The 538022-nt window shown below is 38.3% G+C and overlaps 3 protein-coding genes, 1 long non-coding RNA gene and 1 other non-coding gene across 24 annotated transcripts; 2 read left to right on the top strand and 3 right to left on the bottom strand.

Annotated features, from left to right (window-relative positions):
* The first annotated feature begins 87875 nt into the window (after positions 1 to 87875).
* On the top strand, positions 87876 to 126127 carry SNAPC3 (small nuclear RNA activating complex polypeptide 3). 2 transcript variants are annotated; one of them, XM_025281500.3, is made up of 9 exons: positions 87876 to 88247; positions 88908 to 88985; positions 98019 to 98103; positions 104145 to 104216; positions 107492 to 107641; positions 119837 to 119919; positions 121498 to 121662; positions 124639 to 124746; positions 125798 to 126127. In XM_025281500.3, the coding sequence occupies exons 1-9, from the start codon at positions 87946 to 87948 to the stop codon at positions 125943 to 125945; spliced, it is 1191 nt and encodes a 396-aa protein (XP_025137285.2). In that variant the 5' UTR covers positions 87876 to 87945; the 3' UTR covers positions 125946 to 126127. The 2 variants fall into 2 exon arrangements, with proteins under 2 accessions (XP_025137285.2, XP_006046754.2); XM_006046692.4 differs by having other exon boundaries at positions 87879 to 88247; positions 104145 to 104249.
* Positions 126128 to 130804: 4677 nt separating this feature from the next.
* On the bottom strand, positions 130805 to 170920 carry PSIP1 (PC4 and SFRS1 interacting protein 1). Of its 4 annotated transcripts, XM_006046690.4 has the most exons (15): positions 170707 to 170920; positions 167423 to 167499; positions 153922 to 154060; positions 151594 to 151698; positions 150651 to 150713; positions 144815 to 144911; positions 143687 to 143762; positions 139767 to 139995; positions 138727 to 138845; positions 135989 to 136044; positions 135320 to 135390; positions 135007 to 135108; positions 134680 to 134893; positions 133155 to 133266; positions 130805 to 132394 (listed from the first exon to the last, which is right to left on the bottom strand). In XM_006046690.4, exons 1-15 carry the CDS (start codon positions 170776 to 170778, stop codon positions 132334 to 132336), a joined length of 1593 nt encoding a protein of 530 aa, XP_006046752.1. In that variant the 5' UTR covers positions 170779 to 170920; the 3' UTR covers positions 130805 to 132333. The 4 variants fall into 4 exon arrangements, with proteins under 4 accessions (XP_006046752.1, XP_025137282.1, XP_006046753.1 ...); XM_025281497.3 differs by lacking the exons at positions 130805 to 132394; positions 133155 to 133266; positions 134680 to 134893; positions 135007 to 135108; positions 135320 to 135390 and having other exon boundaries at positions 136013 to 137429; XM_006046691.4 differs by lacking the exons at positions 130805 to 132394; positions 133155 to 133266; positions 134680 to 134893; positions 135007 to 135108; positions 135320 to 135390 and having other exon boundaries at positions 136013 to 137348.
* Positions 170921 to 171604: 684 nt separating this feature from the next.
* LOC123332805 lies at positions 171605 to 174404 on the bottom strand. Its single transcript, XR_006549856.2, has 2 exons — positions 173150 to 174404; positions 171605 to 171782 (listed from the first exon to the last, which is right to left on the bottom strand). It is a non-coding gene; the product is annotated as an uncharacterized LOC123332805 (long non-coding RNA).
* Positions 174405 to 193939: 19535 nt separating this feature from the next.
* On the top strand, positions 193940 to 532594 carry CCDC171 (coiled-coil domain containing 171). Of its 16 annotated transcripts, none has more exons than XM_044939830.2 (26): positions 193942 to 194300; positions 201786 to 201943; positions 213817 to 213952; positions 217900 to 218074; positions 222974 to 223164; positions 225417 to 225548; positions 248839 to 248985; positions 261094 to 261186; positions 268047 to 268207; positions 275439 to 275577; positions 299728 to 299830; positions 317004 to 317110; positions 318970 to 319059; positions 319897 to 320097; positions 322644 to 322811; positions 324592 to 324780; positions 344190 to 344694; positions 346845 to 346961; positions 360211 to 360437; positions 360925 to 361107; positions 364358 to 364543; positions 409301 to 409446; positions 411490 to 411544; positions 439757 to 439888; positions 481868 to 482020; positions 530167 to 532594. In XM_044939830.2, exons 2-26 carry the CDS (start codon positions 201900 to 201902, stop codon positions 530389 to 530391), a joined length of 4005 nt encoding a protein of 1334 aa, XP_044795765.2. In that variant the 5' UTR covers positions 193942 to 194300; positions 201786 to 201899; the 3' UTR covers positions 530392 to 532594. The 16 variants fall into 16 exon arrangements, 15 of the variants coding, with proteins under 15 accessions (XP_044795769.2, XP_044795765.2, XP_044795766.2 ...); XR_006549855.2 differs by lacking the exons at positions 193942 to 194300; positions 201786 to 201943 and adding exons at positions 194317 to 194854; positions 521718 to 521800 and having other exon boundaries at positions 530167 to 530269; XM_025281483.3 differs by lacking the exon at positions 193942 to 194300 and adding an exon at positions 194318 to 194854.
* TRNAS-GGA lies at positions 368992 to 369063 on the bottom strand. Its single transcript has one exon. It is a non-coding gene; the product is annotated as a tRNA-Ser (tRNA).
* Positions 532595 to 538022: the final 5428 nt, after the last annotated feature.

The following is a 538022-nucleotide window of genomic DNA, read 5'->3' as shown; positions in this document are numbered from 1 at the left end:
TTTGCCCTTCTGCCTCTTCTCCTTCCAACAGCCTGGAACAGATGCAATGGATGGAGCTCCTGCTGCCCTTTTGGACAATGAAGTAATACCTTGAGAATGGAAGCCATAAACTAGAAAAGTGGAACAAAAAGACAGAAAGAGTCTGGATTCTTGATGACTATGGAGCTGCTACACAAGCACTTGATTACCAACCTCCAGATTTCTACTATTCTAAATTATTACTAATTATATTCAATTACTACCTTAAGTCACCACTATACTGAGTTTTCTGTTAGATGCAAACAATCTTAAATCTATATGTAGAAGTATACAATTCAAAGTGTTATTAGATGTTCTAGGCTCCCATATACCTTCCCACTGACTTCAGCTGAAGCATTTGGAACTTCTACCCAATGTTGGATTGGAGTAGACTACTTGGAGCAGTTTTTAAAGTCATGTACACCTTCTTTCCTGAAGATATGTCCTTCAAGTCCTCTTTCTCCCAGTTCTATTGTGCCTTCTTTTCTGGAATATTTTCCCTCATACTGCTAGACTCTGTTATTGTCCTACAATCCAAATACTCTCCAGATTCTGAAGTATATTGATACTAGCATCTTTTTTATGATATTCTTATTTTGTTTCATGACAGTTTTAGTAAACCAATAATTATTTTTGGCCATCTTCAGCAATTCTATTCTCATAGCCTCTTATAGACCTAGTATTTACCATGTTTCTTCCCTTTTTTGTTTTGTTTTATGTTTTGGCCATGTCTCATGGCATGAGAAATCCTAGTTCTCAAACAGAAATTGAACCTGTGCCTCCTGCTGTGGAAGTGTGCAGTCTTAACCACTGGACCTCAAGGAAGTCCCTATAACACTTCTGATTGAGCACTTTGGTTTTATATTAGGCAGTTCCTGTAATCACTGAGAGGAGTCACATACAAACCTTCTCTGTAAGACATACGCAGAGCCAACATCTATATTCTAAAATCAGTTTTGACTTACACTACAGTGTAGCTCTGAGTGTCTCTAAAGCAATGGCTCTCAAACTTGAGCACATCAGAATCACTCAGAGGGCTTGTTAAAACACAGGTTGCTGCTTCTAGTTCCCAGAGTTTCTGATTAGACAAGTCTGGGGTGGGTCTGCCTGTTGCTGTGGCTGCTGCTATGAATTCAAGAACCAGGTCTAGAGAAGTGCTGCTCTAGATCGTGGCCAGCAACTTGAGTCCCTCAGGCACAAGCAGCCTACCTGGCAGATACAGCACACCCACTAAAGGTTCAGGGTGAAACACTAGAAAAGTGCTTTGTGCTGTTACTTAGCATACAAGGACTCACATTCTATGTAAAAGAAAAAGCTGTGACCGTTTTCTCCTTGATGTTCTTTCAACAATAAGGAAAATAATTAAAGTGGTGAGAATATAGCTTTATTTTCATGTGATTCAATAAAACCACTTTCATTTTATTTTCATCAATTTTTACTTTTGTCAAGTGACCGACATAAAAAAGAGGTAGGTCCTCACTGCTCCAAGAGATCCTGACTCCCACACGGATACGGGACCATCAGCAATTAAGCTTCATCTCCTAGTTCCTTGAGATTTTGATTTGTGATCTTTGTGCTTTTTTAATTAATTTATTTTTAACTGGAGGATAATTGCTTTACAATGATTTGTGATCTTGAACAACCCACTTCAATCCTTTCAGGATTTTTTGTGGCAACAAATATAGAATGAGTATTTCCCTGGTGGCACAGTGGATAAGTATCCACCTGCCAATGTAGGAAACACAGGTTCGATCCCTGGTCCGGGAACATTCCACATAGTGCGGAGCAACTAAGCCCATGTGCCGCGACTACTGCTCAGCCACTGCCCGCCTCCCTTCCCAAGAACCCACTGTAGAACCTATGCTCCACAACAAGAGAAGCCATAGCAATGAGAAGTCCACACACCTCAACTAGAGAGTAGCCGCTGCTGGCTGCAACTAGAGAAAGCCTGTGCAAAGCAACGAAGACCCAACGCAGCCAAAAATAATAAATGTTTCCTTAAAAAGTTATAAAAAATAAAGAATAAGGACATGACTTTCCATATCCATAAGACTAAAATCCTGGGATTTACTTGGAGTAAAGGACACTCTCTTTGACTCGCAGTTATGAGAGAGTGGAATGTGGTAACAGGAAGCAGCCAAGAAGGCAATTTTACATGTTCCCACATTACCAGGTAACTCAAGGAATTCCACCCCCACCATACTAGCTAATATGCTTGGGGTGGGGGAGACTTTTAAGGAGAAATAATTTACACTATTCTCTGTACTCTATCTATATACCATCACTGCTTTTTGATGTTTCTAGCTGACTTGAATTCCCCATTGACTTCTGAAAACATGTCTAAATATTGAAAAGTAAGCTCTAGGGTGATGGGGCTTAGGTGCATCCTGGGAACCTCTGGTTCGGCTCAGCAGTTATGTCTGGGCTTAGAGGCAGCATGGCATAATTTCCATGTGTCTGAACTATTTCATTGCCTTCTAAGCACTTTACAAAAACACTTTGAGGTGAGCAGAGCTTACATCTTACAGATGAGAAAACCGAGGCTCTCAGATATTAGATGACCTGCCCAAAGTCATTATGGAGTGAGAGTAAATCGCATGTTAAGGCCCTTTACTTAAATGTATATTATAAAGGATATAACTATGGCTGGACTTCCCAGTGGCTCAGTGATAAAGAATCTGCCTGCCAATGCAGGAGCCATAGGAGACTTGGGTTCAATCCCTGGGTGGGGAAGAGCCCCTGGAGGAGGAAATGACAATCCACTCCAATATTCTCAATATTCTTGCCTGGGAAATCCCATGGACAGAGGAATCTGGTGGGCTACAGTCCATGGGGTCACAAAGAGTTGAACATGACTGAGCACGCATACATAACTGTAGCCGGTTTTTGGAAAGATTGCTGCTGCTGCTGCTAAGTTGCTTCAGTCGTGTCCGACTCTATGCAACCCCATAGATGGCAACCCACCAGGCCTGCCATCCCTGGGATTCTCCAGGCAAGAACACCGAAGTGGGTTGCCATTTCCTCCTCCAATGCATGAAAGTGAAAAGTGAAAGTGAAGTCACTCAGTCGTGTCCGACTCTTAGCGACCCCATGGACTGCAGCCTACCAGGCTCCTCCGTCCATGGGATTTTCCAGGCAAGAGTACTGGAGTGGGGTGCCATGGCCTTCTCCTGGAAAGATTAGGAAAGGCTTAAGTAAGTGTTTAAGTGAAGTCGCTCAGTCGTGTCCAACTCTTTGTGACCCCATGGACTGTAGCCCACCAGGCTCCTCTGTTCATGGGATTCTCCAGGCAAGAATACTGGAGTGGGTTGCCATTTCCTTCTCCAGGGGATCTTCCCGATTCCCAAATCTGCCTCACTACAAGAAACATACCCCAGAAACTTGTAAGCCCCCCTACAACTCACCTATCCCACCCCAATGTTTGTTTTGTCATTATCAGATATTTCCAAAGTCTTTGACCATAGACCCTTGGTGGACTCAGATGTATTTTTGTGACACTGTTCATGTGCAAGGATTCTATAAAAATCATAAATGTCAAACTGTGAAGAGTGCTGACATAAGTCCAGAGATGGACCTCCTGCAGGCAACAACCTTCAGCCACAAAAAACCTACCTGAAGGCAGTGAAGAGAGACCCAAAAAAGGTAGACTGAAGGCTGTTCAGGTCTCATACTTGAGAGAAACTTACTCTGTGGCTTTCTTGTTTTTTTATGGCATTAGCCTGAGGAAAGCCTGTGTGATTTATTGGTTCAAAAAACCTGAGGACAAATTTCAAGGCAACCACAGCTGCTGGAATATGAGAGGAGATACCCAAGAAAGGGAAGTGGGGTGGGGCTGGACTCTAACTCCTGACCTTTGCACACATGAGGCCAAATGCAAGGAGCCCAGATCAGATCAGATCAGTCGCTCAGTCATGTCTGACTCTTTGCAACCCCATGAATCGCAGCAAGCCAGGTCTCCCTGTCCATCACCAACTCCCAGAGTTCACTCAGACTCATGTCCATCAAGTCAGTGATGCCACCCAGCCATCTCATCCTCTGTCGTCCCCTTCTCCTCTTGCCCCCAATCCCTCCCAGCATCAGAGTCTTTTCCAATGAGTCAACTCTTTGCATGAGGTGGCCAAAGTACTGGAGTTTCAGCTTTAGCATCATTCCTTCCAAAGAAATCCCAGGGCTGATCTCCTTCAGAATGGACTGGTTGGATCTCCTTGCAGTCCAAGGGACTCTCAAGAGTCTTCTCCAACACCACACTTCAAAAGCATCAATTCTTCGGCGCTCAGCCTTCTTCACAGTCCAACTCTCACATCCATACATGACCACAGGAAAAACCATAGCCTTGACTAGACGAACCTTTGTTGGCAAAGTAATGTCTCTGCTTTTGAATATGCTATCTAGGTTGGTCATAACTTTCCTTCCAAGGAGTAAGCATCTTTTAATTTCATGGCTGCAGTCACCACCTGCAGTGATTTTGGAGCCCCCAAAAATAAAGTCTGACACTGTTTCCACTGCTTCCCCATCTATTTCCCATGAAGTGATGGGACCAGATGCCATGATCTTCATTTTCTGAATGTTGAGTTTTAAGCCAACTTTTTCACTCTCCACTTTCACTTTCATCAAGAGGCTTTTGAGTTCCTCTTCACTTTCTGCCATAAGGGTGGTGTCATCTGCATATCTGAGGTTATTGATATTTCTCCTGGCAATCTTGATTCCAGCTTGTGTTTCTTCCAGTCCAGAGTTTCTCATGATGTACTCTGCATAGAAGTTAAATGAACAGGGTGACAATACACAGCCTTGACGTACTCCTTTTCCTATTTGGAACCAGTCTGTTGTCCCATGCCCAGTTCTAACTGTTGCTTCCTGACCTGCATACAAATTTCTCAAGAGGCAGATCAGGTGGTCTGGTATTCCCATCTCTTTCAGAATTTCCCACAGTTTATTGTGATCCACACAGTCAAAGGCTTTGGCATAGTCAATAAAGCAGAAATAGATGTTTTTCTGGAACTCTCTTGCTTTTTCGATGATCCAGCAGATGTTGGCAATTTGATCTCTGGTTCCTCTGCCTTTTCTAAAACCAGCTTGAACATCAGGAAGTTCACGGTTCACATATTGCTGAAGCCTGGCTTGGAGAATTTTAAGCATTACTCTACTAGCGTGTGAGATGAGTGCAATTGTGCGGTAGTTTGAGCATTCTTTGGCATTGCCTTTCTTTGGGATTGGAATGAAAACTGACCTTTTCCAGTCCTATGGCCACTGCTGAGTTTTCCAAATTGCTGGCATATTAAGTGCAGCACTTTCACAGCATCATATTTCAGGCAAGGAGCCCAGATGAGGTTAAAAGAACTGAACCGAATTCTCAGCAGCCACTCACGACAGGGCAACATGTGCTTATTGCTTGTGTTTATCCAAATTAACAGATTAAAAAAATAATCATTTAATACTGTTCAGAGTCTCTAAAAGAATCCAACTCAAACTCTGGCACTTTTGATTCCAGAACTACCTTCCCAGCCACTTCCTAGCTATTCAAGTAAACTCCTTTCAGGCATTGTAGATAAGAATGGGAGAATTAGCACATCTTCCTTGAAAAGTTTGGCAACAAAGATCCAGAGTTTAAAACCCCACAGCTGGGAATTTATCCTAAAGATATATTTACATGTATGTAAAATTACTAGCCCACACATTTACCCACTGTGGCAATATTTGAACAAAGCTTTTCTATGTACCTGGACACTTCAGCACTGTGCTTGAGGGCCAGTTTAAGCAGTAGATTCACCAACAAAAAGCACAAAAATGAAAAGAAAAAAAAAAAAGACACTAAGTAGACTATCAAAGGGAAAGTGAAAGTGAAGTTGCCCAGTCGTGTCCGACTCTTTGCGACCCCATGGACTGTAGCCTACAGGCTCCTCACTGGTTTTCAGCAGGACAGTGAAATGAGAAAGCAGAGTACTGCCTTACTTAGTCTCAGCTGGGATCTTGAGCATGGGATTACTCAGATTTTCTAGTGCTGTTCTGTCATCTCACCTTTGTAACACCTCTTCTGTCCATCCACCCAAGATCTGAGTGGCAGCATCTCTCTTTCTCACTTGAATTTTCAGCTGATCTCGCTGAGTTCTGTTCCTTGGCTCAACATCACATCAGGGAGGCAGTCTGGCACATAGTAAGCAGCCGTGTTTCAACGTGGGTTCCAACAGAACTTCAGCTCCCTTCATCTGTGGCTCCTAGCAAGTCACTTAATTCAACTAAGCCTTGATTTCCTCATATAGAAAATGGAGGCAATTATAAGTTGCAAAAATGCTGTAAAGAGTACACACAATAATCTATATAAAATGTCTAGCACATAGAAATGCTTAATACATTTTACCTGTTATTATAATTCATAAACCTGGTGGCTCAGATTGTAAAGAATCCGCCTGCCATACAGGAGATCTGGGTTCAGTCTCTGGGTCATCCCCTGGAGGAGGGCATGGCAACTCACTCCAGTATGCTTGCCTGGAGAATCCCCATTGACAGTCCGGGGGCTACAGTCCGTGGGGTCTCAGATATGACTGAGACTAAGCACACATAATTCATTTCAGAGTGATAATCTAAAAATATAAGCTTGGTCATGTTAGACATTATTAGAACACACTATATCCTGCCTTTTTCTCCTTTGAGGTACAGGAATACTGCTTCCTAGCTGCTTTCTAATTAATGAAGCCATGTGGCCAATTCTAACAAATGGACTCAAATATAAAAGAATAGGTATGAGAATTTGATGTGCTTTCTTCCCCCATTGGATGACAAAGGAAGCCATCTGTTCCACATGGTGCTTCTACAAGGTGGAGGTTCCATCAGACCGTGTCCATCTAAGTGACCACAGAGCAGAGTCCCACAGCAATTTTTCAATAAACACATAGTGTGAGCAACCCATATCCAGGAGATTTTGAGGTTATTATCACAGCAGAGCCCAGCTGCTCTATCCTGACCAAGACAGGACACTTCATTTCTCACTGCTCAAACATATGTAAGCTCTCCTAATGGCCCAGCAAACACCAAAAGTTCTAGTTATGTAGAAACAAAAAACGTCTGTAGTTTTCATTTCTTTTTCAAAGTTATCATTTCTGTATACAGTTACTTGAAAGCAACTTTAAAAAAAAAAACACGCAAATGAAGCTGGCTTAAGGAAATAGGAAATTTATTAAGCAAAATAGGAAATTTACTAACCTACTTAAATTAAAATCCAAGAGTAGAATGAGCATGGGGCATGCTGAATACAGAGGCTTAACCTAGACATCAAGGACTCAGTTTAGCTGTTACTGTAATTCAGCTCTGTATGTGTGTGTGTGTGTGTGAGTGAGTGTGATAATGTTTTCTGGCAAAGTCTCTTCTCTTACTGGAAAAAAAAAAAATGGGCTGCCAGTACTTCCAGTTGCGTACACTATTTTCTCTTATGGCAACTTGAGCTCAGAGTAATTCTCTCTCTCAGTGGTTCTGAGAAAGTCCTGGCATTCCCTCTCATTGGACCAAATTGAATCACTTACCCACCCACAGAACCAGTCACAGTGACCAGAATACAATATTCTGATTGGCTGCTGATTCTGGGAGACCCATAGACTACAACAAGGGAGTAGAGGTTCTCTGGGGAGAAAAAATCAAGGTACTGCTACCAAAACCAGAGTGAATGAACACCGGACAGGCAAAACTGGCACAAAAATATGTGACCAGATAAGGAACTTTATGAAGAAGTCACTTTGTTTTACAGCAGAGATTAACACAACATTGTAAAGCAGTTATATCTCAATAATAAAACATTTTTTAAAATTTTTAAAAGCTGTACAGGTAAATTGAAAAAAAATCAAAATAAAAAAATAAAATTAGTCGAAGCTTTGTGACATTAGATTACTTTTACATTATTAACGTTAGCAAATGTGAAATCTAAGGACTCCCTGTCAGTCCAATGGTTAAGACTCTGCGCTTCCCCCAAGATCCCAAATGCCCTGCAGCGCAGCCAAAAAAACAACATCTACAGGGGAAAAAGCGTAACAATATAAATAGTTTCCTTTCCTATGGTTGGGTTGTGGAGGTGGATGAGTGTGTGTGTGTGTGTGTGCACCCACGTGAATGTGCATGTTTATACTTTTCTTTTTTTGCCTCATCTATCAAAGCCGGGGAGACTTCTGTCTTCCAAGATGGAGTGAGACTCCCCCATCAGCCATTTTACCCTCCACATCTCTTTCCCAAGTGGGGTGTTCCTGTTTCCCTCGAGTGTCTGGCTTCAGCAGCTTGAGTGAAGCAGTAACAGCACAGAATCAAACATTGCTGATTTAATCTGCTTCATACTGTGACAGGGCCTCAGAAAACACTGAAGTGGGGCTCTGATCTCTGGCTCCTCCACAGCTTGTGGAAGACAGGGATTTACTGATAAAGTCATCTCCCCCACTGGGTTATGAGAGCCTCAAGGACTTAGAACCCATTTTACTGATGTCTGTCTCCACAGCACCCAGTGTGAGGGACTGTAGACCTGAGGGACTCTGCCCCCAAGTCATCGTTCATAGTCTAGTGGAAATATTAAACTGGTAACATGAATGACCAAAATACAGCACAGAGTGTCAAACTACTGGCGAAAGGGCTTTGGGAGTTCAAAGAAAGAAGCACTTTTTCTCCGGCTGAATGGACAAGAAGTTTTCTTTTTTTTTTACTAAGGAAGTAGCATTAGGAGTGGTAGCAGGAGAAGGGCAGAGCTGAGGGCAGAAAATGCCAGGCAGAGGATCCCCTAGAAAAGAAGACATAAAGGGGATATTTTTGTCTTAATCACTCACACCAGAATAGGAGAGAACACTCTTTGTTTGGAAAATACTTTGATAAGCTACTAGAATTAAAGGTGAGAACCTCAAGTTTGTGGGTAACTACACCCTTCAAGCAAATATCATATCACAGTCCCTACCCTGTACTAGGTGAGGCAAAGGAGGGACTCGGACACACAGCCGGGTCAGGGGAACGATGCCCTGAGCCACACACCCTCCCATAGACAATGTGCTAAGCTTTGGTGAAACGGCCAAGAGCTCAGAGGGGCTGCAATGCTGGGGTTCCTTAAGCATGTCAGGGAAGATTGCCTAAAAATATAAGTTGGGGCCATATCATAAAGTGCAAACTGCTGTTTTATGAAATTTGGAGTATACCCTGATACCAGTCAGTTCAGGCTAGGACTCTTTTCAGTAATATCGCCATTTCTCCCCCATTTTTTTTCCCTTTAGAGAGATCCTTCATACACTCTCCCCAGTTTCCTTTAATGGTGTGCATGCATGCTAAGCTGCTTCAGTCACATCAGACTCTTTGCGACCCCACGGACTGTAGCCGACCAGGCTCCTCTATCCTTGGGATTCACCAGGCAAGAATACTGGAGTGGGTTGCCATGCCCTCCTCCAAAGGATCTTCCTGACCCAGGGATAGAATCCTTGTCTCTGGCAGCTCCTGCATTGTGGGCAAATTCTTTACCACAGAGCCACCTGGAAGGTCCCTTTAATGCTAACATTCTGTGTAAAATTCTAATATAAAATCACATCCAGGATCTTAGCACTGATAACAATTTACCAGTCCTAGTCAGATTTTCCTAGTTTTATTCGTACTCTTTTTTATGTGTTTGTGTATTTTTTTTCCTATACAATTTTATCACGTGTGTAGGTTTGTAGATCCACAGTCAAGAGATTGAAGAGTATCAGCATTTCAACGATACCTCATGTTATCCTTTTATAGCTACATCCACCTCCCTGCCGTGTCACATCACCTCCAACCCTCATCCCTAACCCCTGACAACCAATAATCTGTCCTCTATTTTTAATATTTTTGTCATTTCAAAATGTTCCATAGGTGCGATATACAGTATGTCATTTTGGAGGATTAACTTTTCCCACTCAACATGATTTCTTCTTGACTCATCCAAGTTCTTACATGTGTCAATCGATTGTTCTTTTGTTGCTAAATAGTATTCCACAGTAAGCTTAGCCAGTTATCTGGGTTGTCACAGATAAAGCTGTCATGACCATTTGTGTATATGGTTTTGTGTGAACATGTTATCGTTTCTCTAAGTTAAATGCCCAGGTTCAATCTCTGGGTTGTATGGTAACTGAATGTTACCTGTCTGGGGTCTACACACCTGTAACTGACCATGGGGAGAATATATTCTGTCTCTCTGAATGACTTCAGGTCCTAGGATATGTTTCCTTTGGGGTTGCGATTTTCTGAAATAGTTTCTCCATGCAACTTCGTCCAGGAATCTACAGAAACAAAATGTCACAAATCATGGAATATATTTGTTTATTTTCCTTTACATATAGCAAGACTGAAGTTCAGTTATGTGAAGGAACTCCTCTGGAAGCAGCTGTTATGGTCTGAATATGTCTTGTCAAAATCCACATGTTGAAATCTTAAAGCCTAATGTGATGGTATGAGGAGGTGAGGTCTTTGGGAGATGCTTGATCATGAGGGTGGAACCCTCACGAATGGGACTAGAGCTCTGAGAGATCCAAAAGAGCTCCCCTGCTTTTCTTACCATGTGAAAAATCTCCACCCCAGAAAGGGCTCCTGATTGCATCCCCATCTCAGACTTTCAGCTTCCAGATATGTGAGAAACAAATTTCCATTGTTTATAAACCACCGTTTTGTTACAGCAGCCTGAAGGGACAAAGGCAGCAGCCTTCGAGTGTCTTTGACTTAATACATTCGTACTGCTAAAGCATCTGCCTGGAATAGTCTTCCTACGTAAACCGGCCAGTGATAATTGGCCACCATCTATGAGCTGCTTTCGCTGTGGAGTATCAGTCTTAGGCAAGACGTCAGGGAAAGTTGCCCTCAGTTATGATCATTCAGATTATAGCATAGACATTCCTTCCTCAGGTCTTATCATGATCACATTCCTGTCCCTCCCTTACCTGAAGGGACCCACAGATTCCACAGTGCCTGACATCTGCAACCCTGGAGCTTACTCTCCCAGCCCCCACCCCACTGCGCTCTGAGGAGTCCACCTGGAGTCACAGAGTCCAGCATCTCCCTTTCACCTTCTGCCCTCTCCCCCCTCACCCCAGAACCAGGTGCCCTGAAGCCTCTGACTGACATGCTCAGTTGGCTGTTTCCAAGGCAAGGAGCCCCTGCATAAACTTGACCTGTTTCCAGTCTCTGGGAATGGAACACTCTTTATCACAAGTGATCTGTCACTTGCAGGTACTCAGCTTAGAAGCACATGTCCAAGGACATGTGATGTATGAAAGTAGAGACAGCCCGTACTAGAAATGAAACCGACCAAGAGTAACATAATGGACACAGTGTGTTTGTTTGTAGGAGGAACCATCCCTGAAAGTATCAGAAGCAAATCTAAGAAAGAAAAATCCCTGAATATCATTTATACTGTTTAGTGCCACTCTGATTTATACCTCTAAGGTATGGAATGAAAAGATATGACCCAAAGAGTCATCTCAATTATGCTTTTGATCATACTTCTGACCAACACACTCACAAAATGCCAACATAATCATAAACTCTTAGCCAGGAAAAATAGAATGGCATACACATGCACCCACAAACATTTACACACTCACCATTCATGTAAAATGACCACACAGCTTCATGAGTGGAGTTTGGAATGGTCGTGGAAAAAAAGCGTTGATCTGAAAAAAAGAAAAAATAACAACCATCACTGTGCAGGAGTAGGAATTGGCTGCTAACTGAAATTTAGTCATCCTTTCTAAAAGAGCTCTGTGTTTATTATAAATGACAAGGCATATGCATTTTCTGAGCTGACAAAGCTGGAGACCCCTGTGAAAATTGCACTGGATGTAACAGGTCTCATGCACATGGTTGGGGCCAATGTGGTAGCTAGCGTGGCGGCAGGTGTGGTGGTAGGTGAGAGGAGAGTGAAGCCCCGTCCTTGACCTTGTTACTAAACCCAACTTGGGTCCTCTCACCCAATGCATAGTCCAGCCAAACTTCTGACACCAGATCGTGGTAAAGGAGGGTACAGCGTTTATTGTAAGATGCTCAACAAGAACCAAGCAAGGAGAATGTGCAATTCATGCTCAAAAGATAAAACTCCCCAATGGCTTTCATGGAAGGGTTTCTAAAGGCAACATTAGGGGTAAAGGTTATAAGGTGGCCGATCAGCCTGTGGACATTCTCCTGATTGGCTGATAATGAGGTAACAGAGTGATATTTCCAGAGTTAATGCGATCAGTCATGATTGTGGTCAGCATGCAGTTAACTTCTTCCAGCTGGTGAGGGTTTTAGTATCTGCAAAATAGCTCGAGGATATGGCTCAGGATATTATCTATAGCCCTTGAGTAGGAACTAAAAGGTCTTTGACTTTATTATATGGCTAACCTAGTATTATTTTGTCTTGCTTGACTGTTATCTTTTGTTTCTGCATTTCTCATTTCTCTGATTAAAATTGCTCTTTGGAACTCAAGGATGGCCTTGGATGTTAAAGCTTTTCTACAAACAAGAGACGGGAAGTAGGGATGGGAGCAGATAAGCAGTGGGGAGAGTCGGGGGTGGAGAGTGTTAGGAATGGAGGGGCTCTGTCCCTGGGAAAACCCTGCAACATCCTGCGCAGTTTCAACCTTAAGACCCTTGAACATGAATGAGAATCCAAGAGAATTCCAAAGGGGGAAGGAGGAAAGCCCAGAGGACCCTTCCCTAATTGTGTGCTTGAGATGTGGATACAGACAATAAATCATTTGAAAATATTTGGAGTTCGAGCAGTAAAAATTGTAACATAAATAATTTTATTTTAAAGATAAGGACAACCAGGCCATTGTGGAAGTGTGTCACAAGTCATAATGGATGCCTAGTGGAGCAGTGAAACTCTTTCCAGTTGCTAGCTTTGAAAGAACTACAATTTCTCAGATGTTTCTTGCCAGTCTGCCTGCAATGCAGGATATGCAGGTTTAATCCCTGGATCAGGCAGATCCCCTGGAAAAGAAAATGGCAATCCACTCCAGTATTCTTGCCTGGGAAATTCCATGGACAAAGGAGCCTGGCTGGCTACAGTCCATGGGGTCACAAAGAATCAGACACAACTGAAGCGACTTAGTATGCACACAATATTATATATGGACTCAAATAATTTGCAGAAAAAGGAGAATGAACAAATAGTTTAAAATCAAACACAAGTCATATTTTCTTTATGAGGTCAAGAATAACCGATCATCAGACCATGAACGAGTTTCATAGATCTTCTAGTCCATGGCTCTCAACACAGTGTTCTGATTGATCAGTTTCTTCCTTCTTTTTTTTTTTTTTTAAGCGCCAAAGATTATTCTGTTAACTAGCCAGGTTGTGAACGTTGTGAACCAGTAACCCTTTCCAATTATCTCATTTTATATGAGACTGGAAGGAGAAGAAATGTGCTATTACTGAATGCCTACCAAATTGCTACCTTAGTTAACAAGGAGTGACCTGAAGGGAAGGTTGTCAGGGAATTTGCCCAAAGCAATTTGCGCAGTGCTGATACACCCATGTTTCTTCTGTTCTAGCCTCAAATTCTTTCCTCTACCTAACTAAAAATCAAAGCACTTAGTTAGCATAAGCCTACATGATCGCATTTAATTTTTGCTTAAAAAGGTATTACAAAATAGGTACTATTACTATTCCTATTTTAGGTAAGTGAATAAACTGAGACCTCTACAGATGTAATTAGCCTACAGTCAGTTTGCTAGTACATGGTGAAGGTAGGGCTTGAATCCAGAATATTTTTTAATTTTAGGGCTAAATTTTAGTAGAACATGGAAGTTTGAACTCTTACACCTTAAACAAACAAAACTGTAAAATTTCTGCTTGTTTCAGAATAGTTTTATGGGGAAGGTAGTCTGTAAGAGTGGAGAAGGCAATGGCACCCCACTCCAGTACTCTTGCCTGGAAACTCCCATGGAAGGAGGAGCCTGGTGGGCTGCAGTCCATGGGGTCGCTAAGAGTCGGACACGACTGAGTGACTTCACTTTCACTTTTTACTTTCATGTATTGGAGAAGGAAATGGCAACCCACTCCCGTGTTCTTGCCTGGAGAATCCCAGGGACAGAGGAGCCTGTTGGGCTGCCGTCTATGGGGTCGCACAGAGTTGGACACGACTGAAGCGACTTAGCAGCAGCAGCAGCAGTCTGTAAGAGAAAGTTGGCATTCTGTGCAGAGGTGCCAAGGTTTTTCAACAAAGTGTACAAAAGTTCTTGTGGGGATTGGGCAAGGAGTGAGGGGCTCAGACTTTTACAACAGCAAGTGTTCTCTCATCCTCTTGATGCGAGGTGGGAGAGAACTTCTGTAAGAGTTTCATCAAACACCATGTAGCTGCCTCACTGAATCAGAGCCCAGCACTCCTGGTATTTCACAGCACAGATCTCCTCAACCGCGGCTACGCCATAAGGATACGTGACAGCAGTCATCCTCTCCTTCAGTTTCACAGTCATGTCTTTATCATACCTAAGGTCAAGTTTAGTTCCCAGTAGTGCAATGGGGGTGTTGAGACAATGATGTCACATTTCAGGATATAAGTTGCATGGACATTTTCACAAGATGCAGAACTCAGAAGGGAAAAGCAAATTAAGAATATGCCTGTTTGCAAACCAAAACTATGTTGAGTTATCACCTCACACCAGTCTGAATGGTCATCATCAAAAATCCACAAACAATAAATGATAGTGTGTGAAGAACAGGTGGTGATGGGAATGTAAATCGGTATAGCCACAATGGAAAACAGTATGGAGGCTCTTCAAAAAACTAAAAATAGAGCTACTGTATGATCCTAAAATCCCACTCGTGGGCATATATCCAGAGAAGAACATGGTCTGAAAGGATATGTGCATCCCAATGTTCATGGCAGCACAGTTTACCAAGCCAAGACCTACATGGAAGCAACCTACATGTCCATTGGCAGACGAATGGGTAAAGAAGATGTGGTACACATATACAATGGAATAGTACTCAGCCATTAAAAACATCATGAACTCTCTTTCACCAAAGATACCAAAGAAACCCATGCTGATTTTTGTAATTTTCTCTGACTTTCACTAGTCGTGTAATAAATACAGCTGGTGAAACAGCTATCAGTTCAGTTCAGTCACTCAGTCATGTCCGACTTTTTGCTACCCCACGGACTGCAGCATGCCAGGCTTCCCTGTCCCTCAGCAACTCCTGGAGCTTGCTCAAACTCATGTCCATCGAGTTAGTGATGCCATACAACCATCACATCCTCTGTCATCCCCTCTTCTTTCTGCCTTCAATCTTTCCCAGCATCAGGGTCTTTTCTAATGAGTCAGTTCTTTGCATCAGGTGACCAAAGTGTTGGAACTTCAGCTTCAACATCAGTCCTTCCAATGAGTATTCAGGACTGGTCTCCTTTAGGATGGACTGGTTTGATCTCCTTGCAGTGCAAGGGACTCTCAAGAGTCTCCTCCAGAACCACAGTTCAAAAGCATCAATTCTTTAGCGCTCAGCTTTCTTTATAGTCCAACTCTCACATCCACACATGACTACTAGAAAAACCATAGCTTTGACTATACGGACTTTGTTTGGCAAAGTAATGTCACGGAAACAGCTATAGTTCACTAGTAATAACAGCAACTTGACATGTTCCATCATGTTCTGGATGCAACTGACTAAGAAAAACTCACATCAGAGCTGGATAATGACAAGATGCAAATGATGTAACTCAGTGCTTTGCCACTCTGCCCATGAAAATCACTTGGAAGCTTTTAAAAACATTGATGCCTGACTCTGCTCCAGAGATTCTGATTTATTTGATCCCAAATGGGGCCCAGGCATTAAAACCGCTTAAGTTCTACAGATGACTCTAATGTGTAGCCAGAGTGTCAAATAACTGATTTACCTATACACATGAATAGGAAATCCATTTTAGCCAGTTAAATTATGGTGTAGGGTGGGAAATCTGCCTAACTGAATGTGATAACATTTAGACTAGAGCCAAATACTAGAGCATCATTCAGTAGCCATAGAAAGAAACTGAAAAGAATCCATCAAAATCAACAAATACACAGCTGCCCCCTTGTGCCCACAGTCATGGTTCTCTTCCCCACTCAGTCATGGTCTTGCATCCCTACCCAAGAGATGTAGTTGTCAGATGAGATGGAGCTTGAAAGGGAAAGGGTTAGTCACTGAGTCCTGTCCCACTCTTTGCGACCGCATGGACTGTAGCCCACCAGGTTCCTCTGTCCATGGAATTCTCCAGGCAAAAATACTGGAGTGGGTAGCCATTCCCTTCTCCAGGGAGTCTTCCCAACTCAGGGATTGAACATGGGTCTCCTGAGTGGCAGGCAGATTCTTTAGTTTTATATGAGATAGACATACATTTAAAAAGCTGTCTTAAAGCAGTATTTGTCAATAAACCTTGATCAAGAATTTACTATGTGCCAGGACTTGGGTTTGCTGCTAGCAATATGAAGATGGGTAAGATGTGGTTCCTGCCCTCATGAAATGGGTCTACCAGAGAAGAGAGGATATGGAATGTGCTTTTGTGGCATTTATGTATACAGAGATGTTGGAAGAAGGAGAACCAAGCAACTGTTTGTGCCTGGGAGAATCAGGAAAGACAAGGACAGTTGCCAAGTGTATTAGATCACAAAAGATTGAGTAGGAGAACTTCACCAGGCCCTTTTCAATGGAAAGGGCATTCTACTGAGGGAAGAGCATGTACCAATGCAGTGACACATGAGCAGCTGTTGAGTTTGGGTATATAAGTGGTACATTAGTGTGACTTCAGCCTAGAAGGAGCATTAAGGACCAACAGAAGGTCGGGCTGGAAAGAAAAGCGTTATGGCCTTTGTATGGCATTTTGTTGTTTGAATAACAGCCAGCCAGCGCTGTCCAATAGAACTTGATATTGGTGGAAATTAAGGAAGTGGTTCAAGTAAGAAAGTGGATGGGAATGTTAAGAGCAGGCCCAAACTCAAAGAGAAATTCTTCAATCTATATCAAAAGTTTGAGAAATCAATGTATTCTCAAATATTTTAAGTAGAACATTTTAATTATGCTTATGTCTTTTTAAAATAATTCTCAACTCTAACAAAATTTTGTCTTCATAGTCCAATCACCAACCCAGAAAGCTTCTTTTATATTTTTCAGAATAATCCTTTTTGTTTTAAATATGTTATTTATTTGGCTGCTCAGGGTCTTCGTTGCAGCATGAGGAATCTAGCTCCCTAACTAGGGATCAAACCCAGGCCCCCTGCATTGGGAACTCTGAGTCTTAGCCACTAACCACAAGGAAAGTCCCAGGAAGTTTCTTTTAAATATCACAGCTAAGGATGTGGAGGTACTATTTATGCCACTGTACCTACCCAGTAATACAGTTTACCATTACTTAAAAGGACAGCCAAAATCTTCCATCCACCATTAAAATTCTCGCTTCTGATCCACTCTTCTCAGCCTGATGTTCACTCTTTAGACTATCCTGATTTCAAACCTCCCAGCTATCAACCTTGATCCTTGTTTCCATTTTTTTCATTGCCATGAGCTTCAACCTCAGTGCTCAAGCCTGTTTTCCTACCTGTAAACCAATTTCACTTGACAGACTCTATTTCTCCACTCAGCTATGTTGTCATGGGAAAACACCCCTCTTGCTCTGACTGGGCTGGAGATCCACCTCTCCCAGTGCCACCCTCATGTGTGGTGATCCTAACAGGCTGGCTCCATCTTCTAAAGAAAGTCAGGGAGAAGGGAGAAAGGGAATCTAGGTTGGTACCCAGGTTTCTGTCTCAGGTAATCAGGTGGATGGAGCGGACAACACATGATGGCTTTCCAGAAAGGAAACACAGGAGGACAGATTAAGAGAAGGAGAGAATGATTTCAGTTTTAAGTGTGTTTGTTTTGGAGTGTTTCATAGCCTCCTCCTAAAATCTGTACAAAAATCTGGTACAAAACCTGATGAACTGCAGTTCAGTCTTTCTCAAGGAAGTCCTCCCTTTGATACCTTCTTCCACCTCAACTAACCCTCCTGTTTACTTCCAACTTCCCTGTTTTCTAGCACTTCTCAAACTTTTGTGTGAGCTACTTGAGGGCCTGTGCTTTGTTTTTTATCTTTTAACCCCACTGCAGCCATAATATGTAATAGATAGCACATGTTAAATAAGTGTGATGGACATAAATGAAAATTTATTGAACTGGTTATTCTTCAGAGACCAGAAGTCATGGGACTAAGTTTGAACAAGGAGGGATAAAAGGATGTCTTTTCCAAAGAAGGAAGGAAGGAAAGATAAGTTACAGAAAAGTTGTCCCCAAGGAGTGACATCGTTTCACATCCTTGACCAAATCAAGTTGAGAGTTCATGATTCACTTTGTTGGGGGGAAAAAACCCTAAATTGATAAGCAGAAGTTTGCGAAGCTGCTGCTGCTGCTGCTGCTAAACTGAGTCAGAGTCAATTCCTTCGGACCTGTTTGAATGTGTAAGTTCCATAAATGCATTGCTTACTCCATTGTTAGCACTCATTGAGACTTTCGATCTTCCATTTGCGAGGCTAGCCATAAACAATTGATCTATGAATGCAGGAAAAAAAAAAAAAAAAAACCTTGTAGTTTGCCCTGGGAATATGGCCACCAATGGCAGAAAGTCAAAAGATAAACATTTTTTAAGTTAAATAGATTTACTTTAACCAATTCCAAATGTTTACTTCTCTCACAGTCACTCCTAAAATCTGGGTGTGAATGAGTACTTTATTAACTTCCTGAAGCATTGAGGAGCCATTTAAATTTTAAAAGGATAAGAATCAGATGTTAGTAGATTATTTCTTATTTATATAAGGAATAAGAAACGACACAACGGGACCATCTATGCTGGGCACTTCAAAAATACCCATGATAACACTTGCCTACTCTTTGAATGCATGAGTTGTGTCTGACTCCTTGCAACCCCATGGACTGTAGCCTGCCAAACTCCTTTATCTGTGGAATTCTCTGGGCAAGAATATTAGAGTGAGTAGCCATTCCCTTCTCCAGGGGATCTTCCCGATACAGGGATGGAACCTGGGTCTCCTGTATTGCAGGTGGATACTTTAACACCTGAGCTACCAGGGCAGTCCCTTTACATTTGGCTACTGTTTATATTTGGACAAATTGTGGAGTACACTTTATAATTATTTGCAGAGGGATTGTTAAACAATAACAACTGTTTGGCTATTTACAGTTTGGCTTTGATTATGTTATTCTTTGGGTCCTCTCTTGCTTGGTTCAAATTCTCCCTGTCATTGGTTCCATATAGCCAGTTAGGACAAGAACTTAATTTTCAAGATAATAAGACTGCATATTCAACAGAAAAGTCAACCCACCTGTTCTCAGTTGCCCTCGGTTGCGACTATGGAAACAGGTAAACCCACAGATACAAACAAACCATGTGCTTGCTCAGTTCAGTAATAAGAACTCCCTTCACAATTCCTTTCACTGAGTGTTTTGTTGATTTAATATCTTTAAATGTCACTGTCAAATGGATCAAACATTGCTTTTCTCTCATTAGCCTTTTTAAAATTAAAATAATCTTTTTTCTTATTATAAAAGCAATACATTGCATTACAAAAAAAATCTGAAAATGCAGATAAAGAAAGAGAAGAAAAGAAAGTTATCCCTGAGGTAATTGGACTTTCAGCTAATAGGTCAATTGGGACTTGAGTGTTTAAATAAAAAATAGAGAAAAACATCTAGTGATGTTCTGTAACTACTACTTAATCTCACAGTATATATTAGTGATTAGCATATTTTTCAAATTTGCAAAACCTTTTCATCAATGAATCTTATGTAGGCGATCAATACATAAGACAGATTAAAAAACAGAGGATGATGGTCTGAAACCCCAAGGGGTTGGCCCTCAAACAACCCCCAAGTTGAGCCGTGAAACACCTGTTGGCACCTTAGAGTTCTTCAAAGCTAAGTTTAAAAATCCATTGGAATTTATCATTCCAGACCTTTTTCCAATGAATAATACTCATATGTATCAATTTATAAAATAAGGACCATAAGAAGTATGCATTTTAATCATCTTGTTTCATTTCACATTATAAATCATGAAGAGCTTTCCCACATTAAGATATTCTCTTCCATAACATCATTTTCAACAGCTGCATTGTATTCCTTTGTTTTGATTTACCATATTTATTTAACAATCTCCAGATATTAGGTCATTTGTTCCCAGTTTTTCCCTACTTTTAAGAAACACTGCTGTCATGGTCCATGCTTGGGTTGGAAAAGAATTTCCAGACATGAGGCAGGATGAGGGGAGAATTAAGTTTATTAGAGGGGGAGATGCTGTTAAAAACAGCAGGCTGGCTCAAGGGAGAGCCAAACCTTTTCACAAGCTACTAGCTAGATTTTTATAACCCCAAGACAGAAAATTCCTACTAGAATGGTGGCATTAGGTGATTGGTTAGGATGCTGTAAGGTGGAAATTTTACCTAATATGGGGTCAGGAGACTGGCTGGTTTAGATCTGGAAGCTCGTGGTAACAGTTGCTATAGGGCTTGGTCAGTTTCAGAGATTTTTATCCTGTGACCTTGGTCCTGGGCTCCACACCTGTAACCTCACTACAGGACTCCACAACTGTGACTGGCATCATTATAAGGAGTTAAATATGTGTGTGGATTCTTCATTATTTCCTAAAGATTCACATTTTAATGTGTTTTTCAAAATGTCTTTTAAGATACGTACATTGATTGACATGCATTGCACTGGTGAACCTGTGTATATGCCTTGAAATAGTGGTCCATGGAGAGACAAACTGGTGAGATGGGCACAGAGAAACACTGCTGACTGGTAGAGAGACCTGAAACATGTGTTAGGAATCGTCCCGGCTCACATGTCAGGGTGGCTATGAGTCCCACGACCAGTGTTGCCACATACCGTACTATTAGTTAAGAGATATCCAAATCAGGGTTCATCTCTTCTAGAACTTTGCGACTTGTTCCATACAGTGGATACACAAAAAAACGTTCACTGAATATGATCCCAGGTGTTTGTTTTAGGGGACAAAAGCAGAGACATTACTTTGCCAACAAAGGTTCGTCTAGTCAAGGCTATGGTTTTTCCAGTGGTCATGTATGGATGTGAGAGTTGGACTGTGAAGAAGGCTGAGTGCCGAAGAATTGATGCGTTTGAACTGTGGTGTTGGAGAAGACTCTTGAGAGTCCCTTGGACTGCAAGGAGATCCAACCAGTCCATTCTGAAGGAGATCAGCCCTGGGGTTTCTTTGGAAGGAATGATGCTAAAGCTGAATCTCCAGTACTTTGGCCACCTCATGCGAAGAGTTGACTCGTTGGAAAAGACTCTGATGCTGGGAGGGATTGGGGGCAGGAGGAGAAGGGGACGACAGAGGATGAGATGGCTGGATGGCATCACTGACTCGATGGACGTGAGTCTGAGTGAACTCTGGGAGTTGATGATGGACAGGGAGGCCTGGCGTGCTGCGATTCATGGGGTCGCAAAGAGTCGGACATGACTGAGCAGCTGAATTGAACTGAACTGAACTGATACCATTTCTCATAACCTTATCACTATTCTACATTTAATTTTAATAATACCTCTTCAAGATAAGCCCCTTCAAATTTTGTCTTTTATTTGCTAAGGATTATTCATTTTGGAAAAAGTTGAAAGTCACTCACAACTGATTTTAGAAAAGTTTGGTAGGGTCAAAAGCAATTTCAGAAAAGCCAGGCTATGAGCACTAGATGCCATCTTTGGGTTTTGGTTTGTTTTTTCTCAACACTGGCTTCTATTCACAAAACCACTGGGTTGATCCGTCTAGAGTCTGATTGATTACTTTTGCTTACAGGATGATTTCTTGATTGTCGTAGAAGCTCTTCAACGTGCATTCTGCTATGATTTTTTATTCTCTGTGTTTTTTCATTGATGTATAGTTGATTTCCAATGTTGTGCTAATTTCTGCTCTACAGCAAACTGGCTCAGTTATACACATATATAGATTCTTTTTTCACATTCTTTTCAATTATGGTTTGTCCCAGGACATTAAATACAGATGCCTGTGTCATATGGAAGGACCTTGGTGTTTACCCATTCTAAATGTAATAGTTTTCACCTGATACAAACTGTCTCACTTCATCCCTCTCCTTCCTCCCTCCCCCTTGGCACCCACAAGTCTGTTCCCTATGTCTGTGGGTCTGTTTCTGTTTTGTAGATGGGTTTCATTTGTGTCGTATTTTAGATTCTGTATCTAAGTGATATCATATGGTATTTGTCTTCACTCTTTCTGACTTACCTCACTTAGCGTGGTCATCTCTAGGTCTATCCATGCTGCTGCAAACGAGCCTGCCTGTGATTCTGGCAACTTGGGGGTCTGGGGCAGTGTTCTGCCGTAGACTTCAATATGCGTTTTCCAGTTCAGGGCAGCAAACCAAGAGTACTGACTACTGCTAAAAAATAATAAAAACAAACAACTTTTTCCCAGTTTTCTTATTAGAAGAGAAGGGTATTCTAAGCTGCTCTGTTCATCACTTAGCTGAATATTTTCTGACTCAAGTTTCTTTTTTTTTTTTTTTTCAGAACAAAAATTTCTTTAGCAAAATTTGGGTCTCATGTTCATTTTGAAAGATACCTCTTTAGGGTAGGGTAGGGTAGGAAGAAACTTTTCTCTCTGCCCTCTTATGTTCTGTGAATTGCTGTTGTTCAGTCACTAAGTCATATCTGACTCTTCATGACCCCATGGACTGCAACACACCAGGTTTCCCTGTCCTTCACTAATCTCCCTGAGTTGGCTCAAACTCATGTCCATTGAGTCAGTGATGCCACCCAACCATCTCATCCTCTATTGCCCCCTTCACAGTTTTTCCCAGCATCAGGGTCTTTTCCAATGAGTCAGCTTTTTGCATCAGGTGGCCAAAGTATTGGAGGTTCAGCTTCAGCATCAGTCCTTCCAATGAATATTCAGAGTTGATTTCCTTTAGGATTGTCTAGTTTGATCCCTTTGCTGTCCAAGGGACTCTCAAGAGTCTTCTCCAGTACCACGGTTTGAAAGCATGAATTCTTCAGGACTCAGCTTTCTAAGAGCTTCCCTTGTGGCTCAGCTGATAAAGAATCCGCCTGCAATGTGGGAGACCTGGGTTCGAACCCTGGGTTAGGAAGATCCCCTGGAGAAGGGAAAAGGCTATCCACTCCAGTATACTGGCCTGGAGAATTCCATGGACTACAGTCCATGGGGTTGAAAAGAGTCGGACATGACTAAGCGACTTTCACTTTCAGCTTTCTTTATGGTCCAACTCTCACAGTGAATGGGACCCTACAAATTAGGATGACAAAACCAGATTAACAGGAGGAAAAAAAAGAAAGGTTATCATGTGTGCATATGAGAGGTTTAAAGCAATAAAATGAAAGCCCCAAAGAGGTGATCAGACTCAGAGGCTTATATATCATTTTAACAAAGAGCAATAAATTTGTGGAAGGTTCCCCGGGTGGCTCATTGGTAAAGAATCCACCTGCCAATGCAGGAGATGCTGGTCTGATCCCTGGGTCTGGAAGATCCCTCAGAGAAGGAAATGGCAACCTACTCCAGTATTTTTGCCTGGGAAATCCCATGGACAGAGGAACCTGGCCAGCCACAGTCCATGGGGTCACAAAAGAGTCAGACATGATTTAGCGACTAAAGAACAACAACAATAAATTTGTGAAGAAATGATAAGACAAAGAGAAAGAGTTTTTAGCTTCTAGGGGTAGTAAATTGTGAGAAGAAAATATATGGGGATATTTGTGAGACAGCAAAAGAGACACAGATGTAAAGAACAGACTTTTGGACTCTGTGGGAGAAAGCAAGGGTGGGATGATTTGAGAGAATAGCATTGAAACATGTATATTACCATATGTGAAATAGATCGCCAGTCCAGGTTCGATGCATGAGACAGGGTGCTCAGGGCCAGTGCACTGGGATGACCCTGAGGGATGGGATGGGGAGGGAGGGAGGAGGGGGTTCAGGATGGGGAGCACATGTACACCCATGACTGATTCATGTCAATGTATGGCAAAAACCACTTCAATATTATAAAGTAATTAGCCTCTAATTAAAATAATTTTTTTAAAAGAAAATATATGGGGAAACTAATGGAAAATAAGTATTATTTACTTATTTATTGTTTGGCCATGCCACATGGTTTGCATAATCTTAGTTCCCCAACCAGGGATTGAACCTGGGGCCTCAGCAGTGGAAGCACCAAGCCCTAACAACTGGCCTGCCAGGGGATTCCCAATCTACATGAAGGGGTTTTTTGAGTATTATTTTAATAACGTTTGTTTGTGCAGGTCTATCTTGGTGCCCACTTTCCATCTTCTTCATGGCCAGAAAATTCCCCAGGAGAGGGGATTTCTGGCAGTACTCATTTATCAGAAGTTTCTGCTTTTAGTCAGATTGGGACATTCTAAGAGGACTTCTTTCTGCATCTGTTGATTCTCAGTTGTCTTCAGTTCAAAATAAATATGCCAAAGTGCCATTTTAGCAGTGGCATACTCTGACCCCTTCATTCTCATAATTAATTACCTATTTGAATACACTAAACCTCTAGAGAAGAGCTTGTTGCAGTATCGGAGACATCTTTCCCCCATCCTTTTGAAAAGAAGCTCCCTGTTTTCTTTCCATCACTTATGTTGGTTATAGACATTTACTTTTCATCTTAATTATCTTCTTTTAAAGTCCATATTCCCTGCACAACAAAGGAAACTATAAGCAAGGTGAAAAGACAGCCTTCAGAATGGGAGAAAATAATAGCAAATGAAGCAACTGACAACTAATCTCAAAAATATACAAGCAACTCCTACAGCTCAATTCCAGAAAAACAAATGACCCAATCAAAAAATGGGCCAAAGAACTAAATAGACATTTCTGCAAAGAAGACATATAGATGGCTAACAAACACATGAAAAGATGCTCAACATCACTCATTATCAGAGAAATGCAAATCAAAACCACAATGAGGTACCATTTCACGCCAGTCAGAATGGCTGCTATCCAAAAGTCTACAAGCAATCAATGCTGGAGAGGGTGTGGAGAAAAGGGAACCCTCTTACACTGTTGGTGGGAATGCAAACTAGTACAGCCACTATGGAAAACAGTGTGGAGATTCCTTGAAAAACTGGAAATAGAACTGCCTTATGACCCAGCAATCCCACTGCTGGGCATACACACTGAGGAAACCAGAAGGGAAAGAGACACGTGTACCCCAGTGTTCATCGCAGCACTGTTTATAATAGCCAGGACATGGAAGCAACCTAGATGTCCATCAGCAGATGAATGGATAAGAAAGCAGTGGTACATATACACAATGGAGTATTACTCAGCCATTAAAAAGAATACATTTGAATCAGTTCTAATGAGGTGGATGAAACTGGAGCCTATTACACAGAGTGAAGTAAGCCAGAAAGAAAAACACCAATACAGTATACTAACGCATATATATGGAATTTAGAAAGATGGTAACAATAACCCTGTATACGAGACAGCAAAAGAGACACTGATGTATAGAACAGTCTTTTGGACTCTGTGGGAGAGGGAGAGGGTGTGATGATTTGGGAGAATGGCATTGAAACATGTAAAATATCATGTATGAAACGAGTTGCCAGTCCAGGTTCGATGCACGATACTGGACGCTTGGGGCTGGTGCACTGGGACGACCCAGAGGGATGGTATGGGGAGGGAAGAGGGAGGAGGGTTCAGGATGGGGAACACGTATATACCTGTGGTGGATTCATGTTGATATATGGCAAAACCAAAACAATATTGTAAAGTTAAAAAATAAAATAAAATATATAAAAAAATAATAAAATAAATAAAGTCCATATTCCTTAACTCAAATATCAATAACTTATCAAACTCAATTTTTCATAAAAATTATGCATGCCTATTCACCATAGGAGATAGAACAAGCCTAAGCACCCAGGATATGTCACTTTCCCACCGTGACTACGCCTCTCCTGGGTTTAAACCACTTAGGAAGCTGATTTCTTTAGACATATACCCTGAGTTGAGAAATTCCCAACTATGTCAATAATTCTCAAGAGCCTTTATTTACTTTCAAAATATCTTCATTCAATTTTATTCCTACTAATTATGTGACAAAAATAGCTATGAAGGACAAAATAGCAAGTCTAGCCTGGGATAAATTTGTATACAGCAAATCAGTTTAGAAGCAAATTTTAGTAGAAGCAACAGCTCCTGATTGCCATGATCGTTTGTTGGTGCACGTTGTTCAGAGTAAGAAATATGGTAATAATACGGCTGCTCTTTAGATGGGAGCTTTAACAGTTGTGCTTGGAAGGTGGCAATGAGGAGAATGACACTCTAAGTCAGCTTGTAAGTCAAAAGGCATATGAAAATCTCCTACGTGAAAAGAGACAATGAGGACAGTCTATACCTCTGTATGGGTGAAGGGCTACATGATGCGCTTCAGACGCATTATTAACTTTTATTTCTTAAATCTCAGGAGAAGTAAGAGGAGGAAGTAGAAGGGGAGGAGTTTGATATGGCAATTAAAAAAAAAAAAGCCCCAGTTGACTCCATCTCAGAGATTCTGATTCAGTTTTTCTGGATTGGAGCTGGACTCGGCCTTGTTGGCTTCTTCTTCTTCCTCTTCTTTTTTAATTATCCAAGCACAGCCAGAGTTGAAACAACTCACTCACAGAACAGAAGAGCTGTTAACATAGGAGGGGAAAAAACTGGTCAATGGTGCCACCATTTCAAAGTCATTTTAACCATCTGCAATTTTTTCAAAATCAAAGCAGTCAATGTAATGTTTGTTTTCCTAGTATTGTTTTTAAAAAAAAAATAGCCCTTGAGGAGTGCATCACATAGGGAAAAAAGTATAAATTGGTTGCTTTATAGACTTGAGAATGTGGTTTAATACAATGAAAGGTAACAGCATACCCGTTTAACAAGACAACTTAAACTGATGACATATTAATCAATGCAAGTAGCTGTCGTTCAAGCAGTATTTTATGCTTTATTTGTTTGTTGTTTAGTCGCCAGGTCATGTCCAACTCCTTTGCAACCCCATGGACTGTAGCCCGTCAGGCTCCTCTGTCCATGGGATTTCCCAGGCAAGAATACTGGAGTGGGGTGCCATTTTTATGCTTGGGAGGCTCCAAACTGGAAGCAGCTTTTATCATTGCTTTTATTTTCAGGTTTTCTTAGCTAATCTTTTATATGTGATTTAAGATCAAGTTTTCAAAACTAAAACATTTTCAACAAAATAAATCTTTGTGGAAAGTGAATTAAATTTATGTTACCTTAAGGAGAATTAAGATATTCATAATGGTGACTTTTACCTTCCAAGAACATTATATGTCCTGCTATTTGGTCAAGATTTCTTTCACATCTTTAAGAGACATTCATCCTCATATGGGTCTTGCAACATTTTTTGTTTGGTCTATTCCTAGATATTTTACTTTTCTTGTCATTGTTGCTATTTTAAATGAGGTTTTCTTCCTTTTATCTGATTATGATTTGGACATATATGTTATTAAGCTTGTGCCTAACATTGATTTTATCAGGTAAAGTAGTTTCTTGTTCAATGATTTTGTGTTTCCCAAGTTTTGCAATCATAACTTCTGCCAATAGTGGTAGTTTCACGTTCTAATTTTTCTACCTCTAATTTCTTCCTCTTGGACTTCCCTGGTGGCTCAGACGGTAAAGCGTCTGTCTACAATGCGGAAGACCTGGGTTTGGTCCCTGGGTCGGGAAGATCCGCTAGAGAAGGAAATGGCAATCCACTCCAGTACTATTGCCTAGAAAATCCCATAGACAGAGGCGCCTGGTAGGCTACAGTCCATGGTGTCGCAAAGAGTCGGGCACGACTGAGCGACTTCACTTACTTACTTACTTACTTAATTTCTTCTTCTCATCTAATTGCATCAGCTAACATCTCCAGCACTCTGCTAAATAACAGTAGTGACAATGGACATTTTTATCTTGTTCGTGACTAGATCAGAACTATTTTAAGTTCTGCCATAAAACATGACATTGGGTTTCAAGCTGAGATCAATTTATTTTACCATGTTATCTGTTTTTTTTTTCAGTATTTTCATCAAGCATAGTTATTGAATTTGGTCAGATGTATTTTCAGCATCTATAGAGAAACTTATATGATTTTCTTCATCCAATCTACTAATATGATAAAACTTATTAATGTATTTCCAGTCTTCAGACTTCTAGAATAAACTCCAGCCTGTATTTCACTTCCTCCTGCTTCTGGCCATGTCCTCCTTTTTCTCATCATCTTGGTCATAAGTTCTTACATTTCTACACTTGTGTTTTCTTTAGAGAAGCAATGCTTTATAGTTTTTAAAAAATTCTTAGCATGTTTAGTGATTTTCTTCATCACTATTTTCAGCTAATTTTCTAGGTTAGTTTTGCTGCTCTTTCTTACTTTTTTTTTTTAACTTTTTATTTTGTATTGGGGTATAGCTGATTAACAAATAATGTTGTGATAGTTTAGACAAACAGCAAAGGGACTCAGCCGTACATATGCATGTATCCACTCTCCCCCAAACTCCCCTCCCATCCAGGCTGCCACATAACATTGAGCAGAGTTGCCTGTGCTGTACAGTAGGTCCTTGTTGGTTATACATTTTCAATATGCCAGTGTGTACATGCTCTTTCCCACTTTTTGTCTTTTAGGATTTTAGTATTGGTGTCATGCCAGTTCTCTTGTTATTTCTCATTGTGGAATGAGTTGAGATTTCCCGGCCTTGCTATTTGCAGTATTTACTTCCAGAGAGTATATTTTTGCTAGCATTTTTTTGAGGTCACTGGGCCACTGTGCTATTTTTACATATCCTTTTGCATGTGCTGAACCCCTGCACCCCTCTCCAATTTTTTCCTTCAGTCTTATACATTTCGTATTTATAAAGGCTAAACTGCCTGGATTAGCTATGTTTATGTAAGTAAAACTTTTTTTTCACTCACATGATATCCATTATTTTAAAGTATTTAATGATTTGGTGATGGGTGTGGCAACAGAAAACAAGTCTTGTTCCTTTTCAAAAGTGGAAATAGATTTGTTTTTCAAATTAAAAAGCATCTTAATGGAAAGTGTTGGCTCTGTAGTCCTGCCATGAGTAAATAATTTACTACTGTTCATAGTTTGTTGTTCTAAGCTTCCAAGATTTTTTCTAAATATACTCACAAAATATACACACTCCCATGCATTTTTAAAAAATGAAATCACAACAGAATATTCTGCTTTGTGGCCTGTTTTTTCACTTATTATATCATGCCCACTTTCTGTGTTAATTAATATAGACCTATAGTTTTTAATGGATTGCTCAGTTGGTAAAAAATCGTCGTTGCAGTGCAGGAGACCCTGGTTCGATTCCTGAGTTGGGAAGATCCCCTGGAGAAGGAAAAGGCTACCCACTCCAGTATTCTGGCCTAGAGAATTCCATGGACTATACAGTCCATGGGGTTGCAAAGAGTTGGACATGACTTTAAAAAAAAAAAAACACACATTATTTATGCCACCAATCTTTTATAGATGATCATTTAGGTTACTCCTCATTTTTCACTGCTATAAACAAAATTCGCATGAATGTCCTGCATGCTCTGTCTAATTGGTTTCTTTGAATACACTACTAAGTGGAAAAGCACTAGATCACTGGATATAGCTATTTAAAAAGCAAATTTCTGTTTACCAAATATAACTTTGATTAAGTTTAAATATAACCTAGCATTCATATGTTGATTTTTTCCACTACATTAGTTACAAAATGTTCCTATTCTAAAATAATCTATAAATAAAACTGAAATAAATGAGAATTTCTGGTTCACAGAAAATTTTGGTTATCCCAGAGAAAAAATTTTGTTATAGTACATCAAGTACTTCTGAAAAATGTAATGATTTACTAAAATTCATTTTTTTCCTACCACATCTTCCCACAAAATAAAATATTAAAAGAATGACCATAAAAGGACTAAGGGTTTTTTTAATGTCATATTCCTTAAGATATAATTTGTATACAGTAAAATCATCCTTCCTAGTGTATAGATTTATGAGTTTTGACAAGAACTTATGATCTCATAAGCATAATCAAGATGTAGAAAAGTCCCTTCACCCCAACAATTTCCTTCATGCTTCTCTGTTGTCATTCCTACCCCCAACTCCAGGCACTGGCGACTGCTGATCTGTCTTCTATTCCTACAGTTTTGCCTTCCCTAGAACCTCACTGGAGAAGGCAATGGCACCCCACTCCAGTACTCTTCCTGGAAAAGCCCGTGGATGGAGGAGCCTGGTAGGCTGCAGTCCATGGGGTCTCGAAGAGTCGGACACGACTGAGCGACTTCACTTTCACTTTTCACTTTCATGCATTGAAATGGCAACCCACTCCAGTGTTCTTGCCTAGAGAATCCCAGGGACGGGGAGCCTGGTGGGCTGCCGTCTATGGGGTCACACAGAGTCAGACATGACTGAAGCGACATAGCAGCAGCAGCAGAACCTCATTTAAAAAGATTCATGAAGACTTTCGAAATTGGCTTCTTTTTTCAGCATGATGCTTTTGAGATGTATCCAGATTATCGTGTGTACCAATAGTCTTTTCCTTTTTGTTGTTGAGTAATATTGCATTGCATGAATGAAACACAATGTGTTTCTTCATTCACCACTTAGAGCATATTTGGGTTGTTTCCATTCTTGGTGATTATGAATGAAGTAGATTGCAACACTCACATACAGGTTTTATTTCACCATAACTTTTCATTTCTCATAGGTAAACACCTAGGGCTAGAACTGATGAATTTTATTTGTGCTGTGCTAAGTCGCTTCAGTCATGTCCAACTCTTTGCAACCCTATGGACTGTAGCCCACCAGGCTCCTCTGTCCATGGGATTCTCCAGGCAAGAATACTGGTGTGGGTTGCCATACCTTCCTCCAGGGGATCTTCCCAACCCAGGAAGCAAATCCCCATCTCTCGATTCTCTTGCAGTGAGCCCTCTACAGTTGAAGCACAGAGTCCTAACCATTGGACTGCCAGGGAATTCCCACCAATATCTTAGTTAGAATCCTACAACAGAAAATCAAGATGATGATTGAAGAACAATCTTTCACCACCTTGACCATTGCTCTGACTTTCTTTCCCAGTAGACATCAGCTTTTAATGGAAAGTGAAGGAGCTATTTAAATCAGCTATGATTCATCAGGGGAGAGAGTAATGAAACACTTCTTCCTGCCCTTCTACAGGAGGGTGCTTAGCTTTGTGTTCAGCCAGTCATCTAATCACTATGGTAACACCCTCTTTCCCTCCCACTCTGGGGACCTCAGCAGATAGAAAGGGCACTGCTGAATTTGCATTGAAAGTCCAATAATACTTTGCAATAAAAACCTCAATGACTAATACATGCACGAGGACCAAGGCATAGGGATCGAGGACAGTGGCCTGATGGAAATGAGCAAAATTAGCCCAATATTTACAGAAGTCATCATTTCACCCTTTAGCAGCATGGGAAACCAATGACCCAGAACTCAGGAAGCTGGTAGATGAGCAGAGGTTAACACCAAATAGGAGAATTCCCTCTTCTCCAAAGAAGTAACAAAGAACTGGAGCTTTCCACTGCAAGCCTGCCAAGTTTTCATTAAGACTGCTCCCAGCTGACCTGCCCACACCCCCTCCCACCCCGACATTGCCTCCATGCTTGTTCATGATGTCTCTTTCCCTCCTTTTCTGCCTCCCTCCAGCTGTCCTCTCTTTTCTCTCTTTCATTCTTTCTCTTTGCTTCCGTTTTCTTTCAGGTTTTTTTTTTTTTTTTTGGTTTGTTTTTTTTGCTTCACTGGATCTTAGTTACAGCATGCGGGATCTTCAATCTCTGTTACAGCATGTGAACTCTCAGTTCACACATGGGATCTAGTTCTCTGACCAGGGATTGAGCCGGGGCCTCGGGGCCTCCTATATTGGGAATGTGGAGTCTTTGCCACTCACTGGACCACCAGGGAAGTCCCTCCTTTCAGGTTTGATTTTGAGTCACTGCTTGCCTGGATGGTCCATCCATCCTGCAGGGGAATTTGGTCCCAGGACATCCCCCCAACCACAGTTCATGTCTCCTCCCCTCCTACCATATCACTGGGGATGGATGCTTGGACACTGCAGTGTCTGTAAAGGGGATCTGTTTATTCCTCATCCCGGCATTTGTTTTTACAGTCTATCCAGCCATGTGTTATAGAGTCACTGAGTCAGAATAACTTCATTACCCTAGTCTGGCTAGATCATTTGCATATCCATTTCCTCTTTTTCTTTACCAACCCAAACCCAAACCCAAGTTTAGTAAGTAAAACAGCCATGTTTTGAGTCATAAAAGACTACATTTACCACCTTTCCAGGAAGGACAGCCTGAACAGTAAGAGTGAATGGTTGTGGGCTGAGGCTTCATGAAAAATGTATTAAAAGAGGGCTGCCAGCTGAGACCCACTCTTCCACCTTTCCTCTTTTGTTACCAGCCGAATTGTGTTCCCTTCCAACATGCATATGGAAAAGCCGTAATCCCTAGAATGTGACTGCATTTGGATATAGGGCTCCTAAAGAGGGAATTAAGTTATAAGGGTAGATCCTAATCCAATATGACTGGTGTCTTTATAAGAAGAGGTGACTGGGACACAGACATAGAGAGACACAGAGGGAATACAGTGAGACACTAGGAGAAGGTGGCCATCTACCAGGAGAGCAGCCTCAGAAGGAACTAACCTTGTCAACACCTTGACCTCTGGCTTCTAGCCTTCAGAACTATGATACATTTCTGTTGTTTAAGCCACCCAGTCCATGGTACTTTGTTATAATAGCAGCAGCAAACTAATATCCGTTCTTTCGTCCTCCTGCCAAAGCGATTGTGGTAGGAGGAGCAGCAGTACCTGTCTTGAAACCATGAAAGACCCCGTGTCCCTTGTTAAGGGTGTGGAGCAGAAAGTGAGAATAAACTCAGGACACAGGTGACACTCTAGCCCATCTTGTTTAGGCTTCTGTGGTTTCAGGTCTCTATATTAGCAGCCAAGTTCCTAAGAAAGTACCTGGTGTCCAATTTTGCACTTTTTACTCAGACAGAATCTCTAACCATTCTTGCAAAATCCTCCCTCCACCTCCTCTCTAATTTCCTGGGAGATCTGCTGGCTTCCTCTCATTGTCTTCCTCCTAGAACACCCCCTGCCTGTTAGGCCATTTGGAGTGTCTCCACCAGAGTTGCTGCTAATGGTATCTTTGGGAGATCTCCAATATCAGCCCCTAATATGCTCTCTCCCACATCTAACCCCGGTGTCTGAGAAGGCTGGCCTCTGCTCCAGCTCTGTGTCATCGTGTGCCACGAACTCTGAAGGAGCAGGGTCTCAACGCCCTGAAGTTTCTCAATGAATCAGCTCCTCCAGCTTCCAGCTTAACCCCTGCAGAGAGCTGGGCAGAACACCAATCCTCCAATCTTTGTCCCTCTCTTCAGTTACTTCAAAGTTAAATTATCATTTATTCACTGTCCCTTTCCCAAAATTTTGCACCAGTAGAAGCATTCATGGAAATCAGTTGCACTTAAATAAAAATTAACCCCCCCCCCAAAAAAAGCCCTTAAACTACAAATTCCAGAGCTCTACTATAATATTCAGGAGTATGCCCAATTTCAAAAAGATCTGATGACCTTGACATTTGGCTGGTATTGCTCATTAATGTAGCGACTCTAGCAAAAATGTTTTATCTATGAGAGCCTGAGGGCTTCCCTGGTGGCTCAGACAGTAAAGAATCCACCTGCAATGCAGGAGATGAGGGTTTGATCCTGGGGTAGGGAAGGTCCCCCAGAGATCTACCCACTCCAGAATTCTAGCCTGGAGAATTCCATGGACAGAAAAGCCTGGAGGGCTATAGTTCATGGGGTCCAAAGAGTGGGACATGACTGAGCAACTAACACTAACAATACATGAGAGCCTGAAAGCATTTTGAAGCAATCTCAAAGTTTACACTGTCCTCTGTACTAAGAAATGACTATATCTGAGGCAGGGTTTGGCCACCTGAGGCTAAGAACGGACTCATTGGAAAAGACCCTGATTCTGGGAAAGACTGAAAGTAGGAGGAGAAGGGGACAACAGAGGAGGAGATGGTTGGATGGTATCACCAACTCAATGGACATGAGTTTGAGCAAGCTCTGGGAGTTGGTGATGGACAGGGAATCCTGGCGTACTACAGGGGTCACAAAGAGTCGGACACGACTGAGTGACTGAACTGAACTGAGGAAGGGTAGAAAGCATCAAATGATTACCAACCAGTTCACCTTTCTCCATTGAATTTTGGAAAATCATTTTACTGATTATTTTGCAGCAGGATTCTTTTAATCTGAAAGAACCTCTTTCCTAAGCTGAAGGGACGCAGACACGGCAAGGTTCACAGTGGCTCTTTCATGGAAGAAGAATTTTGAATTATTATTTCTTCTTTATATTTTCCTGTAATTTTCAACGTTTCTATAATTAGACAGCATGGATGCTATATGAAGAAAAAGATGCTGTTTACCCTTCAGATTGATTTTTTAAAAAATCCAATTCAAACCTTTAGGTATTTCTATTGTCTTCTTCTTGGATGGAAAAGTTGACAGGCCAGCAGCTTGCATTCATGAACACTACTAACATGACTATTAGACTCTACCTTTTGAAGCACAGAAGAATTTTCCCCCATTTTGCATCCTTGTTCAATTGGAGTTTTAGAAAATGTGAACATAACCTAAATAATAAAAATCATGCAATGAAAAAATAGATATTCTAGAACAGGAAGAAATAATTGGCAATTGCATAAGAAAGTCAATTTGAAAAGTCTCACTTACATAGTGCCCTGGGGAAGCTGAGCATGTGACAACGTGAAACAGAATGTGCTTTACTGAGACTACTCAAGCAGAGCCATTTTCTATGAAAACAGAATTTATGAAATCGAGAGAAGAAATGTACCGAAAGCTAGTTGTCTACATACTACACGGCATTCTTAACAACTAGTGGGAAATAGCACTTGACTTAACTGGAATAATTTTTTTTAATTGTCTAATCTCTTCCCCTTTGGTTTCCTTCTCTGTAAAGCAGAGATGGTAATGCTAACAGAGGCATTATGAAAATTGTGAAACGTTCACACATTTATTTAATTAGCAATAATTTGATTTCGATGTGATGGGTTGAGGAGCTGATGATAGCTTCAGTACTATTCCACCCTTCTGTTTCTCATTTTTTTCTTCCTCTCTTTGACTTTTGAGAACTGCGGTCCCTTTCATTTCTCCATCTCTTTGTGCACTTAAGGGTGTAACTGTAGGAAAAAATAGTCACTGTTGCTTCTGCAACTTATCATACTGAACAAATAAGGACTTTTGTCCACCAGCTCCCCATTCATGTTTCCATGTGGCCCTAGTCTTTTCAACCTCGAGATTCTTTTTCCTTGGTGTTCTGAACCAGGGTATTTTGGAGGAAGAACCCCCCTGTCCACCTCAGGGGCTGAGTTACCTTTGGTTCCTCTAGACCAGGGTCCACCTCAGCCTCCAGCCCAAGCCTCATGACAAAGATAAGAGGCAGCAGTTACTGATCACCTACCATGTACCTCTACTCTTTGCTTAACAGCTCACCTATTTTGCTAACTCACATGAAACTGCCATTGCTGGAATCCAGAAATGGTTGAACATCAGTGATTTCTTATGGCTCAGCTTAATATTTCTCACTTATTATTATGCCCAACTTATACATGAGGAAACTCTTTTTTTTCTGTAAAAGCCCTGAATCTTTCTCCTCTTGCCTCCTGAGAGACTTGAAGGAAAGACTCCAGCCTGGGAAACACCATTTTATGAAAGAATGCTCTGTCCAGGCAGGGCCCCTAACCAGTGGCCCTCAGTCTCAGTCCTTCCTGCACCATGCTGGCTTCACACCCTAGTCAAAACCTGGAGATGACTCTCTGGAATTAGTCATTTTTAGTCTCTATAAAGAATCACTTTAAAGCATTCTTGTTTTTCTTTGACAGTGTTTTTGTTGGTGCCACAGCAATCAATGGTAAAATAAATAACTTTGATCCAAGTTTATTATAGAGCCATATTGCCACCCTCTGGAATAAAATTAATTGGATACTGGAGTGGGTTGCCATTGCCTTCTCTGAGGAATAAAATTAATTGGATACATTGCATGCATCCATATATAGAGATTTGTCTGACTCATAGTCATATATATCCTCTCTAGTTCTTTCTCTCGGGCTCTATTTCTCTTTTTTTTTTAGGAGGGGGGGTTGGTTCTGATGGTTACCTGCTCAATGAACGAACATGCTTATTCTATCACTTGAGAACATTTTAAGTTTGAAAATCTGTGCCAAAGTCCGTTTCTCTTTTCTCTGGACTTCTGGAAGACTTATTAGACATCTATTTATTTTTGCAAATTAATGTTTATTGAGCACTGAGATGGTTAACTTTATGCATCAACTTGGTGGGGTTATGATGCCAATTGTTTGGTTAAATGCTGGCCAAGATGTTACTGAGAAGAAGCTATTATGCCTGAAGACTGCTACAGAGAGACTCAGCTTGGGTTTCCAGCCTGCAAGCCTACCCGGTGGATTTCAGACTCAAGACTATGATGCCAAATGTTACCTGAATATCTAGTCTACTAATTTCAGTCTTGCCAGCTCCCACAATCACGTAAGCCAAGCTATCTACCTACCTACCTACCTACCTACCTATCTACCTATGTAATTGGTTTTGTTTCTCTGGAAAACTGATGAAAACAAGCACCGATAGTGTGCTAGGCACTGTGTTAGCCAGTGAGGACCTGGATAAGCTCCTTGATGAGATGCCTTTCCTTCACTGCAAAAGAAACATGTTAATAGAGAAATTAGATCTCAGTGTAAGGCAATGGCACCCCACTCCAGTACTTTTGCCTAGAAAATCCCATGGACAGAGGAGCCTGGTAGGCTGCAGTCCATGGGATCGCTAGAGTCTGACACGACTGAGCAACTTCACTTTCACTTTTCACTTTCCTGCATTGGAGAAGGAAATGGCAACCCACTCCAGTGTTCTTGCCTGGAGAATCCCAGGGTCAGGGGAGCCTGGTGAGCTGCTGTCTATGGGGTCGCACAGAGTCGGACATGACTGAAGCGACTTAGCAGCAGCAGCAGTAAGGTCTGTTAGAGTGAGAATAAAGTGCTGGGAAGATAAAAAAAGGGGTGACTAATTCTGTCTGAGAGGATATAGAAGTTGACCTTGTTGAGGTGACCTGGTCTCAAAAGGTAAGCAGGGCTTCTCAGGGCTGATTAGGGCTGGAGGAGGTATCAATCAGGGAGAGGTGCTAAAGGAACCGCTCACCAAACCCAGGGGCTTCTGACTCAAGGTCATGTCCTAAACTCCAAATGTGTGCATTACAAAGTGCTGTGAGACCAGAATATAAAAGATTGAGACCAAGTTGTGGAGACTGTATTGAAACTGAGATGTCCAACGTTGAACATTTCTAAGCCAAAGTTGGCAGTGAAGTGAAGCTTAGAGTTAAGCAGTAGCTGGGACTTTGAGGTAAAAGGCAAAAATAAATGTCATTTCAATATAGGAGAAAATTGTCCATTTTGCAAATAGAAAAGGATGTCAGGAGAATGTAGCTCTCTATCCAACAAACATTTAATGAGTACTTACTTTAGGCCAAGAAATATTCTAGGACCTAGCCACGTGTAAGATATAGTCCTTAAGCTACATAGTCAAGGAGGGGAAGGAGCAGAAAGTAATTACTTATTTCCCAGCTCGCCCAATCCAAAATTGAGCACATGATGGTCATGTCTTCAAAATCAACCATCTCCTTGCAAAGTCTCCTAGTCATTTTCAGGAACCCTGGTGACGTCTAGCATCACCTTCATGTTCTGCTCTTTTCACTCAGACATGGCCGACTATTTGGGACCTCATGGACTGTAGCCAACCAGGCTCCTCTGTCCATGGAATTCTCCAGGCAAGAATACTGGAGTGGGTTTCCATTTTCTTCTCCAGGGGATCTTCCCAACCCAGGGATTGAACCCAGGTCTCCTGCATTGCAAGTAGAGTCTTTACTGTCTGAGCAGGGAAGCCCGTGTTCTGCTCTGGCTCCTTTCAAAGAAGTCTGTTGTTGAGGCCTCTGCCTTCAGGCCATCAGCCTCAAGCCATTTCCATGCTCCTACTCTCCTCTTCAAGGCACATGCCTCCAACCTCTGTGTTGGAGACGATGGTGTCATACATGTATACTTATGTAAAAAAATTTTTTTAAGCTGTTTGTATTAGTTTTCTATGGCAGCTATTTAAAAAATTACCACATACAACTTATCATTAAGAATTAGAATTAAAAAAAAAAAAGAATTAGAATGATAGGAATTCCCTGATGATCGAGTGGTCAGAGCTCAGAGCTTCCACTGCGGGGGCACAGGTTTGATCTCTGGTCTGGATGCATGCCTCACAGTGTGCTCCTCAACCCGAAAAAGAGTTAGAATAACAGATAATAAGTATTGGTATGGATGTGTGGATGGGAACATCAGCAGTAATGATGAGGTTCAGGACAAACTACCCCAAAACTTTGAATGGCATATTGAATCTCTTAAGCTGAAGGAATCTGAGAAAACAGCAGAAGCAAAAAGATCACTCTGACCCCATACTCCTTACTCTTCTTCCCTGAAACAGGTCATAAAACTCCCATGTGGAAGGTATCCTCCCTGCACCAGGAGGAAGACATTCTTATCACCTGAGACAGCAAATTTGGGGTCAAAAAATCTGTAAGAACAATGCTTGTTAAAATAACCCTTGGGGCAGTCCTAAGATGGCAGAGGAATAGGATGGGGAGACCACTTTCTCCCCCACATATTCATCGAAAGATCAACTGAACACTGAGCAAATTCCACAAAACAACTTCTGAACACTGGCAGAAGACACCAGGCACCCAGAAAGGCTGCCCATTGTATTCAAAAGGAAGTAGGACAAAAGATAAAAAGAGAGACAAAACAGTTAGGGATGGAGACCCATCCTGGGGAGGGAGTCATGAAGAAGTTTCCAAACACCAGGAAACCCTCTCACCGGCAGTTCTGTGGGGAGCTTTGGAATCTCAGAGGGCAACATAACCAGGAGGGGAAAAAAAAAAAACCCACAGATTATGCACCTAACCGCAACTCCCAGTGGGGAAGTAGCCCAGACGCTCGTGTCCACCACTAGCAAGTGGGGTCCGAACAGGGAGGTGCGGGCTGCATTGGTTAACGTAAGGACCGGGCCTGAATGCCCTGAGGACAATCTGAGGGAGCTAATGTGAGATAGCAACCCAAACTGGGATAGCCACAGAGAGAGAGAGAGAAAAAAAAAAGACAGACAGAGAGAACTTTCCCATGAAAAGCTCTAACCTAAGGCACTCTAGGGCCCACTCACAGAACAAAGGACTGAGCGAGTACCAGAGGAGATTTAGCTGGCTGCAGACCGGCCCACCCCCCGCGGGAGGCAGATGGGCAACAGCCAGGGCTGGAAGGCAAGGGGAAATCTTGGCCCCAGAGACAGCATCCTCTACCAAACTGCGAGCAGGCTCCCAGTTGCTAACCAAGTCTTCCTGGGATCCTGGACAGTTGACATCCGCCAGGAGGGCCGCAGCCTGAGGTCAGCACCCCAGAGGAGACACACAGCACACCTGAGACGGTGCTCCACTGCACACCCAGGAAACTGAGCGGCTGGAACCAGGGAGGTGATAAGATGGCACCACCCACCTGGGGAGAGTGTGCTCGCCAAGCACCTGGTCACCTGAACTGCTTGGACCTGGGAAGGGCACAAAACTCCAGCCCAGATGAGTCTGTGCCTTTGTGGAGTACCTGAAAACCTGAACCTGAGTGGCTTAGACCTGGGACGTGTACGCAACCCAGGGCCTGCTTTAGGCAGTTCCCCTGCAGAGCAACATGGAGCCTGAGCAGTGTAGACCGGGAAAGCACACATGCCCTGAGCAGGGGCAAACCCAGTGTGGCCCGGACACTGTGAGCACTCCCCACACACGCTAGTGATATTTGTTTGCAGTGTTCCACCCTCCCCACAGCACAACTGAACAAGTGAGCCTAAATAAGTGATCACCTTTGCCCCCTTGTGTCAGGGTGGAAATTAGACACTGAAGAGACTTGTAAACAGAAGAAGCCAAAATAAACAAAGAAGAGGGAACTGCTTTGAAAGTGACAGGTGCAACAGATTAAAACCCTGTAGTTAGCAAGTGACTACATTGGAAGGGGCCAATAGACCATGAGAAGAAGTATAAGCTGGAACAAGGAACTATCTGAAACTGAACTGACCCCACACTGCCCTCAACAGCTCCAGAGAAATTCCCAGATATATTTTACTATTATCATTTTTTATTATTAACTTCTTTATTACTCCTTTAATTTTCATTTTTATAACCTACTATTACCTTCAAGCGGGTTTTAGAAAAGGCAGAGGAACCAGAGGTCAAATTGCCAACATCTGCTGGATCATTGAAAAACCAAGAGAGTTCTAGAAACACATCTATTTCTGCTTTATTAACTATGCCAAAGCCTTTGACTGTGTGGATCACAATAAACTGAGGAAAATTCTAAAACAGATGGGAATACCAGACCACCTGACCTGCCTCTTCAGAAATCTGTATGCAGGTCAGGAAGCACAGTTAGAACTGGACATGGAACAACCTTGGTTCCAAATGGGAAAAGGAGTACATCAAGGCTGTATATTGTCACCCTGCTTGTTTAACTTCTATGCAGAGTACATCATGAGAAACACGGAGCTGGAAGAAGCACAAGCTGGAATTAAGATTGCCGGGAGAAATATCAATAACCTCAGATATGCAGATGACACCACCCTTATGGCAGAAAGTGAAAAGGAACTAAAAAGCCTCTTGATGAAAGTGAAAGAGGAGAGTGAAAAGTTGGCTTAAAACTCAACATTCAGAAAACTAAGATCATGGCATCCAGTCCCATCACTTCATGGGAAATAGATGGGGAAACAGTGGAAACAGTGTCAGACTTTATTTTGGGGGGCTCCAAAACCATTGCAGATGGTGATTGCAGCCATGAAATTAAAAGATGCTTACCCCTTGGAAGGAAAGTTATGATCAACCTAGACAGCATATTAAAAAGCAGAGATATTACTTTGACAACAAAGGTCCATCTAGTCAAGGCTATGGTTATTCCAGTGGTCATGTATCGATGTGAGAGTTGGACTGCGAAGAAAGCTGAGGACCGAAGAATTGATGCTTTTGAACTGTGGTGTTGGAGAAGACTTCTGAAAGTTCCTTGGACTGCAAGAAGACCCAACCAGTTCATTCTAAAGGAGACCAGTCCTGGGTGTTCATTGGAAGGAGTGATGCTAAAGCTGAAACTCCAATACTTTGGCCACCTCATGGGAAGAGTTGACTCATTGGAAAAGACCCTGATGCTGGGAGGGATTGGGGGAAGGAGAAGGGGACGACAGAGGATGAGATGGCTGAATGGCATCGTCGGCTTGATGGACATGAGTTTGAGTGAACTCTGGGAGTTGGTGGTGAACAGGGAGGCCTGGCGTGCTGCGATTCATGGGGTCGCAAAGAGTTGGACACGACTGAGTGACTGAACTGAACTGAACTGATTACCTTGCAAAAAAAACCCAAAAAACAAAAGACCCTATTTTAAAAGCAACTTTCATATATATTTTTTATACTTTTTGTAATTTTTTTTAATATTGTATTTTTGAGCATCTAACCTTTACTCTAGATATTTAATCTTTGACTTTTGGTGTTTGTTATCAATTTTGTACCTTTAAGAATCCAATCTTCAGTACCCATTTTACTTAGGAGTGTGATTACTGGCTTGATTGCCCTCTCCCCCTTTTGACTTTCCTTTTTCTCCCCCAGGTCACCTCTATCTCCTCCCTCCCCCTTCTCTTCTCTACCCAACTCTGTGAATCTCTATGGGTATCCTGGGCTGGGGAGAATGCTTAGGAAACTGATTACTGGCTAGATCTGTCTCTGTCCTTTTGATTCCCCCTCTTCTCCTGGTCACCTCTATCTCCTTCCCTGTTCTCTTCTCTTTGTAACTCTGTGAACCTCTCTGGGTGTTCCACACTGTGGAGAACACATAGGTAATTATTTACTGGCTAGATTGCTCTCTCCCCTTTTGACTCCCCCTCTTCTCCTCCTGATCACCTCTATCTCTCTCCTCCCTCTTCTCTCCTCCATGTAACTCTGCGAACCTCTCTGGGTGTCCCTCACTGTGGAGAATCTTTTCTCCATTAACCTAGATGTTTTATCATTGGTGCAGTATCAATGGAGAAGTCTTGAGGCTACTGTAAGAATAAGTCTGAAAACCAGAGGCAGGAGCCTTAAAATCAAAACTTGAGAACACCAGAAAACTCCTGACTCCAGGGAATATTAATCAACAAGAGCTCATCCAAAAGCCTCCATACCTACACTGAAACCATGTTCCACCCAAGGGCCAGCAAGTTTCAGAGCAAGACATACCAAGCTAATTCTCCAACAACGCAGGACATAACCCTAAGCATTAAAATACAAGTGGCCCAAAGTCACACCAAACCCATAGACACCTCAAAACTCACTACTGGACACTTAATTGCACTCCAGAAAGAAGAGATCCAGCTCCACTCACCAGAACACCAACGCAAGCTTCCCTAACCTGGAAACCTTGACAGGCCACTCATCCAAACTCACCCATAGGGAGGAACCTCCACAGTAAAGAGGAACCACAAACTTTCAGCATCAGAAAGGCCACCCCAAACACATCAATCTAAACAAGATGAAAAGGCAGAGAAATATTCAGCAGGTAAAGGAACATGATAAATGCCCACCAAATCAAACAAAAGAGGAGATAGGTAGTCTACCTGAAAAAGAATTCAGAATAATGATAGTACAAATGATTCAAAATCTTGAAGACAACATGGAGTTACAGATAGTCTGGAGACAAGGATTGAGAAGTGATGCAAGAAATATTTAACAAGGACCTAGAAGAAATAAAAAGAGTCAATCAATAATGAATAATGCAATAACTGAGATCAAAAACACTCTGGAGGAACCAACAGTAGAATAACTAAGGCGGAAGATAGGATAAGTGAGGTGGAAGATAGAATGGTGGAAATAAATGAAGAAGAGAGGAAAAAAGAATTTAAAGAAGTGAAGACAACCGCAGAGACCTCTGGGACAATGTCAAATGCCCCAACATTTGAATCATAGGAGTCCCAGAAGAAAAAGACAAAAAGAAAGGCCATGAGAAAATACTTGAGGAGATAATAGTTGAAAACTTCCCTAAAATGGGTAAGGAAATAGCCATCCAAGTCCAAGAAACCCAGAGAGTCCCAGACAGGATAAACCCAAGGTGAAACACCCCAAGACACAAATTATTCAAATTAATGAAGATCAAACACAAAGAATAAATATTAAAAGCAGCAAGGGAAAAACAACAAATAACACACAAGGGGATTCCCATAAGGATAACAGCTGATCTTTCAATAGAAGCTCTTCAGGCCAGAAGGGAATGGCAGGACATAGTTAAAGTGATGAAAGAGAAAAACCTACAACTCAGATTACTGTACCCAGCAAGAATCTCCTTCAAATATGAAGGAGAAATCAAAAGCTCTACAGACAAGGAAAAGCTGAAAGAATTCAGCACCACCAAACCAGCTCTTCAACAAATACTAAATGATCTTCTCTAGACAATGGCACCCCACTCCAGTACTCTTGCCTGGAAAATCGCATGGATGGAGGAGCCTGGTAGGCTGCAGTCCATGGGGTCGCTAAGAGTCGGACACGACTGAATGACTTCACTTTCACTTTTCACTTTGATGCATTGGAGAAGGAAATGGCAACCCACTCCAGTGTTCTTGCCTGGAGAATCCCAGGGACGGGGCAGCCTGGTGGGCTGCAGTCTATGGGGTCACACAGAGTCGGACACGACTGAGGTGACTTAGCAGCAGCAGCAGCAGACAGGAAACACAGAAAAGGTGTATAAACTCGAACCCAAAACAACAAAGTAAATGGCAATGGGATGATACTTATCAATAATTACCCTAAATGTAAATGGGTTGAATGCCCCAATCAAAAGACAAAGCCTGGCTGAATGGATACAAAACAAGACCCCTATATATGCTGTCTACAAGAGACCCACCTCAAAACAAGAGACACATACAGACTGAAAGTGAAGGGATGGAAAAAGATATTTCATGCAAATAGAGACCAAAAGAAAGCAGGTGTAGCAATAGTCATATCAGGTAAAATAGACTTTGAAATTAAGGCTGTGAAAAGAGACAAAGAAGGACACTACATAATGAGCAAAGGATCAATCCAAGAAGCAGATATACCAATTATAAATATATATGCACCCAACATAGGAACTCGCTTTCACTTTTCACTTTCATGCATTGGAGAAGGAAATGGCAACCCACTCCAGTGTTCTTGCCTGGAGAATCCCAGGGACGTGGGAGCCTGGTAGGCTGCCGTCCATGGGGTCGCACAGAGTCAGACACAACTGAAGTGACTTAGCAGTAACATAGGCACACTGCAATATGTAAGGCAAATGCTAACAAGTATGAAAGGGGAAATTAACAGTAACACAATAATAGTGGGAGACCTTAATACCCTACTCACACCTATGTATAGATCAACTAAACAGAAAATTAGCAAGGAAACACAAACTTTAAATGATACAATGGACCAGTTAGAGCTAATTGATATCTATAGGACATTACACCCCAAAACAATGAATTTCACCTTTTTCTCAAATGCACACGGAGCCTTCTCCAGGATAGATCACATCCTGGGCCATAAATCTAGCCTTAGTAAATTAAAACAAATTAAAATCATTCCAAGCATTTTTTCTGATCTCAGTGCAGTAAGATTAGATGTCAACTACAGGAAAAAACTATTAAAAATATAAACATATGGAGGATAAAAAACACACTTCTGAATAACCAACAAATCACAAAAGAAATTTTAAAAAGAAATCAAAATATGCATAGAAACGAATGAAAATGAAAACACAACAACCCCAAACCTATGGGATTCAGTAAAAGCAGTACTAAGGGAAAGGTTCATAGAAATACAAGCTTACCTCAAGAAACAAGAGAAAAATCAAATAAATAATCTAACTCTACACCTAAAGTAACTAGGAAAAGAAGAAATGAAGAACCCCAGGGTTAGTAGAAGGAAAGAAATCATAAAAATTAGGGCAGAAATAAATGAAAAAGAAACAAAGGAGACCATGGCAAAAATTAACAAAGCTAAAAACTGGTTCTTTGAGAAGATAAATAAAATAGACAAACCATTCACCACACTCATCAAGAAACAGAGGGAGAAGAATCAGATCAACAAAATTAGAAATGAAAATGGAGAAATCACAACAGACAACACAGAAGTACAAAGGATCATAAGAGACTACTATCAGCAACTATATGCCAATAAAATGGACTACTTGGAAGAAATGGACAAATTCTTAGAAAAGCATAACTTTCCAAAACTGAACCAGGAAGAAATAGAAAATCTTAACAGACCGATCACAATTACGGAAATCAAAACTCCCCTAAAGTCAGGAACAAGACAAGAGTGCCCATTCTCACCATTACTACTCAACATAGTTTTGGAAGTTTTAGCCACAGCAATCAGCAAATAAAAAGAAATAAAAGGAATCCAGATTGGAAAGGAAGAAGTAAAACTCTCATTGTTTGCAGATGACATGATCCTTTATATAGAAAACCCTAAAGTCACCACCAGAAAATTACTAGAGTTAATCAATGAATATAGTAAAGTTGCAGGATATAGAATTAACACACAGAAATCCCTTGCGTTCCTATACACTAACAATGAGAAAACAGAGAAGTTAAGGAAACAATTCCATTCACCATTGCAATGAAAAGAATAAAATACTTAGGAATAAATATACCTAAAGAAACAAAAGACCTATATATATAAAACTATAAAACACTGATGAAAGAAATCAAAGAGAACACAAATAGATGGAGAAATATACCATGCTCATGGATTGGAAGAATCAATATAGTGAAAATGAGTATACCACCCAAAGCAATCTATAGATTCAATGCAATCTATATCAAGCTACCAACGGTATTTTTCACAGAACTAGAACAAATAATTTCACAATTTGTATGGAAATACAAAAAACCTCGAATAGCCAAAGCAATCTTGAGAAAGAAGAATGGAACTGGAGGAATCAACCTGCCTGACTTCAGCTATCTTACAAAGCTATAGTCATCAAGACAGTATGGTACTGGCACAAAGACAGAAATATAGATCATAGGAACAAAATAGAAAGCCCAGAGATAAATTCATGCACCTATAGACACCTTATCTTTGACAAAGGAGGCAAGAATATACAATGGAGAAAAGATGATCTCTTTAATAAGTGGTGCTGGGAAAACTGGTCAACCACTTGGAAAAGAATGAAACTAGAACACTTTCTAACACCATACACAAAAATAAATTCAAAATGGATTAAAGATCTAAATGTAAGACCAGAAACTATAAAACTCCTAGAGGAGAACATAGGCAAAATACTCTCCGACATAAATCACAGCAGGATGCTCTATGACCCACCTCCCAGAGTAATGGAAATAAAAGCAAAAATAAACAAATGGGACATAATTAAACTGTTTTTGCACAACGAAGGAAACTATAAGCAAGGTGAAAAGACAGCCTTCAGAATGGGAGAAAATAATAGCAAATGAAGCAACTGACAAAGAATTAATCTCAAAAATATACAAGCAGCTCCTGCAGCCCAATTCTAGAAAAATAAAGACCCAATCAAAAAATGGGCCAAAGAACTAAACAGACATTTCTCCAAAGAAGACATACAGATGGGTAACAAACACATGAAAAGATGCTCAACATCACTCATTATCAGAGAAATGCAAATCAAAACCACAGTGATGTACCATCTCATGCCAGTCAGAATGGCTGCTATCAAAAAGTCTACAAGCAGTAAATGCTGGGGAGGGTGTGGAGAAAAGGGAACACTCTTACACTGTTGGTGGGAATGCAAAGTAGTACAGCCACTATGGAGCACAGTGTGGAGATTCCTTAAAAAATTGGAAATGGAACTGCAGTGTATCCCATTGCTGGGCATACACATTGAGGAAACCAGAATGGAAAGAGATACATGTACCCCAGTGTTCATTGCAGCACTGTTTACAATAGCCAAGACATGGAAGCAACCTAGATATCCATTGGCAGACTAATGGATAAGAAAGCTGTGGTACATATACACAATGGAATATTACTCAGCCATTAAAAGGAATGCATTTGAATCAGTTCTAATGAGGTGGATGAAACTGGAGCCTATTATACAGAGTGGAGTCAGTCAGAAAGAAAAACACCAATACAGTATACTAAAGCATATATATGGAATTTAGAAAGATGGTAACAATGACCATATATGTGAGACAGCAAAAGAGACACAGATGTAAAGAATAGTGTTTTGGACTCTATGAGAGAAGGTAAGGTGGGATGATTTGAGGGAATATAGCATTAGCAGCATTGAAACATGTATATTACCATATGTGAAATAGATCACCAGTCCAGGTTCGATGCATGAGACAGGGTCCTCAGGGCCGGTGCACTGGGATGACCCTGAGGAATGGGATGGGGAGGGAGGTAGGAGGGGTGCAAGATGGGGAACACATGTATACTCATGGCTGATTCACGTCAATGTAAGGCAAAAACCACTACAATATTGTAAAGTAATTAGCCTCCAATTAAAATAAATTAATTAATTAAAATAAATAAATAAAACAACCCTTATATTCCTAGTTCCTGCTTCAACATTTACTACCCCCAGCCCAAACTCCTTTGTTTCATCAATTCTTCACAAACTTATTGTTTCTTTGTCTAAAAGATATAAAAGTTTCCTGCTCTAGTCACTTCTTTGGGTCTTTGTTTTCTTGTGAAGCTTCCCACATACATGTAAAAGTTCAGTTAGTTGTGTATGCTTCTCACCTGTTCATCTGTCTTTGCCCATTCACTTTTCAGACCCAGCCAGCGACCCTAAGAGGGAAAGGTCACCATGGTTAGAAAGAAAATACATGATTTTTTAAGATTTTAAAACAAAGAAAAGTTTTTTTTAAGATTTTAAAACAAAGAAAAGTTTTTTCTCCCCTGTAGTAGATGATTCCTGTGACCACTCTAGGGGGAAAATTGATTAAATTTAGTCAATCTATTCCCTATGTCCCAGCAATCCCATTCCTGGTAAACTGTACCAAAAACATTCTCACATAGGTGAGCATGAGGCCGTGTATACAAAGACACACACTGCAACATTTAAGTGTCAAAGCATTAAGTCAGAGACCTGGTGTGGAAGCAAGTCCATGCAGCCGTTAAATGCAGCACACTAGATATACAGCAAAACAGATTTTTTAAAGTTTAGCACTGAGATTTTTTAAAAAGGTACAGAAGAAAAAATTTCTAAGCAAAATACCATTTGTGTAAACTAAAAAACAGGCACACAAAACACTACATACTATATAAGAACACATTCAAAGACATAGTTAATACTCTAGAATGGTCACCACTTGGAGGAAGAAGGAAGTGGGAGTGGAGAATTCATCAAAGGTAGTCCTCGGTTCAAAGATGAAGTGGAAGCGGTCAGAGCTCTTAGCTGTAAACAGCAGAAACTATGATTTAAACATATGAGGGGAAAGATTTAAGGCTCTTTGGTAGTACATTAAACCAACTGGAAGGCCAAGAGTCTTCACAATCAGAATCCCAATCACAAATCACACCACAGAATTGCTTAGGGGAGGCCACCCCTAGTCTCTGCAGACTGGATGGCTTGTGATGCCTGAATGAAAAAATTCTGAGTGCTTCAACCATATTCTCCACAATCAGGGAGAAGTCTATACTGTCCCTGTTCTTTGCATCACTGCTGGATTCAATGTCTGAAGCAGAGGCATCAAAATAACCAAGCTTACCTCACAGGCAGTGCCCTCTATCAAGGAGGCTAGCAATGACTCTATTTTTAGCATCCATCAGGAGAAGTAGTATCTGCCTCCCCAGTGATCATGAGTGAAGAAATCATTCAGCAGAAGAGGGCTCTATGTTGGGCAGCCAAAATAATTACAAAAGCCCTCTAATGAAAAGTGCCATCGATCTTCAACAACAACTGTGTATATTGGGATCAAATAAGAGCTCATTGACTTTTCTAAGAAGGCCACTGATAACATTTTCGAGAATAGTTTCAATGGACTACTGTGTACAGGAGACAGATGCTAGTAAGCTGGAGAATGAATGGGAGATGAAGACACACAGGTGATGAGTGTAGACCTCCAAGGAACTTCACCGTGAGTGGAAGCATAGGAGGGTTCACAGGTAGAGGAAAATGTAGAATTCATGAAGCACTTTGGTTTTTGTTTTGTTTTTTTTTTTTTTTTTTTAAGGGAAAACAGATTAGATCACATTGTTAGGCTGAGAAAGAGTTAGGAGAGAAAGGTCACCATGGTTAGAAAGAAAATACATGATTTTTTAAAAGCCACAACCTAATCAGAGCCTAAGTGGAAGGATTAACCTGAAAATGCTGTAGGGAGAGACAGCAGCTGTGAGTGAGAGAAAAGAAGTAAGAATGCATGCGGCTGTGTATGTGACGATGTGCAGTTGGTAAGTTAGTATCTGTTGGACCTCCATTTTATCTATAAAATAAATGAACAGGAACAACTGAGGGGAGCTTCCCAAGAGGCAAGAACGTGCCTGCCAATGCAGGAGACAAAAGAGACTCGGGTTCAGTCTCTAGGTTAGGAAGATCCCCTGGAGGAGGGCATGGCAACCCACTCCAGGATTCTTGTCTGGAGAATCCCATGGACAGAGGATCTTGGAGGGCTACAGTCCAAGAGCTGCAAAGAGTCGGACACGACAGAAGCGACTTAGCATGCATGCACACGCAACTGAGGGAGGCAGAATTGGAGATGAATTAGAGGCCCGGAGGAGAATGCTGAAATTTTCTAACTGCTAAACAGGAGAGGAACTGATCACTATCAAATAAAGAAATTATTGAAAGATGAGTACAGGGATTTTCCTAGCTGTCCAGTATTTAGGACTTGATGGTCTCAGTGCTTGGGCCCAGGTTTAAGGCCTGGTTGGGAAGCTAAGATTCCACAAGCCTTGGGGCCAAGAAAGAAAAAAAAAAAAGATGAAGATTTAAAATTTAAGATTTTAAACTTGAAGTGGTTCCAATCTGCTTAATGATTGTTTTTCCTTCAGCAAAACTGCTGCCCCTGTGTGGAAGCAAAGTAGGTCAAGATCAGGCTCACGTAAGTATGAAAGTGAAGTGAAATCACTCAGTCCAACTCTTTGCTATACAGTCCATGGGAATCTCCAGGCCAGAATACTGGAGTGGGTAGCTTTTCCCTTCTCCAGGGGATCTTCCCAACCCAGGGATTGAACCCAGGTCTCCCACATTGCAGGCAGATTCTTTACCAGCTGAACCACCAGGGAAGCCCTGAAGGTATAGAAACTAGGATGTAAGCCTTGAGCCTCCAAAGAGAGAGTGGTTACATGATAGTACATCAGGCCATGGATTAGGTAAAGAGGGAAATACAGCCAGGAGTGAGGAGATGAGGAGATTAAGGTGTTTCAAAGTTGCTCTCAGATTGAGAGTCAGGGGTTAGAGCTACAGGGAGAGCTGGAAAGTGAGAGCTACAGGAGAGATTAAGAAAGCCTTCCTCAGGATCAATGCAAAGAAATAGAGGAAAACAACAGAATGGGAAAGACTAGAGATCTCTTCAAGAAAATTAGAGATACCAAGGGAACATTTCATACAAAGATGAGCTCGATAAAGGACAGAAATGGTATGGACCTAACAGAAGCAGAAGATATTAAGAAGAGGTGGCAAGAATACACAGAAGAACTGTACAAAAAAGATCTTCATGACCAAGATAATCACGATGGTGTGATCACTTACCAAGAGCCAGACATCCTGGAATGTGAAGTCAAGTGGGCCTTAGAAAACATCACTATGAACAAAGCTAGTGGAGGTGATGGAATTCCAGTTGAGCTATTCCAAATCCTGAAAGATGATGCTGTGAAAGTTCTGCACTCAATATGCCAGCAAATTTGGAAAACTCAGCAGTGGCCACAGGACTGGAAAAGGTCAGTTTTCATTCCAATTCCAAAGAAAGGCAATGCCAAAGAATGCTCAAACTACCACACAATTGCACTCGTCTCACACACTAGTAAAGTAATGCTCAAAATTCTCCAAGCCACGCTTCAGCAATATGTGAACCGTGAACTTCAAGATGTTCAAGCTGGTTTTAGAAAAGGCAGAGGAACCAAAGATCAAATTGCCAACATCCGCTGGATCATCGAAAAAGCAAGAGAGTTCCAGAAAAACATCTATTTCTGCTTTACTGACTATGCCAAAGCCTTTGACTGTGGGGATCACAATAGACTGTGGGAAATTCTGAAAGAGATGGGAATACCAGACCACCTGACCTGCCTCTTGAGAAATCTGTATGCAGGTCAGGAAGCAACAGTTAGAACTGGACATGGAACAACAGACTGGTTCCAAATAGGAAAAGGAGTATGTCAAGGCTGTATATTTAACTTCTATGCAGAGTACATCATGAGAAACACTGGGCTGGAAGAAGCACTAGCTGGAATCAAGATTGCCAGGAGAAATATCAATAACCTCAGATATGCAGATGACACGACCCTTATGGCAGAAAGTGAAGAGGAACTAAAAGCCTCTTGATGAAAGTGAAAGAGGAGAGTGAAAAAGTTGGCTTAAAGCTCAACATTCAGAAAACGAAGATCATGGCATCTGTTCCCATCACTTCATGGCAAATAGATGGGGAAACAGTGGAAACATTGGCTGACTTTATTTTTTTGGGCTCCAAAATCACTGCAGATGGTGACTGCAACCATGAAATTAAAAGACGCTTACTCCTTGGAAGGAAAGTTATGACCAACCTAGATAGCATATTCAAAAGCAGAGACATTACTTTGCCAACAAAGGTCTGTCTAGTCAAGGCTATGGTTTTACCTGTGGTCATGTATGGATGTGAGAGTTGGACTGTGAAGAAGGCTGAGCACCGAAGAATTGATGCTTTTGAACTGTGGTGTTGGAGAAGACTCTTGAGAGTTCCTTGGACTGCAAGGAGATCCAACCAGTCCATTCTAAAGGAGATCAGTCCTGGGTGTTCATTGGAAGGACTGATGCTAAAGCTGAAACTCCAGTACTTTGGCCACCTCATGCGAAGAGTTGACTCACTGGAAAAGACTCTGAAGCTGGGAGGGTTTCGAGGCAGGAGGAGAAGGGGACGACAGAGGATGAGATGGCTGGATGGCATCACCGTCTCAATGGACATGAGTTTGGGTGAACTCCAGGAGTTCATGATGGACAGGGAACCCTGGCATGCTGCAATTCATGGGGTTGCAAAGAGTCGGACACAACTGAGCAACTGAACTGAATTGAACTGAACTGAGAGCTTAACGGATGGCAGTCTGTGGTCAGAGCATGGGCTTTTATAGTTTTAAATTTTAGAAATGAAGTTCCTCAAGTCCAAGGTCTGACCATTAAAAAGGGGTAACCTTTGATATAAGGTCCAGATGACAGAAACAATGTAGAGAAACATCTACAGAGAGATAACCATCTGACCCTCTGTTTGGACGTCTAAAATTAAGAAGCATAGCCCTCATCAAAAACCAGTCCTTGAGATCATGGTTCCCCTCTGGTAGCTGTAGGTGACCTGGAATGAGAATTTGATAAGAAGTTGGAGATAAAGAGGAAAAAAATTGCCCTATGTAAGCTGGATATTCTACTGAATTGGGTACCCGAATGAACTTTCTGGCCAACTCACTATAAGCAAAGAATGAATCTTATCAGAAGTTGGCAAACTTAAGGTAAAGAAAAGGATGCCAAGATTCTTAGGCCAGCCAAGGTAACCATAACTTGAAGTATCTTTGTTAACACAAAGAGTGTCTGTCTGGTTGTGGCTGGTTTGGTAAATGAAACATGAATAAGAGTCAGAGACACAGACTCTGACTTAATGCTTCTCATGCCAGGCCAGTGTGCACACTGCTGTCCCACCCCTAGGCCAGGATAGCCTAACAGCCAGATTCCTGTCACTTATCATTCCTAGATAACATGAGTCATTAAAGTCATCCAGTTGTTCTCCTTTGTGCTAATCCCATGCCCTCTAAATAATCTTCTATTGGATTCTGGCTTCCCGCATGGATTTTGCATATAGGACAACAATGTGTTGATCAGCAACATAACTCTTTGATCATGATCAGTATCGATAATGGTTAATTAACAGGCATTTTAAGTTTATATATGTGGATATGGTCAAAGGGAGTCAGGCCCCCAAGCCCAAACACTTTTGGATGTGCTAACAGTTGTATTTCTGATTCTAAAACAGTAAGTACCATCCCTTGGAAAATAGCACAAAATATGGCCATGATATGAAGTTGGATTCGGAGGCAACTGTCCTTTCCTAGGTCATGCTTCTGTAATCTACTGCTCTCCTGAAAATCCACCACAGATTTCTGCACACAATCTAAGCAGGAACAACATTAATCTTCTTTTTCTAGCTAACCAGAGAGTACAGATCTATAGTTAAACTAATCAAGCTGTGGTGATTATTACATGGTGCCATGCTGCTGCTGCTAAGTCACTTCAGTTGTGTCCAACTCTTTGTGATCCTCCAGACTATAATCCACCAGGCTCCTCTGTCCATAGAATTCTCCAGGCAAGAATACCAGACTGGGTTGCCACGGCCTTCTCCAGGGGAAGGGATTGAACCCATGTTTCTTACATCGTCTGAGTCGTCTGAGTCGTCTGAGCAGGTTCTTTACCACTAGCGCCATCTGGGAAGCCCTTATATGGTGCCATGCTGCTAAGTCGCTTCAGTTATGTCTGACTCTGTGTGACCCCATAGACAGCAGTACACCAGGCTCCCCCGTCCTTGGGATTCTCCAGGCAAGAACACTGGAGTGGGTTGCCATTTCCTTCTCCAATGCATGAAAGTGAAAATAAAAGTGAAAGTGAAGCCGCTCAGTCGTGTCCGACTCTTAGTGATCCCATGGACTGCAGCCTACCAGGCTCCTCCACCCATGGGATTTTCCAGGCAAGAGTACTGGAGTGCCATTGCCTTCTCCAATATGGTGCCATATAAGGATATAAATATTATACAGGATATATATATTATAAATATATATAAATATCTGCAGGTCAATGTGATATTTATAAAAGATTATATCGAGGCAAAGGAATAAGAAGAAAATGTCCTGTGGTCATAAAACGATAAGGAAATGAACAAGTGTCTTCTTAGTAATGATAAGGTTGATAACTTGATATCATGTCTAGAGCTAAGTAAACAGGCAAGCAAAATCCAGGTTTGGTCCTGCCTGCGTGACCTGTGCTGTGCAAGTAAGCCTTTCTACAGCTGTTATTTTGTAAGCATTATATTGAATAGCATGCCCTAGGTGTTAAACATATTGAATAGCGTGTCCTTGGTGTTAAGCATTATATTGAATAGTGTGCCCTTAGTGTATGAGAAAAGTGAATTTATCTCCCACCTTCCAATGGCCAGGAGGACCAACCCCACGTCCAAGGAAGGTCAGGAAGGGCGGCAGTGAGGAGATACCCCTCGTCCAAGGTAAGGAGCAATGGCTGCACTTTGCTGGAGCAGCCGTGAAGAGATACCCTACGCCCAAGGTAAGAGACACCCAAGTAAGACGGTAGGTGTTGCAAGAGGGCATCAGAGGGCAAACACACTAAAACCATACTCACAGAAAACTAGTCAATCTAATCACACTAGGACCACAGCCTTGTCTGACTCAATGAAACTAAGCCATGCCCGTGGGGCAACCCAAGACAGGCGGGTCATGGTGGAGAGATTTGACAGAATGTGGTCCACTGGAGAAGGGAATGGCAAACCACTTCAGTATTCTTGCCTTGAGAACCCCATGAACAGTATGAAAAGGCAAAATGACAGGATACTGAAAGAGAAACTCCCCAGGTCAGTAGGTGCCCAATATGCTACTGGAGATCAGTGGAGAAATAACTCCAGAAAGAATGAAAGGATGGAGCCAAAGCAAAAACAATACCCAGCTGTGGATGTGACTGGTGATAGAAGCAAGGTCTGATGCTGTAAAGAGCAATATTGCATAGGAACCTGGAATGTCAGGTCCATGAATCAAGGCAAATTGGAAGTGGTCGAACAAGAGGTGGCAAGAGTGAATGTCAACATTCTAGGAATCAGCAAACTGAAATGGACTGGAATGGGTGAATTTAACTCAGATGACCATTATATCTACTACTGCGGGCAGGAATCCCTCAGAAGAAATGGAGTGGCCATCATGGGCAACAAAGGAGTCCGAAATGCAGTACTTGGATGCAATCTCAAAAACGACAGAATGATCTCTGTTTGTTTCCAAGGCAAACCATTCAATATCACAGTAATCCAAGTCTATGCCCCAACCAGTAACGCTGAAGAAACTGAAGTTGAATGGTTCTATGAAGACCTACAAGACCTTTTAGAACTAACACCCAAAAAAGATGTCCTTTTCATTATAGGGGACTGGAATGCAAAAGTAGGAAGTCAAGAAACACCTGGAGTAACAGGCAAATTTGGCCTTGGAATACAGAATGAAGCAGGGCAAAGACTGATAGAGTTTTGCCAAGAAAATGCACTGGTCATAACAAACACCCTCTTCCAACAACACAAGAGAAGACTCTATACATGGACATCACCAGATGATCAACACCGAAATGAGATTGATTATATTCTTTGCAGCCAAAGATGGAGAAGCTCTATACAGTCAGCAAAATCAAGACCAGGAGCTGACTGTGGCTCAGACCATGAACTCCTTATTGCCAAATTCAGACTTAAATTGAAGAAAGTAGCGAAAACGACTAGACCATTCAGGTATGACCTGAATCAAATCCCTTATGATTATACAGTGGAAGTGAGAAATAGATTTAAGGGCCTAGATCTGATAGATAGAGTGCCTGATGAACTGTGGAATGAGGTTCGTGACATTGTACAGGAGATAGGGATCAAGATCATTCCCATAGAAAAGAAACGCAAAAAAGCAAAATGGCTGTCTGGGGAGGCCTTCCAAATAGCTGTAGAAAGAAGAGAAGCAAAAAGCAAAGGAGAAAAGGAAAGATATAAACATCTGAATGCAGAGTTCCAAAGAATAGCAAGAAGAGATAAGAAAGCCTTCTTCAGCGATGAATGCAAAGAAATAGAGGAAAACAACAGAATTGGAAAGACTAGGGATCTCTTCAAGAAAATCAGAGATACCAAAGGAACATTTCATGCAAAGATGAGCTCGGTAAAGGACAGAAATGGTATGGACCTAACAGAAGCAGAAGATATTAAGAAGAGATGGCAAGAATACACAGAAGAACTGTACAAAAAAGATCTTCACAACCCAGATAATCATGATGGTGTGATCACTGACCTAGAGCCAGACATCCTGGAATGTGAAGTCAAGTGGGCCTTAGAAAGCATCACTGTGAACAAAGCTAGTGGAGGTGATGGAATTCCAGTTGAGCTATTCCAAATCCTGAAAGATGATGCTGTGAAAGTACTGCACTCAATATGCCAGCAAATTTGGAAAACTCAGCCGGGGCCACACGCCTGGAAAAGGTCAGTTTTCATTCCAATTCCAAAGAAAGGCAATGCCAAAGAATGCTCAAACTACCACACAATTGTACTCATCTCACACGCTAGTAAAGTAATGCTCAAAATTCTCCAAGCCAGGCTTCAGCAATATGTGAACCATGAACTTCCTGATGTTCAAGCTGGTTTTAGAAAAAGCAGAGGAACCAGAGATCAAATTGCCAACATCCGCTGGATCATGGAAAAAGCAAGAGAGTTCCAGAAAAGCATCTATTTCTGCTTTATTGACTATGCCAAAGCCTTTGACTGTGGGGATCACAATAAACTGTGGGAAATTCTGAAAGAGATGGGAATACCAGACCACCTGACCTGCCTCTTGAGAAACCTATATGCAGGTCAGGAAGCAACAGTTAGAACTGGACATGGAACAACAGACTGGTTCCAAATAGGAAAAGGTGTACATCAAGGCTGTATATTGTCACCCTGTTTATTTAACTTATATGCAGAGTACATCATGAAAAACGCTGGACTGGAAGAAACACAAGCTGGAATCAAGATTGCTGGGAGAAATATCAATCACCTCAGATATGCAGATGACACCACCCTTATGGCAGAAAGTGAAGAGGAACTAAAAAGCCTCTTGATGAAAGTGAAAGTGGAGAGTGAAAAAGTTGGCTTAAAGCTCAACATTGAGAAAACAAAGATCATGGCATCCAGTCCCTTCACTTCATGGGAAATAGATGGGGAAACAGTAGAAACAGTGTCAGACTTTATTTTTCTGGGCTCCAAAATCACTACAGATGGTGACTGCAGCCATAAATTAAAAGATGCTTACTCCTTGGAAGGAAAGTTATGACCAACCTAGATAGCATATTCAAAAGCAGAGACATTACTTTGCCAACAAAAGTTCGTCTAGTCAAGGCTATGGTTTTTCCAGTGGTCATGTATGTATGTGAGAGTTGGACTGTGAAGAAGGCTGAGCGCCAAAGAATTGATGCTTTTGACCTGTGGTGTTGGAGAAGACTCTTGAGAGTCCCTTGGACTGCAAGGAGATCCAACCAGTCCATTGAAGGAGATCAGCCCTGGGGTTTCTTTGGAAGGAATGATGCTAAAGCTGAAACTCCAGTACTTTGGCCACCTCATGAGAAGAGCTGACTCATTGGAAAAGACTCTGATGCTGGGAGGGATTGGGGGCAAGAGGAGAAGGGGATGACAGAGGATGAGATGGCTGGATGGCATCACTGACTCGATGAACGTGAGTCTGAGTGAACTCCGGGAGTTGGTGATGGACAGGGAGGCCTGGCGTGCTGCGATTCATGGGGTTGCAAAGAGTCGGACACGACTGAGCGACTGATCTGATCTGATCTGAATACAAGATTCCCTGGTTAATTTTTAGCATTTCAAGTCTCAGGTAATAGTCAAAGTTCGAACTTCATGTTAAGCTGGGGCCTTTCCTCCCAGTTGTAGTTTATTGCCAGATGTTATCAGTTTCTTTCCTTCTGTGTCTTTGGGTTTTTACTCCTCCACCTCTCTCATTACCCGTGTTCCTTATGTTTCCAGAAAAATTATTACCTGCACTGTTACAGTTAACTGTGTGTTTGCGTGAGTCGCTCAGTACTGTCTGATTCCTTATGACTCCATGGACTGTAACCCATCAGGCTCCTCTGCCCATGGGGGTTCTCCAGGCAACAATACTGGTGTGGATTGTCATGCCCTCCTCCGGGGGATCTTCCCCACTTAGGGATTGAACCCAGGTTTCCTGCATTGTGGGCAGATTCTTTATGGTCTGAGCCACCAGGGAATCCCATGGTTAACTAGTTGGCACACTTTCAAACTGCCAGATAATCAAAGATTTATCTTTCTCCAGAGTGCATTTGTGAATCTTGGGGAGGTGCCTGATGAGTCATGGTCCTAGCAAAAAATAACATTTGCCCCAGATGGTAACAAAGAGACTCTAAAGAAGGGCCTTCTTATAGAGGTGGGCACAGGATTCATGGAACACAGAAGGGATGAGGTCATATACAGGTTTGTAAGGGCAAAAGCCATCACTACTCCAAGTAATAGAGGGAATGGCAGCACCAGAGCCCAGTGAGGGCGAGACTGCAAGAGAGGCCTGGCTACAGTGTAGTCCTGGAAGGATGCAAGCACTGCCAAAGACACAATGCCAGTGTAAGGAGACAGCGGAAAGAAATGCCTGGAATGCCCTCCTCTTGTTAGTGATTTCTGCCAGTGCCTCACATTGGCCAAACTCAACTGGTAGCTAGCCAGCAAGGGAACTCAAATAATACAGCTCTCAGAAGTTAGCCTTCTGGGAAGAATAATGTATCTAGGAGGACACCCCTGCCAGTATACTCCTGCCACAGGGGACCTCCCCCTCCTCGTCTCCTGCCCAAGGCAAGTATATCTCTATTATGATGAGTTGCTTACTCTGTCCTAACCCTCTGGGATTTATTCCTGCAATGTTATCACTCTGTGTATGGAAGGCCACTGAAAACACATACGTCCTTTACGTATCATGTTTACTATTTAATATTCAACATATGACATTTAACATCCTGTTACATGTAACATTGAGTAGTCATTGAACTACTTGGAGCCGAGTGTTGTACTAGGGCGTCCTGCATGTGTCCTCTTTGAACCTCAAGACTGCTCATCAAGACAGATATTAACTTTGAAGAGAATGACTGTGGCAGAGAAGACAGAAAGAGAGAGGGCAACCCACGGTGATCAAGTGACTTAAGCCACAAAACCATCTTTCTGTATCAGGTTGCCTCTGGGAACCTCAAAACACATATTATCATCCTTTGTTTGCTTTTTGTTACTACTCCACCTCATCTTTGAAGTCAGTATTGGTATACCTAGCTTAGATTTTGCAAACTACTGAGCTTAGCTCTGCACTCTGAGATTTCCACTGGGAACTGCTTTGCGTCAGACTAGTAAAAGAAATCAAATCCCATGGGTCCCCTCCTACACCATTGTTGGCTCCTGCTTTTAGCTCATTGGCTGTTTCATTTGGAGTCTTTTAAGAAATGACTGCTCTTCTTGTTCTCCCTTGAGTAAAGTTTATTTCACGAGTTGAGACATAACATAAAGGGCATCATTTAAGGGATATCAACAGTATATGGTACAGTTATTTCATTCTGGAAAATTCTGAAATGGCAATGTGCAGCTTTTGCCTTGAGGTTGGTTTTCATCACAAGCTGTCTCTTTTGTAGATCAGATATTTAGAGAAGCAGAATGCGTTCAGCCCTGCAGGAACTCTCCAGAGTGAGCTCAGGACAGAACACAGACAGCATTTCCACTAACAAGTGTGTTCCCTTTGGGCTATTCTGAGAGTGGAGTGAATATACCTGGCAACCCTCTTCTGATACCTTAATTTAAGCAAAGCGTGAGTAGGAACAAGAGTAGGAACAAGTAGGAACCTTCCTTGAGTAGGAACAAGACAGCCTTACCTTGACTGCCAGGTGTTAAGAAGGAACCCTCTATTGAAGATTCAGGGAGTGCAGGTCTATTGTGTGGTGTTGTTAAACCTAGGTGATCAATTCTCGGGTACCTCTCTCTAAGCAACCTCTTTGGATGTCTCTTTTTTTTTCTAGTAAGCCTTATAGAGGTTCACTCTGAGTATTATTAAACACAAATTGAAGTTTCTGAACTTGGTAGTCTATTTAATTGCTATATTTTCAGAAAAGCTATAAGCTTTATTTGATTCAATAAATAAATAAAATGATTCTAAAGGCAATATTTTTTCCTAAAAATTAGTTTTATTGAGATGAAATTTACATACAATAAAATTCACTCATTTAAAATGCAGACTTGATAGGTTTTGACAAATACAGACAATCCTATAATCATGACTCCAAAGAAGATGTAAAACATTCCATCACCCACAAAAGTGACTCAGGCCCACTTGTAGTCTTTCCCCTACCCCAATCTCCAGGCCCAGGTGACCACTGATTTTCTGTCACAGTGATTTTAGAAATAGAAATTCTTCTTTAAAAAAAAAAAAAAAAGAAATTCTTCTTTGACTCAGCATGATGCATATGAGATTTATCACTGCATTGGTATGTGTCAACAGTCTGTTTCATCTTATTGATGAGTAACATTTCATTGTAGGGAACAGAATCGGTTTTTGCGATTTTTTTTTAACATTACAATTTGTTTATCTATTTGACAGGTGCTGGACATTCAGATTATTTCCAGTTTTTACTATTGTGAACAAAGCTGCTATGAACATCTGAATAGAAGTCTTTGAGTGGACAAATATTTTCATATCTTGCGAAAATATCTAGTGAGTTCTTGGGATGTATGGTAAGTGTATTTAACTGTACTTTTTAAAAGTCCAGCTGTTTTCCAGAGTAGTAGTTGCTTCAGATCCTTACCAAAAATTAGTCATTCATTGAATTTTATCATTCTAGTGATTTGTAGTGTTTGTCTTACAGTGGTTTTAATTTACATTTCTCTAAGGAATAATGATGTTCAGCACCTTTTCATGTGCTTATTTGCCAGTTTTTAAAATATTATCCTGTGAAATGTCAGTTCTACTCTTTTGCCCATTTTAAATTGCATTGTTTATCTTATTATTGAATTGTAATGTATATATTTTAAATATAAGTTTTTAATAAGATATGAATTTTACAAATATTTTCCATATTTGGCTTGCCATTAATTTCCTTAACAGTGTTTTTGGAAGAGCAAAAGTTTTTCATTTTGATGTAATCAAGTCTATTCATTTTTATTTTATGGTTATAATTTTGCTTCCTACCTAAGAAACTGGTGCCTAGCCTAACACCATGAAGATTTTCTTATTTATTTTCATCTAGAAAGGTTATGGTGGCTCAGAGGTTAAAGCATCTGCCTGGAATGCGGGAGACCCGGGTTCGATCCCTGGGTTGGGAAGATCCCCTGGAGAAGGAAATGGCAACCCACTCCAGTACTCTTCCCTGGAGAATCCCATGGAAGGAGGAGCCTGGTAGGCTACAGTCCATGGGGTCACAAAGGGTCCGACACGACTGAGCAACTTCACTTAGAAAGGTTATAGTTTGTGCTCTTATGTTTATATCTGTGGGATTCCCTGGTAGCTCAAAGAGTGCAAAGCAGAAGAGCCAGGTTCAATCCCTGGGTGGAGAAGATCCCCTGGAGGAGGGCATGGCAGCCCACTCCAGTATTCTTGCCTAGGAAATCCCATGGACACAGGAGCCTGGTGGGCTGCAGTTCATTGGATCACAAAGAGTTGGACACGACTGAGCGACTAAGCATGTAGGCACGAAGATATAAAATAGATTACTAGTAAGAACCTGCTGTATGGCACAGGGAACTCTACTCAACACTCTGTAATAGCCTATATGGGAAAAGAATCTTAAAAAAAAAAAAGAAGAAGAAGTGATCTTTGTGTATGTATAACTGAATCACTTTGCTGTACACCTGAAATTAACACAACATTGTAAATCAACTATACTCTAATAAAAATTAAAAAAATAAAATAGAGATTAGTAATAGTATCTAGTTCCTATGGTGTTCCTTGACACCTAAAATACTTGATACATGATAGTTTCTGCTTTCAGTGATTTAGTTTTGTTTATGTGGCACTCAGCCCTGGTCCTCACTTTTAGCCCTACTCACCTGCCCTACACACACAGATAAAGAACCCCTCTCACAAAGGGTGTTTATGTGTGTTGCAACGTTGTAGAGAGGGACAGGATTTTCTTCTGTTGACCTCCTCCTATTGACAGGCATGATGCTGGCTAGGACTGCCTGGGGTCCTCACCTGGGCCTGTCCTCCTTGTGGCAGCCCCCTCAGACATCTTCCCACCAGAGCCAACGCTGCGGTAGGACCAGTCCTTGTGGTTTTTCTTGTGATTGCAAGACTCACCTAAGCAAAAGATCATCAGGGAACTTTCCAGAACAAGATTTGTTATCCACCATTCCTGGAGGGTTCATTGCATGCCTGAGGGCTACAGAGCAAGGTGGAGGGAGCGAGGGAGGGGTCTTGAACCTGGGGCTCTGCCTTTATTTGGATCAAAGGTGTGGTGCCTAGGGCTTTACAGGTTTACCTTCATTGGCAAATTTAAAACGTAAGAACAGAAATTGGGGTGCAGGAAGGGGAGAGCAGCATCTCTCAAGCTGTCAGTTATCTAGGTTTCCAGGGCTTTTCATGTGGGGAAATCCATCAGTGTGGGCAGGCTGGTTCATTTATCTAGTTTTTTAACTAGTAGCTGTGATATCGGAGAAGGCAATGGCACCCCACTCCAGTACTCTTGCCTGGAAAATCCCATGGACAGAAGAGCCTCGTAGACTGCAGTCCATGGGGTCGCTAAGAGTTGGACACGACTGAGCGACTTCACTTTCACTTTTCACTTTCACGCATTGGAGAAGGAAATGGCAACCCACTCCAGTGTTCTTGCCTGGAGAATCCCAGGGATGGGAGAGCCTGGTGGGCTGCCGTCTATGGGATTGCACAGAGTCGGACAAGACTGAAGCGACTTAGCAGCAGCAGCAGCAGCTGTGATATACCACGGGCAATATGTATATTCAAGATAGGTATCTTTGAAATGGATGCCTCAACAATCAAAAGCTTAATGTTAGGCACTTCACTCAGATTTCCACCACAGAAACCTAAGAATTCAAAATAAAATATTAGACATACCTCACTCCTAGAAAAGATCCTTCCATCAGTTTCAGGGGCCTTGAGTTCCAGCCTAATGCTATACAGCTGGGCCCTTTCTCTGCTCTCTTATGCAATCCTTCTACCTCCAAATTTCTGTTCACTTCTGTTGCAGGAAGGTAGACCCCTTCCAGGGCCTGAAAGTGGGCTCTTGTCTAACACTCGGAAATGACTTGTCTGAGGAGACACATGCTGACAAGGCAAGAGATTTTATTGGAAAGGGGCGCCCAGGTGGAGAGCAGTAGGGTAAGGGAACCCAGGAGAACTGCTCTGCCATGTGGCTCACAGCCTTGGATTTTATGGTGATGGGATTAGTTTCCGGGTTGTCTTTAGACAATCACTCTGCCTCAGAGTCCTTCCTGGTGGTGCACACCTTGTTCAGCCAAGATGGATGCCAGTGAGAAGGATTCTGGGAGGTGGTTGGACACGTGGTGTCACTTTTTTATCTTTCATGAAATCTCCCTGCTGGTGGTGGCTTATTAGTTCTGTGTTCCTTACCAGGACCTCCTGTCCTAAAACAACTCATGCAAATGGTTACTATGGTACCTGGCCAGGGTGGGCGGTTTCAGCCAGTGTGCTTCCCCTAACACTTCTATTGCTTGAGAGTTTAAGCTTCATTTTGTATCCATAAAATTATTTTCTAATCCAAAACCCACTTTTCTCCCAGAAAGATTTTTTTCTCAGCTGTTGTTTCTTTCTTTCCTTAAAAAAAAAAAAAAAAGAAAGAAAGAAAACTTTTTATTTTGTATTGGTGTATAGCCGATTAACAATGTTGTGATAGTTTCAGGTGAACAACAAAGGAACTCAGCCATACATATACATGTATCCAGTCTCTCCTAAACTCCCCTCCCATCCAGGCTTCCACATAACACTGTGCAGAGTTCCATGTGCTATACAGTACTTACTTGTTGGTTATCCATTTTAAATATAGCAGTATGAATCCAAGAGACAAGGTGTTGAGGCAAGGAAAATTACTTTGTTTGGAACGCAGCTGACGGAGAAGATGACAGGCTAGTGCCTCAAAATAACCATCTTATTGGGGTCTGGATGTCAGATTCTTTTATAGATCAGAGAGAAAGAAGTAATAAGGAACTAAAGTCAAAAGGCAGAATAGAGAGGGAGAAGCAGTGGACAAATAAATGAAAGGGTCTTTGGTCTTGTAAACATCTCTGAGAATGGCCTGCCTTTGGAAAGGGTGTGTTAATTTCTCTTGTTCACAGGTGGTTTGGGTGATGGTTTAGTTGCTAAGACATGTCTGACTTAGCAATTAAGTCATGTCTGACTTAGCAACTTACAGTCCATGTGACCCCATGGACTGTAGCCTGCCAGGTTCCTCTGTCCCTGGGATTCCCCAACAATACTAGAGTGAGTTGCCATTTCCTTCTCCAGAGGATCTTCCTGCTCCAGGAATTGAACCTGGGTCTCTTGCATTGCAGGCAGGTTCCTTACTGATTGAGTTACAAGGGAAGCCTTGTCATTCACAGGTAGACAGAAACAAACTCTTTGCATGAGTTGAACAAAGGCACTTTAGTTTGCAGTCAAGCAGAGGGGCAGGGTCCTCCAGGTAAGCCATGAATTATGATTAGAATAACAAGAACAAAGAAAAGCAAGTCAAAGAAACAGTTTCCAACATGGAGTCAGAATTGGCTTCCTCCCTGCAACATGTGTACATGCTGATTCTAAACTTCCTAACGACCCCTTCCCCTATCCCCACTGCAACCATAAATTCCTTCTCCAAGTCAGCGTAACAACTTATTTTACACCTGCAGTTACATTTGGTTTACATTTTGGAGTTCTAAGTCATAATTTCATTTGAAAAACAATTTTACTACTAAAACTGCAGGAAAAAGTTTAAAAACAACTTTTATGGGCCAGTCCTGAAAGTAAGATAACAATGTACCTTATCCCTGAGAAACCATATAGGTAAGTTCAAAGACTCTTTGGGAATCCCAGAGCACTCTGATGTGGTATACAAATCTGCTTCACTGAATCATATATGATACCACATGAGGAGTACAGAAAAACATCAAAAATACATTGTATCTTTGCAGAAGCTAACAAAATGTGGCATTAGTATGGCGTATAGATACAGACCAAGTTAAAGTTCCCAAAAACAGAAGTGATCTTTAACTGCCACAAAGGCTATGAAACCAGAGACATGGCGTTGTTAAATATTTATTTTTATTTACTTATTTGACTGTGCCAGGTCTTAGTTGTGGTATACAGAATCTTTAGTTGTGGCTTGTGAACTTTTGGTGGTGGTATGTGGGGTCTAGTTCTGTAACAGGAGGGTAAGGGACAGGGCACAACTTTTGAAAGAATGACATAGCCCAAGGACAAAACATAAACTGATTAGAATCAAATGGGTCCAAGATGGCAGACAGTTTAGTTCAGTTCAGTCGCTCAGTCATTTCTGACTCTTTGCGACCCCATGAACCGCAGCACGCCAGGCCACCCTGTCCATCAACAACTTCCGGAGTTTACCCAAACTCATGTCCATTGAATTGGTGATGCCATCCAACCATCTCATCCTCTGTTGTCCCCTTTTCCTCCTGCCCTCAATCGTTCTCAGCATCAGGGTCTTTTCAAATGAGTCAGCTCTTTGCATCAGGTGGCCAAAGGATTGGAGTTTCAGCTTTAGCATCAGTCCTTCCAATGAACACCCAGGACTGATCTCCTTTAGGATGGACTGGTTGGATCTCCTTGCAGTCCAAGGGACTCTCAAGAGTCTTGTCCAACATTACCAGTTCAAAAGCATCAATTCTTCAGTGCTCAGCTTTCTTTATAGTCCAACTCTCACATCCATACATGACCACTGGAAAAACCATAGCCTTGACTAGACAGAACTTTGTTGACAAAGTAATGTCTCTGCTTTTTAATATGCTGTCTAGGTTGGTCATAACTTTCCTTCCAAGGAGTAAGCGTCTTTTAATTTCATGGCTGCAATCACCATCTGCAGTGATTTTGGAGCCCAGAAAAATAAAGTCAGCCACTGTTTCCCCATCTATTTGCATGAAGTTATGGGACTTAATGCCATGATCTTAGTTTTCTGAATGTTGAGCTTTAAGCCAACTTTTTCACTTTCCTCTTTCACTTTCATCAAGAGGCTCTTTAATTCTTCTTCACTTTCTGCCATAAGGGTGGTGTCATCTGCATATCTGAGGTTATTGATATTTCTCCTGGCAATCTTGATTCCAGCTTGTGCTTCATCCAGCCTGGAATTTTGCATGATGTACTCTGCATATAAGTTAAATGAGCAGGGTGACAATATACAGCCTTGATGTACTCCTTTTCCTATTTGGAACCAGTCTGTTGTTCCATGTCCAGTTCTAATTGTTGCTTCTTGAGCTGCATACAGGTTTCTCAAGAGGCAGGTCAGGTGGTCTGGTATTCCCATCTCTTTCAGAATTTTCCACAGTTTATTGTGATCCACACAGTCAATAAAGCAGAAATAGATGTTTTTTTGGAACTCTCTTATTTTTTCAATGATCCAGCAGATGTTGGCAATTTGATCTCTGGTTCCTCTACCTTTTCTAAAACGAGTTTGAACATCTGGAAGTTCATGGTTCACGTATTGGTGAAGCCTGGCTTGGAGAATTTTGAGCATTACTTTATTCGCGTGTGATGGCAGACAAGTTGACTTTGATTAGACCTTGATCCTCAGTCCTATGCAATATTGTTCTTTACAGCATTGGACTTTACTTCCATCACCAGTCACATCCACAACTGGGTGTTATTTTTGCTTTGGCTCCATCTCTTCATTCTTTCTGGAGAAGGAAATGGCAACCCACTCCAGTGTTCTTGCCTGGAGAATCCCATGGACGGAGAAGCCTGGTAGGCTGCAGTCCATGGGGTCGCACAGAGTCGGACACGACTGAAGCAACTTGGCAGCTTCCTTCTTTCTGGAGTTATTTTTCCACTGTTCTCCAGTAGCATATTGGACACCTACTGACCTGAGGAGTTCATCCTTCAGTCCCCTATCTTTTTGCCTTTTCATATGGTTCATGGGGTTTCTCAAGGCAAGAATACTTTGAGAAGTGGTTTGTCATTCCCTTCTCCAGTGGACCACATTTTGTCAGAACTCTCCACCATGACCCATCTGTCTTGGGTGGCCCTACATGGCATGGCTCATAGTTTCATTGAGTTAGACAAGGCTGTGGTCCATGTGATTAGATTGATTAGTTTTCTGTGGTGGTGGTTTTCAGTTTGTCTGCCCTCTGATGGAGAAGGATAAAGTGAAAGTGAAGTCGCTCAGAAGTTGCTCAGTCATGTCCGACTCTTTGTGACCCCATGGACTGTAACCTGGCTCCTCTGTCCATGGGATTTTCCAGGCAATAGTACTGGAGTGGGTTGCCATTTCCTTCTTCAGGGGATCTTCCTGATCCAGGGATCGAACCTAGGTCTCCCGCATCATAGACAGACGCTTTACCCTCTGAGCCACCAGGGAAGTCCTCAAGATAAGGAGAAGTATAAGAGGGTTATGAAAGCTTCCTGATGGGATAGACTGACTGAGGGGGATACTGGGTCTAATTCTGATGGGCAGGGCTGAGCTCAGTAGGTGTTCATAGAACTTCAACTTCAATTTCTTCAGCTTCAAAAGAGCATTAAAGAGTAAATCTTTAATCCAATTTTCTGTTGATGGGTAGAGGTGTGTTCCCTCCCTGCTATTTACCTGGGGCCAAACTATGATGGGGTGGGCTTCTCTGGTGGCTCAGAGGTTAAAGCGTCTGCCTGCAATGCAGGAGACCTGGGTTCGATCCCTGGGTCAGGAAGATACCCTAGAGAAGGCAATGGCAACCCACTACAGTATTTCTGCCTGGAGAATCCCATGGACGGAGGAGCCTCATGGGCTACAGTCCACAGGGTGGCAAAGAGTCGGACACGACTGAGCGACTTCACTCACTCACTCAAACTATGGTGGAGGTAATGAAGATAATGGTGAGTAAGTGAGTGGTGCCCCCAACCCTGCAGTGGGCCACCACCAACACACGCCTTCACCGGAGATTTCTGGACACCCACAGGCAAGTCTCCCTTGGGGTCACTGTTCCTTTCTCCTGGGTCCTGGTGCACAAGGTTCTGTTGTGCCTCCAAGAGTCTATTTCCAGTCTATTGTAAGTTCTGGCAGCTCTATAGTGGGGTTAATGGCGACCTCCTCCAACAGGACTTATGCCATACTTGCACTCAAAGCCCCTGTCCCGTGGCAGACCACTACCGACCCCAACCTCCACAGGAGATGCTCAAACACAGTTCTGTCTCAGTCTCTGTGGGGTCCCTGGGTTCTGGTGCGCACACAGTTTGTTTGAGCCCTCTGAGCATCTCTGGCAGGAACAGCATGAATTCTAAGCGTGAATTCGCTCCTCCTACCGTCTTGCTGGGGCTTCCCTGGTGGATCAAAGGTTAAAGTATCTGTTGGCAATGCAGGAGACCTGGGTTCAATCCCTGGGTTGGGAAGATCCCCTGGAGAAGGCAATGGCAACCCACTCCAGTATTCTTGCCTGGAGAGTCCCATGGAAGGAGGAGCTTGGTGGGCTACAGTCCACGGGGTCACAAAGAGTCGGACACGACTGAGCGACATCACTTTCACTTTCACCATTTTAATGGGGCTTCGCCTTTGTCCTTGGACATGGGGTATCTCATCACAGCTGCTCCAGTGCCTACGTCTTACTGGGGTTTTTCTGACCTTGGACGTGGGGTATCGCCACACAGCCGGTCAAGTGAAGTGCAGCCTTGGCTCCTGACCTTGGATGTAGGGTATCTCTTCTCAGCTGTTTGCTACTCCGGTGCTGCGCAGCCACTGCTTGCCGCTCCAGCGAAGGGAGAAAAATCAGTTTTCATTACAATCCCTAAGAAAGGCAATGCCAAAGAATGCTCAAACTACCACAAAATTGCACTCATCTTACACGCTAGCAAGTAATGCTCAAAATTCTCCAAGCCAGGCTTCAACAATACATGAACCGTGAACTTCCAAATGTTCAAGCTGATTTTAGAAAAGGCAGAGGAACCAGAGATCAAATTGCCAATATCTGCTGTATCATCGAAAAAGCAAGAGAGTTCCAGAAACACACCTATTTCTGCTTTATTAACTGTGCCAAAGCCTTTGATGTGTGAATCACAAAAAACTGGAAAATTCTGAAAGAGATGGGAATACCAGACCACCTGACCTGCCTCTTGAGAAACCTATATGCAGGTCAGGAAGCAACAGTTAGAACTGGACATGGAACAACAGACTGGTTCCAAATAGGAAAAGCAGTGCGTCAAGGCTGTATATTGTCACCCTGCTTATTTAACTTGTATGCAGAGTACATCATGCAAAATTCCAGGCTGGATGAAGCACAAGCTGGAATCAAGATTGCCAGGAGAAATATCAATAACCTCGGATATGCAGATGACACCACCCTTATGGCAGAAAGTGAAGAAGAACTAAAGAGCCTCTTGATGAAAGTGAAAGAGGAAAGTGAAAAAGTTGGCTTAAAGCTCAACATTCAGAAAACTAAGATCATGGCATTAAGTCCCATAACTTCATGCAAATAGATGGGGAAACAGTGGCTGACTTTATTTTTCTGGGCTCCAAAATCACTACAGATGGTGATTGCAGCCATGAAATTAAAAGACGCTTACTCCTTGGAAAGAAAGTTATGACCAACCTAGACAGCATATTAAAAAGCAGAGACATTACTTTGTCAACAAAGTTCTGTCTAGTCAAGGCTATGGTTTTTCCAGTGGTCATGTATGGATGTGAGAGTTGGACTATAAAGAAAGCTGAGCACTGAAGAATTGATGCTTTTGAACTGGTAATGTTGGACAAGACTCTTGAGAGTCCCTTGGACTGCAAGGAGATCCAACCAGTCCATCCTAAAGGAGATCAGTCCTGGGTGTTCATTGGAAGGACTGATGCTAAAGCTGAAACTCCAATCCTTTGGCCACCTGATGCAAAGAGCTGACTCATTTGAAAAGACCCTGATGCTGGGAAATACTGAAGGTGGGAGGAGAAGGGGACGACAGAGGATGAGATGGTTGGTTGGCATCACCGACTCAATGGACATGGGTTTGGGTGGACTCCGAGAGTTGGTGATGGATAGGGAAGCCTGGCATGCTGCAGTCCACGGGATCACAAAGAGTTGAACACAACTGAATGACTGAACTGAACTGATCCTCAATCAACAAGCTAATGACACACCCAGAGGTATCATGACAGTTCCAAGGCACTGTCAAAAGACCAAGGAGTGGGTGATGGCCCAATTCCTGGAATCTCCACCCCTCCCCAAAAGTTTGAATAATCCTTCCACTCATTATCATGTGAAATTACCCAGGCTATAAAACCTTACCACACCATATTTTGCAGCCACACTTCCCCTCTGCAGTGGCCCACAGTCTGTCTGTGGAGTGTGCTCCTCTCTGGTGGTGATTTAGTTGCTAAGTCGTGTCCGACTCGTGCAACCCCATGGACTGTAGCCTGCCAGGCTCTTCTGTCCATGGAACTCTCCAGACAAGAATACTCCAAGCAAGTGCTCCTCTCTGAATCTGAATAAATTAATCCACATCTTACCTATTTTTTGTCTCTCACTGAATTCTGTCTGTGATGAGACATCAAGAACTCGAGCTTATTAGGACCTGACACCAGGTACAGTGGGTTTTGATTGGGTTCAAGTCCCAGCCATGTGGGTTCAAGTTCCAATCTGAGGTAAACGGTTTCCACTCCCCAACCAAGGATGAAATCCGGGACCCCTGCTTTGGGAGCTTGGAATCTTACCTGCTGGACCACCAGGGAAGTCCCAACATGGCATAAAAGAGCCTTGATATCAGTTAGTTCAATCCCCTTACTTCACAGATGTGAAAACAAAGCCACCACCTAACTGATAACACAACTGAGCCCAGAGTTGGGGATTCCTTATTCCAAGTACATTCCATGATCTGTGACAGTATGGCTGTCATGCAGTCACTATCAGGAAAACAGGTCAAGTGTGTCTCTTGTGATGAGGTCCAAAAGAGTCTAGAGAGTGCTGTGAAGAAGGAGATATGAGCCCTGGGGTCTGAGAGAACTTTGTTCAAATTACTAGGCCCTCTGCTCTGGTCTGAATGTTTGTGTCCCCCCGGTAATTTTATGTTTCTCCAGGTGATTGTATCAGGCGACAGGGCCTCTGAGAGATGACAAGGTCCTGAAAACAGAGCCCTTATGAGTGGGGTTAGCAACCTTGTAAGAGAAGCCTCAGAGAGAATGCTCCCTAGCACTTCTGCTATGTGAAGTTACAGCGAAAAATAACCATCTAGGAAGTGGGCCCTTCAGTTCAGTTCAGTTCAGTTCAGCTGCTCAGCCAGGCCTCCCTGTCCATCACCAACTCCCGGAGTTCACTCAGACTCACGTCCATCAAGTCAGTGATGCCATCCAGCCATCTCATCCTCTGTCGTCCCCTTCTCCTCCCATCCCCAATCCCTCCCAGCATCAGAGTCTTTTCCAATGAGTCAGCTCTTTGCATGAGGTGGCCAAAGTACTGGAGTTTCAGCTTTAGCATCATTCCTTCCAAAGAAATCCCAGGGATGATCTCCTTCAGAATGGACTGGTTGGATCTCCTTGCAGTCCAAGGGACTCTCAAGAGTCTTCTCCAACACCACAGTTCAAAAGCATCAGTTCTTCGCACTCAGCCTTCTTCACAGTCCAACTCTCACATCCATACATGACCACTGGAAAAACCATAGCCTTGACTAGACAGAACTTTGTTGGCAAAGTAATGTCTCTGCTTTTGAATATGCTGTCTAGGTTGGTCATAACTTTCTTTCCAAGGAGTAAGCATCTTTTAATTTCATGGCTGCAATTACCATCTGCAGTGATATTGGAGCCCCAAAAAATAAAGTCTGACACTGTTTCCACTGTTTCCCCATCTATTTCCCATGAAGTGATGGGACCAGATGTCATGATCTTCGTTTTCTGAATGTTGAGCTTTAAGCCAACTTTTTCACTCTCCACTTTCACTTTCATCAAGAGGCTTTTTAGTTCCTCTTCACTTTCTGCCATAAGGGTGGTGTCATCTGCATATCTGAGGTTATTGATATTTCTCCCAGCAATCTTGATTCCAGCTTGTGCTTCTTCCACTCCAGCGTTTCTCATGATGTACTCTGCATAGAAGTTAAATAAGCAGGGTGACAATATACAGCCTTGATGTACTCCTTTTCCTATTTGGAACCAGTCTGTTGTTCCATGTCCAGTTCTAACTCTTGCTTCCTGACCTGCATACAGATTTCTCAGGAGGGAGATCAGGTGGTCTGGTATTCCCATCTCTTTCAGAATTTTCCACAGTTTCTTGTGATCCACACAGTCAAAGGCTTTGGCATAGTCAATAAAGCAGAAATAGATGTTTTTCTGGAACTCTCTTGCTTTTTCGATGATCCAGTGGATGTTGGCAATTTGATCTTTGGTTCCTCTGCCTTTTCTAAAACCAGCTTGAACATCAGGAAGTTCACAGTTCACCTACTGCTGAAGCCTGGCTTGGAGAATTTTGAGCATTACTTTACTAGCATGTGAGATGAGTGCAATTTTGCGGTAGTTTGAGCATTCTTTGGCATTGCCTTTCATTGGGATCGGAATGAAAACTGACCTTTTCCAGTCCTGTGGCCACTGCTGAGTTTTCCAAATTTGCTGGATATTGAGTGCAGAACTTTCACAGCATCATCTTTCAGGATTTCGAATAGCTCAACTGGAATTCCATCACCTCCACTAGCTTTGTTCGTAGTGATGCTTTCTAAGGCCCACCTGACTTCACATTCCAGGATGTCTGGCTCTAGGTCAGTGATCACACCATCGTGATTATCTGGGTCGTGAAGATCTTTTTTGTACAGTTCTTCTGTGTATTCTTGCCACCTCTTCTTAATATCTTCTGCTTCTGTTAGGTCCATACCATTTCTGTCCTTTATCGAGCCCATCTTTGCATGAAATGTTCCCTTGGTATCTCTAATTTTCTTGAAGAGATCCCTAGTCTTTCCCATTCTGTTGTTTTCCTCTATTTCTTTGCATTCATCGCTGAGGACAGCTTTCTTATCCTTCTTGCTATTCTTTGGAACTCTGCATTCAGATGCTTATATCTTTCCTTTTCTCCTTTGCTTTTCACTTCTCTTCTTTTCACAGCTATTTGGAAGGCCTCCCCAGAGAGCCATTTTGCTTTTTTGCATTTCTTTTCCATGGGGATGGTCTTGATCCCTGTCTCCTGTACAATGTCACAAACCTCATTCCGTAGTTCATCAGGCACTCTATCTATCAGATCTAGGCCCTTAAATCTATTTCTCACTTCCACTGTATAATCATAAGGGATTTGATTCAGGTCATACCTGAATGGTCTAGTCGTTTTCGCTACTTTCTTCAATTTCAGTATGAATTTGGCAATAAGGAGTTCATGGTCTGAGCCACAGTCAGCTCTTGGTCTTGTTTTTGCTGACTGTATAGAGCTTCTCCATCTTTGGCTGCAAAGAATATAATCAATCTGATTTTGGTGTTGACCGTCTGGTGATGTCCATGTGTAGAGTCTTCTCTTGTGTTGTTGGAAGAGAGTGTTTGTTATGACCAGTGCATTTTCTTGGCAAAACTCTATTAGTCTTTTCCCTGCTTCATTCCGTATTCCAAGGCCAAATTTGCCTGTTACTCCAGGTGTTTCTTGACTTCCTACTTTTGCATTCCAGTCCCCTATAATGAAAGGGACATCTTTTTTGGGTGTTAGTTCTAAAAGGTCTTGTAGGTCTTCATAGAACTGTTCAACTTCAACTTCAACTTCAGCTTCTTCAGTGTTACTGGTTGGGGCATAGACTTGGATTACTGTGATATTGAATGGTATGCCTTGGAAACGTACAGAGATCATTCTGTCCTTTTTGAGATTGCATCCAAGTACTGCATTTCAGACGCTTTTGTTGACCATGATGGCTACTCCATTTCTTCTGAGGGATTCCTGCCCGCAGTAGTAGATATAATGGTCATCTGAGTTACATTCAGCCATTAGAGTCCATTTTAGTTTGCTGATTCCTAGAATGTTGACGTTCACTCTTGCCATCTCCTGTTTGACCACTTCCAATTTGCCTTGATTTATGGACCTGACATTCCACGTTCCTATGCAATATTGCTCTTTACAGCATTGGACCTTGCTTCTATCACCAGTTACATCCACAGCTGGGTATTGTTTTTGCTTTGGCTCCATCCCTTCATTCTTTCTGGAGTTATTTCTCCACTGATCTCCAGTAGCATATTAGACACCTACTGACCTGGGGAGTTCCTCTTTCAGTATCCCATCGCTTTGTCTTTTCATACTGTTCATGGGGTTCTCAAGGCAAGAATACTGAAGTGTTTGTCATTCCCTTCTCCAGTGGACCACATTCTGTCAGATCTCTCCACCATGACCCGCCCATCTTGGGTTGCCCCATGGGCATGGCTTAGTTTCATTGAGTTAGACAAGGCTGTGGTCCTAGTGTGATTAGATTGACTAGTTTTCTGTGAGTATGGTTTCAGTGTGTCTGCCCTCTGATGCCCTCTTGCAGCACCTACTGTCTTACTTGGGTTTCTCTTACCTTGGGCATGGAATATCTCTTCACGGCTGCTCCAGCAAAGCACAGCCGCTGCTCCTTGCCTTGGACGAGGGGTATCTCCTGACTGCTGCCCTTCCTGACCTTCACTGTGGGATAGCTCCTATAGGCCCTCCTGCGCCCGCGCAGCCACCGCTCCTTGGATGTGGGGTTGGTCCTCCCGACCGCTGCCCCTGGCCTCAGGCATGGGGGCGTGGGGTAGCTCCTCCCAGCTGCTGCCCCTGACCTCGGACTTGGGTAGCTCCTCTTGGCTGCCGCCCCTGATCTCGGGCATGGGGTAGCTCCTCCCGGCCGCTGCAGATGCCAAATCTGCCAGAGCCATGTTCTTGGACTTCTGAACCTATAGAAATGTAAGAAATAAACATTTGTGTGGTGTATAAGCTATGCAGCATGTGGAATTTAATTACAGCAATGTGAACAAAGACACATTCCTTGCCTCCATTAATTTATCTATAAAAAGGAGCCTAATCCTTCCCTCGAAGGGCTATTCTGAGAATATTTTTTACATGTAATAACATACATTAGATCTCTATCACTCCCTGGTGGCTCAGTCAGTAAGGAATCCACCTGCAAGGAACGAGACCCTGGTTCATTCCCTAGGTTGGAAAAATCCCCTGGAAAAGGAAAGGTAAGCCACTCCAGTATTCTTGCCTGGGAAATCCCATGGACAGAGGAGCCTGGTAGGCTGCAGTCCATGGGGTCCCAAGGGTCAGACATGACATAGTGAGTAAAGCACAACCACCACCCACTGTGTCTCGAACACAGTAGGCAAAAACTGAATGCTAGTACCCTCCCTTTTCTCAGTCACACCAGCATATAAGTCAGATTCAAGGCCAAATAACAGCAACCAGAAAAAATAATAATGCATGTCAATAATAGAGAGACAATCAAATACATGAGCATTGCTGTCGGTATATTTCGCTGGGATTGAGGCAGGCCGGGCTGGTCCTTCACACTGCCAGCTGGCCCATCAGCAAAGGGAAACACATTTGAAGGCAGAGCTCTGTTCCAAGTTCTGTCTTAAGGGATGGGCCATGCCAGGCCCCGCCTAAACATCCTTTCTACTGGCTCCCCAACCCATTTCCCAAGGGCAGGGTCCATCCTCTTCTGGTTCCCAGATCCAATCCTGACCTGGGACTAGATGCACTCAGATGACTCCAACTCACTTGAGTCTGTCTGCCAGTATACTTTTGACCTCTTGGCCAAGTCTTGATGTCTAGGCCTCTGCTTGCTCTCCTACCCTGTTCTTACCCCCACTGACCTGATTTTTAGGTTTCCCTGGCTTCCTTATCATTCTGACATACACACCAGATAGGAAATTCATTACCTTATCACCTTGGTTCCTCTGGAGTCAAAAATGGCAGTGGTGCCCTGGCACCTAATGGTTTCCCGAAAGGCTGTGCCTAAGTTACTCATTCTGTGCTTTAGTTATTCCTGAATGATCCAAAGGAAGAGATCCCTAACCTATTGGGTTTTCTCCTGGGAACTTTGAGAACTTAATCAGGGTCAGAAATGTTAAGAGCTGAGTCATCTCTGCCAATGTTCAGGAGAGAAGGCCACAGACCCTTGTTTCTAAAGGACTGTTACCACCCCTCCTGAGGGTTGGCTGTTCAGTTCTGCCTTCTGCTACCAACTTCCACCATAAATCCAATTTTTGCTTAAGTAATAGGAGATATGTTTCTGGCTCTTGTATCCATATGACCCTTATCTGGTACAGATCACAATTGTTGACTACTTATGTGAACTCAGTGGGTACTGCTTCTAGTTCAGAACCTTTCAGTCAACTCATCCAGCCAAGCCTAATGCATAATTATGCACACTTGTATTTTACATTGATATTTGTCCCAGGTTCTCTACAGGATAATTTGTTGAACTTTCCCCAGTAATAGCAATTTCTTTGGTCATATTTATTTATTTAGCCATATATGCATCCATCCATCCATCTGTATTGAGTATCTGATGCACACTAGGCACTGTCCATGGTTCTAGAGCTACAGAAATGGACAGGCATCATCCCTTCTTTTGAACAGCATGTCTATGACAACGACAGTCACTGCCACACCAATAAATAATCTCAGTACAAAAATCCAAGAGCCAGAGTGAGGGTACACATAGGAGGCAGTCAGAGCGCTGATGTGGGAGCAAATGACAAACAATCTTTAGAGAGGGGATCAGGAAGTCTTTGCAGAGTAGCAAATGTTTAAAATGAATTTTGGAGAATAAGGTTAAATTCATGAAGGGGAGAATAGTAGGATTGCTTTAGGAAAACACTGCAAGAATGACAATCTGTTAACTATTCAACCCTGCAATCTTATTTCTGGGGTTAATCCTATAGATGTGTTTGTACATGTAACAAATGACACGTATAAGATTAATCATTGTAGAGTTATTTGTAAGAGACTGAAAAATATCCACATTTAAATTAATGAGCACTGATTAAACAAATATGGTGTATCCATTTGATGGGAGACTTGTGCTCTTGTTCAGTCACTAAGTCGTGTCCAACTCTTTGGGACCACATGGACTACAGCCCACCAGGCTCCTCTGTCCATGGGATTTTCCTTTCAAGAATACCAGAGTGGGTTGCCATTTCCTTCTCCAGGGGATCTTCCTGAGCCAAGGATCAAACCCATGTCCCCTGCATTAGTAGGCAGATTCTTTACCACTAAGCCAAAGGGCACCCTTAAAAACACAGACATGAGAAGAGATTATGGCCTGTATGAAACCAAAATGTTGTTAACACAAAAACCTACAGGTTTGGAAGCAGAACTCTTATCCCTTCTGACGTGGGTGCATTCTTTCAATTTAAACAGCATTCCTTCTGCCTTATTCTTGAGAGGATGTGAAGGATTTTCATTTAAATACTTGCGGGGAGGGAAGGAAACAAATAAAACTTCTTACCCTGAAGTCATCTTCCAATTTTAAAAAAATCCACTGATATTTTGAATTTTGGAAGCTTTCTTTGTGTAGGCTATAAGACACACAGCTGAAAACTTTTGACTTAACCTCAGGCAATGCGCCAGTGTATGTCATTAGACAGATTTTTTTTTCCTGTTCTTTCAAAACTAAATGTCCTTCTCTTGAAACGAAGGAGAATAATAATCCTTCCTAGACATTCCATGCCATCTATTATTATAAAATTCATTCAGGGAACTTCCCTGGTGATCCAGTGGTTAAGACTCCCCGCTTCCAGTGCAGGAGATACAGGTTCAATCCCTAGTCAGGAAACTAAAATTCCCACATGCTGTGAGGCACAGCCAAAAAAAATTTCATTCAGATACTCAAAGAAGGTATAATTAAGTAAAATCAGTTTCATTCAAATTAGAGTGTCCTCTGAACTTTACCATTCCCTGAGAGTTCAGTCCTCAGTGTAATAGTTGCAAAAATTTTGTTTTCAATTTCCCAAAGGGCAACCAGATTCGAGAGGATTGGTTCATTCTACCAAAAGTCAGAAGAATCTTGGTTTTTGTAGACAGCTCTTATTTCTGTCTTCCCATGACTACCTTCCTTACTTTGGGATGCTATTCTTCTCCCATTCACTTGCCAATTTTCATCCTGACAGAGCTATCAGTCACAGTATTTAATCTCATGGCCACAGAGTGATCTCAGTTCATTTCAGTTCAGTTCAGTTCAGTTCAGTTGCTCCGTCGTGTCGACTCTTTGCAACCCCATGGACTGCAGCATGCCAGGCCTCCCTGTCCATCACCAATTCCCAGAGCTTACTCAAACTCATGTCCGTTGAGTCAGTGATGCCATCCAACCATCTCATCCTCTGTCGTCCCCTTCTCCTACCGCCTTCAATCTTTCCTAGCATCAGGGTCTTTTCCAATGAGTCAGTTCTTCGAATCAGGTGGCCAAAGGATTGGAGTTTCAGCTTCCGCATCAGTCCTTTCAATGAACATTCAGGACTGATTTTCTTTAGGATGGACTAGTTGGATCTCCTTGCAATCAAAGGGACTCTCAAGAGTCTTCTCCAACACCACAGTTCAAAAGCATCAATTCTTTGGCACTCAGCTTTCTTTATAGTCCAACTCTCACATCCATACATGACTACTGGAAAAACCATAGCTTTGACTAGATGGACCTTTGTTGGAAGAGTAATGTCTCTGCTTTCTAACAAGTTGTCTAAGTCGGTCATAGGTTTTCTTCCAAGGAGCGAGAGTCTTTTAGTTTTATGGTTGTAGTCACCATCTGTAGTGATTTTGGAGGCCTCCCCACCCACCCAAAATAAAGTCTGTCACTGTTTCCACTGTTTCCCCATCTATTTGCCATGAAGTGATGGGACCCAATACCATGATCTTAGTTTTCTGAATGTTGAGTGTTAAGCCAACTTTTTCACTCTTCTTTTTCACTTTCAAGAGGCTCTTTAGTTCTTCTTCACTTTCTGCCATAAGGTGGTGTCATCTACATATCTGAGATTATTGATATTTCTCCTGGCAATCTTGATTCCAGCTTGTGCTTCATCCAGTCCAGCATTTCTCATGATGTACTCTGCATATAAGGTAAATAAGCAGGATGTCAATATACAGCCTTGATGGACTCTTTTCCCAATTTGGGACCAGTCTGTTGTTCCATATCCAGTTCTAACTGTTGCTTCTTGACCTGCATACAGATTTCTCAGGAAGCAGGTCAGGTAGTCTGGTATTCCCATCTCTTGAAGATTTCTCCACAATTTGTTGTGATCCACACAGTCAAAGATATTGGTGTAGTCAATAAAGCAGATTTTTTTTGGAGCTCGCTTGCTTTTTCAGAGTGATCAGAGTGATCTAGAGCTGATCACAGAGTGATCTAGAGCTAGCCAAACGTATCAGCTCATTTCTTCAGCGATAGTCACTGATTGAAAGGAATGAGATAGTATGTGGCTGGGCATGTGCTCTGTGCTGGGTTAATCATCCTCATGGTCTGTTGCTCTTTAGATCTAGGTGAGAGGGAGCCTTACCATTCAGGTCACAAAAGTTGGAAAGATTTTAAGTATGGGACAGCAGTTAGCCCATATATGTGATATATGCATATTACAAAATTTGGAAGGCTACTCAAAAATTTTAAAGTCATTTTAGTTGGGATTGTTGGCATTGCAGGTATATGCGTCTTCAGTCGTGTCCAACTCTCTGTGACCCCATGGACTGTAGCCCGCCAGCTTCCTCTGTCCATAGAATTTTCCAGGCATGAACACTGGAGTGGGTTGCCATTTCCTATTCCAGGGGATCTTCCTGACCCAGGGATCAAATCTGTGTCTTTTGCATCTTCTGCATTGGCAATAGATTCTTTATCACTGTACCACCTGGAAAACATTGCTGACATTATGAGTGATTAAAAAAGTTTTAGCCTATGAGTTTGATATTCAATTTTTAAAAAAGGAAACAGACTTAGGCCAATTAAGCTTTTGAGGTAATAAGGACAATGCACAAAGTTTGGACAGAACAGTACAGATTGGAGTGGAAAAGACTTGACGGAATGGAATGATTTTAGTTAAGCCTTAAATGATTTAGCTGAACAGAGTTTTGAAAATAGCGCAGAAAAAGAAGCAGGCTAGAAGGTCACCATGAGAGGAGCAAGAGTGAGTGTCAGTAGGCAGATAAGCAGGCCCAAAATATCAGTCACATTTGAGAGTCTTCAGAGGAAGGGAGGAGAGGGGTCAGCACTGAGTTGAGGTAAGGGGTACTAGAAAAGGAGCCTCTTCTTGCCTGAGGTAGAGAAGTGGGGGAGGAGAAGGGCTGGAGTGAGGGAACCGGCTGGCAGACAGAAGTGCCCTGGATATAATGACAAACCTAGCTGCCTTCTACCTATGTAAACAACTCTGTATGTGCCTCCACACCCCACCCCAATAGCCCATGGCCATGGCCACAGTTGGTTAGACCAGGGCAGAGACATGACATCGGCCATCTGAGTCCTGACCAACAGCCTGGCATGGCGTGGTACATAGGGCTTTTCCAAACGGGGAAAACTAAGCCACTCGTGTTCTCTTTCTGCCTCTGGCTTTTGGTCTCTTTCTCAAAAGATCCAGAGGGAAGTTTTCTTATAGCTCCATGAGCTGATCTGAAAGGTTATGAAGCAGGCTATACACCAGGCACAGCATCGCCAGATAAAATAAAGAATAGTTAAACTTGAATATCAGATCCACAAAAACAACAAAAATTTTTTTAGTATATCCCAGATAGTACATGGGATATACTTACATTAAAAAGCTATTCGCTCATTATTTATCTCCAAAATTCAAATCTAAGTGAACGTCCTGCATTTTTCACTTGCTAAACCTGCAACCTTATCACGTGTCCTTATGCATCATGTGAATATGAGGCATGTGGGGCAAAGCAGTACACATCTCCTCTCATCTGCTTTTAGGGAAAAGCAGTCCAGCTGTCTCTGTGCTGGAAGGCACTGTCCCAATGCTGCAGGCCTGTCTCCTGCCCTCTCTTTGCTGGAGCTCTCCTAAAGCCATCAGTTCAGTTCAGTTCAGTTGCTCAGTCATGTCCGACTCTTCGCGACCCCATGAATCGCAGCACGCCAGGCCTCCCTGTCCATCACCAACTCCCGGAGTTCACTCAGACTCACGTCCATCGAGTCAGTGATGCCATCCAGCCATCTCATCCTCTGTCGTCCCCTTCTCCTCCTGCCCCCAATCCCTCCCAGCATCAGAGTCTTTTCCAATGAGTCAACTCTTCACATGAGCTGGCCAAAGTACTGGAGTTTCAGCTTTAGCATCATTCCTTCCAAAGAAATCCCAGGGCTGATCTCCTTCAGAATGGACTGGTTGGATCTCCTTGCAGTCCAAGGGACTCTCAAGAGTCTTCTCCAACACCACAGTTCAAAAGCATCAATTCTTCGGCGCTCAGCCTTCTTCACAGTCCAACTCTCACATCCATACATGACCACAGGAAAAACCACAGCCTTGACTAGGCGGACCTTTGTTGGCAAAGTAATGTCTCTGCTTTTGAATATGCTATCTAGGTTGGTCATAACTTTCCTTCCAAGGAGTAAGCGTCTTTTAATTTCATGGCTGCAGTCACCATCTGCAGTGATTTTGGAGCCCAGAAAAATAAAGTCAGCCACTGTTTCCACTGTTTCCCCATCTATTTTCCATGAAGTGATGGGACCAGATGCCATGATCTTCGTTTTCTGAATGTTGAGCTTTAAGCCAACTTTTTCACTCTCCACTTTCATCAAGAGGCTTTTTAGTTTCTCTTCACTTTCTGCCATAAGGGTGGTGTCATCTGCATATCTGAGGTGATTGATATTTCTCCCGGCAATCTTGATTCCAGCTTGTGTTTCTTCCAGCCCAGCGTTTCTCATGAAGTACTCTGCATAGAAGTTAAATAAGCAGGGTGACAATATACAGCCTTGATGTACTCCTTTTCCTATTTGGAACCAGTCTGTTGTTCCATGTCCAGTTCTAACTCTTGCTTCCTGACCTGCATACAGATTTCTCAGGAGGGAGATCAGGTGGTCTGGTATTCCCATCTCTTTCAGAATTTTCCACAGTTTATTGTGATCCACACAGTCAAAGGCTTTGGCATAGTCAATAAAGCAGAAATAGATGTTTTTCTGGAACTCTCTTGCTTTTTCCATGATTCAGTGGATGTTGGCAATTTGATCTTTGGTTCCTCTGCCTTTTCTAAAACCAGCTTGAACATCAGGAAGTTCACAGTTCACCTACTGCTGAAGCCTGGCTTGGAGAATTTTGAGCATTACTTTACTAGCATGTGAGATGAGTGCAATTTTGCGGTAGTTTGAGCATTCTTTGGCATTGCCTTTCATTGGGATCGGAATGAAAACTGACCTTTTCCAGTCCTGTGGCCACTGCTGAGTTTTCCAAATTTGCTGGATATTGAGTGCAGCACTTTCACAGCATCATCTTTCAGGATTTCGAATAGCTCAACTGGAATTCCATCACCTCCACTAGCTTTGTTCGTAGTGATGCTTTCTAAGGCCCATTTGAGTTCACATTCCAGGATGTCTGGCTCTAGGTCAGTGATCACACCATCGTGATTATCTGGGTCGTGAAGATCTTTTTTGTACAGTTCTTCTGTGTATTCTTGCCACCTCTTCTTAATATCTTCTGCTTCTGTTAGGTCCATACCTTTCTGTCCTTTATCGAGCCCATCTTTGCATGAAATGTTCCCTTGGTATCTCTAATTTTCTTGAAGAGATCCCTAGTCTTTCCCATTCTGTTGTTTTCCTCTATTTCTTTGCATTGATCGCTGAGGACAGCTTTCTTATCCTTCTTGCTATTCTTTGGAACTCTGCATTCAGATGCTTATATCTTTCCTTTGCTCCTTTGCTTTTCACTTCTCTTCTTTTCACAGCTATTTGGAAGGCCTCCCCAGAGAGCCATTTTGCTTTTTTGCATTTCTTTTCCATGGGGATGGTCTTGATCCCTGTCTCCTGTACAGTGTCTCGAACCTCATTCCATAGTTCATCAGGCACTCTATCTATCAGATCTCGGCCCTTAAATCTATTTCTCACTTCCACTGTATAATCATAAGGGATTTGATTCAGGTCATACCTGAATGGTCTAGTGGTTTTCCTTACTTTCTTCAATTTCAGTCTGAATTTGGCAATAAGGAGTTCATGGTCTGAGCCACAGTCAGCTCCCGGTCTTGTTTTTGCTGACTGTATAGAGCTTCTCCATCTTTGGCTGCAAAGAATATAATCAATCTGATTTTGGTGTTGACCATCTGGTGACGTCCATGTACAGAGTCTTCTCTTGTGTTGTTGGAAGAGAGTGTTTGTTATGACCAGTGCATTTTCTTGGCAAAACTCTATTAGTCTTTGCCCTGCTTCATTCCGTATTCCAAGGCCAAATTTGCCTGTTACTCCAGGTGTTTCTTGACTTCCTACTTTTGCATTCCAGCCATCAGAGGGTCCTAAATATTCCTTCCTGACAATCTGCACTGCTCAGTCTCCCCTGACCAGACACACAGTATTATGAGCAATGTACTGAAGTTCATCACCCAGGAGCAGGCTGTAACAGTGTCGGACTTTATTTTGCTACACACCAGCAAATGCCTTCCAGACTAGATCTTCAGAAACAGGGAAACTCATAAATGCTCCCTCTCTCCCTCCTTCGTTAACTCTTCTCCAGCTATGTAGCCTCTCTTTGAAGCCCTCAGTGAAGTGCCCCCACACCCGCCCACTCCCTCAGTAAGCCCTTGCCCTCCCCGTAGGAAGAAGACAGTCCTCCTATCTTTGGCTGGGACTTGCGAACTTGAGCCCCTGAGAGGCTTTGCTTTGTTTAGTCACTGCTGACTCGGGGAGGGTGAGGGCAAGCTGTGGTGTTTGATATGCTTAACATCTTCAGAAATGTCCCTAAAAAGCAGGGCACACTCTCCAAGGTGAGTGGTTTCTTCTCAGCTTCCATGACCAATCACATACAAAGAAAACACATGTGAAAATGGCATTAATTTGACAAGTTGCAAAAGAGGAATTGTGTTGAGAAGGAATTGTTTTTTTTGTCTCCCTGGGACTAGCTTTCGTGACCAGAGGTGTACATTGGCTCTCCTTACCATCCTGGGGGGGTGGGGGGGGGGTGAGGGGGTGGTGCCAACTTGAATTAAATCCTTACTATCTCCTCCTTTCTAACCTAGCTAGAAGGGGAGATTCCCCCCACCATTTAGCAGTGTACATACGGAGCCAGTGAGAACTACCCGATAGAGGGGAAAGGAGTGGAGCGGATGTGCATAATGAAAGCCAAAAAGCCTTGGAAGAAAATGTAGTGTGGATTCCTGGCGTCAGACGCCATGAACACTTCAGTTCATGTTTTGGATTTCCATAAGACCTCTATTCTTAGAGAAATAAGCAACACGGAGAACAGACTTGTGGTTGCCAAGAAGTTGGGGGAGGAATGGATTGGGAGTTTGGGATTAGTACATGCAAACTATTATATGTAGACTGGATAAACAACAAGGGAACTATATTCAATATCCTGTACTAAACCATAACAGAAAAGAATATGAAAAAGAATATCTATAACTGAATCACTTTGCTGTACAACAGAAATAAATGCAATCTTGCAAAACAACTATACTTCAATAAAATAAATTTTGAAAAGAAGCACATCACCATCTACAAAAGGAGTCAGCAAACATTTTTACTATAATTACATTTTTTAATTTTTATTGAGATATAACGCACTAGTTTCAGATGAATCAATATTTGTATATATTGTGAAATGATCACACAGTAAGTCTAGTTAACACCTATAAAGGGCCAGATAGTAAATATTTCAGGCTTTGCAGACCAGTCTTCTGAAACTACTAAACTCTGCTGTCGTAATGCAAAAACAGTCATAAACTATATGAAATCAAATAAACATGACTGTGTTCCAATAGAACTTCTATTTCAAAAATCAGTGGTGACGCCATTGAAGTGAGGAAACGAATGCTCAAACTTTGGGAGCTCATGTCTCCCTATTCCTACTTTTCAACCAAGAGCCATGATTTTGGTTTATGCTACCACTATCCCATCTCTCAACTCTTTGCGACCCCATGAACTTGTAGCCCACCAGGCTCCTCTGTCTGTGGGATTTCCTAGACAAGAATACTCGAGTGGATTGCCATTTTCCTTCTCAACTAATGCTACCATCTCAACTTAGTGGTTGGTTCCAACATCCACAATTGGGAAATCTTAGTTTTTTTGTTCTGTTTTTCTCTATCAGAAATCATACAAAGCTCACCCAGATTTATAAGGACTCTTTCCTGCGATGGTAGACTCTTTCTACCTCCTTTCTGCTTTCATCTGGTCCTAGTGTTAGGTCTAACAATAGTCCCATTTTCTGCCAAATTTGCCACAGGGCCAGAAGCTGCCTTTGTCCCAGCTATGTTATCAGGGAAAAAACTTCTTCTAAACTTTTATATTGTCATTTGGGGCCTGTGAATTAATCGGACAAAAGACGAATTAACAAGAGTTGACAGAAAACTGTGACTCTAGGAGGCAGTTAGAATTTGGGCTTTTGTACTATCTTAACAGGATGAGGGGAAGGAGAGCAGGCAGTTTCAGGAAAGCAAACGGCTTTCAAGTTCTCCTTAGGAGAAGTGAAGGAAGATACAGCTTTATGACCATGTATGCCTGTGATGCCCTCTAGCCCACCTTCTCTAGTTGTGAAAGTGAAAGCCACTCAGTCCTGTCTGACTCTTTGCGACCCCATGGACTATACAGTCTATGGAATTCTCCAGGCCACAATACTGGAGTGGGTAGCCTTTTCCTTCTCCAGGAGATCTTCCCAAATCAGGGATCTCTAGTTGTGGGAGGGGATTTATGAAAATGGAGTCCTTTGGGAAGGCTTCAAATTAGTTAGATAATGGAGTTCTGAAAAAAATTCAATTCTCAAATGCCTTCAGCTCAAAATAATTTTTATGCTGCAGAGGCTCTTCCAGACTCCTTTAGCTTTATTCTGCAGAGGGGCCTCTGATGAGAAGACTTAAGGGAAAGCTGAGTGGTGCTCACCACTAATCCTTCCCTGAAGTGAAGTCGCTCAGTTGTATCCGACTCTTTGCAACCCCGTGGACTGTAGCCCACCAGGCTCCTACATCCATGGGATTCTCCAGGCAAGAATACTGGAGTGGGTTGCCATTTCCTTCTTCAGGGGATCTTCCCGACCCAGGAATTGAACCCAGGTCTCCAGCATTGCAGGCAGACGCTTTAACCTCTGAGCCACCAAGGAAGCCACGATAATCCTTCCCTACTGACCCTGAGATCCACACAGCTCAAGATGCAGTTCCAAAATGAACCATCTTTCCCTGCAGTGTTCCATCCGGCCCCATCCCTTCTCACTGCTTCTCAGGAACCATCCTCATCTCCACTTCCGCTTCAGAGAAAATGTTACTGAATCCCTGAATATATCTTAGAGTTCTTCTACCTGAAACTGTAACCTCATTCTCTGGAATAAAGGGATTTGGACCAAGGTTTACAGGCCCTGAAAAGACTAATTGTACTCAGATTGGAAGAATTCAACTAAAACTAGCTAAAGATGAAAGAAATCACAGGCTTACAGCATGGCAAGTTTAGGGGAGAAGACGGCCTTAGCCCCACTATTTCAAGTCATCCAACTTCTGTCTATTTTCTGCCTTTGCTTACTTAAACCCTTGGTTCCCCCTGCCCCCAACCATTCCAGTGGCTGACACAAGCTTTGTCTAGGGTACCTCCTTAAGTCCTAAATATGGAGAGTTTTTTTAGTTTATAGATAAAAGTCCAGCGATTCTGACCTTGCTTCTGTTAACTAGCAGTTAACTCCTTCCTCAAATAGCACACTGGGGATGATAAATACCTGTCTGGAAAGGGTGTTGTTGGAGTTCTCCCCTACATTGGCAAGTGGATTTTTTTTTTCAACAGCCATCTGTATTTTTTAAAATTTTAATTGGAGAATAAATTGCTTTACAATGTTGTGTTGATTTCTACCATACATCGACATGACTCAGTCATAGGTATACAAATGTCCCCTGACTTGAACCTCCCTCCCACTTTCCACTTCATCCCACTGCTCCAGGCTGTCACAGAACAGGGGGTTTGAGCTCCCTGTGTCATACAGCAAATTCCCACTGGCTATCTATTTTGCATATGGCAATATATATGTTTCAATGGTACTCTCCCAATTTGTCCCACCCTCTCCTCCCCCCACCCCCTTCACAAGTCTGTTCTCTTTGTCAGGCTGTCGGATTCTTTACCGCTGAGCCACCACTGGGCCACCTGGGAAGCTCATGGGGCCGTTGGTGAGGTTCTAAATGAACTGGATCTGGATAGCTGGTTGTGTCCCGGGTCTCAGCCCTCGACCCCCAAGTCTCTCAGACTCTGGGGCACTGAGGCAGCAGCGCAACTCATGAACCCTGGAGTCAAGGAAACGTCCTGAGCCCTGGGGCCGAGAAAAAAGCCAAGAGCGAGACCAAAGGGCATGTCAGGGCCGCCCTGCTCCGTAGGAGCGCGATGCTGCATAACGGTGGGGGCTGAGAACCCAGCCACTCTGGCCGCAGCAAACAGCTCAGCTGTGCGAATGAAGCGGAGAACAATGCGCTCAAACCCTGCACGCGGAGGCTTGCGGTGCCCCGCCCAGGGCGGGTCCGACTCGGAGCCTGCCGGGAAATGTAGTGTCTAAAGCTTCGCCAGTGCAGCGCGGCTCCCCGCCAGACCGAGTCACGCGCAACTACAGGTCCCAGCACGCCCCGCGAGGCCTTGATCAGCCGCTGTTCGCAGGGAAGGGAGTGGGGCGAACATGGCTGAGGACAGCCGAGGCGACCCAGCGTGCGGTGGAATGGATGGCAGGAAGGACCCGGTCCCCAGCAGTGGCGGCTTTAACTTTCCAGACTACGAGCTTCCTGAGCTAAACACGCAGGCTTTCCATGTGGCCGCCTTCGGGGAGCTGTGGCGTGGCCGGCTGCGCGGGGAAGAGGACCTGTCGCTGAAGGACCTGCCGGGGGGCCGAGAAGTCACCGACTCCGGCTGCGAGGATGCCGCCGTGGCCCGCGATCTGGGCTGCAGCCTGGAAACGGCAGCCGAGCTGAGGGCGGTGTGCGGGTGAGGGCGGGGCCGAGGAGACTCTTGCTGTTTGGAGTCATCCGGGGTGCAGCCTTACTTCTGGGCTCCCCCAGGACTCATCCTTGGGCGGGCCTGTGGTTTACTCCCCGGAGTAGAAGGGCCGCCCTATCAAAGCTTTCTCGGAACAACGGGAGAAGTCCAGCGAGGGGAATGCACGATTTCTTCTAGTTGGAGGGAAGGGACGAGGCAGCTGCATCAAAGATTAATTTTTCTATTCATTAGTTTTTATAGTGCTTATTAATATAGGAAAGTAGTCAGAGTAGCTGCGACGTGTATCTGTCATTGACAGACACTTTGACGACGGAGGAACCTTAGTAATGATGAGACTGGAAGGAGATTTAACCACAACAGTGTTAAAACCTAGATTGCCTGTGGTCTCTTTTGGGGATCTTTTGAGTATGCCATTACTAAGATTTTCTTCAAAGTGTCTTATTTTGGATGAAAATATAAAAATCAGTAACGATCTCTTTCTCCATTAAACAATATTGGCCGACTTCAGTCAGCCATGTATCCTTTTTATTAATAGAGTATCGGCGCAGAATTCGCCTTTAATTCTCGCTCTCGGATTATTCAGTGATGTATTTGGGACACAACCCAAATGGTTGCGTGATTGCTTTTTTTTGTTTGTTTTTGTTTTAGTCTTGATAAACTGAGGTGCCTTGAAGAAGGGGAGGATCCAGAAGTCATCCCAGAAAATACTGACCTGGTGACTTTGGGGTATGGAGGACTTAACTTTTATTACAAGATACTTATTTAAATATTTTTTTCAACATTATATTATTCAGAAGTTGACAGTATGGTATTGTTATCATGTGTGTGCTTAGTCGCTCAGTCTTGATCTACTCCTTGCGACCCTCTTCCCCACCCCCACCCTCCACCCCCAAATGTCAACCGCTGTTGACATTTGGCCCTATTTGATTTAGCTGTATGTAACTGAGGTAGCTGCTGTGTGTCTTTTTCTATTGCTAAACTGTTACGGTAAGTTGCAGATCTGATTCATAGCTAAATACATCAGTGTTAACTCCTAAAAGTATCATTCTCCTACTAAATCAGAGAAGTATTATTATACCTAAGAAAATTAACAGTTGATGCATTCCCTCTAATATCTACTCTATATTCAAATTTGTGTTTATTTTTAAATGTTCACAAAAGTACAGTTAATCTGCTTAGATTTTTGGGTGCGAGCTAAATACTCTGATGGTGTGGTAAAAGGACTAAGTTTTTTTGAAATTTTCTGTCAGATCTATACATTTGTAAAATAGGATAAAAATGAATTACTAGAAAAATGAAGTTAAAAGATAAGCACGGGACAACTCCAGAATTTTTATTACTAAATTCAACTGTAAGATTACTGTCATATAAGTGTGATCATTTCTAAATGCTTCCTCTCATTATACTAATTGGATAACAGATGGCTCAGAGGTCAGTTGTGGTCTGCCAGCCGTATCTTGAGAAACGCTGCTCTATGATGATACTGTTACAGGGAAGCTGCATGTAATAGTGAAATTTGTAATTTTCAGTTTGTAACCTGCCTACTTCACACCATCTTAGCGATGTTGTCATCCTTTATCCTATCCTTTCTGTTGTCACCCTCAAAAATTTACGCAGGCGATTTGACTCTATCTTGTTTTTGTTTTTTTTTTTTTTGTAATTGCCAAATCAGTTTCTTTTATGCCTGTTGCTGATATTTACATTAGCAACACTTGGAGCACTGTAAAAGGTTCCTGTCTTTCCCGGGTCCTGTCTTTTCTTCTGACTGACCCATCATGTTATCACCAAAGTGTGCTCATTTGCTGAGAAATTGTCAATGGCTCAGCCTCCCCTCTATGGAAGAATTACAGATTCCTCACTCAGATTCCTCATTTGAAACCTTCCACATAGCCCATATCTGCCTTTCTTGATACATTTTCAACCATTTTCTCTTTCAGTGGCTCAGGATGCACATGGTCCCTCTCCCAGCAGAACCCTACTCTTTCTTTGAGTCCTTAAGATGCCTTTCCACATCTCTGCAACCCATGTGTCTCCCTTAGGGAGTAGATGCTCTTGTAATGTCTAGAGCACTTCTAACATTCCTAAGTATTTGAAGACTCATTCAGAGTCCAGCTCCTTCATCTTTGAATTGCCCTTAAGCCTATTGTACTGCTTTGCTCCAGTTAGTGCCTTTGAACTGTTGTTGATTGATTAGTTGGATTTTTTTTTTTTTTTTGTATAATGCATATCTGATTGTGTCACTCTCTTTTTTAAAACCTTTGTTCTTAAATGGATCACAGAGGCCTCTATAGAAGGGATCTTGCTGACCTTTTCAGCCCTATGCGCTCCAGCCATGTTACACTTTTTCTGTTCCTAGAATGTGCTCTCTTGTCCTAGATCTTTGCCTAGAACACTCAAAATTCCTTATCCCCGGGTCTTGCTGACTTCTACTCATTTTTCAAGTGTTAGCTGAAGGACTGTGGACTCTATCTAGCTTCCCTGTTATGTTCATGTGGTCCCCAATTCTTCTCTATTGAAATATTCATCACACTTATTTAATTTTCTGTCTTCTAGACTTAAAAGGTCCATAAATAGTGTCTGTCACATGCACTGCCATGTCCCTCATACCTAGAATTTTGGCATATAATAGGGAGTCAGTAGATATTTGTAGAATGAGTGGGATAAATGAAACTTGTATGAACCTAAGGAAGTGATTTTTTTCTGAGATTGACTAAAGAAAGTCGATGGTAATTATAAAGTAGGCTTTTTTTTGCTATAATGACATGCTCATTGGCTTATAATGACTTTATTAAGCTATATGAAATGGTAATTTTCAGACTACTTCACACAGTGCTTCCCCTGGCTATTTTCTGTTACTAGAGTCAACTGAATCACCTTGGTTGTCTTCTGGTCCCTTCCATGGAAAATTTGAGTAGAATTATATGTATAATCAGGAGAAGGCAGTGGCAACCCACTCCAGTACTCTTGCCTGGGAAATCCCATGGACGGAGGAGCCTGGTAGGCTACAGTCCATGGGGTAGTGAAGAGTTGGATTCAACTGAGCGACTTCACTTTCACTTTTCACTTTCATGCACTGGAGAAGAAAATGGCAACCCACTCCAGTATTGTTGCCTGGAGAATCCCAGGGATTCTGGGAGCCTGGTGGGCTGCCATCTATGGGGTCGCACAGTCGGACATGACTGACATGACTTAGCAGCAGCATATGTATAATCTAATGCAAAAGGAGTTAGTGCAGCATTTCTTAGCTGGGATTATTTTGATGTACTTTAAAACATATTTAAAATAGGACTAATATTAATCTAAACAGTACCATAAGTAAATCAGACTTACTCAAAAAGCCAAAAATCTGTATCTGTGCTTTCTCTTCCCCCCTAAACCTTCCTTTCTTCTCCCTACCAATAAATTAAATACATAAAAGGAAAAACAGCACCTAAGTACATGAGCCCTTGATTATGGCATAAAATACATTTCTAGCACTTATTTTCCCCGAAGGAGCTACTGGACTCCTTTTTATGTATGTTAAGAGGAAAAAGGCAGTTGATAGACTGCTGCTCTCCCTGATCTGTAGCAAGCTGAATAACTTATCTTCAGCATTTTTGAAATTTTTATTACTACTTAAAGAGATTTTAATTCCTAGGAATAAGAGAGTTGTTACTATATGGGTGCTACTGAGACTTGTCACCCCAGAAGGTTAAGCAACATTGTTTTTAATTCAATAGCTTGTAAATAGAATATTTAAAAATATAATCTAAGAAAAATTTCCAGAATTGGGAAGAAAACCCAAATCTACAAATTAAAAGGTCTCACTGCTTACCTAGGAAAATTAACCCAGAATTATCAACTCTATAACAAAAATGCAAATACCAGGCCTTTCTTCCCAATTTCTAAAAAACAGACAAGCAAAAAGACACATCTCATAATGAAAAAACAAGCAAAAAGACACATCTCATAATGAAAAAAAACAGCTAATATAACAAAATATGTATAATTAGGAAATGTAATAGAATTGAGGCCATAGGCATCAGTTTTTCTACAGCCTTATGAAAGTAGTTTAGACTTACAAAACAAAAACCTTGAAGAGACAATAAACACATCTAAAATAAAGTAATCCAGAGAGACTAAAAATAAATGGTGGGACAAATGTATATCAGATGAATGGAAAGAAATTGAGCAGATGTAATTAATGGTTTTGATGGACTTCCCAGGTGGCTTCAGCGGTAAAGAAACTGCCTGCTAATGCCGGAGATGTAGGGATGTGTGTTCAATTCCTGGGTTGGGAAGATCCCCTGGAGAAGGGCATGGCAACCCACTCCACTATTCTTGCCTGGAGAATCCCATGGACAGAGGAGCCTGGCGGGCTGCAGTCCGTAGGGTCACACAGAGTCAGACATGACTATAGCAACTTAGCACATGCACACAATAGTCTTGATATCAGAATAATAAAGTTCAAGCCTCAAAACATTACACCTGACAAAGGACACATTTTAATGCTAAAAACCACAAACCACAGTTAAGAGAAAATACTTATATATACACCAAATAATATAAAACAACCATAGGGGATATAAGCTTTATAAAACAAACTATAGGGGATATAAGAAATTAGCTAGAAATGCATTAACAATAGGGCACCTTAATATACTAATCTAAGCACAAGACAGATCAACTGAGAGCTCTAATCAGTAGGATATGTCTTACGGATATGGATATATATCTATATATATAATATATACATAAAATTTATAAGCTGTGTTAGAGACTACCTGGCATATTCAGAAAAATTGGCTCTATATTAGGTCACAAAGGAAAAATCAGTACCATACATAGAGTAGAAATATAAACAACACTCTGATTACAACAAAATAAAGCTAAAATTTACTAAAAAAATGGGCCATTCCAACATGGAACTGTTCTAACGGGGCTACTGTTCCAACATGGTAAAATATGTATGCCTTAGTTGTAAAGTTAGTATCTTATTTAATAGAGAAGCATTAAAGCAGTACAGATATTCTTACTAAGATCTGGAGTAAGGCAAGCATGCCTAGTATCTCCACTTACTTTGCAGCCTTGTACTATTGGATTAGCCATGCAGTTTGACAAAAGAAATCAATTAGAAACATAAGAGTAGATGAAGAAGAAAAATTAGCTCTATTTGTGAATGATAAAATCGTATTACCTGGAAAAGAAATAAGTGCTAAAACAGACCAAAAACAAAAGAATTTAGTGTTAGGGTAGGATACAAAATTGATATATAAAAAACAGTAGCCTTCATATAAACAATAAACAACTAGAGGATATAATGGTGGAGAAAATTCCTATTTACAATAGTCAGAAAAATTAAACACTTAAGAATAAATTTAACAAGAAATGTGTAAAGCTGAGGTAAACAAAAATTGTAAACCTTCCTGAAAGACTCAGAAGAAATCTTGAAAAAAATTGAAAGATATCCTCTGTTCTTTGAGAGAAATACTCAGCTTTAAGCTGTGGTCAGTTCTTTCTAAGTTAATGTACAGATTAAGGACAATCCCAATAAAAATACCTAAAGTATTGGTTCCTTCATGGAGTTAAGACAGTTGATAATAAATTTCATATGGAACATTTGCAAGAATAACTAGGAAAAATTGGGTGGTGGGAAGAAAATTGTGACTTCCTAGTAATTTTGCTACATATTAAAATATACTACAAAGTCTTTATAATTAGAATCGTTACTAACTCATGAGTAGACAAATAGACATTTAGAATAAAGGAGAAAGTCCAGTTAGATTCAAATGCATATGGGAGTTTAGTATGACACTGTACACAAGAATAAACTCCAAAGGGATTGGGATCAAAATGTAGAGAATGAAACATACCTACCTTGGTATAGTGAAAGGCTTTCTAACTGTGATTTAAACCCAGAGATAATAAAAGGGAAAGATTGATAAAATTGACTACATAAACATGTAAATTTTTGCATGAGAAAAAAAAGCACCATAAAGTCAAATGCTGCCAAACTTGGAGAAAATAGCCCTGATACATAAGCCCTTAAAAGTTAAGGGACAAATACCAAAAACCCAAAGGGAAAATGGGAAAAAGATACAAATCAGTAATTCACACATACAAAAGGATCAAAATGATTCACAAACTGAAAAAATGTTCATGCATATTCATTATTAGAGAAATGAAAGTTAAAATGACCTTTTTTCTCTTATTGTTGTTGTTTGCTAAGTTGTGTATGACTCTTTGCGACCCCATGGACTATAGCCCACCAGGCTCTTCTGTCCATGAGATTGTCCAGGCAAGAATACTGAAGTGGGTTGCCATTTCCTATTCCAGGGGATCATCCCAAGCCAGGTCTGCATTGACAGGTCCGTTCTTTATTACTGAGCCACGAAGGAAGCCCTTTCTCCTATTAGACTGGCACAAATTTTAAAATATACATTCTTTTGAGGAGGCTGAGGGGAAGCAGCATTTTTATACATTCCTGATGGAAACGTAAACTGATAACAACGCTCCTCTAGGGAAATCTGGTAATGCCCAACACAAAATTACCCAGGCACTTAACTTTTGACTCAGCAGTCCAGCTTCTAGCATTCTCTGCTGAAGATACACCTCCAACAATATGAAAGTATATTATGCACAAGGTTATTCGTTACAGCATTGTTTCTAACTGCAAATATTTGAAATATCCTAAATACACATATGTAGGAGAATGTCGAAGGAATTACATTGGACATCCACAAGTGGAGTATGGTACAGCTGTGCTAAAAGATGAGGAAGGATGAACCAATAGATTTCTAGGCAATACTGATTTGTGACAAAAAAGCAAAGCCCAAAAGCATATGCTCCCCTTTATGTAAGAAATATTACTGAGGATCAATTTATTGGCTCTCATCTAAAAATGTTCCCTTTTTGCCTGCTCTGTAAAAATGAGTCTCAGCTCTTTAAATATTTTTCCTTTCCCAGCTGGCACAGTATTAAGTAAGTTTTGTCAGTAAAGGGCACAGGCTAAACTTTAGTGAGGACAGAGTTTTGCTTCTTGGTCCAGTGTTTAGCAAGGACCTGCTGCGCTTCCCAAGCACCCAGCTCCTGTGTTACCAGGCAGTCAGTAACACAGCTGCTTTCTCCGCCACTCCACTCCACTTGAAACCTCCCTATAAAAGCTTTTCCTGGCACCCTTGTGGGCAGATTTCCGGCAGTTTTCACTGATGTACCCTAGCAACTTCTCTGACATTCAGCAAGTCACAGCCATTCCCTCTCCTACAAGGTCTGGATCTGAGTCCTGGAGGAAGAAAAGGGAGCTGCCTTTGGGTTTTTCTTAGCACAAGGGAGGATACGCCTTGCGTCTGCTATTCCTGTATTCTCCAGATTTCCCTACTTCTTACTTGCCATTCCCTCATCCCTCCAGTCCTAAGTTAATAATTCATTAGATTAAGCTTTGTCTGGTTACTGTTTGGGCTTCCCTGGTGGTTCAGATGGCAAAGAATCCGCCCACAGTGCTGGAGACCTGGGTTTGATCCCTGGGTTGGGGAGATCCCCTGCAGAAGGGAACGGCTACCCACTCCAGTATTCTGACCTGGAGAATTCCATGGACTTTTTAGTCCATGGGATTGAAAAGAGTCGGACACAACTGAGTGACTTTCACTTTCACTTAGTTACTGTTTAATTTTTTTCTCCTAATTGAACTCAGACTGATAGAAAAAGTAATCTAAGAAAATTTGTAGGTATCTATGTATTTGAACAAAACAAAGTAGAGGATAAATCAGAACTGCAGAGGTTTGTGGCCCACAGTGGGTAGATAGGAGAGGGTTGGAAAGAAAGGAGGGAACAGGTACAGGTTAGTGGTCCAGACAAAGAAGGAATGACACTTCTCTAAATATACTTTTTATAACTCTTTTATAACTCTCTTAGAACCATAGTAGTGATTCACATATCTTGTACACACCTCAAAAGTAATCAGACAATTAAAACCAGCCAGGATGTTGGGGGAGACTGAAGTAGTTAGTCTAATTGTGTTACAAGTAAATAGCATAACAACACTGAAGAGAATTAGGAAGAAAGATCTAATCTGATTCTGTACAAAAGCATACTTTGATTCAGTGTTGTAAGGCTGAAGACAAGAAGAACTGTTCATGATTTGTGGTTTTCACAGGGGTGTTAGCAGGTTAGCAGTTCTGAAACCATGTATTTTAAAGAACCAAACACTTAAGCAAATAGATTTAGATACAGGGAGCTGCGTTTCTCACTTGTGGAGAAAAATTGTAAACAAGGAAAGGTTGAAGGCTAAAATGAATCCTGTGATTCTTGGGATTAGAAGTATTACTTTAAACCATGGATTTAAAAATACATAACAGAAAAATATAGAAACACAGCTGTGTGTACATGTGTGGTTTAGTGTATTTTTCCTTTGAGGCTTCCCTGGTGGGTCAGTCGTAAAGAATCCACCTGCCAGTGCGAGAGATGTGGGTTCAATCCCTGGGTCAGGAAGATTCTGTGGAGGAGGAAATGGCAACCCACTCCAGTATTCTTGCCTGAAAAATCTCATGGACAGAAGAGCCTGGCAGACTGCAGTCCACGGGGTCACAAAGAGTCAGACTCGACTGAACACACACACATTATGTTTCCTACTCTGCTGAGAGGCCTGGAAGCAGTGACTGCAGGGACAGTGAGAATGCCTCATGCTCAGATACAAGTCTCTAAGCCTTTCCAGTGAAGGAGCTAGGTCTCCTAGCAGGAGTGGCTGATTTAGGGCTGAGACATGAAAAGGCTCAAAGGTGAGCCATGACACCATAAAATAAGGAAATGGTTAAATAGGAAAAACAAAAATTTTGAGAACTTGTTGATAGAACAGGAGCTTCTAATGGCCAAAGCTAGAATAATTTGAACAACCGAATAACAATACTAATAACAATACAGATTTTAACCTGTAGAATAAGGTAAATGTTTATGAATTCGTACTAATACAAATAACCAAATAAATAAATGGGAAGAAAGAGGTAATATTCATAATACCAATAAATGAATGTTAAAGGAGAACATAGAGGATCAGTGTTAGGCATAAACCACAGTAATACATGTTGCAGATGAAATCTACTAGTGAATGATAAATTACTGGATGAAAGTTTCAAGAGAAACAAGATTTGCATAGTCTGAAAGTATTTCCCCCCCCACCCCCCAAACACTTACCAGGTACAAAGGAAAAGAAAATATCTTTCTAGTGTGGGAACCTGGCAGATAGGAACTTAAACAAGCTAAGTATCTCCAGGAATAAGATATTAATATTATGAATGACATTGTTAACCTCATGATGATATAGTGAGGACATGATCTTATGGTATTCTTGCCCAAAGAATATAAGCTTACTCCAATTACGAGGAAACAGCAATTAAGGACATTCTACAAAATCACTGATTAGGGTTTTTTCAAAGTGTCAAGATGATGAAAGACAGACTGAGGAACTTTAAAAGACTGGAGGGGAAAGGAGAAATAAAAAAGTGTTTGCATAGGATCCTGAGACAGATAAAAGAAGCACTAAATAATTGGTGAAATTTGAAAAAGTTTTATAGTTAATAATACTGTATTAATGTTAATTTCCTGGTCTCGATAATCTCTGAACAGGTAAGATGTTAACAGGGAAAACTGGGTAAGAGATATGAGGGAACTCTGTAATATTTTTGCAGCCTTTCTTTAAGTCTAAAATTAGTTCAGAATAAAAAGCTAAATAGTAAAGATATTTTTGAAGCCCTGCAAAATATTGAAGTCTGATTTTTCTTGTAACAGGGTTAGAAAGAGGCTTCTGAAACACCGGGAAGAAACCTTAAGGATAGATCGAGCCTGCAGACAAGAAACATTTGCTTACGAGATGGTAAATGTCCTCTCTTTTCCACCTTTTCCCATGAAACAAAATCTCTTTCTTGGCTGTTACCCATAACTGTATGGTAGTTTACATTGGATATGCTTAGCTGGAAACAAATGAGAGAACCTTCACTGGGACTAGTAGGAGAAAAAGACGCATAAAATTCAGGTGATGGGGAATTCCGTGATAGTCCAGTAGTTAGGACCCCACGCATTCACTACCTGGGGTGTGGGTTTGCTCCCCTGTTGGCAAACTGAGATCCTGCAAGTCGTGCAGCACAGGCAGAAAAAAGAAAGTTCACATGATGGCACATTTTCCTCTCAATGCTCGGCCTTTATTTGTGTCTTTACTTTGGTCTTGCTGTCTATTAGGCTGATTTCATGCCTTTCACCACCCTATTTCTGATGTTTTTGTTCTGCTCCTAGTTTTGGTCTGTAGTGTGTGCTCAGTGGTGTCTGACTCTTTGCAACCCTGTGGACTGTGGCCCACCAGACTCCTCTGTCCATTGAATTTTCCAGGCAAGAATACTGGAGTGGGTTGCCATTTCCTTTTCCAGGGGATCTTCCCAACCCAGGAACTGAACCCATGTGTCTTACATCTCCTGTGCTGGCAGGCGGGTTCTTTACCACTGCGCCACCCATTCTTTTCTAATCCATTGTTTCTTAGGTAAAACCCTCAGAATGACTTAAGATGAATACCGAGGAATTTACATAACATGAAATTTAACATTTTAACCATTTTATTAGTTTAGCTGTGGGTTTTTCATATATGGCCTTTATCATGTTGAGTAAGTTCCCTTCAGTTCCTATTTTATTTAATGTTTTTATCAGAAAGGGTATTGACTTTTGTAGAAATTTTTTTTTTTTTTTGCATCAGTTGGGATAATGCTTTTTTTCCCATCATTCTGTTTGGTGATTTGTTATGTTGAAATACCCTTGCATCCTCAGAATGAGTCCCCCTTGGCTTTGTGACATGCAGTCCCTTTTATATGCTGCTGAACTTGATTTGCTAGTATTTTGTTAAGTTTTATCTTTATATTCATAAAGGATATTGACCTGTAGTTTTCTCACAGTGTCTTTGTCTGACTTGGGTATCAGAGTGTGCTGATCTCATAGAATAAGTTAGGAAGTATTTTCTCCTTTTCAGATTTTTTGGAGGACTTTAGGAAGGATTGATAAATTCACATGAAGCCATCTAGTCCTGGGCTTTTCTTTGTTAGGAGGTTTTTAATTTTTGATTCAGTTTTCTTACTTGTTACAGTTCTATTCATACTTAATATTTTTTCTTGAGTCAGTTTTGATTATTTCTTTCCTTCTGCTAGTGTTGGATGGAGAAGGCAATGGCAACCCACTCCAGTACTCTTGCCTGGAGAATCCCAGGGATGGGAGAGCCTGGTGGGCTGCAGTCCCTGGGGTCGCACAGAGTTGGACACAACTGAAGCCTCGCAGCAGCAGCAGCAGCTAGCTTTGGGTTAAATTTTCTTTTTCTGGTTCCTTAGGGTATGCACTCAGAGAAGGCAATGGCACCCCACTCCAGTACTCTTGCCTGGAAAATTCCATGGACTGAGGAGCCTGGTGGGCTGCAGACCATGGGGTCGCTAAGAGTCGGCATGACTAAGTGACTTCACTTTCACTTTTCACTTTCATGCATTGGAGAAGGAAATGGCAACCCACTCCAGTGTTCTTGCCTGGAGAATCCCAGGAACGGGGGAGCCTGGTGGGCTGCCATCTCTGGGGTTGCACAGAGTCGGACACGACTGATGTGACTTAGCAGCAGCAGCAGTAGCAGGGTATGCACTTGGGTTATTGGTTTGGGATTGTTCTTTTCCAGTGTAGATGTTTAGAGCTAAAAGTTTTCCTCTTTCTACTGCTTTTGCTGCATCTTATAAGTTTCTAATGTTGTGTTTTTGTTTCTATTTGTCTCAAAGTATTTTGTTATTTCCCTTGTGGTTTCTTTTTTGACCTATTGGTCCTTTAAGAGTGTATTGTTTAATTTCCACATGGAAATGTTCAGTGTTCTGTCTCAATGTTTGGAGTTCCTCAGTGGTAGTTTCTGTCAAATTCTTTTTTTCTTGTGAATGGGGCATATTTTCCTGTTTCTTTGTGTGTTTTATAAGTTTTTGTTGAGAACTGGACATTCTGAGTGTGTTTTTTTCCTTGTTGAGGGCTAGAGCTGTTTTGAATTTTCCAAACTATTTTTCCAGTGTGTAGTCCTTGTTGTGTACAAGCATATCTCATTTTACTGCACTTTATTATGCTTCGCAGGTAGTGTGGTGGTGGTGGTTTTTTTTTTAAATTATGAAGGTTTGTGGCAACCCTGCATTGAGTAAGTCTATTTGGCACCATCTTTCCAACAGCATTTGCTCCCTTGATGTCTCTGTCACATTTTGATTATTCTCACAATATTTCAAACTACTTCATTATTATCATACTTATTGTGGTGATCTCTGATCATTAACATTACGACTACAGCTCATTGAAGGCAAAGAAGATAGCGTTTTTTATCAATAAAATGTTTTTAATTATGGTTCCAGGCTGTACATTGTTTTTTGGGACATGATGCTATTATTACACACTAAATAAACTACAGCATAGTGTAAATATAACTTAGGTGCATTGGGAAACCAAAAAATTCATATGACTTACTTTATTGAGACAAGATACTTGTTTTTGTGGTGGTCTGGAGCTGAACCCACAGTAGTTCAAGGTCTACCCATATGGTTGCTGATGTTTCTGATTCATTATCTCTAGTCAACCAGTGACCTGATCAAGATTTCCTTAAATGTATGACTCCACAAAGGGTCCTTTGTCTTTAAATTTTCCAGTTGATGCTGCTGGGGGAAGCCACTTGTGGTAAGAGCATTGCAGAGAAGCAGCCAATTCTGACTCCATGTTGAAACTGTTTCTTTGACTTGCTTTTCATTGCTTTTGTTATTATAATCATGTGTAATGGATGCTTAAAAGGACCCTGTCCCTCAACCTGACTGTTAAAAGTGCCTTTTTTTCAGAACCCTGTCCTCCTGTAGATCGCAGGAAGGAAGAAATGAATACATCCCCCAATTGAGGCTTGCCATTTTAGGAGATGTTTGCAAGATTAATGGCCTTTTTCTTTGCTTCCTCACCTCGCCCCATCTCTGATCTATAAAAGAACCTGGCATCAGACCCCAATAAGATGGTTATTTTGAGGCACTAGCCTGCCATCTTCTCACTCTGCTAGCTTTCTGAATAAAGTCATTTTCCTTGCCTCAACACCTCATCTCTCAGATTCATTGGCTTGTCATGGGGTGAGCAGAGCAAGCTTGGACTCCATAACAAGAGGGCCAGAACCAAGGCAAGCTTCTGCACCAGGGCCTCAGAGCATTGCCAGACCAACCACAGCATACTTACCCCTATTTTTTGGAGAACATGATCCCACATTGCTCATCATGGCGTCAGCTACTTTTTCCAGGACCACAGCCTGCTATCTCTACATCTGCAATGGGGCTAAGAGTGGGGCCTGGTAGTTGGTTTATACCCTCTGCTTACCTAGGAAACATCAGCAGCTGTTTTTCTTCATTGGGGCACTCACCTGGTTGATATAAGAGTTTGATCAGAGTCCAGCATGCCAAAGTAGTTAATTCCAATCTCTTTCTGTCTTCATGGTTGCTCTGCTGGAGGGACTTAGCTTACTGTGCCTCTGTTTCCTACTGTGCCATTTTGCATGACATCACTCCCACCTACTTTTAAAACATCTTTTGCACCTTCTTAACCAGTCTACTCTGATGGCCTCTATTTTATAGTTATTGGGGCTCAAATGGTAAAGAATCTTCCTACAATGCAGTAGACTGGCGTTTGATCCCTGGGTTGGAGAGATCCCCTGGAGAAGGGAATGGGCCACCCACTGCAGTATGCTTGCCTTGAGAACTCCATGGACAGGGGAGCCTGGTGGGCCAAGCACATATAAAGGAAAGTGTGATGTTGTGATGGATTAAATGTGGTAGCAAATTTGGAAAACTCAGCAGTGGCCACGGGACTGGAAAAGGTCAGTTTTCATTCCAATGCCAAAGAATGCTCAAACTACTGCACAATTGCACTCATCTCACGCTAGCAAAGTAATGCTCAAAATTCTCCAAGCCACGCTTCGGCAGTAGGTGAACCATGAACTTCCAGACGTTCAAGCTGGTTTTAGAAAAGGCAGACGAACCAGAGATCAAACTGCCAACATCCGCTGGATCATGAAAAAAGCAAGAGAGTTCCAGAAAAACATCTCTTTCTGCTTTATTGACTGTGCCAAAGCCTTTGACTGTGTGGATCACAATAAACTGTGGAAAATTCTTAAAGAGACGGGAATACCAGACCACCTGGCTTGCCTCTTGAGAAACCTGTATGCAGGTCAGGAAGCAACAGTTAGAACTGGACATGGAACAACAGACTGGTTCCAAATAGGAAAAGGAGTGCATCAGGGATGTATATTGTCACCCTGCTTATTTAACTTATATGCAGAGTACATCATGAGAAACGCTGGGCTGGAAGAAGCACAAGCTGGAATCAAGATTGCCGGGAGCAATATTAATAACCTCAGATATGCAGATGACACCACCCTTTTGGCAGAAAGTGAAGAAGAACTAAAGAGCCTCTTAATGAAAGTGAAAAGGGAGAGTGAAAAAGTTGGCTTAAAGCTCAACATTCAGAAAACTAAGATCATGGCATCCGGTCCTATCACTTCCTGGCAAGTAGATGGGGAAACAGTGGAAACAGTGACAGACTTTATGTTTCTGGGTTCCAAAATCACTGCAGATAGTGATTGCAGCCATGAAATTAAAAGACGCTTACTCCTTGGAAGGAAAGTTATGACCAACCTAGACAGCATATTAAAAAGCAGAGACATTACTTTGCCAACAAAGGTCCGTCTAGTCAAGGCTATGGTTTTTCCAGTGGTCATGTATGGATGTGAGAGTTGGATTATAAAGAAAGCTGAGCACTGAAAAATTGATGCTTTTGAACTGTGGTGTTGGAGAAGACTCTTGAGAGTCCCTTGGACTGCAAGGAGATCCAACCAGTCCATCCTAAAGGAGATCAGTCCTGGGTGTTCATTGGAAGGACTGATATTGAAGCTGAAACTCCAATCCTTTGGCCACCTGATGTGAAGAGCTGACTCATTTGAAAAGACCCTGATGCTGGGAAAGATTGAGGGCAGGAGGAGAAGGGGACGACAGAGAATGAGATGGCTGGATGGCATCACCGGCTCAATAGACATGAGTTTGTGTAAACTCCAGGAGTTGGTGATGGACAGGGAGGCCTGGCATGGTGCAGTCCATGGGGTCACAAAGAGTTGGACATGACTGAGCGACTGAACTGAACTGACTGAAAGATGTGATACTGTAGTAAAAACAGGGTTTTAGAGTGAAACATATCTATATTTGCATTCTAACTGTCTGATTTACCCTGGGTAAATTGGTGAAACTGAGTTTCATCTGTCAAATAACTTTCTTGATAATATGGAAGTGAAATTGCTCAGTTGTATCCAACTGTTTGTGACGTCATGGATTGCAGCCTGCCAGGCTCCTCTGTCCATGGAATTCTCTAGGCAAGAATATAGGAGTGGGTTGCCATTTCTTTCTTCAGGGATCTTCCCATCCCAGGGATCGAACCTGGGTCTCCTGCATAGCAGGCATATTCTTTATTGTCTGAGCCACAAGGGAAGCTGTGATAATATGGAAGGAGTTATATAAAAGTGCTAATGACTGTAAATGTCAGTATTATACCAATGTTAGGTGGTACTCCTATTTTATCATCAGTTGCTACGCACTTAGTGCCAAGCATCTTATTAGGTGCTTTGTTTTACATTCCCAGAAACTATTCTGTAAAATAAATATTTTCTTTTTTTTTTTTTTTTTTTACAGATGATGAAACTAAAGCTTAGCGAGGTTTTTAAAACAATTTTCTTGAAGTAGAATTAGGAGCTAAATCCAGGGCTGATGCTAGCCCTTGCTTATAGCCCTTATTCTACACTGCCTCTGATCTGGGTCACAGTGTCTGATTTTAATGTCTCTTATTGTTTTCTTTCTTTAGGAGTCACATGCTGTAGGGAAAAAGCCTGAAAATTCAGCAGACATGATTGAAGAAGGAGAGCTTATCCTATCTGTAAATATCTTTTACCCTGTGATTTTTCATAAGGTCAGTAGTAAAACCTTTTGGACTTTACAGATAATATGAGTGACTTTTACCAGAGAGTGTATTTAAACCTTATTTGTACCAAAATAAACACAAGCGTTTGCTGTTTTATATGACATTCTATTTTCTTGAGTTCTTTGTTTTACAAAGAATATCATAAAGTCAGTTTTCATATAATCTCTTAAGTAATAGGATTATAGTTATAGTGTTGGAATGTATACCTGATTTCTGTACTAGTAGCCACTGAAAGTTTGTAAATCTGCAGTGATTCTGATAGTATTATTTCTTGAGGGTTTTTTTTTTTTTTTTTTTTTTTGTAGAAAAACTGGTTAAGGAGGGTTTTGTTTTGTTTTCACCAATTCAAAATTCTTGGGAAGTTATTGAACTAGCTAAGGACAGCTCTTCTTAGATGAAAATGCAGAAAGTTAGCAGGTCAAGGGTATCCAGGAATTTCTTAGGAATCTCGAGTAAAAAGAGCTCTATCGCAGTTAATATATTCTTAATTTCCCACATAGATGTATCATAAACTTTAATAAGATTTCATTGAAATATTACTGTACATAAATTGCACTTGTGAATAAACTTTTATGATTCATCTGTGATATAGTTAGCACTAATTATTAGATTGGTACAAAAATAATTGTGGTTTCAGACTGTGAATTTTAAATCATTATAATTAGGCTCAAACATATCTTTATTAATCAAAATAGGAAACATTACAATCAACACATCTTGCCAATGAGAAATAAGGTTTTTTATTCCTGTAGCGTAGAAATCCACACTTCAGGATTTGATGAACTCTTGGAAAGCATTTTCTTCCTCCTCCTGGTTGTGGAAGCGTTTTCCCTTTAAGAAGTTGTCAAGATGCTTGAAGAAGTGGTAGTCAGTTGGTAGTCAGGTGAATATGGCAGGTGTAAATATAAAATACAACCTTGTGGCCCAGTTGATTCAACTTTTGAAGCATCGGCTGTGCGACGTGTAGTCAGGCATTGCCGTGCATGGAAATTGGGCCCTCTCTGTTGACCAGTGCTGGCTGCCAGTGCTGCACTTGCATCTCTTCTATTTGCTGAGCATACTTCTCAGATGAAATGCTTTCACTGGGATTCAGAAAGCTGTAGTGGCCAGACCAGCAGCAGAACACCAGAGACCATGATTTTTTTTTGGTGCACATTTGCTTTGGGAAGTTCTTTGGAGTTTCTTCTCGGTCTGACCACTTAGCTGGTTGTCGCCAGTTCTCATATAAAATCCACTTTTTGTCCCAAATCACAATTTGATCGAGAAAGAGTTTGTTGTATAGAAAAAGGACAACAACACTTCAGAGAGAAAGGTTTTTTTGATTTTCAGTCAGCCCATGAGGCACCCACTTACTTTTTCACCTTTCCAGTTTGCTTCAAATGAGGAATAGCTGTAGAATGGTTGACGTTGAGTTCTTAGGAAACTTGTGTAGTTGTAAGAGGACCAGCTTCAGTGATAACCCTTTTTGTCAACTTTGGTGGCTGTCCCCCATGCTCCTCATCTTCGTGGTTCTCGTCTCCTTTGTAAAACTTCTTGAAGTTTTGCACTGCACTGTAAGTTTGTTAGTTCCTGGGCCAAATGCATTGTTGATGTTTCAAGTTGTCTCTGTTCTTTAGAACCCATTTTGAACTCAAATTAGAGAATCACTCAAATTTGCTTTTTGTCTAACATCATTTCCATAGTCTAAAACAAATATAAAATAAACAGCAGGTAATAAGTCATTAGCAAAAAAAGAAAAGTGAGAAATGTGCAATAAGGTGATGTATAACACAACCACATTTATTTAAGAGTATATTCCAATATCAAACAACAAATTTCAACAGTGTAAAAACTGCAATTACTTTTGTACCAATCTAATACCCTGTTTGATTAAGATCCTAAATTATCAATCAAAGAAAACAAAGCAAAACAAAACTAATAAAACCAAATGTCAGTATTGTATAGATTCCTTGATTTCAGTGAGGTAGCTTTCAGGACAATTTAAAAGTCAGTGAAATAATATTCCTAAGACTCTTCATATTAATGTCACTTTAGTAGCAACTTGGTTATAAATTTTCACTTAAACTAAAAAAAGTTTTATTGCCACGTGTATTAGTCCATTCTGGCTGCTATAACAAAATAGCACAAACTGGGTGGCTTATAGGCAACAGAAACTTGTTTCTCACAGTTCTGGAGGCTCGAAGTCTAAGATCAGGGTGCCAGCATCTGGTGAGCGCCCTCTCCCAGGTCACATCGTTTTTATAATGGCACTAATCCCATTCATGAGGGGGTCCACCCTCATGACCTAATCACCCTCAAAGGCCCACCTCCTAACATCAGCACACTGGGCCTTAGGATGCCAACATGCGAATTTTGGGCAAATGTAAGCAGCGCAGCACCAAGTGTCTGTTGTACTCATAGGATGTTAATTTATGGAGGCGACTGAGCGACAGCACTAGAGACCAGTGTCACTGAGAGATTTGCATTATTTACATTTCCTGGGGCTGAGAGTATGCCATGGCATGCAGCACCAAGGGGCAGTACCAGGAGCAGTCAGGAGGCAAGGGGAAAGCACAGGCCACAGCCCTTATTGGTTTCCACAGGAAAGGCAAGGCAGAGCGGAGTAAGCAGTTTGGGACTGGCTAGCTTGAATAATTCCTGTGGGCTCTGGGCTGTGGGGCCGTCCTTGTTGTCTGGCACCTGGCTGTGGTTTGATGTAGGACAGAGGAGAAATATTGACTTGGTATAATGAGAGTTGGATAGAGATAGTTTCAGAGTATGGGCTCTGGATCACAGGGGAGAGGTAAATAGCTGACAATTAGTTTGGACCTATAATTAATAGATGCTGGGACTTCCCAGTGGTAAAGAATCTGCCTTCCAATGCAGGGGACATGGGTTCAGTCCCTGGTCAGGTAGCTAGGATCCCACATGCTGTGGGGCTACTTAGCCCACATGCCGCATCTAGAGAGAAGCCCTTGTGGCACAATGAACGATCCCACATGTCAGTCACAGGGAAGAGCCTACATGCCGCAGCTAAGACCCGATACAGCCAAATAAATAAAATGAATAAATATTTTTAAAAGATCAGTGCTGAGTGGACAAATGCAGAATCTAAGAAAACTCAGGACAGCATATTATGGGTATAACTTACGATAACCAGTAACTTAATTTAGATCTGGTCATGACAGGATTTACAGTTGAATTGCTTTGTCTCTAAGTGAACACTGATTTATTTACTGTCTGACTTGTAGCACAGAGAACACAAGCCCTACCAAACGATGCTGGTATTGGGCAGTCAAAAGCTCACGGAACTGAGGGATTCCATTTGCTGTGTCAGTGACCTCCAGATTGGTGGGGAATTCAGCAACACTCCTGACCAGGCTCCTGAGAACATCAGCAAGGTAAGGTGATTTTTAAAATTTCTAACCATCATAGAACAGGAGAAAATAATAATCATAAGCTAAGGAAATAGGATTACAGGCTCATAAGCATTCCAGTAAATGCTTTCTTCTGTGCCATTCCATCAAGCTTATCCCTTCTTTTTATCATCAAGACCTTTTCAAAGATGAGGCTATATTTGGTTTTGATTTCATCTCCCATTTATTTCTCAACCATTCTTTGTACACTCTTCTTTCTAAGGGCACAGTACCAACCAATAGGTCTCTTTTCCATGTGCATACAACTTGATCTCACTGTAGCACTGGAATTTGCTGTTCACTCTCTCTTCTTTCAAACTCTGTATGAGTTTGTCTGTCATAACTGACCCTAGCAGAGGGTTGGAGTCCACCCAAGAGCATCACTGCCCACAGAAGAACCTTTCAACCCACGGACAGAAGCAAACAGGGACATAACCTGTGACACTGGGCCTTGCTGGTATTTCCCAGGGTGCTGCTCTCAAAAGGACAGAGAAACCTTCCATACTTGCTGAAACAGGATAGAAAGGCAGACGGGCCACCCACAGTTTTCAGAAGGGATTGCTTACTCAATAATGTAGTAGGGCCTGGATCCTTCTGAATTTCATCACAGAGCAAGCTTGACCCAGTTCTATTAGCTGGTACAACCCTGGCAGAGGACCTCAGATTTACTGGCATATTTAAGAGGGACAGCATCTCCTGTAGGTCACTAAAAAGCTGTTTGGAACAATTAGTATGTCCAATAGAGTTTGGATGTGAACCATCAGAATCTCTTCATGCTCATTCCTTTATCATCAGCCACATAAATGCTGTTATAACTTAGGTCTCATCTTAATTCTTATTCTAAATTCATCTCCTGGGCTTTCCCCCCAGTTTTAATTTTATGGTTTTAAGTATACTCCAGTCTTTATGAATCTCTTTCTCTCTTGGTTTCCAAACTCATTCTTTGTAAGTGTCTACTGGACATTGTCATTAGCCTCAGTGCTGCTTGACAATTTTACCACGTCTCTATACTTGATATACCCTTCCACTTTTAAAGGTAACTGTTTTGTTCCTTCTGAAACTGCCAACATCTTTTCCTTATCACTCCCCTTCAGCTGCTGTTTATTTCACTGAGAAAATATGTTATCAGAAAAGAATTTTCTGTCATCTCTCACCCACATTTACCCATCTGCCCATGCATTCTTCTTCCCACCTGTTACAGTGGATGGATTAAAACTCCTGCTCTCAAAGCCAGTCTAGGTGTCTGCTAGATTCCAACCCCACTGCATAACCAAGGACTTTGTTCTTGTACTATCCCCTTTTTTCCTGCATCATCAGCTTTTTCCCTTCTGTTGCCTGTCCCATCAGCACACAAATAGACTGTACTATCTTCTACCCTAAAACCTTCTCTTAACCATGTATCTTCCTCTGGCTACCGTCTCATTTTTCTGTTTTCTTCTCATTAAACTGACTCAAGAATCATGAATTAATAAGGGCCTCGGCTCATTGTTTCTCTTTTTCTCTCCCCTTTGTCCCCCACGCACTCTTGCTCATCACCGCTCCGCCAAAACCACTTCATTGCTGCCGCCACAGATTCATTTCTCATCTCACTTGATCTCTGATTAGCACAACACAAGTAAATATTCCTTCTTCCTTGAACCACTTTCTTAACTTGGCTTTTAAGACATTACACCCGCCTCATTTTCTTCCTATCCGACTGACTTTTTTTACTCCTCTGCTGGATGCTTCTGATCCTCCGAACTGGTGAATGTTACTAAGCCCTTTGAATCAAAGTGAACTTGTCCAGATTCCTAGTCCGGATTTGTTATCTCCAATCTCAGTATCTCCAAACTCCAGATTTATTTTTTCCAATTGCCTCCTTGACCATTACTGACGTCTAATAGCCACTTGAAACCTAGTATGTTCAGAAACAGACTCTAGTTCTCTCTTCCTCCTCAAATCTGTACCTTCCCCAGTGTTTGCATCTCAGTAAATATGCTCATTCTACACCTGGTTACTTAAGCCAACAACCTTGGAATCATCTTTGCCTCCTTTTCATCCCACATGGAAGGTGTCAGCAAGTGCTTTGGCTCTACTTTCAAATTATGTTTAGTATCTTTCTGTGTATCTGCTTCACAGGTAGCAGACTGAGAAACCACCGTCATCTCTTGCCTGAACTGTGGAGTAGCCTAGTGACCATTCCCGCTGCTCCCTTTCACACTTCTGTTTATCCTTTACACCAAGCCAGAATGATACTCTAAAGTATCAGGCAGACCCTGTTGCTTTTCAACTGGAAAGTCTATAGAGGCTTCCTCTTACATCTAGAATAAAATACAAAGTCCTTTTTGTGGTCCTGTCTGCCTCTGGACCTTATATCTTAACACCCTCTTTGTCACTTGTTGCCTTCACACCATGAACCATTCTTGCTCTTTCTCATATATGCTAAGCAGGGTTCTGCTCAGAGCCTTTGTTTCTCTTGTTTCCTCACCTTAGGTATTGTTTTTCACCCAGGTATTCAGATAGCTCACTCCTTCATTTCTTCATGTTTCTGATGTTGCCTTGACAAAGAGATCTTTCCCTCTCTTCCCCAGACTTGCTAATAACACTACCTAATGTTAAGTTATATGTTTGTCTGTCTTCTCTTGAACCATGAGGGTAGGGTCTTTGTTTTAGGAATACAGGAATACAGAGGAATTTAGAAATTAGGAATACAGAGGTGTATTTCTGTGATGATGTGTGGCACAGAGGAAGTGGTCAAGTCCTTGTTGAATAAATAAACGAACCAGAATACCTCAAGCTCAACGTTTAGTCTTGAACTCATTACTCTACCATCTCCCTTTTTCTTCAGATGAAACTCTCCTTTTCCATTCCTCTTTATTCTGCCTTAATAGCTCCAGACTGTTTTTTCCACTGCTGTGTGCTTTAGTTTGGGCCCTCAGCATCTTCTCCAGGAACTATTATAGAGACTTCTTAACTGGTTTTCCCACCTTAAGACTGTCCTATACATGCCACTCAAGATGTCTTTTAAAAACAAATCAAACACCAAGAGGGAACTCTCTGGACATTGGGTAATTGTGATGTGTTGTTGTAGGTTTATCCTTGGTAACAAACGTACCATTCTGGTGAGTGGTGTTGATAATGCAGGCAGGCCATGCATGTGTGCGGGGGCAAGGGCTGCATGGGAAACCTCTACCTTCCTGTTTTATTGTAAACCTAAAACTGCTCTAAGAGAATAAAATGTTTAAAAAATTGATCCTGTGATTCTCTAATCCAAACATCTCAGTGGTTCTCCATTGTCTGTAGTCCAGGCTCCTTAGGCTGACAAATAAGGCCTTTTGTGAAGTGTTTCACAAGTTAACTTTCTATACTATTCACCTGCCTCCTTTTACACCTTAGGCTTCGGCCACAGTGCCTTTATCTTCCTCAAGCATACCATACTATTTTATGCCTCTGAGTGTTTGAACACGGGTGGGAAGCCCTTACTGTCACTTATGAGGTTCTTCTTGACGGTCCTCTGTTTGCCACTCTGGCATGTTTCATGTATCGATTCTAATGCTTTGTAATAATATGTGATACTATTTGATACGTTTGTCTGCCCCACAAGACTGGCTGTGTTCCATTCTTTTTGGTGACTGGCATGGAGAGCAGCATACTTTCTGAGTTACATTGAAAATGGTTATAAGATACTGGGGTTCTTCAGGTTTGTCAGCTTGGTGCTTTTGGAGATAAACACTAAAGAGAAACAACTGGAATCTCAAGTCTGTATGCAAACTAGGAAATAGAAGGTTTATCGTTTCTTTTAAAGGAGAAGCAATCTTATGCAAAGTTTCTCTACCCTATGAGAAAAAAAAAAGGTATAGCTATAAATTTATAAGATGAGTTTAATAAGAAAAATATGAATTCACCCTCCTTATTTCATCCGTGTGATAACTGCTCGAAGCAGTGAGTCAGATCTGGGAATCAGTCTTAGCTCCAGGAACCCTGAAGAGTGTTTTTAACCAGACTTGTTTAGTTTAGTGTGTTTGTACATCAGTGCTCATGCCTTCAGCAGCTTTCTAACCAGGAAACTGAATGACCCATAGTCCTATTTTTAACTATTTACACATCTGCTTTTACATTGTTTCTCCCTCTTCCATGTATTAAAATAATATCCTCTTATTATTTAGCACTTATCATGTGCCAGCTGTATAATACACTAGTTGATAGTTCAGGATCTTTGGAAAGAATATCACCATTTTACAGGTAGGAAAAAGGTGGTCAGAGCATTGTTGTAAGTTAACCCTGTTGGGTCAGGAGTGGTGGAGGCTAGATTCAGACCATGGTCAACTTGCCTTCAAAGCCCCATGTTTGTTCTTTGCTGTGTTGGCACTGTGCCTGGCTTTAGACATCTATCCCCTACCCTTTTGTTTATTTGGTGAACAAGCACTGCATGAAAACTTGAGCTGTGCTGGTTAAGGGCAAGATTCTAGTACTTGCACTTTGTGGAGTCTTTGCGTATTTAGGGACCTGTTTCATTTGTCTTCTTGTTCTCCAACTATGTTTTTAGAAAGGTGAACTCATATAATTAAGTGAAATTTTCCTGATGCTAATAGTTGTTAGGTCTGTGGAAAATTTTTTTATTCTATTGATTAACATTTGTATTTTATGATTTTTTTTTTAAGTTTTCCCTTGGAAAATTCTAAATACACACACAAAAAAGACAGGCATATATGTATGGCCGAGTCCATTCACTGTTCACCTGAAACTCACAATATTGTTAATTGGCTATACCCTCATATAAGATAAAAAGCTTAAAAAAAAAGAGAGAGACTAGTATAATGAGCTCTTATGTACCCATTATCCACCTTCAACAGTTCTCAGCATTTTGCCAGAATTATTTCATCTGTTTACCCCATGCCATTGTCACACCTAACAAACTGAAAATAAGTCCTACGTTATAATGATTTTTTTTAACAGAGAGATGTTTGGCATGTATTCTATTGGTAATCATGGAATAAATTATTTACCTGCAGGTCTTGTAGCTGAGAAAATAAGAATCTTTATTCCAGTCAATAAGCAGGACTTAAATAAAATACTTTCCTTGAGTAATTTGGTGTGTGACAGGACTAGGAGGACTGGGCCAGGGTATTTAAATCTTTTTTAAAAGCCATGTCTAAAATGTAATGTGTTTTGCTAATGTTTGTTTTAGACTCTAGTACTTCAGGAATGAAGTAAAATTTTAAAGTATGTGTATACCTAAAGCAACTAGAAAAGGAAAAAATGAGGAACTCCAGGGTTCGAAGTAAAGAAATCATAAAAATTGGGGCAGAAATAAATGCAAAATAAACAAGAGAGACGATAGCAAAAATCAACAAAGCTAAAAGCTGGTTCTTTGAGAAGATAAATAAAATAGACAAACCATTTGCCACACTCATCAAGAATCAAAGGGAGAAGAATCAGATCAACAAAATTAGAAATGAAAATGGAGAAATCACAACAGACAACACAGAAATACAAAGGATCATAAGAGACTACTATCAGCAACTATATGCCAGTAAAATGGACAACTTGGAAGAAATGGACAAATTCTTAGAAAAGTATAACTTTCCAAAACTGAACCAGGAAGAAATAGAAAATCTTAACAGACCCATCACAAGCACGGAAATCGAAACTGTAATCAGAAATCTTCCAGCAAACAAAAGCGCAGGACCAGACAGCTTCACAGCTGAATTCTACCAAAAATTTAGAGAAGAGCTAACACCTATCCTACTCAAACTCTTCCAGAAAATTGCAGAGGAAGGTAAACTTCCAAACTCATTCTATGAGGCCACCATCAGCCTAATACCAAAACCAGACAAAGATGCCACAAAAAAAGAAAACTACAGGCTAATATCACTGATGAGCATAGATGCAAAAGTCCTTAACAAAATTCTAGCAAACAGAATCCAACAACATATTAAAAAGATCATACATAATGACCAAGCGGGCTTTATCCCAGGGATGCAAGGATTCTTTAATATTCACAAATAAATAAATGTGATACACCACATTAACAAATTAAAAGATAAAAACCATATGATTATCTCAATAGATGCAGAGAAAGCCTTTGACAAAATTCAACATCCATTTATGATAAAAACCTTCCAGAAAGTAGGCATAGAGGGAACATACCTCAACATAATAAAAGCCATATATGATAAACCCACAGCAAACATTATCCTCAATTGTGAAAAATTGAAAGCATTTCTCCTAAAATCAGGAACAAGACAAGGGTGCCCTCTCTCACCACTACTATTCAACATAGTTTTGGAAGGTTTAGCCACAGCAGTCAGAGAAGAAAAAGAAATGAAAGGAATCCAGATTGGAAAGGAAAAAGTAAAATTCTCACTGTTTGCAGATGACATGATCCTCTACATAGAAAACCCTGAAGATGCCTCCAGAAAATTACTAGAGCTAATCAATGAATATAGTAAAGTTGCAGGATATAGAATTAACACAGAGAAACCACTTACATTCCTATACACTAACAATGAGAAAACAGATAAATTAAGGAAACAGTTCTATTTACCAAACAACGAAAAGAATAAAATACTTAGGATTAACTCTACCTAAAGAAAGAAAAGACCAATATGTGTGTGTGTGTGTATATATATATATATATAAAAAACACTGATGAAAGAAATCAAAGAGAACACAAATAGATGGAGAAATATACCATGCTCATGGATCTGAAGAATTAATATAGTGAAAGTGAGTGTACTACCCAAAGCAATCTATAGATTCAATGCAATCCCTATCAAGCTACCAACGTTATTTTTCACAGAACTAGAACAAATAATTTCACAATTTGTATGGAAATACAAAAAACCTCGAATAGCCAAAGCAATCTTGAGAAAGAAGAATGGAACTGGAGGAATCAACCTGCCTGACTTCAGCTATCCTACAAAGCTACAGTCATCAAGACAGTATGGTACTGACACAATGACAGAAATATAGGTCAGTGGAACAAAATAGAAAGCCTAGATATAAATCCACGCACCTATGGACACCTTATCTTTGACAAAGGAGGCAAGAATATACAATGGAGAAAAAAATCTCTTTAACAAGTGGTGCTGGGAAAACCGGTCACCACTAGTACAAGAATGAAACTAGAACACTTTCTAACACCATACACAAAAATAAACTCAAAATGGATTAAAGATCTAAATGTAAGACCAGAAACTATAAAACTCCTAGAGGAAAACATAGGCAAAACACTCTGTGACAGAAATCACAGCAGGATCCTCTATGACCCACCTCCCAGAGTAATGGAAATAAAAGCAAAAATAAACAAATGGGACATAATTAAACTTAAAAAAGCTTTTGCACAACAAAGGAAACTATAAGCAAGGTGAAAAGACAGCCTTCAGAATGGGAGAAAATAATAGCAAATGAAGCAACTGACAAAGAATTAATCTCAAAAATATACAAGCAGCTCCTGCAGCTCAATTCCAGAAAAATAAACGACCCAATCAAAAAAATGGGCCAAAGAACTAAACAGACATTTCTCCAAAGAAGACATACAGATGGGTAACAAACTCATGAAAAGATGCTCAACATCACTCATTATCAGAGAAATGCAAATCAAAACCACAGTGACGTCAGCCAGTCAGAATGGCTGCTATCAAAAAGTCTACAAACAATAAATGCTGGAGAGTGTGTGGAGAAAAGGGAACCCTCTTACACTGTTGGTGGGAATGCAAACTAGTACAGCCACTATGGAGCACAGTGTGGAGATTCCTTAAAAAACTGGAAATAGAACTGCCTTATGATCCAGCAATCCCACTGCTGGGCATACACACCGAGGAAACCAGAATGGAAAGAGACACGTGTACCCCAATGTTCATTGCAGCACTGTTTATAATAGCTAGGACATGGAAGCAAGCTTGATGTCCATCAGCAGATGAATGGATAAGAAAGCTGTGGTGCATAGACACAATGGAATATTACGTAGCCATTAAAAAGAATGCATTTGAATCAGTTCTAATGAGGTTCATGATACTGGAGCCTATTATACAGAGTGAAGAAAGAAAAGTAAGTCAGTAAGTCAGAAAGAAAAACACCAATACAGTATACTAACACATATATATGGAATTTAGAAAGATGTGAACAGTGACCCTATATGTGAGACAGCAAACAACACACAAATGTACAGAACAATCTTTTGGACTCTGTGGGAGAAGGCGAGGGTGGTATGATTTGAGAGAATAGCATTGAAAATGTATATTATCATATGTGAAACAGATCTCCAGGCCAGGTTCGATGCATGAGACAGGGTGCTCAGGGCTGGTGAACTGGGATGACCCTGAGGGATGGGATGTGAAGAGAAGTGGGAGGGCATTTAGGATGGGGAACACATGTACACCCATGGCTGATTCATGTCAATATATGGCAAAAACCACTATAATATTGTAAAGTAATTAGCCTCCAATTAAAACAAATTAATTAAATTAAAAATAAAATAAAAAAAAAGTATTCCTTTTACTCAATCCTATTAATAAAGATTTTAAGAGTAAAAAAATAAAAATATGTGTATAAAATCAGAGTCATTTTCTGCTCAGGTATTTGTTTTTTTTTTTCCAGATAGCTAGTTCGGGTTTATTTTTATTTGTTTTTTAGTGGTTCTTCAGGTTTTAATGTCTGATCTATTGATCTTTTTAATATTGCTCAGATTAGATCTCTTTTTGTCAGTAATCCCTTAAAAGAACTCTCAGGCTTCCCTAGTGACTCAGTGGTAAAGAGTCCACTTGCCAGTGCAGGAGACGCGAGTTCAGTCCCTGGTCAGGGAGAGCCACTGGAGAAGGAAGTGGCAACCCACTCCAGTATTCTTGCCTGGGAAATCCCATGGAGAGAGGAGCCTGGTGGGCTAGTCTGTGGGGTTGCAAAGAGTCGGACATAACTTAGTGACTAAACAACAACAAAGAGGAACTTTTAGACAATACTTTATGCATATATTATTGTTCTTTATTCTAAGTAAAGCCTTGGTATAGGAAGAATGGTAACATAAATTTAAGTTGTAAAACCTTTCCTACCCAAGCTTATCTGACATTTCTTTCACCCATTACCATTTTCCTCCTAGCAGATCTTAGGAATGTTCCTGAGGTTCTGATGTTTCAGACTTGAATGTCAGCAAGAGAATAAATGACTATTAGATACCTAACGACTTTGTTAAATGATCATACTGGTTATCCATAGTTACTTTGATAGATCTTTATGTTGCCTTAGATTAATAGTGAAAGTGACTTCTTGGCACTAATTTTTCCATATCAGTTGGTAATTTCCCTCCCTTGGAACTTGTTTGGCTTAAACTAGCTGACAAAATAGGGAAACTAGTTAGGATCTCTGGTTACCATTAGAAATGAAAGTTAACTTATTGAGATTACTCCCACCTATCCATTTATGTACTAATATAAGGAAAAGATTTTTGTTTTTAGACTTCCCTTTCTAATTAATAATTAGACAAAAGGTTTTATGTTCCCTGAATCACTTACTGTGAAGTTCTATACGTTATATATACTAAATTTTGTTTTGTTTCCGAAATAAGGCAGTAGTGATTCTTTCAGAATCATTATTTTGGATCGTAGCTTACTTACCTCTTTGAGGGTTTCAAAGTATGGTAAGTGGTGTATTTTGTGTTATAGTAGGCAGGCATGGCATTATAGTATCAGATCAGATCAGTCGCTCAGTCGTGTCCGACTCTTTGCGACCCCATGAATCACAGCACGCCAGGCCTCCCTGTCCATCACCAACTCCCGGAGTTCACTCAGACTCACGTCCATCGAGTCAGTGATGCCTTCCAGCCGTCTCATCCTCTGTTGTCCCCTTTTCCTCCTGCCCCCAATCCCTCCCAGCATCAGAGTCTTTTCCAATGAGTCAACTCTTCACATGAGGTGGCCAAAGTACTAGAGTTTCAGCTTTAGCATCATTCCTTCCAAAGAAATCCCAGGACTGATCTCCTTTAGAATGGACTGGTTGGATCTCCTTGCAGTCCAAGGGACTCTCAAGAGTCTTCTCCAACACCACAGTTCAAAAGCATCAATTCTTCGGCGCTCAGCCTTCTTCACAGTCCAACTCTCACATCCATGCATGACCACAGGAAAAACCATAGCCTTGACTAGACGAACCTTTGTTGGCAAAGTAATGTCTCTGCTTTTGAATATGCTATCTAGGTTGGTCATAACTTTCCTTCCAAGGAGTAAGCGTCTTTTAATTTCATGGCTGCAGTCACCATCTGCAGTGATTTTGGAGCCCCCAAAAATAAAGTCTGACACTGTTTCCACTGTTTCCCCATCTATTTCCCATGAAGTGATGGGACTGGATGCCATGATCTTCGTTTTCTGAATGTTGAGCTTTTAACCAACTTTTTCACTCTCCACTTTCACTTTCATCAAGAGGCTTTTTAGTTCCTCTTCACTTTCTGCCGTAAGGGTGGTGTCATCTGCATATCTGAGGTTATTGATATTTCTCCCAGCAATCTTGATTCCAGCTTGTGTTTCTTCCAGTCCAGCATTTCTCATGATGTACTCTGCATATAAGTTAAATAAACAGGGTGACAATATACAGCCTTAACGAACTCTTTTTCCTATTTGGAACCAGTCTGTTGTTCCATGTGCAGTTCTAACTGTTGCTTCCTGATCTGCATACAAATTTCTCAAGAGGCAGATCAGGTGGTCTGGTATTCCCATCTCTTTCAGAATTTTCCACAGTTTATTGTGATCCACACAGTCAAAGGCTTTGGCATAGTCAATAAAGCAGAAATAGATGTGTTTCTGGAACTCTTTTGCTTTTTCCATGATCCAGCGGATGTTGGCAATTTGATCTCTGGTTCCTCTGCCTTTTCTAAAACCAGCTTGAGCATCAGGAAGTTCACGGTTCACATATTGCTGAAGCCTGGCTTGGAGAATTTTGAGCATTACTTTACTAGCATGTGAGATGAGTGTAATTGTGCGGTAGTTTGAGCATTCTTTGGCATTGCCTTTCTTTGGGATTGGAATGAAAATTGACCTTTTCCAGTCCTGTGGCCACTGCTGTTTTCCAAATTATCTCTGCAACCTCATGGGAAGAAGGTGTTGGCTTTACTCATATTTTACACAAGGAAACGGAAAGTCAGGAGATTGAGTAGTCTAAGAAACAGTGCAGCCAGTCTTAAAAGGGTATCTGACGCCAGTGCCAGGTGAGCTGTAAACAGGGGAATGAAAAAAAATGAGAGAGAAACATCAAGTCCTCAAAGAAGTAGGAGAGAAATTTGGCCATCTTAGCGTAATATTTTTCAATGCCTGAAGCGTACATAAATTTTATAAAGTTCCTAAACTGCTTTTGATTCTCACCACAGTCCTATAAGATAGCGTGCATGACAGATATTCTCATTGTACAGGTGAGGAAACTGAGGTGTGAGCAGTAAGTGTAGGTTAAGGGAAAAGACCGCCTAACAGTGGTTCCCAGAGTTGCCTGCACATCTGACTCTTCTGAGGGGGTTGGGAAAATACTGGTGCCGGAGCCAAATCCTCAGACATTTTCACTGAATGGATCTCAGGTGAGATTTGGTCTTTGGTATTTTTGTGATTCTGTTAAGAGGTCAGAATTGAGACCACTGCCCCGATACAAAGTGTGGGAGTGTGAAAGTTGAAACCTGAGGGTTCTATGGTACTTTGGGCAAGGTTGCTTCAGTAAGAATAGATATTCACATTCTGCTTGCCTACAAGTTATTTGAAAATACAAAAAAGGATAACATAATTCCATGATCATTGTCATTATCACTGGGGAAACATCAGTGAGGTGACTTTTGTTTAGTTTTCAGTTCTGGTATCTAAAACAGTTGTCACTGCTGTGTATGCATATCATAAAATAATACTGACACTTATTTTTAATTGGTTTCCTTTCATGAATCTCAAGACAACATACAAATTTAAATCAAACCTAGAGATTAAAACAGCAATAGGAAAGAACTGAAAATAGTAGCAAGGATTGTATCTGTCTTTATCCCTGGTGACCAAGATAATACCTTATCATATAGGAGGTTCCTGTTAAATGTTAATAAGCTGAGCATATTCTGTGAAGGTGCATGAAATTACTGTAAAATGTACTAGTGTGATTTTATGACATACAAATTTGGAATTAATACTTAGAGCAATTTTATAATGGTTAATACTGAATTTTTTCTCAATACCATCTGTTTTCTTTTAGGACCTATACAAATCAGCCTTCTTCTATTTTGAAGGAACATTTTATAACGATAAAAGATACCCTGAGTGCAGAGATTTGAGCAGGTATAGTTTGCAAAAATCTTCTCAAAGTCTTTGCTATTTCTCATCAAAATAAGATTATCTCCACAAGTCCTATTATTGGTGTGTTAAGGATCTTTGCCAAGGAATCATTTTGTTAGATTGTTTTACTAGTTTTCAGATTAAAAAGTCTCTCTCAAATTTTAAAAATATTTTCAAAGTTATTTCATCCAGTTGGCCTAGGTTATAGTAAGTTAATCAAATTTTTACCACTGTAAGAAAATTTTTTTTTTTACCAAAGACATACATAGATTATTTCAAGATCTTTGCCAGCTATCTAAACTTTTCTTAAAAAAACATATTATCTACTGTTTCAGAAATTATAGTTTATCTTGTGTTGAGTCTTACAGATAACATCTGGAAAAAAGTAAATTCTACTTCAACACTTTATTAATCTCTGTTCTTCATATTTAGGTGGTAGTAAATTCACTTTTTTTTTGACTTGTCAGGTGTATACTATTGTCCTAGGTGAGTGGATATATATAAGTTGTTTATGTATATAACATGAAAAATCTATGTCTGACATCATGCTATCTACATAAAAGTATTACCATACTTTTATTACTGGTGTCCTGACAACTGAGTCTGTATATATGTATAGTTATTCTGAGTGTTTATATAAACTCTTTCATTATAACCACTTGTATCTATATTCTAATGCAGTAGTTCTCAAACTTGGTCTCCACACTCCTTCATACTGTAAATAATAGACCCCAAAGAGCTTTTATGTGGGTTATAGCTGTAAATATTCACCATACTAGAGATCAAAACTAAGAAATATTTTAAAATATTAACTAATTTAAATAATCTGGGCTTCCTTGGTGTTCCAGTGGTTAAGAATCTGCCTTGCAATGCAGAGGACACCAGTTCAATCCCTGGTCTGGGAAGATCCCACATGCTACCGGGCAACTAAGCCTATGTGCCACAGCTAGTGAGCCTGTACTCGAGTCCACATGCTGCAGCTGCTGAGCCCACGTGCCCTAGAACCCATGCTCTGCAACATGAGAGGCCACCAAAATGAGAAGCCACACACCACAACTGGAGAGTAGCCCCTGCTCCCTCCAACTAGAGAAAGCCTGTGTAGCAATGAAGACCCAGTGCAGCCAAAAGTTAAAAAATAAAAAAATAAAAAATAATCATTAAATAGTCCAATTACAGTTACCATTAATTACATTTTTATGAAAAATAACTTTTCCAAACAGAAGAGTGATGTTATACATTTTCCATTCAATCTTAAGTGATTACACATCACTTAGCCTCCTGAAAACTGGTGTTTATGAGAGAAAAACAGCTGAAGGGGCAAATAACATTTTAGGATTACTGCAAAGATATTTTTGACCACATCAAAGTCTCTGGGGGTTTCAGGATCTTACTTTGTGAACTGCTGCTCTCATGGATACAGAAAAATTCCAGACTTCCTTCCTACTTGGCAACATGTATCAACCACTCTGATTTTCGCCTCAAGATGGTAATTGTCCAGTTAATTGAGTGAGCCAGCTTTTGTGAAATACTGCAGTTGCAAAGTGTTTGGAGCAGTGATATCCTTGCCTTTTTCCTCCTCAGAACCATCATTGAGTGGTCAGAGTCACATAATAGAGGCTATGGAAAGTTTCAGACTGCTAAGATGGAAGACTTCACCTTCAATGACTTGTATATTAAAGTGGGTTTTCCTTACTTATACTGTCACCAGGGAGACTGTGAACACGTTGTTGTCATTACTGACATAAGGTAAGTGGTAGCACTCAGAACATTTGTCCTGTTTTATTTTACAGTAGAAAACCATGGGTAGATTTGTTTGAAATAAGAGGAATAAAAGAAATGATCACTGCAGCTTGACTCAGGAGCAGCAAAAATGTTTGCTTTTTCTACAGCGACCAACTCTGCATCTGCATCAGTGTGAGCCATTTGAAATGGTCCAACTGTTTGTAACACCACGGTCTGTCCATAGAATTCTCCAAGCAAGAATATTGGAGTGGGTTCTCTGGAGAACCCCCATATTGGATCTCTGAAGAAGATCCCTTCTTCAGGGGATCTTCTTGACCCAGAGATCAAACTCAGGTCTCCTGCATTGCAGGCAAATTCTTTACCATCTGAGCTACCAGGGAAACCCTATTTGAAATGGTAGAATATGCCAAAAATCCAGAAAAATAGCTGAAGCTCCTCCTTTGCCCAAAGACAGTGTATGACTTCTGTGAGTCTCCATGGGCCCCCCCTCCTCCATTAAAAAAATACTAAAAATTATATTTTATCACAGTGCTGCTATAAAGACAAATATAATACATGCTAGATTTTTGCTATAAAAGTATTTATTTAGGGGTTAGAAATCTGTAAATACTCTATTAAAGTATCTTCATTTGTGTATTGGACAGCTGTTATTCTAGTAGTAATCATCCATTTTGTATTTCATATAGACCCTTTGCTTTGCACATGTATTTCTGTGTGTGTTTCTTTTCATCAGAATTTGAAGGAAATAAAAGGGAACTGGAGGAAGAGAAGAATAATTCTAATGTTTGACAAATATGAAGACTTAGTGCTTTGATAAAGATTTAGAGTGGGAAGGACTTAAGTAATCTAAAATGAGAATTAGGGATTATAAACTTTGTGTAGCTGGTATCTCTAATGAATAAAGCTTTTCATTTCCTTATTAGGAAATCTCTGTTTATGAAAGACTACCATAGTATAGGAATAAGCTCTGCTTGATCCTTGGTCTTGGTTTGATTTCTTCTGAGACAGTGAAGATGTTCTTACAGAGCAATGACTGATGGCTTTCCCTGCCTCTACTTTTTTCCCTTTTTTTTTTGGTTTTAGTGACCAGTCTCCAAAAATTTACTTCCCATGCCCTCATTCTCAATGTACTTTGTGTAAAGTACTTTACACAGAGAGTAAATCTTGAAAAAGGAAAACATGGAATACAAAGCAGGATAGATAAAGACATAAAAGGAACTCTCAGATGATAGCTGTAGAGCAGACCTAGAGAACAGCTTAGTTCAGAGACTGGAGCTGGACCCGAGGACTCAGGAAGCATGTCCCAAGACTGCTAGACCTCCCACTGGTGTGTGGCCCATGTAAAGAGCACTATCCCATTCTGTCAGCAAATAAGGAACTGAATTAGTGACAGGCACACTAAAACCTAATAAGGAAATGCAAACATGAGAGAATTAGTAGCTAGAAAACAAGTGTTACATGAGAAAATGAACCTATAGTCAGTTGTGTGGTTTAGGGAGATGTTTAATTCATTAGTCATAATTTAAACATTAAATATCTATTTATCCAAAGTTTAGTAGTTCTGTTGAAAAGCTGTATTAAAACGAGGCAGTTAAATGAATGGCAGACAGTTGCCTCTTAGGAAGAATTGCTGAGGCAAGAGCCAGAAGCGCTCATAAACCTCATAGATTTACAGGACTTAAAATTATATATTTCTTTGATAATGTATTTCTTTTCTAAGTTTCAATATAAGCTGTTCTGCTTGCTCTTTACTCAGATGAGGGGGAATGTGCCTCAGAATAAGCATGAAATGGAAGACAATCCACTTTTCTCTGATGATCTAAGTGTCCTTACATTTCTCATAGTGTAGGCTGTACAGCATCATTCCTAAAATTCAAGGCAACTTAGAAAAGCAATTTTCACTTACTAAGCATTTGCTATGTAGGACTTTCCTAGGGAGTTTTTTAATGTAATTGACAAGTAATTCTTCCCTCAGTTGGTAAAGAATCCACCTGCAATGCAGGAGACCCTGGTTCGATTCCTGGGCTGGGAAGATCCCTTGGAGAAGGGAAAGGCTACCCACTCCAGTATTCTGGCCTGGAGAATTCCATGGACTGTAGAGTCCATGGAATCACAAAGAGGTGGACACAACTGTGTGCCTTTCACAAGTAATTTTTATCTTAGAGGAGGATTTAATCATTCATTGCTATCCCATAGTTTAATAGTTGGTAAGCTATCAGGTTTATTAATCACTTTCTGATGAAGGACATGGAAGCCTTCATCTTGGAACCACATGCTGCAGTCCATGGGGTCACAGAGTCAGACACGACTTAGTGACTGAACAACAAATCATTTTCTGATGGCGAAGTTAATATAGTGCTACCCTTTGTTACTGGAAAAAAAAATATCAAATTTTATAATTCTTAAGGGGTTTTTAGAATACTGTTGTACATGACCTTCATTTTTCAAATGGAGAATTGGGGGGTCCAGCATGGATAAGGATTTATCCAAACCCACTACGCTGATAAATGGTGTAAACTGACTTTCCATTTTTAAAATTTCTTAATTCTTATACCTAAAACTAAAATCCTACCAATTCACATTATACCAAAGCCAGATTTGGATTTTCAGTAAAGGAGTTTTTTAATTAGAGAGAGCCATGTTTGTAATTCAAAACCACTTAATCTGTAGCACTGAGTACACTTTGTCAAACTGTGTTCCATAAAAAAAGTACTAAGTAAACAAAGCATGGATTTGAAGAAATTCACCCAGGTAATGCTGCCTACATTTCCCTCTCAAGAGTCACAGTGTACATGGCCCTGAAGAGGTTTGGGAAACTTCACAGAAAAGTGTTTAATCCCAAATGTCTTTTGGAGAAAGTGTTTTATGGAACACAACAGATTGAAAATATACCTACTGTATTGTTCATTTTGAGGTAAGGATGTGTTTCATTACAGATTACAAAAATTTGCACATCATTTATTTTTTCATGTACAAAAGGCTTGTGCATCATGACGACTGCCTGGATAAGACACTTTATCCCCTTATCATCAAGAAGCATTGGCTCTGGACCAGAAAATGTTTTGTTTGTAAAATGTTCACAGCTCGGTAAGTGATTCTGCTTTTTTCCTTGGGTAGTACTGGTTTTCAGTAGTGAAGCACTTTCGATCTTTGGTATTTGTTTTTTTCTATTTTGAATTGAGGACTTATACTTTGGTATATAAATAATATAAAGAGTTTTATCTAGTTAGAAAGCACTACAAACAGTAGTACAAATCAGTTTAAGCTACAGCTGTGTTTTTAAACAATAACCAATTGAATTATGTATAATAGAAGTCTAGGGACTAGGTCAGACTTTATAGTTTGGTGATAACTTAATCTGGATGGTCATCAGGGAGCCAGGTTCTCTTTCTGCCTCTTGTCAGCAGTTTCCAAAATGGCTTCATCCACAGCTTCTCCATGATAAAAATAACACTTCGTCTCGTTTTTATTTTAATGAGGTCAAAATATGGTTTTATACAGTTTTGTGGTTTTGCATGTTTAGACGTTTAACTGTGAATCACTCATAAAACCATCCAGAGGAAAATGGAAGAATTTAGTGTCATTAGTGTGTTTTGGGTTCCCTACCACACCATGCTTTTCTAAATGATCAATTGAAAAACACGATAAATCAGTTATCAGATCAAAATGGCAATCAGGGAATGTCAAAACATTCCATGAGATGCACAATTCAGACAGACTGAAAAATATCATTTTCACTTAATGTGATATCCTTGTTAAAAAACAAAATCTCAGTTGACAGTTACCCATATTCCTATTTGAATACCCTCTGTATATAACATTTTATCCTCAACTCTAATGTTTGAAGGCTAAGTATGTCGTTCAAGTGTATGATACTTTCAAATATGGATTTATATTCTTTTCTACTTACCTTTAAGGAGAAATCTTTCAGAGAAAATTGTCCTTTTTGCATTGTAGAATACTGGTAGTGTTACGTCTGTACGTATATATGTGTATACAATATTATTTATATAAAGGATTATACTGTATAAATAAGATAGAATAAGGCAATAGTGGGAATGTTACCTATACATATTACTACAGCACATTAAAGCATGAAAAAGTTGACTGTAATGACGTACATCTTTTTTAACTACAGATGGGTGACGAACAATGACAGTTTTGCACCACAGGACCCATGTTTCTTTTGTGATGTTTGCTTCCGAATGCTCCACTATGATGCAGAAGGCAACAAACTGGGGGAATTCCTCGCTTATCCCTATGTCGATCCTGGAACCTTTAATTAATATCCAAAAGTGTACCCTTGTGAAATAACTTGGTTACTTTACTTCCAACAAATGCCAACGAGGAACAGGATCCACCAGAAACAATTGGCTAAAGTTGTCATCCCTGCAAAAAGTTCAAATCACAGATCTTAAGCAGTCTGAATGTATTTAAATGTTTGAATTAAATTAATATTTATTCCAAAGTATAGTTTCTTGCCCATTTTTAAGTGAGTTGTCTATTGAGTTGTAGGAGTGCTTTATGTATTCTGAATACAAATCCTTTGTCAGACTTAAGTATTCTGGTTTTCTCCCAGTCTGTACTTTGCCTATTTGCTTTGTCCAGAGGGGTTTTTGCTCATCTACCATTAGCAAAATTCTCCTAAAGATACATCAAGTGATGGAAGTGTTTTGAAAATTCTTTGAAGAATATGAGAGCTACACCTTGTACCATGAGGCTTCCAAGGTAAATATCCTTCAAATATCTGTAATAAAAATGGAGAGGTTAAGAATAAAAGTACTTAATAAATACAGTATTCAGAAGAGCTATTGTGTAATTTTACACTGAACTTTTATAATGTTAACTAAACACTTCAAGACTCTCACTACATGAATTGAATGTATAAAGAGCTTGAATATATCTCATAACTTCATAGAAGTAACACTTAAATTGAAGCTTCATTTCTTGAGAACTTTTTGGAATCACAAATGCTATTAAGTTTAAAATGTATGACAATTTTAATATTTTTATGATTAAAAAAAATAGGTTTTATCTAACATAACCACTGAGTGGACATGGGAAATCAAGATCCCATGGATTGCTGGCTCTGCATTGCTGTTGTTTGGCAGTAATACCCAGCATTCTATATGCAAATATAAAACAATTATTTTTCTAGCCCAGCTCTTCATTCTTCTGGTACCTTTGTTATGATAATCTAGTTATCCAATTCTCATTTGGGGCCTGAGGACAACTTTGATAATTTTGAGGAAGGTCTAGATCCATCAGAGAAAATTGTAGCTACTTATTTTATTGAAGATCTTCACGACCCAGATAATCATGATGGTGTGATCACTGACCTAGAGCCAGACATCCTGGAATGTGAAGTCAAGTGGGCCTTAGAAAGCATCACTACGAACAAAGCTAGTGGAGGTGATGGAATTCCAGTTGAGCTATTCCAAATCCTGAAAGATGATGCTGTGCAAGTGCTGCACTCAATATGCCAGCAAATTTGGAAAACTTAGCAGTGGCCACACACCTGGAAAAGGTCAGTTTTCATTCCAATCCCAAAGAAAGGCAATGCCAAAGAATGCTCAAACTACCGCACAATTGCACTCATCTCACATGCTAGTAAAGTAATGCTCAAAATTCTCCAAGCCACGCTTCAGCAGTATGTGTACCGTGAACTTCCTGATGTTCAAGCTGGTTTTAGAAAAGGCAGAGGAACCAGAGATCAAATTGCCAGAATCCGTTGGATCATAGAAAAAGCAAGAGAGTTCCAGAAAAACATCTATTTCTGCTTTATTGACTATGCCAAAGCCTTTGACTGTGTGGATCACAATAAACTGTGGAAAATTCTGAAAGAGATGGGAATACCAGACCACCTGACCTGCCTCTTGAGAAACCTGTATGCAGGTCAGGAAGCAACAGTTAGAACTGGACATGGAACAACAGACTGGTTCCAAATAGGAAAAGTAGTTCGTCAAGGCTGTATATTGTCACCCTGTTTATTTAACTTCTGTGCAGAGTACATCATGAGAAATGCTGGACTGGAAGAAACACAAGCTGGAATCAAGGTTGCCGGGAGAAATATCAATCACCTCAGATATGCAGATGACACCACCCTTATGGCAGAAAGTGAAGAGGAACTAAAAAGCCTCTTGATGAAAGTGAAAGTGGAGAGTGAAAAAGTTGGCTTAAAGCTCAACATTCAGAAAACGAAGATCATGGCATCCGGTCCCACCACTTCATGGGAAATAGATGGGGAAACAGTGGAAACAGTGTCAGACTTTATTTTGGGGGGCTCCAAAATCACTGCAGATAGTGACTGCAGCCATGAAATTAAAAGACGCTTACTCCTTGGAAGGAAAGTTATGACCAACCTAGACAGCATATTCAAAAGCAGAGACATTACTTTGCCAACAAAGGTTCGTCTAGTCAAGGCTGTGGTTTTTCCTGTGGTCATGTATGGATTTGAGAGTTGGACTGTGAAGAAGGCTGAGCGCCGAAGAATTGATGCTTTTGAACTGTGGTGTTGGAGAAGACTCTTGAGAGTCCCTTGGACTGACTGCAAGGAGATCCAACCAGTCCATTCTGAAGGAGATCAGCCCTGGGATTTCTTTGGAAGGAATGATGCTAAAGCTGAAACTCCAGTACTTTGGCCACCTCATGCGAAGAGTTGACTCATTGGAAAAGACTCTGATGCTGGGAGGGATTGGGAGCAGGAGGAGAAGGGGACGACAGAGGATGAGATGGCTGTATGGCATCACTGACTCGATGGATGTGAGTCTGGGTGAACTCCGGGAGTTGGTGATGGACAGGGAGACCTGGCGTGCTGCGATTCATGGGGTCGCAAAAAGTCGGACACGACTGAGCAACTGATCTGATCTGATCTGATTTTATTGAAATACTCTGGAAATCTTTTTTGGTGGAAAATTTAATTAATATTTTGCTGGAAAAGTATTAAGCAGAATTAAATTTGTAAACACTTGAAATGTTTAAAAATATACTTAAATTTCACCTTCTCTCTTCTAGGTTATATATTCAGCTGAATTCCACTTTCCCTGCATGGCTGAGAACATTTACCATATAAATCAAAAACTGATGAAGCCTTTAAGATGTGTGTTTAAAAAGTTAACAATAAAATGTTTTACGGACTTAAATGCCACTTAAATCAGTTGAGTCGACTGGGGTATGTAGAAGACCTGTCACCTGTGTCCAGTGGTTATATTCACTGGTTCAGTCAGTACACCAGAGAACCAGCATAAGAAACTTAAGAGCTCTGTCCCTTCATGGCTGGCTGGCTACTGTTGCCTAAATGTTTACTTCCATGTCTCCAGTGAGTTCAATTTGAACAAATTGAAAATCCTGCGGGAAAACCTGAGATTTATCTAATTCCTTAAAAGTTCCACAGGTAAAAATGAATTTTTGCTTCCTTTATCTTTAAACTGCATTCTACAAGGGTCTCCTTACTTTTATTTTCATCATTTCATATTCTCAAAACAGCAAATTCCAGAAAGTGTATTGTCTTAAAGCAGCATTAATGTATGTGTTGTACCAGTCAACTCATTTTACTGGCAGAGAAATTAGAATGTCAGTTAAAATGTTATACTGCTATTAAAATTCCTATTTTGTTATTCATTGAGATTATTACTCTGTGATTCTTAAAGTTAACATCTCCACCAAAGTTACAAAGGCTGAGATACCTATCTTCATTTCCTAATGAGATCTAGAGGAAAAGTAGCCGTATTGTCTTAGAGCTTGCCAGTGTGCTGCGTATCAATTATACATGTCTCCCTCCTAAGTTCATGTTGAAACTCCTAATTTTGAAGTAGGTATAAAAGATGCCTCAAATCAGGGATTTCGTAGCTGTAAAATCAGTATTAAACACATAACTGTTAAACTACATATAACAGTTTATCTAATGAAGGCAGATATGAAATGTCATGAACCTACTAATATCCTATGTTAGAAATGAATCAGTTTTGATACAGTAGTGGATGGACATGCACAAAATTATTATCCAGAATAATAATTCTAGATACTGAATTATTTTAAGCTCAGTATCCTTTAAAGATTATTTGACCTTTCTCCTGATCATATTGCAGTGTTTTTATCATCTCTAAGGTTAGAAAATTACATAGCAGATTATGAACAAACAAATTATAAACACATTTCTGCCTAATATAACTATGGCTTTATTATTTCCAGTAGATCCTTTCTCTGGCCAATGGGACAAAATAAGTTGTGTTAGTGAAGGCTTCAGAGCCTTATGAAAGCCTTTGTACAGGATTAGATGGCAGACCTCATCTTGACCTGACATCTTTAACCAGGTAAGTGTGTGTGGGTATGCTATAATCAATGCATCAGCCAATTGGGTAAACTCTATCATCCTACTATTTGGAAGTCACAGGATATACTAGCAAATATGAGGCTTAAGGTATTACAGTCAAGCTGTTTACACAAACAGTGTGTTCAGCATCTCCAGCTTGGATACATTTGAAATTTTGCCAAAGCAGTTGAGAAAACATGCAACAATGGATTCTGCTGGGTCACTGCATAACTTACTCTTTGTGAACTTATTTTTAAATGTTACCTGGTGGTTAAAAAAAAAAAAAAAAGGAACACAAAATAGATACTGCTTATACATTTAAAAAAACATGCTTGGTTGGGGGCACTAGCTATCTCATTTAAAATATCTCTTCCAGACTTACTCAGCTGTGGAGTTTTGACCAAATACAAATTTAAATTGAGCCAGTGCTCCTAAAGATTGGTAATTGTTCATACGACTCTTCCTTAAGAGTTTTGAGAATGGTTTATCTGTCAATCAGCCTATGAAAAAATTTTCTTAGAGACTAAAGAGAAGGCAACTGTGTTTTTAACACTACATAAATCAACTGCCCTGAGCAAAGTATCAGACATAAAGTTTCAGAATGACAATGTTACCTCCAGATTTTCAATCCTCTATGGTTTCTTGGTAAAACTGTGTAGATCCCTTGGGTCACTAAAGGGCATTTCCTTAATTTTTGTCATTTTGAGCTTACGTTTTAGTAACCTGTGTCCCCAAATAATACAGTTTCTATGACCACGTTATACTCTCTTAGAAGCAAATCCAGAATTCCATCCCACTTTTTTTATATGGCAAAGAAGTAATTTACTAGTGAAGTTTGATAGAAAAATTCTTTAATCAAAACAAGTTTACATGTTGACACTTATGGCTTAACTAGAATAAATTTGTCCAAGTTTAAATTGTGTAAGGACCAAACAGATATAATAGCCAGAGTTCCCTCAGAACAGTGGGTCCTAGTTCCATTGTAAGGCCTCTCAAAAGCAAGACTCCAATTACTGAAATGATTCCAAGTTTTCATCTAAAGATGAAAAAAATTACCCGAGAGGTCAAAGCATACAATGCATGTCACATGCAAACACTGGTATTTAAGCCTTTTTCCCGTATTCCTAGTTTCCAAACATGAGAAGCATCTTTTAAGCTACTGCAAACCACCAACTGACCTAGTATTCAAAATATCTTAGAAATCCTGTTTGTTAAGGTTGTTCTTAAAATTCTGTGTTAACCTTTGTTCACTCTGATTTAGTCCATATACATGAAAATACAGACAACTCCTTCACTTTTGTCTGCTGCCTCAGAGTAACTTTTTGCAATCCTGTCACATGATGCATTAGAAATAAAAATTCCCTTCTCATAGTCATGTTTTCAAATAGGTTTGTTTCCTTAGATAGTATTTTTTTATTTACTGCAAAAAGCATTATGGATTGCATTTTTTCCAATTAAAAAAATACTTGACTTCTTTAATGAGTGGGACATTTTAAAAAATTCAGAAACTCGAGACATTTCTCAAAAATAAACTTTTATCATTTAGTTTTCAGTTTCAGCTACTACTGCCTATAAAGGATCTTAAATGGTTGAACCCTAAAAGCCAGATTCATTCCTACATATACTCCTGCTTACTGCAGGAAACTCACATGTGACTTTCACTGAATTCTCAGCCACAAAACTAAATTACCTTCAGAAGTTAACATGAGTTTTGCACCTTGTAGAATTGTCAGTTCAATGTCAGTTGGGTATCTAGTTGTCATACAAAAAGGCATACAGACTGCACATTATTACAAAGCAGCAGGATAATGTAGCACAAGGTAGATTGAGATTAAAGTCAATTTTTGATAAGAGAAAGGAAGGAGTGAGTACTTGTATAGAAGTAACATTTTATCAACTATAAAAATGCTTAACTTCTACAAAACCCACAACAGTGAAAAGACAGTCTGGTAAATCCAGTTTTTGTAAAAACTATGCACAAAACCCACAGTATCTGGGAAAAGAGGAAAAGGTTTATACAAGTAGCAGTTTTAAAAATGTAACTTTTTTCTACTATCAATTACACATTAACATACACACACTAACTGAAAATATACTACAACCAATGTCCGGAAAAGCAGTTTAACACTTCCTAAATGAACTTCCCCTCACATTTACTGTATAATGTAGCTGTTAATACTGCACAAGTACAATTAGCAATGTTTAGTCACTTTTAAACAAAGATAAGGAGATTCTCCCTCAAAACAAGTTTTAAACATCAAAACCTATGTTTATAAAAATTTAAAACTTTCAGCAGTCTAAATATTTCAAATGAAAACCATTACAAACTTCTCAAATGTTCTTTATATTCCAGGTATGTCAACCTAGTTATCTAGTGTAGAATCCTTCAGAGATATTTCAGTCTCTCTCTCTTCACTGGATGGCCTAAAGAAAAAGGGGAAAAAAAGGTGTGACAACTGGGATTAGGGGGCTTTTGTTCCTCAGGAGAAAAAAAAGATACTACATCTGTGCATTATGTTTTTTAAAATGTTAATTATTTTCTGTTGTAAATTTTATTTTACTATGTTGTGTTTTCTTCCCAAAGTAATATGCAGATCAAGCAAAATAACTAAAGGGAAGCATCATGGCCCAGGCCCTTTTCAGTCATTTCTAGCTTTAAAATGAGTTCTCTTTAAAGAACATGAAAATGTATCTATGGTACCAGCATTTTTATAAATCTTCAGAAGAGAAACATTTCCCTGATTTCAAAATTAGAAAGGATGCTTCTTGGTTCCAAATCCTTGAAATGTACAGTGGACAGATCAAGATTTAGTAACTATGGTTCCGTATCTAGTTATTTTAGCATGGGTATTATAACATAACCTACGATTCTAGATCTGACTTCTGCATTATTCTGTCAAAAGTCAAGAAAGTGTGGACATGAGTCATTAATACAGGTGTTACCAATGGAATGAGTTCAAGGAATATTTTTTTTTTAAACAGGATTCCTGCTTAGCTCTATTCTCTTGAATACAATGACATATTAGTTTTAAGTAAAGTTTCTTTATAGTTTGGCCATTTTGATGTCTTGAATCCTGAATTCAGGAAGTGAGTCATGAAAATATAACCCCTTACACAAACGATCTTGGATCAGCAAAGTGATTTAAAAATTAAAACATTACAATGCACTAAAATATGTCCTCACTTTTTCTTACTGCTGGCCTCGTGGTTGTCTTTGCTTTCTTCATTGCTGTCTCCATTGTGTTGTGGTTGATTACTGTCTTGAGCATCCGATCCTCCATTTAAAGTCTTTGAACCTTTAGAAAGATACCAGTGGGAAAACTGTTAGAGCTTTGAGGACATCTTAAATACTAGGAAGACCCAAATTCAAGAACTAAACATAGCCCCAAACTTCCTAATAGTGTATTTTACATGATATTGCATTGTAATCCTTTGGGTAGATGAGGCACAGTAAGAAACAGGGTTACTATCTATATCTATCCACAAAACAACAGACTACTAATCTGATTATTCCATTTGTTACTGTTGTCAGGAAGTTACTAAAGGGTGATACAACTCTTTAGAGCATTGTGATTTATTCCAGTTGTTAGAAAAAGCAATGTAAATCACAGTAAAATTTTGTATTTAAGAACAGAAGGTAGCAAAATAGTTAACATGATTTTTTCTTACTAACTTAGAAAATGAGGGCTTCCCTGTAAATATTTCATTATCAAACCTCTGGTTTGTTATCATTATCATTCCCTAGTAAATGAGTTAAGAAAATCCAACTCCTTTTGAACAGTCTTCTATGTTAGGGAGCTGCTGCTAACATCTTTAGTGCCGTGGAGTCGGGGAGGCTCCCAGTGGAGCAGGCACACTTCAGTGCACTGCGCTTCACTTTACGGAGCTGCGTCCATCCTGCATTTACATTTTACAAATTCAGTGTTTATGGCAGGCCTGCATCAGGCATGTTTATCAGCACCGTTTTCCCAACAGCATTCGCTCACTCTGTTTCGGTGTCACATTTTGGTAATTCTCACAGTATTTCGCACTTTAGACATCTATTATACTCTTATAGTGTTATGTCTTTGATGTTACTATAATTCATGAAAGGCTCACAACATTTTTTAAACAACATTCTAAAAATAAGGTATGTCATTTCTATAGACATAACCCTACTGCACACTTAAGACAGACTAACAGACTTTAGTATAGGGTAAACAAATCTGTATGCCATGTGACTCACTTTATTACAGCAGTCTGAAACGAACCCACAGTATTCCTGGAGTACAAGCATACCTGTACTATAGGTTCTGTTTTAAGCTTTGCTCATATATACACCTTAAAATGTTTATGACTGAAATAGCATAGGAATTTGCTTCAAAATAATCTTTAGGAGTGTCACTGAAAAACTTGCAGAGATATAATAAAAGACCAGTGACCATACGTTGATAGCTGCTGACGCTGACTCAGGAAGTTCATTTCTCCTGACTTTTGTGTAGGTTAGAAATTTTCCCTAATTTAAATGAAAACAATAGCAACCACTACTACTAGTAACTACTACTAAGTAACTACTAGTAATTTAAACTTGATAAAAACTTAGCCAAGATTGAGCAGACTCTGCCAAGTTCTTCTGGGACTCCCATCATCTACTATAGGCTAAGGCATTAATAAGTTTAAATATCAAAGCCATTTTTAAAAAGTAATTCCAACAAACTATTACCACATACCTGTTTGCTCCTTTTCTAGCTTTTTGTTTGGCCCTTTCTTCCCTTGATCTTTGGTTTTATTTGCTTCCTCATGCTGTCTTTGTTCGGCAAGAGATTTGTTCAGCACTTGTGTGATCACAGAATCTCCTTCACCAACCAAAAACATGTTCTTAAACTTGTTATACAACATTGTAGACTTTTCCATGATAACCTGACTAACTTTGAATCGCCGTATCTGAGAAAACAAAAGATAAGCTCAGAATTTTCCTAATTGATTTCTGAATGTTATTTAACAAAGTGGTGATAATGAGGAAATTTTAAAAATCTGCATAACTAAAGATCACTTACTTTTTTCAGTGTTGTAATCATCTCTGTGTGTTTTTGAGCTTGTTGCATTGTGACCTGAAGTGAAGCCAGTTCATCCAAGGCCTCAATACATCTGTTGACATCCTTCATGACAAAACAGTAATTTCATAACTGTTAATTACCACAACCCATAGAATCCAGAGATTACTTTCAAAATCTCAAATAACAAGGCATACAAAATAGCCAGTAACATTCTGTTATCTCAAATTTACACGTACTTATCAAACCATGTTAGAAAAAAACATGAAGCTAAAAAAGCAGCACTGTATTTTTAAATGAGGTATTAAACACTTACAAGATTATCAATTTTGAGTGAATTTTTAATTTCAGCATGTATCCTTTGAAGTCGAGAATCCATTGATGTTTCTATAAATTAAAATGTGAAACACAGTAAATAGGTTTTCCAAAACCAGTATTTTTGTATAATCTAAAGCAAAGTATAATGGAAAGAAGTGGTAATTTTTAAAAAATGTTCTTAGTAATCTGCTTACATCATTAAGAAATTATCTGCCATTTTCAGTCTTTAAGTTAAGGAAACCAACATTCATCATACAAGCAAAGAATCACTGACTAGCTGCATGTCTCTAAAATAAGCGGTCTGCATCCACTAACTCCTTCTCAATCCTTTAGCACCTGCCTCTCCCTTACATATTTAACCAGAACTAAAATATCCATCTGAAACCAGATTTGTCAGAAATGGGGAAACATCTTGCTTTAGGCAGTGTTACAATAAAATAAATCTGACTTCATAATATAAGGAGCAGTAAAATAATAAGCATGACCACCTTTGCAAATTCACCTTATAATACTTAAAAACAGTGCAAAACACAATCCATTAGGGATTTAAAATGCGTACTTGTACAATAAGAATATCAAATGACAGATTTCAAAATGTATACAATAAAGTGTCTGTATAACTGCCTTTCTGTGTGTAACATACATCTTAGAAAGTGAAATAACTAACCTCGCTTCTTCTCCACTTTCTTAACTTCTGGCTTCTTTCCTTCATCTTTATTCTGCCTATCAAATGTTAACACAAATATTTCAAAAACATTGGAACTCTGTGACTGATTACCAAATGCCCACAATCCCTTTTGTAAAAGTTTTTTTTTTTTTTTTTCTTTAAAATAGTTAAGTGACCTAGATCACAAGGAACTGACTGTAATTTTTAGACCTTTGCAATGCCACATTAGTATTAACAAAACAACATAAAAATTAACATGCTAAAATAATCTAACAATCTAATTTTTCAGTGGCATTACAGATTTTAACAGCTGCTTTTGTGCAGTTTTATTCCAACAATAGTGTGTTAAAAGACCAACTGCAGGGTCAATGGATAAATAGGCCATAGTGGGAAGAGAATGCCTATGTTTCATGAATTCTAAAATAGCATGTCAAATTAGACTGATTTAATTGTTCCCACATCTCCAAAAGGTAGGTAATTTGAGGGGTTCAAAGTTAGTTACAAGATTAAATAGACTATAATGCTACTATATTACAATAAAGTGGGATTTATTTTTACCACTGTATCAAACTTAAATGACATTCACTAGTGTTTACATACCATTTCACAAATGAAAAGGTACCATTTTACTGTAAATCACAAAAATAACCATTTAAAAATGAATTCTTAATAATTTCTAGTACCTTGACTTAGAGTTCGGGCCCTACTATAATAAACCAATTGAAATAGACAAGAACAAAAAATATCTAAAAATCAGGTTTTTTTTAAAAAAAACTTTATTTTAAAATTTTGGTTACAGTTTCATTTTTGTTTTCTTAACAAGTCTACTGTTTAATCTCTCAGGATTAAAAAAACAATTATTAATATTCTAAAGAATTAAACAACAAAGGAATGTCAAGGGAAGGGCACAACTGCCCCATTCTCTAGGGGTATAATATAGCTACTCCAGTTTAACACCTAGCTTCAAAACAAAATGTATTTTTATATTTTCTAAATGAAGTAATAATGTACAACCACCATCTTCATCTGCGCTTGTAACTTTCAAACACAAAGCTTCATTTTAAGCTTGGTAAGAAACTTAACAGGAATGATGGCCGACCTTAGTATGTAGTGTGTACCTTACAGGAAATGTTTTTTAACAATCATAACACAGTAATAATGCCATTAATGAAGTCCTCAATTTAGAATCTGGAACATTCTTCCATCAAAGGGGGGGAGGGGGAAATTCAGTCCAATGAGTCTGTCTCAAGATCTTCATCTCTTGTTTGCTCCACTTGTATTCTCTTTTCAGTAACTGGATTAATGCTTTGAGCCCAAAATGAGATATATTTTTTATTACTGTAGATTACATGTTGTTTGGCTGGGAATACAATACAATAAACTTTATTTTTGCATAATGCATTTCATACAAGCTGCATCTGAAATGCTTTACAGAGCAAAACTGTCCAAGTACAAAGTTTTGTAATAACAGAAGAAGGAAAGAAAACACAAATATTAGAATTTGAGAAAGTTACATTCGGAGGACATTCAAAAAGAAATTGAAACACATAAAGATTAACTTTGAGATACTAAAGGATTGGGCTAGATTTACTAAGCAACAACTAATTTTATATCTTAATCTGGGGAGCACAATAAAGTTAAAAGCAACAAACAGTCCAACAACTTTTCAGTGAAAGGATAGGAAAGGATAGGTAACAAAAAAATAACTCTAATATTTACATAAATGGTTCAAGTCTAACAGATTAAAGGGAGTAACATTTCTGAGCTTTAAATCAATTTTTAAATTACTCCCTCTTATAGCTAAAACTGCTTATATATCCTCCAAAAAACTAAGAAAGGAGATGGTCAAATGCTATACTTAACAAGACTTTCAGCTTACAGATTTATTATATAAAGAAAAGGTACAAAATTATTTAAGAATAGTTTTTTTAAGAATTTCACTGCTTAAGTTTGTCTTAGTGACCTACAGCATATTTTTAAAATCACCTCCTCACTAAAACAACAAAAAAACAGTTTAGTCAGAATAATGCAAGACGTTTCACAAAGAAAGAAACGTTTTTCAGAGAAAGACCTCAGAAGAGACAGTCTAAAGATAACTAAGAAAACAAATGTAATAAACACATGAAGCCTAATCATCGTCATTGCTATTTTCCTTATAAAATTATTTTATAGAATAAACTTAAAGGGGGAAGAAATTCCCCATGGTAAGTATATATTATCTGCAAGTATCAAAACTTATTATCTTGATTTATATTGCACACATCTAATGCAAACCCTGTCAGCCTTTTAGATTTACTTGTACTGGCTTCATGGGTTTCCAACTGTGCTTTTGTTATTTTTGCTGGTCTTCTGGGGGAGGCCTGCTGGTGGTATGACAAAGATAGATATTTCATTCTTTGTCCACTCATTTATCATCTTTCTGTATTTAATATTATATGAGAAAACAGTAGAGGATGAGGACATTTTCTACAAAGCCTTGAAGCAGTTAAATCCTATCTGCACTTTCCGTTTAAATTAAAAATAATTCATAGGGTGATTATCTCAGTGAATTTCATCCTCTTTACTCAGAAAAGAATGAAGCCTGAAATATAATTATCATATACTGAAGACATTTTTCTAACACATGGGCAAAGTCACTTCTTTAGAAGGCTTCACAGAGTCTGGAAAATGAGATTCTACTGTTTAAAATTTTCATGCTGGCTTAAAGAAATTGAAATTTAGAATAAGAAAATACTTACTGCTCAGTTTCCATTTGTTCTTCTTGCTTGCGTTTTCTATCTGCAGCTTCTTTCTCATGTTGTCCTTTGAGCATATTCCTTCTATGAGCAGTTTGAAAGTTCCTTCCACCTTTTCTCTTCTGTTTTATTTGAGAATTAGGATGGTTTTAGTTAACTATCAAGTCAGTGACTAATGCTTCTATGATTACAGTTGTGGGAGAAAAGCAGCAACTAGTTTTCTTAAGGGACAAATACTTAAATTACTAATTTAAAAAAATCTTAGAATTACACATGCTGTTGCTATCTAAATTTAACTTTCACCTTGATGAATTTGGTATGCATAATCTATTTACTGCATTGCTATAGGAATGACATGCTTTGGTTAATATGGATTAAAATGAAGTACATTAGGCTGTTTGCCTCTACACTGTGACTTCAATACCTGTTTACTGACAAGTGCCTGCTCAGCCTATGGAATTTTAGGTCTGGGGCTTCTGAGGGTATTAATAAGTTAGATAAACATAAATGAAAGACCTACACAACCTGGGTCTGTAGATTTCCAAGGCTATACACAAAACTTTTGTTTTTATACAGAAAAGAATGCATAACTTTAATGAAATTCCTAAATTGTTGCATCCAAATAAAGTACCACTAATAAACTGTACACTAAATAGGTCTGAAGTGCTCGTTGAGGTCAATAATATAAATCTATGTATCAATTTACCTTTTTACATCTGTTGTCACTGGTCACAACTTACTTGGCTTAATTCTTTACTTTCCTACCTTTTCTAGGTAGATGGGGTTATTGGAAGTTTATCATGCAATATTTAACTCCCATTTAATTGTGAAAAGGTAAGGTAAACTTATGATGTACAATAAAGCTTCAAATTTGCTTTTTAACACTGCTAACTGAAGTTTATTCAGAAAGGTAAAGAAATTCATTTTAACTTTTAATCATATTTATAGACTTTCTTAAAGATACTGAAATCTTGATCTAAAGATTAAGAACTACACAAGAAACTAAAAATAAAACGGTTTTATTTGATATGCAAACATTCTACCTTTTCACCTTCTTGATCATCTCCTTCTTCTTCAGAATCAGAGGTTGATGTAACCCCTGTTTTGGCTAAATTTTTCCTTTTTGATTCAACTTCCTTTTTCCCCTCTTTTTTATCTGGCTCTTTTCTTGGCTTTTCTTCTTCCTTCTGGCCCTCTTCATCCTTTTTAAGCTGTTTTTTAGGTTGTTTTTCCTCTTGCCCCTTTTTCTTGCTTTTGTCTTCTTCAGTTATCCTATTTCACAGGTAAAACAATGCAAAGTAAACTTTTATGTATCTTGTCATTCAACCACAATCTCTGAGTTAATAACTATTTTGTATAACAATAAGCTATACATAGTTTTTTATTTAAAAACAAATTTTAATTATCTTCAAGTAAAATGTAAGGAAGGGTCATTTCATTATCAGCCTATCACACACAAAAAAGAACATCCTTTTAATATGTTAGAAAAATTACAGTGGCATTAGGGTAGTAGAAGAGTGATTCCACCCCCCCTCCTCCATTTTCTAAGTTCTTTGTAACTCATTAACTCATTCACTTAAAAATACCACTGGGTATCATCTCAGATGCCATGGTATTCTTGACTCTGGGGAACAGCAGTGTATAAGGTGTGTGAGATCCCTAGATTTCAGCCACATTGGCAAAAATACAATTGCAGAATCAAACTAGTATGGTGAAATACAGTCATTTTAAACTTTGAAGAAATAATCCTTACAATTTAAAAGGCTCAATTCATGCATATAATGGTTATATATATGGCCAATTAATATTATGCAGGGTTCAAGGAATTTTTTTGAGAATTTCACGTTATTTAAAAGCTGCAAGGAACCCCAGATCATTTAGTCCAACCCATTCCATTTAACAGGTGATTAAATGATGGTGCAAAAAGGTCAGTTAGCCCAGTATCTCAATTCCAAATCAACTGACTTTCCAGACAACTGCTTCCTTGAACCCTTAAGAGATTATTAACTTGCGAAAGAAAAAAAAAAAAAAAAAAATCGCATTTCTTTAGAAATTTTTTGTCACATAACTGTCATTGGCTATGTTTATTTTCAAATGTTACATATATTTCACCCTTTACTTTTAATCAATGGAAGATAAAGCAAGCAAGTAAAATCACTTTAGTATTTCCACAAATTAAATATTTTGATAATGATCCTTTTGTGGAGATGCAGAAGAGAGGATCAAATATAAAAGGCATCTCCATGGCTCTTAAAAGTTACTGACCAGTTGCCTCCCCCAAAATGTTACCCCCTGTGCAAAGAGGCAGGTATTAAAAATAAAAATATCCTTTTAACCCCACAGATCTGCTTCTAGCAACATATTCTAAATAAGAAAAATGTATACATACAAGGAATAAACATTTTAAGAACTACTGGAGAAACATGTGACTACTTTTCTTTTTTAAAGGTATACTTATTAAAACGTGTATTATATGCTCTTAAGAAATGGATAATTTCTAAGTTTTAAGAACAGTATCAAAGCAGAGAATTCCCATAAATATAACTACAATTAAGTCTTTAGTTAATTCCCTCCTTACCATCTTCCGTGAAAAATAGACCTCTTGGGGATAAGTTCTCTATTAATAGCTCAAGGTATGGTAGGAAAATTATACTAAAGGAAATTATAAATACAGTTTATTAAAAAAAAAAGCCCCAAATATCTCAATGACTTCTAACAGATTTTTACATGAGGATTAGGAGATGGTTTCAGCTTTTCTGGACTCGATTCCACTGTCTTATCATTTCAGGACCCGCTGCAAAGAAGCTGTCACTACCAGAGATACCCACTTACATTTTAAAAGGGTTTACATAGTTTTGCTCTGCACTCCACTAAGTTTCTGTCCAGATACAGAGCTAAGAGTAGCTGTAACAGCCAATGCCTAGCCTACATACAGCACAAATGAGAAATAAACATTGTAAGCTACTGGAGTTGTCCATCATGGAAACCTAGAACGTGTGACACTTGCTTTGCATTTGAAACCCTACTATACACAACACAAAACTATCATCTGTGATAACTGGAAAGAAATTTTATTCAGTGAATTTGTGGCTTTGGGTGAAGAGGTTTCAAGACAAAATATTGGCATCTTCAGTTGATTGTTATCAACATAAATTTGATCAGGTACTTCAAGAAAAAGGAAGTTCAAAAAATAATAGGACAGCAAACGAAGGAGAAAAAAATTCCGTGCATCTCAGTGTTGAAAGTTGTTTCCAGCCTATAAAAGATTTTTAAATTCAGACAAAGACAGGAGTCAAAGATCCAGTCAAGGTAATGTATTAAGTTGCCAGCCTTTCCTTAAGAATTCAAACTGAGATACCTTGATCCTTCTGATAAGCAAATGACTTGTAGGCAAATGAAACCAGAAGTGGGTTTTCAAGAAAACATATAAACTCAAAGTACTTTTACTTAAGTGTAAAAAAAAGATAAGCATATCTGGACAAGTCTTATGAGTTAGACCACTGCACATGAAGCTAACTAGAATGAAATGGACACACACACTAACAGTAAAGTATTGCTGCACTACCAAAAGTGATGCCAGTCTACACGAAGGGAAAGTAATGGAGATTTAAAAAGGAATCTTGGGTCAAACTTCCTAAAGTATGAAAGGAGACTAAGAAAGCTGCTCAGCTAATAAGGAGGGTAGTACTTTCCAGTGCAACTATTGATACTGAAAAAGATCAACTAAAGATGATACTGAAAAAGTAGAGAACTCTCCAAAGAATGGGCCAAAAGTCAAGGAGAGAAATGGACTAGGAACAAATCTAATCAAGGAAATATCCTATATATAAAATGGAGATCTCACAATATTTCCCCAACAGAATTTCTTATTTCTTAGGGAGCAATGACTGCTATATGCCTCATAATCTTCTCCTTGGTAGTATTTATGGTTCCCTATCCCAGATCAATGTGCACATATAAAGGGGAGAGGGGAGCAGATGACCTATGTTTTAGTTCCTACGTCTCTATATCAAGGCCTTAAGTTGATCATGAAATCCTAGACTTGATGCCTTGATCAGAGAAGACATCTTACAGGGGAATGAGAGAGATTCATTTGAAATGTATACAACAAACTCACCTGCATGTACTTAATATTTTAATTTCACTATAGTAATTAAAACCATGTTGTAGTTTTTTGCCACTAGTTTTGAGAATATTTAAACAGCTGGCTTGGCAATAAAATAAAACTCTTTCAACATATATTGGTTAAAAAGTACCAACACTCTTAAGCTGTTCTATAACTGAAATTTCCAATAAATTGTTTTCATTCAAAACACTAAATCCATTCTTAAATGACATACTTGAGCCTTTTCCTATAAAATCCTCAAACACAATAGCTACAAAGTTTCTCCCTTGTTTTTCTAGACGTACATTCCTACTGGTGAAGTTTCTACCCAGAAAGCTGACACAAACAAGATCCACATAAAAAAGAAAGGTGGCAAGGAAGAAAAACGGAAAATACTGATTGTTTTGTTGCTAACTAAAAGCAGTCAACATTCCAAAAGACTTTAAAATTTTACATTTACAAAAATAATTTTAAGTGTTATTTTGAAATAAAGGCTATTCTGGAATAGCAAGATTTGTGGAAACTGCTTCAAAAATACTTTGGGGGTGGGGTAAAAAACACTTTGTCTAAAAATTTCTTTAAACAAAGAGATTATAAATTTTACCCTGCATTATCTGAGTATCTTACATCCTGATATATAAGAAAATGTCTTAATGAAATCATATCAGATTTTTCTTGATTCCCTATCAACTTTATTTTTATATAATAAAACTATGTTTTAAAGAATTTCTCTCATAGTTCTAAGAAATACAAAATAGCGATAATAATCATCTGTAAATAAAAACTTGTAGAAACTCAAATAAGTTTATAAATATTTAAAGTGAAATGTCTCATTTATTGCATAATTATAATACTCACATGTCACTCTCTGAAGGACAAGGTTGTTTTACCATTTTGGGTCTGCCTCTTGGTTTTGGAATCTTGACCTCTGTGGCTAACATTCACAGGAAAAAAATTTTTGTAACTACCAGTTTTCCCACCAAGATGTAGACATCAAAGTTATAAATATACAAACTAAGAATATTAATTAGTAGTTATTACAGATATAATTACTTTAGTTTTTTTTTTTTACTTTAGGTTTTATAAATCATATCCTTGTTCAAATGAGTAACAAGTAAATCAAGGTTATTTTCAATTTACCCTTAGTATGGCTGAGGACTTAAAAGAACATCCTTCACTGTTGTTTTAACAGGAATGTCACAAAATTCAACTTTATAGTAGATAATAGCCCTTATAGTCAACATTCATATACATACTACAATATCATTTGTAAATCTGTGTTCACGACTTTGAAAATTCTTTATTAGAATTCACTAAATTTTCTAACAATACCATTAATTTGATCCATTACAATATTAAAATCCAAAGAAAAAGGTAAACAAATTTGGGGGGGAGGTATTACTCAGTTTAAATCTGTTTCATTAAGAATCCTATATAATGAAGTAGGAAAAAAAAATTGTCTCTATCCTGGCTTTCTTTGTTTTACTTTGTATTAGAGATAGATCCTTCCAAACTATTTCCTATTTGCCAAATTAGGAAAATATTGTAAATAGGCTGAAGACATCTGCATATTGTATAGGTCCTAATAAAGAAAGAATACAAAAATTTAAAAATTAATAACCTTGATAACTCAAATGTTGTTTTCTCTTGCTTTCATTACGATTCCATTTGGAAAGCTTAAGTTTTCTAAAGTTAAGAGGTAAAGTAAACCATTAGTCATCGAATTTATATCTCGCCACAGCCTCATGTGCTGCTATTAACAGAAAATGTAATGGGGATAAACAGAAAATGAAAAAGTCTCAAACAATTATTTCAAATTTAAATACCTTATCAGAGAGCAGAAATCTTAATGTTTATCTTCTTTAAAATGTGTATGTTATACATAACCAAGTGTCTATTCACCTATTCCAAAGTAGCTGAGGTACAGCACTTAAATGGATTAGAATACTGATCACAAGCCAGATATTTAAACATTAACAATCCTACCTGCAGGTCGTCCTCTTTTAGGACTCACTTTTAGATTAGCAGATGCTGTTGCTGTAGTCACTACTCCAGCCTCCTCAGTTTCTACTTGTTTTTCTGCCTGAATAACAAAGATTTAAATTATTTAGCATGGCAGGCATTCCAAGTTTATTAGTTGAATGGCAAAAACATGCCACTGTAAGATAAGTTCAAATATAAGCATAACTTTAAAAATATATATATTCATTTATTTGGCTGTGCTAGGTCTTAGTTTTGGCATGTGGAATCTAGTTCCCTGGCCAGGGGTTGAACCTGGGCCCCCTGCACTGTAGCACAGTCTTAGCCACTGGACCACCACTAAGCATTACTTCTATATGATTTTCACTTTTCAACAGCTGACTCAGTGATATCCTCAAACTTAGCTTATAATTCTAGGAAATAATAAAACTTCACTTTTTAGATTTTCTCAACCTAAAGAGAGTCATTTGTAAAAATAAACTGAATATTCTTGATGCAAAGTGTTGAATAAAGTATAATTACACTGAATAGCCCACATATTGCTTATAAATGTACTTTCATTGAAAGTGAAGTCGCTCAGTCGTGTCCGACTCTTAGTGACCCCACGGATTGCAACCCACCAGGCTCCTCCATCCTTGGGACTTTCCAGGCAAGAGTACTGGAGTGGGTTGCCATTTCCTTTTCCAGGGGATATTCCCAACCCAGAGATCGAACCCGGGTCTCCCGCACTGCAGGTAGACGCTTTATGGTCTGAGCAACCAGGGGAACCATTAAGTATCTCAAAATGCTAACACTTTACACTGTGTACTTATGATATACAACCTAAATTAATGTTAGAAAAGGCACTAAATTTGCTGATATTTCCATCCTTTGTTAATATACACATTTTATTTTTGAAATGAGACAGATCTGCTGTTCTTCCCTAGGAATTATTCTTATTTTCCATAAAGAAGGACTTACTATAAAGAAATCCCAACAAACCTTTGCAAACTATAATGCCCTAAAGGTAATGAGACAACAGCCTCAAATGAGAATCCATTTAATCAATTCAAGCATTAGAGTAGAACCAAGGTTAATAACCACCAATTAGAAAGGAAATCCAAGCATAGCATCATAATGGAAGAGAGAAAAGAAATAGTGAAGAGATCAAAAAGAGCAATGAGGATTACTATGAGCTGCTTCCTCAGCCTCAACTACTTAGAATTCAGCCTGAACTATCTAACAAAATAAAGGCAATAAAGCATCACGAAAACTTGCATAATCCAATCTTACTGATAAAAAGTCTTAATCTTTTAATCAACAATCTGATTTGCAAACACTTGAGATAATGACAAATACTGGTAAGGATAAGGAGAATTATTCATATGTTGATTAAGTGATCAAATCAATAAACTGGCAAAACATTACTGATCATTATGAATATCAACAATACAGAACATGCAAATCTGACTCAGGAATCCCAATGAAGAATTTATCCAGCTTTTCATTATAAATAGTTTAATTTTAAAAACTCACAGACCATCCCTGCCCCACTCCTAATTTGATAGCTCTGGAGTAAGAAGCTGGGCATCTGTTTTTATAACAAAGGTTGAGAACCCAAGACTGTATGAAAGCTCCTATTAAGGAGTTAGGAGGGTGAGGAGTTAGGAGGGCCAAAGTTCTGTGAAATTCAGTTCAAACTGATAAGCTCTTTCAGTGCCAAAAGAAAAACCTCTCTTCAATTACACATAAATCATGACACTGCATTAAGAATTAGAGGTATGAATCTTTTTGAGGAGATACCAATTAGAGATAGCAAGTTCATCTTTAACTAATATCATAAACAAACACTTAAATAAGCAAAAGTACAGCCCTTCCATAGACATGTATTTTTGACTATTACAGCAAAATCATGCAAATCAAAACCATTCCTCATGAAAATATTAACTTAAGAAATATTTTATCTAGAGAAAGGACTATTATTTCAAATATATATCTAAGTATCTTAAATGCAAATATTCTGACTAGATTAATTTTTTCCACGTTTTATCTCACTGGAACCTCTACTGTTCAGTTGCTAAGTGGAGTCTGACTCTTTGCGACCCCATGGACTGCAGCACACCAGGCTCCTCTGTCCTCCCCTATCTCCTGTAGTTTACTCAAATTCATGGCCATTGATTTGGTGATGCTATCTAACTATCCCATTCTCTGCTGCCCCCTTCTCCTTTTTGTCTTCCATCTTTCCCGGCATCCGGGTTTTTTTCTAATGAGATCTCATGAAATTAAAAGACGCTTACTCCTTGGAAGGAAAGTTATGACCAACCTAGATAGCATATTCAAAAGCAGAGACATTACTTTGTCAACAAAGGTCCGTCTAGTCAAGGCTATGGTTTTTCCAGTGGTCATGTATGGATGTGAGAGTTGGACTATGAAGAAAGCTGAGAGCTGAAGAATTGATGCTTTTGAACTGTCGTGTTGGAGAAGACTTTTGAGGGTCCCTTGGACTGCAGGGAGATCCAACCAGTCTGATCCAAACAGACTGATCACCTAAAGGAGATCAGTCCTGGGTGTTCACTGGAAGGACTGATGTTCAAGCTGAAACTCCAATCCTTTGGCCACTTGATGTGAAGAGCTGACTCATTTGAAAAGACCCTGATGGGAAAGACTGAAGGCAGTAGGAGAAGGGGACGACAGAGAATGAGATGATTGGATGGCATCACCGACTCAATGAACATGGGTTTGGGTGGACTCTGGGAGTTGGTGATGGACAGGGAGGCCTGGCGTGCTGTGGTTCATGGGGTCACAAAGAGTCGGACACAAATGAGCGACTGAACTGAATCCTTTGACAGATTTTGTCCCCATTTATTACCCCATTTGCTAGCTCTACTCCCTTCATGACTTTACATAAAGGCCTCCCAACCCTACAAAAACCTCATGGGACTGTTATTTATCTGCAATCTTGTTTTGCTGCACCTGTCCCACAAATCTCCAACAGAGGATTACCATAAAGCTCTACTTTCCTTGCTTTATTACTGGCTACTGATCTGAGCCCTGCTGGGGGTGGGGGGGGGGGGAATCTACAAACATGCATTCTATTTTATGCAGCTTCATTTGTAGTCAAAGTTATCCATTAATCCTTTACCCTGTCTTTTATCATTGCCTTTCCTTCTCCTCCCTCTAGCATAAACTTTCAATCCTTTCTTCTTGCCTTATACCATATATGCAGTCTTGCTTTGAATTCAGTGAGGGAGAAGGGAGAGACTGAGGCCAGAAGGAAGGGAGTCCCTTAATTTCCAAGTCTCCCTAGAAATTTTTAGTAGTCTATTCCCTTCAATATTATAAAAGATGAACAATGTCTCTTTCCCATTAAGTCAGTTTCTTTAAATGTGTTCTCCCTTTTCTCTCACTCAGCATTATTCTTAACTTTCAATAATTTAAACTCAATATCTTTGCTATTTCCTGGTTTCACAAAGAAAAGGTGTTAAAGCCTCTCTTTTTTTTTTTACTTTAACACCCTCCCTTAACCATGGCAAATCCTTGTTGCATTCTCTCTCCTCACTTCAAAGATTTCAAAACCACAGTGTAATTTTAACATTAAACATTTTATTCTTTAGTCTAATTCACCTATTCTTACCATTTGATCTTAAAGTATCCTGGCAGACCCTAACTGTCAAACCTTACTGGGCCCCCTCTGCATCAGGACACTACTAACCACTCCCTCATTCTTAAAATTCTTTCCTTCCTTGTTTATCTTGATAGCTTCTCTTAGATTTTCTCCTGACAGTTCATTCTCCACCACAGTTTTACAAGGCAACCTTTCATGGCCACTATATTACCTCAGGATTCTGGTTTCTGTGTGGTTCTTGGTAAACTTTCCCCCTTGACTAACCATCTAATATCCTGTATTTATGAGACCACATCTGTAACTTCTACCTTTACCCCTTTTGGTGTCAGAGAAATATATATTTTCAGTCTAATTCTCAAAGGTGTTTCACATTCCCCTCAACCTCTACTCCCAAAACATCTCCTGCATCTCAGTATATAATCCAGTCATCCAAGCCAACACCCTGAGTCATCCTGGCTTCTCCTCCTCCTTTCACACCCACTTTCAATCAACTATTAACCCCCTAAGAGGCTCTCAGCATCCCATCTTTCACCTACACCACTAAAAATGTGAGGCTAACTCTTTAGAAAGGTTTTTGTAATTTAGTTACCAAGTCACAATCATAACTCTCCATTTTAACTGTCTTATGTATTTACTGTCTGTCTCAACAAAACTGTAATTCAGTGAGAACAAAGACATTATCTTCCTATTCACTGATGATTTTCTGCCTGGGCCAGTCAAGTGAGTACCACAATTCTGAATCAATTTATCAGGAAACTAGTCTCACTCTGCTTCAATTCAATTCCCATCATTTACACTGCTTTAAAAGGAGAAGTATCTGAAATTTAAAATGATTCAATGGCTATTCACCAGTTCTCTAAGTTGAAGTTAACACATTGGTGTTTTCATACTTGTTTCCCTCATATGTTATGGTCTGATAATACTGAAATGCAACACTAGAAATGTTTGAAGCGAAGTTTTCTCTTATGCGTCTGTCCTCCCCTACTCCTCCATCTGCCTGTCAAAATTCTGCCTATCTTTTAAAATCTTGTTCAAGTTATCATAGCCCCTTCACACACACACCCCCCACAGGGGATTAAAAAGCCACTGGAAGTAAAATATGAAAACAAATAATTACAGTGGTTTTAATTAAAGATGCTGAACTCACACTACAGTACTACGAGAGAAAAAAGAACAAACAACCCTTTTTAAAAGACTGAACCCTTGGAGTTCCCTGGTGGTGAAGCAGTTGAGAATTGTGAGAATCTGTGCTTCCACTGCAGGGGGCACGAGTTCAATCCCAGGTGAGGGGACTAAAATCCCACGTGCTGCGTAACAAGATCCCATGTGCTGTGTGGCTTGGCCAAAACAATAAACTAATAGCATAATTTGCCATTAAAAAAAACAAACTGAACACAAGTTTTCTTTGTAGCTTTGTCATATAATAATAGTTTTTCTGACCTAGTTATGTCTGAGACATAACTAGGTCAGAAAAAGGTGTGAACAAAACTTCACATAGGAAAGAAGAAAACATTAATTAAAATCCTAAGATGTACTTCATCCCAAACTGTCGCATCCTCTCATTTCATGCAACAATGTTGTAAAGTAGTAACAACAGCATAATAGTGGACATTTATAAAGCACTTACCATATATAAGGATTTATTACAAATATTTTATATGTCTTAACTGATTTAATCCTCTCAATAATCTTATATATATTATCCATTTTATAGAGAAAACTTAAGGCAGCAACATAAAAAGCAATGAAAATTGGTGCATTTTATTTTGTTTATCATTCAACTTAAAGAGGGAGAAGGAAATGGCAACCCACTCCAGTATTCTTACTTGGAGAATCCTATGGACAGAGGAGCCTGCAGGGCTGCTGTCCATAGGGTCGCACAGAGTCGGACACGACTGAAGTGACTTAGCATGCATGCATTGGAGAAGGAAATGGCAACCCACTTTAGTATTCTTGCCTGGAGAATACCAGGGACAGAGGAGCCTGGTGGGCTGCCGTCTATGGGGTCGCACATAGTCGAACATGACTAAAGCGACTTAGCAGCAGCAGCAACTTAAGCATGTTGTATCACTAAGAAAGCAACAGTTTTAATATGTAAACATAACCTATCCTTTACAATAAGGACTTAAGAGTGAAACGCTAAGTTTAAACAGTACAGTTCTTTCACTATCTACACTTCCTCAATCCAGCTAAAATAAAAATTCATTTAAGATCTCTGTGGTTAAGCTGTAGAATTACCTTTCTCTTCCTCCCTCTTCTGGCAGCTTTTGGAGTGGTTATGTCAATTGCTTTAGTCACATCCTATAAAAAAAAAAAGATGAAACTGATAAATTATGCCACAACTGAAAGAAAATTTCTTAAATTAAAAATCACAAACATGTTTCACTGAAAGAACTTGTTTGAAATTATAAACTTTGAAAGTCTTAATATTATCATTACGAAGTGAGAGAATTACTGGTATCTCTGTCCAAAAAAAACAAAAAAAATTTGTCAGATCAAATATTAAAGTCACACTTGCTGGTACACTGGGAGGTTTATCTATTTGAATTTACAAAACATGAATCTTTCTACAGCAGAATCTTCAGTTTTAGGACTGTTAATGTTAAGAGGTGGTCAAGACTTGATCATATAACAATTTTATGAAGCCTAGAAGGGCTAAATAAGTATTTCTATTCAGATAATCAAATACAGAGTTGGAAATAAACATAGGTTTCTAAAAATTTGGTTCAATGTCCTTTCCCATACATCCATCTACAACACCTCGCTTTAAAAATATTCCTAACAAACAGTAAGTCAGTCTTTTAGCTGTACCTCATATTTTGCACAGCAAAATAACTTAACAACATCCAAGGTCCTCCCTAGTGGTCCAGTAGCTAAGACTCCGCATTCCCAATACAGGGGGCTTGGGATGGATGCCTGATCAGGAAACTAGATTCCATGTACTGCAACTAAAGACTCCTTTCCACAGGCTGCAACTAAGACCTGGAGCAGCCAGAAAGTATAAAGATGAAAAAAATATTTTATAATATTTAATACTCACACAAGGAAATAAGTCTTTAATATTTTCCCATTAATTACTTGACTACTTTAAAGATTATTTTCTACTTTGCCACAATCAACTCATTTTACAATTCTTCCTTGCAACAAGATGGATTTAGAATGCAAGAGAAATTAAACACACCTCATTGCTGGCTTTTTCTTCATGGTCGGTATCTTCCTTTGATACACTTGTTTCTTTTTCTTCAACTTCAACATCAGATGACGCATTTGACTGTTTAGCTGATGCCTATGAACAACCGAATCTATTAGTTTCATAAAATAATTTTATCCCAACTATAAAATTTGTGCCCATAAAAAATCAAAGCCTGTTTGCAAGAAAGCTAGAAAAGTACCCTTATTTCTGTTGCACAGGATACTTCTAATATGCACAATTTATAAACAGTTTTAAATGCTATTATTCCTGCAACTGATGGATACAAGCTTAGCAGATAAAATGATGAAGCAGAAATTAAAAGTACAATTACAAAGTGTCAGTAACGCCTAACGCGGCTGCCGCGTTAAGCATTACTGACAACAAAGAATACCATCCTGATGTTCTAACCAACACCCAACAAGATACAATGTAAGGTGATTTAGAACAGCACAGACCTACACTATATTCAACTACTGTAATATTCTGGTTAAAGAAGCTAATCTAAAAAAGCATATATATATCTATATATATATATCACAACTTTATTTAAGGACTTTGACTGATCTATATTTCAAACTTAGTTTATTTAAAATGCAGATTCCTGAAACCCAAACTTAAGTGATTCTGATTTAACAGACACTGAACGGGAGTCAATAATCATTAATTTTTAGAAGTACCCCCAGATGAGAAAATACTTGTAAACAGGTGACTTAGGGTCACCTAGAGTTTCAAAATACCAACCAAAATGATGACAACCAGAGGTGAGGGTAAAGCACGTATTTACAAGATGATGGCAATGTAATCCAAACTGTGCACCTTCTAGCTTCTTCCTTTGGCTAGTCTTCTACACTGTTAACCCTTTTCCTTTTTTGTAAAAAAAGTCAATGCTGATAATCCACAAATTTTATAAAGGTATTTAAAAAAATGTACAAATGTGTCCAAAATTACTTATAGCACTATAGAGATATTTATAAATTAATGATGGCAAATTTTTGGTGTTTCTTTTATGTAAGTTTGGGCTTGAATGCTTGCACCAAACCCCAGGAATGTGCCATTGAGGATGTTCTGGGCTGGGAACACAGAGTACATCACACCAGCATCATCATTCACACTTACTGTTAAGAACAGAAAATTGTTGGGTTTCATGCATACAACCAACCAAATATTTCACTGTGAAATAGAAAACTCCAAGTATTAACATGTGTAATGAAAACTACCTGGAGATTAAGTAGGTAGATGGGAACAGAGAATAGAGTGACTATGCAAGACAATCTGGAGAATGAAAATGACTTTGAAGGCACATTCATAGGATGCATAATCCAAGTTAAATCACAAAAAGTTATTTTCAGGAAATAATCAACTCAGTCTCTTGGGACTCCCATTACACAGTCAAGGCAGTAAGGATGGGAAATCATTCATCAGTTCTTACATTTGTGCAACAAACATTTAGTGGATAACTATTCTCTCCACAAATATATACCAATGCCAGGCACACAGGACACATACAACTTCTTTGTTGATAGAACAAGCCTGTGGCAGTTAAGACTAGTACAGAAGCAATTATGATATAAGTACTGTAACAAATAACTTTTGGGTGGCTAATGAAGGCACTTAGATCATCTAATGCAGCCCTGTAAAATCAAAAATTTAAATATTCCAGACACAACAGCGTCTGAAGGTTTCAAACAAGAGAAAAAGCCTGGCACAGACAAGGAACTAAAAACATATAGATTAAAAGATGCAAACTTGCAAAATTTTCAGTGTGTTGCTATTTCCTTCAGGTTTACTCACACTCATCCAGTTTTTAAAAACTCAAGTCTGAACACATACACACACACACAACACACACACACACAAACCCAGAATAAAAAGGTTTAAAGGCTGCTCTTATAGAAACCAAAAACAAATATGATTTGCACAGTGCTATAAGTATTTTTGTCACATATTTAATTTAACCCATATGAAGTTCATATTCTAATTTTATAGATTTAGAAATTAAAATAAGAAAAAACACATCCTTTTTAGTTATTGAACCTAAACTTAAGAAAACAGTACATATGGCTTTAAATTCAATACATTAAATAAACTTCCAATCAGGATTTAAATAACTGAATATTTCCTAGCTTTCTGAGATCTGTTTGACCACAAAGGCAATATTTTCAGTTATCTAGATATAAAAGTCCAAGGTTCAACCTCACAAAAACTTAATCTGAAATTTACAAGGCTCTTCAATTATTTTCCTATAGCTAGAATACTGATTATTCACCAAAACTGAGTTAGGTAATACTAAACTAAGTTTTATGTAATATGACGCACCTGTTGACTTGAAAATTTCACTTTCGGATTGTTATCTATCTCCCATAAACCTTCATTAAAGCCTTTTCGTTTATTTGGTTTGCCGTACTTTTCCTTATTTTCTGAGTAAGGAAATATGTCCTTTGGGCCTAAAAAAGCACTAAAAAAGGAGGGGGGGGAAATATGAATGTAACGCAATCTCAAATGTAAGTGATTAAATAACACTACTCTATGAACACAATTATCAAAAATTCTTAATCTAAATGCATTAAACATCATACATAAGTTAAAGGGTAGCCACAAATAACTGTTTAATTCCAAACACTTTTATTAAATTCAGTCAGAAATTTAATCCTAGATCCATAATTCTATTTAAAAAAACACACAAGCTACACAATAATGTACTGAATGCCACTAAACAGTACATTTGAAAATGATTAAAATGGCAAATTTTGTGTAATTTTACAAATTTTGCTATAAAAATGAAAAAAAGATAAGACCACATTAATCAATACATTTAAATGAATTCCAACTATAGTTTTACTTCAAAGTAATTTGGAATATTATACAACTCAAAACACTGTCAATAAGGTATATGTATGTTTTAATATTTATTTATGTGTGTAGATTTTTGGAATAAATGTTCAATGTTAGTGTATTCAATGAGGGAATCAGACCTTATCACTAGTTTGTTCATTTATGTGTGTATACACATATATACACATGTGCATGTATACACATATATATTTTAGTCAATTTTTTTATTCATGATAATTGTATTCTAAAATGTCACCATGAACACTGAATTAAGGAAATACTATACCACTGCTGCAGGGGAAATACAGGGTAGGTTCCTCTGGTCATATTTTTGTCAACCAATCAATATATAACATTGTTTTATGCATTTTTCTGTTTAAAGACACCTTGTTTAATATATATTGGTAATTCATTAACACTGAACTTACAGCCAACAGCTTATGTAACATTCATTTTCTCCGTAAGGCATAGCAGTCTTCTTGCACTGAGGAACACTGACCAGCACTTCAGCACCACTTTAGGGTGCTATTATAAAAATCAACAGGTTCTTCACCACCTGATGCGAAGAACTGACTCATTTGAAAAGACCCTGATGCTGGGAAAGATTGAAAGCAGGAGAAGGGGACAAAAGAGGAGGAGATGGTTGGACGGCATAACCTACTCAATGGACATGAGTTTGAGTAAATTCTATTTACTCCGGGAGTTGGCGATGGACAGGGAGGCATGGCGTGCTGCAGTCCATGGGGTCACAAAGAGTTGGACACGACTGAGCGACTGAACTGAACTGACTGATAAAAAACAAAATGACCAAGGAAAAGGCACAAAAATGCAAAATCCATGACACAAAGCAGACTGCAAAAAGGACACTTGTTTACAGTATGACAGCTGAAACAAGGTAGAGCACAGCCTTCCTTCAGCCTCAGCTAGGAATGCGTGCATCAAGTTACTCCATTTTTTGCCACTGCACACAGTACCATGAAGACCCCACAGTTAATGACTCAGGATTACAAGTAAATTTCAGTAAGCATGCAAATTCATAAATATGGAACCTGTGAATGATGACAATCAACTATTTGTGTGTGTGTGTGTGTGTACGTGTTTATGTGTGTGTGTGTATATATATGTCTTTAGATATAATCCCTAGAACAAACCCCTTGTTTATCTCCCTAGGTCAGTCAGTTCTGCAGAAGTTTGTCAATCCTATAAAGGTAGATACAGAGAATGTGTAAGGTTTTTGCCATAATAGTTGATAAATATGTATTCTCCAAAGCAAGAGGAAAATCAAATTACTACTCATTTCCTCTAAAATATGCTACAATTTAAGATTACTAATTATTAATTATGTATCACAAATTCCATATCTGCTGAAATTTTTTAAGAATTAGGGACCTATGACTAGTTAACATTCTAGTTTAGAATATTTTAAAAGGCTTTAGAATAAAATTTCAACAAGAGACTAAGAGCTCTACTTAAATATGATCAATTATGTAAGTCAGCTTTAATTATTATTTAAATTTTTCAGTTTACAAATACTCAAAAGTATCCATGTATTTTAATTGCACATCAGTTAAGGCACACAAATTATGATTTCAAGTGATCTAGAAATTCAGATTTTTACTAAGCATTATTCACTCCTACCCACAATCTAAGCTTAGAAAATTTAATGTATTTAGTTAGAACAGTAAAGCAATTTCTCCAGCATAATCATCTCCGAATTCCAAGTAAATGACTTGAATTAAAACTCCATCAAAAATACAATATATACTTCTGGTAAGAACAAAGTAATTCTCCCTTCTAAAACCTCACAACTTCTATAAGGCTAAGAGATGTTATCAGATTTGGAAGCTGTAAAGACTAAAAAAGTTGGGTACTAAACAGCAATACAGAAAGTCAGACTAATTTATAGTTTGAAATCCCCAAAGGGTTCAAAACTGGTGGCATCATGAACTTCAAGAAGTGGAAGGGACCTTAAAATATTAAATATTTAATAAAATTACAGAAAAATGTCTTAAAACCTCAAACAAGGGGCATTTTTAAATGATTCTAAACCAAAACGCTATTCAAAAGAAAAAACTGATTGTTTTGTTGTCCAATCACGTCCGACTCTTGCAGCACACCAGGCCTGCCTCCCTGTCCCTCACCGTCTCCCAAAGTTAGTCCAAGTTCATGTCCATTGCATCAGTGATGCCATCCAGCCATCTCATCTTCTGACGCCCTCTTTTCCTCCTGCTCTCAATCACAACTGATCCCATCATGATATTATTTAGTGTATAAAGGTTTCAGTTAAATTGATATGGATTATTTTTCTTTTCCCAAAACAGGTAGTCCCTACTTCGCATGACAACAAGAGACCACAAAAATGACCATGCAAGGCAATCTTATTGAAAGACAGGAAAACTTACAATTGTTTCATAACCTTCAAAAGTTGTCAAAATATTAAATGCACTATTACTGATAGTGTATAAGGAAATTGGGTTGCCATGCCCTCCTCGAGGGGATCTTCCCAACCCAGGGATTGAACCCACGTCTCTTAACTCTCCTGCCTTTTCTGATACATCTACACAAAAACTTGTACGCCAAGTGTTTACAGCAGCACAGCAGCAAAAGTCATTAAAGACCACATATTGTACAGTTCAATTTGTGTAAAATACCCAGAATAGGCAAAATGATTATTGATTCCCAGGACTTCCCTGGTGGTCCAGCGGTTAAGACCCCATGGTCCCAAAGCAGGGAGCCCGGGTTCTACCTCTGGTTAGGGAACTACATCCTATATACTGCAACTAAGAGTTTGCATGCCACAAGTAAAGAACCCAAGTGCTGCAACTAAGACCCAGCACAGTCAAATAAAAATAAATTTTTTTTAAATGATTAATGGTTCCCTATGGCAATACAGGGGAGAGAAAGGAGAAATAAGAAGTAACTGCTAATGGGTACACGGTTTCTTTTTGGTACGATGAAGATGTTCTAAAATTGTACTAAGGGCTATATGATTCTGGATATACTAAGATCTATTATATGTTTTAACTGAATTGTTTGGGATATTAACATCTTAATAAAGTTGTTAAAGTATTTTTCAGTGAATACCACATTCCAAAGAAAACAAAAATGATCCAGAACTTTACCAACTACAGATAGCCACTGTTTCCATCCACTTGTTTGTAGCATATGTATCTATATAAACATGTAATTTTCATGTATATGCTGCTGCTGCTAAGTCGCTTCAGTCGTGTCCAACTCTGTGCGACCCCATAGACGGCAGCCCACCAGGCTCCCCCGTCCCTGGGATTCTCCAGGCAAGAACACTGGAGTGGGTTGCTATTTCCTTCTCCAATGCATTAAAGTGAAAAGGGAAAGTGAAGTCACTCAGTCGCGTCCAACTCCTAGCAACCCCATGGACTGCAGCCCACCAGACTCCTCCATCCATGGGATTTTTCCAGGCAAGAGTACTGGAGTGGGGTGCCATTGCCTTCTCCAATGTATATGCTACTGACCCATAAATACTTTTTCAAATTATAATGAACATGTTTTCACATCAACAGTTACTTAACAGCTAAATACTATTTCACTGAATAACTTTCCCAAAATTTATTTGTCTACTGTTGGACCATTTCCTGTATCAAATTTTCTATTATAAAATGTAACTATAATAAATAATGTATTACTCCATCTTTTCACATATTTTCCTAATAAATTCTAAGTAGAACTGCTGCCTCAAATGGTATGTTCAAGACTACAGAGCTCCTTAATGAGATTCAAACAATTATGGTGGATGAAAAAAGAATCCTCCCATGTTGTCACCACAAAAAAGAAAATGACTAATTACAGGACCCGATGGAGGTTGGAGGCGTTAGCTATCACTATGGTGGTAGGTACGCATATTGCAATATATAAATGTATCAAATCATGGTGGTAATAACACTGCAATATATAAATGTATCAAAATCAACATATCTTAAACTTGTGCGGTATGTATCAATTACATTTCAATTTAAAAAAAATAAGAAGAAAACACATGCACACACAAAAGAATCCTCTCCAGGGATACAATCCCATAGGTTTGGTGAACAGGGATCAGATTAATTTTTAAGCAGCCATCACTAGTCCCCAAGGGCACAACCTTCTGTAGCTGTAGCTTTGATTCATCCTTCAAAGCTTTCAATTTTTAAATGACATATAAATCTCAAAGAAAATACACTAAAAACAGTAATAGGTTTAGGGTTTTTTCCCCTGAAAAACAGTAAAAATGATGTGCTTCCTTTTAATGTTGTTTAAAAAAATTTTTAAGAAAAAGATATGCATTAATTGAAAGCACATTACCCACCAAATTCCAAAGCTGAAAGGAAAGTTAGGGATCACCAAGATCTTCCTGTTAAAGATTAGAAAACTGAAAGCCAGAAAGATTTACTGATGCAAGCAAGGTTACTGAGCTATTAAATAGCAGAGCCTTCACTCTATACAAGGTTCCCTTAAACAGATTCCCTTTAACCACTGTAATACAGTCTCTGAAACACTGATTTATATATTAATAAAATACTGATGCCATATCCCTATACATATGAACTCAGTTCAAATACCAACTGTCAAAGCCCACAAGGATTAAAGCTAATGGAAAATGTCTTAAGAAAAAGCAAATCATTAACTACAGTATTAATTTTATAATTCTGAAGCAACTTAAATAATTCCAAAGCCTGCAAGTGTGTTTCTTACATGGCATATACCTAAAGTGTGATCCTGTTTATCCCGATTTTTCAGAATCGAAGTACACATAAAAGCAGTCATCTCTCTAAAGTCACTTTTCTGGAAACAATGAATATACCTACAAGAACATATACATACATGCCTCAGAAAAACTCAGTTACCACACACCTAAAAGAGTCCTTTAAAGCAAACCAGAAGTTGCATATAAAAAAATGGGATAGGGAAATTTATCACGGCTGAAGACTTGAAGCTCAAAACTCATTTAACTATTGTCAATTAATAATATAATACAGAAACTTATACCTTTTAAAACACTGACTATAACTTGATGTTTCATTTCCCTATTATTATTAAATTACAAAATATGAAACATACTGTTTTAAACTACATTTTATAACAGCACACACTACTTTATGACAGAAAATGACTCAAAAGACAATTGATACATCTACTATGTGCCAGGAACCTGACAATACAGAGATGAAGAAACAGTTCCTCTCATTATAAGAAATCATACAAACTCCACACCAACACATACAACTATGTCTGTAGTACTGAAATTATATAGAACAACTCAGTGTAGAAGAAAATAAAATCCTATCCTATGATTCATTTTTTCATTCCTTTCTTGTGGATAGGTGATACAAAAAACTGACCAACTAGTAGAACTTTCCCATTCACCTTCACTCCTAATAACTCTATAGTAGGCAGGTTTTGAAACAACCTGTGATGGATAGTTTCAAAGTTCCTAGAACTGAGCATCTAACATCTTTGAATTAAGACAAGAGCAGTAAAAAAATAAAGTGTCAAAAACACTATCTTCATTTAAAAATGTCTAGACTTTAGAGAGAAGTAAGTAGACCTGGATGAGAGTATTCCCTCAATTAACAATGATAATTAGCAAAACAAACTGCACTGCAAACAATCTAATAAGCATACTTACAAGTTGTGGAAAAATAATATGCAACATTATTTTTAATTCCTAATAGTTGACATTTCGTGTTTAATACATGACAAGCACTGTTTTAAGCATCTTTCATGTAGTATCTTATTTGCACCTTGAATTCTAAGGTACAGTATTTTATTGTTCCCATTTTACAAGGAAGAGAAGGACAAGGCTAAGTAAACCTGCTCAAGGTCATAGAGCAGATAGAGAAAAGGCAGGATTCAAAAACACTCTTCTGATCCCGCTGTCCTAAACACTATAGAAATGCTAGCTAATGGACAGCAAATTCATCATCAACAAATTGATTTTATCTAGGTCATAGAGCTTTCAGTCTATTACCAAACATTTATTTAACAGCTACTATGTGCCAGGCACTTAAGTAAATAATGATAAACAAGACAGACAAGGTTCCTGCTCTCCAAGCTTTACACTTGTGGGTGAAGGAAAAGAAAAAAAATAAAATTTAGTCATCACTGCAATGGAAAAATAAGCATAAAAAAAGAGGATATGAGCTAAGAGCTAAATGACTGAAAATCTGTTTTCTCTTTGTTGGGAAAGATAGGTCTTCAGTCAGGAAGGACCTGAAACAACATACATCTGTGTAACAGTAAAAAAGAAAATGTGATGAGGTTGGAGAGGTAAGAATAGACTAGTTCACACAGGGTGTTATAAAACAACACTTGTAGGGACTTGCCTGGTGGTTCAGTGGTTAAGACTGAGCTTCTACAGTCATCAAGACAATATGGTACTGGCACAAAGACAGAAATATAGATAATGGAACAAAATAGAAAGCCCAGAGATAAATCCACACACCTATGGACATCTTATCTTTGACAAAGGCGGCAAGAATATACAATGGAGAAAAGACAATCTCTTTAACAAGCGGTGCTGGGAAAACTGGTCAACTACCTGTAAAAGAATGAAACTAGAACACTTTCTAACACCATACACAAAAATAAACTCAAAATGGATTAAAGATCTAAATAGTTTCTAAGACCAGAAACTATAAAACTCCTAGAGGAAAACATAGGCAAAACATTCTCTGGCATAAATCACAGCCAAGATCCTCTATGACCCACCTCCTCGAGTAATGGAAATAAAAGCAAAAATAAACAAATGGGACCTAATTAAACTTAGAAGCTTTTGCAAAATGAAGAAAACTATAAGCACGGTGAAAAGACAGCCTTCAGAATGGGAGAAAATAATAGCAAACAAAGCAGCTGACAAATAATTAATCTCAAAAATATACAAACAGCTCATGTAGCTCAACTCCAGAAAAATAAGCCACCCAATCTAAATATGGGCCAAAGAACTAAACAGACATTTCTCCAAAGAAGACATACAGATGCTCAACATCACTCATTATCAGAGAAATACAAATCAAAACCACAATGAGGTACCATCTCACACTGGTCAGAATGGCTGCTATCAAAAAGTCAACAAACAAAACAAAAAAAAGTCAACAAACAATAAATGCTGGAGAGAGTGTGGAGAAAAGGGAATCCTCTTACACTGTTGGTGGGAATGCAAACTACTACAGCCACTATAGAGAACAGTGTGAACATTCCTTAAAAAACTGGAAATAGAACTGCCATACAACCCAGCAATCCCACTGCAGGGCACATACACTGAGGAAACGAGAACTGAAAGAGACACATGTACCCAATGTTCACTGCAGCACTGTTTACAATAGCCAGGACACGGAAGTAACCTAGATGTCCATCGGCAGACGAATGGATACGAAAGTTGGGGTACATATACATAATGGAATATTGCTCAGCTATTAAAAAGAATGCATTTGAATCAGTTATAATGAGGTGGATGAAACTGGAGCCTATTATACAGAGTGAAGTAAGTCAGAAAGAAAAACACCAATACAGTATATTAACGCATATATATGGCATTTAGAAAGATGGTAACGATGACCCTATATGAGAAACAGCAAGATACACAGATAGAAAGAAAAGACTTTTGGACTCGGTGGGAGAAGACGAGGGTGGGATGATTTGAGAGAATAGCATTGAAACATATTACCATATGTAAAATAGATGACCAGTCCAAGTATGATGCATGAAACAGGGCACTCAAAGCCAGTGCACTGGGACAACCCAGAGAGATGGGATAGGGAGGGGGGTTTGGGATGGGGGACACATGTACACCTGTGGCTGATTCATGTCAGTGTATGGCAAAAACCACAACCAATATCGTAATTAGACTCCAATTAAAATTAAAAAATAAATAAAAAAAGACTGAGCTTCCAATGCAGGGGGCACAGGTCTGATTTGTGATCAGGAAACTAAGATTCCAACACTCCTTGCAGCACAGCCAAAAAGTAAGAATTTAACAACAGCATTTATAGACAGACTTTGGGTGTTTTTGTCTGTTGGTAATGTTAACAAGGAGGTCACTGAAAGGCTCTGGACAGAGAAAATGACATGATCTGACTGAAATATCAAGATCACTCTGACTATATATGAAGAGTAAAAGCTGAGCCCAAGATAAGGACAGGACACTATTCCTAAGAGTAACTGCAGCATGAACTTAAGGTGCCATGCTGCTGCTGCTAAGTCGCTTCAGTCGTGTCCAACTCTGTGCAACCCCATAGACGGCGGCCCACCAGGCTCCCCCGTTCCTGGGATTCTCCAGGCAAGAACACTGGAGTGGGTTGCCATTTCCTTCTCCAATGTATGAAAGGGAAAAGTGAAAGTGAAGTCGCCCAGTCGTGTCCGACTCTTTGCGACCCCATGGTCTGCAGCCTACCTCCCATGGCTCCTCCGTCCATGGGATTTTCCAGGCAAGAGTTCTGGAGGGGGGTGCCATTGCCTTCTCCATAAGTTGCCATAGAGGAGTGGAAAAAAGCAGATCATAATGCATGTTAAAGGAAAAGAATTAAGACTTGCTGACTGACTAGATGTAGGGAGGAAAAAGGTAAGACTATAATAAGAAATCAAGGATAACACTAAGATTTTTGGCTCCAGCAAAAAGCACTGAATCTCTGTCAGTCTCATTTACTAAGAATCTGTTTCCAATATATTAGTTTTACAACATCTAGTAGCCCATCATGTTTGGTATACATAAGAGCTCACTGTTAAATAGTGTTCAAAACTTTGGTGGATAAATTAACTATGAAAGGCGTAAAAAAATCACAAAATATCAAATGCTTGTAGCTCAGGAAACGAATGCAGTTACAAAGGGATTCTGCTCTAACTTCACAATTAAAAAAAAAATCTTAATTTACAAATCAGTTACAAATAACTGGGCTTCCCTGGTGGCTCAGAGAATTCCATGGACAGGAGAGCCTGCCAGGCTCTGTGGGGTCACAAAGAGCTGAACATGACTGAGTGACTAAAACTACTTTTCCCTTTTATGAATTATCTAGTTTTCTAACTGTCATTTCTTCTTCCATGTTCTTCCTTTCCCATCTTCTTAACTACAGGCTCCTGGATTAAACTCCAACTTATGCAAATTCCAAACAGAAAGGTTCAAATAACCGCCCTCCCAAATCCTGAGGGGGAAAAAGGCAAACACTCACCGCAATTCAGTTTCTAAAAATTAACCTTAAATACCAAAAAGTTAAGTCACCAGACTAATAGATTCAAGAGCACTGCCTTTCCAAAGATAACAGTGCATTTATGAGATCACTGAGGTACAAAAACTACAAGTACATTTTGAAATGAAAATTTAATATCATTCGCTTAATTTTAATTTCCTGAATGTTCTAATTTTTGAATATTAGTAATTCTTCATTTCCCAGTTAATACCACCAGTTATGTTATTAACCAAATGATGCTTATGAAAATTTAGTTCTTTGGCATAGTTTGTTTTGCTTTATAATCTACAGATATTTACAACATAAAAATCCTCACTTTTAAATGTTGAGGAAGGGATGATCATTCTTCTAAATTTAACATAAGAATGACTATGTGTTCTATAATACTATGTATTAGTCACTCAGTCGTGTCCAACTCTTTGCAACCCCATGGAATGTAGCCTGCCAGGCTTCTATGTCCACAGAATTCTCTTTGCCATCTCCCTCTCCAGGTCTATAATACCATAAGGATACATAGAAATTCCAGGGAATGTCTAACTCACACTACTCTGATATAGTTAGTATTCAGTCTTCCCATGCATTCCAATTATCTGGAAGGCTACTTAAAATAGACTGCTGGGCTCCACACCTCCATTTCTGATTTAGTGAATCTTAGGTGGGTGGGGTCCAGGAATTTGCATGCCCATCTAAAGTTCCCATGTGCTGTTCCCATGTAGGGTGCAGCTTGACCTAGGACCACACGTTGAAAACCCTTATTCCAATAGAGATTACACAATTTTTCATTAAAAGATACCTTCCCTATTGAATTTATGGAAGTTTTAAATGGTAGATTATCCCAGATAATCAGAAACTCATTTTTTTAAAAAATTAAATTTATATATTCAAAGTATATTCAAATTTTTATACTCAAAGTAATTATGGTGAAGACCAACACAATTCTGAACTCAAAACTGGATTTTAAAGAAGACAATTATGTGGCACTGCATGATGTCATTAATATGAAATGTCAACAACTGGCAAGTCTAGACAGACAGTAAACTAGTGGGTATCTAGGCTTAGGAGGCAGGAAATGAAGAGTGACTGCTAATGGTTATGGAAGTAAATATACTAACACCCACTGAATTTTACACTTTACACAACTTTATGATGTAAATTACATATAAAGCTATTTTTAAAAATTTTTTGGAAGTTCATACAGTAGCTAAGCAATGTTAAACAAATGTTGTCATTGTAGACACTCTTCAGTTCAGTTCAGTCGCTCAGCAATGTCCGACTCTGTGACCCCATGAATTGCAGCACCCCAGGCCTTCCTGCTGCTGCTGCTAAGTGTGACCTCATAGATGGCAGCCCACCAGGCTCCCCCATCCCTGGGATTCTCCAAACAAGGAACACTGGAGTGGGTTGCCATTTCCTTCTGCAATGCATGAAAGTGAGAAGTGAAAGTGAAGTCGCTCAGTCGTGTTCGACCCTCAGCAACCCCACAGGCTACAGCCTACCAGGCTCCTCCGTACATGGAATTTTCCAGGCAAGAGTACTGGAGTGGGGTGTCTATCACCAACTCCCAGAGTTCACCCAAACTCATGTCCAATGAGTTGGTGATGCCATCCAGCCATCTCATCCTCTGTTGTCCCCTTCTCCTCCTGCCCCCAATCCCTCCCAGCATCAGTCTTTCCAAAGAACAACTAGGACTGATCTCCTTTAGAATGGACTGGATGGATCTCCTTGCAGTCCAAGGGACTCTAAAGAGTAATCTCCAACACCACAGTTCTTTCTTCACAGTCCAACTCTCACATCCATACATGACCACTGGAAAAACCATAGCCTTGACTAGACGGACCTTTGTTGGCAAAGTAACGTCTCTGCTTTTGAATATGCTATCTAGGTTGGTCATAACTTTCCTTCCAAGGAGTAAGCATCTTTTAATTTCATGGCTGCAATCACCATCTGCAGTGATTTTGGAGCCCAAAAATTAAAGTCTGACACTGTTTCCCCATCTATTTGCCATGAAGTGATGGGACCAGATGCCATGATCTTCGTTTTCTGAATGTTGAGCTTTAAGCCAACTTTTTCATTCTCCTCTATCACTTTCATCAAGAGGCTTTTGAGTTCCTCTTCACTTTCTGCCATAAGGGTGGTGTCATCTGCATATCTGTGGTGATTGGTATTTCTTCTGGCAATCTTGATTCCAGCTTGTGCTTCCTCCAGTCCAGCGTTTCTCATGATGTACTCTGCATTTAAGTTCAATAAGCAGGAAGACAATACACAGCCTTGACGTACTCCTTTTCCAATTTGGAACCAATCTGTTGTTCCATGTCCAGTTCTAACTGTTGCTTCCTGACCTGCATACAGGTTTCTCAAGAGGCAGGTCAGGTGGTCTGGTATTCCCATCTCTTTCAGAATTTTCCACAGTTTATTGTGATCCACACAGTCAAAGGCTTTGGCATAGTCAATAAAGCAGAAATAGATGTTTTTCTGGAACTCTCTTGCTTTTTCCATGATCCAGCGGATGTTGGCAATTTGATCTCTGGTTCCTCTGCCTTTTCTAAAACCAGCTTGAACATCAGGAAGTTCACGGTTCACGTATTGCTGAAGCCTGGCTTGGAGAATTTTGAGCATTACTTTACTAGCGTGTGAGATGAGTGCAATTGTGTGGTAGTTTTGAGCATTCTTTGGCATTGCCTTTCTTTGGGATCGGAATGAAAACTGACCTTTTCCAGGCGTGTGGCCACTGCTGAGTTTTCCAAATTTGCTGGCATATTGAGTGTAGCACTTTCACAGCATCATCTTCCAGGATTTGAAACAGCTCAACTGGAATTCCATCACCTCCACTAGCTTTGTTCGTAGTGATGCTTTCTAAGGCCCACTTAACTTCACATTCCAGGATGTCTGGCTCTAGGATGAGTGATCACACCATCATGATTATCTTGGTCGTGAAGATCTTTTTTGTACACATCTTCTGTGTATTCTTGCCACCTCTTCTTAGTATCTTCTGCTTCTGTTAGGTCCATACCATTATATAATTTTAACTAGAGTAGCACCAGTTTTGTTTAACCTGAACCCAGGTAAACAAGTCTACCAAAATTACTGCAAAGTCTAAACGTAATGTTCAAAACTGGTGAGGTTATATGCTACTTGTAAGGCTATTAAAATATAGGCATGTAGTAATATTATTTTTCAAAATTAAGAGATACCCCCTGGAGTAATCCTCCGCACCTAGAAGTAACGGTTCAGTATTCAGCTACAATTTCTGAGAAATTAATTTGCTTCTCCAAATCAGTTTCTGCCCAGAAATCCACCAGGGGCAGCAGAGCAGTAACAGTGGCTCCCAGAATCATACAAATACACAGAGAAGGAACTATTCAGATTTCTTTTCACCTTTCCCACAATATACCATTAGTGTGGCTAAAATCACAAGGCCTAAAATAGGGTGTCAGGTCATCACTACAAAAAGCACTAATTACACTAAATAGGAATACTGAACATCTTGTTAAAACTTTCCTTACACACTTTCTCATCCATTGGTTATTTTCTGACTGCTGAGAAGATAAATCTACATCTTTTATGATTAAGGACATCCGCACCAGTAAAAGTTAAACCTGCAGTGTGTAATTTAACATAAAAATAAATTTAAAAGGGACACGTGAAGACTTTTTTTCCAAGTTCAAAGATGATTTTAATGTTTTCTGTTACTTTATTATTTTCTCTTAATTAACCCCTACTTGCTTTTCGTTATATACCCAATGAACCTGCTAAATTAACTCTGATTTGCCTTTAGAGCTAAAAGGACTTACGTCTCATGAGTTCCAAAAAAGAAAATCGGTAGTTTGTTTGTGGGTGGTTTTACAGCTCCATCAGGAACTTCATCTACCTAAAAAAAAAAAAAAAAAAAAGATCAGAAAAATTAACATCTTTTAAATCATACACACTTAAACAGACCAGAGTAAACTGAAATCAAGACATCCAAAAGGGCATCTGCTATGAAACAGACCGGTTCTACAGGTCCACAATCCCTTATCTCTAGTTCTGAAACTCAAGAAGCTCTGAAAACCAATATATTTCTCAAAACTCATGTGACAGCAAAACCTGCATAGAAACTGAAGCTATTCCATCATTTCTTTTATCCATCTAGCAATTCTACTGATGCTTCTCTGCAGAAATATCGTGTTAGATTATCATTTGCCATCCTAGACCTTATCACAAAAAGATGTATCGTATATGGACCACCACTACCATTCTAAAACCCCCAAATTCTGAATGTTCACATAAATCTGGCCCTAAGTACTCCAGATAAGGAACTCTGCATCTGTTCAAAAATTTTAAATGCTATTTATGCAGAGAGGCTATCCAAATACTGGAGTAATGTAAAACCAGACATTAAAAAGGTTAAAGCAGTACTTTTCCAAGTCTGAAACATATACTTATGAAAACATCTTAGACCTACATGGCTGAGTAACATGAGGTTACCTATTCCTTTTTCATTTCTCTTTTAATATTTTAATACTTCTAATTAAGTAAGGAAGACGGTATCAGGTACTGCTATGTCGAACACATCTATAATAGTTGTTACTCTTTTATCAGAGTTAAGGCCATCAGACAGTAGTATTTAGCCAGAATTTAACATTTCTACTTCATTATTTACTTAAATTTCATAATACAGTTCTAGAAATAGAAATAAAATTAGAAATAAATAGAAATAAATTTCTAATTCATTCCTTTCAAAATTTCAAAGACATTTTAATTTAAAAAAATCTGTTGAACCAGGGTACAACCAACAGAAGACCTACTATGCTCCTTATGTATGATCATAAAGAAATGGTTTAAGGAAAGACCATGAGGGTGATTTCACTGGTTGGCAGTCTGAAGGTTTCAGCCATCAATAAGAATCATTAGCACCCAACACCCTTAGGAACTTAATTTCCTCACCTATAAATATAAAGACTGTACTGTCTTTTCAGCTTTGTCACAAATTGTGAAAAATCCTTAGGGGCCTTAAGATAAGGGATACTCCTGTCATCTCAGATCATATGCTTTCTCCCAGCAAACAGCTTTAAAAATCAATGCAAATGTCTAGCACTTACAGAGTTTAATAAATGCAAGGCAATTTTTCAAAAATTGACTTTAGAAATGATTATTACTGGTACAGGATTACAAGAAAGCACAAGACTTAAAAAGTAATGAAGCTTGGGATAAACATAAAATGTTAAAATCAAAACTGGAACACTGGTTGTCACTTTCCCAGCTGCGACCTTAAATATATACTCTAAACTCTCTAAAGCAAAGACTTAGAATTCATAAAATTGGAGAAAAGATAGAAAAACGAATACAATTCTTAGACACAGACAATATCAAATCTAAATGCAACTGTTTCTAAGAAAAAAAGGGTAAAAGACACTAAAATTTTCCATTTCAATACAAATTGGTAAATGCAGCATTTATTAAATAAAACACTCTGGCCCTCCTGATGCTACTTTATTTTGCTTTTATTAGCACTGTTAGTCACCTAACAGACTGAACCATGCGGAAAAGATGATTTAGAAGAGTAATTTTTAAAGCATTTCCATTTGGTTTTAAACTATACTGCTACATAGAAATTTGAATGAAGATGTATCCCATAACCTCAGATTTTCTAACACCTCAAAATAATCAGGCTCAAACCACAAAAAATGTTCTCTTAGAGGGGCCTTAAACCTTCTCAGTTTGCCTATCCTCCACTTAAACATGAAATAGTTTTTTAGTGCATGACTTACGTACTAAGGATGGGGGGGATGATAAGGAAATTCAGTTTACATCTATTGCTCTGAGAACTTTACAATCTATTTGGAAGTCAAAGAATCCACATAGAGTTAAAAGAATCCACATAGAGTGAAAATAAAGTGATCACAAAGGAAACAAAGTGTCAAATATACAGACAAAAATTATGATTAAGGATTTTTCCACTAAGACTCCAAGTGAAAAGGTAGACTTAATAGACTAAGGGGAAAAAATTCTTTCCAGGTTGGAAGGAAATCTATAAACCTGACTTACCGCTGGATGGGAAAAATTAAGAAATGGTGAACATTTTACACTTGTATAGCACTCAACAACTCCATGATTCTTTGTAACCAATGGCTTATTTTTCCTCCCAGCTGACATAATTGAAACCATAGGATTTAATTATCTTTAAGAAACACACTCCTCAAAGAAGAGTAAATTAGTGGAAATTACAGCTTTAGAATATCATGTGTATATTTAAAAAGGCTCTTGAGCTTACTGAGTTCAACCTTTTTCAGGTTCTATCACTATATTAGAACTATAAAAGATCTTTTTCTGAAAATGGTGTTTTGAAAGACAGTCTCAATTCCTAAATGTCACAAAAAATCCTGAGTTCTCAATCACCTCTCTGTACTACATGCGAACCAAGGAATGTGGGTTTACTCTTCCTTTCACCTATGGGAAACAATCAGAGGTGGAACAACTTCTTCAAGGTCATAAGGCAAACTTCACCAATAAAAACTTAAAAATGAATTTTCTAGACTTTCTCTGATGCTTCCTTATTGTAAAATTTTCCAGAATACCCAGTCCTAGCTTTCATTGAACCAGTCGATCCAGAAGGCCTCATTAACTATAAAACAGGAAAGAATATCTATGAATTCAATTTAATTCCATACAACCTTTTGACACCCAAGTTTGCATAGATTCCGTTGCTATTTTGGATTTTACTCAAAATTAAGAAAATGTCGCCGATTCTTTACCGTCTGAGCCACCAGGGAAGCCAGTTTTTAAACACAAAATCCGTATTTGTTTTCACCTACAATGGAACATTAATGGCATCATCTTTAAATATTTCCTATTAAGAAAACCTGCCAAAGTCTGTCAACAACCATAGGAAAACACCTAAGTATGCCAAAACACCTGGATTTTTAAATTACACAGAAGATTAGTGGGCAAAAAACTAAAAAGATCAGGTTACAAATGAGACGAAAGGAAAGCGAGGGAGAGAAAGGATACGAGGGGGAGGAAAAAAAAGAGAAAAGGGTAGGAAGTAGGCCTCTGAGGAAGGTAGCACCGCTAAACGCGAAGGCTAAAAATCACTTACTCGAGCTGGCCAATGAGGATAACCTTTCATCTTGGCGAAGATGAGGTCCCCAGGTTTGAAGTCGCGAGTCATGTTTCAGGGGCGAGGCCGAGGGTCCGAAGCCCAGGGAGGAGGTGCGGCGGTGCGGACTGCGAGGGGATGCGGGAGGGCGGTCGGGAGCCGCGGCTCCCGCGATGGCGGGAGGGGGAGGATGCCTCGGGGTGCCCCGACGCGCCTGCGAGGGAGAGCACCGAGGGCGGTTAAAGCTCAGAAACCCGGAGGGAGGGGCCGTACAGGGAGCGACGGGGGAGGGGAGGCCAGAGGAGGGGTAGGGGTGGGGGGTGGGAGAGTGAGGGGGAGAGCCGCCTCCCGCTCCTTGCCCGTGAGTGCGCGGCCTCCGCAGCCCAAGAGCTACCCCACCAGGCTTCGCGAGGTCCACCGCTCGACGACCGAAAAGACGCCACCACCTGAGGCAGAGATGCTTCTCAGTCCCCTATTCCCTTTTCTCCCGCCCCATCGTTCCTCAGTCTTTTTTTCCCCCGAAGCTGAAGCCCCAAGAGGGTGGGAGGTCGGCGAGAGGAGGAGGGGGGAGAAAAAAGATGGCAAAAGGCAGGGGAACGTTGCCCTTCCATCCACACACGGCCTCTCCCACAGCCTTCTTCCCGACGGTCGCAGCCCCGGGCCGAACCTCGACTCCCCGGCGGGCCGCGGCCACTTCCCAGCTAGAGCCAGGAGTGAGGCCACCGAGGGGGGGCGGGGCGAGTCCCCGCCGCCCGCTCACCTGCCGGGGCCGCGGGCGCTGAGGCTGCGGTGGCGGGCCGGCCGCCTCCGTCCGCGTCCACGCAAGCCACCTGCGCCACCAGCTGCCGCAGAGCCGTCTCAACGGCTCCGAATAACAACCGCCGCCGCCTCTGCCGCCGCCGCTGCTGCGCTGCTCCCGCGCGGCTCCCGCTCGGCGCCCGCTAGCACTGGGGCGGTACCAATTGCTCGCCGACGGAGGGGGAGATAACGCAGCACCCGCCAAAGATGTGTGGCCTCGACACGGAGCTTCAGGAGACCCTAGATCCCCAAGTTCGCTTTTTCCTAACGTTTGCAGCCTGATGGAGAGAGAGACGGGTGCGAAGAACAAAGAAGTGGGTGCAAACAGTTCGGCCCGCTGTGGCTCCCCCCTGCGGTTTGCGGAGTGGTCGGGCCCGGTCCGCCCCTGCTGGCTGCTCTGCGTGTGTGTATTTGTATGTGTACTGTATGTAAAAGGCGGGGAGGGAGGAAACGATTGTTGTGGACGGGCTTTGGGGGCGGGTGTCCGGGCCTCCAGCCCTTGGCTGTGTGTTAGAGAGAACCTGGCAGCCGAAAGCTGCGTGTTCTTGCGTCGTTTCCCAGGGTGGAGAGGTTTTTAATGCTGCACTTGCGCTGTTTGCACCATCCAAAAAAGAACTGTACAAAAACCCATAGATGAAATCGGAGCATGAGGCGGTTGCACGGTGTGCAGCTTGCAGGCCTCTTAAACCTCGCTGAAGGGGCCCTGTAGTCTTTCCTTGAAATTGTAATATGAGAAAGCCCCGTTTCTTTTAAATTTAAAGCACCAAGAACTATTGAGAAATATGAAATCCTAACGAATGCAAAACCTGCAGGCTAGAAAACAATGACAGGAAAGCATAAGCCATTTAGATAGGATGTGGGTTTGGGCATTACCAAATTTTGGCTGCATCTAAATTTTATTTTCCTAGTAAAAGGGTAGCTGGTAGGTGGTACTAAACCTCAAATGTTTCTCTCTCAAAATATTCTTCAAAGGATTTCTAAATTTTTTTTTATCCTTTAGCCAATACATTTTTAATAAGTTGGTTGTAATTAAGTGCAGCCTTCTGATGTAAGTTGATACTTTGATATTTTAACTCTATCAGAACTACACCAGAATTGTCTTATTTAACCATTAACATTCACCCAGGTTCCCAATAAATGTAGCAATGAAAGCATTTTGAAAACTGTTACAAACTGATCTTAAATTTTGTTTCATCCTTCATTGAGCGTCCCCCTACCCAAAGTGCCTACTGAGTCTCAAGCACTCTTAGATGCTAAGGATAGGACAATGAAAGAGAAGTACGGACAGTTCTCATTTACAACTAAATGAAAATATGAAAAAAGCATAAAGATATTAAAATATGTAAATAAGAGTACATAGCTCATACTTCTCTAAACAAAGAACTCACAATTGGGAATAAAGCAAATAATGCTTCATATTAAGTTGGTAAAAATGGAGAATTTTTAAGGCATATGCATTGGCCTTTAAAAAGAATGAAAGAAGACATTCCAAATGCAAAATGTCTTGCAGGAGACTGACTCATATCTCAGCAACACGCAGAGGGCTCCATGTGCTGCAAAAGAGAAACTTGAGTGGCAAAGGAGAGGGAAGGGTTGGAGGCATGTTTTGAAGCTTCTCATTCTAAATTTGAGTTTGATATGATACCAAGTAGCTACTATAGTTTACTCAGCAACAAAGGTAAAGATGATTCCTTAAAAAGTTAACCTTGCTTGCTACAAAGTAGATGACAGTAGAAAAAGGCTGAAGATTTCTGTTGTACTCCCTAAGTGACTGGTTTCTGGACCAGACTGTTGACTATGAAAAAGGGAAGGAAGGGCACAGCTAAGTACACAAAGAAATAATTGTCAGTTAGTCATAAATAGTGCACAGGAAAAAGTGGAGAAAGATGTATTGAAGAAAAATTCCAAGCACTGAGTAGGAGAAACCAAGGCATCCTCCAGCAACCATCTCATGTGCACCCTCTTTGTTCTAAATCCAATGAGGCTTTGCAACTCCAAGTGTGGTCCAGGGGTTTCACCTGGAAGTTGTTAGAAGAAACTCAGCCCCTCCCCAGTCCTGCTAAATCAGAATCTGTGTTTTAACAAGATCCCTATAACAAGATTCTTAGGCATATTCAAGTTTGAGAAACTACTGCTGTAGAAGACACTACAGACCATAGGTACTTAATACCAAGTAGGGAAGACAGGTATATATTAATAGATAAATTACAATTAATATTAAAAGAGAATTTATATTAACGCTTTATGATAGTATCAATAAGTAGAGGGAGTGGTTATTGAGAGCCCGGAGATCCTCAGAAAAGAAATGGAAAATCGAGGGAAAATAGGAAAGCATTGATGTTTTAGTGTTAGTATTGAAAAGAGAGGAAAAAGTACAAACTTAGCTCTTGCTGTCTCTAAGTTCTGGCAATTTTGATTTTTGATAGTCTGTAGACAGGGAATAATTCCCTTTAAACAATAAGTCAGGGCGAAACAGGTGGTAGTTTAAGCCTCTAGAGAACAAAAGCCCAGGATCCCTGGGAGCCGCAATTCCTGAGAGGAGGGGGAGGGGAAGGGAGCAGCGGGAGAGGGAGGCGGGAGTGTTGGGCTCATGAGAGCCACTTGGAGAGATTTTCTAAACTACTGTAAGCTTATGCTCCTCTCCAGCCATGCTTGATGCACCCCTCCCCCATAGTCAGCCTTCTTAGTGTGGATGCCAGAAAAAGTAGAGCAAGATAGAGATTAGAGGAGCAATGGGAAGTTGCAAGAAGAAAATACAATATTCAAACCAACTAAAGCCAAGGAGAGGGGGAAAGAAGATCTGAATGAACTGAGGGAGAAACTTGACTTACAGTCTTTCATTTAATCCAGGTGTTACTATCCCCATTTTACAGATGAGCAAAGAGGCACACAGAAGTTCTGCAACTTACCCAAAATCAAACATCTACTCAAATGGCCAAGGCAACAGTTCAGCCCTTCAGTTCTCAGGTCCCTGCCTTTGTGTGATCCCACACCTCCTCTAGGTGGAGCAGGGGGCCAGCAGCACTGTGTAATTAGAAAAAGATGCTGGAAGAAAAACCAGGCCAGCACTCTTCCACCTTCTGTCTTCGGACTTGAAAGTATTTCCAGCTTCAAATTTCCTCAGTCTCTGTCTGCCCCACCCCATTCGCAGCTTGTCCCTACCACCAGCCCATTCTATTTAACTCCTTCTGCAGCAACCGTAATGGACTCAAACCCCAAATTTCCCCATGAAAGACAGTCTGACCTCATCTTACTGTGACATAATTTCTTCATTACAGTATTTCTGACTCTTCTATACTTGGAGGAAGGCACTATCTTGGTGATCAGTGCCTGGCATTCACAGGCACTCAATAAAATTTGTCTCAATAAATATTTGTTGAATAAATGAGAAGAAGGGGGTAGGTGAAAAACTCGGACAGAGTCTCTCTTATCCTTTAAGCTGAGAAAGCAGATAAGACACTCTAGGGTACTTATATTTGTTTTGACTTTGTGAATATTTCATGTGCTTAAAGGTTAACCCTTTAAAAGCACTGACATTATTCATAGACTACAAGTACATTCATTGTAACCACTTTAATGGAAATCATTTCTAAGTAAGAGTTGATATGTATCCCCAGAATTAAGCAATGATAATCCCTTCCTTCACTTCTTTTATGTATAATGTGCACAAGTCCCCACACTAACACACGGTATTAGTAATACAAACTTATTGGTGTGAACAGCAATTGGTACTGAACTCTTTTCTTATGTGATATTTTAAGCCTCGTAGTGAGGAAGTAAGCAAGAATATGGGGAAGATAAAGAACATTAATCAGATAGTTCAGGGACTTCCCTGGTGGTCCAGTGGCTAAGACTCCATGCTTCCAATGCAGGGGGCCTGGGTTCGATCTCTGGTCAGGGAACTGGATCCCACATGCTGCAGCTAAGACTCAGCACAGTCAAAGAAATAATTTTTTTTTTTAAAGAGTTGTCAGAGATGTAATAAACCTGGTCTAGGTCTAGCTTCCTCTGGAAATCAAAAGTATTTGGAACTTTGGTCCTTAAGAGGGAAAAACCAGGATGTACTAGTTCAGTTATGTTCAGTTGCTGAGTCGTGTCCAGCTGTTTGCAACCCCATGGACTGCAGCGCTGGACCATCAATTGCTGTTCATAGCAATAAGTTTGTGTTACTAATACTGTGTGTGTTAGTATGGGGACTTGTGCACATTATATGTAAAAGATGTGAAGGAAGGAATTATCATTGCTTAATTCTGGGGATACATATCAACTTTTACTTAAAATGATTTCCATTAAAATGGTTACAGTTGTACTAGTTGGTGAGGCAGTAGCTAGATTTATCAATGAGAAGTGTCATTCTCAGACACAGGGGTAAGAGAGGCATTAATGAATCTAGGTGATCATGAGAACAACTGGGAAGAAAGCATTTTGTCATTTCTTTCCATTGTATATGTGGAATCATACACTATGTGACCTTTCAAATGAGCTTTTCCCACTCATCTTCCTGCTGTTGAAATCCATCTAAGTTTTTCCATATACCAATGGTCATTGCTTTGTAAAAAAATTTATTTATTTATTTTTAGCTGTATTTGCAGAGAAGGCAATGGCACCCCACTCCAGCACTCTTGCCTGGAAAATCCCATGAATGGAGGAGCCTGGTGGGCTGTAGTCCATGGGGTTGTGAAGAGTCCAACATGACTGAGCGACTTCCCTTTCACTTTTCACTTTCATGCATTGGAAAAGGAAATGGCAACCCATTCCAGTGTTCTTGCCTGGAGAATCCCAGGGACGGGAGAGCCTGGTGGGCTGCCATCTATGGGGTCGCACAGAGTTGGACACGACTGAAGTGACTTCGCAGCAGCAGCAGCAGCTGTATTTGGTCTTGCTGCTGCCTGTGGGCTTTCTCTAGTTGCGGCAAGTGAGGACTACTCTTTGTTTTGGTGCTTGGGCTTCTCATTATGGTGGCGATGCTTGTTACAGAGCACAGGCTGTAGGCACTCAAGCTTCATTCATTGCGGTGCATGGGCTCAGTAGTTGGGGCTCATGGGCTTTAGAGCACAGACTCAGTAGTTGTGATGCGCGGGCTTCGTTACTCTGTGGCATGTGGAATTTTGACATATGGATTGAACCTATGTCCCCAACATTGGCAGGTGGATTCTCAAACGCTGGACCACCAGGGAAACCCAGCTGCTGCTTCTTATATCTGAGTAGATTCTGTGGTATAAATGTACAGGGTTTTTTTTTTTTTTTTTTGGTACAGTTTCTTTTTAGCCATTCACCTATTGAAAGATATTTTGGTTGTCCAGATAGTTGCCATTACAAATAAAACTGCTGTGAACATTTGTGTGTAGTTTTTGTGCAGGTATAACTTTTCATTCCTCTGAGATCCATGCCCAGGAGTGCAATTACTGGGTTGTAGGTAGTTGCATATTCAGTTTATTACGAAACTGTTTTCCAGGATGGCTATATTACTTTATATTCCCACCAACAATTAATCTATCAGAGATGTAGCTTTTAGACACCTTCACTACCATTTGGAATTGTGTTTTTTTGTTTTCACTGTTCTAACAGCGTGGCCTTAATTTTACTTCTCTGATAATTAGTGATAGTAAGCATCTTTCCATATGCCTGTTTACCATCTGTGTAATCTCTTTGGTGAAATGCCTCTTCATGTCCTTTGCCCATTTTCAAATTGGATTGTTTTTTCACTGTTGAATTTTGGCATTCTTTATATATTCCAGATAAGAATCCTTTGTCAGATGTGATCTGTAAATATTTTCTTTCAGTTAGTAGCTTGTCTTTTCATCTTTACCAAATCTTTCACCAGCTAAAAGTTGTTAATTTTGATGAAGTCCAATTTATCATTTTTTTTCTTTCAAGGATGATGCTTTTGTTATCATGCCCCAGGTCCCAAAGATTTTTCTATGTTTTCTTCGGAAAATTTTATAACTTAACATCTTATATTTAAATTTATGATCCATTTGAGTTAATTTTTGGCTAAGGTTTGAAGTTTAGATGGAGGTTTGTTTACTTATTTTTTTCCCTATGGATGTCCAAATATTCCAGCACCTTTGCTGAAAAAATAAACCTTTTGTCATTTAACTGCTTTTATACTCTGTTGATAATCGCATTGTTCTGCCTCTGTGGGATTATTTCTCTATCTCCTTTAACTGATCATCGTGTGTTTCTGTCTGAGCCACCATCTTGATTAATGAAGTACTAACACAGTCTTAATGACTGAAGCTTTGAAATTAATCATAAAATCAGGTAGAATGATTCCTTCTACTTTATTCTTATTTCTTAAGTTCTTTTCTGGCAATTATAATTTCTTGCTTTTCCATAAAATTTGTAGAATAAGCTTGTCTGAAAGTGAAAGTCGCTCAGTCATGTCTGACTCTTTGGGACCCCATGGACTATACAGTCCAGCGAATTCTCCAGGCCAGAATAACTGGAGTGGGTAGCCTTTCCCTTCTCTGGGGGATCTCCCCAACCCAGGGATCGAACCCAGGTCTCCTGCATTGCAGGTTGATTCTTTATCAACTGAGCTATCAGGGAAGCCCTAAAGCTTGTCTATATCAATTTTGAAATTTGTATTTTGGTAAGAATTAAACTTACACATCAATTTGGGGTGATTTGATATCTTCACTAGGTTGAGTGTTCTAACTCATGAACACAGTATGTCTCTCCACTAATTTAGATCATCTTTAATTGTTTTCATTATCATTTGTAGCTTTCAGCCCACAAACCCCATATATGGTTTGTTAGATTTACAATTAAGTAGGTAATTTTTTGGAACTATTGTAGTTTTAATTTCAGTGTTCACTGCCAGTATATAGAATTGATACTTGTATGCTTACCCTGAATTTTGAAACCTTCTTGAGCTCGTTTATTAGTTTAGAAAAAAATTTTGTGACATTTCATGGGATTTTCTACATAGACAATTATGTTATCTGTAAATAGGAACAAAGAATATACTTTATGTATGATTTCAGTCCTTTTACTATTTATTTATTTCTTTATTTTTTGGCAGCACTGCATGCAGAATCTTATTTCTCTGACCAAGAATGGAACCTGTGCCCTCTACAGTGGAAGCATGGAATCTTAACCACTGGACCACCAGGGAAGTCTCAGTTCTTTTACATTGTTTGAGGATTGTATTATGGTCCAGGATACAGTCTAATATAGATGTTCCAAGGGTACTTGAAAAGACTGTATATTCTGCTTTTGTTAGGTAAATATTCAAGAAGTGTCAATTATATGTGGAGCTTCCCAGGTGGCTCAAATGATAAAGAATCCACCTACCACTGCAGGAGCTGCAGGAGACACAGGTTCAATTTCTTGGGTCGGGAAGATTCCCTGGAGGAGGGAATGGCAACCCACTCCAATAATCTTGCTTGGCAAATCCCGCAGACAGAGGAGCCTGGTGGGCTACAGTTCATGGGGTCACAAAGAGTTGAACATAACTGAGCATACACTCATTTAGTTTTATTAGCCTTATACCCTATTGGCGGAGAAGGCAATGGCACCCCACTCCAGTACTCTTGCCTGGAAAATCCCATGGACGGAGGAGCCTGGTAGGCTGCAGTCCATGGGGTCGCTAAGAGTTGGACACGACTGAGCGACTTCACTTTCACTTTTCACTTTCATGCATTGGAGAAGGAAATGGCAACCCACTCCAGTGTGCTTGCCTGGAGAATCCCAGGGATGGCGGAGCCTGGTGGGCTGCCGTCTATGGGGTCGCACAGAGTCGGACACGACTGAAGTGACTTAGCAGCAGCAGCAGCATACCCTATTGGATGAAGGCATTGTTGAGTTCTTGTATGTACTTCATTATTTTCTGTCTGTTTGTCTTAAAAATGTTGAGAGAGAGAGATGAAGTCTCCAAACATAGTTAGACTTGTAGTTTTAATTTCAGTGTTCACTGTCAGTATATAGAACTGATACTTGTATGCTTATCCTGTATTTTGAGACCTTCTGTCGGGGGCAACACCCCGACAGATCCATTGTAAGCTGAAAATACCTTGTCAGAAATGCATGTAATACATGTAACCTGTTGAATATCATAGCTTAGCCTAGCCTGCCTTAACCAGTCTCAGAACACTTACATCACTTACAGTTGTGTAAAGCCATCTAACACATAGCCTATTTTATAATAAAGCTTTGAATATCTCATGTGATCCATTGACTACTCTAATGAAAGTGTAAAACAGACAGGTTGTGTGGCCACAGAATGCTTCTAAGAGTATTGGTTGTTTACCCTGGTGATCAGAAGCTCAATACTGCTACTCAGGATCACGAGAACACGTATTACTAACCCAGGAAAAAAAAGTCAAAATTCAAAATTTGAAGTACCATTTCTATTGAATATGGATCACTTTCACACCATCATAAAGTCAAAAATTGTAAGTGGAACCATTGTAAGTTGGGGATCTTCTGTATACAGCTAGGAACAGTAAAAGTAGTTGTTTTTGTAGACAGGATTTAAGCAATATCAAATAGTGTTGGGGAAAGCTATATAAACATTTGTAAAGGAAGATAAATTAATAATTTTAAACTACATAAAAATAAGAGGTGGTTGTGAAAATATAAATTTAGAACTTAGAAAACCAGACTGTAATTTTATTTCTACTAACTCTATTCAGAAATTATTTTCCTTTTTGCAATGTTTCAATGACAAGGACTTCTGGGATTAAGAATTACTTAGTTTTGCATGCATTTACTTGAGCCTACTTTTCTCATCATAACATCTATAATTTAACATCATGATTAAGCAAAACATTGATAGTGGTTTTAGAGCATTTTATCCTTATGCAACATGATCCCTGATGAATGCCATAACAACTTTTGAGGACTATGCAGGTATATAAAATTTCATCTTTTAAAAAAATATTTATTTATTTATTTGGTCACGTCTGCGAAGCATGTGGAATCCTAGTTCCCTGACTAGGGCTTGAACCTATGGCCCCTGAGTTGGGAGCATGGAGTCCTAAGCACTTGACCACCAAGGAAGTCCCTATAAAATTGCAGTTATACATTTCCTCTTTGTGTAGATACTAAATACCATAAACTACTTAGACCGCAGTTATAATTTCACCTTAGTATATATGAATTGAGAAAGGAAATATGACCATGCTCATCATAAAGGTCAAGTGTGGATAGGTATATACCACATACCTGTGGTACAGTTGCCCAAACAATGGCAAGGCTGAGGAATGGTCAAAAAAGTTGTGCAGGAGTGATGTTAAGAAGCTGTCATGTGTTTTCTTCACTGACATTTCAGGTAAAGAGAAAACTAAGATGTAGAATTGGTTGTGAAAGATGCGAAACTCAGCTTCTCATTCAGTGTGGTCACTTCACTTCTGCTTACACTGGTAAAGTTTCTCAAGTTCAAATCAATATCTTTTCACTGGCTCTGTGTCTTGCCTCCTGGGGCTTCCCTGGTGGCTCAGTGGTAAAGAATTCGCCTGCCAGTAGAGGAGATGTGGGTTCCATCCCTGGGCCAGGAAGATCCCTGGGAGAAGGAAATGGCAACCCACTCCAGTATTCTTACCTGGAGAATCCCATGGACAGAGGAGCCTGGCGGGCGACAGTCCTTAGCGTCACGAAGAGTCGGACACGATGGAGCACATAGCACCATACATTTTTCAAGGAATTTTTTTTTCCTGTTTTCATATTACTTAACAAAAGCTAAAGGAGCTGTATTTAAGATAACACTTCTTCTTTTTTATTCTGGTAAAATATAACATAAAGCTGACCATTTTAACCATTTTAAAGTATACAGTTCAATAACATTAAAGTTACGTTGCTGTGCAACTATCACTGCTCTGCATCCACAGATCTCTTTCTTCATCCTAAAATGAACACCTCTTGTCCGAACTTACTAGTATGAGAGTGGGGTTGTTGAAGTAGAAAGGAAATTAGAAAGAAAGTATATTCTATATTCTGGTATATTCTATGGCCCTAATAGAAAGAGAGTGTGAGCAGAAGGATGTTGACCATGGTTAACAATTTGCCACCAGAAGTCATGAAGAGATGTGTAGAGCTGCTGCTGCTGCTGCTGACTTGCTAAGTCGTGTCCAACTCTTTGCAGCTCTCTGTAGCCTGTCAGGCTCCTCTGTCCATGAGATTTTCCAGGCAAGAATACTGCAGTGGGTTGCCATTTCCTTTTCCAAGTGATCTTTCCGACCCAGGGATTAAACCTGCATCTCCCCCTTGGCAGGTAGATTCTTCACCACTGGAAATCAGTACTGAATATTCATTGGAAGGACTGATACTGAAGCTGAAACTCCAATACTTAGGTCACCCGATGTGAAGAACCGACTCATTGGAAAAGACCCTGATGCTGGGAAAGACTGAAGGTAGGAGGAGAAGGGGATGATAGAGGATGAGATGGTTGGATGGCATCACCGACTCAATGGACAGGAGTTTGAGCAAGCTCTGGGAGTTGGTGATGGCAGGGAAGCCTGGCATGCTGTAGTCCATGGGGTTGCAAAGAGTCAGACACGACTAAGCAACTGAACTGAATTGAACTGAGCCACCTTGGAAGCACAGAGTTCATATCTATTCCATGTGGTACCTGCAGGGGGCTGAGCCATCCAAGATATAAGTGAAACTTACACATCTGATGCCTCAGCTAGGTTACTTCAGATTGCTAGAGGCTGGCTGGAAGGGCTCAACGTAGGTCATGGAAAACAGGGGACCTTTCTTCTTGCGCTTGGTTGAGCTCCTCAGGTCTTCACTCTCTAGTCTTGTGCCCTCACCTCTCCATGTAGTTTCTGCATCTGGTTTCTCCCTTAGAGTGGCTGCATCTCTTACACACTCTTTACCCGAGCATAAGATCTTCCAAAAATCTGCCACACCTTCCAAATACTTAGGCCCAGAACTGGCAGTGTCACCTAATGATGCATTTTTTTGGTTAAAAAAAGTCACAATAAGATACAAGGCTATTCCAGATTCAAGGGACAGGACTTCCACAACCAAGAGGCATGGTTCATTACAGGCCAATAATGTTAACAATTTACACTCAACCTAAAGCCTTTTCCTCCAACTCTTCCAATTATTCAGTAAACTCTTGCATTAAATATAACAAATACTTTTCTGCTTGAAATACCTAGTGTAATATTCTGTTGACTGTAACAAAGATCTCTGCCTTATGTAATTCCAAATGCAAATATTTTCTCTATGATTAAAGAAAAAGAACCCCATTAACAGTAGCGAGTTGATTTCTCTTCTTCTTACCCTTTCATGTAATTATTCAAATTCCAACATAATCCCTGTAGTTTTTCCACAGTTATTTTTAGGAGCCCTTGTGGTTTTTTCAAATCAGATACTTCCTTCCTAAAAGACCACCAAGCAGCAAGATTAAAGTTGAGTTTTATCAACCTTTCAAAGAAAGGTTATTCTTTTAGTATTTAAAGATGAGTATGAAAAGATCCCTGATTATACAAATCCAGTATAATGCTGACACTAAAATATATAAAAGCATTTTAAAAACTTACAGATTTTGCCTTCTACAATGATGTCTGGATTTCCAGTCACCAAAGACGAGTCAGAATAGTCAAAACTGAGTTTCATCCAGGGGGAAGCAATGAACCTTGCCCCTTGAATATAAGTTAAAGGTACCATGGGAAATAACACATAGGTACATTTTAATTACATTCTGCTGGTTTTCTTGTTCAGCATACCACTTACAGTGCTCACTAAAGATGCAAAAATAGAATTTTGGTTAAAAAAAATAGGAAGTTAGAAAAAGATACTTTCTTAATATAAAAATAATTTCTAATAAGTCAAGATTAAAGAGATTAAATGTAAGAATTAGTTCACATTAGTGCCATGAATAAAAGCTTTTTATCTTTTAAAAAAAATTTTATTTATTTATTTACTTTTGGCTGTGCTGAGTCTTCACTGCTGCATGGGCTTTTCTCTAGCTGCAGCAGGCGGTACTCCCCAGCTACTGTGTGCAGGCTTAGTTGCCCCGCAGCATATGGGATTTTCCCAGACCAGGGAGTAAACTGGCGACACACCGCATTGCAAGGCAAACTCCCAACCACTGGACCACCAGGGAAGCCCTCAGTTCAGTTCAGTCACTTAGTCGTGTCCGACTCTTTGCGACCCCATGAATCTCAGCACGCCAGGCCTCCCTGTCCATCACCAACACCCGGAGTTCATTCAAACTCATGTCCATCGAGTCGGTGATGCCATCCAGCCATTTCATCCTCTGTCATCCTCTTTTACTCCTTTCCCCACTCCCTCCCAGCATCAGAGTCTTTTCCAAAAATGAGTCAACTCTTCACATGAGGTGGCCAAAGTATTGGAGTTTCAGCTTTAGCATCAGTCCTTCTAAAGAACGCCCAGGACTGATCTCCTTTAGGATGGACTGGTTGGATCTCCTTGCTGTCTAAGGGACTCTCAAGAGTCTTCTCCAACACCACAGTTCAAAAGCATCAATTATTCGGCGCTCAGCTTTCTTCACAGTCCAACTCTCACATCCATACCTGACTGCTACCACCTCTTTTATTCAAATTGTTCTGAGAATTCTATCCAATGCAGTAAGCTAGGGAACAGAAGTAATCCATAACTACCAAGACCAAGGGCTTCCCTGGTGGCTCAGATGGTAAAGAATCTGCCTAAATATAGGAGACCTGGGTTTGATTCCTGGGTTGGGAAGATCCCCTGGAGAAGGGAAAAGCTACCCACTCCAGTATTCTAGCCTAGAGAATTCCATGGACAGAGGAGCCTGGCAGGCTACAGTGCATGGAGTCACAGAGTTGGACACAACTGAGCAACTTTCACTCAACTCACTCACCAAGACCAAAGAGAACAAATTATCATTATTTAGAGATAATTATTACCAAAATATCCCAAGAAAATGGCTATTCGAGTTAATTCTGAACTTTCGTAACTGACTATAGGAGGAATACATTCAAAATTAATAATTAAAAAAAAATCCTAATAATTATATAAAGGTGAAAATAGGCAAAACAAACTAACCTGTCATGATAGAGGTCAAAATAGTGGTTGAGTTTAGAGTAACAGTTGTAACTGAGATGTAGTCCGGTTAGAGAATGTACTGGAAGGAAAATCCCCAAAGCCAAAACTAATCCAAAGAAAAACAAACTTTTTAAACCTAGTAATAAATTTAATAAAAATTTATAAAATTATGGGGCAAAAACTATATAAGTTTTACTGAAGGAAATAAAAGAAAATCTAGAATGGAGAAATATATTCCTGGCTGGGCAGATTTAATACCATAAAAATGTCAATTATCCCCCAAGTGATCTAAAAATTTACTCTAATTCCTTGATAAACTGATTGTAAAGTTCACTTGAATGGTTGCCCATGTCATTTAGAGAAAATGCCCTATACAGATCATTTACCTCCCACTGGCTTTTTTGTTTTATGAATGTGGGCCATTTTTTAAGTCTTTATTGAATTTATTACGATATTGTTTCTGTTTTATGTTTCGATTTTTTGGCCATGAGGCATGTGGGATCTTAGCTTTTCACCACTGGACTGCCAGGGAAGTTTCCCTCCCTTTAGCTTTTATTCCTTATATCCAATTTCTGCCATTTGCTCTCTTCTCTAGTCAAACTGGCCTCCTTGTTACTTCTCCAACATGTCAGGCAAGTTCCTATCTCAAATCCTTTGCAGTTGCTAGTCCCTCTTTCAGAAATGCTCTTTCTCTAAATAGCTGCATGCTTGCTCCTTCACCACCTACAGGTCTTTGCTCAAATGTTATCCACTTAGGGGGGCCTTCCCTGATTACCTGATCTAAAATTGGAACACCCGACCTACCCGCCACCACCCACATGCATTTTCTTCCCTACTTCTTTGTCTATTTTTTTCGTAGCACTAATCCTCATCTGGCAGGCTATTTATTTGTTTATTGCTTGTGTCAACTGTTGATCCCTTCTAACAGAAAACACACGTGCACACAGAAAACCCATTGATCAGAAAGTGAAAGTCGCTCAGTTGTGTCCAACTCTTTGCAACCCCATGGACTATATAGTCCATGGAATTTTCCAGGCCAGAATACTGGAGTGGGTAGCCTTCCCCTTCTCCAGGGATTGATCAGAAAAGCTACATTTATTTTAATTTACTTTTGTTTAAGGGAAAACATCACTGTGACAGGGTCTAAGGCGTGCCTCAAAATGGGGAAATTAGGGAGAGGCATTAATAGAGATTTAGGACCTGGGCTGAGTGGTTTTAAGGCAGGTCTTGCAAGGTGGGGAACTAGTTGAGATTGAGCAGAGTTTATGATTTAATAACTTTGGATTAGTGGACTCAATGAAGGAAGAATTTTGAAGTGAATCTTGATGAGCTAGCAGTTTTGATAAATAAGTTGTTTAGTTAGTTCACATTATATTCCCCAACGAGAAGCTAATGTTTTTATTTTGTCACTGTTTAACACAGGGACTGGAGAATTGTGTTGGTTCAAATTCCCAGTCTCCTCTTCTATCATTCTCTAGGCTAATCTGGAGGAGCATTATCATTTGGGATGTAATCAACTCAGATCCACACCATGTTGGATATGCTATGCTGCTGCTGCTGCTGCTGCTGCTGCTGCTAAGTCACTTCAGTCGTGTCCGACTCTGTGCGACCCCATAGATGGCAGCCCACCAGGCTCCACCGTCCCTGGGATTCTCCAGGCAAGAACACTGGAGTGGGTTGCCATTTCCTTCTCCAATGCATGAAAGTGAAAAGTGAAAGTGAAGTCGCTCAGTCGTGTCCGACTCCTAGCGACCCCATGGACTGCAGCCCACCAGGCTCCTCCGTCCATGGGATTTTCCAGGCAAGAGTACTGGAGTGGGGTGCCATTGCCTTCTCCATGGATATGCTATGGTTGAGTATAATTTTTGGTAGTAGTTGTTCCAACTACTGCAAGTGTCAGCTTTTCTTGTTTTGTTTTTGTTTGGTTTTTGGTAGAAGATCATCAGTAGGCATAGTGACTGCTCAACTGCCTTAAGATTCTGGAGTTCTAATTTGAGCAGGGTGACCCAAACAAATGCTAACCTACTTTGAGTAAAGTGTCCAGATGAAACTAATAGAGTAGATTCATTTCAACTATGAAGAGCTCACAGAACCAGAGATTTGGATATTAGCCAGATTATTTAGTCTCATGATACTTATTTTTCCAGATCTTTTTAGTGATAGTAAAGATCCCAGAGAAACCTGCAGAAATCTAAGTACATCATTATTTCCCTTCGGCAGCACACGCTTTCCTTCAGGAAGCCAGTACAACATCTGATGACTCTGTTTTGAACCATTGTTTGTCTGTCTCATGAAATTTTTTAGGTGACGATTTCCACAGTCTTAGACATCTTATCTAGTTTAAATATTTTCTGAACCATAAGCATGTAGGATTACTCCTAAAGCCTCTTAGAAAGCATAAAATGAAAAGTCTTGAGTATAGAAGAATACAGTTCCTCAAATCTTCAGCTTTTAAATGCAAATCAAATCCAAGTTTTCCTTAGTTAAATTAAATTGTTTGAAGATTTTTTTTCTGTGAAGATACTTTTGTGGGCTAAAATGAAACTTGGGTGACATTGAAATCTATCTTGAAATCAAGTATCAATTAACCAAGATAACTTAGCTCTGTTCAGCCTGCTGGTAGCAGTCAGTTACTGTGCCACAAATTTAGTACTAGTTTAAAGGGAACGATCAATGTTATTTTTTTTGTGTGATAATATCTCTATGGAGTTGCCAAATGGTATGGTAATGCTTTCAACATTATATAAGTGTTGGTGTCAGGAAAATATATTTGTAATAAAGAGATCACTGGTTAGTTCTAAAGTGAAAGAGCTTGGGGTTAAGTGCAGTAGTGTTCCTTTCTCACAACAGAGTCTTTGAACATATTCCATCTGTTTTAAAATCCTTTCCAAGCTCTATTTCTATTGGTTACAAAGGCTAGCTCCTACAAAAATTTCCTCCTTTAACAAGTTTGTCAAGCTGAAAATTCTGAGAACACAGTCCTCCATAACTGGCCTCACTTCAGATACCAGTCTCTAAGTGTGGTGGTCCCCAGGGTGACCCTCACTTCTGACCAGTTGCCTGCAAATTCAGGGGTTTCCATGATCACTGTCAAGTTTGATAACTCACTGAAAAGACTCAGAGAACTCAGTTTGAGCCAACTCCCAGAGATTGTGAAGGACAGGGAAGCCTGGCGTGCTGCAGGCCATGCGGTTGCAAAGAAGACATAACTTAGCAACTGAGCGACAACCTCTAGGCTGAGGAGGAATGAGCAACGCTAGAACTGGAGACTAGAAGAAGAGCCTTCTCCCACCAATTACTTCCCCAAGATTGAGATTCAGATCTCTTCAGATTCTTGCTCCTTGGAAGGAAAGCTATGACAAACTTAGACAGTGTATTAAAAAGCAGAGACATTACTTCGCCAGCAAAGGAAATCAATCCTGAATATTCACGGGAGAGACTGATGCTGAGGCTGATACTTTGGCCACCTGATGCAAAGAACCAACTCACTGGAAAATACCCTGATGCTGGGAAAGACTGAAGGCAGGAGAAGGGGACGACAGAGGATGAGATGGTTGGACAGCATCATCGACTTAATGGACATGAGTTTGAGTAAGCTCAGGAAGACGGTGAAGGACAGGGAAGCCTGTCATTCTGCAGTTCATGGGGTTGCAAAGAGTAAGACACGACTGAGTAACTGAACAACAGCTACCGCATACACAGCCAGTCAGGCTGCCAGGGGTGAAGAAACTCAGTAGAGGGGTCTGTAGAAGTGGTCCACCAGTGCTGGAGAGTATGGGCAGCCTGGGTCAATCTGTAGAAGTGGCCAGCTCTTGCCGAAGGATGTAAATTGGTTGGACCTGATCTAAAGAAGCCTCAAGAAGAGAAAGCATAGCCTGAGAATAAAGATGGAGCTCCTCTGTTGGGTTCCTGTGCTGGAAAATGATAATGGAGATCTACAGCCTAAAGGAAAAATGTCTTTCTGCAGTTGTGGCCATGCAATGTCACTCCATTGAACCACCATGACATTTCATTTGCTTGTGACAGAGAAATGATGGTGGGGGCCAGCACTAACATCATGAATCAGGGCAAAAAAGTAGAGATTTGGAGCACAGCAGTAATATCAAATTGCTAACTGGTGCAATAAAAAGTTCTCAGATGCTGAACATTTTTTATACTTTATTTTTATCCTAAATTTAAGACTTCTCATGACAGTTTTAAGTTGATCAAAATTTAGAGATTGTCAAATAAGCCTAATTATTTTTACTATTTTTTTTATAGGCTGAGGGATGACAGGAGTGGTATATTAGTGAGTTAATGCATCTAGTTACATAAGATAAAAGTAGAATTTCTGGATGTTCATAAACTTCATCAATAATCAGATGAAAGTGAATTCAAAGGACATTAGAACAATCGCATATCACTTTTTGCTTATCAGATTGGAAAAGTTTCAATACTGCAAAAATATCTACTGCTGGCAAGGACAAAAAGAAGTAGATACTCTCACACACTGTTGATATTTCTCTAAATTGATAGTCTTCCTGAAAAGTAATCTGTTACTATGCATAAAAAATTAAAGTACAGCTATCAAATGTTGACTCCTTAAAAGCTCATCATAAAAAATGTGTTTAGTAGTAAATCTACCTTGACTGAAGTAGAACACTACCTTGAGTGAGCCTTAGTAGTGACTCGAAAAATTAGGGCTAGTTATTTTTAGGGTTTTAGGGCTTGGGTTGAATATTTTTTGGGAGAGAAGCAAGTCAGGGAAATGTTTGGGATTGGGCAGAGTTTATGATACAAAGTCTTAGATTGGTGGGCACAGCAAAGCAATGGTTTTGAAGCAATTCTTGGTAAATAAACTGTTAGCCTTTGTAAGCAATCGGTTTAGGAAGTTTACAGTTTTATCTTCCAGGAAAAATTATTAGCTAGAGCAAGGAACCACGTTATTTTTGTTTGGTCTCAGAATTTTCTAACAAAAGTACAGGAAAAGTATGTCTAGTTCAACTATTATTTAACATAGGGACAGGTTGGTTTCGGTTTTCAATGCATATCTTTTCATCCATCAATTGCTATTCTAGTTTATACTATGGCTTTAAAAAGACAAATAGGCAAAGTATACGTATGGAGACAGTGTTTTATTTTTTAAATAAAGAAACAAAGCAGAAACAACCTAAGTGATAGGACAAATAAATTATGGCCCTTCATAAAATGGATTATAATACAGCCATTAAAAAGGTATATTTTTTATATTAACATAGAAATTTATCAAAGCTCACTGGGTCAGGAAGATCCCCTGGAGGAGAGCACAGCAACTTACTCTAGTATTCTTGCCTGGAGAAATCCCATGGATGGAGGAGCCTGGTGGGCTACAGTCCATGGGATCCCAAAGAGTCCTTAGCATGCATGCCTGTGTCAAAGCTATATTGTTAAGTAAAAAAAAAACCATCTATTGACCCATCAATAGTAGTGATGTGCTAGAGCTGCTTCCCACAGGACATTTGAGAGCCGAATGTATATATTTCTTCTGAACTCTGTAGTCAGATACTGCGTGTTGGTTGCTTGAAATTAGACACAGTGGCAGTATTTAGAGCACATCCATCAAGGAAATCAGCACACCACTGGCTTCAGAAAACATGACTAGCACAGACTTGAATTCTCAGACCATTAATCGTTTAGGTCAGAAGAAAGTCCAGGAAGAGGTCAGCACTGAAGTAGTGTCATGGAGTATCAAGGCTCTTTATATTCTCACCTCAGTAGGTGTGCATTTACATTTCATCATACAAAACTGTTCACACAGCCAACCCTGGCTACCAGTGAGCTTTGGAGAACCAGAAGCTGGAGGGAGGAAACAGGATACTGTGATCAGAGCATTCATCTCTTAGAGTTGCAAACAGATTGAGGTTTTTAGCAAGAATGGGGTAGGATATGGAAAAGCAGCTAATAGTGTCTGCTACTAGTGTGTGTGTGTGCACATTGTGTGAATATAAAAATAAATGAATAAACAAATACATGTGCCTTCTTTTAAGTGTATTTGTTTATGCATCAAAGGGCTTCCCAGGTGGTACTAGTGATAAAGAATCCGCCTGTTAATGCAGGAGATGCAAGAAATCGGGTTTGATCCCTGGTTTGGGATGATCCCCTGGAGGAAGAAATGGCAACCCACTCCAGTATTCTTGCCTGGAAAATTCCATGGACAGAGGAGCCTGGTAGGCTATAGCCCATGGGGTTGCAAAAAGTCAGACACGACTGTGTGACTGAGCACACACACACACACATTTATGCATCAAAATGTTATATTTCTTTACAGAAATATAATACATTGCTAACAGTTTTTAAATCTAGAGTGGGAAGGTAGGACTTTGGGGAGATTTTTTTAAAAACTTATTTTTGGCCATGCCCCAGCATGTTGGATCTTAGTTCCCCAACCAGGCATCAAACCAGCGCCCCTTACGTTGGAAGCTCAGAGGTTTAACTCTGGACTGCCAGGGAAGTCCCTGAAACTTTTACTTTTAAAATTGCCCTGATTTAAGTGACCATGTATTTATTATAAAGAACAAAGGATAAAGATGGATGCTTTTTTGAAAAAATGAGAATACATGTGAAACCCCTTAGCATAGTGCTTGGCACATGTTTAATAAATAATGCGATCAGGGTTTAAACCTTTTATATTAGCCTATACATTTACAAACTTTTAATATAAGTCCATGTCTACCTCTTACTCCATTTATTTGCGTTTTCTGTTGCTAATGTGAATGAGAAGGAAGATTTATTGTGAAGTAGAAGGCAAAGTTGGAAAGGCAGGTAGTGACAAGAATAAGAGCCCTTGATTGATGGAGGAAAAGTTTGGGTTTTATCCAGTAAGGATTGAGGAGCCATTAAAAGAATTAATGAAGAGGGTAAGTAACATCGTCAGTGTTATGCTTCAGAAGGATCATTTCCATTGTGGCACACAGCATGGGGATTGAAAGAGCGAAAAACTGGAGCTACCAAGGGCAACAATTATGTTAGGCCTTGCAGTTCTAAGAACTGACACCAAAGCAGCATAATAATCAAGCACCTGTAGTCTGAACCTTCTGGGAGAGGTGACTGAAGGGTCAAAAGGATGTGGCTTATCTGGTGCTTAAAAAACCCCTGAGGCTCAAATGTACACAATCAGCTCATAACACTCCTTAGTGTCAGAAAGGTGCATATGAGCCCTTAGGCCTACTTTTGATTTTTTTCTATTTTTTGGTCCTCTCCTCTCATGTTTCCAGGTTCAAAAATGCCCTAGATGCTAGCTGTCAACTTGTAAAAATATTGAGAATTTGCACAGAAGGATATGGATGATTTGTGTTAGCCACAGAAAGGTCCTGACTTACAAGTGTCTGGATATGAAACAATAAAAAAACAAATAAATGAAGATGATTAGTAGGAGGCATAGAAAGACCACAGGAGACAGAAAAAAAGTAAGTAGGATTTCGTAATTCTAAGATGAAGGGATTGAGAGAGAAGAAAGATTCTCTAAACTTTTTTCATTTGGGTGTCTAAGAGATTGTGTGCATAATGCTCAGTAGCTCAAGTGTCTGACGCTTGCGACCCCATGGACTGTAGCCTGCCAGGCTTCTCTGTCCATGGAATTCTCCAGGTAAGAATACTGGAGTGGGTTGCCATTTTCTTCTCCAGGGGATCTTCCTGATCCATGAATGGAACCTGTGTTTCCTCCATTGTTAGATGAATTCTTTACCACTGAACCACCTGGGAAGCCCATCTAAGAGATGAAAAGTTTCATAAATAGGTAGAGGAGTGGTTTGTGAGGCTCCAAAGAGAAAGAGAATTCAGTTTTAGATATACTAAATTTGATATTGACAGACATTAAAGTGGCACTGTTCAAATGAGAGTTAAAAATTCAAGACCAGAGCTCAGATTATGATATTATGATATGTGAGGTGGAGAGTTCACACTTGCAGGAATGGATGATATCACCAAAGAAGCTAATATGGTAAACCATGAAGGTTGAGGGCAGAAACTGAGAAAATATCCTCTTACGGGGCAAGAAGGGGTAACTGTTTCCTGTGCAGCAGCAAAAGGGCCAGAAGGCTGCCTGAACCCTGAGTCTCACCTACTCCAGAGAGAAATTTGAGCGATCCAAGTGTCAACGAAATCCAGGAGCCTGGCATTTAGTAATGATGTCATTATTGACTGTAGAAGCTGTTTTGGTAGAGCAGGGGTGACGGATCAAATGATATCTCAAAAGAAAGACTGAGATGACTATTGTGATTCGAGGCTAAAAGAAAAGTGGGCTAGATAGCATCTTTCCCTGCACCTTTCCTAAGCAGCAGCATGTTAGGTAAACAAGAGACAAGGCAGAATTGACCTTGTAATTAGTAGAAACACATAGAAAATCTCCAAGTATTTGGTAAGTCTGATTTGCGTGCATGTGTGTTTGGTTGTGTCCAACTCTTTTGTGACCCCATGGACTGTAGCCCACTGGGCTTCTCTGTCCATGGGATTTTCCAGGCAAAAATACTGGAGTGGGTTGCCATTTCTTCCTCCAGGGGATCTTCCTGATCAAACCCAAGTCTCCTGCATCTCCTGCACTGGGAGGTGGATTCTTTATGACTGAGGCACCGGGGAAGCCCCAACAGTCTGATTTACTGTGTAATTATTAGAACTTTCTGCTCAGCATCCTTCATTAGCTCTGTTGCCCTCTGTGATCTTCAGCCTGACGTCTTACTCCCCCACACACCCCCCAACCCCAAGATCACACACACACATCTTTGTTCAGTTTTCCAAATGCCTCATGCTGTTTCTTTGTCCTGATGTTTTTAACTTCCATGTCTTCCAATTCCTTCTAACTTGTTGAATCTATCAGTCTTCCCAGATTGAACTTAAAGCTCTCTATAAAGCTTTTCTGCTTGTTCAGGGTTGACATTAACAGTGGAAAAGACCTTGATGCTGGAAATAATTGAGGGCAGGAGAAGAAGGGGGCGACAGAGGATGAGATGGTTGGATGGCATCACCAACTCAATGGACTCTGAGCAAACTCTAAGAGATGGTGAAGGACAGGGAATCCGGCATGCTGCATCCATGGGGTCACAGAGAGACACGACTTAGGGACTGAACGACAATAGTGGTACCTTTGGCATTTCTTGCTGTACAATATTCACTTCTGTTATTTTGATAAAACAAAAAATATAAATATTTAAAACTTGTAAAAAAAAATAGGCCCTAATATCGTTAGTTTGTTGTAACTTCCAATTTCCTTTCTCCGTGTTACAGTAGGCTATTTTTTCCTTTCCATAAAGTCTTTGAAGCAATTATCCTCTTTCTGCCTAGACTATTAAGAATCGAGATGTGCCTCTTTTCTTAATCTAAATGACTAAACTCAGGCCAATTAAAGTTTCAGTGCTACACGAATCAGGGAGGGCTTAATCTCAATTTGTATTTGCATTTATGACCGTTGGTTCTCCTGGGGAGGAGGGAGACGCAAAGACGGCCCCCGTTACACCTGGTTTCAGGTTGATTACAATCGACACGGGACTATTTTAGCACAAACACCTTTTTGGGAAGAGGAGGTAGTGGTGCTGAAGATAAAATCTTTTATCAAAATCCCGCCAGTTTGCATTGTTCTTTGGGGAATAGGCTTTCAATAGCCAAGGAACAAAAGAGCATTTGGTTTTCCAATCTCCCTGAGGCGTTAGCGGCTTCCAGGAGAAATCTAAGTATAAATTATCTACGAGGAAAGCGTGTGTTGTGTGTGTGTTGCGGGGTTGGGTGGGGGCATAGGAAGAGGAGGAGGGCAGGAAAGGGAGCTGGAGCACACGCTAAGGTTCCGAGGACTTTTTCGCGAGGTACCTGTTTATGTAATATTTATAGTTAGAGGTGCTGCAACGGCATCAGCGCACTGACCCGCACTTTCCGGCCCCGTTTACAACCACAAGCTGGGATACAATGGGGATGGGAGGAGGGCACTAGAAGCGTCCGGCAGTTGGGAGCTGTCTAAACAGCGGGAAACCAGCCACTGGTGCCTAAGCCAAGCCCAGAGAATTTCCCCCTGGCAGTGATACTAAGGATCAGCAGGGGAGCTAGCTTAAATATGGAGCACCTGGGATTCGACTTCTTAAGATTTTTAATCAGTAAGCGGGTTTCTGAGCTAGGGCTTAGAAACCGGCTTTTTCAGCCAGCTCTCTGGGGATTCTAGGACTGTGACCCGGGAACCTCACGCCAAGACTCTAGGTCGCGGGACCCGGCGTCTTCACGCGCGAAAAGGACGCGCCAGGAGCGGGGCCGCGCGCGATGGCTAGCGCGCCGCTCCCCAGCAACAGCGCATGCGCCGGTTGCCTTCCAGCGAGGCCGCGCAGCTCCGCGGGCCCGGATCTTCCAATCCGAGCCCTGCGTTCTCCGAGTGCGTATCCTGGAGCTGCGGGCTGCGGCAGGCGGGAGGAAAGGGGCAGGCCGGGGCGGGGCTAGGGGCCCCCCGAAAGTCTGCGGAGGTCTGCTAGAGAAGTCTAGTCTCCGGAAGTGGCGGTTGTAAACACAGTCTCTCGGGGGCTGGTCTCCCTTCGTTCTCCGCTGTGCTATTCGTTTCCCTTCCCCGGGTCCTAGAGTCCGTCGGGTTCCAACAGTTTTTGCTCTGACCCAGTGGTCGGCCCGAGCCTCTTTCAGCCTTTGAGATTTGAAGCTGCCCCCAGGGGCCGTGGGTGTGCAGTTTGGATCGCGGGAGCCCCCCTGAGGTAACCATCAGATGTGGGAGTTTGGAGGAGAAAGACTGGGCTGGGAGGTGTTGAGAGGAACGGTTATAGGGGGGCTGCAGTTAAGGTTATGGGAGACCCTGAGTTAGTTTGAGGCTGTTCTGTCAGTGGGGACTCACCTCCAGTTCCCTGGGCTGGGCCTTTCCGCCCACCTGGAGGGAGATGCTTCCGGATCATCCTAGCCAAAGACCACTGCCTCAGTACACAGAGGACTGGGTAGGGTCCAGAGGGCAGGACTCAGAGGGCCTGGACTTGGAGCTTCTTAAGTTTACAACTCCGGATTGCTGGGCTCTTTCCCTCTCAACAATCAGTAAGTCCTTCGAGGACAAGAATCAGATCACTTTCATCCCTTTTAATAAAAATGGCAGCCACACACTAGACACTGTATAAATGTTTGATAAATGAAAGAATGAGTTGTGCTAGGCTGTCTTCTGTAGCTTCTACTTCATGACTCTTAAGAGAAAAGAGAGCTCTGAGTTGCTCCGTGGCTGTACGATTTCTGCAGAAGTGGAGTCTCCTTTTGACTGTTCTTTATTACATGTGATATTTATCCTAGGCAGTTACACCCCCCCCCACCCCCCCTCCCCCCGCCGCCCCCGGTTTAAGCAGATCGCCAATGATAATCACTTAAATTTACGTGAGAACCAATTTCAGTTAGTGACCAAATCTTTTTGAACACATTACACATTGATGTTTTATTTCGTTGTTTTCATAATCTTGAAGGATTATGAACCTACCATTTTTTGTCACTTGTTTTATTGAGCAGTTAGTGTCTAGTAACAAAACAAGCAGAGAGCAGGAAAGGAACTTGGTTTCCCATGAAATGAAGAGGAAACAAAGGCAGTGTGCAACCTCCTACAAGGAAAGATGAAAGCATTAATTTTAGTTTGGAGCTTTCTGTATCAGTTCTAGTGGAGACTTTTATTAGCTGTGTGACCTCAGGCAAATCACCTAAGCTCCCTGGGCCTGAAAATGCCTTATCTGTCAGATAAGAAGGATAGACTGCATCTCTGAAGTCTCATTTAATCCTAAAATACTTTGATTGCCTCAACCCATTTGTCTTGGTTTTGTTTTGATGAAAGAACCGAACATCTTTTTTAAAGGTGAAATATATTTTGCTAATAGACACCCGCACTACAGATGTGGTTAGTATTGAAGACAGCACTGTGTTGTGAAAGATAATGGATTTAGGAGTCAGCCACAATATGAACTTGAATTCTAACCCTCCCACTGGATATCTTTATACACAAGTTACTCAACCCCTCCAAGCCTCAGTGTTCTCATGTGTGAAACATGCATAATAATCTGTAGGGTACTGGGAAGATTCACTGAGCTCCGATATGCTTCGTGTAGTGTCTGGCATGTAGGAAGTGCTCAATAATAAGTTTTCGTCTTTTCATTCTCCCTGCCCCTCTCCTTTCCCCTGATATGTGCAGACTGATATGCACTGAGAGAGATCAGTGCATTCTGGATGACCTACAGAAGGACTCAGATATGAGATAGGAAAACTTCTTACCAGCAGTAGCTCTGAAATTTAAAGCAGAATTCTTTTTGGCTGGTACTTACTCTCAATATGTCCAGACCATTGATCTCTTGTCCTCAATTGCCCCATTAACTATTTCTAAAAAAATTCTTGACGAATGATGTACATAACATCCTTAATCTGTTTTGGGGCTTCTCTTGTGGCTGAGCTGGTAAAGAATCTGCCTGCAATGCGGGAGACCTGGATTCAATCCCTGAGTTGGGAAGATCCCCTGGAGAAGGGAAAGGCTACCCACTCCAGTATTCTGGCTTAACAGAATTCGGTGGACTGTGTAGTCCATGTTTCAGGAAGAGTTGGACATAGCGACTTTCACTTTCTTTCATCTGTTTTAGTGGGAATGGTGAGAATAGACCAACTTCACTACCAAGAGAACATAAAGATATTAACACATTAACATAAGAAATTGATTTAAACTTTGCCTTTATCCGTCACCGCCCAATGGGTGCCCTGCTTTTGGCCCAACTCTGTGGAAATCCCTTCTGGATTGAGAAATTCACTGGATGTCTGGGTCATCTTTTATTAAGACCCTGACTTGTATTTTGGATGTGTGGAAGAATGATCTGTGTTTAAGAACTCGGCAGTACGGAGCAGAAGTGCTTCCCTGACGTGAGGGGTGCCACGGGGTGAGCCATGTGTTGAAGGTTAATGACAAAGGTACATAGCAAAGCTCTGGAGATAGCCAATTTGGATTTGAATCCTTACTCTGTCACTTACTAGAGATGTGACTTTGGACAAGTGACTAAGTATCTTTAAGCCCCAGTTTCCCAGGGTATAAAATGGGGATATTAACGTATCTTCCCCTTGGGGTTGGTGTAGAGTGAAATGAGATAACCTAAGTGTGATACCTGGAGAAGGGATGTTTGTGTGTGCACAGTAGGAATGGTGATGGAAGGGTGTGGCTTTGGGCTATCAATTTGTTCATAGATAATGGAATTATGAAATATGTGTCCTTTTGTGTCTGGCTTCTTTCACTTAGCATAATGTTTTCAACACTCATCCATGTTGTGGCATATATTGGTACTTCATTCCTTTTTATGGTTGAATAATATTTCATGTTTGTTTATATATTGGCAAATGATGGATATTTGGGTTTTTACTTCTTGGCTGTTTATGAACAATGCTGCTATGAACATTTGTGTACAACTTTTTACTAAAGTCCAGTAGTTATCTTAGAATATGTCTTGGTGTTGATTGTGCTGGGTTCGTGTCCTCAGATATGCAGCTTATTTTTTGGAACTGTGGATAAGAATCTTTTTATATTTAAGAAAAGTTTTCTTGAATTACAGTTTTTAGTGTTTGTTCTGTTTCCCTTGCTTTATTGCTTATTCATGGACTTCTTTTATTTCCATGTTGGTTATTCTTTGTCTGTTTTCAGTATATTTTCACATTCTCTTGAATAATTTTGGTGTGTTTTCTTAAATTTTTGTTTAAAAATTTTACTTCTATTTAATTTTGTATGTCCTTTAAAAGTTTTTTTTCGGATCTTGTCTATTTATTCTTGTTCCCTCTACTTTAGTCTTCACTGCAGAATTGTTTTTTTTAATGTTTCTAATCTTCATCTGATCTTATGTCTGATGTTTTCTAATTCTGATTCCTATCCTTTCATGCCTTATACCATTTTGTTAATATCTTGTAGCTCATCTTTTTCAATATTTGCTTTTATTTATTTGACTGTGCCGAATCTCAGTTTGGGCCCATGAGACCTTTGATCTTTGTTGCAGCAGCATGTGGAATCTTAGTTGTGGCATGTGAGACCCTAGTTGTGGTTTGTGGGATCTCGTTCCTGATCAGGGATCCAACCCAGGCCCCCTGCATTGGGAACATGGAGTCTTAGCTACTGGACCACTAGGGTAATCCCCCTTGTAGCTCATTTTGAAATAGTAAGTTATGATTTTAATCTGATTTGTGGACTTGTCTTTCTGTCATTCTTTCATTTTCAGGAGTCCATTCTGTTCCGTACTCTCTTTCTCCTCATATTTGTATGAAATTTGAACACTCTGCTTTTCTGTTGCTGATTTTTATGAAAGGTTAGTCTTCCTGAATTTTGAGCATGGTAAAGGAAAGCTTTTCAGAATTCACAAAACCCTGCCTTATTTTGTTGTGAGTGCTTGGTATTGAGATTTCCTGGCCTTGTTTCCTCCTACAGTTTGGTCTGAGCTATCTCTTTACTTTGTCTTTATTTCCCCTGATTCCATTGTCTACTGATTCTCATTAGTGTGGGCCCCTGTTCACGAAGGGCACCTTGGCAGGTCAGTAATGAAAGTCTGTGAGGAGACTCTCTTACCATGTGTCTGTTTCATGTGTCAGTTTCAGCCCTTGCTCTCAGATTTTCCTGCGATGCTTTCCATTAACTATCTGTTGATCCTTTGGGGGTTCTTTCAGGGGGGTCTTGTTATTTCCCTTTGCTTTCTTCTGTATGGATACCTCCACCTCCATGTGGGTTTTGTGGTTGTTGCTGGTTTGCCCTTATTCATTTGTATTTTGTTCTTTTTGTTGTAAACATTGCCCATGATTTTCTAGTTTTTCTATGTTACCTTAGATAGGATTTTTACAAACTCTGCTATGTAAATTCATTAGGAAATTAACCTATGGAAAAACAAAGAGACATACACATGTAGGCGGGGTTGATGTCAGAATCCATTTTGTACTTTACATATTAACTCTTTTCTTTTTAACTCAGCAAATGCATTTTCAAGCTTGTTATCTGTATTATTTTTCTATTGTGTAACAAGTTACCACAAACTTAGGGGCTTAAAACAGCCCTGACTTACTATTTCTCAGTTTCTATAGGTTGGGAATCTGGCACTGTGTAGGTGGGCCCTCTGTTCAGAGTTTCACTAAGTTGCAATCAAGGTGCTGCTGGCAGTGTTCTTATGTGGAACCTTGACTTGAAAGAATTTGCTATCCTGTTCATTCAAGTTGTTGGCAGAATGTCTTTTTTTGGTTTTTTTTTTTGGCTATGACATGCGGCTTGCAGAATCGGCTTGCAGAATCTTGGTTCCCTGACCAGGGGTCAAACCTGTGCTCCCTACAGTGAGAGCGTAGGGTCCTGACCACTGGATCTCCAGGGAATTGCCCAGAATGTGTTTCCTGTTGGCATCTGTATGATCGAGGGATCTGGCTTTTTACTGCCTTTGGGGAGGGTGCCTGCAGTTCCCTGCCAACTGGCCTTCTACATCGGCAGTTCACAGTGTGACAGTGTGCTGGGGGTTATCTGTCACTTCATCAGCTAGGACAGAGTTGTATATAACATTAAGTAATCATGGGGGTGCAGCCTGTCACCTTCGCCATGTTCTCTTGATTAGAAGCAAGTCTCAGGTTCTCCCCAGTAAAGGGGAGGGTATTATACTAGAGAGAAACACCATGGGACAGAGATCATGGGAAACCATCTACCTGTTATGCTGTCTGTATCAGTGATCTGGAAATCAGTGAAACTTGCGTCTGAGGTAGGGAAAACCCTTTCTCTCTAGATGACCATTCAAGTTTGAAGATGTTAGATACCAAAATAATGCACTGAAAAATGATGGTTCTCGTCAGTTTAGCTTTATTGAAACAATGATATTAAAGTTTGGTTAACTACCTTTCCCCACATTTCTCTGCCCAAGATCAAAACAAAGTCAAAAACACAGACATTATTAAGGCTCTAAGTATGTAAATTCTTTTCCTGTGAGGTAAATAGAGGTTCTGTTTGTGTCACATAAGTTTGTACATGTGGTGTGTGTGTGTGTGTGTATTTAAATTTTTTCACAAAACAAAAAACATTATATATATATGTACTTTTGAGCCTTGAACATTACTCTTAAGTATAAAAGAGTCCCTTCCAAGTTCTAACTCTTTTACTTCATTCTGAAGGCAGATTCTTTGGAGTTTGAACTTTGAGGGCACAGTGGTAAGATGAAAAGATTTTGAGACTCAGTATCAGAAGAGCTTGATTCTTTGGTGTCCTCTACTGAGTAGCTGACTGGCTATAGGCAAGTCATTTAAGCCTCTGTGAATCAGATGCATTTCTGTAATTGAAATGAGGATAATAAACCTCAGGTAAGATAATTATAGTTTACCTGTATCAACAGTGACCTTGTAGAATGAGCTTGGGCTTAGAGTTATATAGTTAGATAGTAAAGAGTTGGAATTTTGGTCCTGTAACTATGTGACTTTTGACAAATGACTTCTAATATCTGTCTTAGATTTCTCTTTTAAAAAATGGGATAATCTTTATATTGTGGTGTTGTAAGGATGAGAGTTCCATAGCTCTGTGTATAAAGTACCAGGGACAGTGCTTACTGAACTAGGTGTTCAAGAAATTAATGATAGTGGTGTGTGTTTGTCTACCACTGTTCCCAAGCGTAGTATTTAGGAGGAATAAAATAAAATGGGATTTTCCCCCTCACCTTAGTAAGCATTCCATCTTCTTTGTCTAGGTCAAGCTATTCTGCATCAGCTGTGTGAATCAGTGTTTTGAAGATCCCCTAGTGTTTGGTTCTAGGAACCATTAGTCCTGTTCTTAGTCCTGTGTTTGGGTCTACATCTCAGTTGGCTTATTTGAGTCCTTCTTTCAGTGATCTCTCTTAGGGTTGTTTATTACGAGCAGGGACAGATCAGGTTAGATTTTGGTCGGGGGAGGTCTTCTAGCTATCCTTGGACACCTACAATTTTACTAAATAATTCTTCTATTTTTCCTTCATGATGGTGTATGTGCCTTGGCGGATCATTTATCATTCAAGTAATTATCATTCAATGCCCTGGCCTCTTGTATTAATTTTTTAGCCATCTAATTTTTAAACATGTCCATTATAAAGCAAAGCAGAGAGAGATGAAACTATTTAAAAACTAAGGCCAGATTTTTGCCTTATCAGGTACTCCTAATGCTAACACACTGGGTTATTGGTACAAAATATCTTTTAAGTGTCCATCAATAGAAAAATGGATAAAGAAAACATTATATATATACACACATATATATATACACTCATACATAAAAGAAAAATCACTCATCATCTCAGGACTCACATAAGTAACTACTATTATATGGTTTACTTTAACAGACTTCAGTCCATGTAACCTGTAAGCCACAGACATCTTGGACAGTTTAAATCATCAGTAACGAAGTATATCATTAAGCAACAGTGGGGTATTTTGAAAGAGTTGGAAGACTTGTCATGAATTCAAACACTTCGAGTAATACCCCTGGTGATATCCAGAGGTAAGCCTGCAGTATCTTCTACAAGTTGAGGAATGCTTTTGGTTGCAAGGACCATGGAGAAGTAAGTGGTTGGGGTGGCTGATTGTAAGAATTCTCATGAGATGGTAAGGGAAATGGCAATTTCATGGGACTGGAAGAGCAGGGGTGATGCCTGGTAAAAATCAGACCTGGGTCTGGAGACTTTATGTGGCTCTTTGTGCTCCTTTGTTAACTCAATGTCTGTACTTTCTCTGGTCCCTAGAGACTTGCTTATTCTTTTCCACTTCTCTAAATCTTTTCTTCTGCGTATTCATTATTACTTGGCTTGCCATAATATGTGTTGCTCTGCTTTTCTCTTACTTCCTCATTGTCCCGACTGATTCATCCCCCTAGTTAAGCATTTTGTTAGTTTTAGCTCCTGTTGCTAACTGCTCCTTTACTTGGAGTTTACATTCTAAGAATTGCTGTTGCTCACCTTTTTTTGTACCATTCATATCTGCCTTTGAGTGAGGTGCCTGCCTTTGGTTTATTCATTTCTCATGTGTATAATATAAAAACTCGTAAGTCTGTAATATAAAATGGAGCCATTCTGGAGAGTGCAACTCAAAACCTGGTTTACAAAGAAATAAGTACAGAAATTGAAAATAAGTGTTTAGAAACTTTTATAAGCACATTACAGAGTAATTTTCTGTTTGTTGAATCTGATAATAAATGCCTTAAGGTTGAATTTTATCTGTTTTTAAATTTTCTTTTTTAATTTTCCCTTTTAAATATATTTTACAGAAGCAATGGGAGTGGGGTAGGGATAGTAATTGTTCACATTTAGAGAAGAAGTCATTTTGCGCACCTTTTCAGCAGGAATGTGTGGGTGCGGCAAGTATGGTGGCTAACATGTACTTTGCTTTATAAATAGGATTTGCTATATAAACATTTTCCACCTGTCTCCAGGAGCTACCTTAAATTCTTTCTGGAGCAAGATAGAGAATAAATGAGTACAATATTAACATTTTTCTTTGTTCAAATTTCATCTCAAGAATTCTTTGTTTTACCAAATGTTTCAAGGGTTAAGAGTGAAGTGTCATCAGTTAGTTCTCCACCACTTTAGTGAAGATGGTTCAGATACTGCCAAACAGGGTATCTTCAAGGTTCCTTCTCGATCTAATAGCTGATTTTATATAAGCACATAGATAATGTATATTTTAATACATATTTTAATGCTGATAATGCATGTGTTTTTAGAATTATTTAAAAAAACAAATGAATGAAACAATGAAACTGCTTATAATCTTACCACTTAAGAGTTAACACTGATAGTATTTTGGTTTATATCTGCACAGAATTTTTCTTTTCAACATACACATATATTTATAAATGCATATTTTAAAAATTAGAATAATATTTACAATATTTAGTATCTTGTTTTTCGATATTTGGGAGACCAGCTTGCCAAATTAATATACATGTATCATAATTTTTAATAAGTACATTCAATTCAGTTCAGTTCAGGTGCTCAGTCGTGTCCGACTCTCTGCAACCCCATGAATCACAGCACGCCAGGCCTCCTTGTCCATCACCAACTCCTGGAGTTCACTCAGACTCACGTCCATCAAGTCAGTGATGCCATCCAGCCATCTCATCCTCTGTCGTCCCCTTCTCCTTCTGCCCCCAATTCCTCCCAGCATCAGAGTCTTTTCCAATGAGTCAGCTCTTCGCATGAGGTGGCCAAAATACTGGAGTTTCAGCTTCAGCACCATTCCTTCCAAAGAAATCCCAGGGCTGATCTCCTATAAGTACATTACTCTTCAGAATTCTAGAATTTGGACCAATGAAGTTATTTAAACTCTGCTATTTACCACTGATCTACTTTCTGTTTCTGTAGATTTGCATTTTTTGAATAATTCATATAAATGGGATCATACAATATGAAATCATTTGTGTCTGTCTTCTTTCATTAGGCATGTTCTTTGAATTTATCATGCTATAACATGTGTCAGTACTTTGTTTCTTCTTATTGCTGAATATTCTATTTTATGGATATGTACATTTTGTTTAACCATCCATCAGTTGATGGACATTTGGATTGTTTCCACATTTTGCCTATTATTAATAATGCTGCTGTGAGTACTTGTGTACAAGTCTTTGCATGGAAATACTATTTCATTTCTCTTGGGTAGATTCTTAGGAACACTGTTACTTCCATCATATAGTAAATTTATGTTAACATTTTTAAGAAACTGCTGAATTGCATTCTGAAGTGACTGAACCATACTACGTTTCTACCAGCAGTGTATAAGGGTTTTAGTTTCTCCACATCCTCACCAGCACTTGTTATTTTCTGACTTTTTGGTTATAGCCAATCTAGTGAAAGTGGTATGTCATGATGATTTTATTTTTATTTTCCTAAAGAGCAATGATGTTGAACATATTTGTACGTGCATTTTTTGGCCATTTGTGTATCTTCATTGGTGAAAAGCCTATTGAGATTGTTTGCCCAATTTTAAATTTTTACTTGTCTTTTTGTTACTGAGCTTTAATAGTTCTTTACATATTTTGGATACAAGTCTTTTATCAGGTACATACTTTGCTAATTTTTTTTTCCCATTTGTTGGCTTGAATTCATTTTCTTAATAATGTCTTTTGAAGTGTAAAATATACTAATTTTTATAAAGTTCAATTCTTTTTCTTTATGGATTGTACTTTTGGCTGCATATCTAAGAACTCTTTGCCCAACTTAAGGTCATGGTGATTTTTCTCCTGCGTTTTCTAGAATTTTTATAATTTTAGTTCTTACACTTAAGTCTGGGCTTCATTTTAAGCTACTTTTAAAAATATATATATATTTATTTATTTGGCTGCATCAGGTTTTGGTTGCGGCGTGTGGGATCTTCACTGAGTCACGTGGAATGTTTTCCCTGCGCTGCATGGACTCTCTGGTTGTGGCCTGCGGGCTCAGTAGTCGTACACAGGCTTAGTTGCTCAGTGGCAGATGGTATCATTAGTTCCCTGACAAGGGACGGAACCTTTATCCCCTGCATTGCCAGGTGGATTCTTAACTGCTGGACTACCAGGGAAGTCCCTGAAGTTACTTTTTAATGTATGGTGTGAGGTAAGAGTCTAAATTTATCATTTTGCCTGTGGATATCAGTTGTTTCAGTACCATTTGTCTCTCCCATCAGGAAGTTTCTATAAGCCTCTTATCCTTCTCCATCAGAGGGCAGATAGACTGAAAACCGCAATCACAAAAAAACTAACTAGCCTAATCACTTGGACCTCAGCCTTGCCTAACTCAATGAAACTATGAGCCATGCTGTGTAGGGCCACCCAAGATGGATGGGTCATGGTGGATAGTTCTGACAAAATGTGGCCCACTGGAGAAGGGAATGGCAAACCCTTCTTTTCTATTCCCCAAAAAAAGAAATGCAAAAAAGCAAAATGGCTGTCTGAGGAGGCCTTATAAATAGCTGTGAAAAGAGAAGTGAAAGCAAAGGAGAAAAGGAAAGATATACCCATTTGAATGCAGAGTTCCAAAGAATAGCAAGGAGAGATAAGAAAGCCTTCTTCAGTGATCATTGCAAAGAAATAGAGGAAAACAACAGAATGAGAAAGACTAGAGATCTCTTCAAGAAAATGAGAGATACCAAGGGAACATTTCATGCAAAGATGGGCTCAATAAAGGACAGAAATGATATGGACCTAATAGAAGCAGAAGATATTAAGAAGAAGTGGCAAGAATACACAGAAGAACTATACAAAAAAGATCTTCATGACCCAGATAATCACGATGGTGTGATCACTCACCTAGAGCCAGACATCCTGGAGTGTGAACTCAAATGGGCCTAAGGAAGCATCACTACGAACAAAGCTGTGGAGGTGATGGAATTCCAGTTGTGCTATTTCAAATCCTAAAAGCTGATGCTGTGAAAGTGCTGCACTCAATATGCCAGCAAATGTGGAAAACTCAGCAGGGGCCACAGGACTGGAAAAGGTCGGTTTTCATTCCAATCCCAAAGAAAGGCAATGCCAAAGAATGCTCAAACTACTGTACAATTGTACTCATCTCACATGCTAGTAAAGTAATGATCAAAATTCTCCAAGCCAGGCTTCAGCAATACGTGAACCGTGAACTTCCAGATGTTCAAGCTGGTTTTAGAAAAGGAAGAGGAACCAGAGATCAAATTACCAACATCCACTGGATCATCGAAAAAGCAAGAGAGTTCCAGAAAAGCATCTAGTTCTGCTTTATTGACTATGCCAAAACCTTTGACTGTGTGGATCACCACAATCTGTGGAAACTTTTGAAAGAGATGGGAATACCAGACCACCTGACCTGCCTCTTGAGAAATTTGTATGCAGGTCAGGAAGCAACAGTTAGAACTGGACATGCAACAACAGACTGGTTCCAGATAGGAAAAGGAGTACATCAAGGCTGTATATTGTCACCCTGCTTATTTAACTTCTATGCAGAGTACATCATGAGAAACGCTGGGCTGGAAGAAGCACTAGCTGGAATCAAGATTGCCAGGAGAAATATCAGTAACCTCAGATATGCAGATGACACCACCCTTATGGAAGAAAGCAAAGAAGAACTAAAGAGCCTCTTGATGAAAGTGAAAGAGGAGAGTGAAAAAGTTGGCTTAAAGCTCAACATTCAGAAAACGAAGATCATGGCATCTGGTCCCATCACTTCATGGCAAATAGATGGGGAAACAGTGGAAACAGTGACAGATTTTATTTTTTGGGGCTCCAAAATCACTGCAGATGGGTGATTGCAGCCATGAAATTAAAAGACGCTTATTCCTTGGAAGAAAAGTTATGATCAATCTAGACAGCATACCTAGTAGCAGAGATACTACTTTGCCAACAATGGTCCGTTTAGTCAAGCCTATGGATTTTCCAGTAGTCATGTATGGATGTGAGAATTGGACTATAAAGAAAGCTGAGCATCAAAGAATTGATGCCTTTGAACTGTGGTGTTGGAGAATACTCTTGAGAGTCCCTTGGACTGCAAGTAGATCCAATCAGTTCATCCTAAAGAAAATCAGTCCTGAATATTCATTGGAAGAATTGATGCTGAAGCTGAAACTCTAATACTTTGGCCACCTGATGTGAAGAGCTGACTCATTTGAAAAGACCCGGATGTTGGGAAAGATTGAAGGTGGGAGGAGAAGAGGATGACAGAGAATGAGATGGTTGGATGGCATCACCTACTCAATGGACATGAGTTTGAGTAAATTCCGGGAGTTGGTGATGGACAGGGAAGGCTGGTGTGCTGCATTCCATGGGGTTGCAAAGAGTCGGACACTACTGGGAGACTGAACTGAACTGAAGTACCATCTGTTGATAAGATTCTCTTTTCCCCATTGAATTGCCTTGGCAGCTTTGTTGAAAATTAATTGACTACATGTAAATATATGAGTTTATTTTATAGTCTCAATTCTGGTATACTAATCTACCTGTCTGTTCTTCAGTCAATTCTACACTGTTTTGATTACTGTAGTTTTATGGTTTTTCGATTTAGAAGGTGCAAGTCCTCCCATTTGTTTTTCCTAAAGATTATTTTGATTTTCTGAGTCCTTTGCTTTTCCATATAAATTTTTGGGTCAGCTTGTCAATTTCTTTCTTTATTTCTTTTTTTAAGTGTAAAGAAGATTCCATGTTCATTTGATTTTGGCTTAGTAAGTCTGAAAACCTAATGCTTACAGAGTAATCACAATAGTTAAAATAGTTGTCGTATTTAAGAAAGCAATTGTAAATGGCTCCCACAGAGACCATCTCATAGGCTTGTGTACACATTGTGCTTCACACCATCAGGTTTACTCTGTATGGGCCTTGTTCTGAAAGCTGTGGTGCTATATTTTTAAAGACAAATTATCCATGTATTAGAATGATAACACAGTTTTTAAAATGTATAGATAAAAGGTTTCATAAAAAATACGGAGGTTTTGCTCAGAAAACCATTTTTATATATTTTTATTTTTTGAATTAATTTTTTACTAGAGTATAGTTGTGGGGCTTCCCACGTGGCACTAGTGGTAAAGAACATGCCTGCCAATGCAGGAGACATAAGAGATACAGGTTCAATCCCTGGGTTGGGAAGATCCTCTGGAAGAGGAAATGGCTGCCCACTCCAGTATTCTTGCCTGGAGAATCCCATAGACAAAGGAGCCTGGTGGGCTACAGTCCATAGCGTTGAAAAGAGTCGGACACGACTAAAGCGACTTGACATGCACTCAGAGTATAGTTGCTTGCAGCTTGTCAGTTTCTACAAAAAATAGAAGCTGCTGGGATTTTGGTAGGGAATATGTTGAATCCATATTCAGTTTGGAGAAAGTGACCACCTTAAAGTACTCGTCTTCAAATATATGAATGTGATGTGGAAAGACTTCATTTATTTAGGGCTTCAATTTATTTCAGCAATAATGTGTGCTTTTCACTGTAGAAGTCTTACACATCTTTTGTTAAATTTAATCCTAAATCTATTTTTTGATGCTAGTATAAGTGGAATTATGTTTTAAATTTGTTTTTGGATTATTTATTGCTAGTGTTTAGAAATGTGATTGGTTTTTGTCTATTAATATTATATTCTGTGACCTTGCTAAAATTGTTCTTTGTACTAGTCTTTTTGCTTCTTAATGAATTTCTTAGGATAATCTTGAAGGATCATGTCCTTTGTAATTACATACAGTTTTACCTCTTCCCTTTCAGTATTTGTGCCTTTTTTTTTTTTTCTTTTTCTTTCCTGGTTGCATTGTCTATAAGCTCCAACATGTCTTGAATAAAAATACTAGACATCTTACTTTTGTTCCCAGACTTAGGAGAAACTTTCGGTTTTTAAACTTTTACCATTAAATTTGATGCTACTTTTTGGCAGTTTTTCATTCAGGCCCTTTCACAGATTGATAAAATTTCCTGGTATTCCCAATTTGTTGAGAGTTTTTTTTTTTTTTTTATCATAAATGGGTGCTGGATTTTGTACATATATTGAGATATGTAGTTTTTGTCTTTTGTTTTAGTAAAATGGTATTTTACATCAATTGAGTTTCAGACATTATATGAATTTTCTACTTTGGGGATAAATGCCAGTTAGTCATGTTGTAATTTAATTCTTTTATGATGTTGCTGGATTTGGTTTGCTAATGTTTTGTTGAGGATTTTTTGGATTTCTCTTCATGAAAAATATTGGTCTATTACCCTTTCTCTCTCATGATGTCTGTCTCAGACTCAGAATGATTTTGAGAAACGTTTAGCCCACTTCTAATGTGAGGATTGGTATTATTTCTTTAAAGTTTGGTAGGGTTTACTCGTGAAGCGATCTAGACTTGGCTTATGGTTAGATTTGAAATATATTAATTTAATGCTATAAGTCTGTTCTGATTTACATTTCTTTTTGAGTTAGTTTTAGTAATTACTATTTTTTTAGGAATTTGTCCATTTGATTTAAATTGTCTAATTTGTTAGCATAAAGTTGTTCATGTTACTCATTAGAATCCTTCTAGGTTAGTAGTGCCATTCGCTCTTTCATTCTTTGTTTTTATACTTTGAGTTTCTTTTCTTTTTTTCTTTGTCTAGCTAACTAAAAGTTTATTAGGTTTATTGACCTTTTTAAAGAGCCAAATTTTGGTTTCATTGATTCTTTATTATTTTAGTCTTATATTAAAAAACTAAAATTCCATTTTTGTTTTTCTTGTTCAGTCACTAAGTCATGTCCAGCTCTTTGTAACCCTGTGGACTGCAGCATACCAGGCTCCTCTGTCCTCTGCTCTCTCCCAGAGTTTGGTCAAATTCATGTCTATTGAGTCGGTGATGCTATCTAACCATCTCATCCTCTGCTGCCCTCTTCTACATTTGCCTTCAATCTTCCCAGCATCAGGGTCTTTTCAAATGAGTCAGCTCCTAGCATCAGGTGGCCAAAGGATTGGAGTTTCCGCTTCAACATCAGTCCTTCCAATGAACACCCAGGACTGATCTCCTTTAGGATGGACTGATTGATCTCTTTGCAGTCCAAGGGACTCTCAAGAGTCTTCTCCAATACCATAGTTCAAAAGCATCAATTCTTCGGCGCTCAGCTTTCTTCACAGTCCAACTCTCACATCCATACATGACCACTGGAAAAACCATAGCCTTGACTAGACGGACCTTTGCTATGAAGTGATGGGACCGGATGCTATGATCTTCGTTTTTTGAATGTTGAGTTTTAAGCCAGCTTTTTCATTCTACTCTTTTACCTTCATCAAGAGGCTCTTTAGTTCCTCTTCACTTTCTGCCATTAGAGTGGTGTCACCTGCATATCTGAGGTTGTTAGTATTTCTCTCGTCAATCTTGATTCCAGCTTGAGTCATCCAGCCTGGCGTTTCACGTGATGTACTCTGCATATAAGTTAAATAAGCAGGGTGACAATATACAGCCTTGATGTAATCCTTTCCCAAGTTTGAACCAGTCTGTTGTTCCATGTCCAGTTCTGACTGTTGCTTCTTGTCCTGCATACAGGTTTCTCAGGAGGCAAGTAAAACGGTCTGGTATTTTCGTCTCTTTAAGAATTTTCCATTTTTTGTGGTTCGTACAGTCAAAGGCTTTAGTGTAGTCAGTAAAGCAAAAGTAGATGTTTTTTGGAATTCATTTGCTTTTTCTATGATCTGGTGGATGTTGGCAATTTGATCTTTAGTTCTTCTGCCTTTTGTTGTCCACAGTGGTAGATATAATGGTCATCTGAATTAAATTCACTCATTCCTGTCCATTTCAGTTCATGGATTCCTAAGAGGTCAATGTTCACTCTTGCCGTCTCCTGTTTGATCATGTCTAACTTACCTTTATTCAAGGACCTAACCCTCCAGGTGCCTATGCAATATTGTTCTCTACAGCAATGGAATTTACTTTCATCACCAGACACACAACTGAACCTTATTTCTGCTTTGGCCCAGCTATTTCATTTTCTCTGGAGCTGTTAGTAATTGTCCTCTGTTCTTTCCCAGTAATATAATGTACACCTTCTGACCTGGGTGGCTCATCTTCTAGTGACATATTTTTTTACCTTTTTATACTTTTCATGCAGTTCTCGTGGCAAGAATACTGAAGTGGGTTGCCATTTCCTCCTCTAGTGGACCACGTGTTTTCCCGAACTCTTCACTATGACCAGTCTGTTTTTGGTAGACCTGCATGGCATGGCTCATGGCTTCATTGAGTTACACAAGCCCCTTCGCCTTGACAAAGCTGTGATCTGTGATACTTCTGTGATAGATATGTGATCTGTGATTAAAATTGCATATGAACATTATTAAAAGATTAATTGTTCTATAAGGCTTTCTTACTGCTGTTAGAAAAAATAGCAGTACTTATTACCTTGAGACAAATAACTTTCTTTATCCCTATAAATAATCATTTTCAACTTTCTGAGATGCTTTTTTAAAATCCATATTTCTTCAATAAAAATTTTATATTGCTATTTGATTTTTCAGGTTTAGCCATTATCTACTGACTTTCTGCTATAGACGTTCATAATTTAGTTTTCACGTTTGCCTCTCTTTTTTATTCTCGCTTCATTTAGTGATATATAATCTTGGTTAGATTAGTTATTCAATGTTTATATTATTATTTAATTATGAAAACTTTCCAGTTGAGCCATGTAGTAGTGTTTTGTGGCAATTTTTCTCTCTTATACATCTTGTTTTCCTTGAATTTAGTAGTTTTCTCATTTATTGTTTATTTGACTTAATTGCCACATATTTATGAATTCAACTTCATTCTCCTGTCAAGTTTTATAAATCTCTCAATATATTATTCACATAGTTGATATATTCTGTTATTTTCTGTTTTCGTGTTCTTTAAGAAATCACTCCTGGAGGTGCTGGCCAGTTCATTTGGGACATTATCCCACAGTTCTCACTGGGTGCCTCCTTCCATTCTCCTGTCTTCTTGCTCAGTTGCTAAGTCGTGTCCAACTCTTTGTTACCCCATTAACTGCAGCATGCCAGGCTTCCCTGTCCTTCACAATCTCGCAGAGTTTGCTCAGATTCATGTCCAGTGAGCCAGTGGTGCTATCCAACCATCTTATCCTCTGCTGCTCCCTTCTCCTTTTGCCCTCAATCTTTCCCAGTATTAGGGTCTTTTCCAATGAGTTGCCTCTTCGCATTGGGTGGCTAAAGTATTGGAGCTTCAGCTTTAGCATCAGTCCTTCCAGTGAGTATTCAGGGTTGATTTCCTTTAGGATTGACTGGTTTGATGTCCTTGCTGTCCAAGGGACTCTCAAGAGTCCTGTCTTAGACATCCCTTTGCTGTTTTCTTGTCCTGAATACCCTACTGCTGGAATCCCATGTCTTTTTTTCAGTGTGGGTTTTATTTTGGTGAAGCAAGTCTCCAGTATCCCCTTGAGAAAATTCATTGTAGGTAAGTGGTTTGATGTCTTACAGAACTGAAATAGTCTTTCTCATACTCTTGGCTTTGAATGGTACTTATTGAGCATAAGATTCTGAAGTGGAAATTATTTTTGCTTGGAATTTTTTCAGGAATCTTGGATATTTTTCTTTTATTTAGTTAGTTTTTCGTTTCTTACCTTGTGTTTTTGATTTCCAAGAGCTCTCTTTTTTTGTTTGATGAATATTTCCTTTAAAATTGCATCTAGTTTTTGTTTTATGGATTTTTTATCTCTTCCTATTTTTCTGAGCATTTTAATGTTAGGGGTTTTCCCTTTCTCTCTGTTTAAAGTTATATTTCCCTGGAATAATCTTTGACTTCTTCCCTGCCCCTTGTGGTCTCTGTCTTTCTTGTTAAATGCTGCTTAATTTCTGGTGATCCTTGGCTGTCTGTTCATATTTAGAAGCAAAGGCCTAAAAAGATGATAGGAAGCTCTGTGTGCGAGGTATTCTCTGTCAGCTGATCTGATTAAGCTGTTTGGCTGGAAAACTTCTAGCATTATCCTCTTTAGGTCTTTTTTGCCTGCTGGTTAGATTCTCTAGGGAAGATCCTTCAGTCACTGTTTTGGTTGCCAGCGTTCTGGTAGACAATAAATATTAGAAGATTAAGGATGTTAATTTATTATTTATCTTTTTACTTGAATGTCTTGTTTTTGGTGTGGAACACTTACCACATTTGTATCTCATATCCCGAGATGTTCTGTTTTATCATCTCCAGGGACTAAACCCCTAGTGTTCTGCCAGAGTGGGGAAGAAATCAATACCCAGTGTGTGGTGTATAGGGTAGAGGATCTGAGGAGCTCATTATTTCTTTGGCAGACTTTCAACCAATTCTTCTGTTTTCTCCTCTACTTTTACCCCCATTTTAAAAGATGTTGCCAATGAAGTGAGCTTTTTGGTGACTCTGGTGTAAATCCAGTTGCCTTCTTTGGCTTTGAATTCAGGTTGTTTATGTCAATCAGTCACCACTTATCCACCTGCATTCCAACTTCCAATATTTTATAGGTACTGTCTCATCTCCTATTTTCATTCTCCTTTTGAGTTTATATCTCTAGATTCTTTTTGCTGTTATTTTGGTTAAAATTTTAATTTTGGGAAAAGAGAGTGCTTTAGTCTTTCATTTTAAAGCATGAATCTGTATTCTTTTATACTTTTTGTAGTATGTGTTTTATTTGCATAATTTAAACATGTTATTTAAAAGAGTAGTAAGGAAAGAACTCAGTCGTCTCCAAAACTTGTCAGCTTGTGGTAGGATGAGCTAACCTTTAATAACCTATCTTGAACAGTGTGGTGGTTTCCCAGTGGACAGTGATTTGTTTATATACTGCTTTGCATTTCTATCTTAGCTTTTGCAATCAATATCTTTTACTGGCACATTTCTTTCGGGCAAGGACCATAGCATGTTCCCTGTTTTTTGAGAAGTAAATTATCAGATATACAAGGAGTGCCTGAAATTTACTTAATAAGAATTATATTTTCTTTTGATAGGTTGAAGAATGCCTCATCTGATATAAAACAAATGGTTAAAAGTGAAACAGACTTGGATATTACTGCTGATCTCAGAAAGAAACTCCATCGGGCTAAGAAAGAAAAATTAGAAATAACAACTAAGCACAATGCAGAGGTAGAATTTATTTTCTTCTTATATAATGTTAAACATAGAGTTTGATTATTTTAGATTCATTTCACATATTAGAAACTCCTTGTTTCAACATTTATCACTATAACATTCTCATGCTTAAAAAGGAAATTAATATAACATGATTTTTTAAATATAATGGAATTGTTTTAGACTGTTAAAGTAGAAATTTAATGAACTTTTGTATTTATTTGTATGTTGTCTTAATTTTATTTTAATTAACGATCAACACATTTGATCAAAAGTGTTAATTGATGTATGTGTTTGGTGACTAAGGGATATTTATAAATTAGACGTTTTGGAAATCTTAATGTAGGTTCCTTATGGTCTCAGTTGCAGAACAGCCTCTTAAACAAATTTGAGTATGGACCTTTTAATCATAGTGTAATTCATGAATTATCATAGTTTCTTTTTTAATTATATCATTATATCTTTTATTAGCATGTATGTATATAAGTATATGTATTTCACATTTATATGCATATATTCCAAAGACAGTAGTTACTTTTTACTCTAGGATAATTCGTGAATTATATGTGTATGTCTCTTCTGTCTGTTGTCTTTTTTCTCTGTTTTCTTCTTTTTCTGTATTTAAATCTTACTCATTCTTAAAGCCCAGCTTAGATAGCCTGATGTAGTGAAAAAAATATCGAATTACAGAGACCTGGACTCATTCTTGGTTCTTCCATTTACAAGGTATGTGGCCTTCAGCAAGTTATTTATCTTGTACATCATTGGTTTCTCCTTGTGAAACACTGGTCCTAAGGGTTGTTGAGATAATTAGGTGAAATAGAACTTGTGAAGTGCCTGTGAACAGTAATACTGGTTGTAATTTATTGACAGTCAAACATAAACTGGGTATTTTCCTTCTGTTTTTGTTAAATTCCAATGCTGTTCTGTTGGGACACCTTTTAAAGCCTTTTAAAGGTGAAAATAATTACTCTTTTCTCTGCTCTTCCATAATATGTTGTTACAGATATTTTAGAGCTAGAACATTTATTTCACACTTACCTAATCTTCTTTAGTCCTTAAGCTTCCTGAGAGCTGAATGCAGTGACCATGCTTTGTTTGTGTACTTCCTGAGTTGCTTATTGGCACATAGTAGGTCCTCAGTAATTGTGTGTTGAATAAATATTTTTTTTCAGCTTATCTAAGGAATGATGGTTTATGATTAAAATGACAAGTGATCAGTATGTAGCTGTTTTATTTGTATTTTTAATGGCAATTGAGATAATTTTAAATAATTGAAGTAATAATTGCTTTTATTTATGTTGTATTATTACATACTGAATATCAAGTTGTATTTGTTAAATGGGTGCTAATTATTCATAATCTCCAAAACATATTTTCTAAAACCAAACATACATTTTACTTGAGAATATTAGTATTGTGATAATCATTCATCCATTAAATATGTTCTTTCACATACATTTATAGTTATCACATTTCTCTTAGCAGAACATACATTTACTGTCTTTCATATGATCAAAATATTTTGAATTATGTGTTCACATTAAAGAGATAGGAAATTATCTTATGGAAGAAAGAGAACTTTCTCAAAATAGGTAGTTATGATTGGTTCAGCTCCAATTACTATACATTCTTATTGTTTCAATTATTTGTTTAGATGATTTTACATATATATTTTACATATATATTAATTTAATATTTAATATTTTTTTTTAGCCATATGATTTCTAAATGTGTCCATTATAAAGCAAGGCAGCATCTAAAAACTAAGGCCAGGTATTTGCCTTATCAGGTGCTCCTAGCACTAATACTAATACACTGGGTGATTGGCATAAAATATCTTTAAGTGTCCATCAATAGCTGAATGGATAAAGAAAATGTTTGTATATACACACACACAATACGTATATTTAATGGAATATTACTCAGCCATAAAAAGAGTGCCTCTTGCCATTTGTGACAACATAGATGGACCTTGGGGGCATTATGGTAAGTGAAATAAGTCAGACAGAGAAAGGCAAATACTGAATGATATCATTTATGCGTACATGCTAGGTCGCTTCAGTCGTGTCTGACTCTTTGTAACCCTATGGACTGTATGCTGCCAAGCTCCTCTATCCATGAGATTCTCTAGGCAAGAATACTGGAGTGAGCTGCCATTTCCTCCTCCAGGGGATCTTCCCAACCCAAGGATTGAACCTGCATCTCCTGAGTCTCCTGCATCGGCAGGCATATTCTTTACCACTAGAGCCACCTGGGAAGCTCAATATCATTTACAGGCAGAATTTAAAAATTAAAAAAAAACAACCCAAGCTCACAGAACAGAGAACCCATCTTGAAACTATTTCTGGTATTAAGAGTAATGCTACTTGATGTCCAAATGGAATTGATTACACAAGTACCAGAAGAGGTAAAAAGACAAATGGGGGATGTTAAGGTGACCCAGAGGGTAGTAACATTAGGAAGCCACTTCTACTCCTAAGGTTGAAAAAATTAGGGCCATGGATGGAGGGCCTATCCAGAAGTATTTGCAAGCACAAGGAAGAGATGCTACTCAGGGTAGATTGAGAGAGGGACAAATACCCTGGCTTCTCCTTTCCTGTCCTTAGGTACAGCACAGTGCCTCTTATTGACTCAGACTCTTGAGAAGCCATGGTCAAGTCATCGTGGCACGTGTAGTTCCTGGAATACAGAGCAGTGCGGAGAAGGATAGGGGGTGGAGTGGGTCTGAGCACAAACAGGTAAATGACTGGCATAACTGGGAATGCCCAGATGTTAACAGCTTTATTCCTGAGGGATGGAGTGATTCTGAAATTAATGGAGTTATCTTGAATGTGTAATTAAGGTTTTATTTTTTTCATTAACTTACTATATTAAAAGATAATTGTAGATTCTTATTTTGTGAGTGTAAGTGTGCTGAAGTTATTTTTATAACATTTTTTAAATGAAAATTATTTTTGATATGCTAGAAAGAATGTAACTCCTTCTGTGTTCTACATATTAACATATCTATACAGCTACTTAACGGTAATTTCTGATGTTGCCCTTTAGAAATTCTTTTTGTCTTTTCTTCTTTCTTAGTAATTGAACCATTATTTCTAGCCTGATGTAGTAGCTCTGTGCTTTCCTTTATGATAGCATTCTCTCTCATCCGCCATCTCTTTCTCTCCCTCCAGCAATAAGTAATTTTGATTTTCTTTGAAGTATCATAATATTTTTACCTCTTTTGTAAAACTAATCCCTTATGCTTTTCTATAGTATTTCATTACTTGTGATCAAGAGCTCTGTAATGTTTGTTTTTATACTTTCACTGTACTTGAGATATAGCAAGTATTTAATATCATTTAATGAATCTTTGTTTAGATCACAGAATTTAAGAGTGGGAAGGGACTTTATAAATCATCTGGTTCAAACTCTGGCAAATAGTAGATAAATTAGATATTTGTTTATTAAAACACCTGCAGAATTGGTACTTTTATTACTTTATGCTCTATCAGTAAATCATAATCAAGAGAAATAATATAGATGATATTTATCAATATTTATTGAGTAAATATTTATAAAATATTTAGCTTCTTGGTTTCAATTATGGATTAGAAAGGAAGGAGAGAATGAATTTTTAAATGCTTACTATATGTCATGCCTTTTTTACATATGACTATGTCTGATTAAAACCTTTTAACTTCTCTTTATTTTGGATAAGAAGTTCATATAAGAATTTTTTTCATTTTAATTTTTGTTCTCTAGTGGATTCTGTAGAATAAGAAAATTAATCAGTGTTATTTGGTAGTCAGGTTAGTGCTTCTTTTCCAGTCTTTTAGGAAGTAACATTGTGTAAATTCTTGTCTTATAAATATTACAGAAACAAATTTCTGTGTTAATTTAAGTGTTTGAGTACACGGTCTCATAATCTTGGAGACATGTTTTAATATTGGTTCATGATATCAGAAATCTGCTTTTAGCTGGCAAGCTATGAGAGCCAGATTGCCAAGCTACGATCCGAGGTTGAAAAAGGAGAGGCGTTGCGACAAAGTCTGGAGTACGACCTGGCTGTTGCTAGAAAGGAAGCTGGACTCGGAAGACGGGCTGCTGAAGAAAGGCTAGCTGAGGCACACAGGATACAGGAAAAACTCTGTGGTAAAACTACTTCTGTTTCTTTCCATGTTTAGGGTTGTAATGTCATTGTATATCATTGCTCCCTGTTGTGTATGGATTCCGTATAAGAGCAGAGGTATGACTGGCTTTGGATAGACAGACTTTGCTGTTGTGTGTATGCTTTCTGGCAATTATGTGAACATTCATTTACTTGACATTAATGTTTTTGTATATGTATAGAAAGAGGTTCAAAATTCTGTTAATCGCTTTGTAGAGCACTTGTTCCATGAATAATCAGTAGAATCAAATAGAGATTTAAAAAAGAATTATGGGCTTCCTGTCCCATATAATCTGAAACAGAATCTCTAGCCTCAGAGAATCTATATGTTCAAGAAGCATTGCAGCTGATTTGTTGATTAGCCAGGTATAGGAACCACAGAGTATAATATATGTAAAGAAATGTGCCTAGCTATGTGTATGACTTATAACCAGCACCTGGGTCATGAAATGGAAAATTATCAAAGTCTTCCACATAGATGACTGCTATCCTGATTTTTAATAGCAGGACATTAATTTATTTTGCCTCCTTTTTGTACTTTATATGAAAGGAATCATGTAAGATGTACTCTTTTGTGTCTGGCTGCTTTCCCTCGACACTGTGTTCATGAATTCATCCCTATTGTCATATGAACTTAATATTGATGTTTAATACTATATAGTGTGAACATACCACACTTATATTCATCCATTTTTGTTGACAGTGGTAGTGGGTAGTGTTTAGTTTTTGGTTATTAAGAATAGTGTTTCCCTGAACATTCTTGTACTCAGTTAATTTTAATGAAGAGAACACTGAACATGAATTCAGAAGATTTAGATTTAGGTCCTGATTCTGCCTCATACTGATACTTGAAACTAAACTGTTTTAAAAATGAAATGAGAAAACAAAAGTGCTTTGTTAATTGCATGGACTCAACAAATGTCAAAGTTATAGTATTATAAAGCTTACAATTCTTAGTCTTGGTCTGGCCATTGGTCAAAGATAGTTTTGATTACCTTTGACATTTAATTACTACACTACTGTCTGACACTTAGGATTATAAGACTTGAAAGGCACCAGATACACAAGTTAATGACTTCTATTTAATTATGAAGAAATTGAAGTCCAGGAAAGATGGAAAGTTACTTGCCCAAAGTCAGGTGATTTCAACAGACATTTTGCAGAGGAAGATAGAAGAATTCTAGTAATCACATGAAAAATGCTTCCCCTCACTTGTCATCAGGGAAATGCATATTAAAATCACACTGACTGTCACTGCATAGACATCAGATGGCTTCAGAAATGACTGTTGATACCAAATATGTTCAGATATAGAGCAACTGGAACTCTTTCTTATATTTTGTTAGTGAGAAAGTGAAATGGTACAACTACTTTAGAAAAAAACTTGGCAATTTCTTTTAAAATAAGCATATTATTTTCTCCAATGACCCAGAAATTTCACTCTTTGGTATTTTCTCTGAGAAACATTTGTCCACAAAAGACTTGTATAAGAATTTCATAGCATCTCTATTTATGACAGCCCCAAATTGGAAAAAAACCTTAAATGTCCATTAACAAAAGAAGAAAACATTTTTGTATATTCATTGGATAAAATACTACTCAGCAATAAAAATGAACTAACTCCTGATACATTCAGTAACATGAATGAACCTCAAGAATATTATGCTGAGTGAAATTTTACACAGAAGATGACTTCTTGTATGATCCCATTATATAAAATTCTAGGACAGAAAAAACTATTTGTTGCTGAAAAAAATCAGAACAATGGTTACCTCTAGGATGGGTTGGTGGGGGGGACTGACTCAAAAAAGGTAGGGGGAAATTGTCAGATTGAAGGAAATGTTCTTTATTTTGATAAGGGTTTGGGCTACATTAGTGTATGCACTTATCAAATCTCTTTGAATGGTACACTTAAGATTAATCAATTTCACTATATGTAAATTTTACCCGCAAAATAATTGAATTATATATTTTAATTTTAATTATTGATATGAATGCTCAGTTATTCAGGATTGGAATTTACTTTTATTTGCACCTTGTTTTGAAATGTATAAGAACAAATATCATAATGGTTTGATGCATGGAGAAAATGAATGCATGTGTGGATAGATGTATGGATGAATGTGTAAAGAATATACATATGGCAAAATGTTAAGCATAGAATCTAGTCTGAAGTTCATAGGTGTTCATTGTACAATACTCTGTTACTCTAAACCTTATTTTTGAAAATTGTTGTGATAAAATATTGAGGGTAGAGTAGGAAAAAACCTAATGAATTTATGGGATTTTAAAAGAGATAAACTCATAATGATTGAGAGAGGAGACAAGACAAGAGAGAAAATATTGGAAGTTGGAAAACAAATGGATGAGGGATAACTGACTTAGCAGACTTAAGATGTCAGAATCCTAAGCCCCAGTAAAATAAAGGAGGTTAGTTAATAGCTGTTTGCTCTAGAACCACATATGTTCTTAGATGCCCTTCCCAAGAGCCTGCTGTTCTGGGATTGCTCCCACTTCCTAGTGTAAATTGGGGGCTTAATATCTGGAGAAGATAAAATACAGGGTTTCCAGACTGGCAAAACCAAGAAGATAACATACTACTACTGAATACTGAGGGTCTATTGCTTCTAGATTCTTTTTTCTATTGACTTTCCCAAAAGTGAGCCTTGAGATTACTACACTCCGTGTGGGAACTTGGAAGACCCTTCCATGGGTCATCTGACCAAGCTAAGAGAAAAACCTAATGATAGTGAGATAGGGAGTTTCCTTCCCACATTTATCAGACCACGGTTATCAACTTCTGTCCTCAAGCTCGGAATCTGGGTAGCAGTTATGTGAGTGTATAAAAGATGTGCCGCCCTTATAGTTATGCTTAATTGGGAACAGATAACCAAGAATTAGCAGATACTTGGGGAAATCCTCTAAAACGGAGTGAAAAGAATTAATCTGAAAGAATCAAAGACTCGGCCAGGAGCAGATTTAACAAATAAGCATTATTAATACCCTCACAGCTGAAAAAGAATATGGTCCGTCCAAGGTATAAGAACTGGGGGATATAAAGAAAATAAAAGCCTCTTAGAAATTAAAAATATGAAGTCAGAAATGAAAAATGGCAACAAAAGCACTGGAAGATGAAGGTGGGAAAAATTTCCCCAAATTAGAGACAAAGGTAGAAAGATAAAAGAGAAAAGGCAGGAAACTTTGAGGACCAATCTGAATAGTGGATGATCTTGAAAGAGATAAGAGAGAAAGCAGAAAGAAATAAATGATCAATGGAATTACTTAAAAAGAAAACACCTCAGAACTGAAAGATATGAGTTGCCAGATTGAAAGGGCCCACGGAATATTTACCACAGTGGAAGAAAATAGACCCACGTGAAGTCATGCTGCTACTGCTACTGCTAAGTCGCGTCAGTCGTGTCCGACTCTGTGTGACCCCATAGACGGCAGCCCACCAGGCTCCTCTGTCCCTGGGATTGTCCAGGCAAGACACGTGAAGGCACAGCATTATGAAATTCCAGAAAACAGAGACAAAGTAAAGATCCTAAAGCTTTCAGAGAGAAAAGAAAAGGAAAGAAAAATAAGCCATTTGCAAAGGAACAGGAATAAAAATGGCCTTAAATTTACTTGCAATACAGGATGCTGCTGCTGCTGCTAAGTCGCTTCAGTCATGTCCGACTCTGTGCGACCCCGGAGATGACAGCCCACCAGGCTCCCCCGTCCCTGGGATTCTCCAGGCAAGAACACTGGAGTGGGCTGCCATTTCCTTCTCCAGTGCATGAAAGTGAAAAGTGAAAGTGAAGTCGCTCAGTCGTGTCCGACTCTTAGTGACCCCATGGACTGCAGCCTATCAGGCTCCTCCGTCCATGGGATTTTCCAGGCAATACAGGATGCTAAACGATACAATATTATCTTGTAACTGAATGGGAGGGAGACTTTTTGTATCTTTTAAATAACTTGTGTATTTTGAACCCTTTGAATACATGATCCATTTAAAACACAAATATAATTAGAAATAATACTACAAGTAGTGGTTTTTTTTGTGTGTTTTTTTTTTGTGGTTTGTTTAACAAGTACAGTTCAGTTCAGTTGCTCAGTTGTGTCCCACTCTTTGCGACCCCATGGACTGCAGCACGCCAGGCGTCCCTGTCCATCACCGGTATTCCCATGTTATCTTTACAGAAACTTAACTAGGAGGTACTTTATTCCCACTGAGTGTTAGAGAGTCAGAGAGGTTTAATCAGGTGGTAGGTGAAGACAGACCTGGAAGCCTTTCATTACTTCTTTTCTAGCTGCTGAAACAGAATAGCAGTCATAGTGAGTTCGGAAGGGATAGTTATTGTTGAGTTAATACTAGGATGGGAGGTTGATCCTAACTTTAGGGGAGCAAAGAGTTCTAGTTTTAAGGTTCACAACCTCAATTTTGTGATGGTCTTAAGTATGAGATGTGCCACAAGTATTGTTTGCCAAGTCAAAAATCAAAATTTGTAATCTATCAAATCTTTTAAAAAAGAGTATCCAGTTTTTTTTTTTTAACTGTCTTTAAAAAAAAAACAAAAACACATTTATTTTCTTGAATAGGAGAAAAAACATTTGAGTTGCAGCTGGTGCCCCTAAACTTGGATGTGCTCTAGGAATAAATATGTCATAACCAATTCATGGCAAAATCACCTCTGTCTGGAGGGGAAGAAGAGATTGAGAAATTATAAAATAGATAGGTTCTGGGACAGGAACTTTTCAGTGTTGACTGGTATGAAGTGGTTAAATGTTTTGTTTTAAGATGACATTGTAAATGAAATCAGCTCTAGTGCCTAGGTTTTTGAGCTCCTATGTTTTAACTTGTGGTTGTAAATATACTCGTTATTCTTTTATATTTTTAATAGCTCAGAATGTAGAACTACAGGGAAAGGCAAATGAGATCGAGAAAGCATTTCAGATTTCCCAGCAGAAATGGAAAGAAGAGTGCAGAAGATATGAACATGATTTGGAAGAAAGGGACAATATAATTCAAAATTGCCATCAGGAATATGATTTACTTACGAAAGAAAAAAGCAGACTAGAGGAAACTCTACAGGTAAATATTTCATGAAGGAATTTTTCTGTATTTAATATTCATTGATATGTATTATGGGCTTTCCTTGTAACTCAGTCAGTAAAGAATGTGTCTGCAATGCAGGAGACCTGGGTTTGATTCCTGGGTCAGGAAGATCCCCTGGAGAAGGAAATGGCAACCTACTTCAGTATTCTTGCTTGGAGAATCCCATTGACAGAGGAGCCTGGCAGGCTACAGTCCATGGGGTTGCAAGACTCGGATACAACTTATATGTATTATACATTATTTGAAGTTATCTTTGGAAAGGAAAATGCCAGAAAGCAAGCAAATCTGATTTCCTCTTCACTCCTCCCAACTCCTTTCCTCTCTCCCTTTCTTCTTTTTTTTTAGGGTCATATTTGCAGGTCTGTTTTGTAATATGCTTTAGCAATATGTGAGTATATATACTGTTTCTTTTGTGAAAAACAGTTTGAGTTCTCTGATCAAAATTTTTAAAAAACCTACTTATGTGGGAATATTTTAAGAAGATAAGAACCCACAATCCTTTTGGTCTAGCAGCATGAAAAGTTGGAATTTTAGAAATGTGGGCCCTAGATTTTGACCTGAATATACAATAAATACAGAAAAATTTTTATACATCTGATATAAACTTCATTATATATGTAGAGTACATTGTATATGGCGTGGTAGGTGAAATATATGGCCTTTTACTGAAATTATTGTGAGCTATTTATCCTCCCATTTTTTTGTTCTTTTTTAGTTTCTAAAGTAAAAGCGTGGTTTAAAGTTGAAGTTGCCACTCACCTAAAAAATAGATTTTTGAATTGTTTGCCATTTTTTTTCAAGTACCAATTTCAATTAAAAAAAAATGTGGTAAAAATGCATTCTATTTACCAAGGGTGTAAATGACTTTTCAGAATACTGGAAATAAATATTCACTAAAAATAATTTTACAAATGCATTTGCCAAATGTAAAAGTTCTAGCACAATGGTTCCCTTCCATTGTCAGCATGTCTGCTTTTGATTTCCTGCTTGCTAACAGTCACAGTTGTCTCTTCTATTTACTGTAATAGTCTTAGACCCTGGAACGGTGCCAGACATAGACAAGGGTTGCATTAGTATTTGAATGAGGGGAGTTTAGTGACAACTGGAAGTACGAGTCCCGGGGCTGCTCTGTATAAACTGCCCCACGTAAAATGTCTTAGAATTATGGGAAAGAAGAGTAAAGGTGGCAGCATTCCTTATAGTCAGTCAGCCTGCATCTCAGATCTCTTAGGGATCTTGATGTGATCTTGATCATCTGTTTGGTAGGAGAACTTTGATTTTACACGATTGGCTTTGAACTAATCTGCATGGAGACCTTTGGGAATAAAGAGGAGTCACTGTTTTCCCCTAAGGGGAAAAGGCCTCACGGTTCTCCCTGTTGGCTTTCCAGTAGTGTTGGGAGGGCAGTCTTTACTTTGCAGATCCATGCTACAGTTCATAAGGACAAGGGAGGTTTTCCCTCTCTCTCACGTAAACCACAGAATCTTTCTCCTTGTGTTAATGCAGATTGAGTTTTAAACCCTACAGTTTAGAAACTTGGGCTTCTCAGGAAACCTGCATTTTATACTTCTAATGTTTTGAACCAAATTAGATCCTGTAAATGTAGTGCAGCTAAGAAAATCCCTGAAGAAAAGCATCTTGCAAATGCTGCTTATCTGTAGAACAAGAAATTAGTTAATAGTCCAGACCTAAAAATGTTTTATTTCATTTTTCAAATATTTGATATTCATAGGTAATTAGAGCTTTCCATATTATCTCCTTGACATAGAGATTTATGTATAGATTACTTATATGCCCGACAGTCTACTTTGTTTTTGTCTTTTTATAAGGATGCATTTTGTTCAGTCCCCTGCAGCTAAGTTTTTTGGAAAGATTGGTTTAAATATCTATATTTAACATCTGTATTTATATCTATCTGTATCTATCAATACTGTATCTATATCTACCTGTATCTATCAATATCTGTATCTATATATGCCTGTATCTATCATTATATGGATTACATATATGAAATGTTGCTTGAATTAAATGGGTAATCATAGCTTCTTATTTAGATATTATTCTGATTGTCAAAATATAATCATTCTATTAATTCTTTTAACATGAATTATAGTGAGTTTTAACAGTCTATGGGTAAGGAAAGCCCTTTGTATGTTTAAATTGCGGATGAAGGAAGAAAGATAACTTTTATTGATCAACTAGTAAAGCAAGATTTTATTCATGTAAAGGAAGCGTTGGAGAAACATCAGGAGGAGAAGAATGAGATGGAGTCTCATATTAGAGAGACAGCATTGGAGGAGCTTAGATTACAAGCAGAACAATGGGAAGCAGAGAGAAGAGAGTTACGATTTATAGTACAGGTATTTAAAAATAATAATTCAGATCCTTCAATATGTCTTTTTAATGCTTATGATATTAAAATTTACATTAGTGAGATAATTGACTTGCCTACTCAAGGAGAAAATAATTCGTAGAAAGCCATGTTTCATTTGTAGTTACATGACAATATGGGCAACTGGTTCAAAAAGATACTATTAGAATTAGAGTCAGGTGGCTTCCATTGCATAAATTATTTGATTTTTAAAGGACATATATACACTTGGCATTTGGTTTTCCAGTTTAAAATGGGAGACTATTAGCAGTCTTTAATAACATAAAGAAATAGAATAATTAGATTTTGGATATTAAAAGATGCTTACAAATCATATAGTATAGTAATACTCTCTTTTGAACTCTCTTTAAGAAGTGCAAATTCTTAATCATGTTCTTTTAACCCTTTCCCTTCCAACACACAGTGCAATTTGAAAATCACTGATTTTATCTAATAATTTCTGTTATAGATGAGCAGACTGCAGTTTGTGATTTAGTCATATCATAGACTGACTGAGCAATTAGTGTGGGAAAAGATTATGAGTCTCCAGATTCTTACTTCTGTGTATATTGCATATCTTTAGGACATTCTATAAATTACTTTGAAGGAGAGTTAGGAGAAATTAAAACTGTTCATTCACTAATCAACTAAATTAAAATTTCAAATAAATTTCCATCATTTCTTCTATTAATTTGTGATAAGACAGTTTTTCTACACAAAATGACATTGAAATGTAGTCTTTATATAGATGTCAAAGGTATGTGTTCTTTACAGAATGAAAAATGTTCACCTAAAATAAATTTTACAGTTGCTTTTTGTGTTAGGAACAGTTTTATAAGACAAAGGTGGCCCTAAACCTGCAGAGAATAGATGGCACCTATTTCTTTAAGAGTGAAATCTGGTAGTAAACAGTGGAAGTACTGAATTTGTTGCATATGTAAGTGTTGAGAATACCCACAGTATCACATATTTCCCAAACCTTTGTTCCTTGGGCAATGCTTTTCTTCCCAGTCACTCCCTTTGTGAAATCCGTAAAGATAGTTACTCTTTAGACCTCTTGGTATTTTTAGAGTCTGCTTGTAATTTTATAGTTAGTTAGTCCTCTCATTCAGTCAGTCACTTGTTCCTTTATTCATTCCCTAAGTACTTGCTGAGTTCCTGCTGTGGGTCCTGAGGATATAAAATTGATTAAAATATGATTTCTTTCCTAAAAGATCTTTCAACATGGAGAGGCGTGCAAAGAGAAGAGAAAATATTGTAATACAATACAATTTTAAAGAAAATGCTATGGGGTCATAAAAGAGAAATGAATTGCCTGGGAGTTTGGGGAAATTTATCACAGAGCAGAGGGCATTTGAGCTGTTATTGATAATTGTCTTCATGGTTACCTAAAACAAACAAGTACACATAAGTAAATGAAAATAACCTCCTTATTTTTGAATACTCAGAAATTTCCACTACTACCAGTCAGAAGCCCCAAATTTATAAAATATATTGCAGAGACCTATATTTAAATGTGTAGATGATATGATTTTAATACAGTTTCCTGATCAATTGTCTAAACCTCACATGAAATGTATATGGTTAAATCAGACTTTATATTATGAAGTATTAAGGGAATTTGGAATTCTTTGTCAGTCTTTAATTATTATGCGTGGGAAGAATAGGAATATATTCCTTAGGTTACTACCACCTGTGAGATAGATTTTATTGTATTCCATAACTGAAATGTTCAGAACTCTGTCTCTTAATTCCTTGGCCTTTTTATTTTAACAAAAGAAAACTGCTTTTCCTTTTATAAAGCAAGCTTAGAAACCTTTTAGATTTTAAAAAAGTCTTTTTTTTTTTTAAACAACTTGAGGGCTAGATGAAAATTCTCTCCTCTCTCCTCTCTCTATTGGCTGTTGATGGGTTTAGGTTTCATCCTATAATTAGGCGTTAGTATCACATAGTGTTCTTTTGTGTAACTCTCCAAGGGAATTCAGTTTTTAAAATAAGTTTAAAAAAAAACCTCAGTGAAGCCCCATCTTAAACAGACAAAGCTGGTACAATATTTCTCTCATCTGGGCTTTAGAATTCAGGCTTGTATAAAAGGAAAATCTTAATTTTATGCCATGTCTCCTTTCTTACCCAGTATTGAAGTGATAAATAGAGGTGTACTTCTCTGGAATATTAATGGGGATTCTTAATGGAGTTATCTCGTTTTAAAAAAGCGTTTTTCATTTTTTTTAATGCATGTCCTCTTTTGATAAACATAAAAATTCCATGCTTCTCTTGGCATTCTTTGAAATTTCAAAGCAAAGCCATAGTAATTTTAGAATGACGTATATGTGTTGATCTTGGGAAAATGTTATTTTATGTTTTGCTTCTATTTATTTAAATTATTTATGTGTTTGTTTCTGCAATAGCAGTGAAAACTTTGAGGATGCTTATTAGCCATGAGCTTTACTACTGTAGGCAGTGTGGGACATGCAGTGGTAAATTGCCATGTTCTTTCCTTTGTCATTTTTATAGTTTACTTCAATGTATAACTCATCAGTAGAATTAAAAGCATTTAGAAGATGAATGTATGTTTTCATATTTATTTTATTTCCAAAATTCTGTAACTAAGCCAGGGAATAAAGTGACCCTTTCCTCATTCACTGGCTAAATTTGATTTATATATCTAGTGATCAAGTGAGGTGAGAGCTTGTGATGGCAGAGGAGCGTGGAAAACGTTCACTGAAAATAATACCACAGACTGAAGGCGGAAGAGGAAGAGCTGGGGGTGGTGGTAAAGGAAGATGTCAGACTAGGTGTGGGATCAGATTCGGCATCTGTCAGTGGGATATGTGCTAAGACAGCAGTTAGGGATGGGGTATACAGCATGTCAGTGATCGACCGGGTAAGCGCAGCTGTGATCCAGGGACAACTTGGAGTTTGTTGCATGGAAAGGAAGTATTTCAGAATTTTGTCTTAAATGATTTGGGTAGCAAGGAGCTTTTCTTTGTAGTTTCCGGGAAACCGTCCACTGGTGCCCTGTGTAAGCAAATGATGTAGAAACTGAGTCTGGCACTGGTACTGCCTGTTATTTCCAAATATTCCTTAATAGTCAATTATATCTTATCAACAGTCAAACATATATCAATGTAAGTCAAACATATCTTTTATATATCTTATATCAATGTATCAATGCTATGCTATGCTAAGTCACTTCAGTCGTGTCTGACTCTGTGTGATCCCATAGACGGCAGCCCACCAGGCTCCCCCGTCCCTGGGATTCTCCAGGCAAGAACACTGGAGTGGGTTGCCATTTCCTTCTCCAATGCATGAAAGTGAAAAGTGAAAGTGAAGTCGCTCAGTCGTGTTCGACTCCCAGCGACCCCATGGATTGCAGCCTAACAGGCTCCTCCGTCCATGGGATTTTCCAAGCAAGAGTACTGGAGTGGGGTGCCATTGCCTTCTCTGCAATATATCAATATCTTATATCAATGGTCAAACATATCTTAATAGTCAGTTTATAGAATTAAAATATATTGTTCTCATTGTAAAAATGCCCCCAATATAGGGAACTTTAAAACAGAAAGTAGAGGTCTGCCCTGTTACTCTGCCCACTCTAGTCCTACCCCTCATCTAAGGGTATATAAACATATAATTACTTAAATATGCCTCAGTAATACTTGGTGTCCATCTTTTAATTCTTGCATTATTCTTGTAGTGCTTGCGAGCTTTTCTGTTATGTGGAAGTTCCTAATACGTTTAACAAATTCCTTATTGATCTATATTTTATTTCCTTCAAAATTTTTTGCTTCACTTTAAAATGAATGATTCACCAACATCCTTGCCTGTGTCTTCGGACTGTCATGCAAGTGATTCACCTGTGTAAATGCCTAGAAGTATAATTGCTGAATCTTCAAGTTTTATAATTGTGATAGGTATTACATAAAGTTACCAGTGAGCACTGTTTTTGATTGTTGAACTGTGCTGACTTTGGGGATTTAAAGAGATAACCATGTACTGGACTAAGGTTGTAACTATATCTATGTTGTTTATTTCATAGGTTAGGAAGGAGGAGTACTTTAACTCTGATATGTTCTAACTATTTGAATCCTTCAGGCTTGAAACCTTATTTTGGAGTTCAAGAAATATTGTTTATATAAGTGCATATAAAGAATTATACTTTCGGGGCTATGTTTCTGGAAGATGTGGAAAGAAAGGAAGTTTATTTTCTAACAGCACAGTGTGGTTTACTTTGATGTTAAATGTCAGTTCAAAAACAAACTCCAGTTTAAAATATTTTAAGTTCAACACCTCCCTCTAGTGGAAAAAAAAACTCACTCAATTTCCCCTGCCTTTCAGTCAGTCAGTTCAATTGCTCAGTCGTGTCCGACTCTTTGCAACCCCATGGACTGTAGCACGCCAGGCTTCCCTGTCCATCACCAACTCCTGGAGCCTACTCAAAATCATGTCCATCGCGTCGGTGATGCCATCCAACCATCTCATCCTCTGTTGTCTCCTTCTCCTCCCACCTTCAGTCTTTCCCAGCATCAGGGTCTTTTCCAATGAGTCAGCTCTTCACATCAGGTGGCCAGAGTATTGGAGTTTCAGCTTCAGCATCAGTCCTTCCAATGAATATTCAGGACTGATTTCCTTTATTATTGACTAGTTTGATTTCCTTGCAGTCAAAGGGATTCTCAAGAGTCTTCTCCAACAACACAGTTCTACCCTTAATGTGATTTAATTAAGTTGGGATCACCGACTTGATGGACATGAGTTTGAGCAAGCTGTGGGAGTTGGTGATGGACAGGGAAGCCTGGGGTACTGCAGTCCATGGGATCTCAAAGAGTCAGACACGACTGAGTGACTGAACTGAACTAACGTGATTTAATTTTTTACACACATAGACACACACTCACTCACTATAGGGATCCAAGTATCTTTGGTTTGATTAGAAAATAAATTCTGTGACAAAAAAATTAAAAAATTTATTTGGGAGGAGGCGAGTTAATTTGGATGTATAACTGCATGAGGTATTTTATAGTTCTTTTGTAATTTTCTTGTATATTATAATGCACCCCAGACATGGATTATATTGATTAAACCATACACCTATAACAAGTATCTGAACATATAAAAATTAATAGGGATTAATGTATAATTAATTAATACCCAATATAACCAATCAATACCATTAATATTGCCAACATTTACCATCTAGATCATTTAGTGTTTGTCATATTTGCCTAAGAATTCATAACAGACACATTTTATATCACTGAAGACTGAATCATTCACTAGCACCCCACCCCCACAAGATAACTATCCTTCTGAAGTTGGTGTTTAACTTTCTGTCTGTAAACATTGATGATATATGTATTTTTTAATAGTATTTTGTGTATTTAAAAGGGATGCATGCAGTATCACGCAGTATGAGTCTTTGTCTAACTTTTCTCCCCTCTTATGTTTTTGAGGTTTAGCCTAGTTAATAAACTATCTCTGGTTCATTCAATTTAACTGATCTTTAGTGATTTATCATAGCATAATCATCCATTACAGGGTTGATTGAGATTTAATTTCTTTCTAAGTTTCAGTTATTTCAGGCAGTGCTTCCATAAACATCAAATATTTTTATGTGGGATGTATTTAGTGTATTTGCAATTATTAGATAAAATATATGCTAAGTTATTCTCCCAAGTGGTTGTATCAATTTGAGAGAAGACTTTCTCTTCCCTTGAAGTCTCTTGAACCCTTGCTATTTTTCAGATTTAATTTGTTTTGCATTAGAATGTGTGTGAAATTTCTCTTGCTTAAATTTCTGTTTCCCTGACATTGCTCATGTTATGTTTATTGGTCATTCATGTTTCTTCTTTTGTGAACCGCAATTTTATTTTTTCCCCTTTATCCTTTTTGTTTGTATATTCTTATTGATTTATAGGAGTTTCAAATACATTTGATAACTTGGTTACTTAAATCCCATGGCAAACATCTTTTTCCTCTTTGTGGAGACATGGAAACAATTTACATTGTGTGCAGTTTTAAATTTTAATGTAGTTGAATGTATCAGTATTTTCTTTTATTGATAGTACTTTTTTATGTCTTATATAACCTAAAGTCATAAAGAAAAAATATTTTTCTGTACAGAGCATGAAGGAAGGTTTAATTTTATTTTTTTCCATATGGATAACCAAACGTCTCTAGTAGTTATTCACCTGTCTATGCTGTTACCACTTATTGATTTAAAATGTCATCTGTGTCATATATCAAGTTCCTTTATAAAATCTACAGTTTGTTTCCTGGTGCTTTGTTCTTTTTCACTTACATGTTGTTCTGTTTCACTTACCTGTTGATCTGTTTCTAAATCAATACTAAATTGTTTTATTTGCCATGGCTTTAGAGTAATTTCTTGATATCAGATAGAGCAAACTTCCTTCTGCATATTCTTAATATATTTTCTGAGGGAGTGGGGAGGAGAGTTATTCTTAGCCTTTTAATCTTCCATGTGAGTTTGAGAATTGACATGTTATTTATATTCCACCAAGAAACCTTGTTGTAATTTTATTGGAATTGAATTGGATTTATAGGTCAGTTTGCCATAAATTGACATCCTTTATTTCTTCTGCTTTCCACTCTTTTTTTTTTCTGTTTTTGAAGAGATTTCTTCAATTTTATATCACAACTTTACTATTAAATTCTCTTTCTGCTTTTAAATTTTTTAATTTCCAAGAATTGTTTCTTGTTCTTTGACTATACTTTTATATAGTAGACTCTTCTTGTTTCATGTTCCTAATACCTTATTTTAACTCTGTGGATGATAGTCATACTTGTTCTGAAGGTGGTTCCCCTCCCCCTGCCTCCCTAGATTGTCTTTGTTTTCTCCGAGTGTTTGATCCTGTTTGTCTGAATTTCACATGAAAAGCTTTCGTCAAATGTCTGGTGATCCTTGTCTGTGTGTTCATGTTTAAGAAAGAAGCACTAAAAAGCTGGTAGAAAGCTCTTGTTGTGTGTGGAGCCCTTCCATTTAATTGGAGAACCTTTAAAAGGCCGGAGTCTGTAGCTTTTTCCCCTTGGCCTGGTTATTTCCCCACAAAGGAGCCTTCTAGTATATTCCTTGTCCTTACAGTACCTTAAGTGTAGGAGTCAGTGTTTTGGGAGCTGAAGAGAGAAACAGAGCTGTGAGGTCTCATCCCCCACAATTTCCCAATCTCCTCCAATTTTTAATAAAGTGTCTTATCCTGTCCTTCAGTTGGGTCAGGTTTTCATGACCTCAGAACCTTTTTGGATCAGCCTTATTGGTTTGCAAATAAACTCTCTCTTTTTCCAGAATGGAGAGGGCCCTTTGTCTGGGAGGGAGTTGGCAGAGGAGATCTGAGAACAGAGCTAACTGCTGCTTATAGAGGCTTCCAACAGGGTTCTGTGTTCACTGCCACTCCATGGCTTGGCTTCAGGGGTAATTGCTGCTTCCAGTTTCTGATTTTTTTTTTTTTTTACGGATATGAATTCAACTTGCTATTAGGCCCTGCCTTTTTTGAGTATTTAGCAAAGTTGAGAAAGCTGAAGCCTATCACTTAATCACTTGTGCATCTATTTTCCATCTTCCAAATTCGCCTTTGACATCTGTTGGCTGTCACCTCTTCTGTCACTCACTTTTATTCTGTCTTCATTTAAGTGGGCTTTCAGGAGCAAGCAGAGATGATTGGATAGGTTTGATCCAGTCAACTTAAGTGGTGATATCCTCTTTCTACTTATGACTTTTTGAGACCTTATTTCATTTCATTTCATATTTGAGTTCTGGTTTTACGGAATGTTTTTAGTATGAAAAGCAGCCAGGGTGTTTGGTTTCATAGCTATGGTTCTTTTTTTCTTTCCAGTTTTATTGAAACATAATTGATTCTCCTCCTCTTCCTGCATGCGTGCTCAGTCCTGTCCTGTTCTTTACGACACTGTGGACTGTAGCCTGCTAGGCTCCTCTGTCCATGAAATTTCCCAGGCAAGAATACTGGAGTGGGTTGCCATTTGCTACTCCAGGGGATCTTCCAGACCCAGGGATTGAACCCATGTTTCTTGTATCTCCTGAATTGGCAGGCAGATTCTTGACTACTGCACCACCTGGGAAGCCCAATACAATATGGTATTGTTAACTGTAGTCATCATGCATGCATCATATCTTAATATTCAATTTATAGCACTTTTATAAATTTTTTATGGCATAAGTATTACAGTCTTTCCATAATACTGTATTGGAAACATTGTTGAATTAAAAAAAAGCACTTAACTTGTGATAATGGACTGATACTCATTTTCTCCATTTACAAGAGAGACATATGGTATAGTAATGTAATTCTTTGAAAGCAAAGTCACAAAACAGTCAAAAAACTAGGTCATTATTAATTTTATATTAAATATCATTCACCTTGGGCTTCCCTGGTGGCTCAGCTGGTAAAGAATCCACCTGCAAATGTGGGAGACCTGGGTTTGATCCCTGGGTTGGAAAGATTCCCTTGGAGAAGGGATCAGCTGCCCACTCCAGTATTCTGGCCTGGAGAATTCCATGGAGTGTTTAGTCCGTGTGGTTGCAAAGAGTCAGATATGACTGAGTGACTTTCACTCACCTCATGTCTGTTTCAGGATAGACTGTCTACTTCAGTACAGATCGTGCACGTGATATTCAACACGAATACGTAGTTAATGATGATGACCCAAAAGCATCTCATACAGTTCTAGCTCTACAGTTACTAGATTGTCACATGAAAACACATATATACAATAGGTAAGTTTATTAATGTGTGCATGTTGATTATTTACTGTATGCATGATGATGATTATTATTAAGTAGAAGTGAATCATCATAACGGTCTTCATCCTTGTCATCTTCATGTTGAGTAGGCTGAGGAGGAGAGGTTGGTGTTGCTGTCTCAGGGGTGGCAGAGGTGGGAGAGATGGAGAACATGAAAGGGGAGGCAAGAGAGGCAGGCGTACTTGGTGTAACTTTACAGAAATACACTGTCATTTCTGACTCCCATTTTTGCTTTTTCATTTTTCTAAAAACGTTTCTATATGATACCAACCTATCTTTCATTGTTTGGTTTAGTTTCAGTACCCATGTCATAGACGGTTCCATGTTGTAAAAGAAGTCCTTTGTTGTTCAGTCACTAATTCATGTTCAACTCTTTGCTACCCCATGGACTGCAGCGCCAGGCCTCCCTGTCCCTCACAGAAGTCAAAAGCAGTCTTAAAACCAGCGTCAATTTGTGTTCTGGCACTGCTTCTTCTATGTCATCTTCCTCATCATCTGAAACTGGTTTGGAAATACTCATCTCCATCAAGTCATCTTCTGTTAATTCCTCTAGTGTGCTGTTTATCAGTCTTGAATTTCTCCAAGATCTATATCTTGAAACCCTTCACCCCCCCCATCTTTTTTTTGCCCTGTATCTATAATCTCTTTCATAATTTCCCTGATTGACTCGGTCATAAATTCTGTGAAGTCATGGATAACATCTGGACATAGTTTTCTCTAGCAGGATTTATTATTTCAGATTTGATGGCTTGGACATCTTTTCCTATAATGATGGCATTTTTCAATGCTGTAATCCTTCTGGGCTTTTATGATGTTGTCTCTATCAGGGCTGTCTTCCATAGCATTAACCACCCTTTCTATAGCATACCGTGTGTGTTGTTGTTCAGTCACCTAGTCGTGTCTGACTCTTTGCTACCCTATGGATTGCAGCCTGCCAGCCTTCTCTGTCCGTCACCATCTCTCAGAGTTTGCCCAAGTTCATGTCCATTGCATTGGTCATGACATCCAACCATCTAATCCTCTGATTCCCTCTTTTCTTTCTCCCCTCAATCTGTCCAGCATCAGGGACTTTGCTAACGAGTCAGCTGTTTGCGTCAGGTGATCAAAATACTGGAGCTTCAGCTTCAGCATTAGTCCTTCCAATGAGTATTCAGGGTTGATTTCTTTTAAGATTGACTGATTTGATCTCTTTGCTTTCCAAGGGACTTTCTGGAGTCTTCTCCAGCATCACAGTTCAAAGGCATCAATTCTTGGCGTTCTGCCTTCTTTATGGTCCAGCTCTCACAACCATACATGACCACTGGAAAGACCATAGCTTTGACTATATGGACCTTTGTCGGCAGAATGATGTCTCTGCTTTCAAACACACTGTCTAGGTTTGTCATGGCTTTCCTGCTAAGAAGCAATTGTCTTCTGATTTCATGGCTGCAGTCACCAGCCTCACTGATTTTTCCCAAGAAGAGGAAATCTCTCACTACTTCCATCTTTTCCCCTTCTATTTGCCATGACATAATGGGGCCTGATGCCATAATTGTAGCTTTTTAAATATTTAGTTTTAAACAGACTTTTCCACTCTCCTCCTTTACCCTCAGCAGGAAGTTCTTTAGTTTCTGTTTGCTTTCTGCCATTTGAGTGGTATCATTTGCATATCTGAAGTTGATGTTTCTCCTGCCAATCTTGATTCCAGCTTGTAACTCATCCAGCCTGGCATTTCTCATGATGTGCTCAGCATATAGATTAAATAAACAGGGTGACAACAGACAGTCCTGTTATACTCCTTTCTCAATCATGAGCCACTCAGTTGTTCCATACAGGGTTCTAACTGTTGCTTCTGACCCACATACAGATTTCCCAGGAAACAGGTAAGGTGGTCTGGTATTCCCATCTCTTTAAGAGCTTTCACATTTTGTTATGATCCACATGGTCAAAAACTTTAGTGTAACTAATGAAACTAGATGTTTTTCTGGAATTACCTTGCTTTCTCTATGATCCAGCAAATGTTGGCAATTTGATCTCTGGTTCCTCTGCCTTTTCTAAACCCAGCTTGAATATCTGGAAGTTCTTGGTTCACGTTAATGCTGAAGCCTAGAATGCAAGATTTTCAGCATGACCTTACTAGCATGGGAGATAAGTGTAAGTGTCTGATGGTTAGAACATTCTTTAGTACTACCCTTCTTGGGAATTGGGATGAGGATTGACCTTTTCCTGTGGCCATTGCCGGGTCTTCCAGATTTGCTGACATATTGAGTGCAACATTTTGATAGCATCATCTTTCGGGATTTTGAATAGCTCTACTGGTGTTGGAGAAGACTCTTGAGAGTCCCTTGGACTGCAAGGAGATCCAACCAGTCCATTCTAAAGGAGATCAGTCCGGGGTGTTCATTGGAAGGACTGATGCTGAAGCTGAAACTCCAGTACTTTGGCGACCTCATGGGAAGAGTTGACCCTGATGCTGGGAGGGATTGGGGGCAGGAGGAGAAGGGGACGACAGAGGATGAGATGGCTGGATGGCATCACCGACTCGATGGACATGAGTTTGAGTGAACTCTGGGAGTTGGTGATGGACAGGGAGGCTTGGCATGCTGTGATTCATGGGGTCGCAAAGAGTTGGACACGACTGAGTGACTGAACTGAACTGAACTGGACTGGAATTCCATCGCATCCACTGGCTTTATTGACAGCAGTGCTTCCTAAGGTCCGCTTGACTTCACGCTCCAAGGTGTCTGGCTCTGGGTGACTGACCACACCATTGTGGTTATCTGGATCGTTAAGATCTTTTTTGTACAGTTCTTCTATGTACTTTTTCCATTTCTTCTTGATCTTTTCTACTTCTTCTATATCTCTACTGTTTCTGTCTTTTATTGTACCCATCTTTGGATGGGATGTTCCCTTGCTATTTCCAGTTTCCCCTTCTGTTGTTTTCCTCTATTTTTATGCACTGTTCATTGAAGAAGACCTTCTTTTCTCCCCTTGCTATTCTCTGGAACTCAGTGTTTAGTTGGGTGTACATTTCCCTTTCTCCCTTGCTTTTCACTTTTCTTCATTCTTCAACTATTTGTGACGCCTCCTTGGATAACCACTTCTCCTTCTTACTTTTCTTTTTCTTTGGGTGGTTTGTTTGCTGCCTGCTGTATAATATTACCGACCTTTGTCCATAGTTCCTCAGGCACACTGTTTACTAGCTCTCACCCCTTGCATCTGTTCATCACCTCCATGCATATCATAGGGGATTTGATTTAAGTCGTACCTGGCTAGCTTAATGGTTTCCCCCCTTTGTTTTAGTTTAAGCCTGAATTTTGCTATGAGAAACTGTCTGAGCCACAGTTAGCTCTAGGTCTTGTTTTTGTTGACTGTGTACAGCTGTTCATCTTTGGCTACAAAGAATTTAATCAGTTTGATTTCACTATTGACCATTTGGTGATGTCCATGTATAAAGTCATCTCTTGTGTTGTTGAAAAAGGGTGTTTGCTATGAATGGTACATTCTCTTGGCAAAATTCAGTTAACCTTTGCCCTGCTTCATTTTTTACTCCAAGGCCAAACTGGCCTGTTACTCCAGGTGTCTCTTGACTTCCTACTTTTGCATTTCAATCCCCAGTGATGATTATAACATCTTTTTTAAGCGTTAGTTCTAGGAGGTCTTCTAGGTCTTCATAGAACTGATCAACTTCAGCTTCTTCGGCGTTGGTAGTAGAGGCATAGGCCTGAATTGCTGTGAGGTTGAATGGTTTGCCTTGGGAATGAACCGAGATCATTCTGTCATTTTTTGAGGTTGCACCCAAGTACTGCATTTTGGACTCTTGTTGACTTTGAGGGCTACTCCATTTCTTCTGTGGGAATCTTGCCCATAGTAGTAGATATAATGGTCATCTGAATTAAATTCGCCTGTTCCTGTCCATTTTAATTCACTGATTCCTAAGATGTTGATGTTTATTCTTACCATTTCCTGCTTGGCCACTTCCAGTTTACCTTGATTTATAGGCCTAACATTCTAGGTTCCTATGCAATACTGCTCTTTGCAGCATCAGATTTTACTTCCATCACCAGACATAACCAGACACAGCTGAGCATCATTTCCACTTTGGCCCAGCTGCTTCATTCTTTCTGGGGCTTTAGTAGCATATTGCATACCTTCTGACCCAGAGGACTCATCTTTTGGAGTCATATCTTTTTGTCTTTTTTATACAGTTTATCAGGTTCTCACAGCAAGTATACTGGGGTGGTTTGCCGTTCCCGCCTCCAGTGGATCACATATTGTCAGAACTTTCGACTATGACCCATCCATCTTTGGTGGCTTTACATGGCATGGCTCATAGCTTCATTGAGTTATGCAAGCCCCTTCACCACAACAAGGCAGTGATTCATGAAGGGGATCTTATGACTGCCTGATCTAGAGCCTGAATTAGAGATGTTGTGTTTGGAGCCGGTAGACCATTTCATTGTCTTTAGTGTTAAACATTTCTTTTTCTTTGGGATAGTCTTGGTCCCTGTTTCCTACACAATGTCACAAAACCTCCATCCATGGCTGTCTGAGGAGGCCTTACAAATAGCTGTAAAAAGAAGAGAAGCAAAAAGCAAAGGAAAAAAGGAAAGATATACCCATTTGAAGGCAGAGTTCCAAAGAATAGCAAGGAGAGATGAGAAAGCCTTCCTCAGTGATCAGTGCAAAGAAATAGAGGAAAACAACAGAATGGGAAAGACTAGAGATCTCTTCAAGAAAATGAGAGATACCAAGGGAACATTTCATGCAAAGATGGGCTCGATAAAGGACAGAAATGGTATGGACCTATATTAAGAAGAGGTGGCAAGAATACACAGAGGACTGTACAAAAAAGATCTTCACGACCCAGATAATCACGATGGTGTGATCACTCACCTAGAGCCAGACATCATGGAATGTGAAGTCAACTGGACCTTAGGAAGCATCACTAAGAACAAAGCTGGTGGAGATGATGGAATTCCAGTTGTGCTATTTCAAATCCTGAAAGATGATGCTGTGAAAGTGCTGCACTCAATATGCCAGCAAATTTGGAAAACTCAGCAGTGGCCACAGGACTGGAAAAGGATAGTTTTCATTCCAATCCCAATTCCCAAAGAGATGGGAATACCAGACCACCTGACCTGCCTCTTGAGAAACCTATATGCAGGTCAGGAAGGAACAGTTAGAACTGGACATGGAAGCAACAGACTGGTTCCAAATAGGAAAAGGAGTACGTCAAGGCTGTATACTGTCACCCTGCTTATTGAACTTCTGTGCAGAGTACATCATGAGAAATGCTGGGCTGGAGTAGCACAAGCTGGAATCAAGATTGCTGGGAGAAATATCAATAACCTCAGATATGCAGAGGACACCACCCTTATGGCAGAAAATGAAGAGGAACTAAAAAGCCTCTTGATGAAAGTGAAAGAGGAGAGTGAACAAGTTGGCTTAAAGCTCAGTTCAGTTCAGTTCAGTCACTCACTTGTGTCTGACTCTTTGAGACCCCATGAAGTGCAGCACGCTAGGCCTCCCTGTCCATCACCAACTGCTGGAGTCTATGCAAACCCACCTCCATTAGGTCGGTGATACCATCCAACCATCTCATCCTCTGTTGTCTCCTTTTCCTCCTGCCCTCAATCTTTCCCAGCATCAGGGTCTTTTCAGATGAGTCAGCTCTTCGCATCAGGTGGCCAAAGTATTGGAGTTTCAGTTTCAACATCAGTCCTTCCAATGAACACCAAGGATTGATCTCATTTAGGATGGGTTGGTTGGATCTCCTTGCAGTCCAAGGGACTCTCAAGAGTCTTCTCCAACACCACAGTTCAAAAGCATCAATTCTTTGGTGCTCAGCTTTCTTTATAGTCCTGCTCTCACATCCATACATGACTACTGGAAAAACCATAGCCTTGACTAGACGGACCATTGTTGGCAAAGTAATGTCTCTGCTTTTGAATATGCTCTCTAGGTTGGTCATAACTTTCCTTCCAAGGAGTAAGTGTCTTAATTTCATGGCTGCAGTCACCATCTGCAGTGATTTTCGAGCCCCCAAATAAAGTCTCTCACTGTTTCCACTTTTTCCCCATCTATTTTCCATGAAGTGATGGGACCTGATGCCATGATCTTAGTTTTCTGAATGTTGAGCTTTAAGCTAACTTTTTCACTCTCCTCTTTCACCTTCATCCAGAGGCTTTTTAGTTAGGTCAGGTGGTCTGGGATTCCCATCTCTTTCAGAATTTTCCACAGTTTCTTGTGATCCACACAGTCAAAGGCTTTGGCATAGTCAATAAAGCAGAAATAGATGTTTTTCTGGAACTCTGTTGCTTTTTCCATGATCCAGTGGATGTTGGCAATTTGATCTCTGGTTCCTCTGCCTTTTCTAAAGCCAGCTTGAATATCTGGAAGTTCACGGTTCACAGTATTGCTGAAGCCTGGCTTGGAGAATTTTGAGCATTACTTTGCTAGCGTGTGAGATGAGTGCAATTGTGTGGTAGTTTGAGCATCTTTGGTATTGCCTTTCTTAGGGATTGGAATGAAAACTATCCTTTTCCAGTCCTGTGGCCACTGCTGAGTTTTCCAAATTTGCTGGCATATTGAGTGCAGCACTTTCACAGCATCATCTTTCAGGATTTGAAATAGCGCAACTGGAATTCTATCATCTCCACCAGCTTTTTTCTTAGTGATGCTTCCTAAGGTCCAGTTGACTTCACATTCCAGGATGTCTGGCTCTACGTGAATGATCACACCATCGTGATTATCTGGGTCATGAAGATCTTTTTGTACAGTTCTTCTGTGTATTCTTGCCACCTCTTCCTAGTATCTTCGGTTAGGTCCATACCATTTCTGCCCTTTATTGAGCCCATCTTTGCATGAAATGTTCCCTTGGTATCTCTCATTTTCTTGAAGAGATCTCTAGTCTTTCCCATTCTGTTGTTTTCCTCTATTTCTTTGCACTGATCACTGAGGAAGGCTTTCTCATCTCTCCTTGCTATTCTTTGGAACTCTGCATTCAAATGGGTATATCTTTCCTTTCGCTTCTCTTATTTTCACAGCTATTTGTAAGGCCTCTTCAGATAGCCATTTTGCTTTTTTGCATTTCTTTTTCTTAGGGATGGTCTTGATCCCTGTCTCCTGTACAGTGTCACCAACCTCCATCCATAGTTCATCAGGCACCCTGTTTATCAGATCTAGTCCCTTAAATCTATTTCTCACTTCCACTGTATAATCATAAGGGATTTGATTTATGTCATACCTGAGTGATCTAGTGGTTTTCCCCACTTTCTTCAATTTAAGTCTGAATTTGGCAATAAGGAGTTCATGATCTGAGCCAGCTCCCAGTCTTGTTTTTCCTGACTGTATAGAGCTTCTCCATCTTTGGCCGCAAAGAATATAATGAGTCTGATTTTGGTTCTGACCATCTGGTGATGTCCCTGTGTAGATTCTTCTCTTGTGTTGTTGGAAGAGGGTATTTGCTATGACCAATGTGTTCTTGGCAGAACTCAATTAGGCTTAGCCCTGCTTCATTTTGTACTCCAACGCCAAATTTGCCTGTTACTCCAGGTGTTTCTTGATTTCCTATTTTTGCATTCCAGTCCTCCATAATGAAAAGAACATCTTTTTTGGGTATTCGTTCTAGACGGTCTTGTAGGTCTTCATAGTACCATTCAGCTTCAGCTTCTTCAGTGTTACAGGTCAGGGCCTAGACTTGGGTTACCATGAGAATGAATGGTTTGCCTTGGGAATGAACAGAAATCATTCTGTCGTTTTTGAGATTGCATCCAAGTACTGCATTTTGGACTCTTTTGTTGACCATGATGGCTACTCCATTTCTTCTGAGGATTCCTGCCCACAGTAGTAGATAAAATGGTCATCTGAGTTAAATTCACCCATTCCAGTCAATCTTAGTTCGCTGATTCCTGGAATGTTGATGTTCAGTCTTGCCATGTACTGTTTGACCACTTCCAATTTGCCTTGATTCATGGACCTTACACTCCAGGTTCCTAAGCAGTAATGCTCTGTACAGCATTGAACCTTGCTTCTATCACTAGTTCCATCCACAACTGGGTGTTGTTTTTGCTTTGGCTCCATCCCTTCATTCTTTCTGGAGTTATTTCTCCACTGATCTCCAGGAGCATAATGGGCACCTACCAACCTGGGGAGTTCATCTTTCAGTGTCCTATCTTTTTGCCTTTCTTAGTGTTCTTGGGGTTCTCAAGGCAAGAATACTGAATGTGGTTTGCCATTCCCTTCTCCAGTGGACCACACTCTCTCAGACCTCTGCACATTGAGAAAACTAAGTTCATAGCTTTGTGTCCCATCACTTCATGGCAAATAGATGGGGAAACAGTGGAAACAGTGACAGACTTTTTTTTGCAGGGGGCTCCAAAATCACTGAAGATGGTTACTGCAGCCATGAAATTAAAAGACACTTACACCTTGGGAGAAAAGTTATGACCAACCTAGATAGCATATTCAAAAGCAGAGACATTACTTTGCCAACAAAGGTCCATCTAGTCAAGGCTATGGTTTTTCCAGTGGTCATGTATGGATGTGAGAGTTGGACTGTGAAGAAGGCTGAGCGCCGAAGAATTGATGCTTTTGAACTGTGGTGTTGGAGAAGACTCTTGAGAGTCCCTTGGACTGCAAGGAGATCCAACCAGTCCATCCTAAAGGAGATCAGTCGTGGGTATTCATTGGAAGAAGTGATGTTGAAGCTGAAACTCCAGTCCTTTGGCCACCTGATATGAAGAACTGACTCGCTGGAAAAGACCCTGATGCTGGGAAAGTTGAAGGTGGAAGGAGAAGGGGACGACAGAGGATGAGATGGTTGGGTGGCATCACCTAACAATGGACATGAGTTTGAGTAAATTCCAGGAGTTGGTGATGGTCAGGGAGGCCTGGCATGCTGCAGTCTGTGGAGTCGCAAAGAGTTGGACACAACTGAGCGACTGAACTGAACTGAGTGTTAAACATATGGGGTTCTGGGTGGCCAGGGGCAGCTTGTTCAATGACAAGACAACTTTAAAAGGCAGTCACTTACTGGCAAGGCATTTCCTGACTTTAAGGACAAAGCATCTATGGACCCAATCCAGAAAATGTATTCTTGTTGTTTAGGCCTTCTTGTTGTACAACCAAGGAAATGTCAGCTCAGGGATTTGCAGCTTTATAGATAAGAGCAGAACTGATGATAAAATCCAACTTCATTTGCACAGAGCAATAAAGTTAGTCTGTCCCTTCCTGCCTTAAACCCTATATGCTTGCTTCTCTTCCTTATGAATAAATGTCATTTAGGTATTTTTTTCAGAATGAGGCATTTTGGTCTGCATTAAAAACCTGTTCAGGCAGATATCCTTTCTCCTCAATGATTTTCTTTTTTTTTAAACTGAATTATAGTTGATTACAACGTTGTGCTAATTTCTGCTATACAACAAAGTGGCTTAAAATAATTTAAAAGTGATTTTAAATATATATATACATTTTAAAAATATTCTTTTCCATTAAGGTTTATCCTAGGAGATTGGATATATTAGTAGTTTCCTGTGCTGTGTAACAGAATGTTGTTTATCCATTCTAAATGCAATAGTTTCTATCTAGCAACCCCAGACTCCCAGTCCATGCCTCACCTGCCCCCTCCTCCTTAGCAACAAGTCTGTGCTCTGTGTCTGTGCATCTGTTTCTGTTTTGTAGATAGCTTCATTTGGGCCATATCTTAGTCCTCAGTGATTTTCTTAAAGGCATCTGGAAACTTATCTGCTGCCTCTCAGTTATCAGAAGTTGCTTTTCCTGTTATCTTTGCATTTTTTAAAGCCAGACCTCGTTTTAAAATTATCAAACCATTCTTTGCTGGCATTAAACTCTCCAGCTTGAGATCCTTCACCTTCTTTTGCTTTAAGAAGTCATACAGTGACTTGGCTTTTTTCTCTAATCATGTTAGAGTCTATAGGTATGGCTTTCTTAGAGCAATGCCGCACCCACCTAAAAGCTGCCTTTTCAGTATAAGATAAAAAAGGTATATCGCCAAAAGTGCAAAGTTTTCATACCTGCTCTTGTAGCTTCAGCCATGGCATCACTGATTTCTTTTTCTTTTATAGGGGTCCCTACACTAGATTCATTTATCTTGAAATGGCAGGCAGTCACAGCTATAGACCTGAAGCTATGGTGCCTATCAAACAGTTCAACTTTTTCTTGTTATGTCATGATTTTTCTTTGCTTCTAGAGAGCACTTCCAACATCAGTAATGGTACTTTATATGGGTCCCGTGGTGTTATTCAGGGTTTACAGTATTGCACTAAGCACAGTGAAAAAGTGAGAATTGAGAGAGAGAGAGAGAGAGGGAGAGAGAGAGATTGATCAATCACTTTTTGCTGCAGTATGAAACTTACTGGAAAGATGAATTGCTCATGTGGAGATGACTAGCATCAGGCCCATTTTAAGCAGATGCTTGTAACATTTGAGCTCACTTGAGCAATGCAACAGGAGGTGGATACAAAATTATTACAGTCATACACTATGATTACAGTTAATCTTATGGAGTTATAACACTGCATCTTTATGTTTACATTTCGTTGGAATGTGAGGCCATGTACAGTCTTTATGTGCATGCTGCTGCTGCTGCTAAGTCGCCTCAGTCATGTCTGACTCTGTGCGACCCCATAGATGGCAGCCCACCAGGCTCTCCCGTCCCAGGGATTCTCCAGGCAAGAACACTGGAGTGGGTTGCCATTTCCTTCTCCAATGCGTGAAAGTGAAGTCGCTCAGTCGTGTCCGACTCTTTGCGACCTCATGGACTGCAGCCTACCAGGCTCCTCCGTCCATGGGATTTTCCAGGCAAGAGTACTGGAGTGGGGTGCCATCGCCTTCTCCACTCTATGTGCATAAGTTTTGATAAATTTTAATTTTTAATAATAGATTTATGTATATTTTACAGTGGTAAATGATAAAATGGACTAGAACCTATATCTGTTTTATGCATTCTTGACATACCTAACTTAATTTTTTTTTTTTTTACTGTTTCTAGGCTATGCAATTTGTGAAGTTATTCAAATTGTCACAAATCTCCAAAAAATTATCCAAAGTATTTATTGAAAAAAATTATGTAGAAGTGGACCCATGCAGTTCAAACACATACCCATGTCGTTCCAGAGCCAACTGTATATATAACATATACACACATACATCTGTCTGCTATATACCATATTTTTTTAATCTGTTTATCCACTGATGGACATTAAGGTTATTTCCATGTCTTGGCTGTTATATCAAGACTATTGATTTTCAAGGCCACCAGGAGTTGGAGGAGTGGAGTGTGGAATTAGGGCAAGTTTAAATGTCACAAAACTTGCTGTTCTTACTGAGATTCAGATGATTTTATATAGATAAAATGCTTCTTAGGTAAAGTGTAAGCCTTTGGTAAATTTCTGGTTATGAAAAAATTTGATCTTGATATTTTTTTCCAGTGTTCTTTTTTTAATTTTTAAAGTTTATTTATATTTATGTCTGTGCTGGGTCTTTGTTGTTACATGCGGTCTTTCTGTAGTTTTGGGGAGCAGAGGCTGGTGGTGGCTTCTCTTGTGCAGCGTGGGCTCTAGGCACACAGGCTTCAGGACTTGTGGCCCATGGGCTCTAGAGTGTTGGCTCAGGAGTTGTGGCGCATGAGCTTAGTTGCTCTGCAGCATGTGGAATCTTCCCAGACTAGGGATTGAACCCATGTCTCCTGCACTGGCAGGTAGATTCTTATCCACTGTACCACCAAGGAAGTCCTTGCCAGTGTTCTTGTAGCTTTAATGGAGGAGAGAATTTTTGGTGGTCCTTACTCTGCCTTTCTGGAACTATTTATGTTCTCTGAAGATATTCTGAAGTTTTCTTCTCTTTGTATATATTCCTCTCAAGGAGTGTTTTTTGTCCTTCCCGTTTGATTTAGAACTCACCTTTTATGTTGGGGAATTTTTAAAATATCACGTTTTCTTGTGTTTAAGAGTGAGGGACTAAAAAACTTATTGGAGGCTTTTCAGTATTAGCTCTTTCAACCATGATTTTTGCTGTAGGATTATCTGGTGGATATTTGAAACAGATAAAACCCTCCTACCTTCCCCAACTAACTTACAAAGATGAAGGAAGCAGAAAACTAGATTGAGTCATCGTCAAAATCCCAGGCTTATATTGCTCCATGAATGAACAGAAAGAAACATTCAGGGAGCAAATAATTTCAGTCTTCTTTAAACTCTACCAGAGAATAAGAAAGATAAGTATGTTATCTTGATAACATACCAAACTAATAATCCTGACACTAAACTGACAAGGATACAAGAAAAGATAATTATAGTCAATCTCACTCATGAATATAGGTGCAAAAATATTATATAAAATTAGCCAACTGAATATGGCAAAATAGAAAAAAGATATAATATAAAAAGCCTTTATATAAGAAATGCCAAGTGAGTCTAACATTAGGAAACTAATCAAGGTAATTTTAATTAATGTAATCTGTTAGCTTAATTCTGTAATATAAGTTTCTTACATAATTATGTGAATAGAATGTGAAGAGAATTCCTAAAAACTATACTGAGGAAAACATTTTTTTTTTTTTTTTTTCAGAAAAAACTGTGTAGGTATGTTTATATCTACATCCAATAATGTATAGTAATTATCACATAATATTAGTGATGACAACTTCTACGTTAAAACTGTGATTTTTAGGTCAGAATTTCATCTACATCTTGAAAGACTTTTATTTGAAAGCTGTCTGTTAAGTGATATTTAATATAAGTCAAGCATCATAAAGTAAAAGTCCTAACTGATCAGCAGTTCAATTTCAGTTCTTTTTTATAGGATTAAATTCAAACTCACATGGAATGATGGGCATCCATTAGTGTAGTATTTGGAATGATTGTATTCTTTCTATATTACTTATCAATAGAATGGGAATCACAAGTCATCTGATAAATAAATCCTGTGAGACTTACTGAGTATTTTAATAGCTTTTATTTGATTTAATAGTGCTTGAAATAACTGCCATCCACTATGAGATAAGTTTTCCTGGTTATAGACTTTTTTTAAATTTCAAGTTACTTGTATTACTTTGAATTAGCTTTGTAAATTGCTCTTTATTCTTTTTAATGTATACACAGTAGTCTAAGTAGATGGTTGAAAGTTGGAGATTATGTATCTGTAAATGAAGAAGGCATGTAATTTAACAGTGGATTTGAATTAATACTACTGATTGCTTGAATGAGAAGGTCCTATCATATAGAATAATAATGGTGTCTGATACTTGTGTATGCTTAATGGTCTTAAACATGCTTTCATATATGAAGATACTCTTATGATATAATCGGATTACATAACACTATTCATCAAACCATTTGTTTCTGAATCCATAGAGTCATGATAAAAACTGTGAGTGCTTCTGTTGGTTGTAGACAGTGTTGGCACACTCCTGCTATGGTACCCAGCTTTGTTCTTATCTATGATAGCTTAAAGATTGAGAATGTATAAGTAGATGAACTTCTGTATATTAAGGAATTTCCATTAAGGAAATTATTAAGAAAATAATTCTTAAGAGTTCATATGAATATGAATTATAAATTATAAATGAGGGAATGTGAAGAGAAGAAATTTAAATTTTGTTCTTCACTCTTTGATTGTGGACTATGCTGCCGGGTCCTTTCCAAACTTAGAATCTTTTATAGAGAATTATATTTGGTGCTTGCAACATTCTCACTCAGACTCTGATGACAACTTTTGAGTGGCTAGGAATACGTGGAAACATGTATATTTGTGTGTAATATATGTGTGTATGTTCCCAAATCAGATGATGCTGGTAAAAATGGTAAACAGGACTTTGTCAAAGACCTTAAGTGAGAATGATGAGTCTAGATTAGTTACTGTGGAAATATCTTTGATATGTGTGTTAACTTTATATTTGAACTTCTATAAAATTAAACTGATTTCTGAGTTTAGTTGGAAAAGAAGATTGAGAGATTTAAATAGAACTGCTTGATGCTATTTTCTTTCAGTAGTACAGCAAAGATTTAAAATCTTGAAAACTGAAGAGAAAATGAAATACAGCCATCTAGTGGCTGCAACTTTAAAAGCTCTAAGCATAGAAAGTATGAACTCACATAAAAATCTCTCAAGGGCCATTATTATGTATTCAAGCTAATCATTCCTTATCACACAAAGGAGAAACATACATTTATTTTACTAAATATTTAAATAAAATTTTAATGAGAAGGGAAAACCTTTATATGACAGTTGAACTTTATGTAAATATTCTCAGAGGTCAGTTGAACTAGCAAACATTATAGTAAGCTATATACATTTTCAGTTGTAACATGTATTAATTATAAAACTCCAGTAGTGCTTTTAAAATACATGTATACTCTGAAACATCACTGAATAATATCTAGACCTCTCTTGCTTATATAAATGAACCTATTATGATGGTTGAAGTACAGGTGTAGTTGCTCATTAAATTTTAGTCATTGTTGGCTTATAAACTTTAATGATGCAGAACTGAACTGTTTTCTAGGAGCAAGATAATGCTGTACAAAATATGCACAAGAAAGTAGAAAAATTAGAAGCTGAACACATGGAGTGCTCTGACCTTTTACGGCGGCAAACAAGTGAACTTGAGTTTAGTACTCAACGCGAGGAACGTCTTAGAAAAGAGTTTGAGGTATATTTTTTCATTTTTTTTATAGCATATATATGTTGTCCAGTAGGTAATTTAAGGTCAGAGAAAGTTTTTCTCTGCAGTAAAACAATATTTTGACATTTATTTATATTGAATATTGGCTTCCTTAAAAACTTTTGTATCTGAGTACATTTTATTTTGCTCCTAATTAAAAAATACTCATTTAAAACAATTAATTGTCCTGAAAAATTTGGAAAGTTTGAAGGTAACTGTTAACATTACAGGGTTGGGGAAACAACGCAGGAAAAGATTTTGTATACCTAATATTAAATTCTAATTTTGAGTGTTTGAATCCTGTGTAGCTGCTTAGTTTTGTGAAATGCTTTTCAAGTTAGACTTTAGATGGGAGAGAAGCATTAATTTAAGAATAAAAAATGTGATTTTTATGGGTAAATGATACTGATAACCCCTTTAATCTTTAGAGATATCTAACTTATTTCTTAATTTTAAAAAAGGATTTTCTTTTTCTTTGTGGGAAATTATTTCAAAAATAAAGCACTCTTAAACATAATTTATAATTCTTATAAGGTAAATAAACATTTATAAAGAGTATTTAATGATAAAATGCTGAAGGTGCTCTTGTTAAACTCACTTCTGTCATTTAACATTGTGCCAAGAATTTTAGCCAAAAATATATAAAAGTAAGAACAATGATAAGAATTTTAATTTTTGGAAAGAAAGAGGTATGATTCTTATTATTTTTAGATAATACGGTAATAACCCTAAATGGTCAAGAAAATCAACTTTGAAATTATTGACGCCAGTAAGAACATTCAATAAGAAGGTCAAAAAGAAAATAATATATAATAATTATGTTTACATCTTACATACCAGCAATAATTAGAGAATAAGATACTAAAAATGTTTTTGTTACCACAATGACAAAATAGAAATAGAGCTAACAACAAGTACATTAAAAATTATGAATTGTAACTGAGAGTCTTAAGAGAAAATGGTGAAATATTTTGGAAACACTTAACAGTGTACAGATATGAATCCTCCCTAAATTATATTATGGATTAAAGCAGTTTCAATAAAAAATTCAGTGGAGGGCTTCCCTGTTGTCTTAGTGGTGAGGAATCTGCCTACCAATGCAGGAGACACAGGAATAGAAAGTATAAAGGCCACGAGATGTGAATGTGCTTGAAAAGTATGAGAAACAGCAAGTAGGCCGTTGTGGTTGAAATGTATTGAACAAGAGAAGAGATTAGTAGGGTATATTGAATGGTAGGTAGATGTTATAGAGTCTTGAGGTCTTGGAATTTTGTAAGAACTTTGGCTTTCTTTCTGAGATATAAAGATATTGGGCAGTTTTGAGGAGAGGAATGACGTGTCCCCTCTGATTTGTCTGTATACTCTTTGGAAGACAGATTATAAGAGGCCACTTAGGAAACTATTAAAATTATTTGAGATTGTGGTATTTTAGACCAAAGTAGAGGGAGAAGGCAATGGCAACCTACTCCAGTACTCTTGCTTGGAGAATCCCATGGACGGAGGAGCCTGGTGGGCTGCCGTCCATGGGGTCGTTAAGAGTCGGACATGACTGAGTGACTTCGCTTTTACTTTTCACTTTCATGCGTTGGAGAAGGAAATGGCAACCCACTCCAGTGTTCTTGCCTGGAGAATCCCAGGGACGGGGGAGCCTGGTGGGCACAGAGTCGAACATGACTGAAGCGACTTAGCAGCAGCAGCAGCAGCAGTAGTAGATGAGGTGGTCAGATTTTCTATGTGTTTTTAGAAGATAGAACCAGTAGGGTTTGCAGACTCATTGGACCTGGCTTGTGAGAGAAAAAGAAAGGGAATAAAGGATAATGCCAAAGATTTTGGCTTGAGCCTTTGGGGAATGATGCTGTTGTTTACTCAGTGGGGGCAAGAACGCAAGTGAAGTAAATTTGAGAAAGGCAAGGAGTTTGGTTTTAGATAACGTTAAAATTGGCATGCCCATTAGACATCCATTTGGAGATGCTGAGTAGCACTCAAATACAAGTATTGGTCTTAGGGAAACCTTACTGTAGAGTGAGGAGATGTGCTGAATCTTTCATTGGCAACTGGGGAAATATTACAGTCTATAGGTGTTTTCTCTTTGTTTCTTGAGTTCTACAAGGAGTGATCTGCCAGTTTCCTCTTTGGTGGTTATTAAATGGAAGAAGGAAATGGAGGAAAAATCTGTGTATCATTCTCTTCAGTGTACAGAATTTCCCCTGGTTTCACTCTTGTGTACCAGCTCTCCTACTCCTGATCTGCCCACCTCATGTCTCTCCATGCCCAACCTGGGTTCAGACTGACAGTTTCCAGGTAATAAACGTCCAGTTTGTGAGTTTGTGTAGTGGTTAGAGAAGTGTAGTTATAGGGCTAGTCAAGGTGGGGAGGTGGATGCCTGGAGGTTAAATTTTTCATACTGATGATATTAAAAACTTTATTGAGATAATTTGCATGCTACAAATTCACCCATTTATAGTGTACAATTCAGTGGGTTTTAGTATATTCACAGAGCTGTACAACTATCACAACAGTTTATTTGAGTGTGTTTTCATCACGTCAGTAAGAAACTCCACACCAAAGAGCTAGCACTCTCCTCTTTCCTATCCTCTCACCCTAAAAAGACATTAATCTACTTCTGTTTCTATATATTTGTCTGTTCTCATTCTCCTCTTCTCCCAACCTCTCATCCTAAAAAGACATTAGTCATCTTCTGGTTCTATAGCCTGTTCTGGACATTTCATATTAATAGAATCATATGATATGTGGTGTTCTGTAAGTTTTTTCACTTAGCATGATGTTTTTAGGATTCGTCCATGTTGTATTACGTATCAGCACTTTATTCCTCTCTATTACGATATATATATATAAGATCACACTTTGTGTATCCTTTCATCAGGAGATAGACACTCATGTTGTTTTCACTTTTGGACTATTATGGATAAATGCCTCTGTGGACATTTGTGTGCAGTGTTTTGTGTGGACATGTCTTTGGTTTCACCTTGGAGTGGAACTGCTGGGTGACATGATAACGCTGTTTTTAACTTTTTGGGAAACTGTCAGACTGTTTTACACAGTGATAGTACTGTTTTTCATTTCCACCAGCAATGTATGAGGGTTCCAGTGTCTTCAGATGCTCACCAACACTTGTTATTATCATTATTTCCAACTGTAACCACTTTAGCGGATGTATAATGGTATCTTGTGGTTTTGCTTTGCATTTCTCTCATCACTAATGATGTTGAATATCATTTCATGTGCTTATTGGTCATTTGTATATCGTTGGGGAAATATCTATTCAGGTCCATTATACATTTAAAAACAAAAAATTTGGGGACCAGCACCAACTTCTAGCCGGTAGTGGACGCTCCCCTCTCGCACTTGCAGGTAAGCCCCCCTATTTTCAGTCCAGACAGCAGAGCTCTTTCGTGCCCTGGGTCAGCGACAGGGAAACCGAAGAAAAAGAATGGCCAGCTGCGGCAGAGTTGCAGTGGGAGCGTTGTCTGGGCGCCGAGGTCCCCTCTCACCCACAAAACAAACTTTTTCACCCGTTCCTCGTGGAGGAGCGCCGAGTCTTGGTGCGCTGGAGCCGAGGGTCGGACCCATTATACATTGTAATGAGTTATTTATGCTCTGTGATTGTAAGATGTTAGTAATAAGGAAAATGAGGTATGGGTTCCTTATTATTAATGCCAAGTATGAACTTGGCAAAGATAAATTACTTATACTCTTATCACATGTGGTCTTATTTTATATAAGGCTAAAGGAAAAACATTGAAAGTGAGATTATATTTTAAGTAATATTTTTAGCTTGTTTTTTGTGCTGAAAATCATTTTCGAGGCAGAAGACTCAGAAAGTATAATCATATTTTATATAATCATTTTTAATATGTGTTTGTAGATAGCCTATTAGAAAAGAATTAGAACAGGGTTAAAGTTCTAAATATACTTAGAATTAAAAAAATCATTTAGAAGTTACTTTAGGATGCTGTAAAAGTCTGTGGTCATCACTAAAAGCATTTTAATTGCCTCTAGGTATGAAGAAGTGCTAGGTAACAGTGATTTTTGTGGGTAAGATTCTTGATAAGTCAATTTTGACTCAATTGAGGAAATGTCTAATGTCTAACCTTTAGGATTTGTTTTTGGATAACTCAGAATTGATTTTTTTCTTGTAAAATGCTTACTTGCCCCAATGTCTTATTTTTAAACTGATTAATGTTGTAAATATAAAACTGTTTTAGGCTAGTTTTACACTGAGATTTTTCTTAGCTACTCTGTGGATACTTTTGATAATCCCAGGTCTCTGCTTTTGGAGAATTTGAAGCTTTGAGGGTGTCCAAAGAGTCTCTATTTTTATTCTATTTTTAATAATTTTCTAAATGGACTTTGCCAACAAAGGTCCATATAGTCAAAGCTATGGTTTTCCAGTAGTCATTTATGGATGAGAGAGTCAGACCATAAAGAAGGCTGAGTGCTGAAGATTGACACTTTTGAACTGTAGGGCTGGAGAAGACTCTTGAGAGTCTCTGGGACAGCAAGGAGATCAAACCAGTCAGTCCTAAAGGAAATCAACCCTGAATGTTCTTTGGAAGGACTGATGCCCAAGCTGAAGCTCCAAAACTTTAGACAAGTGATTCAAAGAGCCAGATTATTGGAAAAGACCCTGATGCCAGGAAAAATTGAGGACAGGAGGAGAAAGAGGTGACAGAGGATGAGGTGGTTGAATGGCATCATTGACTCAATGGGCATGAGTTTGAGTAAACTCTGGGAGATAGTGAAGGACAGGGAAGCCTGGCATACTGCAGTCTGTGGCTCACAAAGAGTCAGACATGACTGAGTGACTGAACAACAAAGTAAACAAGTATAGTCCTTTCACTTATCTATAATTCTTCATGTTTAGATACCTTACAGATTTTTGCTGTATATTTAAGTGAATGTATTTTATATTGACTGTTTGACAAGATGATGATATAATGAAGGAGAAGTTAAATTTCTAGAGAGCAGTTTATGCTAGTTTTACATTCTATTATGACTGTGCAAGCGCGCACACGTGCATGGAGTCATTAAGAACTAGTAATTCTAGGTACAACACAGAGATCAAATTGCCAACATCCACTGGATCATCGAAAAAATGAGAGAGTTCCAGAAAAACATCTACTTTTGCTTTATGACTACACCAAAGCCTTTGACTGTGTGGATCATAATAAACTGTGGAAAATTCTTAAAGAGATGGGAATCAGACCACCTGACCTACCTCCTGAGAAATCTGTATGCAGATCAAGAAGCAACAGTTAGAACTGGACATGGAATAACAGACTGGTTCCAAATTGAGAAAGGAGTACATCAAGGCTGTATATTGTCACCCTGCTTATTTAACTTCTTTGCAGAGTACATCATGTGAAATGCCAGGCTGGATGAAGCACAAGCTGCAATCAAGATTGCTGGGAGAAACATCAGTAACCTCAGATATGCAGATGACACCACCCTTATGGCAGAAAGTGAAGAAGAACTAAAGAGCCTCTTGATGAAAGTGCAAGAGGAGAGTGAAAAAGCTGGCTTAAAACTCAACATTCAGAAAATTAAGATCATGGCATCTGGTCCCATTACTTCATGGCAAATTGATGGGGAAACAATGGAAGCAGTGAGAGACTTTATTTTTCTGGGCTCCAAAGTCACTGCAGATGGTAACTGCAGCCATGAAATTAAAAGACACTTGCTCCTTGGAAGAAAAGCTATGACCAACCTAGACAGCATATTAAAAAGCAGAGATGTTACTTTGCCAACAAAGGTCCATCTAGTCAAAGCTGTGGTTTTTCCGGTAATCATGTATGGATGTGAGAGTTGGATTCTAAAAAAAGCTGAGCGCCGAAGAATTGATGCTTTTGTACTGTGGTGTTGGAGAAGACTCTTGAGAGTCCCTTGGACTGCAAGGAGATCAAACCAGTCAATCCTAAAGGAAATCAGTCCTGAATATTTATTGGAAGGACTGATGCTGAAGCTGAAACTCCAATACTCTGGCCACCTGATGCGAGGAACCGACTCATTGAAGAAGACCCTGATGCTGGGAGAGACTGAAGGCGAGAGGAGAAGGGGACGGCAGAGGATGAGATGGTTGGATGGCATCACTGACTCAATGGACATGAGTTTGAGCAAGCTCTGGGAGTTGGCGATGGACAGGGAAGCCTGGTGTGCTGCAGTCCATGGAGTTGCAAAGAGTTGGACATGACTGAGCGACTGAACTGAAGTGATAATCATATAATGGTTTGGGTGGACTTCGGGAGTTGGTGATGGACAGGGAGGCCTGGTGTGCTATGGTTCACGGAGTCGCAAAGAGTTGAACACGACTGAGTGACTGAACTGAACTGAACTGAATCAGTGTTATTTTTAAAAAAGGATTAATATAAAATCAAATAATAGTAAAGAGCAAAATTGTTGAAATTTTAATTTAACAGCGCACATTATTTAATGTCAGTAATAGTAAACTAAATTAACTAATATAATAGGCATTTACCCTAATAAATGAAGCTTTAGCAGTTACATTTCATGAAAAGGTGATTTTTTTAATGTGCCTGGGCTAAAGAAATTTATATATATGTGGCTTAATCTTCTTAACATGGATCAATGGTTTCTTAGATTAAAAAAAAACCAAAACAAACTCCCAATCCAATTTTCTGAATGTGGTGCTGGGTACCAGAGAACCAAGGGAAAAGTGAACTGGAAAAAGAAATATCCGTAGCTTTTATAAATCTCTTTACAACTAGGGGAGGTTTTTTTTTTTTTTTTTTATCATGGGAAATAAGCTTAACTCAATAAGAAAAGAGAAAAGAGAAGATGCAAACCTAGTTTTGAGAGAACTGAAGAATCTCATGAAGATTATAAAGGAGAGAGAGCAGTGTTTGCAAATAAATTCCTAATTGCTCCTGTCAGTCATATTCTATATTATGGTAAAATAAAGAAGGGTAGAGTGTAGCTTTTTCCTTTATACGTATACTATACTCAAGTGAAAAAGGAAAAGAAAGTGGATCTCACCTTTCATATTGTCCATGAAAAGAAGCTTATATGAATCATCTTTTTAAAGGCATCATGTGTTTGTAGAAATGTTTTTTAAACACTTACTTGTGTTGATTACCAACTATAAATGATAAGTAATGACATCACCTGGGTTATACTATTGTGCTTATAAGTAGTATACATTTTGTATCTATGTTCATAATGGATTTTAAAACTGGAAATTTTAAAGTAAAGATGATTTTAAAGATGCTAAATTAATTTATTACCCTGCCGATCAGAATTTGTGGCTCGTAAATTCTGTTCCTTAGAGATTTTGACTTTTTAAGATATCTTTTTTGATAACATAAAATACTTTGAGATCTTCAGTTTAAGAACTCCAAGTATAGTAACTAGTCTTGATTTCCCCCACACAGGTAGTATTATAGTTAATTGTTAACACACATATAATATATTATTTACAACCACTAAAATATAATATATATACTTACCTTTAAAGTAACCATTTTAGAATTAATCAACCCATTGGAATCATCTTGAAGATGGATTATTACTATATTGGTTACGTCTAGAAGTATTCATTAATGGAAAATATCAGGTGATAAAATCTGAAAAGAAAGTTAAATAAGCAACCACTTTCTGTTTACACAGCTATTGACATTCTGGGGTAAACTTTGTACAGCTGTTTTTTGGACTCAGAACTGTATAGCACACTACTGAAAAATCTCTGATTAGCAGGTACTTGTGTGATATTTCCTCCCTTATTTTTCTTGATGTCCATTTTAATAGACTGCATGTCATATATGAAGGTTTTTCTGCTTGACTGATCCCTTTAAGTTCATATATAATCCTCAAGACTGGGTATACTTGAGGCAAGAATGTATAATAATAGTAGGAACTGTTTTTGCCCAGTCTCTCAGCAAATCCATTGTATGCATGTTTTCATAACTTTTGTGCAACTTTGGAGCGGACCTGTGGAATCCATGGGAGCAGATGTGATGTGGAGCACAAATGTGGACTGGATGTGTTTGGTTACTTCTGCTGCTGAACTGGAATTGGCTCATGTCCTGTGTTATGATAGAATAACGTTTTCTGTGTATGTTACCTTCTTCAAAGAATGAACACTAGCTTTTCTAAAGTGGAGCAGATTATCTAATTGGGTTTATTGTGATTAATGAGATATAAATCATAAAATTAAAAAAAATTGGGTACAATGAACAGTAGAATTTACTGGAGTAAAAAAATCTTGGCAGTATATTGAAGTCAGAAAGGATGTGACAACCAGCTAATAAATGATAAAATATTTGATCATTTTTTGGCACATAAAGAACTCCGATGTTCATAGTATTAGGGAACAGACAGTATATAGTATAATCTTTGTATTACAAGCAAACTTCTATATAGTTAAATTTGCTGGTGGCGTATATGAATTTGTGTTGGATTTTGTACTTTGATCTGAATTCTATTATTCTTTCTGCTCTTGCTTTGCTGATTAGATTAGGATGGGAGACTAATGGGAGTCAGATTATGATTGTTAGTTCTCTAGGTGATACTGGAGAAAAATATTTGTGAACAGCAAGTTGATGTTCCTCTAGCACCCTCTGCTGGACATAAGAATTAATTCGCCAGACTAGAAGATTAAAAAAAAAAATACATATGTATATTTGTTAGAAGGAAATGGCTACCCACCCCAGTATTCTTGCCTGGAGAATTCAGTGGATAGAGGAGGCTGGCAGGCTACAGTCCATGGACTCGCAAAGAGTCAGACATGACTGAGCGACTAACATTTTAATTATGTCTGTAAACAAAATGCACTCTTTGAAGAAATTTGTTTAAAGATATGAAGATTTTTTTTTCTGTCTTTACTGATTATTTTAGTAATAATAAACAGTTTATAAATTTTTCTTCTGCATGTTTCATTTAAAATAGGAAAGTATGAAATGTGATCTCTGGTTTATTATTTCAACCTGTTTGATTTTGGTTTAGGACTTTTGGAGTGTGTGTGTATGTGTTAGTCACTCAGTCGTGTCCTACTCTTTGTGACCCCATGGACTGTAGCTCGCCAGGCTCTGTTGTCCATGGGATTCTCCAGGCAAGAATACTAGAGTGGGTTGCCATTGCCTTCTCCAATTGACTTTTGGAGTAAAATCAGGTAAATTAATATGACAATAGTACATGAAAAATGAAGACTTGTTGACTCTTATGGAAACACTGAATAGTCTGTATTTTAATAAAATATAACACTTGATAAAATTATGTGGATGCCCTTTGAATATGAAAGAATATTTTAATATTATTAGACTGGTTTATTCTATTTGCCCTCTGTTAGCTTTTTGCCTGTTTTGATCTTTGTTCTCAATGTCTGTGTATTATTTTCTTGACACTGGTTAGACTTCTTCTGGCTTGCAGAACCTAACACAACTATTTTGAATATTGAGAAAGTTGATTTGAGTTCTTCAAGGACAGGAACTTCATCTTGTAGCATTACATTAAAAGAAATTTTTTTTTTTACTAGTGTTGGCCCAACCTAGGGTAATACTGATTTTAATCTGTCTAGCCATAATAATCTTTCTGCTCTAGTATATACCATGCTTTATACCAACAAGCAGTGGAGATCCCTTGTTCTAAGGATTCAAAGTCAGCTTTGAGAGGAACTCTTTAACAGAAATCAAGAAGCTGGACATAGACGGCTGTCACTTCTTTGAAATGTCATTAGTTCTTGCAGTTAAGGATTCTTTTTATTTTTTTATTGAAATATAATTTATGTTTCATTGACTACACCTTTTTAAAGTATGCAACTCAGGGTTATGAAACCATTACTGCTGTCTGACTCCAGAATATCCTTATCACTCCTTATCCTTATCACGAAACTTTATGCCCATTAGCAGTCAGTGCTCATTCCTCCCTTCCCATGTCTCCAGCTGCTGGAAACAACTTTCTGTCTCTGTGGATTTGCCTGGTTTGCCTATTCTGGCCATTTCATATAAGTGATGTTATTTAATATGTAGTTTTTTGTATCTGGTATCTTTCACTTAACGTACGTTTTCAAGGTTAATCTCTGTTGTGGCATGTGTTGGTACGTATTTCCTTTTTAATGGCTGAATGATATTCCCTTGTGTGGATATACCATATTTTATTTATCCATTCATCAGTTGATGGGCACTTGGGTTGTGTTTTTTTTTTTTTTTCCCACCTTTTTGTGTTTAGATTCTGAACTGTAGCAGACATTATGGGAATATGCTTTGCTCAAAGAAAAGTATAGTCATTTCTTCTCCACTGCTTGATTAGTTTTTAGATTATCCTGTTCTTATGAATGTCCTTTCTGGTTGTGATATGTTACCAGCTCTATGTGCAGAAAAAGAAAAGACAGGAGAAAAGAGGAAAAATCAAATCAATCAAGCCAAGCATTTAAAAAACCTTCAGCTAAGGCTAAATGATAGAGTAAGTAAAATGAATAGAGACATTTCTAGCCCAAATTTTATCTAAGAAAGGAAATTAAATTAGTAGCGTCTTTCTCTGTCACTGATGAACTGTCTGTATTTGACAGAATCCTAGGTGTGGCTCTTTACTAGTATCATCCTGAGACACGTGCAGCATGGTGGTCCCATAGCCTAGTCCCACAGCCCTAACTAATGAATTGGACTTTGTCACAATGTAAGCTTCTATGTGAAAGACACTGACATTAAGGAAAAAAAGACAAGCTGTAGACAATATTTGGGAGTGCTACTGCTGCTGCTAAGTCACTTCAGTCGTGTCCGACTCTGTGCGACCCCATAGACGGCAGCCCACCAGGCTCCCCCGTCCCTGGGAATCTCCAGGAAAGAACACAGGAGTGGGTTGCCATTTCCTTCTCCAATGCATGAAAGTGGAAAGTGAAAGTGAAGTCGCTCAGTCATGTCTGACTCTTAGCGACCCCACGAACTGCAGGCTCCTCCGCCCATGGGATTTTCCAGGCAAGAGTACTGGAGTGGGGATATTTGGGAGTAAATATTTGCAAATCACATATCCAACAAATGACTTGTATCCAGATTATATAATAAATTTTCAAAATTCAATAATAAGAGAAAAAACAACCCAATTAAAAAATGAGGGAAAGATTTAAGCAGAAACTTCAACAGAGAAGATGTACAGATGGTAAGTAAACATATAAAAAGATGCTCAGTGTCATTAGTTATTAGGAAAATGAAAATTGAAACTAAAATGAGATGCCATCATGTTCCTATTTGAATGTCTAACCCTGGCCCCCAGATAACTCAAAAGATGACCATGCCACCATGGTCAAGTGTTGGTGAAATTGGAAACTCAATTTGCGACAGTTTGGCAGTTTCATAAAACATTAATGTACACCTACCATCTGACCCAGTCATTCTATCCCTCACTGTTGACCCCAGAGAAACAAAAGATAAAGATTTATACACAAATGTTCATAGCAGGTTGGTTTGTATAGCCCAAACTGGAAACAATTCAAATGTCCATCAGTTGGTGAACTGAGAAACCAGTTACGATGTATCAATACAGTGGAACACTTTAACAACAAAAGGTAAACTGTTAATATGTGCAGCCACATGGATGAAGTGAATAATTTTGTGAGGAGAAAGAAGCCAGACAGTAAAGAGTGTACACTCTATGATTCAATTTATATTGAATTCTGGAAAACAGGAAATGATCTGTAGTGACTAAAAGCAGATCATTGGTTGCTTGAGATGTGGCTGAGGTGGCAAGGGCGTGGATGAAGAGATTACCAAGGGACACAAGGAATCTTTTAGGGGTGATGAAAGTATTTTTCTGTCTTGATTATAGCAATGATTTTGTGGGTGTATATATATATATATATATATATATACACACACACGCACACACAAAACTTACCAAGTTCTACACTTTCATTATGTATAATTTATTATATGTAAAGTATTACTTAGTGAAGAAAAAGAAGGCAAACTTTGGAGGATTTTTCCTGAGCATGATTTTTACAATATGACTTTTACACTCTTGCAAATAAAAAAACGAGGCTATAGTAATTTAAAGTGTTAATTACAATGTAGTGGCCTCTATTCAATTTAAATACCAATGTTTATGAGTTTAAACTTTTAATGTTTTCAGGCAACTACTCTGAGAGTGAGGAAATTAGAAGAAAATATTGAAGCAGAAAGAGCAGCACATTTGGAATCGAAATTTAATTCTGAAATTATTCAGGTACAATGTAAACAACATTTTTGTGTGGATCTTTTTAAGCTAGGAAAAACAGCATCATGTTCAGAGAGCCAAGGTGTGCATTTTGAGCAGGTAACATATTGATGAGACCCATGTTTTTCTATTTACTATAAAGATATAGTTGATGATAGTCTTTATTGGAGAGGAGCTGGCACTCTACACCCCACAGACTGAATCTCACCCACGATGTGTGCTTGTGAAGTTTTATCTTGTGTGTGGTGGCTTTTGTGCTGCATTGGCAAAGTGGAGTAGTTTAACAGAGACCTCACAGTCTGAAAGTCTAATATGTTTGCCATCTGGCCTGTTACAGGAAGATTTGCTCATAAGAATGTTCTTTTTATCAACAGTCATGGCATGAATTCTTTTTGAAACCATTTAAAAATATGCACTTTTATATTGAGAGCTGAAGTTATAAAAGTGAATGAGCTCCTTTTGGGACTTAAATATTCCATTACCAGAGATCCTGTGTACCTCTATGCTGATATAAAGGTAGAAATATGAAATCCTGAAGTGCTATGGGAGCATAATAAAGAGAAGGAGTAAATCTGAGAGGAGACTTGAATGAAGGCATCTTAAGGAAGGTGTCCTTTTCCCTGGGGCTTACAGAACGAGAAGGAACTTGGAAGATTAGTAAAGGCATTTTGGCTGCAGGTTGTCAAGTACTGCCGTGGACCACGTCTTACCTGCAGCCTTTGTTGTAAATAGTTTTATGTAAAGTTGCGTTAAGTCGAAGTTCTGGGGACTTTCCTGGATGTTTCTTTTCTTCTCAACGCAGGGTGTGCAGGTGCAGTCCTTGGTAGGGGGCCTAAGATCCCATGTGCCTCATGGCCAAAAAACTAAAACATAAAATAGAAGCAATATTGTAACAAATTCAATAAAGACTTTAAAATTAGTTCCACATAAAAATAAATCTTAAAAAAATCCCAGGTTCCATCATTTAATTTGGATTATAAAAAAAAAGACTTGGACTCTTCTCCTGTATTAAAATTTAATTAATAGGATTTGCAGAGTTTTATCTTAGTATTTAAACAGGTCTTAACATGAGATGCAACTAATTTCGTAAGAATTTTATAAATTTTTTTTTTACTTTTATCTTGAATTCCCATGCCTTTTACTCGCAAAATTCTTAGGCCCATTTATTTGAGTGCACCTGTATGTAAAGCAAATTTATGTACATTAATCTTTTTCTTTTAGAAAAAATGATTGAATTCCTCAAAATAGCATTAATAAGCAATAAGGCTGAACTTAATTCATGTAAGAAATTGAATTCAAATTTAAGTTTTCAATAATAGTTGTATAACCAGTTATATATAGTTATTAGCTATAATAATGAAAATTGTTACATGTATATTTTCACTCATATAGTTAAAAATTAGTATTTGATACTCAGTACTATAGCTTAGAAAAAAACCCAAAAATGTATATTTGAATCATATATTTATAAATATTCACATTCTATTGTTTTCCTCTATTTCTTTGCATTGATCGCTGAGGAAGACTTTCTTATCTCTCCTTGCTATTCTTTGGAACTCTGCATTCAGATGCTTATATCTTTCCTTTTCTCCTTTGCTTTTTGCCTCTTTTCTTTTTACAGCTATCTGTAAGGCCTCCTCAGACAGTCATTTTGCTTTTTTGCATTTCTTTTTCTTGGGGATGTTCTTGATCCCTATCTCCTGTACAATGTCACGAACCTCCGACCATAGTTCATTAGGCACTCTGTCTATCAGATCTAGTCCCTTAAATCTATTTCTCACTTCCACTGTATAGTCATAAGGGATTTGATTTATGTCATACCTGAGTGGTCTAGTGGTTTTCCCCACTTTCTTCAATTTAAGTCTGAATTTGGCAATAAGGAGTTCATGATCTGAGCCACAGTCCACTCCCGGTCTTGTTTTGGCTGACTGTATAGAGCTTCTCCATCTTTGGCTGCAAAGGATATAATCAGTCTGATTTCGGTGTTGACCATCTGGTGATGTCCATGTGTAGAGTCTTCTCTTGTGTTGTTGGAAGACGGTGTTTACTGTGACCAGTGAGTTCTCTTGGCAGAACTCTCTTATCCTTTGCCCTGCTTCATTCTGTACTCCAAGGCCAAATTTACCTGTTACTCCAGGTGTTTCTTGACTTCCTACTTTTGCATTCCAGTCCCCTATAATGAAAAGGACATCTTTTTTGGGTGTGAATTCTAGAAGGTCTTGTTAGTCTTCATAGAACCATTCAATTTCAGCTTCTTCAGCGTTACTGGTTGGGGCATACACTTGGATTACCATGATATTGAATGGTTTGCCTTGGAAACAGAGATCATTCTGTCGTTTTTGAGATTGCATCCAAGTACTGCATTTTGGACTCTTTTGCTGACTATTATGGCTACTCCATTTCTTCTAAGGGATTCCTGCCTGCAGTAGTAGATATAATGGTCATCTGAGTTAAATTCATTCAGAAAATTAAGATCATGGCATCCGGTCCCATCACTTCATGGCAAATAGATGGGGAAACAGTGGAAACAGTGGCTGACTTTATTTTTCTGGGCTCCAAAATCACTGCGGATGGTGATTGCAGCCATGAAATTAAAAGATGCTTACTCCTTGGAAGGAAAGTTATGACCAAACTAGACAGCATATGAAAAAGCAGAGACATTACTTTGCCAACAAAGGTCCGTCTAGTCAAAGCTATGCTTTTTCCAGTGGTCATGTATGGATGTGGGAGTTGGACTATAAAGAAAGCTGAGTGCCGAAGAATTGATGCTTTTGAACTGTGTTGTTGGAGAAGACTCTTGAGAGTCCCTTGGACTGCAAGGAGAGTCCCTTGGACTGCAAGGAGATCCAACCAATCCATCCTAAAGGAGATCAGTTGTGGGTGTTCATTGGAAGGACTGATGTTGAAGCTGAAACTCCAGTCCTTTGGCCACCTGATGCGAAGAGCTGACTCATTGGAAAAGGCCCTGATGCTGGGAAGGATTGAGGGCAGGAGGAGAAGGGGACGACAGAGGGTGAGATGGCTGGATCGCATCACCAACACAATGGACATGGGTTTGGATAAACTCTGGGAGATGGTGATGGACAGGGAGGCCTGGTGTGCTGTAGTTCATGGGGTCGCAAAGAGTCGGACATGACTGACCGACTGAACTGAACTGAACTGAAATATTCACAAGTGTTTTCTCTGAGGTACACCCAGTAAAATTCAATTTCAGACTAGTTTAAAAGCAAAAGAGACAACTAAGTTGTAATTAATCACCATCTTATCATAAACTTAAAAAGTTAAAAATATGCTTGAACTATTCTGTTATTAAATTTGTTTAGATATTAGGTCATAAAAATGAGATAGCAGATTTGGAAGAGCTGACTCAGAATTGTCTGTCTAGTTTTCTTCAATTGGATTGGTTTATCATTTGTGATTGAATGTACATATTTTCTGAAAGAACAAACCAATGTAGGTAGAAGAAATATTTTCTAGACATGTCATTTTACTTATAAACACTGGATTTAGACATCAGTCAGTTCAGTCACTCAGTTGTGTCCAGCTCTTTGCGACCCCATGGAGTGCAGCATGCCAGGCTTCCCTATCCATCACCAACTCCTGGAGCTTGCTCAAACTCATGTCCATGGAGTTGGTGATGCCATCCAACCATCTCATCTTCTGTCATCCCCTTCTCCTCCTGCCTTCAATCTTTCTCAGTATCAGGTCTTTTCCAATGAGTAAGTTCTTCACATCAGGTGGCCAAAGTGTTGGAGTTTCAGCTTCAGCATCAGTCCTTCCAATGAATATTCAGGATTGATTTCCTTTAGGATTGACTGGTTGGATCTCCTTGCAGTGCAAGGAACTCTCAAGAGTCTTCTCCAACACTACAGTTCAAAACGTCAGTTCTTCAGCACTCAGATTTCTTTATGGTCCAACTCTCACATCCATACATGACTAGTAGAAAAACTATAGCTTTGACTAGACAGACCTTTGTTGTCAAAGTAATGTCTTTGCTTTTTAATGTGCTGTCTGGGTTGGTTAGAGCTTTTCTTTCAAGGAGCAAGCATCTTTTAATTTCATGGCTGCAGTCACCATCTGCAGTGATTTTTGGAGCCCAAGAAAATAAAATCTGTCATTGTTTCCATTGTTTTCCTGTCTGTTTGCCATGAAGTGATGGGACTAGATGCCATGATCTTAGTTTTCTGGATGTTGAGTTTTAAGCCAACTTTTTCACTCTCCTCTTTCACTTTCATCAAGAGGCTCTTTAGTTCTTTGCTTTCTGCCATAAGGGTGGTGTCATCTGCATATCTAAGGTTACTGATGTTTCTCCCAACAATCTTGATTGCAGCTCGTGCTTCATCCAGCCCTGCATTTCGCATGATATACTCTGCAAAGAAATAAGCATGGTGACAATATACAGCCTTGATGTTCTCCTTTCCCAATTTTGAACCAGTCTGTTGTTTCATGTCCAGTTCTAACTAATGCTTCTTGACCTGCATACAGATTTCTCAGGAGAAAGGTCAGGTGGTCTGGTATTCCCATCTCTTTAAGAATTTTCCACAGTTTGTTGTGATCCACATAGTCAAAAGCTTTAGTGTAGTCAATGAAGCAGAAGTAGATGTTTTTCTGGAATTCTCTTGCTTTTTCTATGATCCAAAGGATGTTGGTTTTTTTATCTCTGGTTCATCTGCCTTTTCTAAATCCACCTTGAACATCTGAAAGTTCTTGGTTCACGTACTTTTGAAGCCTAGCTTGGAGAATTTTGAGCATTACTTTGCTAGCGTGTGAGATGGGTGCAATTGTGTGCTAGTTTGAGCATTCTTTGGCATTGTCTTTCTTTGGGATTGGAGTGAATACTGACCTTTTCCAGTCCTGTGCCACTGCTGAGTTTTCCAAATTTGTTGGCATATTGAGTGTAGCACTTTCACAGCATTACCTTTTAGGATTTGAAATAGCTCAGCTAGAATTTTATCGCCTCCACTAGTTTTGTTTATAGTATGCTTCCTAAGTAAGGCCCACTCAGCACTCCAGCATATCTGACTGTAGGTGAGTGATCTCATCATTGTGGTTATCTATGTCATTAAGATCTTTTTGAGTATATTCTTCTCTAGATTTAGACATAACAACAAAGAAAAATTAAGTTTGAAAGATCAAATTTGAAAATGTACAAAGCCATATCTAGTCTACTACCTTAGTTTAGTGTAAGAGAATAAATATTTCAATTAAAGTATTTTTGGATAATTATTGTTGGTGATTATTATTTGTGTGGATTTATTTATGCAGCGTTTCCCAGGCTTCCTTTCTTGGTGAGCTCATTTTTCCTAGTCAGGCTGTCTTTTGCCATGCCTGGGAGGCTTGTGTCCTGGGGAGTTCCCTTGGGCCTGGTGCTGTGACAGGAAGCACTTGCCACATTGTGCTACTCTGTCCTCTCCTAACAAGAGCTAAGACTGTGTACTTGCATGATAATTGTATCATTATAATTGTGTACATGATAATTGTATCATATATCATGAGCGTTGGCTCATTGCCTGGCACGTATTAAGTACTTAATAAATATTTATCTAAACACTTAGTAAATAATTAGTATGTATTTATATTTAATGTTAAATACATATTAATATTAAATAGATATTGTCCCATTAGATCTTTGTAGCCACCCTGTAGAATCTGTATATTCCTTTTTGTTATTATTTACTGTTTACAGATGAGGACCCTCAGGCGTTTGGAGTTTAACATGCCAGAGGGCACTTAAGTTTATTTGTAGAGCTGTGACTCAAACCTGAGTCTTATGGTTCTAAAGCACATTTTCTGTCTAGTTTAAAGCATTTTTTCCCCTATCTCTCTCCTTTTTTGAGCTTTAGCAAACTATTTTTTTTATTCTGACCTTAATTTTCTGAAAAAATAAAATATCTATGTAGTTCAAAAATCAAAACAAAATTAAGTGGTCAAAAATTTATTTAATTCTTGTCCCTCCTGTTGTTTACCTCACTTGCCTGCTATCTTTCCTTATTTTTTTTTTCCCCTCCAAAATACAGCATACTACATATAATGATCTAGACTTTGCTCTTCCCAGTATATGTTAACACTACATAGAGAACCACCTGGAGAACTTTTCAGAAGTTGTTTCGTTGTCTTTTTACAGCTATAAGTTATTCTTCTATGGGTGTGCACTTTATCTATTCTACTGATGGCAGGAAATCTAGATTATTGTCTAAAATTTCAAGTACATTTAAAAGTAGAGAGAAGAGTAAAATGAACTCCCTGTTTACCGATCACTCAGCTTCAGGACTTGCCTCACAGGCCAGTTGTGTTTTGGCTATTAACCCTCTTCTACTCTTCCACTCCAAGATTATTTTGAAGAAAATCCCAGATATCATATTATTGCACCTAGATATATTTTAGTCAAATAGTGTTGTTTGATAATAAAATTTTACTGTTCTACAGTAAGAAATCCCCAAGAGTAAAAAGATCTATTAGCTTTATTGGGCTTAAAAGATGTTCATATAACAATATTTCTCAAAAGAGGGGAAGGATACTTCTCTCCAATTTTCAAAAACCACCTAATTTATTATGTTTATAAAGGAATGTCCAAATGAGCTACTAGATCAAAATTAGGCACTTTGACGGGATGGGTTATATTGTATCTCCCGGTCCTTTTTCATAGCACAGTTAAGTCTGTATTCTTCCACTCTTCTTCTTTTCTACTACACATGTTGAGAAAGGGAATAAACTGCCTCTTGTTTATTTTCTTTGTTTTAAACCAAAACCAGAAAGAAAGACTTGTTTGGATGAATGATAATTAGCTGTTTGATAAAGTATTCTATTCAATTTGAGATTGGTACAAGTGTTTCCTTGCTTGCTTCAATTACTTTTCTGTTATCTGGTAGTTACGGATTCGAGACCTTGAAGGAGCTTTGCAGGTAGAGAAAGCCAGCCAAGCAGAAGCTGTTGCCGATTTGGAAATGATCAAAAATGAATTCAAAGAAGTTGAAAGTGCATATGAGCGAGAAAAGCATAATGCACAGGAGAGCTTTGCAAAACTAAACGTGTAAGTGTTATACTGTAAAACTCTCTAAATTAATATTAAGAGTTTATGAAATCTACACGACTATGAATGCATAGTAGTAGGTAAATATAGAAGTGCTCTTTTGGGTTTTGAAGTATTATGGCAATTCCAAGTAGTCTCAGAAACGCAGAAATACTTTCTTATCAGATCAGATCAGATCAGATCAGTCACTCAGTCGTGTCCGACTCTTTGCGACCCCATGAATTGCAGCACGCCAGGCCTCCCTGTCCATCACCAACTCCCGGAGTCCACTCAGACTCACGTCCATCGAGTCAGTGATGCCATCCAGCCATTTCATCCTCTGTTGTCCCCTTCTCCTGCCCCCAGTTCCTCCCAGCATCAGAGTCTTTTCCAATGAGTGAACTCTTCACATGAGGTGGCCAAAGTACTGGAGTTTCAGCTTAAGCATCAGAAAGTAAATATGTTAATGTATTTTTATATTGTGTTTGCTGATGTAATACAGCAAACACAATATATATCTTTAAGGCCTTGACTTGTAGGTCTCCTAAGTGAGCTATGTGGTAAATGGGTAATGTTGGAGATTTTCTCAAGCTGTAAAAATAATGGTAGGAGTAATACTGCTACTGGGGCTAGCGTGTATGTGGCTCACTTCATACCTAGCATTGCATGGCTTTGTTTAATTTATTTTGTGCCCTGTGAGGAAGCTACAGTGTTTTTATCCCTGCTTTACAGATGTGAAAATTGAGCCTGAAGAGGATAAGGACACACAGCTATTAGTGGGAGGGTCAGGATCTTTCTGACTCCTGTTGATTTTAATCTTTTTCAGTTCAGAAGTCTTTCATCTGAAAAGTCCTGTGAAATGCTTTAAGAAGTTTATAGTGGCTCAACATGTTTCCAAAAATAATAGTACATGTTTTAAAGCCATTTCCTCTGAGAGAGAGAAATGTGTACCACCATTGGTATATAACATGATAACAGGTCAATACATTAGTTATGTTTTTATTTTTAATGTTCATTTCTACTTATGGCAGATAATGGTTTTCCATTTACAGATGTAATATAAAGTTTCCTTTTAAAATACTTCATTTAGCTTATAATGTGAGTTAATTAAAAAGAAAAGTATTGTTTAGAGTTGTATGGCAGAAATGATAAAGATGGCACTTGAAAGGCTGAAGTTTGAAAAAATGTAAAACTCTGTGATTACTTTTATTAGTAATGCTTATAATACATTGAATGAGTAATTCTTGACTGAGTTTTCTTGCTTCCTCTAGAATGATTTAAATGATATTCTGTGATTCTACAGACTTGTACCCTTTTATTTCCTTTGAACCATGTGATTCTAAGGACTTGTACCCTTTTATTTCCTTTGAACCATATCCCAATCAAGTTATTACAATAATAACTTAATTCTGTTATTCTAAGGACTTGTACCCTTTTATTTCCTTTGAACCATATCCTGAATCTGCACATTTAAATATGTTTGAAGGGCCTTTATGTAGTATATAGCACAGGCTTCTTTACTGTTGCTTTGAGGTAATGATTATGACCTACTAGTGAAACTGTAAGAAGTTAGATTGTATTCCCAACAATCAAAGCTTTCCCACAATAAAATAATGGGCTTCTTTGGGGGAACTAGTAAGCTGTCTGCCTTGGAATGTTCGAAATAGTGGGTAGATGATTCTTTATCACATATTCTGAAGATTTGAGTCCTGCAAATTAGATTCAGTTCAGTTCAGTCGCTCAGTCGTGTCCGACTCTTTGCGACTCCATGAATCGCAGCACGCCAGGCCTCCCTGTCCATCACCAGGTCCCGGAGTTCACCCAGACTCATGTCCATCGAGTCAGTGATGCCATCCAGCCATCTCACCCTCTGTCGTCCCCTTCTCCTCCTGCCCCCAGTCCCTCCCAGCATCAGAGTCTTTTCCAATGAGTCAACTCTTCACATGAGGTGGCCAAAGTACTGGACTTTCAGCTTCAGCATCATTCCCTCCAAAGAAATCCCAGGGCTGATCTCCTTCAGAATGGACTGGTTGGATCTCCTTGCAGTCCAAGGGACTCTCAAGAGTCTTCTCCAACACTACAGTTCAAAAGCATCAATTCTTCGGTGCTCAGCCTTCTTCACAGTCCAACTCTCACATCCATGCATGACCACAGGAAAAACCATAGCCTTGACTAGAAGAATTTTAAGATACCCACTTACTTTTAAGCTGTAAGATTTTAATCTATGTACTTTTAAAATTGGACCCCAGAGCAAATTTTTTCCTTGAATTTGTTTGGCTATTACCTGTGCTTTTTGGTGCTTGAAAAATTTTACTCAAGTTTTGTGTTCCAATAAGCAGAAGCTAACAGTTCTAAATACTAGTTATGTATTCCAACTAAGCTAACTAAACTAACAGTCCTCAATGTTTTAACATATGTCCCTTGTCTGTTCTTCATCCCTATATAACTGTGCTGTAATATAAGTTAATAATAATGAATAAAGAGAAAACAGTAAGTAGTAATTAAAGCCCACTGCTTATCGGTAGTTCCTATGACTTCTCTTCCTCCATCCTGTCTTCTGTTTCATTGTACATGATATTACAGCCACCTCTTTTCCATTTATCTGTGGTTTGAGAAGGAATGAGATGACATGAAGGATGATTAGTGAAGTTATTTGATTTTCTACTTGTTCAGTTCAGTTCAGTCTCTCAGTTGTGTCTGACTCTTTGCAACCCCATGGACTGCAGCACAGCAGGCTTCCCTGTCCATCACCAGCTCCCGGAGCTTACTCAAACTCACGTCCATCGAGTTGGTGATGCCATCCGACTATCTCATCCTCTGTCATCCCCTTCTCCTTCTGCCTTCAATCTTTCTCAGCATCAGGGTCTTTTCCAATGGGTTAGTTCTTTGCATCAGGTGGCCCAAGTATTGGAGTTTCAGCTTCAGCATCAGTCCTTCCAATGAATATTCAGGATTGATTTCCTTTAGGATGGACTGGTTGGATCTTCTTGCAGTCCAAGGGACTCTCAAGAGTCTTCTCCAACACCACAGTTCAAAACGTCAATTCTTCGGCACTCAGCTTGCTTTATGGTCCAACATATAGTCATATCCATATATGACTACTTGTATTCTTGATTGTTTTTCAGGAATCTTCTTTAAAATCTTTTAGAGTCACAAATTCTCAAGAATTAATTTTTCAAAGTAGTTCTAAGTTTTGGATAATGTATTTCAAAGTGAGAATTGATATTTTAGGTCTTTAGGGTAAATAATACCTTTACAATAATATCTTTACAAATAATACCTTTAATGTACAATTTTGAGAGCAGTGAGTGCTGGAGTAGGAGATTGTTTTACCTGTTGGGTAGAACTGATTTAGCAATTGATAAGAGGTTTCAGAGGAAATGCTGTCTGACCCTGGCAGGTGGCTAAGGTTTTTATACTTCTGTTTCCTCCCAGGTAGGTCTAGGTGGGAATCTTATTAAAAGGCAGGAGGAAAAAACTGTGTGTTATTCAGAGTTTTAATTTTGGTCAACAGTTTCATAACAGTGAATATTCCTATGTGAAACTATTTTGGATGGGATATATATTTATACGTATATAGGTAGAATATACATATGTATCCCTGGAGGAGGCCATGGCAACCCACTGTAGTACTCTTGCCTGGAGAATCTCATGGACAGAGGAGCCTGGCAGGCTGTACAGTCCATGGGATTGCAAAGAGTCAGACACAACTGAAGCGACTGAGCAAGCACACACACATACATATGTATTAGATGGAATATGTGTATATATTTTAGCATACTATTATGTATTGAATATTACATGTAATAATATAACAAATAAAATTATTATGTGTTAAAGATACCTTTCAAAGAACTCAGCTAGGAATTTGAACAATAACAGGCTATATTAGCAAATATATAATGTATAATTTAGGTAGAATATATATACTCTATATTTCTCTAATAAATTTTCTTAGTTGTAAATTTTTTTCCATTGAAAACTTGCAGTGTAAAATGAAAATCTTTCAATAATCTTTTTATTTTAACTCTTTCAAATATCAGATTTTCATTAACTGTAGTAACTGATTGTTGGGCAATGGTAGGGAAAAGATCCTCATAATTCTTAAATCTAGTTTAAGTTTAAATTCAGTTTAAAATAACACCAGTCAAAGATATGATACCGATCAGACTTAATCTAAATTTATTTAATTTATTCCATTCAATATTTAAGGACTTCATTTTTCTTATATCAACCAAAAGTGTAAAAAGAACAAAAGTATTATAACCCGTGGTGCTAATATTATTGTTCATATTCTTGCTGAAAAATGGCCTGAAGATGGCTATTTGTTAAAACAGCTGCACAGTTGTCAAATTCTTATCTGAGCTCTGAAGGAAAAGAATGGTAATCCAGTAGCAAAGAAGGCATTTTTTTTTTTTTTTGAAAGAAGGCATCTTAACTACAAGTTTCCTTTTCCCTTTTCTTTCTTGACAAAATCCTCCATCTGTCAAGTCCTTACTCTTCTCTATTGGATTCAAAGAGACTGGGGCTTCCTTGAATTTTCATCATATTCCCCCTGCCAATTAACACTTGTACATAATCTAAAAAGTGAAATAGTACTGTTAAGCTCATGAAAAGCCATGTCTTGTTACCCTGTTGCTCTCTCTGACTGGTTTGTTCTCCTTTGAAGCAACTGCTTTCAATTCTTACAAGCTGTTTCTGGCATTTAACTTTGTATTGCTGAATAACATGCATATTGTGCCATTTTTTTCAACTTCTATTTCTAGATGTTACCTGTTGGCCTCTACTTATTTATCTATTGTATACCTCTACCACCTAGCACAGGCTTATTTCTTCCGTCCTCCCATCCTTTCAGTAGGGTTGTATTTTAGGATATTTTTTCTACAATTTTCTGACCCCTCATATTTATTTTTCCTTTATACAACGTTTTCTTATATTTTTGTTGTTTATTGTCTGTCTTCTTATGTAGAGAGGAGCTTTGTTTTGTTCACTGCTTTCCCTGAACTCCAAACTAGTGCTTGGCACACAAGAGCTGCAAAGTAAAGAGTTGCTGAATGATCAAATGCGTGATAGTTAATATCTCATTTTATGTTGGATTAGTTTGTATGCACCAATCAATAAATTATTCTTAAACTCTGTAACAGAGATGAAAATCGCTCATTATTTTTCTGCACCTCAGAAATTCGATCATTGTAAGTTTCTTCTAAGATGTATCACTGTTGGAGGCTTCTTTCCACTCCCTTCTTTCTGGACAGATTGTTTTGCAGGCTCTGTCACAGTCATCCTTAGGGTTCCTCTTCACCATCATCCGTAGCAGTCCCTTTACTTCTCTTTGATAATGGATCTCTTCTTTACTAATCTCATGCCCATCTTCCTTGTCTGATTTACTCTCTTGTAGTTTCTTGAGGAATTACACATCAGAGGAAGACTTTTAAAACTTGCATTCTGAAAATGTCAAAATGTAGTTGATCTTTACCCTTTGTCATAGTTTAGTTGGCTGTTTATTCAATTCTTCTATCAAGAAGTCCGAAGTTATTTGATTACCTATTGTTTGTTTGTGGCCCTTGCTTTTTTCTCTGGAAACTTGGACAGAGTGGCCACCAAGTCTGGAAACATAGGTGCCTGTCTTGAAATGGTTTAGTGATGTTACATTATAACACATGATAAAATAATACTAATAATGTGTATTTCTGTACTTTACGGACACAGTGTGGAATCTTCTCTTTGTTCATGGTGTTCTGAAACGTCCTGATGATGGGCCTGGCATGGACTATTTTCCATTCGTGCTGGGCACTCACTGAGCTCTTTCAGTTTTAGAGTTTTAAATAATTCATTTTTGGGGAATTCTCTTGCATTCTTACTTTGCTGATTTTTCCCTTTCCATTTCTTTACCTTTTGTTTCTGGAACGTATGTTATTTATATGTTGGGATTCCTGGATCGATGCTCTTATCTTTTCTCTACTTTGATCCATTTTTGTTGTTTAGTTCTGCTTTCTGAGAAGTTGATATAAATGTCTCCTTTAATCTGTCTATAAGTGTTTACATTCTACCCTCCCTACCATGGAATATTCTTTTTTTTTTTTTTTTTTAAGAAAAAAGCTTTATTCTCTAGTGGCAGTGAGTGGGGCAACTCTAGTTGTGGTGCCTGGGCTTCTCCTTACAGTGGCTTCTCGTTGCAGAGCACAGGATCTAGGGCATGGGGCTTCAGGAGCTGCGATGCCTGGGCTCTAGAGCACAGGCTCAAGAGTTGTGGTACACGGGCTTTGTTGCTCTTCGGCATGTGGAATCTCCCTGGACCAGGGATTGAACCTGAGTCCCCTGCATTGGCAGGTGGATTATATCCCACTGAGTCACCAGGGACTCCCCAGTCTTGTCCCCAACCCTTGACCAAAGGGTTGGCACTAGACTTGTCTCTGTTCCACCCTAGAGCAAGAAATGTTGACTGATCAGAGTAAGATCATGTGCCATTCAAAAATGAGCTCTTCATTGGATTATAGCCTGAGCACAGCATGGATTTGGTTATACTGAGTCACCTTGCCTCCAATATTACAGCTTAAAAGTTATAGGAAACTGATCTACTGCATTTATCAGGAAGATGCCAGATTAAAAATAGTGGCAACTCTTTAATTTGAAACACAGCAAATTTTGAACTAAAATACTCCCCAACTGCTTGTCATTTTATGTCCCAAAAGAATGTAAATGCAATTTAATGCTACCTTGAGCAAACTGTAAATAGGGAGGCAAATCCTTTGAAAAGAAATTTATGTTTTCACAGTGAACATGAATGATTGTTAAAAATTATCCTTGCTTTTGGGCTTTTCATGTCACTGTACCAGTTCTACTTGCATGGCCACTCAGGAATAAAACATTTGTGTCATTTCCCAAGTTATACTTTAATTTGAAAGTGGTTTGATAGGACTGCTTTCTGTTTTGAGGCAGTCTCTGAGCTAATTCAACTGCGGTGGGTGGGGTTTGTTAATCATAAATAATGGTGAATCAACACTAACCAAATCCATTTTGCTTATAGCCTTGGGTATAGTACAAATGTCTGTTATCAAAATGGGGGTATTATTACGTTAGAGTCCTTCATTTAAGAATGTATAATTCTTTTTATTTGCAAAAATGAGAAGTGGTCTTTAAAACCTTTGGTCATGAAACCATGATATATAGTACATCTGCCCTTTGTGTTAAAGTTGTATAAGACCTGATAAAACATATTTGAAAAACCTGCTCTGACACTTTAACCTTTCAGATTAGAAAGAGAGTATTTCTCCAAAAACAAGAAGCTCAATGAAGAAATTGAGGAACAGAAGAAAGTAATTTTAGACCTTTCAAAGAGACTCCAGTATAATGAGAAAAGTTGCAGTGAATTACAGGAAGAACTTGTAATGGTAAGATAAAAAAGAAAACCCTATGGCAATTACGTTATTGGTTCAAATTTGATGTTTAGTAGGATTTTTTCTCACTGCATGCCATGAGATAATTGTATGAAAGTAGTTTTAGTGAGATTGATATAAAAATTTAAAACTGGAGATGCTATTTACCACAAAGCTATTCATAATAAAACATCTCTTCTTTGAAATAATTGGGAAAATCAAATGAATTAATAGAATGTCTGAATTATAGAATGTTTTAAAATTTATCCAGGGGTTTTTCTTTCTTTTTTAAAGTATATAAAACAGTATTACCTACATGGAAGCGGGGTTAGGCTTTAAAATCAGTAGATCTAATGATTTCAAAGACTCCCTTTTGTAATCATTTTGAACCTGATCACTCTGTCTCCATTCCCCAATAATCGAGCCTTCACACCGTCACCAAATTTATCTTTTTCAAGTATTGATCTGTTCTTGTCACCTTCCATTTATTAAAAAGCCATCAATGTCTCCCTGTTGCTTTCAGAGCAGCCCCAGCTTCTTGCTGTGTAATCTAAGGCACTTTTCTCTGTGGCTCTATGTTAACTTTTCCAGCTTCTTCTGTTGCTGTTGTCCTCTCCTTATCTTGCTTCAGCCACATTAAAGTACTCTTGGCTTCCTAAACACATGCTGTATCTTCATGTCATTTTACTTTGGTCAGGCTGTTCACATTTTTTGACCCACAGGTCTGAGATGCTCGTTCTCTTTTCTTTAATATTCGTAAATCTCCTGTGATGGTGATGCAAGACGCCCCTGATGTCGTGCAGTCTGTGAAGCTTGCTGTGGTTCCATCTCTTCTTCTTTTCATCCACCTAAAGTCAGAGTTCTGCCCCTCCCAAGTTTATATTTCTAAAATAGTTTAGTATCTCTATCATAACACCAGAATCTGCTGTGTATTACCTCTGCCTAGAAATCAAGAGTGCATTGAGGTTAACTTTGTTTTACATGCCAAGTTTCCACAGTAGTACTTGCCTCAGTAAACATTTGTTGGATGGCTTTGTTTATTTGGTTGATGCAGCATACTCCTACTCTGCTGTTTGTTGGCAACCTCAGGAAGGAGGCCATAACGTTTATAGTAGTACCCTGTTTCCTCTTTGTCTTGTTCCCTACATATATACTTTTCCCAGAGACTTGGTTACTTCACTTTCAATTATATTCCACAGCTCTTAGTGATGTTAGTTTCTGAGGAAAATGAATATTTTTTCCTTGTCCAGCAAGATAGAAACTCAGGGTTATACTAAGAAGTGGTGGCCAAATCAGTGCTGCCTGGTTAGAAAGGTAATGATGAATGATGAGATAGAAAAGTAATGATGGGATAACATTTAAACTCTTTAAATGAACCAATGTTATATACAGGCAGGTGATCCTCTATCTGTCTTGCTTCAGTCATATTAGAGGACTCTTGGCTTCCTATTTTTCATATCTTCTTGCTATTTATTTTCATATCTCCTTGCTTCCATTCTGGTTGTTCATATTTTTGACCCACATTGACTGAAACACTTCTTTTTCCTTAACAAATGTCTGTATACCCTCTAATGTTGAACTCTGTTTCCGTTTAACTCAGGATATCCAGTTTGTTCTGATTAAAGGATTGCTATCATTGCTTTTACCCTGGTTGAATTTGTAGTTTGAGTACTCTGGATGTGGGGTTTCAGGAAGTTTAGAGTTCTCTGTGTAGCAGATGTTGTTGTTCATTTGCCAAGTTGTGTCCGACTCCTTGTGACCCCATGGAGTGCAGCACACCAGTCTGTCACTCACCATCTCCCAAACTTTGCTATATTATTGAGTAGAAAGAAAAATGTTGCAGAATCATATGTATAGTAGAACCCAGCTTGGTTTGTTTTTGGCTTGTTGCTGTTGTTTGCTGTGTGGCATACTATAGTGCCTCTTCACTGTGGTGTGCTGCCCTCAATTCCATGGGCACCCCACCTCTTCACTCCTGCTTCTGGAAGGTGAATCATGGCGGAGAAAAACTTGTTAGAGTCATTGAGCTGAGTCTTAGTGTTGCTGTGCTTACTTATTAGATGCTGTAATCAAATAGTTTGGAAAGAGAGTGGTAACTGAGAATGCAGTGGTGAAGACCTAGTCACCAATATAAGTTGGTGTGCATCCTCCCGACTCTGGTCTTCTAGCACTCCAGTGACAAGGTAGAAAATAAAAGAAGACTGGCAGAATTCACCACTGAGCTCAGGATGCTTTGTGATTACAAATAATTTACTTGGTGCCAACAGGTATTTCCTTTTTAACTTTCGCAGTTTGGTGGATGGTCTGAAAAAAAGGTGAGTTGCAGCTCATTCACAACCTCCGTTTGCTTGTTTGAACCCTTGACACTCAACCTGTAAAACACTGTTGTTCTGACTGGTAGAAGAGCCAATGGAATGTTCAGAAACAAATTCAAGTGCAGCTTAAAAGTGATTGACAGTTCATATGGTTCAGCCTAACTATTCATGTTTCTCTCTGTTTCTTCACCTTTCTTAAAGCCTTAGCTTTATGTCTTATTTTCTTCCATTGCTTTTTTTTTTGGTTTCCCAGGTGGCGCTAGTGGTAAAGAACCAACCTGCCAATGCAGGAGACATGGGTTCAGTCCCTGTGTAGGGAAGATTGCCTGGAAGAGGGAATGGCAATCCACTCCAGTATTCTTGCCTAGTGAATCCCATGGACAGAGGTGCCTGGTGGGCTATGGTCCATGGGGTCACAAAGACTCAGACCCGACTGAAGCGACTTAGCACGCATTATTAGCTTTATCTTTTACCTTGTTCTGTTTTATTCTTATTAGAACAGTTGCTTTCTGTCCCTTTACTTGACCATAATATGAAATTTAAAAAAAATTAATTAAAATTTATTTACTGAAAACACTATTACTTTGAATAGTAAGTGCAGTGTTTTCTTTTTAATAAAGAAGTCTGTCCATGGAATTCTCCAGGCAAGAATACTGTAGTGGGTAGCCATTCCCTTTCCAAGGGGGTCTTCCTAACCCAGGGATTGAACCTGGGTCTCCTGCATTGCAGGCAGATTCTTTACCATCTGAGCCACCAGTGAAGCTTCTTAATGAAAATTCTTTTACTTTAAATAGTAAGTACAATATTTTCTTTTTAATAAAAAATTCATCTATTGCTTTTCATAAATATATTTTTGGGTACATATATCTTTATTTCCTTTAATTTTTTAGTAGGTTAGTAGCCTTTGAGTTTGGAGAAGGCAATGGCACCCCACTCCAGTACTCTTGCCTGGAAAATCCCATGGAGGGAGGAGCCTGGTAGGCTGCAGTCCATGGGGTCACTAGGAGTCAGACACGACTGAGCGACCTCACTTTCACTTTTCACTTGCCTGCATTGGAGAAGGAAATGGCAACCCACTCCAGTGTTCTTGCCTGGAGAATCCCAGGGACGGGGGAGCCTGGTGGGCTGCCGTCTATGGGGTCACACAGAGTTGGACATGACTGAAGTGACTCAGCAGCAGCAGCCTTTGAGTTGGGAGGGTAATCTTACAAATTTCTCTCTAAAGAAATATCTATCACATTAAAAATTTTAAACCATAAAAATGGAATTTTTTGGTTTTGCGTCCTCAAAGTCTGTTATTTTTGTTTTGAGTTCATAATTGTTTTTGACTGAAGAGAGAATAACATAAGAGGAGGCTTTTACTTTTTGCCTTTGAAAATAAAATTTTGTTTTAATGACATCCTATGATCCTGGGTACCCTAGTGTGTCTTTCCCACAGTTACATTTCTTTCGAACATAATAATTTCAGCTTTTATAGAATATAGATGGGAAGTATAAATTAGCTACAGGTAATTTTTCTCTCCCTTTGAGCTAACAACTTGTTTTCTAGTTTAGGTCACATTCATGGCCATTATTCAAGTCTTGGTCTTTATTTTCTCTGTTGTATTGTAAGAGAAAATTAAAGCCATTTTCTTCTATAGGTTTACTAGTAAGATCAAGGTGTTATGATAATATGCAAAGACTTCAGGAAGTTTTGAGACTTAAAAATAACAATTGTATAACTGAAGGTTGCTTAGCCTTTCAGAACTGAAAGAAGCCATCGAGATCATCTAGGTCAGGATACACAGAGTCAATAAACTGGTTGCAAAGTGATAGCTCCCCTGTTACAAAAGATGAAAATTAAATATAGAATGTAATTTTGGAAAAGTTCAAACTGGGTTTGTTAAGTCTTCTCTTGGTACTTAAGGAATACAACCAACATTAATTGTGCTTTGATGTTCGTGAAATTTCTCCTATTCAATTTATGGATTTAGAAGATATGATTAACAAATGAGTTGTATATTATTATTGTTTTTAATGTCATAGTATTAATAGAATTTCAACATAGGACATCTAGGGATTTAACAAAAGTAGTTTCATGTTATGTGTTGTACACTATTGAATTTGACTTTAAAAAGTTTTGATTAAAATTCAACTATTAATTTTAAATTCTTTGAATTTAATAATGATTTAATCAGCTACTAAATAAAACCAAATTTCTAGTTTAAGCTGCTTAGTGATGATGCTTATTAAAGCCCACCAGAGGCTCAGGAGATCCAGTTGGGTCTTTTAGTCATTACTGTGAGTTTTTATATCTGCTTCTCTTGAGCAGGGGAGCTATCATTTCCAAATTGGCATTATTAGGATTTGCTTTGTGCTTTCTACAATGAAATATTTTTGAGTCCGTCATTTCTTGAGATTTGTTTTTCTGCCACTCAGTAATATTTAGTTACAGCTCTAGGAGAAGACCATATATTGAAAAGGGAATTCTAGTTCTCATGAGGTTTTGCTCAAAGAATATTTTATTCTCTAAAGAACTTGTGATTGAAAATGGTCAAGTATATATTTTTACCCTATACTTTGGGGGCTTGACTGATTATATAATAATAATGATTGCTGGCGTTAGATAGGATTTTGGCAAGTGCTTTGATTGCTATGCTTTGAGGTAAAGTTAGTGTTTCTTGATAGTATTTTTGCATCAAATGATCTGTTAGGTTTGCTTTAGGAAGGACATGTTTCTGATTTTGCAGGAGGCATTCAAAACTAATGGTCTAATAAATATTCTGTTCTTAATTTTTATGAAAAACTTGTTGATTCCTGCTTTTCAGCCACAATAGAATAGTATTTATATATGAGCATTGTTTTTGCTAATATAAACATGTCTCTCTTAGTGGTCCTTAAAAATTTAATTCTGTTAAGTTGTATTTATCTAATGTGTATGTGTTTGTGTATTTAAATGTATATTGTATGGCTGTCTTTCTAAATTTGTGATGTAGGCATAAAGCTTTTTCATTAAGTTTTCTGATATTTATTAATGTAAAAATCTTAAAATTTGAAAATTCAAACCTCTTTTTTAGTCTTGGAAGAAATAAAATGGTATTGTATATGTGTGTGTCTGAAAGAGAGAGAAAGAGGGACAGAGGAAGAGAGAGAGGAGATATTTATATGTCAAAGCCTATATTCAGATTGGATGGTGGCATAAATTAATTGTGTAGCTGTGTAAGGGAAGGTGACATTTCATCATATGGCATAAGCAGTTGGATCATAGAATGCTCACATCCATGGAAGCAGCATAGACAAGCAGGGAGGGAAAGAAAGAATAAACTGTTTTATGAAGAAGTAAGAGAGGTTAGTTATTGTCTTTATGATCAAGGAGAAGCTGCAGATGGTGATGATGATGAAAGCTAACCATATTAAATTCAGTTTAGCTGAGCAGGCTCTCTTGGAATCCTTACAAATGGACTGCCTCTGTAAAACTAAGTGGAAGATAAGATGAAAAGGTGAAGCATAAGTATGTGATGTCAGTTGTAGGTTCTGATACTCCTCTGTTTTTACTCAGAATTCCTTTGTAATGGCTTAAAATATATTTAAACTAATTTAAAAGCTTACTTGAATTCAATACCATTCAAAAATGATAAGCGTTATGTGTTACTGCTATAAAAGTTTGACCTGTTTTTAAAAAACTAATTTCATTAATCTAAACAAATCTAGTGACTAAATATTTATTCTTTTACCTATTTGTTGTTTTTTTCTATAATTTTAAACCTTATTATTAGTACCCCTTAATTGTTTTTATTGTTATTTATGGTTTGAATCAACTTTTCTGTTGCAGATCAGCAGCAATCATTTGTCCAATTTCTAGATATAAATATATGCATATGCTTTTTAATATTTTTCACAAGTTTATATTAGAAATTTTTATTTACATACATGTCTATTTATGATATTCACGCATGATTAGCAGAAGTGAGGGATGAGTTTTTATAGGCTCAAAGAAAGATAAGATGATAGAATGACATGTTAGATTAAGCCAGAAATTCATTTACTTTAGCAGTGTGTGAAATATTGTGTACCAAGATGAAAATATAACATAATGCTTTGTCAGCTCATTGTTCTTTTTGGTGACTCCTCCTGCCAAGGTCCAGCCCCGGCTGATCCAGGGAGTTCGAAGCTGGGACGGCGTCGGCAAGGATCAGGATACAATAGCTTCAATTAGATATTAATTAGAGATATAAAAAGTAATAGAATGAGGATAGCTCAGTAGGAAAATTCAGTGGAGAAATGAGGCTGAGTAGCTTGGTTTACGCGGGAGACCAATAAAACTTCAAGACAAGAAGTTTGCACCACTTACGTAGGCCGCAGGCGTCCTTCCGTTCTCCCGAAGGAGAGGAGGCACTGAGGCCTCCCTGGTCGGATCTTAGCAGCCCAGGCAAAATTAGTAAGCTTTGTGGGTTCCGCGCTCCAGATGGAGACTCAGCTAGAGTTTGAGAGAGAGAGAGCGACGTGGGGAGACCAGTATTTCGAGAAACTGATCCCAATTCTTTATTTTCCATGGTCTACTTTTATACACTGAGATGTTATGCAAAAGTCACGCGGGGTCAGCAGTCCTGACTCTTATCAAAGTCAGGTGCTTCATACAAATGTATACAGACATCTTAGGGGTGTTACATCATCTTCTGGCCAGGGGGCCTGCTGACAATTTATGACCCTCTCCTTGTGACAGCGGTCAGTCAACCAGGACACTTATTTCTCCAGGGGTGATTATTCTTAAAAAAGATTCCACCTTCCGAAGGTACCAGATAAAGTTCCATTCCTATAGGGTGAGGGTGTAGTGGGTTTTAATTAAGGAAAGAATTTACTTAGCCTAAGGTCTAACGTGATTAATATCAAAGGTTAATACTTATTTCTTCTATATATTCATTAATGTGTGTAAGGGCAGGGGATGTGGAGACTTAGCAACAAACATTGGCTCAACAAATGAAAAACCCTTCACCAATACAATTTCTAATCAGCCTACTATACTATACTAATGGTTTTCTAACTTTTCTAAGGAACCTGTTTTTAGAAAGTTTAAAGCATCTCGTGCCTCTCATGGTTGGGAGGCTGTGAGCAATCACATGTGGCTGGACAAGCCTGTCAGGCAGGCTAGAGAACCTTCAGAGGAGTTTGTAGGTTGAAACACTCCTATCATGCCCAGGGATTATTATTAACTGGAGCTCTAAGTTAACTCCTTCTCTGAAAGAGGTGGTGGGGACAGCCCCCCATAAAGTCAGAGGTGTAGGTGAGAGCACAAAGTAGTAAAGTAGGCAGGATCTGGTTATGGGGGTAGATGCTCGAGGATTTCCAGGGGGACTCCTGACTCCTGAGGCTCGATCCCTCCTTTGCGTATGTCGAGCCTCATTCCTCATGACCTTTGCCACGGACGGAGTGCCTCACACTGGCTCCCAACACTCTTTTATAATACATTAAGGTCTTTCAGTCAGAAATTTTTCTGCATTTTCTTTGAATATTTTGATATTTTTAGTCCCTTTTCTATACTGGCTTTAGATTCATCATGACATCTAAAGTAGTCCTAGATTCATGGTGAGTGATCAGTATGTTCATCTTAATATCATCTGGTTAGCCAACATAGCAGTAAGGGACTTTTATTTCTACAGTAATAAAGCTCTTTATGTAAATTATTCTAAGGCAAAAAGAAGTGAGTTCTTGTGACTTATGTCCGAGGCAAAAAAATAAAGGGAGTTCTTTTATCCTAGTTTTGTCTTTTAAACTTGTTTGAATGTTTAGAATTGCTGAATTTGTCCAGTCAACAATTTAACATTTAACCTCAACTTCCTCTTTATGTCACACAATGAAACATGTTAATGGAAAATTAGAAACTTAGTCTTTTATATTGGTTTGGCATTTTGTTTTCAACCTAGCAGTTTTATTTAGCTGATAGATTGTGTTTTTATTCTAGAAATTTCTTGCTTATCAAAAGGCTATTAAGAGAACTAACAGCTTTGAGAACAAAATTTAAATATAAGTGCAGTCCACACTTTTAAAAAGTTCCAGCTATTTTCTCTATATGAATGAAGAATGAAGTCTTGATTTATAAAACCAAAACAATTTATTAGGAAAAAAGTTGTCAGATATAAAAGAAAAGGACACTTTGCTGTATACCTGAAACTAACACAGTTTTGTAAATCAACTCTGCTTTAATAAAAAGCAATGAAAAGGAAAAATTTTCAATCATAATCTGGCTCATAAACCTATCAGATTTAATAGAATTTGTATTGGCTATATTATGAGACTATTAGCCAGATATCTCTGTAGAAAATTAGAATACTACTAATTATAAATAGAATAACAAGAAAGGAACTTCCTCAACCTGAGAAAGGGCATCTGTGAAAAACCTATAATCAACATCAAAGTTGATGGTGAAAGGCTGCTTTCTTTCTAGGATTGGGAACAAGGTAAGGATGTATACTGTTACCATGTCTAGCTAACATTGTACTGGTGGTTCCAGCCAGAGCAATAAGGCAAGAAAAATAAAAGTCATTAATTTTGGAAAGAGAGAAGTAACTTTTTGCAAATCAGGTAATTTTATAATTAGAAAATTATAAGAAATTCACACACACAACTATTAGAACTAATAAACAAGTTTAGCAAAATTGCAAGGATCATAAGAGTTAATATTCTTATTTGTTAAGATAATAACATTCCTCAGTATATAGATTCAATGCAGTCTCTATCAAATTCTCAGCTGGCCTTTTGCATATAGTGACAACCTGATTCAAAAGTTCATAGTATATATTCCTTATTATAAATCACAGTATCATAGTATGCCAAACCAACTTATAAAGATAGATTATCTGATAGATTTTAAATAACTGGCTGTACATAAAAGGAAACAGTATAACTGAGTCCCTGCCTTATTTCTTATATCAAATTCTAAATTAATTAAAGAGTCATAAAAGAGGAAGATCAAAAAGTAGAAATAAAGGAATATAAGTATTTTATAATCTTGGAGTAAGGAATATATGACATAAAATCTAGAAGTCCCAGGGCAAATTATTGATAAATTTGATTACTTAAAAACACTAGAATTGCCAAAATAATCTTGTAAAAGAAGAATAAAGTTGAAGAAGTAGCATTTCCCAATTGTAAAGCTTACTATAAAGCTGTACTGTTAAAATGCTGCACTCAATATGCCAACAAATTTGGAAAACTCAGCAGTGGCCACAGGACTGAAAAAGGTCAATTTTCATTCCAATCCCACAGAAAGGCAATGCCAAAGAATGTTCAAACCACTCCACAATTACACTCATCTCACACACTAGCAAAGTAATACTCCTAATTCTCCAAGCTAGGCTTCAGCAGTATGTGACCTGAGAACTTCCAGATGTTCAATCTGGATTTAGAAAAGGCAGAGAAACCAGAGATCAAATTGCCAACAGCCACTGGATCCTAGAAAAAGCAAAAGAATTCTCGATAAAACATCTACTGGGCTGGATGAAGCACAAGCTGGAATCAGGATTGCCAGGAAAAATATCAATAACCTCAGATATGCAGATGACACCACCTTTATGGCAGAAAGCGAAGAAGAATTAAAGAGCCTCTTGATGAAAGAGGAGAGTGAAAAAGTTGGCTTAAAGCTCAACATTCAGAAAACTAAGATCATGGCATCCGATTCCATCACTTCATGGCAAATAGATGGGGAAACAATGGAAACAGTGAGAGACTTTATTTTCTTGGCCTCCAAAATCACTGCAGCCATGAAATTAAAAGATGCTTGCTCTTTGGAAGAAAAGCTATGACCAACCTAGACAACATATTAAAATGCAGAGACATTACTTTGCCGACAAATGTCCATCTAGTCAAAGCTATGGTTTTTCTGGTAGTCATGTATGGATGTGAGAGTTGAACTATAAAGAAAGCTGAGCACAGAAGAATTGATGCTTTTGAAGTGTGGTGTTGGAGAAGACTCTTGATAGTCCCTTGAACTGAAAGGAGATCAAACTAGTCAATCCTAAAGGAAATCAATCCTGAATATTCATTGGAAGGACTGATGTTGAAGCTGAAACTCCAATACTTTGGCCACCTGATGCAAAGAGCCAACTCATTAGAAAAGACCCTGACGTTCAGAAAGATTGAGGGCAAGCAGAGAAGGGGGCGACAGAGGATGAGATGGTTGGATGGCATCACCGACTCAATGGACATGAGTTTGAGCAAGCTCTGGGAGTTGGTGATGGGCAGGGAAGCCTAGGGTGCTACAGTCCACGGGGTCACAAAGAGTCGAACATGACTGAGTGAATGAACTGAAGAAAGCTATAATAGTCAAGACAGTGTGGTATTGGCATAATGTAGACATGTATATAAATGGAAAAGAATCGAGAATCCAGAAATAAACTCCTATAATTATGTTTAATTGTTTTTGAAAAGGGTACCAAGTTAATTCAGTGGGAGAAAGAATAGCATTTTTCAACAAATGGTGGTGAAAGAACAGGGTATCCACAAGCCAAAGAGTGAATGTGGACCCCTGCACAAAAGTTAAATGGTTCATGGACCCTAATAGAATAGCTAAAACTACAATAATCTTAGGCAGTGCTTTCTTAGGAGCCACAGCAAAAGCTCAAGTGATGAAAAATAGATGCATTGTACTTCACCAAAATTAAATACTTCTGTGCTTCAGAAAGATAGAAGGTAAAAATACAGTCACAAAGTGCTAGAAAATTTTTGCAAATCAAGTGACTAATAAAGACCATGTATTCAGAATAATAGAGAAATAACAATGAAAAATATGCTAAAGGTTTAAATGGACATTTCTTCAAAGCAGATGTACAAATGGTCAGTAAGCATGTTAAAAAATGTTCAAAAATCATTAGTCGGGTATATGCAAATCAAAACAACAATGAGATGACTCTTTACACTCATTCACATGACTGCAATTTAAAAACTGGACAATAACAAGTTTTAGAGAACACCTGGAGAAGTTGGAACATTTTTTTTCTAAGAATAGTCAAAAGGCAAATGACAAATTGGCAATAATGATTTGCAATGTGTGTGACAAAGCAATCATTTTCATAATTTACAAAGGACTGTAATCACTAAGGAAAATGTGTACAGTGTAATATAGAAATGGGTACATGAAAAGGCAGTTCACAGAAAAAGAAATACAAGTTACTGATAAAGATATGAAAAGATGGTTAATCTTATTTAAAATTAAAGAAATGGACAGTAAAGAAGTTGATGATGCTTACCTTGTAAGGGTATGGGGAAGTAAACACTTATGCTTTTCATGGTAATTTATACCAGTAGGACTTTAGAAAGCAATTTGGTAACAATTATCTGAAAATAGTTGTACATACTGTTTACTCATCAAATCTGTTTCTAGGAGTTTACTGAGTAGATATACTTGAATGCATTCTAAGATGTACAAGTATACATGTAAGGATTTATAGTATTGTCATGAATAGGAAAAATGCTAATAACCTGTAAATCTTAGCAGTAGGGGATTGGTTAAGTTCATTAATGATACAATGGATAAGTTAATTCATCTAAACAATGGAATGCTATGCAACTGAAGAAATGTGATGTGGAAAGGATGTTAGAAACATACTGTGAATGGAAAAATAAGTTGTATAATAGTATGTATACTATAATCCTATTTGAATTTGGAATTGAATATATTTAATTTATTGAGGAAGGCAATGACACCCCACTCCAGTACTCTTGCCTGGAAAATCCCATGGACGGAGGAGCCTGGTAGGCTGCAGTCCGTGGGGTCGCTGAGGGTCGGACACAACTGAGTGACTTCACTTTCACTTTTCACTTTCATGCATTGGAGAAGGAAATGGCAACCCACTCCAGTGTTCTTGCATGGAGAATTCCAGGGACGGGGGAGCCTGGTGGGCTGCCGTCTATGGGGTCGCACAGAGTCGGACATGACTGAAGTGACTTAGCAGCAGCATATTTAATATATATTTAACATAAATCATTTTTATTATACAAAATATAATTTTATATATATAATTATATATTAAGATTTCTATAATATGAAAACATTAAAAAGCATGTTACTAATGGTATGCTAATGGAGAAAACTTGAAGTCTGAGTTTGTTTTGTTTTTGTTGGTTTTTTTTTTTTTTTTTTTTTTTAAATTTTATTTTATTTTTAAACTTTACATAACTGTATTAGTTTTGCCAAATATCAAAATGAATCCGCCACAGGTATACATGTGTTCCCCACCCTGAACCCTCCTCTCTCCTCCCTCCCCATTCCATCCCTCTGGGTCGCCCCAGTGCACCAGCCCCAAGCATCCAGTATCGTGCATCGAACCTGGACTGGCAACTCATTTCATACATGATATTTTACATGTTTCAATGCCATTCTCCCAAATCTTCCCACCCTCTCCCTCTCCCACAGAGTCCATAAGACTGTTCTCTACATCAGTGTCTCTTTTGCTGTCTTGTACACAGGGTTATTGTTACCATCTTTCTAAATTCCATATATATGCGTTAGTATACTGTATTGGTGTTTTTCTTTCTGGCTTACTTCACTCTATATAATAGGCTCCAGTTTCATCCACCTCATTAGAACTGATTCAAATGTATTCTTTTTAATGGCTGAATAATACTCCATTGTGTATATGTACCACAGCTGTCTTATCCATTCATCTGTTGATGGACATCTAGGTTGCTTCCATGTCCTGGCTATTATAAACAGTGCTGCGATGAACATTGGGGTACACGTGTCTCTTTCCCTTCTGGTTTCCTCAGTGTGTATGCCCAGCAGTGGGATTGCTGGATCATAAGGCAGGTCTATTTCCAGTTTTTTAAGGAATCTCCACACTGTTCTCCATAGTGGCTGTACTAGTTTGCATTCCCACCAACAGTGTAAGAGGGTTCCCTTTTCTCCACACCCTCTCCAGCATTTATTACTTGTAGACTTTTGGATCGCAGCCATTCTGACTGGCGTGAAATGGTACCTCATAGTGGTTTTGATTTGCATTTCTCTGATAATGAGTGATGTTGAGCATCTTTTCATGTGTTTGTTAGCCATCTGTATGTCTTCTTTGGAGAAATGTCTATTTAGTTCTTTGGCCCATTTTTGATTGGGTCATTTATTTTTCTGGAGTTGAGCTGTAGGAGTTGCTTGTATATTCTTGAGATTAGTTGTTTGTCAGTTGCTTCATTTGCTATTATCTTCTCCCATTCTGAAGGCTGTCTTTTCACCTTGCTAATAGTTTCCTTTGATGTGCAGAAGCTTTTAAGGTTAATTAGGTCCCATTTGTTTATTTTTGCTTTTATTTCCAATATTCTGGGAGGTGGGTCATAGAGGATCCTGCTGTGATGTATGTCAGAGAGTGTTTTGCCTATGTTCTCCTCTAGGAGTTTTATAGTTTCTGGTCTTATGTTTAGATCTTTAATCCATTTTGAGTTTATTTTTGTGTATGGTGTTAGAAAGTGTTCTAGTTTCATTCTTTTACAAGTGGTTGACCAGAGTTCCCAGCACCACTTGTTAAAGAGATTGTCTTTAATCCATTGTATATTCTTGCCTCCTTTGTCAAAGATAAGGTGTCCATATGTGCGTGGATTTATCTCTGGGCTTTCTATTTTGTTCCATTGATCTATATTTCTGTCTTTGTGCCAGTACCATACTGTCTTGATGACTGTGGCTTTGTAGTAGAACCTGAAGTCAGGTAGGTTGATTCCTCCAGTTCCATTCTTCTTTCTCAAGATCACTTTGGCTATTCGAGGTTTTTTGTTTTTCCATGCAAATTGTGAAATTATTTGTTCTAGCTCTGTGAAGAATGCTGTTGGTAGCTTGATAGGGATTGCATTGAATCTATAGATTGCTTTGGGTAGTATACTCATTTTCACTATATTGATTCTTCCAATCCATGAACATGGTATATTTCTCCATCTGTTAGTGTCCTCTTTGATTTCTTTCACCAGTGTTTTATAGTTTTCTATATATAGGTCTTTAGATTCTTTAGGTAGATATATTCCTAAGTATTTTATTCTTTCCGTTGCAATGGTGAATGGAATTGTTTCCTTAATTTCTCTTTCTGTTTTCTCATTATTAGTATATAGGAATGCAAGGGATTTCTGTGTGTTGATTTTATATTCTGCAACTTTACTATAGTCATTGATTAGTTCTAGTAATTTTCTGGGGGAGTCTTTAGGGTTTTCTATGTAGAGGATCATGTCATCTGCAAACAGTGAGAGCTTTACTTCTTCTTTTCCAATTTGGATTCCTTTTATTTCTTTTTCTGTTCTGATTGCTGTGGCCAAAACTTCCAAAACTATGTTGAATAGTAATGGTGAAAGTGGGCACCCTTGTCTTGTTCCTGACTTTAGAGGAAATGCTTTCAATTTTTCACCATTGAGGATAATGTTTGCTGTGGGTTTGTCATATATAGCTTTTATTATGTTGAGGTATGTTCCTTCTATTCCTGCTTTCTGGAGAGTTTTTATCATAAATGGATGTTGAATTTTGTCAAAGGCTTTCTCTGCATCTATTGAGATAATCATATGGTTTTTATTTTTCAATTTGTTAATGTGGTGTATTACATTGATTGATTTGCGGATATTGAAGAATCCTTGCATCCCTGGGATAAAGCCCACTTGGTCATGGTGTATGATCTTTTTAATGTGTTGTTGAATTCTGATTGCTAGAATTTTGTTAAGGATTTTTGCATCTATGTTCATCAGTGATATTGGCCTGTAGTTTTCTTTTTTTGTGGGATCTTTGTCAGGTTTTGGTATTAGGGTGATGGTGGCCTCATAGAATGAGTTTGGAAGTTTACCATCCTCTGCAATTTTCTGGAAGAGTTTGAGCAGGATAGGTGTTAGCTCTTCTCTAAATTTTTGGTAGAATTCAGCTGTGAAGCCGTCTGGACCTGGGCTTTTGTTTGCTGGAAGATTTTTGATTACTGTTTCAATTTCCGTGCTTGTGATGGGTCTGTTAAGATTTTCTATTTCTTCCTGGTCGAGTTTTGGAAAGTTGTACTTTTCTAAGAATTTGTCCATTTCTTCCTCGTTGTCCATTTTATTGGCATATAATTGTTGATAGTAGTCTCTTATGATCCTTATTGGCATATAATTGTTGATAGTAGTCTCTTATGATCCTTTGTATTTCTGTGTTGTCTGTTGTGATCTCTCCATTTTCATTTCTATTTTTATTGATTTGATTTTTCTCCCTTTGTTTCTTGATGAGTCTGGCTAATGGTTTGTCAATTTTATTTATCCTTTCAAAGAACCAGCTTTTGGTTTTGTTGATTTTTGCTATGGTCTCTTTTGTTTCTTTTGCATTTATTTCTGCTCTAATTTTTAAGATTTCTTTCCTTCTACTAACCCTGGGGTTCTTCATTTCTTCCTTTTCTAGTTGCTTTAGGTGTAGAGTTAGGTTATTTATTTGACTTTTTTCTTGTTTCTTGAGGTGTGCCTGTATTGCTATGAACTTTCCCCTTAGGACTGCTTTTACCGTGTCCCACAGGTTTTGGGTTGTTGTGTTTTCATTTTCATTCGTTTCTATGCAAATTTTGATTTCTTTTTTTATGTCTTCTGTGATTTGTTGGTTATTCAGCAGCGTGTTGTTCAGCCTCCATATGTTGGATTTTTTAATAGATTTTCTCCTGTAATTGAGATCTAATCTTACTGCACTGTTGTCAGAAAAGATGCTTGGAATGATTTCTATTTTTTTGAATTTACTAAGGCTAGCTTTATGGCCCAGGATGTGATCTATCCTGGAGAAGGTTCCATGTGCGCTTGAGAAAAAGGTGAAATTCATTGTTTTGGGATGAAATGTCCTATAGATATCAATTAGGTCTAACTGGTCTATTGTATCGTTTAAAGTTTGTGTTTCCTTGTTAATTTTCTGTTTAGTTGATCTATCCATAGGTGTGAGTGGGGTATTAAAGTCTCCCACTATTATTGTGTTATTGTTAATTTCTTCTTTCATACTTGTTAGCATTTGTCTTACATACTGCGGTGCTCCCGTGTTGGGTGCATATATATTTATAATTGTTATATCTTCTTCTTGGATTGATCCTTTGATCATTATGTAGTGACCATCTTTGTCTCTTTTCACAGTCTTTGTTTTAAAGTCTATTTTATCTGATATGAGTATTGCTACTCCTGCTTTCTTTTGGTCCCTATTTGCATGGAAAATCTTTTTCCAGCCCTTCACTTTCAGTCTGTATGCGTCCCCTGTTTTGAGGTGGGTCTCTTGTAGACAACATATGTAGGGGTCTTGTTTTTGTATCCATTCAGCCAGTCTTTGTCTTTTGGTTGGGGCATTCAACCCATTTACGTTTAAGGTAATTACCGATAAGTATGACCCTGTTGCCATTTACTTTATTGTTTTGGGTTCGAATTTATACACCATTTTTGTGTTTCCTGTCTAGAGAATATCCTTTAGTATTTGTTGGAGAGCTGGTTTGGTGGTGCAGAATTCTCTCAGGTTTTGCTTGTCTGAAAAGCTTTTGATTTCTCCTTCATACTTGAATGAGATCCTTGCTGGGTACAATAATCTGGGCTGTAGGTTATTTTCTTTCATCATTTTAAGTATGTCTTGCCATTCCCTCCTGGCTTGAAGAGTTTCTATTGAAAGATCAGCTGTTATCCTTATGGGTATTCCCTTGTGTGTTATTTGTTGTTTTTCCCTTGCTGCTTTTAATATTTGTTCTTTGTGTTTGATCTTTGTTAATTTGATTAATATGTGTCTTGGTGTGTTTCGCCTTGGGTTTATCCTGTTTGGGACTCTCTGGGTTTCTTGGACTTGGGTGATTATTTCCTTCCCCATTTTAGGGAAGTTTTCAACTATTATCTCCTCAAGTATTTTCTCATGGTCTTTCTTTTTGTCTTCTTCTTCTGGGACCCCTATGATTCGAATGTTGTAGCGTTTAATATTGTCCTGGAGGTCTCTGAGATTGTCCTCATTTCTTTTAATTCGTTTTTCTTTTGTCCTCTCTGATTCATTTATTTCTACCATTCTATCTTCTAATTCACTAATCCTATCTTCTGCCTCTGTTATTCTACTATTTGTTGCCTCCAGAGTGTTTTTAATTTCACTTATTGCATTATTCATTATATATTGACTCTTTTTTATTTCTTCTAAGTCCTTGTTAAACCTTTCTTGCATCTTCTCAATCCTTGCCTCCAGGCTATTTATCTGTGATTCCATTTTAATTTCAAGATTTTGGATCAATTTCACTATCATTATTCGGAATTCTTTATCAGGTAGATTCCCTATCTCTTCCTCTTTTGTTTGGTTTGGTGGGCATTTATCCTGTTCCTTTATCTGCTGGGTATTCCTCTGTCTCTTCATCTTGTTTAAATTCCTGAGTTTGGGGTGTCCTTTCTGTATTCTGGCAGTTTGTGGAGTTCTCTTTATTGTGGCATTTCCTCGCTCTGTGTGGGTTTGTACAGGTGGCTTGTCAAGGTTTCCTGGTTAGGGAAGCTTGTGTCGATGTTCTGGTGGATGGAGCTGTATTTCTTCTCTCTGGAGTGTAATGAAATGTCCAGTAATAAGTTATGAGATGTCTATGGTTTTGGGGTGACTTTGGGCAGCCTGTATCTTGAAGCTCAGGGCTGTGTTCCTTTGTTGCTGGAGAATTTGCTTAGTATGTCTTTCCCTGGAACTTGTTGGCCCTTGTGTGGTGCTTGGTTTCAGTGTCGGTATGGAGGCGTTTGATGAGCTCCTGTCAATTAATGTTCCTTGGAGTCAGGAGTTCCCTGGAGTCAGGGTTTGGACTTAAGCCTCCTACTTCCAGTTATCGGTCTTATTTTTACAGTAGTTTCAAAACTTCTCCTTCTATACAGCACCACTGATAAAACATCTACGTTAAAGATGAAAAGTTTCTCTACTGTGAGGGTCACTCAGAGAGGTTCACAGCGTTACATGGAGAAGAGAAGAGGGAGGAGGGAGTTAGAGGTGACCCAAATGAGATGAGGTGGAATCAATAGTGGAGAGAGTGGGCTAGCCAGTAGTCACTTCCTTATGTGCACTCCACAACTGGACCGCTCAGAGATGTTCATGGAGTTATACAGAGAAGAGAAGAAGGAGGCAGGAGACAGAGGTGGCCAGAAGGATAAAAGGGGGAAATGAAAAGGAGGGAGACAGATCCAGCCAGTAATCAGTTCCTTAAGTGTTCTCCACCGTCTGGAACACACAGAAATTCACAGAGTTGGGTAGAGTAGAGAGGGGTTAGGGAGGAGATACAGGTGACCTGGTGGAGAAAATGGAGAGTCCAAAGGGAGAGAGAGCAGTCAAGCCAGTAATCTCGTACCTTAGTGAAAAATGGGTCCTGAAGATTGGGTTCTTAAAGGTACAAAATTGGTAACAAATACATAAAAGCAAAAATTAAAAATCTAGAGTAGAGTTTGGAATTTCAAAAATGTGATGTTAATGAAAAGAAGAAGGAAAAGAAAGAGAGAAAAAACGAACAAAGAAAAACAAACAAGGTCGTGAAAATTATAAAGAAACTACAGGTACAAAATTGATAACTAATACCAAAAAGCAAAAATTAAAAATCTAGAGTAGAGTTTGGAATTTCAAAAATACAATGTTAAAAAAAAAAAAAAGAAGAAGAAGAAAAATAAAGAGAGAAAACAAACAAACCAACAAAAACAATGTCACAAAAATTATAAAGAAAATACGGGTACAAAATTGATATCAATTACCAAAAAGCATAAATTAAAAATCTTGAGTAGAGTTTGGAATTGCAGATATACGATGTTATATAAAAGAAGAAGAGAAAGAAACAGAGGGAAAAAAAAGAAAAAAAAAAGTCACAGAAATTATAAAAAAAACTATAGGTACAAAATTGAAAACATATACCAAAAGGCTAAAATTAAAAATCTAGAGTAGAGTCTGGAATTTCAAAAATACAATGTTAAAAAAAAAAGAAGAAGAAAAATAAAGAGAGAAAACAAACAAACCAACAAAAACAATGTCGCAAAAATTATAAAGAAAAGTACAGGTACAAAATTGATATCAAATACCAAAAAGCATAAATTAAAAATCTTGAGTAGAGTTTGGAATTGCAGATATATGATGTTATATAAAAGAAGAAGAGAAAGAAACAGAGGAAAAAAAAAAGTCACAGAAATTATGAAAAAACTATAGGTACAAAATTGATAACATATACCAAAAGGCTAAAATTAAAAATCTAGAGTAGAATTTGGAATTTCAAAAATACAATGTTAAAGAAAAGAAGAAAAAGAAAAAAAAAAAAAAAAACACGGTCGAAAAATTATAAAATATATATATGAAGTTTGCTGAAGAAGAAGAAAAAAAAAATAGGGTCTTTTTTTTTTTTTTTGCAAAGTAATAGTTATAAAAGTGAAAATTAAAGGACAATAGAGGACTTAAAATTTTTTTTTTTAATTAAAAAAAAAGAAAGAAAGATTGATCGTAAAAATAGTAAAAATATATCTAGGTCTTTCTCTGGTTTTGTTGTGAGTATTGTGGGTTCAGTTCATTTTTGGCAGTTCCTTAGTCCGACTTATATTTCTCAAGATCTAGAGGGCCCTTCCTATGTAGTTCATAGTAACCACAGGGTTTTAATCTATGGCCTGTAGCTTCCAAGGCGTTTCCCTCTGTCATAGCTTCTTCTGTTTGCTGGTCTCTTCAGTGTCTGGTTCCCGCCCTGACACAAAGGGGACGGTGGAGGACACTATTTTTTTTATTTTATTTAGGCTCACTTGTTCAGCCGTGCTGTGGGGAGGGAGGGATGCTGCAAACAGATAACACTGGCGTGCGCTCGCAGTGCCTCAGCCACACTGGGTCTGCCCCCGCTCACGGCGCATGTAGCTTCCCTGCCCACACTGCTCGGGCTCTAGGTTGTTCCGCCGGGAACATTCAGAGGCCGGCCCTGGGCTGAGCTCCCAGGTCCAAGCCGCTCAGGTTCAGGCACTCGGGTAGTCCTCAGAGGCGCAGACTCAGTTGGGCCTGCGTTTTGTGTTCTTCCCAGATCCGAGCAGCTCAGGTGATGAGGTGTTTGGCGGGCGCCAATGCTGCGACTTATCGCCTCCCCGCCACTCGGTTATCTGGGTGTAAAACAGGCGCACCTTCTCAGGCAGCTGTTGACCGTCCAGACCCCCAAGAAGTTTTAGTTAGCAAAGAAGCCTGCTTACAGTTTTATAGATAGTGTCTCTCTGGGGCTGCGATTGCCCCCTTCCGGCTCTGGCTGCCTGTCACCGGAGGGGGAAGGTCTGCAGCCGGCTATCTCTGTTCAGTCCTTTGTTCTGTGCGCGGGCCTGGCGGTGTCTTAGGTTAGGGCTGGCTTTTCGCGTGGTAGATATCCCACAGTCTGGTTTGCTAGCCCAAATTATTTTGCTCAGATAGCGCTCAGGACATTCGGCCCGATTCTTACTCTAAGGGACACAGCCCGCGCCGCGCTTCCGTGCCCAGCCCCCGCTTGCTAATGCCCTGTGCAGGCGTCTGCGCTGCCTCTCCGCTGGGGGAGTTACCGTAGGGCTCACAATCTGCGATTTTTAATTGTTTATTTTTTTTCCCCTCCCTTTTATGTTGCCCTCTGTGCTTCCAAAGCTCGGCACAGATTCGGCAGTGAGAGGGTTTCCTGGTGTTTGGAAACTTCTCTCTTTTTAAGACTCCCTTCCCGGGACGGAACTCCGTCCCTCCCTCTTTTGTCTCTTTTTTTGTCTTTTATATTTTTTCCTACCTCCTTTCGAAGAGTTGGGCTGCTTTTCTGGGTGCCTGATGTCCTCTGCTGGCATTCAGAAGTTGTTTTGTGGAATTTACTCGACGTTTAAATGCTCTTTTGATGAATTTGTGGGGGAGAAAGTGTTCTCCCCGTCCTACTCCTCCACCATCTTGGCTCCTCCTCCTGTTGGTTTGGTTTTACATCTCAATTTAGGGGCTTTCAGTCAGACATTGAATCAGGTATTTTATAATTCTGCTGCTGCTAAGTCACTTCAGTCGTGTCCGACTCTGTGCGACCCCATAGATGGCAGCCCACCAGGCTCCCCCGTCCCTGGGATTCTCCAGGCAAGAACACTGGAGTGGGTTGCCATTTCCTTCTCCAATGCATGAAAGTGAAAAGTGAAAGGGAAGTCGCTCAGTCATGTCTGACTCTTAGCGACCCCCTGGACTGCAGCCTACCAGGCTCCTCCGTCCATGGGATTTTCCAGGCAAGAGTACTGGAGTGGGGTGCCATTGCCTTCTCCGATTTTATTGTTCAGTTCAGTTCAATTCAGTTGCTTAGTTGTGTCCAACTCTTTGTGATCCCATGAACCGCAGCATGCCAGGCCTCCCTGTCCATCACCAACTCCCAGAGTCCTCCCAAACCCATGTCCATTGAGTCAGTGATGCCATCCAGCCATCTCATCCTCTGTCATCCCCTTCTCCTCCTGCCCTCAATCTTTCCCAGCATCAGTGTCCTTTCAAATGAGTCAGCTCTCTGCATCAGGTGCCCAAAATATTGGAGCTTCAGCCTCAACATCAGTCCTTGCAATGAACACCCAGGACTGATCTCCTTTAGGATGGACTGGTTGGATCTCCTTGCAGTCCAAGGGACTCTCAAGAGTCTTCTCCAACACCACAGTTCAAAAGCATCAATTCTTCAGCGCTCAGCTTTCTTTATAGTCCAACTCTCACATCCATACATGACCACTGGAAAAACCATAGCCTTGACTAGGCGGACCTTTGTTGGCAAAGTAATGGCTCTGCTTTTTCATATGCTATCTAGGTTGGTCGTAACTTTCCTTCCAAGGAGTAAGCGTCTTTTAATTTCATGGCTGCAGTCACCATCTACAGTGATTTTGGAGCCCCAAAAAATAAAGTCAGCCACTGTTTCCACTTTATTTCCACTGTTTCCATTTTATTGTAGAACATACATTTTCTACCTCCTCTTTTGTTTTTAACTCAACAGTATTGCTTAGAGATCTTCCATATTAGTATATTAATGTAATAGAACTTTTTCTGTTTGAAGTCTTTGTTGATGAACCCTAATTGATTTAACAATCTTCTGTTGATAGCATGTTTTAGCATGTTAAATATGATATTTAACTCTTATTGTGTATACTCAGTATTGTCTGGGTCTGTGGGATGCATTGATAAGGGCAAAAAATAAAAGACTATATTTCCTACTTTCATGGAGCTTGTTTTCAATGAGATAGACATTAACAGAAGACCTCTCAAATAAATGTGGAATCATAACTCTGATAAGTGCTGAGAAGAATCTAGTAGGGTTAATTGACATAGTCAAGGAGTAAAAGATAGCATTTCCAAAAAAGTGATAATTGAACTGATGTCCAAAGAAAGGATTGTTAGTTTTGTGTATTTTAATGATGAATTTTGTCCTATAATATCTATTCTCCCATTTCTTCTGTTGCTGTAAGCATGCCTCACTGGTGCCTCTGTCTCATCAGATTTTAAATATGCTTTTTCTCACTTATTAAAAAAAATCCAAACTCTTCTCCAATCCCACTCTTGTTTCCAATACTGCCCTTTTTCTTTATCTCCCCTTCTCTTGTTACCAAAAGTGTTTTGTCTAAACTTACTGTTTCTATTTCTTATATGTCACTAAGACAAAAAAAATTGCAGGCTTATTCCTTTTTGACCTATTCTAATATGAGTTACAGCAGACTTCATCACAGTCACTAATGACTTCCATGTCCGGTGAACATGGAACATGTTAGTCTCCGTTTTTCTTGAATATTCTGTGACACTGGACATATCTCTATCCTTGAAATGTTCTTTTATTTTGGTTTTCATGACTTTATCTTATTCTGTTTTTCTTCCTCCTTTTCCAGTCTTTTTTGCTGCCTTTTTCTTTTCCAAGTATTAAATTCCTGAGTTCCTTAGGCTTTATCCTAGACTCTTTTCGCTTCCTGTCAGACACTCTCACGGCAAGCTTCACATCCCTAGATGATTCTCAAGCCTATGTTTGACCTCTCTTCTGAGCTTTATACCATTGCATCCAGCTGCCTCTCATAGTTTTTACTGTATTTATTATTTTTTAATTCAAATATATTTAGGGTCAGTTATTTGCCACGTAGTCTACTGGTGCTGGGAGTCTTTTAAAAGTGCTTTACTGGAATATGATCTAAACAGAATTTATGATTAACATTACCCACCAGAAACAAACAAGTAAATAAGCAGAAACAGCCAAAATAAGACCACCTGTACTTCCATGGTTCTTACTCAGCTGCTGAAGTCCACCCAGTTCTAGTCTGAAACCTTGGGATCAGTTTTGACTTCTCATTTTATCTGAGCATTTCCTCATCCAGTCCAGTTGAATCCAGTCCAATCGAATCCAACCCAATCCAGTCAGTATAATCTAACACAATGCAGTGTTACCAAGGTTGGCCATTCTATCTTCTAAGTATGCACCCCTCCAACATCCTTCAGTGCTTATACTCCCACACACCCTTTTCTCTGCCAAGACCCTAATCTAAGCTGCCATCAGCTCTTGAGTAGTCTGCTACAGTTCCTTCTAATTTGTCATACTGCATTCACTTTTGACCACTATCTGGCAATTTGCTACATGACTGCAAGTATAATCTTTTAAAATTTTCCTCAGTTTCTCTGTGTCTCCATTTCCTTATCTGTAAAATGAGATAATGATGGCCCTTCCCCTCATAGATTTGTTGTGATGATAGGAAGAATTGCTATGTTAGAGTATTGAGAATAGTGCCAGGCACTGAGGCCTCAGTCAATTGTTATTGAGACCTTACACATTGTTGCATTAAGCCAAGTAAAAGAAATGGTTAAGATAGAGGTTTATTAATAATAGATTTGAATGGAGTAATTATTAGCACATTTATACTTAATTGTGCTTTATGTATTCACACAAAAAATCTGCAACTCTTATAGTGCGTGACCTTATTATGTGTAATTTTTTTTCTTAATTAAAAGGCTAAGAAGCACCAGGCTTTTCTAGTGGAGACATGTGAAAATAACGTGAAAGAATTGGAATCGATCCTGGACAGCTTTTCTGTGTCGGGCCAGTGGACATCAGGTTAGTTGAAGGTATAAAATGACAGATGCATCTGTCAATGTTCCAAAGTCCCTACATTTTGGGAATTCTGCAGATGCCTCTTACAGTCCCTCATCTCAACATGTTTTGATTTGATGACATGATAAGAGCAGTTCTCACAGCAGTCAGTTGGCCTAGCTGGCTGCGAAAGGGTGACGGACTGTGGACCTGCTGCTGTCCTACCTGAACTTGATTTACAAGTGTTGGTGTCTGTGTGATTGGACAGACAAGGGCTCACTTGCTGTGTTCTGAATCCAACTGAGAAGAAAGTCCATACAGTATACCTGCAAGGGGAACAGATGTTTCCATCAAACCGAGCCAAATTCTGAGGCAACCTTCAGCAACTTAAAGGTCATGTATTCAAAAGGTTATGTAGGACACAGGCTGTAACAGTGCATATTCTTCACTGCTGCTTTCCAGTCTGATTTTCTCCTTCATTTCCTACCACAGTGCACATACTCTCCAGATGAGTACTTCGGTAAAACACTTTGGTTTTAGTATTAGCCCACTTAATATGATAGAGAACTATAAATATTATATATCGGGTAGGCATATTTTGGTATCAAGCAAAAAGAATTAGTTACTAATGAATGCTCTCCATTCCATGATTTCTGCTTCCTTAATTTGTGTGTGTGTGTGTGTGTGTGTGCCCTTATGTGTGCTATAGTGGCTTTGACTTACGTATTTTCACTTCTCTACCTCAGTTTTCTTTTGGCATACTGTCAGCCTCAAATTATTTAGTTGCTTTCTGACTCAACTATATTTTTCAAAAAACCATGTAAAATTCAATTCCTTACACCTAAAATAGCTTCAAGACTGTTCTTCTAAAGGAATCAAGCATATTTGACAAATAAGTTCTTTAGGAAACGCTTAAGTTCAGAAAAGTTTGTTATCCTTATAAAAGTAGAAAAATATGATCAAGGCCCATTTCACATTATGAATCTGCAGATTTCTGCTGGTGAACCATTAGAAATTGAGTGAGATTTGCTGCTATCTATTTTTAACTTTCTTTTTTTTTATTTAAACTTTTTCCAAAAGCATTAGTATTTCATTGTGTGTCACTGTAAAATCAAGGTGTATAAAAGTGACATGAAAAAAAATCCACTTTTCACTTGTATTTGCTAAAGCTTTGAGGAATAAGATTTTCTTTTTCAGTGATAGTGTTTTATTATTCAGATGTGTCATTGCTTAATGGTTTTAAGGATCTTTAAAATTGTTAAATTATTATCATAACATATCTTAATGCTTCAATGTGCAGAGTTGAATTAGAAAACCTAAGAATAATGAGGTCATGTCTCCTTTGAGGTTTAAAGTTAAATAGTTGATAACAAAGAAACTCATAAGTTATTACTAGACCTATAGAAAAAGAATTGTCTTCTAATAAAGTTTTTCTTTTTATTCTCATCTTTCAGTGACCATCTTTTTTAACTTCTTGTTCCTGGGAAAGGGATTGTGTGCTGAATTTGTGATTTCTGTTCTGTTACAGTGGTCTTTGTTTCCATATTGTGCTGGTTACTCATTCTTTCACCCATCTGGAACCATGCTCCTCTGGTCTCTGTTTTGCCTTCTGGAGGCTGACCTCTGGACTGCATGATCTGGGCTCCTTTGCCCTCTGGCCTGGGGGTTGGATTTGGATTGTCGATGCACCAGCAGGAGATGAAGAGGGTGGAGGAAGAAGGGAGAGCAGAGAATGTCACGGTGTTTATTTCCCCCACTCCCTCCAGTGTGTACTGGCAGTGGTTTCATTTTTGGTGGCTACAGCTCCTGTCAAGCGGGTTCTCTCCCACAGCTGTGGTTTGTGTTTGTCTATGATGATAGCGTTACCTCCACTTGACCCTGTAGGCGTCTCCTGGTATTAGTATTGCTTTTCCAGTCTTTAGAATGGACTGGTTGGATCTCCTTGAAGTCCAAGGGACTCTCAAGAGTCTTCTCCAACACCACAGTTCAAAAGCATCAATTCTTCGGTGCTCAGCTTTCTTCACAGTCCAACTCTCACATCCATACATGACCACTGGAAAAACCATAGCCTTGACGGACCTTTGTTGGCAAAGTAATGGCTCTGCTTTTGAATATGCTATCTAGGTTGGTCATAACTTTCCTTCCAAGGAGTAAGCGTCTTTTAATTTCATGGCTGCAGTCACCATCTACAGTGACTTTGGAGCCCCAAAAAATAAAGTCTGACACTGTTTCCACTGTTTCCCCATCTATTTGCCATGAAGTGATGGGACCAGATGCCATGATCTTCGTTTTCTGAATGTTGAGCTTTAAGCTAACTTTTTCACTCTCCTCTTTCACTTTCATCAAGAGGCTTTTTAGTTCCTCTTCACTTTCTGCCATAGGGGTGGTGTCATCTGCATATCTGAGGTTATTGATATTTCTCCCGGCAATCTTGATTCCAGCTTGTGCGTCTTTCAGCCCAGCATTTTACTCTGCATATAAGTTAAATAGGCAGGGTGACAATATACAGCCTTGACGTATTCCTTTTCCTATTTGGAACCAGTCTGTTGTTCCATGTCCAGTTCTACCTGTTGCTTCCTGACCTGCATACAGATTTCTCAAGAGGCAGGTCAGGTGGTCTGGTATTCCCATCTCTTTCAGAATTTTCCACAGTTTATTGTGGTCCACACAGTCAAACGCTTTGGCATAGTCAATAAAGCAGAAATAGATGTTTTTCTGGAACTCTCTTGCTTTTTCGATGATGCAGCGGATGTTGGCAATTTGATCTCTGGTTCCTCTGCCTTTTCTAAAACCAGCTTGAACATCTGGAAGTTCACGGTTCACGTATTGCTGAAGCCTGGCTTGGAGAATTTTGAGCATTACTTTACTAGCGTGTGAGATGAGTCCAATTGTGTGGTAATTTGAGCATTCTTTGGCGTTGCCTTTCTTTGGGTTTGGAATGAAAACTGACCTTTTCCAGTCCTGTGGCCACTGCTGAGTTTTCCAAATTTGCTGGCATATTGAGTGCAGCACTTTCACAGCATCATCTTCCAGCATTTGAAACAGCTCAACTGGAATTCCATCACCTCCACTAGCTTTGTTCATAGTGATGCTTTCTAAGGCCCACTTGACTTCATATTCCAAGATGTCTGGCTATAGGTGAGTGATCACACCATCATGATTATCTTGGTCGTGAAGCTCTTTTTTGTACAGTTCTTCTGTGTATTCTTGCCACCTCTTCTTAATATCTTCTGCTTCTGTTAGGTCCATACCATTTCTGTCCTTTATCGAGCCCATCTTTGCATGAAATGTTCCCTTGGTATCTCTAATTTTCTTGAAGAGATCTCTAGTTTTTCCCATTCTGTTGTTTTCCTCTATTTCTTTGCACTGATCACTGAGGAAGGCTTTCTTATCTCGCCTTGCTGTTCTTTGGAACTCTGCATTCAGATGCTTATATCTTTCCTTTTCTCTTTGCTTCTCTTCTTTTCACAGCTATTTGTAAGGCCTCCTCACACAGCCATTTTGCTTTTTTGCATTTCTTTTCCATGGGGATGTCTTGATCCCTGTCTTCTGTACCGTGTCATGAACCTCCATTCATAGTTCATCAGGCACTCTATCTATCAGACTTAGTCCCTTAAAACTATTTCTCATTTGCACTGTATAATCATAAGGAATTTGATTTAGGTCATACCTGAATGGTCTAGTGGTTTTTCCTAATTTCTTCAGTTTAAGTCTGAATTTGGCAATAAGGAGTTCATGATCTGAGCCACAGTCAGCTCCCAGTCTTGTTTTGGCTGACTGTATAGAGCTTCTCCATCTTTGGCTGCAAAGAATATAATCAATCTGATTTCAGTGTTGACCATCTGGTGATGTCCATGTGTAAAGTCTTCTCTTGTGTTTTTGGAAGAGGGTGTTTGCTATGACCAGTGCGTTCTCTTTGCAAAACTCTATTAGCCTTTGCCCTGCTTCATTCTGTATTCCAAGGCCAAATTTACCTGTTACCTCAGCTGTTTCTTGACTTCCTACTTTTGCATTCCAGTCTGCTATAATGAAAAGGACATCTTTTTTGGGTGTTCTAAAAGGTCTTGTAGGTCTTCATAGAACTGTTCAGCTTCAGCCTCTTCAGCGTTACTGGTTGGGGCATAGACTTGGATTACTGTGATATTGAATGGTTTGCCTTGGAAATGAACAGAGATCATTCTGTCGTTTTTGAGATTGCATCCAAGTACTGCATTTCAGACTCTTTCATTGACCATGATGGCTACTCCATTTCTTCTAAGGGATTCCTGCCCACAGTAGTAGATATAATGGTCATGTGAGTTAAATTCACCCATTCCAGTCCATTTTAGTTTCCTGGTTCCTAGAATGTCGATGTTCACTCTTGCCATCTCCTGTTTGGGTGTTCTTTGGAAGGACTGATGCTAAAGCTGAAACTCCAATACTTTGGCCACCTCATGAGAAGAGTTGACGACTCATTGGAAAAGACTCTGATGCTGGGAGGGATTGGGGGCAGGAGGAGAAGGGGACAACAGAGGATGAGATGGCTGGATGGCATCACCGACTCGATGGACATGAGTTTGGGTGAACTCCAGGAGTTGGCGATGGACAGGGAGGCCTGGCGTGCTACAATTCATGGGGTCGCAAAGAGTCGGACACGACTGAGTAACTGAACTGAACTGAACTTCCTTCTTGCTGGTTTGTGGTATCACATCATATCTTTTTTGTTCTCTTAACCTGCTTACATTTCTGTAAAATCTTCATTAAACTTTTTCCCAGTGAACTCTTCTGACTATGCCAGTTCTTCCCTTTGATACTTGACTATTTACATACCTGCTTTGAACTTGATTTTATTCTTGCTCTTGGCTTCCATCAAATAGCCCTCTATAAGCATAATGGACTCTCTTTCTGCTCATACCAGCTCAAGTTGGAATTTTGCCACTTAACCAAGAGGGATATTATTAATAAACTTTATTGCTCAACATTTTGTGGAAGAGCCTGAACAATTATGATTGCCTACTGTGTCAACCCTGGGTTCAGCTACACAAAGATGACTAAATAATGTGTTCCTCCCTACCTCTCTCCCTTTTTTCCCCATGGCACTTATTACTCTTAAGCATTTCTGCCAGACTATGTGGTGCATTTTTTATTATATCTGTATTGTCAAGGTTCTCTGGAGAAATAGAACCAATAAGATTATATAGATATACATAAGAGGAGATATAGGAGTTTGCACACATGGTTATAGAGGCTAGGAAATCTTGTGGTCTTTCCACTGCAAGCTGAAGGACCAGGAAAGGCAGTGATATAATTCAATGTGAGTCTGAAGGCCTGAGAAACTGGGGGTTCCTGGGGATCCAGGAACCAGGAGCAGGATGTCTGAGGGCAGGAAAAGATGGAAGTCTCAGTTTAGGAAAAAAGAGAATTTTCCTTTCTTTCCTTTTGTTCTTTGGGGTTGGAGGAGGAGAGGGCTAAGAGTGGGGGGTAGGTAAGGGAAGTCGATAGATTGGATATTGCCTCCCCTACCCACGTTGGTGAGGGCACATCTTCTTTACTTAGTCGACTGATTCAAATGCTCATATGTCCCAGAAACACTCTCATCGACACATCTAAAAGTGATTTACTGGTTTTCTGGGCATCCTTTAGCCCGGTCAAGTTGGCAATAAAATCAACCATCACAATATCCAAGCTCCATGAGGGCAAGGATCTTTGTCTCTTTCATTTACTAAAGAGTTTTAAGCAGGTAGACAATACTTGGCACAAAGGAAGCACTCAAATATTTTTTCAATGAATAAAAGCATGAATGAGTTAACAGTAGGTCAATATTCTATTTTAAATGATAATTTTTGAGGTTATAAAGGTAGTCATGGAATCTCTTTCAAGATTTTAGCAGCTTTTTGAGTAGCAGTCCATAAAGAGTCACCAAGAAGACTGACTTTCTATCTTCAGTGGAAATGATGTCACTGTCTTTCATGCCTTATGGAAATGCCACCTTGATTGCTTACTATTATTAGATAAGATGACTTCAATTTAATCAATCATGGACATTTATTTCCTATTTCTGCCTTCTACTTTCTGCTGAAATTGCTATACAACAGCTACTCATAACTCATTTTTTTTCTGATAGAAATGCTTAGAGTGTTTATAAGGGAGAAGTCCTTTCCGACTTTGAACCCATGTAGTCTTTCTGCCTCAAGTATTGCTTCCTACTATGGTTTTACGGTTTCACCTCTAGAATGTGACTTTTCCTTCATTAGGTTCATGAAAGAAAGTTTTTCTTCTAATTCATTCTTGAATCCTCCTCAGGCGGCTTGACTTTTGTGTTGACTGAGACAAAAGCCCCTCCAACCTTCTTCAACCTTTCCTTCCTTGAGGAAATCATTTGTAATACTCCAGAAGTATCCTTTTGCTTTCTACTAGGAGAGGCTGAAGGACCCTAGGAAATAATAGCAAAAACATATGGTGCCTTTAGGTATGTATATATCACCCAGGAGTCGGGCAGCTTCAGGGACTGTTCTTAAGAAAATCAGGACGTCAAGTGGTACTTTCCTCTCATCTCTCCTTCTTTCCATCCCTCGTAAAGGATTATTGCCTAGATCTAGTATCTTCTTGAGACTTTTACTTGCCCTCAGGAATCTTGTGTCTGGCACCTTTTAATTAGAGGCTCATGGGTTACTGAGAGACTGAGGATGTCTGTAAGAGCAGCACACAGGTCTCCTTTGGTGTCATTTGCCAGTTTCTTCTTGCTTACTTCCCTTACCTCCCAGTTCACTGAGGTTTACAAACCAAGCTTGTCCTACTTTATGATGCTCAAAGCTTTGGTTTGTGAAATCCAAGGGTGTGACCACAGTAAGAGGGCTCAACATTTCTAACATAGTCAGTGTGCTCACTAACTAATCACACAATTAAGGTGACTGAGAAATAGGGGACCCAGGAGAGCCAGTCTGACTCCGAAGGCCTGAGAAACAGGAGACCTGATGGTGTAAGTTCCAGTCTGAGTCTGAGTCCAAAGGCAGGAGAAGACTGATTTCCAGCTTGAAGGTAGTCAGGTGGACAGAAAGAATCCTTTCTTACTTAGCCTTTTGTTCTCTTTGGGCCTTCAGTGGAGTGGGTGAGGCCCACCCACATTGGGGAGGGCAGTCCGCTTTACTCAGTCTACTGATGCAAATGTCAGTCTCGTCCAGAAATAGCCTCATAGACACACCCAGAAATAATTTTTAACTGAATATCTGGGCCTGTAGCCCAGTCAAGTTTACACATAAAATTTTTCTGTGCTGTGCTTAGTTGCTCGGTCGTGTCTGACTCTTTTGTGACCCCATGGACTATAGCTGCCATGCTTCTTTGTTCATGGGGATTTTTCAGGCAAGAATACTGGAGTGGATTGCCATGCCTGCCTCCAGGGGATCTTACCAACCCAGGGGTCAAACCTAGGTCTTCTACTCCCGCATTGCAGGAAGATTCTTTACAGACTGAGCCACCAGGGAAGCACATAAAAGTAACTACCAGCTTTTCTCTGGCCAGCAAGTCCCTCATAACCATCATGTTACTTTCTGTTTCTCTGAATTTGACTACTTTAGATATCTCTTATATTGCAATCATATATTATCTTTTCATGATTGACTTCTTTTACTTAGCAAAACATCCTCCAGGTTCATCCATATTATGGCATGTGACAGGAATTCCTTTTTAAGGCTGAATAATACTCCATTGTCCAACAGAAGCAGAAGAGATTAAGAAGAGGTGGCAAGAACACACAGATCTATACAAAGAAGGTCTTAATGACCTGGATAACCACGATGGTGTGGTCACTTACCTAAAGCCAGACATCCTGGTGTACAGTCAAGGGGGCCTTAGAAAGCATTAGTACAAATAAAGCTAGTGGAGGTGATGGAATTCCAGCTGAGTTATTTAAAATCCTAAAAGATGATGCTGTTAAAGTGCTGCACCCAATCTGTCAGCAGATTTGGAAAACTCAGCAGTGGCCACAGTAATGGCAAAGGTCAGTTTTCATTCCAGTGCCAAAGAAGGACAGTGCCAGAGAATATACAAACTACCATACAGTTGCATTCATTTCACATGCTAGCAGGGTTATGCTCAAACTCCTTCAACCTAGGCTTTAGTAGTACATGAACCAAGAACTTACAGATGTACACGCTGGGTTTAGAAAAGGCAGAGGAACCAGAGATCAAATTGCCAACACTTATTGGATCATAGAGAAAGCAAAGGAATTCCAGAAAAGCATATACTGCTTCATTGACTACTCTAAAGCTTTTGGCTGTTTGGATCACAACAAACTATGAAAAATTCCTAAAGAGATGGAAATACCAGACCACCTTACCTATCTCCTGAGAAACCTGTATGTGGATCAAGTAGCAACATTTAGAATCAGACATGGACCAGCAATCTGGTTCAAAATTGGGAAAGGAGTATGACAAGGCTGTATATCGTCACCGTGCTTATTTAACTTCTGTGCAGAGTACGTCATGGGAAAGCTGGGCTGGATGAAGCACAAGCTGGAATCAAGATTGCTAAGAGAAATATGCACAACTTCAGATATATAGATGATACCACTCCAATGACAGAAGGCAAAGAGGAACTAAAGAGCCTCTTTAGTTGATGAGGGTGAGGGTGAAAGAGGAGAATGAAAAAACTGGCTCGAAACTCAACATCCAAAAAACTAAGATCATGGCATCCAGCCCCATCATTTCATGGCAAATAGAAGGGGAAAAAGTGGAAAGAGTGACAGCTTTTATTTTCTTAGGCTCCAAAATCACTGCAGATGGTGACTGTGACCATGAAATTAAGACACTTGCTCCTTGGAAGAAAAGCTATGACAAACCTAAACAGTGTATTAAAAAGTGGAGACATCTCCTTCCCAACAAAGGTGCTTTGGATCATAGAGAAAACCATAGTCAACCATAGTCAAAGCTATGGTTTTCTCAGTATTCATGTACACATGTGAGAGTTGAACCATAAAGAAGGCTGAGCACTGAAGAATTGATGCTTTCAAATTATGGTACCAGAGAGGACTTTTGAGAGTCCCTGGGACTACAAGGAGATCAGACCAGTCAATCCTAAAGGAAATCAATCCTGAATATTCATTGGAAGGACTGATGCCAAAGCAGAAGCTCCAGTGCTTTGGCCATCTAATGGGAAGAACCGACTCACTGGAGAAGACCTGGATGCTGAGAAAGATTGAAGGCAGGGGGAGAAAGAGGTGACAGAGGCTGAGATGGCTGGATGGTATCACTGACTCAGTGGGCATGAGTTTGAGCAGTCTTTGGGAGATAGTGAAGGAGAGGGAAGTCTGGCATGCTGCAGTCCATTATGTCACAAAGAGTTGGACATGGCTTAATGACTGAACAACAGCAAGACTCCATTATTACGTATTTGTCACATTTTATCTATCAATTTATCTGTTGATGGACCTTTGGGTTGCTTTCATCTCTTGGCTGTTTTGAGTAGTGCTGTTATTAACATGGGTATAGAAATATCTCTACCAGGCTCTGCTTTCAGTTCCTTTGGATATGCAGAAGTGGGATTGTTTGTCCATTAACTTTTTAAATAACTTTTTTGGTCACACCATGTCACACATGGTGACATGTACAATCTTAGTTCCGTGACCAAGGATTGAACCCAGTGAGTTCTATGTAAATGAGCCCATTTCCATAGTACTTAATTTGCTATGAAATGAGTTCCTTGGTCAGAAGCAATGCTATGGGATACATGATGGTGAATAAGACATTTTGTAAATTCGTGGATGACAATTTCAGCAGAAATATTGTGATCAGGGAAGGAAAATGCCTTTCTAGAGTAAGTGTCTAGTAAGAATGAGTATTGCTTATTCCATGATGGAAATGACTTAGTATAATCAGCTTGCCATCAGGTAGATGGCTGGTGCCAGTCAGGAGTGGTGGCATATCATGGATTCAGTGTTTGTCTTTGGTATCGATAGAGCTGGCACTTAGCAGGAATTGTAATCCTGACAGCCTTGGCGAGTGAAGATCCATGCTGCCAAGCCCATGCCTTCCCTCTGCTCTTGCTGCTGTGACTCCTGGGTTGTAGGGGTGACAAAGATGAGCAGGGAGAAAAGTGACTGGGAAAATATGCTAGCTGACACCCACAACCAGTCCATTCTGAAGGAGATCAGCCCTGGGATTTCTTTGGAAGGAATGATGCTGAAGCTGAAATTCCAGTACTTTGGCCACCTCATGCGAAGAGTTGACTCATTGGAAAAGACTGGGGACGACAGAGGATGAGATGGCTGGATGGCATCACTGACTCGATGGACATGAGTCTCAGTGAACTCCGGGAGTTGATGATGGACAGGGAGGCCTGGCGTGCTGCGATTCATGGGGTCGCAAAGAGTCAGACACGACTGAGCGACTGATCTGATCTGATCTGATCTGACACCCACAGAATACTTCATTTTGTCCTCCTGATTATTAAGATCCTCCTCCACCTCAGTTGATCAGGGCATAGTGCCCATCTTAAGAGGTCTGTCCACGCACTTGTTCAGACCACCTTGGGACCGGTTTTCCTATCATCTTTTGGAGTCCCTGACCATTCAGCCAATCTGCTAGCTACTACCTCCAGATTAGTGTATATTTGTGCCTTTGATCATCTCTCATTCCAGACAAAATGATAGTCAGGTCCAGTACTTGAAGTTTTGCATACTGGGGGGATTTTTGCTTCATCAGCATCCATCAAGGCCACCCTTGAATAGGGCTGTCTTGATGCAGCTGTCTACTTTTTTTTTTAAGTTAATTAATTTCTGGCTGCACTCTGAGTCTGCATTGTTGCACGAAGTCTCTTTCTAGTTGTAGCTAGTGGGGGCTGCTCTTTAGTTACAGTGTGTGGACTTCGTATTATGGTGGCTTCTCTTGTTGTAGAGCTTGGGCTCTAGAGTGTAGACTCAGTAGTTGTGGCATATAGGCTTCACAGCATGTGGGATCTTCCTGGACCAGGGATTGAAGATATGTCCCTTGCATTGGCAGGCAGATTCTTAACCACTGGACCACCAGGGAAGTCCAATACTTTTGAGTAATATCAGCATATCATACAGAAAGATCTATATAACAAGCCCATTCTCTTCACCCCGTCCCCCCACCCCCGACATTAGTCAACTGGTTATCGGGAACTTGTCCACAGGTTCAGGATATAGGTTAAGACAGAAGAAGCAATGTAACAACAATAGGAAATCTGGATTACTTATTCATGCAGCTTGCTTGTGCCTGCAAGATTTGTTTGAACCCAGTTTTGTATATTGGAGAACGCAATGGCACCCTACTCCAGTACTCTTGCCTGGAAAATCCCATGGACGGAAGAGCCTGTGGGCTGCGGTCCATGGGGTCGCTAAGAGTCGGACACAACTGAGCGACTTCACTTTCACTTTTCACTTTCATGCATTGGAGAAGGAAATGGCAACTCACTCCAGTGTTCTTGCCTGGAGAATCCCAGGGACGGGGGAGCCTGGTGGGCTGCTGTCTCTGGGGTCGCACAGAGTCGGACACGACTGAAGCGACTTAGCAGTAGCAGCAGTTTTGTATATACCACCTTCGTTTGAGATAGAGTGCTATCATGAATGCTCAAATTAATGGGGTTGATGGATCTGACAGTAACCATTTTATCGTGGACAACTCAGGTCACATGCTAAATTGGGGAGTGTGAATGCAGTGTCTGCTAAGGACCAGTAGTGAGTCAAAAGCTGATTTTCAAGAGAATACTTATCTGTAGAGGATGGCTTGCTTTTTTCCCAAATTCTAAAAGCTTATACTATCATTCGCCTGTAAGGACCTGCCAAACTTGGCCTGCTTAAACTCAAGCCGTCAGAATAATATCATCAACTTGGTAGAGAATGAAGTGGAACACTTGATGTCTTCCGGAATGGAGAGCAGATAGAGATTTCTATACACTGGATTATGCTAGAGTTGATGTGGTTCTGAGGTAGGGTCGTGAGGGTAGATTGCTGGTCCTGCAAGCAGAAAGAAACTGTTTTGGTGGTTTTTATTAAAAGGATTGAAGAAATAGCCTCATTCCAGTTTCCAGGAAATGGATTGATTTACTCCAACAATGAAACTACATCTGTAACTGCAGCTGTGATTGGAATCACGTGTGATTATGCTTTCAGTAATTCACTGTCATTTCTTAGGACCCATCTGTACTCTGCACTAGCCAGATAGATGAGTTGAATGCTGATGTGGTTGGAATCACCACCCTTTATCATCTTTCACAGAGGCACTAACCTCTGCAGTCTCTCTAGGAATGTGGCTTTACTTTTGATTTACTATTTGGGTAGATCAGAGTTTTGGTGACTTCCACTTACTTATTTTCCTGTTTTCCTCTGTTAGCTCCTCATTCCGTGGGTCAGGTAACTAATATGGGCATTGTGCCAGTTTCTGCATTTGTCTTTGATAACAACGCAGTCCGAAGTGGGAAAACAACTGTGTGGGTTCACCTTGGGCCCACTGAAGCTAGACTTTAACCGAAGCTTTCTTGTATAAGCTCCTCTCCTAACTAGTGAACCACAGTAGCTTATTAGCTCTCCAGGAATTAGAGTCAGTTCCAATCCAGTGTCCAGTTATCCGAGGTATGTGTAATTCCCCTTCCCCAGTACACGGTCACCCTGCTAAATGGTTGCATGTTTCTTGGAAGAAGGCTAGGAGATAGATTTGCAGTATGATCTTTTTGCACAGAATAGTTCGGGTTCCTAAAGGGGATCTACTGGCACTGGGTCTGTGTACAAAGTCAAGTCAGAATTGGTTGAGGGCCAAGATGTCTTTTGTATAGATTTAACTTCTACTTCTGGTAATCAGACCCAGAACTTTTCTGGCTTTTCATCTTTTTTTTTTTTAATTGATTTTTTTTTTTATTTTATTTTTAAACTTTACAATATTGTATTGGTTTTGCCATATATCAACATGAATCCACCACAGGTATACATGTGTTCCCCATCCTGAACCCTCCTTCCTCCTCCCTCCCTGTACCATCCCTCTGGGTCGTCCCAGTGCACCAGCCCCAAGAATCCAATATCATGCATCAAACCTGGACTGGCGATTCGTTTCATATATGATATCATACATGTTTCAATGCCATTCTCCCAAATCGTCCCACCCTCTCCCTCTCCCACAGAGTCTTAGATGTCCATCAGCAGATGAATGGATAAGAAAGCTGTGGTACAGATACACAATGGAGTATTACTCAGCCATTAAAAAGAATACATTTGAATCAGTTCTAATGAGGTGGATGAAACTGGAGCCTGTTATACAGAGTGAAGTAAGCCAGAAAGAAAAACACCAATACAGTATACTAACACATATATATGGAATTTAGAAAGATGGTAACAATAACCTTGTATACGAGAACATTTCTACTTATACGAGTCGAGTAACATTCAAGTAGAGTGCCTATCTGTTTTAGTCCCAGGAATATTGTGATCAGTAGCCAATGCTAGTGATCTCTGTGGGTAAAACCATTTTATTACTTCGAATCCACTGCCCGTTATGATAACCATATCCATTTTGTCACTGCAAGTTGAGGCCACCACTTGACCTTATCACTTGAGATTCCAAGATCTTCTCTGAACCTAGCCTGGTGGCATCATTTTCCACTGTTACCCATGGCTCTCCAGCTACTGCGCCTAGATGCCCACCAGGCTACAGAGCTCATCAAGGATGCTCAGCCCCTCCCCCACCCCACAACACATTTGTTAAACCTTGGTAAAGGAGGTATTTTTTGAACTCTTCCTGGGGACATAGTGGGTGGGTGAGTAGGACTTACATAATAAATACTGTCTGTATGTGAGGGAAGTTATAAGCCATTTTTTTTAACTCCAGGATGGGAACCAATGTTTGCAAGATAATGAAGATGTTTATGATCTCAGTAAATAAGATGAGTTAATATATGGAATGTAGTCTGAGCTTGTAAAATATAACTGCCAACAAAATGTTTATATTCAGTGCTTTTAGAATGAAAAAGGGATTTTCTTAGTCATAACTGTATTAAATATTTAGATTTTCTCAGGTGAAAAACCCATTTTAATATTATTTTCTGTGTTTTACTACATGATTAAAAATCAGTATTAAACAACAGGGTTTTATTTTCTTTTTTTCTATTCTGAGGATGAATATGACTATTCCTGTTCTATAGTAGATAGAGTCTTTTATTTTATATTCTGTCCATTTCTTTTTTAAAAAATACTTTTATTTATTTATTTATTTTTGGCGTTCTTGGGTCTTCATTGCTGCACAGGCTGTTTTCTAGTTGCGGCGAGCGGGGGTTACTCCTAGGTTACTTTCTAGCTCTCTCTTCTCACCACTACTGGTGAGTGGTACATAGGCTTCTCATTGCAGGGGCTTCTCTTGTTGCAGAGCATGGGCTCTAGGGTGTGTGGGCTCAGTAGTTGTGGTTTGCAGGCTCTAGGACACAGGCTCAATAGTTGTGGTATATGGGCTTAGTTGTTACGTGGTATGTGGGATCTTCCTGGATCAGGGATCAAACTTGTGTCTCCTGCATTGACAGGCAGATTCTTTACCACTGAGCCACCTAGGAAGTCCTGTCCATTATTTCTTAATAATTGAGGTCTTGCAGGATACTGAAGTAAATAGAATGGTTGACAAGGTGGAGGAAATAGACTTACCTCAGTCATTATAATTTACTGTTTCTTCTGTGGAACTGTAGGTTACTGAGATGATAGATAACACCATCCAGAAAAACAGTGGTTTATTTGAGTCATGTAAAAATATTTAGTTTTTCAGATTGTTCAAAAGGGAACATTTAAATGGAAGGTTTGGACCCTTTCCTTCCATCTCAGTCCGTTCTGTGGGCTACTAATTCAAGGAAAAGCTATGTCAAGGTGAACCCGGACTTGACCTTGGAGAAGAAAAGGGCAACCTACTCCACTGTTCTTGCCTGGAGAATCCCATGGACAGAGGAGCCCAGCAGCCTACAGTTCATGGGGTCACAAAGAGTCGGACATGACTGAGCACCCAGACTTGAAACCTACTTAAAAGTGAGAAAGAGATTGAGACAGGCAGCAGTGACGTGAAAGTACAGGCTGGCACCCGTGTGAAGAGACATACGCGGACAGGGACAAGGACAGAGGAACTAAGAAGATTTTGAGTTGGCGTAATGGTACTATAAATGGTTGTGACACATGCTGTTCTTCATTTGCACTTGGACGTTTGTAAAGCCATTTATGACTACTGTTAGAATTTTACTGTATTTGTTTATTTATTACTGTTCTTTATCTGTGAGTTTTTAGTCCTTTCACTGGTAGGATAGTTCAGTAGTTTATTGTTTGGGGTGCCAATAGTGCAGTGATTAGGGCATTATTAGGTTGAATCGCATTTTAGTCAGTAAGCTCCTGGGTCCTTTCTTTTTGCTGTGAACACTTTGTCGTGTGAAGGTACCAGTAAGTACTTCTTTTTATAAAGAAGGTGGCCGGGACTTAAAGCATACTTTTCACCTCATTTGAACTTTATTGTGAAAGCATTTTCAGGCAGAGAGACTTTATTGTATGTAGAATATAAGATTTGCATGGGTCAGTAAGGAGAGGGCATTTTGTCCCCTTATCCCTCAACAACCATATTATGGTGATTTTATTCTTCTGGATTTCTAACAGCAAGTTTTCTCCCTTATTGTATAAGCTAACAGATTTCCCGGGTGTCCTTGAATGATTTATTCATGGCCTACTTGTGTAGTAGCAAAAGAAAAGAATTATACATTACATTTTTTTTTTTAATCTTGCGCAAGAGAGCAATTTAAAAAAAATATATTTGGTAAGACCTCTAATAAAATTTTTAATGAGTTGTCTCTCCAACTCACAGTCATTCCGAAGAGTACTGTCTCCTTCATTTTCATGGCTGAGGGCACTGTCTTCTTTTTTTCCCCTCTCGCTGGGATATGTGTCGTTTCCATATTACTTTTGGTTTTTCAGTTAATTATTATTCTTTTCTTTAATAAAATTTAAGGTGTACCCATACTTCAGATAGTGTTTACATTATACTTTGGTGAATGTAATGTTTATTAATATTTTGTTCAAAATTAAAATAATAATTATCATTAATACTCTGAGGTAAATAAAGTTGTTCTGTTATTAACCAAAGACTTTCCCCCCTTTACTCATCCTTTCTTTCCTTTGTTACTGCCTTCTTTCCTCCCCTCCCTAAAGTTCCAGCAACTAAATGCTTGAGGAATGGACGAATGAGCTTGTGTAATTGTTTACTGTCTCATCTCTTCTTTTCAGATGGTAAATCCCATAAGAACAGACTCCACCACTCTTGTTCACCTCTGTTTGCCTAATGTCTAGGATTAGTACACAGCAGGAATACATTCACGCGTTGAATTAGTTGAATGAATGAATCAGTGAATAATAAAAAAGTTATTATGAATGCTTCTTATCTATATTAATATTTAGATTATAAAATATGAGAGGGAGATTATTATACTTTTAGTATGTTTTAAAATTTGCTACTTATTTTTTTACACTTTATGAGTAATACAATAAGCAGTTTAAAGTAGTTTTTGAAACTAAACTTTTGATGATTTGGATTAATATTTTAAACTGCATTTAACCATGTGACCTTGATTAACTCAACTAACTTATGTCCTAGCTAAATTAAAATAGTTTGAGGGCATAATGTGGAAATACATTTTTACAATGGGTATCAGTTTTAAGAGTTTTAATTGAAACATGATGTGGGCCTATGTAGATAGTAATAGCATTTTTATAATTTATTTCAAATTGTAACTTGAGAATTTTAAGGATTGAAGAATATCATTTCTAAGCATAACAGAAAATTATGTTCTCTTGGGTTCATAAATTATTGGTTGAGAAAAATAGGCCTGACTTATCAGCAACACAGGGACCAAAGTAAGTATATTTAACTCTCCCAAACAGTGTTTAGTATAGACTGTTTATTTAATTGTTGGATGACAGGTATGTACAAATACTATAGTTCCTTTGGAAATGGGGGAAAAAGAAAAAAGAAAAAAAGATCTTACTACAAACTACAGGGTGGACTTAGGTACAAAGTAGCCATAAATTTGTATTTGATATATTATGAACTTAATTTGACCACTTGTTTAGAAATTGATTACTACTTGGCTATGCAGCAGTGTACTTAGAAGAATGAGTCTACTCATGTATCATGATGTCTTTTCAGCTGACTGTTCTCTTTGTGACTTTAATGGTATATTTTCATTCTATATTTTTCTGTAGGCATCCACAAGGACAAAGATAAACCTCCGAGCTTCTCTGTTGTCCTTGAGACTTTGAGACGCACCTTGACAGATTACCAGAACAAGCTGGAAGAGGCATCTAATGAGGTAACACTTGCGCTGCTCGGCCCCACACACATAGCCTTCGGCCTGCAGCAGCACGTATCACTCGCTTGGTACAAGGGTCAAAAAGATTGCGAATGTTGATTTGACAGCCTCCCCGATAAAAAAATAATAAGTTGTCTGTCACTGTTTTCTCTGTAAGTGTGGCCTAAAGTCAGGTCTCACTTGTGTTTCTGTAACTCTTCTGTCACACTGCTATTTTCGGAGTTCTAAAGACTGTCACTTCTTGGTCTTCTTAATTTATCTTTTAATTTAATAAAAAAGCTGTGCAACTCAGTTAATATAATATTTAAATGTTAATGTGTTTTCATGAGATTTGGAATAGGTAGTGGACATTTAGGGCTTGTCAATATTTTGGCTTAAGAGTTCTACAAATTGTAGAGATCTTACTGAAAAAGAAAGAAATTAGTTTGCATTCTCTAAAGGGAGTGAGTGTTAGAAGTTTTTTAAAAACAAATATCTGCTTGATGTAGCCTGGAGGTTTTGGTTTCCTGATTGAAAAAACTCATGCTTCTATTTATCTTCTCTCTCTTTTTTTTAATTTACTTATTTTAAATGGAGGCTAATTACTTTACAGTATTGTAGTGTTTTTTGCCATACATTGACATGAATCAGCCATGGGTGTACATGTTATCTTCTCTTTTGTATTGTTTAATTTGTGGATTGATAATTTTCTTGGGTATTAAAATGTTTTATGAACTTGTGCTTTAAAAATTTAAGAGTTTATTTAGTTACATCTTATCAAATTAGAAAATATGAAATAACCACGTTAAACACAGTTAGTAAAACAACAGACAGTTTTTCTAACTGAAGACAAGTTACAAAACCTGTAATTTAGTATCTATCCCTCTGTGTTTATCTGTTTGTTTCATGTAATACAAAGGCCGTGAAACCCTTATATTTCCCATTTCAAAAGAGCCATATTTTACTTTAGTTTGTTAAGGTGAAGAAAGAAGGAAAAGTGAGTTTTCTTAATGCCTTCTGTAATTGTTCAAAAGGCTTAAAAGAAAGTGACCACTGGAATAATTAACTTTCTATAAAGAGCAAACATTGCCATCTTTCCCAGTGAGACAAGACAACCTGTATTGTTAGTAGTTTATGCACCTCTTCTGAGGCCTAGGTCTGGAAGCTGCAGGGTAAGTAGGAACATATTACCCACAGAGAATTGTTATTTGGGAGGATGAATGTCACATGATCTTCAGCGCAGTTGAAAAGTCGACTCAGCAGGCTTTGGCTTAGTAATGCGCTTTGTTGTGAACCAGTGCCAGAGACAGCAGTGGGGAGACCAAGGGGGTGGCTGCAAAGGAAGCAAAAAGAGCAGTCTGACAGAAAGAAGAATGAACTGTCAAAGAAAATAAATCACAAGCGGAGCAGGACCAACTGATGACCTGCCACAAGCCTTCCCAGTAGGGCTGCATGTGACCGACCCTGAGGTTGTCATATGGAGCGAGAGACCTGCGGATACCCTCACGATGTAGAAAGAACAGTCTTCTGCTCTGTCCTTTCTTCTTTCCATATAGATGCCATTGCTTCTGGCATGTTGGTCCTGTAGGATTTTAAAAATAAAGTTATATTTGTTTACAGTAAGAATGGAATCCTTTATCCAGATAGCTGGTAAAAACACAACAATATCACTGACATTTTAAGCTTGAATGCTTGCTTTTCTTTTTAGCATGGGAACTTGTGACAGAAATTACATAGTTAACCAAAAGAAATACATTTTTAAGATTAAATTACTATCAAAAATTTGTATTTAATAATTGCATAAAAATTTAAAGGTTAGCTTTTGAGTTATCCACCCTTGGAAAATATTTTAAAAGTTACTCACATTTGTTTTTCATCAGCTAAGCAACATGAATAATGCTAAGGAAAAGGCATCGAATGAGCTTGACTCTACCAAACAGAAGATAGAATCTCACACTAAAAATATAAAGGTATTATAATTTAGAATAACTTTTTCCTGTTGTGTTAAGAAACTCACATAGTTATCTAGGGAATATTTTTAAGGAGAGCTATACGAAAATATATCTTCCTATTTTTTATTAAGTAGGTCTAGATACAGCTTAAATTTTTTTTATTGTTGATCAAAATAAGAATGATTTTTCATTAAAAAAACTTTATTGGAAATTGTTTTGGTTCAAGGAAAAATTCATTTTCCAGATTTAATGATAGTACCATAGATTCAAAAATTGTTTTAAGATTTGATGTCCAGCCTTAGATCCACAGTCAACATATTTTATGTAAGCACATTAGTGCTTGGAGTCAGTTTTCATAATTTTGGAGTGGAGTCATTGTTTTAAGTACATAATGCCTAGTAGTGGGCTGAGACCACACCTAGCTAAGGTCCAGGACAACCGTTTATTTTTTGTGCTGCTTTTATGTACTACATCTTTGCAAAATTACACTAAGGCAACTCTCAGAGTTGGAATTTTTTGGTGTGGGTTCATGTTGTTTGTCATGGATGTACTTGAATGAAATCTGTTAAGGGTAAGGACTGAAAAATGAAGCAGAATTTTATGTCACGTATTTTAGATTTCTACTGGAATTTGAAATATCATTGGGAAGTAAATGTTCTTATAGTAAATGTAGGAGATTTATTTTTTAAATGTTATTTGAAAGTTTTTGAGCCACCAATTTTTTTTTTTTTTTTTTAATAATGAGCTGAAAGGAAAACCCTTGTAAAGAGCTTTTTGGAATAAGTTATTTGATTAACATTTTATATTTAAGTGTTATAATCTTCCCACCATCTTTTTGTTTGGTGTCTCCAACAGGACCTTCAGGATAAGCTGGCAGATGTCAGTAAAGAGTTAAGTCATTTACGCACTAAATGTGCAGACAGAGAGGCTCTAATAAACACTCTGAAAGTGGAACTGCAGAATGTGCTGCACTGTTGGGAGAAAGAAAAGGCGCGAGCAGCCCAATCTGAGAGTGAACTTCAGAAGCTTTCCCAGGCTTTCCATAAGGATGCTGAGGTATTACCTGAGACAAGAGGACTGTCAGGAAGGCCTCGCACTAATCTCACTTTTAGAAATTTACATCTATCAAGTGGGTCTTCTTGTTTAATTCAAAAAATTCTTCTCAGCTATTTTGAAGTGTTCATGCCAGCTGCCAAACCAGCCATTCCATTACTCTTGTATGATACAATTTTGTGAGAGAAATAAAGTAGTTTAACTGTTTTACCATTTGTACAAGTTGTTTTCTCTATTAGAACATACTATCTCAAGCAGCTATGCTCCTAACAGTCTTGTGTGTCAGTGACAAAATAATTTTTTTATTTCAGTAGTTTAGTAGCCTGATATGGTGGAAAGAATCTTTTTTGTAACCTGAAAGAACTGACTTGGGTAGAGGTACTTCTGTTTACAAACTGTGAATGTGGACAAGCCACATGGTTTGGTCTCTCCACATCTTTGCTTCCTTATTTGCAAAACAGGAATAATATCTACTTCAATAGACAGTTGCCTTATTTTTTATAATTGTAAGATACTAATCAAAATTTAGAAAAATACAAGTCTCACACAGTTAAAAAGTTTATTTGGATGTCCTTGGGGGTTGCCTATCCATGTTAATTTATTAATGACTTCTTAAAATATTATGACAGACTCTTCCATACTGTATGAGCCTGTGTGAGTAGAATTGTAATCTTATATTTTCTTTTACCCATGGGACATAGAGCTAGTCTAGCTAGCGTGGAGCTAGTTTATCTGAGTCGTCTTGCATATTGAGTTCATTACTCGAACAAATATGAACACGAATGCCAAGAGAGTAAAAAGGAAACATTCTTCCCACTCTTCTTACAGTCTGGGATTTAAATTGTGTCCACATGAAGGGGCTGGAATTGTTCTACACATCAGATAATGATTAAAGTAAAGGAAACTAGAAGGCTGACTGTATTGTAAAGTCAGCATGTCTACAGGATTGTGGTTGGGTTCAACATGTGTGAATTGATTTTGGATCTTGAGATTCTCTTTTCACGCCAAATGGATGATTGTCATGCATGGTTCATCACAGCCCAAGCAAAAAGGACATGATGGCGACACAGTGAATTACCCTTTAGGAAGAACTCGATCACTTGGCAAAATGCGGAGAGGGAAGATTGTTAGTGCCTGAGTATTATGTTTGGTTAGTTATATTTAATAAGATTTTTGAATGTCTCAATTTAGTTGAAAATGCAAAAGACATCTTTAATTGCTTAAAAATAAAAATATATAGCATTGTTATAAAGATTCTTCCTATATCTTAATTCAAGTTGTGGCTATAGCTATATATTCAAATTTTTTGGGGGGTTTTAAATTGTTATATTTGGAAAAAAATCTCAGATGACATATAGAGAGAATGAAAGATATGTATTTTTATATATATTGGAAACTTTCACCACAGCTTCTAACTACAATACGTTTACATATGCTACATTCAGTTCTTATCTGGAAAATTAGAATTCCTATTTTTTAAATAGAAATTTAAAATTCCTTTTAAAGGTTTTCCTGTTGGTCTGTTAAAAAACCTTGAGAGAACTTATTTTATCTACCTAAAATGCTCATTTTGCAGCCTCACAATTACCTTTTCTTGAGTTCCATTCTTTGACTTTAAGGATAAAAATGTTTTATAGCAAGAGCAGTTTGGCATTTTAGTAAGTAAATTCCCTTTTTGTGTTCAAGATGGAAATCAGCTTTTTAATGAATTCTATAGTATAGTGTTTCTAGGTCATTAAACAATGGATGGTTTAGCTACAAAAGCAATATAATTTGAAAGAATTTTTTTACGTATTTTTAATTGAACAGTTTTAAAGCATATCTTGGGCAGCTACGTCCTTTCTTTTTTTTTTTTGGACTGCTAAGTTTGTGATATTTAAACACCAATAAATGCCCAGTTTGCCAAGTATGGTATAAACTTCTAAGTGGGGGAAAAATAATGAGCCTATCTTCCATCTCTTTCATATCACTGTCTGCTTTGCCTAAGGGGCTTAGGATAGATTTCCTATAAGTGGTAAGTAAACTAGAATCTCTGGAGGAGGAGGAAAGCTGAGTAATTGTGTGCATGTAAAGTGCAGATATTGGTATAACTTTTTCTTTAACAGTGTTGGGTACACTCTTTATTTTGGTTTTTTGACTTCACATCTTTTTTGGCAAATGTAAATATACAATTATGGAATTACCATGTTAACTTCTAGTTAGAAGAGCTTAGAAGCATCTAGTCCAGATACCTCATGTTAAAGCCAAGGAAGGTGAAGCCTGAACAGACACTGACTCAGATCATGTCCTCAGTTGTAGCAGAGCTGGCCTCAGAACCCAGGTCTTTTGGCTTCTACACTTGAGATTTTTTACTAAGTGTAAGCAATTGTAAGTTTCTATCTGATGTTTAACTTTGAATGTTAAAAAAGTCCCCAAGATGATCATATTCCCATACTTGAGTATTTTAATTCCTTTCCAGGATTTTTGACATAAATTCTTCACCACGTGTATTATGTGTTTTACTTCTTACAGTGTTTATATACTGGAATTAATTTCTTTTTTTCTCACAGGAGAAGCTAACCTTCCTTCATACCTTGTATCAGCACTTGATAGCAGGCTCTGTGCTCATAAAACAACCAGAAGGCATGCTGGATAAATTCTCTTGGTCTGAGCTTTGTGCAGTCTTGCAGGAGAATGTTGATGCCCTGATTGTAGACCTCAACAGGGCTAATGAGAAGGTAACTGTCCTCAGGCACCAGATTCCTCTATTAAATTCAGTGACATTTGTCCACATCACAGTATCATTAAGAAGGGCTGACATTCATCTTATTTCAAAAAGAATTTGGGTGTTAATAATTCAATACCATTAATTATGGCTTGTCTACAACTCAGTTTGATGCCATTGCTGTGGGCATGTAAATGTGACTGAAGTCTGTATGAAGTCTCTGAGCTCCACTTTCTGTGCAGGACATGCTAATACTACTAGCCAGTGTTAGCCACAGGGACCTAATTAAAAGAAAATAAATTAATCTTACTGATGAAGCAATTCAAAGAACTTAGTCATTTACATTAATAAACCAACTCTTTATGTTAGCATAAAATAGAAACAAGATACAGTTATTCAAAAACATGATCCTAAAATTCTTTGCTCAGGAAATAATGAGATGTTACTTTAAAAGCACTTAAAATTTAAAAATTATGTTTATGACATTTCTTGTAATAGAACAAACTGTATATTACAAAACCCATTCAGTGCTTTAGAAAGTAAGAAGGACATATTGTAGGAGAAAACTGGACTTTCATCATCCCTTTAACATTCACAAACCTAGGAATTCAGTCTTTCAAAAAAAATTTAAAAACCTTCTTTTGGTTATTGAAAATTAAAGTGGCTTGGCAGTCCAATGTATTTCTCCATTAAAGGTGTTGATTCTTATCCTGAGTCTTTTGAACTAGTTAGAACTATATTTATATGATCTAGTTTCTAGGTCTTAGTTGCAGTGACATTTGCCCTTAAGGGACACAGAGAGGAAAATTGTTCCCTAAGTTGTTTTTTTTGTTTTTTTTTTAATCTGTTGAAGTAATGAAACAGCATCTTGGCCCAATTTTAGAGTGAGAGCATTTTTATCTTGGTCTGATTGGCAAACAATCATAGGCATTGAGAAGTAGGATTGAGGAAATAAGGGAATAAATTGTGATAAGTGGAGATACTGTTCTTAGCTGTGAATGTGTATGTAACAGATTTCCAAATTACCGATAATTGAGTACATGTTTTAGCTCTCTGATATGGTATTGTATTTTAATAGTTTTTCATAATTTCAAAACATCGTTAATTGTCATACATATTAGATGATGAGGATTTGCTTTCCAGTGTTTTGAATGTGAAATAAAAAATGATTGGAACATTCTGCTTTATTATATGTAAAATGTTTGTAGATTTGTAAATCTCATTTAAATACTTCCTTTCCCACTGAAATATCTGAACAGCTTGAGTTTTGGTTCTAGAGGTAAAAATATTCTTCTTAATTTTCTCAGTAAAATTGATTATAGAATAAGTAACTTTGTTAGTTATTGGGGCTTCCCAGGTGGCATAGTGGTAAAGAATCCACCTGCCAATGCAGGAGGTGTGGGTTGGATCCCTGGGTTAGGAAGATCCCCTGTAGGAAATGGCAACCAGTTTCAATATTCTTGCATGGAAAATGCCATGGACAGAGGAGCCTGGTGGGCTGCAGTCCATGGGGTCACAGAGAGTCAGACACGACTGAGTGACTGAGCACACACATACAATTTTATTAGAGAAAAAGATGTCATCTATACATATAAATGAAACATTTTCTGCTAAAATATAGTTTTGTTCTACTAACTCCTGTTTCTTCATTTATTTTTCATTTTAGCTTAAAATTTTTGTATGATCTTAAGGTATAAAATATAGTATAATATTCTAGAATAGCTTTGGGGGGAGATGATACAAAGAACACATTGGTGAGCATATCTTGTTCTGTATTGCATTTCACTATTTAGATAAGTCATCTAGAGTATATCTGTAAAAACAAGTCTGATACGATGAAAGAGCTTCAGCAAACCCAGGAAGACACCTTTAACAAAGTGGCAGAGCAGATCAAAGCGCAGGAGAGCTGCTGGCACAAACAAAAGAAGGAACTGGAGCTGCAGTACTCTGAACTCCTCCTGGAGGTACAGAAGAGGGCACAGGTATGCTACTGCCACAAAGAGCTTGAAAAATGGGATGCTCGATCTTTTACTTTCAAGTGTTTTCTTTTAATACCAGTACCAAGTCAGTTAAAGCTTCGGAGAACCACACAGAACTTGCTTGTTTGGGTTACATGTCCATGTGATTGTGCAAAGACACGTGCACAAATGGGCATACATGCATATGCACGCACTCAGGTGGATTAAGGATTGTCTCACTTAAGTTTGAAAGTAGATGGGTTTCTGGCTAAAAATGCAGAGATCAATTAAATACTGAAATTGTATTTCCTTCATTTTAAAAATAAAGGTTAAGAAATTTTGGTAAAATATTATCAGTTTTAGTGTAAATATACTTTGATCCAGTTTATTCCATTTGTGGAGATTTCTATTAATATGTGAACCATCATTTTAATTCATTTGGGGTTGAAATTTGCTGTAGTTCCTAATGTTGAAGAATTTGAATTATAGTTATAGATCCTATAGCAAAACTATTGGTTGTGAGAGGTAATATGTCCTCTGTGTTGGATTCGATTGAGAACAGAAGTTATGTGTAGTTAACAAAATCATATGTTTTTCTTATACAAGATATTATCAGCATACTTTATATTGTTAACTGTCATTCCTGCCCAATGACAAATAACAATGACAGTCTATACTTTTTTTGTATAGACTTCTCATAGTTGATTCAGTTTTAACCTCTTTATTTGATCCACTCATTCTTATATTGTCAAGTCTAATTAAAAAAAGAAACCACATTTGAAAAATTTGCCAATAAACAGTTTCCAGTTGCTTAAAATAAGACCACTCTGTTTTCCCAAGCATTTGAGCCCCATATGAAGTTAAGCTTTGCTCTGTGAATTTGAATGAATTCATACACTCTCTAAAAGTGGCCTTTTCACTACATGCAGGATGCCTGTGATATCGTCTGCATTTTCTACCACTAAAGAGACCTAAATAAATTTTTTAGAGATAATATTGACATGCAGTGAGCAGATTTTAAGTGTATAGTATGATATTTTGATCAGTGTATGCACCCATGTACCCATCGCCCCATTTAAGACTTAAACATTTTCATTACTGCAGAAAGTTCTCTCGTGCTCTCTTCCGGTCAGTTTGCACTCCCCATAGGCACCCATTGTTCTGAGCTTCTGATACCTATCATCATAGATTGTTTTCCTTTGTTCTAGATTCATTCAGTGTGTAGTCTTCGGTGGTTGGCTTATTTCCCTCAACATATATATTTTTTAATATTCATGCTTGTATTTATCAGTTGTTCATTCTTTTTTATAGTTGAGTAGTATTCCACTTTACAATTATACCACAATTTGATAAATTGTGAATTGATGGATATTTGTCTTTTTTCCAGCTTTTGGCTATTGTAAACAAAATTGCTGCAAACGTTATTGTTTAACTGTTTTGTTGACATATGTTTTCTTTTGTAGTTAAGAGTGTAGTTAAACTACACTAGTTTATAAGACAGATGTATGTTTATAAGAAAACTATCAGACATTTTTTCCAAAATGGTTCTATCACTTTATATTTCTACCATCAATTTGTGAGAATTTTCATTGTTCTATATCCTCTGCAAAGTTTGTCATTGTCAGTCTTCTAAATTTTAGCCATTCTATTTGTTCTAAAATGGAATTTCATTGTGATTTTCACCTTTTCTTGGTGAATATGATATTGAGCACTTTTTATGTTCTTATTGTCATTTACATATTTTCTTTTGTGAAGTTTCTCTTCAGGTGTTTGTACATTAAAAATTTGGGTTGTTTGTGTTTTTATTATTCATTTCAGAAATTCTTTATAAATTCTGGATATAATTCTTTATCATACATATGTATCCCAGATCTTTTCTTTCAGTATCTCACTTGCCTTTTTATTTTTTAGTATTTATTTTGATGATCACAAGTTTTAAATTTTGGTGAAGTTCAACTTATAAATCTTTTTCTCTTTTGAGTACTTTTCTGTGGTAAGCACTCTTTCTATAGCCCAAGATTCTGAAGATAATGTATCATTTCTTCTAGAGGTTTTATAGTTTTAGCTTTTTTGTCTAGGTCTGTGATCCATCTCAAATTAACTTTTGTGTGTGATGTTAAATGGAGGCTGAGGTTCATTTTCTCTCTGCATTTGTTGTTCCCACACTATTTATTCAAGACTTTACTTTTCCTGATTTAGTATCCCTAGTCCCTTTGAGAAAAAACAACTGACTGCAGGTTAGTTGCATCCCTATAGTTTTGCCTTTTCCAGAATATTATATAAATTTTATTTATTTACTTATTTATTGGCTGTGCTGGGTCTTTGTTGCCGCACAGGCTTTTGCTCTAGTTGCAGAGTGAGGGCTTGTGCCTAGTTGTGGGTGTGGGCTTCTCATTGCAGTGGCTTCTCTTGTTGCAGAGCACTGGCCCTGGGGCCCATGGGCTTCAGTGGTTTTGGCACGAGAGCTCAGTAGTTGTGGGTCCTGAGCTCTGGAGCACAAGCTCAGTGGTTGTGATGTATGGGGTAATTACTCTGTGGCATGTGGAAACTTCCCAGACCAGGGATTGAACCTGAGTCTCCTACTTTGGCAAGTGGATTCTTATCCACTTGAGCTATCAGGGAAGCCTCAGTATGTTATATAAGTGAAATCATACAGTATGTAGCATTTTCAGTCTTTCTTCACTCAACAAAATATGTTTGGGAATTGTTCACATTATTGGTTGTATTGGTAGCTCCCTCCTTTTTACTGCTGAGTCATATTCCATTGTATGAATGTAGCACTGTTTATCTAGGTACTTGCTGATGGGCCTTTGGGTTGTTTTATTTTTTTTACTATTATGATTAAACATGCTTTTAACATTCATGGGTAGGTTTTTGTGGATCATTCAGTTCAATTCAGTCTCTCAGTCGTGTTTGACTCTTTGCAACCCTGTGGACTTCAGCTTGCTAGGCTTCCCTGTCCATCACCAACTCCCGGAGCCTACTCAAACCCATGTCCATAGGGTCAGTGATGCCATCCAACCATCTCATCCTCTGTCATCCCCTTCTCCTCCTGCCTTCAATCTTTCTCAGCATCAAGGTCTTTTCAAATGAGTCGGTTCTTCACATCAGCTGGCCAGAGTATTGGAGTTTCAGCTTCAGCAAAAGTCCTTCCAATGAATATTCAGGATTGATTTCTTTTAGGATTGACTAGTTCGATTTCCTTGCAGTCCAAGGGACTCTCAAGAGTATTCGCCAACACCACAGTTCAAAACCATCAATTCTTCAGCACTCAGCTTACTTTATAGTCCAACTCTCACATCCATACAGGACTACTGGAAAAACCTTAGCTTTGATTAGACAGACCTTTGTGGGTAAAGTAATATCTCTGCTTTTTAATATGCTGTCTAGGTTGGTCATAGCTTTTCTTCCAAGGAGCAAGCATCTTTTAATTTCATGGCTTCGGTTACCATCTGCAGTGACCTTGGAGCCCCTCAAAATAAAGTCTGTCACTGTTCCCATTGTTTCCCCGTCTATTTGCCATGAAGTGATGGGACCAGGTGCCATGATCTTCTGAATGTTAAGTTTTAAGCCAACTTTTTCAGTTTTTTGAATGTTGAGTTTTAAGCCAACTTTTTCACTCTCCTCTTTCACTTTCATCAAGAGGCTCTTTAGTTCTTCTTCACTTTCTGCCATAAGGGTGGTGTCATCTGTGTATCTGAGGTTATTGATATTTTTCCTGGCAATCTTGATTCCAGCTTGTGCTTCATCCAGCCTGGCATTTCACACGGTGTACTCTGCATATAAGTTAAAATTTTTTTTGGAGGGTGAATACTTAGGAGTCTGATTTCTGTTATTATGGTAAGAATGTATTTAACTTTATAAGAAACTATCAAATTGTTTTCCCAAGTGGCTATCATTTTGCCTTCTCACTAGGCTTGTAAGAAAGTTCTAATTGTTTTGCATCTGTGCCAGCATGTGGTTTCATCATTTTTTTCTTTTTCTTTTTAGCTATTCTAATAGGTGTATAGTGCTATATCATTATGGTTTTAATTTAGACTTTCCCTAATGAATAATAATGTTGAATATTTTTCATATGCTTATTTGCCATCTGTATATCTTCTTTGGTGAGTTATCTATTCATATCTTTTGCCCACTTTGTAATTACGTTGCTTATTTTCTTCTTGCTGAATTTCAAACATTGTTTATATATTCTGGATACAAGTCATTTGTTAGATATGTGATTTGCAAGTATTCTCTCCAAGTCTCTTAAAAGAACTTTTGCAGAACAAGTGTTTTAAATTTATAAAGTTCAATTTGATACATTTTTCTTTTATGGCCTGGGCTTTTAGTATTGTATCTAAGGACTCTTTTCCCTAGTACAAGGTCACCAGGATTTCTTCCTGCTTTTTTTCTAGATTTTGTATAGTTTTAGGTTTTACATATAGGTCTGTGATCCATTTTGAGTTAATTTTTGTAAAGATATGAGGCTTGGGTTGGTGTTTTTTTTTTTTCCTGCATTTGGATGTCCATGTTCTAGCACTATTTCTTTAAAGACTATCCTTTTTCTACTGAATTGCTTTTGTGCCTTTGTCAGAAATCAGTTGGTTGCATTTGTCCAAGTCTATTTTTTAGACTTTCTCATCTATTCCATTTGTTTATATGTATATTCTTTTTTCAGTACCACATTGGTTTGATTTTTGTATTTTTTGGTTGGTCTTGAAATCAGGTAATGTGAACCTTCCAATTTTCTTCATTTCCTATCACTTTTAAAAAATGGGATAAATTTGACATGGAATGTGGTGTAAATTTAAGGTATACATCATAGTACTTTGATATATTAATGTATTGTGATAAGGTTGCCTTTGTAATATTTATTGCATTATATGCTTATAGTACCATATTATTGTCTATGTTCAGTGAACATACATGACATCTAATCAGATGGTAAAGAATCTGCCTGCAATGTGGAGATCTAGGTTTGATCCCTGAGTCGGGAAGATCTGGAGAAATAACTGGCTACTTGCCTGGAGAATTCCATGGACAGAGGAGCTTGGCAGGCTACAGTCCATGGAGTCACAAAGAGTTGGACATGACTGAGTGCCTGAGCACAGCACACAGCATGATCCTATTACCTGTTTCTTAATTGTTTCTGGTTTATTTTCTGTAGGTCTCTTCCTTCACTTGTGTTTGCTGCCTAGAGAAGTTCCTTTAGTATTTGTTGTAAAGCTGGTTTGGTGGTGCTGAATTCTCTTAATTTTTGCTTGTCTGGAAAGCTTTTGATTTCTCCATCAAATCTGAATGAGAGTCTTTGCTGGGTAGAGTATTCTTGGTTGTTGGTTCTTCCCTTTCATCACTTTAAATATATTATGCCTTTCCATTCTGGCTTGTAGAGTTTCTGTTGAGAAATCAGCTGATAGTCTGGTGGGAGTTCTCTTGTACGTTGTTGTTTTTTTTTGCACATTTGATTTCTTTAGATTCCACATATAAGTGATGTTGTACAGTGCTTGTCTTTCTCTGTCTTGTCTTGCTTAATAGTATGTTCAAGGTTCATTCATGTTGTCACCAATGGCAGGATATATTCCTTTCTCATGGGTGAAAAATATTACATTCTGTATGTAAATCTTTTTTACCCCTTCATTTGTTGGTGGTCTTTTGGGTTGTTTCCATGTTTTGGCTGTTGTGAATAGCGCTGTAGTAAACACGGGAGTGCAGGTATCTCACCGAATTACTGTTTTCATTTCCTTGGGTATATTCTGAGAAGCAGAATTCCTGGATGGTAGGTCTAGTTTTAATTTCCTGAGGCCCCTTCATATTGTTTTCCACAGTGGTTGGACTAACTTACGTTCTTTCCGGCAGTGTGTAAGGGTTTCTTTTTCACCACGCCTCACTGTCCCCTGTTGTCTCTTGTCTTCCTGATGATAGCCATCTTAACAGGTATGAGGTGATATCTCATTGTGGTTTTTGCTTGTCTCTCCCTGATGATTAGTGAAGTTGAGCATCTTCTCATGTGTGTCTGTTGACCATTTTGATGTCCTGTTTGGAAAAGTGTCTATTTGGTTCTTCTGCCCATTTAAAACTATTTTTTTGGTTATTAAGTTGTATTAATTCTTTATGTATTTTGAATACTAACCCCTCATCTGATACATGATTTGTAAAAATTTTCTTCCAGTCTGTTGGCAATCACCTCATTTTGTTGATGGTTTATTTTGCAGGGCAGGAGCTTTTGAATTTGATGTAGTCCCATTTGTTGATTTTTATTTGTATTGCTTGTGCTTTTGATGTCATATCCCAAAAAAATCATTCCCAAGACAAATATCTTTGGGCTTCATCTCTATGTTTTCTTTAGGAGTTTTATGGTTTTAGGTCTTATGTTTAAGTCTTGGATCCATTTTGAGTTAATTTTTGTGAGTGGTATGAGTAAAGGGTCTAGTTTCATTATTCTGTACATGTTTCTCCATTTTTTCCAGCACTATTTGCTGAATAGACTATCCTTTTCTCATTAGTTTTCTTGGTTCCCTTGTTGAATATTAGTTGACCATATAGGGTGGGATTTGATTCTGGACTGTCTATTCGGTTCCATTGGTCTAGAAGTCTGTTTTAGTGCCAATGCCATATTGTTTTTATCACTATGGCTTGCTGATGCTATGATCTTACATATAGGAAATCCCAAAGAGTCAATCAAAAACTATTGTAATTAACTAATTACATGTAATTGATGTAATTAATTGTAATTGATGATTTTAGTAAAGTGGCAGATAACAAAATCAACTTATAGAAATCTGTGACATTCTTTTACACTAATGAGGAAGCCTTGGAAAAATAAAACGATTCCATTCACAGTAGCATCAGAAACAATAAAATATTTAGGAATAAATTAACTGGAAAAGTAAAAGATCTGGACAATAAAATGACAAGACTTTGCAGAAAGAAATAGAAGATACAAATAAAGAGAGAGACATCCCTTGTTCATGGATCAGAAGAATTAATATTGTTAAGATGACCATACTACCCAAAATGATCTACAGGTTCAGTTCAATCCACATCAAAATACCTAAGGAATTCTTCATAGAAATAAGAGAAACAAGCCTAAAATGTGTGTGAAACCACAAAAGACCCCTAACAGTCAAAGCAATCCTGAGAGAAAAGAACAAAATTCTTGATTTCAAACTATCCTATCAGTGTTTTGAACTCACTTCCTTTTTAAATCTCCAGGAAGGCATAGCAATTCACTTTCTCAAGTAAAGGAATCAGCATCACAAATGCTGATGTTTTAGGAGCAGCTCTCACTGAAGACTTTTTTCCTGAAGAATGTGTAACATATGGCTTTGATTCCTGAATATGCAAATTGAAAGTATCATTTTCATTATTCCTGAATGTACATTAATATTATATATTGGCATTTGTCTGTATTATTTATGTACAATATTTGAATTTTCATAAAATATAATTGGATACACAGCAGCATTTAATTTGGGTTTATATTTAGTAAACTAATATTATATTGCATATTACAGTATCTATAAATTTCATTTTGGGATATTTTCCTATGATTAATTCTGTATCTCTGCTTTTTTCCCCAAGCTGCAATGCAGATAAAGATATTTTCATTTTATATTATTTAAACTTCAAAAATTATGTTGATAAGGACATGAGAGGAAAAATCCACAGGTTTGCATAGCTTTATGGGTTGTAGAGAATGTTATATGTCAGGAGAACATAGCCATTAATAGATACCATCTGCTGGAAAATAAATGACTTATCCATAGAGTCTCTGTTTAGTGTTTGGTTATTGTAAAGAAGTGGTTAGTAAAAGACAGGTAGTTAAATAAAAAACAATTTTTGGATATGAATAGCTTTTATTAAAAAAATGCAGAATGATTTGCAAGACTTTCGGATGTTTAAGCTTTAAAGCAGGTAGTGGGAATGCTGTTAGGTAATGAAATTAGAGTAGGAAGCTTGTTTTTTAACATGTTTTTGTATATGTGCTAAGTTGCTTCCACCTGCAATGTGGGGACCTGGGTTCGATCCCTGGGTTGGGAAGATCCCCTGGAGAAGGGAATGGCTGCCCACTCCAGTATTCTTGCCTAGAGAATTCCTTGGACAGAGGAGCCTGGTGGGCTAGAGTCCATAGGGTCGCAAAGAGTCAGACAAGACTGAGCGACTTCCACTTTCTTAAGTTGTTTCAGTCGTGTCCGACTCTGCAACCCTATGGACTGTAGCCTGCTAGGCTCCTCTGTCCGTGGAATTCTCCAGGCCAGAATACTAGAGTTGGTTGCTGTGCCCTTCCCGACCCAGGGATTGAACCTGTGTCTCTTATGTCTCTTGCGTTGGCAGGAGGGTTCTTAGTGCCACTTGGGAAGCCCTCGCATGGTTTCAGTATTAGTTGAAATGTGCTAGCTACATGGCTGGGTAGTTTGTGAATTTAAATAACTTTGGAGCCATCATATAAATATATCTCCAACATCTTTGCCTCCCAAAGCATCAGGACTGAGTGCCATGGTACCTTGCCTTACTGACTTTGCTTTTGTAATTTTAGTATTTATATTCTTGTTTCTTTTCTATCTGAAAAGATGAAATTACTGGAACAAGAACTTCCTCTCTAAAACTAAAGATTTTTCACTGTCAGTTAAGTATGGTTAACCCTTGATATGATGTTTATTTTAAACAATTCTGGTTTATGTGACAGTTTAGTGAAGTCCCCTTCTCCAGAGGATCTTCCCAACCCAGGAATGGAACCCAGGTCTCCCACATTGCAGGTGGATTCTTTACCAGCTGAGCCACAAGGGAAGCCCAAGAGTACTGGAGTGGGTAGCCTATCCCTTCTCCAGCGGATCTTCCCAACCCAGGAATCGAACCAGGGTTTCCTGCATTGCAAGCAGATTCTTTACCAACTGAGCTATCAGGGAAACAGTAAAGTCAAGTGAGTTTAAATTGAAGAACAAAAATCAAAGAAATTCAGGTTCATCATAATATATTGCATTTTATTTCTCTTCCATCACATTATTAACAGTACATTTGGGTAGAAGTAAGTTACTCAGGGCTGGTGCACTGGGACCACCCAGAGGGAGGGTATGGGGAGGGAGGAGGGAAGAGGGTTCAGGATGGGGAACACAGGTATACCTGTGGCGGATTCATTTCGATATTTGGCAAAACTAATACAATATTGTAAAGTTAAAAAAAAAAGTGTTGTTAGATGTTAATTTTTTTTACTTTTAAATTGAATTTGAAAAATATTCAGAGATAAAAGTGCAGCTTGTTTATATTATTGATAATGATAGGGAGACATGATTCACAAGGAGTTAGACACAGTTCGGTACACATTATGTTATGATTGGGCACCTCTAATGAAATATAGGAAAGTTCTCTACTTTTCAAATAATTGTTTTAGAAGTTGTTTTTATTAATAATAATGCTATCAACTGAATTTTTATAATGCTTGATCCAGTTTTTAACTCTTTTTCATACCTTTGCTTGCCTCCTCTTACATGATCCTCATAATAAACATGTGAGATAAGTCACTTAAATATCATTTATATTTTACAAATGTGAAAAGTAAGATTCAGAGAACTGCTCATTTGTGTAGTGAGGAAGTTGTAGGGTCGGAATTAGAATGGAGACAACAGATATGACATGTTTCGCACCTTGTTTGGCATTTAGAAGCTACAAAGTAAATGTTATGTGCTGTTTGAATATATTATCATCATCCTTATCAGGGAGTCTTTTTTTGCATCATGCTAAACACTTTCTTTTAGGAACATGCTATTTTTGTATATGAAGTAATATCTGAAAACAGGTCTAGTGACAACTCAGTTTCATATTTCCTGAACTCACTTTTCTGAGTGAATCTTGTTTATTTAGTAGTTAAATATGATAATGTATGAAAAAGCTAACCAGTGCCACACTGTTAATCAAAGATGATAGTTCTTGGTCTCGTTTTTCTCAGACTTCTTTTTTCTGAGAGACTGAAATTTTAGCATACTATATTGCAAAATTACTACCGTAGGTAAGAATAGCAAAATAACTTTACATAATATAATTATTAATTAAATAAATGTTATATATAAGATTTATGGAACCCTCTGTTTTGTGCTGTGATCCTAACAAAGAGGTGTAATACTTATTTTCCTCAAAAAGTGTCAAATTTAGTTGGAGAGGCACTATAGAAACATATGAAAAATTAAATAATAGAAGGTTTATCACGAGGTTGTACATAATTACTTGCCAAAAGAGTGCTATCAACTCAGAAGAGAAGGTGGTTAAAGTTTGAAGCCTTCGTAGAGGAGACTAGAGCCACCTGGGCTTTGTTTTCAGGATCTGAAAGCCCATAAGGAAGGGAGACATGAGACAGATCTGATCATGCTAACTTTCTAGCAGTCTGAGGTAATATCTTTTAACAATCACTAAATCAAACATCTTGCCTGTATTGACAGTTTATTTTCAGTCAAATGATGAAGAGAACTCTTTTTCTTTTGAGGGCTTGACTACCTCTTTGGATACTTTTATAATTTGTATTGCCTTAGAAACTAGAGAATACGCACAGGCATGTACCATTTTTGACACCTATTATTTTTGATGTGCTAAACTTCCAAATGAAATTAAAAGACACTTGCTCCTTGGAAGAAAAGCTATGACCAACCTAGACAGCATATTAAAAAGCAGAGACATTACTTTGCCAACAAAGGTCTGTCTAGTCAAAGCTATGGTTTTTCCAGTAGTCATGTATGGATGTGAGAGTTGGACTATAAAGAAAGCTGAGCACCGAAGATTTGATGCTTTTGAACTGTGGTGTTGGCGAATACTCTTGAGAGTCTCTTGGACTGCAGGGAGATCCAACCAATCCATCCTAAAGGAAATCAATCCTGAATATTCATTGGAAGGACTGATGCTGAAGCTGAAACTCTAATACTTTGGCAACCTGATGCAAAGAACTGACTTATTTGAAAAGACCCTGATGCCGAGAAAGATTGAAGGCAGGAGGAGAAGGGGAGGACAAAGGATAAGATGGTTGGATGACATCACGACTCAATGGACATGAGCTTGAGTAAACTCTGGGAGTTGGTGATAGATAGGGAGGCCTGGTGTGTCACAGTCCATGGGGTTGCAAAGAGACAGGACTGAGTAACTGAACTGAACTGAACTGAAACTTCCAAAATGAAGATAGTGTTTTTAAGGTAAGTAAATAACTATTATGGGATTTCAGTATATATATGGAAGACCAGATAATGAAATTGCTGGGTTGCGTGGTAACTTTTTATTTAACTTTTTGAAGAACTGCCAAACTTTTTCAAAAGTCTGTGCACACCATCTCAACATTTCCACTGACGATGTATTGAAGACTCCAGTTTCTCCACAAAATGTGCTTTATTTTTTAACAGAGAAACATTTACATTGTAGGAAAAACAGGCAGATTTATGTTTATTATTTTAAAATACTACCATTGTATAAAAAATATAGGTAACATAAAAATAAAACCTTTTAAATGAAGCCTTTTGATGTCTATTTGTCACTGACTGTCCAGTTTGCAATTTGTCTTTTTGCCAACATAAAGAATGAGAACTCAGCAAGTAAAAGTGATAAAAAAAGTTTTACTCCACAGGGAGGTGTCTGATTTCTGGCCCAAGGTCTCAAAGTTCATGGGTTGCTGAAAGCCAGTAGATGTCCCTTAAAGCTTCTGTATTTCAGGAAGTAAGTGCGTGATTCATTAAGGGAAGAAGCTGTCCTGTTCCCTTCATTTTCAGTGCACTTTGACTTTATCAGAGTCATGGAAAACTAATGAAATTAGATAGAATTTTTGGCATGTCAAAAAAATCTGTGTAGAAGATATAAAGTTTATAAAAATTTCAGGTTGTTAAACTTTTAAAAGGTATTTTGAGGGGGAATTTGTGAATATTATTTTTGAAATTAACACACCAAGGAGCAGATTATCTCAGTACTAGGAATGCTTTTGTTCAATTTGAAGGTGATGTTCCTTATGTTTGTTTGAAAAATATTAGCCTTTAATCTTCTTTGGTAAAGAACACCAGTTTTCTTTTTTAAGGCATATTTGCTCTTATAGTAATTTCCAGCCTTATCCTCAAACAAGCTTTGTTATTTAAGAATTCATGGTAAATAATGCAATACCCCTGAAGGTCTCCCTGGAATATCAGAATTAATTTAAAACAAAATTTTGACATGTTGATAAGGTCCAAATTATATTTAGAAATTATATTTTTTTTGATTATTTTTTTTTTGCTTTATATTTGTAAAGTTTTTATTCACTGGCTATTTACTCAGTGCTTATTATGGGTAAAGTGCTGTTCTAAGCACCAGGGAACATTTTATAAAGGATTATTTAATATGTTTAATACTTATTAAATACTTGAAGGGTATAAAGCATTATGACAGGCACCAGCATAAATAATCCCTGGCCTTTAGGAACTAAAACTCTATTGTATTTGAGGGAGAGCAGATAAACACACATGAAACAAGTAAGTAGCAGTGTAGGAATTAAGTGCCTAGTAGTTTAATTATGTTCAGAGAAGGTCAAGGTCAACATGAATAGGACTGATAGTAATAGGTGTCATGGAATAGATAGACCCTGAAATGGGTTCAGGATATAGTTAGAACTTGAGTAGCATTAGGGACGGAGAAGGCAATGGCACCCCACTCCAGTACTCTTGCCTGGAAAATCCCATGGATGGAGGAGCCTGGTAGGCTGTAGTCCATGAGGTCGCACAGAGTCGGACATGACTGAAGTTACTTCGCAGCAGCAGCAGCATTAGGGAAGTCAGCATCTGGTGGTGCTACAGACCATGGATGAATTATGAAAAGGTATAGTAAGGTTCATGTCTGGATAGCAGAAGAGCAGCCCATATCCTTTTTCATTCCAGTTGAGGATCCTGGGAAATGGTGATGTCTTTGCAGAAGGCATGTGGAAGTGTTGTGACTTGAAGGGGAGACCTTGGTTCAGTAAAGATAGAGTTCCAGCAGTAGGATTGGATTGACCCAGTTTGACATGAAACTAGCTTTGAAGTTTGGGGGTGAATAGTTAGTGCTGATGATCATTAGAATTAAGGTGGTAGCAGTGGAGATGAATGAGGATGTATTTTGTAGATAAGCCCTATTGTGCTTGCAGATGGTTTTGATTTGGGAATGGAGAGGATACGGTGAAAGGAGGAGGAATTAAGACTGATTACAAAGTTTTTGACTTGAAAAATTGGGCAGATGTTGGTTCAATTTACTGATATAAAGAAGATTATTATAAACATCTTTTAGGGCTTCCCAGGGCTTTCTGGAGTGTGAAGTCAAGTGGGCCTTAGGAAGTATTACTATAAACAAAGCTAGTGGAGGTGATGGAATTTCAGCTGAGCTATTTCAGATCCTAAAAGATGATGCTGTTAAAATGGTGTACTCAGTATGCCAGCAAATTCGGAAAACTCAGCAGTGGCCACACAACTGCAAAAGGTCAGTTTTAATTCCAGTCCCAAAGAAGGGCAATGCCAAAGAATGCTCAAACTACCGCACAACTGCATTCATTTCACATGCTAGCAAGGTCACGCTCAAAATCCTTCAAGCTATTTTTCAGCAGTACGTGAGCCGAGAACTTCTACATGTACAAACTGTATTTAGAAAAGGCAGAGGAACCAGAGATCAAATTGCCAACATCTGCTGGATCATGGAAAAAGCAAGGGAATTCCAGAAAAACATATACTTCTGCTTCACTGACTACGCTGCAGCCTTTGACTGTGTGGATCACAACAAACCGGAAAATTCTTAAAGAGATGGGAATACCAGACCACCTTCCCTGTCTCCCGAGAAATCTCTATGCAGGTCAAGAAGCAACAGTTAGAACCAGACATGGAACAGCAGACTGGTTCAAAATTGGTAAAGGAGTACATCAAGGTTGTATATTGTCTCTCTGCTTATTTAACTTTATTCAGAGTACATCATGCAAAATCCCAGGCTGGATGAATCACAAGCTAGAACCAAGATTGCTGGGACAAGTATCAATAACCTCAGATATGCAGATGACACCACACTAATGACAGAAAGTGAAGAGGAGCTAAAGAGCCTCTTGATGAAGGTGAAAGAAGAGAGTGAAAAAGCCAGCTTAAAACTCAACATCCAAAAAACTAAGAAAATGGCATCTGTTTCCATCACTTCATGACAAATAGATGGGAAAAAATATGGAAGCAGTGACAGACTTTCTTTTCTTGGGCTCCAAAATCACTGTGGACAGTGACTGCAACCTTAAAATTAAGACGCTTGCTTCATGAGAGAAAAGCTATGACAAACCTAGACAGTGTATTAAAAAGCAGAGACATCACTTTGTGACAAAGGTGCATATAGTCAAAGCTATGGTTTTTTTAGTAGTCGTGTGTAGATATGAGCATGCATGCATGCTAAGTTGCTTCAGTAGTGTCCAACTCTTTGTGCTTCTATGGACGGTAGACCACCAGGCTCCTCTGTCCATAGGATTTTCCAGGCAAGAATAGTGGAGTGGACTGCCATGTCCTACTCCAGGGTATTTTTCCAACCCAGGGATTGAACCTGATTTTCTTACATTTCCTGCATTGGCAGATGGGTTCTTTACCACTATTGCCACCTGGGAGTTGGACCATAAAGAAGGCTGAGCTCCAAAGAGTTGATGCTTTCAAACTGTGGTGCTTGAGAAGACTCTGGAGAGTCCCTTGGACTGCAAGGAGATCCAACCAGTCCATCCTAAAGGAAATCAGTCCTTAATATTCATTGGAAGGACTGATGCTGAAGCTGAAACTCCAATACTTTGGCCAGCTGATGTGAAGAGCTGACTCATTGGAAAAGACCCTGATGCTGGGAAAGACTGAGGGCAGGGAGAAGGGGGCAACGGAGGATGAGATGGTTGGATGGCATCATCGACTCAGTGGACATAAGTTTGAGCAAACTCTGGGATATAGTGAGGGACAGGGATGTCTGGCTTGCTGCAGTCTGTGGGCTGGCAAAGAGTCGGATATGACTGAGTGACCAAACAAAATAACAGAGGGCTTCCCAGATGGTGCAGTTGTATAGAATTTGCCTGCAGTGCAGTAGACGTAGGAGGCTGTGTTTGATCCCTGGGTCGGGAAGGTCCCTTGGAGGAGAAAATGGCAACCCATTCCAGAATTCAGAGGAGCCTGGCAGGCTGTAGTCTGTAGGGCTTCAAAGAGTCGGACAGGACTGAATGACTGAGTATTCGCGCACACGCATGGGGCTTCCCAGGTAGCTAAGTGGTGAAGCATCTGCCTGGCAATGCAGGAGATGCCAGTTTGACTCCTGGGTCAGGAAGATCCCCTGGAGGAGGAAATGGCAACCCACTCCAGTATTCTTCTCTGGGAAATCTCATGGACAGAGAAGCCTGGCGGGCTACAATCCATGGTGTCAGAGTTGGACATCACATCACAATTGAACATTATAAACAGATTTAATAGGAAAAACAGTGGTACTTGAGATGTTTATGAGGTATCTAAGGGAAGGTGCCTATTGCAGGGGTCCCCAAATCCCGGGCCATGGACTAACTGCGCAGCAGGAGGTGAGGAGCAGGTTGGTAAGTGAGCAAAGCTTCATCTGCTGCTTCTCATCACTCCCCATTGCTTGTATCGCCGACAGAACCATCTCTGCCCTTGCTCCTGCCCCTGCTGTCCATGGAAAAATTGTCTTCCACAAAACCAGTGCCTGATGCCAAAACGGTTGGGGACCACTGGCCTAATGGGCAGTCAGATCTGTAATTGTGGATTTCAGTAGAGCTACCAGGAATGAGGGAATATAATTGTTAAAAAATAATCAAAACTTTTAGTATTTGTTCATGCATTGGAGAAGGAAATGGCAACCCACTCCAGTGTTCTTGCCTGGAGAATCCCAGGAACGGCAGAACCTGGTGGGCTGCCATCTACGGGGTCGCACAGAGTTGGACACGACTGAAGCGACTCAGCAGCAGCAGCGGCATTAATATTAGTGTGGTTTTCTTAATCTAACATTTGTCAGTAAGAGCTTTAAAAATTTAAGTAGTTCATTATTTTAAAATCCTTAATTCAAATATCTCACTTTGCTAATTCTAGTTATTTAGTTCAATATTGTCCCAGTTGACTGTTTTGATAATCATTAATATTTGTTATCTTGATTATAATTACTCAAACCAAGAATGACTTAGGACAACATATGACAATTAAACAGTCTTTAGAGATTGCTTTTTTACTTACATGTAGACTTTACACGTATTCTTTTAAAAAATTGAGGTAGCTTATTTATAACATTATTTAAGTTTCACGTGTACATTTTTTTTTTCACGTGTACATTTTAATGTAACTTCTGAATACACTATAGCATGCCCACCTCCACGAGTCTGGTTTCCATGCAGCACCATACAGTTGACCCCTTTTTAACCATTTTGTCCTCCCCAGACCCTTTTTCTCTGGTAATCACTACTCTGTATTCTGTATCTGTGTTTGCTTTGGCTTGGTTTATTTCATTTTTTTTTGTTCTTGTTTGTATTTTGTATTCCACATGAGTGAAATCGTATGGTATTTGTCTTTCTCTGTCAGACTTACTTCATTTAGCATAATACCTTCAAGGTCCATCCCTGTTGTTGAAAATGGCTAGTTTTCATCTTTTTTTATGGTTTAATAGTATTGCATTGTATGTATAGACCACATCTTCTTTATCTGTTCATCTGTTAATGGGCACTTAGGTTGTTTGCATATATTGACTCTTGTATATAGTGCTGCGATAAACATAGGGATGAACATATGTATGGTTCGGCCACTCAAGATGGCTGTTCTCTTGCTCTCGGTACATCCCCCTGTTTGACCAGTCTCTGCTTCACTCACATGAATATCCAGTTCTCTTAATTATCAGGCTTAATTAGCTCCTGGAAACTGATGAGCCCACCTGATGTCAATTCCCTCTATAAATGGTAGCCGCCTCCTCCCCTGAGTAGCAAAGACTGTTCCCACGTCCTGCCCAGCATCTGCCACACATGGTGGGGTGTCACTCCAGGACCCTTTGTGTACGATCCCTCTATCCAATAAATCAAGGGTCCCTAACTTCCAAGCTGCAGACTGGTACCTGCTGGTCAGATCAGCAGCAGCATTTAGATTAGAAATAAAGTGCAGAATAATTGTAATGTGCTTGAATCATCCAAAAACCATCTTCCCCAACTCTCAGTCCATGCAAAAATTGTCTGTCTTCCATGAAACTGGTCTGTGGTGCCAAAAAGGTTGGGAACTGCTGTAGCAAACCACTGATGTCTCTTTCACTGTCTCCAGGCTCCTCAGTGTTGAGGCTGGGCAACTTTAAGACTTGCTGGGTGCAATGCAACAAGATATCTTTTCAAGTTAGTTTTTCCATATTTCGATTTATATGGAAAAGTGGAATAGCTGGATCATATGGTAGTTATATACTTATTTTTTGAATAATTTCTATACTGTTTTCCATAGTGACTGCACCAGTTTACATTCTTACCAATAGCGTGTGAATTCCCTTTTCCTCCACATCTTCACCAATGCTTATTTGTTGTCTTTTTGATAATAGCCATTCTAATGGGCATGAGATTGAGACCAAGGGTAGTCATCAGTTAGCTCCATTAAACTGTAAATTGCTTAATAAATAATTAACTGTAACCTGCCTTCATTGATCAAACTTCCTTTAAATTGTCCTCTAAGCATTATGTAGCCTAAAAGATGTTTGCCTGAGTTGGTTTTTTAGGAACTTGGAGTCAGCTGTGTCCAGTTAGAGTCTGAGCTGGTTAGGACTGGCCGGATCACCATCCCTCCAAATGGGCATGCTTGAATGTACACTCAGTGAACTCTTGACGTCAGAAGACCAAAAACCCCACCCTCAGAACGTGAGTCCCACGGAGAAGCACGTAGCTTAGTTGCGCCTGTGCAGACTGATGATACCTCACCTTTTTCTTATCTCCAGTTACCTCTCTTCATGCTCCCCACACCTCAGCTTTACCCAGGACCGTCTCCAGCCCGTGGCCTTTGGGGAGGTGGATGTTAGATTTGTTCTCCCATCTCTTCGCTTGGCTGCCTCGTGAATAAACCCTTTCTCTGCTGCAAATCTCTGTCTCGCCATTTGGCTCGCTGCACCTCGGGCAGTCGGACCTGGTTAGGTAACGAGATGATATTTCATTGCGGCTTTAATGTGCGTTTCTCTGATAATTAGCAATGTTGAACATCTTTTCATGTGCCTGTTGGCCCTTTTCATGTGTACTCGGGAAAAAACGTGTATTCAGATGTCTGCCCATTTTTTTAAATTGAGTTGTTTGTTGTTGTTGAGTTGTATGAGTTCTTTTATGTTTTAGATATCGGCTGCTTCTACCAGGTACCCTAAAATGAAAATGGGCTGTGTAAGTCTAGCCTCTTAATTCTGTTTTCCAAAAATTCCATTGTGTTCCTGTTTTCTCTATATAGAGAGGAGTATTTTTGTCATATATTCTAGATTTTTATCAGTTTCTAGGTGTGTTTTAATTTCTCATCCTTATCCCAGGACTGTCTGTTTCCGGCTGCCTCTCTACCCTTTTATGCATTTCTGGCAATCTAGCGTAGTTCCACCATCATGTTATACCACAATCATTGATTTATTTGTCTGTTTTCCTAGCACATGGAATTTAGTGACTAATCGATAAATGTTTATTGAATGATAAATGAATCAGTAAAAAAGTTGACATCTGTTATCTTCTAAAAATTTGCTTCAGTAATTCCTTAATGATTAGACATAAGATTTCATGGGAGTTAGTTTATTTTCTAGTCTATTTCTAGATTAAAATCAAGTGCCTGCAGTTAAAATTTCTTTGTGTTCCATATTAAGTTTTGAATTATATGTACCTTGATGAGGAAAAAAGGACCAGAGCGCTGCTCAGGCCCACCCCACAATTAGCATTTTTTCCCCAGCACTGATGCTGTGCTTTGTGCAGCCTTCTGTCTTGGGAAAGAAGAAACTGAAATGAGAGTGTATTCTGAGAATCAGTCCCTTCTCATCTAGTAAGTAAGTAAGTGGCAGATAGTCAGATGGTGTGTGTTGTATTATTTATTTAATCCTTTGCTATTCTGACAAAAAATTGTCTTTTTACATATAGAAAAGCCTCTAATGCTGGTGTGATTTCTGTTTAAAAATAGGAAATAATTGTTACTGAGGAATAGAAGAGAAGAAATTTTCTTTTTTTGAATATGTGTATGTATGTGAAAATGTACAAGAAATTTACAAAATATTTTAAAATTTCTGTGTTCTACTTTATGTAAAGCTTCCACATAAGAGGATTTAAAACCTGTGCACATTGGATCTAAGCTGTTTGGCCCACTGTTGCTCTGTCATATGTGTTTTTTTGATATTTTAGAACATAGATCTTGGGAAGAAAAAGAAATAGTTGTCAGCAAAAGCCTTTCTTTTTTTAATGACGGGTTAAAATGCCCATTTGTTTCTTGATCAAATATATTATTTGACTTCTCTTCTTTTAGAAATTTCAAGAAATTGCTGAAAAAAATATGGAAAAATTGAACCGTATTGAGAAGTCACACGAACAATTGGTGTTTGAAAATTCCCACTTCAAAAACTTGTTATCCCAGACCAAAAGGGAAAAGACCTCCTTGCTGGCAGCCTGTGCATTGATGGCTGGCGCCTTCTATCCTCTCTACAGCCGATCATCTGCCTTATCTACACAGAGAGATTTTCTCCAGGAGCAGGTCAACACCTTTGAGTTGTTAAAATTGGAAGTTAGAACTCTAGCCCAGGCTTTGTCAACAGTAGAAGAAAAGAAGCAAGAGGAAGCCAAGATGAAGAAAAAAACATTCAAAGGATTGATACGTGTATTCCGGAAAGGTGTTATTGCAATTTTGGCAGCAAACAGACTCAAGATTTTGGGCCAGTCGTGTGTCTCTCTTTTTACCTGGATGGAGAGTTTCAGAGAAGGCATAGGCGTGTTAGTGTGTACAGGAGAGCTCAAAGACAAGCATAAATTTCCAAGTAAGATCATTTGGGCTTTTAAAAATCTAACTTGAATGTAAGTGACATCCGAAGTGAATATGTTGGCTCATTATGCAAAGACTTTAAAAAATCGTTTACAATGTCAAATCATGTAACATATCTACATATATAGGTATCCATAGATATATATGTGTGTATGAATAACTGTGTATGTATATATAAGTTAGGTTTTGATTTTTGTAAACATTAAAATATAAACAAGGTTGCTGCTAAGTCGCTTCAGTCGTGTCTGACTCTGTGCGACCCCATAGATGGAAGCCCACCAGGCTCTCCTGTCCCTGGGATTCTCCAGGCAAGAACACTGGAGTGGGTTGCCATTTCCTTCTCCAATGCATGAAAGTAAAAAGTGAAAGTGAAGTCACTCAGTCGTGTCCTACTCTTAGTGACCCCATGGACTGCAGCCTACCAGGCTCCTCCGTCCATGGGATTTTCCAGGCAAGAGTACTGGGGTGGGGTGCCATTGCCCTCTCTGAAACAAGGTAGCAAGTATATATGATTTCAACTTTGTATAGCTTTATTATATTTCAATGCTCTTTTCACAGTAAATTGAAGAGTTTGTACAGCGATTTTTCAGTAAAGTCAATCTAGAAACTCTGCCCTATTTAAAATTAATTAGTAGCATAAATTACTTTCACTTCATTTGAGTTAGTATAAAATGATCAGAGTTTAAAGTCTATTGATGAATAAAAATGGAGCAAATGTGAGTTTACAGCAAACATCTTTTTGAATGCTTGACTATTCCTTTTTTTCTTTTTTTTAATCGTGGTATGGTTGCTTTACAATGTTGTGTTAGTTTCTTCTGTGAATCAGCTGTATGTATACATAAATCCTCTGCCTCTTGGACTTCCCTCCTACCCACTGATCTCACCGGTCTAGGTAACCACAGAGCACTGAGCTGGGCTCCCCGCACTGTACAACAGGTTCCCACCAGCTAACTCTTTTGCACATCAGTCAGTTCAGTTCAGTCACTCAGTCGTGTCCCACTCTTTGCGACCCCATGGACTGCAACATGCCAGGCCTCCCTGTCCATCACCAACTCCTGGAGTATACTCAAACTCATGTCCATCGAGTCGGTGATGCCATCCAGTCATCTCATCCTCTGTGTCCACTTCTCCTCCTGCCTTCAATCTTTCCCAGCATCAGGGTCTTTGCAAATGAGTCAGCTCTTTGCATCAGGTGGCCAAAGGATTGGAGTTTCAGCTTCAGCATCAGTCCTTCCAATGAATATTCAGGACTGATTTCCTTTAGGATGGACTGCTTGGATCTCCTTGCTGTCCACAGGACTCTCAAGAGACTTCTCCAACACCACAGTTCAAAAGAATCAGTTCTTTGGCGCTCAGCTTTCTTCACAGTCCAACTCTCAAATCCATACATGACTACTGGAAAAACCATAGCTTTGACTAGACAGACCTTTGTTGGCAAAGTAATGTCTCTGCTTTTTAATATGCTGTCTAGGTTAGTCATAATTTTTCTTCCAAGGAGCAAGCGTCTTGGAACATATTTTGCACATAGTATTTTACACATAGTAGTGTTTATGTGTCAGTCCCGGAATGTGTGACTACTCTGAGGCAACAATTATTTCAATTTTTAACTTTTCAAAAGTAAGCTATTAAATAATGTAAGTAGAACTAAAGAAAGTTTTCTTCTCTTTTTTTATGATGTCAGTTACCATTACCATTATATATATAGAGTCAATAAATCTAACATTTATTATAGACTTCTCCACGGAGAAGGCAATGGCCCCCCACTCCAGTACTCTTGCCTGGAAATTCCCATGGACGGAGGAGCCTGGTGGGCTGCGGTCCATGGGGTCGCTAAGAGTTGGACACGACTGAGCGACTTCACTTTCACTTTTCACTTTCATGCATTGGAGAAGGAAATGGCAACCCACTCCAGTGTTCTTGCCTGGAGAATCCCAGGGACGGGGGAGCCTGGTGGGCTGCCGTCTATGGGGTCGCACACACATCGGACATGACTGACGCGACTTAGCAGCAGCAGCAGCATACTAGGTAAAGTTCTGTGTACAATTTTTGTTCTATTTCTTAAATAGCTAAATGCTCCCATAATTTTTAAATGACTTTTAATACTTTTTTGTAGCATTGCATAACAGATTTTTTCTATTTTTGTAGAACATCAAAAGGAGCAGTTACGTTGTTTGCAAGCTCTCAGTTGGCTCACCAGTACTGACCTTCTTGTTGCAATAATCAGTTCCATGGCTGAAGTACAGGAAGCTATTAGTAAAATAGGTATGATTCTCTTTTTTATGTCCTTGGAAAATACAAAAGTAAATGTCCAGGAATGCCTTTTGGTACAAATTCTGATAAACCTTCAAAGAAGAAAATGTATTTGTTTTTATCTTTCTTTTACTCAGATACAGAGAGATGATTAAATCTATATTTAATGAAGTAGTGAATTAATGCAATTTTTGATGTATTATTTTGTCTTTATGGAGAAATGGTGAATACATCCACCTTTTTTTCCCCCTTAGGATCTTCTTTTCCTATGGAAAGCTCATTGTTAGCTTTTTTATTAAGAATTGCTGGTAACGTTCTTTCAAATGTTTTAGTATTCCTTCTGTTTCTGGCTGTGAATCAGACAGTTGAATAATAAGTGAATCAGTAGAAAATTTTCCTCTCTCATATGGCAGTGTGGATTTTTGTTTGTTTGTTTAATTGTGTGTGTGTGTGCTCAATTGTGTCCAACTCTTGGTGACCCTATGGACTGTAGTCCACCAGGCTCTGCTGCTAATGGGGTTTTTCAGGCAAGAATACTGGAGTGGGTTGCCATTTCCTCTTCCAGAAGATCTTCCTGACCCAGGGATTGAACCTGTGTCTCTTGTGTCTCCTGCATTGGCAAGCGGATTCTTTACCACTGCACCACCTAGAGTTAATTTGAATAGTCTGCTCTTTTCCACTAGATGAAACCACCAAGAACCAGCAATTTCCAAAGGTCTAAAATTCAAGTTTATTTTCTTGTGGCAGATTGTGTGACTTGTTTGTGTGAAAGTTTTAATGAAAACTGATTTCTCTGCACTAAGAGAGTAACATACAGTTACCTACTGCTTAAGTTATGTCATTGGACTAATTATGGTCATTTCAGCCACATTAATAGTTAAAAAAAAAAAAGTATAGCAGACTTCTTAATACTTGACTGTGTAATAAAATATTCTAAGTATTAATGAAATAATTTGGGATTTATTTTAATTCTTTAAACAGTTCTTCTGTGTAAATATGGATCATTTATTGTGATTTCAAGCTTCTAAACCTAGGCTCCTATAGTACAAAACTTATGATTCAAAGATTATTTTTAGATTTTGCCATAAATGTTGGTAAGAAATATGCATATTTTAATATATTGGCAAAACCTCAACATACTGGATTTGGAGTCTGAAATAAAAGTGTACATAAATATATTTTAAGACTATTGGTAGCAATATGTATAGGTAAGAACTATCAAGTGGAAGGTAGACCAGGAATGGTGATTGTAAGTGCGTGCCTGCTTTCAGGAACTAGTTGCCTTTGATGTTAGAACCTGGTATACCTCTAGCTGGAGGAAATAGCAAGTTCAAGAAAACTTATTTTAGGGAAGGTTTAAATGTTGTTGCATAAAGAACACTACTTGGGTACATAAATAAGTACCCATTATATCTGGCTTCTGTTACATACTGTCTGTGAGATTTATTTGCTTATTGTTTGCAGTTTAAAAATTTTTGCTGTGTTATGTTTCATTGTATAAATATACTACATGTATGAATTTATTTATTTGTTCTCCGGGTAATGGACATTTAGGCTTATTATAGATTTTGGCTGCAATAATAAACTGTTATGACTTTTCAAAAAAAAAAAAAAAGAAATAGCAAGTTCAAGAAAACTTATTTTAGGGAAGGTTTAAATGTTGTTGGATAAAGAACACTACTTGGGGCCTTCCCTGGTGGCTCAGTGTTGGAGAATCTGCCTGCCAGTGCGGAAGACATGGATTCGATCCCTGATATAGAAGGATCCCACATGTCATAGAGCATTTAGACCTGTGTGCCACAACTGAGCCTGTGCTCTAGAGCCTGGGAGCTGCAACTGCTGAGCCCTCACGCTGCAGGTACTGGGGCCCGCCTGCCCTCAAGCCTGTGCTTCGCAGCGAGACGCCACTGCAGTGAGAAGCCTGCGCACTACAGCTAGAGAGTGGCCCTCACTCTCTGAAACTAGAGGGGTCCCACACAGCACCGAAGACCCAGCACAGCCAAAAGTTAGATAGATATATAAATGAACACTTTTTAAAAGAACACTGCTTAGAGAAGAGAAAAATGAGGGTTGCTTAGAGAGGGAAAATAATAGATGTATCAAAGTACTGAAGAATATTAGAAAGGATATGGCCCAGGCAGATAATTGTTACTGAACTAGTACAAAAATTATCAGTGTGAACCTTGATATTATATTCAGTCTTGCTAGTTATTAGTTGTAAGAAGTTGGGCAAGTTACTTAACTTTACCAGGCCTCACAGTCTTTACCTATAAATGAAGATATTACTGTCTTCCCAGTTGTTATGAGGAATTAATATGATAACAGTTGTTGAACATTTTGTATGGTACCTGGTGTATAGTGGGTGCTAAAAAATTGTTGTTCCCTTACCCCCTATCTCAGCATGAAAGCAGCGTCTCGTGTTAATGAACATGAACACATGCATGTCTCCTGTATACATTTTTTAAACTACTAATTATTAATTTTCTGTTCTAAAATTGCTTAAGTGCTATTATACAGTGGAGGCAACATGGTGTAGGGTTAAGTATGTATTCTTCCTGATTTTGAGTACGGACTCATGCTCACCATGTGACATGGACAAGTTGTTTAAACTCTCTGTTCCCCAGTTTCTTTACTTGTAAAGTGGGAATAGGATTACTTTTCTCAGAATTGTTTAGAGGACTAAATGAGTTAATTTGTAAAGCACTTACTTGTCTTTGTTTTCTATTTTACTAACTTTTCTTAGTTCAAATATTGGTCTTTATTTAGATTTATTGCATTAATTAAATAATAATGAAATTTCATAAAAATGTAAATTTCAATTGAAAATACATTAGTTTATCTTAAAATTTCAAGGCCATTTACACATCCCTTACAGTTCCAATTGTTAAAACATGGTTTTGTTGTAAATTAGTATACATATAAGGAGTAAGAAAAAATTTCTCTCTCTCTATCCACTCACTCTTCCTTCCTCCGTTCCATCTCTTGGAGTTTCCACCCACTCATCCACCCACTAACAGACTGATAAGTGATATAAATGATATCATAGGCTGCATGCTTTTTAATGTCTTCATTTAAAAATTATTTTGAAATAGCCTCAGACTTACAGAATAGTTGCAGGTACACAATAGAGAATTATATTTTCTGAATGGTTTGCAAGCAAGTTGCTCACATGCTATTCCATTATTTGTTTCTGGTAATAGTCTTATAGAGAGTGATTGTGATGTCTGGGTAGTATATATCAATTGGACGTTCCATCATCTGTTTAACCAATTTACAGTAGGATGTTTTCATCCTAGGCCAGGTATCAAGAATATCACTTCAGCTTTGATTTGTAATCGATTCTCTGTCCCTTGAATCATCTAATACTGTGAGTTGTATCTCGATTCTTTCAGCCATGGGACACTGAAATGGCAGAATCTTGGGAAAGTCTACTTAGGACATGTGAAAGTTCGGAAATGAAAGAGAATATTTCTTATAACTCTTTTTCTTTGTTCCCTCTTTATTTTTCTTTTTGAAGAACATGCTAAAAATTTAAATCATATTACTTGTCAGGTCTATGTATTGATGGCATCACTGTCACTTTTTTATTTACAGTGTTGTGTTAGTTATGGCATCTGGTCCCATCACTTCATGGGAAATAGATGGGGAAACAGTGTCAGACTTTATTTTTTGGGGCTCCAAAATCACGGCAGATGGTGACTGAAGCCCTGAAATTAAAAGACGCTTACTCCTTGGAAGGAAAGTTATCACCAACCTAGATAGCATATCGAAAAGCAGAGATATTCCTTTGCCAACGAAGGTCCGTCTAGTGAAGGCTATTGTTTTTCCAGTGGTCATGTATGGACATGAGAGTTGGACTGTGAAGAAAGCTGAGCACCAAAGAATTGATGCTTTTGAACTGTAGTGTTGGAGAAGACTCTTGAGAGTCCCTTGGACTGCAAGGAGATCCATCCAGTCCATCCTAAAGGAGATCAGTCCTGGGTGTTCATTGGAAGGACTGATGTTGAAGCTGGAACTCCAATACTTTGGCCACCTCATGTGAAGATTTGGCTCATTGGAAAAGACCCTGATGCTGGGAGGGATTGGGGGCAGGAGGAGAAGGGGACGACAGAGGATGAGATGGCTGGATGGCATCACCGACTCAATGGACATGAGTTTGAGTAGACTCCGGGAGTTGGTGATGGACAGGGAAGCCTGGCGTGCTGCAATTCATGGGGTCGCAAAGGGTCGGGCATGACTGAGCAACTGCACTGAACTGATTGTGTTAGTTTCTGGTACATAGCAAAGTGATTCTCATATATATACACACACACATATATATACTCTTTTTCATATTCTTTAGTGTTTATTATACAATATTGAGTACAGTTCTCTGTGCTATAAAGTAGATCTTTGTTGTTTCTCTCTTTTATATATATAGTAGTTTATATCTGGGTTTCCCTGGTAGCTCAGTTGGTACAAAAAACCACCTGTAATGCTGGAGACCTGGGTTCTATCCCTGGATTGGGAAGATCCCCTGGAGAAGGGAACAGCTACCCACTCCAGTATTCTAGCCTGGAGAATCCATGGACAGATAGTCCATGGGGTTGCAAAGAATGGGACATGACAGATGTCTGCTTATTCAAAACTCCTGGTTTATCCCTCCCCCTTCCCCTTTACTAACCATAAGTTTGTTTTCTATGTCAGTGAGTCTGTTTCCATTTTGCAAATAATTTCATTTGTATCATATTTTAGATTCCACATATAAGCGATATCATATATTTGACTTTCTGACTTAATTAGTATGGCAGTCTCTAGCTCCATTCATGTTGTGGCAAATGGCATCATTTCATTCATTTTCACTTTTTTTGTTTTTAGCTCTAGGGAAGCTAGTACCTGTATGGCAATACCAAGTAGTAACTTCTAATATATTAAATAGTAGCTATTGCTTCTCCTGTTATCTTTGTTCAAAGCTTAAATATATCAGTACGGTACTGTTTTAGAAAGTTAGGTGCTTATCTTTTTTAGAGTGAGTTCTGAATTAAACTATTAACTCTTTATAGGAGAGAAAATTAAACATGTTGGATATATAATAGAATATTGATTAGGAACATGAATTCTAAATTTGAATCTGGGTTCCACTGCTTACTACATGTGTGTCATTGGGGAAATCACTTCATCCTTTTTCATTCTCACTATCTGTATCTGTAAAATTTGGCCAAGGAAAGTTCCTAGCTCATAGTTATTCAGAGTAAATGCATCTTTCTAAGTCCCTTGTATATGTCATTTTCCAATAAATGTCATTTTATCTCTTTTTTTGTATCCTGATGTCTCAGTGGAACCTGTATATTACTGTATACCTTTTCGTGAAGCTGCAAGTTCAACAATGGTGACTTGAATTCACTACTCAGAAAGTGAAGTGGTTGCTAAAGGTAGTTGGCCTTGCTGCCTTCTTAAACTTTGACAATGTATTTATAGGCAGTGGGCAAAGACCCTGGTTTCCATGTTGTGTCTGTAAATACTGGACAGGTGGCAACCTTCTTGCCTTCATTAAAGTGTTTGCCCACTTGAGATAAATTGCCTCTTCCAGGTATCCAAATGGTGTGCCTGCAAGAGATCATTTACCTCAAACAGGGGAGAATGTTACTTCCACTGAAGGGCTAGGATATCAATCATGATAGGAATGGACTGAAGAACCCTATAGATAGCTCAACTTTTTTATGTAACTTGTTCAGACTGAATTTCTCAACATATAAACAAATGTGCTGATTTGCTCTGAAATATCTCTGAATAAATAAAGGTGTAACTGATTATGAATAGAATGTTCATGCATTTTGTTATATACTTCAATTATAAGTGAATCTTAATTATCTAGAAGATAGATGACTCAGATATACATGCCCCTGCTACCACTACTCACAACTTTCTTTTGTTGTGTACTCTACGTTAACTTTGTAGAGGTCATAGCAGCTCTTCCACTCGAAACTCAGAAATCTAGGCTGTCTTTGGCACAACATTGAGGTTTCGTATTAGGAAGTTCAAAGCGGCAAGTAAAGATACTTGTATTAGCAAGTAGTTATTGGTTTATATTTTAGAACTTAAAGACTTTATTGAATCCTAACAAAGAGTACAAAGAGACGTGTCGAAGGGTCGAAGAGCCACACTTGAAGTGAGGCTGTGGACCAGCAGCCTCAGCATTAACAGTGATATGCTAGAACTGCAATCTCATGCCAGGATGTGCGCTCTAAAAAGACGGTCTATATACGCAGTAAAGTGTGAGAAGTAATTTACAGAATTTTGTTATACACCTAATGTCATTCATATCTCAAACAAGTACAGTCTGACCAGGGATCGTTTTTAACTCTTGAGCTACTCGTGTCTCCTTTGAAGGAGGCCGCATGTAACTTCCCGACATGTATTTTGTGGCTTTAAAAATGATTATGTTTGCCTTTTCCCATATTTTTCAAACATTTTGAGAATTTCCAAGCATACAGAAAATTTGAAAGGATTTTATGATGAACAGCTATTTTGTTTTTTTAAATTAAAATTTATTTGCCTGTCATTTTTAAGAACACTTTTGAATGAATAATTTAATTTATCTTTGGAAGTGTTCGTGACCATGTCAAATTCCAGTGTCACACTTCCATAGAGTATATTTATTAGTTAAAATAATTTACAAGGTCAAAACTATTTTAAGAAACATATATGAAGCTTTAACATATTTTACAGCTTACAGATAGTTTGTGGAAACTTTTAGGAGCCATAGAAAATTTGATTGAATATCCAGATACTATCTAACAAAGCAGCACAATTGTTCTTTTAATATTTTTTTTATAAAAGAACAAAAGAAAAAATTTCCTCTCAGATCTACTCTAAAATAATACATGTGTATTAAAAGCCCCACCTTGTTCCAGAAAAACGTTATGGCAACATACAGGTATTTATAAAATATCACTTTAAGTGAAGATAGCTTCTATAATCCCTCTCTGAGAGTATGATTAATATTTGTGTGTACTTCTTTCAAATTCTGTGTATATTTCAATATGACCAGATCATCCTATGCGCCATTTTTGTTGTTCTTTTTTCATCACTTACTTTCAGTGACTAATAATTGTATAATCTCATTGTCTGTTGTAAGGATTTAAATGAGTTATTGCGTGCTGGCGGTGCTTGGTTTGTCACGTGTCTTTGTATCAACAGCAGTATTAGTCTTCATTTCTTACTTTAGGAATCAGCTCTTTAGCTTGGTATACAAAACCCTTCTCTCTCTGATTCTCATTTTTTTGTATGGTTTCACCTCTCTGCACTCTCATTAATGAACCTACAGTTGAGTTAAACTGAGCTGCTTGCTGTTCCCCAGATATAGGATGCTCTGTTATGTCTCCAAACATGCAGAGAAAACTATTTTTTTTTTTTTTGCTACTAGATCCTAAGAGGAATTTATTACATGGATTATCATATTGGAAATATTGAATAACATCACAGTTTATATCTTTAAAAGCTGCTTCATGAAGATACAGAATTTTTTTTCTTGCTAGTGTTACTTATCTTCAGTGAAAACTGAGAGCATATTATAATAGTTTTTAGAGTGAAGTAGTCCAGGGATGTAGCTTCCTTACTGTTTAAGCTGATGGAAAAGTAGAGGCTCAAGGATGCAGATTTATGATTGAGTAGTATATTTATTAGATAAGGTGTGTCAGTCGCTCAGTTGTGTCTTACTCTTCGCGACCCCAGGGACTATAGGCCACCATCCTCCTCTGTTCACATAATTCCAGAATACTGCAGTGGGTAGCCACTCCAATCGGGGGATCTTCCTGACACAGGGACTGCACCCAGGTCTCCTGAATTGCATGCATATTCTTTAATCTGGCATTCACAGAACCTTTCTCAAAATGGTCCATGGATAGAATTCAGAGGGGGAGTGTTGATGGACGTGAATGAAAAATAATTACATCTTGGTTTACTAACCATTAATGAACTTCAACATTTCCTTCAGTTATGCATGGTGATGACGGACCATGATAATATTAACAGCATGGTGACTTAGTTGCTAATTAAAATCACAGCTACTTTAAAATTATAATATAGTTGTTACAACTGTCTCTAGATATTGTTTACGCTCATCTTTTGGTGCTCAGTAATAGACTTTCACACACATGGTTTGCTATCAGTCTTCGTGTGTAGCTGGATACTGGTGCCGTGCAGCTGACCACATACCAGGACGCAGTACGCCTAGTGGTTGTTCCTCCATCCAGTGGAGCTTCTGTGTTCTTCATTCTGTGTTGCTTTCCAGGATTCCCTAAATAGAAAATTCTGTTACTTCTCTGAAAGAGCAACCTGTAAGCACCTGGAAACAGTTCAGAACTCTTTCAAAAGTGTTAAGTTCCTTCTGTCTTCATAGCGTCTAATGCAAATCATAGATTCACAATCTTTTTAACTTTGTGATTAAATTTATTGAATAGATTGACCTAGCCAAAGATGAACTCACTGAATTTTGAACAAAAACTTTCCACAATAGATTCTTAAAAAATTTTCATTGAAGTATAGTTGATTTACAGTGTTATATTAGTTTCAGATTTATAGCAAATAGATTCAGTTATACATATATATATTATTTATCAGATTTTTTTCCTTATAGATTATTACAGAATACTGAGTATAGTTCCTTGTGTTATACAGTTAGTCACCGTTGGTTATCTATTTTATATATATGTTAAGAATTTGAAAGCCTTGGTGTATTCTAATATTTTTTGAAAAATGCCTACCTCTGCCTTGTAAAGTGAACTATAGGAACTTTAATTACATTTGTAGCAGTATATACTGTGGGTTAGGATTTTCATCACTTCTAAATATTAAAAATTGATGCGAGCCTGACATGTTTAATGCCTTCATAAAGATCAGCTCATAGGTCAAGGTTCTTAGTATGGCTAAGCAACAACTTTCACATGCTATTTAAAAATATTAATTTTAGTTAGTCTATATTTTAAATATCTTCTATCTAATACATTCAGTTCAGTTCAGTCACTCAGTCGTGTCTGACTCTCTGTGACCCCATGTACTGCAGCACGCCAAGCTTCCCTGTCGATCACTAACTCCCAGAGTCTACTCAAACTCATGTCCATCACATCGGTGATGCCATCCAGCCATCTCATCCTCTGTCGTTCCCTTCTCCTCCCACCTTCAGTCATTCCCAGCATCCGGGTCTTTTCCAGTGAGTCAGTTCTTTGCATAACGTGGCCAAAATATCGGAGTTTCAGCTTCAGCATCAGTCCTTCCAATGAATGTTCAGGACTGATTTCCTTTAGAATTGACAGGTTGGATCTCATGAACCTTAAAATCATTTGATAACTGCATTTTAATAAAATTTGCTTTCATTGTAATTCTATATACTTTGACTTAACATGTTTAAAAGTATTATTATAAGAAGGGGATCCATAGGTTTTATCAGGCTACCAAAGGTGTATATGGGACCAAAATGACCAATAACCCCCTGCTTTTGATAATCATTCCCCTCAGTAGCATTTGTCTAAGTCAAGGTATGTTTTTGAGTACTCCTGTTATTGGTCATTTATATCTATAGTATTATTTATAAATAGCACTGATAGAAACAAGAGCTACTGATTTTTAATCAGTGTTATAGATCCCATCTCCACATTGCTTAGCACAGTATCCTCATACATATGAGTTGGTCTATCACTAACTGTTTAATGAATGAATGAGGAAGGCAGTTATACAGTGCTTTTTTTTTTTTTTAAGCTTTATTTATTTTGGTCGCACCCTGTGGCATGTGGGCTCTTAGTTCTTCACCCAGGGATCATGCCTGTACCCCATGCAGTGGAAGTGTGGAGTCTTAACCACTGGGCCACGGGGGAAGCCCCAGTATACAGTGCTTTTTAAAATATTTGTGTTATTTCTGTAAAAGTGTTTGTGCCTGATATAAAAACTTGACACAGTATATAAACTTGCACAGAAGAAATAAAAATCACCCGAAAGGCTATCCCTATCATTCTTAACACTTGAATGATTTCTACAAATCTTCCAGACATGTGTGTAAACATATATACACACCAACACCTGCAGCTGTATATGAGGAAATCATATAATCATGTCTCATTATAATTTTTTTCCACTCACTGGATAATAAATTTCTTTCTATGTCAGTAAGATAAGTGTACTTCATTAATTATATCTGATCACATACTACTCCAGTATTCTTGCCTGAAGAATTCCATGAATGGAGGAGTCTGGTGGGCTACAGTCCATGGGGGTCACAAAGAGTTGAACATGACTCAGCAACTAACACTTCTACTTTTCGCTTATTCTATTGTTTATATGTATATAGTTTACTCTGAGAATTCCCTATTGATGGAGATTGACATTTTTTCATATTTTTTTTACTATTTTAAGTAATGTTGTAATAAACTATGCTGTGATTAGCATATTTGTACATAAAAGCATTTTGTACTTGTGCAATTATTTCCTTGGCTAAGTCCTAAGAAATGAGCTTGCATGTTTTACATTTGGAAATTATAGTCTGTCTTCCTTTCATAAAAGTTTCTTTGCATTACACTTCCATGAACAGCACTTAGAATTCTGATTTTCACATTATATCTTTCGCACACAAAGTTTTGACAGTCTTTTTCATCTTTATCAATTTGAAAGAGGAAAGAAAGCTCTATGTTATTCCTTATTTATAATTTGATTATTAGGTTGCATATCTTTTCATTTGTTCTATACCCATTCATATTCTTTTACAAATTAACTCATTATGTTCATATATGGGAGTGTGTGTTTGTTTCAAATATAATTATAAGAACTCCTTGTATATCACACATATTAGCATTAAGACTAGTGGTCAAAACAATTCTCTATGGATTTTTGAGGATATTGACCATAGTCGTACAATATTGCCCCTTCTGTTGGAAAAGGTAATCGCAGAACATAGAGTCCTCTTCTTTCTTGAAAGACTTATGCTCTTAGGGGAAAGTGATGAACAAATGTATTTAGCATAAACAAGAATTTGTTAAATGTAACAAGTCAAACATTTTAAACAGTCCAGACAGGTTTAGACCTGAGGAATTTCAGTGACTTTATTTTCCCTCTTATTTCTGTATCATTACACAAATAATTCTACAACTATGTCACTGGAGGATTTTTTTGTTTCTTCATTTGTTTAATATTGAATTAATTGTGCTCTATACTGTATGATGTGAAGTAAATTGTAAAAACACTTCTTATTCATCAAAGCATAAATTATTTATAAAATAATCTGCTTTCTGTAATTCATCAAAAGTAGCAGTCAGAAACTTGGAGTGTATGCCTCTTTCCCACTTCTTAAAAATTCAAAAGAATGCCTTGTGAAATTATTTTGCCACTTCATTTCACCTCTCAGAGTGGTTAGTGTCTACACAACACATTGCTGTGATATAGGGGAAAAAACCCTACCATTCATTAAAATTTAATTATAGTTGATTTTTTTTTCTAAAGGGTAAAAGGTTTATTACCTTTGTATTCCTAAAAATTTCTTATAACAATGAGCCTTTATCTCCTTTATTTAGAATAACTTTTGACATACTATAAAAGCTAATGTTAATCAACTTCTCTTGGGATCATTGAATGCATTCTCGTATTCAACATTGTTGCAGCTACTATAGAAGCAAAAAGAAATATAACTTAATCCAACAAACCTGTTAAAAATACCTAAATATGCTAGACTGGCACTGTGAAGACAAAAAAAGTCTACTAGATGAAAATAATGAAGGAGTTGCAAGCTTGCTGGAGAAACAGGGAGTACATATATAGACACTGGAATTGATGTGTTATATTGAATGTTATAATAAATACATTTTACTGTTTATTCAATTATTTAACCTGGTAAATACATCCTGTAGTTTTGTAACTCTTTACAGTGTTCTGCATTATGTGTTTATTCTACATAAACCTACTAAGTGTTTTTATTCATGATTTATTTAAGGAATCTGTTATGAAAAGAACTGAGATTGTAATTATACTTTGTGTGCCTTCTGTCCATGGGCTTCTCAGAGAACATACTTATGACAGAGGACGTATTTTAAACTTACTCTTCCTTATGTTCTTAGGAGCCAAAGCATCAACAGCTGAAAGAAATCAGTGCTACATGTAGGATGTTTTATCCATGTAGATGTTTTATAAGACTTGTGTACTTTTATCCAGTTAACAATGTCTAGTTTACATGTAACTTCTAAGCAGTGTGGTTCTCTGGTTCTAACTGAGGCATACATTTAAAAGTTAATCTTTCCTTTCATAAACTGAGGAATAAAGAAAGAAAACAGGCTCAAATTTTTGAACATAGATATGGCTTCTGTGAGATGACAGTTTCTGACATAGAAAACCACCGATGGGCCAGCTTCTCAGTCAGCGTTACTCTCCAGTGCCCAGCCATGTGTGTTCTTAGAATTATGAAACACTTTTCTCTTGGAGAAAACTGGCCAAATGCTCTTTTTGCTCTTCTGATGTGTAGACAAGATTTAAATGAACTCCAACAGCAGAGGAGCTTGAAATGTAGAGTGGTATACTGCTTCATTTAAACAGTCTCTTCATGTTTGTCATTTTACATGGATAGTATCGTAAGACAAGTAATGACAGATGAAGACCTGCCTAGCAGAGGGAAAACTAAATTACACGACTTTTATTAAGGCATAAGTAAACCTATTAACCATTATCTGGAATACCAATTAGTAGAAAGAACACTGACAATTTTATTTATCAGCGTTAAACACAATTGTTAATTACAGACCTGATGAATCTAGCAGCTAGCAGGCCATGTTGGATATGCTGGGACCTTAAGTCCATTATATGAGAGGAATGATTGCCAAAATCCTCTGGGAAAATGAGTAATTGTAGTTGTAAAATTTTAATTGCCTTGGAATAAGGCAAATTATATTTTCTTTTCTGATAATACAAATAGTGTGACATTAAGGTAATAAGCTTCAGCAGCTATAAATAGAAAATGAGTTTGTTAGGTTTTAAAACAAAAGATTGATGATGACTTTTTTGTGTCATAGTGCTTAGTATGAAGGAATACTGTAAATACCTGCAGATTTTCTTTAGATACATTATTTAGTAGGTGAGCTGTTTCCTACTCAGTGAAAATTAATGTCAGAGCTTCTTGAATGGATTGCTATTGGTTAATAGGAATTATATAATTGAGAAAACATTTTCATTATGTTGTGATTGGCAGTATTGTGAAATGAACATGCGACAAGTCCCATTTTTCTGTGCCTTTTTCCTTTTTCTTTTGAAGATCCAAATTCCAGAATTTGTGGGCATTTACTTATAGGGGCAGCCAAGAATTCTTTCGCGAAACTCATGGATAAAATTAGTCTGGCAATGGATAGTATACCCTTGCACAACAACAGGGGCATCACATATGTAGAAAAAGACTCCCTGGTCCAGAGGCTGGCCCGTGGACTTCATAAAGTAAACACATCGGCCCTGAAATATGGTCTGCAAGGCCATGTGCCCATTTTGGTATGTATGCAATTTCATTAAATAGGGATTTTAGAACTTGTAAATTTAATTCAAAATCAAGTTTATTTGTAGCCTAAATTAGTTGCACACAAGTATATGCAAATTCTTTAAGATTTCATGTAATCATTTAATATGATAAATGAAAGCACCTCCAAATAAGTGTCAATACCAAAATACAAAAGTTCAGGCATGAGTTCTGAATTTACTGTTCTCTGTAAGTATGCTACAACAGAATTGTGTAAGAATTAATTGATTATTACATTTTCTAGCCATCTAGATTATTTCTTTCCTTCAGTTGTTCATTTCATGTAAGGCACGTTATTGATCACATAAAAAATAAAGCTTTCACTTAAACAAGTTTTAGTAGGAGCTGATATTGTTATCTGTGTATCCCAGGTTACATTTAATTTGGTAAAATGGTCATTGCTGTGGACTTCTTAGAAAATCTGTAGTGCCTTCTTGTAAAATTGCTCTTGTTTGACAACAGAAAAGCGCAACATCATTACAGAAGCAAATCTTTGGATTTACACAAAGGCTGCATGCAGCAGAAGTGGAGCGTCGCTCACTGCGCTTGGAGGTCACAGAACTGAAACGGAATCTGAATGAAATGAAGAAGGAGCTTGACAAAACCCAGGGTCTCCAAATGCAATTAAATGAATTTAAGCAGTCTGTAAGTATATCTGATTTTAAAAACCGTTGCTTTGGTAAGTGCTTCTCCGATATTAAATATATATTGTATACATATAATATGTGTATAAAATGTCAGAGAGCAAATGCATATTTGTTTTTATTAATTTTTTATATTTTTCAGATAAATTAGTCCCCTCAATAGAATTTCTTTAGAAAAGTTCCCTTCTAAAATGCCCTAACAATACACTTCAAACTTGCTAAGAGACTAGAACTTAAATGTTCTCATCACAAAATGAAGTAATAATCATGTGACTTGACAGAGTAGCTAATGCTGCAGTGGTAATTGTTCTGCAGTTTAGAAGTGTTTAAAATCAATATGTCATACATCCTAAACTTAAGCAATGTTATATGTTAATTAAATAAAAAGCACAGAATCATTAAAATCATCTCAGTAAAGAAAACTGAGAAAAAAAAAAGTTACATCAGATGCTTAAAGGAGTACTGATTGTCTGACAGCAGAGCTCATAGCCCTGTTAAAACATGACTGTGACTGAAACATAGGAAATGATATGGTTAACTGCTGGAGCAAATAAACTTTAGTTGAGTAACTTGTTTGCAGAAAATGCAAAGCATGTGCACCAAGAAATGTTTAGTGTGAATTACTTTCACTGAAGTGTAGAAATAAAAATAGGATTAATTGAAGTAATAATTGAAGGAATGAGATATGAAACTTTTTATATTTGGCATACAATTATGTAGTTTAACATTGTGATGATTTCTAACATTTTATGATCATATTGACTATCATGCACCAGGTACTGACCCTAACTGATTCATTTAGTCCTCTCATGTCAATAGTAGTTCAAAAGTACTTTTATCCTCCTTTTTTTTTAAACAGGTAAAGGATGTAGGATACAGAACAGCTAAGTAACTTGCTCTAAGTCACACAGTATGTGGAAATTATGGGATTTGAAGCTCATAATTCTGACTCTAAAACTCAAACTTTTAACCACTTCACTATAGTGGTTAATGTTCATATCTAGCTATATTAATAAAGGATTATTATACTAAACAGTATAAATTGCAAAATGTTGTTTTCCTCTTAAAAAATTGGGGACTGTGCCTCGAACCATCATCTTTCATTTAATTTAGTCAGTGTGTAGGAGGCAAACGGAATAGTTTCTTCAACTTAGTCTGAAGTTGTAACATAAAGGGATACATCTTACCTGCTGAAAGTGTTTCAGTACTTGTATTGTTTTGGAATACCATGTTCATCTACTAACACTTGTTCTCTGAAAGCTAACTCGCATTATCTTTTTCCTTTTGAGATATTCTTAGCTCCACACACGGAGAAGGCAATGGCACCCCACTCTAGTACTCCTGCCTGGAAAATCCCATGGACAGAGGAGCCTGGTGGGCTGCAGTCCATGGGGTCACTAAGAGTCGGACATGAGTGGGTGACTTCCTTTCACTTTTCACTTTCATGCATTGGAGAAGGAAATGGCGGCCCACTCCAGTGTTCTTGCCTGGAGAATCCCAGGGACGGGGGAGCCTGGTGGGCTGCTGTCTCTGGGGTCGCACAGAGTCGGACACGACTGAAGCAACGCAGCAGCAGCAGCAGCTCCATACAACTGCTTTCACACACTATCTCTTTCTTATTCTGCATTGCTATACTTGTTTGACCCTATTTGTTCACAGAAGAGTGAACAGAATTGAGCCAATCTCTGGGAGGGATATGTGGACAAGAGAGGGGCTAAAGTTAGCTAAGTTTTTAGGTAAAGGAGGCATTTTGGAGGAGTGGGAAGAAGTCCTGCAAAATGATGAAGACTGTCATTTATAGAGGCCAAGTGGATTGTAAAGAGCAGAATGTTCTGATGGCAAGGAGCAATAATTTAAAGCAGTGTGACAAGTAAATGGTAGAAGTACAAAAGTATTTTTTCACAAGACCCAGAGAAGTGCTGTGGCCTTAGGGAATAGAGGGATGTTAAAAAGTTGACACTTCAAATTCTTTTCAACTGAACAATGAAAGTTATCAGCCTTAAATAGACGTATATATACTTAGTGTGATTAAGAGACCTGCATGGTTTCTTTCAGGTTACCCATCATTTGTGAAACATTTCTGTTCTTTGTACTTCAAGATCAAGATGTCTCTTGGCATTTGTTGTAACTAGTTTTCATTTGTTTACATGTTGTGCACAGGAGATAATACAAGTATGTCCTGCCCTCGATTCCATACCCCTTAAGGGATGACCTCTGTCTAGACCTGTCAGTGATTCCAGAGCAGTCATAATATTGTAAACGCTGTATTGTATATTGCAGTGCAGATTTTTATTGGCCGGTGTTTATAATGAATTCATATTCTTTTATTCAACAGATACCTACTGAATCCCAGACTCTCCTTTGTGTGGTGGGTGGGCAAGCTGAAGGAGGTCTATGCCCCTTGGAGCTCAGGTCCTTAAATGTGTGGTTGGTGGAAGGGTGCGGACAGGCAATAAAAAAGTGAATAACTATATGAGATGAATTTAGAGAATGATAACGATGTTGAAGAAAATACAAGAAGATGGTGTGATAGTGTGAGTAGTGGTGGGAGTCAGAGAGGTATGGTGTGGTAAGGGCTCTTCCCAAGAGAGGGTAGTTTAACCAGGGAAACCTGAATGGTAGCATAAACTGAACACAGACTTTTAGGTAATCTTTTAAAAGCATAGGAACTTGTTAAAAGCTTTAATTTTCACAATCAGTATCTTTATAAAAAGTGCTCGTGTATCCAGATTTAAACCGCACGTTATGGATTTACTTAGAACTTGCAACGCTTGTTGTCGTTCAGTTGCTAAGTCATATCTGACTCTGTGTGACCCCATGGACTGCAGCACCCCAGGCTTCCCTGTCCTTCACTATCTCCCAGAGTTTGGTGATGCCATCCAACCATCTCATCCCCTGTCGCCCGCCTCTCCTCCTGCCCTCAGTCTTTCCCAGCATCAGGGTCTTTTCCAGTGAGCTGGCTGTTCGCATTAGGTGGCCAAAGTATTGGGGCTTCAGCTTCAGCATCAGTCCTTACTGAGATTTTATTGGACTAAAAATGATAACTTTGGCAGTATAGCTGTTGTACTTTCAAAACCTGAGTGATGATTCTTATCTTGGTTTAGGAAATTAAGAAAAATGAATTATACTTTTGTCATGTGTCAGACATTTATAGATGTTTGTTTTCTTCTTATGTTAGGAAACAGAATACTGAATATTAAATAAACAATACTGCAGTTAGCTTATGTTTAAGTGTTTTTTCTTTTTTTCAGAAATTGATCACCCATGAGAAGTTTGAAAGTGCATGTGAAGAACTGAATAATGCGTTACTTCGGGAACAGCAGGCTCAAATGCTACTGAATGAGCAGGCACAGCAACTACAGGAGTTGAATTATAGACTTGAATTACATTCCAGTGAGGAAGCTGACAAAAACCAAACTCTTGGAGAAGCTGTGAAGGTAGGAAAACACCCCTTGCAGGAGTCCCTTCCTTCCTGCAGGTGTGAGTCTTTGAGGGAATCATGTATATCTCTTGAATAGGGAAGTGATCCCAAGATACAAAATTTTATTCTATGTGAGCTTATAAGGATGAAACGAGACATGGCTCTGGGACTTTAATTCCAAACTTGTATACACATGTATTGAAAATGTAGAAGTAGACTTCGTTAGTTGGGAACCAAGTAGAGATTTTTCCAGTAATAATTTTATTCTTTAATTTATCGTCCTTATTACCTCTTTTCTTTAGTTCTTTTTCTTGTTTTATGCCCTCCAAACATTGAAAATCCATGTGTCTTTTGGATTTGAAAGATTTTGAGTCTCTCTGAATCTTATATTAAGGGTGTGTTTGAGGAGATTTAAAAGAATTGTTCTCCTTGTCATTTGTTGGTGGGAAAGGTGTTTAGAAGGGAAAAACTAAGTTATAATAAAATAATTGTCACTTGGAAAACTTCATTAATGGATTTAGAGCTGTTATATCTCTTGGAAATGTTGCCTATAAATTGTAATAGAATTTTAGTTTATGATTATATTATTTGTGAAATTTTCACTAGTGAGATTATACACACTGGAATAGAACAACTAATTCCAGGAAAACCAACATAATGTAACACAGCCTACACAGTAGGTATTATGTATCATCCCTAAAAACAGTAAGCAACTCAGAGTGGGTGTATAATTAATTATAACAATAATATATTTTTATTCTAATAGTTAACTACTAATATGAATGCTAATAATAAAATAGGCAAAATTTGTTGAGAACTCACAATCCTTGATGGGATTATTCTCATTTTGTAGATACGAAAACTGAGATACAAGGAGACACATAATTTGCACAATCATTAGTAAGTTATAGACCTAGGGATTCAGATTTTACATCCATCTTCCTTACATTGAGTGTATTACTGATAGGCAGCATACTTACGCCAGGCTCTGTACTGTGGTCTCTATATTGTGGTCTCCAGATTGTTTTGTTTCGTTCTTAAACTACCTCCTGTGAAACTAGCACTGTTATTGTTACCATCTTTTTGATGAAATTGAAAGAGTTCAATGGACTTGCTCAGGGTCTCCTGGCCTATAAATATCGAAACTGGTAGTTAAAAAAAAAAAAATTATTAAAAATCATTAACCTAATTTTTTAAGATCTAGGTTTATTTCAGCTCCCTATTCTTTATTATTTTTTTCTTTTTTTGCCATTATCAGTAATTCTAAGATAAGCAACCTGCAGCTAAATCTTCTTACACATATTGTGATTATTTCCTTAGCATTAATTCCTAGGTAAAGAATTACTAGGTCTACAATGACATATTGGAGAAGGAAATGGCAACCCACTCCAGGATTCTTGCTTGAAGAATTCCATGGACATAGGAGCCTGGTGGGCTACAGATCATGGGATCACAAAGAATTGGACATGACTGAGTGACTAACACACACACACACACACACACACACACACACAAAATGACATATATTTTAAATTGTAAATATTATCAATTGGCCTACAGAAAATTTTAACATTCTCTCCTAAAATGCATGAAAATTTCACTTTTTACTCAAGCTGGCTGTTACTGATACTGTTAAAGCATTTTTTTTGTGTCAATTTGATCAATGTATCATTGTTACTAGAATTATATTTCTTTGATTACTCGTCAAGTTGAATGTTTTTATAAGTATATTGGCCACTGAACAACATTTTTATGCTCCATATCCCATTAATAGATAAAGTAATTAGCCGTGCTTTGAAAAACCATTTAACTCATATTGGAATCTTTTCTTTTTGAAATAGCTTATAATTGTATAATTATAAGCTATAATTATAATTTATATATTATAAATTATATCAGGTATAAATATATATAAATTATATAAGCTATAGTATCTTCCAGCAGATAAAAAGCTGTTGATATTAATTTCTTTAAAATACCAGTAGCTTAAATATTATTGTCAGGAGTGGAGAACTGTTTAATTACTGTCTCTTAATTAGAACTAGCAGGTGGTATGTGAAAATGTTCTCTTGTGGGACGCAGCATGGTTCATTGGAAAAAGCACTGGCCTTAGAACAAGTATTTTCAATTTTAAATCCCAGTACTGTCACTTTTGCAAATAATTTAGGTTTTCTGAGCCTTAGTTTCCTCTTCTGCAAAATTATGGATAGTGATACTAAAGTTACGGGATTTTTATGAGAATTAAGATACTGTTTAAAAAGTAAGTTTATGCTTGATAAATATTCATTTGTGCTTTCCAGTAACACTTAAATAGGTTTTTTTGTGTTTCCTGTATATAAAACTTCTTTAAAAAAATAAACAAAGGGAACTATAAGCAAGGTGAAAAGACAGCCTTCAGAATGGGAGAAAATAATAGCAAACGAAGCAACTGACAAAGAATTAATCTCAAAAATATACAAGCAGCTCCTGCAGCTCAATTCCAGAAAAATAAATGACCCAATCAATAAATGGGCCAAAGAACTAAACAGACATTTCTCCAAAGAAGACATATAGATGGCTGACAAACACATGAAAAGATGCTCAACATCACTCATTATCAGAGAAATGCAAATCAAAACCACAATGAGGTACCATTTCACGCCAGTCAGAATGGCTGCTATCCAAAAGTCTACAAGCAATAAATGCTGGAGAGGGTGTGGAGAAAAGGGAACCCTCTTACACTGTTGGTGGGAATGCAAATTAGTACAGCCACTATGGAGAACAGTGTGGAGATTCCTTAAAAAACTGGAAATAGAACTGCCATATGACCAGGCAGTCCCATTGCTGGGCATACACACTGAGGAAACCAGAATTGAAAGAGACACGTGTACCCCAATGTTCATCGCAGCACTGTTTATAATAGCCAGGACATGGAAGCAACCTAGATGTCCATCAGCAGATGAATGGATAAGAAAGCTGTGGTACATATACACAATGGAGTATTACTCAGCCATTAAAAAGAATACATTTGAATCAGTTCTAATGAGGTGGATGAAACTGGAGCCTATTATACAGAGTGAAGTAAGCCAGAAAGAAAAACACCAATACAGTATACTAACGCATATATATGGAATTTAGAAAGATAGTAATGATAACCCTGTATGCAAGACAGCAAAAGAGACACAGGTATATAGAACAGTCTTTTGGACTCTGTGGGAGAGGGAGAGGGTGGGATGATTTTGGAGAATGGCATTGAAGCATGTATATTACTATATGTGAAATGAATTGCCAGTCCAGGTTCAATGCATGATACAGGGTGCTCGGGGCTGGTGCACTGGGATGACCCAGAGGGAGGGGATGGGGAGGAAGGTGGGAGGGGGGTTCAGGATGGGGAACACATGTACACCCATGACGGATTCATGTTGATGTATGGCAAAACCAATACAATATTGTAAAGTGATTAGCTTCCAATTAAAATAATAAATTTATATAAAAAATAAAAGTAAAAAAAATAAACTATTGCTGCTGCTTCTTTATAAAAACAAAATAAGATCATGAATAGAAGATATAGAAAATACAGAAAACAAGTTACTCATAACTTACCATCTAATAATACCATCTAAAACACTGTTTACATTTTGCCATTTTATTTATTATAGAAAGAAAAATGATTAAAGTTTTTATAAATCATACTTTGGGCTTGGTGCTCAGAATGGCCTTCCTTCATGATACAGCTAGATTTTGGATAAAACACTTTATCATAGTGGTGTACTAAAGACTAATGGAAATCTCCAAGGACAAATGTCAAACTCCCACAAAACCCAGAGGGCAGAAATCAGAGTTAGCATTGCGAATGGTTGCTCGGCTTACCCTGCAGGTAAATTCCAAAACTAGTGCTGAAAAGAAAGTAAAGAAAGTTAGCAAGTCCTGTCCGACTCTTGCGATCCCACGAACTGTAGCCTGCCAGGCTCCTCTGTCCATTGGAGTCTCCAGGCAAGAATACTGGAGTGGGTTGCCATTTCCTTCTCTGCTAGTGCTGGAAGTAGGAGACAAAGATTTAGACTCCCACAAGCAGCTAGACTGTGAATCTTTGATTCCCACATTAAGGAATTGCCTAATAACTTGAATAGGATAATCTCAGGTCAGTAATGTCTAAGTAGAAACCAAGATAAAGCTTTCTCTGGAGGAAACTTGCCTAATTTAGTTTTTTTCAAGAGCTTCCACAGACTAAGCTCAACCAAGTAACTGGCTCTTAAATAAATAGATACATTTATCTTATTCTCAGCCACATTGCTAAATAACTTTGTAAATTCTGTTAATACTTTGTCTGTACTTCCCAGAAAGGATTTTTATATAGTGTGTGTTAGTCACTCAGTCATGTTTGACTCTGTGACTCCATGGACTGTGGCCGCTGGGCTCCTCTATCTGTGGGATTCTCCAGGCAAGAATACTGGAGTGGGTTGCCGTTTCCTTCTCCAGGGGAACTTCCCAACCCAGGGATCAAACCTGGGTCTCCTGCATTCCAGGCAGATGCTTTACCATCTGAGCCACCAGGGAAGCCCCAATACGTTATCTGTACTTTCCAGAAAGGATTTTCTATGTAGATCATCATATTATTTGTTCTCTAGTACCAGTTTTGTTTCTCTGTTCTAAGCCTTAATCCTTTATTTTCTCTTCCTTACTGCAATGGCTGGGATACAATGTTGAGGAGAAGTAAAGACAATTTTAAGAATTTTTTCTCAAATTTCTTCATTAAGAAGTAAGTTTGGTATAGGTTGCTATGAATTGCTCTAAGTTGATAATCCTTATCAGGTTAAAGGAGTTACCTTCCTAGATTATGCATAATTTTAAAACTCATGAATGGATATTGGATATTATGAATATATTTTATGCATCTACGGATTGCAGTGTTGGTTGGTGGGTTTAATCACTAAGTTGTGTCTGACTCTTGTGACCCCATGGTCTGTGCTCTGCCAGGTAACTCTGACCCTCAGATTTCCCAGGCAATAATACTGGAGTGGGTTGCCATTTCCTTCTCCGGGGGGTCTTCCTGACCCAGGGATCGAACCTTGGTCACCAACACTGCAGGTGGATTCTTAACCGATTGAGCCACCAGGGAAGTCTGCCAATAGTCGTGATTTTTCTCTGTTACTGTCTTAGCAAGTTGAAATATATCAGGAATTGGCAGACTCTTGCCTCTACCTGTGTTTGTATAGTTTGTGAGCTGTGAATCGCTTTTGCCTGTTTAAAGGTTCATAAAAAATGAAAAATTAAAATCAAAGAAGAATAAGTGACAGATTATATGTGGCATACAAAGTGAAGGTGAAAGAAAGTCGCTCAGTCATGTCAGACTCTTTGCGACCCCCTGGACTGTGGCCTACCAGGCTTCTCCGTCCATGGGATTCTCCAGGCAAGAATACTGGAGTGGGTTACCATTTCCTTCTCCAGGGGTTCTTCCGGACCCAGGGATCGAACCTGGGTCTCCCGCATTACAGGCAGACGCTTTAACCTCTGGGCCACCGGGGAAGCCCTTAAGTGTGCTGACCCCTGAGTTACATTAAGTATTCTAATGTTAAACCAGCCTTGCATTCTTGAAGTAAACGCAAGTTGGTTGAGATGATTTTTTTTTTAACTACTTTGCCTCACTTAGATTAAGATTTTTATCCTAGGACTTTTCAGTCTTTGTACTGTAATCATGATCACCTTGTAATTTTTTTCTCTCATACTGTCCTTTTCACTTTTTGGTATCAGGGTTTCGCTATCATGAAAGGTTTCTTACTCCAAACATGTGGAATAGAAACTTTTGGATAGAATATAACAAATCAATTATGGGGTGTATCAGTCAGTCAGTTCAGTCACTCAGTTGTGTCCGACGCTTTGCACCCCATGAATCGCAGCATGACAGGCCTCCCTGTCCATTACCAACTCCTGGAGTTTATTCAAACTCATGTCCATCGGGTCGTTGATGCCATCCAGCCATCTCATTCTCTGTCATCCCCTTCTCCTCCTGCCCCCAATCCTTCCCAGCATTAGTCTTTTCAGTGAGTCAACTCTCTGCGTGAGGTGGCCAAAGTACTGGAGTTTCAGTTTCAGCATCATTTCCTCCAAAGAAATCCCAGGGCTGATCTCCTTCAGAATGGACTGGTTGGATCTCCTTGCAGTCCAAGGGACTCTCCAGGGTCTTCTCCAACACCACAGTTCAAAAGCATCAATTCTTCGGCGCTCAGCTTTCTTAACAGTCCAACTCTCACATCCATACATGACCACAGGAAAAACCATAGCCTTGACTAGACGAACCTTTGTTGGCAAAGTAATGTCTCTGCTTTTGAATATGCTATCTAGGTTGGTCATAACTTTTCTTCCAAGGAGTAAGCGCCTTTTAATTTCATGGCTGCAGTCACCATCTGCAGTAATTTTGGAGCCCCAAAAAAATAAAGTCTGACACTGTTTCCACTCTTTCCCCATCTATTTGCCATGATGTGATGGCACCAGATGCCATGATCTTAGTTTCCTGAATGTTGAGCTTTAAGCCAACTTTTTCACTCTCCACTTTCACTTTCATCAAGAGGCTTTTTAGTTCCTCTTCACTTTCTGACATAAGGGTGGTGTCATCTGCATATCTGAGGTTATTGATATTTTTCCCGGCAATCTTGATTCCAGCTTGTGTTTCTTCCAGTCCAGTGTTTCTCATGATGTACTCTGCATAAGCAGGGTAACAATATACAGCCTTGACATACTCCTTTTCCTATTTGGAACCAGTCTGTTGTTCCATGTCCAGTTCTAACTGTTGCTTCTGACCTGCATACAGATTTCTCAAGAGGCAGATCAGGTGGTCTGGTATTCCCATCTCTTTCAGAATTTTCCACAGTTTATTGTGATCCACACAGTCAAAGGCTTTGGCATAGTCAATAAAGCAGAAATAGATGCTTTTCTGGAACTCTCTTGCTTTTTCCATGATCCAGTGGATGTTGGCAATTTGATCTCTGGTTCCTCTGCCTTTTCTAAAGCCAGCTTGAACATCAGGAAGTTCACGGTTCACATATTGCTGAAGCCTGGCTTGGAGAATTTTGAGCATTACTTTACTAGCGTGTGAGATGAGTGCAATTGTGCGGTAGTTTGAGCATTCTTTGGCATTGCCTTTCTTTGGATTTGGAATGAAAACTGACCTTTTCCAGTCCTGTAGCCACTGCTGAGTTTTCCAAATTTGCTGGCATACTGAGTGCAGCACTTTCACAGCATCATCTTCCAGGATTTGGAATAGCTCAACTGGATTTCCATCACCTCCACTAGCATTGTTCGTAGTGATGCTTTCTAAGGCCCACTTGAATTCACATTCCAGGATGTCTGGCTCTAGGTCAGTGATCACACCATCGTGATTATCTGGGTCGTGAAGATCTTTTTTGTACAGTTCTTCTGTGTATTTTGCCATCTCTTCTTAATATCTTCTGCTTCTGTTAGGTCCATACCATTTCTGTCCTTTATCGAGCCCATCTTTGCATGAAATATTCCTTTGGTATCTCTGATTTTCTTGAAGAGATCCCTAGTCTTTCCCATTCTGTTGTTTTCCTCTATTTCTTTGCATTGATCACTGAAGAAGGCTTTCTTATCTCTTCTTGCTATTCTTTGGAACTCTGCATTCACATGTTTATATCTTTCCTTTGCTCCTTTGCTTTTCGCTTCTCTTCTTTTCACGGCTATTTGTAAGGCCTCCCCAGACAGCCATTTTGCTTTTTTGCATTTCTTTTGCATGGGGATGGTCTTGATCCCTGTCTCCTGTACAATGTCATGAACCTCATTCCATAGTTCATCAGGCACTCTATCTATCAGATCTAGGCCCTTAAATCTATTTCTCACTTTCACTGTATAATCATAAGGGATTTTATTTAGGTCATACCTGAATGGTCTAGTGGTTTTCCCTACTTTCTTCATTTGAAGTCTGACTTTGGCAATAAGGAGTTCATGGTCTGAGCCACAGTCAGCTCCTGGTCTTGTTTTTGCTGACTGTATAGAGCTTCTCCATCTTTGGCTGCAAAGAATATAATTAACCTGATTTCGGTGTTGATCATCTGGTGATGTCCATGTATAGAGTCTTCTCTTGTGTTGTTGGAAGAGGGTGTTTGCTATGACCAGTGCATTCTCTTGGCAAAGCTCTATTAGTCTTTGCCCTGCTTCATTCCGTATTCCAAGGCCAAATTTGCCTGTTACTCCAGGTGTTTCTTGACCTCCTACTTTTGCATTCCAGTCCCCTATAATGTAAAGGACATCTTTCTTTGAGTGTTAGTTCTAAAAGATCTTGTAGGTCTTCATAGAACCGTTCAACTTCAGCTTCTTCAGTGTTACTGGTTGGGGCATAGACTTGGATTACTGTGATATTGAATGGTTTGCCTTGTAAACGAACAGAGATCATTCTGTCATTTTTGAGATTGCATCCAAGTACTGCATTTTGGACTCTTTTGTTGACCATGATGGCCACTCGATTTCTTCTGAGGGATTCCTGCCTGCAGTAGTAGATATAATGGTCACCTGAGTTAAATTCACCCATTCCAGTCCATTTCAGTTTGCTGATTCCTAGAATGTCTACATTCACTCTTGCCATCTCTTGTTTGACCACTTCCAATTTGCCTTGATTCATGGACCTGACATTCCAGGTTCCTATGCAATATTGCTCTTTACAGCATCAGACCTTGCTTCTATCACCAGTCACATCCACAGCTGGGTATTGTTTTTGCTTTGGCTCCATCCCTTCATTCTTTCTGGAGTTATTTCTCTACTGATCTCCAGTAGCATATTGGGCACCTACTGACCTGGGGAGTTCCTCTTTCAGTATCCTATCATTTTGCCTTTTCATACTGTTCATGGGGTTCTCAAGGCAAGAATACTGAAGTGGTTTGCCATTCCCTTCTCCAGTGGACCTCATTCTGTCAGATCTCTCCACCATGACCTGCCCATCTTGGGTTGCCCCACGGGCATGGCTTAGTTTCATTGAGTTAGACAATGCTGTGGTCCTAATGTGATTAGATTGACTAGTTTTCTGTGAGTATGGTTTCAGTGTGTTTGTATAACTCAATGGGGTGTATAGCCAAGCTTAAAACAAAGTGAGAAAAGTGTTCATGTACTGGAAATAAAGAAGATATCCAAAATAAATGGTAAGAGGAGGTGAAGTCTAAATGGCTCATTGGGATGTGCAAACCTAACTGGAGATTGAAGTTGATAGTCCTAGTGTTAGGGACTTCAAGCCCTGTGGACTTAAAATCAGCTACTCATGAGAACCACAGGGTCTGGAAAGGCTGCCCTTCTAGGAAAATGCAGCCTAGAAAGCCCCTTTCTACTAGCTACAGGGGATTTGATTTTTACTCAGGATATGACTTCTCTGGTAGCTCAGATGGTAAAGAATTTGCTTGCAATGCAGGAGACCCAGGTTCAATCCCTGGGTTAGCAAGATCCCCTGTAGACGGGAATGGACACCCACTCCAGTATTCTTGCTTGGGAAAATCCCATGGTCAGAGGAGCCTGACAGGCTACAGTCCACGGAGTTACAAAGAGTTGGACATGACTGAGAAACTCACACTTCATTTCTGGATGTGGAGTAGCAGAGAAGTCACAAAGAAACTAGAACCCCAGGCTGGGTGTAGGGTCTTAGTATATCCTACTTTTATGTCCAAGGGCTGTTCAACTGAGGAATTATCTTTAGAATGGTCCAAGTCTTGTAGAAGCAGTGGGATGTTTTAGAAGAAAACAAAATATTCAGCAAGGATACTTCTATAACTCACAGAACACACAAAAAACTTTTATGGAAAATTCAGCATTACAAACATGTAAAGAAATGAGTTGTATATCAAATGAGAAAATTTACATCTGAGGTTGTAATACTTATATCTGAGGTTGGAATACTTAAAGTATTGAGAGATGTTTAAGTGTTTTTTAAATGCTTTAAGAAGTAAGACATGGGTATATATAAGGCAAGAAATGAAAAGGTAGTCATTGAAATTAAAAACTCAGCAAATGATTTGAACATTGGGGAAAAGATACTAGTGGATTAAAAGTTAGTTGAGGGAAAAATATGCATGGTTCAGTGTATTTTGACAAATGTATACATATGTGTAAGTACCATCAGAGTCAAGACAATAGAAATTTTTTATCCCCCAAATTTCTGTTGTACTCTTTTGCATTCAATTCCCATTTTTATTTTTTTTATTTTATTTTATTTTTAAACTTTACATAATTGTATTAGTTTTGCCAAATATCAAAATGAATCTGCCACACACTCTTCTTGCTATAGCCCGGCAGCCACATACCAGTATCGCTCTAGATTAGATTTGCTTTTACTAGAGTGTAACATAAATGGAATCAGACAGTATGTACTCTTTGTGTCTGACTCCTTTCATTTGATGTAACATTTTTGAAATTCATCTGTGTTCTTTCTTTATACTGTTGAGTAGTATTCCATTATGTGGATATACAGCAATTTATTTATCCATTCACCTGTTGATAGGCATTTAGTTTGTTTTCATTTAGGGCCATTATGAATAAAGCTGTTAAGAACATTCCTGTACAAATCCCTATGTGGATACATGTTTTGACTCCTCCTGGATAATACCTAGGAGTGGAAATTCTGGGTCATATGATAAGAGTACATTTAAAATTTTAAGAAATTGCCAAGGTCTTTTTCCAAAGAGGCTGCATGATTTTGCATTTCCAATGACCTTGGAATATGAGTTCCATTGGCTTCATATCCTGGTGAATACTTGACATTGTAAGTCTTTTTCTCTGTTCTTGTGAGTGTGTAGTGGTATCTTTCTTGATTTGATTTTGCATTTCACTGATGACTAATGATGTTAAGCATCTTTTAGTATACTTATTATAATTAGTCATTCATATTTGTTCTTTGGGGCCTCCCTGGTGGCTCAGATGGTAAAGAATCTACTTGTAATGCAAGAGGCCCCAGTTCGATCCCTGGGTCACGTAGTTCCCCTGGAGAAGGAAATGGCAACCCACTCCAGTGTTCTTGCCTGGAGAATTCCATGAACAAAGGAGTCTGGCGGGCTACATGGAGTCCCAAAGGAATGTCTTCTTTGTGAAATATATATTCAGAACATTTGATATTATAAGCTTTGGGGGTTTTGTTTTCTTATTCCATTCCAAAATAGAATTATTTCTGTTTTCTGTATACAAGTCCTCTGTTGGATGCATATTGAGAATATTATCTTCCATTCTGTGATTGGCCTTTTCATTGTCTTAACAGTGTCTTTCAAGTAGAAGAAGTTTTAAAATTTGAAAAATTTTAAATGTTATGGTTAATTTTTGTCTTTTACCTAAGAAATGTTTCCTACTGTGATGCAGAAAGACTTTTGCCTATATTTTCCTTTAGCCAGTTCATGCTGTAAGCTTTTACTTTTAGGTCTATGATTCACTTTGAGTTAATTTTTATATATGATTTGATGTAAGGGTTGAATAGATGTTGAGTTGTTCCAGTGCCCACATATTTACCATATTTGAACCATATTTCTTTTTTATAAGTCTTATATTTTCATCTAGTATTATTTTCCTTCTGCTTTAAGAACTTTCTTTAGCATTTTGTATAGTGGATGTCTTTATTATTGGGAAGTATAAGGGTAGCCATAAGGTACTTGCACTCTGAGAACCTCTGGTGTAAAGTTATTGAGATGACCTGGGAAAGATAAGAGCCAGAGTAAAGTGGAGGATTGGCTTTAGATAGGAAGGACACTTCCTTATTATATATGTAGAAATAGAGTATTAGATGAGGGCATTAGAGGGCAAACTTTCTCATTGATGTTTCTTTTTTCCTTGTGGAGGAGGCAGATTCATACTTACTGAATAAAGAGGGAATTTGGAGGAGGAAAATAGTTGAAGAGTAGAGAAGATTTGAAATAGTTATTGTAAAGGGTAGGGAGATAAATCAACAATAGAAATATGACCAATGTGCTAGGTAAAAATATAACTGGAGGGCTCCTTTGAGACTTATCATTAGGTTAAACAGTAAATGGGAAAGGATATTTGTTTGATATCATAAAGCAGGATACCCGAATCAGTGCTTTTGGATGCAGAACAAATTATGGGATAAAAGGTTCAGAGTTTGAGTATGAAATGGGATTAAGTAGAGGACATGAAGAGGCCAAGGAAAAAATGAGAGGTCATATTTATAGATGTGTTGCCCATATTATCTTTCAAGTTACACAAATCTATAGAGTATATATTGGAGTGAGATAAAAGCTATGAACCAGTTACATATAGCTGATGCTAAGTCACTTCAGTCATGTCCGACTCTGTGTGACCCCATAGATGGCAGCCCACCAGGCTCCCCTGTCCCTGGGATTTTCCAGGCAAGAACACTGGAGTGGGTTGCCATTTCTTTCTCCAGTGCATGAAAGTGAAAAGTGGAAGTGAAGTCACTCAGTCGTGTCTGACTCTTAGCGACCCGATGGACTGCAGCCTACCAGGCTCCTCCATCCATGGGATTTTCCAGGCAGGAGTACTGGAGTGGGGTGCCATTGCCTTCTCCACATTTAGCTGAGGACCAGCATAAATGTATTTTCAGTGTGTAATATTTCCAATGTATGTAATTTAGGTTAGCATTAGAGCTGTACTAATATGATAGCCACCACCACATGTATTTACTTAAATTAATTAAAATTAAAAATTCAGTTCCTCAGTCACTATATCTACATTTCGAGTATGGAGTAGCCTCATGTGTCTAGTGACGGCCAGATTAGCAGCGCAGATACAGAAAGCACCTGTCATCACAGAAAGATCTACTGGACAGCGCTGGTGTGGAGGACAGGTGCATTTAGATCTGTCTCAGACCCATTAGGCATGAAAATGGACACTTTAATATTCTTTCCATTATGCAGAAACATTTTGGAGCCAAACGGCTTAGGAAAGATAAGCTCTATTGCCGATTGAATTAATAGAACTAGTTTAACAGTGGTAAAGTTTCTAAGAACTCTGAAGTCAGTGAAGGGAGCATACTCTGAAGATAGAAACTAATACAATTATGTAAAGTTTAAAAATAAAATAAAATTAAAAAAAAACACACACAAAAAGAAAAAGAAACTATAGTTAAATAATAACACATCTCTCTCTTATTGGAACTATAGGCAAATGAGTATGGGAAACATTGTATGGAAAAAAGTATAGCAAATTAAAGATTTGTTTATTTTTTCCTTATTCCCCAGTCCCTCCCTGAGATATTTTATATTGTTGACCTGGCCTATAGTATCTTTAGTGCTACTACATTTCTGAGGAAGTTTGCTAGGCAACCTTTATTTAGTATGGGTAGTCTGTAAAACAACAAAAGCTACATTTCCAATGTAATTTTTTTCAATGACTTTGAGTAAGCTTATGTTTAAATACAGTAGCTACTTAAATGAAGCATTTTATCTGGGATCCTGCCTTATGTGTTTTTCTGTTTAATTGAGTGCAGATTCTGGTTACTGGTAGACTCTGTGTGTTAATGGAGTAGGTAAAAGAATGATTGACAAAAAACACTGTTACTTCAGAGAGAGAGTTGAGCTGTGGTTACAATACTTGTAGGAGCTAATACAGAAAAGTGGGTTGCTGCTGTGATAGTACCTAAAGCCTGAGGCTCTGGCAGAAACATCAGGCAGTTTGTGGTGAGGAAATTGTTATCAGAAGTGGAAAGATGGAAATTCATGTAAGCCGTGGCCAAACATATGATAAAGCTGCTGCTGCTGCTGCTGCTGCTAAGTCACTTCAGTCGTGTCCGACTCTGTGTGACCCCATAGACGGCAGCCCACCAGGCTCCCCCGTCCCTGGGATTCTCCAGGCAAGAACACTGGAGTGGGTTGCCATTTCCTTCTCCAATGCATGAACGTGAAAAGTGAAAGGGAAGTCGCTCAGTCGTGTCCGACTCTTCGCGACCCCATGGACTGCAGCCCACCAGGCTCCTCTGTCCATGGGATTTTCCAGGCAAGAGTACTGGAGTGGGGTGCCACTGCCTTCTCCGATGATAAAGCTATACTTGTGATAATTTAGGAAGCTAACTTTCCCTGTAGTTCTAGGGAAAGTGCCTGATGTATGTTGGCTTCGACATTCTGCTTTGAACAAGGTATTATAAGAAAGAAAGGAACTCAGGAAAGAATTAGTTGGCTTATGAATATAAAAGAAAGGACAGAGAGAGAGTCAAAATCTGGGGCCAAAAGGAGCTGATTATGACTCAAGCCCATGGCAAAGAACAAATTGGGGTATGGCTTTCTTACTCTAACCTGCTATCTTGGATGGCTTCAAGATAACCACCATTATGTTCCGGTGAGCTTCCCTGGTAGCTCAGCTGGTAAAGAATCTGCCTCAGGTTTGATTCCTGGGTTGGGAAGATCCCCTGGAGGAGGGCATGGCAATCCACTCCAGTAGTCTTGCCTGGAGAATGCCAATGGATGGAGGAGCCTGGCGGGCTACAGTCCATGGGGTTGCACAGAGCTGGACATGACTGAGCAACTAAGCACAGCACAGCACACACACTATACCAGTGTGCACCACTGGAAAACCCCTGGTGAGGATAATCTCCAAGAAGGAATCTTGTATTTATTGGTACATGGCACTGACTGGAACTAAACATCTTAAAACTATACCAAGTTTTGTGTTTCCGAGACTGAAATTGTTGTTCAGTCACTAGTTCGTATCTGACTCTTTGCAACACTATGGACAGGAGCACACCAGGCTTCCCTGTCCCTCACCATCTCCCAGAGTTTGCTCAAATTCATGTCCATTGAGTCGTGATGCCATTCAGCCATTTCATCCTCTGTCACCCTCTTGCCCTCAATATTTATCGGCATCAGGGTCTTTTCCAATGAGTCGGCTCTTCACATCAGGTGGTCAAAATATTGGAGCTTCAGCTTCAGCATCAGTCCTTCCATTGAATATTCAGGGTTGATTTCCTTTCGGATTGACTAGTTTGATCTATACTCCAGGGGATTCTCAACTAAAATAATCTTTTACTCTTTGAGTCTTAAACAGTAAGGCTTAAATGGTCTATTCATATATCATTTTATTGATGCACAGAATTCCACACTAAATAAGTTGCATTTATTTAGTTATTCATCTATGATGGGCATTAGATTTGTATCAGTTTTTAAGATATTATAGATTTGAAGAAGAAGGCTGAATTCCTGGCAAGGCCATGATAGATCTAGTTCTGGTACATACCCTAAACTCAATAAATTTTTTATTGAATTTAGTCACATGGTAGAGCTACTATTTGCATTTGCATATACAGTGGAATAATTGGTCAGTATACATTTTAGAACAGGGACCTGTGATTTGCAGTTTCAGTGAATGGAAGGCCTTGAGAATGCTGTGGTTGGCATTTGTGGTATTCCTCTGCGCTTGAGGCATTCCTTTGAAAAAGGATAATATTCCTAGTGTTAATCAGTTCTATCAGTTACAGAGAAATATTGAAAAAGCATCTGAAATAGCCCATTGGTCTCCCCAAATAATACTGATACCTGTAACTGGTCCCAACCTGGTCCGTATTATTTGGGAGACCAGTGGGCTATTTCAGATGCTTTGTTTTTCAATATTTCTCTGTAACTGATAGAACTGATGAACACTAGGGAAATGGAAGGCCTTGAGAATGCTGTGGTATTGGCATGTGTGGTATTCCTCTTTGCAGTGGAGGTGTTGTTTTATTCACAGCAGATCCCTCATACACTAGTTCTTTTGTCTAACCCAACTCCTATTCCTGTGTCCTCCTCGTCCTCTTTTCCACCCTCTGCTGCCTTCCGCTGTCCTGTGCTTCCTTTCACAGAGCTGGAGCAGCCTCGCGGGGTCTCTAGGCTCGTGCCTCTTCCCCGCTCCCTGTCTCATCCTTTGCCTTCTTGCAGCTGTTTTGCCTTTACCTTGTTCGTGTCTTTTTTAACAGAAAATGAACTCTGTGCTTTATTACTTTCCTATCTCAAAACTTAATTATGCTTATACTATGGATAGGAAAGAAGTAAGAAGAAAAAAGGGTATGCTTTCAGATTTCACAGGAAATAATTGGCGAAGATATTTTGGAGTAATTGTGGCAAAAGGTCACATTTTATGAATATTTGTCCTCTTTTTATTTAATAGTATCCTAACCTTTATATTAGTAATATTATTTCCAATACTCTGCAGTTATAGAACTGGAATGTTGCAATGAAGTCATTTATTTACTTAATTTTGAATAAATAGCCAAATTTTCTCTAGTAATCTTTTACACAAAAGAGCCCTCAAATTCATTTACTTTAAAAAATTTAAACATTTTTTAGTTGATGAACCATGATTATAGTAATAATTAACATCTATCATGTAACCCATTTTCATAAAGTAGGATTATTAGCATCATTACTTAATTTAAAAGTCTTATCATTTTTTAACTTTAATCCCATATATGTATTTTTTATCTTTCTAATGACTTATACCATTGAGACCTATAGGGTAGTCAATTATATTTCAAGGTCAGAGAAAAAAGAATTAAGAAAACAAAAGCTCTCAGATAATTTTTTAAAAAATAATAATTTAGCAGAAGACTCAGGCTAGAGGCTAGAAGATTGACAGAGAGTTTTTTCCCCATTTATGTTAGTCTGGGCACAAGAGAAAAATACATATAAGATAAAATGCATTTTCTTTTAAATTTATTGTGATATTTTCCTTTTTTTCAAAGTATAGATACTCATATATAATTTTAAGACACCTTTTCCCATGTTTATTTGTCCTTTATGAATAGTAATTGTCATGCTTCTTCATGCCTGTGCTGAGTCACTTTGTTTGTGTATGACTCTTTGCAACCCTATGGACCATGGCCCTCTAGGTTCCTCTGTCCATGGATTCTCCAGGCAAGAATCCTAAAGTGGGTTGCCATTTCCTTCTCCAGGGGATCTTCCCGACCCAGGGATTGAACCCATGTCTCTTTACATCTTTTGGATTAGCAGGTGAGTTCTTTACCTCTAGTGTCACCTGGGAAGCCCATCATGCTTCTTGTTTTTTTTTTTTGGTTACTTTTTTCAGTCGCTCAGTCATGTCCAACTTTTTGCAACCCCATGGACTGCAGCATGCCAGGCTTCCCTGTCCTTCACCATCTCCCAGAGTTTGCTCAAATTCATGTCCATTGAGTCAGTGATGCCATCCAGGCATCTCATCCTCTGTTGTCCTCTTCTCCTCCTGCCTTCAGTCTTTCCCAGTTTCAGGGTCTTTTCCATTCAGTTGGCTCTTTGCATCAGGGGGCCAAAGTATTGAAGCTTCAGCTTCAGCCTCAGTCCTTCCAGTGAATATTCAAGACTGATTTCCTTTAGAATTGGCTGGTTTGATCTCTTTACTGTACGAGGGACTCTCAAGAGTCTTCTCCAACACCACAGCTCAAAAGCCTCAATTCTTTGGTCCTCAGCCTTCTTTATGGTCCAACTCTCACATCCATACATGACTGCTGGAAAAACCATAGCTTTGACTGTACAGACCTTTTTCAGCAAAGTAATGTCTCTGCTTTTTAATACGCTGTCTAGATTTGTCATAGCTTTTCTTCTAAGGAGCAAGTGTCTTTTAATTTCATGGCTGCTGTTGCCATCATGCTTCTTAACTGAGTGTGAGTGCTAACCTTTGATTGGGCTTCCCTGGTGGCTCAGTGGTAAAGAATCCACCTGCAGTGGCAGGAGATGTGGGCTCAATTCCTGAATTGGGAAGATCCCTTGGAGAAGAAAATGGCAACCCACCCCAGTACTTTTGCCTGGGAAATCCCAGAAACAGAGGAGCCTAGCGGGCTACAGTCCTTGGGGTTGCAAAGAGTGGACAGGACTTAACAACCTAACAACCACCACTACCACCACCACCTTTGGATAGATTATATATTTAAATATTACTTTAACTACTTTGAATCATACAGTTCAACTTTGTGTAAAATTTTTTTACAAGTGTCATTTTAGTTTGCTTTTTCTGATTAAACATGCTCTCAGTAAGAAAAACTTGAAAAACACAGAAGAAACAAACATAATTTTTTTGTAATCCCATCATTATCCATATATAAACAGTATGAATATTTTGACAAATAAAACTGGAAGTATGGTATATATATAGTTTTGTATTCTGTTTTTGGAGGCAGAATGACATTGTTTACATTTGCATCATATAAACATGAATATAGACAATGGTTATGCAAAAATGGGAACAGAGACCAGTTATATGCTGAGAGTTAGTTTAGAGCAGAGATGATAGTGGCTTGAGGAGGCTGGTAGGAGTAAAGAGTGGTGAGATTCTGGACTTATTTGCATTTTGACAGTAAAACTTAACAAAATTTCTGATTTGTATGTGAAGTATGAAAGAGATGAATCAAGGATGATCTTCAGCAATTGGGTGAATGAGATTGATACTTAAGCTGTCAATTATTTTAATAAGCCATGTAATATTCCATCAGGTGAATGTACTTAAATGTATTTAAATGTTTTCCTGTTGTTGGATATTCAGATTGTGTCCCTTTTCACTGTTAAAAATTAGTATGTATATCTTACAATTAAGTCTTTGACCATGGAGTTGATTGTATTCTCAAGATAGAGCTCAAGATGCAGATTTTTTGGGTTCAAAAGATATAGCTCTTTTAAAGTGGGGTGTGTGTCTTTAAAGCTGTGAATATTTTTTCAGAACCCATGTTTACATTGAGTGTATATGAGCACCTGCTTCGCCCCATCCTCATTGGCTTTGGGTGTCAGTACATATTATTGTGAAAACACAATAACAGCAAATCAAAACTAGGAAGCTTTGCCAGTTTGGCAAATAAGAAATGATATATTGTTTTGTTTTGCACTGAGCATAAAGAAGAACAATGAATTTCCACACACACAGATGTTTTTGTTCACGTAGTTCTGTGTGAAGGTAATTTGCTGTTTGTAGTGTGGCAGTGGTAGGGGTGGTTTAGTTGCTAAGTCGTGTCTGGCTCTTGTGACCCCAGGGACTGCAGCCCACAAGCCTCCTCTGTCCATGGGATTCTCCAGGCAAGAATACTGGAGTGGGTTGCCATTGCCTTCTCCAATTTGTGTAGTTTTAGAAAAGAGGAACTAAAATTTCTGAGTATATACTTCAGTTAGATGTATTGTGAGGCACTTCATATTATTTTATTTAACAGTTACAAAATGTTCAGAGATAAGTGTTATTGTTTAAATTTTATATATGAAGAAACATATCTGCAGAGAATTTGTCAATATACATACAGAAGTTGCTTTATAGAGAAGCAGAATACATTTATTAATATTGCTTGAAAGCCTTCTCTTTGGGATGTTACTAGGTTTACAGGGAGAAGGCAATGGCACCCCACTCCAGTACTCTTGCCTGGAAAATCCCATGGACGGAGGAGCCTGGAAGGCTGCAGTCCATGGGGCTGCTAAGAGTCGGGCACGACAGAGAGACTTCACTTTCACGCATTGGAGAAGGAAATGGCAACCCACTCCAGTGTTCTTGCCTGGAGAATCCCATGGATTCTCTCTTGAGCTTTACAAGAAGAAATTGTACAATTTCAAAAGTCCCATTTTAATATATAAAAAATACTATATGAGCTTTTCTATTCTTACTCATATTCATGTATATACATATATACACATACTCTGTTATATGTATATATACATATATGCTATACAGTTGTGGGCTTCCCTGGTGGCTCAGTGGGTAAAGAATCTGCCTTCAGTGCATTAGATTCAGGAGACGTGGGTTTGATCCCTGGAAGGGGAAGATCCCCTGGAGGAGGGCTTGGCAACCTACTCCAGTATTCTTGCCTAGAGAATCCCATGGACAGAGGAGCTTGGCGGGCTACAATCCATGAGATCACAAAGAGTCAGATGTGAATGAGCATGCACGCATGGACTATACAGTTGTACACTTTATAAAAATAAATTATACTTCAGGTGTGTATATATTTCATTTATGTGTAAATTACATATATATTTAATTATGTATTTATATATTTTGTTATATGTAAGTTATATATATTAAATAGATATAAATGCAGTTTATCAATGTAACAATTTTGTGTAAAGACTCTGATGCTGGGAGGGATTGGGGGCAGGAGGAGAAGGGGACGACAGAGGATGAGATGGCTGGATGGCATCAGTGACTCAATGGACGTGAGTCTCAGTGAACTCCGGGAGTTGGTGTTGGACAGGGAGGCCTGGCGTGCTGCGATTCATGGGGTCGCAAAGAGTCAGACACGACTGAGCGACTGATCTGATCTGATATATTTCTACTTCTATATATTACTTATCTATGTAAATATATGAACTATACATGTATGTGTATCTGAATGTATTTAGGAATGTATATTGTTAGAAACCTGTTCTAGGACATGTTTTGGGTGTGGTCTTTGTCATTCACGTGTTCAGTCTTCTACTGACTTTTTGCCCTCAAGATCTCGCTTCACCCTAAGTTAGAAGGTGTGTGCTGCCCCTGGGTTTTGGCAAGTACTTTGATTCACATGATCTTATGGTCTGAATTTACAAAGCCTGTGCCATAGTAAGATCTAGATTTCACAGATTTTCTTTTTTTTTTTTTTCTTTCTCTCTCTCTCTTTTTTTTTTTTGCAATTAATTAAAATCTTTTACTGAAATAGTAGAACAATGCAAAGTTCATGCCGGAAGCTGGCTGATTTCTATCATATAAACTCTTTAAGAAATGAATATCTGTGTACAATTAGGTATCTTTCTAATTGTTTACTATTTATCCCCAGACTCATCATTGCACCTTGATTGGAACGGTTCCTTTTAATTTACTCTGGGGCTTCCAGGTGGCCCAGTGGTACAGAACCCATCTGCCAGTGCAGAAGACACGGGTTTGATCCCTGGGTCAGGAAGATCCCCTGGAAAAAAATATGGCAACCCACTACAGTATTTCTTGCCTGGGAAATCTCATAGACAGGGGAACCTGGCGGGTTATAGTCTTTGGGGTGGCAGAGTCAGATATGATTTAGCAACTAAAATAACAATATATACATGTATCCGTTATCCCCCCAGTGCTGCTCACCTGAAACTATCACAATATTATTAGTTAGCTATACCCCAGTACAAAATAAAAAATCAAAAAAAGCCCATTGCAACAACAAATTGACTCTGATAGCTCATAGTGGTCAAATCATTGTTTGAATCCCATCTTGGCTTACGATACTATTGTGAGATAGTCGTTAATCCACGTGGTTTTGAGACTTGAGGCCAGTCTGCTGTTAAAATATTTCCTTTCCTCTTGGCTTCTCAGAACTGGATGGTGGAAATCCATTTACTTCTGAGGTCACACTAGTGGTAAAGAACCTGCCTGCCAATGCAGGAGATGTAAGAGATGCGGGTTCTAACCCCGAGGCAGGAAGAACCCCTGGAGGAGGAAATGGCAACCCACTCCAGTGTTCTTGCCTGGAGAATCCCGTGGATAAAGGAGCCTACCGGGCTATAGTCCATGAGGTCACAAAGATTCAGACACAACTGAAGTGACTTAGTACACAATTCACTTACTACACTTAATGGATTCCCTAGTGCCTCAGATGGTAAAGAATCTGCTTGCAATGTGGGAGACCTGGGTTCAATGCCTGGGTTGGGAAGATCCCCTGGAGAAGGAAATGGCAATCCACTCTATTGTTCTGGCCTGGAAAATCCCATGGACAGAGGAGCCTGGTGCTCTACAGTCCACCGGGTCGCAGAGTTGGACATGACTGAGTGACTAACACACACACACCCACATACTTACTGAAAAGTTGGAAGAACTTCCTTTTTCTCTTTTTTGAATGTAATTCTCCCAAGTGTCTCCCCTCTAATGGCATGGGAGTAGGAAATGGAATCACCCTAGCTTTTCTTCTTCCACTTATGACTGAATCTCAGATGAAAATATTTTTTCAAGTTCACAGGATTAGAAATAAAACCCATTGGTTTGCCTCACGTTTGCAGAATTCATATTGCTACAGCCTTCTGCCTTAAGAACTTCAGTCCCATAATTGGTAACTGGAAGTACAGACAAGGCATAGATGAGACTAGGCAGTGGTGGGTAGGTGGTGGGCGGCCATCCCAGCCTTAGTTCAAAGAGTGTTTCTTTGATGTAGGCAAGTGGGAATGTGACTCTCACACCTTTGGATTTCCATGAGGATTTTGAATCACACTCATAATATAACTCCTATGGATTAGACGCTTTGTATGTATTTTCTGTAATCTTTGCAGTTACCTGGAAAGATAACATAGAATACATAAATATAAATTATGAATATAAAATGAACTAAGGATCAGAGTTCTGAACACATTTTCCGAGAATCACGTATTTGTAGATTTTGGAGTCAGAATTTGAAATCAGGGTCTGCCCAACCCTAGTCTATTCTATTTCCAATATACATTTTCTTTCAGAGTTTGGGGAATTTTATTTTCTATGAGAGATTTTTTTTTAAAAAAAGAGAATTGATGAAAATACCTACACATGGAAATTGGAATAATTCTAGAAGTGTCTTAATCTGCAGCTATTTAGCTTTCAAATACTTTTCTTCAACTTGAGTGTTTATAATTTAGACTACTTGAAATTCAGTTCAGTAGTGATGACAGGAGAGTACCAAAATAAGGTAGATGGTGAGCCTCAGAGCAGTAACATTTCTGCCCTGTACAATAATACTCAATAGATGCTTCAGAATACATTCTCATTTCCTCCTGCTTTTTGCTCTTTTTTCTTTCTGGGACATCTGTTAGTCTGTCAGAAGTCAAGTATCCTGACTTGATCCTTTGTGGGTCTTATAATTTATCTTCTATGTTGTCTTAGCATTTTAGATTCAGGCACAGTCTGTACGTTTCTCTTAATTTTTCTGTTTAAATATTTTATATTGGTATATTTTTAATTTCTCGTAATTGCTTTCTTTCCCTGGTTCTCTTTTTGTACCATCTTTTAAGAAACTTTCTGTATCTTCTTAAATTGGTGTTTTTTTTTTAAATTGTGTGTTTTAATAGGCAATAAACAATTTTTTCAGTTTTCTTTCTCCTGGTCTTTTTATATATATGTATTTTTTTCAGTTTGTTTCTATTGCTCTTTCTTTCACGTTGGAGGTGTAGATGATTGCATTTTCCCCAAATGGCCACAGTGATATTTTTGGTCCCACAAAAGCTTCCTGAACCTTCTACTCTCATATCAAGAAGTGAAGTCTACTTCCCTGTCTGAAGTTGGGTGGCACTTTTGGATGTCCCTATGGGTAGAACAAGGGGCTTCCGAGGTGGTGCAGTGGTAAAGAATCTGCCTGCTAATGCAGGAGGTGCATGAGATGTGTGTTTGATCCCTCGGTCAAGAAGATCCCCTGTATTCTTGCCTGGAAAACTCCATGGACAGAGGAGCCTGGCAGGGTACAGTCCACAGCATCACAAAGAGTTGGACACAACTCAGTGACAAGGACAAAGTGACACTGCAGGACTTGCAGACCCAGGTCACGAAGGCTGCATGGCTTTGGCCTGCTCATTCTCTCACTGTCACTCTCGCCTCTCTCACTCTCATCTCTCTCTGGGCTCTCTCTCAGTGTTCTCCCTTGGAATCTTGCCACCATTCTCTGAGGAGGTCCAGGTCATGTGGTATACTATGTAGGGCTGTTTTCAGCCAACAGCTCCAGCCAAGTTCTCCTTCAACAAGCCAGCAGCCACGGCCAGACATGGGAATGAGCCTTCAGATGATTTCACACCCCAGCCTCCTGCCAAGGCCCCAGTTATCAAGGAGCAGAGACTGCAGTCCTTGCCGTGCCCTGTTTTATTTCCTGATCCCAGAATGCATGAGCCTAATAAATTGTTTTACACCACTGCAGTTTGGAGTAATTTGTTATGTAGCCTTAGAAACTGGAACCTAGGCTTTTCTCAAATTTATGGTAAGACTTGTTTGGTCATTCACAGTTACAGATGAAGGAAAAGAAAAGCTAATTAGGAGCTCTTTGTACAGAGACAAGACTTGATGGCTGGCTGGCTTTCCTTTACAGTGAATGGGCTGTGAGCCAGCTGTTAGGCTGGGTGACCCCCAAATGCAGATATTGGTCTTTGTTCTGTGGCACTCTCACCCATACCTAGCTGCCTTTCTCTCTCTTAGAGAACTTAAATCTTATTTGGTTTGGGTTTGTTTTATGGAATAAATTTTTGTTTTCCTTGCTGGTAGATGTCTGTATCCAGAGGAGTCCGCCTGTTTAGGGGAGGGGCCTGTGGGTGTGGTTGATTATTTTGGGTGTAGTCTTTCACCTGACTCCTGTCTTCTGCCCCCGGACCTACTCCTGCCCTGTATCGTGCCTTGTGTTTTCACATCTTGAGTCTTTCAGTTTGTTGAGCACCACTACCCCTCTTTTCTGTACTCATCTTCCACTTGGACTCTAGGCTGGAGCTTCCTCTACTGCACTTCATTTTTTTCCAGCTGTTTTTGCTTTTCATATTTATCTTTTGAAAATTTTCTTCTATAGATAGCCAGTCTCCCTTTTTATTGTTTTTTGTTGATACTTTTTCCTGAAACAGAGTTTTCATAGGGAGAGGAAATGTTGTTTTGAACTGGACTTTGGGCCTTCTTGAGTCAGTTGCCTGACTATGTATTTCTATAGAAATATTTCATTTCATCTAAGTTTGAAAATGTGTTCGTATATACCTAGGAGTATGCTATATCTTTGCTTATACTCATTAAAAGTTAGCATATGTCTGATATTATCCTTCTTGCTCCTAATTTAGTGTGTATGTTTAACCTGATTGAGTTAGTTAGGTGAGAGTGTCTTTAAGTTTTCTTTCTTGTAGATTGAATAAACCTTTTGGGTTTAAAAATCTTATGATACTTAAACCTCTAGTTTCACGTATCCAAACTGTTGTAGCTGAATAGGTTTTTCTCCTTCTAAGCTATGCCTGACCAATTAATGTTAGAATTCTCCATACAAGGTCTGCTTTCCTCTGGGCCAGAGTGAGGGAAAAGGACTAACTTTGTTATTTCTTATTACCCACTTAAAATCTGAGATGAGAAATTTTTATTAGAAATCTTTAATGGTAGAACTTCTTAACAGAGTGAATATAGGGGCTATAGAATTGAGAGGAATAAAGGATGAATTAATATTTTACTTTGTAAAATTAATAATATTTCTACCATAAAGAGATAGGATGAGGGATCAGTTTGGGGAATGCAAGAAAGATTTTTATTTCACATTTTGGTTTTATTTAATTTGATCATAATTGATCAAATAAAATGATCATAAATTTGGGGGAATATATAATTGGTAGTTGTAGTAAAGTATGGTGAAAGAGGTAAGGAGTAGATGAAATATATTGGAAGATTTGAAAGGAAGAGCAGACAACTGTAGGGGAGATCTAAATTTGGAAGGCAGTAGGAAAAGAGGTATAGAAAAACAGGACCTAAAAAGGGGATCCCCAATCCCTAGGTTGGGAAGATCCCTTGGAGAAGGGAATGTCTGCCCACTCCAGTTGTTGCCTGGAGAATTCCACTGGCAGAGGAGCCTTTTGGGGGCTATAGCCCAAGGGGTTGCAAAGAGTTGTATATGACTGAGTGACTAACACTTTCACTTTCAGATAAGTTGTATGTGAATAGTTTCATTGAAAACATTTCCAATGGTGTCAAATGCCCAGAAATAGCGTGTAGTAAGTTTGAATCAGTGTCGAAAATATCTCTGTATAGGCTTAGATTTAAAAAGAATAACTTTATTGATTTATTTTTGACTGTGCTGGGTTTTCTTTACCGTGTGGGCTTTTCTGTAGTTGTGGAGAGCAGGGACAGCTCTCTAGTTGCAGCGCACAGGCTTCTCACTGAGGCAGCTTCTCCTGTTGCAGAGCACAGGCCTTAGGATGCACGGGCTCCAGTAGTTGCGACGCATGAGCTCAGTGGTTGCGCCTCCTGGGCTTTAGAGCACAGGCTCAGTAGTTGTGGCACATGGGCTTAGGTGTTCTGCAGCATGTAGAATCTTCCTGGATCAGGGATTGAACCCGTGTCTCCTGCATTGGCAGGCGGATTCTTTATGTTGAGCCACCAGGGAAGCCCTAGGCTTAGTTTATAAGTAGTAACTCATTAAGAGAAGATATTTTTTCAAAGGAAAAATTTATTCAATGAATAGCTGTTCCTGTTCCCAGGTACGTCTCAGTTCACTGGGAGAGAACAGGTAAGTGTGCATTTATGTATAGTACAGAGTAGAGAGGGCCAGCACAGAGACAGACGGTACTAAAGAAGCCTGAATGTTAATATTTGTAAAAGCCATTTGTTGCCAGAGAATTGTTAAGATTTTCAGTAAAACTGTTTCTCTCTGTAAGATTATTTTACTCTTCTCTAAAAATATCTCAGAAAATTAGCTTCTGTTTATTTGAAGAAAGAGTCACCAGGGTTTATATATCCTTAGTTCATAAGTGAGCTTTCTCCTTCTTAATTGGCATGTGGAAGAGGCTGGAAGGTGGACACTGACACATGGAGCCCTGCCTTGGCTGCAACAGTGGTAGAGCCAGAGACCAGATTTCACGTGGTGAAGCATAGAAAGACTTTATCTATTGAGTGATAATTGTGTCTGGTTCTTTGCTAGACACTTCAATATATTATCACGTTCAATCCTTATAGCAACCCATTATATAGGCAACATAATTTCTTGTTTTGCAGATTAGGAAAATAAAACTCAGGAATGTTAGTAATTTGACCAAAGTTCCTTGGCAAGTAAATATTAAAGTAGGAATTTGTATTTAGATTTGTTGGCTTTAAATTCTTTCTATTACGTTTACTGTGTGGATGGAGAATGAAAGTAGTAGATATAGATTTTTACTTTTGGGGAATTAACAATGATAAAAAGAAAAGATGATATATGATGAGCTGAAGGAAGAGTCTGATAAAGTGAAGTTTAAAAAAATGAGGACCACATAGGTATGTCTGAATGGAAGGCTGTGATTCTGAAAATACATAAAGATGAGAGAGAATGAGAAGAAAGAGATGAAAGATCTGAGGCTGTGAGATTGGGTGAATAGGGTACCGTGAAGGTTAGTTACTAATTTTAAGGTCTAAATTATCCAAAATTTAAGTAGCTATTAATCTGTTTACCATGTGTTTTTTCTCTCTCTGAGAAGACTCTGCAAAATTTGCTATGCAAGAGATTCATCTTATATATGTTAAAACTATGTATAAACTATGTATAAGACCTATGTTAAAATTCTATGAAAGAGCTCTGTGTCATAATGGTAGCAAATATGAAAAGCTTATTACTGAATGAGTGAGAGTGGGGACGTATGTGGAGATTAAGGAGAATAAACTTACCTGTCTTCTCTGGTAGAGAAGTTGGTATTCTATTGAGCTGCTGAGATTTGACAAAGTTATTGGCCCTCAAGCAGTGCACAACTGGTAGTACCCAGAAAAGCCCTTGTTGGAATGCTATTTGGAATAGTTTTTATACTTTCATAAGTGATTTAAGACATTAAGTGAATATCTGGTTTAAACTAAATATCCTTACAAGAAAGTGTTTTTGTTGTTTGTTGTTGTTTTTTGTTGTTGTTTCTGGTGGTGAAAAGTTCTGAGAAGTAAGACTTGAAAGATAACCAGATCTAGATGACCTGTTGAGATTTACTTTAGCTTTAACTGTTTCACATACATTATACACAGGGTGTATGTAAACAACCTCTGTAGTGTTATAATTCATATGTTATTCCAGTAACAGAAGAAAGTGATATTTACTTTCTTAAGTTCTGTACTATTGTTTGCTGCTTTATTAGACAGAAAGCATTTTAAAAATGAGATTTCCCCCCAAATGAAACAACCCCCCAAACAACTACCAAATCTTTCCAATCAATTCTAAAGACAATAAAGTCGATTATAATAGGAAGTGTAGACACTGGGATGGAGATATTCTTCTTTAATGTTATTCTGTTTCTCACATGAAACCATGCACTTAGAGTCTTTGGCCATGATATCAGAAACTTTTCTCTCTGAACTACTGATTCTCTGCTTATTATTTATTGGGAGTAGAAAATGAAGCCATTGGATATTGGAAGACAATCAAGAATCAATTAATATTGTGCATTTTTGCAGTTCTATAAAGATAGATTGAAAACACTGTTTAAGAATTATGTAGACTCCTTCATGTTAATGTTTGACAGAAAACAACAAAATTCTGTAAAGCAGTTATCCTTCAATTAAAGAATAAATTTAAAAAATGAAAAAAATAAAATAAACCTTCAAGCCCCCGTAAAAATAAAGAATTTTGTAGAATCTTATGTATTTAGAAATTGAACACAGAGACCCTGTTGAATTTAAAGTTGAGTGATTCATCATATCATAAATGAATTCCTTTGAGCCCTTTACCAATTTTGGCTCTCTCCCTCAACTTTTCTTAAGGCCATCTTTTAATTTTTATGATCACAGAACTCTATTTTGTAAGTACTTTAAAATATATTAGCAGCTTCAAAGATCAAATGAAAATGAAACTAGAAGTTAGGTCATGTAAAAGAAAGGCACCTCACTAGGAGTATTTTTAGTGTCTAAGAAGTAAAACCACACTTGACACTTGCTTAATCTTCTATTTCTATTAACTTATGAAGCCTGGAACTGGAGGCTTAGTGGTATTATTTCTACATTGTAATTATACTAATAAACATCTTTGTCCATGACCTTGGAATTTACAGTGCAGTAGGAAAGATTTATTGACTTATGCTTTGGAAGAAGAATGGGATTATTGCATAAGTAGATTGCATGCTAAGCACATGTACTCGCATACCATTTATTCCAGTTAGTTTGAGCTGTTAACTTTTCTTTAGATTTTCTTGCAAAAATAGAGAGGGTTCTTGTTAAATCCAGATTCCTAAGAGATCTTTGTTACATTATTGAGTCGACTACAAAGTAACTACTTTACCTTGAAATGCACAAGAAGAATCAATAGGCCTACAAAACTGCCTTTTAAGAAAATGTTTGAAATCATATTTTTCCTGGTAGTCTAAATATCAGTGTGTATGATTTTTCTTGGTTTCCGTCTTTCTCTGGTTTTGTTGCAATATTAAAGTCCCTTCGAGTTAGAGGCTGAGTATTTGGGTTTTGATTTCTCTTTTGTCTCCTGCCCTGGCCTCCTCTTTGTTTGTCTTACTTTCTGTGAAGAAGCACTGCTTACAAGGAATTTTCCTTCGGGTGCCTTTACTTTTTATCTTAATATAATATCCCTATGATCTCCATTTCCTTTTCACTGTAGTTGAACTCTAAAAACATTTTATTTTTTAAGCTTTTAGTTGTGAAACACCATAGAAAGGCCACAAAAGTCTACAGTGGGTGTTTGCATGTTGAAACCTCTTCTCAAGTGATGTACAAGTCAAATCTCTTTCTCCTCTAATTAGACCTTATTCAGTTGTGACTGGCATTTGATCTCTTGGCACTCTGTCCTTAAATGAAGTTAAATTTTAGTCTGAAATATACATTTAAGTCCGAAAGCCAGCATTTTCAAGTATATGTGAACTATTTGGAATTTTGTAGATGATATTCATTTATATCATGCCACATAAAATACATAATGACTGAAGTTGATTTTTGCCATGTTAAATGAGAGTCTTTAGTTTCTTTAAATAATTTCTTCTATGATTAATTGAATTGATACTAGGTTCAAGATACTTTATGTATTATAAAATGCACTTTTATAAACTTATACCTTGTATTTGCTCAGTGGTTTATTTTATTGTTAACTATGGAGGGGGTTCTCTGAAATTTTATAAACATCCTTTGTGGACTGTGGTTTCAGGAACTGTTTAAATTTTATTAGCATTTGTTGCTGAATTAGAGATTAGTTTCTCAGAACTCTGCTAAGTAATGTGCAGATAATATTTCACCTATTATTAAAATAATTTTTTGAGATAAATATTATTATCCATAATTAACAGATGAGGAAACCAAGGCACAGAGAATTTAACTAATCCCAGGTTGCCAAGCTAGTGAATTGGTGGTACAAGGACTAAGCCCAGAGATGTTGATTGATAATGATGTTAATAATAGTAAGACTTTTCTCCCTACAACTGAGTTAATTGTAGTGAATGGATGAACCTAGAGCCTCTTAAACAGAGTGAAGTAAATCAGAAAGAGAAAAACAAGTATCATATATTAACACATACATATGGAATTCAGAAAAATGGTACTGGTAAGCCTAGTAGATAACAGACTTGTAGACACAACAGGGGAAGGTGAGGGTGGGATGAATTGAGAAGGTAACATTGATATATATATGCTATCACATGTAAAATAATGAGAAGTTGCTGTATGACACAGGGAGCCTAGCCTGGCACTCTGTAATGACATAGGACGGGGGGATGTGAGGGAACAGGGCAGGCTTACCAGGGAGAAGATATATACATAATTATGACTGATTCACGTTGTTGTAGAGCAGAAACCAACAGAACATTGCAAAGCAATTTTCTACCAATTAAAAATAAAAAAGAGACTTTTATCTATAAATATTGTTTGCTTTGAGTACACTATAACAATGACACCAACCATATACTAATTATAAGTATTCTGTGGTTTACTATGAAAATGCTTTTATTTGTTGTTTTAGGAGGCCAGTTTTTAAATTAGTAAAGAGTACATTATAATTTAAAGAGCTAATCAAAATTTATTTACTGTCTGAAAGTGTTAATTTTAGTTTTCATTAATCTGAGACTTAGTCATGGCTTTGTTTCGGAAATATTTAACTGTGTTCAATTATAGTAACCAACTTTAGAATATTACATTTATAATAGAGTGAGCATAAATTAAAACGTCTCAGACTTGGAGAAAATTACCTAATTATATGTTTATATTTGTAACATGATAAGGTGACGGTGTTTAACTCATTTTAGAGGTGTTTTACCTCTATGTGTTCTAAATCATGCCTTTCTGTTTGTAGGAAACAGTATGCTCAAGTTTTATTTGGAAGTTTAGTAATATTTTACTGTTACATCACTAATTCAACATGCTATTTCAGAAAATACCAGGGCTTACTAATATTAAAATTAGAATTTTATTTTAGTATTTTCACAATTAAAGCGTTACCTAGTGAATGACTTTTTAGTGCTTCTATCTTAGGGAATGTGTATAAGTGTTATTTTCTATGTTTTAATTCCAGAAGAATATATAAGGTAGTATTAACTTCTATAAAATTAGGATGCCTGAAACTATAAAGAGTAAAACATATTTTTCAGTTTTGTCTTCTGATAATGAAAACCATCCCAAATTCCAAAATGTTGTTGAGGAAGTGTATGTACTTTACCATGATTATTGTTAAAGAGTACCAACTAGGTAAAATCACTGTGATTGATGAAACAGCAACACCTTTATAGTGGTTTCATCTTATTTCAGGAGTAAAGGCAGAGTATCAAAGTAGAAATAGAAATCATTTGTTTTTCTGATCTAAGTCTTGTGGCATAGAACAGACATAGAGTCCTTGTGGAATTTAGAAAATCGTTTATCAGTAGAGAATGTATATTTAAAACTTCTATGCTCTGTCATGGCTAAAAGCCTTAAAAAGAGGCAACTTTAATTATAAAGGGGGTTTGACAAAATCCCTTGAATCAGATGGAAGAATTATGATGTGACTGTTAGCTTAAGAAATACTAAGGCTATTATAGTGTTTATTTTCTGAAAGGGAAACAAATCATTGAAACCTTCTTTCTCAAGGGGTTGTATAAATGATAGTGATTAAATTTAACTGTATATTACATACATCCATCTATATATAGATATTTTGACCATTCTATAAAGGGTTATATAGCTATATAACTGAATAATTTCCTACCCTTTGTTGAGTAGAGCACATTAAAAAATCAATTTGAATTACTATTGTTATGATATCCTGAATATAAATTTAAACTAAGATTTCATGTTGAAAGCTGATCTTAAGAGAGTTGTGTCAGTTGTGTTTTTTTGTTTAGTTTGTTTATATATTTTTTGTTGAAAATAATGGAAAATAATAAGAAAAAAGGAAAATAGGAAAAGAATAATTCTATTACCATTTTGATGTATACCTTTCAAAAATTTAATGAATATATTTATATCATGTTAATATGTCTATCATATATGTATCTTAAAAATATAATATCATGTTTTATAGTATTATAGTACTACATTTTAAAATTTAGAAATATATCATGGTCATTTTAAAATATCAATAAATTAACTAATTTTTCAGACAGGAAAGAAAAAGAACAGAGAATTGCTTAGATATATTTTCTTATTAGAGTTTTTAGAATGAAAATATCAATTAAAATATGCATATATAAGTTACAAAAGGCTTTGGAAGAAAACTTTTAATGAATTATAACTGTATGGATAAATTTATTTTGATTTATAGTACATAGACTCAATATTTTTCTGTAAGATAGTGGTATACATTTATCATACCTTTATACTGCCAAAAATATCAATTGACTTGCTCTGGTTTTAATATGTAGTTACAATTAGTTTCTTCTGATGATCTAATCAGACTTGAAACTGATTTTCTAAAGTATCCATAGGTGATTTTATAGTGGTCTAATTCCTAGAGTAAATTGTCACGTGTAGGAATAAAACTGTATCAGTCAGTATATTGTATGTATGTTGCAGTAACAAATGACTCCAAAATTTCAGTGGCCTTATGATAGGCAGCTTCTCACATGTACACACTCATCATGGATTGGCTGTGCTTCTACATCATGGGTTCCTCACTTTATGAGTGAGGCCGACAGAGCAGCCTCTACCTTAGACACTATTGGTCTCATGAAGCAACACTGTTTTAAATTCTGCCCACATTTCATTAGCCAAAGAAAGAAACCTGGGCACTCTTGATTCTGAAAGGACAAGGAATATATAATCTTGCCAGAAGAGGCTCCATCAATTTCATGATCAAGCCAGATCTCAGCGAGACAGGAGAGCATACTTCCCTCTCAGGAAGGTGGAACAAATACAATCAGCTACAATAACTAATTGTTCAAACTTTATAAAATACAGAGAAGATAAAGAATCTGTTTTCTTGTTAGCCATATTGATCAAATTTTGTATAACTTTACAGTTTGATATCTGTAACTAGTTTACGCTGGTTTGTTAAGACAGTTGAAAACAGGGAGCCATATGTCTCGTTGGCACTTTTTTTGTTGCTTAGAGTTTTTATTCGTATAAAAAGATTGTTCAGTGTATTATTCTGTTTTTCTCTAAATAAACTTGAATGTTCTAGACTATTAAGTGTTGGTCACTCAGCCATGTCTGACTCTGCAACCCCACGGACTGCCACGCTCCTCTGTCCGTGAAATTCTCCAGGCAAGAATACTGGAGCGGGTAGCCAGCCATTTCCTTCTCCAGAGGATCTTCCATGTTTTATGAAACATTTTCTAGGCTCCAGAAACCTTAGGCCTGCCTTTTCAAGGAGTTACCACTAGATGGTGATCTCGCTCATTTAGAAGGATAGAATAGCTGTGTGTTTTTCTTTTCTTCAAGTGAATGGGCTGGTTACAGAGGGACCAGAATTGTAAACCATACTAATGTTATGGGAAAACCTTTATATTCAAAATGGTACTATTCGTTGAGTATGTATATATACATGTGTGTACACACATGCATATCCTCACACAGGAAAAATTCCGTTTGAAGCAAAGCTCGAGCACAACAGTGCTTTGTTGTATTACTTCCTCAAATGATTTGATTATATATATATATATATACACACACACACACACACACACATACACACACACACATGCATACATATACATATATATTAAATAAATGTTTTATATATATATATATATATAAATATAAATATTTCCAACCGTTACTTCCAAAACACAGACAAAAGTTTTCCTAAGTACAGTTTCTCAAGAAATTGTACTGAGGCTTGGGTCCATCTATCTGACTGCCTTTTCCTAGTACTTTGTTTGAATTTACTAACTGTTGCTGAGGCTGTGGTTGTTTTTAGAAGTGAACTTCCATCTTTATTTTAGCAGCCTGTGTGTTATTCAGTCTCAGTCTCTTTTTCTATAATTAATAGAGTGAAGTGAGATTAAAATTTTTCTATTTCATGGAGATATGTTAAAAATTAACTTTTGTAGTTCATTAATCATAGAACAGGAGATCTGGTACCCACTCTTTTAGTTATTTAGAAACCTTAATGGTTATTTCCAGTGGTAACTTTGTTCTAACCTTTTTTCGCCAAAGTAACTCAACATATATAACCAATGTGTTATTGGTAAAAGTCTAAAAAAAAAGTGTTTGAAATTATAGACTAAATGGTGTGCTGCTGCTGCTGCTGCTAAGTCGCTTCAGTCGTGTCCGACTCTGTGCGACCCCATAGACAGCAGCCCACCAGGCTGCCCCGTCCCTGGGATTCTCCAGGCAAGAATACTGGAGTGGGTTGCCATTTCCTTCTCCAGTGCATGAAAGTGAAAAGTGAAAGTGAAGTCACTCAGTCGTGTCCGACTCTTAGCGACCTCATGGACTGCAGCCTACCAGGCTCCTCCGTCCATGGGATTTTCCAGGCAAGAGTACTGGAGTGGGGTGCCATTGCCTTCTCCGCTAAATGGTGTAGTTCTCCTTAAAAAATTGCTAAGTTCAGTAGTAGATTCTTTTCATCATACATTTCTATGACTCAAAGCTTATGGTTCTCTGTTATATGATTCAAAAAACATATAGGAATTCATATGGTTATTAGTAGAAATAGAAAATATTTGGCTAGGATGCTTCATTTATATCAAGTAAATAATATGTACTCTGCTTGAGTAGTGTAAAAGTGAATTTCAGATAATGCTAAGGAAAATGATCTGTCACAAACCAGTTCTTTCTAAAATCCCTTTTTATCTAGCATATCAGTGAATCTTGATTCTCAAAGGTGAAATCTTATTAAAACTTTATTAGAGTCCAACTGAAGATGTAAATGAATGGTTGCAGTATGGCCAGAATGATCTCTTGTATTCATTCTAATTTGGCAGTTATAGTTTTTGTGTATGATCCCCGAGACAGAGATCAGAGAACGCTGCTGCATGGCTGGGAATTGTACAAAAGCTCATAGTGAACAGTAAAGCAAATTCTGGTTGAAAGAAGTTTGCGGTTTGGGAGTTCGCTAATTCAAGTGTTCCCCACAAGATGTACTGATGCAACTCTGTGGAATACTTATAAAAATCATTTGCAAGGAAAAGTCTAGTTTTCTGACCGTATCTGGCCTATATGTACCTTTCTCATCTTTTCTCCTGTCATTCTCAGTAGCTCCTTATCTTCAGACTAAAGTTACCTCTAGGATTTCTCAGAACATGCCATATTATTCTGCTGAGAATGCACTTCACGACACTGGTCACCTAGCTTTAATACAAGGTACTTTTTAAACTACATCTTTTTAGATAGGAAGTTCTTGCCAAGAGGAATATATTTTCTCTACTTATTAATTTACATATCATACTGCTGGTTTTGAACTCTGGCTCTGTGTAATCTAGGCACCTTCAACTCTGTGCCTCAGTTTCCTCATTTGTAAAATAGGAATAATAATAAAATTTACTTCATAGAGTTGTTATGAGGGCTGATTGTGTTAATGTCTGGCATAAGTAACTATTCAGAAACTGTTAGCTATTATTATTGCTATTACTGCTAGTATTTACAGCCTTGGCATGGATAGACGTATAATAAATGTATCTTGAATGATGAAGTAAATACAGTAGAGTCACATCCTATGTTTTGGTTAGGTTTTAGGATCAGCCTACAAAGCAAAAATCTTACATGGTCAGAAGCATCTTTAAGAATTCCTCAGGGAAATCTAATGGAATAGTCGAAGTTAATAGTGGAAAAATAAGCTGTTTCATTTTTAAAATTCCTTTCAGAATATTCAGTTCAATAAACTGTTCTTATTTATTTTTATTTCTTTAAAAAGTCTTTTCTGGAGGGCCCAAACTAGAGATGCCATATTCTAGACAAACTCCAAACAGCTGGGTTTTCTTCCTTGTTGGACTATGTTACCATTTCTTCAGTTAGACACCAGATGAAGAGGTTGTTTTACGTTCGAGGGCCAAATTTGATGAAGGTGCATTTTTTTTATACAGGGGAACCCCTCTCACTTTTGCCTCCTAGTTAGAGTGTTTGCAGCAGTAGAGATATTTGAGCGGTGAGGGCAACCAGGTGAAACAGCGGGGTTACTGTAGTTGCCATCGGCTTTATTCACGTGAATGAATATAATACAACTCTATGAAGTAAATTTTGCTGTTATTCCTGTTTTGCAAATGAGGAAACTGAGGCACAGAGTTAAAGACGCCTGCATTACACCTAGTCAGAGTTCAAAACCAGCAGTATGAAATGTAAATTTATAGATAGAGAAAATATATTCCTATTACAGGTTTGCTGTAAATAATAAATGTGACTTGGCACAGCGTCAGAACTGTGGTATTGAATTGCTGGTCTCCATCTCTCAGTTCTCTTCCTTTCCCCCATCTTCTCTCCCCTCTCCCTTTCAGAGTAAATATAATGGAATGGTTTTAAGTCAAATAAACTCTACTTTCATATCTTAGATTAACAAATTTCAGTACTAATTACTAATTCTTCTGTTACTGTAATAGGATAATGTAGTCTGTATGGTAACAGTGCTTAAAGGGTGGTATTTAGATTAAATTAGATGCATAGATGACTTTTTACAGAGGAATTAAAATCTCCTTAACAGGAGGATTTAGATACAAGTACTGAGATTATAGAGCTTGGTATACTGTTGTGAGTGTGGAGTTCCTTTAATAACTATTTTAAAAGTGGAGGTATGTGCTAGTTAACCAAACTTCAAGATCTGCAGGGAAAGTTCATTGCTGCTGCCAACTTGTCAAGGAAAGCGACAGAGATACTCCTTTTCTTTTTAAAAAGGTGAAAATAAAAAAGCAACAGCCCACTGTGGTTTTGAATTATATAAAATTCTGTACTGCACTGACATGCTGCATAATTTATCCTTTGCTATGCAAATGTTTATTTCTTATTTCATTAGTACATAAGTGATGTCAGTGATCTCACTTTCTCAGAGGGGACCTTGAATTGTGCATACTTGGATTTTTGATGTTGAAGCAGTGCCATTGTATAACACTAATGCCCTAATTGGAATTTGTTTCAATATAAATAGAAAGCAGCCATTTAAATAGATTGAAATGCCTTAGTGACTTTACCAAGAAATTGACACGTAGGTGAAATACTAGTTTTCTCCTTCCATGGGGAATTCCCAGTTAGTGGATTTTTATGCAAAATCTGGAGAGATGGTTACTAATATTGTGGTGCAGGATAAAGAATAGGGTTTTAGACACATAGATGCAGAGAACACAGTACTAGCTATGACAGGGGAAGGGAAGTGGGAGAGGATGAAATGGGTAAAGGGAGTCAACTGCATGGTAATGGATGGAAACAAAACTTTGGGTCGTGAGCATGCTGCAGTGTATATGGACGTCTTCATAAAATATTGTACACATGAAACATACGAAGTTATAAACCAGTGTTACCTCAACTGAAAAAAAGAGTAAGGGTTTAGATTTAGAAGACTTGGGCTCACATTTTGGTGTAAATCCAGCTAGTAGTTACATGATCTTGGGAACATTACTTAACTTTTCTGATTCTTACTTTCCTTGTATGTAAAATAGAAGTGATAATGCCATCTATCTCACTGGACTATGAAGAATCAATTGAGTTAATATAACTATAAAATGCTTGTGTGATAATGATAGTATGTTTCAGTTGTCACTCTAGCTGTTTTTTCCCCTAGGATTTGGGTGAACTAAGTTAAAATAGCAAACATTTATCGCACACTTCTAATATGATAGGCATGGGGAAGGAAATGGCAACCCACTCCAGTACTCTTGCCTGCAAAATTCCATGGATGGAGGAGCCTGGTGGGCTACAGTCCATGGGGTCACAAAGAGTCGGACACGACTGAGTGACTTCACGACGACGACGAATATGATAGGCATGGTTCAAGAACAGACCTAGTGCCTTCGTACAAAGGTGGAATGCTCAGATCAGGAAATGTAGGAAAGGTTTGTAGTTCAGAATTTTCCCCTGTGAATATATCTCTAAAATGAAGATAGAAATCAGTGGTGAAATCTCATACAAAAAAATTCACCCAATGAATAAATTTTCTTAAGAAAAAAACTCAGACTTTATCTACATTTAAATGTAAAAGAACCTAAGTTTATTTTTCCAATTTAAACTTGATCTTCACATTCTCTTAAATAATTAATTTTTACTCAGCTGATATTAGATTGACTTTATTAATATTATTTACTATAAAACATATTCAGCAAATCAAGATAGTCATTTAAATTTTATAGTACAATAAAAATATTAATATGAAGATATTTTAATTATTGTATAGGATTTATCTGTCCTATTCAATTACATCACAAAAAGAATTCTTGAAATTGAAAAATTCTTCTGACAGTAAGTTCTTTTTAAGTGTCAGAAATCCAACCATATGAAGCTCCTTATAAATTATTTGTATTTCTCAATTCTAAGTAGACATTTGTTTTAGGTAATTCCCAAATGATTTAAAAGCAGTATTTAATTTCTAAATGATATTTTCCTGCAACCTAATTCATAGCTTGACTCATTTAAAATATTGCTAGGGAATTCTGCAAATTTTTGGACCTCCACATAACTAAGGACTGTCAACTGGGTGAAGTTTTTAGAACCTGCTGAGCAGTCCTTAGCTGATAATATCTAACAGAAGGACTTATTGTATTCCATCCCTTTATTTATTAGCTATTCACTGAGACAAAATAGAGGTCATTTAAGAGTTGGTTTTATTAAAGCATCATGGTGGTTGTCACCTGCAGCTAGTTTCTGTCTCCTAAGGTCTGTAGTGCAGCCAAAGGCGGTTTGTTGTATATTCTGAGAAAACATTACTGCCACGTTACTGCTTACATGCCATGTGTCACAATAAATCTAGCCGCCACTTGTCTGTACTTTTCTGAGTGTATTTTCTAGTTGAGAGGGCTCTCGTAATTCTCTTTATTATCCTCCTTTTTTTTTGTCATTTTAAGTGTCTTTTAACAATTTCTCTCCCAGTTTACCTCATTATTATCTAACCCACTTAGTCTACCAGAGTTTTGTAGTATTGTGTGAGGCATGGAACAAATTGTGTTAAATATGTTTTGAACACTTTTATGAGGTTCTTTTCCTTTCCACTATATTTTACTACTGATCATTTTCAGTGAGTTTACTGGACAGGATTAACTTTTTTCCTTTTATACTGATGGAATTTAGGAGGATGTTTTCAAAGGAACATGTGGAAATGTGGTGCCAATAATCATAAAGCATACAGCAAAATGTTATAGCATACTTTGAAATTTTGAAGGTGAATTTTCATTGCTTGTCTGCTCCATCTTTTGAAACTCATCTACCATATGGTCTTCTATTAAAGTGACTTTTTTACACCTTTTTGTCAATGTTATTTTACCTTTTTCAAGTGTGATAGAAATACTTACTTTAAACAATTTATGAATGTTTATATAATGCTTATGTGTAAAGGATGATGTAAAATTAAAATAGAAATTCATAAGTTGCTATATAGAGAGAGATTTAAAGAAGACTGTGTAATAACACTACATGTAGAAGTCTAAGTGTTACATTAATTATGCATATTAAATTTATGTAGCCTTTTACAGTTTATAGGACACTTTCACATCTGTGTCTTACTAGACATGTGAGTTCTAATAAGGGCTATTATTTATTAGTTCCCAAAGTGGGTAATTTATTTGATCTTTAGCTTTGGTTTATTAATGTCACCTATGTTTTATATCAATTTATGATTAGAAAATTATAGAAGATAATGTCCTTAAGAAGATAACTGAAAATTGCAGAACTTTTAATACAAATTATCCATATAAAATGTAGAATACCAAAACTAAAATTTATTCATATATTAATTTTACTACATACCAATATCTTTTACTATTATATATATAGTAAATTCTCTAGTTGCTTATCTTACAGATTTTCAAGCTTTATTATAAAATATGTCATTCTTTAGTTTCATGCCCAACTTGTATACCCAATTATAAATCTGGTGGTTGTGTCATTTTAAATGTATACTTTTTGTGGCAGCCTGCATAGTTCGACCCACCCAACAGCTAACTAATTCTTGATTAATATGATTTTCTTGTGGTCATATTATAATGGTAGGGCAAAAGACAGTGCTGTTTCTTTTTCCAACATGAGTTTTAATCCCTTGAGATGTTTTACCTAACTCATCACAGTCTAGGAATGTTTATTCCAAAATTACAGTGGAACAGTAGTACAATTTTAGAAAAAAAGGTTACAGATGTTCTTTTCTTAACCTAGGAAATGCAGCTTTGTTCTTTTTAACGTCTTACATTTTGTATGACTAACTTTTCTACCAAATTGAAAAAGCCATTAGCTTTTACTCTGTAGAAATGTGGATCCATAGATATTTCCCATTAGACAAAAGAAAATCTATGAAAGTGAAATCTCCTGGGGCTTGGTCTTCATAGCTGGCGTAATGGTCTAAGGCGGTACAGTAGTGTGCTTATGAGAAAGAGCTACGTTAGGTGATTCCCTTAACATCCAGGAATAATAGTTGGAGATTTTTGTACATTCTTTCAGGTAACTAACTTTGGTACTAAATACCACATTTATTAATCAAGTATTCTAATTCAGGGAATTTGTGTTATAAATTTTATACTTTTGAAACTTTTACTGAACAAACTTTAAACTCTGTATATCTTGTGTCATTTAAAATTAGAGCTAGCTGTGAGGTAATGAGATATACTATATTGCCCTATTGTTTTGATAAGTTTTTTTTTTTAAAGAACTTCTCTTCAAAAAAGACCTCCGTTGGTGATGGTTGCACAACTTTGTTAATATAATAAAACCCACTTAATTTTGCACTTTAAAAGTGTGAATTATGTGGCTTGTGAATTATATCTCAATAAAGATGTTATTCAGCATTCCACTATAAAATGTTTTCATAGGTGCAAAGTAATAGAATTTCAATTTATATTCACAATTAATTTTTTAAAAATTGTTAAGTGTAATAAATGTTTAGAACTTTAGAAGTAAGTATGAAATTATGTATGACTTAAGAAAATGATTTGTGTTCTTATTCAGTGGTAACACTTTGATTATAGAAACTTCAGAAACTGTAGATAAGAAAACAGACATTTAAAAAACATGTCAGTATTTTAATATTCACATCTCTTCTATATTCTACCCGTAAGCTTTCTCTGTACTTAACTACTTGGTTGGTATCCATACTTACCTTGCCATCTTTCATTAGCGATACATTGCTTTTCATGACCATCTTAGGAAAATAACTAGATGTAAAAATATCTTATAATAGTATTCTAATGCAAGCATTGGCTTTTCCCTCTGGACTATGAGAGGTATACGTGAGCAATGACATCATTATCTTAAAAGAAATACAACAAATATATTGCAGAATAGCTTCTAAAATACAGTCAGCTTGGGATTCTGTTGTAAATAGTTCTTTTAAAACACTTTGGATTTAAAGTGAAAACTCAGAATGTTTGATAAATAATATTGTGGCATTGGTTCTTGTCTAGGTGATATTTTTCCTTTTAAACTTTTGTTATATTTAGCATTAACTTTCTAATAGCTAAAATTGTTCACAACACAGTTTAAAGATAAATGCAGTATCAGGCTTTGAATTTTTCTTTTTTTTTCTTTTTTTGTAAATATTAAGACCTGAGTACAAAATGAGGGCTGTATTGTGGATTAAGTGAAATATCTCAAGGCTGTGCTGTTCTGATAACTGAACCTGAAGTGACCTTTCTCAGACACAATTACAGAGCTGTATGTTTTTCCTTTAATTTCATCAGGGGTTTAATTAGTATACAAATAAAACTTCCCTTATCTTCCTTTCTACCTAATTGGCTTGTCTTCGCTTATATATGAAGTATGTGAAAGTGGGCTGTAATTAGGGTGACCGTGTTAACCTCTTTTCCTCAAATGTGCTGTTGCCTGAAGGCCTCAAGGCCTAGAAACAGTGCTTTGGATTATTGCTTTGCAATCACGATGGTTGTCCCATAGGTTTTCTCATGAGCAGAAGGGCTTTGGGTGCTGCAGGTTCCCACTGCTTAACAGGATCTTCATTCTTCTCCCCACTAAATGTTTATTGATTATCTTGCTGTTCCAGGCTCAGCCTCCAACAACTTAATATCAGGTGACAGTCAGGAGAGTTCTCCAAGTAATTAGAGTTGAGCATTGGGGGAACAATTAGGAGCAGAGTTATTAAACTTGATTTATCCTATTCTCTCCTGAACAGTTTCTTGGATATCAGAACATCACACTTTCACAATCTACCCGGTAGAGAAATTAGTGGCTAACCTGCTGCTTATCATTGTTGCCTTGCTGCCCAGAGGCACACCTTCTTGGTTTGAGTCCTTCGGTTGGAAATATTAGAGTCTGTGAAGTTTATCATGGGTTTTAATTAGATAAATCTGAACAGGAGTAAAGAAAAGCTGAACTTCAAACTTTATATGTATCTATAATATATTTTATAAATGGTGTAAATACGTATGTGTATGTCATATATATATATATATATATATGCACACATATACATATGTTTTTCTTTTTTAAAAGCTCAGTGTTAGGGTTTTTAAGGATTCTACTTTTTCCATCAAAGACAATAATGTGGATATCAGTAAAAAGACTTATTACTGCATTGTGATGTTCCTCAGCTCTTTAAAATGAGACTTCTGTGTCCATAAGTTATATAAATGATTATTCTTTTTTCAAAAACCATTCTCTCTTCATTTTTACACTAAAGAAGTATGATTCATACCACTTTATTTCTGCCATTTTTTGTTTGTTGTCTGTAGGTTTAGTCTTAGAGTAAACTATTCAGCTGTACCTCTGACGCAGGGTGAGCTTTAGGAGACTTTGGTGGCTCCCTGACCTTGCACCTGAGAGAAGGAGGTGAAAGCTGATGCAAGCTGGTAGATTTAGATATACAGTGGAGATTCTAATTCCATGAGTTATAGCTTCTTTGGAAGGGTATCATAGAATTGCTGAAAAGTCAAGTGTGGTTTTATAGTGATTTTAAGGTCATGGGTTCCCTTAGATTGGACCAGTGAGCTTCACTCTGGACAAGACTGGAATCAATATCCTGAACGTCCCTCACAAATATACACCTCTAGTCATAAGAATTACTGAGCAAGAGAATTTGAATGGATTGGCACATTCTATTATTTCTGTTGGAAAAAGAACTCAAGCTTTATGTGTAACTGGTGGTGGATCATTAATTTTATCTTCACATCTGAAAAATAGCATTTTTTTTTATTACCTGAAAGAAGTCAGAAATATTGACTTTAAAAGGACTCAACTGGGTTTTATTTTTTTAAATAAAGAAATCTCATGATACTTCAGTGCCGTTAAATATCTTAACATTGGCACAGACTAAGTAGGTTTAGCACGGCTTTTCAAATTTCTTTTTTGTTGTCTTTCTAAAGTTGGCTCAAATCAGTGACTACTTCCAAAGTGAGATATTCTTGAAGATCTGTTACTACTAGAGATTTTAAATAAAACATAATGTCTAAAAAGTAATCATAGTTTGCTTATTTTTAGTTTTTGACTTGTATTTGTCTGACAGCATGCAGCTTGACTGTTTGAAAAGTAAAATACTGAATTAAAAATTTTTTTTAGCGTTTAAAAATACCTTATTGGTTTTGCTTTCGATTCACAGTGTTTATAGAGTGAATTAATTGTTTTAGCCCCATGCAGGCAGCTTGAGTTTTTTATTTTATTGTGAGTGCATTAAAATAATACTATTAGAAGAGTTTTAAACATGAAATTACTGCATTTTGGTTGTTCTTTACTGGGTATTTGAAGCATGGTTATGAATGTTAATATGTGGCTAAACTCTTAGAAAAAAGCAAAAATATGTGTATACAATCAATTATATAGCTCAGTGTCCAACAAACTTAATTGAAAAATTGGTTGATAAACTCATATTCTAGAAATCTCATAGACAGAGGAATGAGCAGATTTTCAGTGCTAAGAGATCCTCTGATCCCTATATTATTTTACATCCTAGAATTTAAAATAAGAAAATGATCCTTTAACTTACAAGTTTCTAAAACCTTTAGCCTTAGTTCCAAGATGAAGTTGTACTCTTGTATCTTGAAACTTTTGCTAAGTGAATGTTTCAGATTAAAGCACATAGCAAAACAAACATCAATCAACAAATTTTGTACTTCTCTGAGTTGGAAAATATTTATGGACTGTTTTTATAATAACAAATGCAAGTATTATTTATAACTCTCTGTTGAAATGTTGATCAGGTTTGTGTTATCTCTGATATGAGAGTTTTTTAATGGAAAACGAGTGAATTTTATTTTGGAGTCCAGTTTGCTTTTTCGCCAAGATGTATATAGCAATCTATTACAGATATATTTATAAAGATAGCAGTGATGCTTTGAAATCTTGGGTTCCCATTCTCTTATTGGTATCCTAATCCACCTCCCTCTCAGTCACACACACACTTTGGCCATATGATAGTTCTTGCACAGATTCTAAATTTCATGTGCGCTTTCCATTGAGATCTTTATTCTTTGTCATTAAAGGAAGATGTAACCTGAGATTTTTAATAATCAGATATTTTTACCAAGAAAAGAATGTATTCTCCTTGTAGTATTTTAAAAAATAAAATAGAGTTGTATTTTGCAGCTAAACATTTTTCAGAATCTTCTCACTTGTATCATTTCTGTTTAGCACGTATGTAAAATTTTTGCCAAAAATTTGTTAAACCTTGATGTGTAATGACCCAAGTCTACTTCTCAGTCAGTCTGTATCCTTCTTTGTTTAATAGCCTATGGCATAAATTGAAGTTAATTATCGGGGCTGACAAGTAACTCTGTTTTCTGTCTGCTTGCAGAGTCTCTCCGAGGCAAAGATGGAGCTGAGAAGAAAAGATCAATCTCTGCGTCAGCTCAATAGACATCTTACCCAGCTGGAGCAGGACAAGCGTCGACTGGAGGAGAACATCCATGATGCAGAGAGTGCCCTCCGCATGGCAGCCAAGTGAGCATTTGGACCTTGGGGAGATCACTTAAAACAGACAAAAGATCAATTCTTACTTTCATGCTCTGGGTTTTAGCCCTGGATAATACAGTGTTAGAAAACAAAAGTACAGCTGTCTCTCTTTGAAATTCTCTGATATATCCTCAAAAAGAGAAGACTCTTAACTCAACATACTAAATGTATATTTTATTGAGAAACCTTAGAAAAGAATAAGTTTCTATATAACCGCTGATGTTGTGTGTTTTAGGCTCTGTTGTAGTGTTATCTTGTTTGAAACCAGGTTTTCATTAACATAGGACTCGTAATCTATAAGACACTTTATTCTAAAGTTTTGAATAGTTTCTGTATCACATATTTCTCAACCCTTTCTGTCCCATTGCCTTCCAAATTTGCTTCTGCATATATTATAATATTCTAATATTGCAAGTCATATTTTCATAAAGAAATGTTAGTATATAATCAACATGTGTATTATAGCATTTTTAAAGTACAATAAAGGCATACTGATCATGGAAAATTCTTTTAATTTTATGGTTGTATATTCAAATATGTTAAATAGAGAAAAATAGGCGGTTTTCAGAGGGGGCAACTATGTAAATGTGATAGGAGTGTTTTTCGTTTTACCAGGTAATCATGTTGACATACATTGTGAAGTTCAAATTGAACAGTACTCTTGGGTATTTTTATTTGTTCCCCACATCAAATTTCATGGAGTACTTTAAGACAACCCTTTTTACAAACTGCATGGCTTAAAGAAAATCTATTTATGGATTAAAGAAGCATCTAATTTTAATACACTTACTGTTTCTAAATTTGGAATTCTTGATTCCTGTACTTGCAAGTACGCAACACACATGTATACATGTGTGTGTGTGTGTGTGTGTATTTACAAATATATAAATACAACTTAAAAATGTCTGGAAACAAACTCTATCCTTAAGCATAACATGAAAATATGAATGTAGTCTATAAACTAAATCACAAAACAAGCAGTCTGCAATCCTAGGATATCCACAGCTTTGTCAGTTGGCCTGGGATATTGCTCACACATAATGAAAAAAATGAGTTTACACAGTACCATAATATTGGCATGTTTGAATACCCACCAATACATATTTGAATAATTGTAAAGCTCTATAACACTGTGCTACGCATATTGGGTATATGAAATTGTCATTTTTTAAAAACGTAAGTCTGACTGAATCAGTTTTTTGCTGTCATTTTTCAGTTGGTTTTCTCATGTCAAATGAGAATCTTAGCATAGGTAATTTTTAGTATGTCTTAGAGCATTGAAAATTCTAAGATTAATGAAAACAAGATTATAAAACCTCTAGATTCATATTGCATCTTCACAGTACTACTGGTAATTCAGGAATTTGTCGTGTCTGAGATCTGTGACCATGGGCACATATTCTTAATAACACTAAAAAAGCTAATTTGAAATTTGGAGAGCTAATACATTATTTACAGTTTTTAATTTGTAATTCACCATTAAAACTTTGTCTTCAGCATTTCCATCTAAACTTTTAATTTCATCATAAAAGCTAAATTCAATATACAGGGCTAGAGAAGAGAATAGTAAATTTTCGTATTTCTGGTCAAGGCCATAAAGGGTTTTTGTGTAATTATTATAGCACAAAAAACCTGTCAAAGGGAAAATATTATTGTGCATAGTATGGCCATTTATATCCACCACTAATATTTCTAAAGTCTTTTTCATTAGAAGCTAAAAGAGTGCGAGTTTAACCTTTTCAACACATTGTATATCAATTATGTAATCATGATTTCCTTTTTCATTCTTTTTTTTAACTTGGAAGATATTCATATAGTTTTTCTCACCTCTAATTTACGGCAGGCAATATAACTGAAAATAAGAGTTAAATGTGAAAACATACCAGTGAATATGGTTAGGTTTTACACTTTTAGAAGGAGTATGATGAAAACCAACCCTTATTTTCCAGTGACAGTGACTTAACCCTAAAATGAATGCAGTTACAGTAGGGTTCGGGTTTTACTAATACCTAATCTTTATTTTGTTTCTAGAGACAAAGAATGTGTTGCCAATCATATGAGAACAGTGGAAAATATGCTTCATAAGGTACTATAATTTTTCTTCAATATTGTTCAGCTTCTACTATGATACAGTTCTCCTGGTCATTACTTTTATCAATATTAACTACAAAGTACTTTGATTCATTTTGTAGCTTTCTTTAAAAATAAGTTAACAAAAGGATCCTTTTAAATGACTGAAAATTTGTATTGGACAATGCTATATTATATAACTTTTTTTCAGAATTCACTTTATGTACTTGATAAAACTATGAAAATAGTGGTTTCTCCAAACTAGTATAATTGAACTTGAGTTGTTTGTGGTCTTTGCTCACTGAACTAGAGGCGATTAAGATATCATGTCTTATAATGATAAAATGTTTGAACACACTGTCCCAAGTGGTGCTAGTGGTAAAGAACCTGCGTGCCAATACAGGAGATGTGAGAAACACCGGTTTGATCCCTGGATCAGGAAGATCCCTTGGAGGAGGAATTGGCAACCTCTCCAGTATTCTTGCCTGGGAAATTCCATGGACAGAGGAGACTGGTGAGCTATATAGTCCATGGGGCTGCCAAGAGTCGGACATGACTGAAGTGACTTAGCACATCGTCCCTCTCAGCACTCTTAAACCTACTATTCTATATACATATATATATATATATATATATATATATATATAGAGAGAGAGAGAGAGAGAGAGAGAGAGACATCATATATTGTATTTGGTAGTACTCATCTACCTTAACCTAGGCAATGATATTTTCCAAGTTGTAATTTATCTTCTTGGTAGGCAGGCACTTTACCACTGAGCCACCAGGGAAACCCCTTATTTAAAAGTAGAGAAACATTATTTATGTGTTTCTGTTATTGTTTAACAGGTAATTTGTTAGAAATATAAGTACCGAGTACTTTTAAGATATATGGAGTTTATGAATAAATCATATTTAGAATAATTTTTGAATCAAATTTTTTATATAATACAGTTTTAAATCACTTAAAATCTCCTATAAACTAATCTTGTTAAAGAAATAATAAATAACATTAACCAACCAATATTTAATACATTTTAACATCTTAAAAACACTGGGCATCTCTGTATTCTTTGATATTGTAAGTGACTGGCTAAAAGTAACTCACCAAAAACATTCTGAAAAAACAAATCTGATTTTTAAAATTTCTGAGTGTTATTTTTAAGTAATATTTGAAACTATGAATTCTCCTCCTTCCTGTTTAAAACATTTAGCCTGTCAGTGTAGTTTAAATACAATCACATCAAGTCCAAATATACTAGAAATCTGAAATTTAGGTTTGTAGGAAAAAAGACATTTTGGTTAGATTTTTTTGTTTTTTCAGTATATGGTGAGACTTCGGATTGGAAAAATAAATTATGTCATGTACATAGCATACCTTTCTATACCAGTTAATATTGCCTTTGAAATTCAATTGTTTGTCATCTCCTCAGACAGAGGAAAATAATGCTGGATAGCAGCTGTCTTGGGCGTGGACTTTGACATCAGACAAAACCCATCATCAGTGTGAAATCTGAATGTCATACCTTACCCTTTTGTTGTGAGAATGGCAAAATATGTCTTTTAAGTATGATAAAGACTGATTGCAACACAACAGTTATAATCATAGAGTTCTTCATTTGCAGTTCTTTTAACATCGGAGAGAAAGAAAGAGGTCTGTAGAATTGGCCTGCAACCACTGGAATTTTACTTTTGCTATATGGCTCCCCACCCCCCCCCCCACCTTTAGATGTAATAGTTATTTTGCAAATTTCTGTATGTATAGTGATTTTTAAATTATAATTACTTTTCAAGCTTGACATGAAATTTTAGGAAAGGCTAATTGATTATTGGACCAATTCTCTTTTCTACAAAGTGTGGGTGAGAACAAATGGGTGATAAGGAAGAGACCCAGTGGGTCCCCTCTGAAGTTCTCAGGGAGGTACAGCCCGTCTGTCTTCAAGCCAGAGCTTGCAGGTTTATTTTTCTGGCCACTGTGGACTGTCTAGTGCCTTTTATTTCTTGGAGAAACTAAGAGTAGTACAGAAGGAGGGTTTGCGCTATCCTATGCAGTAAAAATGATTGTGGTTACATCCAAGCTGTTTGACACAGTTTACTGTACATAGTCAAATAATATAGCTATTCAGATTTTTTAAGCACATATGTTTTCAAGGTATGCACCAAGTTTTCTGGAATAAAAAAAATTTTTAACCTGCTGAATTGAATTTTAATACTAACTTCTAACACAAGAATCAAGTAAAAAGAACTTTCATGTAGAAATTATTTTCTTGTACTTTAAATAAACTAAACATAACTGTTTTTAGGAGAAGCTATTACTTTTATGGTATTTGTTCATTTTTAAATTTGATACATTCAACTTTTCAAATCCTAAAACTGTATTACACACAGCAGTTGACTGTTTATTATTTTTAAAACCCTATTTGGGACTGATACTAGTATTAAAAAAAGAAGGCCCGTCATTCTTATTTAAAAGCATATATTTTTTCAAAGAAATAGAAATTTTATTTTGATTGAATTTAAATATATTTAATTTATGACTGTTTTAAATGTAGACCAGAAGCTAACTTTTTATTAGGAAACCTTTTTGGACTAATTTCAAGTTATTGGGGTTAAGAAAATTAGGACAAATATATACAAAATTATTATAACTTTTCATGAGGTGCATTTTTTAATGCATACACTTTTCTGTTTAGTTGAATTCTGAACTACTTTTTGTATTTTGGAAAAACCATAACTATTGAACATTAAAAGAAATCACTAAACCATTTAAAAATGTACAGTTCAGTGGCTTTCAATGTATTTACAGTGCTATTCAATAATCACAAGTATCTAATTCCAGAGTATTTTTATCATCCCCCAAAGAAACCCAGTACCATTAAACAGTCACTCCTATACCCCCTTATCCTACTCTGCTATTGTCTTTTTACTCTTTTGTCCTTTGATGAACAAAAGTTTTCAACTTTGAAGTCTAGTTTTTTTCTTTTGTTGATCATGCTTGGTCTCATATCTAAGAATGCAGTGCCATTTCCAAGGTTGTGAAGATTTTCCCCACATTTACTTCAAAGAGTTTTATAGTCTTAACTCTTGTATTTAGTTCTTTGCTCCATACTGAGTTAATTTTTATATATGGTGTGATGCAAGGATCCAGCTTCATTTTTTTTTTCCATGGATGTCCAATTATCCCAACACCCCATGTATTAAAAAGACCGTTCTTTCCCACCATTCAGTAATCTTAGTACTCTTTGTGAAAATCATTTTAAAACAGATGAATAAGTTTATTCCTGGAATCTCAATTCTATTCCACTGATATTTATATTCATCTTTATATCACGGCCATGCTGTTTTGATCACTGTAGCTTTGTAGTAAATTTTGAAATCTAGAAATGTGAGTCTTCCAACTTTATTATTTTCTCAAGATTGATTTGACTTTTCAGGGTGCCATGTAATTCCATATGAATTTTAGGACAATTTTTAAATTAAAATTTTTTTTAACTTTTTATTTTGTATTGAGGTATAACTGATGAACAATATTGTGATAGTTTCAGGTGAACAGTGAAGGTACCCAGCCATACATATACATGTATCCATTCTCCCCCAAACTGCCTCCCCTACCCCATCCAGCCTGAAGAAGACAGTTGGAATTTTAGTAGTGATTCCATTAGATTTACTAGATCAAATTTGGGGAGAATTGCTGTCTTAAGTCTTGCAATTCATGACATGAGATGTCTTCCTACTTATTTAAATCTCTAATCTCTTTCAACAATGTTTTATAGTTTTCAGTGTACAAGTTTTGCCCCTTGTTTAAATTTATTCTTCATTATTTTATCCACTGAAATGCTGTTGTAAATGAAATTATTTTTAAACTTCATTTCTTGGTTCTTAATTGCTAGCATATGGAAATATAGCTGATTTTGTGTATGGGTCTTGTATACTGCAACTTTGCTGAATTTATTAGCTCAAATAATTTTATGTGTGGATTCTTTAGGATTTTTTATATATAAGATTATGATTTCTATAAATAAAAGATAATTTTACTTCTTTCTAATTTGGGTGTTCTTTCTTCCTTTCTTCTTTTCCTTTCCTCCCCACTCCTTTCCTGTATTTCTTTTTTTAAATCTAATTCTCTGGCTAGAACTTGCAGTCCTAGCCATAAGATAATGTGATGACAGCAGACCTCCTTGTGTGTTGTTCCTGATCTTATAGGGAAAGCTTTTGGTTTTGCATCATTAAATATGATGTTATATCTATTTTTTCCATAGATGTCCTGCATGAAAGTGAGGAAACATTTTTCTGTTCTTAGTTTTTTGAAGTTTTCTTATCATGAAAGAGTGTTGTTATTTTTATAAAAGGCTCTTTCTGCCTCAAATTAGATAATCTCTTTTACTTGCAACCTTCATTCTATTAATGTTGTGTACTATATAGATTGGCTTACATATGCTAAATCACCTTTGCATTGCTGGTGTAAAAACCACTTCATTATGTAGAGTACAATCATTTGACTACTGCTACATTTGGCTTCCTAGCATTTTTTAAGGATTTTTGCATCTGTGATCATAAGGAATATTGGTCTGTAGTTTTCCCATGATATCATTGTCTGACTTTGGTTTCAGTGTAATACTGGCCTCATAGAATGAGTTAAGACGTAGCCTCTCCACTTCAAATTTTTGGAAGAGTTTGAAAAAGTTTGGTGTTAATTGTTTAAACTTTTGGCAGAATTTACCCATAAAGTTATCTGGTCTGGTGATTTTCTTTGTTGAAAGTTTTTTGATTACTGATTCAGTCTCTTTCCTTGTAATCAGTTCAGTTTAGTTGCTCAGTCATGTGTGACTCTGTGATCCAACGACTACAGCATGCCAGGCTTCCCTGTCCATCACCAGCTCCTGAAGCTTGCTCAAATTCATGTCCATCGAGTCAGTGATGCCATCCAACTATCTGATCCTCTGTCGTCCCCTTCTCCTCCTACTTGCAATCTTTCCCAGGATCAGGGTCTTTTCCAATGAGTCAGTTCTTCCCATCAGGTGGCCAAAATATTGGAGTTTCAGCTTCAGGATTAGTCCTTACAATGAATATTCAGGACTGATTTCCTTTAGGATTGACTGGTTGGATCTCCTTGCTGTCCAAGGGAGTCTCAAGAACCTTCTCCGACACCACAGTTCAAAAGCATCAATTCTTTCACGCTCAAGCTTTCTTTATAGTCCAACTCTCACATGCATACATGACTACTGGAAAAACCATAGTTTTTTTTTTTAATTTTATTTTATTTTTAAACTTTACAAATTGTATTTTGACTAGATGGACCTTTGTTGTCAAGGTAATATCTCTTCTTTTTAATATGCTGTCTAGGTTGGTCATAGCTTTTCTTCCAAGGAGCAAGCATCTTTTAATTTCATGGCTGCAGTCACCATCTGCAGTGATTTTGGAGCCCAAGAAAATAAAATCTGTCTCTGTTTCCATTGTTTCCCCATCTATTTGCCATGAAGTGATGGGACCGGATGCGATGATCTTCATTTTTTGAATGTTGAGTTTTAAGCCAGCTTTTTCACTCTCCTCTTTCACTTTCAAGATGCTCTTTAGTTCCTCTTCACTTTCTGCCATAAGGGTGGTGTCATCTGCGTATCTGAGGTTATCAATAAAAGTTAAATAAGCGGGGTGACAATATACAGCCTTGACGTACTCCTCTCCTAATTTTGAACCAGTCTGTTGTTCCATGTCCGTTTCTAACTTGCTTCTTGACCTGCATAATCAATAAAGCAGAAGTAGATGTTTTTTCTGGAATTCTCTTGCTTTTCCCTTGTAATAGATCTATACAAGTTTTCTTTTTGAGTCAGTTTTGATAGTTCATGTGTTTCTAGGAATTTGTCTTTTTCATCTAGGTTATCTAATTTATCCACACATAGTTGTTCATTTTCTTAGAATTGTTTATTTCTCCAAGTCAGTAGTAATGTTCTATTTTTATTCCTAATTTTAGTAATTTATTAATCTTTCTTTTCTTGGTGAGTCTAGTTAAGGTTTGTCAATTTTGTTGATCTCTTCAAGGAACTGATTTGATTTTCTTGATTTGCTCTATTATTTTTCTGTTCTCTATGGTATTTATCTCTGCTCAAATCTTTATTATTTCCTCCCTTTTGTTTGCTTTGGGTTTAGTTTGTTCTTCTTTTTCCACTTTCCTTAGAAGCTTGGATTATTGATTTGTGATCGTTCTTCTTTTTTTAATGCAGGCATTTAAGCTATCAATTTCTATGTGAGCACTACTGTCGCTGCTTCCCGTAAGTTTGGTTATGTTGTGTTTTTGTTTATGTTAAAGTATTAATATTTTATAATTTTCCTGTGATTTCTTCCTTGACTTATTCATTGTTTAAGAGTGTTTTTTTTCTTTACCTTCCTTCATCCTTTATGTTTTTAAAAAAACTTTATTTATTTTTATTTGGAGGATACTTGCTTTACAATATTGTGTTGGTTTCTGCCGTGTATCAGCGTGAATCGGCCATAGGTATACATATGTCCCCTCCCTTTTGAACCTCCCTTCCACCTCCCACTCCATCCTAGCCCTCAAGCTTGTTACAGAGCACCAGATTTGAGATCCCTGCATCATAAGAGTAAGTTGTTTAATTTCCAAAACATTTGGACATTTTCCAAATACCTTTTTGCTGTTTAGTTTTAAGTTAATTCTGTATGGTTTGCAGTGGTTTATAATTATTGTTTTATGTTGTTATCTTTTAAATCATATAGGAAAAAGTAGTTATAAATCAAAAATAGATGAATACAGACTTTTATATTTACATTTGCAGTTTCCTTTACTGATATTCTTAATTTCTTCTTGTTGATTTGAATTACAGTCTAATGTCCTTTCATTTCAGGCTGAAGGACTCCCTTTAACCTTTCTTCTGGGCAGTGCTGGTAGTAAAGAACACTCTCAGCTTTTTGTTTGTCTTGCAATGGCTACTTTCTCCTTAAATTTTGGAAGAAATTTTTGTTGGATATAGAATTTTTGATTGACAGTTCATTTTTTTCCAGCATTTTGAATATGTCAACTCCAAAATTTCTATTCAGTTCCTTTTTATACTTCATATCTATTTATATTTCTCATTTTTGAAGAAGTTACTCTCATGGTTTTCCTTTGGTTCTTTGTACATGGTTTCCTTTAACGTTTTAAAGCACATTTGAAATAATTGATTTAAAGTCATTGTATGAAAAATCCAGTATCTAGACTTCCCCAGAAACAGTTCCTATTAATTTCTGTTTTTCTTATGTATGGACCATACTTTACTTTCTTGCATACTTTATAGTTTTTTGTTGAAAAGTGGGTATTTTGAATATTTGTGTTATCATGCTCATTTGCTCAGTCTTGTCTGAGTGTTTGCAGCCCTTTGGACTTCAGCCCATCAGGCTGTTCTGTCCATGGGATTTTTCAGGCAAGAATACTGAAGTGGGTTGCCATTTCCTCCTCCAGGAGTTCTTCCCACTGAGGAACCAAACTCTCATCTCCTGCATTGCAGGTTGATTCTTTACTGCTGAGTCATTGGGGAATATTACAGATGACAGCTCTGGAACTCAAATCCCCCTCCCCTGCGGCCCTCATGTTTATTGTTGCTGCTTAGCTTTTGTTTGCTTAGTGACTTCCTTAAATACCAAGATTCAGGTGCTTTTTCTTGATTAAGATTTTTCCTGGCTACAGCAAACTTTCAGTTAGTTTTCAGAGGTCTGAAAAAGTTGATTCTGACACATTTCCCCAGTTTATTCACTGCCTTGTGGAGGCACTGGCTTTTGGGGTTCTCCACTCTGACATTTTTGCTAGAATTTCTTGCTGATATGCTGTACTTGTATTTTCCTAATAATTTTACCAGTTGGCTTTTAATATTACTGATAATATATCCTCTCATGAATTGAAAATTTAAAAAAATTAAGAGCTCTCCAACCATGGTTAAATATTTCTATTGTGAGGAAAAGAAGGAGAGTACAACAATTGTATTAAAGTAAGTGTCAGGATAGAGTGAAGACTAGATGGATAGAGTAGCACTATAAGCAGATCTTTACCATCTGAGCCACCAGGGAAGCCCATGGGTAGGATAGTGTCTGGATTACTTAGGGTTAGGTATGAGAAAATTTAGTTCTGTTAGTATTTATTGGATACTAACAGAAAGATATCTTGGTTTACTATAGGTGGGGGTGAAAGTAAGTTGACAGTAGATTTGGAATGTGGGAAAGAACTAAACATTTTTTGTAGTCTTTTTAAAATTGTTATTGAATTAGCAGAATGGCTGAATTCTTGAAGCTTTTAGAGATTGCTTGAGTCCTTCAAGTTTGGAAGGATTAACTAAAGTGTTTCCTATATATGATCACAATGTACTGTGAACTGTAAAATTACCTTTGAACTTTTATGAGCAGTGTCAGATGCCTTTTGAATAAAATGGCTAAAAGATAAAAGAGGAAGTCACAATTCAGAAACCTCAAAAGACTTGACAATACCTTGAATCTATAAATCCTGTAAAGTTATAAGGCTGAAATGACACTAGACCAGTGACTCGGAAGTCACAAGAGTTTTTTGCTTTTTGTTTTTTGATGATGACACTCTTGGATCTGCTTGTATAATAAAATCTTATCCGTCGAATTCTTTAGACCAGAATATTGGAGTATGTAGCTTCTACCTTCTCCAGGGGATCTTCCCAACCCAGGGATTGAACCCAGTTCTCCTGAATTGTGGGCAGATTCTTTACCAACTGAGCCACAAGGGAAGCCCAAGAATACTGGAGTGGGTAGCATATCCCTTCTCCAGAGAATCTTCCCAACCCAAGAATCGAACCTGGTCTCCTGCATTGTACATGGATTCTTTACCAACTGAGCTATCAAAGAAGCCCTAAAACACAATATTTACTATAAATAATAGTTGAGTCCTAATGATTGTCTCCTTGTAATATCTGAGTCCTACAAATGCCTTATTTTTTCTTTTTAATTAATTTTTTTATTGAAGGATAATTGCTATACAGAATTTTATTGTTTTCTGTCAAAACTCACCATGAATCAGCCATAGTTATACATATATCCCCTCCCGTTTGAACCTTTCTCCCATCTCCCCCCCTGTCCCACCCCTCTAGGTTGATACAGATCCCCTGTTTGAGTTTCCTGAGCCATACAGCAAATTCCTGTTGGCTATCTGTTTTACATATGGTAATTTAAGTTTCCATGTTACTCTTTCCGTACATCTTACCCTTTCCTCCCCTCTCCCCATGTCCATAAGTCTATTCTCTATGTCTGTTTCTCCATTGCTGCCCTGTAAATGAATTCTTCAGTACCATTTTTATAGATTCCGTATATATGTGTTAGAATATGATATTTATCTTTCTCTTTCTGACTCACTTCACTCTGTATAATAGGTTCTAGGTTCACCCACCTCATCAGAACTGACTCAAATGCATTCCTTTTTATGGCTGAGTAATATTCCATTGTGTATATGTACCACAACTTCTTTATCCATTCATCTGTTGATGGACATCTAGGTTGCTTCCATGTTCTAGCTATTGTAAATAGTGCTGCAGTGAACAGTGGGATACATGTGTCTTTTTCAGTTTTGGTTTCCTCAGGTTATGTGCCTAGGAGTGGGATTGTTGAGTCATATGGTGGTTTTATTCCTAGTTTTTTAAGGAATCTCCATACCATCTTCCATAGTGGCTGTATCAATTTATATTCCCACCAAGAATTCAAGAGCATTTCCTTTTCTCCACACCCTCTCCAGCATTTATTGTTTGTAGACTTTTTGATGATGGCCATTCTGGCCAGTGTGAGGTGATATCTCCTTGTGATTTTGATTTGCATTTCTCTATTAATGAGCGATGTTGAGCATCTTTTCATGTGTTTGGTAGCCATCTGTATGTCTTCTTTGGAGAAATGGCAGTTTAGATCTTTTTCCCACTTTTTGATTGGGTTGTTTGTTTTTCTGGCATTGAGTTATATGAGCTGCTTGTATATTTGGGAAATTAATCCTTTGTCAGTTGTTTCATTTGCTATTATTTTCTCCCATTCTGAGGGTTGTCTTTTCACCTTGCTTATAGTTTCCTTTGCTGTGTGAAAGCTATTAAGTTAAATCAGGTCCCACTTGTTTACTTTTGTTTTTATTTCCACTACTGTAGGAGGTGGGTCATAGAGGATCTTGCTTTGATTTATGTCATCAAGTGTTCTCCCTATGTTTTCCTCTAAGGCTTTTACAGTTTCTGGTCTTGCATTTAGGTCTTTTATCCATTTTGAATTTATCTTTGTGTATAGCGTAATGTTCTAATTTCATTCTTTTACATGTAGCTGTCCAGTTTTCCCAGCATCATTTATTGAAGAGGCTGTCTTTGCCCCATTGTATATTCTTGCCTCCTTTGTCAAAAATAAGGTACCAATAGGTGCATGAGTTTATTTCTGGGCTTTCTATCTTGTTCCATGGGTCTGTATTTCTGTTTTTGTGACAGTATCATACTGTCTTGATGACTGTAGCTTTGTAGTATAATCTGAAGTCAGGAAGCTTGATTCTTCCAGCTCCATTCCTCTTTCTCAATACTGCTTTGGCTATTCAGGGGTCTTTTGTATTTCCATATGAATTGTCAAATTTTTTGTTCTAGTTCTGTGAAAATAGCCATTGGTAATTTGATAGGGATCTCATTGAATCTGTAGATTGCATTAGGTAATATAGTCATTTTCACAATATTGATTCTTCCTACCCAGGATAATGGAATATCTCTCCATCTGTTTATGTCATCTTTTATTTCTTTCATTAGTGTCTTATAATTTCCTGTGTATAGTTCTTTTGTCTCCTTAGGTAAGTTTATTCCTAGATATTTAATTCTTTTTGTTGCAATCGTGAATGGGATTGATTCTTTAATTTCTCTGATTTTTCATTGTTAGTATATGGAAATGCAAGTGATTTCTGTATATTGATTTTGTATCCTGCTACTTTGCTAAGTTCACTGATTAGCTCTAGTAATTTTCTGATACTATCTTTAGGGTTTTCTATGTACAGTATCATGTTATCTGCAGACAATGAGAGCTTTACTTCATCTGTTCCAGTCTGGGTTCCTTTCTTTTCTTTTCTTCTCTGCTTGCTGTAGCTAGGACTTCCCGAACTATGTTGAATAGTTGTGGTGAAAGTGGACACCCTTGTCTTGTTGCTGATCTTAGGGGGAATGCTTTCAGTTTTTCACCATTGAGAATAATGTTTGCTGTAGGCTTATCATTTATGGCCCTTAAATATCTTGAGGTAGGTTCCTTCTGTGCCCATTTTTTGAAGAGTTTTAATCATAAATGGGTGCTGAATTTTGTCAAAGGCTTTTTCTGCATCTATTGAGATTATCATATGGTTTTTATCTTTCAGTTTGTTATTATAGTGTATCACATTGATTGATTTCCATATATTGAAGAATCCTTGCATTTCTGCAGTAAAGCCAACTTGATCATAGTGTATGAGCTTTTTGATATGTTGCTGAAGCCTGTTTGCTAAAATTTTGTTGAGGATTTTTGCATCTATGTTCATCAGTGATATTGGCCTGTAGTTTTCTTTTTTTGTGTTGTCTTTGTCTGGTTTTGGTAACAGGGTGATGATGGCCTTGTAGAATGAGTTTGGAAGTGTTCCTTCCCCTGCAGTGTTTTGAAAGAGTTTTAGAAGGATAGGCTTTAGCTCTTCTCTAAATGTTTGATAGAATTCTCCTGTGAAGCCGTCTGGTCCTGGGCTTTTGCTTTTGGGGAGATATTTTGATCCAGGCTTCAATCTCAGTGCTTGTAATTGGGTTGTTCATAATTCCTATTTCTTCCTGGCTCAGTCTTGGAATATTGAATTTATCTAAGAATCTGTCCATTTCTTCCAGGTTATCCATTTTATTGCCAAATAGTTGTTCATAATAGTCTCTTATAATCCTTTGTATTTTTGCATTATCTGTTGTAAACTCTCCTTTTTTATTTCTAATTTTGTTGATTTGATTCTTCTCTCTTTTATTCTTGATGAATCTGGCTAAAGGTTTGTCAATTTTGTTTATCTTCTCAAAGAACCAGCTTTTAGTTTATTAATCTTTACTATTGTTTCTTTCTTTTTCATTTATTTCTGCTCGGATCTTTATGATTGCTTTCCTTCTACTAATTTTGAGGGTTTTGTTGTTGTTGTTGTTCTTCTTCTTCTTTTACCAGTTATTTTAGGTGTAAAGTTAGGTTGTCTATTTGATGTTTTTCTTGTTTCTTAAGGTAGGATTGTATTGCTATAAACTTCCCTCTTAGAACTGCTTTTGCTGCATCCTAAAGGTTTTGAGTTGTTGTGTTTTCATTGTCATTTGCTTCTAGAAATTTTTTTATTTCCCTTTTAATTTTCTCAGTAACCTGCTGGTTATTTAGAATTGTGTTGTTTAATCTCCATGTATTTGTGTTTCTTACAGTGTTTTTTCTTGCAATTGATATCTAGTCTCATAGCATTGTAGTCAGAGAAGATGCTTGATATGATTTAAATTTTCTTAAATTTACTGAGGTTTGATTTGTGACCCAAGATGTGGTCTATCCTGGAGAATGTTCCATATGCACTTGAGAAGAAGGTATATTCTTCTGCATTTGGATGGAATGTCCTAAAGATATCACTGAGATCCATCTCATCTAATGTATCATTTAAGACTTGTGTTTCCTTATTAATCTTCTGTTTTGATGATCTGTCCATTGGTATGAGTGGGATGTTAAAGTCTCCTGCTATTATTGTGTTACTGTCAATTTCTGCTTTTATGTCTGTTAGTGTTTGTCTTATGTATTGAGGTACTCCTATGTTGGGTGCATAGATAGTTACAATTGTTATGTCTTCCTCTTGGATTGATCCCTTGATCATTATGTAGTGTCCTTCCTTGTCTCTTGTAATCTTTATTTTAAGGTCTATTTTGTTTGATATGAAGATTGATACTCCAGTTTTCTTTTGCTTCCCATTTGCATGGAATATATTTTTCTATTCTCTTACTTTCAGTCTATATGTGTCCTTATGTCTAAATTGGGTTTCTTGTAGACAGCATATATATGGGTCTGTTTTTGTATCCATTCGGCCAGTCAGTGTCTTTTGGTTGGAGCATTTAATCCATTTACATAAAGTAATTATTGATACAGATGTTCCTATTGCCATTTTCTTAATTGTTTGGGTTTGATTTTGTAGATCTTTTTTCTTCTCTTGTGTTTCTTGACTATATAAGTCTGTTTAACGTTTGTTGTAAAGCTGGTTTGGTGGTACTGAATTCTCTTAACTTTTGCTTGTCTGAAAAGCTTTTTATTTCTGCATCAGTTTTGAATGAGATCCTTGCCGGGTATAGTAATCTTGGTTGTAGATTTTTCCCTTTCAGTACTTTAAATGTATCCTGCCATTCCCTTCTGGCAGGGAGTTTCTGCAGAGTTTCTGCTGAAAGATCAGCTGTTAGGCATATGGCATTTCCTTTGTATGTTGCTTGTTGCTTTTCCCTTGCTACTTTTAAGATTCTTTATTTGTGTTTAGTCTTTGTTAGCTTGATTAGTATGTGTCTTGGCATGTTTTCGGAGAAGGCGATGGCACCCCACTCCAGTACTCTTGCCTGGAAAATCCCATGGATGGGGATCCTCCATCCCCATGGATGGAGGAGCCTGGTAGGCTGCAGTCCATGGGGTCGCTAAGAGTCAGACACGACTGAGCGACTTCCCTTTCACTTTTCACTTTCATACATTGGAGAAGGAAATGGCAACCCACTCCAGTGTTCTTGCCTGGAGAATCCCAGGGATGGGGGAGCCTGGTGGGCTGCCGTCTATGGGGTTGCACAGAGTCGGACACGACTGAGGTGACTTAGCAGTAGCAGTGGCATGTTTTTCCTTGGGTTTATCCTGTATGGGACTCTTTGTGCCTGTTGGACTTAATTGACTATTTCCTTTTCCATGTTGGGGAAATTTTCAACTATAATGCCTTCAAAAATTTTCTCATACCCTTTCTTTTTCTTCTGGGAGCCCTGTAATTTGAATGTTGGTGTATTTGATACTGTCCCAGAGGTCTCTGAGACTGTCCTTAGTACTTTTCATTCTTTTTACTTTATTCTGCTCTTCAGAAGTTATTTCCACCATTTTAGACTTCCCTGCTGGCTCAGATGGTAAAACGTCTGCCTATAATGTGGGAGACCCAGGTTCGATCCCTGTGTTGGGAAGATCCTCTGGAGAAGGCAATGGCACCCCACTCCAGTACTCATGCCTGGAAAATCCCATGGAGGGAGGAGCATGGTAGGCTACAGTCCATGGGGTTCAAAGAGTTGGACACGACTGAGTGACTTCACTTTCACTTTCTTTCCACCATTTTATCTTCCAGCTCACTGATTAGTTCTTCTGCTTCAGATATTCCACTATTGATTTCTTCTAGAGTATTTTTAATTTCAGTAATTGTGTTGTTTTTCTTTGTATGTTTATTCTTTATTTTGTCTAGGTCTTTGTTAATTAATTCTTGCATTTTCTCCATTTTGTTTTCAAGGTTTTTGATCATCTTTACTATCATTATTCTGAATTCTTTTTCAGGTGGTTTGCCTATTTCCTCTTCATTTATTTGGAATTCTGTATTTCTAGTTTGTTCTTTCATTTGTGTTCTATTTCTCTGCCTTTTCATTATTTTTTTTTAAGTTATTGTGTTTGAGGCTCCTTTTCCCAGGCTTCAAGGTTGAATTCTTTCTTCCTTTTGATTTCTGCCATCCTAAAGTTGGTCCAGGGACTTCCCTGGTGGCTCAGATGGTAAAGCGTCTGCCTACAATGCTGGAGACCTGGGTTTGATCCCTGGGTCGGGAAGATCCTCTGGAGAAGGAAATGGCAACCCACTCCAGTACTCTTGCCTGGAAAATCCGATGGATGGAGGAGCATAGTAGGCTACAGTCCATGGGGTCGCAAAGAGTCGGACACGACTGAGTGACTTCACTTCAAGATTGGTCCAGTTGTTTGTGTAAGCTTCATATAGGGTGAGATTTGGGCTGAGTTTTTTGTTTGTTTGATTTTCCTCTGATGGGCAAGGCTGAGTGAGGTGATAATCCTGTCTGATGATGATTGGCTTTGTATTTCTGTTTGTTTGTATTTAGATGTGTAGCACAGTGTGCTATTGGTGGTTAGGTGATGCCAGATCTTGTATTCTAGCGGTTTTCTTTGTGTGAGTTCTCACTATTTGACACTCCCTAGGGTTAGAATGATCTCTGTTCATTTCCAAGGCAAACTATTCAATATCACAGTAATCCAAGTCTATGCCCCAACCAGTAATGCTGAAGAAGCTGATGTTGAACGGTTCTATGAAGACCTACAAGACCTTCTAGAACTAACACCCCAAAAAGATGTCCTTTTCATTATAGGGGACTGGAATGCAAAAGTAGGAAGTCAAGAAACACCTGGGGTAACAGGCAAATTTGGCCTTGGAATACGGAATGAAGCAGGGCAAAGACTATAGAGTTTTGCTAAGAGAACACACTGGTTGTAGCAAAACACCCTCTTCCAACAACACAAGAGAATACTCTACACATGGACATCACCAGATGGTCAACACTGAAATCAGATTGATTATATTCTTGGTAGCCAAAGATGGAGAAGCTCTATACAGTCAGCAGAAACAAGACTGGGAGCTGACTGTGGCTCCGATCATGAGCTCCTTATTGCCAAATTGAGACTTAAATTGAAGAAAGTAGGGAAAACCACTAGACCATTCAGGTATGACCTGAATCAAATCCCTATGATTATACAGTGGAAGTGAGAAATAGATTTAAGGGACTAGACCTGATAGATAGAGTGTCTGATGAACTATGGATGGAGATTTGAGACATTGTACAGGAGACAGGGATCAAGACCATCCCCATGCAAAAGAAATGCAAAAAAGCAAAATGGCTGTGTGGGGAGGCCTTACAAATAGCTGTGAAAAGAAGAGAAGCGAAAAGCAAAGGAGCAAAGGAAAGATATAAGCATCTGAATGCAGAGTTCCAAAGAATAGCAAGGAGAGATAAGAAAGACTTCCTCAGCAATCAATACAAAGAAATAGAGGAAAACAACAGAATGGGAAAGACTAGAGATCTCTTGAAGAAAATGAGAGATACCGAGGGAACATTTCATGCAAAGATGGGCTCGATAAAGGACAGAAATGGTATGGACGTAACAGAAGCAGAAGATATTAAGAAGAGGTGGCAAGAATACACAGAAGAACTGTACAAAAAAGATCTTCACGACCCAGATAATCATGATGGTGTGATCATGTATAGATTGTAGTAAATGATGGAGAGTTTGTCTGCTTGAAACTCAAGGCTGAAGTACGCTGAGCACTTAGGACAACTAAGGTAAAAGGAAGGTGATGCAGAAGGAATAGTGAAGTCATGAATACACAGTTCTCAGAGAAGACTGTGAGTCATTCTAGGTTCCAAAAAGGAGGATGACTAGGTGATATTAAAAAAAAAAAGCTCAAAAGTTAATTAAATTTCATAATGGCATTAAAATGGACAGCTACAACAGAGGGGGATAAAAAGGAGAAAAAAGAAAAAATAATTCAAAAGAATTTACAGAACAAGTCAAAACATAAGAATAATAAATGTTTTTCTTGAGTCACTGCTGTCAGAGCCCTTTCCCTTGCTGGGAGTCACAGTCTACCTCACCTCCCTAGGATGCCCTCCAAAACTGTGCTGCTCTCTGGACCTGTTGTGGGGGCAGCTCAAATTCTAATCTGGTTCTATTCCTATATTTTCTTGCCTCCAATATCCACAGCCATCAGAACTAGTGTGTTTTCTTTGTGGGAACTCTCAATGACCTTTTATATATTACATAGACACAAGAGTCTGCCTAGTTGATCATGTGAATTTAATGTGCAGCTTGTACAGCTGGTGGAAAGGTTTTGAGTCTTCTCCCTTAGTCACACTGCCCCTGGGTTTCAATTGTGGTTTTATTTCCACCTCTGCCTGTGGGTCGTCCACTGGGGTTTGCTCCTGAGGCTGCCCTGGAGGACTGGGGTTTGCCCTGTGAGGGCCAGGTGTGGAGGTGGTGCAGCTGCTTGGGTCGCAGGGGTTCTGGCAGCACCAGGTACTCAGGGGAGTTGGCGGCTAGAGCAGCAGGAAGTATAGTGCTCCAGAAGGGTATGGCAACCGGTATTGGCCAATGTACTCCAGTATTCTTACCTGGAGAACCTGCCTCCCTGACAGAGAAGCCTGATAGTCCATAGGGTTGCAAAGAGTCAGACACTACCAAAGCGACCCTGTGTGCATAGATGCAAGACTTGTTTTGCCTGTGGCAGCTCTACCCCAGTGAGCGTTGAGTGTGATGGTGGTGCAGCTGCTTGGCTTGCGGGGACCCTGGCGGCACCAAGTGTGCAGGGACACAGACTGCCTCTGCCACAGGAGTTATGGTCCTATCAGAGTCTTTTTTCTAGCCTCTTGTAGCTGGCAATCAGAAGGCCTCTTTGACCGGTCTTTCTCCGTAGCTCCGCCTGTTCAGGCCCTTAGAGGGCTCCCTTGCCTGGAATCTTTCTCTGTTGTTCAGTGTGTCAGGCACATAGAGGGGCCCCCCTGGCTGGGGTCCTACTCTGTAGTTCAGTGCATCAGGTGTTTGATGGGCCAGCCTCTCTATTGTTCAGCTGCCAATGCTGTGGGGCATGTGGGGAGAGAGAGGCTATGGTGATGGCCCCACCCTCTACACGTGACTCAGCAGTATCACCTTGCTTCCATGGCTGCCCAGCTTTCCTCCACAGGCATTTCCCACCACAGTCTCCTCCCTCACATCTCCTCGATCTGTCTTTCCATAGTCAACAGCAGCCCTCGCCCTGAGATTGCGCCACAATCCCTAAACTCCAGCTCTCAGCTGTTACACCTTCCAGGGGATCTACATCTCTGAATGTGTGGCTGTGGCAGGGACTGTCTGATTCTCATTCCATTTAGGCTGCCACAGATCAGCTGTTTCACTCTCAGCCTTAGATATTTCTCCTGTGACTCAGACAGTTACCCCAATGTGGGGATCCGACCCCCGCTTCAGTTCCCCTACCCACTGAGGGCAGGTCCAGTCCTACTAACACTCCTGTTTTTCCCCCTAGTTCCTTCATCCTACCGAGTTTTGCGTGGGTCTATATATTCTTTTTTACTTGTCAGGTACTCCTCTCTGCTCTCAGCCAGTGTTCCGCATGCACTTCTATGTCTGAAGGTGTATCCTGATGTATCCGTGGAGAGAGATGTACTCCACATCCACCTACTCCTCCACCCTCTTGTTCTCCCCCATACAAATGCTTTTTGAATGTGTATTATGGGCCAGAAACTGTACTAGCCTTTGGGGAAACAAACAGACACACAAATAACAATCACAACAACATATGTATGTCTATATATCTCATTGTTTCTTTCTTCAAGATAGAGACAGTGTAATTCCAGTATACTGTGGTAAATATGTTGGAGAAGGCAATGGCACCCCACTCCAGTACTCTTGCCTGGAAAATCCCATGGACAGAGGAGCCTGGTAGGCTGCAGTCCAGGGGGTCGCTAAGAGTCCGACACGACTGAGCGACTTCACCTTCACTTTTCACTTTCCTGCATTGGAGAAGGAAATGGCAACCCACTCCAGTGTTCTTGCCTGGAGAATCCCAGGGATGGGGGAGCCTGGTGGGCTGCTGTCTATGGGGTCGCACAGAGTCGGACACGACTGAAGTGACTTAGCAGCAGCAGTGGTAAATATGTACCCATAAGATGCAGTTCCTCATCCATTTAGATAGTTATTCATCTATGAAGCATACTTAGAAAACCCAAGGGTTGGCTGGGAATTTCTTAGAAGAAAATTAAAGCTTGCATGGGGCTTTGAAGTGTGAGGAAAGATGAGAAGGGCATTTTAGCAGAGAGAGTAGAATGTGCAGGTGCATGGAAGCATGAATGGCCAGATAGCCTCAGTGCAGCATTAAGTGCAAGGAGAGTGCAGGAGACGAGGTTGAATGAGACAGGTGGCAGCCAGGTAGTGGAAGAACTTTTTTTTTTTTTTTTTTTGTCATTTTTAAGACACTTGGATCTTTATTATGGAGCAGGGAGACTAAATTAAGGTTTGAGATAAGGAATGGTGTGCTCAGATTTCCTTACTAAATTGGGGCTTTGGGAGGCACATTTGCAGGCCATAAATAGTGAATAATGAAGTTGGTAATGAAATAATGAAGAACATGAGTTTGTAGGCTAGATGAGTACTGGTGAAGATTTGAGACTAGATAGTGATGATGAATGGTGTCAGAAGAAAGGATATGAAGCTTATTTAGTAAAAATGGGAATGTGAAAGGCAGGGAAGGGTGGTTCCCAAGATGGGCATGAGACAGTGCACTAAGTCGTGTCCGACTCTTGCGACCCTATGGACTGTAGCCTGCCAGGCTCCTCTGTCTATGGGATTCTCCAGGCAAGAATACTGGAGTGGGTTACCATTCCCTTCTCCACAAGATGGGCAGTATGATTAACTAATGTTGGGAAAACAAAAAGAGGAACAGGCTTTTTTTGCACCCCCCCCTCCTCTTTTTGTTAGTGAAGAAAAGGGAGACAATGATGAGTTTTGTTTTGGAAATACTGAGTTTAAGGTATCGTGGAGTGAGTGATCAGCAGAATATGAGAGTCTAGACCTCAGGGAAAAGGTCAGAGCTAAAAAGATAAAGGTTTGAGATTAATGAACATAATTCTTCTGGCAAATAAAGAAGGTGGTATAGCAATTGACAGGAGAAACAAGACATTATGGATAAGTGGGAAGGCTAGGACATACATTCTGAGAGATTAATTATGCCACTGGAGTTTGAAGTCTTTGAGGAATGGAGTTCTGTCTCCTTAATTTTTATATGCTCAGCATCTATCATAGTGCTTGATACCCAGTAGGCGCTTGATGAATGTTTGTTGAATGAGTCAAACTTTTTTACCATTGCCCAGTCTCTAAACACAACTAAAACTACCTCCAGATTCCAGTGCAAGTCTTGCTGATATTGTCTTCATTTTTCATTTATTAATTATTTTTAAAATTTTGCTTTATTTAGTTTGACTGTACTGGATCTTAGTTGTGGCACAAGGGATCTAGTTCCCTGACTGAGGGTGGAACCTGGGTTCCCTGCATTGGGAGCATAGAATCTTAATTTCTGGACCACCAGGGAAGTCCCGTGTCTTCATTTTTTGATTGCTGAAAATAGCATGTGTATTTACTTTGCATAATCTCCGTCTAGAGGAGAAAGCCTAGATTCACACTGGCAACACATTTTATAGGTAGCAACTAATTTGATTTCTATGAAGTGGAAAGATGATAACTTCTATTGTTAGGAAAAATTTTAGAGTAGAATCGAGTCAAAGAGAATGTAACAGGTGAAGATTTTGAGTGGCCACATCTTTACATGTGATTCTTACCTTAAAAATGTGAATGAGAATATTTGGTAATACATAGTTAACTTTGCTTTTTAATTTTCAGATCATTTATGTGGAATACAAAAGCCACAGAATAATTTTTAATTAATAAAGCTGACAGTTATTTTAAAGTTGAAACATGATCATATGCCTCTAATAACCCAGTGTTAAGTGACTTATTAATGACTCTCTGAATGTTACTTATGAAACTGATGATCTTTGAGCCTGTTTCCATTTTTGGTTTCTTGATCCTGATTCTGAAGATCAGCTGTGCAGGACATACAGGTGTTAGCACAGCTGGCTTGCTGATGGCAGTTCTGTCCGTATAGCTGTCTTGTGTGCCATCATTCATGTTGTTCAGTGTCATTCTGACCTAGCCAAGCTAAAAATGGTACTTCAGCTCAAGAGGGATTTAAAAACCTTGACAAACTAAAGATAAGAGACCACAGAATGTCGTGTCCATGTGCTTACCAGTACATCTAAATAACTAATTTCAGTGTGTATCTGTCTTTACCCTTTGGAATAATTTGCCCTAGGGAAGAAAATATCTCTTTGTGGAGAACTCTTAACAATTCATAAATACATCTTTCTGTACTCAAGTATGCGTTTTCTGTTTGTTTAAACAGATCAAGGTCACAGTAATCTATCTGCAAGGAGCAGTCTATGGTATATAACCTACGCCTCAAATTTATCATCCTGCCTAGTGCCTTTATACAATGTCTGTGATTATATCATCCTATTTTCCAGGTTGATAATTTGATTTGAGGGTTCAGTTTTTCAGATCCTTAATTGGGATGTAGCCCAGCTTGATAATTTGATTCAAGAGATCAGTTTTGTAGTTCCATAATTGGGATGGAACAATAATGTGTGGGGTGGTTGTGGTCGTGGTAGATTTTGCCTTTTTTTTCTGGTGACAGCAGAGAGAGTTCTGGCTCTTCTCCAGAGTTGGAGGTTAAATTAAATAACTTGCAGCAAAAGCAGGCTAGTTTCTCACTTCCTTCTTTTCAAAGGAGGGGTTTCTGCGCTTGCTGCAGTGCCAATGGAGTGCCTGCTTCTGCTGCATAGGCCAGGTCTCCATCCCATAGGTACAGAACACAGCAGGAGCTGTTGCACATGCCTTGGGACCTTGTAGTTTGGGGATCTTCCAAGTGAGATTATGGCCATTGTGTAAGGAAGATTGCTCACAGGTACCTGTCTCTCAGTATGGTAATTGTGTGTGTGTGTGTGTGTGTGTGTGTGTGTCTGTGTGTGTTGAAGGGTCAGGGAGAAAATACATGAATGAATGAAAAATGTGTGCAGGTCCAATGAAACTTTACTGAGGAAAATCAGGGTGTTTCGATAACAATCTTCACTGCTGACCACAAAACTACTTTTGTGACACACATTTTTGCTAAGCATGCCAGACAAGGGACAAAGAGAAGGAAAAATAAAATGGTGTTGGCTTTAAGGTGGGGAAATGGAAGGAGTGACAAGATCCTGAGCAATTTGCTCATCTGTCAGCTGTCATTGTAGATACTCAGAGGCACTGTTATATGTTGCAGGCGCCCTGGACACAATTTCCCCATATTAGGGACGGCAGCAGCTCTTTCACAAGCTGGATGGCAGAATGAAGTGTGATAGTGTGGAGCGCGCTTTGAAAAGTACGAAGTACTTTTGGAAGTGCTAGCGGTATTGTTACTAATAAGAACAGTACTACACTCTATCCATTTCACGAACTAACTTGTTAAGGAAAAGGCAAAAGGGGGAAATATCCATTTAGTTATCGCTGTCTAACTTGAGAATGTCATTTCTGCTGTGATGATGTGCTTTAATCCCTGCTTCTGTCACTGGACACATACCATGTTTTTTGGTTATCCTTGCTTTCCTACTACCTCATAGAATTTGTGAGTTTGGAATGACGTTCATATTTGATCACATGCTCACTGAGAACCTCATTATGTATAGGGTCTTTCTGTTGCTAGTGTTATTACAGAGCATATGGTCCATACTGGTGAATTCCCTTCTCTCTCTCTCTACAAAAGATCTCCATGAAATTAAAAGATGCTTGGAAGGAAAGTTATGACCAACCCAGATAGCATATTCAAAAGCAGAGACATTACTTTGTTTGGAAGGAAAGTTATGACCAACCTAGATAGCATATTCAAAAGCAGAGACATTACTTTGCCAACAAAGGTCCATCTAGTCAAGGCTATGGTTTTTCCAGAGGTCGTGTATGGATGTGAGAGTTGGACTGTGAAGAAGGCTGAGCACTGAAAAATTGATGCTTTTGAACTGTGGTGTTGGAGAAGACTCTTGAGAGTCCCTTGGACTGCAGGGAGATCCAACCAGTCCATTCTGAAGGAGATCAGCCCTGGGATTTCTTTGGAAGGAATGATGCTAAACCTGTAACTCCAATACTTTGGCCACCTGATGCGAAGAGTTGACTCATTGGAAAAGACTCTGATGCTGGGAGGGATTGGGGGCAGGAGGAGAAGGGGACGACAGAGGATGAAATGCTTGGATGGCATCACTGACTCGATGGACGTGAGTCTGAGTGAACTCCAGGAGTTGATGATGGACAGGGAGGCCTGGCGTGCTGCGATTCATGGGGTCGCAAAGAGTCGGACATGACTGAGTGACTGAACTGAACTGAACTGATGCCTGTGCTACTTGTTTAACCAAATTTTCTGTAGTTTAGTTATTAGAGTGGTGGTCCGTTGTTGTGCCAGGAAAATTAGACCCAGTCAAGTTATCTATCAGATTATGTAAAACTTGAAAGAAGAAGCCAGAAAGTATCTATGAGATGGCATCCTATATGTTAGTGGTATAAGGTTTACTCACTAGAAATTGTTCATACATTCTGTGGTGAGATGTGGTCATTAAAAAAATTTTTATAGATGGTGAAAAATATAGTCTTTCTTGCTATATCTCTGAGGCAGGGGGATGGCCCACATTTTCTGTAGAGGGCCAGATAGTAAATATTTTAGGCTTTGTGGACCATATGGCTTCTGTCTCAACTATTCAACTCTGTCCTCTTAGCTGGAAAGCAGCCAAAGACAATAGCTAAGTGAGTGGGTGTGGCTGTGTTCCAATAAAACTTTATTTACAGTAACAGGCGGTGGTCTGGATTCCGTCCTTGGGCTGTAGTATGCCAACTGCACTCTGCTCTCTAGGGCATAAGATGAAAAAGAATACATAGCCTGCTCTGGTGTATATGATGAAAAATAGGATAAAGAGAGAAGGGAAAGTGATGAGGAATCAATGGAAGTGAAAGGAAGTACAGAAGAGGAAGTAGGAAAAGGAAGGTGGGGAGTGGAGGCATAGTAAAACGTGAACACAGGATGATAAGGGTGGAAGTTGTGGGAAATATTGTTGAGATCTGTATATGACGGGAATCTCTCTGGTAAGGTTTATTTTGAGGTATCGGAGGCCTTAATGGATTGGAACAAATGAAATTTTAGGCAGGCCTGATTATCATTTACTTTTCCCAGGCATTCAAGATTCAGACATTGTATACATCTTCTTACACATGTTCTCAAATGTATCTGAGTTTTTCATCAACAACCCTTACTGCTTTTTCCTGGGTATTCTATTGGTAAAAACACAACTAGTATCATATTTCATGAATTTTTAAAAATAGCTGGAACATTGGGTGCAAAAGTCTTTATAGTTGTGTGTGATAAAAGATGCAGGTTCTTATTTTGGGAATTGAATGTTTTTCTAAAAATGGCTAGCCTAATTTTATAGTTGATGTATCTAGCAGAAATAGTTTTTTTTGTGTTAGTAAGAGTACAGAATGGAGAAGGCAATGGCACCCCACTCCAGTACTTTTACTGGAAAATCCCATGGACGGAGGAGCCTGGTGGGCTGCAGTGCGTGGGGTCGCTAGAGTCGGACACGACTGAGCAACTTCACTTTCACTTTTCACTTTCATGCATTGGAGAAGGAAATGGCAACCCACTCCAGTGTTCTTGCTTGGAGAGTCCCAGGGACGGGGAAGCCTGGTGGGCTGCCGTCTATGGGGTAGCACAGAGTCGGAAACGACTGAAGCAACTTAGCAGCAGCAGCAGCAAGAGTACAGAAAATTAGGAAAGATTGGCTTGAGATAAAAGGCTAATCAGAGGAATAGAAACAGTGCAGCATAGATCTTAAGAATTACTTAAATCTGAAACTAAATTGTTGCAATAAATTAAATATTTCTTAATGGTGTTTTTAACTTGTTAAGTTTTATTTATTTTTTGTTATTTGCCTCTGTTTGTCTTCTTTGTTATGGCATACCTATGAGAAATATCTGCTTTCTGAAAGTATGTAATAAGAAAGGGAGAAAGTACACTACATTTTCTAAAAATCAAAATTTTAGAATGGAGTAATATGGGTATGCTTTCCTTTAGTTTTTGTAAAAATATTATAAAATTATACAGTTTTTATAGGAAGTTATAAAAATGTATACAATTTTGCAATTGAGATTTATACTGTGAAATTCTTTGAAAAAATTTATGTTAAAATGAAGCGTTAGTCATTTTAAAGTAGAAAAATATTATATATATGTTATTTTCATATCTATAAATAAACCAGAGTAAAAAGAATATAGAATCTAATTATAGGATGAATAATGATATACTGTAGCAGAATTAAAGGCTGGCTTTTGAAATTATGATTTCCAATTAATTTTAAATTTGAAATTATAATTTAATCCATGGACAGGTGATGATGGTTGTTTTAATCCTAATTCACACTAAAATCTTTTTTTTTTTTAATTTTATTTTATTTTTAAACTTTACATAACTGTATTAGTTTTGCCAAATATCAAAATGAATCCGCCACAGGTATACATGTGTTAAAAGGTGAACCTAATTTTCCTAGTAGGATGAGAAACAGTTTTATTGTTTTAATATTGTTACTTCAAAATTTTTTTTGGCAGTAAAGAAATTTACTTTAAATTTTCATTTTTGAAAGGGACCATTTTGTATCCACTGGGCAGTATTTCCTAAAGAAATCCTGCTTCTGTCTTTTCTGCTCGTAGTCACTTTGTTCTCAGCCTGTGTATTCTATTTTTCTCATGAACAAATTTAGTGCCAGTAGGGCGAGAGTCTTTTTCCTTACTGTTCTGTGTGGAACTGTTTCCTGTTTATTCTTATTCACACTCTGATATTCAGACTTGCCTTTTGCATCCTTTCTGAGCCATCCCCCTCGCTCCTTTAGTTTTGCTCCTTTAGTTTTAGTCGTCTTTCCCTCCTGCTCTTTGCTGCACCGTTAGGTTTTCACTAGCCCTAGTTTCACTGTTTTATATTCTTTCAACACAATGTGTTCACTCCCTTTATCCATTAAAATAAAAGAATTCCTGGTCAATCCTTTATCAAGACTTAAAAAATACTTCTTGAAATATTTGGCGAACATTTTAGTTTGCCTATTTTCAAAGTTTTGATTTAATAGAAAAGTGGGAAAAAAAACTCTTATATTTTAGTAGAAATATTTGTGATGTTATTTCTGTTATATATCATGAGCACTGTCTCTTTGTGGCACCGCCAACATTCAACAGATAATTTATAATTAAATGAGAGTATTAACACAGGCATGCTATTCAAATAATGTTGTAATCGTGATGCCCATCATTAGGTTTAGCAAAACAACTGCATTTTGATTTTTTTCCCTATCTCATACAAATACAAAGAGTTACTTCGTTTGGCAAATTAAATAATATTGTAGTGAAAATGTTAATTTGACAATAAATCACAGTTTTAAATGCCAGATGCCCCTGCTTAATGTTCAGAAAGTTTATTTAGAGGATATACAATGTGGCTTACTGTTCCTGTATGTCAAGCTTCACAGATGAAGTATGATGCCTGATACTAATCGGGTTAAGGGACCTCCAGCGCCTGGAGTGTGTTGTGGATCGTACCTACGTTGCTCATAGCCGCCCCCCCCCCTGCCCTCCCACCCTTTGCCCATATTAGCAATCTGCTTTTGTACTTTGACATCCAGGATTTCCCTAGTGAATTTTGTCACAGAAAAAAGAGAATCATCAATATCGCAGTTAAACTTGACTTTCAAAGCTAATAGTATCTCATTTGGGGGCTCAAATTTAATAAATTTTCTTTGATTCTGGGTGAGTTTTTAAACATCAAACAATGAATTGGCCAGGGTGCAGTAAAATATTTAGATCTATTGACTGTTGTTCAGAAGGGTAGAAGGCAAAACACTAGTGGTTTGATGTTGATAAATTCTCAGTACCTTAATCCACATTAATGTTTTCTTTTATCTGAGTGCAGATTGGTGACAAAAAAAAAAAAAAAAGAGCAAGAGAAGGTGTCCATGCATATAAAATATAAAACCTAAAGCAAAGGCATTTGTAGAATGTGATTTATTTTGTTAAGTGAGTTAAAAGCGTTCTCATCCTGACTGAAGACTAGAGAGTGTTTGTTACAGATGAAAATGCATTCTGTATTGGGACTCTGGTATGAATATTGTACTCACACTGTTATACAAATTGCATTATAGTGTATGTTTTACAGCATACACTTGGACATGCAGTTATTGGCAGGAATTCTTCAGCTCAACTTAGGAGGATAAGGATGTTTATAGCCTAGATTAGCACAAACTATGAAAGATGTCATCATGTGTTTGTGTATGTTTGCTGATTTAAGGAAACCTTATGTTGTATGATAGTTCATTCATAAAGTAAGAAATAATTCAAACAGTTTTACAAGCTACCCAAGTGGAATAGAAAAATGAAGGTGAGGGTTCCTATCATTTATTATTACCAAGTTATATATGAAGTTGCTAAGATACAACTAGAGATATAAATACAGGTATTTGAACAGTGGTGATTCTTCCCATCCTTGACCTTTGCTACCTCGTAAAAACTCATTTCATCCTGTGACTTTAAGCTAGTTGTATACTCTTTATCAAAGACACAATGTCAAAGAGATAAAATTTTAAAACCTCTTCAGGCATAAGAAAAGTTAGGAAATATGCTTACATATGAAAACTCTTATCATTAAACTATGTGATTAAAGATAAGAGCCTACTGATCTTAAAATTAAACTGTGGAATTTTTGAGGCTTTTACTAAATTTGGAAATTAAAAATGAAAATACCTGTTTCTAAGGATTTTCTTTTATTCATATTATATAGTGAGTATTTCTCATTTGTCCAGAAGGTGGCAGTGTAATATCAACTGCATGTGATGCAGAGACTGGCTTGTGAATTGGTATTTCTCCTGTATCGTATCTGTGATGTGTTTGTATTGTTGCCTTTCTGAACACTTCAAGTATAGTACAAATACTACTGATTTTATCCATTATCTTATTTAGAAGTCATGTGACCAAGTTGGTTTATATGTATTCAATCATTAAGATTTACATTTAATAAGAGTAAAGAGGGCAAACAAACCTCTTGCTAGTGTATTTTGAAGTCTCCTTGTGTGTTGAACATGTTTGTTTTTATTCTAGAGTACATACTGAAGTTGTCTTGTCGAAGACTAGTGCCTAATAACTATCTTGTTTAATATATACCCATTAATACTGTTTAAATTAAATATGTTATTAAGAGAGTGTGAATAAGTAAGAGATTGCTGTTTATTTTTGATTCTCGTGGGCTTATTTTTCCTTGTTTCCTTTTTCTTTTGAGGGTGGAACAGTGAAAAAATAATTCAAAACCTCTTGATCAGAAGAGCTCCAGCGACTCTTCTTCCCTCTGCTCATTTCAAGCAGGAGGATGCTTTTTCTTCTTAACATTCTCCCCCAGCACTCTGAATTAGAGATTTATTTGCAACGAAAAATCAATTAGTCCTAAATTTATTCATGGATTTCAGGTCTAGCGATCAATGCAAGTCCACTCAGTGGGCTCAAGGGGACCCAGTTCATCCCAGTTAATGTGTCTGAAGGGGAATTACCATTGATGCTATTTTTTTCCCTTTAGGTCAGAGATCAGATCTCGCTGTCACGGACTGCGGCAAGTAGGAATGACTTCACCCTGCAGCTACCCAGACTGCACCTGGAGACCTTTGCAATGGAGGGGCTCAAGGGCGGGCCAGAGGTTGTAGCGTGCCAGGTTAGAGTCTAAATAACATTGTTTGCTACTGACACATGTAGAAAAATAAATTGCACATACTGGGGAGAATGGAAGAAGCCTCAAAGTCTTGTGACTAACTTAAAGGAGATGCAAATAATTTTTCCTCATTTTTCTTCTGTCATGTAACACTATGTTTCACAAGTAATTGTATTTTTTTCTTTAGAGCTTAGAACTAGCCCCTTAAATAATCCAGAAAAGTATTTTTTACCAAGGAAAAAAATATATGTTTCATAGCTCAGTACAGTATTAACATTCTTTCTGGGCAGCAGACGACAATAAGACACTAGGCTGTTATCTCTTCAAGCTTGTCTGAATTTGTAGCTCTAATTCTTTTAAAATAAACCACTTTAGATAAAATTATCAGGGGAGATATTTGACATTTTTCAATGCTAATTCCAAAATATATCCAATATTCTTAGGTGGTAATTTCAACAAATCTAGAACCTAGCTCTTCTTTGCATGAGGAGTATTTTATACTTTAATGATTAGTTTTAATGAACATTGTAATTAATATGTGCCAAAGGAGTTATTTCATTTATAAAACTCAAAGCACCAAATCATAAAACCTTAAATAACTTTAAACTTAATAAAAATATTTATTTTCAAAAACATATTTATTTTCAGAAGCTGCAGCTAGCCTTCTGTTCTAGATTACTGTTAGGTTATTGTGATTTTTTTTTTCCTTAGGCTTAAAAATATTTTTCAATCAGACAAAACAAAATTTAGTATGTATTTTATTCTCTCTTTAATGTCCAATTTCTTTATTACAAAAATCAATCAAAGTTATATAAACTATAGGGAACCTGATAATTCCAAAAGAGGTTGTCCTTGTTCAATAAAACCCTAAAGTTTTCAGTGTATTTAAGAGAAATGTCTCTTAAAACTCTGTCTCTGCTTCACATTTTGAGATTTAAGATGAACTTTTTCATTCTTCAAGTTTATGACCCTTTGAAATTTTAACTTTGCACAAAATTTATGTCAGTACAAGTTGGGCTATGTTAATTTTTTCCTACATGCTCCATACCCTAATTTAATTTGTTATTAGTACTCAAATTAATACTCAACAAAGAAAAAATACTTGCTTCTTTCATTAGAATGTCCACATATTATAGTAAAATATATATAATTATACAGCAAAGCATAAGACACTTATTTTTAGTTATATACTAACATACTATACTATTATTTAGTTCAAGATTAAGATGTACATTTAAAATTTGATTATATGTGAGTACAATATGATTTGATATTTTTCTAGTGGTTGTAAAATAATCCTTTACTTGGTTATTTTAATTTAGAATCTCCCAGGGCTTAGTACTTGTCATAATTCACAAATAAATACTTCTCCCAAACTCTAGATTTTGATGATTTGGAAAGAGACTGATTCCTAGGAATGCCATTATTTAAGGCAAAACATGAACTTTCTTAGAGTTCTGACATCTGTGAATAGCAAGAAGGAAATGTTTAAGCTTGTATTTTAAACTACTATCTTTCCCAAGTTCTAATAAATATAGTTATATGGGTTGCCATATACCTAAACACTTGAGTAAGTTTTATATTGGTGTGCTCTAATATGCATTATAGTTTAGTAATATATGTTTTGGTTTACTATGCAGAGAAGAGCACATGATCTGGGCCATAATAGTTTTTCAGGCACACATGTGTGCAGGCACATGCATGCAGGCATGCAATTAGTGACGTGGAGTACTTTGAGGAGAAAGGCACTGTATTAGTTGAAGACCTTAATTATAATAATTATAACTGCCATTTTACTGAGCACTTACTATGTAGCTAGTATCATGCTTAGCTCTATAAATAAGTGATCTGAATTAATTCTTACAATGGGCTGGTCAAGCAGACAGCATTATTTTCATTTTACAATTGACAAACAACAAATATAGCAGGTTACTCTCCTCAGATCAACAGCAAGTAAATGGCAGGGCCTAGAGTCTGGGTTTAAGTCTAGGTATATTTGACTGAAAAGCCTGAACTGGTAAAATCGGACAGTAAAAATCAAGACATGTGTGTTAAATGGTAAGCATAAAGCCTTTGAAATCTGTGTTGGAGTTTTTCTTCCATTTATAAAGTATACATTATGCATCTGTGTATGAGGTAGGTCATAGTTTATGGTGTATTGTAGACACATTCACAGATAAAAAGTTTTGCTTCCATTTGATAGGCTAATATTATGGAATTCAACTTTTCACCTTTGCAGTATATGTATGTTGTGTGTGTGTGTGTGTGTGTGTGTGTGTGTGTGTGTATGTATATACTTACACTAAGTATGCAACATATTTAGGAATTCACTATTTGTTTAACTTTGTAATCTGTGCTGGTGAGGTGGACTGTTCAAAGTGTGCCTCACCTTTGATTACGATGAAGAGAGGCCCACTATGCAGGATGTGGTAGTGTCTGAATTATTTGGCCAAAATATTTAACCGTCATTTAGAGCAGTAGGAGCTGATGTTTTCCTAGACAGCCACTGTCTGTTGTTTCCAAAGGGGCATGCTTTCTTATAGGTATAATCCTGGATGGAGGGAAGACCAGTGAGCACAACTGAAGGCTGATAGGATGAATGGATTACCTTATCTCTCTGAACCCAGAAGAGTGTGTGACTGATACACTCCTACAGGAGATAGTTTGGCTAGTCTCTGCGATGTGCTAGCTTTTAGCCTCAGTTTCCTTATCTGCAACCAAGTGGAATGCTAACAGTTTCTCAGGCTTGTACTGAGTTTGGATGAGGCAGTGCATGTGAAGTGGGGAGCACAGTGCCCAGCACAAAGGCAGCAGACAAGCAGGGTGGCTCTTGTTAGTGCATACCCACATATTGCAGTATGAGACACCTTGTAAAGATGACATCAGCGATAGTAGTATAGCTTGATTTTATTACTTTTGGGGTGTGTGGGTGTTTTTTTTGGGGGGGGTGTGTTTTGTTTTTTTAAGAAATGGTGGTTGTTGTTCAGTTGCTAAATTGTGTCTGATTCTTTACATCCCCATGGACTGCAGCATGCCAGGCTTCCCTGTTCTTCACTATCTCCTGGAATTTGCTCAAACTAATGTCCATTGAGTTGGTGAGGCCACCCAACGATTTCATCCTCTGTTGACCCCTTCTCCTCCTGCCCTCAGTCTTTCCCAGCATCAGGTCTTTTCCAGTGAGTTGGCTCTTTGCATCAGGTGGCCAAAGTATTGGAACTTCAGCATCAGTCCTTCCAATGAATATTCAGGGTTGATTTCCTTTAGGATTAACTGGTTTGATCTCCTTGATGTCCAGGGGACTCTCAAGAGTCTTCTCCAGCACCACTTAGGATCTTTTCTTTGTATCTTTCCATTTGGTTCTTTCATTCTTTCTTGTTTCTTCAAAGCTTTTAGTTTTGGTCAAGATCAACTTTAGCTCTCTATTTACTTTTCCTTGTTACTTGATGTTCCAGTGAGGCCAAGTTGCCAATGAACCCCTGTCTAAGATCCTATGGCAAGTTTAGAACTATTATTCCTTGGCTTTTATCTCGTTAATAGCAGCATATTAGTCTACTAGGATACTGGACAAAAAATAAAACACCTAGATTAGACAAGTTAACTTTAGCTGAAAAACCCAGTACAGTGTGAATGCAGAGGACTTTGTAAGAAAAGATATTCTGCCCATAATTTATTAAGATAATACCTATTACTCATTGCTTATACTTTGAATTCTGTTTTTTCAATGATTGTATGATGCTTTTCATATCTGGAAAATATTAGCAGACATCCAGTAAGTGTCTGTGCCTCCATTCCCATTCAATGATAACCAACACAGAACAATATCAATGTTAATATTATTGATATTATTGCATGCTTATTCCATACCAGTTACTGTGCTAAATAAACACCTTACATTTACTTTCTCATTTAATCCTTGCAACAATCCTATAAATGATGGGTGCTCTGCTTTTATCCATTTTCCAAAAGAATAAACTGAAATTTAGTAAGATGAAGAAAATTGTTAAAGGTCACATATCCAGTGAGTAGGGTCACTGGTCTGTTCATTCTTTTAACCATGCCTTTCTGCCTTCTGTGCACCATGGCATAGTGGGGTGTGTGTGTGTGTGTGTGTGTGTGTGTGTGTGTGTGTGTGTGTGTGTTTTAAGATAGCTGAGAGGAAAAAAAAATAAAGAATAAGGTCTGTCTGTAAAATATAGTTTCTTTTGTGAGAAGATCATGGCAAAAATAGAATCCAAAAGAGGTTAATGGGAAATGTTACTTAAATTGTATATTTCAGCCTCTTCATCTGTAAAATGAAAATAATAGAAGTTTCAAACTGAGTGTAATGATTGAATGGGTTAATCCATTGAAGTGCTTGGAATAGTAACAGGTACATAGTAAGCACTCACTGTTTATTAGCTTTCCACCAGCGTGAAAGCTTCTTGAGGCCAAGAATTTGATTTTGTTCAGTCACACCATCAGAGCTCAGAACCCTGCCTCACACAGAGGAGGCCCCAGTGCACAAAGCCTTGATTTCAGGCACTTAGGCAGGTTGACTTGGGAAGCTGCTGTGCCTAAATTTGTGCAGGCCTTTAAGAAATTTGGGATCATTTTTTAAACTTCTAAACCCACTTCATTTAAAAGGAAAAGTCCCCTGAACCATCTCGTAAAAGTGTGTAAGGCTTAGTGCACAATAACTATACCTCTGGAAATGTAGTATGTTTTATAAATATATGTTTATAAACACTTCATTAGAAAGGCTTCATCGTGAAACCATTCATTTATGAAGATTTTAAACAATAGAGTCTTCACCATAAATCCAGTGATCCTTTAATCACCCATAACCTACTGTGTTATTATGAAGTCCTTACTTGGTATGATTGTTTGTTATGTGTTATACCCACAACTTTTGGGATACTGTGGTTTTTTTACATTTAACTTACTTTCCAGGCATAGAAATTTCTTCCAGCTATTTTGTTGTATTTATAAAGTTAAATCATAAAAGAGCATCTTGAAAGGATTTTCTTTTTAATGTAGAGAAGAAAGAAAGAAATATCTGTACCTAAGTACTAAACTTGTCAGGGAATAAAAATATCAAGAATCAGCCATGCTTAATAATTTTTTACATGTGTTCCCCGTTATACTGCTTGGTGCAACAGCCTTCTAATTGTACAAGAATCATGTTCATTTGGGCACAATTAGAAATTAAAGAAATGTTAGAGAATTTTGCTTGGAAGCTTGTATTATTTAGATATTTTCTTCAACTTATTCCGTCCCCATAAATGAATTTTCAGATACCTGATTATTTTTTAAAACATGAAAATCAACCATTTTGAATGAAAATCTCACTAAATATCTATAATGCTATGTAAAATTTCCCAATTGTCCCTAAAAGACTAAATGATTTCTATTAGTTCTTTAGTTTTTTCTTTTTTAAGTATAGTTCTTTAGTTTCTGATTCTAAAAGAAAATTTTACCTTCTTTATATAATTTAGGTCTTCCCTGCTTTTCAGATGTCAGTCCTCCCTGGGTCTCACTGTCTCACAGAGTTGTCAGGGTTTAGTCTAAGAGTCTCCATGGTGAAGTAAAGAGAATATATTTTGCGACAGCTGTTTGTCTCACAGATATTCCTTTTCACTTATTTTTGAGTCCATGACTGTGCTTTGAATGTTTGACATTATTGGAAATCTGACCTTTTTGGTAAGTGGGGTCATTTTTGTACTAAAAGTATCAAAAAGATTTGAGGATTATCTAAACTTGTTATCAGTGAGTGTGTGGTTCTCTTTAAATTCTAAAACTTGAAATATCTTTTAAATTTAAAAACATAATATGATTTTAGATTTTGGTTGTGGCATCAAAGAGAATGTTGAAACGCTGCCTTCTTCAGAGAATGGCAGGTTCTTCCAAGGGCGGAGCTGTTTGTTAGGGGAAAACAATTAGCTGGAAAAATCATACAGTTCATCTGAGAACAAATGCATTTTGATGGGAAAAAAGCCATCTTTGGTCTCATTTAGAGCTTGACAGCTGTAATCTCCAATTCCACAGAATATAAATTGTGTCAATGAGGAATATAAATGTCCTGGATTTGAGGCCTAACTGAAGGATGAATATAAGAATTAGTGAGTTTATTTTTCATGTTGACACCAGCAAGAATAAATGGCATTTTCTGACGTAATGTTGTCAGAGAAAATATTTTTGTTATTTGTTAGTTCAAGTTTTAGAATTCTATTCTGAAGATTTGACAGTGCACAAACAGACATTAAGTTTCTTCAAAACGTGCTGGTACTGCAGCTGTGAGGGATGCTAAATGAAACAAAATATGAAGAGAAGGAAGATGTTAATGTGTACAGAAGGACCAGTTTTAGGGTCTGTTGCTAATTGGGGTGAAAGTGAAAATGAAAGTGTTAGTCACTCAGTAGTGTCTGATTCTTTGTGACCCCATGGACTGTAGCCCACCAGGCTCTTCTGTTCATGGAATTCTCCAGGCAAGAATTCTGGAGTGGGTTGCCATTTCCTTCTCCAGGGGATCTTTCCGACCCAGGGATTGAACCTGGGTCTCCCACATTGCAGGCAGACTCTTTACTGACTGAGCCGCCAGGGAAGACTAGGTATAACAGTGGTTAAATAATTAAATAATAGCATTTAAACATTGATTTATCATCATTGTGAATTATGCCTTGTCCTGAATCTGTATCTTCTCCTAAGGTTACAGGACATTTTAGTTGTTGTTGACCAGGAAGACTGCTGGAAACAGCCTCACACGTCAGTCATTGTTAGAACAGATCAGGTGTCATCACCTAGGTACCCTCACCCTCCCTGACTCCCTTCCTCCTTCCTTCCCTTCCTCACCCTCTGTGGTGTGCACTTTTATTTCCCCTCTTTTTTTTAGTGGTGGTGCTGGAGGGGATAGGGGATGCATCAGTCAGAATTTTAGGGCAGAACCTTGAGAGTAAAAATGTGAAATTATGGGTTTTGGTCCAGATAGTTTACCAGGTGTTATATTCTACCATTGTTTTCTTAGTCCCTGTATTTTATTTTAAAGGACTTGCTGTTTTAAAAAAAAGTATTTTTGTTTGTAGTTAAAACATAATCTTGGGGATCAAATGATAGCTAACATTTCTTTAAAAAATAAATATATGTTAAGACTAAGCTAAGTCACTTCAGTTGTGTCCGACTGTGTGCGACCCCATAGACGGCAGCCCACCAGGCTCCCCCATCCCCGGGATTCTCCAGGCAAGAACACCGGAGTGGGCTGCCATTTCCTTCTCCAATGTATCAAAGTGAAAAGTGAAAGGGAAGTCGCTCAGTCGTGTCTGACTCTTAGCGACCCCGTGGACTGCAGCCTTCCAGGCTCCTTGGTCCATGGGACTCTCCAGGCAAGAGTACTGGAGTGGGGTACCATTGCCTTCTCCATATGTTAAGACTAGGAGTACTCTTGCCTGGAAAATCCCATGGACGGAGGAGCCTGGTAGGCTGCAGTCCATGTAGTCACTAAGAGTTGGACACGACTGAGTGACTTCACTTTCACTTTTCACTTTCATGCATTGGGGAAGGAAATGGCAACCCACTCCAGTGTTCTTGCCTGGAGAATCCCAGGGACGGTGGAACCTGATGGGCTGCCGTCTATGGGGTCACACAGAGTTGGACACGACTGAAGCAACTTAGCAGCAGCAGGAATACTAAAAAGTTTTTTTTTTTAATGGTTAGCCGATGGGATATTTTACATCTTGTATCATGGATTTTATTTCAGGTTAGTGGTGATCTGAAATGAGGGGTTTTCTTTCCCCCTGTTGGGACTTTAATCTCTTTGCCTTTGGAAAATCACAGGATAACATGAGGGCAAGGAAATATGTCTATATAAAGCTTCTGCTACACAGAATGTTATATTGAGGAATCTTGTGACTGACTCCTTGACTCAGCTGAAAATATTCATGAATTATTCCCTATGGATATGACCTGGTATCAGCAATCTGAACTAACACTAAGTAAAATCTGATAGGAATTATTTAAAATGAAATCTCTTTTCCTAGTTTTTTTTGGGGGGGGTATCATTTCTTCCTTTTTTACTAGGGAGAATAATTTGGAAGAAACTAAAATCATAGCCAAGTTACTATCACAAAAAGTTGAAGAGGTTATACAACTTTATCTAAAAATAATAGAATTAGCCCCAGAACAGATGGAGTCCTTTCCCCATAGACATAAATTACCCAGGTAACAGGAATCCTCATTATTTTAGCTAGTGATTGTCTTTTTCTCATGGAAAACACATTGTCTTTTCTTGTGAAGGATGAGCATGAATTATCATCCTTGTGGTACTAGGGGTGCTACTGGAGTTCTCTGCTAATATCACTGTCTGTGAGCATCCAGTGCTTACTTCTGGTGCATCAGCTTGTCACCTGTAACAGGGAGATGATGATACTTGCCCTACTGCATCTTGGGGCAGTTGTGAGGATCCCATGACATGGATGAAAGTACTTTGGGAATTAAACAGCACTCATAGGTAGTTTTTATATTGTTTTCCTTTAAATATTTGGCTTATAAACATTCCTTGATCAGGTGTAAACTCACTTATTTTCAATCTCAGGTTGAGATTTTTGCCCTTCTAAAAGACAAGCAAGTAAATCAGATGATGAGGAGGTTAGCAACTGTGAATCTGTGCAATTTTCTATATGTCATTGAGTTTGCTGGAAATATCATGCTGATCAGAATGGCAGTTTGGAAGAGATAAAATAATGCCGTGTGCTGGGGAAAGAGGCAAGTGATGTAGTATTGGAGAAAGCCTGTGTGGAAAGTCAGAATGCCTGGATTGAAGTCCTGGCTCTGTAATTTAACCGTCTTGGCAGGTCACTCAATGGCCCCGAGCCCCCTATTTCCTCATCTTTAAATGGAGGTGGTGAAGCCTGTCTTGCTTTCACTCACAGAGTTGTGGGGAGATCAGATGGGATAATGTACATGTGAGGGTGCTTTTATATTGTGAAATGCGAAATTAATATAAGCTATGTTAGACTGAACTGCAAATAGGCCTGAGTTTCAGGAAAAGTAACCTAAGTACATTAAGGGAATGTTTTAGTGTTTTGACTCTTGGAGACTTTTGACTGACGACATGTTTGATACAGGTTTCATGTTAGTAGAAACATGCAATAAAAAGAATAAAATATTAGACAACTCTCGTGTTTCCTTACAGGTCAGTATAAAGCCATGGACTGACACTTTGGTGAATGCCCACCATACACTTCTGAGTAATTATTCTACAGAGTAATTTAAGCATTACTATTGTTTTCACATGTTATTTTAAAATATTCTTTTAACTCATCTTCTTGCCTTTATTTATGCCATTTAATTTGTTTTTTGAACATCAGATTCCAACTCTGACATGTTAATGTTATTTTGCCTGAATGTGAAATGTTTGAGACACACCAGATAAAATCAAAAACACAAAACATATGAAAGTAAAGAGCTTTTTTTTTGTTGTTGCAATTTTCAGTTCCCGGTAGCCCAAAGCAGAAAAGCTGCTGAATGATATGAACAGTATTTCTTTGCCATTAACATTAAGAGGAAAAAGCTAAATCCCAAACTTGACTCTCTTTTTTTTCATTTTTGAAGGCTTATTTGAGTATAACCCTACTCGATAATACCTTTTAATGCTCATTATTGCGAGACTGAAGCCTGCACACACTTAAACTCTCAAATACTACAACAGAATTGCTATTCATTGCAGCTACTTGGACAAAAAAAAAAAAAAAAAAAAAAAAACCAACAAAAAACAGTGTTTGATGGACTACCTAGGTGAAGACCTGGGAAAGGAAGGGTTATCTACAAATTGAGTGAGTTTATTATGGCTTAGTGATTTGCTGATTGATTTCATTTGCTGTCAGTTAAGGCTCTCTTAGTGTCAGTTTTCTTTGCATAATGCCTTGAAATAAAGACCGATGAAGTTCTTCAGATTGATGCCGCTTATATAAACTGACCCTGATTTGCCCTATTCTGCGTGACAAGTTAAGTGACAGCAGTGAGAGGAAAATCCAGCAATGAATATGCAACTTACCGATTAAGGGAAACGCAGGAAATCATTCAGTCTAAAACTAGGTACAAAATAATTTCTTGTAATAATTCCACAGATGCCTTGAGTTTCATTAAACAGACTATTATTAGTCTCAAGAGTGTATGCGTGTGGGGTTGTGTGTGCATGTTGATAGAGACAGGCAGATAGTGAGAGGGACAGAAAGAGAGGACTGAATTAAAAAAGAGAACTAAAAGTGATCCTAAATCTTTTTATATAAAGTAAATCTTCCTCTCCCCATTTAAACTTGGAATTGTCAGAATCATGGTTTAAAAAATAGCTTATTTGAGGTTGTATAATGCTGTGTATTAGGTAACCAATGAAACATAGGGTCATTTTGAAGCTTTAAATGCTTTTCAGTTTCAGAGCTTTCTAGTAAAGTGCTGGTAGCTTTTCTTTTTCTTTCAATGGCCAAAGTTTCATAGTGCTGATTAAAAAGATGTGGAACTTTTATGGGGCAGACTAACTTAAGAAGTAACTCACTGAGAAAAACATGAAACACGAACATTTTAATATCTGTTCTGAGTGAGAACTGTTTCACTCATAGCCTATTTCCCCTGTGGAGTGTGTGACATTGCTTCCATATTGCAGAGCACTCTTTTGTTCGGAGTATATTTGATGATGCATATTAATCAAAATGAACCTGAGTTGGTGTAGTTTCCTTAGGATCAAAAGGGCAACATAGAAAACAGAGCACCAAAGTGAAGAAAGCACCAGGTTCTGTTCTGGTGGTAGGAAGTTCAGCAAAGTGACATATCACAAACCTAAGTGATATCTGTGATGTGTTTAAAAGAGGCATACATTCCATGTTTGCCAACAAGTCTTTAAAAAGTCCTCAAACCTTAGATCTTTGATTGAATGGTTATCTGGTAGAATGATTTACCCACAACATTTAAAATTTAGAAGCAGCAGCCCTATGTCTTTAATCCTTCTAAAACTGAGAAGGAAATCATGATTAAATTAAAACATGCTGCTTAACTTTGTATATTTATTAAGTTTTGTCATGGGACAAAATAGAAAAAAAAATCTTAAAAAAAAAACCTTATTTATCTATTTGGCTATGCCAGGTCTTAGTTGGGGCATGCGGGGTCTGGTTCCCTGACCAGGGGTCAAACCTGGGCCCCCTGTCTTGGGAGCATGGAGTCCCAGCCACTGAAACACTGAGAAAGGCCCTGAAAAGGAGAATCTTTGAGACACTTAGCACAGTGACTTACACTAAGCCCTCAACAGAGAGCAGTTAAGATTATTACTCTTGAGACAGTGGGTGTGAATTGAGGAATGTTACCATTCTTCATCAAATAAAAAGGGGATTCTTTATTTTGCATGCGCTAGTCTTTTTGCAAATCAAAGGCACATTTCTGTTCCATGTGAGTAGGACTCTCCTGAGACATTCTTTTCGGGCCCCTCCCCTTTCTTTATGTTCTGAAAGCAGAGTAGATATGAAATTCCTGGTCACATAAACTGCTTTTCTTTTCTTGCATATCTTTCTAATTTGTTCACACTGGGTAAGGTGATGCAGACTCCTGAAGGGTCTGGAGAAGTAGCTGCCCTAGTGTCCAGACATGTTCCTGGTAAGAAGAGCAAGGTCACTGGGAGCCTACGGGCCTAGTTTTCACTCTGATAGCTGGTAATGCATCGGAGGCCTAGGAACCAAGGTAGCCTTTGCATCAAAGTTTTCTATTTATTCTAGAAGGAAAATGGAAATATAATTTGAGAGTATTTATTGCATTGGTTATAGCTTTATTTATCTTTATTTTTTATTTTAGTTTAATTGAGATATAATTGACATACAGCACTGTATAAGTTTAAGGTATATAGCATAAGTTGACTTACATATAGTATTGGGAAATGATTACCATAGTAAGTTTAGTGAACATCCAGAAGACATACAGATGGCTAACAAACACATGAAAAGATGCTCAACATCACTCATTATCAGAGAAATGCAAATCAAAACCACTATGAGGTACCATTTCACACCAGTTCAGAATGGCTGCGATCCAAAAGTCTACAAGCAATAAATGCTGGAGAGGGTGTGGAGAAAAGGGAACCGTCTTACACTGTTGGTGGAAATGCAAACTAGTACAGCCACAATGGAGAACAGTGTGGAGATTCCTTAAAAAACTGGAAATAGAACTGCCTTATGATCCAGCAATCCCACTGCTGGGCATACACACTGAGGAAACCAGAATCGAAAGAGACATGTGTACCCCAATGTTCATCGCAGCACTGTTTATAATAGCCAGGACATGGAAGCAACCTAGGTGTCCATCAGCAGATGAATGGATGAGAAAGCTGTGGTACATATACACAATGGAGTATTACTCAGCCATTAAAAAGAACACATTTGAATCAGTTCTAATGAGGTGGATGAAACTGGAGCCTATTATACAGAGTGAAGTAAGCCAGAAAGAAAAACACCAATACAGTATACTAACGCATATATATGGAATTTAGAAAGATGGTAACAATAACCCTGTGTACGAGACAGCAAAAGAGACACTGATGTATAGAACAGTCTTGTGGACTCTGTGGGAGAGGGAGAGGGTGGGAAGATTTGGGAGAATGGCATTGAAACATGTAAAATATCATGTATGAAACGAGTTGCCAGTCCAGGTTCGATGCACGATACTGGATGCTTGGGGCTGGTGCACTGGGACGACCCAGAGGGATGGAATGGGGAGGGAAGTGGGAGGAGGGTTCAGGATGGGGAACACATGTATACCTGTGGTGGATTCATTTCGATATTTGGCAAAACTAATACAATTATGTAAAGTTTAAAAATAAAATAAAATTAAAAAAAAAAGAAAGAAAGAAAAAAATGTTTTTCTCCTTGTGATGAGAACTCTTTGAATTTACTCTCTTGACAACTTTCAAATCTACCCCACAGCAGTGTAAACTATAGTCATCATGTTTTACATTACAATCCTGGTACTTCCTTATCTTGGAACTGGAAGTTTGTATCTTTTGACCACCCTACTTCAGCCAGTTCCCCCTCCCCTCACCTCTAACCTCTGGTAACCATAAGTCTGATCTTTTTTTTCCCCCCCTGAGTTATTTTTTTTTTAATTCTTTAATTAAGTGAGATCATAACAGTATTTGTGTTTCTCTGTCTGACTTATTCCTCTTAGCATAATGCCCTTGAGCTCCATCCATGTTGTCACAAATGGTGGGAATTTCTTTTTTTTTAATGGCTGAAATATATATATATATATATATATATATATATATATATGAAGAAGGCTGAACGCCGAAGAATTGATGCTTTTGAACTGTGGTGTTGGAGAAGACTCTTGAGAGTCCCTTGGACTGCAGGGAGATCCAACCAGTCCATTCTGAAGGAGATCAGCCCTGGGATTTCTTTGGAAGGAATGATGCTAAAGCTGAAACTCCAGTACTTTGGCCACCTCATGCGAAGAGTTAACTCATTGGAAAAGATTCTGATGCTGGGAGGGGTTAGGGGCAGGAGGAGAAGGGGACAACAGAGGATGAGATGGCTGGATGGCATCACTGACTCAATGGATGTGAATCTGGGTGAACTCTGGGAGTTGGTGATGGACAGGGAGATCTGGCGTGCTGCGATTCATGGGGTCGCAAAGAGTCGGACATGACTGAGCGACTGAACTGAACTGATATAAATATACATATAGACTTTATCCTTTCATCTGTTGGTCAACAGTTGGGTTGTTTCATGCCTTGGCTATTGTAAATAATGCTGCTATAAATTTATGGATGCAGATATGTCTTTGACATAGCATGTTTGTTTCTTTCTGATATGGTCCCAGAAGTAGAATTGCTGGATCATTTTTCATTTGGGGAGGAACTTTTATACTGTTTTCCATAGTTACTGTATCAATTTACAATACCACTGACAGTGTACTTGGGTTTCCTTTTGTCCACATCCTCACCAGCGTTTGCTATGTTTTGTCTGTTTGATTTGATGATAACCGTTCTAAGATACCAGGTGACATCTCTTTGTGGTTTTGATTTGCATTTCCATTTCCCTGATGATTAGTGATGTTGAGTACCTTTTCACGTGCCTGTTGATGATTTGTATGTGTTTTTGGGAAAATGTCTTTTAGAGCCTTTGCCCATTTTTAATGGATTATTTGTAATGATATTGAGTTTTATGAATTCTTTATAACTTTTGAGAGTATTTAGAGACCAATTCAATCCAGTAAATTGGCTTTAAAAAGTAAAATGATCAGCTCTTTCAATCATATAGATTTGGGTATGGCTAACATCAATGATTGGAGAAGGCAATGGCACCCCACTCCAGTACTCTTGCCTGGAAAATCCCATGGATGGATGAGCCTGGTGGGCTGCAGTCCATGGGGTCGCTAAGAGTTGGACACGACTGAGTGACTTCGCTTTCACTTTCTTGCATTGGAGAAGGAAATGGCAACCCACTCCAGTGTTCTTGCCTGGAGAATCCCAGGGACAGGGGAGCCTGGTGGGCTGCCATCTATGGGGTTGCACAGAGTTGGACACGACTGAAGCAACTTAGCAGCAACATCAATGATGCACCATATACCTGCCAAGAACAGGGTATTGTACTGTGCTGTGGGATACAGAAGTGACTCAGATATCTTTCCAACAGGAATATGAAATTTATGATTGAAATGAGATTGAAAAATGATCGCTCATTTTTCATGCTTTATCTTTGTAGGAGAGGCATAGATAAAGTACCATAGCCTGATCTGTAGAAAATGAAAGAAAGTGAAGTCGCTCAGTTGTGTCCGACTCTTTGCGACCCCATGGACTGTATGTAGCCTACCAGGCTCCTCCATCCATGGGATTTTCCAGGCAAGAGTGCTGGAGTGGGTTGCCATTTCCTTCTCCAGGGAATCTTCCCGACCCAGGGATCGAACCTGGGTCTCCTGCATTGTAGGCAGACGCTTTACCGTCTGAGCCATGAGGAAAGCCATGTGATCTGTAGAGGAGAATGAAATTCTTTGTTGCTGGGAAGAATAGGAGAGGCTTCATAGAGGAGGTGGCATTTGAGTAGGCCTTGAAGGTAATGCAGTTAAATATCCCCTTTCATGTAAATTGGTACTGTCAGGAAATACAGATGGGAAATATCTGGCGTTTGAGCCTGAACCGCTGTAGTTCTGGAGCAGTGACATCTAGGGAATTGTGCTGCACTCAATATGCCAGCAAATTTGGAAAATTCAGCACTGGCCACATGACTGCACAAGGTCAGTTTTCATTCCAATCCCAAAGAATGGCAATGCCAAAAAAATCTTTAAACTCTCACACAATTGCACTCATTTCATGTGCTAGGGAAGTAATGCTTAAAATCCTTCAAGCTGGGCTTCAGCAGTACACAAACCGAGAACTTCCAGATGAACAAGCTGGATATAGAGAAAGCAGAGGAACTCGAGATCAAATTGCCAACATTCTCTGGATCACAGAAAAAGCAAGGGAATTCTGAGAAACATCTACTTCTGCTTCATTGACTACACTATAAAACCTTTGGCTGTATGGATCACAACAAACTGTGGGAAATTCTTAGAGACAGAAATATCAGACCACCTTACCTTCACCCTGAGAAACCTATATGCCTGTCAAGAAGTAACAGTTAGAACCGAACATGGAACAATGGACTGGTTCCAAATTGGGAAAGGAGAATGTCAAGGCTGTATATTGTCACCCTGCTTATTTAACTTATATGCAGAGTATATCATGTGAAATGACAGGCTGGATGAATCACAAGCTGCAATCAAGATTGCTGGGAGAAGTATCAATAACCTCAGATATGCAGATGACACCACCTTTATGGCAGAAAGCCAAGAGGAACTAAAGAGCCTCTTGATGAGGGTGAAAAAGGAGAGTAAAAAACCTGGCTTAAAACTCAACATTCAAAAAATGAAGTTCATGGCATCTGGTCCCATCACTTCATGGCAAATTGAAGGGGAAACAATGGAAACAGTGATAGACTTTATTTTCTTGGGCTCCAAAATTACTTCAGATGGAGACTGTAGCTATGAAATTAAAAGATGCTCCTTGGAAGAAAAGCTGTGACAAACCTAGACAATGTATTAAAAAGCAGGGATATCACTTTGCTGACAAAGGTCCAAATAGTCAAAGCTGTGGTTTTTCCAGGAGTCATGTACAGATGTGAGAGTTCGACCATAATGAAGGCTGAGTGCCGAGGAGCTGATGCTTTAAACTGTGGTGCTATATAAGACTCTTGAGAGTCCTTTGGACTGCAAGGAGATCAAACCAGTCACTCCTAAAGGAAATCAACCCTGAATATTCACTGGAAGGAGTGATGCTGAAGCTGAAGTTCCAGTACTTTGGCTACCTGATGGGAAGAGCCGACTCATTGGAAAAGACTCTGATGCTGAGAAAGATTGAGGGCAGGAGGAGAAGTGGGTGACACAGGATGAGATGGTTGGATGGCATCATTGACTCAATGGACATGAGTTTGAGCAAACTCCGGAAGATAGTAAAGGATAGGGAAGCCTGGTGTGCTGTAGTGCATGGGGTCACAAAGAGTTGGACATGACTGAGCACCTCAACAATATTTATGTGCTTAAATGAATTCTGTTACAGAATAGAAAGTTTAGAAATTACTGAAGTAGATGATAACTCTGACTAAAGCATGTACATTCCCAAACCAATTTTACATATATCAAAATAAGAATGGGATCATGATAAGAAAAGAATTGCTCTTAATAAAGGCATGAAATATTTTATGTTTCTCTCTTTACTAATTTGCTTTTCTTTAGATATATTGAAAATTGTTCATATTGGATTCAATTAAACCACAGACAAGTACATCGAATTCTTATAATTCCAACTAAATGGCTTTTTAGCACCTTTGTAAAAATTGATGGAAAGACACTATGGATTTCCTTTGCTGAGATTAATAAAGCTAACAGTATTTTGTGAAAAGAGGAAAGACAAGTGTTCAACGTTGTGTGTGTATTAATATATTTATTCTTTATCAGTAGTTTAGATTAAGTACACTTTCTGAATGCTGTCCATTTTGAGAAACTGGATTGGACAGTTTTTCTTTGGTGGTGAACAATTAGCTTTCAGCCCTGAAAGTAATTTATGTCTATAACTTTTCTTTTTGTATTAACACCACTCCTTTAAGAAAATTTGCATACTGAACCCACAAAGACCAAAATTAGGTTGTGTTTTTTGTTACACTGTTAAATTTGATTAAAGTAGTTGGATCTTGGAACAGACAAATGGGGAGTGCTGGTTATCACTTTGGTCTCCAAAAAGTATAAATCAGAGAGAAGTTATTAGAATATAAAGTACCCTTTGTTAAGCTCCAGATAGCTTTTGAATTTGGATAAATAGGCACTCTCAGTATTGTCCACATTATTACTGAAATGGAAGGTCTCACTAGCTCTAAAATGAAGAACCCTACCATATTACATGTTGTTAATTCAGTCAGGCTTCACAAGTAAGTATGGTAAGTATGGAACTCCTGCTCAGTATCCAGCCCTGTGCATGACTGAGATGACAGAGGATGGATGCGCATTTTGGGAGAAGGAGTTAAAAAAAGAATCCCAAATGTTAGTTCCTAATAGAGAAAGAACAAAACAAGCACTAATAAGGGATCTGTCACGGGCCAACACATATGCCTGGGAGCCTTTGTGGAATATGGAGACTGGGACAGGGTCTGAATGTATTGCTGATCTTGTTTTACATCCTCCTTGAGAACACTTTTTGAACAAGAAGAGTTCTGTCTTTTTTGAGGAGATTATCTACTCTATTAGTGTTTCACCCATTCAGTGTCACTGTGAAATCTTAAAGTGTGTTATCGCCCCAGCTTAATAAATGGGAATCAGAGCTTGCCTCCTCTCTTCATATACAGGTAAATGGCTTTACCTCGGCTTTCAAATAAACTTCAGCTGTCTTGTGTTGGCCATGGGCTCTTCACAGTCTGGTCTTGACTCTCCAGCTTCCTTCTCCCAGAGCTCTCCACCTCATTCACTGAGAATATAGCAATAGATATGTAATAGCAGTACTGGCCTTTTGGTTTAACTTGGATGCAGCAGGTACAGTTCCATTTCTGAGGCCTTTGCTGGTCCCTTTTCTTGATGGGCTCTCACCAGGTGTTCATGAAGCCCAGTCCTTCACTTCTTGCATGTCTTCACTTAAATATTGTCTGTTGGAAGCCTTCTCTCATCACTCACTCAAATAGCTTCCCTCCTCCCATCACACTTTATAGCCATGACTCTGCTTTATTTTCCTTCGCAGCATATGAACTCTTATTTTCCTCTTGCTGGAATGTAAGACCCATGCGGGCATGGCTTGATATTTAGCACAGTATCTTCAACACCTGGAACATAACAGACGCTCAGTAATATTTGTTGAATACGTTAACTAATGGATTGGATTTTTCTCTGTTGTAGACTTTTCAAGAGGCAGTTGTTGTTCAGCTGCCTAGTTGTGTCCAACTCTCTGTGGCCCTATGGACTGCAGCATTCCAGGCTTCCCTGTCCTTCACTATCTCCTGGAGTTTGCTCAAACTCATGTCCATTGAGTCAATGATGCCATCCAACCATATCATCATCTGTCACCCCCTTCCTTCTACCCTCTATCTTTCCCAGCATTAGGGTGTTCTCAAGAGGCAGAGCTGTTTGCATATAAAAGAGCAAGGAGTCTGGAATCAGATGGACCGCTGATTTCCAGTTGTGCCATTTATTAGCAATGTGCCCTTAAGACAGTTAGTTATGGACTCTGAACATCAGTAGTTTTAGATATAACATTGTACTAAGTAATTCCTATTTTGCAAGGACAGTGTAAAGATTGGAGATGATGCATGTTGCCACAGAAAACAGACCATGCTCAGATTTTCTTATACTTTATTTACTGTGACAAGAAAATGCTCTTCTTTTGTATGAGCAGTCTAAATCATCATGCAGAGGTGTGTCTATTACTTGATAAGAAATAGAGATTAGTCGAAGTAACTGATCTCTGAAGAACATACTCATAGTTATCAAAAGTTTATAATAAACATTTCCATATATCAGTGCCAGATGTTATGGTTTTGACATTTAGTCAAAGCCAGACTTCCTGAATTCCAGCTCACACCATCAGAGTTCAATAAAAATATTCATTTTTACACTCATACAGTGCTAAGTCTTATCTGTATGTCAATAGAATTTGAAGCAGGCTAGTAAATCTCCATTGTCAAACTCACAGTGATGTCAAGATATAGTAGGTTCCAAAGAAATGGTAACTATAATAATATATATTTTTTTCTGATGGAGAGCTAAAGTAGTAATGTTACGTTTCTTCATGGTTTCCTATGACCCTGCAGTTATTTCTTTGTTGTTGTTGCTGTTGCTAAGTTGTGTCCAACTCTTTCCAACCCCATGGAATGAGGCATGCCAAGCTTCCCTGTCTTTCACTGTTTCCTGGAGTTAGTGATGCCATCCAATCATCTCATCCTCTGTTGCCCCCTTCTCCTCCTGCCTTCAGTCTTTCCCAGCATCAGAGTCTTCTCCAATTAGTCAGCTCTTCACATCAGGTGGCAAAATATTAGAGCTTCAGCTTCAGCATCAGTCCTTCCAGTGAATATTCAGGGTTGGTTTCCTTTAGGATTGACTGGTTTGATCTCCTTGCAGTCCAAGAGACTCCAAAGATTCTTCTCCAACACCATAGTTCAAAAGCATCAATTCTTCTTTATGGTCTAACTCTCACATCCATACATGACTACTGGAGAAACCATAGTGTTGACTGTATGGACCTTTGTTGGTAAAATATGATGCCTCACTTTTTAATATGCTATCTAGGTTTGTCATAGCTTTGCTCCTTTTCTTCCAAGGAGCAAGCGTATTTTAATTTCATGGCTGTAGTCACAATCTGCAGTGAATTTGGAGCCCAAGAAAATAAAGCCTGTCACTATGAAGTGGTGGGTCTGAATGCCATGATCTTAGTTTTTTGAATGTTGTGTTTCAAGCCAGCTTTTTCACTCTCCTCTTTTCACCCTCATCAAGAGGCTCTTTAGGTCCTCCTCATTTTCTGCCATTAAAGTGGTATCATCTGCATATCTGAGGTTGTTGATATTTCATCTGGCAATCTTGATTCCAGCTTGTGACTCATCTAGCCTAGAATTTTTCATGATATCTTTGCGTAGAAGTTAAATAGGTAGGGTGACATATACAGCCTTGATGTACTCCTTTTCCAGTTTTGAGCTAGTTCATTGTTCCATGTCTGGTTCTAACTGTTGCTCCTTCACCAGCATAGAGGTTTCTCAGGAGGCAGGTAAGATGGTCAGGTATTCCCATCTCTTTAAGAATTTTCCACAGTTTGTTGTGATCCACACAGTCAAAGACTTTAGTGTAGTCAATGAAGCAGAAGTAAATGTTTTTCTGAATTCCCTTGCTTTTTCTATGATCCAGCAGATGTTGGCAATTTGATCTTGAGTTCCACTGCCTTTTTCTATATCCAGCTTGTACATCTGGAAGTTCTTGGTTCATGTCCTGTTGAAGCCTAGCTTGAAGGTTTTGAGTATTACCTCCCTGGCACATGATTTGAGTGCAATTATATGGTCATTTGAACAGTCTATGGCATTGCTGTTCTTTGGGATTGGAATGAAAACTAACCTTTTGCAGCCGTGTGACCACTGCTGAGTTTTCTAAATTTGCTTTATATTGAGTGCAGCACTTTAACAGCATCCTCTTTGTTACTCACGAACTAAACTACTGTCACTTTGTCAGGCCTTCTTTTCCAACATATTAGTAAACACAGTGCCAATTCTATAATTGACCTATATGATGAGCGTTTTGTATATTTCTTAAATTTTTAAGTCTCTATAGCAAGGGAATTTCATTACTACTACTGCTGCTGCTGAGCTACAACTTCTACTATCATTATTATAGTCCATATTCTTACTGTATTGTGGATATTTATTATATATGTCCATATGCAGTAGTTTCCATGAGGAGCTTTTTTTCAGTCTCTGATTATTTTGATGATTTCTCTTTCATATTCTTACCAGAAGCCAATATCCCTTTGGTCTTTCTCTACATTAAGCTTTAGCATAATAAGAATAGTAATCATCATCAGTCTAGATGCTGCATTTAGCCTCAAATTGGCCTTGATTCAGTTCTGGTTGCAAATAATATATTTGACAAAGAATTGGCCTTGTTTTAGGCACATTCAAGTTATATATGCCATGGTTGAGTGGAGGCCAGAAAAAAGTTGAGAGTCTAAACACGATACAAAGAAAACATCATTTTAAAAAATCTGATGCAAAAGTATTCTACAACTCTGCTGAATATAGTTTCCCATGAGTTTCCCATGAGGCTCCTTCTCGTACCTGAAAAGCTACTATATTTTACATCCTTCAAAGTGGTGCCAGTAAAAATTTTTAGTGATGGGATAAGTTAAGTCCAGGGCCATTTCAGATGGCAAGAAGGGGAAACAAACTTAGATTCTCTTTTTCTTCATAACACTGAGAAAAACCTACCTGAACTATATGCAGCAGCACGTTAAATCAATTTATGCTTTTTTGTTTTAATTGTGCTTGACTTCAGGAGGTTGTACATTTGCATCCAAATTTTTTGTCCTTATTACTTGACACATTTACTATCTTGATCATTGTCACTATTACCACTGAAAAGCATTTTAATCTCTGTGTGTATATTGCATTAAGTGTCTGGTTGTGCATAATTTTAGTCATTCTCTGTACTAAATAAATAGGAGTGTACAGTCTTAAGTGGATATCAGTGTTCCAGACCAGTCTCTCAGGGACACATAGTAATTCCAGTACATGCACACAACCCCTACGATATTAAAGGTCAAAGTGAGCTGTCTAACAATGGAAAACCATCTCATCTGAGACAGAGGGAAAAGAGAACCAGGTTTACCAAAATTGTTATTTCTACATAAAGGAAAGGTCATTTCTCTGCTAGCTAATATTTCAATATGGCAAGGTAAAAGTCTTCCCCAGTCTTAGTATAAAAAATGAAAATATAACTTTTTGGAATCCCATTCCTTCTGCACATATATCCAGTATGCCTAGATGTCATTCAGAATGAGAAATTGAGTCAGATGAGCTAATCCTATATAGGTAGGCTTTATGATGTCATTGTTTTGGTATTTTCCTTGTAAAGTCCTGTACCAATATCAGATCCTTAAGTCAGCCTGCTGAGAGATGCACAGCACACTCTCATTTTATGTATATAAGTCAATTAAATACACCAGGAGTTGTTTTCCAAATTTTGACTTTTTTTAATTATCTTCTATTGTGTGGATAATACTACATTTGCTATAGTTTATAATCTTAATATAATTTTTTCTCATTAAAATAACCTGACAACTTTCTTTCATATTACATTTTTGTAAAATCAAAAGATGCTTTGGAGAAAGTATAGATTTTATGTGACATATTTGGATAGTATAGAGATTCATTGACTTGTAAATGTTTACTGAATTCATTCTACAGAATGAGTGAAGTCCCCAAGAAAATTTTACCTGAAATAAATACTTATTTCCATTACAGAAGCAAGAATTATTAGCTCAGAGTCAGTGTAATGTAATAATTATTAATGAGTTTGATATCTTTGAAAATCTTGGTTTCATAGCAAAATTCAAGAGGGGCTTGCTTTTTTAAAAAATTGTTTTTTACTTCATTTTTGGCTGCACTGGGTCTTCATTGTACCACATGGGCTTCTCATTGAAGTGATATCTCTTGTTGAGAAGCATGGGCTCTAGTGTGCATGAATTCACTAGTTGTGGTGTGTGGGCTCAATAGTTGTAGCACACAGGCTTAGTTGTCCCGAGGCATGTAGAATCATCTTGGACTACGGAAATAAACCTGAGTGCCTTGCATTGGCAGTCAGGTTGTTAACCACTGGACCACCAGGGAAGTCCAAGGGCTTTGCTTTTGTACCTTTTTCAGTTAATAGAGGAGAAAACTGAAATTAGCAAAAATGAGTGTTGTGATAGACTACTGGCACAATTTTGTGAAACTTGGAGAGCTTAGTTGAATTCTACTGATTTAAGTGAGAAACTTTGTATGATAGACAGCCAAAACAAAGCAAAAACAAACAAACAAACAAACAAACAAACACTAAAACAGTCCAAAGCAAATGGGAAAACTTGCAACACATAGGGTGAGCATGGGCTTTGGAATTGGACAGATGTGGATTCGAAACCTAGTTCCTTTCTTTATTAGCTAGGGGACCTTGCATAATGTACTCAGCATTGCTGAGCCTTAGTTTCTTGTTCTATAAAATAGAAATAATGTGAGTCTTGCGAGGTTATGGTTAGAATTGCAAAAATATACAAACCTCATAATATGGAGTCTTGTTTGTGGTTTAGTTGCTGAGTTGTGTCTGACTCTTTTGCAACTCCATGGACAGTAGCCCACCAGGCTCCTCTATCCACGGGATTTCCCAGGCAAGAATCCTGGATTGGGTTGCCATTCCCTTCTCCAGGGGATCTTCCCAGCCTCAGGACTGAACCTATGTCTCTTGCATTGGCAGGAAGGTTCTTTACCACTGAGCCATTAGGGAACCCCAATATGGTGTCTGGCACATAGTAATTATTGTTAGAACTGGGATCCCAGTAAGCCTTAGTGATTGGGGCTCTATAGGAAGTGAGAACACCTTGGGCAAAGATTTGGTCCAGCCTAGGCTTTATTGACTTACCATACATTCCAGTACATTTGTAGAGTGTGGATTCACCTCCCTCCTTGGGTTATTTTTTATTATTATTATTAATTAATTTATTTTACTTGGAGGCTAATTGCTTAATAATATTGAAGCGGTTTTTGCCATACATTGACATGAATCAGCCATGGGTGTACATGTGTTCCCCATCCTGAACCCCCCTCCCACCTCCCTCCCCATCCCACCCCTCAGGGTCATCCCAGTGTACCAGCCCTGAGCACCCTGTCTCATGCATCAAACCTGGGCTGGTGATCTGTTTCATATATGATAATATACATGTTTTAATATTATTTTCTCACATCATCCCACCCTTGCCTTCTCCCACAGAGTCCAAAAGACTGTTCTTTATATCTGTGTTTCTTTTGCTGTCTCACGTATAGGGTCATCATTACCATCTTTCTAAATTCCATATATATGTGTTAGTATACTGTATTGGTGTTTTTCTTTCTGACTGACTCCACTCTGTATAATAGGCTCCAGTTTCACCCACCTCATTAGAACTGATTCAAATGCATTCTTTTTAATGGCTGAGTAATATTCCATTGTGTATATGTACCACAGTTTTCTTATCCATCTGTCTACTGATGGACATCTAGGTTGCTTCCACGTCCTGGCTATTATAAACAGTGCTGCGATGAACATTAGGGTACACGTGTCTCTTTCAATTCTGGTTTCCTCAGTGTGTATGCCCTATTTCCAGTTTTTTAAGGAATCTCTACACTGTTCTCCATAGTGGCTTTACTAGTTTGCATTCCCACCAACAGAATAAGAGGGTTCCCTTTTCTCCACACCCTCTCCAGCATTTCTTGTTTATAGACTTTTGAATAGTAGCCATTCTGACCGGTGTGAGGTGGTACCTCATTGCGGTTTTGATTTGCATTTCTCTGATAATGAGTGACGTTGTGCATCTTTTCATGTGTTTGTTAGCCATCTGTATGTCTTCTTTGGAGAAATGTCTGTTTAGTTCTTTGGCCCATTTTTTGATTGGGTCGTTTATTTTTCTGGAATTGAGCTGCAGGAACTGCTTGTATATTTTTGAGATTAATTCTTTGTCAGTTGCTTCGTTTGCTATTATTTTCTCCCATTCTGAAGGCTGTCTTTTCACCTTGCTTATAGTTTCCTTCGTTGTGCAAAAGCTTTTAATTAGGTACCATTTGTTTCTTTTTGCTTTTATTTCCATTACTCTGGGAGGTGGGTCATAGAGGATCTTGCTGTGATTTATGTCAGAGAGTGTTTTGCCTATGTTCTCCTCTAGGAGTTTTATAGTTTCTGGTCTTACATTTAGATCTTTAACCCATTTTGAGTTTATTTTTGTGTATGGTGTTAGAAAGTGTTCTAGTTTCATTCTTTTACAAGGGGTTGACCAGTTTTCCCAGCACCACTTGTTAAAGAGATCATCTTATCTCCATTGTATATTTTTGCCTCCTTTGTCAAAGATAAGCTGTCCATAGGTGCATGGATTTATCTCTGGGCTTTCTATTTTGTTCAAGTGATCTATATTTCTGTCTTTGTGCCAGTACCTTACTGTCTTGATGGCTGTAGCTTTGTAGTATAGCCTGAAGTCAGGTAGGTTGATTCCTCCAGTTCCATTCTTCTTTCTCAAGATTGCTTTGGCTATTTGAGGTTTTTTATATTTCCATACAAATTGTGAAATTATTTGTTCTAGTTCTCTGAAAAATACTGTTGGTAGCTTGATAGGGATTGCATTGAACCTATAGATTGCTTTGGGTAGTATACTCATTTTCACTATATTGATTCTTCCAATCCATGAACATGGTATATTTCTCCATCTATTTGTGTCCCCTTTGATTTCTTTCATCAGTGTTTTATGGTTTTCTATATATAGGTCTTTTGTTTCTTTAGGTAGATATATTCTTAAGTATTTTATTCTTTTCGTTGCAATGGTGAATGGAATTGTTTCCTTAATTTCTCTTTCTGTTTTCTCATTGTTAGTGTATAGGAATAGAAGGGATTTTTATGTGTTAATTCTATATCCTGCAACTTTACTATATTCATAGATTAGCTCTAGTAATGTTCTGGTGGTGACTTTAGAGTTTTCTATGTAGAGGATCATGTCATCTGCAAACAGTGAGAGTTTTACTTCTTCTTTTCCAATCTGAATTCCTTTTATTTCTTTTTCTTCTCTGATTGCTGTGGCTAAAACTTCCAAAACTATGTTAAATAGTAGTGGTGAGAGTGGGCACCCTTGTCTTGTTCCTGACTTTAGGGGAGTTTCAATTTCCGTGCTTGTGATGGGTCTGTTAAGATTTTCTATTTCTTCCTCGTTCAGTTTTAGAAAGTTATACTTTTCTAAGAATTTGTCCATATCTCCCAAGTTGTCCATTTTACTGGCATATAGTTGCTGATAGTAGTCTCTTATGATCCTTTGTATTTTTGTGTTGTCTGTTGTGATTTCTCCATTTTCATTTCTAATTTTGTTGATCTGATTCTTCTCCCTTTGTTTCTTGATGAGTCTGGCTAATGGTTTGTCGATTTTATTTATCTTCTCAAAGAACCAGCTTTTAGCTTTGTTGATTTTTGCTGTGGTCTCTTTTGTTTCTTTTGCATTTAATTCTGCCCTAATTTTTATGATTTCTTTCCTTCTACTAACCCTGGGGTTCTTCATTTCTTATTTTCCTAGTTGCTTTAGGTGTAGAGTTAGGTTATTTTTAAAATTTTTTTCTCTTGTTTCCTGAGGTAAGCTTGTATTGCTATGAACCTTCCCCTTAGCACTGCATTTACTGAATCCCATAGGTTTTGGGTTGTTGTGTTTTCATTTTCATTCATTTCTATGCATATTTTGATTTCTTTTTTGATTTGTTCTGTGATTTGTTGGTTATTCAGAAGCGTGTTGTTTAGCCTCCATATGTTTGTATTTTTAATAGTTTTTTCCTGTAATTGACATCTAATCTTACCGCATTGTGGTCAGAAAAGATGCTTGGAATGATTTCAGTTTTTTTGAATTTACTAAGGTGATATTTATGGCCAGGATGTGATCTATCCTGGAGAAGGTTCTGTGTGCACTTGAGAAAAAGGTCCACAGCTGGCTAGCTGTCCTCTGGCATTCACTCAGTCCTTTGTTCTGCGGCCGGGCCCAAGAGTGCCTTGGGTTAGAGGTTTTTGCGGGAAAGTTCTCTCTCTCTTTCTCTTTTTTTCCCCTCTCTCTCTGGCTAGCTCACTTTAGCTCCCTCAGATTGTCCTCACGGCATTCAGGCCCAGTCCTTACCCTAAGCAATGTAGCCTGCGCCTCCCTGTTCAGCCCCTGCTTGCTGGTGGTGGACATGAGCGTCTGGGCTACTTCTCTGCTGGGAGTTGTGGTTAGGCGTGTAATCTGTGGGTTTTTGTTTTTTGTTTTTTTTTTTCTTCTGGTTATGTTGCCCTCTGAGATTCCAAAACTCCCCACAGGCCTGCCGGTGAGAGGGTTTCCTGATGTTTGGACACTTCTCCTTCTTCACCACTCCCTCCCCGAATGGGTCTCCGTCCCTAACTGTTTATCTCTCTTTTCATCCTTTATATTTTGTCCTCCCTCTCGAAGACAGTGGGCTGCCTTTCTGGGTGCCTGGTGTCCTCCGCCAGCATTCAGAAGTTGTAAATTTGTGGAATTTGCTCAGCGTTCAAATGATCTTTTGATGAATTTGTGGGGTAGAAAATGGTCTCCCCATCCTATTCCTCCGGCATCCTAGGACTGCCCCCCAGGTTACTTTTTGAGGTAGATATGGGATTGACTTTGAGTGGAGGGTTGGGCTGATTGCATATTGCCCTGGGTCAGATTACACTGACTCCTTTGCTGCTACAGGCTCTCCTATGGCTCCTTCTGGCATTTCTGTGCCAGTCAGTGAGCACATACAGAAATTTGTCTGACATCCTCTCAGGCTGAGTGTGCTAAGTAAGGTTGTTTAACCCAAGTATCTATATGAAGAAGTCTGTAGGAGTTCTGGGCAGAAGAGTGGATAGTGGATAGTCCAGGCCTTTGCCAGATAAAAAGCTACCATTTAAACTTAAAGAGATGTGTTATTCTCTCCTTGTTTATTTGTTTTTAAAATATATGTAGATAAATGTGTATATATCCTCTTTTTAGCTAAGTGTTAGCATACAGCACACATACACACATACTTTCCTTTTGATTTTGAAATAATTATACTCACAAGAAGTTACAGAATAGTACAGAGAAGTTCCTATGTATCCTTTACTCGATTTCCCCTAATGTTACATCTTACATAACTTTAGGACAGTACTACAGCCTGAAAATTGCCATTGACACAATATGCACGTATAGTTCTATGTTATTTTATCCTGTGTGTATTTGTGTAGTCATGACCATGATCAAGATACAATGCTGTTCAGTTCAGTTCAGCCACTCAGTCGTGTCCGACTCTTTGAGACCCCATGAATGGCAGCACGCCAGGCCTCCCTGTCCATCACCAACTGCCGGAGTTCACTCAGACTCATGTCCATTGAGTCCGTGATGCCATCCAGCCATCTCATCCTCTGTTGTCCCCTTTTCCTCCTGCCCGCAATCCCTCCCAGCATCAGGGTCTTTTCCAATGAGTCAACTCTTCGCATGAGGTGGCCAAAGTACTGCAGTTTCAGCTTTAGCATCATTCCTTCCCAAGAAATCCCAGGGCTGATCTCCTTCAGAATGGACTGGTTGGATCTCCCTGCAGTCCACGGGTACTCTCAAGCTGTTACATCACCACAAAGATTTTCCTCTGCTAACTACTTTGTAGACATAGCAGCCCCTCCCTGGAAATCAGCACTAACCCCTGGTAGCCACTAAATGTTTTGTCTCTATAATTTTGTCATTTCAAGAATATGTAACTGCAATCCGATAGAATGTAACCTTTTGGGTAGACTTTTTTCACTCAGCATGATGCCCTTGAAATCTATCCAAGTTGTTATAAATATATCTGTCAATAATTTATTCCTTTATATTGCTGACTAATGTTCATGGTATGGCTATTCCCATAATTTGTTGGGCCATTCATCCACTGAAAGATATTTTCATGGTTTCTGATTTTTGGCTGTTATGTATGAAGCTGTGAACAATCATGTACGTTTTTAAATTCAGCCGCATCAGGTCTTAGTTGTGGCACATGGGCTCCTCATTGTGTCACGTGAGATCGTTGGTCGTGGTGCTTGGACTGTCTAGTTGTGGCACGTGGACTCAGCTGTTTGGCACATGGGCTTAATTACTCCATGGCTTGTTGGATCTTAAGTTCCTGACCAGGGATCAAACCCACGTCCCCTGCATTGTGAGGCAAATTCTTAACCACTGGACCACCAGGGAAGTTCCTCGTGTACCTATTTTTGGGTGAACATAAATTTTCATTTCTCTAGGATAAATGTGTTCAGAATTGTGATTGCTAGGCCATATATGAGTGTATGCTTAGTTTTTTTTTTTTTTTTTTATAAGAAATTGCCAAACTGTTTTCCAGAGTGTCTATACCATTCTTTATTCTCACCAAGCTGCATGAGATCCAGTTTTTCTGTTTCCTTGTCATCTTTTGATGTTACAATTTTTTCTTTGAGCCCTTCCATTAGGTATGTAGTGATACCTCACTGTGGTTTTTATAATTCTCTACTGGAAGAAACACAAACTGGAATCAAGATTGCCGGGAGAAATATCAATAACCTCAGATATGCAGATGACACCACCCTTATGGCAGAAAGTGAAGAGGAACTAAAAAGCCTCTTGATGAAAGTGAAAGAGGAGAGTGAAAAAGTTGGCTTAAATCTCAACATTCAGAAAACGAAGATCGTGGCATCCGGTCCCACCACTTCATGGGAAATAGATGGGGAAACAGTGGAAACAGTGTCAGACTTTATTTTTCTGGGCTCCAAAATCACTACAGATGGTGACTGCAGCCATGAAATTAAAAGACGCTTACTCCTTGGAAGAAAAGTTATGACCAACCTAGATAGCATATTCAAAAGCAGACATTACTTTGCCAACAAAGGTCTGTCTAGTCAAGGCTATGGTTTTTCCAGTGGTCATGTATGGATGTGAAAGTTGGACTGTGAAGAAAGCTGAGTGCCGAAGAATTGATGCTTTTGAACTGTGGTGCTGGAGAAGACTCATGAGAGTCCATTGGACTGCAAGGAGATCCAACCAGTCCATCCTAAAGGAGATCAGTCCTGGGTGTTCTTTGGAAGGACTGATGCTAAAGCTGAAACTCCAGTACTTTGGCCAACTCACGCGAAGAGTTGACTCATTGGAAAAGACTCTGATGCTGGGAGGGATTGGGGGCAGGAGGAGAAGGGGATGACAGAGGATGAGATGGCTGGATGGCATCACCGACCTGATGGACATGAGTTTGGGTGAACTCTGGGAGTTGGTGATGGACAGGGAGGCCTGGCGTGCTGCAATTCATGGGGTTGCAAAGAGTCGGACACGACTGAGCGACTGAACTGAACTGAACTAAACTGAAGTGTCAGAGATGTGTTCTTCTGCTGGCCTGGAAGAAAGCAAACAGCCAAGCTGAGGAAGGAGGAGTCCTTTTGGCAAGGATCTGAGGGAGGTCCTTAGGAGCTTGACAGCCAGCAAGAAAATGGAGACCTCCATTCTACAACTGGAAGGAACTAAATTCTGCTAACAACTTGAATGAGCTTGGAAGAAGGCCCTGAGTCTCAGATGAGAAAAAAAATCAAAGCTCCAGCTAACACGTTTATTTCAGCCTTGGAGGACCCTGAGACTAGGATCCAGCTAACCCTGCTAGACCTGTAGAAACTATGAGATGCTAAATCTGTATTATTTTAAGTCATTAAGTTTTTGGTAATCCTGAAGTGTGATGCTGCTTTTATGCTTATGTAGATGAGGAATCTGATTACTGGAGCTTGCAGCTGAGTGTTAGGGAAAGAGATGGGATGTCTCTGCTGCCAGGCATAGTGGGTTGGTCAATTGTCTCCTGGATGTGGAGGCTTCCTGGGGCCTAATGTTGTGGCTTTCTGACTCTAGGCTACTCACTGATTCAGTTTGTGGGGTGCTGTCCTTCACACCAGTAGGGAAAGAGCCGTCTAGTTCAGTCGGTCACCCCGTGATGCAGAGGGGTGCTCTCCATGCTTGTTGATTGCTTACTTGTATTTTTGAGCCGGTATTCCCAACAGAGGGCTTCCCTGGTGGCTCACCGATAAAGAATATGCTTGCCAGTACAGGAGATGCGAGTTTGATCCCTGAGTTGGGAAAATCCCCTGGAGAAGGAAATAGCAACCCACTCCAGTATTCTTGCCTGGGAAATCCCATGGACAGAGGAGCCTGGCAGGCTACGGTCTATGGGGTCGCAAAGGAGTTGGAGCCCATAGACCAGTATATGTATGTGTTTATATTTTTATACTTGTGACACTAATAAATAAGCTCTATAACATAAAACAAAGAAACAGAAAATTTTAAAGATATGTTTTTAAAAGATTTTTGAAAGAAAGTTTAGAAAGTTAATATAAAAACTGTGGAGACATTAGAAAGATCAGCAGTTGCCAGGGTTGGGGAGGAGAGGGGAATGAATAGGTGCAGAGGAGTTTAGGTCAGTGAGCCTGGTGCTCTGTTCCACCTACAGTGGTGGGTACATGTCGTTATACATTTGTCCAGACTCACAGAATGCGTAACACCAAGAGTCAACGTTAATGTAAGCTATGGGTTTTGGGTGATGATGTGTCAGTATAGGTTCATTGATTATAGCATATGTACCACTCTGGTAAAGGATGTTTTGGGTTTGTCGGGGCAGGGGTTATAGGAGAAATTTCTATACTTCCCACTCACTTTTTCTGTGAACCTAAACCTCTGAAAATTAAAGTTATTCAAAGAACTAAATATAATATGAAATCTGTATATGGAAGTCTTCAGTTTTGTTTTTTTTTTTTCCCATTTTAACTCACTTTGGAGACTGAATACATCTCAGTTGGTATACAAGACAATGGACTCTTCCTGTTTTTTTTTAATAAAGTAAGAGAGAAAATTTTCACTCTTTGATATAGACTGACACTGGTGTCATCACTTGGTCCGTTTTTTAAGCGTTAATATTTCCTGTCAGTTATGTTGGGGAAAGGTGCAAGGATTTTGCAGTGTAACAGAGCTGAGAATTGTGTCCTCACCTGTTTATTTACTTTCTTGCATTTCACCATGAACTGTGTGTACTCTGTATGGTTAAGTAGTTTATGCACTCAATTATTTACATAGTGTAGTCTTTACAGTAGTTTACAATGTTAAGAGGTAGTCTTTAAAATCTTCTATATAAAGCTTGCTAGTTTTCTTGTGACAAAGTAGTTCAAAGTCCTCTTGAACTGGAGTGAATTATGGCACTTTTCTATAAAATAAAGAGAAGAGATCTCAATCTGTAGACCTTTTCTTTGATGGCAAGTGGCTATCAAAAACATTATATCTAGAAAAAATCTTTGAAGGAACTTAAGACAAAATACATTGTGTCACAACAGATTAAAAAAAAAAACAAACCTGGCTGCTTTATTGAAGGATTTTTATGTATCATTATGAAAATAGCTGTTTGGAAGGGTTTCCAGAATTTTCGAATTTTTCTAAAAATGATCTAAATCTGTAAAAATTCATTTATGTATACACATAAAAATCTGTTCAAATTTTTGTTAAAAATGTAAAATGTATTTAAATATAAAATGCATTTATGAAGATATAAAAACAGGACATATAGTAATAGAACAATTGATTCAGGAAAGTTGGCATTTTCTAGCCAAAATTCCAATCAAAACATTGTTTACTTGATAGATAGGATTGAAGCATGCATGTCATGATTTAATAAACACAACCAGTGGTGTACTTCCGCCAGGGGCATCTTCCCTCTTTACCATGCATTACGGGAGTGGTGAGGGTGAGGACTCTCTATTAGACTTCCAAATTGCTATAGGGGTTTCCCCTCTATCTGAAAGCAGAGCATTCCTGTGAAACCTGTCATAAGCTGAAATGGCATTAAGGAAGGAGCAGTTATCATAGGCCCCATCTTGCTAATGAATCAACAAAATTAATGGAGACAAAGCACAGATGCTCACAGATATAGCACAAAGCTATGTGGGCTGAGATGCTGAGAAGGAGCTTAGAGGGTCACTCTCACAATTCCGGGTGAACGCTGCCTCCAAATGGGCTCCCTGCAAAACAAACACCCCACAGAACACCTGATGTTTTTGCATTTTGACTTTTTTTAAGGTGAAAACAAAAATCCTCTTCAGGTTTCTTTCAGTTAGCGAAAACAGGTACTAATGCGTGTGAACTGAAAGTGAAATGTCATAAGGCAAACTTTTGAAGACTAGGGGATAACCTGTATCGCCTAAAAGTTATACCAGATTTTTAAAGTTGTAAAGCATACAAAGAAAAAACTCTGATGCTGGGAAGGATTGGGGACAGGAGGAGAAGGGGACAACAGAGGATGAGATGGCTGGATGGCATCACCGACTCGATGGACATGAGTTTGAGTGAACTCCGGGAGTTGGTCATGGACAGAGAGGCCTGGCATGCTGCGATTCATGGGGTCGCAAAGAGTCAGACATGACTGAGCGACTGAACTGAACTCAAAGCATACCCAATCATATTTCTCATACTAAAATCATTAGTTACAACATTTGTTGAGCCTAAGGGCTTTCATACTGTTAAAGCCAAGTTAAGTCCCTCTCCTACTTCTCATGGCTGTATATGCATAGCTTCAAGTCCACTTGTAGCTGGTTACATCTTTGTAGGAGTGCTTTCTTGTATATGTTTTGGATAGGATTTCCCCAAAATTTTGTTTCTGGCCCCTTCTACTTTCTATTCCTTATTGATTCCTTGGGATTCATGTTGGCTGAAAGCAGTCTTGTCAGCTTTGATGTCTGTACACGCACGCACACACAGCCACGTAATTTCATGCGGTAAAGCAAGGAGATTGAAGGCAGTCTCCCATCCCGATCATGTCTTTCCTATACAACTTTGTACTAGAATGTCATGAAGAACCACGTATTTAGGGCCAGGGCCAGAAACCAGACATCCAGACTAGAGTCCATTTCTGGATCTTAGACTGGCTCTTGACTGGGGAACATAGTTGCTCTTTACAGACTACTAGTAACAGACCCCTATGAACAGTATGAAAAGGCAAAATGATAGGATACTGAAAGAGGAACTCCCCAGGTCAGTAGGTGCCCAATATGCTACTGGAGATCAGTGGAGAAATAACTCCAGAAAGAATGAAGGGATGGAACTAAAGCAAAAAGAATACCCAGCTGTGGATGTGACTGGTGACAGAAGCAAGGTCTGATGCTGTAAAGAGCAATATTGCATAGGAACCTGGAATGTCAGGTCCATGAATCAAGTCAAATTGGAAGTGGTCAAACAAGAGATGGCAAGAGTGAATGTCAACATTCTAGGAATCAGCGAACTAAAATGGACTGGAATGGGTGAATTTAACTCAGATGACCATTATATCTACTACTGCGGGCAGGAATCCCTCAGAAGAAATGGAGTGGCCATCATGGTCAACAAAGGAGTCCGAAATGCAGTACTTGGATGCAATCTCAAAAACGACAGAATGATCTCTGTTCGTTTCCAAGGCAAACCATTCAATATCACAGTAATCCAAATCTATGCCCCAACCAGTAACGCTGAAGAAGCTGAAGTTGAACGGTTCTATGAAGACCTACAAGACCTTTTAGAACACACCACAAAAAGATGTCCTTTTCATTATAGGGGACTGGAATGCAAAAGTAGGAAGTCAAGAAACACCTGGAGTAACAGGCAAATTTGGCCTTGGAATACGGAATGAAGCAGGGCAAAGACTAATAGAGGTTTGCCAAGAATATGCACTGGTCATAACAAACACCCTCTTCCAACAACACAAGAGAAGACTCTATACATGGACATCACCAGATGGTCAACACCAAAATCAGATTGATTATATTCTTTGCAGCCCAAGATGGAGAAGCTCTATACAGTCAGCAAAAACAAGACCAGGAGCTGACTGGGGCTCAGACCATGAACTCCTTATTGCCAAATTCAGACTTCAATTGAAGAAAGTAGGGAAAACCACTAGACCATTCAGGTATGACCTAAATCAAATCCCTTATGATTATACAGTGGAAGTGATAAATAGATTTAAGGGCCTAGATCTGATAGAGTGCCTGATGAACTATGGAATGAGGTTCGTGACATTGTACAGGAGACAGGGATCAAGACCATCCCCATGGAAAAGAAATGCAAAAAAGCAAAATGGCTGTCTGGGGAGGCCTTACAAATAGCTGTGAAAAGAAGAGAAGCGAAAAGCAAAGGAGAAAAGGAAAGATATAAGCTTCTGAATGCAGAGTTTCAAAGAATAGCAAGAAGAGATAAGAAAGCCTTCTTCAGTGATCAGTGCAAAGAAATAGAGGAAAACAACAGAATGGCAAAGACTAGAGATCTCTTCAAGAAAATTAGAGATACCAAGGGAACATTTTATGCAAAGATGGGCTCGATAAAGAACAGAAATGGTATGGACCTAACAGAAGCAGAAGATATTAAGAAGAGATGGCAAGAATACACAGAAAAACTGTACAAAAAAGATCTTCATGACCCAGATAATCACGATGGTGTGATCACTCACCTAGAGCCAGACATCCTGGAATGTGAAGTCAAGTGGGCCTTAGAAAGCATCACTACAAACAAAGCTAGTGGAGGTGATGGAATTCCAGTTGAGCTATTTAAAATCTTGAAAGATGATGCTGTGAAAGTGCTGAACTCAATATGCCAGCAAATTTGGAAAACTCAGCAGTGGCCACAGGACTGGAAAAGGTCAGTTTTCATTCCAGTCCCAAAGAAAGGCAATGCCAAAGAATGCTCAAACTACTGCACAATTGCACTCATCTCACACGCTAGTAAAGTAATGCTCAAAATTCTCCAAGCCAGGCTTCAGCAATACGTGAACCGTGAACTTCCAGATGTTCAAGCTGGTTTTAGAAAAGGAAGAGGAACCAGAGATCAAATTGCCAACATCCGCTGGATCATGGAAAAAGCAAGAGAGTTCCAGAAACACATCTATTTCTGCTTTATTGACTATGCCAAAGCCTTTGACTGTGTGTATCACAATAAACTGTGGAAAATTCTGAAAGAGATGGGAATACCAGACCACCTGATCTGCCTCTTGAGAAATTTGTATGCAGGTCAGGAAGCAACAGTTAGAACTGGACATGGAACAACAGACTGGTTCCAAATAGGAAAAGGAGTATGTCAAGGATGTATATTGTCACCCTGTTTATTTAACTTATATGCAGAGTACATCATGAGAAACGCTGGGCTGGAAGAAGCACAAGCTGGAATCAAGATTGCCGGGAGAAATATCAATCACCTCAGATATGCAGATGACACCACCCTTATGTCAGAAAGTGAAGAGGAACTCAAAAGCCTCTTGATGAAAGTGAAAGTGGAGAGTGAAAAAGTTGGCTTAAAGCTCAACATTCAGAAAACGAAGATCATGGCATCTGGTCCCATCACTTCATGGGAAATAGATGGGGAAACAGTGGAAACAGTGTCAGAGTGTATTTTTCTGGGCTCCAAAATCACTACAGATGGTGATTGCAGCCATGAAATTAAAAGACGCTTGCTCCTTGGAAGGAAAGTTATGACCAACCTAGATAGCATATTCAAAAGCAGAGACATTACTTTGCCAACAAAGGTTCATCTAGTTAAGGCTATGGTTTTTCCTATGGTCATGTATGGATGTGAGAGTTGGACTGTGAAGAAAGATGAGCGCTGAAGAATTGATGCTTTTGAAGAGTGGTGTTGGAGAAGACTCTTGAGAGTCCCTTGGACTGCAAGGAGATCCAACCAGTCCATTCTGAAGGAGATCAGCCCTGAGATTTCTTTGGAAGGAATGATGCTAAAGCTGAAACTCAGTACTTTTGGCCACCTCATGCAAAGAGTTGACCCATTGGAAAAGACTCTGATGCTGGGAGGGATTGGGGGCAGGAGGAGAAGGGGACGACAGAGGATGAGATGGCTGGATGGCATTACCGACTCGATGGACATGAGTTTGAGTGAACTCCGGGAGTTGGTGATGGACAGGGAGGCCTGGCATGCTGCGATTCATGGGGTTGCAAAGAGTTGGACACGACTGAGCGATTGAACTGAACTGAGTAACAGACCATTTAACCCTCATTCTCTGCTGCATCTCTACACTTGTAAAGTATTGGAATGTAAGTAAATCAACTAAATGAGCAACCTTTCAGCCTAACTCTGTAATAATAAAGATAATAATTTTCCTTTGATTCCAGGTGCCAAGGAATAAAATTTGATACTAAAAAAACTATGAGAATATTATCATTATAAGACTTTCTTTCTTAGGAAAGACATCTTAAATAGTAACTTTTATTGGCCTAGTGGTAAAGAACCCACCTGCCAATGCAGGAGACATGAGAGACAGGGGTTTGATCCCTGGGTTGGGAAGTTCCCTTGGAGGAGGGCATGGTAACCCACTCCAGTATTCTTGCCTGGAGAATCCCATGGACAGAGGAGCCTGGAGGGCTACAGTCCATGGGGTTGCAGAGTTGGACACACTGAAGCAACTTAGCACACATGCATATGAACACATGCACAACTTTTATTATTTAAAAATGTTATTGGAGTATAGTTGATTTACTATGTTGTGTTAGTTTCTGCTGTACAGCAAAGTGAATCAATTATACACATACATATGTCCACTCTTTTGTAGATTCTTTTTCCAGATAGGGCATTACAGAGTATTGAATAGAGTTCTCTCTGCTATACAGTAGGTCCTTATTAGTTATCTATTTTATATATAGCAGTGTGTATAGTCAATCCCAATCTCCCAATTTATCCCTCCCCTTTTACCCCCTGGTAAACTAAATTTGTTTTCTACATCTGCAACTTTATTTCTGTTTTGTAGATAAGTTATTTGTACCCTATTTTTTAGATTCCCCATATAAGAAATATACAATATTTGTCTTTCTCTGTTTGACTTTACTCAGTATGAGGATTGCTAGGTCCATTTGTATTTTGGCAAATGGCATTACTTTATTCTTTGTATAAAAACTTATTTATTTTTTAATTGAAGGATAATTGCTTTACAGAATTTTGTTGTTTTCTGTCAATCCTCAACATAAATCAGCCATAGGTATTATTCTTTAAATAGTACCTTGTACTCTCACAATGAGACATTTTCTTGTTAGGAAGTAAACATTCATTAGCTTTTAGTATTCTTTATGTTTGAAAAAAATTAATATATTCAATATGTATAAACTATCTTATATTTAAAATACTTATGTCCAATAATACCCCTCAGAAATAGAGTCTTTCTTTTATGAGTTAAAATAGTAATTTTCCTAATACCATTGTCATTATTATAGCTAACATTTATCTGAGGGTTTGTTGTGTGCCAGACACTTACTATCTGTTCATGTATTAAATTCATTTAACCCCTTCCCCACACAATCTTTGTGAGGTAGACTCATTTTCCCCATTTTATGGAGATATATTATTTTCACATATTTGATATATCTGGTCTATCTGTTTTATCTGGTTTATTTATGTAGTATATAGAAATGAAATATACCCATAATTACATAATTTAAAGTAAAATGTCAGGTTCTTGCATCCCAATTACTTACTCGAAAATATAAATAGAAAATTTACTATTCTGTTGGCATCTTGGCCTTATGACATTTTTCACTAATTGTTCCTTCAACTAGCATCAGCTTCCTAAGACTTCCACTTTCCCTGAAGTCTGATTTTGAAATCAGTCAAAACTACATAATATGTACATAGCAAATTATATAAATAATATACTAGTACAAATGATAGTATCTCAGAATTGTTTTTATTCTAAAACACTTATGCTTTTCCTTAAAATAGATGTGAAATTTTATGTTTGTACTTTCTCATCTTGTTATGCTGATTATAAACAATAGATTATCTGTATATCAAAAGCCTATTTTTGTCCAGAAACTGCTTTTTGTTCTGTTTCTTGTGTAACTAGATAAAGCCCACTGCGATTCATATCTCATGGCATGGTAGAGTCAAAATCCCAAGAGCTAAAGACGACATGGAATAAATTCTCAAATGCTGGGCATGCTGTTCACAGCATCATGCTGCTCTGTCATTGTTTCCTAATGTGAAAAGGGGTGATGTTTTAATCCAGGAGTGAGGAGTGCTGCAGAGGGCTAGACTTTAGGAGACTGATGGAGAGGTCATTAGATGTTCACTCCTTCCTCCTCCCTCCCCCTCACCTGATTCCGACTGCCATTTCCATTTCTTCTACCAAGTTGGCGCCTTTCTTTTATACTAAAAGGTTGGATTTTTTCCACTGGCCTCCTTTATAACATAGTTTGAATCACTTTTTAATACTGGAAGTTAACATTCTTTATTCTTCAAAAGAGCTGTGGCGTCTTTGAATAGCTCTGCCATTTCATTGGTACTCCTCCCCGCCTCTCAATTCTGAAGGAGGTTTTCATTTTAGAAGCATGTAGTATATTTTACATGCATGAGTTCCATGAAACATACTTTCTATATTGATCACTGTACCTTTGCTGCTCTGAAAAAATACCCTACACAGTGTTATATGCTTTCATCTCTCAAATGAAATACTGCTTTAATGATTTTAAATGCTAAAGATTCTAAATCTTAAGCAAAAAGTAAGATTATTTTATTCTTTTTAATGTTATAAAGAAGTAATATGTGGTTTCTCTTAACACTGCCCCAAATTTTATAATTTAATTAAAAGTAAGTCAAGGAAGGAGCCAAAATAATTATGACTTTTGTTCCATCTATCATATAATAATTCAGACATAACTTCTCAAAAAAGTATTTTTTTTATTTTTATTTTTTTTTATTTTGGGTAATTTTGTTATTTATTTATTTTAAATTTAAATTTATTTATTTTAATTAGAGGCTAATTACTTTACAATATTGTATTGGTTTTGCCATACATCAACATGAATCAAAAAAAGATTTGAAGGAATATCATTTATATTGTACATTCCTTTTAGAATATCATGTATATGAGAATCCATGAGATGTATTGGATTCCATTGAGTTGAATGGTTAAGAGAATGGTTTTGTATTATATTTTTACCGATCTGATCCTTACAACAGTTTTAGAAATAAGCTAGAAAAGAACTCTTCTTCCCATTTTTACGGAGGGAGGAGGTGGAGACCCAGAGAGACCACATGACCCAACAAGATAAAGCTAAGTAAGAGGCAGCGTGAGGACCAGAAAAAAAAAATATTAATATGACTTCTTCCTGGCCCACCATCTCAATGGAGAAGATGAATGAATTTACAAAAGTGGAGAGACTCAGTTTAGGAAGAAACATATGATTTTATAATTTCTGATTTTTATCTACTTTTGAAATCTAGGGAAATATTTTGTGTTAGCATTAGCCCTTATCTTACCTTGAAATAACTCAAGGTAAGGAATGTGAGATGTGAGAGGACATGTGAGATGTTCCCAGACATGAAGTTGTACCATGCTTATTTAGTATTGGGTAATAGAATTCACTTTTGTGTACTCTTTTTCTGCCTACAGCTATGCTTTTGCTTCTTTTTCAGACTTTGAATAAAGTATGGTTAGCAGTTTGTTTGGAGAAGGCAATGGCACCCCACTCCTTGCCTGGAAAAATCCCATGGACGGAGGAGCCTGGTAGGCTGCAGTCCATGGGGTCACAAAGAGTTGGACATGACTGAGCGACTTCACTTTCACTTTTCACTTTCATGCATTGGAGAAGGAAATGGCAACCCACTCCAGTGTTCTTGCCTGGAGAATCCCAGGGACGGGGGAGCCTGGTGGGCTGCCATCTATGGGGTCACACAGAGTCGGACACGACTGAAGCGACTTAGCAGCAGCAGCAATTTATTTGGACATGACTAAAGCAACTTAGCACACACACAGAGTAATTTATTCGTTAGAGTGTTAAGGTTATATTTTCCCAAAGCATTTTTTTTTTTCCCCAAGTTGAACATGCCTGTTCAACTTGTGGCTTTTCCCCTTTTACAGACTTTTTCTTTTTTCCTTTCTTTCTTTTCTTTCTTCCTCTCTTCCTCCTTCCTTCCAGTCAGTCATTCAGACCATCCCTGAAGATACAAAGATGATTAGATTTGGCACACCATCTGGTCTAGGTAGCTCCTTGATGTAGTGAATATAAACATGTCAATGAATGCATTTCTGCCAAAGCAATAAATGAAAAATTGCATGCAAGCATGAGGGACCCACAGAGAACCAGAATAGAAATTAACACTGCCTTTGGGCTCAAAAGAGGCTTCTTTAAAGAGGTGGTTTCTGAACTGGGTTTTTGAGGGCAAATAGGCTTTCGTTAGGCAAAAAGGTAATTTTAACAATTATACAAGTAACACCTACTTCTGTTTCTCAGATATTGCATGTGTTGTTTCTTACTTTTTGTTCACCAGATTATTTCATATGCATATGCCCAAATATCTAGTTTTGTAAAGCTCTCTCAAACCACTCTTCAGATTGAATATAATTTGGAAATTCTCAGACTGTCTACCATTGTTCTAAGTTGTTGCTGTGGTTGGAACATGGTTTTCTTATAAATAATATAACATTGTATTGAACACGTCTTTGAAATGTTTGATTTTACTTTATTGTACTTGAAGTATTTTGAAAGACTTAAAAAAAGATATACTAGTATTCTTGGACTTAAAATTCATTATAGCTTCCTTTAGAAGCTAAAGTTTACAAAATATGATTACACTGTGATACAGAGACTCAACAATTCCCCCAAATATTACACTACTTAGGGAAGAGAAAGAATTACCAGCACTTGCTTATGTTATTTATTTTATTGTATCTAATATAATGCAAGGACATAATTATGCTTTGCTTACAATATAGGAATTATAATATTTACTCTTAATCACAGGATTAGTTCAGCTCCTTTTGTTTCAAAGCACTTGCTTTTTAGGTGGATTGAAAATTACACTAAGCTTATTTCGAAATATCTTGCTTATATATCCATCTACTGTGTGTCTTAAGATTGAAATTTAGGTCAAATTACAACTTGAATTTAACTTTACAAAGAAAATAAGTGTGCCACCTTTAAAAACCGCATTCTAAATTTTAAGCACAATAGATCAAAGTATGCCTTATTTAAATAAATACTCTGGAAAAGAAATCTCAATTATTTTCTCCCAAACTTTCTTAAAATAGTCACTGTTCTCAATGCAAAATGTGAGGTTTAGCTTTATTATTTTAAAAGAAGATGAAAAGTTGTTTATTTTAAAATTTTAATGATTTTGCTTTAAAATTATGGAAATTCTCCTTTGGGACAGCTTTATTTGAATTGTATGTGACACTATTTTTATTTCTGAAGGCTATGATTAAAAGTTTCGTGGATGTCTACCAGCTTGCAAGCGCTAGAATTGCTACATTAGAAAAGGAAATGACATCTCATCGAAGTCACATTGCAACCTTGAAATCAGAACTTCACACAGCTTGTTTACGTGAAAATGAAAGTTTGCAATCAGTAAGTCCTACACTATATTTTTTGTCTTTGAATCTTGGGTCACACTTACACTCATGTTTTTGTTGTTCACCAATATGTCTAGTTTAGAATAAGTGATCAGTCAAGCAGCATAAAATTACCAAGTGTGGAGAAAATTTTGAAGGAAGGAAAGCAATTAATTTTTGCATTGTATCACGTATAAAGATATGCGTATTGTTATCAATGCTAAAACACTGCATCAAGATTCCTTTGTGTTTGGTAGTGCAGCTGACAGTCGGGTCTGGCAGTGTGCATAGTTAAAGCTTTCAACTGTCTGAAGATTCAGTGTGTCCCATTAAAGACAGAATATTATTAATTATGCGTATAACCAAAATGGTAATTAGAACATGTGATTATTCTCTGTAGAAAACTAGACTTATCCATAATACATGCCTAGCTAAAGATGCATGTTGTGATTCATCTATATGATTAAAATTCAGTTTCAGCAGTCATTTTATGTCTTAAAATTTTAGCCCATGATGAAATTTGGGCTCATTTAAGACCAAACAAAATTTTTTTCCATTTGAAATACATGTTTGGGGAGTATAAAAAAATGAATGTGTTTCTGACATAAAGGAATAAAATACAATTTCAACTTTTTCCTCAAGAGCCAGATATGTCAACAATGGGATTCAGAGGGTTATCAATAATTGGAATGTCTTTTTTCCTTTTTTGGTTTGATTTGAATGGATCAAGGTGACTTGTAACGAAAAACAGTATCATTTTGCTATTCAGCTATTGACAAGTTTCAAATGATATATTCAACAGAAAAAGAGTTAACCTAAAGTAACTAGATGCATAGCTGTGGTTTAGTTATTCGGCTCCTTTGAGTAGTAGCTTAAGTGCCAGCATCCCAGTGAAGCTTTATGACCATGGTATTTGAAACTGCAACCACTAACCCTCCCCCACCCCACAGACTCGCATTCTCACCTCTTCTTGCTTGTCTATCTTCTACCTTCCTTGCTTTATTTTTTTCACTATAGCACTTAGCAACTTACACATTTTGTGTTGTATTTATTTTTGTCTATTTTGCTGCTTACCCTCGTAGAATAAGTTCCATAAAGTCAAGCAATTTGGGGTATTTTCTTCACAGCTGTCTAGTGCTGAGAACAGTCTGGCCCATAGTAGGTGCTCAGCAATTGATTACTGAAGGAAGAGTTTCTAACAGTTAATCCAGTAAATGAGCAAACTAGTTATTTGAGATCTGAGATGTGAATTCAGTTGAGTTCAATTTTTAAAATTACTTTGTTAATTTCTTAATGACTGAGTAGTAAATTGGACCTCAAATAAGAGAAGTTAAAATGAAGAGGAAACCTTCATAAACATTTGTATACGTATTTGGAATTCATTCTAGTATTTCTTTAAAACATACTTAGATTTCTTCCTGCTAGTTCTCTGATCCCAGTGGTTAATGTTATATTATACTATGTCAGCTTTGTTGGGTCATACTGTTACTGATCGTTCATTCTGTTATTCATATGAGAATAGTTACTTATGTTTTGAGAAAGTTTGGTAAGGTGGGATTATTTACCCATAGACTCAAAAAAAAATTTTTTTTTTTTTACTAGTTATTAAGCTATTGCTATCTTAATGAAGGTCTGCTTAATATACCACATGATTATAATAAAGCTTCCCTTCTCAACCTTCTGAGAAGATTTACAGGATATGCTCATCATCTTGCTTATAAGAAGAGGTTCACTTAGGCAGTACTTCTCAAAATGGAATATATGTAGTGTGAACACTCTCCCCACAGGTTCTGATGTGTCCTAGGACACTGCCGCTTAATCCCATGCTTCTGTGGGATATATGCTATCCAGTCTGTTCCCTGGATAGTTGAGGATCACTGTTTTAAAAAGAATAATAAATAAATAATAAACTATTCCCTGGATCACTGTTTTGAAAAGAATAATGAATTTGTAATAATAAAGGAATAATAAATTAATAAATTTGTAAATAATAAATTAATAATGATAAATTTGTAACTTCTATTTTTCAAGACAGTTTTATATGCATTTTCTGACTTCTTAAGAACTCTCTGAGGGAGGTTAATCTTTTAATTTCATAGACAAGAGGTGATCTAGTTTGGTAGATAAGAGCTTGAGCTTTGGAATTACATCCATTAGAAGTAGAGTCAAGTGTAAATAAGAGAAAACTTGAGTAACATGTTTAAGACAATTTTTTTTTCTCATACAGAGAGAAGTCTAGAAGTAGGTGGGTATTGTCATTAGGTTAGTGGTTCAACTTCTCTGTAATTTCTCTGTCACTCTGTGATAAGATGACAGCCAGATCTAGGATTTGGAATCACATTCAGAGGAATAGGATGGCCCAGCAGTATCTGTTTTATATATATAATAAATCATTGAAAGGCTGTCCATTAAAAATTAAATATTTCTATCATATGTTTATTAAGTATTAATATTTAAAAACTTTAATAGATTACAGATATTAAATATATATTTAAATGTTTAGATATTTAAAAAGGAAAAACCTTCCAAGGAAATTCCCAATGTATTTTCACTTATAGTCCATCAGCTGGAAATGGGTTGTGTGACCACCCTAAGCTCTAATGAGTCAAGGGACAAGGGAATAAGGAATAAATAGATATTGGGTTAGCCAATGATCATGTATCTGATTTGCCATACAAATCAGATATATCTAGATTCCAGTTCAACCTCTGTTAGTTGCTAACTGGGGGGCTTGGGTCTCAGGTTTTCATCTGTACAATGAGGATGATGATACTACTCTCTAATAGAGATGTTGGGAGGTCTAGAGAAGTGTTCAAGGACTTTGCACTTTCCCTTGCACTTAGTAATCCAAAAAAAGTTATCTATGAATTTATTACCATTATCTTCATAGAAGGTAATTGAGATTACACCACAGGAAAAGACTGTTTACTAATATAATATCTTCAGCTTCAAACCATGTCACTTTGTTCTGCTTCCTACTGCAACCTTGAACATGTAACTCCTGCTCTGTGATCACCATCGGTATTTTCCTGTAGCTGAGCTCTCTGCCCTTTCTGCAGCCTTGTCTTCCCACTGACACATTCTTGAAAACCAGTCTATACTTTCTTTGGCTATGTACTCATTCTACTGATACTGTTTTCTTAGAGGGCACCAAAATTTTCTGCTTGCCCTGCTTATCCATTTGTTCCTTCTCATCTCTTTTCATCTTTCTTGGACAATATGAAGCTTCAACTACTTTCTTCTTTAAATACTCACCTCCTTTGTTTCTCTTGTTATCATTTTTTCTTCATTGCCTCTCTGGCCTCTACTTACTTGATCTCTGCCTTCTTTGTATTATTGTTGTTAATTCTTCTCCACCCATTAGTTTAATATTTATTCAGCATCTGTTCTGTAGCAAGCTTGATTTTGGTTCTGGGGGTGCCATGTGAACTGAAAGAGACAATCTTTGCTCTCATGAACTTAAAATCTTAACAGTGAAGGTAAATATTTTTCATGTAATCACACTAATTAATATGTGATTACTAACCAAGATAAGTTCTTTGAAAGAGAAGAACTTAGGTGTATAAGAGTTTTTTTTTAAACAAATGAGCCTACCCTAGACTAAGGTATCAGTTAAGCGTTTTCTAGGTCAATGATGCTTAAGCTAATATCAAAAGACTGGGTATGAGGTATCTGGGAATGGTGGCGTGTTGTGTTCCATATCAGGAGGAGAGGAAAACAGACATCTATAAAGGCTCTATGGTGTGAGGAAGAAATTGATAAATCAGCTGGAATAAAGATAGCAAAGGCAAGAGTAGTCTGAGGTAAGAATGGTCTGGAGAAAAGGGCAGAGGTCAGACTTTGTTATCTTTAAGAGCAAAGTACGAGTCATTAGAAAAACTTTATAGACAGAACGATATGTTCAGGTTTGCATTTTTTAAAAAGATCACTTTGGCTGTAGTATCAAGAAACAGTTGAATGTGAAGAACAAAAGATGAGGATGTGTCAAACAATTCCTAGTTTTTTTGTTGCTGTTGTTTTTTGCTTTTGAAAATGGATCAGTGATTTCATTTACTTAGAGAAACAATGGAATGGGGTGACAGTGGATATTGTGAGTTTAATTTTGAGTATGTAAGTTTGAGATACCATTGAGACATCCAGCTAAAAATGTCAAAAATGCTGCTTGATATGGAATTCAAGCAATGTGCCAAGCTGTAGATAAAAAATTCAAGTCACTGTTATACAGGTAGGACTTGAAGCTGCTAGCAAGACTGAGACTACATAAGGATGGTTTATAGAGAAAGAAGAGAAAAGGCCTAAGAATGAAGCTTGAAAAACTCCAACACATAATGCCTGAGTAGAAGAGGATAAAGATGCAAAGGAAGCTGTGAAGCAACAGGCAAAGAAGGAAGAGGAAACCAAGAAAGTATGGTGCCATGAGAAGAGAGAATTTTAAGAAGGGTGATGTTCACTGGAGTCATATGCTGTTGAAAATCAAGTGAAATGAAGATTGAAAATGACCTTTGGAGTTAGTGTATGCAGGCCATTGGTAACCTTAACAGAGGCTCTTTTGGCAAGAGATGGAGAAATTAGTGAAAGTTGACCAAAGGAAAGTGAATTTAGACATCGACTGCAGAGATTTAGCAGTTAAGCAGGAAAAATTTAGACATCTACTGCAGAGATTCAGCAGTTAAGCAGGAAAAATAGGAGTGCAGTGTTCTCAGGATTTAGGAAGTTCTGTTGTAAGATGAGAGTGAACTAAATATATTTTAACATCTTCTTAAAATAGGCCTCCAACAGTCTGGTTTTGACTCTGTTCACTATACTGTCCATCTGGTTATCACCTTTTCCAACTCTAGCTTTTTTTTTGACTAATGTTTGCATGATATATCTTTTTCCATTCTTTTAACCTATATTTTATATTTATAGTGGGTCTCTTATAGAAAAATATAGTTGGTTTTGTTGTATTTATCCATTTGACAATTTCTGGCTTTTAGTTGAGTGACTGGACCATTTGCATTTAATATAATTATTGATGTTTCTGGATTTTTATCTACCATTTTTGTTGTCTTATGGGGATGAAGGTGAAAGCATGATTTCTGCCTTTGTGGATTTCTCTTCTAGCAGGGGAAATGGTCACATAAGCAAATAGTAACAATAGGCATTTATAAAGCCTGTAGGAACATAGATGAGGAAGGAGTTCATTCTGCCTAACATTGCTAGAAGAAGGTTCTAAGAAGATGAAATGTTTGCAGGAGTCTTTAAAGAATGCTAGGATTTGACACCTTGTTAAGGGGAAAGAGCCATCAAAAATCTTTGCTTTATTTTGTTTTGAAGAATAGACCTAATGGATATTAGATATATTTAATGAATTACATTACATAATGATTTTTGTGTGTTAATAGAAAATGTATTGTTACTTTAGTTCCATTCCTTCTGTCAATTAAAGTTATCCACCTCACCCCAAATGCTATGACAAACCTAGACAGCATATTAAAAAGCAGAGACATCACTTTGCCGACAAAGGTCCATCTAGTCAAAGCTGTGGTTTTTCCAGTAGTCATGTACAGATTTGAGAGTTGGACCATAAAGAAGGCTGAGCACCAAAGAATTGATGCTTTTGAATTGTGGTGTTGGAGAAGACTCTTGAAAGTCCTTTGGACTGCAAGGATATCAAACCAGTCAATCCTAAAGGAAATCAACCCTGAATATTGATTGGAAGGACTGATGCTGAAGCTGAAGCTCCAATACATTGGCCACCTGATGTGAAGAGCCGACTCATTGGAAAAGATGCTGATGCTGGGAAAGATTGAGGGCCGAAGGAGAAGGGGTAGACAGAGGATGAGATGGTTGGATGGCATCATCAACTCAATGGACTTGAGTTTGAGCAAACTCCAGGAGAGAGTGAAGGACAGGGAACCCTGGTGTGCTGCAGTTCATGGAGTCACAAAGAATCAGACACGACTTAGCGACTGAACAACAGTAACTCACCCAGCCTATACCCACTGGAGCCCAAGACTGCCTGCAGAGGTCACTTTGGACCCTACCCTCATGTGTTTTCAATCCAATCTTGTACCATCCAGTTGCTGCTTCTTACTTTATGACCTAAGTTGATTCTGGCTTTGACTGTTCTGCTCTTGATGTTCTTATTTGGTCTCTGTATTTGTTACTTTGAGCCATTCTGGCTTTGACTGTTCTGTTCTTGATGTTCTTATTTGGTCTCCGTATTTGTTACTTTGAGCCATTCTCAGAACTCTTCTAATGGATCCTCAGGTGAAGCAGCTCTCTGCTCTACTACAGGCTCTGTTTACCATCACCTCCTTCCCGTTATATATGGCATTAGAGTCAGGCAGACCTGGAGTGTCCTTTCTGGCACCATTATTTATTACCCACACAACACTATAAGCATCAGTTTCAGTATTTGTAACATGTAGGTGAAATTGCCTGCATTGTAGAATTGTCATGAGATTAAACGGAGACACAGCGTCTGGCATATTGGTAGATGCTCAGTAAATATAGCTTCCCCCTAGCTCAGATGGTAAAGCATCTGTCTGCAGTGTGGGACGGAGAAGGCAATGGCACCCCACTCCAGTACTCTTGCCTGGAAAATCCCATGGACGGAGGAGCCTGGTAGGCTGCAGTCCATGGGGTCACTAAGAGTCAGACATGACTGAGCAACTTCACTTTCACTTTTCACTTTCATGCATTGGAGAAGGAAATGGCAACCCACTCCAGTATTCTTGCCTGGAGAATCCCAGGGACGGGGGAGCCTGGTGGCCTGCCGTCTATGGGGTCACACAGAGTTGGACACAACTGAAGCGACTTAGCAGCAGCAGCAGCAGCAATGTGGGAGACCCGGGTTCTATCCCTGGGCGGGAAGATCCCCTGGAGAAGGAAATGGCAACCCACTCCAGTATTCTTGCCTGGAAAATACCATGGATGGAAGAGCCTGGTAGGTTACAGTCCATGGGGTTGCAAAGAGTTGGACACGACTGAGCAACTTCACTTGCACAGTAAATATTGGCTGGCTTCCCTGTATATACAAATTTTTCCAATAATTACATATATTTATGCAGCTAAGCTATATTTATAGCCTTAAGAAATATATGTAAGCAAAAGGAAATCTCTCTATGAGTAAGCAAAAGAACTAAAACAACAGTGCTTTTTGCACATACTAAATACAGTATTGATGTTAGGTGTTATTGTTATCACTTAATGAGCCAAGGACAGTCACTGTATGCTCCTTTCTAAATTTTCCACCATTTGAGTAGATAAGAATAAAAAGTAAATATTCATCATTACTTAAGAAGAAGCTTAATATATCATGGTAGAATGTATACGTAGAAAGAGATGGATGGTATTGCAGATATGAATAGTTATCTTTAAAAGCTTTTTGCTTCTTTAGGTGACATTTTCTTTTTTGTTCAGAAGCATGTATGTGATGCTGGAGTTCATCTAAGAGGTCTCATCAATTGTACACTTGCCAGAACTTTAACATTTTCAGCATGTTGGTCTTTGACCCATTAACTTAGGGCTGTTCTAGAGCTTTTATCTTGACTAATAGTAAGCAGAAAGCACTTTGAGTAAAGAGCTTTTGAATGCCATGCAACCCAGTAGAGAAGAGTACAGCAGTCAGAACCAATTACTTGTGGGTGTTTGGAGACTGGCACACCCACAAGTGTGGAGAAACACATGATATTTCAATCTGCGAAACATAAGACGCCAAACCCAAATACTTCACTGTGAGTTATGATGCTTCAAGCTACAGTATTGATTTGCCTCATTTCCCTTGTATGCTTAAGCAGTATGTTTTTAATTCTGCAGTACTTTATTTGTGAGAAAATAATAAGTTACAAGTCAGAGGAGCATTCCATTTAATATATTGCAGGGGAGAGATCATCGCATCATTTCTAAGATCATGTCAGATTTGATAGTTGTCAAGTGGTGTTGTTAATTAAGCAGAAAGACTTAGATCTTTTGGTTAAGATTAAAAAAAAAAGAATCTCCTTTATCTTCTTGAATAAAATTTTGTCCCATTTATTCTTACTACATTTTCTTGAGAGAGGAAGTATTGTTTGTTAGTATTGTATAGATGAAGAAGCTGACAGAATCTAAATAACTTAATCTAGGTAAGTTGTTTTCATCAACTTTCAAATACTTTCAGTTAATTCCTGATGTTTATCATTGAGGTTTTAAATCCTTCAAGGAAAATAATTTTAAAAAATGAGCCATAAACCAAGTCTTAATTTGTTGAGACAGGCTGTACAGTGCAGTTCAGTGTACTGTATAAAGGTATAAAGTACAGATTCTTGAGTTTTACTCCAAGGTTTTTATTTAGGGCCCAGTCAGGTTAGAGCAAGGCCTCTGATTTCTTGTCTGTTGCTTTCCAGTGAGATTGCAATGTGGATTAAAACAAATCTTTGCTCTCAAGGCCTTCCAAGTGTAGTAGAGACTAGAAGTATTGTACAGCTATTATATAGATTGGAGTACGGGAGACCTGGGTTTGATCCATGGTTTGGGAAGATCCCCTGGAGAAGGAAAAGGCTACCCATTCCAGTATTCTGGCCTGGAGAATTCCATGAACTGTATAGACCATGGGGTCACAAAGAGTCGGACACTACTGAGTGACTTTCACTTTCATATAGAGAATTAACTTAGTTGAGATAAGGAAGGCTAAGGAGGCTATGGATCCAACCAGTCCATCCTAAAGGAAATCAATCCTGCATATTCATTGGAAGGACTGATGGCTGAAACTGAAACTCCAGTTCTTTGGCGACCTGATGCAAAGAACTGATTCATTTGAGAAGACCCTGATGCTGGGTAAGATTGAAGGCGGGAGAAGGGTATGACAGAGGATGAGATGGTTGGATGGCATCACTAACTCAATGGACATGAGTTTAAGTAAACTCTGGGAGTTGGTGATGGACAGGGAGGCCTGGTGTGCTGCAGTCCATGGGGTTGCAAAAAGCTGGGCACGATTGAGCGACTGAACTGACTGACTGAAGGAGAAATTGACAAGGGAAAGCATGGAATGCTGAAGGGCTGGAAAGATGTCTGTCTGACTAGAGCAGCATGAATTAGGTGGAGAATGGGAGAGAGGGTGGAGACTTGCAGAGGAGCGCTGTGGTGCTCTCAGCTTTCTGAGAAGTCCTTCAGAACTCCATTAACTGCACCGAAGACCTCTACCCGCTTTGCTTTATGTCTTTTCTCTTCCCAACTGCAAATTTAATGTTTTTCTACTCTCAAAATTCACTGCCGTTTTATGTCATAACAGCACTTGTTTTACCCTTTTGCTAAATATTGCTTACTTAGATGCTCATTAAATTCATCCACATTTTTATCATGAGCTCCAGCTTTGCCCTTCACATGCTAACAGAGTTAAATAAAGGAAACAAAAACATCCAAAGATGGGACAGCCCAATCAACCTGCAGACATTTTCCTTGATCCTTGACATAAATTTCCAAACTTCTAAAATTTTTCATAGCCTAGAAACTCAAACTTTTTTGGTATACTAAACAGCAGCCTAATAGTAGAAAATCCCATGGATGGATGAGCCTGGTGGGCTGCAGTCCATGGGGTCGCTAAGAGTCGGACACAACTGAGCGACTTCACTTTCACTTCTCACTTTCATGCATTGGAGAAGGAAATGGCAACCCACTCCAGTGTTCTTGCCTGGAGAATCCCAGGGACAGGGGAGCCTGGTGGGCTGCCGTCTATGGGGTCACACAGAGTTGGTCACGACTGAAGTGACTTAGCAACAACAACAATAGTAATAAAAATATATATTCCACTGGCCTCGCACTTCTTCTCTAGCCTTTTAGTTTTTGTATGATGTAGTTCAAGTTTTGTATGATTTAGTTTAAGAGGAGCTACTTTTATGATGAATAATATTTGTGTAGTGACCGTAGGGGCAGGATAATATAAATTTTATATTTTTATATATAATTTATTTAAGTATATGCATATATAATTTAGTATATGCATATATAATTTATGTAGTATATACATATATAGTATTTTATTATTAACATTTACTGTTAGATATATGTAGGTATAAATATAAAATATGTTTAGATGTAATAAATATATAATTCCGTTCTTCAGGAATGAAATATGAGGGTGGAGCAAGGAGTAGCAAGATTGAGACTTTCCAACTCTGATCGCTGTAGTCAATTAGTAATGAAGTTGTAGAGAACAGAGATGACAGTTTGGCAATGGAATGCTCTAAATATTCCTACCAGTTGTACAGAGTGGTAGCAACTAAATATGCTCTGAGTGTTTCCTGTACCATTTTATCTTTCTTACTAAATTGAATTCTTTGAGGGCTTCGGTTACCTGTTAGATTTTCAGAAATCTGCACTCGGATTTTCTGCAAAAACCTCAAACTCACTGAGGTCTCAAACTGAACATGTTATCTAATTCTACCACTCCCGTTTTCTCAAACTCCTCTTTCTTTATGTTCCTTGTGTATGACTTAGCTGTTCCCCTCACAGCCCAGGGTAACACCCTTATCTTTTTTTCTACTTTCCCGTCTCTACCAGTTTTTAATTAGTTGCTGAGTCTTATTATTTCTACTACCACAGACCTCTTAGATCCCGTTTTTCCTTTCTACCCTTGTATTCACATTGTTTTCCCTGGGTTATTGCGATGGTCTTCCAATGCATTTCCCCGTATGTAGATTTTCCCCTTCCATCTTGTCTGCCACATCAGTGCCAGTTATCTTTCCAACATGCAGATAAGGTCAAACCACAGCCTGACCCAAAACATATTTTGGCTCTATACTTTCTTCTTGAAAGCAAAAATTCTTGATCATTGGCATTCAGGCATATCCCGACCCCATCTGGTTTTTTAGTTTATCTCCCAGTTGGCAGAAGTAAGCGTTCCCTTTGTTATGCTCATTCATCACTGAATTTACCTGTCTGAGAACTATATATTAATCTAAATTATATGATCAGTTAGTTGTTTCTGGATTGCCATATCGTGAGTCTACAAGGTGATATTTTTTTATAATTCATTTTAATGGTCTCACCTCAATAAATGCTGGTTTATTAGAATTGAAATTAACTGGAGGAACATTCCATCAATGCTACTTTTCAGTACACACTTGTTATGGCATTTGTACTTTGCACAAACCATAGTTCCATCTCAGATTTTTTTCCCATAACATTTTTTCTTAATTCCCATCAAACTGTATTTCATGTATTTCTCTAGCAAACACTTAATGAAAATGAGTAGAATCATTACTAGATTATTATACCAACATAAAATTTAAAGTAAATACTTTCAGGTAATACAAATTGAATATTTATTCTCCTCTTTATTACTATTCCTAAAAACCTAAAAAACCCAAAGGAAAATGATTTCTGACAAAGAAAAACATTCTTTTTCAGCATACCACTTAAATAATTTTAAACTTTGTCAGATTTGGGGGCCCCTAACTGGACATGGAACAACAGACTGGTTCCAAATAGGAAAAGGAGTACATCAAGGCTGTATATTGTCACCCTGCTTATTTAACCTATATGCAGAGTACATCATGAGAAACGCTGGGCTGGAAGAAGCACAAGCTGGAATCAAGATTGCCGGGAGAAATATCAATAACCTCAGATATGCAGATGACACCACCCTTATGGCAGAAAGTGAAGAGGAACTCAAAAGCCTCTTGATGAAAGTGAAAGTGGAGAGTGAAAAAGTTGGCTTAAAGCTCAACATTCAGAAAACGAAGATCATGGCATCTGGTCCCATCACTTCATGGGAAATAGATGGGGAAACAGTGGAAACAGTGTCAGAGTGTATTTTTTGGGGCTCCAAAATCACTGCAGATGGTGACTGCAGCCATGAAATTAAAAGACGCTTACTCCTTGGAAGGAAAGTTATGACCAACCTAGATAGCATATTGAAAAGCAGAGACATTACTTTGCCAACAAAGGTCCATCTAGTCAAGGCTATGGTTTTTCCAGTAGTCATGTATGGATGTGAGAGTTGGACTGTGAAGAAAGCTGAGCGCTGAAGAATTGATGCTTCTGAACTGTGGTGTTGGAGAAGACTCTTGAGAGTCCCTTGGACTGCAAGGAGATCCAACAAGTCCATCCTGAAGGAGATCAGCCCTGGGATTTCTTTGGAAGGAATGATGCTGAAGCTGAAACTCCAATACTTTGGCCACCTCATGCAAAGAGTTGACTCATTGGAAAAGACTCTGATGCTGGGAGGGACTGGGGGCAGGAGGAGAAGGGGACAACAGAGGATGAGATGGCTGGATGGCATCACTGACTCGATGGACGTGAGTCTGAGTGAACTCCGGGAGTTGGTGATGGACAGGGAGGCCTGGTGTGGTGCAATTCATGGGGTCGCAAAGAGTCGGACATGACTGAGCGACTGAACTGAACTGAACTGAACTGTTTATTCACCTAGACATAAAATGACCAGTATAATGCCTTTTACTTGCACAGTGGATACTCAGTAAATGTTTGATAATAACGGTGATATACCAAATTAAAATTAACTATTCCTGTGCCTAGCAAAAAGTAAGAGTATGTATAATTTATTTTAGAAATAGAAGTCTAATTTATATAAATCATTAAAAAGTGTATTTTCAGAAATGTATTTCCTTGAAGTCTTACTTCACAGTATATATAAAAATTAGCTCAAAATGGATCAAAGACCTAAATATAAGAGCTAAAATTCAGTAAAAACTTAGTTATAAGTCTTCATGGATTTATAAATCTTCTTGGATTTGATGATGAAGTCTTAGGTTTGACACTAAAAGCATAAATAACAAAATAAAAAATAGAGCTCATGAAAATGAAAAGTTTTATGTATTAAAAACACCCCCGAGAATTGGAGAAAATATATATAATTTGTATATCTGATTAGAGTCTAATATGTAGAGAACTCATAAAATTCAATAACAATAAGACAAATACCTAATTTTTAAAATGGGCAAAGGACTTGAATAGATGCTTCTGCAAAGAAGATGTACAGATGACGAACAGACACCCGTCAAGAGGCTCAACATCATTAGTCAGCGCGTGCATGCATGCTGAGTAATTTCAGTCCTGTCTGACTCCGTGACCCTATGGACTGTAGCCTGCCAGGCGTCTCTGTCCAGGGGATTCCCCAGGCAAGAATACTGGAATGAGTTGCTGTGCCCTTCTCTGGGGGATCTTCCCAACTCAGGGGTCGTACCCTCATCTCTTATGTCTAACCTGCATTGGCAAGTGGGTTACTTAACACTAGTACCACCTGGGAAGCCCCCATTGGTCAATAGGGAAATGTGAATCAAACCCTGTTAAGATACCGCTTTACACTTACTAGAAATGCAATGAGAGAAAAAAGGAAAATAGCAAATATTCATAGCTGCACTATACAGAATAGCCAAGAGATGGAAAGAGTCCAAATGCCCATTAGTTGATGATAAACAAATGTGTTATATCCAGACAATGGAATATTATTCAACCATAAAAAGAAAAGAAGTACTGCTACATGTTACAGCATGATGTACTTTGGAAACATTTTGCTAAATTAAAAAAGCCAGATACAAAAGGCCACATATTGTATGATTCCGTTTATATAGAATGTCCAGAATAGGCATACTCTATCTCCATAGAGAGAGAAAACAGATAAGTGATGGACCAGGGCAGGGGAGTAGGAAATGGAGAATGACTGTTTAATGGGTGAGGATATATTTTGGGTTGATGGAAAAGTTCTAGAGCTAAAATGGTGCTGATGGTTGCACAACATTGTGAATGTATTGGGTTGGTACAAAAGTAATTGAGGTTTCGGACCATGAGTTTTAAACATTGTAACTAGGCTCAAATAAATCTTTATTAATCAAAATAAGAACCATTACAGTCAACACATTTTTACCAATGAGAAATAAGTTTGTTTATTCCTGTAGTATAAAAATGCATGCTTCAGAATTTGATGAACTCCTGGAATGCATTTTCTGCCTCCTGATGGTTGTAGAAGTGTTTTCCCTGCAAAAAGTTGTCAAGATGTTTGAAGAAGTGGTAGTCAGTTGGCGAGAGGTCAGGTGAATATGGCAGATGAGGCAAAACTTGGTAGTCCAATTTGTTCAACTTTTGAAGCACTGGTTGTGCGACGGGCAGTCTGGCGTCGTGGTGGAGAAGAGCTGGACCTTTCTATTGACCAATGCCGGCTGCAGACATTGCAGCTTTCGATGCATCTCATCAATTTGCTGAGCATACTTCTCAGATCTAATGGTTTTGCCAGGATTCAGAAAGCTGTAGTGGATCAGACGGGCAGCAGATCACCAAACAGTGACCATGACCGTTTTTGGTTGCGAGTTTGACTTTGGGAAGTCCTTGGAGCTTCTCCTTTGCCTTTAGCTTCTCTTCTTTTCTCAGCTATTTGTAGGGCCTACTCAGACAAACATTTTGCCTTTTTGCATTTCTTTTTCTTGGGGATGGTCTTGATCACTGCCTCCTGTACAATGTCATGAACCTCCATCCATAGTTCTTCAGGCACTCTGTCTATTAGATCTAATCTCTTGAATCTATTTGTCACTTCAACTGTATAATCATAAGGGAGAAATATCAATAACCTCAGATATGCAGATGACACCACCATTATGGCAGAAAATGAAGAAGAACTAAAGAGCCTCTTGATGAAAGTGAAAGAGGAGCATGAAAAAGTTGACTTAAAGCTCAACATTCAAAAAACGAAGATCATGGAATCCGGTCCCATCACATCATAGCAAATAGATGGGGAAACAATGGAAACAGTGACAGACTTTGTTTTCTTGGGCTCCAAATTCACTGCAGATGGTGACTGCAGCCATGAAATCAAAAGATGCTTGCTCCTTGGAAGAAAAGCTATGACCAACCTAGACAGCATATTAAAAAGCAGAGACATTACTTTGCCGACAAAGGTCCATCTAGTCAAAGCTATGATTTTCCAGTAGTCATATATGGATGTGAGATTTGGACTATAAAGAAAGCTGAGCACAGAAGAGTTGATGCTTTTGAACTGTGGTGTTGGAGAAGACTCTTGAGAGTCCCTTGGACTGCAAGGAGATCCAACCTATCAATCCTAAAGGAAATCAGTCCTGAATATTCATTGGAAGGACTGATGCTGAAGCTGAAACTCCAATACTTTGGGCACTTAATGTGAAGAACTGACTCACTGAAAAGACCCTAATTCTGGGAGAGATTGAAGGCCAGAGGAGAAGGGGATGACAGTGGATGGGATCGTTGGATGGTATCACTGACTCAATGGACTTGAGTTTGAACAAGCTCTGGAATTGGTGATGGACAGGGAAGCCTGGTGTGCTACAGTCCATGGGGTCTCAAAGAGTCGGAGATGACTGAGAGACTGAACTGAACTTGAAGTTTCTTCTCAGTTCAACCACTGAGCTGGTCATCACCGGTTGTCGTATAAAATCCACTTTTCATGGCATGTCAGAAATGAATCGAGAAATGGTCCATTGTTGTTGTATAGAATAAGAGAAGATGACACTTCAAAACGACATTTTTAAAAATCTTCTGTCAGTTCATGAGGCATCCACTTATTGAGCTTTTCCACCTTTCCAATTTGCTTCAGATGCCGAAAGACCATAGAATGGTCAACATTGAGTTTTTTGGCAACTTCTCATACTGTTGTAAGAGCATCAGCTTTGATGATTCTCAGTTGGTTGTTGTCAACTTCCGATGGCCAGCCACTATGTTCCTCATCTTCAAGACTCTTGTCTCCTCTGCAAAACTTATTGAACTACCACTTTACTGTATGTCCTTTGGGAGTTCCTGGGTCAAATGTGTTGTTGATGTTGTGATGTTGTGATGTCTCTGCTGCTTTATGACGCATTTTGAACTTGAATTAAAAAATCACTCAGATTTGCTTTTTGTCTAACATCGTTTCTATAGTCCAAATATAAAATAAACAGCAAATGATAAGTCTTTAGCAAAAAAAAAAGAAATAAAGCAAGAAATGCACATTAAAATGATCATAATCACATTTTTAAAAAAGCATGTATTCCAATATCAAATGGCAAAATTCAACAGTGCAAAACTGCAATTACTTTTGCACCAACCTAATACTTGATCCCACTGTGCTGTACACTTTGAAGTTGTTAAAATGGTAAATTTTATGTTGAGTGTGTTTTGCCACATGACAAAATATTTCTTTTAGTTCTTGGGAGGTATGGAACAGGCAGCTAGATTGTTACTTACACAGAATGGCAATGTACTGTACTGAGAAGTAGCACGGCAGAGAGTCAGAGGAAACTTGGATTTTAGAACAACCTCTGTTATCAACTCAACACAGAGCTTTGGGAAATAAATCACATAAAACTCCTTGGTCTTGGTTTTTCCTGGCTGTAAAATGAAGGGTTTGAGCTAGACGAAATCTAAATTCCCTCTCAGCTCAGAAGTTCTTTCACTGAAGCTACAAATACTTTTTCGTACTTAGATGCTCACCCTGCTTTGTTTCATTCTTGCTTTAATTTACAGCAGTAAAGTGAGTGCGTGTTTCTAAACTTGTAATAATTCTATTTTGAACTTGGTTATATTCAATACCAATAACCCATTTACAAGTGAGTACCAGTTACATAAATCTCACAACATGTAACTAGGTAGCCCAAAAATCCCTCAAGTAATCTGAAAACTTATTAGTGTATTTGTTACTGGTATTTCCTTTTCTTTATGCAAAGTTTTTTTGATATTTAATATGTTAGGAATGTGAACTTTTAACTCGTGGAACTATTGTAACATATTTGAAAATTATAGTAATTTGATTAAAATGTTGCCTATAAGGCAAAAGGTTTAGTTAATAGAATCCATATGTAATTAAAATGCAGAACTAAATGTAATCAGACTCCAGTGACTAGTGCCTTCATATTGATAGTTTTACAATGGCCTCTGGGGTTGAAAGTTTAAATGTTACAGAATGCAACAACACTGGGGAAAACAACCTCAGCTGGCAATTGTAGCTGTTTTAAAGACATCCGCATGGTTACTTGATAAAATGGGAATATCACATCCCAGATTTTCATCATTTTAGGAATATCTTCAGTTGGCAGGTGGTAGAAACACATGACTAGTGTGCTGGTGGAGACCCACACTCTATAGCACTATTATATAAACAACCCCAGATGAAGGGCCTTGCTATGAGCCAAGCCATGGTCTTCTTTTTTTTTTTTTTTTCTTTTTTAATAACAGAGTTGCTTAATTTGGGTGAATTCATTTGAATCATATGAAAGTTATAGACACAACACTATGCACCAAGCCACAAAAAAAGTTAAAAAAAATTATTTTCTCTGGACAGTTTTAAGAGTCGACATCCTGTGTTAGAGTTCTCTAATCATCACCAGCACAATTTACAATCAGAACACACAGAGAGCCAGTTTAGACCAGCTCATCTGTTGATCTTGGCAGGGATCCGTCATCTCACTGTGTGCAGCTGCCACTTGAGGGTTGGGGGACTCAGCAGAGAGCCAGAGGAGGGTGGGATGCAAAGCTGGTCAAGGCATGAACACACGGGCCTGCTTCATTTCAGCAGTTGTGTTGCCTAAAAAAAAAATAGACCTTTTATTTTACTGCCCCCCGAGCCTTCCTTCTTTTTAACCTGAAATTAAACGAGGACCTCTCATGAGCCACTGCGCTCCAGGCATAAGAAATTGTAATGTCTGGCTTCCAGAAACTGTCCCGTCAAAATGTGCTTCTGATTAGGTGGCTTAATTACAGCTGTGAAAACAATGTTGATTTAGGCCTCAAGATTCCAGGGCATGTCAGCCGTTATTAGCTAACCTTGGACTGAATCCACAGTTTTAAAACTGTACCACTAAAGTCACCCTGCTTGACAACTTTTTATTTAAGAAGAAAAGTTGCCAGAAGCAACACATTTTTATGCAAAACATTGTTCGATGCACGATTTCAACTGCAGCACTATTAGTGGTCATTAAGGAGATGGTTAACTTTGTACTTGATCAAGAACAAGGAAGTTCTGTTTGTAAAAACAGTAAGTTTTGAGTAGTATTTTTAAAGGGTTGACTGACATAAGAATTAATTTTAATTCCTTTAATTCAGTTTTATTTCAAGCCCAGCATGTTGGTTTAACCACCCAATTTTATTACACCTAAATTTTCCTGACAGTTTCATTTGCTGTTAGGAAATAAAATTGCAATATTTTTTTTCAACAGGGGAAATAATGGCTAGTTTTAAAAAACGTTATGTTTGAAACTTCCCTTGCCTCAAGCTGGTTCAGACACAACCTCAGTTTACTTTTGGAAGGAAACGGACCTCATTAAATCGTTTTTAATATATTAATATAAGTATGTGTTTTTCATAGTGAGAAAGCTTATTACAATCATGTATTTACACCTGCAGGGCAAGTAAAAGTCTTAATAATTAGACGGTTCCAACACTCTGGAAGTTTCAATACAATTGTCACTGATATCATAAATGTTAGAGCTACATATTTAAAGTTGTTGCAGTTCCATTGTATTTTAGATGACTAAAACTCCCCTTATGTGCTATGAATGTTTTTAAAAATTTGTCTGTATTTAAAAAGTAGACATTAAATAGAATGCAATACCAAAAAAGTAAGGTGGACAGCTGAAGAACAAACATAAAGAGTCATAATTCTCATAATTTTGGAAGAAACTTTTGCTTGAAAATACATGATTTATGCCAAACTGAATACTCAAGAGAGAGCTAAATAACTTCTTTAAATGAAATCTCCCACACCCAAGACATTAAATCCAACAAAGTGGGTGGTCAAGGCACATCTTTTTCTACTAGTTAGGCTTGTTGAACAATTAAGGGACTCACTTTAAACCACATATGGACAAGCAAACTTTTGTTTACTCATCAAATTAAGAAGTCATGCATAGGTAGTTGATTGTGGGGAGTGGATGGATGAAGAGTTGTGTTGACGATATACTATGCGTGTCCTTAAGGAGAAAGCTGGGCAACTAATTCAAAGCTGAGTTTACATTAATAATCCCCCAACAATGTCAGTAATATTTTCTAATTGACAGGTGCTCTAGAGACATTTTCTATCTATATCTATTCTATTTGTTATTTTATTTAATCTTCATATTGATCTTCTGAGAGATATTGTTTCCCCATATTGCAGATAGGGCTTCCCAGGTGACTCAGTGGTTTAAGAATTCTCTTGCCAGTGCATGCGCCACAAGAGACGTGGGTTTGATCCCTGGGTCAGGAAGATCCCCTGGAGGAGGAAATGGCAACCCACTCCAGTATTCTTGCCTGGGAAAACCCATGGACAGAGGAGCCTGTTGGCTACAGTCCATGGGTCACAGAGAGTCAGACACGTTGGGGCACACATGCGTACTGCAGACAAGGCAGCTCAGTCCCGGAGAGGGGAAGTAACCTGCCCGTTGCCATTACCGCGCGGGTCTAAGATGGAAACCCCTGTCTGTGTGTCCAAAACCCATGCTTGACCTAACAGTAGAAATAAACGTTTTTCTCAGAAAATGGATTCCAGGTTACGAAATAGTAGAGACACATTAAGAAAGACCAAGTTTAAGTTGAATGTGCCTTTAGGCTGTTAAGAGACAAGAACATTTACACTTTAATAAAAGTTTTATAATTTTCTGTCCAAAATAAAAAAGCTATTCTTTTTTTCTTTCAGTAAAAAATGACTGTGTCTGAAGAGTGGTGGATTCACCAGGTCTCTGGTTAAAGCCTTTTACCTAGAACAAAGGGCCTTCCTCTTTCCTTTTGAAGTTGTGTTTTGCACAGAGAATTGAAAGTTCCATGTTATATCAGTTTGAAGTTTGGATATATTGCACTTGTTCTTAAGAGTCTATGTCAGCTGAGAAATTGGGAAGACATAGCTGCCTTAGCTCCCCAGAACTTTGGCTTCGGGCATACTTTGATCGAATCTGAATTCAGCTCATTCCTTTGGCTCTCCTTTTGTTCTGAGTGTTTGACACCTTTGGAAAGGTACCCTTCCAGAATGTGAGGGCCAGCTAAGGTTACAGCTTTATGTTTCTAGTTGCCACCTTCTTACTTCTGATGCGTTCCAACTGGAAATAGGAATTTGGTTGAAACTACATATCATATAGATTGTGTACAGTACAGGTTATATCTAATTTTATCATGCCAGTGTGATTGTTTTGATACATTATTTTGTTAATCCTCTTGGAGGCTTATGACTTAAATTTTAAAATATTTTATTAAGTAGCATTTTGGATATTATAGATTCTTAGGTATTCCCTATCTTTTTTGACTTTTCTTGACAGTATAACCATTTTTTTTTTTTTTTTTTGCAAAAAGAAGGTGGCCTAGGAAGGAGTTTTGAATCTAGATATATGTATATAGCTATATATATGTATCTTGTATAGAAAAATAGGTATTCATTATTTATATATTGTTGTATTTTGCCTATGGAGTAATCTTTTTTTTTTTAAATCTTGGTTTGTTTACTTAAACATTTCCTGACCCATATTTATTTGAATATAAAATCTTCCACTTCTTTAAAAGAAGCTAAATGTCTTTCCCAAAGCAGGTAAAAGAACCAAGAAATTTGAAGTAAAGTTATTAAAATAATTTGGATTTTATAACCACATTGCTTCTTCTTTTTAATGGCACTGATAACCAAAGGCATCAGGTGTGTAGTAACGCTTTTTAGCAATATTTGGAAGAGTTTAAATTGATCCCTATTTCAGAACTAAGAAAGCTAGGTATAGAGGGGTTTATCATTTATTAGAAATAGCCATTCAGTCTTATTTATCCCTGTTTCATATAGGTATCTCAGGATGGGAGTAGGGAAGGCTAGAAAACAGAGTTTTCACTCCTACCTCGTTCTAAGCAGGGTAACTTTGTATTAGTTGCTCAGGCGTGTCCAACTCTGTGTGACCCCATGGGCTGTAGCCTGCCAGGCTCCTCTGTCCATGGTGTTCTCCAGGCAAGAATACTGAAGTGGGTAGCCATTCCTTTCTCCATGGGTTCTTCCCGACCCAGGGATCAAACGTATGTCTCTTGCATTGCAGGCAGATTCCTTACCATCTGAGCCACTAACTTTACTTATATCTTATTTTAGTTCAGAAATTAAATTTCTGAGTAAGATTTCATTTAACAAAAGACGTATGCTTTAAAAACGTTTGAGGACCCCTGTCATATCAAGAAGAGAGGAACACCAAATATTCTTGCTTTACGCATAAACGGACTTACTTATTTTTGGCTGCACGGGGTGTTTGTTGCTGCCTGCAGGCTTTCTCTAGTTGGGGCGAGCAGAGACTGTTCTCTAGTTGTGATGCACAGGCTTCTCGTTGCGGTGGCCTGTCTTGTTGCAGAGCATGGGCTCTAGGGCATGCAGGCTTCAGTAGCTGCAACACACAAGCTCAGTAGCTGCAACTTGCGGGCTCTAGAGCACGGGCTCGGTAGGTGTGGTGCACGGGCTTAGTTGCCACATAGCAGGTGGAATCTTCCTGGACCAGGAATCAAACCTGTGTCCCCTACATTGGCAGGGGAATTTTCAACCACGGGACCACCAGGGAAGTCCCTATGCATAAACTTTTTAACGAACAGCTGTTGACCTTGATTGCTGTTGGTGATTTTTTTCATTAAATATATAATGACAACTTTTTATCATTTGTTTTGGGGAGAATAGTGGTGTACATATTTTGGGTAAAAGCATATAGTTAACCTTTAAGGAAATAAAATCATGTCTTAGCATATGTTTTTTAGTCTACATCTTATACTTGGCTTTCTTATCCAGTTAAGCTCTAAGTCAGTTATGGTCATTTCTATTTTTCAATGACTGAAGGAAATCTACGGGGCAACAGAAGTGCTGAGGTAACTGACTTCATGCCTCAACTTCCCTTTTGGTAGGGATATTCACAGAATTTCCTTATGGGAGTAAGGGGAGAGCCCTTTGCATAAAGCCAGCCTTGCAGACTGAATTTGGGAACCAACAAAGATATAAAAGTTGGCTAACCTATCCAACATTTCACTGATTTTTCTCTCTCTGTCTTCCTCATCACAACTTTCATGTACTGACTGCTATCATGGCTTTATGTCTTCAGTATTTCTACCTGTGATTTTTGAGGTGCGGAGGAGTTAGAGGCACGTGTGCCCCTCGTTCAGCACAGTGGAAACACGCTGGACTGAGGGGCAAGAGTTAGAACTTCCTCCTGGCACTGCCACGCTAGCTGTATGCTCCTGGGCAAATAACTTCTCTGGGAATTTTCAGAGTTGTAAAAAGAGGAGATTTGACCAGAAGGTCTCTAGGGTGCCTTCTAGTACTAAACAGATGCTTTTTGCTTTCACGTTATTAATTCTGTCACAACCTCTGTTCTACTTGGTAGCCTTCTGAAGCATGTAGGTACAAATTAAAGGCTGTCCTTTTATGGGTTTGTGCCACTTCTGTGTTAACTCACTCATTTGGCAGGTTTCTCTGAGGATTCAGGTCATTAATGGTAATAATGGCATGTTTCAGTTCCTGTTTTTTAGATTAATAAAGAAAATGAAGTTTTAAATATTTTTACCTTTGTAATGGAATATTGATAGCTGCTGAATGCATATAAAGTTAGCATGTTGACTAGTGGAACTTACAGGAGCTCATAGAAACTCCTGATTTCTTGCTTGGGCTCAGTTGCTATTGCCGCCCTACGGACTGTAGCCCACTGGGTTCCTCTGGGATTCTCCAGGAAGCTCTTAGCTCATTTTTTACTTAGTTGAGCACTTTGGGAATACCATTGTACTTTTAACCATTCTCACAGGTTAACTTTTTATTCTTATTCTTACTTAATTTGCGCCCATACTGTAACACTGGATGAGGTAGCAGGCATAAAAAACACTGATGTTGAAATACAGTGGTAGTAAGGAATCAAAAAAGAAAAATAGATATGGAAATTTATTTCAGATGATCTTCCCCAGAACCATAAGTCCCACTCATTGGATCAAAATTCTTATACCAACATTTTGATGCTTTTAGTGTTTGAAATCCAGTATTAAAAATATAAAAGTGTGAAAATTTATTCAAATTGTCTGTTCATTTATTGAAAAGATGTAGAATGTGTAGTTTGAAAAACATCCTGGGCAATAAGCAGCGGCCCGAAACCCTCTGTTTCAACTAGTGATTTAGAAGCAAAGTATATACAAATATTATATAAGTCAATTCATTTTTAATCACAAAGTGGAAAGACCTAATAGAGCATTATCAATCATGATATTTGTAGGGTTACCAATCTATTAATTGTGGATTTTATTAAATCAGTTTTTTACTTAAATTAGTGCCAGGTAGTCTCTCTCACAAGCCTTGATATATACTGATTACTTTGTTTGGAATATTATTTTCTGCCTTGTGCTCAGTTGATTTTCCCCCTAAGTTTTAAATTCCAAATCTCTCCTCAAGCATCTAGTTATACTCATAACATTAATCATACCATATTGTAATGGGTTGTTAATTAACTAACCTCATTAGACTAGAAGTGCCATATAAATAGGAAATTGTTCTATTCCTAGATATTAGCACAGTATCTGGGACATAGCAATAGTTTGCTCAGAATTCTGTCACAAATTCCAAATTATGTGGTCCAACTTAAAGTTTACCAACCTGTTCAGAAATTCAGTTTATCAAAAAGCCAAGCATGTGGCTATGATTGGTCCCCTGTCTCTGTGGGTTCAGAATTTCTTTCTTGTTAAGATCATTTGTTATGTCAAGTTACTACTGAAAATGCTGTGTCTATGGTCTCCTCTACCCCTTTTCTTAAGGGAAGAACAAGGGGAAAAGAAAGAAATTTCTCATATGTGGTTGTATTTGAATTTCACCTGGGATCAGGAGTTGTGTCTTTGTTAGTATCTTGTACAGTCCCTCGCATACTAATGAAATATAGTAAACAAGTGGTGTTGGTGATGGTGAGTATTCTAGTTGACCATCAGGCCTTAAAAATAATGCAAAGAATAGAAGAACCGTTGGTTTAAGGCCTAAGTTCACGTAAAGGGTGTGCTTAGGATACACATTTTAGTTTAGTAGAAATCATAATTTTGCAACAAATAATCTTTGTATGTTTACATTTCATATCCCTAAGGGAAAGAAATCTGTTTCTTTACCATAAGAAAGATGAAAGGTATTCTAGAAATTTAATTTCTTTTTTATGCTGACTTGTTCTTTGCTTTATTTATGTATAAAAATTCTAAACTCTGATAAAAGAGCTCCTACAACATTTGTAGCCATGTAGAATAGAAGATTAAAAAAAGAAAGGCAGAAAAACAGTTTAAGAATCTGGTGATAGGAATGTCAGTCCACTTGAGAATAGCCCTGAACCCTGACTGCAGCTGCTGAACCCAGACCAAACCGAGTAAGGAGACAGGTCCTGAGTTAAACCGCTGGCTGTCTTGTCAGCTCTTTCTGATGTTCGTTTTCGGTTTGAAGATTTCCTGTTTCCTATGAGGTTCATGGCAACATAATAATGATTCCATAGTACGTGTGTGTTTCTCAGCATTGTTACCGGGTTTGTCACTGTTGTCACTGATGCATTTAATTCAGTGACCCTAGAATTGGCATGATGGCAGTTGGGCATCAGTTTAAGGATAAGAGGAGCAGAAGTCAGAAGCAAGTATTTATTGATGAATTCAGAAACTCTGCAATGCATAGGGGGTACATCATACAGATGATAAAAACTTGTGCCTGCTTGTATTTCTGTAAAATAGTGAGAACACTATATATTTAAAAAAACAGGTTCATTGATAAGAAATCATGTAAGAATTAAGCATGTCATAGCAGTGAGTTAATATTTATTTATTAAATGAATAAATCTCAAGTTTAAAAACTGTATATTTATTTTGAGATCTTCAGTTGCTGAGTATTGTCTGACTCTTTGCAACCCCATAGACTGCAGTATGCCAGGCTTCCCTGTCCATCACTGACTCCCAGAGCTTGCTCAAATTCATGTCAATTGAGTTGATTGAGCCATCCAACCATCTCATCCTCTGTCGTCCCCTTCTCCTCCCACCTTCAATCTTTCCCAGCATTAGGGGCTTTTCCAATGAGTCAGTTCTTTGCATCAGGTGGCCAAAGTATTGGAGTTTCAGCTTCAGCATCAGTCCTTCCAATGAATGTTCAGGATTGATTTCCTTTAGGATTGACTAGATCTCTTTGCAGTCCAAGGAACTCTCAAGAGTCTTCTCCAACACTACAGTTCAAGTATATCATTTCTTCGGCACTCAGCTTTCTTTATAGTCCAAATCTCACATCCATACATGACTACTGGAAAAACCATAACCTTGACTAGACAGACCTTTGTTGGCAAAGTAATGTCTTTGCTTTTTAGCATGCTGTCTAGCTTGATCATAGCTTTTCTTCCAAGGAGCAACCGTCTTTTAATTTCATGGTTGCAGTCACCATCCGCAGTGAGTTTGGAGCCCAAGAAAATAAAGTCTGTCACTGTTTCCATTGTTTCCCCATCTATTTGCCAAGAAGTGATGGGACCGGATGCCATGATCTTTGTTTTCTGAATGTTGAGTTTTAATCCAGCTTTTTCACTCTCCTCTTTCACTTTCATCAAGAGGCTCTTTAGTTCTTCTTCACTTTCTGCCATAAGTGTGGTGTCATCTGCATATCTGAGGTTATTGATATTTCTCCCCACAACCTTGATTCCAGCCTGTGCTTCATCCAGCCCAGCATTTTCATGATGTACTCTGCATATAAGTTAAATAATCAGGGTGACAACATACAGCCTTGACATTCTCCTATCCGAATTTGGAACCAGTCTGTTATTCCATGTCCAGCTCTAACTGTTGCTTCTTGACCTGCATACAAATTTCTCAGGAGGCAGGTCAGGTGGTCTGGTACCCATCTCTCAAGAATTTTCCACCATTTGTTGTGATCCATACAGTCAAAGGCTTTGGCATAGTTAATAAACCAGAAGTAGATGTTTTTCTGGAACTCTTATGCTTTTTCAATGATCCAATGGATGTTGGCAATTTGAACTCTGGTTCCTCTGCCTTTTCTAAATCCAGCTGGAACATCTGAAAGTTCATGGTTCACATACTGTTGAAGCCTGGCTTGGAGAATTTTGAGCATTACTTTGCTGGTGTGTGAGATGAGTGCAATTGAACGTTCTTTAGCATTGCCTTTCTTTTGGATTGGAATGAAAACTGACATTTTTCAGTCCTGTGGCCATGCTAAGTTTTCCAAATTTGTTGGCATATTGAGTGTAGCACTTTAACAGCATCTTCTTTTAGGATTTGAAATAGCTCAACTGGAATGTGATGGATCACCTCCATTAGCTTTGTTTGTAGTGATGCTCCCTAAGGTGCACTTGACTTCATATTCCAGGATGTCTGGCTCTAGGTGAGTGATCACACCATCGTGGTTATCCGGGTCATGAAGATCTTTTTTGTATAGTTCTTCTGTGTATTCTTGCCACCTTTTCTTAGTACCTTCTGCTTCTGTTAGGTCCATACTATTTCTGTCCTTTATTGTGCCCATCTTTGCATGAAATATTCCTTTGGTATCTCTAATGTTCTTGAAGAGATATCTAGTCTTTCCCATTCTATTGTTTTCCTCTATTTCTTTGCATTGATCACTGAGGAAGGCTTTCTTATCTCTCCTTGCTGTTCTTTGGAACTCTGCATTCAGATAGAAGTATCTTTCCTTTTCTTCTTTGCCTTTGGCTTCTCTTCTTTTCTCAGCTATTTGTAAGGCCTCCTCAGACAATGGAGAAGGAAATGGTAACCCACTCCACTATTCTTGCCTGGAGAATCCTGTGGACAGAGGAGCCTGGTGGGCTGCTGTCCATGGGATCGCACAGAGTCGGACACGACTGAAGAGACTTAGCAGCCTCAGACAACTATTTTGCCTTTTTCCATTTCTTTTTCTTGAGGGTGGTCTTGATCATTGCCTCCTGTACAAGGTCAAAAACCTCTGGGATCATAGAATTGAGATATATCCCCCCAGGTACTTATGATGGATTTATTTATGCACTTGGGGTTATGAATTTATTTTCTAGTTTCCAGGCTATATTAGTCCCACTTCAGCTTCTTCCAAGGTTCCAGTTGATCCAGGGACTGTCCTTGGTTTTGAAAAATCTTGGGAGCATTGGTAAACTTTCTCCTTTAGTGATTCTTAACAATTTAGGAAAAAAGTTAAAAAAAGGTCAAGTCCCAAGAATCAACTATAATACCTTCAAGGAGTATGTCAAATCACTGTTACTTATTCAGACCTGACCTGTGCTTCTAGAACTAGACCAGGATCAAGGCCTTCAGATCTGCGTACATATTTCATTTTGCTAAGCTTGAGTCTAAGCTTGGTCTGGAGGTCAGGAATTGTGTTTAATCATCCTTACGTCCTTAGTGCCCACCCTCATTGTGCCTGACTCTTTACTAAGTGACCAGCAGAAGCTTGTTGAATCAGTGAGCTTTATTCCTCTTTGAAGAGTTCTAAAATCTTTTAGAGCTCTCTCTCTCGTCATATTTTATGTAAGGAAGATAATTGTGTCTGCATATGCCTTGAATACAGAAAGGCATAATGAAGAGTTGCTGATTTGATGAAATTTGTAATCTAGCTCATGAGTCAGGACAGGCTCCCATCAAGCCATAAGATGACAAATAACCATAGATTTTTAAAAGTTAGATTTACTTTGACTGGGGTGGCTAGAATGTTTTTGAGAATTTGTATTTGAGCTTGATTCTGAAGGAATGATAGGGGTTGAATAAGGAACTCCGGATAGGGAGAACTATTTGAGCAGAAACAAGTTGCTGCTGGCGTACATGCATTCATGGTCAAGCTATGAGTTGACATTTTCCTCATAACTATGACAATTTGGTTTCTGCAGTTCTTTACAGTTTTCAAAATATACCCATATATACCACCTTATAGCTTTTGTGATGAAGGTATTATGTGTGAGATTCAGAAATCCTGTGTGATTTGTGTACACCATCCAGCTAGTAAGCCAGTGAACTGAGACTGCTGGCTCTTGGTAAACTACTGTGGCCAGCACTTTTTTTCTTGGCCTAAATCATTTTCTTATCAAAGCCCCCTTGTGACCAAGAAAAAGTATCTTCCAGACAAGTCACAGTCTATGAATGTGAGACAGAGCTTAGGGATATATACATGGTTTTCAAGCCCGAGAGCTGGCTGGTATAGAGCAGGAAGAGGAAGAGGAGGAGGAGGAGATTAGCTGACATTTATCCAGTACTTCCCGTGTATGAAGTAACATTCTCAGAACCTAGTATGTATTAGTTTAGTTAATACTGCAATACCCCTGGGGTTATATATTATTTTTGGTACTGTTGTTATCTCCCTATTGTATGGCTTACCAGGTGCTGAAGCAAAGATTTGAACACAGGCAGTCCAACTCAAGAGTTCATTCACAGTGGCTGGGTGTGGGGACCTTGGAGTTAGGAGTATTCAGATCCTGGCTTCACCACTTGGCTAACCACGTGAACCTCGTTAAGTCAACAGCCTCTTCAACAGTGCTTCAGTTTCCTCACATGTAAAAACGAGGATACCAGAAGCTTCTTTCTTTAGGCTTGTATGGAGATTAAAAGGAAGGATACCTATAAAGTCTCTGCTGTTATTATTAATGCCATTTCTATCATATTCTAATCAGCTGAGCATAGAACTATGATTTGTACCTTTTCTCAACATAAGAAGGGACTACCAAGGTGTTAGAGTAACTCCTTTTTTCTAGGCATAGCTTTGGAGTTAGCATTAGAATGCTTTCTGCTTGGTGTTTTTGTTTCTTTGCCTAAAATTAACTTACATAGTTAGGTTTCAAGATTCATTTCTAAATCCTTGGCTTATTGATGGTAGATGTCATCAATTTTATATTTTAATACTTTTTTCCTTGAATGCAGAGGTTTTATTTCTTAAGTTATAAAATTAACATTTTAATCTGTCTCATTTCTTTGCATAAATAATATCCTATTATAATAAAATTATGTCTATTTAAAAAGTGAAAACCATGATCCTAACAAATCAAGCTACTTTGGGATTTGGGATAGACAGCAGACTGCTATCACATGAATTTGGATAATGGAACAGTAACCGTGTGTATCATTATTGTTAGAAAACATTTCTGTATGTATTTATTAGAAAATTATAGTTGCATATATATTAGAAAGTTTCTGAAACCTTAATGTTCACAGACATTAAAAAATTTCTTTCATAGGGTGTTTTTGGAACTTCTAGATAAAAGCTTGTGTTTATCATGGCATCATTTAATACACTTGAAAAAACTACTGCTTTCTGAATGTATTTTGTTTACAATGAAAGTAAAATATTCAGCAATTAGAAATGAAGGGGGAAAAGGTTAGTTCACGTTCATATATAATGAGGCCTCCACAAATGTTTGCTCCATTTGCTTAGTAACATGTGAAGACTAAATATAAAGCTTCAGTGAGAGATGATGTTTATGAACAATGACCTTTAGAAGTTAATAGGGCTTAGGAAATCCTCAAGGTTTTACAGAGCTAATAATTGAGCTAGTATCTAAAACAGCCTGAAGTAGAACTACATAGGTACCCTGAGCCCCAAATTAAAGGAATAATAACCCTAATTTGTTCCTTCTTATGCTGTTCGCAGTTGTGATAGTAGACTGAATAGAGTCCTCTGCATTTACTCAGAACCTCAGAATGTAACCTTATTTGGAAATAAGGCCTTTGCAGATATAATCAGTTAAATTAGGATGACTTCATACTGGATTAGAGCAGGCCCTAAATCCAGTGACCGGTGTCCTTTTAAGGGGAGCCACACAGAGAGGGTAGGTGGCCATGTGAAGACCGAGGTAGACACTGAAGTGAGGCAGCTCCACACTAAGGAATGACGATGATTTCCAGGCACTACCAGAGGTGGAAGGGGAAGGAAGAATTCTTCCTGAGAGGCCTTGGAGGAAGCACAGTTCTGCCAGTACCTCGATTGCAGACTTTTAGCCTCTAGAACTGTTAGAGAATAAATTTCTGTTTTTCTCAGCCACCTAGTTCGTGGCTATTTGTAATAGCAGCCCTGGGAAACTGATACAGTTGGTAAGTTTAATGTGGGATTTAGTTTCATAAAAGGAATTACTCAGGGTGGCTGTAAACCAAGTTGAAATAGAAAAGTGTGGCAAATTTTTTTTTTATACTTCAAATACTAGTAACTTTTTTAAATTGTAAAGGATTAACTGTTTTTTTGATGTCTTTACTTAAAAGACATAAAATATTTATAAAACATGGCCTGTTATTTTTGTGCATTTCAGCCCAGGAAGTATGCCTATATTATATCAATCCAAACTCCTCTTCTGGTTAAGATGTTCAATAGCTTTGAGATAGAAAAATGTAAAACTGTGTTCAGGGAAAAAAAAAAAATTAAGATCATTTTTGAAAAGTATCCTAAGTAAAACCTTCCTTTCAAATAAACATTTTATTCACATTCCTTAAAAATTCTGTAGATAATGAGGTCATCCTCATATTGAATAAGCAAGCCATCAAATCTCTAAAAAAGGAAGGTAATTAAAAACATTTATTTTTAAACAATAAAAACTGTTTTTCTTTATGCTCAGAAGAGCATGTTATTTGCTCAGAAAAAATATCTAAGAAACCTCACGACCTTGCTGATTTTTAAAAATTTAGATATTTTCAATGCTTATTTATTTCTATAAAGTGATAGTATCACAACTCAAAAGTTTTAAATCCATCATTCATATTCTTCATGAACAATTTTTATTCTTTATATCATCCTGAAATGAAACAAAAAGATTACATAATTATTACCTAATTACTCCTTCACCATGCATTTATTACCTCCTATGTGCTATGTACTTTGCCAAGTTCTAAAGATGTTATAATAAGAGTAACAACAATACCAACATTCATTGAAGGCTTACTATGTGCTAGCCATTGTGCTGAGCACTTGATGTATATTACTAATTTAATTTTCATTGTCCTATCAAAGGAGGGTTATTATCGCTTTTTAGATGAAGAAACTACCAGTATAGAGTACAAGATTTGAGCCTAGGCACTACGAACTCAAAGTATTTTAAGCATTTGGCACTCTTAAGCATTATATTATAATATAATTATATTACATCCTTAATAGGATGAGATAAGGGACCTTCTCTCAGGGATCTAAAGGTGTTTGGAGAAGACAGACATATACAGGAATACTTGTAATGAATTGTGATAAGTCATATTAAAGAAGACCAAGTGAGAAGTGAGAATTACTTGTATGAGGTCAGTAACAGCGGCGATAGAGAAGGATTAGACTGTGGCCAGATAATATAGATGGAGAAATTGACAGAACTTGATGGATAAAGTGGATGCCGTGTGATTTCCTAAGTGCCCAGCAATTGAGTCAAGATCTATCCCTGCCTTGAGCTTCTGGTAAGAAGTGAGCAGTGTTCAAAACAACAGATAAGTATTTTATGTAGAGAAAGATTTCCTTCAATTTGAAGGCATGTCACAAAAGCACTGCTACTTACAGACTTGACTCCAAAAGTTTAGGACATCATCTCAGACGCATATCGAATGGGAAGGTATGCTTAAACTCTGCTTTGCTTGGTGTAAAGTAGTGGTAAATTTCTCCTAGAATTAGTTCGTGGTGCTGGAGGCTAGCATTCCCATTCCTTTAATTAGATTTTCAGCTCTGATCACTGATAGGGTCCTTGGAATTGAAATCGTAACTCTATCTTGGTAACAGCTACAAGAATCTGTATTTGGATGTCAATAATGAAGAATCCTATCATAAAGTGACTTTTTGGTGGCCTTTACCTCACATGAGTTTATAAATGTAGGGAACCAAAGGCAGTACAGTTTATATTACTTTTCTTTACATAACATTAAAAAAAATTCAGATCTTCAGAGTGTAAATAAGTGAAAACTGATTATGTACTTAGGTCTGAATGTATTGAGAGATGAGAGAAAATGTGTAAATTACCCAGATCATTTTTCAAAATAAGTATAAAAGTTTTTAACTATTAGCCAAGTCTATTTTCAAGTACAGTGTATTTCACCTCAAAGGCTAAGCAGCAGGACAAAAACCTAATAAAAAATTGTTGAGTTTCTCAAAGTGCATTTTTAAGAGCAAAGGCTGAATTCTGTACTCTTGAATTGTGCCTAGACCTTTCTGCTCTTACTTGTCAAAAGTTTTTCCTATCCCAGGTCATCTTTCTATCAATACAATCCTATTATTTGTGATACTAACCATAAATGGAAAGCAAGCAAACTCTGGGAGATAGGGAAGGACAAGGAAGCCTGGTGTGCTGCAGTCCATGGGATGGCAGGGAGTCGGACACGACTGAGCGACTGAATGACAACAAAACCATAAATTGATTGCTGGTTGATATTAAGTTCTGATAATCTAAAAATCAAATCTTCCTCTCAGGGCCTAAGGAACTGAGCTGAACTTTAACTTCAGTCATCTAGAGATCTGTTTTTGAGCAGCTCCTTAGTGCATCACTGTACTGCTTGCTAGATTCCCGTCCAGTTCAATAGAGGGAGTGACTAAATTGTAGTCATCCTAGTTCTGAGCACGTTGGCGAGAAGAAAGTAGTTAAACATCTTGCTGTGTGTGAGCAGGTCGAGGGCAGGCAGACACCATGCACCTTGACCACCTATTATGAAGTTTTTGCTGCTGTGTCAAGTGAAAGCGAGTTAATTGGGTGAAGCTGTGGAGCATGTTAGGGGCCTGGTTGAGGGTTGCTGTCTGACAGCTGAATGTCAGCCAAAGCCAGTCAAGTGTAGCTGAGAGACAGAGACCTGTCACAAAGTTCCCGCAGACTGGAGCACAGTTAGGGAGCTGAAATATGGTTCCGTCTCACTTTCTCCCTCATTGAATCCAAGCACCTTAAAAGATTTTCCACTGTATGTGTCAACTCTTGTTCTCTAAGCTGTTTCCCAGAACTGTCCTGCATTCAAATGATTGAACAAAAGATGCTAATGTTTAGCAAAGTGAATGTAAATTCCCTCTTTTCCCCTTTTCTGCCCAAGCAGATAGACATTCAGCTCAAAGGAAACTTTGAAGGTTTACATCAAACAATTATATTGCCTCCAAATTTAGCTTATAATAGAATCCTTTTCTCAAGAGAGTATAAAAATTGAAAATTTAAGCAGGAGAATAAGCAATGCGTCTTTCTCTGATACAGCCAATCTAGGTTGAGAGAACTAGGATTCCGGCCTGGGTGTCTTGTGGATGCACACTTGCCAAGATAACTGTCCTCTTGTCTTTTTGTCACAGGCTTCTTTCCTTTACTTTCAGAGCAGCCTAAGGTGAAATGCTGTAATGCCTCTCACCAGGTGGAGAAAGATAAACACAGAAAGGAACAGGGAGAATCCTTTTGAAACTTTGAACACTTTAGAAAGGAAAAATCAGAGAAAGTTAGAGTTAAAGAATGAAAATTAAACATTGCGAAATAACATTTTTCAGAGAGAAAAGTTTAATATCAAATCATGTCTTCCTATTGGCTTTCTTTGGAATATGGATTAGAAGCTGTGTATTCAGTCAAAAATAAGCAAATATATGGTATGGCTGTGCTCTTCTGGTCACTAGTCAAGCCACTGGCTTCCCAGGTAAAGAACTCACCTGGCAATGCAGGAGATGCAGGTTCGATCCCTGGGTCGGGAAGATCCCCTGGAGAAGGCCATGGCAACCCACTCCAGAATTCTTGCCTGGAGGATTCCACGGACAGAGAAGCCTGGCAAGCTACAATCCATGGGTTGCAAAAGGGTTGGACATGATTTAGTGACTAAACAGCGGCAAGTCAAGCCGCTGGTAATACTGAAACAAACACAGATAAAATAGTCTGTGCCTCCAAGGAAGGAGCACCCCATGCCAGCTCTGACCATTGTGACTTACTGTGATGTGGCGTCATGGCTGTTGAATGTGTGGAGGACAGTTAGTGTGACTGAGGAACTAAACTTTAATTTTACATGAAATTCAATTTTAATTAATTTAAAATTAATTACATATGGTCAGTGGCTACTACAATAAAGAGCACAGGCTGAAGCACACAGCAGACTGTGATGCCGTGCTGTTATAAAAGCAGCAGAGTGGGGTGGCTGGATAATGCCAAGAAGGGGCTTGTAACCCAACTGCAGGGGGGCTGGATTCAGGGAAGGTTTGAGGGCAAGGTGATACCTGAGGTGAGTTGTGAAAACCCAATGAAGAAGTCTCCTTTTAAATAGAAAAAGCCTCCCTTTATTTTTTTTTTAATTTTATTTTATTTTTAAATTTTACATAATTGTATTAGTTTTGCCAAATATCAAAATGAATCCGCCACAGGTATACATGTGTTCCCCATCCTGAACCCTTCTCCCTCTTCCCTCCCCATACCATCCCTCTGGGTCGTCCCAGTGCACCAGCCCCAAGCATCCAGTATCGTGCATCGAACCTGGACTGGCAACTCGTGGCATTGAAACATGTAAAATATCATGTATGAAACGAAAAAGCCTCCCTTTAAATAGAAAAAGCCACTTGAAGAAGAGAATCTGAGATAGGAGAAGGCAGGGCTTGCTTCAGGATCAGCGTTTTGATTAGTCTCAGGGGCAAAGGAGTCTATGGGAGATTGCCTTAACTTAATGGTAGGCTCCAAGGACTCTAGCAGGCAGGTTATCCCCGAACTCACAGAACAGGAGGTCTCACAGATGAAATTAGGATCCTCAAATCACATGGTTTAGCAAATCAATCTAAAACACACAGCAAGTAGCAGATGGTAGGGAGGCAGCAGGGGGACAGACCCTACTCTCTGGTTCCTTGCTCGTATGGTGTTCAAATGCCTCTCTCCCAGCTGCATCAGCCTTCTCCACGTGAGCTTATGGGACCAAGGTGGAGCGCTAAGAAAGCGGAATCAGGTGACTGAAGATGCCTCGGTCCACTTATCCACACTTGTTCTGAGAAATACTCCTGGCCAGTCTCTGTAGCTTGCCACTTAGGCAGCCGGACAGCTTTGGGTTTTCTCTGTGGCTCTGGGGCAATTGGCCTGTGTTCTGTGCTTCAGTCGTGTCTGACTCTTTGCAACACTATGGACTGTAGCCCACCAGGCTCCTCTGTCAATAGGATTCTCCAGGCAAGAATACTGGAGTGGCTTGCCATTTCCTTCTTCAGGGGATCTTCCAACCCAGGGATCAAACCCACATCTCCTGTTTCTCCTGCATTGGCAGACAGATTCTTTATTGGCTGAGCCATTGGGGGCAATTTGAGGATGACATTAACCTGGAGGTGGTGCACCTTTCCCTCTTGTTTGTCTGGGAGTAGCCTGTCCTGCAGGGGACCAACTAATACCTTTTCCTATCATATAGATTCTGCCTCTTATCTCACATAACTGGCTGATTCATTCTCTATGCTTAACACTTGTTATGAGTTACATCTGTCCTATTTTTTTCTTGTCTTCAAGAGAAATTTTGAATATTCTCAGATAATAAATAAATATATAATAAAGTAGAGGTCAAGTAGAAAAAAGAGAGAAGTCTGAAGGAATGACTTGCTTAGAAAAATTAAAAGTGCATTTGTAGACTAGAGAAAGTGACGAGACACTTGAATAACAGATGAAAATTTTAGAAAAAAGCTTTGAAACCTTTGTCAAAATTGCTATCTTGTGGCTACCCTAACCTGAGTTGCATTTCAGACAAATCAAGGCCTTTGTGAAAAAGTGGTGTGCAGGCTCTTGGGGAGTTTATGTGACTGAGGGCCTTGGGGATGGTTGAAGGACAAGTGGAGGTTTTGTGGGCAGGTGGTCAGAGGAGGTGACGAGAAGTAGAGAGAGCAGTGTAGGTCTTCTCCTCTGTGCGGGCCTATGGACTGGCTTCTGGTCTCTGAGAAAAAGATGCCTACAGGTGGAAGCTGAAAGAAATGTTTTATGACAGACAGTGTGAGACACTGGGTTCCAGTCAGAGTACCACAGGTTTCAGAGGGAAGAGTGGGTGTAGGGCTAGTCTGTGTAAAGATGGTGCCCATATGGCACAGTGAGTCTCTCTAATACATTGGAGGCAGGCCCTGATGGAAGGATGTCAGGCACCCAGCAACTTGTGACAGGGAGTTTGAGGTCATGTGTGATCTGGTCAGGAAAGAACTAGGGAAATGTGACTCATTACTGGGACCTTGCTTGTGTCCATGGAACAATGAGTCTAGCAAACTCTAAGTACCATTGTCCATCAAAATGTAATACTACAAAACAGCAGTTGTGTGGTTATATTGAACAAATTATAATTTAAGAACTGACTCCAAACACAGGTAGTCAAGGACAAGGTGAACTCTCCAAAGGCAGAGAATTTTGGTGTGTGATTCACTTCTGTATCCCAGTACCCTGAACCATGTCTGACACTTTCTAGGCATTTTAGTTACTTCTTTGATTTTATTCTTTTAATAGATAGTAAATATCTATTAAAAGAATCAGTGAGTGGAGCTAATTTAGGATCCTAATATAGTGAGTGTGGGTTTAGATATGTTTTATGCTGTCTTGGGGAAAGTCTATCATATGGAATTGGTCATGTAGGGAGTAGGTTCTTGAAATGGAATCCATAGCTCTATTATTTTGGAATTTTGTGGTTGCTGCATTACTCTCACAGTTCTATAAGATGTTCTCCCTAGAGATGGGTTTGGTTTGAGACTGCTGGAAATGGCCTGGTTCTATCAGAAGTAGCATTCCTGCCTATCATGTAAAGGAAATGTCATTGCCAGCTAAGTGGTTTGTTTTGGAACGTATGCCCCAGTGCTGGTTGTGATTGGAAGGCATTCCACAGATGTGAACCCCAGATCACATGATTTGTCTTACATCTGAAGGGTTCCTTTCTCACTGAGAAACAGAGAGGCCACATTCTTTTAACTCAAGATAACCAGTCCCTCCAGAAGGGCCCAGCTGGGGGACTGGTCAAAGGGTCAACAGCCCTGGGGAATATAGCATGGATCTCTTCGATGATCAGCAGGGGAATGAAGACTGTTTGCAACGTTTCATGAGGAATGGCTGGGGATTTCAGGTTTGATAAAGTGGAGTAACAAAGGAGCATGGTTTAAACCAGCCCTGGAAGGGAGGGGCAGTAAAAAATGGGTTTCGATTTTTAACATGTGAATTCATTGCTAATTTTGTTGAAATATGTGACTGACAGATACCATGTTAGTGAGATTAAGGAAAACAATCTCTTTCAAACAGCTTTCAATTTTAGATGTTTCTTCCTTCTTCTGTTCTTTTTTACCTGAGGGCATGGCCAGTATTTCTACTCAGAGGAAAACATGCTGCTAAAAGGTCTAAGTTTATAGCTTCCAGATATTACTAAATTTTTGACATTGAATAAAAAAGGACTTATAACTTTAAGAGGAAATTCTTCAGTAATGAAAAAGTGGTCAGAAAACTTTTGCTTAATAGTTCCCAGAGAGAGTGTGACATGTGTGCGTTTAGACCGCAGAAGTCGTAACTTGGCAGCGGGAAGTGCTGTTTGGAGTTAAATGAAGGCGCACAGGTTGTAAGTAGCCACTCCACATGAGGAGCTACGCTTGTGCAGAGGTGCGAGTTACTCATGTGTGTGTGTACTTAATGTCAGACGGTGGATATGAGTTAGATAACTGGAAACGTTGAAGGAAGAAAGTGTTCTCAGCTAAATTAAAATCCGATTTTCAAAACTTGCGAAAACACTTGGTTCACGACCTCCCCTCTGAGACCTTTAACAAACCAATTACATTTCATTTTGACCACACAGTTCAGAATCCTAACTATACTAAACTATGGGTTTCAGTATGTATAAAATAAAGTCTTTTTCAATAAAGCAGTTTTAGTTATAAAAGTGCTGTAGATAATTGGAAAATTCAGAAGCTGAGGGAAGAAATTCCTGCAGTCTCAATACCTCACAACAAGTATCATATGTGATTTTGTGTATCTCATTTTCATTTATATAGTTGCTCAAGGGTGGGCAAAAACACAGCCTGTGAACCACATCTACTTGCCATCTGTTTTTGTATAGCCTGTAAACTAAGAATGGTTTTTACATTCTTAAATGTTTAAAAATGAATTAAAAAAGAATAATATTTCATGATGTGAAAATTATGGTAAATTCAAATTTCAGTGTTCATTAATGCAGTTTTATTGGAACATAGCCACACTAATTCATTGACATATATTATCTATAGTTGCTCTGGGGCTACAACAGCAGAGTTCAGTAGTTGTAACAGAGACATATGGCTTGCAAAGCATGAAATATTTATCTGATCCTCAATAGAAAAAGGCTTCTGACCCCTAGTCAAGCCTCAGCATTTGTCTGTGTTCTACAACTACTTGTTAATATAACCATAAATTTTATAGCCATATAATATTCCATCAAGTGTCTAAAGCTTACTTAAATGTACTTCTGTTATTGAATAACAGATTATTTCTAACTTTTGTCTGTTATTAATATTAAGAAACTAATCATAAATGGAATTGTTGGGTCAAATGGCATTAACTATTTCAAGACAGTTGCCAAGTTATAGTCCAAATGGTTCAATCAGTTCATACATCACTAGCAATTTGTGAATGCCTGTTTTTTAATGCCTTCACTAACATCAGTTATCACAATTTTTTTAAATTGAATTTTGGTTGGTAATAAACATCTCATTTCCCTTATATTTTTGATTACTATTGGCAGTTACCATTTTTCCCATTTGTTTGTTAATCAGTTGTATTTTGACTTTTGTGAACTGCCAGTTTAAAACCTTTGATTGTGGTTAAGTAGTTTTAAAGATAAAAAAACACAGAAAGAAAATATTTTGGACTTTCAAAGCTTTTCCCTTATAATACGTACTCCAGTTTATTCCCCTTTTCTATAAATAATTAGCAGTTTCTGTGATTCTCTTTCCAGAAAGAAGAAAAAATATATGTATTCATGTATGTGTTTATACTTTTTTTTTTGGCTGCTCTGTGCAGCATGTGGGATCTCAGTTCCCCAACCAGGGATTGAACTCAAGCTCCCAGTAGTGGCAGCACAAAGTCCTAACCACTGGACTGCCAGGGAATTCCCTGTACTTATTTACGTATTTTTTTAAATACAAATGGGTTCTTTCTCTTTATACACACACACAGACATGCATACGCATGCATGTGCGTGCGCATGAGCATGCACTGTTTTGAATCTTATTTCACTTGGATGTATTTCTTCATCAGTACTTACATATTTACATCAGTTTTCAAAATTGTTGTATGATGTGATTGTATCATACTTCACTTAACACTTCAGTTTCGTTTAAAAAGTGTTTTTCTAAAAGAATTCTTTGATGAATACGTCTGTATGCTCATCTTGGTGAGCTTCTGTGGGTGTAGCCATAGAAGAAATGTCTAACAGTGGAGTTGCTGGATCAAAAACAGGTACAATTTAAGCTTTGTCTTCCCAAAAGTTTGCACCAGAGTACAGCCCAGCCTACGTGCTAGGAACTTGCCTGTTTCCCTCTCTTAGCGGTGGGTTGCTTCAGACATCTAAATTTTTGGCTATTTTATAGGCAGAAAGTAAGCTTTCATTGTCACGTTTTGTGTTGCGTTTCTTTAATTGTGAATGAGGTTTACCTCTTTTTTATATGTTTATTGGTTATTGTATTTCTCTGTCCTCCACCAAGCAGCCAATATATATCTGAGGTGGAGGCTGTCAGTGGTTTCCTGACCTCTTTTCTCATTCTTTCTTTGTAATTGAACCTCTATTACCCAGGCCATTCAGGGGCAGGGGGAAGCTGTATTTTTCAGACTCCCCTGAAACTAAGTCAGCCACATGACTAAACTCTAGCCAATGGGGTGTAAACAAAAGTACTCTGATTTTAGGAGGTGTTTTCAAATGTAAGTGATACCTTCTCCTTTACTGTCCTTCTTTCTTCTGGCTAGAATGCAGACATAATGGCTGGAACTTGAGCAACCATTTTGGATCCTGGAGGTGGAAGCCACATACTGAGACTGTGGAACCCAAGGTAGAAGCAGTCTGGATTCCTGGTAGCTTCATATAGCTATATCAGAGAGAAATAAACTTCTGTCTTGTTAAAGCCACTGACATTTTGAGTTTCCTGTTACAGATGAATCCAGTATTAATAAATGCACTATCTGGAGCCTATTTTCTAATTAGGTTCTTCTTTTCCTTGATTTTCATAAGTTTTTTGTAATTTAAGAAAACTACCCTATGGCTATCATGTGTGTTGCGTATATTTTATCAGCTTTTCATTTCAGTTTTGCTTTGGCAATTTTCCAATGTTTATTTATTCAACTAATTAATTCAATTAATTAAGTATAAGTTTTTATTTATCCAACTTTTGTCCCTTTTTAATATACATGAGTGTATGGATATATTTACTTTTCACATTCTCTCTGTTTGTTTGAAAATTTTACATTCTTAAGATCCAGGGGGGAAATGGTCTCTTTGGAATTTTCTGGCCATTTCTAGTGTTCTGTACTGTCAGGTGTCTCAGAATTGCCAGGAAAGGAGCAGACTGGGAGCACAGGGGTGTGAAGGGACGTAGGAAAAGAAAGAACAAAGGCCATCTGGGAAAATTCTTTGACTCTTTCTCCAACCTCAATCATGTCAGGAAATCTAAACATCTAAGAGAAGAAAATGGGAATTGTTATCTTGTCAGGCACAAGACATCTTTGAAGCAATTTAAAATTAAAGTTTAAATGTTATAGTGTAATTTAAAACTTCAGCACTGAGTGTAATCTCTGAATGTAACAACATATAAGCTTCTTTGGTGAAAGGGCTAGAACTTGGATTTTATGTAAATGTCATAAAATCTATTCATTTACTCCAGTACTGTGGATATTCAAGTGGACTATAAGAAACCATATTATCGAAAAGAGAAACATCTATTTTTAACCTCTAGTACAATCTACATGCTTTTCTTTTCCACTTTCACAGAGATTTGTTGAGCCCTTGCTGTCTTTATGAAATAGCTCTGGATAGGAATAAGCCTGAGGCTGTGTCTTCTTTGGGTGATGTGATAAGGTGGTGGCCAGGCATAAGGGGAGAAGAATCATGGATCAAGAGTCGGATCCCTTTGCACCGCTTAACAAACTGTGCAACGTGGAGCGGTGCTTGCCACTCTTGTGATCCCTGGTTCTTGGACTATAAAATTAAGAGTAGCAGTACCTTCCCCTTGAGCGGCTATGAGAATTGAGATAAAGCCTGTAAAGCTAAACCTAGCACAGTGCCTGACATTTATGTTCATACATGTTAGTTCAAAATTTGGAATTTATTATCACTTGAGAAGAGTAGAAAGAGAGGCGAAGGAGAGCTACTGTATGTTATGCATTTTTTTGGTATATTATTTCATAATCCTTGTTAACAGCTCGATGAAGGATTAGTCTTCATATATAATGAATAAGATGCAGGCTCACACAGGCTAAGAAACATGTCTTAGATCACATAGTGAGTACATGGCAGACTCAGAACCTGAGGCCTCTTCAGCTTCAAAGCCTGAATTCTTTTCAGTGCACTGTGCTACTTTTAATTGCGACATAATCTGTACATACATGAAATAACCAAATATAAAATATAAAACCAAAATCATGAAATAATAACATGAGTGGTTTGTTTATTCATTCATCAGTTGGAAATCTTATTTCCAGATACTCTTCTAAGTGCTAGGAATACAAAGCCATGATTCCATTACCCTAGGTGCTCATAGTTTTCTGGGAGATGAATGAAGTAAGTGAAAACATAAAAATGTTCACAAAGGAATGCCAACATGTGATTGAATGTAGCAGCTCACTGCAGTTGGGGAAGCGTGTGGCAATGAGCTGAAAAGGGCTTACAAGGAGGGGAACCTTGGCAGAGTCTGAAAGGTAGAGAAGGCACACTCATCCCACAAAGGAGAGAGGTGTATACCAGACAGTGAACAGACCGGAGGCAGGTGTGAACTATGGAACATCTTATTTCCTGACTCACAAGTCCATGTAAAGTGAAGTGAAGTGAAAGTCGCTCACTCGTGTCCAACTCTTTGCGACCCCATGGACGGAATTCTCTAGGCTAGAATACTGGAGTGGGTAGCCTATTCCTTCTCCAGCAGATCTTCCCGACCCAGGAATTGAACTGGGGTCTCCTGCATTGCAGATGGATTCCTTACCAATTGAGCTATCAGGGAAGCCTCAAGCCTATGTAATAATCTGCAAGTCCATGTAAGCAGATTATAGAGTACAAGTGAGGAAATGCTAGACGAGCAGGGTAGGGCAGCAGTGTGCTTGTGAACCAGGCTGCAAACAACTGCATGTCACATGGCAAAGAGCATGCTTATAAGGACGGCATAATCTGATTAATCTACCACATTAACCAAGTCGTTGAGGCTGAAACTGAACCAGACTGACTTAAGAACTCTGGCTTTCGAACGAATGTGAAATGTCTGCTTGAGGAGTAAATTGCTGTGATGTGAATCGAGTTGGTTATTAGTATCTTCTACCTCCCTTTTCTGATTTGTTTCTCCCTCTATAATTGCCCTTTCTTTTTAATTTCTAGGTGCCTAAGCTTCTCAGATTGTGTTCTCTCTCTCTGGAGACTCTTTTACAGGGCCCTGTTGACTCACATATCCCCACCTAGCCTATCTTGTTAGTGAACTGAAGATGAAACTGGTCTGGATTAAGGTTTTATTTTATTTTATTTTATTTTATTTTATTTTATTTTGTACTAAGGTTTTAATAACTTAGGGAGGGAGGAATGTGTAAAATATTTCTACAGGTTTGGTATTGGTAACTCAAAGTTATAATTGATGGCTTCAAGGAATAAATATTTAATGATGTGCTAGCAGGGATATATGTATATATATTTGTATATGTTTATATACACACACATATATATGTATAGCAAGTGTATGTGTGTAGCTATATTTATCAGGTATATGTATATGTGTGTGTGGTTGAATGAATAAGCAGATAGATAGACAGATATCTGAGGTACATAACTAAGCATTCCACAAGAGAAAACCATACACGTAATTATTGTCAACTCTGACTGTAGTATCCTATGAGGCCTAATGGCAAAAGTGGAAAATAGGTAAAATTTGGTTAACTAACTTGAAGCATTCAGAAGGAAGAAAATTCTGTGTTCTGATTACTAAGACTCTAGTGATAAGAACGTATTAGGAGCTAAAGTAGAAATGGCAAGGGAGCCTCTTCATAAGGCCCTCTTGTGGGTACTTTGATTCCTTCATCAGTTTATGTAGAGCTGCGTACTCTACTTAAAATCAGTCAATAATTTACAGAGCTTAAAACATCATCATGGAGGTCGAAGTAATAAAAAATGTATCACAGAATTTAATTGAATGTAGCCACATCATCTAAACTATGGTTAATTTTATTATCTGTTTGGCTTTTTTAAAGAATCATCTGCAGTATGTATTCCTTGCCCTTAAGAGTGGCCCATCTATATCCTCTCAAAATCTGAAGAATTTTGTTTAGGAACTCTGATTATGGGTTAATGGTATTCGCAAAACTTAGGTGTTAACCTTATGCCACACATTATCATGGGTTGCAATCATGGTGGACATGTAGAACTTCAGAGCTAGAAAGAGTCCTGTTGTTCAGTTACTAAGTCATATCCAACTCTTTGCAACCCCATGAACTGCAGCACTCCTAGCTTCCCTGTCCTTCACTATCTCCTGGAGCTGGCTCAGACTCATGTCCATTGAGTCAGTAATGCCATCCAACCATCTCATCCTGTCTTGCCCCCTTCTCCTCCTGTCCTCAGTCTTTCCCAGCATTTGGGTTTCTTTCTGAGAGTCAGCTCTTTGCACCAGGTGGCCAAAGTATTGGAGCTTCAGCTTCAGCATCAGTCCTTCCAATGAATATTCAGGGTTGATTTCCTTTAAGATTGACTGCTTTGATCTCCTTGCAGTCTAAGGGACTCTCAAAAGTCTTCTTCTGCACCACAGTTCAAAAGCATCAATTCTTTGATGTTAGACCTTCTTTATGGTTCAACTCTCACGTCCATACATGACTACTCTGGACCTTTGTCGGCAAAGTGATATCCCTGTTTTTTAATACTTTGTCTAGGTTTGTCATAGTTTTTCTTCCAAGGAGCAAGTGTCTTTTAATTTCATGGCTGCAGTCACCATCCATCATGATTTTGGAGCCCAAGAAAATAAAATCTGTCACTGTTTCCACTCCACACCACCCCCCCACACCTATTTGCCATGAAGTAATGGGACCAGATGCCATGATCTTAGTTTTTTGGATGTTGCATTTTAAGTCAGCTTTCTCCCTCTCCCGTTTCACTCTCATCAAGAGAGCTCTTTAGTTCCTCTTCGCTTTCTGCCATTAGAGTGGTATCATCTGCTCTTCATTGTTTTAGGCAAAGGACGTGAGACCTAGGAGTACTAATTCACTCACCTAAATGACACAGCTGAATTGTAACAGAACTGGGAGGGGAAAATATAGTCTTCTGATCTCTAGTCCAGTACTCCTTTCACCATACTATTTGCCTGGCATAATCTCCTTGCAATACTATTCAGGCTTACTAAATTAAATCACTCCTCATTTTTTTATACTACTGGATTCTGGAAGACTTAACTTTATCGTAAATGCTGCATGGGAGACAGATGGCTTAGAGACAGTCTTTGTTTTAGAAGCCTTGGTCTGCAAAGTGACTTTGATATATAGACAGTTTAGTCATTATCTTATTATTACACTAGTGCTGTATTTATTTTTGTTGTTAAAAAACACCCTTAGAAAATGGAGCTATTTAAGTCTTGAAAAATGGTTAATGGACATGTCTAATTACTATATTTCATAAGATTTTTAAAATACAGAAATTTAGTAGACATATTTTGTATTGTGAATATATATTTTAACTGATGGACTATAACAGCTCAGATAGAATCATTTACAGCTTATTAAGTAAATAAAAGTGCCTCCATAAAGATTCACATGACACCTAGCTTTTATTTCAGGTAGCTAATTTCTTTTTAAAAAATTGCCTAAATTTTGATTTACATGAGAGACTATCAGAACACCTCAGCAATTTAAAAAGTAGCTTAAATGACCACAGATTTAAAATATAACATCAGATGGTGAATATTAACTTTTAATGGTCTCTGATAAAAAGTTATTTAACTGTCTCTTACTCTCTGTGTTATATTAAAAGTGTTATATTTCTGAATATTATTTACAACATATTTACTTGTTATTTTAACATCATATTTTCAAATCAAGATCTCACCAGAATTTTTGCTAGTTTGTTTTTAAGCTATTAAGTGACTTAAAATCAAATTTTATTGTATTTCACGGAAAAGATTATTTTCTAGCGGTGCATGCAGTATAGCAAATGACCTCAGTAACAGAAAAACAGTTATTTTCATTTACACAAAAGTAAGTCTGTTTACTTGATGGAGGGTTTGTCTTTCGAGGGGTGCAAATCTTCGAAGAAATCTCTTCTTTTTTTTCCATTAAAAAAATCTTAATTGGAGGATAATTGCTTTACAATATCGTGTTGGTTTTTGCCATACCACAGCATGGATCAGCCATAAATATATATGTGTCCCCTCCCTCTTGAACCTCCTCCGACTGTCACCCCATCCCACCCCTCTCGGGTGTCACAGAGCACCAGATAGAGGTGCAGGCCTGGGACAGGCTTGTGGACACAGCAGGGGAACGAGAGGTTGGGGCAAATTGAGAGAGCAGTCTTGAAACATATGCATTACCATATGTAAGAGAGATAGCCAGTGGGGATTTGCTGTATGATACAGAAATCTCTTCTTCTTAATGTTGTTTTCCATGTTTAGGATGTATAATTTCTTTAGTGTTTCCAATCAGAATCTCAGGTACACAAAAAGTGAGACTCTGGTTTGAAATTCTAAAGACATACTCAATACCCCATTTCAAGGTTATTTGATCAAAAAATTTATATTAGAAATAAAAAACGCTTTCAGGCAACATGATGGAAAATAGACATAAGAAAAAGTAAGACGAGAAAAAGTAGAAGAGGTGCCCCTTTGTAGAGTTTAAAATCCACTGAATGTATTAAGGGGAAGTGAGCAGTTAAATACCTTTCCTAAAGGATAACCCTCCTCATGTGTAATGTGTTAGGTCAATGGACTCATAAGAACAGAAAAGGAAATTTCAAGTACAGAATATGGATTTGAGTAAGATACATCTAACAGGAGTGGTTGGTCAGTTTGGCACAGTTACCTTTCTCTGTCTAAAGCATCAAGAAGGAGATTTTCTCAGAGAGTAGCTGAGCTTCCTTGGTCTGATTCTGCACATATACAGTTTTCTTAAACCAGAATCTGAAGTATAAAGATGTAACAAGAAACTTGTGAAGGCTTGCCTGCCAATACTCTTTGATCATAATAAATAGTATGATTGCTCTGAGTTTTATTATGAAGAGAATCAGCCCCACCATCTCCTGCTCTTCCATTGTCCCTCTTACCCCCAGGTCTGGCAGAATCAGTTAGCAGATGGCATTGTAGTCTTTACAGCAGCAAAATCGATCAAGTAATAATGCTGCCAATTCAGATGCAGGGCTAAAAAAAAATCACCAAAGATGGTTCTAGCAGCAGGAAAAGTGCAGGAATCTATACCTCCAGCCTCTGATGTAATGAGATGCCTCTGTTCTGGTTCTGAACTGATCTAGTCACCCATTAAGGTTGTGCAAGTGAAATCTCATCAGCGCTTCTAAGCAGGGTCAACATATGACCTTGGGAGTTCTTTTCTTTCAGCAAGGATAAGCTAAATCCTCTCCTTCATAAAGCCATTTGAGTGGCCATTTTAGGTGGTTTTTTTTTTTTTTTTTCTTTTTAACTTCCAGCAGAAAAAGAGATGATTTCTGTCAGCTGTAGGCTTGCAGTGGAGAATCAAGAAATCAAAAGAACGGAGATCAAAGAAAATTGCTGAACTAGGTGTTAGATGCAGCCATTGATTTTTCTCCAGTTGTAGTTTTAAAAAAAATCCACAAAAATGGTAACGCATACAACAGTTGAATTTCTAATATGTTTCTGAAGCCAGAGATTGCTTCCTTCACGCTTTCACATGTAGAAGCGGTTTTGTATAACATGACATAATAAAGCAGATCCTTAGCATTCATGCTATTTTGTTGTCAAAACCTTAAGAGAATCTACCAAAGAGATGTTTTGTTATTAAAACCTCTGCAATATAAATGTGTTTTTTAATGGAGACACTTAGGACTTGACTTATTATTTCAGCAACATTTATTTACTGGGAATCTGGAAAATTCTGACATACAATTGATTACTATTTTTATCCTATCTATAAATACCATAAAGTAATACCTATCTGCTTTACTGGTAAGACTTCATTTATGTTAAGGGTTAACTACTGTTTACTGCTGTTACTTAAGACTTAAATGTATAGCTTCAACAAAATATTAATTATGTTTTTAAGTATTTCATGAGTGTGTGGGTTTCTTAAGTTTGATTTCCAACAATTTCTGGGTAGCAGTAATGTTTTAAAATATGTCACAAACTGTTTTCATGTTGCATTCCCATATCTTGATATATGATTTCCAAATGCTTATAATAGAACAGTCGTCACTAAAATAGGGTGGTGGCAGTATTGTTAAAGGTAAAGACAAATAGTTCATTTCATTGGCATTTTATATGTTGGTATGCTATTTTCTATAGGGCACAAGGATTGACTTGTTTTTCTTTGTGCTGTATTGTTCAATTAAATAAGTCAGGCTGATAACTTAAACACACAAATATTCATAGTTATGAATTTTCTAAGCAGTCTAATCTCCTAATTATATAGCATATATTATAGAGGGCTTCCCAGGTGACTTAGTGGTAGAGAATCCACCTGCCAATGCAGGAGAAGCAGGTTCGATCCCTGGATCAGGAAGATCCCCTGGAGGAGAAAATGGCAACCCACTCCAATATTCTTGCCTGGAAAATCCCATGGACAGAGGAGCCTGGTGGGCTACAGTCCAGAGGGTTGCAGAGAGTCAGACACAACTGAACGACTGAGCACACACACACATATAGCATAATGAAATAAACATTATTGTTAGAGTTGGTTTCTGTAATTTGCCAGTGGATGGAAGAAGAGGCAAAAATGCCTGCTTGTACTGACTTTTTGATTCAATAACTTGATAAAAGTTTTCTACAAAGTTTTAGTGTTTAGCCCAATTCCTGATGTCCCAGCAAGTTTTGGATGTAGAACAAATGAGGTTCAATCACAACTTGGAAAATAATTTAATGTTTATGTATTATCATATAGATTATTTAAATTGCCGTTTCCACCCCATTTCATATTATGATTCTTGGTCCACTTCTCTGTTTATGGGTTTAGACTCTGTTGGAGTTGTCAAGTCTATGTTTATTGTTTTCTCCTTTTTGTATCATAGACAGGATCACGAGACCATTCAAATCTCTCCATTCCTTCGAGAGCTGCTCTTCCTGCTGACACAACTGATGTTGGGGATTTTTTGCCATTGAAAGCTGAACTTGACACAACTTACACTTTCTTAAAGGAAACACTTATAAATTCTGCGCCCCTGGCATCATCATCTAACTCGTCTCCAGTGACAATGTCTGCTACTGCCAAGCGACCAGCTCAGATTGGATTATGACTTTATGAAATAAAAAGCATGCAGGAAGAGTTAACAGTACAATTAAAATTGTTTTGATGGGGGATTTTCTTATCAGTTGAATTTTGTTTCAGCTCAAGTGGCCGTGGGTTTTTAAAAATTGTGTGATATCTTGATGTGTTCAGGTATCTATATCTCCTCGAATAATGAAATAACCAACTTTTTTTCCCCTCTAAGTTTTATTTATTATCACAGTTACTCATTTTTATGTAACATATTTTTAAATGTTAAAGAATGACACATTTTAGGTAATTTCCTTCAGACTTAAAAAAATCAATAAGCCATTTTAGTCTCTATCTATCAAAGTTGTTTCATACTTGTCTATTTTAAAGCAGGACTGCAATACTTTAATAGGATTGAGAGAGCTATTTGAAATGTATGCCAATGATTCCTGTCATTTCATGGCAGCCCTGCCATGGTTCACTGAGCCCCCTCTTCTCTCTTGTCAGCTCAACTGAAGACAAGCATTTAGTTGCAAACTTTAAGCAGGTTGTGCAAAACAGAAATGATGTGACTGCTTCTCCTCCTGCACAATAATGTCACTCCTGGTCAATGTGAGAAGGTCAGGTTGCTCCTTGTAAAGCTACATGATACCACTTGCCCATTTGAACAAGTTAACTGCTGCATCTGGTCCCTGCAGGCATTGAAAACGCCTCCTTTTTAGCAAGCCTGCTTTTGATAAGAAAGTCGAGCACTTGTGCTGGGAAGATGTCTGTGGTGCGTTTAGGCCCTTTTTAAGGACAGTTCCCACACCAGTACAGCAGGTAACGTATTTAGTATAAGCTGAAAAACTTCAAGGTAATGGCTGTTTTGACCTTCAAAATAGACTCCTTTTTGTTTGTGTGGTTGGTAGGACCCAAGAGTGACGCCCATCTTTGATGCTGACAGAATTTAAAACAAGGCCATTGCCCTGCATTTTCTGCCTTGTAGCACACAAAAGTAAAATTGTATGTCAGGCCGAGATGTCGGGGAGCTGACAAGAGGCCCCAGTGACATTTCAGCTAGAAAGAGCAAGTGTCTTGCAACCAAGTGGTCAAATATCAAATAATAGGTCAAGCAGGAAGGAGCTGAGTTCTAACCACAAAGAGGTTTCTGGGAACTTACTTGACAAGCTTTTGGGTGCTTTGTGGCTTGACAAAGTGATGTTCTGTTGGGTATCGCTAGACAGACTGTTCTTTATCGCCTTCAGAAGATCAGACATTGACATTGATTAAACTCTTTAACCCTTAAAGGTTAAATCCTTGCAGTTTGCATCATAGTAAGTGAAGAACAAAAGGCTATTTGTAATACGTTATTTGTTTTTGTTTTAATCATTTAACTCCCCAGTGATATTAACTTCTGATGTGAGCTGTACTTTCTGATGAGTTTTGATACAAAAATCCATATTTTATATTATGTTTCATTATGGAGTTTCATTATAGATACATTAGAAAATAACTATGTATTATGGAATCTATATTGTCTTAACTTTACAGTGACATTTGATTCAAATATACCCAATTTTTAAGAATTTATTAATTGGCCTTGGTAAATAAAATTGGTGTACTATTTACATATTAGCCAAATCAACCAAGTGATTTACACCTCTGAGATAACACAGCGCTGTGACTGTCATACTGTGTATTCTCCTAGTGCTGGGCCAGTATAATAAGCTTTATATAAATCTTTAGAAAGCTATTTCTATGAAGTAAAATTACATCTTTAACCAAATTTCTCTTAATTCTTTCCTTGGAGTTCTTTTTATTAACCATTCTGGGTTTTGAATATTAAAGAGCATGCCCTGTTTAATGTAATATAACATGTTTGAAATTCAACTTGCAAATTTCTTATAACACAGAAAATGCTGTTGTTTTTATACAGATCATAGAATAATTTCTGCATGTTTCAAAGTACTTTCTTTTGCCGTTCCATATAGTAATTAAGATATTGGCAATATAGGTATCAAATATGGTTCATATGACATCATTGAGCTTCCAATTTTCACACTGTAGAAAAACAATGTCACCTTACATCACATATATGTCTGGTGTGTGTATGTTTGTGTTAAATCTGTTTCCATATCCTAGTAATTAAAGGGGAAGGAGCACCTTTGTAAATTTTGCCTTGGACAGACCTTGGTCTTCTTGCCTTAATTTTACAGTCTGTTAATGGGATAACACCAGAAATAAATGTATATGTCTCTCCATCTATGTGAGTATCTGATTTTATAGATAAACTTTATATAATTAATTCTAAACTATAAATTCAAAAAGATTATTAAATCAAATCAAAGCATGTCACATTTATATCCAACTAGATGCTAAAGGCCAGAGACTGAAGGATGAGCCTTCTGAGCAATCATTAGTATTCACTACCAAATATAGTAATTTTTATACCATATGCTTTTTTCCCCAGAAGTCAGACCCAGCAGGAGGAGGAGATTTAATGACATATCCTATGGAGATCTGAGAAACTCTAGACTGCTTCCGAGCACCTCAGTGACCAATCGCTGCATATTTGAGATCTGTGTTGTGTTGACGAGGATGGTTGCTCTCTCAGCTTCTTTACTTCCTTAAGAATGATGTATAAAATAGACTTTTCTCAGGAGGACAACTTCAAATATTTTTGGAAGGGAAGAGATTTTTTACTTTACCCTTTAGCATGTAGATTTTCTTACCTTCTGTGATCTAGAAAAATACTGTATCATCCATCACCATCAAAGGGATTCTTAAAGTTATTGTTTTGGCACCTAAATCATGCTTACTTATTGAGATTTTTTGCCAGCATGTTTAACATAAACATTTTAGACTGATGTAATATGAATGCAAAGAGGTGTACGAAATTGAGAGAATTGCCAGAAAGTGAAAGTTGCTCAGTCATGTCCGACTCTTTGCGACCCCATGGACTGTAGTCCATGGAATTCTCCAGGCCAGAATACTGGAGTAGGGGATCTTCTCCAGGGGATCTTCCCAACCCAGGAATCGAACTGGGGTCTCCTGCATTGCAGGCGGATTCTTTACCAACTCAGTTATGAGGGAAGCCAATTCAGATAACTGCCAATTCAGTGATGATTTAAAGACAAAGGTAAATAGCCTCTTAAATAGTAGAATGATAACTTTACCAAATGTCTAACTTTACTAAACTTGGCAACACTATTTATTTCACATTTATAATATCTGTTATCAAGTGCTCAATGAGAGCATTACTATTTTCATGTTACTTTATTTACCAGTTAGAGGTGATTTCCATGGCAATCCAGTAGTTAAGATTCTGCACTTCCACTGCAGTAGGTGTGAGTTTGATCCGTGGTTAGGGAGCTAAGATCCCCCAACGTGTGGTGCTGCCCCCCCCAAAAAAAAGTGTATTTACAAGTTATATCTGAATTCATTCTATAGACAATACTGAACAATGGTAAGTCGATCTTATTTTACTATGCACTTTTTATACACTAGTTTTTTAGCATAAAAAATGGAAAGTAACATATTTGTTGAGCAACTATTCTATGCCAGCTATTATAGCAAAACTCTAATGTTCTCACATATAAACCTCTCGGGTATTTCCATTACCATCTTATAGATGAATAACTTAGCATCTAAAATGTTAAGCATTTGACTACCTAAGATCACACAGAACCTAGTAATTACTAAGTCCAGAGCTATAACTCCAAAGCCCACGTTACTTCTACTTTGCCGGGCCTGACTTCAAGAAATAATCAGCAGTTTTTAAAGAGGGCAAAATTTTTTTAAAAATTTCATGACTAGTTAGGAATAATTTTCAGAAGTGTGTTTTGGTATGAAATCTAGATCATTTATCCATTGATTGGATAAAACACACCCCTCCCTCTGTATGACTAGTAATGTGAAGAATAGTAACCTTTATCCTTACCTTTCAAGGGACCCAGCACCATTTATTTTGTTTTCTAGTGTCTCTAACTTGGGCTCAGAGACTGCACAAATGCTCTTAGGACAGACCCTCAGTTGAAAGCTATTGATGGTAAGCCAGCCTGACCAAGCTGTAACTTTCCAGTGGAAAATAATGACATATGCTGAGTAAAGCTGATCAAGAAAGCATTAACTTGTATATCTCCTAGGATGGAGATGGAGATTTTAAAAGATGTTTTTTGAACTGATGTCATAGACTGAATAATGACCCCAAAGATATCCCTGTCTAATCCCTAGAACCGTAACTTACATGGTAACAGGGACTTTGTGGGTGTGATTAAGTTAAGGATCTTGAGATGGGGAGATAATCCTGGATAAGCTGGGTAATGCAGTCACAAATATCCTTGTGGGAGAGGGAGCCAGAAGCTGATTTGACTACAGAGAGGAAAAGGTGATGTGATAATGGAAGCAGAGATTCAGGGGATGCCCTTTTAAGGTGAAGGATGCAGCTGTGGGCTGAGGATACAGGTGCTGCTAGAAGCTAACATAGGCCAAGAAACAGACTCACCTGCCAAGGATCCAGAAAGGTAAGAGAATAAACTTGTGTTGTTTAAAGCCACAGTTGTAGCCCACCAGGCTCTTCTGTCCATAGAATTCTCCAGGCAAGAATACTGGAGTGGGTAGCCATTCCCTTCTCCAGGGGATCTTGCTGACCCAGAAATCAAGCCTGGGTCTTATGCATTGCAGGAGATTCCTTATTGTCTGAGCCACCAGGGAAGCCTTTTAAGCCACAAGTTTGTAGTAATTTGTTACAGCAGCCATGGGAAACTAAAACAACCAGTAAACTTTAATGTTTTTTGAAAAGATTCATGCATTGATCTTTTAATATTTTCTAACGAAAATAATTTCTTCTTTTAAATTATTCTGATCAGTTGCTTTCATAATTGAAATTCACATATTTTTAGGTTTCCATTTTATATTCCTGGCTTCTGAATACAATAAACAGTGATTGTCTAGCTGGGACACTTGGTCACTTTTCTATTGCCATCATTTTTGATAGTTTTTAAATTAACTTGTGACTTCAGTATGTATTTTAATGTTCATAGCTTTAAAAAGGTATCATGCTTTAAAAGGTATGAGGGTCTATTGTTTTAATTTGGTTCCCTTTTTGTTGGCATATTTCTATAGCTTTTTTACAAAAGAAATTCAAACTTGAAAAACTTTATGTTAATCGTAGCTTAAAATAATGATTCATAATTTATAAATCATATCTTAAATGCACCAGAGCATTTTATCTTTACTGTTTACCCATGAGTTCAACGTATGTCCCTAGTCATTTATCCATTCTTTTAATTACAATTGAAGTGAAAAAATTTTTAATAATTTCCACACAATGAAATCTTCAAAAAATTTTATTGTATAATATTTGAATATATTTTGTCTTCACTTTGCTGAAATCAAGTAGTTTAAAAAAATGGTATCGTTCAGTGAGAAGAACTTGAAATGATTATGTTCAATATAATGCAACCTAAACTACTGAAAGCTTAAACCTAGAGTGTTAAATATTTCAAATACAGCAAAAACAAACAAACAAAACCACCTCTGGTTTTCTAAGGAACACATCCATCCCTCCCGGTTAAGTGAGACATAAATACGTACATTTTACATATTGGTGGAAGAGCTCCATCTTTTCTCAAGCACCTTGGCAGTTGTATAACGTCTCTTTTCTGGCCATGGAATGTGTTGATTGGCACACCCAGGGTATCAGATGTCCTATGAGTTCATACCTTGGGTGCTTTCATATTTTCTCTGAACTATTCCCGGCATGAGCCTTTCTGGTTTGTTTGTTTTAAATCAAGCTGACTCACAAACAAGTCTTCCAAACTGTGTCTTCTGTGCAAATTAAATTTCCATTGACATCTCAGATGGAAAAATTTTTCTTAATCTTTGCAGTAGTGAGATCTAATTGATATTGCATGCTATCAGTGGTAAAATATCTGGATACAGTGCTAGAAGGAGATAAAACAGAGTTCTGCTCTTTCCTCTAAATCACCTTGTGTGTGGGTTTGTTAGACGGTCAGGCATAGGTTTTCAAAGCACTGACCTTAATGCTAGTCATGCAGCAGAAGCCCCACATAGGTTTTGAAAACTACTGGGTTAATGTTATCTGAAAACAGGTTTTATTTTTGTGGTTTAATTGAGTCATGCTTCATTGTCTTTTATTGCATGTTAATGCCAATGAAGTGCTGATTGTTGACAGAGTCCTCCCAGCGAAGCGGCTCCAGAAATGTTGAGCTGCTCTAGGAAACTATGTAAAATAAAAAGTCTTATTTAGATCTGTAGAAGACTCCGCTGACAGGTTAAGAGCTATCAGATATTCATAAATATTCACTAATGACAAGAATATAAGGGGAGCTACCTGTTCTCAACAGATTCCTTCTCTTTGGGGGTATTTATATAAGGGGGAAATCTTAAATGCAATCCAGGGTAAATGGAATCATACTGAATGCCTAATAGAAAGCACCATGTAAAAATAAATATGGAATATATACTAAGATAGTGAATTTTTGCCTTTTTTCTTCCAGCAATGGGCAAAATGTATTTTTTTCTTTCATTTTTCTAAGCTCACCTCTGAACTGAAAGTGAGATGCTGTCCCAATAAAACTGCATGGAAAGCTATAGCACCTGAACACTCCAACTCATTGTGAGTCCTTTCATGGTTCCAGAAGCACATCTTGTAGAAGCACACTTAAGTTTTCTTCTGGACTGGAGAGAAATAATTCCTAAGCATATATTGTGAAGAGTAGAGAGAGATTCCTATGAAGCAGAATTCACATTCACAGTCAGAATTAAAGTCGTGCTTTCTGATAATTAATGGTGGTGACCATCCATAACATCATCTATAGGAAATGACAGCCCAATCCAGTATTCTTGCTGGGACAAACCCAGCAAGAGTTTGTGGACAGAGGAGCCTGGCAGGCTACAGACCATGGGATCGAAAAGAGTCGGGCCCGGCTGAGCAGACACGCAGCACACTACACCAGTCTCTTCAACAAATGAGAAAAATGGACAGTTACATAGAAGAATGAAACTGGACCTCTATCTTACACCATATACAAAAACAAATTAAAAAGGGGTTAGACTTGAATGTAAGGCCTGAAGCCATGAAACTCCTAGAAGAAGACAGAGGCAGGATACACTCTTTGATATCGGTATTAGCAATATTTTCTGGTCCTGTCTGCTCATACAAGGGTAACAAAGGCAAAAATAGACAAATGGGACTGTATCAAAGTAAAAGTTTTTTTGCATAGTGAAGAAAGCTGTCAACAAACAGAAAGCCAATGTACTGAAAGAAGATATTTACAAATTATGTATCTAAGAAAGGTTATATTCAGTATGTAAAAAGAACTTACACAACTTATTATCATAAAAACAAAATAACGATTAAAAATGGGCATAGGAGTTAAATGGACATTTTCCAGAGAAGACATAAAGACACATGGAAAGATGCTCAGTATCACCTATCATCAGGGAAAAGCAAATTGTCTTATTTATTATTGAGTCATAAGAGTTCTGGATACAAGTTCCTTCTATATGTTTTGCAAATATTTTCTCTCATTTTTGTGGGTTGTCTTTTTACTTATTTAATAGTCCCCTGCCTCTTGAGAAATCTTTATGCAGGTCAGGAAGAACACTTAGAACTGGACATAGAACAACAGACTGGTTCCAAATAGGAAAAGGAGTACGTCAAGG

Source organism: Bubalus bubalis, chromosome 3 (genome assembly GCF_019923935.1).
Source record: "Bubalus bubalis isolate 160015118507 breed Murrah chromosome 3, NDDB_SH_1, whole genome shotgun sequence".
Classification (NCBI taxonomy): Eukaryota; Metazoa; Chordata; class Mammalia; order Artiodactyla; family Bovidae; genus Bubalus; species Bubalus bubalis.
This window is presented reverse-complemented; position numbering and strand designations above follow the sequence as displayed.

Bases quoted from the DNA above. Each gene is read 5' to 3' on its own strand.
- SNAPC3 (XM_006046692.4), top strand. From the start codon at position 87,946: ATGGCTGAGGACAGCCGAGGCGACCCAGCGTGCGGTGGAATGGATGGC. The intron at 88,248-88,907 runs GTGAGGGCGGGG...TTTTTGTTTTAG, and splicing joins GAGCTGAGGGCGGTGTGCGG to TCTTGATAAACTGAGGTGCC. The intron at 98,104-104,144 runs GTAAATGTCCTC...TTCTTTCTTTAG, and splicing joins AAACATTTGCTTACGAGATG to GAGTCACATGCTGTAGGGAA.
- PSIP1 (XM_006046690.4), bottom strand. From the start codon at position 170,778: ATGACTCGCGACTTCAAACCTGGGGACCTCATCTTCGCCAAGATGAAA. The intron at 154,061-167,422 runs GTAAGTCCTTTT...CTCCTTTTTTAG, and splicing joins TTTTTTGGAACTCATGAGAC to TGCTTTTTTAGGCCCAAAGG. The intron at 138,846-139,766 runs GTAGAATGTTTG...CAAATAAAACAG, and splicing joins ATGATCAAGAAGGTGAAAAG to AAGAGAAAAGGTGGAAGGAA.
- CCDC171 (XM_044939829.2), top strand. From the start codon at position 194,778: ATGCGCCGGTTGCCTTCCAGCGAGGCCGCGCAGCTCCGCGGGCCCGGA. The intron at 322,812-324,591 runs GTAACTGTCCTC...TTCACTATTTAG, and splicing joins TCAACAGGGCTAATGAGAAG to ATAAGTCATCTAGAGTATAT. The intron at 482,021-530,166 runs GTAAGTCCTACA...TTTGTATCATAG, and splicing joins AAAATGAAAGTTTGCAATCA to ACAGGATCACGAGACCATTC.